General features: G+C 45.1%; 1 protein-coding gene across 5 annotated transcripts; it reads right to left on the bottom strand.

Annotated features, from left to right (window-relative positions):
- Positions 1-133624: 133624 nt before the first annotated feature.
- Positions 133625-456330, bottom strand: Ntrk2 (neurotrophic receptor tyrosine kinase 2). Of its 5 annotated transcripts, XM_038333524.1 has the most exons (19): positions 456119-456330; positions 425359-425433; positions 425170-425241; positions 421008-421076; positions 417242-417396; positions 403240-403376; positions 402099-402231; positions 400936-401241; positions 389193-389228; positions 386455-386552; positions 380861-380960; positions 281225-281267; positions 279560-279564; positions 275324-275512; positions 210534-210664; positions 195201-195373; positions 188992-189226; positions 135513-135671; positions 133625-133810 (listed from the first exon to the last, which is right to left on the bottom strand). In XM_038333524.1, exons 1-19 carry the CDS (start codon positions 456328-456330, stop codon positions 133625-133627), a joined length of 2514 nt encoding a protein of 837 aa, XP_038189452.1. The 5 variants fall into 5 exon arrangements, with proteins under 5 accessions (XP_038189452.1, XP_038189453.1, XP_038189454.1 ...); XM_038333525.1 differs by lacking the exons at positions 279560-279564; positions 281225-281267; XM_038333526.1 differs by lacking the exons at positions 279560-279564; positions 281225-281267; positions 389193-389228.
- Between the last annotated feature and the right edge of the window lie 120386 nt (positions 456331-576716).

Here is a 576716-nt window from a genome sequence, read left to right as displayed (position 1 = left end):
TGATCTTTCAGCTCAAAACAGAAAAATAATTCCAAGAGCAGTCATGCTTAAAGTGGCATTCAGGCATCTAGGAGTAATGTCTCAGTCAAAACAGAGACAGAGTATTGGGTCAGTGTCATGTGACACACACTCCAGCCTAGAGATTCTGATGAGTACCCAGCCAAACATCTCCCTTTCCCCTGAACAGTTGTTATCCATTATCCTAGCTTGCCATAAAAAACGGGTGGTAGTGGTGCACGCCTTTAAGCCCAGCTCTAGAGAGGAATATAAGACAGGAGGAGACAGCTCTCAGTCAGTCTCATTCTGAGAGTCCTGCAATTGCCATTTTTGGACTGAGGTAGAGGTAAGGGCCTGTGGCTTGGCTGCTTTGCTTTTCTGGTCTTCAGGATGAACCCCAATATCTGCCTCTGTGTTTGTATTAATTGTGCTTTAGTTCAAGGTAACCTTGAGGTGCTGTTTACCTTGGGCATGATGGGATGTACCCCACTTCCTCCTGCTGAGTACGCCAGGGGGATCAGCGTACCCTCTCCAGGCCCCAGCCCCAGGGGGCCTCCCAGGAGGGAGCCATCGCCCATGAATTTGCTGTGTGGCAGGTGGAAGTGAAGAGCCGCTATGCCAAGAAGAGCGTCTAGTTTTTACCTCATCCTAGACCAGCTGCAGCCAAGGTGGAGGCAGAGGGGACATGTGTGACATACAGGAACATTTTGTTTGTTTGTGTCTTATGCTTGGAGACAGCACAGAGCTCAGTGTGTAATTGCTGCATGACTGGCCACCCCAACAGTCTTTGTGCCCCCGTCCAAACAGCCTGATGATAATGTAAGACATGTGACTTTGTTGTTGCTGTCACTCATTCTGGGGCAGTCATTCCCAGCAGATCTGCCAGACAGGGGACAGAGCCCAAGAAGATGGGCAGAGCATGGTCCAAGTTGTCAGACTGCGTGGACGACTTACATGGTTAAAAGCAAAGCCAAATACGGTCATTTTAAGAGTCAGGATGGTCAGGGGTTCAAAATTTGGCAGAATTTGAGAACCCATTTCTGTCCTGCTGCCTGGGTGTGAGTGGGCCTTGCTGAAATTCTCCTGTAACCAAAGAGCTAAGAGACTTGCTGCCAGACCCTGCGATTCGGCTGCTTTCATAGGCGTGTGGTAGGTGAGGAGCTGAGACCTGGGGAGCACACTGGAGTGTCCCAGGCACACCTGTTGAAATATCCAGATACCCATGTTTGTTTTAAAAAACCGTGTGTGTATGAGTGTGTGTGTGTGCATGTGTGTGCCCTTGTGTGTATGTCTGTGGGTATGCGAATGTATGAGTGTTGATGTCAATGGGTTCTAGAAGAGGAATTTGGGGTTCCTTGGAGCTGGAGTTAAAGTGGTTATGAGCACCTGATGTGGGTTCTCAGAACTGTACTCGGGTCATCTCCAAGAACAGTACCTGCTCTTAACCACTGAGCCATTTCTTTGGCTTTGGTATCCAGGTTCTTGAGTTTCATGGCAAAGGACTGTACCAGGGCTGCACAGGTAGAAACAACAGAGACAGTTTAAGAAACAGGACATACTTCCAAGAATGGGATGGGGTAAGTGAGCCCAGGGAAGGCATTCTCTCAGAAGGGTGGCCGCTAGCAGCCTGACCCTCCACGTTATAAAGCTTTTACTACTCCCGTTTTTGTCTGTCAGGAACTGCTCTTGTGGATGCTGTCTGGTGTGTGACGCTGGGGTGGGGAGGGGCTTCCCCCACGTCTTTCTCTGCTCACTGGTTTCTTTCATCTTGATTTGGGTTTCCCGTCTCTGCTCTCTTCTGGAGGAACATGTTCAGGTTCTGGCTCAAGTTGTGAGACAGAGGCCACTAAGCCGGCTCTTTGGACTCTGCTTCAATTTTGGCTGCAACAGAGATGGGGAGAGGCAAGCTTTGGGGGATCAGATTCCTAACAATTTAGGCAGGAGATGTTACCAAGCTGGGGATAGAATGACATAGAGACTCCAGTCATGTGGATATAATGCTCACATATTATTGTCGTGGCCACTTTTCATTTTATTTTTTTATTTTTTATTTATTTATTTATTTTTTTTTGATTTTTCGAGACAGGGTTTCCCTGTAGTTTCTAGAGCCTGTCCTGGACCTAGCTCTTGTAGACCAGGCTGGTCTCGGACTCACAGAGATCCGCCTGCCTCTGCCTCCCGAGTGCTGGGATTAAAGGCGTGCGCCACCACCGCCCAGCTCACTTTTCATTTTAATGCTCAGTCTACACACATACTGCAGAGGGAACGCTAGGTTTCAGTGGCCCAGGTCATTGGAGGCAGTTTGTCATTGGAGGCAGTTTGCTGATGTCATTAGAACGACAGAAACGGGAAAGAGGTTTAAGCCCAGCATTTAGAATAAATGTTAGATGAACTCACAAAGGGACCAATGGAATGTCCCAAACTGGAAGCACCAAACTCAGTTAAGAGCCACCCTGGTTTCTGGCAGCCCTAGATCAGCTCTGGGCACTAATCTTATCTCTGCTGTCAGCCTTGGCCAATGATTTTATGGCTTTGTAGAGTCACGGAACTCATAGAATCAGGACAGAAGTTTTCTGTAGAAGTGGCTTTCTGGTACAATTCGGAGGACTTTGTGTGTTGACCACATGGTCTGGACAGTGGCTTTGGGAAGCCGCTATGTGATCCAGTACCCATTTCTGACCCTATAGAATCCAGCTCCACTAGTGACTGGGTGATAACTGGAGAACAAGAAAGACTGGATTCCTGAAGGTGACCCTGTAGCATCACTGGGAATTCAGAAAGATTCCAGTTACCTTTTTGCTTATCATTTTGGGTCCTGATGTTGAAGGCTTGGTGGCTTTTGCTTAGATCACTTTGCTGTGTGTGTGAAGTGTTCTTAACCCCACAGATGACAAGCATCCACTCAGCGGCCCCCTTCTGCTTTTCTCTTTCTGGAAGCTTTGTGCTTATCTGATTTCCTCTGTGGTTTGATTTGGAAGTGTTTTGGAAACACGTCATGGAAAGACTCTCGTTTACAATATTTTAAAGTCAGATTCTAGTTCATTGGAAATATTAATGTTTTCTCAGCTGGATGAGTTATTGCATATTTGCTTCTATGTATTTGCTTTGGTTCTTAGAAAATTTAACCCAGCTGAGTAGGTTTTGTTTGACTCTAAGTTGCAAAGGAATAGGGCAAAGTGGGACATGAGGCTTGTGATTCCGGGTTGGGCTGTAAATGGCTCCATCCCAATCCCCCCCACTACCATGAACCCTCCGGTAGGAGCGAGGACAGGGGCTCTTTGACGTCCAATGGAGTTGGGTCTCCACAAATCCATCATAAGTAGAGAATAAAGAAGTCACTTGCCTCCCAAGCATAACAGCTTAACCGCAGTGTCCAGATCCAACTCTCTTTTACCCCATGGCCATGTGACTGATCGGGAGCGCCCTGTGATCATGTGACTGAGCCAGAGCTGTGGGTCTGCTTCCATCCAGTATCACAGAAGGGTGCTGTGCTGCTTGCTGTACATCACAAGTCCAGGAAAAGAACAAGAGCTAAGGTTCCAAGAACACTTTCTACCGACTGCCAGTCGAAGTCTTGCCGTGGTAGAGTTATGGAGTTTTGAATGGTACAGACCCAGATGCTACCTGAGCTCCGATCATCCCTCTGTTGGGCCTCACACCCTTGTGACCACTAGATAGCTAGTGACAACAGTCCATGTTTGGAATGTACAGACAGACCCTAGCTTCCTCCAGCCCCCAGTCTAAGAATGTCATGGAATATCCCTCCTTTGCCATCACCTACCTACTTGCTTACCTATTTAATATCTTTACTTAGAGATTTTTAAATGTCTTTATAGTTTTATTTGTTCTGTTACTATAAAACTTCAGTACAATTGCTATCACATAGGAACAATGTGATGGCATTTGGGCAAACTGACACCCTCTGTTCCAGGGCCATGGTCACTCATATTTGGCTCCAGAACAAGCCGGTTCATCTTCTCTTTGAGGCCAGAGCCGTGTTTTGTGTTGTGCTGTCTGTTCACACAGTGGGTGATTGTAACAATACATCAAGGTTTGGTGTTTAGTGGCTACTTACATTTCTTTCGTTTGATGGTGGTTTTAGTACATTAAAGACATAGCTACTTTACCGTGGAGACCGTCTGACAGTGACTGAGTCCTGTTGCTTTCTATCCAGTCCTTTTCTGTCAGTACAGTTTTGATTAAGGCAGACACACAAGCCAAAGAGACAGAGCATCCCTGATAGGTAAGTCACTTACTGGGGACTGTCTGGGGACTCATATGCTCCTACACCACATGACACTTCCTCTACCCTGATCCGTGGTGGTTCAGTGACAATATCTGTCTCATGCTCAGAGCATTGCCTCCATTACTCACCAGTGGGTGGCTGCAGCTCTCACAGGAAGCTGCCAAGCGCCTCTGAGCAACCTTTTGATAACCATTGAATATTGCTCACTGTGTGTGGAAAGATACAGAATTTTAGATGGCTTATGAAATCAGTAGAATTATTTTTTTTCTAATGGGGATGAAAAGAACACCTGGGCAAAGCTTTCATCTAGAACAGGAATTTTCTAAGGGCCAGGAAGGAATCCTGGAATAGGAAGACTGGAAGTAAGGCTTTACAGGTAGAAGGAATCCGTTGGATTCTAATTTCTTAAAACAGAATTTATTACATGATTCGGGCCTGACCTTCAGCTGGGTCCAAATTGAAATGGCAGAATTGATCTCCTCCTTAATTTATGACATAATGAGGAACAACAAACCTTTGTTCCCCTGTCTGTCAAAGAAATCATTCCTGGATTCTCCTCCAAGAGGTGTTTTCATATTCTGGGACAATTTCTCTTGAATTTCTCATGAGCTTTTTCGGAAGTCATGACAAGGTCTCTGGAGTTTTGATGGTTTGCAGGAGGAAAAGCACACCTTGTGATTGACAGCGGTCATGGGAGGGGCTTTGAGTTCCAGGGAGCAAAGCAAATGGACTTTTTCAGGTTGGGCTTGGAGTCCTCCCCTGTGACTAGTAAGAAGAGCAGAGATGTCATGCGGACAAACGCCAAAGCTGACGGTACTTGGAAAGTGGCCTCCTGCTCAGAGACAGCCCTGTTAAAATCTAAACCAAAACTGTGGTTGCTTCTGTGTTGTTTTTCACACGGAGGGATGAGCTGAGGAGTGGTTGATTTACTGAACGTACCTGTACCAAGCAGCATGCTTGCAAGTCTTGTGATGTGGGGGCCATCGTTGTCGTCACTGGACACATAGGCACAGGTGTTCCGCAGAGCACCTGTGGAGGTCTAGAAGGTGCTTTCCTAGAGCTGCTGCCTGTAGAGGAGGCTCGACACCTTAGACTCTGCTTGGGAGCACTGCTTTAGGGTCCAATCAGAGCGTTGAAGCAACAGATGGCCCTGGGATGTATTTTATCTAGAAAGCATCCAGGATATGGGCTTTAGACTCTAGTAGGTCATGTTATGTATACAGTTTTCCACATTAATCAGTTATTCTCATTAAATAAATGAGAAACTAACTAAGTCCAAATAATGTTTGCACTGTTTTCTTTGACCCCCCTCCCCTGCACCAAATCACATTATGTTTTAGGCTTTATAGTGCTGGGGAAGAGAAGTCAGTCAAATGTAGAGAGAAGAGAAAGCGACCTATATCCTGGCGAATTCATATCTGAATTCAGGACAAAGCTAATCATCAGTGTCAGCCTCTACGTGAAACTCACATAGTGGAGAAATTCCGTTCCTAGTGGAAAGGGATTGGGGGTGACTGTGGAATCCCACACAGCCTTTCTCACTGAATGCAGCTCCACCTGCAGCCTGGCCTTCCACATCAGTCCAGAGAAACACGCTCCTCTTCCTTCTGGCAGGAGACATGCATAGAAGGTGAGGTGAGCCTGTGGGGTCTGCCCGGCCCTGTTTCATCCTACCCTTGTCTGGCCCTCTGTTTGCTTTTGTGGTGGGCTCTGTGCTGTTGAAGTGGTAAACGAGACGTGTGTCTTTAGAGACAAACTTACCCTAACGAAGTCCCCCCTCCCCTTTTGTTATAACTGAAACCTTTAGAGATAGACTGAGCCTTCTAGGTGGAGTTTCTGTCGGCCAACCCTAGGATGCATCAGCGCTTCCGTCCACCATGGGACCTTCTGATCTGGGCTGCAGGCCCTAGGACTGAGACTGTCCCAAGAAGAGTCTGCCACCCTCCCTTCTTGGACTGATCATGCTCAGGAATGTTATGCCTTAACCGTACATGCTTAAGAATGTGTCTGCTCCTGCAGTTCCTTCCTACATGACTAAACACAGCTTCCCTGGGTAAGTTTCCACTTTTCTCTCGTGTGTGGAGGGCACATTTATGCCAAGTAAATAATTTCTGAGAATGGAGAGCTTCATCCCTTACTCAGGAAAAGCCTTCCTTTCAGGTTCTGGTAGGTTATTATTTGTTCTGTCTCCTCTAGCAACTCAGCTGCAATAAGAAGACATCTATCAAAGTCAGGTGGTGGTGGCGTACACCTTTAATCCCAGCACTTGGGAGACAGAGGCAGACAGATCTCTGTGAGTTCGAGGCCAGCCTGGTCCACAAGAGCTAGTGCCAGGACAGGCTCCAAAGTTACAGAGAAACAGAGGTTGAGAGCTAGATTATTATATAGTCCGCAGAATACAGCAGACACCTGGGTTTTAGACAGTAAGACCCTCGTTAAGCTGCTGCCTTCAGAACTGCAAGAGGGCAGGTTTGTTCCCGAATGGAAGGCAGCAGTAGGGTAATTTGCTTCAGCATCCTTAAAGGAAGGAATGGGGTTGTTTTATTTCAAATTCCATGTGGCCTGCCTTGGCTTTGGGAGACTGGTTCTATAATCTTGTGTACTGTGATGACTGCCAGCTGTTGAGCTTTGATCGCTGCTCAAGATGCCCCACAGAGGGCAGGCTGTTGTTCATACGTTGAGGAAAGAGAAGAGCCTCACAAAGACTCTTGTTGGGCTTGTGCCCAAGGCACACCTATTTCAAAGGCAGGCTCGTGACATCTGTTTATACTGCTCCCTATTTTGTCATGTGAGAGAACGTAGGACCTGAGTCTGTTGAAAAGTGGTGGCAAAGACCAGATATTCATCCTCTGCAGTCAGTCAGGCTTCTTAGCAAATCCTGTACTTGCTGAGAAACACCAAGGCGTGTTTGGACGCTTGGCTGTCCAGCTGAATGTTATTGAAGGCCTGGGCTCGGAGCACAGTGGGATGGGAGGAAGAGGGACATAGAATGTTGATACCTAAGTCCTGGGGGCCCAGGAGTGATGAAACACATAGTCTCTTGTCCTATGACCTGTATTTGAACTTATTAATTAGGTACTGAAGATTGAACCCGGGACCTTGAGGTACTAGGCAAGTGCTCTAACACCAGCCTGTGTCCCCAGCCCTGTGACCTGTTTCCCAGAGCCAGATGAGAATATTGCCCAACATCTATGCAGTTTGTTGCAATAAAAACAGAAATACAGAATGAAAGCTTAGTTCCCACAGCCTAGACTCTCCCACTTCTCGGGAGCACGGACCATTCGCAGAGCATGGGACCTCGAAGTCATTTGTTTTCACTTGATCTCCTAATTAAACGAAAAAGGAAAAGAAAAATCAAACCATGGCATTGAAATTAGCCGAACAAATGGCCGTTCTTGATGCAAAGCCAGTGGTGTTTCCTCTTGGTTTTTCTTTATATAAAGAAATATAAAGGTTTCATCCATGCCCCCCTCCCACCTGTCCTCAGTATATAACCGCTGTTCAGAGACAGGAAAAAACCACGGATCTCTTTAGTTTGTCTTCCACCTCTGCCCACTGTCACAGTCACGCTTGGGACATTTGTGCTCTCCTGCTTAGCGAGCGTGTGGGAGGGGGAAGTGGACGCTTCACTGTCCTGGGTCATTTAATGTTTATTTTTCAGCATGTTGAAATCTTTTAAGTTGTGGTTGGTTACATGAGCCTCTTCTGGCTACTACAGAAAAGAAAATGCTTCCGGAAAACAGGCCTTCATTTTCTGACAGATTTTGAGGCTGGAAGTTGAAAATCAGGTTCTGGGTCATTGGGTCTTAGTGCAAGCTACTGTCTTAGCATGCACCAATGTCTTAGCATGCTCCAATGTCTTAGCATGCTCCAATGTCTTAGCATGCTCCAATGTCTTAGCATGCTCCAACATATGAATGCTCATATTTCCCTCTACAGTCATCCTAAGCTCTAATACCATCCAAACAAATTAAAATTCATCTCAATTACTTAGATTAATGTATCCTCTTTAGTGGAGACTGGTCTATGTTGCATAAAAGATGAGACCATTAGAAGGCTTCTCTGGTAGCTGAATATAAAAACAGAAGTGTGCACTCTAAGAGTGATATAAATAATATATCGTTTATGGGCCTTCTATCCCAAAGGGTCTCAAGAAGTTTTACCAACCTTACCGACAATGTTCGTGCATAAGTAATACCTGTGTGCATTAACCTTGCTGGTTAGCTCCGCCCACCCGGCCTCAGCGTTGTTACCAGCATCCCCCACACTTTATGTCTTATATCACCTCTTATCATGAAGCATGGGGGGGGGGTTCCCCAGATATCTTGGCCTGTGCATTCCCAGCAACAGGATGGCAGAACTATATATCCCATGTATAAGTATGTGTACATATAGGAGTGTGTGCTTCAAAATACCAAAAAGAATAGAAGCAGACACTTTAAAGTTGGTGATTAGGAAACACAAAACACTGGAAGCTATTACTTTTAGATGATTTCAGACTTTCACTAAGTAATATCTCAAGACATAGCAAGCATCTACAGGAAAATATAGTATATATAGAGTGGATGGCAATTCTGCTTTTTCAAGCATTGTTTTGGTTAATCTTATCATCCTTTTCCCAGCACTAATTTTTCTTAAAAACTATGAATTGTAGAAAATTATAAATATACATAAAGGAATAATATTGTGGCAAAACTCCATTCATCACACACTTTCAATGATTCTCCATGTTTTACATATGACTAGATCATCATTTTTATGTCATAATATGACCATTGGGGGGTCCTTTTCAAGGATTCTTGACATTTTATATCTGATCAGGTCTTTATTTTTCCATGGTACTATGAGCAATGAAGGCTTCACAGTGGAAGAGAAGTTTAAACTCTCATTTTCTTTTTGTTTATTGTGCTTCATTTTTATATAATGCTTAATACATGATTTCATAGGGAATATCCTAATTTTGGGGTCTTACGCATTCTAGGCAAACACTCAACATTGAGCTGTATCCCTGTACCGAAGATATTGTGTGTATTAACCTTTTTGGGGGCCACATAACAAAATGAATTCTCTTGACTGCTACAAGTAGGTGAGATTGAATAGAGGAAGAGGCCGCGACCTGAGAAGATCTTTATTCTTTGGGTCCTGCCACCTGTCTGGGACACCCGGCCTGAGTGAGGGGTCCAGTGTCAAGAGACAAGTGTCACTGTGAGGAAGGCACAGGACACTGGAGACTGGCAGGTCCCTCGGGCTTTCCGTGTCACCTCTCTTCCATGTCTCCACATTTCAATCCATGTCAAGGGATCACTTACACACTCCTGCCTTGTAGTTTTCTGTTTCTTCCTTCATGTCTGTAGCCAAGATTTTCAGGAGGTCTCCCTTTATCAAATCTGGTCTTTATTCATTTTGAAGGAATCCATAGCTTTTTATTTCTGGTGAAAACAAAGTGAAAATATTTCTCCCAACACTACACATTTCTGATATCCATTCTGAAGTTAAGACATTCTTAAGATATATAGGCTGGTTTAATTTAGCTTTTTTTTTTCTCTATATCCATTATCTCTCAGCAGTGTTTGCTCTTCTGTTGAGGAACATTATTTTCAGGTGTGTGACTTGTTTATGCTGTATTTGTTTAACTCTGAAGCTGTTACTGTGCCTGTCTAAAACACCCGATGGTTCTAATAAAGAGATTAACAGCCAATAGCAAGGCAGGAGCAAGGAAAGGTGGGGCTGGCAGGCAGAGAATAAATAGAAGGAGAACTGAGGAAGAAGGGGAACAAGAGAACAAGGAGAAGAGGACATCAGGGCCACCCACCCTGCCACCCTGCCATCCAGCCAGTCACAGAGTAAGAAATAAAGAAAGGTATACAGAAATAGAGAAAGATAAAAGTTCAGAGGCAAAAGGTAGTTAGGATAATTTAAGTTAAGCCCCCCTGTGTGATTTATTTGGGAGCTGGGTGGCAGGCCCCTCAAAAAAGGCAAAAGAGTAAAACATACAATATTTTGGCATTCCAATGTGAGGCTTGAAAAGCCATCTAGAGCCTGAGAAAGCTGAAAAAAAAAATACAGCTCCTTTAAGAGTTTATGCCTGCTGGTGAGCCCTTGAGCAGGCTGTACATTAAGTAGGGACCAAAAAATCAAGTAAAAATGGCTGCCACAGTGCAAGCATTGGCGTTCTAGAGCTCTGGGAAGTTTTAGTGCGGTTCTCAGTCACGAACCTCCAACCAGGTTGCAAACGTTAGGCTTGGTTTTCAGGACCTGACTGAGAGTGGGCGGAGCCAGCCTATAGAGGGTGAGGAGGACCCAGGTGTAGTTTAACAGACTAAAGTTTGCTCGTGCAGTCAAAAATAGTAACGATACGTAGTAAAAGAGGTCCAGATGGAAACAAAACAAAACCTCTAAACAAGTTCCAGTGTGTTTTACAATGTGTGTAGGCTTAAGAAAGAAAGAGAGTGGGTATAGGCAGTCATAGAAAGAAATAGATTAAAGATAATAGTAAAATCTTGAAAGAGACAGTAAAAGTAATGTAAAAGAAAAAAGCCACGTGAAGACGGGAAACACAGGGAGTCTTGATCCTGTATAGTACTGTGCTGATTGTGAATATTTTGATTGCTGAAATTTAAAGAACAGCTGCTAAGAGACACAGAATTGAAAGAGGGATTGTGGAAATAAACCAGTCTAGATATTTTAAGAATGCCTTAACTTTAGCCGGGCGGTGGTGGCGCACACCTTTAATCCCAGCACTCGGGAGGCAGAGGCAGGCGGATCTCTGTGAGTTCAAGACCAGCCTGGTCTACAAGAGCTAGTTCCAGGCCAGGATCTAAAAAAAAAAGCTGCAGAGAAACCCTGTCTCGAAAAACCAAAAAAAAAAAAAAAAAAAAAAAAGAATGCCTTAACTTTAAAAATGTCCAAAAAATTCATTTGTCAAGTGGAAATCACAAATGCTTTGGAGGACAGGTTTTGCTTTTGTTTTTCACAGGAAACGAGGCTGTGGATTCCTTCCAGGTTGATTTGGATCTGGTCTGATGGGGGAGACCTCCTGACACTTGACAGGTGAATCTATCAACAAAGGTTATAGCTGGTTTTCCCAGAACTTGGCCATTATCTCAAATTTTCTCTCTGGGATCTTAAAAATACTTCTCCCTCATTCAGAGGAAGCAGTCTAGAGAATACAACGTCCATATTCCCAAGAGAAAAGGGGGTGTGGTGTGGGTGGTCTTTGGTTATCTTGTGGGTCATGGATGTTTGATGTATTTAGGGGAATCTAGAAATACAGGATAAAAAGACAACTATTCATCTCAGATATTTTGCATTAGCATGAATTTTGGTATATGAGTACAATTCAAAATCAATTGTTTTACACTGTATATATTTTTTACTCTTGTTTAAAGGACTTTTGTAATGATACAAATTTAAGGTAATTTTTGTTACAACACACTATATATGTATGTGTGTGTTTCTACTATGTTTAAAGGATTTTACATATTGATACCAACTTAAGGTTATTTTTGTCACAACACATTTTATATATGTTTTTGCTCTTTTATAAGCTATTATACCTATGCAACTCATTTAAGAATGAAATATAAAATTCTAGTTTTTAAAAACTATTATTATTAACTATTTAAAATAATCAAGAAACACAGGTTAGTAGTCATCTATAACAATCAAATTTGTAGATATGCTGGGTATGTATGTTTTCCAGATCATATAGAGATATATTTTAGATGGATGGTCTTCAAACATTTCAAAGACCTACAGAATGTGGCATTTAAAGTATTTTGTTAATTTAAAATTTTTCATGACAATGAGGCACATCTGCTCAATGACAATGAGGCAGCACCAGTTTACTTCAGTGATGATGGGCATTGAAGAAACTCCTTATGGAGTTTGCTGTCATTGTGACAAGATTAGCAATTTAGGCAAGAAGCTGTTCTTTCTTGGATTGCTTGATAGTATGTTGTATAAACTGGACATGCAGGAACCACAGGAAAGGGACCAGTGAACTTTGCTGGACTGGAAAAGGTAGGATGATCCTCCAGGGTTCCTGCTTCCCAGAAGAAACTGCAAGACATTCTGCAGTACACAGAGGAAATTGACTGACAAATGACCAATATAGACGGGATAGTCTCATAAATTTCCTATTTCATTGAAAAGTCTGCCAGGTTCTAAGGGCCTGTAGGCTGGAGATAGATGCCTCAGTGTTAGAAAGGACCTTTGGGTGACCATCCAGGCAGCGAGATGTCTCTGTCATTTCTAGAGTTTTTAGAAGTCATTTGCAACACACTTTTTGTTTACTTAAACAATATTATTCCCTTCTGGTGCCTTTGATGGAGCTGAAGACTAGATAGTTACAGTTGCAGTTTTTCTTAGATACGATAGAAAGTAAGGTAAGTATAAAATTTTGGATTCACTAAGACAGGATAGATTATAGAGTATTTGCTTTAAATTTACCAGACACAAATTAATTGGAATTCAGTACATTGTGAATCAATCTTTACTTGATAATTATTCTTATTGTGTAAGTCTTACTAGGTTAAGTTAAAAACTTTTCATTTTTGTTTATAGAGAAAAAAGGGGAAATGTTGGGGAATATCATTTTCAAGTGTGTGACTTTTGTTTATGCTGCATTTATTTAACTCTGTGAAGCTGTGTTACTGTGCCTGTCTAAAAACCTGATGCTCCTAATAAAAAGATGAATGGCCAATAGCAAGGCAGGAGCAAGGATAGGCAGGGTTGGCAGGCAGAGAGAATAAATAGAAGGAGAAATGAGAAAGAAGGGGAGCAAGAGAACAAGGAGAGGAGGACATCAGGGGTCACCCACCCAGTCTTCCTGCCACCCTGTCATCCAGCCAGTCATGGAGAAAGAAGAAAAGGAAGGTATACAGAAACAGAGAAAGATAAAAGTCCAGAGACAAAAGGTTGTTGAGATAATTTTTAAAAAGCTGGCAAGAAACAAGCCAAGCTATTACCAGGCATTCATAAGTCATAAGCCTCTGTGTGTGATTTATTTGGGAGCTGGGTGGCGAGCCCCTCCAAAAGCCAAAAGAGGAAAATATCCTACAACACCCTTCACTCATCAGCATTCAAAAAATTTAAGTTAACAAAGCACCATACGGGATCCAGGCACCCTGTGCATTTCCCATCCTTATGTGGCTTATTCTTTTTATACATGTTTTTCACGTTTTAATAATTTTATTTTCTTATTTTTAAACTAATTTTTCTATGACTTTCTATACCCATTTTCTTATTTTAGCATCTAAGCACATTTTCAAGCATACTGTATCTGTTTAGAGATTTTCTTGGCCTGGGCCTGCCATTTTTTATTACATGTCTGCAAAGTTTCTTTGACCGTGTGAGCCAAACCTTAAATTGCTAGACTACCACCATACAGCTCTGCTTAGCACATGGTGCTGGCAGCTGTCTCTATAACCTCTTCGGTCCAGAGACAGCATCAAGGGCCACACCTAACCATCCCAGCTCTGGGAAGTTGTGTCCACACTGTGGTAGGCATTTTTACCTAGCTTGCTGGCTACTCAAGTGCCAACCTAGCTAAGTTGGTAGAACATGAGACTCTTCATCTCTGGATCATTGGTTTGAGCCCCACATTGAACACCAACTGTGGTCAGATTTTCTTATACCATCAGCAGCCCCCAAATGTGACAGGGAAACTTATTAATTATGAGACCTTGGCCTTTAGGCCTGTTAACTAGCTCTTATAATTTAAGTTTAACCTATTTCCGTTAATCTATGTTCTGTCATGTGGCTTTTTATCTTTCATTCTGTATGTCCAATTCCCTCTGTGTCTCCCTGGCATCTCTCTTGCACCTAGATTCATCTCCACTTCCTTTCTCTCCATGGAAATCTCACATATTCTCTCCTGTCTAGATATTGGCCATTCACCCCTTTATTAAACCAATCAGAAGGCACCTTTCACATAGTGTGATCATATATCCCACAATATCTTTTGGTCATGGTTTTATCATGGGGACAAAAAGAATAGTGAGGGAAAGATGCTGTAGGGAGGGCTGTTTGTTGGTTCCCGCTGTTCAGCCCCCAAATAATAACATAGAAACTGTATCCATTAAATCACTGCTTGGCCCATTAGCTCTAGCTTCTTACTGGTTAACTCTTACATCTTAATTTAACCCATTTCTAGTAATCTGTGTATCCCTATGAGGCTGCGACTTACCGGCTAAAGATCTGGTGTCTTTCTCCGGCGGGGCTACATGGCTTCTCTCTGACCCTGCCTCCTTTCTCCCAGCATTCAGGTTAGTTTTTCCCACCTACCTAAGTTCTGCACTATCAACAGGCCAAGGCAGCTTCTTTATTCACCAATGGTATTTACAGCATACATAGGGGAATCCCACATCAGAAAGAAAGTCCCCTTTCTATTTCCATGATGACAAACCCTTCTGCCAGTGGCCTGCCAATCTCTGTTCAGCATGGCAGGCACTTTTAAGAGGAGACTCCCATAGTAACTCAACTTCACGGTATCTTTCTTTGGCTTCAGTCAGGGTTACTTTTGGAGAATACTGATCATGCACAGAGGTGTTCCTGTCCTTTCAACCACATGCATCATGATCTAAAGCTTTGCTTGCCCTCCAGGCTGTCCCACATCTTTCCTTCTTGAACTACGACCTTAAAGTGCACATGTTTAGTAGTATAAAGCTTAGCTGAACTGCAAAATTCTGTGATGGCCCTGAAAATACTTGTAGGTGCAGATGTATATAGCCAATGGGATTGCTTGCCACCCTGGATCTCTACGCTTCTCTGTCAGGAGAGGCATGGCTTTGGAAATCACTGTAGAACTCTCTTCCTGTGATGGTAAGGAGTCTTTCTCCACTCCTTTATTTCTCAACAGCATTTTGATTTTTGCTCACTGGGATACACAGGTTGTATTTAGTCAGAGACTTCATCTCCTTCCATGTTCCTCCTGGCTCCATGACCCGCAGCTTTTTTTCAATCCTTCACAACTGTTCCCTCTGGTCCTTCACACATACTCCCTCTTTCTTCTTCAGCCCCATCTCTCATCTTTGCTAGAATAGCGTGGGCATCCAGGTCAATGCTCACATTCTCAGTATAGCTTCCTTGACCCCAGCAGTTGCTCTTCTCCTTCTCCATCCTTTGCTCGTACCCTGACCCTAGCATGGTGCTTCGTTTACTTCCAGCAATGGCACCATTTATACATCCCTGCCCCACTGGAGGACCAGAGCCATGAACTCAAAGGCAAAGCCTGCGCTGTCTATGATAAGAGGCCAAAGAAGACTAACTGCAGGCGAATGATGTAGGATTCCCCTCTGTGTGCTCTGACTGTATTTTCTTACCATTGGTTAGAAAAGAGCTGCTTTGGGCCTATGGCAGGTGAAGACTGAGGCTTCTTCAGGATTACTTGAGGAGCATGCCCAGTGTTCCTGAGGTCTCAGATGAAACTGAAGGTAAAGGTGTTGGACTTTAGAATAAAGGCTGCATTGGCTACAGATTAGCAAGCAGTTTAGCTGGATTGGGACCATGCCTGCAGGCCCTGTGCAAGGCAGAGTTCAAGAGCAATGGATTAAGACACCTAGTTTCTTGGATACTTTTCACCACTTATAATTACAGACAGAGATAAATGGTTTCAGAATAGAATCTATAATCTTAACAGAAGCAAAAGAGAAAGTTCTGAAAATTTGCAGCCTAGCCAAGACTGAAAAGGCGTTAAAGAGAACAGGTCAGGGGCACAGCCCAAAGACCTTTTAGAATGGAGTTGGGGGAGTCCAGGTTGCTGGCCATGGGAGAAAGACCCCGGAGGCCTATGGAGGTCTCTGAGACCCTCCTTGTCATAGACCCAGAACTCCAGAAGGGCTGGGAGATTCCAGATGCTTCTATGTACCCTTTAGGACGTTCTGTTTCTACTGTGGTCATCTGAATTTCCCAGAGAAAACAAAAAGGAAAAAGACTAAAGCATCCAGAACTGCCTGAGAAGGAACCACCTGCTTTCAGCGTTAATGACTCACTGGGAGGCTCGGTTCAACTGTCTTTCTGGGACTGAAATGCTTTCCATGTGCGTGGCTGTGAGACACTGCCTAGTAGCTCCTGCCATCTGGAATGGCTGTTGGGTATCTCCAACGACATGACTTTCCCAACTTTTTCTAACATCTCCAGGAATCAAGTGATGACTGGATGCCTGTTTTCTCTGAATTTCAATTAGCAGCAAAACAGCTGAGGACACGGCTGGTGGGAGAGACAGTTTGATGAGAATCGTGCTGTCTGGCGTCAGGCATGGCCACGAAGCTGTCCTGCATCCTCCTCTTCCCCTTGGCCTGCTTCATTTTCTGCTGTGTGCTGGGTTTTCCTCAGCTCAGGAGGCAGGCTTTCACATCACATGTAGGTCTGGCAATGTGAAGTTCATGCAGCTGGGAAGGATCATAGCTGGGAGACTGTGCTGGGAGTATCACACATGGCTGATAGTTTCCTCATAAGAATTTTAGGGGAATACAAGATGAGGATCTTCACAGATACCTTCCTGCTTGCTTCTTGGGAGAGTAGAGACTGATGTCTTTCTGAGTGTGTGTTCACAGGGCATGGTAACAGGGGATGCTGTGTGAGAACTGCCTGGCCTGTAACAACAGGACTCAGTGCTCATGTTGCCAAGCTAGGTGATCTCCTAACCTTGTAAGCTGACATTGAAGGTAGACTTGGAGACCCAGCCTGCTACCACCCTGTTTACAAGATGACAGAGAAGCTACATAAAGGGCTAAAGTATGGTCAGAGATTCCTCTGAGAAGAGCCAGGTACTTTGCCCCTCGTGGGACAGGACGGGTGGCGTGTGTGTCTCTTTTCTAACAAGCAGAACCTTAAAAGACAATGGAGACCTTGGTATAAAAGACCGTGGGTCTGGGGCCATGATGTGTGATTCAGGAGCACAGAAAGTGCAGGTGAGGGATTCAGAGTGAGAGACACATGCAATGGAGACAGGACACCATCCTTCCAGAGGCCGGCAGGTGGGAGAGTATTGCACATGCAAAACACCAGGAAAGGGGAATTTGCCAGCCAGAAAAGTCTGCGCAGATGCACCTACCCCTTTCTATCCTCCCTGTCCACAAAGGGCCAGGACAGCCTAGTGGGCGGAGGGCAGCAGACGGCCATCCTGGGAGGAGAGTTCTACCTGAAATCGAGGTTCAGAAACGTGTTTCTAAAAGAAGTGAGTAGCTTGTCACGCTGACCGGACATCTAAACGGTAGGATAAGGCAGCTTGGGGAATTTGTTTTATTTCCCAGCCACAAATGGATGAGATTTGGTGCCTGCTGGGGATTATTTTTAGGGCAGAGTGGCCCATGTAGGGTCAGTCAGTCAGTCGGAGATACAACGTCATCCTGTGAATTGAGAATGCAGCTGTCTTCATTTCAACACGCGAGTTACATCGGTTATTTAAAAAAAGAATTTTAGCCTGAAGTGAACATCCAAAATTTTCCTTTCCATATGTAAAGGTCATTATTGTAATGCTTACAGTGTGATGGCTGTATAGAACCTGAGAACCCACAATTTATAAAAATATAATATACAATATAGTACTTACTGTAGATCTTCATAAAATATCCAAGTAATGACACCAAGGAAACATAAGAACTACTTGTTTTTATTACTGGGGAAGCTCCCCGAGTAGATTATGCTGCAGATTTTGTGGCAAGCTGTGGAGACTTAGTTTGACTTGTCCTTTCAACTTCCTCCTGTGGGAGAGAAAACGGTCCAAAGTGGTCATTTGTGTGGGGTGGTGTGGGGTGGTATATTAATTGATAAATTAATTGATTAATTACTCTTGCATGATAAAATGAGTGACATACCCCGACCTTTTGTTGTCTCTCACCTTTGCACCCAAGAGTTGGTGGGGTCAGAGCCAGTCTTGACTGGGTGGCTCTCAGGACCGTGAGGCGGTCACGTTGGCTCCCTGAAGCAAGGAGCAGCTAACTGGCTGCCTTTGCTTTTCCCCATAGGTATGGGATGGCTGTTGGGGCTTAGACATCTCTGTGCCACCATCTTGTCTTCCTTTGGGACATGCAAGCTGTCTGGGGCATGTTCTCACACTGATAAGAAAGGGACAAGAGGGAAATGGGAGAGCCTCTGAAGGCCAAGGCTGAGACCTGCTGTGCTGTCACCGGGAGTCACTTATGTGAGTTCAGAGAGAAAGGGCAGAGATGCAAGGAGTGGTCCAGAATTGGGGTTCCAAGTCCAGTCTGTCATCAGCTGGTCTCTGTGAAGTAAGGGAGGCCAGGAACTAAGTGTTGCCTCCTGGGGAGAAACAGGAACCGTTTCTTGCCTTGGATTTAATTGGTCACTCAGGCAGGGCGGGTGGAGTGTGTGCTGAGCCAGCTGGCTGAGCTAAAATCAGTATTTTCTTTTCATCCTTGCAAAGGGGTGAGGGCTAAGAGGCAGCTTTGTAATTCTGCTTCTGATTTATCTTTTGTTGTCTTGCAAACTGCAATCTCTACCACCGTTGTTAGAAAGTCCACTTCGAGTCCTGGGCGCATTCATTGGGGGCATGTTCTCGGGGCTCTGAGGGGATGATATCAGCAAGTAAAAGATGGAAAGGCTGGCTGAGCTCTGGGGTCCGCTCAAGAGAAAGACAGGAAATGGTTAAATCATTCTTTATTAAAAACCTGTGATATTTCAGGGATGGCAGGGGATAGTTTTGTGGAGCATCTGACTTAATCTTTGTCAAAACGATGCATTCGTCAACATACCCACTTAATAAATGAGCAAATGGATGCAGAAATAAGTGAGCGACCTTCCCTGGTCACACGGTCAGTGCCTGGGGTGACTGCACTTGGTGCTGTGTGCAGCCCCCATACTGAGCCACCAGCCCCCACATTTACACCACCACATCCATCCCACCGATACCCAAGAGGAGTGCGCAGGCCACCAGTCACCTTCCCAAGGTGAGACACAGATGGAGGTTAACACTTTCAGGGCCGGCTATCTCCCTATCAAGCGGAATATTGTCTCCTCAACTGAATGGAAAATCAATTCTACCCTAATTTTTTCACCGAGTTAGGAATTACCTTTCCTAAACCCCAAACATCTCTTGCGTGTGGCTGGCACAGAGCCACATTTCTCTCCTGAGACATGAAAACGGGCTCAGCATTTCACCATCTTCTGCGGGCTGAACGCAGGGTGCCGTTACCATGGCAACTGTGGCAGAATTGAGGCCACAGAGGATATTTGGGTCTTGCTGCATCTTTGACCAAAAGTTGCTGTGTGACAACAGTAGCAGAGCCACAACGGACCGTGTGTCCCTGCATAACTGGTGGTGGCATCTGGGCTTGTCACCTTCCCTTTGCAGACATGAGTCCTTCGCCCTTGGCAGTGGGTTTCACAAACAAGTCTCTAGTGAGGAAAGGGTCCCTTCTGCTTCCCCCACCGCTCCCATTACCTCCTCTCCCTTTCTCTCCCCTCCGTCCCTCCCTCCCTTATTTTCTTCCTTTCTCTCTTTTAACCTTTTTTTATTCTTTGAGAATTTCATATGTTAGTGGTGAAATATGATTGTCTCTACTCCTATTTCCCCCTTCCTCCTATTTTTACCTTTTATTCATTTTTTGAAAAACTCTTATATGTATACATTGTATTTTGATCATTTTCAACCCCTACTCCCCTCTCCAACTCTACCCCCATAATACATCTCCCTTTCTAGTTCTTGTTCTTCTCTCTCTCTCTCTCTCTCTCTCTCTCTCTCTCTCTCTCTCTCTCTTTCTCATCTATGACCCACTAACTCCAATTAGCGCTGCCTGCGTGTGCATTGGTGTGCTGCCTGTACCTGTGTGTGCATTGGTGTGCTGCCTGTACTGTGTGTGCATTGGTGTATGGCTCTTCATTGAAGCATGGGCAAGTTACAGTGGCCACTGATTTCTCCCTCAAAGCCGCATCCCCACACCAGCACCTCCACATCCCATGCCAGCAACCTACATCCACCTTCCAGCACTGTGAGGGATGGCTCCCAGAAGGCCGTCTCCTGGTGAGTTTGAGAAGGGCTCTTCTGTGTGGTGCACATTACTGTGTCTTATCTATGGGTCTCACTGTCTGTTTGGTTGGTAAACAGGAGAAATGTCCAAACCCTGTGTCAGGTGGGGAGGGAGGGGATTCAGGGCCTCCCTGACTCATGAAGAGCAGTTCCTTCTTTTCCTTCCTCTCCTGTTCTTCCCCTCCTCTCCCCTCTCCTTCTCAACCCCTCTCCTCTCTTCTTTTTCTTCTTTTGACAGGTCTTGCTATATGCCCCAGTTTCCCAAAAGCTAGGATTACAAGCCTTAGCCACCATGACCAGAAAGAAGAGGAATTTTGAGATGTCCAGTTGCAAGGCCAGCAGCAGAGGAAATGACAATACATGCATTCTGCCCTGACGATTCCTTTCTCACCAACCTGCTCTCTGAGCCACACTTCCAGGTACTTAGTACAGTAGAGGAACTGCAGGGGCCATCTCTGAAGGAGCAGTTCATTTTCTCTTTTGAGACAATGGGCAGAAACTGGAAAACAGATGAAATGATTGATAAAATTAATTGGCCTGAAAGGTGGTAATTGTTCACAGACACAGCATGAGGACGGCTTTGCTGTGGGAATTGGCCTGTGCTCCAGGATATATGAAGAAGGGCCAGGGCAGAGCAAACTCAGGGCATTTGTGGAAATTTTTTCTCATAATGCTTCATTTGGGCATGTATTTATGTATTTTTACCTTACTGGACTTTTGCTTGTATTTTATGGTTTCCAATTTTGTGTTTTTATGGTGTTTTCCCCCGTTGGGGGGTGTGTGTCTTGTGTCTTTCCTTTTTCTTTCTTTTCTCCCGGTTTTGTTTTATTCTTGTTTGTTTTTTTAATTTCTTCTCTTTTTTTGCCTATTTGCTTTCTAAAAAGAGAGAGAGAGAGAGTGTGTGTAGTGAGATGGGTGTGGGGGTGGGGAGGATCTGGGGGGAAGTGAGGGAAGGGAAACTGAGCAGAAAAATTCGTATGGAGAATTATTTTCAATAAAAGAGAATATATGATATACATACTTCCTTATTTGTGCTTTGATGTCCTACAATCTATACTTGCTGCTTTTGCAATAATTGAAAATGTCCAAGCATGGGTAGAGTCTAAAAACCCTGAAATGAGAGGCTGGGAGGAGAAGAATAGGGGAGAGAACAGGGGAGTAAAAGGACACAGGAGACATCAGGGGGGCTGAGAACCTCATAGGGAGGATAAGAAGGAGGACCGAGGGTGTGAGGGGCTGGGGAAGAAGAGCGAGAAGGAGAACCACAAAATATATTTTGTTTGAACATGTTGTAATGCTATCTAACATGTCTGCTGACTTAAAGTATTTTAAATATCTTAAGTATTTTAAATATTTTAAACATGAAAATGGAAGTCAACGTCTTCTTTCAATGCTCTCAAGATTTCAAGCCAGTTAGAGCTGGTGGCTCCTGGGGTTCCGATCTGTAGCTACCCACAGCCGTGCTGGGGGAAAAGACAAGGGAAGCCCCTCCACCCATTGTCACCATTGCCATGCCCAGACACTGCAGATGCACCCAGTTCATCCTGTGCAGTTCACAGTGGGTCCCCTTCTGCACTGAGAGGCCACCCCTTCCATCAGTCTGCCTGGGTATGACTGGAGAGGGCAGGATGGGTAAGGATCCTAGGGTCTCAGTCTGTGAACTAACATCAACTGTGTCTCTTTGTAAGTAGATTCCTTGGATGTGTGCCACCGTCACAGAAAGCACAGGGGGCATCTCAGCTGTCTAAGATGTCTGCTTTCTCACCCGGTGGTTGTGATATGGACTCTTTGGTCTTTCAGCCCTACAAAAACCGCATGTGGAAGTTGACAGAGAAATGTTTCACATTGCTTTATTTAGAGGTTAAGGCCACACAGAAAGTGCCCTTCTGTTTTCAAGATTTGTTTGTTTTTTTTTTTTTTTCATGTGGTTTTGAACTGGCCATCTTCTGTAAACAGATCGATCGGTGCCCAGCCCAACTGTCATTACAGAGAAGTCATTCAGCAACTGAGGGAAACAGATGCAGCCAACCACAGCCAACCACTAGGTGGAGTCAGGGAAACCCTGCAGACAAGGAGGAGGAAGGATTACAGGAACCAGAGGGCTCCAGGACACCAGGAGAACATGGCCCACAGAGTACACTAAGCATGGCTCATAGGGACTCACAGAGAATGAATATATTATGGTTGTGTAGCTTGGTGTTCTTGTGGGACCCCTAACAGTGGGAGAGGGGGCTGTCTCTGACTCTATTGCCTGCTCTCGGGACCCTTTTCCTTCTCCTGGGTTGGCTCATGCAGCATTGATATGAGTATGTGTGCCCAGTCTTATTGTAATTTGTTATATCGTGTTCGGTTGATGTCCCTGGAAGGCCTGCTCTTTTTAGGAAGGGAAAATGAGAAGTGGGTCTGGGGGAGAGGGGAGGTGGTGGGGAATGGGAAGCAGTGGAGGTGGGGAACCACAGTGGGAATATAATATCTGAGAGAAGAAAAAAAGCAGAAAAAAAGTAAGAATCATGAGATGACGTCATCCAGGTGGGCTCTCAGTGGCATTATAAGAATCCATAGAATACATTACTTCTTGTGCATAGGTGTGCAGGTGTGTATGTGTGTGTGTGTGTGTGTGTGTATGTGTGCATGCATATTCCATGTGAGCACAGAACCTATGGAGGCTGGTGCGCCTGTGTGTGCATCCATGTGTGTGCATCCGTGTGTGTGTGCATGTGTGTACCCCATGTGAGCATAGAACCTGTGAAGGCTGTAGAAGGTGATTTTCGGATGCCCAATGTGGGTTCTGGGAACCGAACTCAGGTCCCTTGGAAGAGCAGCAAGTGCGTTCGCCTGCTGAGCCATCTCTCCAGCGCTTCTACTCTTCCTCTCTAAAGTGTGGGAGTTCTGTTCCGCGGAAGGAAACATGGCTCTTTGTGTTGTGTCCGCTCTAGCTGTTCATGGTGGGGGAGGCAGAGACGCTCTTGCTCCGGGAGACATCTCAGTCCTGGATACAGTCACATTCCGTGCATCTGCGGAAGAAGAAACACAGATCAAATACATAAAGGGAGGCAGAAAACGGTAGTAATGAAGGGCCTTGGGCCAAAAGCACCACTAAAATAAGAGCATGGAAGAAAATATATTTAACCATCTTCACGTCTTTTTGTTGGTGATATTAAAAAAAAAACTACCATGCAGTACACACATTAAGAAAATTATTTTAAAACTCAGCATCATTTGAGGGACATATGTGGTGCCAGATCACAATAATCACAAGGCAGCCTCACAAAGACAAAGCTAATTCCACAGCTGCAAGTCAACCCGAGTTTTCTGAAAACAAGCTGTCTTTCCAAAGTTTCCTTTAAATGTGGTCTGGTCCGTAAGCGTGTATGCATTGGATTAGACAAAAAACAGGAGGAACAATTGAACTAGGTGGTGGTTTCTCCATTAAATCCTCAGAGCATTTATATGTTGTATAAGATCATCCATATTCCCGAAGTCGTACAGTTAGTTAAACGCGATAGGTTGGAATTAAAAACAGGTTCCATGTAGAGGGATCCCTAGTGACTTGAGAGTTTCCCATTTACTTAGCCTACAAGGTTGGGGTAAATCTCTTGCTTAAATCCATTGCACAAGCATCACTTCGTGACTGCTTCTGGTCCATCTGCCTGGAATTACTGTCAGGAAAGAGGCACTCCTGGTGGGATTCAGTGGGGCTGTGCCTATGCCATTAGCTGGGCTGAGAATTCTGCCGTTGGCATCTTCAAAGCTCTCATCTCTGAAGGCGTAAATCAGAGACATCTATTTTCCTTAAGAGTTTTCACGTCACACTGTGTTTTGCTGGTGCCTCAGGGTCCTTCACGTTTAGCCTGCAGCCAGTCCAACGTGAAGAGAAGCCAAGCATTCAACTAAACCATATTTACCATGTCCAATACAGGACCCCAGAGCAGCTGCCCTGTGACCCTTGCCTCTCACTGCATGGACGATGCTTAGGTGCCAGGCATGGCCACGCTGAGACTGTGACAGCCACCATCTAGTCTTGGTGTGGAAATCTCATTTAATTCCTACATTTTCCACAAAGGTGAAGTCTGCCATCAGATTCCTCATTTTAGTGGTGAGGTAACGGTGGGACATTCAGAAGTTTGAAGATAAAACATCTTCACAGTGGCATAGACAGTTTTATAAGCTAGTTTTGTTTCTTTTCCCAGGTATATAAGTTGAGCCCAGTAAGTCAGGCTTAGAGACAGTATTTTAAAGAAACAATTACACTCATTAGAGGTCTTTAGGGTGGACCTCAACCAGCATGACTGGAGCATCAGAGATGAGGACACAGGCATGGGGCAAGACCATGTGAAGACACAGGCAAAGATGGCCATCAGCGTTGGAAACACGGGTCTCAGGAACCAGCCATGCATGCAGCTGGATACTGGGTTTATGGGCTGCAGAATTATGACCAAATGATATTTTACTCCTCCAGTTGTGGTACTTTGTCACAGTATGGCAAGCATTCTAGTGCACAGAGGGCCCTGCCTCGCTGGCTTACATCAGTCAGTTATCATGGCTGGCCTTCTCCTTTCTATAGGTGAGATGCAGACTTGTCTCCGTGAGAGTCGGAGGGTGCAGAGATCACACCTTTATTATTGTGGGAAGTAGTTTCTCTATGCAAAATCATTTGCGGAAGTCCCTGTGACAGGGCCAAGTTAGGGCAGGCTAAAGGACATCTTCAGTGGCAACAGGTAGGAAAGAATACAGTGGTCACAAAGCACTTGCTAAACTTGTCACACCAAGAGGTGGCCTGGGCTGGGCAGTACTGAGAAAGAGAATAGATCAGTATTTCCATCTGTGTCTCTGTGTGGCATACAGCTAGCTGGACAGAGAACATTGGTACTAGCAGATAAGCGACATCCATGGACACCTTTGTGTTATTTTAGGGTTTTAATTATGTAATTATAAATACATAAGGAGGCCGGGCGGTGGTGGCGCACGCCTTTAATCCCAGCACTCGGGAGGCAGAGGCAGGCGGATCTCTGAGTTCGAGGCCAGCTTGGTCTACAAGAGCTAGTTCCAGGACAGGCTCTAGAAACTACAGGGAAACCCTGTCTCAAAAAAAAAAAAAAAAAAAAAAAAAAAAAAAAAAAAAAGAAAGAAAGAAAAAAAAATAAATACGTAAGGAAAGATTTGAAACAGGCATCAGAATGCACTTGCTCAGTTCACTGGTAACGAAACCTGGGGGTCATCTAAGAATTGTGAAGGGGCACTGAACGTGTGTGTCATCGTGAAGTGACAGCTATGCGTGGGTGTGGCAGGGGACCCCACCATCTCAGTACCCACCACCACCAATTCACTATTGCTGCCTCATTCAGAGTGGAAATGTGGGTACACTGAGTGACAATGAAAGTACTATTTGTCCTCGTCGTTTTTTCCATTTAAGTCCACAGTCAGGCTTTAAGCCAAGCTTCTTGATCTTTGTCACTCTGGGTTTCATCACGGTCTCCAAAATCTAACTCTAGCTGAAAATCTTCTCAGCCCCTCTGGGAAACAAACAAATAAAGCAAATGTAGGACCAAGTGACCCAGCAACTTGACTTGGGTCCTCTAGCGGTCCCTTTCAGCCTCTTCATCAGTGAGCCACATCCTTCTGTGAGGCAACACAAGTCCTCTACCAGAACCACAGCGCCAACTGCATCGAAGCATGGAATGGTTGCTGAAAAGGTAAAGTACTAAACATGCCTGAGTCACGTGGCCATGGCCTTTGTGTCCCTTGGGCGGTTACTCACCTCCTGGCTGGTGACCTGGAGTCCCAGGAAGCTGAACTGGAAGAGTGCGGTGACTGTCAGCTGATCCCTGCCTCCCACATCCACCCACAGCTGTTCCAGACTCCTACACCTGCCCACAGCTTTTACCCACCCCCACCCACTCCCTAAGTCTGTCCCTATTGCAGGAACCTGTACCAAGTGATCCTGCTGTCAGAGGGCTCAGTGTCTCCCATGGGGTCCTGTTGTATGGCAGCTGCCCCGGGGTGCGCTCGAGTGCCCGTCCTCTTTTCTCCGGCTTAGGGTGGGGTATGAAGCCCTGCCAGAATCTGAGCAGTTGCTGTGCTGTGCTCTTGTACCTCCCTGGCCTTGAGAACCGGGAGACTAAAGAATGCCCTTCCTCTATCGGTGACCCACCCTCAAGTAGTCTGTTACAGCAATAGAAAGCAGAGCAGGAGACCTCGAGGAGGAACCTCTTCTTTCTCCTTCCTGAGCTGAGTCCTGCGTGCTACTAGCTCTCCAGAATGTTCTGCAAGAGTCCCTGGGCTCTAAGCATCCGGGGAAATGTAGGAAGAAGGGAGACTAAAGTATGGTTGCTAATATTGGAAAATGTCCTCGGTGTTATGTCCGTGACAACAGCCGTATCTTGTGTAGCCACACACCCCTACTACCATCTAGATATTCCATCCATTTCATTTATTTATATTCATTTTATTTCAAATCATTCAAATAAAAGTGACCCCCTCCTGTCGCCCTGACAATACCTCTCATAAGACAGTCCGCTGAGAAGTGGCTAGAACTCATTGACATCAAATGCTGAGAAAGGCATCATTCACTTTCGCAGCCCTGGGCTAAACGCTGCATGTTTGACCAGCTCTCTGGTGGTCTGTAAAAGGGACATAGTGTCCTTCAGGATGGGGAGATGAGGGTGGGGAGGGTTGGGTTGTCATCGGTTGGACGGTGACCGGATGTCTACACCAAGAGTCCATGGGGAAGGTTGTGAAGTCTTTACTGTGGTCACAATGACCCTTCCTGTAAATAGGATTTGCTCTCTGGATAAGCAAACTGTAGGGCTGCTCCAGGTCTGACCCTGGGGACACAGGCTGATGGCGGGGTACCCTTTCCATTGCACACAGGTTCCGCAACACGATTCTGTAGATTTTCCAAGACGTATGATGACACGCACACTTTGCATTGCTTAAACCGTCTGTGAACAAACCTTTTATTAATCTCAGTGAGGTGAAACTGACTCGCAATTAATCCCTCAAGAGCCCGGGCTTAATGGTGAAGAAACAAGTATTAAACCCTTATTTCTAGGGAATGTCCTTTTCTGAGATAATATTTGACTTCATCAGTGATAGATAACCTTCTACCCTAACTATGACTATTCTTATCCCCTGATCTTACATATTTTTTTTAAATTATGAAACAAACTCTTCTAGCAATGGATAAGAACCATGCAGGCTGGTGGCGAAATGACTGGCACCAGGCCAGCGCCATTAGCCAAAGCTAAACGACAAGAACATGTAATGAACTGACTTAAGAGACTGTAAGTCTTTTGATTCAATTAGTGCATACTCAGTGGACCTACATACGGCTGCCAGTGGCTTTATACCATGTCTACAAATTGCATAACATTCATTACCTAAAGAAGTTGAAGCTGAGCCTAGGAAGATGACTTAGCCAGTCAAATGCTTGTGCCAACATGAGGGCCTGGGCTAACCCCCAAATCCCACAGAAGAGGCTGGGTGTGGCAGCATGAGGGCCTGGGCTAACCCCCAAACCCACAGAAGAGGCTGGGTGTGGCAGCATGCATCTGTAACCCTAGTGCTGGTTTGGAGCAGTCCCAGGTGGCTCTCAGTGGCTTACTAGTCATCCAGTCTAGCTTACCTTGTGGTCTCTAGGTACACAGAGACCCTGTCTTAGAAAATGATTTAAAGAGTGATTGGGAAGACACCAACTCAAGCTCTGCCCTCTACACGTGTACGCATACACACATACACACACACACACACACACACACACATAATCAAAAAGCAAAGTAGAGATTAATTATGCTTCCTTTGAGTTCCAGGACCTAGTGACTCACTCCCAATAAATGACTGCTGCTTATGACATTGGGTTACCTCATAAAAAGTCCCACATCAGCTTTGCTCCCTTGGGTCATCATCCTGAAGGAAGACAGTAGGGTGGTCCAAAGCCTTAGCACCTGCTCTTGGAGGAGACTGTGTATTGGGACTGTGCATGTTTGCAACAGCCATAGCGTGCCACCTCATCAGCTGGTCCTCCTGCGTTAAGATTCATCCATCTGTCCATTCATCCATCTATCCATCGGTCTGTCCACCTGTGTGCCCGTCCATCCATGCATCCGTCCCTCCATCCATGCATCCATGCATCCATCCATCCATCCATCCATCCATGCATCCATCCATGCATCCATCTGTCCATCCATCCTTCTGTTCATCTATCTATCTGTCTGCCCATCTATCCATGCATCCATACATACATCCATGCATCCATACATACATCCATGCATCCATGCATGCATCCATGCATCCATCCATCCATCCATCCATCCATCCATCCATCCATCCATCCATCCATCGGTCTGTCCATGTATCCATCCATGCATCCATCCTGCATTCAAGCATTGTTACTGCAGACTCACCCTGCATAGTGCTGCAATGCAAGAGGGACTCACACAGAACTATCCTAGCAAAACTTTCTTGGATTGTTACCCCCCCACCTTCGCGCCCAGATAATGTGGTGACAGAGGGCCAAAGAGAATGAGTGATGATGTAAGGTATGAGAGAAATGAGTTCTATCCCCGTTCTCATCGCGCCGATCCCATAGGGCCTGGGGAAAGGATATTGAAGTGGGAGAACCAGGCTGCCTGTCCTGATGCAAGTAAATGTGTTTTTACTTCAGAAGGGTAGCAGTGTTAGATCCTGACGTGATTGTCCTGAGCAAGATTTATTAGGGCTTGCTGTGACAGTGGAGGCTATGGATGAGCATAGCCTAGGACAGAGCTCAGAGCTTGGCTACTGGCCATTTCTGCTGCTGCTGGGTCCTGAGGGGAATTAATTCCACAGACACGGAGAGCCAACACCCTCAGATCAGACCAGTTTTGTCTGTGTGTCTGAATGCCGAAGCTAATGGAGAGCCAACACCCTCAGACCAGACCAGTGTTGTCTGTGTGTCCGAATGCTGAAGCTAAGGCATACCAATACAAGGGAGAAAGGGTATTTACTATGCTCAAAAGAGGGTCTGACCCTCGAAGGAAAGTGGGATGGTATGAAGAGGAAGTCCCCAGGAAAGTCTCAAGCAACAGTAAAAACAGCTGGAGAATTTTCTAGGGAATGTAGCTGAAATCAGGGCAGGGTCATATCAAGGGATTTGGATGTTGTTAGAAAAGATGACAAGGAAAAAATAAGATATGGAAATGCCCTCAACAAGGAAAAAAATAAGATATGGAAATGCCCTTCAACAATACTTACCAAAACCCAAAACTTAGGGAAATTCATATCTGTTTACTTGGTAATGGATGCTTTAAAAGCAGAAAAGTTTCCTTGTAACCTAATAGCCTAGCAGGAAGAGGTGTGTCTATGACGCAGGCTCCAAGAAGATTCCCAGTCTTAGTGTCTCTTCATCCCACCGGGCTCAGTTTCCCCATGGATCCTGGCTTCGTCTCATCTTCCCAGAGGATCCGTCAGGAGCCTCCTGAAACACCCAGCCTTGATCTTCACCCACAGGAGCCTCGTGTCCATCTGTGCTCTCAGAGGGTGCCTGGGCCCCTCCAGGAATCAACACATGGCAAGTTCTTGAGCAAACTAATCCAGAGCAGATGGAAACAAAGTGCACAATTGAGAAGGGAGGGGGAGAGACCCACGATGACAGAGCGTATTTGGCAGGAGTCTGAGAAGTTCTATGCTCCATCACCAGTGTGATGGAGCCTGGGGATTGGATCATTGCTTTTTATTTCATTTGATTCTCTTGAGAGGAAACCTGAGCTGTACACCACGCAGAGAGAGCCTGAGTTTTGTGTTGATGAGCCAAGGCTTTGAAACCAGCAGACGCCACTGACTCCTGGGTTTCTATTTGTGGTGTTTGAACATTTGTAACCCTCCGTTTTCTCACACACAGCGCGGGGATGGATGGGGTGCTGAGACTGGGGTGTGACCATGCTGTACGATCCATCACTCTGTGTCCCCCCAAAGCATCACACTCCCCAAGAAGACATAGACACTGAACGCTTTCAACAGACTGGCCTGTTGCCATGTCTGTGGGGCATTTTATTGATGGTAATTATTGTAGGAGGGTTCAGCCCGTCATGGGCAGTACACCTCCTAGGCGGGTGAGCTTGAGCCGCGTAAGAAAGGCAGCGTGGGAGGGAATGAGTGAGCAGCATTGGCTCCCTGGTATCTGCTTCAGCCCCTGCCTTGAGCACTTGCCCTGGTTTTCTTCGCTGATGGGCTATAACCCTTTCATCCACAAGTTGCTTTGGGTCATGCGGTTTATGACAGCAAGAGAAAGCAAACTACGGTATAGGGTTAACTGTGACGTCATCTCCTAAGTACGCCTCATCGTCTGCTTGTCTGCGCTGCCTGTTTTTCATTCCCTCGCAGAGCATCATAACTCAGTATCTCAACACGGATCTTTAACTTCTAGTCCACATTCCGCCTTCCCACAGAAAGATTTGTTTAAACAGTGCAATTCACATCAATACATACCACTTCTGACATTCCGGAGGAGGGGTTCTGATGAGCACCAATTAAAGAAGAAAGGCCCAGCCATCGGCGTCTGATGTCCAGGCAAGCTGAACTATGTCACAGAGGCACCATGTTCCATTTCGTTCACTCAATAGACAAGAATAAGAACAAGGACTTATAGACTCATTTAATACTGGAAGTGACATTTTCCTTGGGATGCTCTTGTGTGGCCATGACTGGTATAGGGCAGATGACTGAAGACTAGGTCTTGTAGAGATATTCAGAATGGGTGAACTGTGGGCACCAATTTTCCCAGTCCCCAGATACTCTGTGGTGAGACAGGGAAAGGAGATCTAAGCTGCCGTGACCCTTTAGGAATTAGAAAATTACCCAGCCTTTGTAATTCCCCTTTGCAAGAGGGGAAAAGCGCAGGACACATTTCTCAAGAACTAGGGGCTGTACAGAAACATGGCTTCAGAGTCAGGAAGCTTGGTTCAAATCCTGCCTGTTTCTTACAAGTTATTCCTTGAACAAACCATGTAATGCGCCAGAAGCTAAGACTGTTTCTCTGGGGAAAATTGAAACGATACCTGTCAACTGGTGGGATAAGTGTGTTCTAGGGACAAACTGACCTATGGTGCACGAACAGTTTCTCGTTCTGTGAGTGTGTCATCAGTCATGGTGTAGAGCCACCAGACTAGCTTGTGTGACCAGATGCTGCTGTCATGGAAACCGCGATCCTTAGGGAATGACTTCTAGGGTCTACTACAGGCCATGAAGGAACTGAGTCCCTTTGCTATGGGGGCCATCATAGTGTCCCAAGGGTGTTTTCATAACAGAAACATAGTGATGTGGGGTTCCCCTGTATGCTGGGAATACCACTGGTTAATAAAAAAATAGTCATGAGCCTGTGTAGGGAATAAAGGTAGGTGGGGAAAACTAAACTGAATGCTGGGAGAAGGAAGGCAGAAAAAAGAAAGAAGCCATGGAGCCCCACTGGAGACAGATGATGGAACCTTGCTGATAGCCATGAACCTCGTGGTGATGCACAGATTAATGGAGATGGGTTAAATTAATATGTAAGAGTTAGCCAATAAGAAGCTAGAGCTAATGGGCCAAGCAGTGTTTTAAATAATATAGCTTCTGTGTGATTATTTCGGGTCTGAGCTGCGGAGCTACCAGGAACACACTAACAGCTCCTTACTACAACATAGCGTCTTCCAAGACCATCTATACCAAACCCTGGGGTCTGAGTCTGAGGCAGTAGAGGGTGAACTAAGCTTGGCTAACATCTCTTCTTGTTGCTAGCGGTTTGCTGGCAACCACTGGTGCCCTTTGTCTGGTGGCAGCAGCGTTCTCATCATGGACTGTCTCCATTGTAATGTCTCAGTCTATGTGTCCGCTTTTCAGAAGAAAAGGACAGGGCTGACACCACAAACCTCATCTTAAGTTGCTGTGTCTGAACAATTTTATTTTCCACCTTGAGATACTGGGGTGGTACTTTGATATGTGTTTTCATGGGAGACACAGCTCCATTCTTAATAGCTGTGTCCCAGAGTTGAGAGGCAAGACTTTGTTTCTGGGTTAAGAGCATCTTCCTTGGGATGCATTCTCTTGCCTCCAGCCCTAGGTCTGACCATCTCTCTGATATCTGCTTGGGCTCACAGACACAGTAAGAGAGCTGGGAGTGGCCTGACCCAGTGACTTTGGGAATTTTTATTACTTGTATTGATAACAACAAAAAAGGTCAGACTTGTGCTTGGGATGTCATTTCCTAAAGTTACACTTATTTGTTTATTTATTTATTTATTTATTTATTTATTGTGTATGTGTGAATGTTCACTCATGTGCCATGGTATGTGCAGGTGGAGGTCAGATGATAGCTCATGGGGTTTGGTTCTCCCCTTCTGTCATGTGGTATCCAGGGTTCTAATCTAGACCACCAGGCTCGGTGAAGAGAAAGCCCCCTTATGTGATGAGCCATCTCACCAGTCTAAGACATAACTTCACTCTTTCAAAAATTACATTTGTTTGTGTGTGCTGGGAATGGAACATGTATGTATGGCACTCTGTGTGTGTGCTGTTTCCTTTACTGTGTCAATCACAGGAACTAAACTCGGGTCATCAGGCAAGTATTTTTGTTTGCTCAGCACACTGGGGATGTAGGTTAGTAGTAGACCCTGATTTGATCCCCAACATCATGCATGTATGCACGCATGCACGCATGCATGTGCACGCATGCGCGTGCGCACACACACACACACACACACACACACACACAGAGAGAGAGAGAGAGAGAGAGAGAAAGAGCAAGCAAACTAACTTTTAGTTGTTTTTATTATTGGTACTAGATTCGCTATAGACAGTAGAAGCCTTTATTACCAACACCGACTCCCAGGGCCAGTTCCTTCCACTGCCCTGCCTCTGATAAGCCGTCTCTAGACCTTCCCTTATTTGCCTCAATTTACTAATGAGAAAGTGCAATTTTTTTTCCTCCTTCCCTATGAAAACATTTTACCCAGTGTCCTTCCAAATGAGCAAGCCAGCCAGGACGCGCTTGTTGAGAGAAAGTTCCCAAGACTCACAGAGACCAACGCAGAGCAGCACGGCCTTTTGCAGACACCCTGGGATAGCTTAACAAGCCCACCCCAGGGTTGCTGACCTGTCTGTGGGTTGTACTTTTTATGGCCTAAGTATTTATTATTAATTAGAGATTCAGACCCTGAGGCTGCTTTGGCTCACAGCGCAGAGGGAAAAGAAGCTCCCATTGGTCGTCAACCCAGCAATCTTCTCCCATTTTCCCCTTAAGTGCATGTAAATGCCCAGTTCCTTAAAATACTACTTTAATCAAATTTTCCATCTTAGTGGGTCTGTAATTAATGTGAGAATACATCTTTGTCACCAGTCAAACTGTGCCAATCAGCAGAGAAAGCCTGTGGTTGGGCTGCGGCCCAGTTCCTAGTGCTGGTAGCTTCTCTTCCCTGGAACTGTTCATTGTCCCAAAGCATGCATGGTGGACGCATGGTCATTTCCCCTTTAAAGACGTTTTTATTTCTTCCCATTCCTCCTTTATCTGAATTAAAGTTCCCCAATTCCTGTTCTCATTTCTGTACTCTGTCTGAGAAAAGAGAACAAGGGAAAGCCAGAAGGGAAATTTATTCACATACACGCCCGACTCGCTTGCAAGTAGCTGTTGAGTAGAAGCCATGGTGGTGGCATCTTCAGGACAGCAATGTCGCATGTCCACAATGGCCCTGTCTATGGGGCTTGTGGTACTCAGAACAGAGGAGGATCGTGGCCTCAGACTGGTGATAAATCTAGGAAAGACACTGAAGTTGTTCAATCTCCCTGGGCCCTTTTCTAAGGTCCCCAAGTACACAGACACACTTCTCCGCTCTCCCCTCCCCTCCCAACACAGAATAGAAGCAATGGCAGCAAACGCCCTGTTAAACTAAAATCAAAACGTGTTTCGTGCTCCTAAATTGGTCATTGCTCCCTGTGCTTCCAGATGTGGGCTCTGTGGGGGGTTAGGATGTAAGATGGGGTGTGTGTGCTATGTGTCCCACAGTAAAGAGAGTTACAAACCCAGTTGCTTTTCTAAAGGCTAGAAAGGAATCCTCTGGAATCCAGCAGCAATTTAGCAAGGTCTCTCTCTGTAGCAGGACTGCTTTGGCGAGACCTATGGTGGGGTTCCCATCAGGCACCCCTTCTCTAAGGAAGGGCAGGAGTCCTCTCCCTTAGAGAGAAAGTCTATAACAGAAGTAGCTGAGACCTTATCTTGTACCCTGCCTGGGCTCTGGCTTCCCACCGGGATACTGGCAGATGCCACTGAAGCTGGGCTTGGAGCATGTCCACCAGGCAGCCATCCCTTCTCTCTTGGTGCCCTGCTTTTGCTGTGAGAAGAGTTTGCTTCGCCAGCACTGAGGTCCTGGGAGGGAGCCCTGGGTTCCACCATCGTGCAGGCATCAGAGCAAACCGTTGTTATCGTCCACCTCTGAGGTTCACTAGTAACCATCTTTGTAGACACATGGAGGTGATGTCGTTGGCCAGAGCTTTGATGGTAAAATGGAGACTCTTGCCTGCTGCCTGTTGCCTGAATCTGCTCTCCCCTGCTGTTGGCCCAGGCAGAGAGGGCCTCAGGTGTCCCTGTGGAGCAGGGCTATGCAGCAGGGGCCTGCCTGGCTGTTCAAGATTTACCGTCTGGGTTGTCAAGCAAGACTGACAGCCTGGACAGATAAAGAACCGAGATTCTGTGTGATTGAGGGTTTTTTTTTTTTTTTATTACATAGAAGCACTGAGAGAAGGTGCCAAGTCTTTGGGTGCTGGGTCACACAGGACGACTTGGGAAGCAGCCTCAGGTGTTTTACAGCCTGCAGCTGCACCGAGTAGGAATGAGGCTGCCTGCCTGGGCACCATCCAGGACCCTAGGAGGAAAAGACTCGGGTGAGTTCTGGAGAAGGGGAGGCCAGTAGGAGAGGGAGAGAGAGGGAGGGGGAAGAGGGAAGGAAAGAAGGGGAAAGAGAGGGAGAGGAGGATGGTGTGGGGGAGGGGAGGGAAAGGGAAAGGGAGTGAGGGGGAGAGGGGGAGAGGGAGAGAGGGGAAGGGGAAGGAGAGGGAGGGAAGGGGAAAGAAGGGGAAAGAGAGGGAGAGGGCGATGGATGGGGAGGAGGAGAGGGAGAAAGCAGAAGTAAGCTAAGTACGTTAGTTATCTATGTCTTCTGCTGAACTGCGTATTTGAATGTTCCATTGCCAGAAGTATCTCCAGATTCAGAGCTGCAAGGAAACTTTCAAATGCCAGAATAAAACCCTCCAAATATATAAAGTGTTCTGACTTCATTTGTTAGGACCGAGATAACCAAAGTCCCTTTCAGTATCACGGTGGATGTAAAGTCATGATTCAGGAGAAACGGTTGCTTCTGCAGGATTTAATTGTTGTTATCATAAAAAGCTGTTGCTGACAGGGCCTCTCTGAGTCAGTTTCTTCCAGACCAGAGACTCTAGTTGCTTTAAACTTCTTGAGAAATATTATTATTTTTTTTTTACTACTTTTGGGGAAAGTAAGACCAATACAAATTTTAGTGAGCATTTGCTTAAGGGCACATGAAGTCTTGTCAGTGTTAAGGCAAAGCATGCGTGTTCTGGGGGAACTCTCCATGTTCTGTGTCATGCCCACCACTGGCCTGAGATGTCCTTCCTGTGGATAGGCAGGTCACATACTTCGGCTCTTCTCTGATTTGAACTAAATATTTAAAGGATGTGTGCCTGTGTGGGGGGGGGGTGATTTTGTTCATACTTCATTCTTCAATTTGTTTTCATTCAGAAACCTATCCTAAAAACCAAAACAAAACAAACAAAAAAAAAATACACAGGGGCTGGAGAGATGGCTTAACAGTTAAGAGCACTGGCTGCTCTTCCAGAGGTCCTGAGTTTAATTCCCAGCACCTACATGGTGACCCACAACCATTTATAGTGAGATCTGATGTCCTCTTCTGGTGTGAAGGTGCACATACAGATAGAGCACTCATATACCTGAAATAAAAAAGAAATATAAAAGAAAAACCCAAGCCAAATTAAAGCAGAACAAAATAAAAAACAAAACAAACAAGCAAAAAAAAAAACAAAACAAAACAAGGAGAGTTGAATCTTTGTCTTAGTTGAAGTCCTGAAATCATTCACCAAACCTGTTATTATTTATCAATATGTTATATATTAATCCAGCATCACTTCGGCTTGGGTTTCATCATCAACTCTATCCCTGCTTCCCTACTTCAGGTTGAATTCCTCCTTTCATTCTCTATTGTATTCTCTTGGCCTACATTCGTCTCTCCTTTGAGTTGTTTCACATACTGTGTTCGTCTTTCTGGAGTCTTTGCTTGCCGTGCTCAGTGGGGGAATGAGTCCTAGTAGGGCTGGGTGTCCTTTCTCTGTGAGATCCTAGCTAAAGCCAGAGGCTCCACCGTGAATCTCTGCTGGGACATTGTCAGGCATTGTCCCAAGTCAGCTCAGGCCTCCCGCCTGGGTCTACTGCTTTCTCTGTGAGCAGGGGCGCTCTCCACAGGTCCTTGCTCAGCACACTGCTTCATCTGTTAATTCTGAAGAGCAGCACCCCCTCCCCATCTCTTGTTGGTTTTTTAAGGTGATCTACAGAAGGATAAAAATATACTTCTTTGCAGTTAATCATCACTTACAGGTTTCTACATTTCTTTAGAAATGGGATTATGCAAATGGGGAGAAAAGCAAACAACTCTATTGAAGGTATCTTTACTTAGGCAAACTCACTGGCTGCCTTAGCGAAAGCTGTGACGGGCCTATTCTGAACAGTAAAGCAAATCCCACACTCAAGTTGGTAATTGTGACAGCACTTGCAGTGACTGTCTCTTAGGATGGAGAATTTAATTGCATCTAGAAACATGCACACACACATATATGTTACTAAATCCTTTTCTAGCAACAAGAGTAAATGGTTTACCCAGCTCCTCAGTGCATGTGGAAGACTGTACTACATCATGAAAGACGGCGTTGTGTGCTGCAACAGGTCAGGGAGGAAAAGCAATCCCAGGTGTGGGCTTTCTGTCCAGGATGCTTGCACAGTAGCTTGGAATGCCGTTGCTGAGAACAACTTCTCCTTAGCGAATGCCAAACAGACAAAGCACACACAACCAGATAGACATGGTGACTGTGTAAGTTTTGTTACAGCACAGGGGAAACAGGGACTAGAGATACAAAAGACTTGAGAAGCAATATCTACAAAAATCCTAGCCTGGACAATTGAATCAGCAGGGAAATGCAACCAAATATATGGAATTTCTATTTGTGTCAGCCGTATGATATGAAGAATAAGAAAATTTCAGCATGATTTTTTTATATGTAGTATTTTTCTCTCGCTTTATAGTGTTTAAGCACCTCCAAGTTATTTAAATGTACCTGGGTGTTGTAAGGAGGCCGCTTGTTGGTTCCTAGCCCAGCGTGTAGCCATGCTCACCCTCCCCAGCCCCGTGCCTAGCCATGCTCACACTCCCCAGCCCCGTGCCCAGCCATGCTCACACTCCCCAGCCCCACGTCAGTAGCTTATAACTGGTAAGATGCACAGAAAAGCAGTCCATCTATTTACAACATAAATCTCTCAACATATGACAATTCTTTTTGGGGGGGTATTGTGTGTGTGTGTGTGTGTGTGTGTGTGTGTGTGTGCATGTGTGTGCAAGCACGTGTGTCTGTACCTGTGTGGAACTCAGAGGTCAATGTCAGGGTCTTCCTCTACTGCTGACCTCCTTGACTTTTGATTCAGGTCTCACTGAACCTGGAATTCTTAGGCCCTCTCTGCCTTCACCTCCCAGTGCTGGGGTTAGGTATGTGCATGACCACCCTGCTCTGCCTATAGGTGCTTGGATTCCAACTCAACTCCTCATGCTTGCACTGAAACTAGCTTACTTGCTGAGCTATCTCCCTAACCCCAGGTTCTTTTTTATCTTCTAAAGTCACAGTTTAGATAGAACCCACTTGTGGTTTTTGCCTGCAGTAGACAAAATAACAAGGAGCCTTTCGCAATCTCTCATGGAATGTATTATGTCTGCTCAAGGTTCCCCCATCCCTAGGGCCTTCGCCAAGACCCCAGGCTCACTGTTAGTGTTTCTTAAGTGGCTGCCAGCCCTTCCATTAACAATCCCAAGTTGGAAGGGAAACTTCATTCACATAAATATTCTCTGGGGTTTTCTCTCTTTCTGAAAGGCTTCTCTGAATGGCTTTTATCCCCATTTTAATTTTACAAGAATCACGTGGCTATCGCCAAGTACAAGTGCAGAGTTTTGTTAAATCCTAAGGCCATTTTCGGACTTGCAGGATAGCATTAGAAGCTGCAATGAGAGGAAAACGAGAAGCCACAGCAGGCAGAATTCATAGAAGAAATGAGGTAACCCTTCTGGTAATGGAGATTATTCACAAATGGGCTGAGCGAGGGTGCAGCACCATTGGCTGGGAGTCTGGAGGCTCCCTGAGGGACTCATCAACCTGAGCTCAGCAGGTCGCACTCATTGTCACCAGCCTCATGGTCACCACCATTGTAGTTCAGGCTGTTCTGTTAAAAACAAAACAAAATCAGAGAGTCACAGTGGAAGGTTTTGGTGGGAAAAGTGATGGACTTTGGTCTTGTGACTTGTGTTAAGGTTACCGTAGGTCTGAGGTTTTGCTAAAGCAAATCAACCCTTTCAAATTTTATGATAAAAAAGTTGGGCAAGACTTTGTCTTTCTTACACAATTATTGTGAAGATTAAATATATGGCTACCTAGTGTTCCTTTAATAAATGTCCTCTCATTTATCCACGTTCTTCTAGCGTTATTCAAGGTACAAAAATGGCCTGAGCCCCTAGTATGTGTCTTTACTTAGGAAGATGCTGGAGAAATAACGAGGGACATGGAAACCTCCAACTAAAGAATCATGTCCTTGTGGGACTTCCCCTAGAGGAGTCCGACTCTAGTGAGACATTAAATATCAGTTCTACTGTCAGCTGCTGCAAAGAGATTGTTTAGCATAGCAGGGTATGTAATAGAGACTTCAGGAGGCCTCTCTCTCAGGAAACTCAAGTTGTGTGGAGACCCAAAGAGTAAGGAGGGCCATAATTTTGAACAGCATATACAAAGTTGACCAGGGGCCCAAGGTATCCTGGGAAATAAAAATGGCCTTGAAGAATGTCACAGGCTGGAAAGCAACAGTTGGTTGAGCCTCGTGGTGAAAGACACCCACACACGCTCAGATTAGCACCCAACGCTCAAGACCCGGGGCCGTACCACCCACCATGGGCACGGTCTGTGGACTCAGACCACAGCTGGTGATTGATTGGATTTCCTTTAATGGGCACTCAACGCGATTATTCAAAATAACCAGATCATAAACAATTATTTCAGTTTTCTTAAGAACACATTAGCTTGATGATAGCAATAATTGGGAGAGATGGCCCAGTTAATTGACTTAGCAGAAAATGGGTTTCCCTGTGTATGCAGAGCTTAATGTAACCTAATATGGTTTGGATAGAATGTCCGTGGAAATGGAAAGATGTGTGTGCTCGTGACAAGCAGTTTGGGCTCTAAAATTAGGTCGTGGTTTATCATCCTCTAGCGCTGATCTTGTGGTGACCTGACATGACCTGATAAATTGATTATTCACAACATGTAAATTTTAAGGACTCGCCCACATGCCTGTCAGGGGTTTCTTCTGCAAGGCAAATGCCACATGCTTATCAGAGTAATGTGCTGTAGTGGGACAAACTGCGATCTGAGAGAGGCTACCTCTGCGGTGTTCACCCACAGGTCCAGTCCGGTGAGAGCACAGTCAGAGTCAAACTGGAATCTGCCGTGAAATTGGCTATGAGACAAGGCGCTGGTCAAGTTGCTGAGGCTGAACCGTGTTTGTTTGTAGGGGTTACATTACTTGCTCATTTTATTTGATGTGTGCATGTGTGCTTGAGTGTGTATGTGTGCCAGATGCGTGCAGAAGCCTATGAGTGCTGGCGGAGGCAGCAGACTTGCTGAGACTGGAGTTCTAGAATTGTAAGCCATCACCCGACCAGGGATTCTACAAGGGCAGTGCTCTCAACTTCTGAACCATCTTTCTGGCTTCCAATTCTCACAATTAAATGAGATAAAATGCACAAAGGCACATACAGTGAGCACTTATTATTCTTTCCCTTTCTAACAAAAGCTTATGAGCCAGACACAGCAATGTATACCTCTAATCTCAGCACTGCTCAGTCTGAGGCAGGATGCTGTGGATTTGAGGTCAACACGGGAAGCTTATCCAGACAGTTTTATCTCAGAAAAACAAACAAACAAAAATCTAAGAAAAACAAGCAAGCAAAGGTCTTGTGGCTGCCAGCAGCAGTTCCCAAGTGCAGAAGGAACTGCCATAGGGAAGGACAGTATTGTTCAGTGGGGACAGTCTGGTCAGGATTCATCTGTAGGCCCTTTGGACTTCACCTAGAGATGGCAACACATGCAGTCATTTCTATGTGCTTGTGGGACACATCTGGTGAATACTGAAACAATATAGACCTGCCGTGACTGTAGCACATGGTCCCAGAAGGGACAATATGTTAAATGACAAAATGTATTTTCCACTGTTATGAAAGCCAAGCAGCCAAAGGCAAGGCATTCACTGTCATTGAAGGCCTTCTTCATGTACTCTTATGTGGTGGAAAGCCAAAGGGAAAAGGAGTGGGGAAGGGCACACTTCCTCCAAAGCCCTGGTGGGAGAGGCCTATAACCCAGCAACAAAAGCTCTACTTTCAAGTAAGACATCAGGTCCTAAGAACCCGCTCCTTATCACCATCACATTAGAAGTCAAATTTTAAAAGAGGAATTGGTGGAGAGGCCATGTCTGAGGAAAACCCAGTGCAGGCAGCTGTCCTTACACACACACACACACACACACACACACACACACACACACACACACAGACAGAGACAGAGTCACAGAGAGAGACAGAGAGAGACAGAGACAGACAGGCATATACACAGAGACAGACATACACAAAGAGAATGTCAGATACATACACACACATGCATAGAGAGAGAGAAAGAGAGAGAGAAAGACAGACAGACAGACAGACAGAGACTACACAAACATTTAGACAACCAGACAGACAGAGACAGACAGGCATATATACAGAGGCAGACACATACACACAAAGAGAATCTCTCTCTCTCTCTCTCTCTCTCTCTCTCTCTCTCTCTCTCTCTCTCTCTCTCACACACACACACACACACACACACTGTTCTAAACAAACTCATTTCTTTTGAGAAAAATCCCACCAAATCCCAAGACTGAACTGATCTGGCAGAACCGCGGTTTTGTTACCACTGTGCTAAGAGAATTTGACTCCCCAGGTTATTGTTATCTGAAACGCACTCCTGCTCTGAGGAAACCTGTCTCAGATTTCCAGAATCCAATGGACTCCTCAGCCTAGCAGAGAATTCTGTCAGTGCCTTCTCAGAATGGGCTCCCTGCCTGCTGGTGTTAGGATCCTGATCTCATTAGCTGTGAGATTATTAATCTCCTCACAGACTTTGAGACACAAAACCACAGATGGTGAGAACCAGCTGGTTGGAGGTGATGAAACCTTAGAAGGGTACAGTCAAGAGGCTAGTGTGAAACCACACCAAAGCTAGCCCGCCACCACCAGCAGGATGGCTGTCCCACACAGGCTGACTGAAACATGCTGAGAAACAGAGAGCCCCTCAAGGTGGTGTGAGAAGCCCACAAAGCCCCGTTACTCCTGTCATTGATTGCTTAAGCCCTGGCAGAAGAAACCGAAGAGCAGAACCCTCCCAGCCTGTCACCCACGTCTCTCCATTCTCTTCCCATGGGTACCCTTGTCAATTGTGACATGGCCACTGGCAAGTTGCCTGGAGGACTGACTATCTGGGTGCAGGCCAGGGAGTTTTTTAGTTTACTTCCCTATTCCTGCTTTCTCAGCACCTGGCTTGGGCTGACGCTCTGTGCTGGCTCAGAGAGCACATTATTTGAATGAAAGATAGTCTCAAGTCTTCCAGTACTTCCAGAAAGGACACCGGTAGCCAACCAGGTCAGCTGGGGAGGGGGCGCAGGAGTGGGGGAAGCAGGAGCATGATGGCCTGAGGCCCAGGGTGCTGCCAAACTTTTGACCTAGAGATGAGATGAACCAGGTCCGAATTCAAAGTCAGACTGAGTACAGGTATGGAGAGCCTTGCTCCCTTGAGTCTGATGAAATAAGTTAGATAAGCAAATTCCAGAATGAGTAGCAAACTTCAGAATCAGGACAAAAGGCCCCTTCAGCACAGTCTGCGAAGCTGTGTCTCTGATGAAGGGGCACAACTGCTCCAGGGACCCATGGGGCGCGACCTAAAACAGACAGAGCTCTTTGCAGCTTCCCTTTCACAGGTTTTTCTGTTCCTCTCCTCCAGGAAGCTGTGATGATTGCTGGGGGCAGTGGCTTGGCCTGACACGCCTTCAGAGCTTAAACGGAATTAGCACAGCTCACAACCACTGTGCTCCTACACCCATGCACAAGGGAGCTGAAGATAGACACCCACAGAAAAACCTGTATGTGAGCATTCACGGCATTGCTTACAGGCATCAATGATAAAAACACGAGCAGTCCAGCTGATGTCTCGATGCACAGAATGTTGTCTGTCCGTTCTGAAGTGAGAGAGGTGGAGAATGGGTAAGATGTACTGAATATCGTGTTAAATGACGAAAGCTACAGGTACAGTTTTACTTAATCTCCATATTCCGAGGAGGAGATAATATGTTAAAAAGCGAGAGGCACAGATGGAGCTAGGGGAAAGTATTTATTTGGGGCCAATGATAATTTAAAACTGAATGTTGGTGATGTTTGTAAAACCTGGAGAGTATTTCTCTTAGGGTTTCACTGCTGTAGAGAGACACCATGACCATGGCAACTCTTGTAAAGGAAAACATGTGGTTGGGGCTGGCTTACAGTTCAAAGGGTTAGTCCACTGTCATGGAGGTGTGACACGGCAGTGTGCAGGCAGATATGGTGCTGGAGAAGTAGCCGAGTGTCCAACATCTTGGCTTGTACGCAATAGGAAGTGGTCTAGCTCACTGGGAGTGGCTTGAACATATGAGCCCTCAAAGCCCGCCTCCACAGTGACACACTTCCTCCATCCAGACCACACCTTCTCTACCAAGGCTTCACCGCCTAAGATTTTCCACTCGCTTTGGGGGCCATTTTCTTTTAAACCACCACAGCATGATTCAAACAAGCAAACAACTCATTTAACTGAATGTTTAAGAACAGGAGTTTTAAGGACTTGTGGTCTCGGAGATAGAACATTCTCATCAGTGTAAGGTCCTGGGCTGCTCCTCGGCATCAAGAACGTGGATTTTTAGGTGTGTTGGAGGTGTGTAGTCAAAACAAAAAGTCAACATGAAAAGACACTTGAGGGCTTTGTCAGAATTTGGATTTGGTGTAGAAATGTTTGTGTTGGATCATGGGTAGACATGTTGCATTTTGCGCCCTTTAAAAGATAGTTTTATAAGGGCAAACACATGAATTTTCTGTTAATATAAAATCAATACACATAGGGTTTTATTTAGTCCAGCCAGGAAAGTACTGGTAGGAATGTTGCAGAAAGTTCAAGGGAGAATTTGAAATGAGAGCTGCATGGAGAACATGGGATGGTGCAATGGTTCTTGGGAGAAATCGAGAACTCCTCTGCCTCCAGCTGAATGACTGCATTCCATAAGACACGGTTCACTCAAGTTGCTTCCAGCAAGAGTAACTGGTGTTATTGCCAGTTTTTACTATCTGGCACTGCTGCAGAATAACGGAGAGATGGCTAGAGAGGTGTGCTGCCGAGGGCATCTGGCAGTCTAAACTGAAAACCCACATCTTTTCCTGGCTGGTCTGTGATACTGTGGGCATCACACCAATAAAGCAGAGGGCTGCATGGGTAATACAGCTGTCCTTGCCATGGCTGTTCAGATAGAGCCCACTGCAAGTGCAGTCTTGTTCATTATTTTCCAATTGGCCAATATTTATTTCACACTTACTGTGTGCTGGGTCAGGTGCTTGCAGAGTTGTGTGCCTGGGTGAGAGACACAGAGGGAAGCAATTAATTAGTCGCTCGATGAACAACACATTCTGTGCAAGAACCATTGGAGGGCGGAGGGAAGATGTATCGTCGTGCCTTGAGAACAATCTTAGGAAGGAATTAGCGCCTCAGGCTGAAGGTCTTCGCCTTCAACGTGTTTACTAGCCACTGAAGGTGACATGCTCGCCTGAGCCCTCAGAGGGAGATTACACCAATGTAAGATGATCAAGTTTCTATACCTCAATTCTGTTTTCAGAATGGAGTGGAGATGTCGCCCAAGAATTTCTTGTGAGGATGAAACAAAAGCCAGAAAAGTATTGCTTTACAGCCACGCCCAGCATATAGTGTTTAGTAAACAACAGACATCCATTAAAATGCCCACCAGACTGCCCTTTGCCCTGCAGTCACCTGTGGGCCCGAGGGAAGACGGGGTGCATGAGGTGGGGTAAAACTCCAGACAGGGTAGGGCCTTTTAAGTGCTCTCCATCGAATATGTATGTGCTGAGAGGTCTGGGTGGATACCCTCGGCCAAAGGTCACTAGACGGCTGAAGAGTTTAACCTGCACTAATAACTAGAGCCTGATCCGATAGATGTGATGAACCTTGACTTGAGATGCAAGCCCTGGGGGTTTCCAGCTGAAGCTGCTGAAAGCTAGCTGTTCTAACAGCAAACTTTTTAGTTGAATGCCATGAGATTCTCTTACAGGTTAGGGGGGAACGGCACAGAAGTGGTCCAGTTCTGGCCAACCCCAGGCTGAGAATCAGTGTTTGGCATGTGAATGTTACATGCTCAAACCAAGTGTGTGTATGCGTGTGAGTGTCTGTGTGTCTGTGAGACAGAGAGAGAGGGAGAGAGAGAGAGAGAGAGAGAGAGAGAGAGAGAGAGAGAGAGAGAGAGAGAGAGAGAGAGGGGGGGAGAGAGAGACTGTCTCTAGGGTGGGAACTGGCTTGAAAGGAGTCCAGCAGGTGGAGAACTGTGAGGTAGGTAACATCAGTTGATTCACACAATAACCATGAGGTAGAAGAAAACACAGAGACAGGGCCACATATAGAGCAAGCAAAGGTCAGGAGCTGAGCCAGAGACCCACTTTAACCCATCATTCCTAGCCATTCTCTTTGGATCAGTATTGTGAAGCATTGTATGAAACCATCAAATTTCTTTTTTATGAGTTGCTCCTATGAACACACTTTAATGGAGTCTAGCTAGAAATGGGCTTCTGATTAAGGCCAGGTGTCTTATCTAGTGTTCCTCAGTCCACAAAGAATTCTAAAAGATACTGTACAGCAAAGAAAACAAAACAAATCAACCACAAGGTTGGTTCAAATAATTGGTTAAAACAAGCCAGAATTCCACATTTTGTACTCACTGAGGCCAGAGAGAGGGGTGTCCTGTGAAAGACAGTGATTTCAGGCTACCCAGGAAAAAGCGAGATGATACACAAGGTCTCAAAAGTCTGAGTCTCACGCATAAAATTGACCAGAGAGCTCAAGTATGTGGAGTCCAGAGACATTAGTACCAAAGAATGCAGTATTACTCCTGGGGTTTCTGAGGCGTCTGTTGGTGGGTTTCTGGTGATTTTTATACCCAGTAGAGTTTGACCACTTGGCTTCATAACCTTCTTGAACATCATTTTCTGAACATGTACTGTAATCACCACGTCAAAGACAGAGTTCTTTTTCTCTAGAGAGAGGGTTTAGCAGGTAAAAGACCCCCAGAATTCATTACCCATAACTAGGATGAAGGCTTGAGCTTCCAGGTGTGGGCCAAGTCCTCTATCTTCTGAGCCACCTCATCTGAGGTACTTGGAGGTCTCTAAACTTAGAGAGCTCCTTGGAAGACTTTTGGTGAAAAGTTACATGACTTCAGAAGAGTTGAACTTAAACCGTAGGTTTAAGTCCAGTAGGATCTGGACTTTGGATCTAAGCTCTGAAAATGCCAAGGTCACATTGTCCTTGGTTTTTAATTCTGGATTTCCTCTAATGAAGAGCTTTTAGACAATCAATAAAAATGTTCCAGTTAAGCTGCTAATGAGAGAAATGACCTTTCCTTAATGGAAGGAAAATGCAGGCTGGGCTTCCACATAGCAACGAGGAGTCCAGGCTGTGGAATTTTCTTTGCAAATTGTGGTTGACTTTGTGTGCCGTAGTTTGTATAATATGCACTAAGGCTATTAGAATCTGATAACTTTCTTTGCTGCTTATGAGCAGACCGTGCACGCTGAGAGCAGCAATCTAATTATCCAAGCTGCTGGTATCCAAGATATTGTCTCCCAAGATGAATGTGCTGACCTTATGAGTTTCCTTCTGAGTGAGAGACAGTGGTCATAAATAAATCGCACTGAATTGCTGTAAGAAACAATGAAAATAATCAACTGCTCCTGTCAAGTCTAGCGTTGGTGGTTCCTGCTGTGGAATAGGTGAGGCTAGTTTTGTTGACTATTAGACTCAAGTCAAAGAAACCTTGTGGACCAGAGGAACTCAGTGCTTGCTAACTGGGTTTAACTCTGCCATCACTGACTAGCTCACTCATCACTGAGCAGCTATATCGCCTGGAATTGTTCTGCTTTCAATGCATCTCTCTCTTTTTTGAGTTTATTTATTTACATTTTACGTGTTGGATTTTGCCTGCATGGATGTGTGGAGACTATATACATGCCTGTAGAGAGGCTGGAAGAGAGCACCGAGTCCCCTGGAGCTGGAGTTACAGATGCTTATGAGCCACTGTGCTGATGCTGGGAACAGAATCTGGGCCCTCTGCAAGAGCATCAAATGCGCTTAGCTGCTGAGTCATCTCAGCAGCTCTTTCTATGATTTCCTTTAGATGCTGCAGATGCTGGTTTTATCCTGTAGCTTTTGACCCTTCCCACGTGTAGTAGTGAGCTCTGTGTAGTAGAAAGCTCTGGAAGGCTCTCCACCCTCATGGATATGTTCTTAGACTGGAGCTGCCTTTGATGTACTGACTGAGAAATTTATCATTTGCCAATGTTCAAATCCTCATTCTCTACTTGTTTACTAAAGGAAATGTGGGACATCTTTAACGATTCTATAATCCCATTGTGTATAGATCAAGATGATATTGCAAAGCCATTTTTAATTGGGACAAAATGGGTTGTAATATGCACATACATCATAAGTATCTCAAAATAAAGTTAGCTATCTTTTTTTAATTGCCATGCAATTGATAGGAAGAATCCTGTACTGTTGTTTGAATGCACTTCCAAAATTCATATGTTGAAAGCATCATCCCCAGTGCAACTGTGGGAAGGAAGCCGGGCCTGACAGGAAGTGGCTAGGTCCTCAGGAGCAGAGTAATGTCCTCATGAGGAGGGTCAGCCACTCTAGGACTGGGCTTTAGTGTGGTGGAACCTGCTGTTCTCTGACTCTCTTGCTCTTCCCTCTCCCTCCCTCATTCCTTCTGCTCTGGGATGATCCAGCACACAGGTGCTCATGAGATTCTGGTCTCACACTTTTGGGTTCCCCAGCCTGAAAGTTCTGAAGCTTTATGAGCTGGATATACTCCCATTGACAAGAAGAGCTCCAGCCCCAAGGTCTGCAATAGTAGCGGAGAGTAGAAGCTGAGTCCTTCAGAGTGGATGCCCTGCATACAGCATCCAAAAGAATCAGAGCAGGCATCCCAGCTGGGCAAGGTTATAGCTGTAGTTGGTGGGCACTTAACAAGCTCTGTATCTGTATCTGTCTGCCCCAAATGTGTGTGCGATAATAAAATCCTGTCTTAGGGTTACTGTGGCTGCAATGGAACACAACGACCAAAAAGCAAGTTGGGGAGGAAAGGGTTTATTTGGCTTACACTCCCACATTGTTGTTCATCACTGAAGGAAATCAGGACAGGGACTCTGTCCTGGAGACAGGAGCTGATGCAGAGACCATGGAGGGAAACTTCTTCCTGGCTGGCTTCCCCTGGCTTATTCAGCCTGCTTTCCAGGACCACCATCCCAGGGATGACACCACCCACCACGGACTGGGCCCTCCCCCACTGATCACTTGTTGAGAAAATGCCTTACAGCTGGATCTCATGGAGGCATTTCCTCAGCTGAGGCTCCTTCCTCTCTGATAACTCTAGCTTATGCCAAGTTGACACAAAACCAGGTTGTACAAACCCTGTGGATTATATGCATTTATTAGACTGTTTTTTTTTATTAAATCAGGGGCATGTTGGTACTGACTCCCACTTATCGAGGCTCTAGAAGGTGTTAGACAGCCATGGAGTAGATTCTTGTAGGTCGGGAATCTGGAACTCAGAAAGACTGAGCGATGTTCTGACTGTAACTCGTAGGGATTAACCCTCTGGCATTCGGGAAGTCTGACTCCCAGACCGTAGGTCCCAAAATGCGCAGCAAGAATATAAGATTTGCTATTGCCTGTGAATCATCACTACCATGTGATGGGAGAACAGCCTATGCACCCAATTAGACGCTGAGTTTGTTTTCTGTTTCCCCGCGTGAAGAAAGCATAATAAAATGTCCTGAATAAGTCAACAACCTGCCCCTGGGAAACACAGCCCATTAAATTTGGTGCGTGACAGGCAGATGACAGTCTGAAAGACACTTGCAGTCACGGAAGCAAAGCCTGTGTGTGCGCAGTCAGCAGCCATATGTGAATATTTACATGTAATTTAAACCAATGAACATTAAATACGGTTACTGCTCTGCTGTCTGGGGCCTCTGCCATTCTGCCCTCATCCAGAGCTGGAAGCTGTACCCTGCTGGATGCGCCATGAAGGGACCAGCAGAGTGCATTGGCTGAAGCCAGGAAGGCAAGTGAGCTGGGCACACAAACCAGGCGAAACTCTGGTGGGGACCTTATGACAGATGGCAGTGTGCCAGGGCGTGGACACGTGTCAGTGCAGGGTTCAGACACTAGTTCACAACAGCCCTCTCTTGAGAATTTACCCCCTCCTTGCAGAGCTACTGTTCCTCCCTAGTGGGCTCTTCCCTTAAAGGGTCCTAAACACTTCCCAGCACTGCCACAAGGGGGCCAAGCTTCCATGAGCACCACACCCGAATCCCTGCAGCCCAGGAGCTGCTAGGAGCATTGCCACCCTTTGGGGATGGGGAGACGCCCTTTCTTTGGCTCTGAAACAGTGAAAAGGCCACATTCTTGCTGGGATTGACAGGCAAATGCTGATAAGGCACACACAGTAAACAGCCAAGAGTGACGTAAGAAGCCACACTATTAGTTGCTTCCTACGAAGCAGAGAAAAAGACATTTCTTCCGCTCAGGGCCACAGACTGGACTTTGCGGCTAGTCTGTTGACTCACAGAGGGCTTTACGCCGCTGAGCTGGGGTTTAGCTAACAATGAGAACAGGGCTGTGGCTTTTCAGCAGAATTTTGAAATGCACTTTTGACCCAAACGTCTCCTGACCCTGGAAATTCCTTCCAGTCCCATCTGAACACAGTTGTGAAAGATGGACCCGCATTTCCAACCTAAAGGCAGCACTTAGCCCTGCCAGAAGTCTCTCTACTAAATATAACGAAATCAGAGCCCAACCAGGGCTCGCACAGCCAGGCTTCAACCTCTGCTAAACACTCATTTGAAAACAAGGGTCGTGTTTCCATCACAGAGAATGCGTGGCAGCCACCACAACACCTGCAACATCCATTCAAGCTTGGGAGCGAAGACATGCAATGGGAAAGATATGGCATTTCTATATTAAAAGCAATCAGCGAATAATATTTTGGCTCATGTACCAAAATATCACTTTGCATAATTTGCCTTTCAGGATCCTAAAGAAAATGGCATCAAGAAATTGGATGCCAAAGATCTCAGATGGAGACCCAAGTTGTCATCAATATGTAATTGGCAGAGAGATGAAGGAGTTACAGTTGTGGGCTGGTGGGACAACTGGATTAATCCATTGCTTCTAAAAGGGATGTCTTGAAGACAAACTGTGAATTTGAGTTTGCTGGGAACTATAGTGACCTTTATGGGCAGTGAAAGAATTGGAAGAACTGCAGGTAGGACATTTTCTAAATAAAAAATATGTTAACTTAAAAATAAAAAAATGAAAACAAAATTTTATTTTCTTTTTATTTCCTACATTAAAATATTTCCATTTATCATGTTTAGCCATGTTAAACCATGGAGCAGAGAAAGCAGAGGGTAGCGAGGGTCTCTCCCCTCCTGTCTCACTCATCACTTCGTTTACCACGTGAGACCAGGCCCAGCGCTTATTGCATTTAGGGCTTATTGAGTTCAGTGCTTTGAGGCCCCATTTACTATCCCAGAAAGATGTGCCCTGATTAATAATAAATGGTTAGCCACATAGTTAAGCAGAATGATTGGCACCTTTTATTGGTTGTCTTTAAGAATAATTGAATGAAACTGGCTGACCAGAAAGCCGAAGTTCATGCTACCCAGGCCACATAAAACCCATCTGTTTGTAAATTAGGAAATACCCTCTTCCCAAGACAGAGTTCTTGGAGCTCTCTGGAAATCTGCTGCATTGGAAACCAAATGCAAATCTGCCTGCTAGCTACTGAATCTTCCCTTCATATTATGCAAAGACATTTAACCCTTCGTAATAACCATTACATTTGTGATGTGGGATTCCCCTCTGTATACTATGAATTTGTTTTATTGCCATTGGTTATTAAAGAAGCTGCGTTGGTCCTGCACAAGGCATAATAGAGCTAGGTGGGGAAAACTAAACTGAATTTAGTCTCTGAGGAGATTAAAGACAGCTGGAGTGATCTGGTGTAACCAGGTAGGCAGGGGGATGCGCAGGTCAGCTCTTCTGACTTCCTACAGCATGGCCGTCCTTCCTGCTGCACAAGGACAATGTACCATGGGCTGAAGCCGTTGGTACAACTCAGCACCTCAGGTTCTGAGGGATACCTGAGACCAAAGTGGGACTACACAGGTTGAGAGGCATTGATTGAGTGAATGAGAAGTCGCCATACCACTGACGGCTGTCTTTGCTCTGTCAGTTACTTGGCACCGCACCAAGGGATTCTGATTTCCTTCTAGTGTTTTCTTAAATCTATTGCAATCCAACAGGCAAAAAGGCTAAGCAGGTTTTCTGTGGAAAGAAATGTTTATGCAGAGGGTGAACCGTAATACTGCACTGCTGTCGGAGCACAGGAATGAAATGCCTCCAGATGGCAACCGCTGTGCCCATAGGTCGGTGCCTCATTCAGCCACCATCAGGGAAACTTCCTCTTGCAATGGATGGGATTAATACAGAGACCAACAACTGGACGGTGTACAGAGAGTGGGAGATCTTGGAGCACTAAGTCCTAAGTTGGATGTTTTTATTAAACCCTTCCCCTCAGGGCAATAATCTACAAGGAAGAGGAAGAAGAAGAGGAAGAGGAAGAAAGGCGGTAAGAGCGAAGGTGAGGGATGATTCCATGGAAACAGTATTTTCAGGAAAGCACAGAACTGGTGGTATATGAACTCACAGACTGTGGAGCATGCACAGGGCAGGTCCAAGCCAGATATGGTCCCAGTGCTGAGAGGGGGGGAGTGGGCACAGGGTCCTACCTCCAACAAGAAGTTATCAGCAGCTGGTGCCAGCTGGGGGAGGGAAAAATCAGTTTTCTCCAGTTTAGAGTTGCTGGGTAGATTAGTCACACCTTACGGCAGCCCCATGCCCTGGAGTAGTTGACCAATACAAAACCAACTGAATGTTACTTTATTTTTTGTCATATTGGTCTTTTGCTTATTTGTTTTGATGATTTTTGGTTTGTGGTTCGGGGATTGTGTGTGTGTGTGTTTCTGGGTTTTATTATGTTTTTTTCTTTTTGAGAAAAAGAGAACCTAAATTTGGGGTAGATAGGGAGGTGGGGAAAATATGGAAGAAATTGAGGGGTGGAGAAAACATGATCAAAACATTTTTTTCTCAATAAAATTTGAAATGATGGTTTATGCTGGTAAAGCTACTGGTCCAATTTGAAATAAAACAAAACTTACATTTATCAAGTAACTGTTATGTGTTGGGTAGTGAGACAGAGTCATAATACACAATGTCAGGAAACACTCCCACTTTACAGATGAGAAGATTGCATGTGGAGTGGTCCAGAAGCTTCCAGAAGTCTCCCAGCTACTCAGGAGTGGACTGAAGTCTGGATTCACCACTTATGTTGAATATCTGTGCCTTTTCTGTGCACTGAGATGCTCATAGGCAGCTGGCTGATCCTCTTCACTTGTGTGTCCTCTGCCCCTGGCAGCACATTGGCAATCACACCCTCCGAATATCCCCTTGTTTAACATGCATTTCCTCTTACTTCTCCTGCAGCCTTTCCTTGAAGGGCCAGCTCCCCTTTCCTTGTTTAAGAGAGGCCTTGTTTTTGATCTTAAAATGACTGAATCTGAGCATTGTTTAACACCCACGTCACTAAATGCTGGAACTAAGGGAGAAGGGTTTAAGGGACACCAAGAGTTCTTCCCAAAACACAGAGGCATTTCCAGTTCTCCTGCCTGTCTTCTAATTAACAGCAGGTGTCAGCATGTGTGGATGGGTACTCACAGAAAACTGGGTGTTTATTGGAAAACTTTAGCAAGACTCCATTGTGGTTCTGTCACTAGGGTAGGATTTGCTCCCTACCTGAGTTTGATTTTTACAAATTTGAGGCCACTGCACACAAATCTCCTCATCACCATGATCACCAGGTGTGGGGACAGCTTTCAGTAGGTCTTACTGACTGCCCTTATCAATCCCATATTGTTCTTCTGATTACTCCAAGTTATGACATGCAGTATAATTAATAACATCATTGCTCGAGAACCAGCCTTGTTAGGTCAGCGGTGGGTGAGCCAGCGCTGAAGTTGTAAGCATGGGAGAGCTATCTCCACTTCACACATGATGGACCAACCCTATATGTGGCCAGGCCCAGATCTAAGGATATGAATTGCCCGGCCCCCTCTGCTGCATCTATGATCTGCTGGAGCACATGAAGGGACCTGACGTGCAGACCCAGAGCTGCAGAATCTCCATAGCACAGGGCAACAACAGCAGCTCCTGGAGGAGCCCAGAAGAGGGCCCAGCATCAATAGGGCAGTAGAAACCAGAGGCCTCGAACCAGACCAATGGCTCTGTGCAGTGAACACTTGCACGTAAAGATAAATGGGCAAAGGGGTTCACAGTGTGACTCACAGTGCCACACTGCAGCTTCCATTATGAGATTTTTAAGGCTTTTTTCCCCCTTTTATTCTTCTTAAAGTTTGTTTGATTTAGGGGGTGTGCAGGGGTGGAGGGTAGATGAGAGGGGACAAGGAAACGGATGTAATGATGTAAAAGACACAGAATAATTAAATCAGTAAGAAAAAGATAAACTCACTATTCTTATGTCAGATTTCAGAACCAAGATCACTTACTACAAACCGTTTCTGATTCTTCAAGACGGCAGTTTCCTGCAGGATCCTTCTTGATGTTTTCCACATCAGGACTGAGCAGAAGGTAGAGGGTTCCTGTACAGCCCAGCCCACCATGGGCAATTGCCCACACTTGTATTTATTAATAATCCTATATCATGCTGGGCCATGGTGGTGCACACCTTTAATCCCAGCACTCAGGAGGCAGAGGCGGGCAGATCTCTGTGAGTTCGGGGTCAGCCTGGTCCACAGTGAGTTCTAGGACTGATAGAGCTACACAGAGAAATACTATCTCAAAAAAAAAAAATCCTATGTTATAAGCCTACATGGCCATATACTCTAAAGTACAGAGCTTGCAACTGGGCTCCTTCCTGGTGCTGCGAAGACACGGGTTTGGGAAAGTGTGTGGCGGTGTACTGTGTCACCATGAAGCAGAAGCTCCCCTCTGGCCTGGTGACAGTCTGTGTTCTGGCAGCTCTTCCCTCTCCCGACCTCTGCTGAAAGCCACCGGCCATTTCACACTGCCCGTGATTTCCCCATCTAATGCTGTCATAGATTGGGATTCAAATGCCACATAGTTTTACAAACCAGGTTCTTTCTCTTAGGAATAAACAGTTATAATTTGCCTATATCTTTGGATGACTTGATAACTCGTTTCTTTTTTATACTAAATAATATTCCATTGTTTGAATACACCCTAGCCTTCGAAATCATCTGCTTTCTGAAGGGCACGTTGGCCACTTCTGAGTTCTGACATTTATCATAGCCCTGCCCTGAGCATCTGTGTGCAGGTGTTCTCTGTGGACGTAGCTCAGCACCTTCATGTAAACACAAGAGGACTTAGAGTTGGTGGGAGCCATGGGAGGATGATGTGTGATTCGGGGTTCTTTTGCTTTCCGTCTTCAGGAGACTATGTGTAGTTTTGGATCTAGAAACACAGTGGTGCCCCTTTGCTTTTCAGTCGTAATCAGAGTTTCTCGCTGCTCTTGGTGAGCAGGCTGTGGGAGAGAGAGGTGAGAGAGTTCAGGCCGATTCTTGCTCCTTCAAGGTTAAGGACTGAGGTTTGACCCAAGGTGTGGCTACTTAAAGAATACTTTGACCTAGGGTGTGGTAACTTGACCCTTTGGGAATGGAGAAGGTAATTACTTTGTTTGTTCCTTGTGTCTTGGTAAAGAAGTCTCTTGCCCCACCCCCTCCTTTGGACTGGGGTATATAAAGCCTATGAGAACTAAATACGGGCAAATTCAGTATTCACTGGATGCCCCCGCCTCTATTCTTTGTCTCTGTCTTTTCTTTTGCATCTTTAATTTTTCTACCTGCCATTCCTTAATCTTCATGCTTCCCCCAAGCATGAATGAATCAGCCAGGTAGAACCTGGCTGATGTTGTCCCCCAGACGCAGATATGGCAGCATGCCCATGTCCAGACATTTGATTCTCTATAACATGAGATGAAAAGTGTATTTCAAGTGCATAGTTGCTAACCAAATACTGTATTTTGTGAGGTGTCTGTCTAAACCTGTCCTGTCTTTAATTGGGGAGCTCATTTTCCCTTGCAGTTGTTCAACGACCACGTGGCTTGCAGGAGCATCACCTCCCTGAAGGAGGAATATGTGCATTTTTCTCATTACCATGCCCCCAGGCCTTAGTTTAGGGACATAGGAGTCCACGCTTGCTCAGTAAGAGAATTAGAGTCATGAATGCGGGCACTGCCCTTGTAATAAATGAAGCAATTGTTGATGACCACATTGGCCACTTTACTAGCTTTTTGGTCAGGAGTGATTTACTTTATGAGGTAAAGTGCATCTCAGTTTGTTCACCTCTGATGGGAAGAGAAGAATGAACAGAATTTTCTGTCAGCTGTGAGAATTATGATGTAGCAACAATGCCCTGAGCACAGTGTGAGGAATCTATTGGGTGTTACTTAAGAGTCCAGCAAATTTATCCTCAGTAGAGTCCAGGGAAATGGCGTGCACAGAGCAACTGCCCACACAATGCGGTTACATGAAACCTAATTATATAGCTCCTGCTAACTGATTGTGTTCCATATGTTGAGAATTCACTGCATATGACTTCACTAATTACAACCATCACAAGCACAAACATGCATTATCATCTCCATGCACCACGAGTCTCATGCATTACAGTCACCATGAGCTGTGAACGTTGTGTCTTCTTTCACCGATAAGGATTCTGAAGTTCAAACCATTTCAACAACTCAGGCAGCCCCACCCCACCCCTCTTTCCCTGCTTCAGCAAGAATTAGAAACTGTTTAGGTCTGACTCCAGACACAAAGAACTTTCTATTTGCGACCAATTAAGCCAAATCTGCTAAAATTACCTCTTGTCTGAATGTTTTTAGGTTTCCCCCGCTAGAATAATACGATTTAAGTGAGAGAAAATGGTGATGCTAACTGAACTCGCTGTTTGCTTTGTGTGGCGTCTGTGGATGTGTCTACTGTGTAGGCCCCCTGAATGTGAGTTATGTGTGTTGGGTCCATGAGTTTTGCGGCTTCTTTGGCCTCTGTCTGGGTTGGTAAAGCAAGGGTTCAAGCAGGCACCTGAGATGGCTTGCAGGGGTGCCAGTCCTGTCATGTCAGGTATAGGCAGAGATGCCCTCCACTGTGGACCTGCATGCTACAGCTCCTGGCCGGATATGAAGGCTGCTTGAGTTGGTTCCTTATCCTCACGGTCAGCTTATGTCTGGAGGGCAGACTACTCAACGTGATGGGACGCACTGTCTGCAGCAGGGCTGTTAGTGTTCCCAGTACCGAGATGGGCACCTGAGACCGTGCGCTCCTCATCTTGCTGTTCTCATAGCAGCCCGGCAGAGGCGGGGTTTAGATAATACCTGGAGAGGGGGTGCCCCAGAACGGGGCTTGGAACAGCACCTATCCCCCTCCAGGCAGTCGCAGCGTGACAGATGCCGTTCTGGAAGGATCTGTCTGCCTGCGTCCCTGGCAGGGCTGAGGAGCTCAGCAGTCGCTCACTTTCTATTTCAGTCTAGCGTCTGAAATGCGGTCTGTGCCGCCTGGGCACAGTGTTCTCCACAGAGCGCCGCTTCTTGTCCTAGATTTTCTTTTTTAAAACCTCCTAGGAGCAGAAATATTTCCCTTGCCTACATTTCTCTATACTCTACCTCTGAAAGACACTTCTAGCAATCATACACTGGAAGCAGTAAGTGCACCATCATTACTAAGGGGCTACCAACCCAGTGACCTTTGTTCCTCATGTTCCGTGCCAGCCCCCGTCTACGCTCTGCCTGCCATCCTTCGTCTGTAAGACATTTGGTGAGGCATTTTTAGCCTACTGTACATCAGGAAGCTGCCCCTGCCTCTACCCCAGTGCTTCTGGCTTCCTTTATCTGCTTATTGGATCGCCATTAACTGTTTATCGTAACAAATGTTCAGCTATAAATACAATTTATGGATTTCAGAAGTGTAAGTCATGGCTTATGTCATTATTCATTTCCCAGCAGGACTTATCCACCGTATAGTTTAGCGCGAGCCCTTCCCTGTCCCCCTCACAGCAAGTGAGCATGTCTGTCGTCTCCTTTCCTCTTGAGTCCCATGCCAAAGAGGCCCGAATAGAATCTGTTGCTGAATTTATATCCTTTTTTATTTTTAATTCTTTAGGAATAGAGGATATGACTTTGGAGCAAGTATGATATTTCCTTCACAGAGATTTGTGTGTTCGTGATGAACATGATCCAAAGAACACTTTAAAAATATTCCCCACAACCAGATCTCAAATAAACTCTAGTGAAGGTCTAGACAGAGCGCATGAAGCAAAGGATTCTGGGAGTGCTTTCACTCAGTGAGTGCGTCACTCAGCTCTCATGAGCAGGATTTTAAACCGTTCACATCTTTCTCAGCTTTCCCTTTTATTTTTATTTTGTATGTATGGGTGTTTTGCCTACCTGTAGGTCTGTGCAGCGTGTACATGCTTGGTGCCCAAGGAGGACAGAAGGGGGTGTCAGGTCCCCTGGAACTGGAGTTACAGATGGTTGTAAACTGCTGTGTGGGCACTAGAGATGGCACCCCGGCCCTCTGCAGGAGCAGCCAGGGCTCTTAACTGTGAAGCCATCTCTCCACTTCTCTGAGCTGATGATGGCAAAGCAATACGGTTTAGGTTCCAGTTGTGGGAGCTGCACTAACCTAGAAGAAACATGTTTGCCTGGATGGAGATTCAGGTCTCCAGCAACTGCCTCTTCTACTTGTTCTTAAACTGTTCATTTACCTTACCTTCTACCTACGAATGCTGCCTCCTGAGCTAAGTGGAGTTTCTGTCAGAGATGCTTTCCTGGAATACGGTGGGGGAACTAAGAGATGTGAGCATCTAGGTTTTAAAAGTGTTAGTTGGAGCTGATGCCAGGGCCGGAGCAAGAACCCAGGACCCCTGCTGCTGAAGGACTTCAGGAGGCTTCAGACTTCCCAAACACCCTTGGCACTCCCTGCATGTAAGCCCCCTCACCTGGAGCCCCTCACTTGGTCCTTATGGGAAGGTTGTTTTTGCCTGTGTACCATACAGGTGTTCTTCTATGTGTGGCTCTCAGCATCCCCACACAGTGTGGCTTCTGGAGAGGGAGTCGGTGTGTGTCACACAGAGACACAGAAAGAGCATCCGCAAAGGGCTTGTCTAAGCACCCATAAGAAAACAACGTATTAAAACATACTCTCAATTCCTCCACTCAAATGTCTCAAAAACTCTTGAGTGGCCATTTTTCTCAGTACTGGAATTAGATAAGCCACGTCCCCACCGCACCAGCCTTGTGGCACTCCTTCCAATGTCCCCAGATGATTTCTGGGTACAGCTCTGGACTCTGGGGAGTCCACATAGCACTCAACTGATGACAAATGCCTGTGCATGCTTTTGTTTTCTTTCCTGGTGAGTCAGGAGCCACGAAAAGCCTTGATGACCACAGAGGGACACTAAGGCGTAGTCTGGCGTGCAATGTACTACATTGCAAAAGGGTTGGAAAAAAGTAAACAGTGCTCCTCGGTGCAGGTATCTGCTTCATTTGGATAGAAGGTAACGCGTCCCCAGAGAGGCCACCAGCCTGCTCCTCTCCAGTTGGCCAGTACCTGGGCTCCCCTCGGTCCCTTCTGTGCTCCATATTCCGAAGCTTTATTCACCTTCTTCTTTTCTTCTCTGTGTCCCCAAGACACCCATTCTTTGCAGGCCGTCCCTGCACTTAACGTCACACGTTATGAGTTTATAGAGCTTCCTAGGGAGGTCAAAGATGCACTGAGTTGCTAGCAAAGCAAAGAATATTCTGTTTCACACAGAGGTTAACATGTAATTGGGATGTATCAAGGGAGCAATAAAGAAATTACGATTGGTCAAGCACTTCGCCGGCCACAGACCACCATACAGCCAGGGAACCACAGACAAGAAATGACAGGGGAAAACGGGAGCAGAATTATGCAACGGCGGAGTGTTTTTGTTAGAAGCTGAGTCTGTAACTGCAAGAGAACACTGTAAAGGTGCCCGCCATCACCCAGGATGAAGCTCCCGTTCTATTTCTCCTTCTCCCTCTTATTACACTGGTATTGTGCACTAATACCATGTAGTAACCTTGTATTATTGAAGCAATAATGGCGGCAGATGGAAGCAAGCACTTAGTAGGCTCCTGTTGCACGTGGCTGCCAGAGAGATGCTATTTAAACTTTTTGTTCAGATGCTTGGAGGAAAGCTGCTCCAGGTCATGCTCCTAGCAAAGGTGTGTGTGTGTGTGTGTGTGTGTGTGTGTGTGAATGTAGGCGTGAGGGTGTGTGCTGTGTGCATGAGTGTAAACCTGAATCTAAGTGTGGGAATGTGAGTATAAATACATGAATGTGTGTGTTGTGTATGTCTGCTCTCTATGTGTATATGTCTGCTGTGTGTGTATGAGCAGATGTGTGAATGTGTGTGTGTGTCTGCTGTGTGTGCTGTGTATGTCTGCTGTGTGTGTATGAGTAGATGTGTGTGTGTTGTGTATGTCTGCTGTGTGTGTCTGTGTATGAATGGATGTGTGTGAATGTGAATGTGAATGTATGCAGTTGGATTTTGGGGGGCCCATCAGCTCACAAATGATAACATAGAGACTTATTATTAATTATGAAAGCTCAGTCTTAGCTTAGGCTTATTCCTAACCAGTTCTTATAACTTAAATTAATCCAGATTTTTAAAATCTGCATTCTTCCACATGGCTCATTACCTCATCTCTTTACTGTCCATCCTGCTTCTTCCATGTCTGGCTGGTGACTCCATCTTTCTTCTTCCTAGAGTTGCCCCTCTGCCCAGAAGCCCCACATATACTTGCCTGCCTAGCTACTGCCTGTTCAGCTTTTTATTACACCAACCACAGCAATACATCTTACAGAGTGTACAAATACTCTACAACATCTCCCCCTTTTTGTCTAAATAAAAATTAAAGGTTTTAACTCTAACATAGTAAAACTATATACAATAAGACAATTATCATGTAATAATTATATCCATTGTTTTGACAAACTAGCACATCACAGTGGAAACATGTGACATAATTAGGCCCCACTCCCTCCCTGGCGAGTAGATACAATGAAGCACAGAGAGGGGAAGGGAATCCTGGTGGATGTGGGTGTGGTTTTGTTATCACTGATGCAGGGGTGGTGTGACATTCAGACAATACTATTTATGGCAACTGAGCACAAGCAACCTTCACCCACATATCACAGGTAGTCCTTGATGACCAAATGGACATTAGAAAGCAAAACAGGTGTTAGTGTCTCTGCTCATGTGCCATGAAGGCTTTGGGCAAAGAGCTACTTTGGAGACATGGATTGCCAAATGACAGAAAGGCCCAGAGATCTATTCGTGTTCTGTTGCTCTGCCCTCACGGGGACTGGCCACGGAGCTCAGCACCCAAATGCCCGCCAAGTTTTTTCTTCTGATGACATTGGGCAATTGTGCCAAACCATTGTGCTAATGTTTCTTTTAAACTGGACATCTATCCCTTCCATGAAGAGCAACCCCCTGAAATGGAACACCCTTGTGTAGATGGGCCACAGGATGGGCATAACCCTGCTGCCTGGCTTGCCTCTTCCTGAGACAGAGACCGTGCCTCTGCATTTGTGAGCTCAGCTGGGATTGGGGAAGGTGCACAGCTTTCCCCTGAGGGAACAGGCTGTAGTAGGCCCCCTCATGATTCTGTACTATCCTTTCCTTGTGTGGCAGAGGAGGAGCGTGCTAGGGTGGGAACAAAAGTGAAGTCCTGACTCTGCATTTTTCACCCTGCCCCAAAGAGTGGGCTAGATGTGTTACATTGTCTGTATTTTCCAAAACTGTCTCAGACGCTCAGTTTCACACACTGGCATGCACATGCCTTAGGCATGGTGCTCACTGTGTTGGTCAGAGTTTGTCACTGCTGTGACCAGACACCTAAGCGAGATGACTTAGGCAGGAAGCTTCCTTCTGGGTTGTGGTCTCAGCCTACTGTGATGGGGATGGTGTTGAAAGGAGGGGAAGTTCACTTCCTTCAGAGTGGCGAGAGAGAGAGAGAGAGAGAGAGAGAGAGAGAGAGAGAGAGAGAGAGAGAGAGAGAGAGAGAGAGAGAATATCACCGTTCTGTGTCTTTACCCCCTTTCACCCTTTGGTGCCATCCAGTGCCACCTCCAGCCTGTCTGATGTCATTGGTCTTCTCATTTTAGGTCTGTCCCTCTAAACACCTACAACATACCCAGAAGTGTGTTTTACCAATATTCTTGGCACTTTTCAATCTAATCAAGTTGACGATCAAGTCATCTCAACCATATGCTAGTTTGTGTTAGAGCCCAGGACATGTTTCCTTTCCCATGGGAACAGTATGTTTGGAAGTTGGGTCACAGTTCCCAGTCACCAGGGCCTAGTCTAATGCTCTCTGTGGTGTCTATAGAAGCTGACATCTGTTCTGGGTAGCAATGACATCAAACTCTGACTCTTACAGGCAGGACTGTGCTGGGGTTTTGTGAAGAGGTGAGGACAGGAGTAACCCTCTCGGGAGGTGATGGAAGTGATGGAGATGCGGGTATCCCTCTCGGGAGGTGATGGAAGCCATGGAGATGTGTTGTGAAATAGGTCGGTACAATAAATAACAAGGCCAGCTCAAGAATAATAATTATATTTTAATGGTTATAAGGGGAAACTCACACTACAAGAGTGGGAGGTCCTACTTCCTATCTGTCAAGCTGGAGCTGCACAGAGAGAGCATGCACCTGGGTCCTCCCAGTTTTTCTTCCTGGGCTCCAGGTAGCCACGCCTTAACTAGATGTGATTGGTTGACAGAGTTTCCCCATCAGAGATGCAGGTATCCCTTTTGGGAGGTGACAGAAAGGAGAGTGTGGGCTGAGTGATGGTTGGAGTAGCAGGGCCTAGAGCCAGAGGTGAGGCTGAAGGATGCTAAGGATGTTTCTATTTCTTTTCACTGAAAGTTGAAGAAAAGAAATAGGCAATCATTGCTCACACTCTTCCAGTTCAGGTGCTTTCCCCTGCATGTTTGATTTCCCCTTATTGTCTCTAATGCTTTCATAGTCCAAAGGCTTCAACAGGAAGGCCTGCAGCTGTGGCTGTCAAGGGACTGATTGTTAAGGAACTGGTCACTCCAGCTCTCTTCTTCAAGGTTGAGTGTGTCCCTGTGGAGTCCAGCTCTGTTAGCCTGTAGTAACCCTGAGCTGAGCTAACTACTTCCTGCAGGAGACAGAGCAAGGTAGAGATGCTGCTGTCCAGGAGGGAATTCACAGTTCATAATGAACTCCCATGCTCATTCCTCAGCTGCCAACTCCTGGAATGGCATCCTGAGCCTTGGCTACAGAACACCAAGCCTGGAGCTGCACGCTGCTCAGGCCCTTGGAATGGCTTGGCATCCGGCAATGTGCTCATCTGGGCAGGCGGCTGGGTTTGGGAATTTCCAGTGGACTTTGGCATTTGGCTCATTCTTAGGTCTGTTAGTACCAGCTGGGGCTCAGGAGGGCCATAGCACATTGTTCCTCAGAGGGAACCGCTCAGCTATGAACACCTGCAGCCCAGGATGGGTTATGAGAACCTCTGCTCCAGAGAGAAGGAGAGATAGACACAGAGACAGAGACCAAGAGACAGACAGAGATTGAGAGACAGATAGAGAGATGGAGAGACACAAACAAAAAGGCAGAGAGAAAGAGAGAGAGTTTCAATGAGGGCAGTATAGTTGGAGGCTGCTTGTTCATTTACCGGCTGCCAAGACTCCCAAAATAACCACACAGAAACTGTATTAATTAAGTCACTGCTTGACCTATTAGCTCTAACTTCTTCTTGGCTAGCTTTTACATCTTAATTTAACTCATTTCGATTATTTTTATATTTTACCACGAGGCTTGTGGCCTACCAGCAATGTTCCAGTGTGTCTGTTTCTGGAAGTGGCTCCATGGCTTCTCCTTGACTCTGCCTCCTTTTTTCCAGAATTCAGTTTAGTTTTCCCCACCTATCTCTAACTTACCCTATCAACAAGCCAAGACAATTTCTCTATTCACCAATGGTATTCACAGCATACAGAGGAGCATCCCACATCACCTCTCCTTTTCTGTTTAAATAATAATGAAGGTTTTAACTTTAACATAGTAAAATTACATATAACAAAACAGGTATCAAGCAAGAATTACAGTTACAATATTTATATCTATTTATCTTTTATCATAACTAAGGAAAACTATAACTATAAGTTCTTCAACTCCATCAAAGACTCCAGAAGGATATAATATTACCTAAGTAAACAGGAAGTGCATTGTAAGCAACTTCCAAAACTCTAGAATTGACAGAGTCATCTCGCTGCCTGGACAGTCACCCAGAGTTCTTCTGTATTGTTGGGGCAGCCATCTTCAGCCTACTCACAGCATGCAGAGGGGAATCCCACATCAGGGCAGTAGCACAGCATATCCAGCTGCCTGTCAGTCAAGGGATGATACTTTCTGTCTACTTGGTACTGCAGGGTCCACGGAAGAGTCATGAGCACCTGCATGTGATTGCTGCTCACAAGTTCTGGCTGCTCCTTGTCTCTCCATGGCTGCCTCACTGCACCAAGTCACTCGGGCTACAGAAGCAGTACGGCCAGGTGAAGCCGCTCCTATTGTCTCCTGTCTCTGTTTGCTTGGGTATGATTCTTGGGTGACCAGACTGTTGTATTCATTGACTTATCTGAACGTCACAACAATCCAATAATGCATCATTCTTAATTTTTATATAAAGACAACTAAGCCCAGAGTCCTTAGTGGAGAACAGCTGGGAAGTGAATGGAGGGAATCCAGTGTCCAGTCCACCTGATTTGGAGGTTACGCTCTTTGTGGCTGTCATCCCAGGCTTCATACCACTTAGCTCCACTTTTCAAGAAGTCCGACAGGCGTTCCAGCCATCAGTTTGGGATCATGTGGCTGGATTGTCTGCAATGCATGGCAGCTGCCTTAAGACCCAAGAGTAGCTTATGCAAATTAGAAGTTTCTTCTCAGGCCGAGTACAAGCAATCTAAGACTGACATTGTATGTCAAGAGGTCAGGCCCCATGGCCCCCATCTCGTCTATGTGGTCCAATAAAGTTCCTCTCAATGTCTGCTTGTGACTGGCAGGACAAAGGACTGCAGGGAAAAGAGGATGCTGGCAGAGTTAAAGAGCCGGAGCCGAACGACACACCTTTAGAATGATGGACACAGCTTCCTGTCACATCCAGTCATCAATACTTAGTCCTAGGGCCGTGATGATCAATAATGCAGATTGAAGTTGAGCTTTGACTCAGAACATTCGTGTTGATGTCTCAGTTCTAGTACTGGAGAAGCATAGAGGTCCTGAGTGGGTGTTGAGGCACCCTGGAGGGCTTTGCCACACGTCGTAATGGCAAATGTGCATTTCAAAGGGGAAAGAGCTACACATGTCAACCAAAGGCTCCAAAGCCCGAGGACAATGAAGTAGGTGGTTGGAGTCTCTGCTACAGTCAAGTCATGCTGGGGAGAGAGAATAGAACTATGTCACTGACTTGGATTTGTGAATTATAGTGCATTAGACAGAATGACCACACACCCCTAAGACTGGCTATCATGGAGGCTGAGAATCACAGGGAAGCTCATGAACTTGGGGGAAGGATCGATAGCCCCAGCCAAGGAGACTTCACATAAAAATAAGACTTCTCAACTTTTTTTGGAAAATCATATACAGCAAACTCTGCCTACTGGGTAAGACCCATGGGGCCTTTTTAACTGTTCCTGGAGTCAAACCAATCGGCTCCCAGTGTGCCCCACTCAACAGCACCCCAGCTTTGGGGCTCTGGGACCCTCAGAGGGAGGTTTGCAAAATGATTCCAGGCACCTTTCCTAACTGTGCTGGACAAGCCAGGCAACCCATCCTGTCAGCAGGATAGAGCAAGTCCCCTGGATGCCTCGCCTGAGGACTCCTCCATGGCTGCCTGTGCTTTCCCATCCCCTGGCTATGAAATTCCCTCATGTACTGTGGCAGCTTATTAATCAAAGATGTAGGGGAAGGCATCCAGCATGAACTTGGTAAATCGGCCTATGAAACAGTCTCATCTTCCACACTGCTCTCCAAACTTGAGGCACGCTCGCTCGCCCAACCTCTCTTAGATCTACTTGCAAACTGGGCGGACCTACACTCTAAAACATCCATGAAGCCGTGGTTCTGTTACTTGCTCACGGTCTGAATTAGTCTCCAATCCTCTAATCTTTTTCTTTTCCAGTATTTTCTTTCTAGAGATGCACGGCCATCAGTGATGTGTCTCACTTTCCATTTGCTTAAGGGAAAGAAGACGATAACGACACACACATAGCTCCAGCTCTCTAAAAGGGACAGGGATCATTTTCTGCTTACACAGCTGAAGCAGCAGCAGGTAGATTTATCAGAATCAAAGAAAGAAAGGTGGAAGGCTTTGGTGGAATTGAATGGAAAACCAAAGTTGGTCCTTATTATTTTCAGTTTTCATGTGAGTGAATTCACGTTCTCTGTAAACCTTATTTGGAGGGCTGAAACCAACATGGCTGGCGCTTAGTAAGCTGTTTAGGACATGTGCAGAGTGGGGGAAAACTGTCAGTCAACAGCATGTTCTCAGCAAAGGAAAAGCAAACACACATCTTAGAAAACAAGGTGCATGTTGAGATAACTTTAAAACTTCAATTTGTTTTTTATCAAAGCCCAGGGCAAAGGAATAAAAAGCAATGGGAATATACACTAAAGAGGCCTCCATGCACACTCGTAGTTTAGGTCCCCAAAGTGCCTTTCTGAGGATATAATTAGATGTAGGAGGCACCCGGAAAAGCCTGGTCATGGGATAGAAAGACAGTTTCGCTTAGGGACTTAGTTAGGAACCGGATGGGGTTGCTGCTTTGTCCTTGATGATGGTCTTCACGGTGTGCACCCAGAGCCGTGCTTCCCGTTTGGATAAGCACCTTGTTAGTGGTGGGTGAGCATTAGTGCGGACACACCTGCAACTTGGATCCGATGACCGCTCTCGTCTTCCCTCAGGTGCAAGGGTTTCAGTTCCGACTCTGCTAATGACTGGAGAGCTTTGAGCCTGAGAGCAGCCACCTGATGCATGTAAGGGAAGTCTCTGTGCGGTCTTCATTTGCCTGGAGTCACTTTAAAGGTGCAAGAGAGCACACTGTGCACCTGCCCCCAAAGTCTCATCCCTTCAGGCACTAGCCCCGCATCAGGACCATTCTTAGCATCTGATAGAGTTATCATCACGTCCTTGACATCATTTTAATAGCAATGGCAACTGTGTGATAAAAATATGTCACACGCAAGCAGTTTTGAGTCTGGGTTCTCTCTGGGTGACTTCTGGACTCAACGTCATGCCCTCTCTTTGGTTGTCCATGCAGTTAAGTGCCTCGGCACCCCTTGTGGGTGGGGACACTGAGGTCGATACCTGTCACAGTTGTGTTCTGTGCATTTGGGGGAACACTGAACAGTGGAGTACCTGGACATCAAATATAAGAAGTGTCCTGTTAAACATGTTAGGGTGGGAACCCCATCACCGTGTTTCCCACCCACATCAGTTCCCAGGGCCTGTTGGGGTGTGCCATCATGATTTTCCTCCATAGGTGACGCAGAAATCGAAACACCTCCTTCAGCCCTCACTGATGGCAGCAGTCACTAGCCTTTTGACTTGAACTGGCAGTCAAGATTTCTCTATTCCCACGTTTGAATACATCAAACATCGCCTTTTCAGAAATTCTCTGCCCTTTCTTTTATTTCTTTTTTTCTTTTCTCCACAACATGTGAGGCCTTACATTTTTTTCCTACTTCATACTGATGCAAATGGCAGATTTTTAAAAATCTGTTCTGCGGCTAGTTTTCCTTATGCTATAAATATATCCGCTTGGCTGTGTTAGAGATGGATGATTTACAAATTTAAGTAAAATCAGGGTCCAATTAGATATTATAGCCAAGAGGCCACAACGCTCCAAAACATGCTTCTGGAACCCTTTCCACGGAATTTGCCTGAGAAGCAGATAAAACTGTGTGATGACAGTCTATAAATAAGAGAGAAATCTATAAACAGGAGGCAGCTGCCCCTACCTCAATAGAAAGCTTGTGTGAATCTCGTGGTTCATGGAAACAAGCTCACCTTCTCCGAGCTCGGTCCATGGGTTCTTAATCTTACACACCCATCACAATCACTGGGTGCTTGATTGACACATCAGTTCTCAGCACCTGAGTTTCTTGCATAGTGGGTCTGAGAATTTGCATCTCCCCCCTGTTCAGGTGACATGGCTCCTCTTGTTCCGGCAACCTCACTTTGGGAACTGAGCTTGCCCTTCGTTACTTCAGCATACAGAGAAAGGCCACCCTTCCACACCTGCATCTAACTTTCTAATTTCAGCATATTTTATTGGAAGCAGGCAGGTTCCTTTAGGGGCCTAGCTTTGAGCTGGTCCCAGTCTAGCTCCCTGGGCTCTCACAGCACCCCCAACAGCTCCCAGCCCGCCTGACCAATAAGAAAAGATTACCAATTGGCCCCAGATAGAAAAGGGAAAGAACACTTGAGACTTCCTCATTCATTACCCATAATTGTCTTTTAGAAGTTCTGTCCTTCAGACTGTAGTCCCTGATCAGGTGACAGGAACTGATCAATCAGCCACCGGCCTGCATGATGAACAAGAGAGAAATGGGTCCTGAATTACCTCCCATTTGAAGGGGCAATTAAGTCTCTTTTTTTCTCTCCACGTACAAACTTGTTTTGCCGACTGCAGCCTGGGATGTCTCATGCCCTTCAGGTTTGCCTACCCACGCTAACGGAGTCTCTTTCTGCCTGCATGTCTGTGTTAAGGGCAGAGACACACCAGAAAGCTGCAGAATCATCTTTGAAAATAGATTCAAATTCTACACACACACTTGCAGGAAACAGCCTCGGAAGCAACGGTCTTTGGAGTATCTGTCCACTCTTCTTTCTTTTTTTGTCCTTCTGTCTTTCCATGCTCATGTTTGTGAGTGTTCCACAAATGTGAGGCATGTCAGTCTACCCTGAACCACACTATGCTTATCACTGCTAAGGTTTTATTGTATAACTTTCAAACATGCCTTTATGGAGAGAGCTTTAGAAAGTATTGTGTATAGCTTTCTTGGTTCCACGTGTGTCTTCTCACTTCACATGAAGCACGTCATAGCACCTTTGGTTGAGGGATGAACAAGAGTCTTGTTCACACCACGGGTCTCTCATTTACATGAGGACACTTAGAGTAAATTTGTGACCAACTTCTGGCTGTGTACAAGCCTTTTGGCACTCATTTCAGAACAGTAAATTTCCCCTTATTTTCTGTCGATTGTCTCTTTTCGAATTCTGATTTATTTTACATATGCCTATGAATTGTCTTAACTGTCTTTGAAATGGGGGCCAGAGCAGAAAAGGCACAGGCGTGGGATCTGTGCTGTGTAGAAAACACCTGACCTCCCTGAAAGGAAAGTTGCTCCAGAGTCCAGCAAATGAGTCCACAGACATTGATGCCCACATGTACAGGAACGCCCTTGGCTGGATCTGATGCCCCTTTCACTGGGCATGATTCTGGGCCGCCTGTCCTCTCGTTTGTAGCTCCTTTACTACCATCAAGGGAAGGAAAATGTCCTGTGCCACCCCAACCTCCACCAGACTGAAAGTCTACCATGTTCAACTACTGTTAGACTTGAGGTGAATGGGTGTTCTGCTCACCTGCTCGTCTGTGTGTCAGAAGAGGGTGTGAATTCCCCGGAATTGGATCTACAGGCAGTTTGAGCTACCATGTGTGTGCTGGGAATTGAACTAGTGCTCCTAATAATGGCTAAGGTAATAATATTTGGCTGAGACCACAGATAAAAGGTGAAGGGCTTCTACCGAGCTGTAGGAGAGAGACAAACAGTCCAGCAGGACAGAGGCACTGGGTGAATAAGCAGCTCACAAAATGAAAAATGACCATAAATCCATGAAGAAATTCTGGGCAGCCTCATTTGTAACCAAGGATGAGACAATTATATAAACAACCAAGTGGTTTCTCTGGCCACCCATTATGCAATATTTTATGAAAAGCAGGGAATAGCAGAGGAATGAATATTCTCAATTACTGTTAAGGGGATAACAAACTGTTGTTGGCTGGAGGGCATGTTTAGAGGCATAACTAAAAATTTAAATGCAGACACCATGCCAGGAACTCTTTTTCCTGGGATTTATCTACCAAAAACACTTACATGTCGTCATAAAAATATATCTACGGATGGAATGATCCTCTTAGTTATAATACTGAGGAAAAGGAAATGATTGGACACTCCATCAGTCAGAAAAATGATTAAATAAATTGCAGGTCTTTTTTGGAGGCTGGCCGTGCGGCTATTTAATGAGGGACTATTGGTGGGAAACTGCTCCGGATATATGCTTTTAAAGGAAAGGATCAGGACAATATGCACATAGTGTATAAACTGGCCCCAACTGTACAATATGCTTGCGTATGTAGACTGAAGAATGTAAATATAGAAGGGCCAGTGACATGGTTCAGTCTGGAGAATGCTTTCTTGCAAGGGTGAAGGCCTGAGTTTGGATACCCAGACACTGAAAGGCCAGTATGGTAGACACTTGTAATCCCAGAGACGGAAGATGGTAGGCACTGACCAGGGGATTGCAAGACTCTCACAGGCCAGGTAACCATAGTCCACTTGATAAAGTTCTGGGCGAATGACTCGGTATCAAACAAAACGTGGAAGGTTCCTGAGCCCTGCTCGTGGAGGTTGTTCTCTGACTTCCACAGGCATATTCTCACCTACATGTGCATCCACACACACAGGAACACTCAACATTTGAAAAAGGAAGACAATACGAAGTTACCTGTTGTGAAATATAAATTTAAAATGTGTTACCTTTGTTTATGCTATGGAACATTTGTTTAAGGATGTGAAGATGTGTTACTTTGCCTGCCTAAAACACCTGATTGGTCTAATAAAGAGTTGAACGGCCAATAGCCAGGTAGGAGAAAGGACAGGCTGAGATGGCAAGCAGAGAGAATAAATAGAAGGAGAAATCTGGAAAGAAAAATACCGAGCAGGAAGAAAAGGAGGAGGACACCAGTAGCCAGCCACCCATCCACTCAGAAGTTCATGGAGTAAGAAGTAAAGAAAGGTAATTGAAATAGAGAAAGGTAAAGGCAGAGGCAAAAGATAGATGGGATAATTTAAGTTAAGAAAAGCTAGCAAGAAAAAAGGCCAAGCTAAGCCCAAGCATTCATAAGAAAGAATAAGTCTCCATGTGATTCATTTGGGTGGCCGGTCTCCCAAAAGAGCAAAGACAACAATCATCAAAGAAGGGAAACCTTACAACCTGGAAGAGAAGAAAGGTAAGGAGAGAACACTCTTCCCGCAGCAACTCAGGACAAGACTGTGTTTCATATTTCCTCTGTGCTGCTGTTCCTTTTATTCTGTGACCAGGCAAAACACGTTTTTCCATTTCATAGGATTTCACTCCATCTTATCTGAATGCATTAGAAGGGGGAATGGGAAGCTGTGTTCTAATCCCTGCAACTTCCTGTCTTATTCTTTCGACTACCATCATCAAAACACTCCTCTTCACCTTTGTCATTTGAACGATTCCTCTGATGGGATCCTTGCTCAGGCACACTGTGGTTGGTCAGGCAAGAAGTGTTAACCTGGTAAACGCTTATTCTTATAAATGGTCGGTGGTGACGCCTTCCTCAGGAGGCTCTTCCTCCTTCCTGATGTTGAGACTGTCACACAAGCCAGAGCTGCCATCTCAGGTGGATTTATCAAGTGACCTAAAAATTTCTGTTTCCTTCCAGATGTGCCCTCATGGGTAATTGCCACCTCCATTTGGCCCTCAGCTTGGGTAGAAAAACAAACATACAAAAAAACATATTCACAGCACACAGAGGGACATCCTTCTTCAAAGATTTGAGGGTTTTAATCATACAGGTTTTTTACTTGCTTGGTTAGAGTTACTGCAAGATATTTTATATTATGTGTGGCTATTGCAAAGGATATTGCTTCTCTGATTTCTTTCTCAGCCCATTTATCATTTGTATATGGGAGGGCTACTGACTTTTTTGAGTTAATCTTGCTTGCATCTAGCCACTTGGCTGAAGGTGTTTGTCAGCTGAAGGAATTCTCTGGTAGTATTATTGGAGTGACTTACGTAGATACCATATCACCTGCAAATAGCTATGCTCTGGCTTCTTCTTTTCCAGATGACCCACGTTATGTGGCATCAATCCTCATCTTTCTCTCTCTCTGCAAAATCCCTCTGCAGTGTCCCTCCTTATACCCGGCTTCCTGGTTAGAATAAAACCTCCATCTTGTGCTTTAGCAGACATCATTTTTTTCTGCATTAGTTGACATTTTTCTTTTAGAGATCAAGGTATCCCATCCCGCCCTTACACCAGGGGACAGGACCAGTTTTGGTGATACCTTGTTTGCATGCTTACCAATAAAGCTTACGTGAAGATCAGAGAAGCAGAGCAGCCAGCCACTAGAGATCTTACCTCTACAACCCTCAGCCCAAAAGAAGACTGAGTTCCTCACTCCACTCCCCTTTATTTCTTCCTCTCTCTGTCCAGCCATATCACTTCCTGTCTGTCTATACAGACCTCCAGACGTCTATGGTTAACTAGTGGCTAGCTCCGCCCTCTGATCTTCAGGCAAGCTTTATTGGTCAGAGTACAAACAAGATGTAACCACATCCAATTCCCTCTTATGTCCTTTAGGACACTGGGACCTGAAACGTGGCCTGTAAATACACATTTTCTGATAGTTGGTCACAAATAAAAAAATCTTAGGCACTAAGTCCAACCCTCTGAAACTGAAAGATTGTAAGGTTAGGAGTCCCCAAATCACAGGGCTTGAGGAGTAGCCCAGAAAGTGTTTGTTAGCGGACCCATTGCCATCACATGCTTAGCAGGACACTCTTCTTTGTGATCTGCTAGAGACGGTTCCCATGTGCCAGCTGTACATGACGTGAGCTGAGAAGAGCAGCTACATTCACCAAATGCCTATGGACCAAAAGCTCAAGTCTGACACAGGGAGGCTGCGGAACTGCTTAGGGCAGCTGGGAGAGACAGCTGGGCTCTGTGCTGTGGGTCAGGGACCAGATGAGCCTTCTTATCTTGAAGGGCAATGGGTGTCCTTGTCTTCTGGAACTCACCGTGAAGGGAAGACGTTGTGAACATTAGAGACTTCTGAAGATACCAGGAGCCTCTTGTTGGTTTGTTTCTTTGTTGGTTGGTTTGCTTTTGAGAAGGATGCACTTTGGCTCCTAGCTGTAGATGAGTCCATCATTGAAGTATGGAAAAGCAGAGTGGTCCCTGTCATGGTGGACCAGGAAACATAGAGAAGAGAATTCTGGAACATGATTGGCTTTCCCCCTTTTTTCTATTCTTTGCTGCCTGGGTTCCCAATTACCGGATGTTACCTCTCAAATTTGGAGTGGGTCACCGCCCCCCACATCCCCACAAATCAGAGCAGGTGAGGGATGAGTGTATGCATTCCATATGTAAGCACGGAATTATCCAAGATAACCCAGTTAATAAAGTAGTTTCTCTGTGTTCATTATCCACACGTAATAGTTTCTTTATTTCTTCACATCTCTATAGCTGTCTAGTGTAGAGATGAACCAGGATTTATTTACCTTATTTTCTTCAGTGGCAAATGTTCCAAATGTCCTCTGTCCTTTGCTGGTATATTGTGTGCAGTCGTGAGACCTCATGGGCCCAGCATCACATGTGGACAACAGTGGCCTTGAAAGAAATTCATGAAGCTAGAGTCACTGACTCATCAGGTACAAACCAGCTCACCGTCCTAGGGAGCCCTTTCCCCAGCAACTGTTGGGTAGGTTCTACTTCCCCTCAGCCTAAAGCCCTGTGCTGTCTAATACTCTAGATTATTATTGGTTTGATAAGTGAAAAAATTCTCAATATCCCTTAAAAATTGTTTCATTCAGATATCACATACACAGAAAAGGCACGAATCAGAAACGCGTAAGAAAAATTTAATTCATGCCTGTGTCCCTGAAGTGAACTCATGGCTCTTCAGAAGCAGCCGAGTTTGGGTCTAACACTGAGGTCTCTAATCCATCCTGTACAAAGTAAGAGAGGGTCTAGTTTCAATCTTCTAGATGTTGGTGTCTGTTCCCCCAATTCAGGTGACTGAAAGGCATGGCTTTTCCTCAGGGTTCTCAATTCTATTCCATTGATCTATGGGTCTGTTTTGTGCCAGCACCATGCTGTTTATTTTTATGGCTCTGGAGTCTAACTTGGCATCAGGTGTGGTACTATCTATAGCCACACTGTTTAGGACAACGGTGGCTCTCTGGAGTCTTTTGAGTTCCACTATGAATTTTAAGGTGGTTGTTCTTCTTTCTGTGAGGGATTGCATTGGGGCTGCAATGAATCTGTAGATTCCTTTTGGTAAATGGCCATTTCCTCCAACACTTGTACCAAGTGAGCGATAAGGGTCAAGTTTCGTTCTTCTAGACGCCGGTGTGTTCCCCAAACCAGACATGCATGGGAAGACGACTCATCTTGTGTCTTCTTCAGTCTCTGCCTTGGTGTTTTAAAGTTTCTTTGTGTAGGGTCTTCACTTTGGTTAGGCTTACCCAGAGTATAATTTTGGAGCCATGTGAATGGGATTGCTTCCCTGGTTTCCGTTTGTATGTTTGTCTCTGGTATATAGGAAGGCTACTGAAGTTGATGTTAATTTTGCAACTGTCCTGCCCTGAAAAATGTCAGCCCTGGGACTTCCGGAAAATTTCTGTTACAATTGTGGTTTTTGTGTGTGTAAAAAGGGATTTCCATCCTCTTAGGAAGATCTTTGGCAAAATAAATTTTTAATACTGATACAATTCAATCTATAAATTTTTCCTTTTGTTGTTGATTACACCTAAGAACTCCTTTACCTAAGTCCTAAGATTTAGTTTCTCACTTCCTTAAAAGTATTATATTCTTGATTCCACCTCCTTTCTCCCAGCATTCAACTTAGTTTGCCCTGACTAACTAAGTTCTACCTTTCTATAGGTCAAGCCAGTTTCTTTATTAATTAGTGGTAATCACAGCATACAGAGGGGAATCCCACATAAGATTGATTTGAAAAGCCGGACGGTGGTGGTGCACGCCTTTAATCCCAGCACTCGGGAGGCAGAGGCAGGCGGATCTCTGTGAGTTCGAGGCCAGCCTGGTCTACAAGAGCTAGTTCCAGGACAGGCTCCAAAAAAGCTGCAGAGAAACCCTGTCTCGATAAACCAAAAAAAGAAAAAAGGAAAAAAAAAAAAGATTGATTTGAAAATATTTTTGCTAATTCTTGAGAATTTCATGCAACATATTTTGATCATATTAAACTTCCACTCCTCCCCATAACTCCTCCCAGTCCCACCCCTCCCTTCCCGCTCAACAACTCTGAGTCCTTAAAAAAATAACCCATTAACTCCAGTTTGTACTGCTCATATGTGGACAAACAGCCGTGTTCATATGCCATACAAAGACACACAAACACAATCACATTCACACACAATGAACGAATGTACACACAGAGGCATGTACACACACTGAAACATGCATACACACATGAACACATACATGTACACACATATCTTTTTACTGTGTCCCTGGACATCATTTCAGAGAAAGACTTCATATGGATAAAGATCTCTTATTGGGATTTTGAGAAGATTTTTTTAAACAGTAGATCAATTTATGAAGAATTTGTGTATTTATTGTGCTAAATCTTCCAATCCAAGAATGGTGTTGTCTTTAGTTATTTATACCTTATTTATATTTTTGGAGATTTTAGCACTTACATTATACATGGAATAGAGAGAGCAGATGCCCTTGTCCCAGATTTAAGAGGACATGCTATATTTTCTCCAACAATGGGTGAATATTTTGTGTCTGTACACATGGCGTGGGCCGCAGGACACACATGGGAGTCGCTTCTCTCCCTTCCATCGTGTGGTTTCCAGGGACAAACTCCAGTTGTCAGTCAGAGTTGGTGGCCAGCCAATGCCTTTACTTGCTGAGCCATCTCACTAGACCTGGATATTTTATCTTTCAGCCTTATTCCCTGTGGTCCGTGAGGCAGATACATCATGAAACACTATGTACCCAGGGCAGCTAGAAGGTGAGCAGCCTGGCAAGTGTGAGACACCCCTGACAGCTCGACACAGCAGGGATTCTTTCTGGGTCCACGCTGAGTGTGTGGATGATGCCCTTTGACCTATGCACTCATTGTTTTAGCTTAATTATTTAATAGGCTTTAATGAAGCACTTGCAGATGCGGAGGCATTTAGGAGCAACCCACAGTGCCGTTAACCTTGGTTTTAGCCCATGTTCCTTATGATTGCACGATTTGCCTTCACGTTTCACTACAGCTGAAAGGAATCGTTACCCGGAGAAGTCAGACAGGTTGACACATTTATTTTCAGGCCTTGAAGAAAATATATTTTGGGTATTTATATTACTTCTGTCTCATTTTAGGGGTCTAATTTTTCTCTTCTGGATTTTTTTAAAATCTGCATTTCTAATCCCTCTGATGAATTTAATCTCTCCTTTCATACGTATGCACCCCATATGGTCTTATGGACCCTGGAAGCTGTCAACTAAATGCCTCCTAATTAAATCAAAGCAATTTCCATCTCTGGTTTCATTTTTACCAAAAAGGAAAAAGAAAAAAAAAAAAAACCCACCACCAACAAGGAAGGTCCCGCCCCTAGTGTGTGCCTCTGGGTACCTGACAGCACACTGCTGAGACTCCAGCAGACCCATCAGGTAAACAGAGGGGTCTTCTTTCACCCAAATGGCCTCAGCTGTAAAAGCCTTCTCAGAAACACCCGGCCTGCTCCTAAGAACAGTGGGAACAGCAACGCTGGCTCATGTTTCTGCCTAAACTCATATTAGTCTCATATTCAATTATTTCGTAGTTTTCTTCAGCACACAATTCACTCCAGGCAAGAAGGCCCTCTGCATCAGAAACAGGCCAGCCCTGCAAGTGCTTAGACAGTTTCCTGGTCTAATTCTGTGCAAATTGCTTTAGCACAGGCTCTGACTTCAAAGCACAACACTGATGGTTAAGAGGGAAAAATTATTCCCTTATGATTAAAAAGAAAATGGTTTACTTTACCCAGACTCAAAGCATCATCTGATGCAGGAGGATTTCCTCTTTCCATTCACCCCCACTTTCCCTTAAGCAGTCAGAGTCACAGGCAGGCCCCTCCCTTCTCCCCGGCGGGATCCAGGCCAGTTCTGCTTCCCTGTGATCCACTGGCTCTTGTCAACCATACTAAGAGCTTGCGAGGGAATAGAAATCCACTACACAGCTCTTCACTCATCTTGACTCAGTTGAGGCTCGTCCCTAGGCTTTGTTGATAAAGGGAGTGTGCATTGATTCACATTCTGATCAAGCTTCCTCCAGGGGATCAGCACTGAGGTAGCACGGCCACTGATCATCACCACAGAAGGAGAACAGTCAGCCTGACTTCTGAAGAAGCCAAAGAAATAGTTTGGGTTATCAGCAACATCCAAATACCCCCCATCCAGCTTGTGAAAAGGATTTGCTGAAAAACCAACAGAGAGCTTCATAAAACCAAGAAAAACAGCCCAGTGCCGGGGACACTTCTGAAGGTAAAGTACTGGAGTGGGGGCAGCAGCAAGGACATGCTGCTTTTTGTCCTTGACTTTGGTCTTGAGTTCTGTCTCCCAATAGTAGCCATATTCAAGAGGCCACCCTCCAGGAGAAAAGCTAGGCTTGGACACGGGAGTGAGACCCAGAGGAGGCTTCACAGCAAACACAGCCAAAGATACCAAAACACGAGCGCTTTTTCCTTTCTAGCTTTGCCATTACTTACTGATCCAGAGAGAAGTGGGCAGCAGACCTGGCACAGCCAGTGGGAAAGCAATGAGCGTGGGGCCTGCTAATTCAGCATGGAGTGCTGCAGCATGGTCCTGTAGCTCCGAAGGCAGCTGGGTGGGCTAAGCCAAGGCCTGGGGTGGGTGAAGTTAAGGGAGGCTCCTCTTGAGATCTTTGCTCTGCTTACCATGTGTCAGAACCAAACAGCAGGGACAGTAGCCCATTCTTGATGGTTCTGAAAGAGGCTGCACATGTATCCGGATAGCAACCTGCAGGCACCACCAATATGGCATGATTCATACTTGTGAAGGTTATAGATTTTGACATCATGCTATGGATATATAACGGGAATAACTCTTCAAAGACATTTTGGGAGACATGATTAGTGTAGCTGACATTGTGTGTTTCTTTCATTAGCAATGAGTAAGAGTAATTCCATGCATCATGTTTCTGCCACAGTGGACCGAGATGCCCTCCCCATGATGTGCAGAAACTCTGAAACCAGCCAAGGTGAGCCTTCCCTTCCTCAAGCAGTCTTCACCAGGCACTGTGGCCATCATTAAGGAATAATTCAAGAACAATGGCCACCTGTGTCCATATGAATAGGATGCTTCTTTTTTCCAAAACACACAGCATCTGTGGTTGCGTAACCCAGAGAAACAGAACCTGTGGACACCGAGGCTCATGGACTCAAGATCTGATTTGTTTTTTAAACAGACTTACCTTGGATGCTATGTAGAGATGGGTTTGTCTGGAGTCAGATAGGAAACAGCAGTAAAGAACTACCCAAGAGAAATAGTGGGATTGCCAAGGATGTGTTCCAGCCCAGGAGGAGAAAAACAATAGAAGAGAAGACAGAGACTGTTGTAGTGGTGGGTGAGCATCAGCCAAACCCGTTGAGGGTGGAGTCAAAATTTTGTCCCTGGCCATTGAGATGCTTTTGTGGCTAAAAGTGGCCAAGCTTGACTACCTGGGTTCAGTGTCTGGGGAAGGAGAGAACCAACTCCAGAAAGTTGCCCTGTGACTCTGTGTGTGTGCCCTGGTACACAAACAGACAGACAGACAGACAGACCCATACACAAACAGGTAGACACAAAGATAGAGGGACAAACAGACACACAGACACACACAGAGACACATAGACACATACATAGACACACAGGCACATACGCACACATGCATAGACATACAGATACAAAGACACATGGATACACACAGACATACAGATATGTAGACATACACACACATACACATAGACACACACACATATAGACAGACACACACAGATAGACACAGACATACATACAGACACATAGACACACAGAGAGACACACAAAACAGACACAGATACACATACGTATAGACACATAGACATAGAAACACATATACACAGAGACATATAGACACATAGACACACACACATAGACACAGACACACACACAGGCACATTAAGTACATAAACAAAACAGAGTCTCCTCGATATTAACTACAACTAGTTGTGTTTCGGCTTTGCACAGTGCAGGTGACTGTGCTCCGAGGCACTGAGCTGTAAGCTGATCAGCTACACAGCATCATTAAAATCCAATAAAGTGAGCAATGCTAAGCTTCTAGAACGGGGAAGAAGGCAGTGATGCTGGAAGTCTGCAGAGCTGGTGTGCAGCAGCCCCATCTCGGGGTCTCTGCAGGGAGAAGTGACGCTTCTGCCTGCTCCCACAGTGCCTTCTGCCTTAGGAGATGCTGCTGAACATCACACGGGAAAACATGGAAGAGTGCTCACAGCCCACGCACAGGTCCCAAGAGAAAATTCTTCATTTTGTTTCTACCCATTGATTACTCTTCAGATATGAGCTTTTTCATTCTCATTTTCTGTTCCCCTCGACCCTCGTTTGGTGTCTCTTTATTGTCCATGAGCTGAGCTCTGGCTGCAGCTTGTAGCCTCCTAACCAGAGCAGTGAGAAATCTAACTGGTTACCCCCGTGCCCCTCAGATGCAGCAACAATCCGCAGGTCGCTGCTGCTCTCCAAGTTTGATTTTCAAATCCTCACCTTCCCTTCTAAGCATTTTATTAAAGCATTAACACAAGGAATATAGGTCCGTTTCTGAAGTAGGGACAGTGAACAAAACATTTTTTGAACACTGACAGAAAGGGACAGTTGCCACTTCATACCACAATTGTTAAACACCAATCTCTTTCGGAAGTTTTTTTCAAAAAAACAGTGGAACACACTCCAGCTGGAGGTGGTAGTGTCTGTAACTCCAGCTGGAGGTGGTAGTGTCTGTAACTCCAGCTGGAGGTGGTAGTGTCTGTAACTCCAGCACTTGGGAAATACAGGCCGTGGGGAGCAGCCACCTAAGTTCAGTCTCCCCAACATAGCAACTTTCAAAACCAATCCAGGCTGTGCTGGACATTTTTTTAAGGAAAAAAAACAGAAACACAAAACCCAAAATTTATTAAAACAAAGCAGTAGAGGAGCCTGTAGAGTGGCCCATGGCCGATGGTGTTATGGTGGAAATGAGCTCATATGGGCTCCAGTGAGCCGTCTGCACAGAGCACTCTGCAGCTGGGTGGCCAGTGACATCATGCTGCAACCAGAAATCAACCATGGTGATGGCATTTGTATCATTTATGCTTTTAACAAAATTTATTTACTAAAAAAGGCTGTTTTACACAGCCCTTGGAATAGATGGTATGAGCAGTCAAAGCCTCTTTCCCCTGCAAACTTGCAGTGAAGCTGAGGAGGAGTGGGTAAATAGGTGTGTGCTAGAGTCTTCTAAATGAAGGGTTAACACTGAGTGGTTTGAGATTTCTGGTTCTTCTGTGACACATTATCCCATTTCTCCTAGGTCCTCCCCATAACAACTAAAAATCAAGAGCATGGGGCCGCAAAGATAGGTTTGAAGAAGTGAGAAGGGGCAGTTCACAGGATCCTTGAGATTTGAAGAACAAATAGCCAGCCTCTGGAGCTTCCTTATCACTCCCCAAACCTACCTGACAGGGAGGATCCAGAAGCTTCCAACTGTTTATAGCAAGCACAGACAGAATCACTCTTCCTTGGTCAAAGGACTGGGGAAGGCAATGGAAATCCTTAGGCAACACTCCTTGCTTTCCAGCAAACCACAAATGAACACCACACTAAACTTTCTTCTAGGTTCCAGTGAGGTTTGCAGGGAATTTACCTTGCAAAATCCTCACTTTCTATTCAAATGGGGTGGTACACTCTAATCCCTTGGTGGGGTCTGTAGGATTGACACAGAATTAACCATCCATCCTCCTGCCCAAGAAGCAGCGGTGATGAGAGAATTGTTTAGTCCACAAATGTGGGAGAGAAAACCCCTAAATCCTCAGTCAGGGCTAAGTCAGTGGCGTTTTGTGGGGGAGCGGAGCCTCCACCGTCACCCACAACAATGACATGTGACAGTCAAGTCCCTAGGAAAGGCTAGCAATGTTGAGTTTCACTGTATTCCCACAGGAGGCGCTGGAGGTAAGTCTCTGCTGCAAAGAGTCACAGAAGACAAATAAGGAGAAGGGTACTTCAGAGCCCGGTTTTCAGCCCCACCCACATACCGGAGAGCCCAGGGGTAGTGGAGCCTTCACCCCACCGGACCTCAACCAGACAGAACAATGTGATGGGCTGCAGGTGGCCAGCATCGTTTTTACCTCCCTCACCCTGTGAGCCCAGCTCAGCAGGAGAGAGACTCCGCCCCTATCTGGACTCTTCAAGGCTGAGTGAGCGCATAGAGCATTGCTATTGGCCCTCCACTTGCTCTCCCGCTAGAGTTGGCAGGGAGCTGAGGTTCTGTGCTTACCTTTCAGCAACAATGCAGTGGGAGTCAGTCCTCTGCGGTTTCTCTTCCTGATAGCTCTGAAGTCAAATATAGACATGAATTTAGAACTCCGCGACAAGATCGTATGGTGGAATAAGGTCACTCATTGAGAACACGCCCTGGACGGCTGAGAGCCCATCCAGTAAGTCTGGGCTGCAAATTTGTGTCTGACTTTCGAGGCTGTGGTGACACAGCCTAACGGAGCTCATGCCTCCCGCCAAATGAACTGAATAGGATTCTGGGCTGATAAATAAAAGATATCCGGGATAGAGTGAAAAGCAAATAGATCTACCAAGAGTGAGGGAAATCGCAGCCCAGAGGATGCAAGACAACCACTGGTTGCCATCAGTGAGATAAAGATGGGGAATTCTCCGAAAAGATTGTAAAGACGTCATCAAAGGTGACCATCAATCCTCTTCAGCTGATGAAAGTACATCTCAGTAAAGACTCAGAAGCTACACAATAAGAAGGAACTCAAGGGACATTATCACAATTTAAAGACAAGTAATGGGAAGAAAAAAGAGCCCCGCCCAGACTGGTTACTTACAGAGGGGAGGTGTCATGGCCTTCACGAGTGCTCAGTAGACTTCACTCAATTTAATGAGAATAAGAACGTAATATGTTTTAAAATGTCTCATGTTTAATGAAAGTCATACACCAATTGATTCAAGAGTTTATTAGAACCACAAATAAAGTAAAGCCAGTAAAATGCACAAAACATCTTACAATCAGATATTTAAAAGCAATGACAAAGAAGAAAGCTTGACAGCAGCCAGAGGGAGCCGACTGACAGGCAGCTTTTGGGGAACAGTAACACGAATATGCCCAAGCTCTTGCTGGAAACCCACAGGAAACTGTTAACGGTGTGATTATGTATTGAGTAAAAATATTCCTGAGGAATAAAGCATAAATGAAGACATCCTTTATCACAGGAAAAGGGGGATGGACGGCTAATAATGCAGCCCCAAAGAGTGGACTGTAAAGTCTATCTCAGCAGGGAATATGGACCCCGGGAAAGGGAAGACAAGCATGGGAAGGGGTGAACACAGAGAGAAATGCCACAGTCTATTTTGATTATTTTCTTAACTCACATGTGGTAGTCAAAGCAAACTTACAACACCATCTGCCATGGTGTTTAATGTTTACAGAGGAAAAACTCAAAATAATTATACTTTAAGTGGGGGAAGGTATAGCAGTAAAGGAAAGCAGGGTTTTACCTTTACTTCCTATAACAAAGCACTAAAGCCCGCTGACAATGATGAAGTCCACATAACTACAGCAGCACCCACAACACTCACTAAAGGAGGCATAAAAATGATATACTCAAAATGCTGCATATAAGTCAAGAATGAATGCAAGAAATACGTTTAAGAAACTTAGGAAGGTAGGAAAAGAAACACATGGGGAGAAATCCGAAGTATAAAACTGAGCAAATAATAAAATGAAATTAAGCTCCGACTTTCTAGGTTACCCTAAATATAAATGGCTTACACATGTGACTTGAAAGCCCAACAGCAATGTGCTGTAGGAATTCCTACCGCCAGTAACTTGGCCTCTTATACTATAGATGCCAATGTAAAGTACACGGTTGCTCTCTTCTGGCTGCAGGACTCGGTTGCTGTTCCCCGCTCGAGCAGAGGACTGTGATCTGTGAGTCCACCCCTAAATAAATAACCCTTTACCATACTCAATTCTGAGCTAGTGTGGGATTTCTTTTTAGCGTTCATCTTTTTCTGGCACCCACATGGATCCAAACTCCCCACCTACTGGGTGAACCGGCTTAAAAGGCCTAAACAGTCTACAGCCCAGAAAGTCTCCCACCCTTGCCGCTTGGCTTGCTTTCACCTACTAAGCAGTTTTTTAAAATAAAATCCCCACCACAGTGGAGCTAAGTGCCCAGCAACTTCAAAATTTCTCAAGCTCATGTAACTCCCCTCCCCCAATGCCAAATTCCCTGCCCTATGGCTATTTGCACAGCTTCTGGTTTGTACTTCCTGCTCCTAAGTTCTGGGCTCCTTGCTCCATGAATGGAATTGATCAATTATTGATTGGAAGTGTGTTAAAGGCCTCAGAATTTTATAAGAAACATCATATCAATAGCAAAGGTTTAAAGAAAGAGCTTTCCATTACATGGCAACAAGCTAAGGAGATTATAAAGAGATGTCTTACTTGCTCATTCTATAACCAAACACTGCTACCTGCAGAGAGTAACCCAAAGGGTACTTGAAGGAATAAAATCTAGCAGATGGATGTGTTCCACTTTGCAGATTTTGGAAATTAAAATATGTACACCACACCATTGACACTTACTCAGGTTTTCAATGGGCAACTGCTTTGAGCTCAGAAAAAGCTGATTCAGTAATCACACATTTATTAGAAGTTATGGCCATCATGGGTATACCTGCACAAGTAAAGATGGATAATGGCCCAGCAGATGTCACTAAGAAAATGAAACAGTTTTTGTTTATTATAATATAAAGCATATTACATGTATATCAAACAATCTTACAGGTCAGGCAGTTATAGAAAGATCAAATTGAACTATAAAGGATATGTTAAACAAACAGAAAGTAATGGAAAACACCCACAGAAATGGATTACATAATGCTTTATTAACCTTATATTTTCTTAATGCTAATGAGAAAGGAACAACAGCAGCAGAGAGACATTGGATAATAGAAAAGTCTTCTGAATTAAATCAGCTGGTGTATTTCAAGAATGTGTTGACCTCACAATGGAAACCAGGAGATGTGCTATGTTGGGGAAGGGGTTTCACTCTTATTACAACAGGAGAAGAAAAGTTATGGATACCATCAAATTAATAAAGATTCTATTTGAAAAAGAGTAATCTTTTGAGAAAGAGAAATGATGGTTCATCCACAGAGCTGACAACCAATCAGGACATGAGGAAATCTCATAAGGGCTGGGGCAGGGTTCTGTTCTTGTCTTTGCAGGAAAATACTCATCTTCAAAAAAGTCAAGAGACCCTGGACATCTAGATGCCTAAAGAGGAAAAGATAATTATCCAGATAGGATCACCAAGCAAAGAGAATTATCACTTATGAAGACAGGTCATCTGAGGGTAAGAATCTCTGAATATTAATTAGAATAATAGTCATGATTCACTTAAAAATCAAAACTGGCTTTGGAGTTGGACAACGGCTCTGTCCTTCTCTAAATCCAAGCATGTCGTTAAAAGAAAAATTCAGAGTTTCTGTCTCATGTCAGGAGCCACCTGGTATGGGACAGAAAGAAGAAAGAATTTAGAAAAAAATTATTTTCTTCATACCTATTTTGTCTCTATCATATCTTTCATTGAATAATATATAAATAATATTTTAGTTTTCCACAATTAAAAATGAATTTTCCTGCAGTAATCTTTGAAGTTTTCAGGAAGAAGATGGGGCACCACAACAATGACTCCACCTGGTTGATATGATGTCATGATGTTGATGATGCTACTATAAGACGGGTTTGGGGTACCAGCTGCTCAAGATGGTTCCAACTTGGTTAGCTGAAATGGTGCTTTTTTTTTTTTTTTAACAACGTTCTGGCCAGAACTCCAAATAGGAACCTCAGAAAAACCCTAATGAATACTCAGAGACTATTTGCAATTATACCAGGCAGTAATCTTGGAACTCAACCATCATTTTACTTTCACAGGATCCCATAGAAAGAACATCACCCCCATGACAGCTGGAAGTAATTCTAGAAGACAATGTCCCCATTTCTGACAATGTCCTCAGGGTTAGGGACATCATTGAGGTGTTGATTACAATTGTTATAGGGTTGGGGATTGGGGGAAATTATGTAGGCTCAGGGATCTCTTTTTAAAAAAAGGGAAATTAGGATAATTTCCTAATTTAGTGTGTTTACTCACACTAATAATAATAGTAAGTAATAGAGTGAATACTTGTGAGCTATTATTTATAGGCAATTTACATTGGTTTAGAGTCTTGTATATTGATACAAACAAATTATATTGAATATGTTCCTATTTTCGTCTACAATATTTGTACACCAAGGCAAAGTAATTTTTTCATATTGTATGCATGCATGCTCCTACCTCTGCTTAAGACATTTTGTATATTGATACAATTTTAGGATATATTTATCATATTGCAATATACATTCCTATCTTTGATCAAGATACTTATTCATTGTTTACATTTTGAGGTCATTGTCCTCATTTGTTGCACAGTTGTTTAAAGATTGTTTAATATTCTAATATGAAGCCTTAGTCTTTAAGTTATATAGGTATTAAGAATTATAGGTCAATATAATTATAGGTCATCCATTTTTCTCATACTTATAGTTAGACTAATCAGGTTTTTTAGATACATAGTGATTGTATTATGCATAGATAGGTAATCTTCAACCACTTCAAAGAGCTGCAGAATATGGCATTTAAATAACTTAGGGTTCTGTTGACTTGAGACATGATTGCTCCTGGCAGCACTGATCTATTCCCAAGAGAATGTTGAGCATCAAAGACACTCCACTTGGAACTTGTTTTCTTCTTGGCAAAACTGACCTTTGGGCAAGAAAATGCCCATGCATCGATCACTGACAAAATGCACGAATATCAGTCAAGACAAGCAGTCGTCCAGTCTTGCCAAGACAGGGTAAGAAGGTTTTAAAAAATTTCCTGCCTCTGATAATGGTCTGTCAGTTACTCTAGGCCTTAGCCGAAGTTGGTTGCTCCAACATTGCAAGTGAGACTTTGGGTGATTGCCCAGGTAGCCAGTTGTCTCTGTCATTTGTTGCACATTGTGAAAGTTGCTTGATTGTACTTCCTGCTTACTCAAGTAATATTATCTTCCCTTATCACATCTTTGATGGTGTTGAACACTAGATAATTGTAGTTACTTTCCTTTCATGACTTGGCCAAGTTATTTATAATACAAGACTTAAACTCCTTAGGATAGGATAATTATTGAAACATTTATCACGTGTTTCTTGCTTAATATTGTTTAGGCTGCTTGTAATTCTAATTTTCATACCTGATATTTGTTCTTATTGTATATAATTTTGTATTAGGCTTAGAACTCTCTTATTTAAACAAAACAGGAAGTTGCTGTAGGAATTCCTACAGCCAGTAGACTTTAAGTTACCTGCCCACTTGGGCGTGGCCTCTTATACTATAAATGCTGATGTAAAGCATGGGTTGCTCTCTCTTCTGATTGTGTTATTCGGTTTCTGTTCCCCATTTGAGCAGAGGACTGTGATCTGTGAGTCTACCCCTAAATAAATAACCTTCTATTATACTCAATTCTGAGCTAGTATGGGATTTCTTTTTAGCATCTGTCTTCAGCAATGAGATCTAGAAATATGTTATCTATAAGATATGTTATCTTAAAATAAATATTTTAGGGTATCTGCTCTTATGTTGAGATACTACATTTGGGGTTGAGTTTTGCACAAGGTGAGAGATACAGATTCAGTTTTATTTTTCTACACCTTGATAACCAGATTTTCCAGCAGCACTTGTTGAAGATGCTGTCTTTTCTTCATGTTTATTTTTTGGAATTGTTATCAAATATCAGGTGGCTGTAGTTGTGTGGACTTATATCTGAGTCCTCCATTGCATGATATATCCCATGCTGTTTTGTTACTATGGCTTTGTGGTATAACTTGACATTGGAAATGGTGATGCCTCCCGTCAGATTCTTTTTTTTTTTTTTTAAATATTTATTTGTTTATTTATTTATTTATTATGTATACAATAGTCTGTCTGTGTGTATGCCTGCACGCCAGAAGAGGGCACCAGACCCCATTACAGATGGTTGTGAGCCACCATGTGGTTGCTGGGAATCGAACTCAGGACCTTTGAAAGAGCAGGCAATGCTCTTAACCTCTGAGCCATCTCTCCAGCCCCCCGTCAGATTCTTTTTGGTAAGGATTGTTTTGGCTCTCCTTGATCTTTTCTGATTCCACATCAACTTTAAGATTTTTTTTTTTCTCTCTCCATGTGAAGGATGGCCATGAAATTTTGATTGGGATGGCATTAAATCTCTGTAGGTTGCTTTGGTAAGAGGGATGTTTTCACAATTAATTAATTCTTCCAACCTATGGACATAAAAGGTCTTTCAATTCTGCTATCTTTGTCAGTTATTTCAGTGTTTTAATGTTTTCATTGTTGAGATATAGGCGAGTTATTTATTTATTATTGTCAACTTTATATAAACCAGAGTCATCTGGGAACAGGGGACCTTAGTTAAGGGATTATCTCCATCAGACTGTCCATAGACATGTTTACAGGATATTTTTTTCTGATTAATGATTGATGTGGGAAGGCCAGCTCAGTGTGGGTGGTGTCACCTCTGGGCAAGTGGTTCTGGGGTCTATAGGCTGAGGAAGCCATGCTGACCACCCCAGTAATCAGTGTTCCCCCACAGCCTATGCTGCAGTTCCTCCCTGAAGGTTCATGCTTGAGTGTCAGCCCTCACTTCTGTCATGATGGGCTAGGATTAGAATGCACAAGCCAAATAAACCTTTTCCTCCCCCATTATGCTTTTGGTTGTAGTGCTTATTACAGCAATAGAAAGCCTACATGAGACAAGGCCTTTCCTTTCTTTGGTTAGGTTTATTCTGACTTATTTTATCCTGGTGCAGCTATAATGAATAAGATGTGGTCCCTGATTTTATTTACAGAATGGTTTGACACTGGCATGTAGAAAGGAGACGGTTTGTAGTATTGATTCTGTGTCCTATGACCTTTCTGAAAGTGTTAACTAGCTGACAAGTATTTGACAACATCACCCAGGGTTGCTTATGCAAAGAATTACAACATCTTCAAGTAAGGGCACATTGACTTCTTTCTCAGTTGTATCCCTTTTATTTATGTCTCCCACATTGAAATGGTATTCATTATTGGTATTCCTTATTGACAATAATCCCTCAGCTATCCAGGAGCAGATAGGTCCTTTCTCACTTAAAAGCATGTATTAAAATCCTACAGCCAACATCACATTTAAAAGTTACTAAAGCTCAATACCTCAGCTCCAAGACAATGATGCCGTCTCTCACCACACTCCAGCACAGTCCCGAAGCTCTAGTGTGATTTATGGCAAGAAAAGCAAAGTGTGTAACAATAGGAGAGGAAGAAGTGGAACCATCTCATTTGTGGTTGATAGGATTCCTCATATTAAAAAATTTATCAGAACCTGAAATGAATACATAGCCCAACTCAGCGGGCAGTGGAGGACTAACTTCAAAGGTGCACGATCACTTGTACTCTAGTCTAAGACACTGAAGTAAGACACGAATATAAAAGAACACCTATAGGACCTGTACACTGAAATTTACAGTACACTAGTAAATGAAAAATTTTAAAGACATAAATAAGCCGGGTAATGGTGGCATGCACCCTTTATCCTAGCAATTGGGAGGCAGAGGTAGGCGGATATCTGAGTTCAAGGCCAGTATGATCTACAGAGCCAGTTCCAGGAGTGCCAGGACTGCTCAGAGAAACTCTGTCTTGAAAAACAAACAAACAAACAAACAAACAAAAGGCATAAACAATTATAACAGCTTATCATGTCCATAGACTGGATGATCCAAAATGCTGTATTCCATCACCACCTCAGTGACCTCCAAGTATAACTCAAAGCTAAAGATAGGTTTTGCCAGACTAATTCCAAACACAGTGCTCTAGGGACGAAATGTACAGAGCTAGAGGGAAGCTGAATTAGATGGTGGGATGGGCAACCAGAAACAGAGCCACACAAATGCACACAACCGATCTTGAGCAAAGTCAACTGGGGATAAACGTTCAGCCAACGGTGCTAGAGCAGTGGAGCCAGGTGGGCAAAGCAGGGAAGTGTTAGCCTTGTCTAAAGATTAACTCAGGTGGACGGCAGGTGGGCATGAGGATGTGCACCTGCAATCCTGGCATTCAGAAGTCAGAGGCAAAAGGACAATGTCTTTACACTGCATAATTAATAAAAGCAATAAAAAACAAATGTAAAAAATGTGGACTGATATTGTACATTATATGCAAACATTATGCAATATGCCATTTTATATAAAAGGCTTGAGATTTATATGTTTGGTATCAGATGTGGTCTCTAACTATATCTTTTAAAGAGAATTTAACGAGAAGTCTACAGTTGAAAACTATGTATGTGATTTGTAGAACTAAATGTATTTAAAGGCAGAATAAGGGCAGGTATACACTTTGGAAAACTTTGTCAGTGAAAATTCTAGCTAAACTGGAGAGGAGGAGAGGGAGAGTGAGAGGTGGGAGGAGGAGAGAGGAAGTGGGAGAGGGAGAGAGGAGGTGGGAGGGGGAGCGAGGAGGTGGGAGGGGGAGCGAGGAGGTGGGAGGGGGAGAGAGGAAGTGAAAAGGGGAGAGAGGAGTTAGGAGGGGAAGAGAGGAGGTGGGAGGGGAGAGAGGAGGTGGGAGGGGGAGAGAGGAGGTGGGAGGGGGAGAGAGGAGGTGGGAGGGGGAGAGAGGAGGTGGGAGGGGAGAGAGGAGGTGGGAGGGGGAGAGAGGAGGTGGGAGGGGGAGAGGGAGAGGAAGAGGTGGGAGAGGGATAGAGGAGGAGAGAGGGAAAGAGGAGGTAGGAGAGGGAGAGGAAGAGGTGGGAGAGGGATAGAGGAGGAGAGAGGGAAAGAGGAGGTAGGAGAGGGAGAGGAAGAGGTGGGAGAGGTGGGTAGGGGAGAGAGGAGGAGGGTGTTGTAAGTCACTAGAACTAGACTAACTTGAAATTCAAATCCTGAAGCACTTCAGGTGAACTAATCCTCAAAGAAGAAGGAATTAGATCAAGAGCCAGCTCCTCATCAGGGATGATGGAAGCCAGATGGCAGTAGAATGCCATCTGAGATGAGTGAAACCATGGAGTGGGATTCTCCACACGGAAGCCGTGTCCCTCAGAGAGAGCTGGAGAGGAGGGCTGTGGACATTTCTCCACACGGAAGCCGTGTCCCTCAGAGAGAGCTGGAAAGGAGGGCTGTGGACATTTCTCCACAATGACCTAAGGGATGGTAAACATTCCAGCTGATGAGAGTGCATTGTAGAGACAACCCCAAGCCCCACCATACTCTACAAAGATGCACAATTAGAACGCAAATCACACAATGAAATCAGATGTTAGCAAAGGAACAAAAATAAACTTTGTTTTTAGCTGACATTTAGCCCAAGGCACACTTAAGAGAAATTCTCTCAGGGAATATTAAAATATGCTCAGAGGGGCCGGGCGATGGTGGCGCATGCCTTTAATCCCAGCACTCGGGAGGCAGAGGCAGGCGGATCTCTGTGAGTTCGAGACCAGCCTGGTCTACAAGAGCTAGTTCCAGGACAGGCTCCAAAGCCACAGAGAAACCCTGTCTCGAAAAACCAAAAAAAAAAAAAAATGGTAAAATATGCTCAGAGGAAGGACTAAAGAATAGAAAAATATTGTAGAAACATCAATTAAACATGACAAAGCATAGTGTATGAAATCCTCAAGAATAAATAAAGACATCATAAGGAAAAGAGGAAGTCGCAGTCCGCAGGAGATCCAGTCAGAGTCAAATGATGAGGGTTACATTTGAAAAGAACAGGAGGTAATTTTTCAGAGAGGCAGCAAAAATTAATTCACATTATTAAGTCAAAACTAGTAGCTCAGCAAAAACAATTAATTTGATTTATGTTTCATCCATAGGGTGACAATTTAAACAAGAAGAACATGTAAAGCTAACAGATTTAGAGGAAAAATATTTTTAATCCAAAAGAAGTCAAAGGAATCAAGAAATAAAAACAGGAACAAAAATTCAAGAATAAACCAGTAACTTTAAACTCAAATATATTCATAAATACAACCAATAAAAATGGGGTACGTAAAAGTCCCAGGTTACCAGATGGAATAACATCATAAAAGCATTCATATTCTTCCCCAATGCAAAAATTCACGGGCAATGACATCAAAACACACATCCAGTCACCAACTGGAAGGAGGCACGCTGAGCCCCACTAACCTCAGATAAAATGGGATCGAGTCAGAAACATTCCTAAGTACAAAGCAAATTACTTCTTAGAGATAAACATGTCCCTCTACTTGGAAAATTCAACGACTGTTAATGTTTCAGCACCCAGCGGGAAGCCGTCTGCGTGTACAGGAAAGTGGAGCGAGTTATTCAGGGACAGACAACGGGAGCTCCTGTAACTGATAAAACAGAAAGAAGCATAGACAGCAAAATAGAAAACCCCAGTCCGTACCTTATCAGTTGGGGCACAGACGCTGTGCATAAAAGAGCCTGGGCAAGAAACTACAGGGTACATCTTGTTCTCAAGTTGAGTAGGGTTTTCACCAAAATTTCCAAGAAAAGGATAAATATACACAGCTCTAAAACATGTGATCATAAGCTTTCAGTTCAAGAAAGTAGGCGAAGGGTAATGAAGAAACTAGAGCAGGGAAGTGAAAGAGAGATATTCATGACCTGGGCTGTAATAATGAATACATAACATATAAATGACACAGGCTACAATAATAGAGATGTAACATATAAATGACACGGGATATAATAATAAAGATGTAACATATAAATGACACGGGATATAATAATAAAGATGTAACATATAAATGACACGGGCTGTAATAATAAAGATGTAACATATAAATGACACGGGATATAATAATAAAGATGTAACATATAAAAGACACGGGCTGTATTAATAAAGATGTAACATATAAATAACATGGGATATAATAATAAAGATATAACATATAAATGATGAGGGGACTATAGGAGCTGAAGAAAGTCTCAGAATGGATGATGAAGACCCACAACCCCGCTAGTGACGGGGATGAACTAAAAGGAAACCGCACTAACACAAATAAAATGGCATTGGTACAGACGCTGCAGAAATTAAAACGCTCCCACGAGCGTACTCAACGACAGTCTTACTCCAAGAAATATGAAGATTTGGCTGCGGAGAACAAATTCCTCAAAGACCACGAGTTGCCAAATCTGACCCAAGAAGTAGAAAAAATCTAAATAAATTTTGTTTCTTAGATAAATTGAACACTTCCTTTCCAGAAAAACAATTTTGGGCCCAGATGTCTTCTCTAGTGCATCTTCCCAAACATTTAAGGAAGAAATAATGTGGACCTCAATGAGAAAAGATGGCGCGTGCCCAAGCTGGTTCTCAGAGGATGGCTGCATTCTGATGCCAGGCCCTGGCAAGAATACTGTGAGGAAGAATATTACATGCCAATTTCTCTCGTGAACATTGTATAAAAATCCTGAAACACTTGCGAATCAATTGATGTCTGAAGTGGTTTAATGCTCAGAAAGTCGGGGCAACTCACCACATTGACGGAAGTGGGGGGAAATTATAGCATTTATTTGTCAAAAAGAATAGAGAGTACAGTGGGCATCACAGAAAATCCTCCTTGCCAAGTAGGAATGGGAGTGTTTTTCACTCTGAAGAAGACTTCTGTGGAATCTTACAGTCAACACCACATTTAACAGTGAAATATGAAGAATGTCCCCTCTGGGACTAGGAATGAAGCAAAGACACAGTCTATTGTTCGGTGAAGATTGAATATTTTAGGGAGTGAGATGGGCAGGAAAGTTAGGTAAGACCCTTAAATGGCTGGAAAAGAAAATACTCTCATTATTTGAAGAGATGAATGTGTACAAACAGCTCAAAAGAATGTGAAAACAATTAAAATTGTCCTCAGAACTTGGTGAGGTGCTGCAAACGAGACAGGTGACTTAAAAACAGTATTTTACTTCAATGCCAGAAATACATAGAATATTAAATTACAGCATCTGGGCACACTTAAGATTTAATGCTTATATTTTGTGAGACGAAAATCAAAGATGATGAGATAAAAATCATAAAAGCTGAGATTTGTTGCATTCAGGGTGGAATCAAGGTCTTCGGTGACACAGGACACCAGGTTGCACAGGATCAAGCAACTATTGGATGCCTGCTGTGCTCTTGATGTGAAAGAACCCAATAGGACCATTTCACAGGAGTGAAGGAACTCAGCTAACCAACAGACAGACACAGGCAGGCTTCAGGCTCCACAGAGCTGAGCCATTCCTCCCAGCATAGCAATGGAATGCTTATCATTTCTATATTTTTTTAATTTTGTTTTTAAGTCTTGTCATTCCTGAATGTGTGTGTGTGCGTACACGTGTGTGCATGTGTGTGTGCGTGCGTGAGTGTATGTGTGTATGCATGTGTGCGTGAGTGTGCATGTGTGTGCATGTATGAGTGTATGCGTGTGTGCATGTGTGTATGTGTGTGAGTGTGCACGTGTGCGTGAGTGTATGTGTGTGCATGTGTTGCATGTGTGTGCATGTGTGAGTGTATGTGTGTGCATGTGTGTGTGTGTGTGCGTGTGTGTGTATGTGCACATGTGCCTCAGTGAAGTGAGTGCCTGGGGATGTGTTAGAGTGCCTTTTAAGTAGGTTTGAGGAACCAAAGTATTCATTTACCTTCTGAATACCCGTTTAAATGGAATTTTGAGGTCTGTTAAATGTTTTATAAATCTTTAAAATGTTATTTGCTTATACAAAACAACATTCACTCATAAGAGAAAAGCTTCATTGGGCTATAAAATTTGACACCAAACACAGAAATTTTACTAGGGATTTCTTCCTAAAATGGGTCTTAAATTACTTATTTTATTTACAGAATAGTCTTGGGTTAAGATATAAATGTGGTTTATATGGAGTTTTTCAAAACTATTCTTAATACATAAACATTACATGTAGGTGTTTTATTTTGGGGGGTTTTTCAAGACAGGCTTTCTCTGTGTAACAGCTCTGGCTGTCCTGAAACTTGCCTTGTAGACCAGGCTGGCCTTGAACTCAGAGACCCGCCTGCCTCTGCCTCCCAAGTGCTGGGCTTAAAGCTGTTCACCACCACTGCCCGGCACATGTAAGATTTTTTTTATTAAAGCTGTAATATATATAAAACGATAGACATAGGTTTGTTAAATAACAGTATCAGCTAATAGTAGCATTCAAATCTAGGAACGTTTACCCTATATGCAATAAACATGGCCACATTATTAAATGTTGATATAATTATAACTGATACTATATTTTGAAAATAAATTTTAACATAGTTATAACATTAAGGAGTAAAAACCTGTGAGCTCTTTAGTTTTTTTTCAATGCCCTTATCTTGTCCAATTTAAATTAAAGAGAAAATTCTATTTAAAAACCAAGCTTTCAGTGCCTACTAAGCCCGCTTAAAGCCTCATCAACAACCGGTTAGACTCTTTAAGATTAAAGACCTTTTACATGGTGGGAAAAAGTCATATCTTTAAAAGCAAGACTTTTCCAGTAAGGCTTGTTGAAGCTACTGAATGCAATATGAGCAAAAGCATGGTCTAGACAGTGTAGACATTGTTTACACTGCTTTACCTGTTGCCTTGGTCTATTGCTGTGAAGAGACACTATATGGCCCCAGCCACGCTTCTAAAGGAAGAAACATTTACTTAGGTGGCTTATAGTTCAAAGGTCTAGTCCTTTGTCATCACGGCTGGAAGCATGGCGGCATCCAGGCAGACACAGTGCTGGAGAGGTAACTGTGACTTCCACAGGTAGTAGGCGGGGGTTGGGAGAGGGGCAAGGGGAGAGACTGAAGGATTGCCTGACTGACTGACTGACTCTGGGCCGGGCTTGAGCATTTGAAACTTCAGTGCCCACCCCCAGTGACACACCTCCTCCAACAAGGCCGCACCTCCTAATCCCCCCCCCCTCGTCAAGTACTATCACTCCCTGATGACCAAGCATTCAAATCTGTGAGCCTGTGGAGGCCATTACTGGTTCAAACTACCACATTAGTAAATGGTCATATTAGTGAAAACCTCCAAAGTAGCCCTACCTCTAATAGTCTATATAAAAACAAATATATATTACATAAATATAAAAATAAAAAATATAATCACATAATACACACATATGCATTCCTTTTAGTTTATAGTGCAACTAAGTTTTTTTTTAAAAAAATAGTTTTAGTCAGAATGCTATTTGGTCAATTATTATCTCATCTCTAAAAAGATAAATCCCTATTGCTGATAAAATAAACAACAGTCCTTCAGAACACGATGGGTCCTGTTCTTGGTGCAAACTCCTCTCATGGACAAACGCTCACTGAGGAGATGATCCTCTATGTTCTGCCATTCCTAAAAATCTGAAATTTGAGACAATGGCTTAGTTCCCTGCTTTTAATTTTCCCTAAACAAACAATATGCTTTTAAAAACAAAGATGGCATGTTTTTCAAAATAAGCTTACAGTTATGCTAAGTATGTAGAGTTTCTAATTAAGGGTCTCAGTCTTAAGTCAGGTTTATTTAATAATCTTCCTCTGTCAAACTTTATTTGAGCATTATAGAACAGTCCAAAGCAGTATTTGTTGTTCAGTCCTGGTGCAAGTGGTCTTCCAGGTGTCAGTAGCCACACTCAGAGATCTCTGCTGATTGCACAAGGGATCAGAATGCTTTGGACCACAATGAGGTAGTCACAGGAGAAAAGATTCCTCGGCCACTGTAACAGCTAAGCAAGCCCAAGGAGACCACATCAGGTGGCACTGTATCTACTCAGGAAATGGTGGCCTTTGTAATAAATAATGCTGGGTCAACTGAATATCCACATGGAAAAACATGATTCTTGACTTCTATTTCACCCCAGACATGAAAATCAATTCCAGATGAGATTGTGAGCAGTGAGGCCGTGAGACTTTCAGAGGCCTTTCTGGATGCAGCCGACAGTTCCTCACACAAGAGCTTCAGATGCCTGTCTGTACCGAGCCGACAGTTCCTCACACAAGAGCTTCAGATGCCTGTCTGTACCGAGCCGACAGTTCCTCACACAAGAGCTTCAGATGCCTGTCTGTACCCAGCCGACAGTTCCTCACACAAGAGCTTCAGATGCCTGTCTGTACCCAGCCGACAGTTCCTCACACAAGAGCTTCAGATGCCTGTCTGTACCCAGCCGACTGTTCCTCACCCAAGAGCTTCAGATGCCTGTCCTGTACCCAGCCAACAGTTCCTCATACAAGAGCAGTGGCTGCAAAGGAAGCATACTGGAAAAGCCAGACCACAAAACAACACAAACTCTTTTCCACAAAAGATACTGTAAGGAAGTGATAGGGCCAACCACAGAGTGCAAGCACGTGCTGTGATGAGAGGTTCACATGTACAATTTTATATATCTTAATCAATCATATATACATACATACACACATATGTATATATGTAAACCTCATTAATCAGCAAAAATACCAATAGAATTAAGGGTGGAAGTTTTAGCAGAGGAACACTGTGCCAGACTTTCTTTTGTTCCACCAACCTGCTCCCAAATTATGACATAAAGATTTATTATTATAGAGACTGATGATGATGATGATGATGATGATGATGAAGAATACTTGGCCTTATCTTATGCTTGTCCCACTAACTCTTAACAACTTAACCTGTTTCTCTTTATCTACATTTTGACTCAGGGCTTTCTCTTTTCTTCGGTGTATCTTTCACTGTCTCTCATGTCTGTCTGTCTGGAGGCTGCCTAGCTTCCGGCCCTGGGCTTTCACTGTCTTCCATGACTGACTGGTTTCAGGCCCTGAGTATGTCCCTCTCTTTCACCCTCATTCTCTTCCTTCTTCTCTCCTATCGTCTTTTCGAGTTTAGATTTCTCCTTCTATTTATTTTCTCTGCCCACCAGCCCCACCTATCCCTCTCCTGCCTAGCTATTGGCCATTCAGTTCTTTATTAGACCAATCAGGTACCTTAGGCAGGCAAGGTGAGACAGATGCAACACATCTTTACGTAACTAAACAAATGCAGCAGTAACAAATATAGCAACCTTCACACAGTTGAAGTAATATTCAACAGCATAAACTAACACAACACATCTTTGCCTCGTTAAAATAATATTCCACAACAGAAGGCTGCCAAGTGGAGAGCAAACCCATGGAAGGATGCTTAACTTGATCATCAGAGAAACACAAACACTCTGCCTTCCTTCAGCAGAATCCAGAGTGGTTACAGCACAAGAACCCAGTGTCATTCAAGGACTATTGGGAATGGCTATCTCTCGCCGTGATCACATGGGTGGGCTTTGTAACCTGCTAAACAAGAAATCTTCATTACGTGCTAAATCTAAACACACACACAGACATGGGCCAAGTACAGTCACCTGCCGCACAACAGACGTGGTTTCTGAAAATGCTTCTCTGGATTCTTTTATCATAGCAACAACCTAGACAGGAACCTGCATGACTAAGCTACAGGATAACATTGTTTCCAGGCTACAGAGTAACACCACACATTACAGAAATATACTGTAGGCATCTGTAGTGAGTCCTAAGAAACGGTGGGTCTAAACGTAGAAGAGGTACAGTGCAAATGCTAGCCGGTGGCCTTCTTTACTTCTGTGGGATTATCAGAGGCTCAGGCTGCCATGGCCACAGTCCCACTTTTAGGGTTAAGATCAGCAGAATTGCAAACATGACTGACACAAGGATGGTCACCGATATACGACAGTACCTCCATATTAAAAGCACCCAGCTGTCCTTCAGAGAGATGGGCTGATCCGAGCAGCGAGTGAGAAAAACCTGGCAAGGATCCTTTGGTTGGGATCTCCAGGAGTCTGAGAGTCAGGAGGGTGACCAGATGTCTCCTCATGACAGTTCAGCATCCGCCAGGCATGTCCTTGTTCTACACTACCCCCAATGGCAGTCCATGTCTAAATGGAGACACATCCAAAGACAAGAAAAGCCTGAGGAAAAGACGGAAGTGATTGGATTTCTCTGGAATAACTTGGATTAGACCTTTACTTAAAAAGAGAAAAAACAATGGTTGCTCTTAATCCTTTCATAAAGTATAGCATTAGCACGCTGTCTGCAATAAAAATGTAGCGTTGTAAGCATATGTGGGTGGGGTTAGCAGAGACCCACTGTATTTTGTCACCACGGAAGCTCCGTACCCCTTAATCACACCCTTCCCCCATTCTACCCGACCTGCTTTCAGCCCTAGGAATCTGGCTTCCTTGCACACCTCATGATTTTGCCGGCATGAGTTTGCTGGATCATATGTCCATTCTATTTTTAAGCTTTTGAGGAACTACCATATTGTTTTCTGCCATGCTGTGGCATCTTATAGGGAATATTTCAGATTAAGCTTTTAAGAGAAAATTCAAGACAGAAGCGAGCTATAGGAAAACAAGGGAACTCAAAGTTGTTTTGTACACCTGTGTTTGTTCAGCTGTTCCATCGTGTACCTGCTGCAGTAACTTGGACCGTGGAATTTGCTCTCTGCCTCCTAAAGTTTGATTTCAGTCGCTTACCTGGTATTGTTTCTTCCATTCTGCAAAATGCTTAAAAACATGATTTTATGATGTTTTTATTTTGCCTCCTGTGTCTAAGCAGCAGAGAAACAATGTTTTCCCCTTACTTCCTGTGTTGAGAGACTTCATCGTGCACAAAACTTTTCAGGAGTCTTATTATCCTTGTCACTATGGGATAGGGATTACAGCGGCCACCTCTGTGTCCTGGATTTACAGCTATCACCATCCTGGATTCTCTGTGTCCTGGGCTTACAGCTGTCACCATTCTGGATTCTCTGTGTCCTGGGCTTACATCTGCCACCATCCTGGATACTCTGTGTCCTGGGCTTCTGATTCAGTAACTTTTCTTATCTCTGTAAGAAACAAACAAAAAAGCCCTGATAAGAAGTGACTTATGGAAGGAAGGGCTTGTTTTGGTTTTTGGCTGGAGGAGTCTGTTATGGCAGAGAAGAGCAAGGTGGCAGAGCGGGCAGCAGGTAGTCAAACTGCATCCCCTGTCAGGACAGAGTGGCACATGTCCACACCTGGCTCACATTCTCCTCCTTATCCAGTCCAGGGCCTCGGTGATCCAGAGAATGGTACCCCCACAATTAGGGGGATCTTCTCAATTCACTGAACCGATTATAGAAATCCCATCTCAGACACTCCTAGAGTCCTTTCTTCTGTTTGTTCATGTGTGAGCCCTTTATCGGTGAGTTAACATCTTTCTCACGTGAGTTCCCACTTTTAGAGGACTGGATCAGATTCTGCATAAGTGTGTTGTGAGAAATCAAACAGCCAAGATATAGCATGGAATAGTATGAAGATTCAATGGAAAACAACCAAGCATGCTCAAAAACCTGAGGAAGAGGAAATGCCTGGGCTCATAGCTCTGACTGGAATTATAAAATCATAACCTAGCGATTGGAGACTTGCATGATGTGTGAGCTGCCACTGTAATCCGATCTCTTCGTTTTACAGACAAAGAAGCTGGTGTTACGCTGTTTGAAACCACCACATAGCACTTGGCATGGTCTGGCAAGTCCATACGGCAGGGGATAGCTCCCCACAATGAAGACCCTCAGGGTCTCGTGTCCCCCAGCAGCCCTCTGCACCGTGGCTTCTGCTGCAGACACTATGCACCACATCTCACATCCTCTCGTGGACTTACTCTGAGCTCAGAGCTGCTCGAAGCCTGCTAAATTGCGCACTGGAGCACGTGTAGCCCAGGTGAAATAAATTAGTCCGCACACGGATTTCTGCCGCCTTTCCCTACAGGCAACATGCTCATCCATCAGGCTTGGGAGTCTCCAATCATTTTTGCCAAGGGCTAATTCTAAAATTGTTTTCCCTTAATCTGCTGCTGCCGCCAGATTGTTCATTCTTTCTAAAATGATGTTCTTTCCAGCTGCCTGTTTATCATTATCAGATGGCCCTGCCATGAAATTCCATGTGCACACGTGACTTTCCTCTACAGGCTGCCAAGATGGCAGGCCAAGCAGAGACGGCTGCCTAGAGATGGACGTTCTAGGATGCCCATGCAAGCTAGCTGTGAGTATCCACTCCACACACAACCAGAGAAGGGCTCCTCAGACCCGGGGGCAGTGCTGGTCATGTGACCTAATGCTCGTCAACAAGAGGGAGGTAAGGGAGCTGTGAGGAAAGCCTGGGTCTAAGGAAGGCAATTGTGGTCCACCTTAGGTGAGGGACAACTGGTGCTACTACCCAGACAACAAGTAGACTCAGCCTATGGGAAGGTAAGGGAGAGGATGGGTGACATTTTTAATAGCATAGATTGTACTATTTAGAGCAATTTTAGGTATAAAACAAAACCTTTTCCAACTCACAGAGAGATCCATCTGCTTCTGCCTCCTGAATGCTGGGGTTAAAAATGTGTTCCCCCCATGCCTGGCCAACAGAAATTTTAAGAGAGAGTTATACATTCCAGTTCTGAGTTGGCATTCCTTTTCCATACCGTGAAAGTAGAAACAAGACAGCTATGCCTCAGGGCACTGTCAGCTGGGCAGTAAAATTTTCCACTTGCATGGACCAGCCCTGCAGTGACAGTATCCAGGAAGGTAGTCTCCTTGGTCTGCGAGCACTGTGCAGGCAAAACTGTGGCCTGTGGCTCAGTTCTGCATTGGGGCCTGGAGAATGGAAGAATGGCAAGTTCAAGACCAGCCAAAGCTTATATGAGGGAGACACTCTCTCAGAAAAACAAAAACAAAGTAAAAAGCCAAATGAAATAAAAAACTCATATATACCAAATCCAAACCACACCAAAACAAAAACATAATGGAGATCACATGTGGTTTATTCGTTCTGTTCCTTTTAAAAGAACGTTTTGGCCCAGTGCTGAGGAGCAGGATGTTTGGTAGCTCTGAGGAGTGTTCCAGCAGGCATGACATTGGATGTCTACCATTTTATGGGACTGGCTTTCTGACTTTCAGCACTGGCTTCCTCACAACAGTGAGAGGACCAGACTCCAGTCTCTTGAGTTGCCTTTGAGCTCCATATAAGTCTGTGCCCTCGCATGGTCCTTGTAGAAACTTAAGGCTATTTTAATTTGCAAGGTGAGTCTTAAAAATATACCATGGAATCATGGGATATTTTTCTTTAAAAAAACAATTATTTTTCAAGTGAAAGACAATGATGTTCTTAAAGAAGAGATCAGGCAAGAGGGAGGGACTCTTTTGCCCTCGGGCCTCAGCTCAACAGAACTGCCTTGAGGAATTGCTACCTCAGCATCTCGACTGTGTGCACCCTGTCCTTGCCGTGAGTGGAAGGTGGCCACACTGTCCTCCTGGCTTTCACTGTCTTTTTATCAATTTCATAATATATCGAGATCTTTTCATACCAGAAAATAAAAGCGTAGTCCCTTTTTAGTAGCAACATCTTAATCCTTGGTTTGAACGAAACATTTGAATTAATTATTCCCTAGTGTTTCTCTGTTAAAACAGTACCATATTCCCAATACTTTTTCCCCCTCTAAACAGTTGTAGGATTGCTGAGAAAAATGCTGTGTGGATTCTTAGTAATGACAAAATACCTTCTTCTAAGCGGGCACCAGCCTCTCTCAATAGCTATCCCATAAGGCTGCTGTGAGGATGACTTAACTGAACAATATAAAGCTCTTAAATTAGAAGGTGTGAAGTGACTAGGGATTATCATCCTTTATAATTGTTCTTACAGGATTTTACAATTTTTGCTTTGTTCATTGAGAGTTCGAGTCTCTCTCTTTAGCGTCTCTCCTGCCTCCCACACACGCTCGAGAACACGGGCGGTATACGATGGATTTACAAGTTTCATTTGCCCACTGTGGCCCAGACCAATGCCTGGACAGAGCCCAGTGTGGGATGGAAAGGTGGCAAGAATCTCTTGAGTGGATTCATAAAGTGCGGCCTCAGTCTGAACAGGAGAGTTAGGTTTTTGATTGTCCATATATGCTGGAAATATTTTTCTGCCATGTCTTATTTTTTGATTTTTGTTTCTTTAATGTGTCTTAGTAATATTATTACTTAATATTATTAGTGGCTAAGAGTACTGGTTGCTCTTCCAGAGTCCTGAGTTCAATTCCTAGCACTCCAGTTTAACTCCAATTTCAAGGGATCCAATGCCATCTTCTGGCCTTGAATGACATTAAGCACACATAGTGCACAGACATATACATGCAAGACATCCATAAACATAAAGATTTTTAATTAAGTTTAAAAAATATTATTGTTTGGTTGATTTGTAATAGATTTCTCAGGTATCCTTGGAGGTCTGCTCTTTTGTTCTTGTAAAGGGGGAGTTGGTCTGGGAGAGAGGAGAGGAGGGAGGGGCGGGAAACTGAGGTAGGGATGTCATGCATTTTTTCTATAAAATATAACAGATTTTGCCATAACTCCAACATAATATTTTCACATCTTGATTTTCTTTCCTTTCCTTTCCTCCCCTTTATTTACTTCTCTCTTTGTCCTCTGTGTATTGAGCTGAGGGCCCTGTGACTGCTTATCGAACACTCCACCACTGACCTACTTTTTAATTTGTGTTTTGATGCAGGGTCTCTCCAACCTTGACTTTGTTGTAGACCCAGGCAGGTAGAACTTGAATTTATGTTTAACCCTCCTGCTTCATCCTTTCTAATAACCGGGATTACAGACCTTTGTCACTGAACTGCCGTGATGTGGATTTTAAGAGCATTTAGGACATCTTTTGCATGCTGGCTGGTCTATGAATTTGTATGAAAAGCACTTTGGACTTTTAACTCAAGGTTTTGTTTCATATTCTGTAAGCAGTGTGCTCTCATACTTTGGTGTACATAATATTCTTATTGCCTAGGTCCTTTCTGGAAAGCAAGCAAACAAACAAACAGGATTAGTCACGGAGACTAGAATGGGGTCACTGAGAGCTCACTGAGGCTGTCTAGTAGGCACAGCGGAGCCACACACACCCTGACTGCTTTACCTGTAGAAACCCAGCACGTCTCTGTTTCCAGAAATTCAGGCTAATTTTAAACGTGCAGAATTAGCAGAGCCCCCTGGTAGTTTTCACTAATGAATTCCAGTGGTTAATTACACTTGGGTTCTTAATGCTTCTCCCTCCAGGGCCCACCATGCTGATCTTGCTCAAAGGATGCAAAGCCACACCTACTGATGGGCTTCTTGAAGACAAAAAGAAGAAGTGCTGAGCTTGCTGCTGTTTGTATTTTCACCCCGAGTCTTCCTGTCTTTGCTGGTAACGGCAGCTGAAAGGACAAGAAGTTTCAGCATGACATGCTCTGGACCTGCTCAGTTTTCTCTCAAAAAGCACGCTGCCAAGTTTTTTTCAGAGCTGGCACTTGAGTGGGGGGGGGGGAGGGGTTCAGTGTTCAGTGACATTACTTCCCCCAACACCTGAGTTTCTAAAATAAGGAATAAAAAGTCTCATCTGTAGACTCATCAGTGCATGGAGGATCTGAGAACTGGACAGGCACAAGCTTCCTAGATGGGCCTGCGCTAGAGAACCTGTGAGCCGTTTGTGACCCTTCCTTAAAAGGAAGAAGAGACATAGACTGGGTGTCAGCAGCAATTACGTAGCCACCACCCTCACGAAGCCACCACCCTCACGAAGCCACCACCCTCACGTAGCCGCCATTCTGCCATCAGTATAGTCAGTCAGTCACAGCCTTGAGTGGACTGGGAAATGACATCATATTTACCAGAGCAGGAGATCACAGAAGCGACCATCAACACGACCCTCTGAGTCTCCATATGGATTGTCCCCAAGGCAATCGAGTCTCAGGCCTATGACGTAAGTGGCATAAAACTGAGCAGCACCCGATAGTGGCTTTGCCCCAAAATTGTCTACTACAGAGGAGGCCCAGAGGCAGCGCACCTTTTCCTTCCCCTGTGAGCTTCTCTGTCCTCCGTCTCACTGTAGTTTTCTGCTTTAGACTGCTATATGCAATGTGAATACATATCTTGAGTATTCCACATCTGTGTGCTGAATCCTTTAGTGGGTGAGTGATGTGCTGCTGGAAGGCTCTTCTCACACCACTGAGGAGCAGGGTGTGAAGGGTCGACCCCTTGTGTGGCTACGGTAAGCATCCGTATGTTGCAAGGGACATAAGGACGTCTCTGAGTGCTTAGTAGATAACAGTTATTTAATAAATGATTATTATTTTTTTTCTTACTAATGCATTGTCAAAAGTAGTTCATTTCCAAAGCAAAGCCATGTCCCTCACCACCTTTATCTAGTGTCAATGTTATCAGCATTGTCTTCTGTAAACCCTCCACAGTCTCCAGAGTGGATGATCTGCCCTCACAGCTGCTGCACGAGGAATCCCCCTGCCTCACTCTCCTGCATCCAGGCCATTCCCCACTTCCTTTCATATTTCCTCCTTCCATTTCTGTTGGGAGCACAGAGGTCCTTGTGCCCATGCCCAGGGATCCCAGGAATGCTAAGCACCCAGGATTGTCTCTTCAGAAGCTGGAAATTGAAAATGATTGATAGTCTGGTTATGTGCATTATCTGTTAGGTCAGCTCCTACAAACAGAACCAGAGATGGCTAGTAACCTGAACGACCTTGACATTACCTGTACAGTCAGGGGCTCCCCAAACTCCCGCTCCCAGGACCAGAAGCCCGAATGACCTCCATGCTCTCTATATGACCAAGACCAGACCAGAGCCTTCCCTAGTCCCTCAAGCTGGTACAGGTGGTATATCCCTAGAACACATCTTCTTGGGGGAAATGGCATGTACTCTGATTAAGTCTCATGTAATTATGCCTTGTGCACCGGAAACTCTCTTGTACCAGGAAATGTTTTTACAAATTATATTGTGTTTAAGTATGTTGTCAGTAACTCCCTGGCATCATAATCTTTAGAAGTTTGGTCCGGCTTGGGAGACTGAGTGAGGCTGAGCTGGGTTTACACTCTCACCTCTCGGTGGTTCATCTCCCTGTCGGCCACAACACCTGCGGGGACCCCACACATTGATTTCTTCCCTTTCATTTCTTCCTATTTGAGAAATTTCTACCATGTATTGGTCTTTAAGGATCCGTAGATATATCAAAACACATAAAAATTTAGCTAAATACATAGACAAGTGAAATAGAAAATTGATTAGACAGAGTAGCATTTAAAACCTTGCTTTGGTTTGAATGTGTACCCTACTGGTTCATGTGTTGGAAGCTGTTATGTGAGAGACTTTTCATGGAGAGACACAATACAAAGCAACAACAACAAAAACCACTAGATGAATTTCTCACGCACTGCATTTTGATCACATTCTTTCTGCTTCCTGATCTCATCCGAGCTCTTCCCGACCTTCCTACCCAGCCAACTTCATATTCTTTCTCTTTCTCTTCAAAGTCAGTGGCATCTTTTCTGAAGCGCAAAGGCTTTGTCCCTGCCATTCCTTTGAGTGTCCTCATAATTGTCTGACTTTGCCTGTTTGCTTGCCTGGAGGAAGTCTTCCCGGGGATCAAACAGTCTCCAATCAGAGCAGCTAGTCAGGTGTAAGTTGTTGATGAAGTAAACAGTATTCCTTCTAAGCTTTACCAAAAGGAAGTTACTTGCTGACAGTCTATCAGTTCAGGAGTGAGGATGGCAGGGGGTATCTCATGTTAGCACAGACAGGAATTGCGGCTTATCAACCATCTGTTGAAAATCTGATTGATGGTGTTTGATATTGAGTGGCAGAAAGTAGCTAATTAAATTTGTGTTTTTAAATGCTCCCAGAAGCTCCCAAGACAATCAGGCTTATAGACTTTTTTTGGTGAAATTCCTGAACTATAAGCAAACACATGCACACACACACAATACTCTCTCTCTCTCTCTCTCTCTCTCTCTCTCTCTCTATATATATATATATATATATATATATATATATATATACACACACACACATATAATAAAATAGCTTTTTAAATTCAGTTGTCAGATATCAGTTATTATTGCCATTCTTTGCTTTGCCAAACTAGGTTTCAAAACAGTGGGACCCATCAGTGTCTGAACTGTCCCGATGACCAGTGTGGCATTGAAGGAGAAAGGGCTACCTGATTAGAGGTGGATTTCCTCCCTCTGTGTCCTCTGTGTTGCTTCCTTGATCGCTTTCCTGTTTATTTCCAAAGCAAACCTAGAATTGTTTTTAAGTTACTGATGCATATGGGAGCCTTACTAGCTCAGGTTTCCTAGACGACAGGACTCTACAAAGAGATGGGTGTTTGTCTGTAGACCTCAGACCTGAAAGTGTGCCCCTGGCTGGGCCCCAGCAGCATTCACCGTGGGGATCTGAGCAATCAGTGGGGGATGGGTTTTGGTCAAGTTCATTTTAGAATCTGGGGTTCTAAAAACGACCCCTATGAGACTGGCTCTTCTAATATACAAAAATTTCAGTCCAGCTCTGCTTCTCTGTTCTGAATTCTGCTGCTAAAATAGGGCTGCCCAAAAGGACTCTCCTCCTCGAGGGTTCTCTTCTCCTTTGCAAACAGCTTTCTCCAGGGAACCCACCAACACAGGCTGTAGGAAGCCCCCGTGTTCTTTGGCACCAGTGGTTTGCCACAGACCCTTTCTTTCACTGCTTAGTCCCATTGTGCGAGGGTGTTTTCTCCATTTGGAACTTGATCCAGCTGACATGCATCCAGGAAGCTGAAGGTGGGAACTTAGGGACCTTGGAGGTAGAGAGGAAAGACAGGACCATTGTCCTTGGCCGGCCACAACTGCGTAGATACATTGATACACCAGAGAGCAGAAGGTGTCTGTCCTGCAACTTTAAATTTGTTTCAGGGTCAGAAAAGTTGCCCTATCTTAGGAATGAGGCAAAGTGTAATCAGGTCCCTTAGTTTCAAGCCAAAGCCTGGCTTACAGGCTGCAAGGGTTCCTCTGCACCACAGTGCATTCTTCTCTCAGGATCTAATGTACAGTCTTAATTTTAATAAGATAATAAGCTTGCGTTATTATCGCTCTGTTTACCCATTGGTAACTCCAACAAACTCTGGCACATACATGCTCACTACATGCTGTGTGGTATTATACTTTCAGTGTGATGGAAATGTCATTTTGTCAACAATGAACTATAAGATACAAATGTTTATAAATCTCTTACTCATTATCAGTGGTCAATCATGTGACTGTGAATTTGTTTAGAGTATTGAATCCATTAATGTAAGCATTCAAATATGGCACAATATTTGTATCTCTGTGTTAGCACCACACACACATACACACACACACACACATACACACCAAGATCTCATGAAATGGAGGTATTCATATCATTGCCTTTGAACAAATTCTATCTGAGCATTTTCTTCTTTAAACTGGCCATCATCGTGGGGAATTCCATCCTGGTCACTAAGGCATTGGTGTGACGTTACAGCCTTGGTGAGCATGGAGGAACATTAATATATCTACCCCCACACCTGATATAAGACCTTACAGATGGCTATCCCAAGGAAGGGAAACCTTTCCCTTTGAGTTTTGGGTTTTATGTTTCCCTAATACCCTGGATGCCATTAGCACTTGATATCCAAGTCAAAGGCCAATAATAGGCCCCTCCTCAAAGGAATTCTCGAGAAAATTAGCTTTTAGAAATGACCATACATTTAGGCAACCTGGAGGGTCCAGAGACCACCAATGTCGCTGTTAATATCATGTTTCCTGTTCACCCTCTCCTGGGAACACCCCTGCAGCTGAGTCTGGAACTCCCATCACATCAAGGCTGAACTCACAATGCTCTTCTCTTCTTCTCTGAATCCCCCCATAGTACCCATTTCTTGTGATGAAACTGGAAACCGTGCTTAAACTGCCCCTTCACTTCTGGTGTAACGCAATCAAGCCGTGCATGAATCTACCATCTAACTACCTTTAATGATCCACGCTGACACGTGTCCTTTGCCACCAGCCCGTACAAGGCAAAATTATTTCTCCAGAATGGATGCTGGTTTCCTAAGTGATGCACCCACATCTTCTTTCTTCCCATGTGGGTAAGCATAGGTTCACGGGCTTCCATATATTCAGGGCTTCCTTGTTGAGAAGAGTCTGTGGCAGTCAGAAGGCCCTGGCTATGCCTGTGTCTCTCCCAACCCCCATGCCCGCTCTTCCCTCCTCTACTCCAAAACCTGTGGCTTCAGTGCCTTGATGTCATCAGGCTCTCCCGTACACCACTTACTGGGCTTTGCTGAGGATGCTCTTCCTTCTTCTCTCCTCTGGGCGACTTTTCCAACACCTTCGACGCTTGTTGTGTGTTACCATCTTACAGTGTAGCTTTCTGTCAAGTTGTTCAAGACAGTTTGAATGGTACCATATCTTACTACTTGATGTGTATGGTGCATTGGTGGAGGCAGGGGTCAATGTCAAGTATCTCTTGCTACTACTTTTCACCCCTCCCTTCTATTATTATTATTATTATTATTATTATTATTATTATTATTATTGACAGGGTCTTTCACTGAAACTGATGTCTGAGTGACTAGCCTGACTGAACCTCTGGTACCCTGGCTTCTCTAGTTCCCCGGTACTGGGATTATACACATGGGCTGCTATGTGGAACTGGTCATGTGCCCCTAACCCTGAACGCTGACTCTCGTGTTTGTGCGGAGGTCACTTTATCTAATGAGCCCTGCATACAGATCTGTGGAATACACGGTGTTTCTCCACTTTCTTCTTCTATGTGTGGGGGTCTTTTGTAAGCTCATGGTATCTGTCTGGGAGGCAAAAGTATCTACTTCCAAGTCAGAGTGAAAGTGTAGTTTCTCCCTCTACCCTTCATGCCCCCAATCAGGCAGTTTGGCAACAGAAAGCAAAGTACCCTGGAGACAGAGAAAACTGACTTGGTTTCAGATCATTTAGGAGTAGGTAGAACAAGGCTCCAAACTTCTCCTGATAGAGAACAAAAGAAGAAGCCAACCTGGGAGGGGTCCAGGTTGTTGGCAAGAAAGAGATTGTTAGAGTAGGTGGGGCCTGGTTAGATTAGTTAGCTGAGTGAGGCCAGGTGGTTTCCGGTAAGTGTGCCGCATGCCTGAAAGGGGTTTTACTGAGAGATCAGCAACCCAGGAGCTTCCACCCCAGTGATACTTTAAATTCTGTGCCCCCAGGCTGCTGTGCACGCAGGCCACTATGTACCCAGGCCCCTTTTTGGCCACTGCGGAAAGAGAGTTCCCGGGTTGCATTTGTTTAAGGCTGGGCCACTCAGAGGCTGAGCAGGAGAAAGTCTGTGTTCATCTAGAGCTGATCTTGTCCAGTGAATTTTAGTGATGAATCTGGAAACCACTTGCCTTGCTTGGTACAGTTCTCAGGAGATCTGGGACAGTGCTCATCCTGATGACTGGGTACCACCCTCCATGAAACAGCGGCCACATAAGGAATGCTGGGTTATTCATCTGTTCAGGAACTCAGTGGTACTCAGACTTGTTAGTAATTCTTCGGTCGAGCTAGCCTCAGAAGAATCTTAGAGTCCAGACTGGACTCATAGGTAAAGGGGTATTTTGTTCTGGGAGTCAAGGATGAGTGTGTATTATCCAACATCTCGGGGACTCCTTCCCTTCCTGCTCCCTCCTTGTGGCGTCCTCCGCCTGGCACCACGGACAGGATCATCTTCTGCTCATACAGCTGCTTTGCTGTTGCGTAAGGCCTCCCATGTACAACATGCCATTCCCTCCATCATCATCATCATCACAAAACAAGGACCTCAAAGTGTGTTCTGAGACAGTGGTGGCATGAAAGGGAGCCAAGGCCAGAGGAGCCTGTAATCGTCTTATGGGAGAGGCTATCTTCTGGCACCTGAGGCTGCAGTTCCTGGCCTCAGAACCAGATTTCTCAGCACAAGTACTGAGATAATTTTGGTAGCTCAACAAAATAAAGGGTGTCCGTCTCACATCTTCCATGATATCATAAAGAGTCGCTCTAGTCCATTCTTGTCATGCTTTGCTGATTAATGGCGTGACTACGTGAGCTTACATCCCCATCTCTCCTCTCTCTCTTGCTTCCATCTTCAGAACAAATGTGGAGGGCCATTCTGCCTGTCTGGGCTCTCCGCAGATCACTCTACTGTGTGTGTAAGGCTCCCTGCTCGAGATGTGTGTGCGGAACCCTGCCTCCCTCCACCCCCACCCCCTCTATTTATTTATTTATTTATTTATTTATTTATTTATTTATTTATTATGCTTCATCATTCACTTTAGACTTAAGCTGGTGTCCCAGCTGAGTGAAGATGACACGGCTTATGTTGTGGACACCAACATTCCGGAGCCAGGCTTTTAGCATCGTGTCTGCCCCTTTGTGACAGACATGCAAACTAGCTTAACTTCAGATATAAGAATACGGAAGATGTTAGGAGAGATTAGAGTGAACCCCTCTTTGAAGGACAAGTTTTTATGCTGAAAAAAGTCACTCATGGCTCTAAGGTGGGGGAATTCAGCCAAATTTATCCGTCCTCATCAGGGAGTGGGGCCCCAAAGTCCACAGCCTTCCAATCTATAGATGATTACAGAAAGTCCCGACAGGTTCCTCAGACTGTGAGAGAGGCCTGAATCTGTACGTCCACAGGCAAGGAGCACATGCTTTAAAAGGTCAGTCACGGAGCCTGGGAAGATGGTTCTGTGGTTACGAGTATCGTTTCTTTTGCAGAGCATCTACCTGAATTCAGTTCCTAGCACCCACGTAGTGGCTCATAAAACCTCCATAACGCAGTTCTAGGGCATCTGGTGCCCTCTTCTGTCCTCTGCAGGCACATGTATATTATGTGGTGTACATACGTACATGTCCATATGTCCATGTAGGCAAAACACTCACACACATACACATAAATCAAGGAAGACAACTGAATTTCACTCACCTGTGGTGTTTTGTTGACCAAACACTGGGCTTGCTCTCCAGCTATGCCTGAGCCTGCCGCTGTCTGAGGGCAAATCTGCTGCGATCTTCACAGCCTCTCTTGGCCCTGGGTGCTCAGGAAAACTAGGACTTGAGTCTCTCGGGGAGAAGAGTGCTTCCCCAGCAACCACTGCTGTCGCCCGACCACCTCTCCTCTCTTCCCAACTGTGCTCTTCCCCAGGTGATGGAGATAACCTAGCAACCCTGTGCACTCACTATGCAGATAGAAAAATGGAGGCTTCTCGTAGTGAGGTGCAAAGAAATTCGAGTCCTACTTCCCAGCACCTTCTCTCTATCACCTCCACTTCCAATCCCCACATCTTTTCCCCCGTGAGTTCCCATTTTCTAAAGACAGAAAGAACCTCGGAGGGAGAGGACTGGAAAGAAGTTTGGAATGTGGACATGTGGTCCTGATTCTTACCCACTGTACTGGATGTGAAAGCATCCGCCAACCCTTCCAAACAAGTGCCTTCATTTAACTTAGTCATAAAACCAATTTTCTGATTTCCTGAGGGAACCAATATTCCAAGATAGCTGTCTTTTAGCAAAAAAAACTTCATTAAATTTACTCAGTAATTGGGAAAAACAAACAACCAGAGCCCCGGTATTGAGATAAAGGATCCTTATAAAAGCATCTACGGACAACTAGTGTGCTAAACAAGGAATAGCATAAACAAGGGGCAATTTGACCTACTTTAAGAAATAAACATTTAAATAACTGTGGTGTGCGAACAGTCCATGTGTTAACACAGTACTTCCTAAACATCTGTCATTCATATAGGAGACTTAAAAATGGCTGTATTGAGTCATGTGTACTGCTTCATGAATACTTTTTTTCTTCTTTACTTAAATATGTACATACACACCTTAATGTATGCAAGTTTACAAGTACCTAATTCCTTTTTGACGTGTCCATACATGTGTTACCATGTTCTCACACACTCATCCCTCCAGCCGCCTTCCCTAAGGAACACACGGGAAGGGTGTACCGCCGTCTTGAATTCAGAGACCATTTAGAAGAACAAGCACACTACAGTTCCCACTCATTCCCAAGTGGAGGCGTGGGCATGAGAGGTTGGAGTGGGAAGCATGAAAATAACAGCCAGTTCCTTGGGTCCTCAGGGCTTTCGCAAGTGTGTCTGTCTGCTTTTCTCTTCCTCACACCAGGGTCAGGTGTGTAATTCACTGTGGAAGTGGTCTCTACCTAGATGGTCTCATGGGGTTTCCTTGGGTGGGACCTGGGCACCAGCAGTTTTCTGGGAGTCCTCATGGAGAGTGAGTGCCGAGGACCACACCAGCAGGACACCGGGGACGGCACCAGCAGGACACCAGGGACCACACCAGCAGGACACCAGGGACCACACCAGCAGGACACCAGGGACCACACCAGCAGGACACCAGGAACCACACCAGCAGCACACTGGGGACGGCACCAGCAGGATACCAGGGACCACACCAGCAGGACACTGGGAACCACACCAGCAGGACACCAGGGACCACACCAACAGGACACTGGGAACCACACCAGCAGGACACTGGGGACCACACCATCAGGACACCAGGGACCACACCAGCAGGACACCAGGGACTGCACCGTCAGGATACCAGGGACCACACCAACAGGATACCAGGGACCACACCAGCAGGATACCAGGGACGGCACCAGCAGGACACCAGGGACCACACCAGGAGGACAGTCCCTTTTGTCAGGAAATCCTGCTGTGCAGACAAAGACCCTACAGAAACTGAACTGGGAAATGCAGAGAACAGTGACCCTGGTGTGCTCTGTAGCAGTCAGTGTGTCCACAACCCAACCCTACACCCAAGGCTCCGGGAACATTGAGCAAGAAGGCTCTTGGAGGTTGAGTGACTATGAGATAAGCCCCTTACCATCATCATGATTTGCCACCCATGTATCCCAGGGACAGGGAACATGGGCGTATCGACCTTCATCTAGAGAACTAGTCCATGGGCATACACAGACCCTTCCCATCTCTGAACATCTGCAGGGGATTTCCGGCTATTTGCTTCGTCATTTACTCAATCTCAAGGACACCCCCTACCCCCAAAGCGTTACACAGAAAAACAGCTGCCTGCCAGTTCGTGGTAGGGGTGGTCTTGACTAAACAGCACAGCACAGCACAGCAGGGCTAGGCAGGCTCTCAGGACAGGCTCTCAGGGACTAGCAGGCTGAGTATTTCAGAAAGGCTTTACCAAGGTGGAATGGTGATCAGAACCATGTCCTAGGACAGCCACATGTGTGCAAGGTTTAGGAAGAATCTCGTTGCTTCTACCCCCAGGGACACCATGCAGTTCCCAGACAGGGCTTGATCTCTTACACGTATCCGTCATGTGCTGCCTGAGAACATATGTGCATTTCCCCTAAGCAGAATCTTTAGATGTCAACTTGTACCAACAAGGAAAGAGCTTGTCACCAGCTATGCTCAACAAATATTTATGAAAGCAACAGATTCCTGGATATGGAAGAGAACAGACACGGTTGGTCCCTAAGACAGAGCAGAGGGCTGACTCATTGGTGGTTCTCATAACCTTTTCCATCTCAGGCAGCCAAGTTATTCTCTCTTCGTGGCAAACATCAGACAGGCTTTTGGAATGACAGTTCATTCCTAAGATGATACATTAATAAAAATAATTAATTGTAAACAGAGACTCTTCTTTTGTTTTCCTAGCTGCTTAGACCCAAATAATTACAAAGAAACTGTATCAATTACATCACTGCTAGGTCGATGGCTCAGGCATATTTCTAGCTAGCTCTTGCACCTTAAATTAACCCATTTCTATTCATCTATGTATCATCATGAGGCTGTGGCCTACCAATAAGGTTCTGACATCTTTCTTCATCAGCAGCCATATGGTGTCTGCCTGACTCTGCCTTCTTTCTCCCTGCATTCAGTTTAGTTTTCCTGCCTAGCTCTATACTGACCTGCCAAAGCAGCTTCTTTATTAACAAATAGTAATAGAACATATTCACAGCATACAGAGGGGAAATCCCACATCAATAGCCAATACACATGAGTTGATAGTGCAATCCAGATGTGTCCCCAGATGTGCCATCTGTGATCCTAGTTTTAGAGGGACAGAGAGTAGAAATGTGAGCATGTCACCAAGGCTTTTCCCAGAATGCCCCACAATCTTGCTAAGGCAGGAATGTCATAGTGTTGGCTGGACCGCTCAAACAAACACTCATAACAGTCTGCCTTCCTGGTTTTATCTAACTCTTTTTCTGAATGATGCTCTCACATGAATGACTCACCCCTGTGTCTGAACATCTCTGATTGCTCTGCTTATGTCTGTGTTCAGGTTCCTGTAGAAAACAGAAGTATAGAAACTTGACCATGTTTTATTAGAAGGAACATGGGAATCCAGGGCTCCAAGGTCACATGACATGTGCATTTCATACCTGACTGTGTACTCTTAGGCAAATGACTTCACTTCTCTGGACCTTGGGAGGCTTAACTTCAGAACAGAGAGGTAAGCAGGTTCTGAGAATTCCCTTAAATCCTTATCGAGGTAAAAGAGCTTTAGAGTAAAATTTTCATAATACCCTTTTCATCTTGGGAGATACATGTAGAAGATGTTTCTCTAACTCCGTTATTCTCACCTTCTTTCTTTTCTTTTCTTTCTTTTTTTTTTTTTTTTTTTTTTTTTTTTTTTTTTTTGGTTTTTCGAGACAGGGTTTCTCTGCAGCTTTTTTTAAGAGCCTGTCCTGGACCTAGCTCTTGTAGACCAGGCTGGCCCCAAACTCACAGAGATCCGCCTGCCTCTGCCTCCCGAGTGCTGGGATTAAAGGCATGCGCCACCACCGCCCAGCTCTCTCACCACCTTTCTAAGACACCAAGCATTACCTCTGCTCCTCTCTGTCGCTAGTACAGCCCCCTGCATTGTCTCTATTTCTGTATATTCCTCCCTCAAAAATAAACCCCATTCTGGATATGGTGTCCCTTCTTCTAAAGAATTAAGTACACTTTCAAAAGAAAGGTCTTTGGCTTCACCTTTCTATCTAGCTTCTGTAGGATCATGAATTATAGGCTCAACATCCTTTATTTATGGCTAGAATCCACAAATGAGTAAGTACATACCATATTCATCTTTTTGGGTCTGGGTTACCTCAGTTAGGATGGTGTTTTCTATTTCCATCCATTTGCATGCAAAATTCAAGATGTCATTGCTTTTTACCGCTGAGTAGTACTCTAATGCTGGACTGGGACTGATGGAGCACGTGATTAAACTGGTCACTCTGAACATGCTGACAAGGAGGGCTGACTGAGAAGCCAAGGACAATGGCACTGGGTTTTTATTCTACTGCATGGACTGGCTTTGTGGGAACCTAGTCCATTTGGGTCCTCACTTTCCTAGACCTGGATGGAGGGTGGAGGACCTTGGACTTCCCACAGGGCAGGGAACCCTGACTGCTCTGAGTTCCTGTCATAACTTCCTTCGCTGCTGGACCGTGGCCTGGGAGTGTAAGCCAAGTATACCTCTTCCTTACTTAGTTGCTTTCAGCTATGATGAAACTAGAAGAGGTGCAGAAAGGAACTTGAGCTGGGTTACTCTCTTTCTCATTGATAATAAAGACCGTAATTAGTGATAGCAGGTGTTTGTGTGACTCTTGGAACACACCAACTTGAAAGTTGTTTAAAAATTCACTGGTGAGTTTGGGCAGCATTATCTGGTGATGCTTGTGTGGATTCTTACAAACTTGGTAAAAGCATTAACTATGAGACAAGGCATCTTGTTGGCTATTGCTAAACTAAGGGCTCTGGGAAAAGATAAGAAGCCAAGAAAGATCATCGATCTCTAATTAAAAGCTTAGGATGTGAATGATAGCATTTCCTTACTGCTTTATAAAGAGATACTGTGTCCTGGGGGAAATGAACATGTGAGTCACCCTGAGCTCCATCATGCTTTTGAAGGACATTTCATATCAAGCCAACTTCAATTATTTTATTCACATACCTATATCACAGTATCATCTGGAGAGAGAAGTTACAGTGGTGTGTATGGGGCAATGTCAATAAAAGGCAAGGGAATGACTTCAAGAAGGATGGACTCCAAAGAATGCAAGAACAACAGAGGGAGGGAACAGTTGGTCCTCTGAGTGTTGAGACAAATATCCACAGAAGAAATCAATGTGGAAAAGAAGCCATTTTAAGAGCAAAGGGAGAGTCTGGTTGAACTCTGCAGGGAAGCAGCACAGCTGACTGAAGTTTGGGCCAAGAGTGGGGAACAGGAGTTGCCGCTGGGAAAAAGATGAACACTACCTAACCACTCCCCGTTAGGACGGGTGAAACAAGACCCTCGAGTGGTGGGACCAAGTGCAAAACAAAAGGACCCGTTCAAGCGCTAGGAGAAAGGAGTGCAGATCAGGGTGCTAACTTCCATACGTTATTCGTTAATATAAGAAGTGTCATGGCTAGACACAGATGAGAATAACCTCACAACCTACAAAGTTAATGGTCTTTGATTTTTGTCTACGTTGTGGGTTGGATATTGAACCCAGGGCCTTGTACAGGCTAGGCAAATGCCAAAACCTGTTACTTACTATTATAATTAACATTTAATAAAATGCATCAATAAAACCAGTGTCATTTTATATAGTATTATAAATGATACTCAGTTGCTATACCACCTTGATCGACCGCGAGATATTTATAACTCCCTTGTCTATAAACCCGTAAAACCCATCGACATTATTCTCTGTGTTTCAATGAAGCAAGCTATCAGCTGTTCTTGGCAATGCAGAATCATAAATAATTTTCCATTTGAAGCGTATTTCTGCTGACACAACTGTTAATGGGATTCTTAAGAGCACGTTGTAGGCTGTGACAACAGCAGGATCAATTTCTGACAAATTATTTTGAAATACAAATTTCTGTACATCTAGAGTAAGTTTTTAGATTATTTTTGAAAAGATTTAACTCTTTAAATAAAGCGTTTTTGTTTGTCTTTGTTTAGTATAAACCTACAAATGGCATTTTTAATGCTTTCTCTGTCAGTTGCTGCAATTCTGGGAGTTTATACAAGAAACCAAAATGACTTCCTGGTTTGTGTATAATTCAAAATGACTGTTATGCATCCTATTGCTGCATTTTCAATAACAAGAAGATATTCATTTACAAACTTCTTGTCTTGTTAATAATTGGCTTACTGGAAAGTTCATTTAAAACACTACCTTTTTCTTCAGAATTCAGTGATATCATTTAATAAGTTTAGCTCCACTTTCACACTTTCCCAATCTTTTGGAATCCCAGAACTAAAGATTATAGATTCTTTAAAACTTCTAATGACTGCCCAATACGCCTTGCAATGCCAACGTGCATGCTTTTATTTACTGAAAAAGTGTACTATCTGTCGAGCATAGGATGCTCCTGATTGACTCGGGCCATAGTTAACGTTTGTGCTGGGGATAAAAAGATAGATTCTAGTGACAGGGGCTAAATTTGCCTGTTACCCAGCATGGACTCTCAAGCTGCTTCCTGCGTTGGTTCAGGCCGTCCTCTAGGGGTCAGGCTCCCTGCCTGCACCACCGATGCTGTAGCAGAGAGGAACTGCTCAGCATTCCCACGGCCCACTCTCTGCTGTGTCACCTGAGACCCTGAGACCCTTCAGTCTCATCATCTCCCCTGTCGTGGGCGCCCTCCACCATCTCCCTGAACGCATTGACACAAGGACAGAGATGCAAGATTGTAAAATTGTTAGGAATTTCAGGACCGTATCAACACAACCTTAAGTCCTTTACAGGACCGTTTCTGCATCAGAGTGTCATGAGGCCTGTGGGCAACGCAGCTTCAAGAGGCACTGTGCACTGCTTGTTCTCACATCGTCAGATCAGGAGCATAAACAGGACCACCAGGAGCATAAACAGGACCACCAGGAGCATAAACAAGGCCACCAGGAGCATGAACAGGGGCACCAGGAGCATAAACAGGGCCACCAGGAGCATGAACAGGGGCACCAGGAGCATAAACAGGGCCACCAGGAACATAAACAGGGCCACCAGGAGCATAAACATGGCTACCAGGAGCATGAACAGGGGCACCAGGAGCATAAACAGGGCCACCAGGAGCATAAACAGGGCCACCAGGAGCATAAACAGGGCCACCAGGAGCATAAACAGGGCCACCAGGAGCATAAACATGGCCACCAGGAGCATAAACAGGACCACCAGGAGCATAAACAGGGCCACCAGGAGCATGAACAGGGGCACCAGGAGCATGAACAGGGGCACCAGGAGCATAAACAGGGCCACCAGGAGCATGAACAGGGGCACCAGGAGCATAAACAGGGCCACCAGGAGCATAAACAGGGCCACCAGGAGCATAAACAGGGCCACCAGGAGCATAAACAGGGCCACCAGGAGCATAAACAGGGCCACCAGGAGCATAAACAGGGCCACCAGGAGCATAAACAGGGCCACCAGGAGCATGAACAGGGGCACCAGGAGCATGAACAGGGGCACCAGGAGCATAAACAGGGCCACCAGGAGCATAAACAGGGACACCAGGAGCATAAACAGGGCCACCAGGAGCATAAACAGGGCCACCAGGAGCATGAACAGGGGCACCAGGAACATTTCTTTTCAGCAGCTTTATATTGACAAAGCTAAGCTTAATGCTACCTGACAGGGGCTGGGGTGTGTTTATATGGTCCAGCTTTCATGCCATGCATAGGATAAACAGTTGATTTGGAAAAAAAAATTAAGTGCCGTCCTAACTCACTTTGGATGTGAATGGAACGTGTAAGACTATTGTTTACAAGGGCTGGACTCTGGTTCGTGCCATGGCTTCCCATGAGGCAGTGGCTACACACGTGTGCTAGATCTGAACAATCAGGTAAGTTGAGGATTGCCACATTTCTCCCTGGCTTAGCGGGAGATTTTAGGAAAGGAAGAGAAAGGAGGAGAATAGGAGATGTTCCAAGTGGTAGCAGATTGGAGCTGGAGACACCAGCCTTAACTCATGTTTGGCTTAATATAGGAGCAGATGGATATATACAAAGATATTTATAAATGTGTATGCGCGTGCGCACGCATGTGCATGTGCGTGTGTGTCTTTGATCTGTCAAGAGAACCTGCGCCACCAGTGCATTCATACTTAACCTTGACGCTGTTTCTAGTACTGTTCCGTTCTCCAGTAAAGGGAATTGAGGCTTTCTAGAGAAATGGATGGTTCCAGAACTAAGAGAGGAAGTAGAAAAGATAGCCCAGGACACCTGTGGAGACTCAAACATGGAACATTCTCAAACAAATAAACAAAACATCACACCCTGGAGAAAGCCCTGATGGCAGGTGTAAACCGGGTTGCGCGTGACAGAGAAAACGGCCCTCCCACCGTTGGGAATAAACACCACTACTTGTCTTTTAGGTCTGTTCCTCTTTGCTCATCCTTAGCCAGTGCCACAGGGTAAGCTGTAACAAGGAACACTTGGCAGCAGTTTTATGGAGAGCTGCGGCTTTAACACATTCACTTTCTAACAAATGCACCCACGATCTTGGCCCCTTCCTCACACAGCAACTCAGGTTCCACTCTGATGTAAACACCTCATTTCTGAGTTGTGGAATTGTTTCCCTTTAATGAAAGGAAGGGGAGGTGTCATTATTTTCAACTCTGCACACATCACTGCTCAGTAGAAACCGAATATCTTTCTTGCTAGTAGTACTTATTCTATTTACTAGACTGTCTATTGATGTGAGTTGGTCTCAGTCTATTTTAGAGGCACTGCCATGGTAACTGGGCTTCTGACAAAGGCCTGTCAGACCAGGACTTGAACATACGGAACTTCAGACAACTGACAAATTAAAGAGCTAACCTCAGATACAACAATTTAAGGGGCAGTGCTTTCCATTGGATTAAATTTCTCCACGAAGTTGCAAAGCCCCGAGGGGCAGCTCCTGGGATCAGCTGGGCAGGCACAGCTGGTCCTCATCAAAGCCGCGGACGAGAACCCATCTATGACCTCCCAGCTCCTGGTCCACGTCTGTAGCTCTGCCTCCTGTGCCATTTCGGCCTTTGGGTCAAGATCACAGTTTTCGGCAGAAAGAACAAGCTGGTTTGCGGCCCTGAGAGAACCAGAGTGACTCCGGACAACGGGTTTCGAGTCCACAGATGTGAGCCCTCACCACAGCTTTGCCCTAACTAGCTGAGTGGCTTCTCTGCACTGGCATTCTTTCAGTGAGGACGTGGGGAACTTGAGTACTTTGGGCCCTTGAAGCCGTTGCCACAGGAGACCCAGAGAACATCATAAGTGACCCCCTCCTATGAAGAAAGATGTGCCGATTGTGCAGTAGCCAATGTCTACAGAGACCCAGATCCTTAGAAGGAAGCCAACAAGGGCAAAACTCATCTCTCCTACGAGTTCCTTTGGATTTCATTGCTTCCACTTGAGGAATTAGTTAGCACAGAGGTGACCAGGGTTTCCTCTCTCACCTTCACCTCTCCTCCTACCTCTGTTCTTGAAACCTCTTCACCTGTCGGCCCTAACTGTCTTCCATCTGTAATTCAATGCCCAGGAGAGCAAAGGACCTCAAATGCCACTGATGGTTGTGAACGTTCCTTATTTCAGGGAGCAGTAAAAACACATGTGTTTCTTACGTCTTCCCTAGAAGCAAAATGGTGGAGGACTCTCAGGACTCATCTCATGTGGAGGACTAGTAAGGAGCTGTCAGGCTAAGTTCCATGTGGGAAACCATGAGACCCAGAGGGAAGGCTTGCCGGCCGGGGATGGTGTCTTGCAAAGGTCTTGCCTGGCCCAAGGAAGCGAACACAAGGACACTGAGGGCAGAAAGAGAGCATGAAGGAGCACCCTGTTTACATTCGAAATGGCCTGTTGTTTGGCGGGAGTGCAGTTTGAATCCAGCCTCTGCCCTTAGCCCTGCTTTTCCACCCCAAGCCCTAAAGAGCTGACTATAAATTCCCAGCAGCCTTAGTGCCTCCTCCTGCCTTCCCATCCCTGACATGCATCATCCCACCTCCTAGCCCAGGAACTCCCACATTATCTCAGTCCTTGCCATTCCTGTTTGCTCCCTTCCATCTCTGTGTCTTGACCAGAGGGTCTGGGGCCCCTGAGAACACAACAACAGCCGTAAATTCTGGGTTTCGACAGGCACAACCCTCTGTAGCTTGTCATCCCTTTGATGTTCCTTCGTTGACAATAACAGTCAAACATCTTTCCCTCGAACCGCTTCTCTACCCCTCCCCCAAAATATGTTTTCACCACAAGCCGTAGAAATGTCCATCTTCCTTTCAACTCCACTGCCTTCTGTTTGGGGATCCTGAGTATTTCCAGTTAGTCAGCTACCATGCCAGCTCTCACTCCCCTCCCTCACTTAATCAATTCTTACTTGAGACTGTCAAGTATTTCTCCTTGCCAGTGGAGCATTTGCTGGACTGTGGGGTGGGCTGAAGGTGGCAGAGCTGTGCTGGGGAGACTAAGTAGGATAAAAGGCAAACTAAGCCACCCTGTTTCCACACATCCCACCCCCGAGGGTAGAAGTCATGACTTGGAAAACAATAGAAACAAAAGAAAGAAACTCTTGAACCTTCACATTTGGGGTGAGGATGCATTTTGTCAAAAGAACAGGGTGGAAGAAGAGAAAAATGGTCTGTCAGTCCCTAATACACGACTGGAGGGAGATCAGGAGTGGGTTCTGTATTTTTAGGGGTGACAGAATACTTCCGGCCTTTGGAGACTTGATATGTTAATTATAGGACCTGTGGATGTCAGCAGAAATCTTTTAAAAGAATAACTTGAGTGCCTAAAATCCCCAAAGACCGCGGAGACCGTTTTAGAAACGGCAGTCAAAGACAGCAAACGTGAAATGCGCAAATGCCTTCCTTCTACGCACAGTGGTGCTGGGCAACCAGCTCCTGGTGCAGCCTCCCCCCCCCCCCAATGCTGTTGCTAGGAGACCAAAGGGCTACACTTCCATCATCTCCATACTTGCTAGGAGATTGAGTAATTGGTGTCTGGATGTGAGTGTACTGTTCCAAAAATATCTCTTTAAAAAGACATGAGAGAGATGCAGAGCCAATAGGCAGGAGGACGGAGGATAGCATGGACTGTGTCCCTTAAAGGGCAGAGGGTTCTGAGGGTCACACACCTGACGCCAGGAGAGGGGGCATAGGGACTTGCTCTAGGTAGACACGGGAAGTTGTTCCAGCTCTCCTTGTGGTCAGCCTCTGCCTTTTTATTTAGAACCCATTTCCCGAGTGCAGCCTAGAGAGGGCTGGGAGCAACTGAAACTCTCGGGGAGGGAGATGCAGGCTGTGACTTTGCCCTTCCTATTAAGAACAGCAAGGCTAAGAGAAACTTTAATTTTTATTCTGTAGATTTTAAAGTATAAATCTATGCCCATCCTAATGTTTAATTACAGATATTGAGAAGAAAGAAACTGTAACATAGTACATACATGTAGACATACACACATGTAAGCACACACACATACACATACGCACATACGTGTAAATGTGGCTCTTTCATCCACAGGCAACCCATAAATTTGCTTCTGGGGCTCACAGCTGCAGGGTATTCGGAATGAGAAAATCTGAGGGGGATGCTGAGCCCTACTTCTGGAAGATACTTAACTCTCCATGACCCAGATACATGGTCAGTGTCCCTCTTCATCGTGCCTCAGTTTCCCCATGGGAAGCACAACAAGTCTGGCCTGGCCATTCCAAGTCACACTCCAAATTTTCGTATTTTGGGCTTGTTGTCTCATCTGCCTTTCCCATTTCCTGTACCATCTCATTTCTTCATGGATGTATTCACTTTTCCTTTTTAGTTAATATAAAAAAAATTCAACGGGTGACTCCATTTTGCCTGTTTTCAGCTCTACACCCAAATGATGCTGGCTAGATTGGGAGGTAGAGATGGGAACCTTGAACTTGTATTCTTTCTTCTCACACTTGTCAATAAATGTGTAAACGTCCCAGGAATCCAACTTGAAGAACTGTGTTTTCTTCACGAATGAGGGAACCCAGTGAGGCTTTTGGGTCTTGTGAACTCTGTACCCCAATGTTACACAAGAAAACTGGGGATCTTAGGCCTTTCCCACTGCCACATGCTTCCATGTTCTGGAAATTCATCAAGAATTGGGAAGCTTACTTTCTGGCTCCAGGTCTGCACTGTAGGGTTAAGACCTTATATGCCAGAAGGGGTAGAGGGGAATAGGCAGCCTGGAGTCCTCCTGGGAACACTCAGAAGGAAGAAGCCACAATCCATGGAAACGTGCTTCAGGGGAATGTGAAGTGTGCACAGAATGTCCTGCATTCTTCTCGCTGTGTGCCTGAGAAATTTATTCATTTATTCAGCAAGCATTTTTTTTTTGAAGCACTGCTGCTGCCAGCCCCTCCCCTCATTAGGTATTCGTTCACATGGCCCAGACACATGGCCAATGTCCTTCATCGTTCATCCAGGGGGAAAAATGGCCCTTATTCCCTCACAGAACGACAGGCTCCATGCCTCCCTCCTCTAAATACTCCACACTCTCGGAGGTTAAATTTTACGCACTGTGAAGGATGCTCTCCAATCACTCCCACGAGTGTCTGTCTTATTTTGCTCTTGAACACTCCCAGTGACACAAGCCTCAGACACTTTGTTTCCTGTGATAATGAGCGCCAGTGTCTAATCATCGTGCAAGCAGATGTTCCTTAGGAAAAACAAATAAAATGAGAGCTATCTTTAGGTTAGCAAATTCCCCACCTCCACCCTAGGCTGAGCAGGCAAATAAGCAAGCCTTTCACCTTCTCCTCCTGCCGGTCTCCTTTAGACAGCGAGGCCAGCTATCCCATGGAACGGCAAGGCTTCCTTAGTTTACTTACTTTACTTAGATGTCAGAGTACCAAAGGGAAGTTTTCAGAGAGACCTGGGGTGGGGGTGGGGTAAGATGGCTGCACAAAACGATTTGTTACAGTGTTGACCTTTGAAAAGTTACTTTCTCTTTGGGTTAAAAAATGAGGCAAAGCCTGGAGAACAGGTGAAGAAAATGAGCTTTGTGGCCGAAGAGGAACGTGGGAGCTGTGGGTTGTGCGTTGACTTCTCTCATAGAGACACAGGACTCGGGTTTTTTCCCCTTTCTTCTGGGTATTTGGCAGGCTTTCCGGAGTTTTCAGTAGAGGGCTGGATGTGGAGGGGAGAGTACAAGGGAGCCATAAAGAAGTGCCAAGTAATGATGAACAAGAGTTATTCTGTGCACTCCCAGGAGGTCTGAGACCAAGGGCAATAGTTGGAGGAGGCAGCTGTTGCTTCAGCACCAGGAAGTCCTTGCTAAAGACGCTGCAAAATGCAAAAGAACTGGGAGGTGGAGGGGAGAGTTGCTCACATAAATTTCCCCTACTTGGAGTCCTGTCCCACTGCAAGGATGTGCAGGGCATTGTCCCCTCCTATGGTGCAATCTTACACACCTGTGATGCTCTCACAGATCCCAAAGACTCCTCTGGCCCACATTTAGCCTCTACCTGGCCCTTGCATCTGAAGTGTTGCCAAACCAGAGTCAGAAAGTACACTATTTGACTCATAAAACAGTAAGGTCCCCAAACCAAGGGAGCGTTAAATAACTTTACAAACCACTTTTAAAAAGTCGATTATAGGAAAGCCCCTCTCCAAGGCATCATCTTGAAGAGGCCACAGAACTATTTGCATTCGGAACAAAACTCCTTTTTCATTTATTATGAAGGGGGGGGCTGTAAGGAATGTTTAATCGTGCATGTCTGGAGACAATAAGTTCTTTAAAAAGGGAAACAATTATTGTATCTCAATTTATTTGAAAATAAAACTTAACCATTGCCATTCATAAACTTGTGCCTGGATTCCCTGGGGTCTCCAAACAGAACCAGAAAGGTTCATTTGAGGGCATTTGAAGTCATTGGCGGCCTTGTAGTTTGTGGTTTCAAGGTGTAGCTTAGCACCCCTGACTCTGAAATGGAAGCCAGCGTCTGACAAAGCGGCTAAACATGGAATCTAAGACTCAGTGGGCTTACTCTCCTAGGCCTGTGTTGTTTCTGCCTGAGAATGCCACCACCCTCCCTGAACACCTTCTACTTTGCTGGGCTTGTGCTTCCAGCTTGGGCTTCACCCACCCAGCCACTAATGTGAAAATGTTGACTGGAAATTATGAGTCAAAAGGTCATCAAAGTGTCTGCCTGCATGTAGCTTGTATTCTAGATACAGAAAACAGCCAGGGCCAAGTGATGGTTTAGACATATGCTATGGTTAGGCAAATAAGGGTAAACGTCTGCCATACAAACATACAACACATGTGCTGCAGTGACAATAGACAAGCACAATTTGGGGGGAACACATAGGCTGCTGTGTGCCAAACCCCAACTGGTAAGTCTATAGTGCCGTCTCTATACCTGAGGCTTGGGGGGGGGGGGGGGGGCCTTGCTCCTGCCTCAACATGGTGTGACAGACTTTGTTGACCTCCCCAATTGGGGATGTCATCCTCTATGAGGAATGGATGGGTGCTAGGGTGGGGAGAAAGTGGGGGAAGTGGGAGGAAGAAGGGTAAGCTTAGATTTGCATGTAAAATTCAAAAAAAATATTGTTCAGAAAAAGAAATGAAGGTAGTGGTTAAGTGGTGTTTAATTTCAAAAAAGTCAATATGAGGAAGTTTGTTAATTAGTATGAAGGGCATTAGATTGTTTTCCCCTTGTTTTGGAGTTGTGGCTGTCTCTAAAGATCAGAAATGGGATCGCTATATGAACATCATTATTTTTACATGGGGAGGCAGATGAATGGATCAAACCAAAGTCTAATGCCCTGAGTGGAGCTCCCAGTGGTGAAGGCTCCTTTTGTCCTCCAGGGGTCTTTGTCCGCATTCGAACTGAGTAGCATCAGGGCTGGTCCTGGCAGAAGCCCACCGTCACATCTGTTTTGATTTTGATTCTACATAAGGTCTAGGAGAGCAAGCTCCTGGTCTACATAGAGGGCACAATCTGGATAGTAAGGAGATCATGCTAGTTTGAAGGAATTTTCTGTGAGCTGTGTTTTCTCTCTGAAACTCCACCTGTAGTTAGCAGGTAGGGAACAATAACCTTGGGCTGCCCACTGTTCTAGCCTTGAGGAATGACCAACTAGAGATACTACAACAAAAGCCATCCTTGAATTCCAATTCTAACCCCACCCCACCTCTCGCTTCAGAACTCCATTGCTAGATAATTCCCTCTGTCTATGGGCTCATCCTCCACCAGACGGGTGGTTGAACCATTACAGACTCAATGCCACAGGGCACAGCTTCCTGGAAACTCTCTAGTCTCCTTGAGCCAGGACTCTTGGCTTCATCTGTCTGCCCATAGGCCCATCCCTACTGGCACAGGCCATAAAACTAGTTCTCTCAGTCAGGATTCTGTATCCTGAGCTCTGAGTTTACATTGCTGGCTCTAACTCTAGCCAAAGGCTTCCTTCTCCCAGCCGGACCCAGCATTTCTGTCTATTGTCTGGAGCTGTGAGAATGCAAGGAATTAGTGTATGAATCTTCCTGGTGCACAGTAAACACATAATTCATGCGTCAGCTTCTCACAGTTTATCCTCTTGGCAGTTTTAAATTCTCCATGCTGGAGATACTGTGTCTGTAGGCTGATGCCTTAACTCCTAGGGTTGATAGAGGATTCGTATGAGTTGGATGTTAAGTGCTGTATGTTGAAGACTTGGTTTCCTGCCCATGATGCTATTGGGGTAGTGTAACTTTTCGGAGGTGGGGTCAGGTTAAGGAAGTTAGATTCACTGGAGGTGTGCCCTGGAAGGGGATATAAGACCTGAGTGACTCTTTCTTTCTTCCTTCTCCTTCTCCTCCTCCTCCTCCTCCTCCTCCTCCTCCTCCTCCTCCTCCTCCTCCTCCTCCTCCTCCTCCTCCTCCTCCTCCTCTCCCTTCCCTTCCTCTGCCTCTGTCTCCCTTTCTCTGCCTCTCTCCTATTTAGCTACCCTGAAGCAAACAGAACTCTTTTGCCATGTTCTCCAGCCACCACCAGATCAAAGCACCAGAGCCCTGGGACCGTGGACCGAGACTGTGAGGCACAACAAACTTTCCTTTGCCTGTGGCTTATCTCAGATACTTCGTCACAGGGACAGGAAGCCTGGTGACATTTCCACAGTGGTCTGGGCAAGCTCCCAATGCAGTCCCTTTGAAAATGAAAGAAAGTCAGCCAGTTATGAAATCATAACCCATCAAAGAAGACACATGAACAGAAGATATAGGGAGGCAGAAACTGGTGTGAGGTGATCAGCAAACACCGGAAGCCACCAAAGTCCACAATGGTGAGGAACAGGTTCTCCCACCAACCTTTGCAAGGAGTACACGCCAGCCCTCTCACCGACAGACTTCTGACCTTTAACACTCTGAGTAAATAAACCTGTGTTATCTCAACTAGCTTATTTGCTGTATTTTGTAACCGTAGCCAAGAGGAACTGAGGCATACACCTAGCACCCTGTACATGAAGACCAAATAGATAACTTCTCTTTTTTTTTCAAGACAGGATTTTTTTTGTAGCTTTTTTTTTTTTTTTTTTTGTTTTTTGTTTTTTGTTTTTTGAGACAGGGTTTCCCTGTAGTTTCTAGAGCCTGTCCTGGAACTAGCTCTTGTAGACCAGGCTGGCCTCGAACTCAGAGATCCGCCTGCCTCTGCCTCCTGAGTGCTGGGATTAAAGGCGTGCGCCACCATCTCCCGGCCTTTTTTGTAGCTTTAAAGGCTGTCCTGGAACTTGCTCTATCAGGCTAGCCTTGAACTCACAGAGTCAGTGTGCCTGCCTTCCTGTTAAGTAGTGACAGTACTCAGTAATAGTGTCCACACCATAGAAGCTAAGCATCCTAAGGGTGCATAGAAGGGTATTTGGGAGAAGGAAGGCTGCATGGGACATACAGAGAAACTAGGCAAGGTTCTAGAACACGACTTCGGTTTTCAAGTTTCCGTGGTTATCACCGTAATTGTAGCAATGATAGAAATAGGAAATGTGGCGTGGCATGGTTAGGACTTCTAGATTAAGTTGAGACTGATCGAGGTTCGGGTGGTTACATTTTTTTCTTCCTTAATTGAGTGAGATATATAATCCTGTTTGAAATTTTGGACCTTATGCAACTCTGAGCTTTCCAGTCTCTGCTCAGTTGCCATAATCTGTTACCCTAAGAAAATATACATCCTCACCACTGTGGGGAAGTGCACAAGAGATAATGGTTAAGGGTGTACACAGCCAAACTGCATGTTTCTGGAGCCTATACCAGGAGAGCTATTTGGATGCTTCTAGGCCTTCCAGAGCCTCATGGGGAAGAGGCCAGACACTGTGAAGCTCTAGGAAACACTTCTACCTCTGCTTTGCCCAGTTTCCCAGGAACGCCCCAACTCTAGACCACTGCAACCCACTCAGGAGATTGTTTGCACCTGCGCAAACAATGGCCCAGCCGGTGCAGTCGCCACGAGCCTACTGTGGCAGTTTAAATGTACATTAACTGAAATGAAACACAATTTCATACTCTGTTCTACAGTCAAAGACCTGCTAGCCACAGGTGACTTCAGGAGACCACACTGGATGGTGGAGACAGAAATGTCACTTAATGTCAGGGTGTGACGGAACGGGCAACTGCATTCCGGGTGTATACAGTGTGACTTAAAAGTTCAGCTGTGAGGTCAGAGACCACTTCTTCTCACTGCCTTCAGGCAGTGAACGCTGTGACATCTCTGAAGATGCCTGCATTTAAAACTACTGTGCTGTGCTTCGTATACGCCCTACACATCTTTAGAAAGTACACCATCGCCACGTGTAGCCTCCCGTGGAGGGTGTTGTTTATTGTAAGACGTCATTTTTTTTTTTTATTAAATACACTGTAGTACAAGAGACATTCCATGTCAGGTTGAGAGAAGCTGGTCACATGATTTACAAACATTTTTTTTTAAACACTGTATTCAGGTGTCACTTTGAAATCAGCCAAGATGCAATGAGTCTCAGAAAAGCACTGGACCTCAAAACAGATTGCAAAAACAAGTGAGAGCCGGTAAAAGTCGGCACAGAGACGTCACATTAAAGGGAAATAAACTAACCGAAAGATAGAGTTCTAAACACCAGGTCTTTGTTGGAGGGATAGCATATCTGCAGAGAGAGGTTGAGATGAGTGTGTGTGGCCTGGGTATGTACAAACATCTGTCCGGGGCCGAAGATGTAGGCATCCACGTCTCTAGGCAGGTTGGTCAGGAACGCGGGGAGAGATATTTCGCCATAATATGTTCATTCCTTAAGAGAATACATATTTAAAATTCACATTAAATTCAAATACCTTGTATTGAAAATATTTCCAGCTGTTGTATACATTTTAAGCAACAGTAAGCTATACGAGCTGTAAGGAAGAGACCTCTGCATTGAGTTTCATTTCTCCATTGCCTGTGGTTTTCCTTCCTGCTCAAACGTACAGCCACAAGCAGCTCATGATACTTTGGCCAGCTCGTTGGATGTTCAGTCAACCTCCACTCAGGATCGTTTTTCTTAACTCACAGATCGAAAAAATAAAATAAAAAACACGGACCTGGCCCAGAACACATAGGCTGCAAAAATGACGTCACCGTCTTTTTCCCATCTCGTCTCCTGAGACGCACATCAGGATGGCAGCATAGTTGCTTGGAGGTGGTTGTGAGATTCACAGTGTTTTGCTTGCAACACATTTACATGTATGTCAGTTTTTTTTTTGCTTCATGTTTGTGATGGATGGATCGGAAGCTTATAAATAAATAAAAACATAAATAAATGAAGTCGAAGGGTCTAAAGAAGGGAAGGCGCCACAGCGAAGAATAGTCAAGAACCTGTGACTGTAGCAGCAGAGACGGAGCCCAGCCCTGACTATGCCTTTCTGCAGTACTGTTTTACCTGTGAGCCCCTCCCACCCGGTTCTTTACCACAGCACTTGAAATTCATGTCCGAGCTATCACAATCTGAGTCTCTGCATTCCTGTTACACGTAGTGAAGAATTGGCTTAAACTGCAAAATTGGAAATCTGGGGATTTGGGACATTTGTCAGCCATTCCTCTCATGAGGTTTCCTTGAACAGGGCCAAACCAAAGGTCAAGTTTGGAAGTAGAAGCTCTCCAAGAGGGGAGAAGGAGCGTGGGAGCGGAGCAGTGAGGGTGCACCCGTCTGTGCTGTCAGCTTTAGAAATTAGGCATGACTTAATGCCAGGTATCGCTGGCAGTCCCATTCGCAAAAGGAGAGGCTCAAGACAGCCCTTGACCAGGGATCCCGCTGTTCACACCATGGCTCTTGCTCCCCATGTGGGTAAGGGGTGACTACAAGCTGCCCATCTTGCTGTGGGTTCTTGGGTGTTTTATCATCGGCCTTCAAGACACTGGTCTCCCAACAGTCTACATCTAGAACAGGATCAGAATGGGAAAGGGGTCAGCACAGCACAGATGTGCAGAAGGAGAAAACTCAGGTCTCGTTCCCCGGATTTGTACCTAAGGAGACCATTTGTCAGCATTTTCCCTTTGCAGAGAGCCGGAGAACATACTGAACGTAGAGGATGGCTTTCAGTCAGTTGTCTCAGGGAATATGTGACTTCAACAAATCTTCCAACCAAGGACTGCCCAGAGTTGAAAGCTGGTGTAGTCCTTACCCACACGGAGAATGGAAACACAAACTGCCACACGACATTGGATAGTTTTGGTTATTTAGCAAATTTTAAGCAAATTATTCATATTGCACCCTACTTACAATTAATTATTCTATTACCATGTGCCTATATGTTTATACATTAACACACAAACACACTACATATGTGCATTTGTATATGTATAAATCAAGTGTTTATAATATATATTATATATATATATATATATATAAGTACACGAAAACACTACAAATGGAGCTGATGTGAGCGTGTGTGCATGAATTCCGGTAGAACCCTCAAGAGCAGTGTTCGAAGCATTTTCTCAATGAGGCTGATTGTGACATTGTTTTAGTGCATGGGAGTCAGAAGACGCCAGGAGCAGAAGCACATGATAGAAAATCCCCTCTGCTTGGACTGTGTGTGTTCCCTTCTGTCCTAACCTCCCTCCTGCTTCACAGACATGCTAGCATGCCTCCTTTCCTGAATGCCGTGTGTGTGTGTGTGTGTGTGTGTGTGTGTGTGTGTGTGTGTGTGTTAGCATGTCCAGGGGCAGACTGGGTGAAGCTCATGGTCTCTGAGCTTCTGAGTCTCAATTCCCTCATGAAAAATATGAATAATTTGTCAACACAAGCAAAAAGTGCTCCGAAACCATCAAGGGTTTGGAAATGGAATGGATGTCAGACGGGGTTCGGGATGGAGAATTTGGGTTGCTACCACCGTGCTTGTCCTGTTTGGAGAGGGATACGTTTTAGAGCAAGAATGTTTCTTTTCTAAAAATTAAAATACCACAAGAAAGGGAGTAGTAGATGAATAATGATAACTATTTTAAGATGTTATGTCCTAGGCTTATCCAACTACGTAAAAAGCCAGCAGATGTTCTGCAATGCTCTGACATCGGCACATGTTCTTGAGACAACAGAGGAAGTAATAATAATAATAATTATTAATAATAATCAGTATAAATAACTATAAAATTTTGCGCTTGCATAGACACTTTCATTCTAAGACTTTCAGGGACTTGTCAAAGCCGTATAAGGAATCTCTCTCTCTTTCTCTCTCTCTGTCTTTCTCTCTTTTGCTTTTTTTCCTGCCAAGGAAAACACTGAACTCGAATGGAATGCTTCCTTGTTCTCACTGCAGACCTTTGATGTAAACCTGCAAGGCCTCCCTAACATTGGCTCTTCCCGGGGCCATCTTCCTGCTCTCTGCTGAGCAACGTGCAGCTTTTTCTCCCGGGGCGACTGGTCTGACTCGCAGCGACAGACCTGTGCAAGTTCTCGGGTCATCGCTGATGGAATCTAGAACAGTGTGGATACACCCATCTGCCCTGGCTCCGCAGCGCCACAGCTCCACAGTGTTGTGACAGTACCGCGGGTCCTGTATAGGATATATACCTGCCTGTATATATCACAGAGATATGGCTTTCGCTATATTAGGATAGGTATCCTGGAGGGGTTTCTCATGGACAAAGAGGACAAATGACTCCCATCTCTCATGGGCCAGTGCCACTGAAAGGGCCCTGGGTAATGTCTGCTTTATGCGACCCCTCATTGAGCGGGCCCCAGTGCGTTTCCTTCTGTTCACTGTTCATTTACACTGAGGTTTTTATTTTATTTTACTATTTTTATTTATTTATTTTGAGAACCTGCTTTCAAAGTCTATACTAGAAAACACAGTGCTCCAGAAATTAGTGGGCACAAACGAAACCTACCCAGAGCTCTGGCACCTTCAGAAATAAGCTCCAAAGAAGTGCGCTAAGGTGAATTCAATCACCCGCTTCCAATCTGGCTCATGTAACAAAGATGTCAAGTTTATCAAACTTCCCCTCACAGAGGGGGACAGAGAAACGGAAATGCTGTTTTCCCTCCGTCTAACTGACTGCCCTAATAACTGTAAATTTCTACTTAAATTTACACTTTCTTTTAGTAAAACCCATAATCATACTCAAGCGTATTTCTAGGCTCAGTCTGGGCACAGCCTCCCATTAGCCATACTGCGCTGATTTTTCAGGTTTTTTTCTTTCCTCCTTCTCCTCCTCCTCCTCCTCCTTCTCCTTCTCCTTCTCCTTCTTCTTCCTTTTTTTAAACTTTTTAATGGAGTATAGATAACAAAACAGCACACTGACAATGAGTATGTAGGAGTGAACCGCTCTCCCAAACAGAGCCCAGAGCAAGAGACTTGACCCGGACACACTAAATGTGAACCTGGGCGCTGTCCCCAAGAGAGCTTTTCTTCCCTTCAGGGATGGATTTCGCCTGTTCCATCCCACACTGCTGTGGGGTTGAGGCGGATGAAGACACCCAGGCATCAGCATCCCTACCAGGCAAGCCCATCACCACCAACTGCAGCAGATGCTTTCAGCTGCTGGTCTCGCCCCATCCCTAAGTTGCATACGTCAGACCTTCTATGGCTCTGCCCTACCCATGGGGCACCACGACTGGAGCGGTACTTTCTGCACATAGGTGTTGATTGACAAAGACCATGCACAATTTTTTTTTTTTTGCACAGTTAAAAGACAGGTGAGAGTGGAGGGTTGGGGCTGGAGGGAATTGTCTGAAAAGTTCAAGGTAAGAGAAACGTGCCTCGGAATTGAGAGTGCTTCCTGTCATTTTCAAGGACTCAGATTTTCCTGTCTGACCCAGAAATAATATCTGAGCAAGAATCTCCCTCTTTTCAACTGAACTTGACAAAGGTTTGGTAGGTAACCCTTGAGGAACGCGTCAACTCGGCCACCATGCCCGACCACAATGTGCTGTCTGAATGCACGTTGTGCTGTCTGGGTCCCACGGAGGCCATGTTTACTTTCCATTGCAGGCCAGTATCTGTGACTGGAAACTCTGTCCACGGTGCAGAGTTCAACACCCTCTTTCCTCCTCAGGAAGGTCCTCGGGACGGTGCCGAACATGCTCCTCCCAGCTCACGGTTGCTGGGTTTTCCTCAGCAGAGGCTGACCCCAGATGATCCCGTTGGTTGTCTCCGTTCTGGTCGTGCCGTAGTTTATAGCCACACTTCTCTCTCTCTCTGGATCTCATCTCCCACAGATAACATCTTCCTAGATTGTATACAACTTTCCCTTTACACACAGGCTAAAGCCATCGGAAAACAAGAAGATAAATAAATAAATAAATAATAGATAAATAAATAATAGATACATAAATAGATAGAGTGAATCCATAGAAATGCCCGTGTCTGTACATTGGAAGTGGCGCTTTAAGTCAGATGTTTGGTTTCCCTTTTTTCATCCACATCGAAGGCAGGAGTACAACAAGGCATTGCTAGTTGTGGTGGGCAAACTGGAGTGTCAGCTGATATAACAAATTAGGGTTTTGTTTAAGGCCTTTGTCTATGTACAGTCAATAGGAATACAGAAGCCAGATTGATCAGGGAGAGAGGCTGAGGGTCACGAAGCAGGGAAGACCCAAAGTAAAAGGTGAAAAGGGTGAAAGCAGAAAGAAACCAAAGACGATGGGGGAGAGAGAAAGAGACAATGCCCAAAGCGAGTTAACACCGTCTGTGGATGGAGAAGTGCACACCGCTTCCCTCCGAAAGCCGCTCCCTGTCTCGTTAACAGCAAGGTCATGACACCCAGCGGCAGGTAAGAGGTTCGTCGTGTCGGCCAGTCTGAGGAGTGCATCGGGAAGGGCAGATCTGGGGAGGAGGGTCCTAGCCTAGGATATCCAGGTAGACAGGAGATGCCTTGGCCAAGTTCTGGAGGAGGGTGTGGATGCCCTTGATGCTCTTTCTCATGTGTGGCTCTCGCTGCCAGCATCCCAGCATCAGCTCGTACACCTCCTGCGGGCACGTGCGAGGCCGCTGCAGGACTCGGCCCTGGGTGATGCATTCTATGACCTGCGGGGAGAGCAGAGGCAGGGTTAGCAGAGGGAGAGCAGAGGCAGGGTTAGCAGATGAGCCATGGGTGTGGGATTGTCAGTGCAGGAAGAGCAAAGAATGGCCTCTCCTTTCTTTAACTTTTTAAGAAGTCAAGTCAAACCATTATGTTTATTTCTGGAGGCCAGCGTGCTAATTTGAGACAGATGTTTATACATATACAAGGTGTACTGACTACATCAGGACAATCAGTACCTGCCTCTCCCGAGCCATTCACCACGCCTTTGTGCCGGCAACCTTCTACCTCCTCCCTTCTAACTTTCCACAGAGTCCTGTCTTCATTAGATGGGGCTGTGCGTCCTTCCACTGTGCCTCCGTATCAGCCCCGAGGGAGGGGCTGCCAATCGTTACCAGCTGACGTTTGCTCTTTTAAAATGTTTCTTTTGTAGTTCTTCATTGGAGACATAATAAGCGTACCACCTACAGTCACAGTGCAGTGCTGCAGGGTTCTAGAATCCGCTGCCCCTGTGTGCCTGCATGCTGGTGCTGGCCTGCAGCTCCCCTCTCCACCCTTTCAGCAAGCCTTCCCTGTGGATTTCCAGTGAGAGAGATGGGTTTTTGCTTTAGGTATGGTCTTGCTATGCAGCCCAGGCTGACCTCGATCTCGTGGTCCTTTCCCTCAGCCCCAAAGGAAACCCTTTTACTGCTTTATCACAGGGAAGAGAGCCACTGTGGCTTTACAGAGCTGGCAAAGACCTGATCTACTCACAAAGGCTGGTCTGAAGTGCACCGAGAAAGCCCTGTGTGCTCCAGGTTTTACCGGCTGGAGAGAGACTAAGACTGCTTTTGCCTAAGGTGTTGACTGACAGGGAACCCCTGGCAGCAGATGTGATTAGGATCATTGCATATCAGAGCTGAATTAAAGGACAGGCGTGGATCTGAGAGGGACAGGAGATGGCTGAGCGAGATGCTGTGCTTCAAACACAGACAAGCTGCTGGCTGCTGTCCCGTGGGCTCCAGCTGTGCACCCAGACAACAGCAGATTGAAAATACATGGGGAAAAAAATAACATCTGTACTGAGCATGTGCAAGTATTTTTTTCTTGTCATTATTCTCTGAATGTATAGCTATTAGCACTGTGTCTGCATGTACTGTTACTCTAAATGAGCTGGAAATGACCCCTGAGGAGACCAGGCAAGCTCTTGTGCATGCTACATTATCCTGCGGAAGGACTTGGAATGTTCTAAATTCTGGTCTGGGGCAGGGTGAGGGTGGGGTCTTGGAAACAACCCCCCTGGATTCCAACAGGTGACCATAGTTTGCAAAGGAGCTGGAGAAGGCAAACCAGTGCTTGAGCTTTGCACCAGGAGTTAACATTCTAGTAGAATCTGAAGACGGAAAGGGCCTTAGGACTTCTCTGGAACAGTCAGGAATGCTAGCCAGACTCAGGGGCACGGATCGCGGAGGCTGCTCTTAGTCTCTAGATGAACAGGTGAGAAATTACTCCTCCACCCTGCCGTGAGAGGGAGCAAGGTTGGGTCAGCAAACTTCTCTTTCTCCAAAGTTATTAAAACGAGTCTGCAAAGAACTGCTGCCTCAAGCGAAGCCGTGCATGACTGTGGGCTGGCTCCCAGCTCAGGAGCCCCCAGACCAAGGTGGTGGTGTGTGTGGGGTGTGTGTGTGTGCGTGTGTGTTCAGGGGTACCTCCCAAACCACTGCACACCTCGTTGTTTGATAGCTGATACCAGGGCTGCTTGCCGTAGGTGAAGATCTCCCACAACACGACTCCCAGGCTCCAGACGTCGCTCTCGGTGGTAAATTTCCTGTACATGATGCTCTCCGGGGGCATCCAGCGGATAGGCAGCATCGTGTGGCCACCGACCTGGCAGGAGAAGCATGAACAAGAGCGTCAGTCATCTGGAGCCAGTGTGGCAGGTCACTGTGGGGGAGGCGGCCCTTACAAGGGATATGTACTTTCTCCATCATCTCAGGTAACAGAGTCGGGGGCAGAGACGAGTCAAAACAAAGTTCCAAATATAACTTGCTTTTTTGCTTTCCTCAAAGTCAAGAGATAAGTAGAGACCGTTAAGCGAATGTCTATTTATGATTTACTAAAACCTTCATGAACTTCCTGTTGGAGGAACTGACCTGTCTATTAATTAATAAACATGATAATTTTGAACCAAGATAACAAGCAAAGGGCCCTGCATTCTACCTTAGTGGTACCCAAGATGAAATTTATTATTCCCATTTTACTGACAGGCAACCATACATGTACATGGTACAAATATCATATTTTTTTGGACTCAAAGCTTTGGATTCTGCTCTCCAATAGGGTGCTGCTATGTAGCTTATCAACTGCAATAAATAAATTTGTTTTAAGAGGAAAATGCTCCTTTGAGTGACAACGCAAGCTGTGGCAGCGCCTGAGGCAGCATCAGCGTGCTCACAGACACGTGGTTGACGCGGGAGGGCTAGGCACGGCTCTCCACATCGTGGAGGGAATGATGCCGTTTCAGGTTTGCCAGTCATCAGGCTGTCTGAGTCCTGTGCAGTAGTCATGTGACCTGTGGATCTCATTTCCCATCCCCAGGACACACCGATACCCAACGGCCTGACTTAGACCTGAGAGACACTGACAGCTTTGTGGTTTAACATGAACACCTCATGGAGTCACTGCCCAGGTTCCATTCTCAACATCAATCTGTGACTTTTTATACGAAGGAAGTGTACCTGCCCATGTGTCTGGAAGTGGTGGCAACATTTCCTCCTAGGACCACAACCAGTGTGGTCACAGACCCTGACCAGCCAAGAGGAAGTACACTGTAGGCACGCTACAATCAGACTGTGAATACTGGTCTGGTTGACCCTTCAGCTCCATGCTCAGAACACTGACAAAGAGAAGCTGTACATGGAAGACGCAACATTTCCAGATTCTCAGAAGGACCCATGGCCAAGAGTAGATGACGTTCCAGGACCTGGCAGCTTCTACCACAGCAAAACGAGGACTGTTCTGTGAACTGGTGGAGACTGGTCCTGGCGCTTTCCAAGCTGGGCACACTTCCCCTCTGACCGTATTCCAGAAAGGTCTGAGAACATGGGCGCATGTGTTTTCCAGGACATTTCCCCGTCACGTGGTGCTCCTGTCTCCTTGTTGTTCCCTGATGCCACACTGGGGAAGATTTCCACGGTTTACAAACATCTGACCACTCCTCCATCCAATTTCATGAACATACAAAGTGCTCCACTGAGCAGTAGATGGTGGGGTTGCAGCTCGGGTTAGGATTTGTCCAAGGTGACATCTTGACATATGGGACAGACAGGTCTAAGGTCTAGCAGTCCCCACTGGCTCTTTTCACCCACACGGCACACATTAACTGGGGATCTACTAAATGCAGCACAGCTCTGCTTGAGGGTGACCCACGACAAGGGTGGGACAAAATCAAAGACATTACTCTTTTATTCCCCTAAAGAGCATCCCTATCCTATTAGTTTATTGTGGCAGGCGCCAAAGTACTACTGGCTCCATTGTGTGTCTGCTGCCTTTGTCACTTCTCATTACAAAACACAGATCTTCAGGGGTTAAAGTGAGACCTACAGAGTGACATGCCACAATGAGGACTGGGGCTTTGTCCTCTGGCCGTGCCAAGTGCTAATGCATCTGAAGGGGGAGGGGGGCGGTTCTGAAAAAGAAGGTCAAATGTCTGCTAATATTTCTGGGAAGGTTTAGGGTTTGAGACAGGCACCCGACTTGGGATGGAACTGGTTCCCTCCTCTGCATGTCTTTCTTTGGGGCCGTTTATGAATGTACCACCCTGAGTTTCTCAGAAACCATGGAAGGCAAAAGACTCAAAGGGGGTGCATAACTGGATGGTAGAGAAAGACCCAGCAGAGCCTGGAACAGAGTGGGGATTTTAGTGGGAAAGACACAGTCATTTGTTTTGTGGAAATACTGAAGTTATAATCCAGTTTGTGATCAACACATGTTGAAGTGTGAACCAAAGAGTCAGGTTCTCATACCAGCCCCTAAGAAGAAGAACTGCCTCAGAGTAGCTGGGTCATATATCACCTGCTTGGTTCTTCTTGGAGATTCAAATCTCAGAGCATCAGAGAACTTCAACAAATGAAAACAGATTGAACTTTTCTAGTTACTAAAGCCTATGGAGATATATATATATGGATATATATATGTGTGTGTGAGAGAGAGAGAGAGGGAGGGAGGGAGAGAGAGAGAGAGAGAGAGAGAGAGAGAGAGAGAGAGAGAGAGAGAGAGAGAGAGAGAGAGAGAGAGAGAAAGAGAAGCCTTCTAGAACTACATGTCTGCAAACTTTGGGGTGTACTGATCTCTTGAGACTCCCAGGTTTCCTTTCTGTCTGAGTACCACAGCAGCAGGCTGTCTTCCCCACCAATAGAAACTTTGGGCTCTAAAGTTCTGTTTCTCTAGAAGTCGGCTCTTTCTGAATATTCCAGTAGTAACACTGGTCTACATCCTAGTTTCCATAACTGAACTGTGGGTAGGGACATGCACGGTGCCCCAAATTCTCACAGGTCAATACTGAAGTGCCCATTTCTCAAATTGCTTACAATCTTACTGCCTAAGTGCTTCCAGGGGTTGGCTCCCCCTCTGATGTGTGTTCTGTTTCTTCAATGGGCATCAGTCATTCTGTCCCCACTGGGAGAAGAATCAACACGCAGGACTCCCATATTCCTTAGCTGGCCTTGACTTCACAGTTACACTGATTGTGGTCCCAAGTGGACCAAAGTCTCCATCTCAGTTTGATAGGGGAAGCACTCTGTGTCCTAACACTCGCGTCTGGATCTGCGTGTTTTCCCGTCAGGCTGTTTATTTTCTGCTTGAGCTCTTTGAGCCAGATTTTCCCCGCTTTTCACTTTACTCCTCTTCAGGATCTCTTTGGGGAAGGGTTCCACATATGTTTCATAAAGAATGCTTCCCTTCCTCTGTTTTCAGAAGTACGAGCGGTGGAATAATCTACTACGAGTCCAGGCAGGGTCCACATGTCTTCTAAGCCCATTTAGAACAATCCTGCACAGCCCTCTGGGGCTCTTGCCTCAGGATTTTGAAGCATGTCATAAGACTAGACCCGCTAAAGAAACAGTCACAGTGGTAGCAAATTACTGTCATATTTTTGTTATAGGCATTCATTGGCTTTCAGGCCAAACAGGACTACAATCTACTCAGAGCAGGACACAAGGAGACGTTTGTTCTGCACTGTACTGCTTGGCTTGCATCCTTGCTTAAATATTTGTGAGATTGAATGTGATCCCTGAGTACAGCGCTGGGAAAATCTGAATTTCTGCCTCTGGTTGCCCACTGGCCCCTGGTGCTGGGTATGATCCAAGAGTCAGGTTGGGGCAGACTGAGTGGCCGTCATTGTGACAAGCGATGGAATAGACTGGGAGACAGAAATCCAGTGAGCGGGGAAGCTGACTGGAGCCTGTGGTTTAGAAACTGTTTCTTGTTCCTGATATGTTGTTAACCACCACCCCAGGCTGGCTCCTATCGTGGTGACTGGGTGGATGTAGAGGATTAGGATAGCTCGGTTACTCCCAGAGCAGCATGCTGTGGTTCTGTGACTCGGCACCATGGTTCTTCACTGCTAACCATCCATCATCAGAGAGTGTACCTCATTTTCTACAGAGACATTCAGTCCAATTATCCCAACATACCCGGCAGGCACTCTCTGGAGAAGACTGGCTGGCTAGTCCAGAGCCACATACAAACCCCTTCCACTTCCTGCTGGGTTTTCTTGCTGATCTACCACATGTTCTAGCTATGTAAAACCAGAAAGCCAAATCATGCATCCTCACCAGAGAAAACTGATTTATGCCTCTTGCAAGATATGATCTCCCTGTAACCAGGCCTGAGATAAAGGAAAGAGACTCAAGAAGTCAGCAAAACCATGATCAGTCAAAGGACCTTGCTGACTCAGAAGTTGGTTAACTGCAACTTGGCTGAACCAACAGAGCTAATAAGAACAATGTCTGAGGTCCAAGGACTCCACAAAATAAAGTAAGCTGAGAAAAATGTATTCCATTCTAAAAACACACCAAGGAAAGCATGGCACCTCATGATTTTGATAGTGACTCACATAGAATAATATGATAAAAATTAAAATGACAGCTATGTTTTGGAGTTGACTATCCCCCATCTCTATCGGCTTGAAACATATTTTAAGAAAAGAAACTCTGGAGAAAATCCCGAAAGTAAATTTTCTTTGAGTTATAAATCAATGAATTTACTATTTTTAAACAACAGTGGCAACCCAATCATTACAACTACGCATTTATATTATAAAGATATGTTTGTTTTTACCGCCTGTGCACCATTTGCATGCAGTGCTTGTGGAAGCCAGAAGAGGGCATCAGACACCCTAGACTATTTACAGTTGGTTGTGAGCTGCCTTGGGCTGGTGCCTGGAACACGCCCGAGTCTGCAAGGAATACTCTTAGCAGCTGAGCCACCTCCCCAGTCCCATAATCCATGTCTTAACTAAGCAATTCACAGTATATAGTCTGTTGTCATAAGGCTGTAAACAGTAAAAAGTTCTGTACGACTTGACAGTTCCTTCCTTTCCTTTTGGAAACTAGGGTTTGGTGAAATGAAAGAAGTTTCTAGTCAAGTATACGTATAAACTGGTGACTGCCAGCACTGACAACAGCTTCACCTCTTCCCTTCATACAGACAGCCTAGGTTCCTTTCCATTATGGCCTGCTTTGCACCCACACAAAGCATCTTTATTTGTGGTAGCAGTGAGCAAGGGATGCGGAGTCTGTTTCCCAGAGACCACGGGGTGATGGAAGACAGAAGAATGGCCATTAGCCATTCCCTCCTGTTGGCTTCTCACAAAGTGCAGCCCACCCTCTCTGTCCATGTTCACTCACCTCTCCTCTGCAGCCACTGTTCTCAGCAATGCCCTAGCAGTCGGTCCAGGACTAATCCTGATGCCTGTTATCTCCCCTAACGTCTCTCTGGTGTGATGCCAGTTCACCGGCAATACCACACTTGGGCTCCCCCTACTCACCTCTGTTTCCTTATACAGCCATTCTCACCCCTGTAATTTGGTTCCCTTATAGACTCCATTCCGTGTTTAGTGGAGTCTCATAGGAAGGTTAAGAATGGACCAATACCAGTATCTAGCTCACTCAGGAAACCACAGGTGTTTGAAGACAAGCTGTGTTGACCCTGGGACCTTCTAAGCTTGACCAGCAACGACCAATGATGCCCGGGGGCCACTTTCAGCTTGTGGTATTTACTCAGCAAGTGAGCGATAACTTGTTTGGAAGCCAGAAATCTGACTCCCTCAGAAACAAGCTGGCCAGAGGGAAGCCCCATTAAGAGATGATTAGCTGCCAGAGGCTTTTGGTTGCATTAAATATTGAAGGGGCTCCTGGACCTCCATATCACACCCGTGGATGATGGCTTGGCTTCAGCAGTCTCCCCCATCTGCTCCTTAAACATTCATGAAAGCTGTAAACTTTCAGTAACAGCCGGGTCTCCTTTGCTCACAATGGATGGCATTATAGCGGAAGGTTAAACACAGCAATGCAGGGACAAGGCTTCCCCTTGAAGAAGAGCCTGGGAGGAACCCTTGTGGTTGTACTGTGGGCTGTGACCACATCCAGGAAGGTGAGGGTTGTGTTGTAAAGCTTGACCTGGGACCCCCACGGGACTGATGTTGAATGGGGGAATAGTGCCTGGAGAGAAATCCAGCTCTTCTTTTTAACTCCTGAGTGAAGCAGTCCCCAGACATCCAGAAGTGTCTGGCCACTCTGTCGTGCACACCAATTCAGAAACTGCTAATATTTAAAACCTTGACTATCCATGTTCGTTTCTTCACATTTACGGAACGATTGGTCATCATGTGGTGACTTCAAGACTAAATGCTGTTGGCTTGAAAGAGGCTGTCTTCAACCTTTTTGTTAACACTTTCTCCAGATGTCTTGCCACAGTCGAGCTGTCTCCAGGCAGCCGGAACGAGGCAGGTTATCACGTGGGTCGAAGAGGAGCTCCGCAGACCATCATCACTGCGCTCTGACGCTCTGATTCTAGAGTGATTGTGAGCCACATTCGATGCACAGTTTTTATTGAAGATTTTATATGTGTCTTATCATAAAAATAATTCAAGTAATACAAAATCATATTTGCGTCTTGGGTTTGTGTCTGTGCGTGTGTATGTGTGTGTGTGTGTATGTGTGGTAGTACTTTCATGTTCTTCAACTCTTCAATAATGGTACTTATCTAAAAATATTATTGTAAAATTTAATGAATTGATTGTTGAAAAGCCATTGGGGCAGACTCCAAAGTCTTATGTGACATGATTGATTCATATACTGTTCTTGAAAAGGCAGAACTATAGTTGTAGACAAGTTATGGCTGCCTGGGTTGGGAGGGGAGAAAGGGCCTCCTGTGTTAAGGGAGAGAGGCATTTGGACTGACAGAAGGGTTATTTCTTGAGTGTGGGGACCTGGTGCAAATGACTGCCTCTGGAATTTGAGAGGTAGCTCAGTGGTTTAGCACATGTAATAATCTTGCTGAGGACTGGGGTTTGGTTTCTAGTACCCACATGGCAGCTCTGGCCTCCAAGGGCACTTACATACATAACATACAGATAGACATGCAAGGGAAATACCCATATATATAAAATAAAATAAATCTTTTAAAAATGACTCTACTTGCCAAAATTCATAGAGATGTAAAGAAGAAAAATTCTGCTATGTGCATCGCCTGCCTTGGTGAATCTGAGTTCAATGGTTCGAGTGGCCATGGGGAGCGCAAGGTTTGCTGGGTGTGCTGGCTGCTGCTGGCTACACATTTGGTTACCTTTCATTTTTAAAAGACAAAGCATTTCCAGACTGAGAAGGCAGAGTGACTGGCTCAATCCACATGAGTGAGTAGAACCAGCACAAGAACCCAGTTCTGAAGCTTCTGACCCAATTCCAGTCTCTCATCTGACTCAGCCCGAAGTGCCTGGTCTTTGGTGGTAGATACTATCTTCTTCTTATCTTGTGTTTAGTTCTGATGAGTAGCAATATGTCTTCCCCCACTAAGGTGTGCAGCTACAGTCACAAGGATGTCAAGAAATCATTTTGAATCTAAAAACAAGAATTCTTCATTTTAAGTAAGATGAGATTAAGGGCTGGAGAGATGGCTCAGTGGTTAAGAGGACTTGCTGCTCTTGCAGAGGTCCCAGGATTGGTTCCTACCACCCACACGGAGGCTCACAACCATCTGTAACTCTAGTTCCAGAGGATCTGATTCCCTCTTCTGGCTTCTGTGGGCATTGCACATACATTCACTTAACATTTAAGTAAACATTCATAAACATACAATAAAAACATTTTTAAAATCTTCTTTTAAAAGAATAAAATGAAATTAGTTGGCAGCAGCGTACTTTTTGCCTTCTGCTGCTTTTCTTTCCCAACAGCTCCACAGACCCTGATGCAGAGCTTCCCAGGCAGATTCATGGAGAGGTGACTTTCCACTGGACCGAGCTGTCTGGTGGTGACTTCTCTAGCCATGACACACAGCTACAAGATGACATATACATCTCTACACTCCAGTAAGCTCCATCTTTAAATGTTTGCTGTTATTAAACTATTTTTGTTTCATGAACACTATGGTTTTCAATCCAAGAGACCATATGATATTTTGCATAGCACCCTTAACCACAGGGATGGCCAGGGTGCCGGGAAAAGGTAGCAACGCTGGAGAGGTATATACTTGTGGCATTGTCAATGTTAAGGCGGCTGCATTGTGCTGGTTTGGTGATAAATTTCAGTGTGAAGTGTCGCTATGAAAAGAATCCAGATAGAATGGTGTCTTAGTCAGGGTTTATTGTTATGCAGAAACACCATGATTGATTGATAGATAGATAGATAGATAGATAGATGATAGATAGATAGATAGATAGATGATAGATAGATAGATAGATAGATGATAGATAGATAGATAGATAGATAGATAGATAGATAGATAGATAGATAGAATGTAGACAGGTAGACAGACAGACAGGTGGGGTGTGTAGAGATGGATCTGAATCTGGGAGGAGTGTGGGAGAGGGAGCATATGAACAAAATATATTGTATGAAATTCTCAAAGAACTAATAAAGGAGGAGGAGGGAGGTTTTCTTCTTATTAGGATATTTAACTTGTATGCATGCATAGCTTGCTGCACCTGGGTGGTATTCAAGGCAAACTATTTAACATCATAGAATTTCCCATAAACATCCAGCCTGTGATCTAGTAGACTCCTCGGTCACTAAGGGGTGGGGGAACTGGGACAGAGAAACCCAAGACAACAGTCATAATCCAGGAGCAAGAGAGCAAAGGCAGACCGTTATTTCCAATCCATAACTTTCCCTTTACTCTTTCATTCTGCCTCTCTGCGTTCCTGCCCTAAGTCCACCAGCTCACACGACCAGCTATGCGAGCTAGTCAAAGCCAACATTAGCCACCCCTGAGCCCTGACACACAAGCCCCTTCTATGACCCAGAACAGTTTACAGTGGTGTCACTACCCAACATACACAGTCTGTGCTTCACTTGGAAGGAAGTGGTGGGCCCTGGGAGGCAAAGTAGGTTTGACCAGACGCTACCCTCTCTCCGTCCCTGGACAGAGAGAGCGGCTGTAGAGGGAGCCTGTTGCAATGAACCCCATAGCACACACGGATCCTTCTGCTTCTCAGAACTCAGAGTCTCCTAAGAGTTTCTCCTTCGAATTGTACTGATGCATGCTTTTCTTGGCCATTCCAGAATGGTGGGCTCTCCCTACATCTTGCTGTCCCTTTCCTGATTGTTTCACCTCAATATTCCATAAGGCATGTGATCACTTCTCTACTGAGGTTATCCTTTGACCTCTGTCACAATTTGAGCTGACTTTTGGGAAGAACGCTGCTGTTTGTGTATCCGATGGGAGGGAAGGAAGGATGGCACAGTGCTGGAGTCCTTGGGGGTCAGTCACCCTCTTCCTTCCCTGTCGTCAGGCCCTTCTGAGTCCCTCCGATCACTCTCCTACAGCTTTGCTCCCGAGGTCTCCATGCTCTGCCGTCACACAGTGCTTCTGCTGAATCTTCTATTTAGATCCCTGGCATTTAGGATGCTATATTTGCTTGTTAAAGTCTACTTGAATCCATTTACAAAAATAACTTTTATGAAACATATAAAGGTCTTTCAGAACAAGCAGCTCATCTCTGAACATAGACACGGGGATACAGTTCTTTTCAGCCCTAAATTTGTCTTTGGAGACAGAGACAAGAACACTCTCGGAATAACAGGGTTGACAGATGCAACAAGCTATACAGCAAACCACCCAGAACCTCTGGGGTCAAAGCACTGATGCTCCTCAGCTTCAAACTTAAAATCATGGGGCTAGTGAGTAATCTTCCTTACCCATTGGAGGTCTGTTCTCTGCTTACCTCAAGATTAAAGACCTGAAACTTCACACACACACACACACACACACACACACACACACACACAAAACCTTTGCGTCCCTGTTTCTTCCTCATCTCTTAAAAACTGCCACTGGGACCAAACCCTTGCTCAAGTGGAGCCCATGGAGCCACTGCTAAACCCTTGTTTTCCCTGGGTCTATATCTAAGCTTTCACTGTGTTGTGTTGGGTCTCCTGGATACACAACTGACCTGGAGACATCAGGCACCAGCAGCAAGTCACCACAGCTGTGTTCTTTCACTACACCGCTATAGGGCCTGTCAGTCGCTGCACCTGCGATTACTTTCTTCCTTACGGCACGGAATTACACCTGGGGCCTGACAAGTGAAGGCTGGGCAGCAGCTTTACCATTCTGCTACGTCCTGAGGCCCCCGCCTGACGTTAGCTTTCCGTAGCGTACCCACCACACGACAGGAACACAACACACTCTTAGGACTGTGAACCAGAGCTTGTTCTCTTCCTTGATAGACCTTCACCAGCTGCCAATCTGCTGGGAGTGACAGGCAAGCGTGCCATAGGACTCCCAAGTTCCTACCTGGCACAGGAATAGCTCCCCTCCCCTGCTCCTCCTACTCACCAAACTCCAGCCATATTGGTTCCTTTTCTTTATAGCCTTTGCATTAGCTAAAGCTGATCCTAGTGGGGCAGGATTGGGGGGCGGTTCAGCCTGCCCAGTGATCTTTCTGTGCTGCACCCCACTGCTCACGGTGATGCTGATAGTATTACAGTGCTTGTTGTAGTGGATGGGTGGATGAACTTTTCCTCTTCCAGTGGGCCAGTCTCTTGGGAAAGAATTCTCTGGAAGGTGCGTGTATTACTGATGTTTCTGTTGATAAAATGCCCTGCCAAAAAGCAACTTAAGGAAGAAAGGTTTTTTGCCCTTTGAATATTTTTGTTTTATTTTTTGTGTGCAGTTCCATGTCCCTAACAGCTTAGCATCAAGAATGGCGGGGCAACAGAGCAGAAAGCTGGGTAATAACATCCTTTTCCACACACAGGAAGCAGAGAAATGGAGCAGGAAGTGGTTGAGGCTACAGATCCTCGAAGCCCAGCCCTAGTAATGTACTCCAGTTGGGCCAAGTCCTATAACTTCTCTGAGCAGCACCACCAACTGGGGACCAAGTGCAACACATGATCCTATGGGGACATTTCTCATGCAACCCACATTAATACCCCATCATTGTAACGGCGTCTTTGCGTCTTTTTGTTCTGGCCTCTGGACATGATCAGAGACTGTCCTCAAGGCCCCTGCTGTTCCATCTTCTCAACATCCAGCTTCCAGTGCCTCTTGGCAGGCAGAGGCAGCCATGAAGACTGGTAAGATCCATCACCAGGTTCGAGCCAGGACTCATACAATCGAGCACTCTGACTCAGAAAACACTCTTTAAATTTTCATTTTAATTATTTACTTGATGGATGTTTTGCCTCCATGTACACTTCCGGGAAGCACATGTGTGCCCTGTATCTTCAGAAGTCAGAAAGGGGCATCACATGCCCTGGATCTGGAGTTGGGAGCTGCCATGTGGTTCTGGAAACCAAACCCAAGTCTTCCAGGAGAACAGTTAGTGCTCTTAGCTGAGGAGTCAACTCTTCAGCTGCATTTAAAACACTTTTTTCCTCAAAACAATCCTATAAAAGAGTGTTTTATATTATATCCAGAGACCCAGAATACAAACAAGAGAGCTGATTCTGTTGTAGAATAATAATTCTCAGAACATCCTTAGATGGGCCCGATTGCAGACTTTATTACTCAACATTCCTGACTGTCTTGTCTGTGTTCTCCATGGAAAGGATCCTGTGTTAAGCTCCGTGCCTGGGGCGTTGCCTGCCACACACCAGGCCCTCAGAGTAGATGTGTGTTGGATGAGTTTAGTACATGAACTAGCTAGGCAGCTTTCAAAACACCTGACGAAGAGAGCTCAATAGGAAGGAAGGCACATTTGGCTTACAGGTCATGGGAGGGCTGTGACTTTGGGCCAGCAGTGGCTGCCGAACCATCTAGGCAAGTGCTGTGTGGCAGGGAATTCCCGCTTTCCTCAGGCAGACAGGGAGCAAGGACTGAAGGGGGAAGAAGTTGGAATTTCACTGCACCCTCAGAGGTTATACCTTTAATGACCTAACTCCCCTCCACCAGGCTTCAGCCATCTAAAGGCTCCTCTGTCCCTTAACAGCGCACTGTCTAAGGACTAAGGTCTGAGGCTTTCAACAGTCCAATCTCAGCAGCAAGTCATGAAGTGAGTGGTATTATGTGGCTAAATGATTTCTCGCGGTCTGCTCTGTCTGCATATGATGCTTCTAAGTTAAAAAACAAACAAGCCAAACAGGAGGTGGTGTCACATACCTTTAATCCCAGTGTTCGGGAGACAGAGGCAGGTGGATCTCTATGAGTTGGAGGCCAGCCTGGTCTACAGAGTTAGTTCCAGGACAGCCAGGGCTACACAGAGAAACCCTGTCTTGGAAAGAAGGGGACTAAGAAGAAGGAAGCCCAGGGGTGAGAAAAGAAAGAAAGCAAAAGAAATCGTTGCAGAATCCAGGTGTCCCATGGGTGGAGGGCTTCCAGGTGGGGTGCAGACAAATTCCTTTTAATGCCTTTCTCCTCCTCACCATCCCCCTCTCACTTTAATCATGGCTGCTTTCTCTTACTAGCGTCCAGGAAAGCCCCACACCCCGCTTGGTGTCCTGGCAGGCGGAGAACTCAGCTTTGTCTCCTTTCACCCTGCAGCACAGCCTTGGGGTAACTGGAAGTGAACCTTCAGGGGAAGCAGCTAGATTTGTGAGCACTGACCACACAGCAGACAGAACAGCCAAAAACCAGGTCTCTAGAGTGACCTCCAAGGCTCTGCCCTGGTCCTCCAGACCATCCTCTGGGCTGTATTTCTAGCTGGACTTGGCAGGCAGCCCACTTGAGCTCCTCCCTCCTGGCCTGGCTTGGCCGGACCTTCATAGTGTCCTGTGAAGTTGCCTTGTCCTGCTCCAGAAACTGCTTCCCAGAGGGCCGAGACCTCTATGGGCCAGGTAGGAGGTCAGAGATTTGTGATCCTGCTGTCCCTGCCCTGGAGGAAATGACTTGCTGACGGGTGCACCCCTCAGCCCTCAGGACTAAGGTTTTGATTTGTGTTCATGGGAACTGGCTGTGAGCGCAGCACAATGCCAGACAGTCAGATAACAAGAAGGGTGGATCCGACGGCCAGTTTGGAGTCTGGCAAAACTGTCAGTGGATGGATGGTTTCTTTGCTGAGTAATCTGCAAAAGGCTCCTATCCACTCGCTGAGGGTTTTAGTGTTGCCTCACCTAGCTAAATTACATCGCTAAAGCTGTCACTATTATTTGATAGTGTTCAAGTTGTTTTGCTTGGATGAAAAAATTGGTTCAACAGGAGAGGAAGGTCTGGTGAGCAGCCTGTGGGAAGCTCCCCATGGCCACATACCCACCCATGTGGACCTGTGCCTTCATGGGCTAGGTGCTTCGTGCTCTCTGATAATCAAAACTCCACCATCTGGATGGGCCCCCTTCTTAGTTGTCCTCCTGGGGTTTCCTCAAGTGATCCATGCATTCATTTCTATCTATATTGTTAAAGGAAAACTAGGGGCCAGGAAGTGGGGATTCGTGCTAATTTAGTTCAAGGAAACCAGTTAAGGCCTGGAAAAGCATTCTCCCATGAGGAGCCATCATTGCCTGGAGAAGAATGCCAGGAAAGGCCAAGAGAGGTGAGGGTGGCTTGTGAAGGAAATATCTCCCCCTAGATTGTGGGAAAGTTTTAATATGATTAACATCAAGTCTTTCCTTCTTGAACATGAGGGTGGTGGTGGAATCCCGTTGGCCCTACACTGCCAAGGCTCTCTGTGTTCAAGGCCAGTTTATTTTCCCCTGGATTTAGAAATCTGAATGTTGGCCTGGATGGGGTGAGCGTGGGAGAGAAACCCAGAGTAAAGGGGGCTCTTTTCCCAGCAGGGTAGAACACAGCACTGCCTGCTGCATCAGACTCCCATCCACACAATAGTACACACAGGCCTGGAACCACCTGACATGCTATGTTCTATTTGGGAGGTGTTCTTGGGAGGGGGCAGCTGAGCAAGAGAATCGAAGCCATTGTTCTTCTGCTGGCACATTCCTGGAGAGAGGTAATGCATCTCTCGCTCTCTCATTCTAGTCCCTGATCCCAACCTGAAACCACACAAGGAACTTGAGAAAAATCCCTTATACAGACCAGAAGTGTCTTCTGAAGAGGAGTCTGGGATCGCATTACACATTTGGGCTCCTGCTTAGACAATGGGGCTGTGTGTTATAAAAGAAGTGGAAGGCAATGGGGAGAAACCACTAAAGGGACCGAACCCCACGGCCTGTCCATACAGGGAGAAGTATGGATGTTCTCAGGGGATGGCAGGCTTTGCCAAAGGCGTCTCCATTTGAGACACCTTCTTCCGGCTGCGTAAAGGTCACGCACAGAGGTGTAAGGAGAAAAAGCAGCCACAACAAAGCAGCCCTGTTGGTTCTCCCTTCTGTGTCGTTTACAATGAATGCCCTAAGTTTGGAAATAGCACCCTTCCTGGAAAGTCCGGGCTGAGGTGCTGCAAGGGGAATCTCTAAAGCTGATGCCAGAGTGAACTTCGAAGTTGGAGCTAATTGCTTTCATGACTGAAGGCAAGCTGAAGATCTGGGAATCAATCCGAGTGGGACTAAGTGCTATTGGAAGATAGTTTGACTGATTCTTACCAGGCTAGACACAATCCCATCATCTGATCCAGCAATTTCACTTCTTGATAGTTACCTAAAAGTAACCGGAAATTTCTGTGCATGTGATAGCAGGTACCTGGCATCTTTACTCCTAATTGCCTAAACCTGGAGGCAACAAAAATGTCCTTCAATAGATGAACACACACACGTATACACACACACACCATGGTACATCCAACAGAGAAATACTATGTCTCTCTTACTGGGGACCAAGTCTTTCTCTCAGACTCTAGGGTTGGCCTTGCTAAGGAGGATTACAAGAACCCTGGTGCATCAGAGTGACACAGGTCCTGAGCTGGACGACATAAAATGAGAAAGACTTGATTATTAGTGAGAGGTCTCAGTTTATGAAGACACTTATTGGTCCAATACTGTGGCAATATCATCACTAAAACCCTTAAAGTATTGTCTTAACAGTTTACAAGTGTATCGGACTCTTTTAAAAACATTTATCTATTTGCATATGTTTTGCCTGCATACATGTGTGTGTACCACATACATGCAGTGACCATTGAGGCCAGAAGAGGGCAGGATCTCCTGAAACTGGAGTTACAGATGGGTGTGAGACAACATATGGGAACCGAACCTGGGTCCTCTGCAAGAGCAGACAGTGCTCCTAACCTCTGAACTATCTCTGCAGCCCAAAATACTAGACTCTTACTAGGTAGTATAAAAAGGGAGGGGCTTTTTAACTTACTGATGGGAATGCTCACAGCTGACACTGAGTCTTACTTTAAGAGATTGCAAAGCATAAAACTCTGTCTTGGGTTATTCAAGAAGAAAAGTGAAAACACACACATCCTGGGTTTGTGGCTTGCTTGGTCTTTAGTTGTTCCCTCCCAGAGTGTAAGTGACTGGGATTTTCCTCTGAGCCGAGAACACGAGACATGACAGAAAGACTACGTGAACTATACCTGGGAGCCCTAAGGGAATATGGAAAGAATTCCATAATGCAGAGAAAAGGAGGCTGCAAAGAGTCTAGAGAGATCTCCGACCTCCCCTGAGGACAAGTTAAACCCTGGCATTTCAATAAGATGACATCACCTGGCTCTGGACTGGAAAGCCATTGCATGGTGTCGTGGTGTCACGCACATAGTAACGGGTCCTTCCAGTGGCAAGTGCCTTCCCTTGGTGGGTACACCATGTATCGAATCCGAGAACCAAGGATGGTGGCAGAGTGATATCGCTCCAGGAAGCGGAGGCCAAGGACACAAGAGTGCAGACGAGGAGAGGGGCCTTCCACTAAAGATGAACCAGAGAGAGTGTGAGAATAGGAGAGAGATGGGGGGGAGAGACGGACTGCACCAGGGTTTGTCACACATCACCACAGTGACCCTTAGTCAGACATGGCAGAGCTTTCAGGTGTGTCTCCTGATGGACTCTCTCCTCTCTGGGGCTGTTTCAAAGGGTGGGGAGCCTAAAGTTGGCCACATAAAGAGTCACGGGGGTCTGTTCATGTTCAGTGCGACAGGAGGACATGTGGGTCCACCTGCCCATGGAGATTGGTGGAAAGCCTGTGAAGTGTCTAGCGTTATCACCAACGGATTGGCTGCCGTAGGGTCGCAGCCAAGACACAGACAGCAGCCACACAGACTAGGTGTAAGGAAAAGCACTGGATTGGTTTTTACCTGGAGACTGTGGTTGTCAGTCTTGTATAGACAGTGCCAAGGGCTTGGCACAGGGGTAAAGTGGGCATAAAAGCTAACTCCAGTCCAGAGTAAGGAATCGAGAAGTTAAACGCTGTCTTAAGGTGGATGGGAGGTTAAACCAGCTTGAATACTGCCAAGAGGAACAGGGACCCAGGCACTGAGTACTGTTTAAACTCAGAACTGGGTATCCCAGGACTCTGGGGGACTAGTCAGAATGCAGGGGAGTCCCTAGATGCAAGAGGGCCTCCAGGGGAAATTAGAGTTGTGGATGCTTAGCCATGAACTGGGGTTCTTCACGGGTACCGGCCACTCTCAGACCAGGTGGACAGAGGGAAACCAGGCAAAAAGTGGAGCAGGGAGGTCAGCATGGAGTCCCAGGTTAGCTTGGCGTGGGGGTTGGTTGTTCTGTGGCATCTGGTATCCATGTAGCTCACTGTTTGCTTACAGACCAACTCGGGAAGTGAAGTGAAATCCTTGGGTCCAAGGAGAGTCTATTTGGTGGGGACAATCATAATAATTTATACATGCATTCGTCGCTCCTGCTGCTTAGTGTTTCTGCTCCTTGGAGCTGAGGTCGCTGAACCCCTAAGTCAAGCCTGTGTGGGCTTCAGTTGAGTTTGCCGACTCTCAAAGCCCAGGGGAGGCTCCGGGACCTAAAGTGAGAGGTATGGAGTGCGAGCAAGGAGCTTGCAGGCTGGGAGCTCAGAGAGCCGGTTCATACAGCAGCCTCAGAAAGTCTGGAAAGTGGTGAGTGGGGTGTCTGCTGCATGCAGGAGCTGAGACGTGAGGTCCCATGTTCTCTTTGGCCTGAGCCTCCTTTTCCCACTCACATGTTCTAACCCATCATTATTTAACACCCCAAGTTCAGCCCATACCATTGTCCAATCTGTTCTGTTGCCCTAGACGACACCTGTGCCCTTTCTGGAGCTCGCTATCCCCTGGACAGAATCGGGTTACTTTCCTGTGTCCTTCTCTTAAGAGGCCTCCAACCTTTTTTTTTTTTTTTAAGATTTGGTTTTGTTTTATGTGCATGAATGTTTTGCCTGCATGTATGTCTGTGCACCACCTACGTGCAGTGCTTGCAGAGGCCAGAAGAGGGCGTCAGATCTTCAGTGGAGTTCCCGATGGCTGTGACCTGCCCCGTGAGTCCTGGGAACTGAATCCCAGTCCTTCCCAAGAGCAGCTAGTGCTCTTAATTGCAGAGCTATCTTCCTAACAGCAGCCTTGATTGTGTGAGCTTGACTGAGTGGGGAACAATGATGGAGGTCCTGCAGGGCCCCTCGGAGCAACACCTCCCCAGCTGTGTGAGTGCATTCCAGAGGGTGTCCTCACTGGCTACAAAGGGAAGAGGCTTACAGCTTTAGAAATGCAGTTTCCTGAGTTAATATTTCATGCTAAATCTATTCCCTCTTTTGACATCTTTATGACCTGTGTACATCAGTCTCATATGTTCGTAATAATGCTCAAATTGAAAGGGCATGATGATCACTTCACAGTTAAAAACAGTGCTCTCTGTTAAGTCAGTTTAAGCATCTTGTTACATTTGGGGCGTGTGGCCAATCAGATACATATTCCTTTTAAAGATCTCTCTCCCTTGCTTTTCCAGGGTTGTTCTACTTGGAAAGACTAGAAAGAATCTGTTGGCTTTATCTGAGGATCTCAAGGGCTGCTTCCATATGTTTCTTGTCCTCTATTAAAGACTGATTACCTCTGGACACGTGGGTGTGAGCTCTTGAGTTAAAAACCTTGAGTCTGGAGTTGTTATCCTCAGTTGCGACCCAGCTGGGAGTTTCCGTTTAGTTGTCTAGACAAAGGTGGTATGTCTGAGTTTGAAACATGGCCATGCCCTGGGTTCTTATGAACATTTGTATAGTTATTACAGCAAGCCAGCAACCTAAACACAGTGATGGCCACTACTCAGAATAAGGAACCGCGACTCTGAGAGAGAGGACCCATGCTTGGCCCACACTGGGCAGGACCAGCTAAGCAGACACTGAGTTCCCAGCTCAGAATTCATCCCAGACTGCAAGCATCATCACAGTGTGTCTGGGTCTAATTTAGGCCCTGCACAAACCGGGCAGAGGCTCCTTCATTCTACCTTCTCTTCCTTGTGCAGATGATTCTGTTCACTCCACAAATGTTAAATGCCAGTAGCCAGTAATAACTAATATCGCTCTCTAAATAAAGCCCTGTTTGGAGACAGCGTATATACGGCCACTCTGATTTCATCTTTTATTTAGGGAACAGGGAGGGGGAGCTGTACCCCAGCGCAGATTCTGTCAGCAGTAGTTGAGCTTCAAAGCCTGAAAGTGGGTCATGGTGACAGGGTACAGAATGCTAAAGAGCCCCACGGCACTGCAGTGACCACCATGGTGAGAAAGGAAGGTGTTTTCCTGAGCTTCAGGATGCAGACAGGACAGGGATGCAAAGACCACCGGGCCCACCTGCACTGCTCAGGCTGAGAAATGCGCTTTGCTGACCGTGCTCTGTGAAGGTGGAAGTTCCTCTTTGTGGGACCCAAGGTCAAACCCAATGACTAAGCAGGCTCTGTGCACTTACTGTGTGCATACATTCAGTCTGTTCTTGTCACCTATGGGGGAATACTGGTGAACACGGCTCACACCTTCTTGGAACTGTGAGCAGGAGTGATAACTATTTTTAAAAATTCAAAAATAATTATGGAAAAGTGAGTATAATAGCATTGCCTAGGAGAGACGCCGTGAGCATACGCAGGGCGGGCCGATGAAGGGTGAGTACAAGTTTAGTCTTCTCCATACCCCAAGGCAGAAGGTGAAACTCAACTCCTGAAAACCATCTGCCGTAGCATGCATGCACGTTCCTGCACTCACACACTCCACATAAACACACTAACAATAAATAAGATAAAAATTTTAAAAATAGGAAAAATGTTCAAAATCCTAGACAGGCATCAGCTAACCAAAACATGGATAGATTTCATCCCTGGAGGGGCCAGTCATTTTGGAGACATCACGTTAGTGGCTAAAGGGAGTGGATTCTGAAGGTTAATAATTACATAATGTGTGGGGAAAATATCTTAATTTTTGCAGCCAATATTTTAGATATAATAGAATAATTGCGCTGGGCTGGAAGACTGGTTAAAAGATGAGGGAAGGCAAATTCAAACAGTAACAACAACAACACAAATAAATAAAGATTAACTAAGAAGAAGGGGGAGGAAACTCATTCCAGGCAGACTTCAGGCATGCACAAAGGCCCTGTCAGGGGAGGTGGCAGCGGGCTCGAGACGTTTATGGAGCACAGCATGGTTTGTGCTCACCAGCACAACAAGGGAGCACAACTCAAGCTAGAACTGGGCTTGGCGACCAGCACACGCAGAATTTTCCTGGCCATTTCATTTTTTCTTTCTTCAAGTGCTGTGGGAACTCATAAGATTTTAAGCTAGAAACAGCAAAGCCAAGCTGTGTTTTAGAAGGACCCTTCTGGTTGCTGTGCAGAGGGGAGACAGCACTGGGAGCAGTGAGAGCTGTTGCGGCCATCGAGGGAAGACAGAGAGGGATTCTGGGGTTGAGAGTTGGGAGAGAGATTTCCTACTTGTTGAACTGGGAGATGTTGTCATTTTTACTGAGTTAGGAAACACTCAACAAGCCTGGGGAATGTTGTTGGGAGATGTTGTCATTTTTACTGAGTTAGGAAACATTCAACAAGCCTGGGGAATGTTGTTGGCGGAAGCCAGGAGGAAAGCTTCTGGAAGGGAGTCAGCGTGATCACGTTGAGATGAAGGGGTCTTTGCACTGAACCCTGTCCATGTAAGAGCAGCCTGGGCTAACGGTGAGCACTTCTGAGTTATCTTGGTAGTAGTGGTCACTAGACCATGGACCGTGGGTATTATGGCCCCAAGGGGAGCAGTGGGTCTTTATGGGGCATTGAGAGACTCTGCCAGCTTTCCTTTGCCCATGGAGGAAACTGAGGTTGTGACTGAGGTCTGATGAGGGCAAACAAGATGCTGTGCCAACAAGTAAGTCAAGAAAAGGTGTCAAATGAGAGGAGAATTGAAAATACCCACAGGCCTGACCTTCAGAGAGGTCCCACTGAGAGATGGGTGATTTTCTCTCATTTTTATTTTAAACAAATCGTAGACACATAGGCAATGGCAAGAGGAGTTGTAGAGATCCCATGTCCCCACTGCCCAGCTTGCTCGGGTTAGACATAACCTATAAAGGGACAACATGCTAACTGACACAGACCACTGCAGGCTTTGCTCGGATTACTAAGTGACAGTCACTCTGGTGGAGCAGTGGGGCCCAAAATCACGTCAGCACAGGCCTGGCACAGGGTGGCAGAAGATGTGAGAGGAGCTGAGGAGACAGTACACATTCACTGTATGCTACTTGAGCCAGGGACTGGGCAGTGTGGCGCCATGGAAGCCTTCACTACCACAAGAGAGAAAGAACCTGAGCGCTAATAACTGGAAATCCCAGGAAATAGAACCAGCCTCAAAGGGGCCATGCAAGGCTGGGACCTGAGACTCCAACGGCACAGTCATGGCGGAAGCCAGTTACCCTCAGCAGCAGGAAATGAACGCTTGTGGAGTAGCAGCACACAGACACTCCCCCTTGAGGGCAGATTTGGGGCATTTGTCACCCCAGTGCCTTCTGGATTTTAATCAACTAAACTAGAGCACAAACCCATGGCAGCTCCAATTCTAGTCTCCAGAATTCCACTTCCCACCAAACTTTAGAAGTTCTCGTTGTACTCCAGTGAGGAGCTTGGGTGAATGGTCCTAGCAGCCCATTTCACAGATGGAACTGTGGAGGGTCTCTGAGCTCAGAGTTCTGACTGGCTGGCATCCCTGCTGCCTCAGGGTCCCTGCTTCCTGAATTGCCCCGGCTCTCGAAAAGCACACTAACTGGGCAGTGAAAATCTGCCTCACTGATGCCTTTCACTTGGGATGGTTTCCTCTTTCCAGTTACCAGGCACCCAACAGTATACAGAGACATGCTGTATTTCTGTCCTTCAACTGCAGTCAGTGGATGGCAGGACAACCATACGTAACTCTATGAGACCCTGAAGGATGGATGTTGCTGCTGCTTCGTGCCCCAACTTTGCACGTCTGGGGTTATTTAATGAGGCGCCATTTCCAAGATGGTGAGCAGCGAAGGAGTGGAGCTCCAAGGAGGAAAGAGGACTAGGTACTTAGGAGATGCAGCAGCAGGAGCTAAAATGCCTGGCTGGGCCAGGGCTGCAGCAGGCCTCCTGCCGAGGGACGCTTCCCCTACAGGTGCACTGCGCAGACAGCCCTGCTCAGGCGCCGGAGGGTCTCACTGGCAGGGCTTAAGGGGCACAGCTGTTCTCCAGTGAGGGAAACTGTAAGGGTCTCTCGTGCTGCATGCTAATTGGTAGGCTTTAATGACTTTTCATCTCCCCCCCCCACAACAATCCCCTCATTCTGGCTCCGGGCAGAGGAGGCTCGCTGCCATGGCAACCAAGCCTTCCCAAGCCAGGAAAACTCACCATAGAGATGTGAGGAGGAAAATTTCGCTGTTGAATTTCCAAAGGGACTGAAAAGGGAGGGGAAGAAAAGACCGGGCTTGGGAGTGATGCAGCTGGAAACAAAGCTTCGGTGGCTCAAGACGAGATGTATAATGAAGCGGTCAAGGACTCGCAGGGCCGCATAGATGGAGCCTGGTGAGAGTCCTGGAGCTTTTCACTTATGTGCATTCAGGTCCACAGCACCATGCCCACGGGGACCCAGCGCAAAACACCGAGCATGTGTGCAGGGCGCTCTTCTTGTTGAGAGTTGACCTACGTATTCAGGGGCAATGACAGAGACCGGCTATGCTGGTCACCAAGGCCATTTGGTTACTGCGGCTGCGGTGCTCAAGCAGTCACAGCTGACACAGCAGAAGCTCCCTTGAAGGGGTGGGGCGGGGTAATTCCAGTGTGTACACTGTGTGCCCTTGATGGAGAGGCCAGGGCCCATCCAGGTGTGCTTGCTGGCCAGTTCCTGCCCCAGGGAGACTCGGGACTTTTTGATGCAGCCATGGAGAACGATGCCAGGCCGACGGCACAGTCTCTTCCTCAACAGTGTGGAGCTGGTGAGCCCCTCTAACGGCCGGGAGCCCCAGCGTCCCCTGACACACTCTACTCCGTTTCTCTGTTACACAGGCCTCTTGTTCAGACCCCTTCTCTCCCTGTCTCTAAAGGAGGCTGAGGTTTTTGTGCCATGAGCTCATGGCGTCTTTTCTGGTGTTAAGGGGCTGCTGCTCAGAATGTCAATGGGGTGTTTAGCTCTCAGAACCAAAGCAAACACGCACACACGCATGCTCTCTCAGGGACAAGTGGGGCAGCTTCTAAAGGCAGACCACAATGGCTTTAAGAGCCCTCTTTACTCGGCGCTGGGGACACAGACGACAGGCCTTACTGCTCTTGACAACTCACTTACAAGCCAAGTCAGGGGGCCCTGAGAGCGAGAGTCTGGGCCTGGAGGAGGGCTCCAGGCACACAAAAACAGAAGCAATTGGTTTTCAGGGGACAGCGTCCATACAGATAAAAGCCTCATTTGTCCCTATTGAGTAAAATACACAACAATGTCACATTCACCTTTTTCTCCCCGATGTCATTTTTCACACAAAAGCTTGGTGACATGCTTGACTCCCAAAGCCTGGCTCGCCATGTGACATCTGACAAGGCTTCCATTTGCTCCTTTTCAACTGTATCTATTGAAGAGGGCAGGCTAGAGGCCAGAATACAGCCGGGTATTGCCTGGCCTTCACGTAGGGACCCTTGGGGATCATAGCAATCCCTAGCACTTACAGATGGCTTCCTGTTTCCAGCGCACTTGACACACAGGCTCTCAACCCGTCTCAGGACCAGCATGTGCACAAGGCTGTCACCTAAGCAGGGAGCAGATTTCTGAAAGGCCTGACAAGCCACGCCCCCCACCTGAGGTTGTCATTAACAACCGACTTCGTAGATAGTATGCTCTTTGGGCACAAGAGATGGGATAGTCTGGGTCTGGAAAACGGCTCAGGAGATTAAAGACGCCACCTTCACGCAAAGTGTTATGAGCAAATGTGGATTCTAGATTTTTTTTTTAAAAAAAGAATGTGAATGCAGAAGGACGGTTGTGTGAAGGCCAGAGGAAGAGAGGGAAGAGCAAGTGGGGCGGACTAGAGATCAGTGTTCTTTATTATTATGTACGGAAATGTTACAATGAGATCAATTATTTTTTAAATATCTATTTATTTATTTATTTATTTATTATGTATACAATAATCTGTCTGTGTGTATGCCTGCAGGCCAGAAGAGGGCACCAGGCCTCATTACAGATGGTTGTGAGCCACCATGTGGTTGCTGGGAATTGAGCTCAGGACCTTTGGAAGAGCAGGCAATGCTCTTAACCACTGAGCCATCTCTCCAGCCCCTGAGATCAATTATTTTGTGCAATTATTATATTCTAATTTAAAACCCCAAAGAATAAGAGTGATGATGAAATGAACATATGTAATGACATGAACGAAAAAATTGAATGTTGAGGCGATTTATACAAAATGGGGGGAGTCTATTTTCAAAGATGATTACAAAGAAAGAAACATTTTTAAAAATGATCGTTTAGATGCAGAAATAAACGTGGGACAAGGAACTGAGACGTTATGTCCCCACCCTTCTCTATGGGTTTTGTAAACTAAAAATCAGGGAAGTCGACTTCTGCTGAGGTGAGATGGCCCAGAACTCATATGCTGGCAACTGACCCCTCACTGCAGAAGGGGTCAAGAGGAGGGATCTACACAGAAGCGATTCCATCAGGAAGGCTCTGGTCTCACTGACCCACCCATGCTGCTGCTAGGGCCGGGGTTGTACTGAGAGTGGGCTTTGTTGACCCTCTCTTCCTTCCTTCTCTTGCTTGTTCATCTGGCCTCATGCTAAGACTTTCAACCATGGGTTGACACAGTAAGAAAAGCCCTGGTCAGCTGTGGACACCCTGATATTGGAGTCCCCAGACTCTAGAGTCATGAGAACCAGTGTTGTGATACGGCTGAAGCTGCAGGCCAAGCCTGCTTCACAACACGGCTCATGCCATCCAGCCGGTCTTGCAAAGAGCTTAACCAACCACAGCTTTAGAAATTTAACAACATAACTCAATTAATTGAGAAGACCAATTGCCTAAATCGCATTTTCCATGTAAAATTATTTTGAGGTATCTTTTTACTTGTGGTATGGGAATAACGAAGGTGGAAAATATTACAGTTGGTCCAACCACAACGTTCTCCAAGCATTTCAAACACATTCACAAGGATGCAGAGGAACGAAAGGAGAGCAGATACAAGGGTCTTGAGATGGCGACAAATTGGAGAATACAAATACATATTTTGAGAAGTGTCATTAAATATTTAGTCTCGCAACCAAAATCCACATAACCAAAAAGCAGAACCGTGGCTCTGGGGAGGGGCTGAGTGGGTGGGTCTGGCTGTGGGGAGTGGGTCTGACTGTGGGGAGGGACTGAGTGGGTGGGTGGGTCTGGCTGTGGGGAGGGGCTGAGTGGGTGGGTGGGTCTGGCTGTGGGGAGGGGCTGAGTGGGTGGGTGGGTCTGGCTGTGGGGAGGGGCTGAGTGGGTGGGTGGGTCTGGCTGTGGGGAGGGGCTGAGTGGGTGGGTCTGGCTGTGCGGAGGGACTGAGTGTGTGGACCCGGCTGTGGAAAAGTCGGTCTTGCTCTGCTGATTTGTTGCGGTTTTCTGAAGACTAGTTTAGTGATGTACGGCTGATCTGGTGGTTTGCAGGCACTGAGCGTTGGTTGAGTCACCTGTGTTCCGATACTATGGTATTTGCATTTAGAACATGAAGTCACTCCTATTCAGGCTCCCATAACACCACAATTCTCTGCAGTATAATCAGATTTAAATCCAGAGTCCCCGTTTATATCACAGTTATTTCTCATTTTATGTCAGTCAGTGCAGTCAGCTGCACCCGGCAGCCTCAGCCCTGTGGGATTTGGGGCTGTGTCACAGTGACGATGCCTCCAAAGCCAGCTCTGCCTGCTGTGGACTTAGAAAGGGCCTGCCTTGAGTCTCCTTCACACGGAAGGGTGCTGTATAACAGTTTCATTGGTATTGAAACATTCCATCTTGGAAGGAAGCTCTTTAAGCAAGGAAATAAACAATTCAAAATAGCTTCAGGAACTCCCTGAAACTGACCAGAGTCCTTAGGCCCCTCCCTACCAAAGTAAGCATTAAAAGTTGAGAGACTGGTCAGACAGGAGAATGCTGAGCTGGAAAAAAAAAAAAAAAACTTGAGACCAGCCCAGCTGCCTGGAGAGGTGTAGACCAGAATACTCTCCAATAGTCGAGCTGACTTCTGGCTGTGCAGTGTGCTCCAGGTTTCCCAGCTTTTGGGAACTGTCACCAGGGTGGGGTGGGCTTTGTTGATAAAGCTGCCTTCAAGCATTTCTGCTCCTGTAGGTTACCCGTCACCCATATTCCTGTAAGCAACCCCAATAAACCCATTGGTTCACCAAGTTGGACTTTGGTGGTATCCATACTTGGGTCTGTCCTGGAATTCCTATCTTGGGTGAGTAGATGTTGTTCCAGTGGCAAGCCCCTCCCCTATCTCTCTCCAAACCCTGCTGCATCCCAGGTATGCTGCCAAATGATGACCCCTCCCTCAGAGATGCTCAAGACCACTCCCACAGGGTGTTTAAACTGTCCCCCAGAAAACAGACCTGTGGTTTTCTGGTCTCTTCTGTCTCCTCTCTGGGAGGCTGGAAAATTGTCCAGGAGGGTTTACCCCCTTAAACCTGTTTTTTTTTTTTTTCCTAATCCGGTTTGATTGGGTCTGATTTGGATTGCTCTGTCAGCAGAGAGGCTCATCAGGGTGCAGAAGCTTTTCAGATGTGTCTGTCACGTTTCTCCAGGAAATGTCTCATCACACAGCTCTTGGTGATGCCTGGCATCACCATCAGGATGGCTCCGCCTCCCGTCCAGGGAGCATCCCTTCCTCTGCGGCTTCAGGAGACCCTCCAGGCATATGTATAGTCCCAGGGTTGATTTCTCTATATCATCCTCCAGGCATCAAACCCATTACATACTTTCCAAACTTGTTGAGACTTGATCGGATTTCTAGGAGTGTGTGTGTGTGTGTGTGTGTGTGTGTGTGTGTGTGTGTAGGGGAAAGATTAAGATCAAGGTGACTCTGATTTACACCTTCTTCTGACAGCCTAGGGCTTACATAATACCACCTCAATTACCTAGACAAACATGACTGCATACCTTCTTCTAGTCTTCTCTATGAAGGAAGCCCTTGGCTCCACCCACATGCTGTGTGCTCCCCCTACCTGCTCAACCCCTCCTTGAGTCTCTCAGTCTTGTCAGTTCCCAAATATCCCAGAAGATGCATCATGCTGCGTCACACTGCACAGAAACCCCCAACTTTCAGCCTGTGACAGCCATATTGGCTGCTAGTCTATGCATCCCTGGTTCTTCCCAGAGGATGAATAAGCTCTCATTGTTTGACAGGTGAGAAGAAAGCAACGATAACCACTATAAGGAAGTGATTGCAGCCTTCCAGAGTTTAAATTAGAAATTCACAACTGTGAAGCATGTACTTATATACACATGTAAACAGCCAACAATAGTTGTATTAACTAACGGCATCGAATATATGTAGGCCAACGTTTTAAGGATCATACAATAAAAGTTCAAGAATTTTTTTGTTAATATTCTTTCTGTAAAAATTAACTTGTATTTTGTATCGTCTGCCTTGTTGATAGAAATTAGCAGGACTGTTGAACAATCATAAAGAAACAGTGTGCAGGGGGATACTGGAAGCAAGCAGTTCCCCCATGTGTACCACCGTTCGATTAATTGATGCTTCTACTCAGAAGACAAAAAGCAAAATGAAACAAACCAACAAAAAAAATCATGTTAAGCCCTTTGGAGTGACTGCGTCTTCATCTTAAGGCTTCCTTGAATGTGGGCCACTGAGGTTTGCAATATTTTGTGTGAGGTTAGGAGGAAAATCTAAGAAGAGGCAGAGGGAAGAGAGAGGTTTCTGATGACAGAAACCAACCTGTCTTTCCTGCTTTGTCTAAAGGCTTGTGACACCCTTTCTGTGCTGACCAAATAAAATTTTGCATTTCCCTAGCTCGGCAAAGCAAATGGGGTTACTTCCGCCTGTATTTATAATGCTGTATTGGAACCCCTCTGTCAGCTATATGTAGAAAGATTATTTCTTTATCCATTCAAAGCAGTTTTCAATCAGACGTTAATGAGCACCAAGTGAATTTAAACCTGGTGCTCAACATAGAATCACAGCAGCACAGCACCCTTTAGTCAAAATCATGATGGTCGATTTGAGTCTTAATCACTCACTTTTTCTGATTAAAAAGATATCAAAGGAACCTTTTACAGGACAGTGTGATCTTGTCCACCAACCTCACCAGAAACAGGCCACATGAATGGAGTTCTAGTTCATGCACAAAGCGGCCTGTGCTCCAGTACCCCTTTGGAAGATGGCCTGTTTATTGGACACTGTAGGGGTCCCCCAGTGGGTACAAGGCCACTCCTCCACCTTCCTTTTCTCACTTCGTGCTTTTGCCTGCCTTTACCAGTTACCTCTCAAGACTCACATGAGCAACATCTGCCAATGGAGGAGAGGCCTGGCGTGTTCTGAGACTACAAAACGACACAAAGTCCCAGCCACGACTGAAGCAATTCCTCTAGAAACTTCCTATGGCGTAGTGAAATGGGAGCTTTGGAACTTTACAGCTTGCATTAGAGTGGAAGGAAGTTCTCAAAGCATTGTCTCCCCCTGGACATCAAATACCTGCAAGGCCGCAATCACCTTTCCATCTCTGAAAGGTCCTTCTGGACAACACAGAAGGCATACCTGTACAACGAGAGCTCCAGCTGCAAGGACCTGCTCCTTAGAAACTCAGGGTCCTGGGTCCCAGCATCTCTATGGTCTTGTCCCAGACCATAGCCTCTCCATGTTCCCTCCTCTGCCTGCCCCTTCCAGCCTTATAATTGGTCCTCAAAACTGCAAAAGGAGAGCAGACGAAACTCTTGCCACTGTTGGGTAGTTAAATGTGCTTCTTGTCAGTGTGTCTAATCATCCTTAACACAGGCGTTAGTGTCAGCTGAATTAATGGAAGTTCCCTTTGCCAAGATGGAGGTCGGCAACAACAGCCCTACCATGTAAGTGAATCTCAAATCAAGTTTGACTGATTTAAGGAGTTTAGTCTTAAGAAACATATCTCAAACAAGCGTTGTATCTTTATGTCGACAGATTGCACGCAGCTGAGTCACAAAGTAGGTATCCCCTTCAGTACTCCTTTGGTTGGCAGCCATCAGCCTTTGGCTAAGGGAGAGTCAAGATCTCAGGCTGTACTGTGAATTTGATGTTTTGTATTTTTTTTTTTTTTTTGTGATGAACACACACCGTTCTTTACCTCTGCAGGGGAGCCCCTGGCTGTAGTCCTGGGCTAGATTTCAAAAGTTGTGCTTGCTGTAAAGTGCTCTGAGGGGTTTGTGTCCCCAATAAAAGCTTAACAAATGCCATGTCAATCACATTAGCCCACTGATCGCACCTGCCAAAAGCAGAGAGGTAAATTACAGGACCTCAGAAAAGGCAGTTTTAGTCAGTTCCCATTGTGGAAAATGGGACTTTCAAATCATGTCAAAAGATTGGCTACGGTCTCTGTCTGACTGTTGGCTGTAAGACTGGTGCTCACTCTACCTGGTTTCTCCTTAAAAAAAAAACATAATCCATTAACAAGGGAAGTGATTGCTTCTGCAATCACCCTTGAAGGACAGAACTGTGATTCTCTCTGTCTCTGTCTGTCTCTGTCTCTCTGTTTCTGTCTCTCTCTGTCTCTCTCTGTCTCTCTCTCTGTCTCTCTCTCTCTCTCTCCCACCCCTCAAGAAGACACAGTCTTGCCTTGGTAACTTAGCCAAAGGCTCTTGAGTAACGGGAAAGCAACACTGTCCTCTCCTCAGAGCTGCTAGTCATTGCACTGACTTTGCTCTTTCCTGCTCGGTACGTTGGTGCTGTCTGGGGTTTCGTGATGCTTTTACCTTCTCTCCTACTGAAGACATAAGGCAACAGATGCAATGGAGAAGTTGGGAGCTTTCTTCTAGCAATGAGGAAAACTCAGAGCAAAGACCAGACAGGGCTTGATCTCCCAGGATCAACTCTTTCTAGCTTAGAGCTGATACTTCTTCATGAACTATGGACAGTTTCTCAGAATCTGAGAAAAACGCTGTAAATATGTTTTCTCACATGCGGGAGTGGAGCCCAGGGTGCTATCCCAAGGGCAGGGACACTGGGTTTGAGGTCTTTGGAATTATCCTACCTTCCTTAAACTCTGAGGTACCCTACAAGCCTACTAAATCAGGAAGTGTTGGGGTGGAAGCCAACAGTCTGTTTTAGGGAAGCCACCAAGCAACTGTGTACATAGACGCCACTGGCGTAGGACACGCAGAGTAGCTGTCCACGGTTCCCTCACTCAGTCCTTACAGTGATTCACAATGGGTAATGATGTTGTTACATGTTTGTGGTGTTGGGGATGCCCGGGGCTTCTTGCAGGCTAGGCAAGGGGCTCATCTACTCAGCCCTATGATTTCAGAGGTGATTAAACCAAGGTTCTGAAAGGAGAGTCAACATTGCTAAGATCATAAGATCATCCATGTCTGCCTGATTCTCGAGACCCAATTCCCCATCCACTGCCCCAAGCCTCTCAGCAAACATATCAGAAATGATTTCCTCTAAAGAGACATGGCTAGGTTTTCTACCCCTGGTAAGCTTTCTGCACAGTGGACCTTCCCATGGAAGATGACGGCTACCAGGCCCCGACCCTCCCATTATATGATTTGGAGGATGGTCGCATAGCTGGGGCTTATACTGGGGAGTGGAAATCTGAGATTCTGCAGAGTGGTCATCTAAACTGCTGGTTTCCGTGGGACGCAGGCCTCATGGCTTATGTGCCTCTTACTCCAATGATTGACACTCGTTCTGTATGGGATCTTAGTGCAGCTGACCTCAATTTCCAGAGCTGGAAAAAACTCAAAGATTCAAAGAGAGCTGTTTATAGTACAAGAAGTGAGTTAAAATAATTGTGAAGGCTTGGATGCCAGAAAAGCCCATGGCAGACGCGCTGCCAGCTGTCCTCCCAGCATCTCTGCAGGCTGGCAGGTGCTGTGCATGGTCCCGGGAGCAGCAGCAGCCTCCGTGTAAGTGGCAGCATCTTTCACTGTAGATTGCCTCCCCACCCGTCAGTCTTACCTTGGGGTTATTGAATTTTCAGGTTGCCATGGGAACGGTACTGATTATGAACTTAGAGAGAGAGCAATTTGGTGTAAGATGCTGTTAAAGGACACTTAGGTACGACTGTCGAAAACTGGAGATGGGGCCATTTAAAGGGGCTTCTCCCGCAGCTCACACGACTGCAAAATGACCTCTATCCTAAGACTTAATGCAGCAGGGGCAGATCGTGAAGCACCTCTCCCCACTCCCCTGTCCTCGCTTTGCACGGAAGAAGGAAGAATGGTAGAGGAAACAGAAATAAACTCTCTAAGCTCAAGACGGAGTCTTTGAATCTGTTGAACTTCATGACACTAGTCCCCTTTGATCATGACTGTAACTTATTTACACATTTCTTTTTCTGGAATAAGGATTAATTTAGATTATTGCATATCTTTGGGATAATGTTTAACCCCAAATAGTCACTGCTTCTTTTAAAAGATGTCTGCACGAAGGCCATTTGTAGCTGCCCTATACCCCAGAGCATACAGTAGATACGTATGTTCTATGGTGTGTGCCCATGTGTGACTTCCTCATTCCACACTGGCTTAGAGGTAAGAGATGAGAGAGGGTCACGAACCCAAATGAAGATGCTGCTTCTTTCACTGAGCGTCTATTCATCCAGTAGACGGCAGGCAAGTTTATATCCTTGCGGGGTCTGATTCAGCATCAGGAAGAGAGAGGCACTGGGTTTCTGGGTGGATTTAAATCAATCAGTTGCCCTCTTAGTATTGCAGAAGCCACAGGAAGTCTAGGAGAGGACCTGACCCAGGGAGTCTGGAGATCCAAGTGCTGCTGAAGCTCCTAAGAGATATCTGTTCCATCATCGGGGCCACTAATCATTTAAAGCTAAGGTCTGCTGAGAGGGAACCCTGCTCAGTCCTGCTTGCTAATCCAGAGTCATTAAGAGTCACCCCAACAGCAGGGTCTGAATCCTTGTGGATGTGGCAATACGTAAGTTTCATAAACTCAGTCTTCAATGAAAGGCCACCAACTCTGCTCTCCTTCCAAATCTCTAATGCTGCTATGTAGCCTCCCAAAATAAAATAGGAAATAATGGATCAGGAAAATCATTTCCCTAATTACATGTACACATAGTCATGTGACCAAATATCTACTCTCTATTAACCTATTTCTATATAGACAGTCACGTATTTTTTTAAAAAAATCTACTAAAGTCAACATTGAGGTAGGTACATTCCTACTCTCCCAGTCCTTAGGAGGCTGAGGCAGGAGGATGATGAGGTCAAGAGCTGTGATCAATACCACAGCTTTGCCTCAAAAGAACAGAAGAAAAAAAGTCGATAGTAAAAACACATCATCAGAAAGCAGGAGTAAAATAATCAAATCTAGGTGACAAGGCTGAGAAGCGGTGTTTTTCCCATTCGTCCCTGTCCGTCCTTTTAGATGTTTGTGCTCTGCCAAGAAGATATCTCTGGCACTGATGTGAAGACCGGACATAGGTGATGTGGTGTGAACACCGGACAGAGGTGATGTGACGTGAACACCGGACATAGGTTATATGGTGTGAACACCGGACATAGGCGGTAGACTGCGTGCTGTCTTGACCCCTGAGTCCTGCTTCTGTCTTCCCAGCTGCTTCCGTATCTTACACCTGGGCTGGGATGAGGGTGGAGTCCCTCTCACAGGAACCAACCCAGTCATGAAATTGAACAAAGAACCAAAGCTCTACATAGGCCCGTGGCCCCCGCCATTAATTAAAGTTGCAAGAAACAGAAACATCTAGAAATCTAATGGTAAAAAATATGTAGACTAATTTTGGGTTATTTAGTTGCGTGGGATGAAGTTATTTGGCCATTAAAAATGTAATGATTTGCGGTAAAGAAGGAAAAACTTATCAAACAGGCCAGACACAAACCCTGAATGATGATCATAGTATGAAGACAAGGTCAGAGCCTGTGTGCCCAGTATGTGCCAGAGTCTGAGCAGGAAATCTTCAATGCTCACTAATTCTACATTTGAAGATTTGTCTACTCCATAAAATTGGCTTGTGACCCCCACGCCAATAGTTGTGCTGCCTTCTCAGTCACTCTCAGCCATGCACAGAACCATTAAAATGTGAATTGTTGACCGCCCATCCTAGCTAGGCTCAGAGACGCTGTGACATGTGTCTTTTCTCAGCTTTTCTACCACAAGTGTCCTTTCAAGAGTTACTTAGTGCCCTTCGGTATCATTAGAGATTTTGCTAGCGACTTTTTGTTTAACACGATCCCCAAACAGCAGAGAAGTACCACCTCTAGTCGCTGAAGTGGGAGAAATATGTGCATTAATTAACTTTGGTGTGGCGTGATCTATATCCGCCTGTTAGTGTTAAGGAATCCACACCACACAGGTGTTCCTTGTCTCAGAGTGAGGTCTCAGCAAACTGATGATTACCTGGAAACACAACAATGTGTTCAATGCCCCCAACCTTCAGAACACCCAAGTTTAGTCGTAGGGCATTTCCTCTAGGGGACACATGGCTGATGGGGGAGGGGGAATGTAAAGCTCACTGCCATAGCCCAGCATCATGTGAGGACTGTATTTGGTGTCTCCAGCCTTGGAAAAGATCCAATTCAAAAGTGAAATAATGTGGCTTCACTAAGTGACTGTTCCTTTTGTACCACTGCAAAGTTAAAAAAATAAATTTAGCTACCACAAATTAAAGATAAGATTATTTTAGATAAAAATCTTCTAAAGAGAAGAACCCACAAATCTGTTATCTTAGCAGGTCAGTTGATGAAAACGTAGTGACCAGGGTTGACTTGTTAACCTAAATTTAAACCCAGATGGAAATTCAGCATTTGCTAACTCTGTTTTCTATGACTTTGCAGAACTCAGGTGCCATGAACAGCAAAAGCCTTTTGTATATGCACACATACATGCAGCATGCATTTGTCCATGTATATATGTATACTCATACAACATATGTGCCAGCTTACATTTGTCCCTGTATCTATGTATATGCACACATATGTGCAGCATGCATTTGTCCCTGTATCTATGTATATGCACACATATGTGCAGCATGCATTTGTCCCTGTATCTATGTATGTGCACACGTATGTGCCAGCATGCATTTGCCCCTATATCTACATCTATATTTACATAAAAACCTATAATAAAATAACATATACAAATACACAGAAATGTAGTCATGGGATTTAGGGATGATTTAATTTCCCTCCTTGAGTCTCAGAGTGTTTTTATAGCATTACTTCTGCCATGAAAATATTTAAGATGGACAAAAGCCAAGGAAACCCTGTGGGCTGATAACAGTCCTCTGGCCATGTGTACAGTCTTTTTTTTCTTTTGAAACCACTGGCCTAAATTCTCCTTTTTAAAAATGTTAGCCAGCATGTGTCCTTCATGGCTATTCCCTAGACAAGTCAACTGATCTCTTAATGTTTTAGTTGGATGTAAGAAGAAGTTACGATAACACCAAGTCTTGCACAAATGTGTAAATTAAAATGTTACAACCCGTTTTCCAGAGAGGCTCTACAACTGTCATAGTATTGACTTTGAGATGAGTTATATTCAGATCAGATTCATTTCTGAAGCTGCAAATCCCTGTGTGGTGTTATGGGAGATGGCTATGGATGGATGAGGTCATCGGGTACAGAGCCCTGATCCAATAGAATTGTTTCCAAAGTAGATGGCAGGGTTTGTTGTCTGCATGGAGATACAATAGAGTGGCCATGATCAGTAAGGCAGGATGATAATCCTTAGGAACTCAGCTGTGTGGCTCCCTGACCTTTAGTCTCCAGACTGTGACAAAGGACATTTCTGCAGTTTAAGCCACTCAGCTAACTGCATTTTGTTATTGCAACCGGAGCTAATACATTTGGTTCCATTTTTTTCCCCTGGCTTCCTACTGGTAGCCTGTGCCTGTCCTTGTACTGTCAGACCAAGGTGTAAAGGGTCCTATTTCTTGTTGCACTTTTCCTGAAGCCCAGGCAGGCCCCAGCCAGCAGGCTTTAACCCAACTCTGTTTCCACCACACAACTTCCTATTTCCTATTAAGACACTGACAGAATACAGCAAAATATGAGACCTGTTATAAATGTTTTTTTTTTTTTAAGTCTGGTAATCCCAGACCTTGTTGTACTGACAGAAACACAGATTCCCAGGGCTCCCAATGGAATGATTATGATGTCACACTCTCAGGGTCATCGGCCTAACAAGCTGTCACATTGCTGGTTTAATTTGGCTCTGTTGACACCACCGCCCATAGTAAAGGCAAACCCCTTTTGGTCTGCTCAGAATAAAATCTATCAATAATATATTTTCTTTCCATACTCCAAGAGCCAGGCCCTCTGCAATGTCTGATTCTACTTTATTTTTGTCGTGTCTTTTTCCCCATCTTGGTTCCATTTGCTGAAAAGTCTTCATTGTTCCAGGGGTCAGGAAAAATGGGCAGGGGGAGTGCTTGTTTAGAAGCAATTGCTTAGCAACCCATCTTCCTTATTCCAAGGACAAGAGGTAATTTGCATTTGGGGAAAGAAGAAGGAGAGAAGAAAAGCCTCACTTCTTCCGAGTGCTGGGCTGGGAATATTTGGTTGACCACTCCTCAATGGAGCCTGCCTTCCTCTGAGAACTCCCCCTGGGTGGCCATCCTTTGCAGGCAGCCCTGTGTGTGCTAACTTGGGAGAGGCACCCTCTTCCAAGGTGCTCCCAAAGTCCCTGGGGCAGTGAGTGGCTCCTGGCACTGCCAAGACACAGCCCCAGGCAGCTCCAGAACAGCTCAGGACATCCTGGTCTCATTCAAGGGAGTGTTTCTTTCCCACACTCCTCTCTCCCTTTGTTGTATTCTTTTCTGGACATGTGCCACACCCAGGCCATGTCCAGCCCTACTGCCCTTAACCCCCAAGCTACTGATGGGTTCTTGAGTCTGCTCAGGGAGTCAGTGGGCTTGTGGCAAAGGCAGAAGACGTAACTCTCTACATCAGTATTCCTAGCTGGTGTACAGGAGGTGGAAGCCAGAGGAAGAGAGGTTGCTTTCTAAGTCCAGGGGGAAATGCAAGCAGGGTGGTGTCTGGGAAAATCACCATCCCAAACCATAGAACTCTGCACCAAACTTCTTCCCTTCCTCTCCCTCAGTTTCCACACTGGTATAATAGAGTGCTAGTTTTTAATGAGAAAGTTGTGGAAGGTAGAGAGATTATAGCCCCAAATGCTCCCAGTGGTAAAAAGAAGGGGGGTGGAGAAGAAGAGGAAGAGAGGAGGAGGAAAAGAAGAGAAGGAAGAAAGGGAAGAAGGGGGAGGAAAAGGAAAAAGAGGGGAAGAAGAAGATGAGGAGATGATGGAGTAGAAAGGAAGGAAGGGAGGAGGAAGAAGAGGAAGAGACCGTTCTTGAGCTGTGAGTGGACAAGACTCTGACTGACTGTAAATTATAATCTCTAAGACCCAGACATCTGCAAATTACGCTAGCTAGGGCTGTTTGACTCCTTGAAGGCTGACAAGTAGCAGGAAGGCAGGCAGCCTGGGTCGACTGTTAGTGACAAAGCAGAGTGGGGACGCACTCGCACTCTCCGTTGTCTTCATCCCTTCTCAACGCCAGGCCCTTTGTCCATCACAGTGGGAGACCTGCTGAGCACAGGTGATCCTGGTTGGCACTGTGCTAGCAGAGGTGGCTGTCCTTAAAGAGGTGTGGCTTAGGCACCTTGTCCTTCCCATGTCATTGTCTGCTCTTCCGTGTGCATGGCTACCTAAGACGAAGCAATCCCTGAATGTCTGGCTTATGACTAAATGAATTTATTTTTTGTAATGCAGGCATAGTTTTCTGATGGGAAAATATGGAAGATACCACCATCATCTAATCCTCTTACATGTGTGGCTGGGAGACAAAACGGATCTGGAAGAAAAATTCTGAATCATTCACGGGGCTTGGTCATGCACAGGAGATAAAGAAATGAATATTTAAAGATATTAGTAAGCAGGACTTCGCCTTCTGAAGAACACAGAATCAGAGCTCACCCTCCTCTCTCTTCCTCTTTCTGCTTCCCTCCTCCTTCCTCTCTTCCTGTCCCTGTTCCACCGACCGCCCTCTACTAGTTTTGTAAATTCTCTGTGAATTGATCTCAAGTCTTTTCTGTGAAGGAAATATTTTTTTTATTTTTGCATTTAATTAGTGGAACTGAAAATTAGTTTGGAAGTATAAAGATGAATGGATAGATCCCACAAATACTGTCTGCTTTTTGTCAGTAAGGCCTCTGAGAGGGAGCCCCAGAGGGGGCCTTTCTTTCCTTGGGTCAGCTGGGTGGCAATAATGCTTAGAAATCATGGTATACTGTACTTGGGGTTCACTTTATCACGGTGCTGATCTTATTGACGATGAGAAAGTTCTGCTTGATAGCAGCTAGCAAGCCTGCTTTTTTGTTTGTTTGTCTGTTGTTTTGGAAGGGTTTGGAGGCATGTGTATTTAGGAACGAGTAACCTGGAGCACGTCAGGGGTGACATAAGCCACTTGTGTTAATTTCTTTAGTGTTGCTGGCACAACATGCTCGACAGAAGCTCATCAGTGCAAGGAAGGGTTTGTTTTGGTTTGCTGATGTTTCAAATGGTCTCTGCATCAAGGTAAAGAAGGTGCTGAGTAGACATTTGTGGCGGTGGCTCCCCTTACACACACACCAGTTTGTGAAGGCTGTAACTGGAATTGGAAGCCTACATGGAGTGACCTACTTTGCCATCAAAATAGCATCATAAGCTGGGCCCTGAGCTCTCAAAACGCTCATGCCAGTAGAGGACATTACCGAATGACCTGTGACAATGGCACAATTCCCATTTGGTTCTTGTGCATTTCTGAAGGAGAATTTAAGGACATAAAGTCTTCCAGTACCAAGAGGGAAGACTGCCATGGTCAAATACGCCCTGGGATGGATGCTGCCTCTGTGGATGAGTCGTGAGTTTGTATGAACTTGGAGAATGGGAAGGCACCGTCTGATGAAACGCTGAATCAAATGTTACCACACTTGGCATTTCCCCATCTCCCATCACCTTGGCTCTTCACTAGCGGTGAGTGACTTGTAGCTCAAAGCAGTCAACACAGGAGTATCTTCTCCTCCAGAACACAGAGTAACTGTCGGTCATGGGCCTTGAACTATGTAGGCACTCGGGCCATAAACTAGTAAGAGGCTGACACTCTTCAGAGCATCCAAGCACACATTGCCAACACTGCTGAGGCTCTGAGCCGTGGCTCACTGCGGAGCAAGCCAGACCCTCAGAATCCATCAAACGGCCCTGTGCTCAAAAGACCACTACTGGTTCACATTTCTGATAAAGGAAGTTTATAGAAATGAGAATGTGACAGCTAATTTTAATTAGAAAACTCACAGAACTGTGTAGTCATGGAAGTCTAAAAATCTGAGCTACATGTGATGTCCCAAACTAAAGATTATAAAAGTGCATTGTAATAATATAAATTCATTTTTAAAACTCCGCATTGGTAACAGTCGTACTTTATGAAATCCTGCAAACGTATTAAAGTTTTACTGTATTGGCATTATATATACATTACACATCTAGGTTTTATATATATATATTCTCATTGTACAGTGGACTTGATATTAGTGGCTGCATTAATGACTATGACGCACACAGCAGATGCAACTGGGGCTATCCACTTATAGCAGCCATCACTGAAGCCTCATTATAGTGTCTGGGTTCCCTGGGACACAGCACATGGAACCCGAAGCCCTTTCTATACCAGCCTGTGATCCCACACTTGCCATTCAGCCTTGGGGATCTTCCATCCCTGAAAAGCACCTCAAGGGTCTTTCACTCCCGGGCGAACCCTCTTTCTATGGCGTGGAATCTGCAGGAATCCTGCAGGCAGGAGAGCACAGCAATTGCGGCCACCGCAGCCCTCTGTGTGGCAGAAGACAGCCATTGCATTGACATGCAGGCTTTCCTTGTGCCCTGTACCTACGTTCTCCTCAGCTCTCCTGCCTATGCCTGGTTCTAACCTTGTTGGTTACACTCCTTGGAGTATCTTCTCGCTTGTTAAGATGCCTTTGAAACTGCAGATAGCGCAAAACTCTCCTTAAATTTAACATGTGCCCAAATGACTTTCAAGTCTCCTCAACACCATCCCAAAACCTGGCCATCCCAAAACCAGGCTACTCCACTTCCTCCATGGGCCCCTGGTGTTGATGGATGCTCCCAGATGGAAGAAATTCATGACACGTGCACAATGAGCATTGCTGTACAATGTTCAAGCCCAAGGCTACTGAACTGTGATGTGCATAGCCTAATGTGTTCTGTAGGTTGGATTCGCAAGGATGCATGCCATAAGCCCAGACTACACACGCTCTCGATTCATCTCTCAGGTTCAGCATTTCCTCCAGCTGTTAACGCAGGCAACGAACCATAGTGGTGCCAGTAGAGTCTCCAAAGATAATATCCATATAAATCAGGTCCTTTAATGTCACAGCATTGCTGCTGCAGATATTCCAAAGCGTCTTTTACGTCCGTACTTTACGACCATCCCCAAGACCCATTTAGTGTCTCAGTAATGCCATAGACGACAATTTGAGATACATAACTCTGATACCATTAACTATTATTTTGTAATCTCATCTATCTTATTTTAATATTTCACATGTTACATTGGAGGGGGAGTCTCCAGTCCTTCCCAAAGTGCTAAAGATTTGAGTCCTGTTCTTTGTTACCTAGCATGCTCCACTGTGTGTGTGGCTCATCCTGTGATAGCTTCTTTTGTGCTGTGTGTTTCATATGCAGACAAATTGCTGTGCTTCGTGGTGGCTGACAAAGCTAAGCAAGCGATGGCAGTTCTAGGCCAACCTCAAAGACCAGGAGGCAGCATCTCACAAAGAATGTTAAAAACGGGCTTTCAGTTTGGGCAGGTGAGAGGGTTCAGCAGTTGAGAGCACTGACTGCTCTTGCAAAGGACCTGGGGTTCAGTTTCTAGCACCCACATGGTTTTAATTCCAGTCCTAGGGAATCTAATGCCCTCTTCTGGCCTCCATGGGCACTACATGCAAGTGGTGTACATACGTATAGGCAGGCAAACACCAAGATGCATAAGTAAAAAGAAATGAACCTTAAAAAAATAAGCTTTTTAAAAAGGTGTTTGCAATGGTGGCAGCTGAGGTCACTAAGAAGGGTGCAGTGGAGGAAACATGGAGCGTGGACCAGCAGGCAGGTCTCTCCTATCAACAGCACTGGAGAGAGCAGGCCCATATTATATGAGAGTGGATGCAAACCACTGTTGGCCAGTTATATCATAGACACAGGGGATGCAAAGGGGAGCTAAGTATGGTGAGCCATGGACACCCCTGGGACCTTCCAAAAAGACCTAGGCCAGTGCTCATACTCCTGAGAACTGCTCCTCATCTCATGTTGGCTTATCTGAGAGATCCACACACTAACCGTGAAGGCCGGATCCCAGGGTACCCAGGAGGAAGATGCTGCCTCCTGTTCACCAGTGGCAACGAGAGTCCTGAGAACAGAGCTCACCATCACAGGCTGCATTTCCCAGGGTGGCCTCGATACAGCATGGGGCAGCAGGCAGAACAGACATTTCCACTTTAGTAAGCTGGGAAATAAATGTCAGAGAAGTTGCTCCAATGGGTCAAAGTCACATGACACCGTGTATATACAACAAAGGATCGCACACCCAGATGTCCTCACGATGGTTTGGTTACTAGATTTAGAAAAGAGCCAAATTACCTCCCCGTTGAGATGGGGAGGTAATCGCAACAATACAAACAGGGGTTCAGATGTCCAGATGCCAGGAGGCAACTTCACATCTCTGAGTACTTAATTTTCTTCATCATCAAAATATGGGTGGAGGAGGGGAATGATACATCTGTAATTCCAGATGCTGAGACAAGGGGATGGAGAACTGAAGCCCAGCTTGGGCTGTGTGGTGAGACTCTTGTCTCAAAAATCAAAACCACCACAACGAAGTCAGGTGGTTGGGATGGCTCCATATCAGGCTGAGATAAGGTGGAGTGAAAACCCTTCCCTTCCAAAACCCAGGATCGACTCCCTGAGGCACCAAAAGGAGTCTTCTCAGGGCACCGATGTTTATCACAGAGAAGTCTACTTTGGTTTCTAGAGAGAAACCTCATGGCACTTGCTGTAGGAGAGCCGTGAGCACCACTGAACTGTTTAGGAACATCAGCTGCAGGAACGCTCACAGACTGCAGGCTTCGCTGGCCCCGGTTTCTCCTTGCCCTTCCTTCACACAGGGTATCTATCCCTCCCAACCCATTCAAAACAGGAAGATTCCGGGGTTGTGCTCAAAGACAACCCACGAGGCCCCCATCCTCCGCATCACCCTGCAGCACCCGCGGCTTCATCCCGTCATCGGCAACATGTGAATGAACCAAATTATCTCCAGGGCTCAGGGCGTGGGCCACATAGCCAGGCTCCACCGTCAAAGGAGCCAGCGTCATGTTCTCCACCCCCTTATGTGAAGGCTGGTGCTGCCGTAGGGTGCTGAGGGAGGCAGCCAGCCTGGAAGTGCCATGTAGGGAAGAAACGGTTCCGTTTTGGTGTTCGGCTTCTAAAATAACTGCTAATAAAAAGCCTTCGTACTGTGGCACTTCAATACAGACACCCACAAGGATACCTTGACAAGCTGTTTCTCTCTTCACAAGCCTTTTCTTGCTTGCGCAAGGCCCCACCAGTCACCCACACAGACACAACCCTGCAGAGACAGAGGCGGCCAGCAGGGGTCTGCCTAGACCGCTGGGCAGGGAGCTCAGGCCCTGTTGCTTTGGCTCCTTCTTGCAGAAGCATCTGCATCCTTCTCAACCTGCAGTTTACAGCACGCGTCACTACACTCAGGATGTCTAGGACAAAACCTGCCCGGAGAATGAGCCAGGCTCACCTTCCAGACGAGGGGTGGGGGGTGGGGGATCCTCGAATCGTATCCATTCACAGGCTAGTCACAAATAGATTTGGGGCTCACCAGGAAACAGCACGGTTCAAAGAACCTGGGCTCTGTCGATAGAGAGAGGAACTGGTTGACGGATGGGCGGTGACTAAAATCCAAGGATCTTGCTCACTGGAAGTTCTAACGCCACATTTTGACTCTGATACCACCACCATCAGGGAAATAAAAGATCACATTTGAGAGATTTTTTAACGGATGGGGCCGTTATGGTACTAGTGACCGAGTCTGCGCCTTTGTGCGCGCTAGGCTACTACTCCACGAAGATAAAGCCCTGGTGATTTTTAACATTTTTTATTTTGAGGCAGGCTCTCTTTAAGTTGAGCAGTTGGGTTTGGACTCTCCTGTAGCTTGGGCCGGCCTTGGGCTTTCAGGGCTTCCTTTTTGATCTTCTCAGCAGCTGGGATGGCAAGTCTTTTTCACAGAGCGAACCTGGGTTCCATAGCCAGTTTCCGGAGCTTGCCAATTAAGAGAGGCCACACTGTTACAGTTTAAATTAAAGCATGGGTGTCTGGAAAGGAGCTTTCAAAATGAGCACACGAACTCCCAGGTGGTTCACACACATGTGGTCAAGTCTGGAGGTTCGTTGGTGGTAAAGAGCAGGTAAGGCCATACATTTGAAAGAGAGATTCTTCTCATGAGAGCTCAGAAGGGCTCTTGATTGATAATTCTTTAACTTCTCCCCTTTGTGTGTGTGTGTGTGTGTATGTACGTGTGTGTGTGTGTGTGTGTGTGTGTGAGTGCCTGTCTGTGCTCATCCAAGTGGAGGCCAGAGGACAATTTTGGGGTCATACCTCAAGTACAGCATGCTTTTTATTGCTGCTGTTGTTTGAATCAAGGTCTCTCTGGCCTGGGCCTCACTGATTGGCTGAGCTGGCTGGCCTGGGTCTCACTGAATGACTGGTCAGGGAGGTCAGCTTCCAGTTGTGAGATTATCAAAGTGTGTTAGCATACAGAATCAGAGGATCCGATTCCTCCTCATGCCTACCTGGCAAGCACTTCACTGACTGCTCTGCCCCCTCAGCCACTGACAAACACTTTACTGGAGCCCACAGTGCGCATCACTTTGTCTGGAAAGTGAAGTTCCTTACTCTACATAAGCCTCTCCTAAGCCCTGGCCACCAGAGGATCACCAGCTTCTGAGCAACTGACCTGTGGCGGGGGGTGAGGTCTGGTGTTTTAATGTCATCGTCTGCATCCAGGGTTGGAATGGCTGCTGTGATAATCTCTGGCGATCTCACAGTCAGGGGGGCCGACAGGACAAGCGCAGCTCTGAAAAGAAGGCTCGAAGACAGAAGTTCGCAGGAACTATGAGAACCCAGGGATCAACTCAGAGTGGTGGAACGCCACAGCTTCTAGCCCGCACAAACAGTGCAGGGGACAGCACCCTTGCTTTGAAAGAAGAATACTGAACATTCTTTTCTAAAAGCTTTTAGTGTGATCAGCAAGAACCCGGTACGGGCCCAGCACTGTGCAAGGACCTTGGAGTTTAACATCAGAATGTGTGCTGCACACAAACAGCCTTTGTAATTAGGTCTGGACCATAGTGCCAGTCACAGGAAATAGTTTTAAGGTTACTAACACCCTACCTGATACTTTTCTCCCTTTACAACTTAGGCCAAATCCAATTTATTTCCCCATAGAATTTTATAGATCTCCTCCATCACCTCTCCCGAATTCAATTTGCTCTCTGCAGCGTGGGTCTCACTGCTTAGCATCAGGCCGAATCATTCGCGCATCTTCTCCCGAGAAGTGTTTCTTTAGGGAACAGAACATGTCTGTACGAAACACTATCTCAAGTTAATCCAGCCATTCATCTGCCCAGTTTCCCAGGACCGAGCGCAGAGCCAAAACTGGGAGACTATGAGAAGCAGGGGAGTCTATGGCCATTTTCTGCCCACACGGTTTCCCAATGCCTTCTTGACCCAGTTTACATTGGAATCTGAGAAATATCTCAGAGTAACAAAGATGAGATAATCCCCCCGTGCTCACTACTCACTGGAGATGGAGAAAAATCTCTTTTACTTAAGTAATAATCTTGTGTAGGTAGAAAAACTTTAATTGTAGAAGTATTATGTAAATGGAAGTTATTTAATTAGAAAGGAGAGGGGAAAGCCTTCACAGGAAGTAGCTGTTTAAAAAAAAAAAGATGAGGGAGCAGGTTTCTCTTTCCTGTGGATCGTAAGTGGCTCACTGACGGGCTTGAGGTGACACATCCATCACAGAGTGATGGCACCCACCTTCTGTTTCGAGGAAAGATGAAGAGATGAAGTAATAATGATGAACCTTTCTCAGCCAACCTAAATATAAACCGTTTCCACGCTACTCGATAAATAGGATGGCGGCCAGTGCTCCTTGAGAGATAAGCGGACCTGAGGAGTCAAGTGATTGCTCAAGTCCAGCTCGTTGAAAGTTCCACACGATGGTTAATCTTGACTGTCAACTTGACGGAACTGAGGGCTGCCAGGGAGATTGGTAAAGCAGGACTCTGGGTGTGTCTAGGAGGGTTTCCCTGGGAGATTAGCTAAGGCCAGACTGGCTCTAACTGTAGACAGTACCTTTCTGCAGGCTGGAGTCCTGGATGAAATAAAACAGTGAACAGAGGCCAGCTTACAGCTCTCTCTCCCCTTCCTGCATGTGTGTGTGTGTGTGTGTGTGTGTGTGTGTGTGTGTGTGTGTGTGTGTTTCTTTATCCTCCATTCCCCCAGAGCCTTTCCTCTCCATTTTTTCCATCCTGGTGTGAGCTACTATGGCATGCCCTGCCCACTGAGATGGACTAGACCCTCTGGAGCTGCATGTGAGGATGCATAGCTGGGGGAAGAATCACAAGACTGGAGGACACAGCACTAGATGTACATACAGGGCAAGGAGAAGTGCTGGCTCCCATGGAGCCGAATGGAGACTTCATACTTTCCAGAATCTGGGGTAGACCCTAAAGTTGCCAAAGCTCTTGTCTTGCCCAGGAAATTTAAAAAAAAAAATCAATACACAAAATATAAAATTAGCCCTGTAAAAATGTAGTTGCATTCCTAAACAAAGGTCAGAAACATTTATAGGAACACAGACCACTGAGCATTCGATAAGGACGAGTCATGATGTCTGACTTCCCAGCTAAATGGCCAACCATCCTAGGAAGGCTCACACCATGATGAAGAGAAAATGGAATCAACTGAGATGTATGTGGAAAGGATGCAGAATTTCAGGAAAACGCCTACCTACCCACTGACTCTGTTTTGTGTCTTAAAATGCCAGAGACATGGGTGAGATGAGAAAAGATTCCTGCTGAGCTTTCAGAAATGAGCGACAGGAAGGATGGAGGGGTGGATGGCAACAAAGGGAAGCCAGACACCGCAGGACACTTTGCTGAAACGGAAGACGTAGCAGTAGAAACCATCCAAAATGGTATGATCAGGGAACACATAACCTGGGGTGCTCAATGAGCTGTGTGATGGGGAGGAGCAGGGGAAAAGTCTGAGTAAAGATCTAAAAGCGGTGACAATCGCAAGTCCAAGGAATCGGAGCAGAAGGAACCAGGAGGCAAATCATTGCCACGCCGCCTGGGACCAGGACGATCTTAGACTGCAGAGGAAGCCCAAGAAGGAAAGAACCAAAGACTTCCAGGACTCCTGTCTTAACCCATGGCTGCACACCAGCTGGATGTACTGCTCTCCAGAACATTTCCAAGGCAAGAGTTCCTGGCAAGGAAGGAAACGGGCTATCTCACAACATAAGGTCAGTATGGCTGATAGTTTTCTTAGACTAAAGTCATTCATTTTTGCCCCCTCCCCCATTTCATATCCCAATTATTTTCTAGGAATTTTTTTTTTTTTTTTGCAAGAGAGCTCAGCCCTTCATTTTAACCTAACTTTGGCCAACAGGGTGTAAAATAACAGATTAAAGTGGGGTGTTTGAAGAAAGATTATTTCTGGGAGTCACAAGGTTTATGCTTCTTACAAGGCCTCCTCCTTTCCCTCTGACCTCACCTTTGATATCTTCAGCCACAGCAGCCAACTCGAGGCAGGAAGGCAGAGCTAAGGAACTCAGGGCCAGTGCGTAGCTCTGAGATTAGAAGGCCTCCAAGCCAATCGGAGCTGCCCACCTGTTAGCTCCTGTTTCATGAGCAAAGCAACCCCTACCTGCTTAGCCACCATTCAGAACAGTAATGCCTTTGGTCCGATGAATCAGTAGCCAGTATGTTCACAGGATTAGAAACAACCAGAGATGTGAACCTTTGTCCAAAGGCTGCCACACTGCTGCTCCTCCTTCACAACCTTGACAGCTCCAGTGATGTCACGTAGATTGCGAGAGAGAGAGAGAGAGAGAGAGAGAGAGAGAGAGAGAGAGAGAGAGAGAGAGAGAGAGAGAGCGCTGCGGCCTGATTGCTTGGAAGATGGAGTGCAGGGATGGAAAGCACCTGGTGAGGTGACCTCCCAGGACTCTCAGAGTCCTCTGACCTGTCAGTCCAAGCTCCTGGGAGAAGCCTGCTATACCTACATCTCTCCTACACCAAGGCAAATGCTTACTATTTAAATGCAGTATGTCTGTGTGTAAAATGGATAGGCTAATGGCTACAAATGAAAGCCCAGAAGACAAATAACAGACTGTTACTCTACCCCTGCTAACTCTCTTCACAGGCTCCAGTGTGGGTGGGACAGAGGGCCAAGACAGTGCCTCTCCAGGCCTGATCTTCTCTTGTCTTCTGAAACTTTCTATGGTTAAGTTATATCCCGTTAAAGGTCACAAGACACAATAAGACATAAAAGGCTGTGAGGCACTCTTGCTTAAGGACAATGACCTGTGATTTGGGTCTCTCCCACTGAAGTCACACTGTCAGCTCAGAGATGGAGTTTAAGAGTTGTTTTATGTCAGGCAGAACAAGGAGCTAAAGAGGTAGGGAGGCTGGCCTTTGCTGGGAGACTGTTTTCCTAGCTCCAAGGACTTATCAGACTACATATTCTGGTGGAAAAACTCTCTTGGTCTTTTCCAGTTCAAAAGATGAGGATAAAGACATAGGTATGACCACCTGGCTCTTATTGAATTTGGTAACAGCCCGAATACCACTGGATGTGTGGCAAAGGAGTCTCTGTTCTCTGGCCACACCCACAACGTCTACTTTGCCAACTCTCTTTGTACCTATTATATGTCTCCCCCATCTTTTTCCTGCTTGGGGCCTACTAGACAATAGAACAATTTGGGATTGACAACTTAAGTCCCAGGTTGAAGGCTTTTCTGTGAATTCCACTCTGATTTTCCAAGCTAAGCTTCTACCCTGGGGTCCCCAGGGTGCATCTCCTTTGCAGAAGTTGTCTCAGTAGATTGGAATGTTCAAGTAGCGCCCAGGAGCCTTTCACCTAGGCTCCTTTTGTATCCAGAATACTGTATGAGATTTGTTTCTTAAATATGTGTTGAATAAATGATTGCTGAAAAAAACAAATGAATGGATGAATGAGTGAGAGAACTCTTGCCTTTACCCTACTAAAACTCGAAAGTAGAAGTAAAAAGTTCTTAGGAAAGCTTGGATGCAAACTAAACCAACTTAGAAACTTGAAATAATTTATGCAAATCTCTCTTAATACAGAATTAGCCTGAACTCAGTGTTCTGATTTCTCTCTGGCAGACGGGTTCCTCTGAACTATGCTCTAAGTGTTGAGAAGAACTGAGAGAAGATGGTTTCAAAGAACAGACAATATCTCATTTTTCTGAAGCCACTTTAAGCAAAAGAGCCCAACTAGAAAGATCTATAATTGTTCATGTGACAGTCAAGAGTCATTGTGCACGCATTTTAGATGACAAAGAAAATAAGGAAATGACACATACAAATGGGAGCTGATGGCACAGAGGACATCGCGTTTTCAGGAAGAGATTGAGTTTTCCCTTGAAATGAACATTGGGTTCATTTTCAAGTGTTCTAGACATACATCGACAGAGGAAGCCAGCCTATGAGAGCACTCACGTTCTCACTGCCAAGAAGTCACCTGAGGTAGGACATCACCCCAGTTTCAGCCTCTAATGGCGGCAGTCCTGGCATCTAAGCCACCCGAATCTGAGCCAGCCAAATGTCAATCTGGGTGTCTTCCTAACTCACTGCGGGAGCTAAAGTGACACACCCTCCTAAGGGTTGGCTTCATCAACAATCACCAACCACTTCGTTGATGCATCACGTATGGAGCCAGTCTGTGCAAACACTCAGAGGCAGGGGGCTTGCTATCTGCCCCCTCACATTAGAGGAGGGAAACTGATGGGAACTCATTTTATGGTGTCAGAAGGTCTGAGCTGTAGTTCATATTTGTATGAACCTGTGAGGGATCACAGATCTGTGAGCAACCGCCCTGTCTGAGGAAAGCAAGACGGGAAGAGAGGTGGGAATTATCTCATGCTGCCTCTCAGAGAGGAATGGTGCTGGTACGCCACATAATAAGAAACTAGAAACATTGTTAGAATGAGTTTATCTTCCTACCTTTCTATCTAGAAATGTTTGTACTAGGCAAAAATATCCTTTAAAAGTAAACACAATCATTTTGAAGACCAACGTAAGACAGTTAAATTTTTGTTGAAAATTAAAAAAAAAAAACATTTAAAGGTTTTCAATTATTTTCATTTGATGTGTTTGAGTATTCTTTTTCCTGCACTTAGGTGTTTGCACTGCATGCATGCCTCATGACCACAGAGGCCTAAAGAAGGCAGCAAGTCTTCTGAAACTGGAGTTAGGACTGAGAGTTCTCCTGTGGGTGCTGGGAAGCACCCCAGGGTCCCCAGCAAGAACAGCAACTGCTCATAACCTTAGGAACCGGGCCATCTCTCCAGCTGTTCTCCATTAGGTTTCTTTATCTGCTTATCCAGGCTCGTCCTCCATGCTATGTCGGGTCTAGGTCATCAGCCTTCTCACCCCACTGTGTGCAGTAAGGGAGGTGGGCGCCAAGCTATAATCTGGTTCTCTGGCTGGCTATAAGTTGTTTGGCTACTCGTTATATCAGCAAGAATGTTTTAGCACAGCACATTTTCTTTCTATTAGGTAAGAATCTGGCTTTGGGCATTCAGCGGTGATTTCTGGGTTCACTGTTGATAGCATTTTGACATTTTAGATTTTGAAAATGGCCTTTCTTAGATAACATGAATCATTTACCTCCTTATGCCTACCACAAATCGTCTTATCCATTCTTCTCTTTTCTCTTCACTCTTAAGTAAAAGATGAATTAAAGGATGGAATTTCTTATCACTTCTAAATAAAGTTAAAGCCCAAGGATTTAAAAAGCTGAAATATCAGCTGTTTGGGTCTCTCTAGTCACCAACAGATTACGTTAATTTTAAACTCAAATTAGACCCAAACATAGAAAACTACCAAAGTGCAAATTAAAAAAAGAAAGAAAGAAAAGAGAATTCAATGGGTCCACAGTGGCAGAGTAATGATCAAGTAGAGAGATGTCCTAGCCCAGGATGACACAAATCTGCTTCTGATCATCCAAATGAAATAGAGGGCTGGTGCAGAGAGCTGCTAATTAGAACAATCTAGAAAACAAAAATGCTGGAGTAGTTTGGGCCCACCATGCTGGGCTGGTTTCCATGCAAACTCTTGTGTCATGATTTCTCTCTTCACTGGGAGGGTGTAATTAACTCAGCTGCAACGGGCTTGAGGCTCAGGCTTCCTGGTGCTGCCAGCTCCCTCGTGACCAGGAGCAGCTGCCACCAGCTATTACTAAGAGCCTGGAGCTGAGACCACCCCCCCAAGTCTGTGCACTCCCACCCCCAAGGTTGTGCACTGGCTACCCCACACAAGGCTGTGCACAAGTCACCATGAGCAGAAGGCTCAGGCACCTAGTAGGGTTAGATCATTCTTAAAGATTAGGGATCTGTTACTTCCCAAACCAGTCAGTCCATTTCTACTGTCATCTTTCTATGTAAGATAAGCCAGGTGTGGTAGTTTAAATGAGAGCGGTAGTTTAAATAAGTTCATGCATTTGAACAGTGGCAGTTGGTGGCACTGTTTGGGGAGACGATGGGACTTTTAGAATAGGGAGTATTGATGGAAGAAATATATCACTGGGGGCAGGCTGTGAGATTTTAGTCAGCTCACTTCCAGCTTACTCTCAGGGCCTCCTGTGTGTGCAGCTGAGATAAGATCTTTTGGCTTTCAGCTCCAGCTACCACACCTGCTCCTTGCTACTGCGCCTTCCCTGCCATTATGGATATCTAGTTCTCTGGAGTCTTAAGACAAAATAAACTTTTCCTTTTTTATCAGCTGTTTGAACCCGTGGGTCATGATTCCTTTGGGGGGTTAAAAGACCCTTTCACAGGGATTGCCTAAGACCTTCAGAAACACAGATATTTACATTATGATTCAAAACAGTAGCAGCATTACAGTTATAAAGTAGATATGAAAATAAATTTATGGTTGGGGTCACCACAGCATGAGGATCTGTATTAAAGGGCCACAGTGTTTGGGAGGTTGAGGCTCACTGTTCTGTGAGCTGATTTTGTCATTGAATTGTATCACAGCAGCAGAAAAGGAACTAAGTAACTAGGCTAGCCCAATCTCTCCTTGGTTACTGTGGGTTTCTGACATCAAACGTCATCTACACCAGCTTCTCACTTTAGAATGTGGTGTGGGCTGTTGTTGAAGCAGCTAGGAAGAAAAAAGTGAGAAAGCGCTTGAGGAAGGTGCTGGAGAAGCATCCTCCAGAAAAGCTCATGATCGTGGTGGCAGGGTGATGGTGGGACGATTAGGATTAATCTCACAAATGTGGAGACAAGGGTGTGCAGGGTCTCCCTCAATGGGTTCTCTGGAGTTCTCCTGAAAAACCAAGCAGCAATCCCTGCTTCCCCATTTGATGGACTTGATGGTGGGTTGCATGCCTCACTATTTCAATAAACAAAAGTATTCCCCAAGCCAATTCTTTGATGATGCTTCCATGAAGCCAAAAGGTGAGCCACCATTTTGAAATTTTAGAAAAGGCTTTAAAAAATACCTAACTCACCTCCCAAGGCTCTTACCCACCACCCTGTCTTCCTTTGTTATTGACCTCTTTCCCCTGGCCTGTTTCTTTCCACCTACAACAGTGGAAAGCTGTGCCCAGTGGAAAGCTGGTACCTTTTCTTCATTTTGAGTAAGCAAAACAAAAAGCCCTAAAAAAAGTACAGACTTTGCAAGTATAATTGAGTAATGGCCACAAGTGAGAGGGATGAAATTAATGAATTTTTATAGATTTATTATTATTTTTAATATATATGTCTGTGTGTGTGCCTGTGTGAGTTCATATATACCACATGCTTGTAGGTGCCCAGGAAAGCAAAAGGCTTGGATCCCAGGCATTGGGTCTTATTAAGCCATAAGCAAAGGGTTTGCCTAACAAGTGACAATCAGGGATGGCAGACCACAAATGCCACTGTTTAAATAATTCACAGATGTTCAAGATATATATATATATATATATATATATATATATATATATATATACACACACACATAATGGCAGCTACTATTTCAGTGTTTTCTTTTTCAAGATTTCTTAAAAGTTCACAAGGCTGATGGATTTTTAAGTCTACTTATAATGAACCTTAAACCACTATATAATTCTAAAATCACAGGCCCAAAATCTAAACTGTGTACCCAACAGAGGTCACTCTTTGATGTTCCTTTCCCTCAACCAAAGACCAACCAATTTCCTGTCTCCTTAGATTTTCTCTTTCTAGACACTTCCTGTAAATGTAGTCACACGACACTGGCCTTTTGTGCCTAGCTTCCTTCTCTTTGTATCCTTTTTTTTTTTGTAATTTTTTTAGATTTATTTAATTTGGTATGTGTGTGAAGGCTTTGCCTGCATCTATGTGTGTGCACCATGTGTGTGCCTGGTGCCTGCAGAAGTCAGAAATCAGATCCCCTGGAACTGGAGTTAGAGTTGGTTGTGCAACACTAGGTCGGTGCTGGGAACAAAACCCAGGTCCTCAGCAAGAGCAGCGAGTGCTCTTAATCACTGGGCATCTCTCCAGCTCCTTGATAGGATGGTTTACGTTTTATCTATGTTGGGCCATGGGTCAGATGCCATTCCTTTGTATCGCAGAATAACAGCCTATCGATTTACCATGTCATGTTTATCCATTCGAAAGTTAATCAATACTTAAGTTTTCTGAACCCTTTAGACATCATAAGTAACTTTCCTACCCGCTTTTATGTAAACAGAACTTTTATTCCTTTGAGCATATTCATAGGAATAGGATTGGTAGGTTACATTGTGGCTTTATGTTGAAAAATCTAAGCAATTGCTAAGCTGTATTTCCAAGCCCTGCATAGTTCTGCCTTCACACCAGCAATAGACGAGAATTTTAATTTCCCCACCCCCTCGTCAGTACATATTACTGTCTGTTCGTCTTTATTACAGCACTGGTGATATGAAGTGACATCTAACTGTCATTGTCCTTTAGCCCACTAATGACTGGGGTGCTCAGCATCTCTCTGTGTGCTTCTTGGTCCTTCCATACCATTTTTAGAACAATATTTGTTCAAATATTTTGCTTAGTTTTGAGTCAAGTGGCTGATCTTTTTATTATCGAGATTTTCATTACTTGTTCTCCAAATTATTTTTCAGAGATGCTCTGACAATATTGGGCTTCACTTACTTTGGTCCTAGCCTTAGGATGAAATATGCCCTTATTGATTTGCATAAAACTTAAATCACAACATTTATTGAGTTCTTTCTTTGTTCCAAGTCCTTTACAACATTTATTTTTTAAAAAAAATGCTGCTACTTGGATTGTGTATTTCTTCTTTTCATACTCATGAAGATCAGCAAAACTTTTCCTCAAAGAAGTATCCCCTTGTTTCTCTGAAACTGGAAGAAACTTATCCCCACCTCACACCAAGAAAAACAAATTTAATAAAACAGATATGCCTATAAAATACCATCTGACTTTAGACGCCTGGGAAAAGCCAACCACTTACAGGCTTAGGGCAGGTGCTGCTTCCAAGTTCTGTTTCGGACCCTTAAGACTAAGGCTGCTCACATCTTCTGCAAACACTAAGGGAGTCCCCCAACTTGACTTCTGTTTACCCGCCACACACCAGATACCAGCTTATCAAAGGAAAAACCATCACAGTACAGTCTGCTGAAGAGCATGGAGCAAGGTCTGGATTCATTTTCTTAAACCAAGTGTAGCAAAGCTGGCAGCGGGAAAGGATATAGGATATAAGCTGAGAGGACTCATCGTCAAGGTAAACAACCACGAGCTGTGCCAAAGCCAAGAGTGGCATTGCCTCCACCAGCCCCACCCTGTTCTGGGAGGGGGAAAGTGACACAAACAATAATCAGAAGATTTCAAGCCCATGCTAAACCTTCCCTCTGCCATGATCGCTGAGTTTCCAGAAACGTCCCCATTCTTCACATCCAAGTTCTAAGACCTCTGTTTACTCAGAGTGTGCCAACCCCAAGTTGCCAATGGACTGACTGGAAGCACTGTCTGTAAGTCTACCCGCTTGTGAGGGGACTCTTGCAGAGCAGACTGGCAGATCCTTTCCCACAGTACCATTGTGTGAAAGCTCCACCACTTTCACCCACGGTGGCTCTGTGAGGGAGCCGCCAAGGTCTCCTGGATACCGTTTATAGAAACAAATCCATACATGTTCAACCTTTAAGGTGTCTAGCTATCATTTCCCAGCATCAAACGGAAGTTCTTAGTTAATCCTTGATCCTTGTGTCCTCAGCCAACACCCTGGAAATGCTGATGCCTTTTTGTCCTGGCGATGAGACGCAATAGTTCACCCTAACACTTATATGTTGGACATAGACATGACCGAGAGCATGACCATGTTTCAAGTAGCATTTTAAAGAGGTGGCTTGGGGAAAATGGGACCAAGAGTGTGTAGACTTTAGTCCAGTCTTGCTGGTATCCAAATTGGAAGAGGATATTTAGAAGTGTGTTGTCCCATTAAAGCCCATGCATGTAAACATAAAGAAAAATAAAGATGACGGGGAACATGGAAAGATGACAGCTACCTGCATTCTGATGAGAGAGCCCCGGGAGAAAGTCACCCCCACTGCCACCGTGGTCTTGGAGGTCTCAAGTATTGTGAGGGTCAACTTCTATTGACCAGCGATATTTTCTTATGCCAGCCCAACCAACCTTATGAATACATGGCCCTTCCACCCGGAAATGGTAACTCACCCTATAGTAGTCGGTGCTGTACACGTCCCGGGACATGCCGAAGTCCCCAATTTTCACCAGCAGGTTCTCCCCCACCAGGCAGTTCCGAGTGGCCAGGTCACGATGGACAAAGTGTTGGGACGCCAGGTAGACCATGCCGGCTGCAATTTGCTGAGCGATGTGAAGCATCTGAGACTGCGTCAGCTCAGTGGGCGGATTGCCCTCCGCCATCAGCACCGCGTCCGGCCCGTGTGCCCTGTGGGAGAATACAAGAGGCTAGAGCCTCCGCTGGAAGACTAGAGGGACTCAGTTTCCAGTTAGCGGCTGGAGCTGGAGGACACTGCCTGGCTTAGGAGAAGAAGAGGCCAGAATGCTCCATTTCACCCACAGTTTTATCTCCACAGCTGAGAAAGTGCCCCGCTGCCTCATTTCTCCTGAGTGGAATTACCGGGGGCTGTGTGGACTAGAATAGTGAGCTCTCTCATGCCAACCCATCAACAGACTCATGTTTCGGTGAATTGAGAACTCTGCTGCCATCAGACATTGGCCACGGACTCACAGAGTGTAACCTGGCTGAGATGGAGTTAAAGCGGAAGCAGAGAGAAGCTGGCTTTCCTGGAGCCCGGTCCTAGCAGCAGAGGGTCCCTAGGCCTCCCCCAAGCCGTGCCGCAGCTGGCCTCCCTGCCGGAACGCTGACCACTCCAGATGTCCCTGTCAAAGATGGGTAGCTCACGGTCCCCTTCAGCCCACCTGATGTGTGACAAAGTGTGGCTTTCAAGTAGCCCTTGACTCTTTCAAGGCTAGAGTCCTAGCCAGCAAGGTCTCTACAAGCCTACCACACAGAAATCAGTTCCCCTTGTGTCCTGAGAGGGCGCTGCAGGGAGTTAAGAAAGATGCTGCCCACTCTGCTCTGCATGATTTGGGCAAAGCTTCCCTCCACTCCATGGGAGACTACAAAGGGAGGGGGTCTCCATCGAGAAAGTGGGTGATTCTATCTTTGGGTCCCAGAACAACTTGGGTGTTTGAAAACAAAAGGGCAAGAATTAGCCAACATTTTTAGCATGGATTCCGCCTTCCCCGAACTATTCCAGCCCAGACACAGCCCTTTCTCCCTCAAGGCTGCAGCCTGAGAGGACTTTCTTTGCATTTCTAAGACATGCTGTCACCAGGCCTTTCACCCTACTTTCTCTAGGAACAAGCTCTGGCAGAGGCGTGGGGTGTGTTCCAGTCCACTACTATCTAACAGCCTCATCTGGGGAAGTCTTTGAACTTCACTAATATGCAGTTTCCTCATGGGGATATTATGTGTGCGGTGAGGGGATGCAGTGTGTGTGTGTGTGGGGGGATTCTTCATCTCCCCCTCTTTCTCTGAATATCTAGATTTAACCATTCTCTTAGGAGGAGTTTCCTGGTTTCCTACCAGGCAAGTCTTAACAGATTTCATCTCTCCTTGAACCCCAGCCCCCAGCTGCCTTTTGTGGCACCCAGGAAGGGCCCTGAGAAAGTGTCCATGGAGGTTATAAAACAGCACAGCACGGCACAGAAGCCAAAGCTTGGGCTGTCAGAATTGAATTTGAGCCCAGTCCCAACACAAGAGAGTTCTGTAACTTATTGGGCCTGTCTCTTCATTCTATAACCTAGATCCTTTAAGCAGCCTCCTAGAGCGTTGGCATGAGGAAGAATTAATACCGTGTCTGAAGGGGTCCTTTTTATAGAGCTGGGGGGGGGGCTTTTTATAAAGTGGGGGAGATTAAAAAAAGAAACAAACAAACAAACAAACAAAAAGCTGGGTCTGTAATGGAGCTACAGAGCCCTGAGGAACATGGGAGCTTTGCTTTTCTTGAGAATGCCAAAGTCCTTCCCACCTCAGAAGATGACTCACTTCAACCTCAAGCTCAGGTAAAGAACTGAGGTACATATAAACTAATAGGGGATCCAAAAAACTAAGAAATGTCAGGCATGCAAGGAATGAACAAAGTCAATGTCAGTCATTGTTCCAGCTATGGAAAGCTGAACATCTGAGTCTGCAGGAGGTCTCCATTCCAGGGGAAGGAAGTGTCCAAACCCCTCCTCTGAAACACATCTCTGCGAAACACATTTCTGCAAACCTCTTGCAGCAGCCTTGAGCCAGCAAAGGTGCATAGCTCTGTGCATGGGGGAGTCCCTCACACCCTTGAATGGCCCTTCCCTGCTTGCTTCTGAGAACAAAATGAGGATTTTCCCTGGCAGTAGCCTCAGTACCCCTTTAGAGCAGATGAGCAGATGTCCCTCCACAAGGGACAGGGGAGTGTCCTGGGCGAGTTCTTAAGAGAATCGCAGAGCCCAGGTCCCCCCATATTACTCAAAAAATAAAAAAGCGTGCTGTTCTTCCAAGAGAATCTCCTTAAAGAGAGGTGATGGAAATGCTTCTCCAGTGCTCTGGCTCGGGGAGCCAGCGGCAGGCTAGGGGACCTACAGGAAGCTGCTCAGCCTTCCTGGTCTGGTTGTCTGCACTGAATGGGCTCTGTAATTGACACCTCTTCCCTTACCACCTGTTTGGATGTGCAGTGCTAGGGACTGATCTCAGGGCTTGTGCAGATGAGGCAGATGTGCCTTACCATTGAGCTGTATCCCAGCCTCCTTCAGATTTGTTAAAAGTGGGTTTATCTGCTAAATTTACTATGAAGTTGATTGGCACATAATAGTCGTTCATGTTTATGGAATAGAGTGTGGTATTTTAATGCAACTGCGTAATGTATAAGGTATGTTAGACCAAAATAACTGACATACACACCATCTTAGAAATTTACCCTCCCCTTGTATTAATAACATTATCTCTAGAGCTATTTTAAAATATACAATTAGTTGTTGCCAGGTATTGTTACCCAACTCCGGTCACTAAGACTTATCCATCTCATACAGTGGCTCCCTATACATCCTTGTAACAGGCACTTCTCAGGAACGAGGAAGCCGGTCCAGAGGCCATGGCTGGAGTCTCAGTTCTATCCCCTGCTTCATGAGCTGGCTTCTTTAACTCTGCCACAAAACTATGCATAAAATAGGGCACTTATTTATCTTTAAAATTTTGAAATATTATTTGGTTTTCATAAATTAACACATCTAATATACATAGAAATTCTGAATAAATATTATTTGTTATTGCTTGAAAATTACTCATCTATCTTTCTCCATAATAAGAGGGAACTTGAGAGAGATTGTGAAGGGAAAAACCGTGAAACTCTTAAAATGCAATTGTCCTTCCATCCTCTGCCTCATGCAGGCCTGGCTGCATTGCGCTCGGTATATGGTTTTACATGAAGAGAAAGGTTTGAGACATAAGACATCTGGCTTTATCAAGCACTGCCAAGATGCTTGGGGATCTGTCATGGCAGTTGTGTGCCAGGTCTCCTCCCAGGAAGAGGACAGCCCGTCCTTGCCATGCATCGCTGCACCTGAGTCTGCTCCTTGGCAGCCACACCGATCCAGAGTGTAGCAGATTCTGGAATCAAGCTAACTGAGTTTCCAAGTTCTCCACGCCCTGCATAGGATGCCAAGGGAGGGCCTCAGAAGGCAGAGGGGAAGCTTGGGTGTGGCTGACAGAAAGCCAAAAGATGAGTGGTAACAGACACACTCACATGCACATACACATAACGCACATATACACATGCATACACACATGTACACATACATGCACCTATGCACATAGTGCTCATATGCACATATACACATGCACATACATTCATACCCATATACATTCATACCTACCTACACTTGAATACATACACTTATGCAAAACACACACATACACACATTTGCATATACACTCATATCCACACAGTTACACCTATACATACTCACACTTATGGACACACACTCATTCATACATTCACGCATATATACACATACTCATACATACACACAGACACACATATGCTTCCCCCATCACATTGACACACAGAGCACACATTCACTAATACACACTCACACATATGAACTTAAACTCACATAATCATACATACACTCACACCCATAATAAACACACACACACATTCACTCACTCACAGAGAACACTCATATACAAACCCCTAGTCACACCGTTTAACATACACACACACACACACAGATGTCTGAACATGCAGATGCATGAAACTGCATCCAGACAACTGCATGTGGGTTTAGTTTGTTATAGTATTTAAGAAAAAAAATGTTTTTTTCAGGGAGGAGCCTGAGGAATGATGAAAATATCTCTCACAGGAACAACTAGTCCTCAACCAAAGTTAATATTTTCCTTCTTCTTACATTGGCTCCGACAAAGTCCAGAATCTGCCACTGCACCCTGACTTTCACCCACAATGAACACTTTGATAACACAGGAAGGCAGGTTAGGGTTGCCTCTCAATGCCTTGACTGCCCCACGCACTCCTGATCTCACCTGGCATCTGCGCATACACACACAACTACAGGGAAAGCAGAGATCCAGCCCTGGCCAGAACTGAGCCATATGTATAAAAAGACAGACCATAAAAATGGTCCAGACGTCAGGGCCCCATAGAGCCAGTTCTAAGACCAGCGGAGCTTTGTCCCTTTCGGGCATCCCTACTAAGACTGCAGGGTGAATCTTCCATAAATGGGAAGCTCTCCTTCCTTCTTTGGGCAGCAGCTGGGGGCGCAAGAGGAGGATGGGGAGGACTATGTGTGACCATTACACAAAAGATGCACTCACTGGGCTTTTGAATCTCTGAACAGAGGAAAACAAGGCAGAAACAGGGGACCATGGGACCAAAAGTTATTGATAACTCCCCTCCAAGCTTGTTCTTGGGGTGCCTTATCAGGAAAAACAAGGCCAGGAAGGGGAGGTGACATCATCTGTTTCTCCCAAGTTATAATTCTCCACCAAACTACATGAAATATGCAGGCTAATATGTTGAGATGCTAGCTGATGTTTAAGGAAAAGAACACATAGAGAGGACTGTAAGGGACTTAGGGCAAAGGTGCCTGGGCCAGGGCTGAGGCCCCATATAGGAGGAGAACCTCTGTTACCCGGCCATGCTGGAATGTGGTGCCTCACCCTGATATGACCTTACATGTAAGATCCATCTCTATTTCTGTCTCTGCCCGATGAGAATGAAGACATTATTTCCTTTCTTCCTTGTCATGTGTTGTGTATCTGACTAACTGTACGCTTCTCCCTAGACAGTCACAGGATGGGGACATTCACCAGGGGACCCTACCAGGGTGACAGGCAGCCCACAGTCATGACCTGAGCTGGTCACCAGGAGAATTCTTCTCCAGACTTTGCCTACTGTAACTGCCATGCTTGAGCTCAGTACACACCACCACTGAGAAGACTGGGTTCGTACAAGCCACAGCTAGGTACTGGCTTCATGTCTGCTTGGGGGGTGGCAACTCTGCTGTTGTACCCTAGCATCGCCTCAAAAGCCACTCTTAACTGTGACTTAGCCTCACACTCCAGAACAAATGACTTCCTCACGGCTCATGGCCACTCTAAAGTCCCTCTTACTCCCTCCTGTGTCTCCTCCTCCCCATGTCTGAGGGACTGGACTTCTTGAGAAGCCATTGCTGAACTGAGACTTAATGAGGTCTGTGCTAGAAATCCAAATGGTGCTAGCACCCTGTTTCTCTTTTAGGGACCCTGCTTACATACACATTGTTCAAGGGGACCTTGTTAGCAACAGCTGCATTTGCAAGACTTCAATGGCTCTGTCAAATGTTGCTCCATCCTTTTTCTTTGAAATCTCTGGTTTTTGGGCTCTGTCTGGTCCATTGTAGATCCAGGAGCTCCTGAGGGCAGATCAGCTCCACACAATAGCTCCCCAGCTTCCGTGCTGGGAGCTGTTTCCTACTTCTCCTCCTCCACCCTGTTCCTGCCATACCGGGCATCCCAGATGCTTCACCCTGACCCCACTACAACATCTACAGTGCTGCATTGGTACCTTCACTTTCTCTGTTTCTGTAGCCTTGGGTAATGCACTTGGCACACTCTTCCAGACACATAGCATCATTAAATGTAACGAATGCTCAATGAATGCAGAAGGACTAATTAGCTACACTTCGGGAGGGGGGATGACCAGGCAAGAAAAAGAAATGTGTTCTCCCTTTCCCTCCATTCCTTTGTCCATTGTGTGCGGTGCTTGGGTTTCCCTTTCCCCTTCCCAGGGGCTTCCCATCCTTGCTCCTGGTTATCTGAGCAGTGACATTCTGCCCCCTTCTCGAGTCCCTTCTCACTGTACCTAAGGAACTTGTTGAGGTCTCCGTGTTTCATGTACTCAAAGACCATGATGAGTGGGTCGCCCTCCACGCAGACGCCGTAGAACTTGACAATGTGCTCATGCTGGAGGTTGGTCAGCAGCTCAGCTTCACGGTGAAAGTCCTTGCGGGCGTTGTCGCTGGCGTCCTTCAGCGTCTGTTAAAAAGGGGACACCAAAGAGAAGGGTGGTTCAGTAAAGAATGCCATCAGTGACTCCTAAGAGCTCTACAAGGGATGACCACATATCTCATTAATTACCCAGAATGTCAGGAAGCCCCCTGATTCCTAAGGAAGTGACGTTTGTGCTTGCGAGGCCTCACCCTCGTGGGCGCACACAGGTTTGTAGCTTATGGAGCAGTCTCCTAGACACATTCTCATTGAGTTCCCAGGGGAGCTTATCTTACAGGCTCTGTGCTGCTTACCTATGGGCTGGACCAATGGTCACCAGGGTTTTCTGACACTTCAGGGTGCCTATTGAGATTTCTATGATACTATGTATACCTCACCTCTGCTCATGGAACCCTTGAAAAAGGTTTTTTTAAAGTTTCATCTATGTGGATGTATGTATATGGAGCCATAAAGTACGTGTGTGTGTGTGTGTGTGTGTGTGTGTGTGTGTGTTGGGGACCACAGAGACTAGAGGCACTGAATTCCCTGGAGCTGGAGTTACAGATAGATAGTTGTTAGGCATGCAGGCCCTCTACAAGGGCTTTATGTAGTCCTAACCACTGCGCCATCCCTGTAGCTCCTTCCAGCCCCTGATCATATGACCATTTAAAGACTAAATTCTGAAGAGACCTCAGAAAGAAAAGCACAGTGAGGCTTGGTGGACCAGGCCTCCAAGCTGCAATCAGGACTGTGTTCAACCTTTATGTGACATCCTTTCAAAGCTTTCTCTAGCCCCGTCCCCACACACTGAGAAATGTCCTGTCCCCTCAGCTACAGGATGGTAACGCTGAGATGCAGGTGATCCAAAAAAACAGCAGCAGGGCTTGCGTGAGTAAAGGATGCAATGTACAGAGCCTCATAGCATGCACAGCAGCATGAAGAGGTGGCAGAATCCCTGATAGTCCCGTGGCGGGATCCAGACCTGGGGTAGGAAGCACAAAGTATGTACGTTCCATGGTGTCCTAGACACGCTGCTTTTAGTCAACATCGTGTGTGCATACGCTGTGTTGACACATATTGTCATTTGGCCAGGATAGTGGTAGCACCAAGCACATACTGAGCTGGCCTTGGTGGTACATACATTTAGGCAAGTACTGTAGAGAACAAGTAGGGAGAATTGCAAGCTCGAGGTTAATGTGCCTAGCGCATAGCAAACCCTCGACTGAATCCCATGACCACAAGAGAAAGTAGACATTGACCCCAATCTTGACCCAGGTGGTCAAGATTGTGAACAAACAGAGAGAAAAGACATCTATATGGTTAACTATGAATCTAGCGCCCCAAGGGAACCAGCTTCCCTATGTCTCTCTTTGACCTGTCCCTTGGCTTGGCTCTCCTGTATTAGCACTGGTCTTCTGCCTCCACCCTGGTCCCCTGAGACCCTCCAGTTCCGCTCCATCACATGGAATGTCTGCAGCTGCTCGGGCAACAATAGATCCCACCTCTCCGGCCCTGCACAGATTCTCTCCTTTGCCTGGGTTGCTCTCTTGAGTGCAGTCACTGACATAGGAAGTTGAATGATGCTCCTCCCCTATGGGGTCTACATCCCAATCCCCAGAATTTATGAATGTTACTATCCATGGGAAAGGGGATCTGTAAAGTAAGGCTCTCCAGATATGGGGATGAGCCTGAATGGCTTGGGTAGCCCACTGTCAAACAAAGGCCCTTGTAAGATATAAAGACAGGAAGAAGTCCTTCCCCACGGAGGCTTCTGTCAGTCTTATCAAGCTTAGATGGCAGGGGTGAAAGTCAGTATCCAGTTAGAGTCAGCCCTGGGACAGAGCTAATGCATGGGCAGGGGTGAAAGTCAGTATCCAGTTAGAGTCAGCCCTGGGACAGAGCTAACACATGGACAATCCAGCAGCTTTGTCATGACTGGGAAAACTTAGCACTAGCTGTGTCCAGGATCCAAGAGTGCTGGCAGACCGTGGTGGCCATTTCCAGACCCTGGTGGTCATTTCCTTGGCTCTGTTCTTGCTGCAGTGGCCCTTCTGACCGGTGTTACTTATAGACCACGAGGTAGACTGCCTGAGCTCTCTGGAGGACAGATCTGAGTTAGATACCAGCAAGTAAGACATTATTAGTGAAGATTCTTAGTATCAACATGGGCTGGGAAAGTGGAGAGGGAGGCTGAGCTCTGACATCATCTCCACAGAAGCCTCAATTCGCTCCATAGCCAACCTGTAGAGAACTGAGTGGAGCCTTGAGTCACGTGATTCATCAGTCACGGATGCAAGGCACCTGTAGAGCACAGCATCTTCTTGAGGGGAATTACTGAAATTTGTGTCTTTTGTATTTTCTCAGACTTGGGGGAGCAAGGTGCAGGTGGTCATTGCTAAGTCTGTCACAGGCCGGATTTTCAATATGCCATTTGCATTCAAGGGCCACCATTCACATAAAAGGGAGCATCTGTAAGTACACTGGGCTCCCCAAGGGAGCAGCAGCTGAGGGAGACAGCGCTGCCAGTCGCCATGCCTCCGGAGTTGGCCAGTTCCCTGACTATAACTCTTTAGCAGCACCTGAAGTTCTCTGAGGAGTGTGACCAGACTCACAGAGGTCACAGGTGCCACATCCATCAGGCCAGAGGTCGTGGCATCTTAGGGGGAATTGTGAAGTGGCCCTCAACTGTCCCCACAAGCACCTTGGTTCAGCCTGGGATCGGAAGCAGATTATGGAGTGCTCAGAGAGGCCAGGAATCTGTGGTGGTCATTGCCATGGAAACAGCACTTTTCCTTGCACGCCGACAAAATGCATAGCAGCGGAAGACGAGGGTGTGGGTCTCTGCTTCTTCGAATAGGAGAAACTGAGCTTGCCACACCCCCTCTGCCTCCCAGATTTAGTCTAGTTGGGTCCAGACTAAACATCTTTGTCTTTCTGTCACACAGGCAGGTGCCACAAGCTTCTGTTGATGGTTTTATTTCATTTGGTTTCATACATGAGCATGGTTTGGCGTTTTCTTCTTCCACCTGTTTTTCTGAATTTCCCAGTGGGAAGTTAGCAAATGAGGGGGATGAGAAAACAGGGAGGTGAGTTTTGCCACCCTCCAGGTCCTTTCCTTGATCTCAGAAAAAGCACAGATACCCCCACATTCCTTGCCTCTGCCTTACGTTTCGGTTTGGGGTGTTACATCTGTCTGCACCACTAATTCCTCACTGGCCGCTAACTCAGCCTACAGCAACTAGAGAAGCCCTAGTGTTCAAGGCTTGCAGTAAGGGGGACTGCAGGATGGGGACCAGAAGGGAAAGACATTGGGGAAAGAGCTGGATCAGTCAAACAAGGACCGGAAATCAAGGATCAAGAGGAACAAGCAGGTTGTACGACTTGCTTTTAAGTGGGGGGTAGGGCTGCCCAGCACACTCTGTCCTGGAGACTCAGCCCCCACATCTATCCTCCTCGCAATGCCCCAAGGGTACTGAAGGGAAAGAGGTTTAGGCTAGAGCTGAGAGTTCCAGGTTCAAATCCTGGTCACAGCCTTCCTCTCTGAACCCTGTTTTACTCTCCTGTAGAGAGAAGGCAGCACCATCAATGTTTTGGGGGGGGGTGGAAGGCCACTGAGGGAGCCAGGGCTGGGAGGCTCCCCAGGATCCTTTGTTGAGAAGGATACTGCTGTGGTTTGGGTTTGGAAACAGGTCCCTGTCTTCAGTTTTCTCATACAGGGGCCCACATACGATGCACAGGTAAGGTATCAGGGCCCACTCAAGGATGAGAATGGCACTCCTCCTGGGGAGGCCATCATGTCCTGAAGGGCTGTCTAGGCTCCAGGAAGTGTCAGGCTGTATGTGGAGGTGTGGGCTTGGCCTTCACACTCTCCCACAGTTCAGAGACTGCGAGGATTTACAGGGAAGCTTATGTCTAAAGCCTTATGTTTATCACATGCCTAGAAAAGGGTTGGATCCTTGAAGGTCTCTGTCATAGGACATAGACAAACCCTGCAGAAAAGTTTTCCCAGCAAGCTCTGATCATGTCCTGTGGATTCAAGAGCACAAAAAAGACAGAGAAATGCTAGAAAGACATGAAGAAAGGTAGAGCAAGAGAAGAAAGAGAGAGTCAGAGGGGAGGGAGGGAGAAAAGAGGAGAAGAGGAAGGGAGAGGAGAGAAGAGGGAGGGGGAGGGGAAGGAAGGAGAGGAAAAGAGAGAAGGGGAGGGGAGGGGAGGGGAGGGGAGGGGAGGAGAGGAGAGGGGAGGGGAGGAGAGGAGAGGAGAGGAGAGGAGAGAAGAGAAGAGAAGAGAAGAGAAGAGAAGAGAAGAGAAGAGAAGAGAAGAGAAGAGAAGAGAAGAGAAGAGAAGAGAAGAGAAGAGAAGAGAAGAGAAGAACAGAATCTTCTTTGAGAGAGAAACAGCCCAATGATTTTGGTAAGCAGCCAGCGTCTCCACTTCCCCAGTGCGGACTCTTAGTGCAATGTCAGGAACTGCATTTCAGTCACATTTTTAAAATCAAAAACGATCTCACTATTCATGGACCAAATGCATCCTGCAAACCTGGCATCCTCCCGTGAGCCCATCCATTTTTGCATGGTGGGCCCTTTTTTGAAATTATGATTCAAATCTATTTTAAGAGATTTGGGGAAATATGGTGGTAATGACTTGGCCAAATTCAAATCCTGAATTTGGCGTTAAAAGGACAGAATTTTTGTAAGGATAGAATCAGGGCCAGACAGCAATCAGAAGCTAGAAAAGCCAGCATCGACCCTGTTTATAAATATCATTTCTGTTTCGGTACGGTGTCTGGTTGTCATTTTACTCAATTATGGGAGGTTTGGCTGGTAGCGGGGCTCCTGTCGACGGGAAAGCAGGGGTGTGGGCCCAGCTCACCCTTTAGCAACCCTCCCACTTCAGCTGCATCTGATGGACTCATTTGCCCAGTCAGCATGCAGCCCTGTTCCCTCACTCCAGGCTGCCTTGCAGTGTGGATGCTTTCTCCTGGTGGTTTCTGGATATTCCAAGGCTGGGGTCCTCTCTGACTCCAGTAGGAGGCCTTATTCATGGCAGAGGCAAGACTCTACCTGTTGTGTGTACATATATTCAGAGCCAGGGGGTGGGGCAATAGCCAATATATTCTAGCCTAGAAATGAGAAGCCAGTGAAGGTGAAATACAAATGAGGGCAAAGAGGAGATCAAAATTCATTTTGAATGATGAATCAAAAACTTAAAACCAATAAGAAGCTGGCTAGAGGGCAGGCAGGCTACATACCCAGAGCATGAGTGTGAGAGTATGCCTCACCAAACTAAACAACTATGTACTTCAACATACGGGTGACTTAAGGAAAGATGGAACAGGCTTTTAACAGCGCAGAGCGCAAATTCTTCTCACACTTTAGAGGTCATGAAGTCAGCACGTCTTTGGGAAAGACAGAATATGGAAGCAGCTATGATTTCCTGTTCTCCGCTACACTGCTTAAATACAGAGAGACATGAGGACACTCCCAAGCTGATCAGCCAGCCAGAGGCCATGGGGATGTTTGGTTAATGTGCCAGAGGTTCTCCGGTTGAGATCTACTGTTAACAGAAAATCTTCGCTTTTCTAGATCTAGGAGACAACAGCGCCATGCCACTAATTACCAATTTAAATGTTGTTATTCCAAACTGTGGTGTGCTTTAGTTGGAAAACAAACACAGAATTTTGGAACCTTGACACGAACGAAATTTGAACTATCTCATTGATATTTCATCTTAATATGTTGACATGATGCTGGGAGATAGGTTGACTTACTAAACTATACTAATAAAATAAGATTAATGTCCTTCTTTTTGCTGTACTAATGTGTGTATCAGAAAACGTCAAGCTGTAACCCAGCTTTATTCGTGACTCCGATTTTCCTGCCAGGAATGCACTGTTTCAGCAGAGCCAGTTCTGCACCCTGCGAAGAGGCCAACCCATGCCCTAGGGACACGGGAAGGCATTTCTAAGATGTGAAGTTGAGACAGAATCAAGACAGACAACCTTTCTTGTAGGGTTTCCACAGGAAACAGCAAGCCAAGCATGCAAGTGGTGGCCATGATTTTTTTTTTTTTTAAGTAACAGGTTCTTCTCTAAAAAGAAGGGTAAAGGAAACAGCCATCGAATTCACACACTGTGAACTTTGCTAGGCATATTTTAATAAACACAAAGAAAGAAAGAACACGTATAAATAGAATCTTAGCAATGACAGAGTATAGTAGGTAGGTCCCAGACATCTGTAGAAATAAAATCTAAATGATTATACCAAGGTACTAGGGTTCACTATAAAATGCTCTCACTGTACTAGAAACTATATGTAATAACTATGTCAGCTCAACCAACTGTCTGTAACTGGCCTTTGGAAGAACTTAAATTACATGCCAGGTAACAGCTTCAAATACAAGAGTCCTAGCCAGGTTGTTGATGCTGCTATATTTATTTTCACAGCAACGCTGGCTGTTAAGGCTCAGATGTAGCAGGCTGACCACCCAAAGGGAGGCATAGCATTAGGTTCTAACTCACATACTTTAAAAGACTCAGTGCTATGTTTGTGCTTGCATGTCATTAAGCTATGTGGTAGGAAATGCCGACCTATGAAAACAGGAAAACAAGCTTAGAGACAGTCACAAAGAAGAAAGGTCAAATAGGAAATAAAATCAAAAGTGGAGTGCAATGTGGGCAAGGAGATGTGTGCACAGGCTCTGAAATCACCAGGACATCCCTGTCAGTTGGTTCACCAGATGTGGCTGGTGGCTCAGCACGGACCTGACTTGACTGTGACTTAGTCTATCATGTTAAAGTAAGTTAGAAGGATGAACAGCTATTTTAATTCATACATCCACAAGATATAGAAGTGTGAAGTGAATCCTTAAGTTGTGTTTGATGTCAGAAATTTTCTCTTTGGAAAAATACAACTAGAAACACACACACACACACACACACACACACACACACACACGAGAATATGCCCACACAAACATCAAAGAGAAGTAAAGAACTACTAAGTAATGTCTGGGCAACAAAAATAATCAAGCTTTCATAGCAAAACATCGTTTAAAGTTCTGTGATTTCTGTTCCAAGAGCCCAGGGAAGACTCAACAGACAGCATTTTCTGCAGCCCAAGCCCCATTAAAACACAAAGATGATCTTTTTGGGAAATATTGACAAATGTCCCTAAATACGATAATTCTTCATCGATTTCCATTTTGTGAAGACAAGAATTTCACAAGCCACTGTAAATGCAAAAAGGTAGAAAAGGAGCCCAAGGGGGAGGGAAGGATGGGAGTGGAACCTTGTGACTAGCCAGGATGGGCAGGAGGACATGGGGACCATGGTAACTCCGAAGGAAGGAAGGGGAGAAACCGAGATCTGTCTGAGACGCGAACTTGTGAGGGCAGGGAATGGTGTTGATGAGCTCTCTGTGTGTCCTCTCACCTAGGAGTCTTTCTGCTGCTTCAGGATGGAAGGGGATGCCTTTTTGTCACTTTCTCTGTTTCCCTAGATGAACTTGGAGAGAGGAAATCCCAGTAGCTTCCTTGCCTGGTAGTAGCGTCTTTGGCACCCATGGACACTTTAGATAACTGAGCTATGGGGAAATTGCTATGGTGATTTGCACTGATACGGTTCTTAGTTTATCAATACAAATTTAAGGTCAATTTGTTATATGTATATTTCTGCTCTTGAGTAAGGTGTTGTGATTATGTAGTTCATTTAAAAATGTAATGTATAATTAAGAAATATAGGTTAATAGATAATCATCTATAATAGTCAAGTTTGTAGTCACGCTAGATTTTCTAGATATATTAAGATATATTTCGGTTAAATGGGTATTCTTCAAATCTTTCAAAGACCTTCAGGATATGGCATTTAAAATGTTTACAAACTTAGGACTTTTCATGATATAAGACACATCTGCTCCTGGCAGCACCAATCTACTTCAAGAGGAAGATGGGCATCAAAGAGGCTCCTTGTGGAGTTTTTTTAGATTAACTGGACATGCAGGTTCCACAGAGAAATGACTGCTGAACTTGCCTAAAGGTGAGACGATCCTTCGGGGTTCCTGCTTCATGAGAGTCTGCAAGACATTCTGTAGGATACAGAAGAAAGTGACTGAACTGTCCTTGAAATTTCCTGCTTCATGAAAAAGTCTGCTGGATACTATGGGCCTGTAGGCTGAAGATGGATGTCCCAATGATACAGGAGAACTTTGGGTGACTGTCCAGGCTGCAAGATGTCTCTGTCATTTCTAGAGTTTTGGAAGTTGCTTACAATGCACTTTCTGTTTACTTAGGTAATAGTATATCCTTCTAGAATCTTTGGTGGAGTTGAAGAATAGATAAATAGTTATAGTTTTCCTTAGTTATCATAAAAGATAAAGTAAATAGAAATATTGTAACTGTAATTCTTGTTTGATACCTGTTTTGTTATATGTAATTTTACTATGTTGAAGTTAAAGCCTTCCTTTTTGTTTAAACAGAAAAGGGGAAATGGTGTGGGAGGTCCTTCTGCCTATGTGTTGCTTTTATTGGTTAATGAGTAAAGAAACTGTCTTGGCCTGTTGATAGGGCAGAACTTAGGTAGGCAGAGAAAACTTGACTGAATGCTGGGATAAGAAGGTGGAGAAGAGATGCCATGGATCCACTACAGGAGATAGACATGCTGAAACTTTGCTGGCAGGCCACGACCTCATGGTGATACACAGATTAATGGAGATGGGTTAAATTCATATGTAAGAGTCAGCCAAAAAGAAGTTAGAGCTAATGGGCCAAGCAGTGATTTAATGAACACAGTTTCTGTGTGGTTATTTTGGGTGTAAGCTAGGCAGGTGGCCGGGAAGAACAAGCAGCCCCTTGCAACAGTGGATAATGTGTCATGGAGAATAATGGATACTGTAGATGACTAGCTGGGATAAAGGACTCCACATTTCCTCTCCCCAATCAATTTTAGAATTGGTGTAAGCAGTTGTTGGTGTGTTTCTCTGTCAAGCATCAGTGAGCTACTGAGACAAGAGAACAGTATGTTACCAGAAGCAAAGGGTGTGCTTGGTGTCTCCTGCTGATGAAGAAAAGAAGGAAGTCACAGGGACTTCCTCAGAGCCCAAGCAAACTTACAGACCCCAAATGACCAATCACAGTGAGGATCCTTGGGTCTTATTAGATATGATTATCTTTTGTGTTTTTCCCAACAGATCTCTTATCTCTTTTTAGGACTATAGGATAGAATCTCTGCTATGTCCTCAGGTAACACATATTTTCTCATGGTCAGACTCTGTGCATCATGGGTCTGACTCCCCTGTCAATTTCCACAGATGCCTGGGTAATCAGAATGCTTCTGACATAACTGAAAACAAGTCAATAAAAGACAAAGTTTTGCTACAGCATGAAGAGAACCTGTCTGAAAATGAAGTCCGTGTTAAAGCAAGCAAGCCAGCCAGGAGATGAGAGGAAGAGCAGAAGGAGGTGCCCGTTGATTTCCAGAAGCTGGCAGTGCCTGAACCTAGGTTCACAGTGGCAAGGCTTCCTAGCAGGGTGGCTTCCCAGAGCCCTGTCCCTTCTGCTTGCATCATTGTCATTCTGGCATGGGTTCCCAAGGATCCTTGCATTCTTTTTAGGAAAGTCAATTCTGAGGTATGAGGTCTGATTGCATTTCCCTGAAGTCAGAACTCTCTCAGGAATCCAGTTTTTCTACCCCATTTGTTCCCCGCTGTTAAATTTTCACTGGCGTAGATAAGAAAGTGCCTCTCCTCTCATCCTCACACAAAGTTTACTCCCCTATGAGTGGTATTGTGCTGCATTCCCTCAAGCAGTGTGTGGGCCCGATCACACACAGACTTTAGTAACTAGAGTGTGGTCACAGTGAGCACAGGACAAGGTTCCAGCCCTAGAGCTGGTGTTAAACAGCCGCATGCCAGTTGTTTGTCCTTGGGTGAGCTGTTAATCTCTGGATTTCTGGGTTTTCTTTTGTTAGTTTTTTGTTTTCTTTTAATAATTTTATTTAGATTCATTTATATTTTGTATTTTCCCTCGATGAAGGTCTGTGTACCACATGTGTGCAGTATCTTGGAGCCCAGGAGAGGATGCTAGATTCCCCAGGACTAGACAGATGGTTGTGAGACACTGTGTAGGTACTGGGGATAGAGCCCAGGTCTTTTGCAAAAACAGCCAGTACTCTTAACTACTGAGCCAGCTCTCAAGCCTTCTGGCCCTCTCTCTCTCTCTCTCTCTTTCTCTCTTTCTCCCTCTTTCTCTCTCTCTAATTTCTTTTTCTTTTATAAAATGTGAGCTAAAGAACATTAATAATAGTAGTAGTATTCTTTGTCTTTCTTTTTGATACAGGGTCTCATGTAGCTCACTTGGCTTCAAAAGCCTTCTGCTGTCTCCTTTTGCTAAGTGCTAGGATTATGTGTGCCACCAAGCATAACCTACTAAACCATATCTAAAATGATTCTCATTACATTAGATTAGTAATGTTACCTATTGTCTTTACAGTTTCTTTCAGCTGTGACCACCTGTGTTTCATGAAACCACTGTCATGTAGAAATGCCAATGATCAACTCTTTAGTGCCTCAGGAATCTCGGAGTTTGACAGTCTGCACCATCCACTCAGTGGCCGCCAATCATCTCTCCACTTATTCAATAAGCATTTCTCTTTTTCATCATGCTACACATCACACCATGTGCCAAAGTTATGGCTCCCCCTGTAGAGTATGACTGACATCCTAAAAGAGGTCACAGACGTACAATGTCACTCATTAAGTAAACACACTAATACATAATTTAAAAACCTTGATAATACTATAAAGGCCAAGTATAGAAGCCTTGACAGCATGGAGTCTTGTCTGGTTGGGGGACAAACAAAGACAGGCCCTCCAAAGAGACAGCTTGTACTGAGATGAATGAACTGGTTGCCTGTAGTGATGGTTGGGTGAAGACTGGAGCATTGGGTCAGATGCTGTGTTGGGCCTGCCTTCTAATGGAAAGACAGTTTCTAAGTCACTTCCTCAAAACTCTTAGTAGAGAAAAATACCATTATTTCTGCTATGGGAAAGAAGGAATTCAGAAACATTTACATCTGATCTCAGAAGAGCATCTGCTAAATTTGCCAAGACTTTACCTACATATCTCCTCCGGCCCTTTTAACTTCATACCTTGAGAAAGTCACTTGACTTCCCTAGGTCTCAAATTTCTCATCCATAAAACATGAGGCTAGGGTTTTATTTATATGGTTTTAAAGGTCTCTCTCATATTCAGCATTCCTTGTTTCTAGAAATAAACTGGAGTTAGCCAGGGAGGGGACATAAATCCTACAAAGCAGACTTGCAGCTTTATTTCAAAACCAAAAATCAGCTTGCATTCATAGTACAAAAAAAATGTTGTAGGAAGGGTAGTTATTGAAATGCATGTTGGATGTAACCAAAAATAGCTAAAGCATCGCAGTTAATGCAGGAAAACTGCGATGGAGCGTTTCCTTGGCAACCGGAGTAACTCAAAGGTAAAGTAACTGGGTTTGATCAAAGACTAGTTTCTTCACGTCTCTCTATGGGATCTTTAATTATAATTCAGTATAAAGGGGAAAACGGTTGACAAATTCATTTCACTGAAAAGCAAAGGTCATCCAAAAAAAAACAAGAAAATGGCAATTCAGTTGAGGCAAACAAGCAAATCCTTGAACTGGAGAGGTATGATTGACCTATGTGCTCTTGAAGGGCACATGACCTAGAACACTGGCTTCTTCAAGCTACTAAATTATCTGTGAGAATCAAACCAGAATTCACATGAATCTGACATCTGTCGATCTGGATGTAAAGCTTTGGATTTCAAACAAAAGTCAGCTCTTTCCAGAGAAGGATAAAGGACAATGGCTGCAGTTTCTTAGCATGCATAGTCAATGCTGCAGAGGTTGCTAGGCAACGGCAGAAAGGCTGTCAAGCATCCCCTGGTGCATCCAATGGAATAGGAGCAGCCCAAGCCACTCCAGAGAGGTGAGAGGCTATGCAGTCCTGGAAGATACGTTCAGTTTGGCATTGCTTAAACAGTGAAACTCAAAACATAAATCATTTTGTTATGGTCAGAGAATAAATGGTGAATTTTCCTCTGAGAGTTCTGAATACATTTTTAACTAGAGCAAGCCCCTATAAGTGGTTGTGTCCTGGTTGCAGGTTGCAGAGAGGCTCTGTGCGAGGTTTGTAAGTTGTTCTAACCTGATTCACCCTGGAGCTCACAAAGACACACCTCTTGAGTTCCAGGGGGTTGACATGGCTCTCTGCCTGAAGCCTGGGTTATAGCAGGCAACCCTCTGACTTAACAAACATTCATGTTCAAGGGCGTTGCTATGAAATTCCTTAGGTCTGTGGTCATGAAGTAAGAGTAAAATCTTAATTTACTGTCCCTTTGTCCTTATTTCAGGTGACAATTTCATTTTAACTCCAAGGAGACTAGCAAAGAAGTCAGGATTTGACAAAAGGTGAAGTACCTTTTCTTTCTTCCCCTAGCAGCACTGTTTAATGAACAAACATTGATCACAAACCATTAATTTGCAGAAAGATACTTGGTGAAGCCAGACAGCACATGAAGAATGAGTGCTAAGTCTGATTCAAAGAATTTGAGCTATAATTGGTCCTTAAACAAGAAGAGGGTCTAATTGACAATGGCAATAGGAGACAGATCCAACATGAATTATGTTGTGAACACAAGAGCAGAATGGTAAATGGCCTTCTAAAGTCCAGTTGAGGTTGGGCAGGGGTAGACGAGTAAGAACCATCAGTTCATCCCCCATTGCTAGTAGACAAGGCTAGCCACTTGGCTTTTGTCTCTGCCCAAATGGGATCTGAACGCACACGTTGTGAATTTCCTGAATTTAACCACACAGTACCTTTTCCTTAAGGGCACTGCAGAATGACAGAAAGGTCAGTACAGGGCAGGGATGCGAGACTAGAGTTCCAGAAAACTGCTGGATGCCCTTGGACATCTGGCCAAGATGTCTCATCTATTCCCACACTGCCATTTAGAATCCCTGGTCATCCAGGATTTTCACATACTTAAGGGGTCTCCTATATACCACTGTGAAGTGAACTCAGAGTCTGAAGCCTTGGTTAGGCTTCCTGACTGGATGCCAAATAGAGTGTAAAACACAGATCCAGCATTTTGCTGATTTGATACAAATGGTTACGTTAGGGATAGACAACCCCTGTGATTCTTTCAGCCTGAACACTTGTTCATCTATAAAATTGCAAAAAAAAAAAATAGCAACACATTTGGTCTCATTTATTCCCAAAGGTAAAGGAGACTGAAGAAGAAAGCAGAGACTAGAGATAACACACTGCCAAGGAGCCTGAGTTGATGACCAGGGAAACTTTGTAGAAAGAAAGGAGAAAGAAGCAAGAACAAGAGTGGGCATGGTCACCTCCAGCCACCACACTCCTTCCTGCGGGAGTTTTTAGCCCATCTGCTCCCACATCTCCTTAGAACAGCCCCCTTCTCCCCTCCTTTCTCAAACTTCCATGCATTTTTCTACATCAAAGCCATCATGTGTATTTGACAGCTGATAATTCCTAGAGCCACCGGTCCCTTAGTTGTTGAAATGTGCCTCTCTTAAGGGTTTTCTTGGAGTTTATGAGCATCATGGCTCTCTGGACAGGGCTTCTGAAATACTTCAGATCATGAGGAAAGAAGATGCACAGTGTTTTCATCTGAACAAAAAAACTTCACAAGCCGCCTGAGCTTCAGGATGGGTGCCTTCATGAATAATTTTATTCTCTTGATTATCCATGTGTGTATAATAAAACCTGGTATTATAATGGAATATGCATCAGATTTCTTAAGGAAACAAAACACTGTCTAGGATATAATGACTAAATAAATATGATTCATGCAAATAAATGGTCCCTGTTTAGCAGAAACATAACAAAACTCAGTCATCTTTCATTAATCTAAGAGATTAGATTTTATCACATTAGCCACAACCACGTTCATTTGCCACTTAACACTTTTATAATTGTGTGACCTTTTAAATGTTTGGTATCCATACATCAAAAATACCTGGTGAGTTTTCAAAAAAAATTATAATGCATGCTTGATAGATCTGCCTAAGTTTGTTGTGATATTTTTCTTAAGCTCTACGAAGCTCAGAAGCAAACTATCTCCTTAATGATATTATTCAAGTTATTGAAGAACAAAACTCTTTTTAAGTTTGGAGAAAGATGACTGGTGTGGAGGTCCTTCTGTATATGTGTTGCCTTTATTGGTTAATAACGAAGCTGCTTTCAGCCAATGTCTTAACAGAATATAGCCAGGCTGGAAGATATATATATATATATATATATACATATATATATATATATATATATATATAGAGAGAGAGAGAGAGAGAGAGAGAGAGAGAGAGAGAGAGTAGGTGGATCAGGGAGAAGCCATGTAGCCCCACCAGAGATAAACACTGGATAAAACTTTACATGGCAAGACACAGCCATGTGGCAATACAATACACAGATTAATAAAAAGAGGTTAATTTAACATATAAGAGTTAGCCAGAAACATGCTTAAGCTATTGGGCAAACAGTATTGCAGATAATATGGTTTCTATGTGATTATTTCGAGTCTGGGCAGCTGGGAATGAACCAGAGGCTCTGACAACAGGTGACTATAATGAAAGCCTTTTGGATGTCCTTGTTTTGTAGAAACCTACATTCACTAGGATGGTAGAATCTAGAGGAGATGCCATATGACTCTGGGTGAAACTTTGTCTCTGCTGTAAAAAATATCTGTGGTTTCATACAGTTTGGAAGGGACAGGTATAGACAGCATATAGGAAAAAATCAGTGCAACAGGGTCAATATGACTTCCTTCTAGAACCTAGAAAATGTATCAAGCTCAGGGTAATGGAGTCACTAGCACCTGGTACCAGAGGAGAGGCGCTTGCATCATAGCTTAGCTGATTTGACCTGGATCTAGAATTTGGTCAGCATAACTTTAAAAAGAAGCTTGGAGCTAATCATGACCTGCAGATTGGATGGTTGTCCCCAAAAATCACTTCTGACGGACAGTCGAATGTGACCCAAATGTCCTTCTGACTACTCATTTAAGCAGAAGAATTAAAAACATGTATACAGTTGAAGGAACGTACTCCCAGATGGGTGACTAAAATACCATAAAATTAAACTCCCACCCTTTAGTGGGACTATGAACAAGGAGATACTCTGGAATGTTCTCTTACCTTTACGGCTACCAGGATCTTATCCTGCTCGGGACAGAGGTTATAGCATTCTGCCAGGAAAACTTTTCCAAAGGCTCCTTCCCCGAGCTCCCTCTTCAGAACGATGTTATGTCTCTTGATGTGCTGAACAACTGCGAGACAAAGACAAATGCCATTCAACAGCCACCGTAAGATTGTCACTCACTGTGCATAGGGCCACTCCCTTCCATCAGCTAGTTTACGGCGTTGGGGGGTGGGCGGGAACTATGCCACCTGCACCCGTGGAAGCAGCAGGACCCTAGACAGCTCCTCTGGAGATGCTTTTTTTTCATAAAATTCGAGCAGTGATCAAGGTTTTTAATTGGATGGGAACTATCCTCCCCAATAATTCATGTGGTTCTGATGTCTGTGAGCCACTGGATACTCTGATCAGTACCGTTCATGAATAGAAGGACCCAGATTTACATCCTGTGTGCTGGTGGCACGTTGGGTTTCAGAGGAGGGGGCTGTGCTCATTAGGAGAGTGCCCTGTAAAGTCAAAGGACCCCCCACTTAAATCCTGACTTTCCTCCTGGGCTGTCATGTACTCACTGGGAATCAAGTTGCCACTTGATTCACACTGCACACTCCAATAAGTCCCAGGCAAGCATTTAACTGCTTTTGCATTTGATTAACACATTTTTTCCCCCCAAACAGGAGGGAAGCTAATGGCAGGGTAGTTAAAGCCACAGCTGATTTCACTGTTTTCAAAACTAGAGTTGAGAACAGTTCACCGGCCTTGAAACTGAGAGCAGAAGACAGATTTTTCTGTAAGGAAATGGCTCTCAGCATTTGCTGACTTCATTGTGATTTGGGGCATAGATTATCTGAAAGTGTCCTTTGCCAATGTGTTACCTCCAACATAGTAAATGTCTCTTTTATACTTTGAGTCACAAGAATTTTGTGATGGTCAGGAATAGTCTGCATACTAAATATTACAAAGACCTCGTTTCACAACCTTGATGACACTCTCCCAGTTAACTGAAGCAATCATGCTAAGTATGATTGCAACAAATCAGCCCGAGTCTCTCAAAATCCAGGAATGGGGAAAAAACAAATCAACAAACAAAACATGTCGACAACAAAAGTCAAAATCTGAAGTTTCCACATTATTGAGCTAGTAAGATTAATTCTTGCCATATTCCTCCATGATAACACCAGGGATTACCCTAACGTGCTGTTTCTGTTGAACAAGCAAGGAAGCCCTGTCCATCGCCAGGTCCCGCCCATCTCAAGTCCCGCCCATCTCAAGTCCCGCCCATCTCAAGTCCCGCCCATCTCAAGTCCCGCCCACGGAGCCTGCCATCCAAGCCCAGTGCTCTTGATCCTGCCAGTGCTCAACTCTTCTGACCCCTATGCAGTTCTTGGATCAGGGTCTGCAATTCCACGGGCTGCCGAGTACACCTAGGTTTGTAGACTTCTCAGATGAAGGCCACGCCCTGGCTTCTTTCCGCGGGTCAACACCCGCATTGTATTTTACTTTCCTCCTGGCAGACTCCCAGGTATTCTACAGCTTCTCTTAGGGATCCAACCTGCATCCTCTCTGGCCTGTCTTTGCTGACACCTTGGATCTTTCAGTCACCCAACCAAACACCTGCCTCACATTTTCCCTCTTGGGTCTCAAGAGCTCAGGGAATGGAGAGATTCAGGAACTTTTGCCTGAGCATCAAATGTACATCACCAGGCTGCTGTCTGCCCTTTGTGTTTTGGTGGTGAAGAGTCCACAGGCATAGGGCAATTTGCTTTAGCTCTTGGTTAGACTTTAAGCAGAATGTCCTGGGAGTGAGTCTCTCAGGGAGAAAAGCGCGTCAGCGGGGCTCCCTTCTCCTTTCACCCCTTCCCTTAAAAGACCCTATGATCCATTCCCCTTCCAATACCCCAATATCATGTAAGCAGGGAAATGTCCCACCTGCTTCCTTCCTCTGAGATCAGTTACCCTCAGCTTTTCACTCTGGAAACTTGACAAAAATCACTGCAAACTCAACATTAAAAATTAAACGAGGGGCTGGGAGGCAGAGGTACACACCTTGAATCCCAGCACTTGGGAGACAGAGGCAGGTGGATCTCTGTGAGTTCGAGGCCAGCCTGGTCTACAAAGTGAGTTCCAGGACAGGCTCTAATGCTACACAGAGAAACCCTGTCTCAAAAAAAAAACAAAACAAACAAACAAAAACAAACAAAAGATTAAATGAGAGTCAGTTAGATGCTCCAGAGGGTAAGGACAAGCCTGACAAGCTGAATTTGCTGCCTTCAACCTACATGGTGGAAGGAAAGAACTGATTCTTGCATGTTCTCCTCTGACTTCCACACAGACACAGAAACACGCACACAGAGACACAGAAACACACACAGAGAGACACAGAAACACACACACAGACACGGAAACACACAGAGAGAGAGAGAGACATGGAAACAGACAGACACAGAAAAACACACACACAGACACGGAAACACACACACAGACACGGAAACACACACACACAGACACGGAAACACACACAGACACGGAAACACACACACAGACACGGAAACACACACAGAGACACAGAAACACACACAGAGACACGGAAACACATACACACAGACACGGAAACACATACACAGAGACACGGAAACACACACACACACATTAAATCACTAAGGTAAAAATATCAATGATTAAGAGTCCCAATCCCCTCACAAACTGCTCCCTCTGTTTGGAGGAAACCTCAAGACAAGAGCTTTGTGGAGTTTTCTTTGAAATATATTCTGTTTCTGTGCCTGCACTCCCCTGTCCCCAAGGGGATATCATTGACGGAATTTTCCAGACTGGAAATTTGGCCTTCTTGGTCACTTGCCTCATGATCAGTAGGAAAGAGCAAATGTTCAGTATTATATTGCAATCATATCATCGTCAATGAAAATAATGCACTTGGCCACAAAGTGGCTGTCCCGGCTTAACTCGCCTCCTGCCTCAGACACATTTAAATCCAATTCTTGGTATAGATTCCCCCAGAAGCAAAAACGTTATGCACATTCAAAGGCAATAAAGTATCAATCCATGTCCATATCCATTATTACGGGATCCAAAACTAATAAAGATATAAATAACTATGGCTCTATCCACTTAAGGTCTCAAGCAGGAAATGTGTCTTTCCCATTTCCAGGGTAATGGTATTTCATAGAAACCTTGGCCCCACAAACACAGTCTGCCTAGCTCATGGGGCGTATAGAGGACTCCATTGAGTGCCCTTATAATGCCAAGAGCTAAGGGACCAGACATTTTTTAAGGTATTTATAGTTCTGGCGCAGAAGGTACTGAACAGGAATGGGGGCTTTCAGGGGGGCACTCTGACCCTCCTGTTTCCCTACAGTCCTGGTGCCAGGCTGCAGACTGAACTTGGACATAGGAGACAGACTTTCTCACCATCAGGTTCAGCCCCTGCTGACGCTGAAGTGAAATCGACATCTCCTGGGTGACACCTCTTTCTCCTAGAATACTTCAGACTCCAGCCTGACCCTCTAAGCGGCTGAACATCTCATGATGAACAATTTTATTTCACTAGGAAACTGCCAACACACACAAAACGTGAAAGTGAAAAACAGAATGTACAGACATTGGCTGACACTAGCTGGGTGCTAACTATCCCAATAGATGGCAATCTATGGAATCCGGTCAATTACTGCTCAACTTTTGGAATAAGTTTGTGTGAAGATGGAAATAGTGCTTTGGACTTTCATCTACATCTTTATTCTGATACAAATTAGTACTAAATTGAAAATAAATATCTAAGATCACAGATGAAAAGAAGCACTCAGAGAACAAAAGACTGAATATTCACAGATTATTCTACTGATAAAGTGGTTCGTGTACCAATACAGAGCCATCCTCAAGGAGTTTAGAGCAAAACTAAAAAAAAAAAAATGTGCCTTACCATTAATTAATTTCCATACCCCACAGAGTGAGGCCAACAGTCACATCTATTTTACAGATGACATCACGGTTAACTGATTTGTGTGCTCATAGAGAATCCACTTGCTGATGCTTTTCCAAGCACAGTTCACACTGAGAAGAGGCGCCTTCCACATGCTGACTGCTATCATGGGCTCAAAGATGTGTGGAGGCTTCAGAGAGTCCTGAGCCCTCACAGCAGTCTGCTAGGGCAGTCTTACCTCCGTTTTCACTTTAAACACAAAGAAATGATTAATGTTCTTTACTCTACCCGCCACAGTAAGCAGGGAGGAGTCTTCATGACAGAGATCAAAGAAAAAATGAGTGCACAGAACTGGAGAGATGGCTAAATGGTTAAAGGTACCTACTGCCCTTGCGAGAACCCAGGTTCTGTGCTAAACCCTCACATGGCAGCTCATAACCGTCTGAAACACGGATTCCTGAGACTCTAACGCCCTTTTCTGGCCTTTTCTGGCACGGATGTGTTGCACACACACACATGCGAGCAAAGCACCCATATACATTTTTAATTAAAAAATTTAATAAAATAAATATACAACACAAAACCCACCCTTGGCCTCAGCTTTGCACAGGGAATCCACATGGTCTCAATAGTATAATCCATGGAAGTAGGAGCCTATGGGTATGCACAAGAACGCTCTGGGCAGGAAGCTGATAAACGGGTGTGATTTCCCTGAACCCAGTGCAAGGCCTAGATCACATTAGGTTATCAAAATTCTTACATGAATAAATAACAGCGCATGCGTACAGAAATAGGCGCACATCTGAGAAAGAGAGCATAATGGTGGAAACAATATGAGAGTGGGGAAAGAGAAGCTAAGGCTGGGTGTGTTTAAGAAGCCATGATCAGTTGTGTTCCCACCCCCGAACAGCAGCCATTGGGGAAGTAGGAAAGGAGGGTGGAGCTGGGGCGTAGAACGCCTGGAATAGCTCCCAAAGTCACTCAGATGGAGTCTCATACTAAGAAACAGGGACTTGAGGATGAATGACTTCATTGTGCTGACTTCCATTTCCTCATCTCTAAAGGATTGAACTGGGGATAATGGTACCTTGGGATTTCTCCAGGACATGCGTTCTACAATCTATGGTTTCTGATAATCTATTCATCTATCAATCCATCAGCAATATATCTCTCTTCTACCTTTGTATCCATCTATTTGTCTATCTATCTTACTATATATCCACTTGTCTGTCTGTCTGTCTGTCTGTCTATTGTCTACCATCTACCTACTTCGTCTGTCAATCCGCTCATCCACATCCATTCTTTGTTTCAGCTCTATGGAGCTACAGCGGGCCTTTGTACATAGGAAGGAACAATGTGTACACCAAGACAAGGTTATTCTGGCTGTGGTAAAGCTGGAGGCAGGGGTTCAGCTAGGGAGATGCTGTGAAACTCCCCGTCGTGAGACTGAAGAAAAGCTGTGGCCAGGCTCTTATCACCCATCTTTCCTCCCCAGGTCCTTTGTCTTTCATGAGCATGGAGCTCAGCATAGCTGGCTGTCATCGGGTCTGCTCTCCACTAATCCCAAAGGGAGCAGAGGATGTCACCAAGGATTAATTCTCCAAGAACACAAGAAAGAACAGGCAAAGACGGAGACTCAAGTGGACTCATCGGAGGCAGGAGACAATCCTACAGACGATGCTGAGCAGAGAATAAGGCAGACAACCATGGATGGAGTAGCTAGAGGGAAATAAATACACAGACTCCTCTCTGGAGGCTTTGGGGCAGTGAAGGGCAGGGCCAGAGGCAGTCAAAACAACCTAGAAATGGCATGGGCATGGGGGGGGGGCAGGAGGGGTTTTAAGGTTTGGGGTATGTGCAAATTAAGAGGGGTGATGGAGGGTGAGAAATTAAGTGGACCAAAAGAAGAAGAAATGGCAGGACAGAAGGAAAGGGAGAAATAGGCAGTGGGAATAACTGGTGGGGAGATTCCTAGGGTAGGTGCAGGGAGTATGGTGGGGGAGGGGGAAGGGAGGTACTGAGAACAGTACAGATTTCGAGTAAATCACCTGCTGAGGTATCTGCCATGATTCCCATTATAGTTACAGGACACCAAGGAGTGAGCTGAAATTCAGGGCTCGTATTAAGTACGAGTCACCTGAATTTCTTGAGCCAAGCCTTGCACTGGGTGCAGCAAAGGATAAGACAGATTCTTGCAATGGTTTAACCTTCCTGGGAGGGCAGTTGGCATCTGCCTAGATGCTTTGTGCAAGAGCCAATGGCATCAGCAAAGCTCTTTTTATTCCAGACCCAATTCCAGCGCTCTGAGGGGTGGGGGGTGAGGAATGGCCATGGCGGGGAACTGCGGTTCATGTAACCCGAACATCACAGAAGTAATGGAGTTATTTGAAGTTAAATTCAGTTTCTTGGCAGAAATAGGCAATGTGGGGGGGGGGAGAGAAGAGCCCCAGAAACCTTTCAAGCTGTTAGACTGAAAGGAACACCACACTTCAAAATACACAGACGGTACACCCTTCGCTTTGACATCACCGAACAGCCAAAATTATATCTGTTCTACACACTGGCATGTGGAAGAATTGGATTGATTTGCCCTGACAGCTCTCCCTGCTGGGACAATACTTGTCAGTCAGCCCCAGCAATGTTTGTATTTTCGAAAATCATCGTGCAGAATGATTGCACAGAATCCTGGCAGGTGGGCCAGACAGTCTTCTCTGAACACCCTCCTGACCCTGTATCCTGGAACTCTAAAGTTCTTCCCGCCCACAAGGCTCCCAAACCTCCCGTGGCACCCTGCTCACTGCCTCCTCCCAGGCTGTGCACAGCATCCTTCGTTTGGGGCTCTACGCTGGTGTCTGTTTTGTCTCCGCTCCTATGCCTTGCCTCCTAAAGCTTTCTGACAGCTTTGGTAAAAGAGTGGTCCTTTGCCAAAGTACCTACAAGAGGATTTGTGGGGAATGTGTCATTCAAGAGCAACCCAGTAGAAAGTGTACTGTGATGTCAATATTTGAGCATCTTTTCCATGTGCACACACTATAATAAAGGGGAGGATCCTGGTAAGAAGTACATGCATAACACACAGGTAAGAAGTACATGCATAACATGTAGGTAAGAAATACATGCATAACACATAGATGAGAAGTACATGCATAACACACAGGTGAGAAGTACATGCATAACACTTAGATGAGAAGTACATGAATAACACACAGGTGAGAAGTACATGCATGACACGCAGGTGAGAAGTACATGCATGACACGGTCCAGCCAGAGTGTGCTGAATGGAGGAGGGCCATAAAACTGCTGTGTGACTAGGTACTCAGGAAAGGCTTAGAGGCCACCAGAGCCAACTTAAGACCATCAGACTGGGACCCTCATGAGGAAAGTTCTGAACACAATAGGAAGGGACAAACACTTAGCTTAAAAACAGAGAAACTATGGGATTTCACAAGACTTAGGACATGACTGTTTCCAGGGCTGTCTTCTCCTGCTGTTGACTCTGCAACAGCTTCCCAAGACGGTAGCTAAAGGATGGTCATACCCAGAGGTACATGGTCAATTTCTGAACTATGGGGGCGGGGGTCACTGATAAGATATTTGAATCCCAGGTGTTTCCAGCTTGGCACAGCCATGGCTTTCTGTGCAGTTACCGTGTGAAGCAGCAGAGCCAATGACAGCCCTTTAACGGGCTTACATGGTGACTCACATTTGAAGATGCAGCATCCTTGAAAGTTTGACAACAATTTCAGAATCTTTCACTCCAACGCCCTTCTCTGGCCCTAGCGTTCGTCATTTATGCGTTTGTGTAAACAGAACAGTGGTCGTTGCTGCAGAAGATTAAAGAGTGAGGGAGAGGAAGGGGCTCGAGGGGCTGTGTGCTAGGCACTGCTATGCTAAACATTTTTCTCTACAGTATCATATTCAAACCTTCTAAGTTGCCTGGGGAGAAACTCCATTCTGCATTTGCATGGTCATAGAACCAGAGAGATTGTCGAGTAACTTGGCTGCAGCCACACATCTGGAACGTGAGCAAAGATGCAAGGTTCGGCTTCAGAGTCCAAGCAAACACTTCCTGCCTCTCATAGACGATGATTCTTTCCCTTGGTGAGTACAGTTTGATTGAGACAGATACACAAATAGGAGCCATAAAATACAGAGACTGCCACGACGGAGATGAGTTAAGACGGAGATGAGGGTTAAGAGTTTTTAGATGTTTGGGGAAAGGCCTTCCAGTCCCCGCTTGAAGGTTAGCGGGTGAGTCAATCCAGTTTTCCATTGCAAAGCTGTGCAGGATTGAAATGTTTGTCTAAAGGCGAGCATTGTTGGATGTAACAAATTATGACATTTCCAGAATGCCAGGATGTCACTGACTTGATCACACCCTGGACTTTCATGTACAGACACATCTGCACTGAAGCCCGAAGCTGAAAGCTATTTAGGTCAAAACAAATGAACTTTCCATCCACGCAGGCCAAACCAGACAGATAGTTGCTATTTGATCTTCCTCACCTGAGTCTACCACTATATCTTCTTTTCTAAATGGAACTTCTGAATGTTAAAGAACTCATATGTGTGTATGTGTATGTATATATTTATATAATAATTTAGAGAAAAGGTTAAAGGAATACGCAGTCATGGCAACAAATTCAGTAACATCAGAGAGTCTGGATGAAGTCAACTAGAACCTTCCACACTCTTCCCTGTCTTTGATCTCACTTCCCGGGCAACCACTGAAAACCAACTTGATTATTGATTTTCCGGGATCATCTCCAGGGTTCTAATCAGTTTTTTTACACTTTGATTTTGTCTCCCAGCATAAGGCATACCCCAATTCCTTTCTACTTGACTGTGGATTTGTCTACACTCCTTCCAGAGGCTGAGACTTGGGCTGTTTTTAGTTCTTTTTTTTTTCTCTTTTTTTTTTATTAAAGATTTCCATCTCCTCCCCTCCTCCTCTCCCTTCCCTCCCCTCCCTTCCACCCATACCCCCACTCCACCCCTCTCCAAGACAAAGAGCCATCAGGGTTCCCTTCACTATGTTAAGTCCAAGGTCCTCCCAGCTCCCCCTAAGTCCAGGAAGGTGAGCAACCAAACTGACAAGGCTCACAGTGAGCCCGTCCATGCTGTAGAGTTCATGTTCATTGCTGTTGTCCTTGGTTTCTCAGTCCTCCTCCACCGTCAGCCACATTCAGAGAGTCCGGTTTGGTCCCCTGTTCCATCAGTCCCATTCCAACTGGACTTGGTGGTCTCCCGTTAGCTCTGTCCCACCGTCTCAATGGGTAAACGCACTCCTCACAGTCCTGACTTCCTTGCTCATGGTCTCCCTCCTTTTGCTCCTCATCAGGACCTTGGGAGCTCAGTCCGGTGCTCCTATGTGGGGCTCTGTCATTTTCTCCATCCAATTCTATGTGGATTTTGTACTTAATCTGGCCAGGCCTATGGTGCTTCTGTGAATGATGGAGATGTTAGTGTCTCTATGTTCATTTCATTCCAACTGCTCCATTTTCTCGTTTTGTCTTTATTGAATCATTGTCAACATTATTACATTGGTATTCAAACTATAATGGTACAGTGAGCGCCTTAGGACTCTAAAAGGCAAATTCCACCTTTCTCTTTATTTTCTCTTTCAGGAGGATCCATTGTCCCCGTATTTGGTTGATCTCAAATCCTACTTGAGCTTGAGGATGGAGCGTGGGATGGTTGGGGCCGTTTCCTGTGCTCTGATGTTAGTTATGGAGTCCCCATGAACAACAGGAGGCCTGGCTGGATGGGGTCTTTGGTAAGCACGCAGATGGGCCTTGCTTTAGAATGAGCAAGTTTACATCAGGACTAAAAAGAATGATTGTTGGGGGGGGGGGGGCTCTGAAGTCCCTTAAGCCTGCATCATTTAGAACATTTTAGAGAGGGATTTGGGAGCTGTTTCCCCCCACGAATAAATATTGGCTCCTGGATACTGCAGAGGTGTGGATCTCTGACATAGCTGTCCCCACCTTAAGACACTCCAGTTGCACCCACTGGTATTAATCCGAATCACACAGGGTCCCACCAAGTATGGCAGGCCTGTGTCCGCTGCAGATCCCCAGATTCTGAGATGACTGCATTTCACACATGAGCATGGTACTTCATTCCCGAAAGTGCTTAGAGAACTCAACCATGAGGATACCCACTGGCTCTCCTGCCCTCCGGTGTTGCAAGCCAGAAGCAAACAGACACGCTCTGCTCACCACACCCATCCTCCTTATCTTCAGTCTGTTTCTGAGGTTGTACTGCTGGAAGCTTCCACGGCAGATGGAGCGTTCTCTGAGCTCAGACAGGCTCTGGTCCTGAAGGCCTTAAACAGCCCACTCACTTAATAAGTGAAGACAGCAAGGAACCAAGTGTTGAGTTCCCAGAGCTGCTAGGTCCCCACCCGCATCTGGTTGACTTGTTTTCATTATACTCGGTTCCTTCTCACTAGAAAGAAATGTTTACTAAGCAAACACAGTGACACATAGCTCCGATGTGTAAGAATGAAGGAGAATGTGGGAGGAAATGGCTCTGTGAAGTCAATGGAATATTCTAGAGTCTGTTCTTCGCAGGCAAGGTACCTTGTCTTTGAAGGTGGCATCTTTATTCCTGTGGTCATTTGCCTAGTCACACCATCTACCTCATTTTTTAAAAAAGATTTGCTTATTTTTATTTTTGTATTCAGGTGCTTTGGCTATATGTGTGTCTGTGTACCACACTTGTGTGATACCCACAGAGTTAACAAGAGGAGATCAAAGCCCCTAGAACAGCATTACAGATGGTGGTTAGCTACCAAGGGGATGCTGGGAGCCAGACTGCTATTCCCTGCAAGAGCAACAAATGCTCTTAACCACTGAGTTATCTCTCTAACCCGATATAGCATCTATCATGATGACGAGCAAAGTTCTGAGTGTGAACTGGTGTGATAACTCCTAGGTGAGGGTAGCGGTTCTTCTCTTCTTAGTCTATGGTTCGAGAATCTCATTCCTACACTCTGTGTTTTGCTAAAGTCCCCCACACCTTTCTTTTACCCCCTCCCCCTAGCCCCTACTGCTATTCTCCTCCAATTACAAATTATTTCTTGAAACCCACTGAGTCTGCTTAGCACTGCCAGTGTGCACATGGGGACAGGGACAACCACTGTGTCTGAGTTGAGAGCAGATGCGTGATGTGAGGCACGGCACCCAGACACCTTCCCTCTCTGTCTTATGGTAAGGGTCTGTCCTCTGCTCCTCTGTCATCTGGAAAACCTCCAGACTCTGCAGTCAGCATCACAAACTCTACTTGGAAGGACAAAGATGAAAGGCACGCAGCTGAGACCAAATTGTCTAAACACGCGGGTTCAGAGGATTCTCTCCATGAGGCTTCAGGGTCCTGATGGGGATTCTGTAGCGGGTCAGACCAATTAGCACTGCTGGCTCCTTGGGTTTGCGATGGAGTTCTGTGCAGAAACTGTCTGCTATTGGCAGTGCTCTTCTGAAGGGAACCGTTCAACCTGGGGGTTAAGATGCTGTACTTTCATTTCATGTGAGTTTAGGACTGACAGGGCCGAAGGTACTGAAATTTTATCAGCTATGGTGAATATTTATAGTTGAATCATTGGAACAACTGAAACAGAAATCATTAGCTAATGGCCGTGGCTCCCCAGTGGGGTTTTGCGCTGGTGAGAAGAGCATGTTTGTTTTTGTTCCCTATTCAAAACTGTGCAGCGAACAAGAGCTGGATGTCCATCCCCGAGGGTAAGACTCTCAGAGGGTTTCTAAGCAAGCTGCCACAGGGTCCCTGAGCTGATGTGTGAGCCATGGGTGAGGGATGTCCCACCCAGATGTTTGGAAGGAGACTGTGAGGGGTTACACTCTCCTGTGCGGTGGGTGCCAGAGTGGCTGCGGGGAGAGGGGGCCAGCAAGCACACAGGTAAAGAAAGGGGAAGATGTGGGAAATGGGCTGAACAGAGGGAGGAATGGCAGCTCTGGTCACCTTCAGTCTAGTATGGGACAAATAGCATCATTACCCTAACCCCACAATGGACCTCGGCCCCACTGAGAGGCATTAGGGAGAATCTGACTTCTGGGGAGCATCAAACTGTCTGCAGAGAGAGCGAGGGCCTAACCTTGAGTCGTTACTTCTCTGCTACAGATACCCACCTACAAGTACCCCAGCCAAGCAATTGTACAGTCTTGCCACAAACGACCTCTTGGCTGTTAATTGACTGGTGTGTCACTGGCCCTTTCTGTTTAGAGATTAGCTAAAGCTTTGCACATTGGCTGCAAGATTAACCCTCACTTCAAAGTGTGATCCTTCTACTTCTAAAAGAAGGTTGTGGAAAAGTAGCCTGTCATATTATGCTGGCAATCGCCTCATGTATCTGGTGTCTAGCTTGGCCTTTGGTGACACAAGGAGGCGGTGCTGTGAGAGGGGCCATCTCAAGTACCCTCTGCAATGATCATAGGTCCAAATTGCTTAAGGGAACATTTCTCAGAACATGTTCTTCTCATTATTGATAAAAGATTCTGCAGAAACAAACTCCCCGTTATGTGGTGCCCTTCTGCCCTAGGGTTGTACATCTTCAGGCAGCGTGATGAGGAAGAATGGGGTGTGGAAAACCCAGACAAAACCACCCTGCCTGCACAGGAACCAGTGACCAGAAAGAAGGGGCTGGGAGCCAGGGAGGAAAGCATCCTAAGGGTAGAGCTCCGGGCCCAGGTGGTGATGGAAAAGTGAAGGATGAACCAGAAGGAAACCTCACGTCATTCGTAACCGTCACCTGACTACCTGGCTTCTAGCAAGTCACGTGATGCGTTTGTCCCCTTTGATTCCTTTCCTGTCGCTGAAACTCGGCAAGCTCACGGGGCGCATCAGAGAGCAAAATTATATCCTAAATAAAAAGCACTCAGAACAACAAAATGTCCCACAAATGTTACACGGCATGGCCACTGCTACTGAGCAATCTGGCACTCGAGATTCTACAGTGCCTTATGGAAACATTTTATTGGTTCCATTTAAAGTTAAACATCACAGGCAAGCCACCATAATAGTGGGGCCCACTGTTCTTGGAGCACTTCAAAGCTCGTAAAGAACTTGCCCATGCTATTTTATTTGAACATTAAAACAACTTTGCGAAACTTTCCAGAACTCCACTTGACAGCTGAGGAAATGGAGGTTAAAGAGGTCATGGGATCTTCTCCACCATCCTAGCCCGACCTCCAGCCTGGCTTTGCTTCGGAAGTCCAATGATCCAAAGTTCTTTACATGAGAGAAGCCTGGTGGGTTTTCTGGAGGCTAAGATAAGACAACAAAACAAACAAAAAGTTCTTCCTGGAGATAAAATTTGTAGGCGAAATAAAACAATATGAGATGGTAGTGAGGAGTCACACCAGACATTTGCCTACTAGAAGGATAAGAACTCAAGGAAGCAAAAAGCCCGGGCAGATGGTGACTACTGCAAAGGCTTTGTGGGTAAGAGCATCTTGATGGGGGTGCGCGGGGTGGGGAGCACAAATTTGCACAGGTGGAAGTCCCTAGGTGACGGAGCAAGGTACAATGTGGTGTGTGTTCACATAGCTGAGAAAGACCAGAACGAGAGAGCCAGACTTGCATGAGTAGCGTAGATTGCATTACACAAGTAAATGGAAGGTATCAAGGCTCATACAAGACCAGGAGACGTGGTCACCATGAGCATGGTATGTTCAATGACAGCTCTCAGGAGCACAGAGAGTAGCAGAGATGTGGCTGCATTCATAGGCGGATAGTCATGATGTTCCAGAGTACAGTGGGAGCAAGGAAAACACGAAGGTGCTATAAATCCTAGGAGCCATATTATTTAATCAACAGAACAAAATAATTATTGATTCAGTTATGATAGTTCACATAGCTTTCAGAAACAAATCACTTCCTTAGCAATCTCCTCTCAACCACACTGCCAATCTGAAAGACCACAGTTTGTTAAAGCAAAGAGCTCATTAAATTTTACGTAAATTTAACATGAAGGACTGCTTATTTCATCCCTTCATCTTCCATCCAAGAAGACCTCTCAGGAGCAAAGCATGATAAACTCTGTTTGCACAGATACCTGTGCAGGTAGTTATGACCTCATGACAGACTAATCCCGGCCCGTGAAGTTGGAGGATGTCAAGCAGCGCCCTCCACTGGACCCATACCAGCTTCCTGAGATAGAGGTGGAGACCTGAGAACAGACACAGTGAAAGCCCCTGAGTGGCACAGAGCCTGGCAGTGGAGGAGGACGCTATGGGGAGAGTGGACTCTAGTCTGTGCTAATGTATTTGGAAGATACAGCTTTATTTGGGAGGGAGCGTTACATGAGATAATGAGAATGGCATCCCTTGATGGCATCAGTAATGACTCTTTTAAAATAGAAGAGAAATCTAAACAGGCGACTTGCTCATCACACTCTGTCGGAGAGCAGAGGAACTGAGCGATCCTTGCTTTGACCACGTCAAGGACCTCAAGGCCTCAGCCCCATGGGAGGGACAAAGCTTTCCCCAGGTGAAGCTCAGAGGGGGGCAAAGTCTTTCTCTAATTCATGTGCAGATGTTGATAGCATGTGCAAAAATGTCTGCCTTCTCTCCCTGGATGTTTACGCCCTGAAGAATGCTCCCCTAGAGAGACATTCTACAGACATTAGCCGACCCATTTCCTTGTTCAGCCATGTGGATACCCATGTCTCCTCTCTATCTGCATATAATAACCTGCCTCCATGTTCAGCTGTGTGTTCCCTGCTTCCCCTTCAATCATGTATAGCAAACACACCGAGTTTCTGGTGTGTTGTGGCTTCTCCATCCGGGAGCCCAGCCTACCTGGTCCTAGCCTTCTGTGTCTATGTGTCTGCCATTTCTTCATTCCCCTAAACAGGGTCAGTCTCTGTAGAGGCGGGGATGTGTATTGCCTCTGCTGTGTTACACTGCAGCAAGAGGCCCCCCAGTAGCAGACAGTGCCTGCTCTTAAGCTTCAAGCCTCTACAACTATGAACTAAATAGATCTCTATTTTTTATAACGTAACTGATCTCCAGTCTGGCATAATAGTAAAAGAGAATAGACTAACACAGATGAAGACTAGGTCCAAATACGTGGCTGCACAGCCTTCTGGAAGCCAAGGCGCTTGATGCCTGCCACCTTTCTAGCAACCATTACTTTGTGCTATCCCAAAACAAGAAAACTAAACCCTGAGCTTGTCACTATCTTTGGTGTGGTCAGTGGGCTTGTCATCATGATCATCCTGAGACTATATCTAGAGCTCCCACATTTTGTAATTTGAATTAATTTGGGCTTTGAATTAAGGCCCATTTCCCCCTTTAAATTTCAGCAGCTGGGCTGTAGTTTGCATTGGCTCTTTGGCGTATGAGCATCAACCACATACACATGCACACATGCACCTCACTTGACTTTTGACATGTAATCAGCCACTTCACACACTGTATGAACAGCTGCTTGCCAGTCAGTGAAGCCACGTCATCCTGTGACAGGAATATGTGAAATAAACTGCCTGGCAGGAGGTGGGCAGCAGCATGCACCATGCAATGAATGCAGATAGAATTCTGCCTCCCAGGGTTTGCCATGCAGTCGGCTTCTGAAATAGGCAAGAACAAGTTTCAGTGGGTGCAGAATCCTGGGGAGGAAAAAGCTCTCTCTGTTGATTGCCCTTTTAGTAGGATGACAACCCTATGAGGCGGTCACCCTGGGTACACTGGTAGGACAAGGCAGACTGCCTGCTGCCGTCACAATCTGAGAGAACACCTTCCTCCCACCATTGAAATGTCTGCAGTAATTCCAGAAACAGAACTCCCCAGGCAAGGCCACCAGAGTCAGAGCCTTAGGAGCTGTGAGGGCTGCGGACAAGGTCGGTTCCTGTCGCAGCGTCTGCAGACATCACACATCACCCTTAGCCAGTTTGTTATGATCTTTCATGCCAGGTGACCACCCATGGGCTCTACCATTGCCCATATGTCCGGCTCTCACCCCATAAGAACGACATTGATCCCAGACACAGGCAACTCAGAAATGGTGGCTCAAGACAGGTCCTTGAGCCCTTAATGACATTTGATGGGGATGCATGGCCGGATGGAAAGAAGGACTTCTGAAACAGGGATGCTGATTTGGGGCCAAAGGCGTGTGTGTGATGCTTGGTGGTGTCGCTGCCTCACATGACATCACCACACTACCCAGGAGGACCTCTGTGTCCCCAACATTGTGCCGAGCAAACAGTGGGATTGAGTGTTTAAGTTAGACGTGTCCTGTCTCTATATGAAGAGCCATTGATGATTGATGGCTGCAGAGCAATGGAGAGTCAGTTTTCTCCAGGGATGTTGTCCCGGAGGGACCGTCCGTGCCCTACTAGATGGCTCCACACCCACACATACACAGGCAGCACTGTGTGGACTAGGCGGGTTTTAAAAAAGAGAAGGTAGAGTTAGGAAGGAAAAGTGATGAGGGAATGGGAGAAGAGTTGAAGGAAGGAGAATGGGGAAGGATTTGATCAAACATGTTATATGCATGTGTGAAATTATCAAACAATTAGAAATTAATAAACACAAAGGATAAAGAAAGAAGAAATGTGAAATGTGAAGAAAACCACAGGACACTGAAGAGAGCTGGCTGGGAGACAATTAGCTGGACCAGGAGAAGGGAGTGTGACAGACTCCACACAGAAGTGAGCTGGCAGCCCTAACTAATTAGCAACAATTAATTTTATGGTAGGAGCAAGAACACATGTATTATGTTCTATAAACGCTTAATAGATGTCACGATAAATCACTCTTGTCTCTCCCTGGAAGCTCAGCTTGCAAGCAAGAGGACTCTAAATCTTCTGGAATTAAGAAGAGAGATCAGCGAAGACTTGATTCTTGTTATTAAAGAAATACCCTCCATTCCTCTCGTCATTTGGCTAACTGCTAATCTCCATTGCTCTGTATCAGGTTGAGGTGTGCCTTGGGCTGTGTTTGATAAAGGAAGGTCACAGAGGACCTGCCTCCGGAAGGCTCTGGGGTCTATTGCAGCACTCTGGATCTGGTGTCCTGTGTATCCAGAATGAGCTCCTAAGCTGAGATAGCAGGCACAGCTCCTTTCACATTTACTTCCTCCTATCAACCGGCAGTGCCCGTGTAGGACATCTTAGAATTTAGTGATTGGGGATTGATTGAAGATGTCTTCTGGGCACTGGGATGAAGGACACTATTGTTCATGTGTTTATCACCATGACTATTTTTTTCTGCTGATCAGTCGCCTTCCATTCCCTGGGCAGCGTCTTCGTTCTCTTCTGAGGAGAGCCCACATGAAGCTCAGCCACGTCCTCTGGCTCCCATCTTGGAATCATTCTAGCTCCTTTCACACTTCCCAGATGTCATCGGGATGAAGATAGACCTGATCACAACATTGACTGCATTCTCAGAGATTTCAAATGACAAACGCAGACCTAGGGACTTTCTGAGGTCAGTTTCTGGGCCTGCTCATCCTTCACCATTCTTCCATTAGCCCACAGGCACTCCATCCTGCTGCTGTGAATCCAGTCACTTTCTTCACCACATCATCTGTCCTGCTTAGCAGGACATGCCTCCACTGATCAGGAATAAACACGACGCCAATCAAAAATACATACATACCAAGTGTTCTACTAATTATCCATGAAACTAACCACGATGAGTACGCAGCATCAAGGTGGTGGAGAGCATAGACTTTACCCAGCTTTCCCCACTACATACAGAAGCTCAGTCTGCAGTATCCCTTGTATGCATAGTAAGATGGAGAGGTGGAAAGAGAAAACTGATTGGCTGGATGCCCAGTATGTGCCACAGGGAGTCCCCTGGGTTTCCTTTCTGTCCCAGGAGCTGAAGAAGCAAGAAACTTAAGATACAATGGGAATAGATTCACCTTCAGGACAAGACTGACTTGTTCTCCCAAAGTCACAGCATAAGGGTGGCCTATCAAAGCAGGGAACTTTGAGGCAATAACTCTCTGCTAAGCTAGCATCCTAGAAAAAACCAGATCTCCTTACCCCTGCCAGTGTGAGCGGGACAGAATGCCTAGACTTCTATGCACAGGTGGGAAAGCAGCTCTGGTTCCAATTGGTCAGAGAACATCAAGGAAGAAAGCTATTGGCAAGGGGCTCAGCCACAATTCCTGGTAGTCAGGGAAGGCTAAAGTAGAGAACCAGAGCTTCTCTAACCCCCGAGAGTACCAAGCACCTTTCACCCTCATAGTCACCATAGATACAATGCAAGAAGCCTGGATTCCAGTCTTCATCCATTTCTCTCTTGGAATAACAACACAGGAAACCTTGTGGATGGTCATACTGTATTTACCATGGCCTCGTGACAGACAGACTACCTGATCTTCCCTTACACTGTATTGTTGGGGAAGCTACTTAGAAAGAAATAACGGGGTGTCCCATCATTGGGAGGGGTATCTGGAGTGACCTACTAGGGACCCATGACTGTTACATAAACCCAGCACAGTGAAGAGATGGCCCCTTCAGTGACAAGACTGGAGAGAGAACTTGGGTTTCCACCTAGCCTGAAGTCCCAAGATGCTGCCAACTGTCCTCCAATGACCTGGAAGGGAGTCGGAGTGAAACCAAGGAAACTCAGCCCTGTTCAAAAGCTCCAAATACCCAGATCCAATAAATGAAAAAAAAAGCTCTCCCGCAGTGAAGACCCAGAGCAATCTCAAACTAAAACCATAAAAGCCAGCAGATGTCAAGCCAGAATGGCGACTGTGTCAAGGTCAGTGTGACAAGGGTCTGAAGGCAGCCAGAATGACCATCAGAATGGGGGGAGGGGAACAATGACCAACGGTCATCAGATCAAAAGCTAATAAATAGATATGGCTACAGAATGACGGGTGGGGGATTGATAAAATAAGATTTTAAAAGGCAATCAGAATAATAAAAAGAAACTAGACTAAAAAGAAACCTTTTGGAACTATTGTAACCTTATAAAATATTTAACAGTGATGTCAACGTATCCTTAGGGGGAAGAAGAAAATAAACAGTGGCTGAAAAGGCAGCTGAAGTCACAGCTGTCAAAGCTTCACTTACCAGAGAAAACATGAAAATGTGAGGAATAAACTCCTGCTGTGGGATCCTTCAGCCAATAGCCTTTAAGATATGGGCCCACTTTGGGTGTGGTCACATGTACTATATATGTAGACGTAGAAGCTGCTGGATTCAGCTCCTGTCCCCCACTCATGAGGAGGACTGCTGATCTGTGAGTCTACCCCTAAATAAAAAAGCCTTTATTATACACCACTCTGGGCTAGTGCAGGACATTTTATTGTAATCAACAACAGAATGGCCCCAATCAACAACAAACTCCAAATAATATAAACCCAAAGGAGTAGGTATACAAAGACTCTGATCAGAATTCAAAAGTCTAAACATCCACACAAAAGCTAAAAAGCAGGGAGACGGTTGGTGGGCAACGTGCTTGCCATGCAGGTGTGAGCCCCTGTGTTTGAATATGCAAATCCACGCAAAAGCTGGATGCACAACATGAACATGTGCACACCCATGGGAAGAGGGGAGGCAGAGTCAGGAGAGAGTCCTTGGAAACCCATAAAATAGCTACTGTGGTCTTCAGAGTGGCAAACAATAGAACAAGACCCTGTTTCAAACATGGCAAAAGGCAAGAATCAACACTCAAGGTTGTCCTCTGGCTTTGCATGGACACTGTGGAATGGACTTCTGCACAGCTGCTTGTGCACACAAGTGTATGTGCACACATGCACACACGCACATGCACAGGCACACATGAAAATGTACACATGCACACGCACGTGCACGCGCGCGCGCGCACACACACACACACACACACACAGAATGGATAAGCTTTAGCAATAAAGAAAAACTATGGGAACAGCATCGTCTTTCCATAAGGAACCATGGAGACCAGAATGAGGCACCACGATGTCACTTCAGTGATGAGAAACAGAAGTATTCTGCTTGCTTTATTGAGTTTTATTTTAGGCCCATGAGCATCTGCCTGTGTGTATATATGTGTACCATGTGTGCCCAGCATCAATGCAGACCAGAACCTGATATTGGATTCCATGAAACTGGAGCCATGTGGGTGCTGAGAACCAAACCCAGGTCTTCTGCAAGAGCAAGCAGCTCCTCACTGCTGAGCCACCCTGCCACCTCCAGAAAAAGCTCTGCTAGCCTAGAATCTTCTGTCCAGTAGGAGCACCCTGAGAAACAAGACAGAAAGGAAAACAGCACAACACATGTTCCTTCTTAAAATTTCTGGTTATGTTGGCAGCTGACGCAAGAAGGTATACATTGTTGGCTGGGATTTCAAATGTGTGCAGAACAAATATCTAAGACAATTACACTATAATTGGAAAAAGAAAACAAATGAGGTAAAGTTCCCATTTTTCATTTAAACCAATAAAACGTCAACGTTAGTATATGATGCTGTGTGTATATTAGACACCTGAAGCAGCCCGTAAAAAGAAAAAAAACACGAAGCTGTGCAGGAAATATCAGCTGAAAAACATCTGTGAACAATCCTCATGTCATTTCTTAATGCCCTAGAAATCCAGAAGAAGAAAATAAAGAAGCAAAACAACCACAAAAGAGAACAAAGAGAAAATGAAAGTAGAACAGCCGGCAGGCTAGCACAGCATAGCTATAGTAAGTAGGATGATTTAAATACATCACTTAAAAGGTACAAACTGACAAATTAAGAAGATATCCCAACTGCATGCTAGCCCCAGACTCACTTCAAACATGCCAATAAGTCAGAAAGAGAAGGATGGATGGTGTACCACTGACAATAATCAGATAATAAACAAAGATACTCGTCAGAGATAGCGAGGGATATTAAAAGTGGTAAGTGAATTCACCAAAAGACGTAACAAAACTAAATGTGAATCCCAATAAAAGATCAGATAACGAGGAAGCAAAGACAGCTGATGGAAATCACAAGCCAAAGCTGAAATCAAAGCCTTCCACACCTGCCTCTCAGCGACTGATTAAGAAATCAGCAAAGATATAGAAGAAATGGGCAATGTGACTGCATCTGTAGGAATTACAGAAATGTGGCCCTCACCAACAACAGAGTGCGCGTTCCTCCTGTGTGCTCACAGAACACATACTAAGATCATACCCTGAACCATAAAGCAAGCGGCAGAAAAATTTAAATAAACCGAGTCTATGGAGTGTGTTCTCTGACTACAGAGAAAGCAGAAGTAACAGAACGGCGGGGCAAGTCTTCATATGTATGAAAATTAGAGCACTATTTAAAAGACTCCATGGACCCGAAGAGGAGGTGCTTGCAAAGCCTTACCCCTAGCAGAGGAACTGACAGCTGATAGCTGCGGGAGGAGGGGGAATCAGTTTCCTTAGGATACGGCCCTGATAGAGCATTCATGTTCCACTGGATGCCTCTGCGTTCATCCACACACTGGCAGCACTAGATGGACTCAGTGGTTTAAACTTCATATGCTGTTGTGCTGTCGGGAGAGTAAGGTAGTAGAGGGTACAGGAAAACTAGGAGAGAAGAGTGTGTGAGGGGTACCCAAAATACATTACAGCCATGTATAAAATTTTTAAACAATAATTTTTTAAAAAAGACACTAAAATATACCACAGCAAATGAAAACATAACACATTTGTGAGGCACATATAAAGAAAACTGACTTCACTAAATCTTGAGAGGAAAACATCTCCTGCACTTCTCCATCTGCCTAGCTTCCACTTCAGATGGGGGAAGGCTTGCTGGGCCACAGACAATGGACCCACACTTCCCTGTTCATCCATCTGTGGTGTTGACAGGTAAGGGGTCACTGACCTCTTGACCCCCTGCCACATTTCCATAGGTTTCCTAGTTCCTGGTTCAGGTGGAAGCAATCCCTAGACCATCACCCCAAGTCTCCCACATGTACAGATGTTAATGCAAAAAGAGAAACAGAATGAAGACCCAAGACAACATATCTCCTCCAACGATTAATACTCCCATAGCAATAAAAATGACCTGGAAGATCATAAAGACAAAGGATACAAAATTATTATAACCATGTTCAAACAACTCAAAGAGGACAAAAAAAAACAAAAATAAAAACAAGATCTGGGTGAGATGCATAAGTTAACATCAGCTGTGAAAGTCAAGTTCAATTAAAAGAAAGAATTGAAGAAAAACAAATGATGGTGAAAATGAAAAACTCAGTAAGTCAAATCAAATTTTAGTGGAAAACTTCACAACAGGAGGGTAACATGGGCACAGAGGGTCAGGACTAGAAGACAAAGTATAGAAAGTGTACTACTCAGTAAAGATTATTGAGAAACTTATAAAAAGCCATGAAGAGAAACTGGGAAAGCTTTAGAACACTTCAAAAAGACCTGACTTTCAAATAATGGACATAGAAGACTATCATACTGAAAGCCTAGAATATATTTTCAATAAAATCATAAAAATTCCAACAACTAGAGAAAGATATGCTTATCCAGGTACAAAAGGCATATAGGATATATCTAAATGGAAATGATCAAAAAATAAACTCCCCATGATGTATTATAGATAAAACATTTAAAACATAGAATGAAGAAAGGATATTGAAAGCTGCAAGAGAGAAAAGTCAAGTCACTTAGAAAGGCAGGCTCACCAAAAATAACTCCTGGCTATTTGACAGACTCTTAAAGTTAGATGACCTGAGAAAATGTATTCTGAGTTCTGTACAATCATAACTAGCAACTGAGACTATTATACCCAGCAAAACTATCCATTACAATTAACCACAAAATAAAAACCTTTCATAATTCCTCCAAAACTGATCACATTTTAGGACATAAAGCAAGTCTCCACAGATATTGGATCACAAATGAATAAATAAATTATTGGATCACGAATGAATAAGTCAGTGTTTGAAAAGCAAGAGAAACTATAGAAATTTAAAAAACTCATGAAAACTAGACAAGCGTTTACAGTTAAATCAGAGATAAGACAAAGGTGTTCACTATCCCACTTCTCTTTTTTACAGTGCTTGAAATCTTCTCTAGAGACAAGAAAAGGAGATAAAGGGATGCAAATAAAAAAAAGAAATCTAAGTATCTTTATTTACAGATTATATGATTCTATACATAAAAGACCCAAATGACCCCACCAGAAAACTTCTATAACTGATAAACACATTCAGCAATGTAATAGCATACAAAATAATACAAATAAACTAGTAGTTTAGTATGTTCCAATAACAAATATAATGAGGAAGAAGTTAGTAAAACAACCTCATTCATATTTGCCTCAATGAACCTTGGAATAAATTTAACTGAGAAAATGAAAAACCTATACAATGAAAACTATAATAAACTAAAGAAAAAAATTGAAAAAGATAAAAATAAAAGCTCCTGTGCTTGTGGACTGGTAGAATTAATATTGCAAAATGTCAATCTTACCAAATACAATCCACATATTCAATGTGATCCTCACCAAAATTCCACCACAAAACAAGTTGGAAACTAATCCCAAATACATACGGAACCACAAAAGACCCAGTACAGACAAATTAATCCAGAACTTTGTGAGATGTGTTACCATCTCTGATTTGAAGTTGTGCCACAGGACAGAAGTGATAAAAACAGCACAGTACAGTGGAAAAAGAGACACCTTAGTCAATGGAATACAACTAGAGACTCCAATATTACCCAACACTCTACAACCACCTGGATTGCTTATAAAGACCAATAGTACACATTGGAGCGAAGACAGCATCTTCAACAAATGGTGCTGGTTGGACTGGAGAGCTACATGCAGAAGAATGAAACTAGATCCTTATCTTTCACCCTGCACAAAACTCAACTCTAAATGTTGACGTCAACTTGGTAGCCTGATAGTTGAAGCTGACATCAGCTTGAAAGCCTGAATCTGATGGAGAAGAAAGCAGGAGTTGCTTTTGACTCACTGTCACGGGAAAGAACTTTCTGAACTGGACCCCAAGAGTGTAGATATTAAGACCAACAATTAGTAAATGGAGCCTCATGAAATTAAAAAGATTTGTACACCAAAGATTTGTCTAAAACATCCAAAGATTTAAAAACTAAACTCCAATAAAGCAAACAAGTCAATTTAAAAATGGGGCAGGGAATTAACCAGGGAGTTCTCAAAAGATGAATTACAAATGCCTGAGAAATGTCTTTTAAAATAGTCAACATCCTTAACCATCAGAGAAATGCAAATTAAAACCATTTTAAGATTTCCTCCTACCCCAGTCAGAATGGCTAAGAATAAGAAAACAAATGGTAACAGATGTTGGTGCGGATGTGGGGAAGGGAAGTACTTGCTCGCTGCTTGTGGGAGTGTGAATGATGTAGTCATAGAAATCAGTGTGGAGGTTCCTTCTTCACAGAGCTAGGACTAACTATACCAGTGATCCAGCTACAGCACTCTTGGGCACACGCCTATAGATGCATGTCTACTAGAGAGATATCTGCTCCTCCATGTTCACTGCTCCATGTGACATAGTATGCCCCAAATGGAAACAGCCTGTGTGTCCATCTACTGAAGAACGGAGAATGAAAAGTGTTTCGCACACACAATGGAGTATGATCCAGCTGTAAAGGAAAATGATGTTATGAAATGATCAGGCTAATGAATGAGCTCCATAATTCTGCACAAGGTAACCCAGACCCATATGTGGATACCACATTTGAATCTTTACACATGTGTGTTTAAATCAGAGTACCCACAAAACTCAGGAAGCTAGTAGGGGCTAGTTCAGTGGAGGGGATAGAACGCAGGGAGAGCAAAGAGGAAAAGAGGAGCCATGGAACAGGAAGGGTTAAATGGAGTGGTGGGGAGGGTTAACTAAGACTGACAACCTTTCAGAATTCTGTATAAAACCTTCAACTGCAGAGGCTTCCTAAAATATAGACAAAGACATATATAAAAAGAATTTAAATGGAATTATCCTATAATAGGGAGCAGTGACCTCCCAGATACCATGCATTATGAATGTGAGGCCCAGAGCAAGGTATAGGTTACATCTTTTCAAGTTGGAGGTTAGTGGGTTACCAGAGGCTCCTGGACATTATAAGCCATTACCATTGGTTTTATATACACTCCTCCCTCCCAAAACTTGATGGTAAGACCCTATCACTAGAGATGCCATATGCTTGAGCCGTGGAACATGGAAAGACAAAGCTGATGCCGACTGTAAGCTTCATCTCTACTGCCTAGCTTTCATAGTGCTAGCGGGTGTTACACTTGCTACTATGGGGAAAATGGCAATATTACCCAGTTGTGAAATCTGCTAGCTACAGCAACAACTGACCTTGCAAGGTATGGCCACTGTCGCCATAGCTGACGAATGTTATGGGGAGAGCCAACTACTTCCTGTTCAATTTAAAACATATTCCATACAATGAAACACAGGTCTAGTACTGTTAAGTGGACCAGACATGAATGTCTGGATAAATCACAGGCCCCATAGGGAGAACATAGCCTTCTCCTTCTGCTCCGCAGACATGGCAATAAACGCCCCCCTAAGTTCTTATAGAGTAGTACATCTCCCAACCCCTGGCAGGGAAGTTTCTCTGTGTTGTACATGACAGTTGATACAGACAGATAAACAGTCATAGAACAGAGAATCAGAAACTGGAGTGTTCAACTCTAAATGACATATCTATGCCATGTCCCTCCCCTGAAGGAAGAGGGGAAGAAAGATTCTAAGAGTCAGGTACGGGAAGCCTGTGGGGAAACACTATTTGCTGGACTTGACGAGGCCTTTGCATCCATGAACTCAGAGCCGCTGTGGCTTCATAGACAGACCTGCAAGGGAACAAGCTGACCAAAACCCCAGCGTGGATCTAAGAGAGGTGCATGAATTTCCATGTCCAGCTGAGGAGCTGTTGGGAAGCGAGGACTGCTGGGGAAGGGACATCAGTTTTCTTCAGGGATGTGGCTCCTGATGGGAGCAGGGCCACCCCCACTCCAGTGGATGGCACATACAGGTAATGCTGTACTCAGCGTTTAAAACTCAACATTTCAAAAGATGGTGCAACATGGGAGAGGAACAGTGGTCATGGGGTAAGGGAGAAGCTGAGGGGAAGGGTGGTGAAGCAAGAGAGGGGTGGGTTTGATCGACACATACATGTGTATGAAATTCTTAAGCAGAAAACAATGAGAAGAAAGACCTCAAACTCCTACCACAAAAAAAAAAAATAGAAAATGACCCATGTAGACACCCTGAGAAAGTAAAAGATAGAGGGGTTCATACTAACTTATTACAGAAACCCTGGAACAGAAGCGAGGTGGGGCTTTCAGCCAATGGTGCTAGAGCAATTGAATAAATGTAAACAAAGATTTAATCGATGCCCCAAGTGTCATATCTTATGCAAAAACTGTCAAAAAGATGAATTATACCTTAAATATGAGGTATAACCCATTGAGATAACCTTCATGGCCCAAGGCTAGAAACAGAACATGAAAGGGAAATACTAGTTAACTGTACTTCATCATGATTAAAACGTCTTTATTCTACAAAAATATTCTCAGGGAATGAAAAGACAAACTATACCTGTAAGCCACGGCTAGCAAGGGACTAACGCATGGCTTACAAGAAGAACTCTTGCTTGGCCAAGCTTGAAAACAACCCAACTAAAGCAGACAGGGCAGAGTCAGAGGAAACAAAGGAGAAAGCTCACCGCTGTGTGCCTCTCAGAACAAAGAGCTGGAGACAACACCAAACGCTGTCGACCACTGTGGTGCCCTGCTCCTGTAAGAGTGGAGCTATAGCTGAAGCCCAGCAACTCTCTGGGAAATTTCTCAATACAGCAATACCCACCGAAGCCCACCCGACTCCCCACCGCCCAACAATGGCAACGGGTACCGTTCCCAGAGGGATGAAACTTGCCGGCTCACAATGCACACAGCTATTCACATACTCTCTATCCACAACAGTTCTGTGGTTGTAAATCTTGACTGTCACCTCTACTTGTGGTAGAATCACTATGGAAACACACTTCTTGGTGTGTCTGTGAGGGAGTCTCTAGAAAGGTTTAACTGAGGTGGGACAAGCCACCCCGAGTGTGGGCCGCACTCTTCCTGGGTGTGTTGGGGTCCTGGACTGAAGGAAAAGTAGAACAATGGGCGGAACCCTAACAGTCTCACTGAGCCCTGACTGCCTAGGCCTCATGCTCCTGACTGGCCTGCCATGGGGGATTGAGCCTTCGAACCCAGCCGAACAACCCCAGTCTTCCTTAGGTGGCTTTCGTCAAGTGTTTTCTCACTGCGGCGAGAGAAGTATCTAACACGTGCCCCAAAGAAGAAACAACCTGTGTTCAATAACTGAAAAATCAAGCCCGCTAGATAGCTCTCTTCTGTGAACTGCTGCTCGGTATGAGTAGAAACAGATTATCAATGCACAACTTGGATGGAAAACCCACCACGAGGGTTTGTTCTAATGTAAAGCTACATCCTGCAAGACTCTTTATAAATAATGTTCTTGAAATTCCAAGGCTGTGGAAAGAGGGTGGAATTAGTGGCTGTGAAGGAGCTGTGGACAGATGTGGGGGGGGCTGGGGAGGGAAGTGAGTGAGATTCTAAAAGAACAAGGTAGAGGATCCCCACGGAGGAACCAGTCTGCACTTTGGTGTTTGGGTCCGAAAGCTCTGTGTGACGTTTAAGATGCCGGCACTGAGAGAAAAGGGATAAAAACCCACAGCTTCCTGCAGTATCATTGCTGGTGACTTCAGATAAGCCTACAATCATTCCAAGTAAAGACTTAACTTTCAGAGCACACCTATTCCCCCAGCGTTGTGGGGCTGAGGCAGGAGGAGCGTTAAGTTCAACAGAGATCTTATTTGAGCCAAATTAAACCCTGTAAGAGGTGTGAGCATGCCACCAGAAATATTCGTAATATGGACAAAGGCCTCAATCGCTTGCAAGGGGCACCATGCCACCAAACACTACCACTCATTATTGACAATTACGGATTTTCCCACCTGCATCATAAGCGAGCTCCCCCCAGGGCTTGGCTCATGTATTATTTATCTATAAATCTCCCACGGTGCCTAGCAAGCACCCTGCTATGTAATGAGTGCTGTGTAAATGTTTGTTGACTTAATGTTTTATCAGCGATACACGGGTATGTGTGTCATACGCTGCTAAAACGCGGCTTGCTGCAAACGAGGAAAACGTTAGAAATGAGTCACCCAGTGAATTAGTGCCATTCTTTAAAAAGCAATTAAAACGCTTTGTTTTTAAACTAGTGCTCTGCGTACTTGCTTGTTTTCTTCTCTGTCTCTGTTACTTTGTGAATAAAGGGGTAATAGATGCCTATGGTAGAAAAGTTTCAAGTTTGGGGACATGCAGAGGATACTGTCTATTTTAGCCACTGCCAGAGTCCTTACTCTGATGTGGCCTGGTTCTGGAGCACCGGGTTTTAGTTTTCCTGTCCTCAGAGCCCACTGGTTCATCTGGCACAGCTTGAGACTCTGTCAAGGGCAGCTGTAGGAGCTAGCCCTGCTCCCCACATACGCTCTGCAGTGAAAGGGGCTCCTTTGTTCGAAGGCCCCAGCCCTTCAGATAAATGGTGTCCACTTCTCCTTCCTGGTGGCCAGTGATGAAACAACCAGTGTTCTGACTCTGAAATCCCATGAGACATTGTTGCCTCATCAGCAGTAAACACAGCTTAGCATCGCCCTGACAGGAAATGTATCTGAGGACATCTCCAGGGTTCCACCCCAGCTCTGGCTGCAGAAGCCACAGAGGAAGGACAGGCATGCAGAGGGTGTGTGTGACCTTTATTAGAGACACTGGGAATTCAGGTGCTATAAAGTTGGGGGAGGACTCAAACATGCTGAAAACAGCGCAAAGCCCTGGGCAGGTGGCAAGGGATGAGTCCCACACCATGACTATCTGGTACGCGAATCCAACCTATGTTCCAGGAAAACAGATCCCATTCTTGAGAACACACGCCATTCCTCCACAGACACCCAGAAATCCCAACCTTTACCGATATCCTCGTGTTCTCTTGGTTCTGTTGTATTGGCTGTGATTTTTCAGCCAACAGCCCAGGCAGAACCCAACAAGGCTGCTAGTTTTCTGTCAGGTAGCTACAAAACACATGTGCTCTTTTCTATCTCACATTTTGAAAGAGAAGTAAACCAACTTCTGCGTCTCTACTGTCGCTGTTGATGCAAGGAACCAAAGAAATGGACTTTGACCCTCTGGAGGTGTCCCATGGCTTCGGGAAGAGCTCTGGGCCATCACAAGCACCACATGCTTCACAACTCGAGCTGGAATCAAAGGTCCCCTCTTCCGCGCAGTACCTGGCTACATCTTAGCAGCAAAACTTGAAGAGATTTGCCCTCCATGAACAAAGTTGTGAATGTTAAATTGACCAGTATCAATATTAACAGAAGGCGATATCAAGATAAATTTTTGCAGTTTGGGGGAGATAATTGTTTCAATACAACAAACACTGAGTCCATATTTACTCTGTAACTGCCATAAATACCTTTGACCTCCTTTTAGTTTATACACATGATTTGATTTCCCCAAATGCACAGTTTGTCGTTGACAATTATCACATGTACTCACTCATAAGTGGTTTTTTAAACATAAAGGAAAGAAAACCAGCTCACAAATCACAATCCCAGAGAACCTAGACAACAATGAGGACACTAAGAGAGACATACATGGATCTAATCTACATGGGAAGTAGAAAAGGACAAGATCTTCTGAGTAAATTGAGAGCATGGGGACCTTGAGAGAGGGTTGAAGGGGAGGGGAGAGACAGGGAGGGGAGCAGAGAAAAATGTAGAGCTCAATAAAATCAATAAAAAAAATTTAAAAAAGTATCAAAGGACCAATAGATAACCAGGCAAAGAACAAGAATAGAGAATTCACATAAAGAAGCTAGGGTGATTGGTTCATCACCAACAAGCGTGGATGAACTAGTCTACCTTACTAGTAATTATGTAAAAGCAATTTGAAATGAGAATCAAGTGTCAGCCTGCAGTCACTCAATTAACAGAATTAAACCATCCAGGTCGACAAGGTCTCTGCCAGCCTCCTCTGCGTATCTACTCACTGCTCACTGAGATAATGGCTGAAAAATATAAGTAGAAACCAGCAGTATACGACTGTGTAGTCACAAAACCACTGGGATTGTGACAGTCTTTCTCAGCATATAACTGAGGTATTCAGTGAGGGGGGAAGGTGGAGATCCCAAAGTGTTCACTACAGCCAAAGAGGGGGTGTTCCACAGCTCCTCCTTTGGAGACTGGCAATTCCAAGGAGGAAAGAATAGCGACCACTGAACTTTGTAGCACAGTAAGACTGGATAGGTACACGTAGAATCCATAAATAAGTTGTCAAACAAAAGAACCATTCATCCGTGAGTAGGAGTGAAATAGTCTATGTAATAAAATGTACACAGTCTATCGGTGAGTGATAAGATTATTCCTAAGGTTGTAGGCACACTGGAGACTGTGGGGACCCACAGTTGTGGGCCTGTTCCACCTGGACTGGAGGGTAGGGAGTCTGAGCTTAGTTTTGCTCTCTCAAAGTTGTTAACAACAGGTGTGTCTACAAAGAGGAGATTCCGACCTAGGGTGTGGTTAATTAGAATTTTGGGTATGGAGGAGGATCCACTCCATACAAACTACCTGGTGGCATCTTCTCTTCCTTCTTTGGCATTATAGGTGATCCTTCCAACTCAGTAATGTGGAGTGGCCCGAAACAGTGACAGTCCTTGCATTAAGGCGCTCAGGAAGGAATTTCTTCCTGGTCTATCTCCACTGAGGTATCTCCTAATCCAACACGAAGTCCCTTTACTCCAGGGCCTAGTGACTGTCTACAGTGCAAAGCAGTGAGGGGAGAAGAGGAGGAAGGAAAGCAAAGGAGAAGAGAGATGAGGAAGAAAGGAGGAGAGAAAGAGGGAATAGAGGCCATGAGGAGAGAGGAAGGAAGGAACTGTTCATCTTCTCTGGCTTCCCGTCTCAGAGGAAACCTCAGCGCACTCAGGTGAAGGATTCCGCACCCACTTTAACAGAGAGCTAATCAGCTAATCAAAGCGAGCTGCGTTCAATCAGGTCGATCATGACATGGGGACAGGGAACAAGACCATCGGTGAAGCTGTGGGGAAGGCCACCTTGTGTTGCTGCCAGACTCCACTCCCAAGGCTGGCTCCTCAGAATGTCCCCTGTGGCCACCACCGCAGCCCTGCACACCAGCTGCCTCCCAGCGAAATTTTCCCTGTGGCTTTGCTGACATCTCATTGGTCGCCGATGTCCAATGAACTTTCTGCAGTGACTTTTTGTAGCCGCTTCAAAGGAGAAACTGAAATTTTAGTTTTATTGGATTTTAACCACCTTCAATTAGGAGTCTCATGCCTAGTATGGTAGGATTGGAAATTCTGACCTCTCAAAGTTCCACACTAACTAAAAACACTTTTTTAAAAAACTCAATCAAGTGTTCAACTTGTAATTAATGTCTCCTTTTAGGAAACTGCCTCCCTTTGCAGTTTTCTTTGGGGTCAGCGTGAAGAGAGTCCACAGCATACCCAGTCCTTCCCGGGGCTCCTCCCTGGTAGTTTTCTGAGCCATATGTTGCTTTCTCATGCTGCCCTCCAAGAAAAAGAAACAGATTTTTTTTTTTTTATTAAAACTGGTAGATGTTTTCAGCTGTTGAAAGTTTTTCAATTGAGACTTGGGAGAGAGACTGCCTTGAATTAATAAACAAGGCCTCTAAGTTGGTGTTTGTTTAGCCAATCTTCCTCACCTTGGAGATCCAGAAGCTTCCATACCCTCCTGGTGATTGGGAAAAAGGCCATTGTTAACCCAATTATGGGAAAACTGGCGATTTGTATCTAGACTCATAAATGCAGATATTTTTAAGGTTCGTGGTTGAGCTCCCCAAGCCTCAGTGGAAGGGCAGACCGGCTTTGGAACAGCTGTAGCGTCTCCATTGCTGAGGCTGAGGTGCTGAAGCCGGTCCTTCCATGGCCCTGAGCACTCTCGGGATGTTCCAAGCAGCTTCCAGATGAAGCATGAAAACCTCAAAGAAATCCTTTCTATATCATTATGAACCCCACAGCTACCTCAGAAACAACATCCTTCAGCCTCATCGCCACCACGTTCAGTCAGGCCCGTCCAACATGCGGCCAAGCACTGAGCGCCAGCCCACATGAACTCATAAACTCACGGAAAACTCCGTAAGATTCTTTGCTCTGTAATGTTTTTAAACTTAATTTCTAGGTTCTCAAGCATGTGCTTTGTAGATGGCAATGCCGAGACACCAAGTCAAAAGGTTTGACGCTCCTGTGGTAGAGGGTGAAGGCAGAAAGAGCCACACAGAACAGGTAGAAGGTTTCCAGTCCCCTGAGACTTGTTATCTGTGTGTCCCTGGGCCTGCCTACGGCTTTGAACTGGTTCCCTATCTAAGTGAAGGGGTGGGCTGCTTGATCTCTGAGGTCCTAACCAGAACTGAGGTTCTGATGTTCTTTCTGATGGGACAGGTCTGATTTCCAGCGGCAACAGATGTATCCCTCACTCTTTCACACAAAGATGGACCACTCCTTTTGTGTGCAATGCCCCCCAAAGTGCCTGAGAAGGGTAAACAATTTGTAGAAAAATAGAACTAGCAGTTTTCCTGTTAGATAAAATATGCCCGACTCGAAAGACGGAAGTCAGGTTTTACCTCTTATGTAGAAGGGAGGAAGAAATGGGGAACTGATGGGAACTACCAAGGTGAAGGGAACGAGGGTGACACTCGTAAGGAAACAATCCTCTCCACTGCAGGGCGGTGGCAGTATGAACTCAGGGCAGTTATGACAGCCTGCACAAGCCCCGTGTAAGTTCAAGCCAGACGACATCCAGCACGGAGGCCCGGAGGTGGGCACAAAGTCATCCACCCTCAGCTGAGGAGCTATTGGTTGGTGATTGATGGTTGCTGGGAGAGAGAGTTAGTTTTCCCTAAGGATGTGATCCTGATAGGCCAACCACGTGCAGGTGGGTAACCCCACACGGACAAGCATGTGGGAAGCACAAAATGGACGTGATGGATTTACAAAACAAACAAACAACAACAACAACAACAAAAAAAAAACCCACAAAGTTGACAAAGTTGGTGGGCAGGGAAGGGGGTGACCTGGGAAGAGTTGGGATGAAGTATGATCAAAACACAATATATGAGATTATCGAGGAATTGATAGAGCTATCTTTACACTGAAGGGAGGTGTGATTCAGGTGCTTACATCTCTCATCAGAATGGCACAGTGACATCTATTTTGTGTAGTGAGTATGTGATAAGGGACTTTCCCACAGACTGAGGAATTGAGCGTTTGTAGAGGTGAGCTCTGTACCCCAGAGAAGTGGAACCCTAGCTTTCCTGGGCTTCCTGGTGTATCTGCCTCCCTGCGCTGCCGGGCTCATCTCCAGACACACCCTTTTCTTCATTTGTATCTCTCTTCTTCACTCCTTCCTTCTTTTCTGTCCCTAGAACCTCAGTGACAGGAATAAAAACACAATCTCACATAAAAACACAAAATAACATAGAGTGGAATGGTATAGCACTGCCCAAACCCCAGCCTGCTGCAAATCCTCCGGTGTTTTCAAATGTATCACTCAGACAGGACCTCATTGGCTTTCAAAGATAAGCAACCGGGATAGGAACATGAGCCAGGGGAAGGGCAAGGCTGGGAGCAGGCGGGTGCTCTACAGACTTTCCAGAGGAACAGCAAAACTAAGGAGGGTGTCTTCTTGGAAAACAACAGGGCTGTTCAAATGCCTGCTGACTTTCAAGGCACAAATTTAAAACCACCACTACCAGTCTGTGGTCTTTTATGGGCACAGTTAGATAACCGAGGTCCGTTCCACGGGTGTTTTAGCCTAAAATACAGTTTTGTCAGGGAGTTTACTTTGTTACGGACTTTTCTGTTCCTCACTGACTTCAATAAAAACATGTTTACTGTTTGACCTTACGGGAGATAAATGGAACTATGAATGATCAGGCCTGAGAATCATCAATGCCCCCCCCTCCAAATTTCAGAGCTCAATTTAATCAAAATGGGCACATTGGTATTGTGCCAGGCTTTGCATCACGGGGTTCAAGTGTCTTCCTAAAGCAAGTACTTGCACAGGAAAAACAACAAACAAACAAACCCTCCCGCAAAACAAAAATAGTAAGAAACACCTTCTACCAGCAACATTTAAGCATTGTGTACTGGTCCTGCTCTGACCATGCTCTCTGCATTTCCAAACAGGTCAACCTCACGAGTGCTGTAGCCAGCCCTAGGCAGGCATGTGGGTGGCACCAGCGCTACATACAGAAAATGATTGACAGCTAGCACAATGGAGACATGCCTGTAAAAACTGTGATGGCAGCCTGGACTGTTGTAAGGCACAGAAGGGAAGGGGGGAGATAGCCGCGGAGGTGTGGAGGAGGGAGGGGGAAGGGCAGCGGGCAGAGAGCAAAGTCCCTACCTTCCTGGAGCTTCCATTCCTTTGAGCTGTGGGAACACAGGATGCTCAATGGATAGACAATTAACAAGCTCAATGCACTCTCTCACCCTCTTGGGGAGCCGTCCTGCAACATTTAGAGTAAGTGCCTGGCTTCATTAAGAGGAACAGCCACAAGCATAACCAATTGGCCAGTGTCAAAGGAAGGAGGAGAAGAGGAAGAGGGGGAAGAGGAGGCAGAAATGTGGTTCATTTCCTAAAGATCTCATCTGAACAAAGTAACTGAAGTACATGCCCAGGGAAGGAGGGGAGAGAGGAGAAGGAGGGGGGATGGGATGAGAGCAGGACTCATGAGGGAAGCATGCAGGGTGAGGGCTTGCTAAAGGGAGAGAAGAGAGGCTCAAATGAGGGCAACCTAATAATCATCTTAGAAAAATGCTACCCAGAAACTAAGAGTTCCTTAGAGACATAGACACATCTTTCCGTCCTTTGTCATTGGGTAATAGTTCCTCCAACACCTTGTACCCGCAAGGGAAGCCCTCTATCTCAGTCTCCTACAGTAGCAGCAAGGCCGAAGCAAGGAGTGAGCCCTGGGATGGAAAACCTGAAAAACCTCCCTCCCTCCCCTACAGAACTCCTCAAAGATTGGAGCCTTGTATAATCCCCACTATAACTGAATACCATCAGGGGTTCAAGAGGCTTCCCTTCTTATCATTTAAAGGGACAACTGCGTCGGTTTAACAGGCACAAACTTTACCAAGAGGCCAAGGACGCTACTCAAAGGGGCCTGCCCATCCGACTTAATGTTTTGTTGTTGTTTTTGTGTGATCACGGCACATGTGCTTCCAGACAAATGTGGAGAAGACTCCCAGTCATTCCCCCAGGACTGGATTATCTGCAACCAGAACAGCCAGCCCCGTGAGGGGAGGAGAGCTGGTTGGGCCAGGATCCTTGCAGGGAAAAGCAATTTGCAAAGCCTTCCATCACAGTGGGCTGATCTAAGATGGGCCTTGATATCAGTGCAGCAGCTCCGGGCAGCTCCCAGAGCCAGACAGGGGAGGTCTCACCCAAACAGCGGCTTTAGAGGTAGGGCCCTTTAGGAAGCAGTTTTGAGAAGAGCACACAACCCTACCCTCCCATCCTTTGCTCATCTGTCAGTATCCTGCTGTCCCGCCCTCCACTTCCTTCTCTTTGTCCTGAGTATGGCTCCTTCTGTAGGATATTGTCTCAGATCGCCCTGTTATCTCAGGCTTAGATCCCCCCATTATAACTTGGATAATCTTGAATCATAGGCATCTATGTTTTCCTGTGACTTTATTCCAGCTTATGTTATCTCATCCCTGATGCCTGTCTACACCCCCCCCCTCATCTATTAGGTGCTATCTGGAGCTAATTAGAGGAAAAGCCCTATGAATTGTATCCCCGATTCTGTGTGGCATTTTAAAAATCGTCATAGACAATTTTACAGATGATTGATCGTTATCTGCTGTTTTGAGATACATATGGCCATTTATTAATTTGATGTCTGCCACCCTCATGTTTAAATATATTTTGAGATTTAGTTTGGGGAGATTGATATATACGAACTGTTGCTTGAATGATCATTTTACATGACTTCAATACTTCCACATATAAAATCCCTATCTCTTGTTCTTGGCTAGCCTTGAATACCAGAAAGCGCAGTCCGGATACTTCTGGGAGACGGGGGTGGGGGGGGGGGGGGGGGGGGGGGGGGGGGGTTTGAATAAGGGACTCTGCTTTTTATTGACTGAATACTGAATAGAGTCTAACCAGCCCACATAATGAGGCAGAGCAGGAAACTGGGGGAAGCCAAAGCTCAATAAACCAGGAGGTGCTCAGCTTTACCCTAGCCCAGCAGCTGCTGTCCCACTAAATGCAGAGCACAATAAAGTGATTTGCGATGGGGAGGGGAGGGCGCGGAACATGACTGCCCCAGTCTGGTTATCCAAACTCTGTACCAGTAAATGAAGTACCTAAGATGCAAAACAGAACCAGCTCACAGCTGGAGTGCGTTCCAGGCTGTGAGCTCCAGAGTGGCAGCTTTCCTGAACCCTTCCCAGCCAGGCAGAGACCGAGCACTGCACGTTCAAGTCTGGCTCCCGGGAGACTTTGGCTGCTCTGAACTGCACTAAGCCGCCCAGAGTTAGCACCGGCACTCCAGAGTCCTCCACGTGATGAAGTCGCAGCCTGGCACTTGGTGTGAGAGCCCTCCTGGGGCACATCTCTGCTCGGCACTCTCTCCTCGTTCCTTGCTGCATGCAGAGCGTCTATTTTGGAAAGTGAGCTTCTTGTGTCCTGTGGGTTTGGAAAAAGCTAACCGGAACGCCCATGTACCGGAAGCAGAAGCGCAGCATCTGCCTGGCTGGCTGATAGCAGTCACCCTGCCCCTGTTACGTGCTGGCCCGCCGTTCTCCCCTTCAGGTCACGCACTGCTTTGAAAAGCACGATTTCATCCTTTGTCTCAAGGAACAATCGGACTAAAATCAATAAGACAGAGTCCAACGCGCAGACACAAAGGCAGGCTTGACAGTAAACACCGTGTCTGCATCCGTGGTGTCTGCACAGGCGTGCCCGCCTGCCCAGCTGTATCACGAGCTGACCTGCACGTCCACAGTCATATTGTCAGTGAGGAGCTTTCGCCAGCCAGTGGGGAAGCTAAAATAAGGACTCGGCTTTGGCAGCTTCCAAACTGCTGAGCAGTCAGGAACGGCGCTGCAGTCACTCCTGTGCAGGAATCCACACAAAGAGAAGCATTCTGGGCTTTGATTTGTAAAAGGCATTACAGAAAGTCAGTTGTCACACCCAATTTATCACGCGCACTGCAGGGTTCCATGCACATGATGCTGCTAAACTGGCAGAATGCCTCTGCAGCTTAAAAAGCTTAGAATCATGACTGTCTTCCATGTAGGCTGAAACACGGATTGAGAGGACAACCACAGAAGAGACCTTCTAGGAAAGAGATGGGAGCTCCCAGTCTCAATGGGAGTTTAGTTACACAGGAAAATATCCTGGCCCAAGCTCATGGAATATTCTATTTAAGGCTGGTGCACTTCCTTGCATGAAAACAAATATAATCTCCACAGAGGAAAAGGAGGGGGAAGCACACACACACACACACACACACACACACACAGAGAGAGAGGGGGGGGAGGGAAAGAAAAGGGGATAGAGAAGGAAAAATTGAAGAAAAGCAAAGAAAAATGGATCAAGATCAAGGAAAGCAAAAAGGAAAAGGTGTAGTAAGGAGGCTGCTAGTTAGTTCTTGGCCACTTAGCCCTGAAATAATCACACAGAAACTGTATTATTTAAATCATTGCTTGGCCTATTAGCTCTAGCTTCTTATTGGTTAACTCTTACATCTTAATTTAACCCATCTCCATTAATCTGCGCATCACCTTGAGGTCGTGGCCTACCAGCAAAGTTTCAGCACATCTGTCTCCAGCAGTGGCTCCATGGCTTCTCCCTGACTCTGCCACCTTCCTCCCAGCATTCAGTTTAGTTTTCTTCACCTAGCTCTGTTCCCCTATAGCTCTGCTATATATAATAAAGCAGATTCTTTATTAACCAATGTTATTCATGGAATACAGAGGGGAATCCCACATCACCTTCCCTTTTCTGTTTAAATAAAAAGGAAGGTTTTAATTTTAACATAGTAAATTTACATATAACAAAACAGGTATCAAGCAAGAATTACAGTTACAATGTTTATAACTACTTTATCTTTTAGTATAACTAAGGAAAACTATAATTATAGTTATATATTCTTCATCTCCATCAAAGACTTCAAAAGGATAGAATATTACCTAAGTAAACAAGGAGTGCATTGTAAGCAACTTTCTTTTTTTTTTTTTTTTTTTTTAGACAGGGTTCCTCTGTAGCTTTGGAGCCTATCCTGGAGCTAGCTCTTGTAGACCAGGCTGGACTCGAACTCACAGAGATCTGCCTGCTTCTGCCTCCCAAGTACTGGGATTAAAGGCATGTGCTACCACCACCTGACTTTTAAGCATCAGAACTCTAGAATTGACAGAGACATCTTGCTACCTAGACAGTCACCCAAAGTTCTTCTTTACTGTTGGGGCATCCATCCTCAGCGTATAGAATCCAGCAGACTTTTCCATGAAGCAGGAAATTTCAAAGACAGTTCTGCCTATATTGGCAGTCAGTCACTTTCTTCTGTGTCCTGAAGAATATCTGGCAGACTCTTTCATGAAGCAGAAGCCCCAAAGGATCATCTCACCTTCTTTAGGCAACTTTAGCAGTCATTTCTCTGTGGGTCCTGCATGTTCAGTTTAAATAGCATACCATCAAGCAGTCCGGGCAAGAGCAGTTTCTTGCCCAAATGGCTAACAAACTCCAAATAGCAACCTCAGAAAAACCCTACCAAATACTCAGAGACTATTTGGAATTATACCAGACAGTAATCTCAGAACTTAACCATCATTTTACTTTCACAGGATCCCATAGAAAGAACATCACTACCATGACAGCTGGAAGCAATTCTAGGAGACAATGTCCCCTTTCCCAACAAAGTTTGTCCTCAGGGTTAGGAACATCATTTAGGGGTTGATTATAATTGTTACAGGGTTGGGGGTTGGGGGGAAATTATATAAGCTCAGGGATCTCTTTGGGGAAAAAAAGGAAATTGGACAGGATAATAGATTAGTGTGAGCTTACTCACTAATAATAATAGTGAGTAATGGAGTGAATACTTCTGAGTTATTATTTATAGGCATTTGACATTGGTATAGATATTGAATATATTCCTATGTTTGTCTACAATATTTGTATACCTAGGCAAAGTTATTTTGTCATATTGTATGCATGCATGCTTCTTTTATATACTGATACAATTTTAGGATATATTTATTATATTTGCAATATAATACCTCTGATCAAGATACATTGTTTACATTTTGAGGTCATTGTCCTCCTTTGTTACACAGTTGTTTAAAGATTAATATTCTAATATGAAGTCTTAGTCTTTAAGTTATATAGGTATTAAGAATTATAAGTCAATAGTCATCTATATTTGTCATACTTAGACTAATCAGATTCTTTTAGATACATAGAGATTGTATTCTGCATAGATAGGTAATCTTCAACTACTTCAAAGAGCTATAGAATATGGCATTTAAATAACTTTAATAATTTAATAATTGTGTTTGACGTGAAACACAATTGCTCCTGGAAATACCGATCTATTCCTGAGAGAATGTTGAGCACCAAAGACACACTACTTGGAACTTGTTTTCTTTTTTGGCAAAACTGGTCTTTAGGCAAGGAACTGCCCATGTATTGACCACTGACAAAATTCACAATGTCCAGACAGGACAAGTAGGATATAAGAAAAAAGACCGTCAAATCTTGCCAAGACAGGGTAAGACAGATTTGAAAAATTTCTGCCTCTGAAAATGGTCTGTCAGTTACTCTAGGCCTTAGCCAAAATTGGTTGCTCCAACATTGCAAATGAGACTTTGGGTGATTTCCCAGGTAGCAGGTTGTCTCTGTAATTTTTGCACATTTTGGAAGTTGCTTGATTGCACTTCCTGCTTACTCAAGTAATATTATTTCCTTTCTTGGGTCTTTGTTGGGGTTGAAGACTAGATAGTTGTAGTTACTTTCCTCTCATGACTTGGCCAAGTTATTTATTATACAAGACTTAAACTCATTAGGATAGGATAATTATTGAAACATTTATCACATGTTTCTTGCTTGATATTGTTTATGCTGGTTGTAATTCTAATTTTTATACCTGATATTTGTTCTTATTGTATATAATTTTGTGTCAGCCTTAGAACTTTCTTATTTAAACAAAAGGGGGAGGTGCTGTAGGAATTCCTACCACCAGTAGCCTTTAAGTTACCTGCCCCCTTGGGCATGGCCTCTTATACTATAAATGCCAATGTAAAGCTCAGGCCCGGCCTCTCTTCTGGCAACGTGATTCAGTTCCTGTTCCCTGTTCGGGCAGAGGATTGTGATCTGTGTATCTACCCCTAAATAAATAACCTTTTATTATATTCAGTTCTGAGCTACTGTGGGATTTCTTTTTAGCGTCCTTCTTCAAGAAGGAAGGGAGGGAGGTAAAAGGAAAAGGAGGGAGGACAATGATAGTAAACCTTACACCTGTCTTCAGCTCATTTGGAGATGGTTCTGGAAGCAGCCAGACCGGGGACCAAGAAGCAGTGCTTAACAATAGATTCCAGGTGAGCACACAGATGGCCACTGCTCAATTCCAGTTCCTCCATCTTCTCCGTGTTCAAAGCGTGTTACTAAATATGAAGAACAGGAGATCCCATCCCCCTCTTTGAAGTTGGTTTCAGAGCTGATGTTAATTTGACGGTCATGCCTCACACTGCAAGTTGATGTGTAAGAAACCAGATTAAGGCTGAGGGCTCCTCTATGACTACCTAGGGTCTCTCCTGCAGAACCAAGCCTGCCCCATTGCAGAGCTCAGTGAACTCTAAGCAAGAGAGCTGTCCTGTGGATAATTTGCAGACTTTGACCTGAAACAAGGGCAAATACATTCAGATATGTGATTTGTTTTCTGGCTGCTGCATGATTTCAAAGCAGTCTTCTTATGGTGGAAAAACTCCACCATCCAGGAAACGAAGCAGACTGGGTCACAAACAGGCCTGCGCTGCTCCCAGCTGATATCCATCTCCTATCACGATGGCCGAAGGGTGCCTCTTTAAAAACAGTTTAAATGTGGCACACGGGAGTAAAGATTTATTTTTTATTTTTTGAATATGATATATTGGCTGAGCCAAACAAATTAAGTTACAGCCTTGGACATCTTAAGAAAATAGCGTCCTTTTGTATTTCTCTTAATTTATAACATTCAATTCTGTAGTCTAATGGATGAAAACACAGACACGAACATCAATAAAAATAGCTTTGGGATTCAGTCACCAGTCTACACTGAGTGAGATAAATGCAGAGGCTGGCTAACCCCTCAAAGTTGAGTATAACTCCCCTCCTAGCTCAACCCTTGAGTCTCAAGATGCAATCTGGCAACTGAGAGAAGAAAAAGCCTGGGTCTTACTTCTCAAGTGACGTTCATGGCAGAGTTCATTTTATTTTACTGTTTTAAAGACTAAATACAGTTTTATACTAATATAAAACAGATGTATTCTGGGATAATGTGCAATACCTCCATACTATAATTGACTATCACTTAGGTGATGGCCCATAAACCACGCATCCCTGTTGGCATGTCCTTGTGTAATCTGCTCTCTTGAGTCCACCTTGAGGCTTCCAGGATGTCTGTGTAGAGAAGTTCCCATGGAGGAGAGCAAGGCCCCTGACTATCGTGGCTGGGTTCTGAGCCAGCCATCCTCAGAAGCCAGAGAACTATATAGGTTTTACTAGTGCACTGACGGGTAGGATCTATGTGCAAAGTTTCCAGGCCAATCCACAGCACTGTGAGGAATTATGCTTTGTTATTCAGAGTTGGATGTGTGCGGCATATATTTATAAATTCTATAAGTTCAGGAACATTTAACGGTGAAGATAGCTCCGTGCAACTATCTGCTGACCTCTGTGTTACTGGGAATATTTCACTGATGATTAAGAAGAACCTGTCTGGGAGAATAACTCACAAGACCCATCCTCGTGAATGTACTTCAGGTTGTTATATGTCATCTGTAAGTATCTTTTAATCATGTCTATTGGTACCAACTGATTGCTAATGTGAAGACATTATGGAAGCTAGGCTTTCATTTATATTTGACAATCATATCTGCCTCATCCTGTCCCAAACTCAAGAATGAGCACATGATGGTTAATATCCATCACCGACATGCCTGGACTTGCCTGGATTTACAATCCCACAGGGACTGTATCTCTGGGCATGACTGTGAGGATATTTTGAGAAAGGATTACCAGAAAGGGAAGACCCAACTTGAATGTGGGTGGCACCATGAGCTGGGGGACAGATTGACTACAAAGGAGGAAAATAGAAAATCAGACAAGTCCATTGACCAAGTTCACTGCGAGGTGGGCAGGCATGCTCACAGAACTGTGACCAAAGCCTTGAGTTGCACCACCTTTGGTGTGGGAGGTCCTTCTGTATATGTGTTGCTTTTATTGGTTAATGAATAAAGAAGCTGCTTTGGCCTGTGATAGGGCAGAATAGAGCTAGCAGGGAAAACTAAACTGAATTCTGGGAGGAAGAAGGCAACACGGGGTGGAGGGGGAGCCATGGAGCCTCTAGAGGAGAAAGACATGAGCTGCCAGTCAGAACCTTGCCGGTAGGCCACAAGCCTCATGGTAAAATATAAAATAATAGAAATGGGTTAGTTTAAGATGTAAAAGTTAGCCAAAAAGAAGCTAGAGCTAATAGGCCAAGCAGTAATTTAATTAATACAGTTTCTGTGTGGTTATTTCTGGTCAAAGTGGCTGGGAATGAACGAGTGGCCTCCACCAACACACCTTGATGGACTCTATCCCCTATAACTGCGAGTCAAAGTAAATCCTCCCTGAACTTGCTTTTTGTAACGAGTCTGATCACAGTGACAAGATCAGGCAGCAAATGAACACAGGGTGATCAGCACGGCAGCTGGCTATCAATAAAGCTTTAAAGAACAGACGTTGGTCTTTGATATCAGTTTTCAAAGAAGACACTGTGACTGACCGACATCATATGACCCCTAGTGTCACACAGGAGAAGAATTGAGGGCCTGGATTAAAACCCCTGTCAACCTGTCCTCAAGCTGGCCATGACGGCACATACAGTTTTCCCTTAGAGCTGAATCCTGTTTGCTATCATTTCAATACGGTTCACAGAGTGGATGGAATTTAATCTGACCATGTCTGGAGGTGGGCCCTTGGAAGATAACCAGGATTGGCTAGCCATTTGACCACCTGTGGAAGAACCACAGTGGCTTGATCAAAAGGAGTGAGAGCAAAAAAAAGAAGCAGAAGCATACACGCAACAGCCAGGGTCTCTCGCGGACTGACCCCAGGATGACTTTAGATTTGTGAGAGGACAAAGTCACAACACTCGATGAGAGTCCCTGAGCCTATAGAGCTACTTGCCAAATGAAACTTTCTCTAACCTCCCCGTGTCTAGGGCGTTGTGTTATGGACAATTTAACAATGGACTACAGGGCAGTTGTAGCAGTAAGCACATTTAATGGCAACATTCGAGAGGCTGGGGCAGGTGGATCTCTGTGAGTTCGAGGCCAGTCAGGTGTGCAAAGTGAGTTCTAGGTCATCCAGGACTGCATATAAGAACAATGTCTTTTAAAAAATGTTTATTATGGACTAGAGATATGGCTCAGTGGTTAAGAATGTGTATTGCTCTTGCGGAAGTCCTGAAGTCAGGCCCTATTACCTCAGCCAGGTAGTTCATAGCCACCTGTTACTAAAGTTTCAAACCATTCAGGGTCTCTGACCTCTGTGGGCATCCTCACTCATTGGCACGTACATATACACAATTAAAATAATAAAAGTAGATGTTTTTAAATGGACTAATATTCTGATGATGAGAAAGAAAATTATACCATTGTACAAACCATTAATAGAATATGAAAGCTATGTCCAAGTTTACAATACACAAGTACTTATGAGTTCTGCTAAAAGCATCAAGGGTTTTTGAGAACCGGAGAAGGCAGGATATTTTGTTTGCTTGTTTGTTTTCTTATATTTATGGGGAGAAATCCAGAACCTTAGACATGCTAAACAAGTATGTTGCTGCTCAGCTGCAACCTAAGAGAGAGTTTGCACGTATGTATGTCTGTGCATCACATGCAAGAAGTTCCCATAAAGGCCCAAAGCGGGCGTCAGAGCTTCTGGGTCTTGAGCTATGGATGCTTGTGAAGCCGTGTGGGTGCTGGAGACTGAAACTTGGTCCTCTGCGAGAGCAGCCAGTGCTCTTACCAGCTAAACCACTTATCTGCACTCCCCCCACTCCCCAAAATTTTGCAGCTGTTAGGTACTGCTGGAGCTGGGGCTTGGTTTAGAGAGTAGTGATAGAGCACTTGCCGAATGTGGATGTGCCAGGATCCAGCATCCAACACGGAAATGACAAACAGAAGCAAAAATGCTGTGGGCTCCTGAGCAAAAATGTGGATGAGGAGAGTTCATTAAGGAGCTGCTCAGCCAAAGGATGAAAGGACCAAACACACAGTAGCTGTGATAACCTGTGAGCTGTCCTAATACGGACGCAATGCCTCCGCTGTTACGGCCGAAGGGACTATCTAGGGTGAGGTTGACTTCACAGTGCGTGTGAATTCACCTGCTTTGGCGTTTAAGGTTTGGTGTCCAGACGACACCTGGCTACTTGAGGTCCTCACGCTGAGGCACTTGCGGGTCTTGTCTTTGTCACGTTCTACCTGTCTGTGAGTTACGTGAATGTTTACGTGTGTCCCTTGTTCATGAGAAATGACCGGAAGGTAAAGTTTGGCTGAGATAGTATGTGTGGACACAGCAAGTTTAAGGTTGAAAATAGATGATAAACGACACATTAGAAGTAAGAGTCTGTCTTTGTCTTCCTCTCTTTAGAACAGTTACGTCTGTTTACTGCATCCCTAACACACAAACCCAAGACCAACATTTTTGTCTGAATTTTTTGAGCCTAGATGACCTGTTTGTATCCCATCCCTACCCCACGACAGGGTTTGGCTGAAGATTTGGAGCCTGCCCTGGAACTAGCTCTTGTAGACCAGACTGGCCTTGAACTCACAGAGATCCGCCTGCCCCTGCCTCCTGAGTGCGGGAATAAGGCGCGGGCCACCGCCCACCGCCCCGCTGGATTCTTAAATGACTTGAAACAGTAACAAGGCTGAGTTTGTCTCCTTCACTGTTCTTCACTGTGCCTTGTCAAGAAGCTGTGTGTCTTTTTTTTTAAAAAAAAAAATGTTTTGCCATTCCTTCTAGCATATACTTAAATTTTAATCAAATAAGATAGAAAACAGGAACACGTGTCCCTTTCTCCCTTCAACACTGAGAAAATAGTTCAAACCCTCACCAACACTAACAAAGAAGTTTTCTTTGATGGGAAAAACACAGTTGCGAGCTGTGGGGGATGCACTGTGGTTACAGCCACAAACGCTTCCAAGGGCTGGTGTGTTGAAGGCTTGGTCATCAGCTGACGATATTGCTGAGGCTGGGTCTTTAACAGATCAACCTAGTACTAGGAAATTCGGCAAGCAGAAGTTGAAGGAAATATTGAAGGATATATTGGGACCACGGTCCCTCGCTCTTTCTTCTTTTCCCTTCCTGTCTTCAGGGAGAGAACAGGTTAGCTTGACTCTGTCCTGCACTACCAACCAGGGCGCTCTGCCCCGCTCTGCCCCGCTCTGCCCCGCTCTGCCCCGCTCTGCCCCGCTCCGCCCCCAGGGTATACATTTAACAGAGCCTGACCACTGGCTGAAACCTGTAGAAAAATGAGCCTTTCTCTTTTGAAGTTGATTTTCTCCGGCACTTTGCCCTACGCGCAGAAAGCTGCTCCGAGAAGAATAACGGAATTGGAAGCTCCTGGGGGCAGAGGCTGTTTTGACGGTCAAGGCAGCCAGCAGCATCTTGGCCGCTCTCTGGACTTGAAGTCACTGCTGAAGAAAGTTTCAGCACAGTTTCCTTTTCCAGCGAGAGATTTCCTTCATGTGTCTGGACGTGAAACCATTTCGGAATACACATCCTTTGGCCCGAGGTCTTGACTCGCTGTTGTGAAGGCTGCTAGGATATTGGTGTTTCCAATTCCTTGCCTTAAGCTGGAAGAGCCTTCCTCCTCCAGGGGCTTCTTAAGTTCTTGCTGTTCTTTGGGAGGTGAGTAAGTCTCAAGGCCTTGGGCCAGAGTTCCATCACCAGGGGAGGGTTCTGGCTGATGAGAGATAACCTTAAGTCAACCCCTAAAAATTCCTTGACCCTGCAAACTGACCTACACTAAGCGCCTAGCTTGAGGGGCTGAGAGGAAAAGAAACAGTATTTCACAGATGATTATAAAATGCCAGCTTAGGCCTTGGCAAAAACAAAACAAAACAAAACAAAAACCCACAAACCTTGCGCTTCCTGAAGGACGATATCGATATCGTCCAAAACAAAACACAGAAAGTGTTACAAATCATTGGTTTCTCTTTGTTGTTGTTGTTTGTTTTGTTTCTGGGCCACATACTTTCCACCCAAGCAAAGCTTATTCTCGGAAATGGAGTTCAAACCCACGCTGAATCTTATCTTTTGTTCCACCTCCAGCTCTTGTTTTACCTTCTGTGTGTTCAGTAGAACCTGATAGCTATTGCTTTTCATTAAGGCCGTCAGGAAAAGTCAGTTCCCGGGTTTCACTGATTCATCAGCCTAATTACACTCATTCAGCACTCCTTTCATGAGGAGAATTCCAACTCCAGCTCTTGAAGACGCACACCACCCCAGATACATCTGCTTCCTGGCTCCTCTTGGCTCCTTTTTATCTTAGTTGGTGAAAAGTACCCAGTGGTCCAGGAAGCACAGACTAAGCAAAATCTAGAAAGGAGAGCTATGTTGAGCTAGCGAGAGGGGTCAAGCCAAGGAGAAAAGCATTTAGAGCAAGGTAACAGGAGATGGTGGGGATGAGAGTACAGAAAGAGAGCTTATGGTCCAAAATATCTAGAGAAAGCATTTGGCATACATACCCTAGAGACAGCCCTTGTGTGCTGTTGGTCAATGGAAGAGCAATAATAATAATAATGATAATAATAATAATAATAATAATAATAATAATAAGCATAAAATAGACTGTGAACTCAGTGTCAAGGTAAAAGTGTCTGAGTCACCAGGTCGGAGTGGTGACACCAGGCATGACAAGGGGTCTCAGGTTTAGGTGACGGTTGTTGAGTGCCTCTAATGTCCAAGGCCAGGCAGTGGCGGGGTGGCATCTCATTCCCCAGACCGCTAAATGGTGGGCACTAAGAAAGCAGCTCACTTGTCTCCTGAATTAGGGAAGCAAATTCCCCAAGTTCATGGTCTCAACCTGACTTTGCTCTCCATTGAACCTTTGCTCTCAAAGGAAAGCACGGGAACACAGCTCCTGCCTGGTGAACCGCTCCAGCCGCTGCTTCCCTCTGAAGCAGTTTCTTTGTGTGGAGCAACTGTTCTCGCTGAGCTCACAGGAAATTCTTTGCCATGGTCACCTATATCTATGGAAACAGGCGGTCCACCTGAAAGAGCCAAAGCCTTATATTCAAGGCATGTGTGTTTTGCGTTCCCTGAAGTTCTTTCAGCTCTTTCATTTGCCAGAGGAACCTTGACAAGGAAGCACACAGTTATTTAAGGCCGCAGTTGTGAAATCATGCCTGAACACCGATGCCAATAAATCTCACTGGAAAGCGTTTCTCCTGATGGCCTGGGTGCCGATGTTTCCTAAGCTAACCCGCTTCCAGTTTCACTTCAGGGCTTTCCTACACATTCATAGGATGTGAAAAAGGAGTCCCTTCTGTCCTGCTTCAAGTTCTCTTAGCACATGCTCGATTGACTTCGAGCTGAAGAGCGCCAGGTGTGGTTCACAGTTAAATCATCTTTCACGCAAAATTCCAGGGCTTCTGAAGTCATAGCAATCCTGCCAGACTCTGCTCTAACAGCAAGAGACCACGTCTCAAGATCTAGAAATATGTGTCTATCTCCATGCCTTTTCTAGGCGAGTCACTGGAATCCACTTTCAAGGGATTATCAGAAGAATTGATTTCTGATCTTTGTGATTGCCAGGTAGCAAGTAATTAAATCTGATAAACCTCAATCGTGAAGTACAGGATGACATTGCTTAGAAGGACTGAAGGGACCATTTCTACTCCAGAGATTCAGGAAGTACTTGTTTACTTAGCTGAAATTCCCCAGGCCAATCAATGTGTTGTTTCTTCCTAGAGCCTTAGCCCAATTCAAGAATAAAGAGACGGACTTTTCCATGCAGCCCTTTGTTCTTGAACACATCCAGCTCATAACTGACACGGTCTATATTTAGCTTGGTGGCTTTTTGTGATCATATTTGGGAAACAAGTATGGATTCCAAGAAACACAAATAGAGTGGTTGCAAAATACCTTGACAGCACTGGTAGATATTAAATAAAGGAGGGATCTAAGAACCACCCTCCTTGGCACCGTGTACAGTATAACCAGCGCTCAGTGTCTGTGGTAAGTAGTACCTAACCAATGGCTGAGGCCCCCTGAGCACTATGAGAAAACCATGGTTGTATTCAGTCTGAAAATTGTATTTTTTCCCTTGGCTGGAGAGTGAGAAAATAAACTCGACAAGTGGCAGCAGAGATGGAAATTCAGCTTTTCACGAGACTCACAAACACAGCGATATATTATGCTGGTGGAGACAGAACCTGAGTCTAGACAAAATGCAAAAATCTTGTGTTCAGTAAATGTGTATAATTAGGAAAATATGAATATCAGATAATCATTGGTATTGTGGGCACGCCTGCGTCTAAAATCTTATTGTTGTTATCTTTAGTTGAAAGTTGGAGCCCACTCCCCTAGGTTTCAAATTTCACCTCTCCAATCCTTAAAAGGTGCATTGGTGTCTCTGTAATGAAGACCCAGAACATCCAACCTCTCCCTTGAAGTTATTTTTTTTTTCTACCGAGTGACATGCCAGGCTTGTAATTGGTAAGAGCAGGTTTTATTATACAAATAAGCAGACACTGTCTGGGGACAAAATTGAAAGGACTCTGATGGTTTTATTAATTTATTTGATTTACTTCTGGTTTCTCTTACCCAATCTTATTTATGTCAAAGTAAGTTGAACCAGAATTCATTATGTAGTGAAATGTAATTTGAACACTTTTTATTGGCACACAGTGATTCAATCATTTCTCTCCATAAGCCGTATTATCTCCCCTTACATTATTCTACACAGATCAAATCACCGGAGAGGAAATTTCCAAAGAAGCTGGAGAATTTGTGGGGAGGGAGGAAAGACGATGCCCGTAACCTTTCATAGTGTGAGGCAGAAGCCCCACGACAACCCACGCTCTGACCACCGGCTAGCGCGTCTCGCTGGCACATTTCCCTGCAGGAAACCAACTGTGTGCGTGAGCTTGACTTTTCTGTGTCTTTTCAACGTGACTGCATTAAATCATCTCGATTTAGAAATAGGTGGTGCGGTGAGCCTTGTGTGACCAGGTGAACATCTGTGCCTTTGGTCCAGGACGTGTGTGCAGCACACTGCCTTCTTCCCTCAGAGACTAGTTTAGAAGTCACTGCACTTTAGAAACTTTATCAGGCGTTGGTGGGACAAAATAAACATGAATGTTCCATCCCGTCTCTTGCTTTTGGCCCCTTTGCTCAAATCGATTGCATTGTTAGTGCATTGAGGGCCCTGGCTCGTAAATAGATCGAGGAACCAAGTCCTTTTCCGTGGCGATTCTTTAGAAGCAAGAGTCATTGAAAGACTGCAGTGGTGCCCTGAGTGACTATGGCCTCCTAAGAAGCAGGACATACGTATTATGCCCTCCTGAGCATCACTCCAGGGCGCTAAGCATCGCCCGTGAGATAATTTTGTCTGTGGAAACCTGGAGAAGACCGCAGACCAAGCGGACGGTAAAGCATCTGCAAAGGGGACGCCCAGTGAAAACACATCTGTGAACAGAGGTGCAACCGTCCCAGGGAGCCAGCCTTCTGCCTGTCTCACCCGCTGTCATGGGCTTCCACCTTCAACAGTGTGTGTGGCCTGGGAAAGATAACCCCGAATGCTAAAAAGCACCCGAGTCATTGGGGGATTACTACAGTATAGGTTCTCTGGCCACATTTCTTGCCAATCAAAATTAATAAGCATTGGTTCAAATGCAAGGACTTGATTCTTGGAAAGAATCTCCAGGTATGCATTCTCCCCCCCCCCCCGCCCCCCGCTGCCATGGGGTAAATTTATTGTTTTTTTTTTTTTTTTTAAGAAATAAGCTGGGTGAAACCTCAAGCCAAAAGGCACAACAATGCTGTTTTTATGGTTGTTATCATGTGTCTCTCCATCCCAGTAATGTCCCAAGACACTGGCCTCTACCATTTGGGGTCATTTCCCACCATAAGCTCATATTCTCCAACTCTGTTTAGAGTGAAATGATCTTCTATGGTAGGAAGAGAAACTGATGGTTTAAATCATAAGGAAGCCAAGTTTTCAGAGAGGTTACCTATCCCTCAGGTTTACCAAGTTTCTCAATGAACCCTGCCTCAAATCCATGTTGTGTGATGTGGGAATCATGAATGAAGCCTGCTTCAAAGGGAAGGGGTGTGTGCTGGTATAGAGCTGCTTTATGAATGGATTCTATAGTCTCTATGACAAGGTTCAAATGTTGGGTCTTTAGCCTATTGGCTGCATACCTTTGGCAGCTTGTCTGAATTCTCTGCGACTTACTTTCTTCTTTGCAGTTAAAGCAACAATACCCAATAAGTAGAGCCACAGTACAAATCAAATAAGAAAAAGTGTATGAAGTGCAATGTGGAAACGCTAGCATATTTTGTATATGTGGTATACGTATGTGCACACTCTTTGTATATGTGCACATGGGTATATGCTCCTGTGGAGGCCAGAGGTCAACACTGGCTGTCTTTCTCGACCACTCTCCACCTTTCATGAGGGCAAGATTCCTCACTGAACCTATAGCTGCTCAGTTTGGCTGGACTGCCTGGCCAGCAAGTCTCCCCCTCCCCAGCTCTGGTATTGCAGGTGCATGCTGCAGCAATGTCCTGCTGTTTATGTGGGTGCTGGGGATCCAAACGCAGGTCCTTGTGTTTGAGTGGCAAGAATTTTACTGACTGAACCATCTCATCATCTCCTAGATGCTAGGATGTGTAAACTATACAATAAATATTAGTTAGTATTGTGCTGCTGACAAAGTTAAACGTCAGCTGACATTTACAACCACGTGATGTTGTGTTAGTCGGCACAGATCTTGAAGGTATGAACCTGATTCATTCACAATGTTATTTGCTCCTGGAAAGCGGCCATCTGACAAACACTGGGAGCTTTGACTCTTATTTGGAAACTTCTGAGCTTCTTCCTGCTAGCAGGGCCCCCCACAAGCTCACATAGCCGTCTTCTATAACCTGGCATCAAGTCCTCTCAGTGGCCAATGCTTAGAGATCACTGTGCATATGGTCTCTTCTATTTTTTTAATTTTCCCCAAATTATATAGTTATTCTTCACATCCTCATTCTCTTAGGTTTCCTTCTAGATTCCTCTGTGGCCCCATCCCAGCTACTGTCCAGATGAATGTTACACTTGGAACGTCAATGTGAAGCCTCTGGGAAAAGGTTCTCTCATAAGCGAAACACACTTGAAACCCAGTTCACAGAATTAGACAGGAGAACTGTCAAAGTGCCAATGGTTCGGGAGGTGTAATAGAAAGAATGGGGGAAAATAACTTTAAACTCAGCTGTGAACAGGCGAGGCCACAGCAGCAGTTAATGTACAATTCCAGAGGGAAGGTGGTCTATCCTCGGCTGCTGCTGGAATCATAGGCTTCCCTTTGCCTAAGGCTCGGGGAGGTAGAGATGTCCCCTAACACTGTAGCAAGATGGACAGCTAGACGGATCACCTGCAACTCAGCTTAGTTGCCTACCAGGTGGTCTCCTGGGACGGGAAGTTGTCCAAGTCCTTGTCTGTTCATTGAACAGCCCATGATTACCAACTTACAAAACCATCAATAAGTGTTCATTTCAACGTACAGTTTCAATTTTGCCAGTAAGCGCTGCCACTGAATTAAGGGTAAGACGCCAGTTCCTGACTAGACTTTCATCATCCAGCAGATGTGTGACTCCACACGCTGCGCCTCATCTGAACTCCATCACAGCCCTGCCCGATCCCCGTCCGCTGTGTCCCTCTATTCTGTTATTAAAGGGCCCACAGAGTCATTCGAGTCAGAGATGTGTTTGCTCCATCGCTCACTGGAAAGTTTCCACACTGGCGAATGTATCTAGACACATCCAAACACACAGCACAGCCCCCACCCGCGGGTAAGGGGAGAGCTCAGAAAGTCTCTCTTTGGAGTCTTTCAGCCCTTTTCCTCTGAAGCTTTATTTTAATTAGTCTCCACCGTGGCTCTCCCTCTGCACCTCCACAACCCCGGGGGCAGTGTGAACTCTGTAGCTTTGGGCTGTGGATGTTCAGAGGTCCAGGGGGCTGGGGTTCTACATAAACAATACTTATACTGTGCTTGCCTCCGTGGACTTTGAGCTGGAATGGAGTAATTCTGATTCCATGCTGGCATTTTCTAAGTTATCAATATGAGTAAGCGACCACGCTCTGGGTCAAAACACGATTGTTCATTCTGGTCAGTCTGAACACCAGAATCTCGCCTTCATCTCCCAAGCCCAGAAACTACCCACTAGATGGTAATTTTGGAGAACACATATTATTCTAACTATCCAAATACAAATGCAAAGCAAGAGTCCGGTGCAAGGGTGACGTATGAGCAGATGTCACAGTGGAGGTGCTCAGACTATTAACCCCTGGATGTACCCTGTCTTTATGGAGTCCCTCATCACACTCAGGATATAATGTCACTTGTCAATGCCGACTCGTGTTTTTAAAGAGACTCCACAAAGACCAACCAAATAGTGTGTGCCTTTCAATGATGAGGTGGTTGGGGATGTGAGAGACTGGGGAACAGAGGGTCTGCCCAAGACCATCTCATCTGCCTTCCCAGACACTCAGAAGCTGCTCTGTCCACAGAGCGTGGACAAGAAGACACAGCTCAGTGACTCTCTTCCCTTGGCCCCGCTGGAGAGGCTGGTCTGAACAGGTACTGTGGGGATTTGGCCATGGTAGCATTGCCTAGAGAAACCCCATAACCCAGTACAGCTCAGTGTGCTCCTGCGAACACATAATTCTTTTATAGCAAAAAGCAAAACTAAGGACTTGCTCTTTGCGCTACTTTAAGTCCTGGTAAAGGCTCTACTGAGGTGGTTCTCATGGTGTGGGTTGCGACCCCTCTGGGGGTGGAACAACCGTTTCACAGGGGTTGCATAAGACCATAGGGAAGCACAGATATTTATATCACAATTCATAACAGTAGCAAAATTACAGTTATGAAGTAGCAACAAAAATAATTTTATGGTTGGGGGGGGGGTCACCACAACATGAGGAATTGTATTAAAGGGTCCCAGCATTAGGAAGGTTGAGAACCACTGCTCTAGTGGGGAGGACTATGACAACCCTTTCACAACAGGGTCCTGAGGCCCACCTACTAACCGGGCCCTTTTCTTCAGCGTCAAGTTGATTAGCTGCTAAGAAGCCGCCCTTGGCCTTTGCGTTTGGAGGAGAGTGTCTTCCAGTATCTCTACAAGCTCACATGGAAGGTGCAACGTCAATGCTGCAGAGTTAGAAACTTCTATGATTTGATTTTCCACAGGACGGACAGGCAAAGCCAGAAAGAGCTGACTCCCGGAGTTCCAGGATGGAAACTCTCCTGTGTCATCCGAGGGACGCCGTTTGAGACCATTTTCTCCCCAATCTTTCTGAGCACCCATTTCCTCATCTACCGTACGGATTAAAAGATACAGCCTGAGGCACTGAGTGACTTTTTTTTTTAATGTGGAAATATAATTCATTGAGCCTGGGAGAGGAAAGGTGTGTATTTATTAGATACAGGTGGTTGAAAAGTAGTGAATACAGACGTTACAAAGAAGCTCACAGTCTGAAAAGGCAAGCAGGTAGAATAATCTAAAAGCCAATGCTGCACCTTTAACTCAGCTGGTGTAAGGCTGAACCTAAGTCTCCAGATGTGCAGAAGCAAGACAAGGTGTGATGGTGCTTGGAGAATTTGAATTATTGCTTTACTCGATCTCTTCCACAGGTCATGCCTTAAATTCAGTGAAAAGGTTTTCTAACCTACCTTCCCAGATTTCAGATTTGTATCCTTTGCAAAAGGTCTCTCTCTCTCTGCCCCCCTTTTCTCCCTCTCTCCCTCCCTTCCTCTCTCCGTCTCTCTCCCCCCTCTCTCTCCTTCTTTCTATCTCCCACACTGTGGACAGTTACATGCTTTTTAATGCAGCGATATAAGTATGCATTCCACAGATTTGCAGTAGACTTGCTGCAGATGCTGACTCTGGCTGAGCAAAGGGGCATCAGGGAATCCTCTCCAAGGCTGAGCAAGGGAAGTGGGGTGAGTGTGGAAGAACAATTACACCAGAGACACAGGAAGGGAGAGAAGGCTGAGGGACAATCAGCTCAGCTGCTTGTGTATACAAAACAGAACTTTTCAGAAAACGGGTTTACATAAGACCCAGGCCTCAGGCGGAAGGGAGATTCTTAACCGTCTCCAGTCATTGAAGTGAATGGTTGCTCGGTGCAGTGTTAAAAACACAAGCGAATGCGAATGTCCAGTCTGAAAACAATTGGACTTTTCCAGGCAGACAGGATCTGACCCCAATCCTCCCGCCAGTTCCCTGGATACCTTCAGTTAAGATTCTGATATTTGTAACCCAGACTTTCTCTTCTACATCTCATCTTTTAAATGTGGCCCGGAAATATTATTTCTCAAGTGCAGAAATTTCTGGCATCCTTCTAAATTCCATGCTTCAGGTGACAGCCTACCCACCTCCTAGGGCTGGTCCTAGCTACTAGAGACAACTTTTGGGGGATGACATAGTATGTTTTCAGTGATCCCAACACTGATTTACACCAGTCTATGTAACAATAATTGTTAAACGACAACACCAGACACTGAAGACCACAATCCAACTCTCTTGTCTTTATTAGTATATGTGCTCGACTCTGAATGATCAACATTACAATTCCAATGAAACAGTTCTCATTTGCATAAGCATGTCAATTCGGGAAAACATTCCATGTTCACTGATCACACACACATACATGTGGACCAGCATGAGTTTTTCAACAGAGTAAGAAAGTACATGATGTGTTTTGAGTCCACTCTGCTGCGTGAGCTAGGAGAGCTGGAAATAAAGTCAAGCCACGTCATTGCCCCAGCCATACCCCCAGCTGTACCTCATCCATGCCCTTACCCGTACCCTGTCTCACCAGAACCTGTGGAGCCCCCAGAGGACAGACCTACCTTCCCAGTTCACAGTGAGGAGGCAGGAGTACCCAGATTCAGTCCTGTGTCCATAAGGGTCTCATGGAGGAGCATTAACCCATCCTCTCCCACTCAGAACCCCCTCTCTTCAAATGTGGATACAGCGTGAGAGCAGCTTAACCAAATCTAGAAACCAACCCTGTCCCCCACACTGAAACTTTTCCTTCTGCTAAGGTGAAAGTGCTGGCCAAGACCTCCTTTCCTGTGGGACAAGAAGGATTTTGACAAAGTGAATAAAGCAGCTCACCCTGGGATCTTGGCACAAATGACAATTCCATTTTATCAACTCTTAGACCCAAAAGTCATTAAGATTCACATCGACAAAACTCAGGGTTAAAAAACGCAGGAAACAGCAGTCTATGCAAACCCAGCAAAGGGAAATCCAGGAAGTTGGGGATAATTTTCTTCCCCTTGCCACTTGTCCATTGTCTCCCTCCCCAAAGTTCAGGAGTTCAGAATGCCAAGGCTTAGCCAACTAGGCCACCAACATCTTTGTAACGTGATGTTTTCCTGTTTCGAAACCAGTACCTATCTCTGAAGGTCAACGTAGGGCTCTAAGAAATGAAAACTCACAACAAAGATTTTCTAAAAGAAACGCCCTGAACATATTTACCCCAGATAGCCCTTGGAAACAAGGAATGACCTTCTTAGTAAGGTTATAGCCATTCAGAGTTACTTCTACAGCTATCAGGTAAAGGCATTGATGGAATTGGGAACCAGGAAGAAATTAAACCAGTATCATCATGAACCTAAGACAAGGAGGGAGGATAAAAGAGCAAGACAGGCAAAGATGCCTGTGTTCGCGGAAGCAAAGTCAGGTGGAGAAACCTGAGACCCGCCAGCTCTGCTGACCAAGGTCCTTGGGTAGAAAGCAAGGCTCAGATCTGCCCTGGACACACTGCTTCTTTCCTTACAAGCAGAACAGAGACCAATCCGGAGCAAAGCATTGTGGTTGGGGTGAAAAACCAGACCGGAAAGTATAAACTGACCTGAAAATCCATCACGCGATAGGAAAACTGTCTAGCTGGCATCTCTGTAATTGCAATCTCGTCTCATAAAGATATTCCCTAATTTGAGACTCACTATTATGCTGAAGTTACAGAGTGCAGGGCTGTGTCCTGATCTTCCTGTAACAACCACTGTCCTGGGACACTGGGACTCTGTGGTGCTCAGTCCAAACACCATTGTCACCTGACCTTGGGTCCTGTTTCAATGCACAGGGACAGTCAATTTCATAGACAAGTAAATATGCTGAATAAGTGCAACAGAATAGCAAAGCTATTGACATCTACCCACAGGCAGTGACTGATAGTCCAGGACTAGGCTTCTATCACTGGGTTTCTCCTAGGGTCCTGCCCTTACTCCGCTTTTCAAAACCACCACACGGATCCAGTCTCTTGCACATCCTGAGAACCTGCTTGTTCTGAACTTATGGATTCTGACAATGTCATTATAGAAGTACCAACAGCCAAACACCTTTGTACGCCACACTACTGACCGCAGGCCTTGCTGCTGGAACCCCAACCTGAGAACAGACTCCTGAAACATCGTAAGAGGAAACCCTTAGTGATGGAAGGAACGTGGAAATCTGAGCAGCCAGCTCCATTAAACTTAGGTGAGGCTGAATGACCAGAAGGGATGCCCCAGCCTACTGGAAGTCCTTTTGCAAGTCAGGGATACTGGGGGGAAGAAAAGAAATCCTCAGGTACTGAGAATGCATCAGATGTAACCATCCTGGCCATTTAAAATTCTGTAGACTCGGCCCCCTAGAAGAGACCAGTTGGCTCCCTGGAGAGTTAGATGGAGAACAGGAGACCACAGTGCTCACCAGCCTGAGGGGAGGCACAAAAACCACTGGGGGTCAGAAATCACCTTGTGTTGACCCTAAACATGGGTTCTTGGTCTGCCTCATCAGAACAAGAGAACCTCTTGTTTCCAGAGACTTCCCAGCCCACAACACAGGGTCCAGCATCTCTTTGACACTTCAATGTGAGAGAGTCACCTTCTCTTCCCTTCACTTTGGGAGCCCTTTCAATCAGACCTGATATGTCAACCATGCCCAGCTCCCAGCTCTGCATCAACCGCTCTGTATTGCCAAGCAAACTAGAAGTAGACTAGAAAGAATACACGGGGCTGCTTCTTCCAGTCTTGCTGGTACACCCACTTAGAGAAGTACTAACAATGCCTACTAGGAACAAAGGTGGGGCACGCAAAGCTCAGGAGCCATAGGCTGCTCCCAAGACCAGCCATCCCTCTGCAGAGGCACATCAGCAATTACATCTGATGGGGTCATAGGTAACTAAAAATGTCATCTTTGTTTCTTGCATCTTTCAGGCTTTCTACTATATTTTTATTTTTAATTCAAATGATCTTACTTTAGGGCACTTAAAGGCAACTTGTGTGATTAAGACATAATCCTGTCCTACTAGGAAAAAAAACATCGGGTTTAGACCAACTAGGATGACCAAGTCACTGTGGCTTGCCTGAGCCTCTCCTGGTTTAAAATTGACTTGTCATATTGAAGGAACTGCATCAGCCTTGAGAAAGTCAGGATAGGTGTCACCCAAATAGTTAGAGTCCTTTTCACGTTCTGATGTTATCTTCTAATCATTTCATCCATGTGGGAAGACAAGCTCTTATAATCAACAAAACAGAGAGCGTTTTCCCAACGACAGATACAGCAGCAAAGAACTGGTCACTCTAAGCACAGCACTGGGCAGCTTGCTGCCTCAGCCTCTGAAGGAAGCTCCCCAAATTAAAGACTAAATCCACATGCTAAGGCTGCCTTTGTTCATGGCGATCTAATACATAAAAAATTACTAGTCTTCCCACACTTTTCTTGTCTGTGGGATACTGTAAAGTCTTTTTACCTGTATAGTAAGAAAGTTATCGCCAAAAGGCAACTAAAGAAATCAATTAAAACACCTTTGCAACCTCACTGAACACAAAGGGAGAGAGTTTGCCCCACAGGGAAAGGGATGGTACCAGGATGACACAGGTCCTGAAGCAGCCCAGCCACAGTAGAAGAACCAGTAAGGCAGAGCAGATGTATTTCACAAGGAGAAAACCTCTCAGCCTTTAGTTGTGTCCCCACTCTACCCAAGGAAGACTCAGCTGGGTAGCATATGCTTCTTAGCAACATGGGGCAGGTTACTGGTTTGTATTTGTGTTTGCTAGGCTGGTCCTGGTCCGTGATTGGCTAGCACTGCAAGAGATGTAGCTTGACTAGGCTCGTGTTGTTGACACAGATGCCCCAGCCAGGCTCTGTCTTGGTAAACCAAATGCTTCAGGACCTCCTATCTGTAGAAATACCCCAGAGCATCCCTGATGCTTCAGGACCTCCTCTCTGCAGGGATACCCCAGAGCATCCCTGATGTTTCAGGACCTCCTCTCTGCAGGGATACCCCAGAGCATCCCCGATGCTTCAGGACCTCCTCTCTGCAGGGATACCCCAGAGCATCCCCGATGACTTGGCTTTATCAGACTGACGCTTTATGTGTTCAGGGCGCCCATGTGTTTATCTTGGCAGGCTGACGACGTAGGAACAAAATCAGGGTCTCCCAACCTAGAATTCATGATCACTATTGTTTTTGTTTCCCAGCTTTCAAGTATAGGATTGGAATGTTTTCTCCAGGAGGCCTAAGTATCCTATAATGGGTGACTTTTTATTTTTTCTATAACTGTGTCACCCATTGGTGAAATGCCAAGAACAGGATTTTGCTTAGCTACGGATGTGCTTAAAAGTTGTTGGCTAAAAAATTCTTCATCAAGTAAGTTTGTGATATGGCTTACACGTTAGATGTAATTATGCAGCATGTATTCATTTCCTTTCTACTAGAGGATGCACGTTGCTTTTTTTTTGAAGCATTGTTTGAAGCTTCTTACCATCTTCTTTGGAGCCGAGAGTGGGTGTAATATCGAATTGTTGTACTTAGCAGTGGGGTCCATGGCACCAAAAGGGACAGGAGAATTGAATTGGGACCTACAGAATGCAGCAGTGTGCCATGATGGACCCAGCAGGATGAGTTGTCAACCCAGCGTGCCATAAACAAAGCAACTTCTGAGCATCCTAAAATAACTCTGCTTTCTATCCCAGCCTCGAGCTGGGCAGAACAGACTCAATTTCTGGTTAAAGTGCAGGACATAGCCTTCCAGGCTGCACTACCAGTTCCCAAAACAGCTTTTATTTGGCCAATTAAATGCTTAGAAGAAAATGTATTTTTAAAAGAAAAAAGAAATAGGCAAAAGATAGGGGTAAACTCTCAATCAGTATCTACCCGTTTGTAAATCCCAGCCCTGACCACTGAAATGGACCGCAGTCATGTGACTGTACTGAAGTCTGACATGGCCTCATGTATCTCTCGGGGCCATAGCTCTCTGATGTCATGAGCTTCTGGAACCCTGAATAGAATCCAGAGCTTTTGCTCCTGTGAACTCATAGCCGTTTTTCCAAATGTGCTGAAAACCTCTGTAGTTTTGTGAAAACTCTCGCTTGCCTTTGTTGGCAGTAGAAAGACAAAGCAGACATGGCAGTGAAGAGGAACAGGACTCAGACTCTCTGTGACATTTTCAACTACTGTTCAGACACCCACTCTCTTCAGAATGCCCAATTTCCTGCAGCGTTGCTGGTTAGTGGGCCTGTGCTTGTCTATGCAATTGTCCCATAAACACATGATCCCTGGGGAAACACACAATGATACCTGAAGAAATGTGGGACACACACACTAAAGGGAGGCAAGAAATGACCATTTTGTTGTAAATAAAGCAAACATTCAAAATAATTCATAGTCGCCCTATGCATCTTCTTCTGGGAGTGACTAGCCCTAGGAGTACACAGAGGGCGTGTTCTTCAATGCAAACATTGAAGGTATGTATTACAGACAATCTTAATTAAATTTAGGCACAAGGCATATGATTCTAGCTAAATTACAAGGCTGCTCTAGGGTGGGGGGGACATGATTTTAGGAACAATTGTAAGTCTATGGATAAAACACATCCCACACATTGTCTCAAGACATGATTTGGGAGTTTTTCTGGTTAATATGCTTTGTTTTCGTTTCTCAGCTCAGAAGGCGAGCTTCCATTGCACCCTGTCAAAGTCTTTCTCAACAGGCAAGGAGAAGATATCAGCACAGTGGCCCTTGGGCAGAGCTTGTAAATCCTACTGGTCAACCGCCCATGTTGTAAGATGCTGTGGTTTTCAGACACATCTACACAGACTAGTTGAATAAAGACCAACTCCAGACTTGATGTTGCTGAGCTCCTCAGCTCCATCTTGCCATCCTGCTCGATCGAGGAAATGGTCTATAGTCTACTGACACGGCACTTTGAGGGGTTAGGCATTAGAACACTCTGCTTTGTCCTGGGAAGGCAACTTCTTGCTTGGCTAGTTATGGAAGCTAAGGAGTGACTTCAAGATGCTGTCTGGCCAGAATTTGCAGATAACCATAGACCTCTTCTCCTCCATCAGGCTTGGGTTTAGCCTCCTTTGGTTCCTGCAGTGATGCAGGAGCCTCCAAATACCAAATTATTATCAGGCCGTCTTGGGGGAACCTCTGGGCCCTGCAATAAAGTAGACAGACTTTCTATTGGAAAGTGCTCGGGAGCAATTCAGCCCTGTTCACACCGCTCTAAAATCTCACAAACCATCTCTGGACTTGGTGAGCGAACATTACCACGCAGCTCCTGGTAGTGAATAAGTATGTCAAAGGGCCTGATGGCTCATTGCTCCTCACGGAAGCAGTCACAAGCATCCATCGTTCAAAGAACCCTAATCTAATCGTGGCATTTGTTGTGTAAAGCAAAGCTGTGTGAGTACTGAAGCCATCTCACTATGGCAAACCACTTCCAAACGGTGTCTACTGAGATGCTTACAGCAGGGGATCCTGAAGATCCAGCTCAGAGGGGCCCTAGCAGTCCATGAGCCTTGAATCATGCTGATGCCTTCTTACTTGCCCCGCTTAGCATTTGAAATCTTGAGCCTCTCAAATAAAAGAACAAATGCCTCCTTTCTCTGGGAAATTTGGTCATGCCAGGCCCATGCCCCAGTATAGTCTTTATTATTTCCCATCATTTCCCCAAGATAGCCTGTTCCTCCAATTGACTTGCCTGATTCCTGAAAATTGGATGCAAAACCTTTCTGTAACACAGCCAATCTCAGTGCTTATCACACTGGGCCGAATCGTGTGATGATGCAGTTCGGTTTGTGTGTTGAGTCTCACCGCAGTCAGAGGTCAAGCCATCGCCGCCAACAGGCCTCTGGTTCCCACCCTTGTAGAAGTACTACGTCTAATCAGCAGACACTTAACGTTCTGAGGTGTGCACTCTAGAATGTACTCTTTCAACTCTGTGAAAGGTAAGTGATGCCACTCTTGGCGACAAAAGATGTGTAGTCTGAAGTCAACACCTTTGAATATAAAATACAGCTTCTGGGACACCCAGTAGACATGGTAGTGTATGGTCCAAGCCTGTGACAGACTCAGCAGGATGGCAGTGATACACTGTCCCTTGACTTTGGTTTTAAGGGCGTGAGGGAAATGCTAAGCTGTCTTTCAAACCTTTGAATTGGTTTTTGCCATCACCTATGCATCTTTTGGGAAGAGCCCTCCCCTACTTGAGATGTTATTAATAGTTTGTTTAGGACATTGAATAAAAACCGCTTATCTGAAACTAATCTTTCAGAATTTCACAGAATTAAAGCAAGAAACATTTCTGTACGTCCAGTCTCTGTGTTTAATCATTGAAATAGTTTAACTGGGATGGTTGTAATATGTTTAGTCAAAGAAAAGATTTCATAAAGCTTATTTTTTTAAAAAAAATTGCTTAAATAAATCTGGTTAAGTTGCTTAGCACTTGGTTAAAAGTATATCCAATAAAATCAACATGTACAAGTTTGGTACCAATGAAAAGGGACTGAGAAGACTGTTACAAATTCATTGGTAACTAATACTTCAGCAATGTATTGTCACATTTGGTCAACATCTGTTTGATGTCAAAAACCCACTGCGTGTCCTGTCCTAGGTTATGATTAGCAGTTGAAGTTGCTGTTTTCCCAAGACTAAAGTCGAACCTAAACTGGACTGCAGACACACACACACACAAAGAGAGAGAGAGAGAGAGAGAGAGAGAGAGAGAGAGAGAGAGAGAGAGAGAGAGAGAGAGAGAGAGAGAGAGAGAACATGCACAGGACAACACAGACACTGAAGGTTAAAGAACATACTGGAATAAAGTATGATGTTGACATGGGGGTGAGGGTAAGGGCAGGAAGAAAAGGGTAAAATCTTCTTCATTCCCATTTCTTTGATCAAGTATCCATGGAAGATGGGTGATAATGTATGGGGGAAAGCTGGCTTTAGATTATGCAGGTAAGGCATGTCTGAGGCTACTGAGCCAAGCCTGGAAGGGTACGTGGGTGGAGGGCTCAGTGAGACATTGTAAGGTAGTACTAGCCAAAGAGACTTGGTGGTCTACGGCCCAGGCAGGAGGCCGGAAGCAGAGGGGAAGCTGGGGGTTCCATAGCTCTCTTACAGACCCTTCCAAGTGTAGATAACACAACATGATTGAGCCACAAATCAAAAGGCCTCCAGAAATAACCAAACTATTTCTGAAATCTCCGTAGTGTCTAGATTGAGGATGTGGCTTCTACAAACGTCCTCTTAGGACTCTGGGGTCACAAACCCTGCAGCCACCCACCCGCTTCCTCCACACAATCACCATCCCTTTAAATGAAGGAATTTTTCTCTTTTTATTTTCTGAGGTACTGGATAACCACTTGGTGTGCTCTTCCCTGGGGTAGACTATCTCTCACTCCATAGCTGTCTGTAGCTCTTTGTGTAGGCTTGAGGCCCTGTGGCTCTCTCCATTCACAGTAATGTGTCTATTATTGCTTTTGTTCATTCATTCTTATTGGACACATTGGACCAATGGTCTCTGCTTGATGATTCAGCCTTACTTCCCAATCAGAAAGGAAAGCAAACTTTATGTTAATTGAAGTCAACCTCAGCTATCCAGCCTGGAGATAATAGAAATACACCACACACCCTAGTCCTGATAATAAGATATTCCTAGGGAGGACAAAGGGAAGACCCCAGATTCTCTTTCCACAGTATTTTGTTTTGTCTTCCTATTTGACTATCATATATATAGACATCCCAAGGATCCTAGGCAATGCCAACCTCCACAAGGAATACCTAACTCTAAACAGTATCTCCTCTTAACTTGGTCATACCATAGTTATTAGAATCAATAACACATGATTTTGAATAACAGTCAATGTTCAAGGACTTTCCTAACCCTTAAGCCTCCTTTTGTCCTGCCATGTAACAAATTCAGTTACCATCTTCAGTGAGGCACAGTCTCACATAAACTTATAACAACTTTAACTCTGATACTTGGTCCCAACTCCAATCTTAAGCATACCTTGAAATAAATGCAAATGAATAGAAAGAAATGATCATTTTCCCCTTGTCTAAGAAAGAGTTTATTGCTAAGCCCTGTGCAATGGGTTTTCAGCAAAATATTACTCTCCAAACCTGACTTTATAATTGTCCTCCTTAGCTTCTGAGACGGTGCAGCAAAGCAGCACTTAGTAGTAGGCAGGATATAGGGATGTAGTAGACAGAGGACAGCCACTTAATCAAGGCCAGGGAGCCCTGGAATCAGGGACACCTGAGATCCTAGACCCCAAGGCCTCTTCTTCATCTGTGAGAGACGGCCTGCATTCAAATGGAGAAAGCCTGTGTTCACTCATTAGGCTTTGAGGTTTCTGCTTCTCTTAAGGGCTTGCTCCATACTTTATATCTGGTCAGTGGTTCAGAAGTTAGGAAAGGGGGCCTAAGCTTGCCAGCAGAAGCTGACTGACGGGCTAGCATAATTACTAAAGGTGAAACTCATACTCATAACATTTGATGTAACAGTTGTGACATCACAAGGCCTCATGCTAGGAATCAGGACGAGAAAAGAGTACAGAACGACCCCCAAATCAATACCACCTGTATGAAACACGGAGCCTTTCTGACTGCCTAGAATGCACGCTTTAATTGCTTTCAATAAGCCAGATTTAAGCTACACCAATTGCCTGTCAACTATAAATTATGTATCTGCATTCTGGTGACACTTCTGCTTTTTGTCTACATCCTTCTCCAGATAAGTGTGCTTGATTATAGCTTCATGTTGACAAATGATTGCGGGAAATGGATTCCAAGAGAAGTCCATATCTGCCCACGGTTCCCAGCCCAGCAGGAGACAAACCCTGAGAATCCCCTAAGTAAGCATTGCAAGAATCTAGCCGTGGGCCAAAGAGTGCAAGAATCCTCAAATAGTCCACGGCCCCCAGCCCCAGCCCGCCTCGTCAGAGGCCCTGATAAACAGAATCGTCGGAGCAGCTATGCAGTAAATGGGTCAATAAGTACAAACAGATGTACTCACATGTGTCTGGCTTGAGCTGGCTGTTGGTGATGCCAAAGTACTGAGGGTTTTCAATGACAGGAATCTTGGTCATTCCAATAATGACAGCATCAGGACCGCCCTCTGAAGAAGATGGAGTATTACTCCCATTGGAGATGTGGTGGAGCGGGCTGGCTGAGTCATCATCGTTGCTGATGACAGAGGCTGGACCTGGAGTTAGAAGAAGCAGAGGCATTTTGTAGTTTAACCGCTTCAGTTGGACTTGGATTCACATACATTCCAAATGTGTAACTTTAGTGGTTTTCAGTTCGTTCAGGGCGTTGCCATCATCACTACAACCTGATGTTAAAACATTTCCCTCTCCCCAGTTAGTATTTATCTCCCATTTCCCCCACTCCCGGTCCCAGACATCCACAAATTTACTTTTCCACTCTGAGTTAACAGACTTGGCATTCCACCCAAGTGCAGCCAATGTAATTCATGACTTGCACTTGGCATCCTGTCTGTAGGCTTAACTCTCACTGCCATGTGCACTGATGCTTCCTTCTCCTTTCTGAGTGACCCGAAAGGGTACAGGCATGGCACGCACTGTTTATCTGTCCCTCTGCCTACTGAGGATTTGGGACTCTTTGACTAATAAGAATAATGCAGTTGTGAACACACATGCCCACGTTTTTGTGGGGACACACGCCTCCTTTGCTCTTGTGTGACACTGGCAAATCCTAGGGGAGGCCCTGGGCTTAACATTTGGAGCAACTAAACCTATTTACAAAGTGATTTACAAAGTGGCTGCACAATGTCGTGTCAGTCACCACTAACGTGTGAGGCTTCTGATTGCATTTCCATTTTCTGCACCTGCACGTGCCGCCCCCAGGACCTGGGGGTTCTGTGCACACCTCAAGAGCACCCTAGCCCTGAACTCCTGGCATGAATCCGGGACAGTTGTTTCTCTGGGGACTTAGAGCGATGTTGAGAATTTGGAGATCTGAGTTGCTTATCTTCACGCTTCCACTCACTTTTCCAAGGGTCTACATCTGCTTACGGCTGGGGGCTGTGCTGGGGAACACCCAGTTGTTATTTTATGGCACTGGAGTGAGATTAGGGATATGAAAATGCGTTATTAACTTAAGTGTGCTTCATGTACATTGACGTATAGAGCCTATGACATTATTGGGACCCCTTTATACTAGAGCAATAGTTTAATTATTTTCCATACAAGAATTAATTTTAACCCCAGACCTCACAGCGCACGCCTCTGTGCTCACTCTGCTACCTTTTGTCCAATCAACAGATCTGCTGACTACTCAAGACCAGCCGAAGTCAGCAGCCAAAGTCAGCAGACAAAGCAGGTTCAGAGAGATTAAAATGTATGGGGAGACTCCAGAAAACTGAACAGCACATGGGATAGGCACTTCACATGTGGCAATCCAGGACTTTTAGACATGGCTCGCACATGCCTGTGACGTGTATGGAATGAGCTCACAGTCCATAGAGAGGGTGAAAGGGAAAGCCAGGCAGAGGGAGAGGGCAGAATCAGACACCCAGGCACGGCAAAGGCTTGCTACGGAGGAATGTCAGGGTTGCACTTCTGCCCAAGGGATTGTGTTGTCAACCCCACCCCCGCCTCATCCCCCCCAGCATGCTTCAGGACCTCTACGTATTCTTCATTTACTCCCCATCCTTAATTACTTCCATGTAAAGCAATTACAAAAACGAAGGTTGTTTTGTCAGAGTCTGATACAGCTTGAATCCCTATTCAATATAGCGATAATCCACCCACCAACTCTAAGATCCATTTCCCCCTATGGGGATTATTGTAGTTTGTAGTGATAATGGTTGGACGTTCCCCAGCTAGTTGTGTCTTAAATGAAGTATGCAGTGGGGGGACCTACTGCTATTACCGGTAATTCCTAAAGCAGTCTCTCAATGGGAGAGCATTTAAGTTGTGCTTAATAATATACTCTGGCTTGATTCTGCAAACATGTCCTCGCGCAGCCAACTCAGAAGCCACGCCACACTCAAAGCCAAGGCAAGCCCGCCGGTTGTGCTCATCTTGTGCCTTGAGCAGCTGTGTTGGCAAACAGTGGAAACCCTGCCAAGAAGAGCTGTAAGGACAAGTTCTTACTAACATCCCCAGCCATCTCCGTTGTCTGACCTGCTTTCCGACAAGCCTAGATCGCTTCGGCTTCTGGCCGGTGATGGAGATGGAGAGGTGCCACGCTTGGCTTTCTGTGCATCGCCGTAAAGCTTTCCTGCTGCTCCTTCTGTGAGGCTACCAGCTACCAAAGCTTGCTACCCTCAGAGCCCTCAAGGGAGGTGCAGTCAAGGCCGCATATTTCTCAAAAGATCCCAGGCTCCACCTTGACCCCCACGGGTAGAGAAGCTGTCATCTAATATTCTATGTGCTGTCATGCAACTCCTCCTGGGACCTCAACCGCAGTTAGAAACATGTTGGCTTCAGTTGGGTTTGTCTCTGTCTGTCCTCTGGCCCCAGTTAGTCTGTGAGGATCACAACAGTGATTTCTCCAGGAATCCAGCTCTAACTTGCTTGCCAACTACACCCTGGAACCCCTGTACACAGTAACCTCCTGTTTGGGTCCCACCAAAAAACCCACGCTCTCCTCCTCCGTGCCCAACAAAGCACACTCCCTGTTCCCTAACCCTCTAGCTAAGAATCAGTCCCTCATATAACTCAGTGTGAAGGGATAAAGTCTGAGGACGTGGTGACCATGCATACGGAAGGGCCTGCATTCCCTTCTGGCACTGGTAAAAAAAAAAAACAGACAATTTATCAAAAGCCTTTTCACTTTGAAGAGAGTCACCGTTGACAAATGGAGTATCAGAAACCTCCACAATTCATCAGAGGAATATTAATTCAACCGCTGTTCCCTTCATTAGTGGTGTTCCAAAGCCTGGAAGATTGATATGGCTGGCAAGGTTGTGGGAATTAAGACCATTTTTTCTATGAACATTTTAATATAAAGGCACAATGCGCACAGCCAAGTTGGGAGGGGAAAAAGCTCCCGATGGGGACAATGAATGTCTATATAATTTGACAGCAGCCTGTCTGCGCATTTTATGATTTGTGTCTTTGTGTGTCTGTGCACACAATTTAGCAGACACTGTGAAAAAGGAGACAGAAGTCAGAGGCACATCACAGAGTATTATAAGAAACTCATATGAGAACTTGAAAAGTGTATTATAATAGTAATACAAAGTTTAAATTGCTAGGAATGTACACTGCTACTGAATTTGGGGTAGTTAGTTCCCATAACAAGGCTGATAAAGGGAGGTATACATAGAAACATTTTAGCTCGTTTTTATTTCAATATAAAATAAAAAGAAGTACAGAGAGACATTGCTTTCTCTCATCAGAGCTAAATGAAAACAATCCTATATATTTGATTTTTTTTTTTAGCTGTTTCTAAGTCTAACTGAACATATTTTCCAATGATTAAAATTCTCATCTGGGAAATGAGCTTCCTTCTTAATACCAACAATGCCTTCAGCGGAGGGAGGGATTGCTATTTATAAGCAACTGGATGTATTGACCACGCTTTCCTTTGTTTTCTATGGGCTGAAGATTTGGCCTCTGGGACCTGCTACCCAATCTGTAAACAAAATAAATGCCCTGCCCACCAGCGCGTCTTCTGCACACCTACCGACATAGCCCACACCTGCAGTCGCCGGCTTCCTGTGGTCTTCACACTCCAGGCCACCATCGCTTGTCCTAGCACCCTAAGGCAGATGCTGTAGAACTCAGGGGAGCATGGAAACCCAGAGCCTGCTAATTTACTGCAATCGGGTAGACCTAAATCTGCCTCCTCTGCCTTCCTGGTTCCTCCTCATGAAAACAATAAGAAAAGCTCTTGTCCTCATTTCCTTGTTCCCTCCACCTCCTGACGCCACACACAGTGGCATGATATGTTCCTCTTAGAAGCTCCGAGTCATAGACTCTCTTTACAGTGGCCCTACCTCCTAGCTGTTGGCTTCCCCACACTTCACAAATGCAAAAAAAGGCCTCTTGTGGGCTACAGTTGAGACATTCTGAAGAACAGTCTATGCTGCCACTTAAGAGAGTCAGAAGCACTTTTGAACTTCTCTAGGGCAAGCACCTGTCTGTGGTTAAAGGTGTCTAGAAAGTGCTGAGGTGTCACAATGGTTAGCTTTACCATCCTTGCAGGGCAGGAAGACACCATTCTCCAGGACTGTAGGAGAATGGCTCGCCTTCCTCGGCACACATATCCCTGAAACAACCAACTCTATGGGCTACCTGGAGTTGAAAACCCTCTGATGTCTCAGGAGAATGATGGACTATTTCTGAAATGTGCCTGTTGGGAGCTTCCTAGAGCCCCGGGTTACTGGAGCTCGGTCCCCTGCCTACTTTTCCTCCATTAGAATCTTTGAGGCTAGCGAAGGAGCACAAGTTGGTGTTTTCCCCCTCCCAATATTTTTTTCTGGAAAGTCTGTCTCAGCCTGAGCTTGGTCCCCTGGTCATTTGCAGATCACCGGATAGACACTGTTAGGGAAAGTTTGACTGGACAAGGTTCCATGTCAGGGTTAAAAAGATAAAGGAAACAGGCTCCTGTCAGGCAGCGGTAGCACACAACTCTAATCCCGGCATTTAGGAGAAAGAGGCAAGCGGATCTCTGTGAGTTCAAGGCCAGCCTGGTCTACAGAGCGAGTTCCAGGACAGCCAGGGCTGTTACACAGAGAAACCTGTCTCAAACAAATAAATAGACAGACAGACAGACAGACAGACAGACAGACAGACAGACAAAAATAAGGAAACAGGCTTCCTTCTATGGCTGGGCTAAGCAAACACAGGACAGACAGCTGAGAAATGGGTGGCTTCCTCATACATGTCTGTGTCTAACTTTGCTACAAAAAGGAACCAGCAACGAAGAGTCTGCCCGTGATGATCAGAGCTCGGGAAACCACAGGGATGCTACAAAAAGAGAAAAGAAAAAACTCATATTGCCTTTTCTCGCCTTCCATGTAATAACTTCTATTCCTTGTCTTTGTCCACACAGAAAACACCAAGCAGAGAGGAGGTCCTGGGAGATCACACCTGATTTGGGTCCTAATGGTGAGCCCACACCATCTGCATTCACTGCACGAGCTGCATGTTCTGCATTTCTATTGTCTGCATTCGGTCTGAATGCAAAGAGAGAGAATGCAATCAAGCACAAATCACAGTGTCTGGATGTGGAAGTCTGTTTGTGAGGGAAAAAAATCACCACAGATGAAGTGCTCATTTGCCAGTTTGGAATTCTATTGCATTGTAGCCAGCAGAGCGAAGTTAGGAGCCAAACTTGCCCAAGCTTGACTGTTCAGCCAACCAGCTGTATACTGCACTGGGGCCCTGATGTCATTCTAGTCTGTGTCTCTAACCTTCAGAAGCCATCACTGCCTAGAGCAGAGACAGCAGTTGGCATGCCCATTGGATTAAAGACAAGGCAGCTTCAAGCATGCAAACCTACTTACTACAGAGTTTGCAAAAGTAAAGCCTTTTCTAGAAAAATAAATAAAACTAGCTAGGTCTTCTGCTTCAACAGATCTAAAACAGGAAAGACAGAAAATAAGTTAAAGACCAGTGAATAGAGAACCTGAGACCAGGGAATAGAGAGAGAACCTGAGACCAGGGAATAAAGAGGGGACCTGAGACCAGGGAATAGAGAGAGAACCTGAACCTGAGACCAGGGAACAGAGAGATAATCTGAGACCAGGAAATAGTGAGAGGACCTGAGACAAGGAAATAGAAAGAGAACCTGAGACCAGGGAATAGAGAGAGAACCTGAGACCAGGGAATAGAGAGAAAACCTGAGACCAGGGAATAGAGAGAGAATCTGAGGAGGTTCTGGGGAGACAAGCTACAGGAGCTCAGAAAAGCCAGAGGAAGCCTGACTACTTACCCCTTACCCACACCTTGTCTCGACTTCCCCAATTTCAAACCATGGGACATCTAAAAACCACAACAAAACATAACATAAACTTCAAAAGAGAAGTGGAAACAGGAGAAAGTCGACTGCCTTAGTTATATATCTTAATAACATGGCCCCCTCAAAAAAGAATTTAAAAAGTAGAAACCACTGGAGACCAAGACTTCCTCTCAGACCTAGGAAGCCGAGTTCCAGATTCCTGTGTAAACATTTGCATTTCAGCCTGAGAACATGGAAGTTCAAACCAGAAAGAGGCCAAGGAAATGGCCCAAGCCTGGGGTCAACAACTCTGAGCGGTTGCTCTTCTTTCTCACCCTTTTCCTTACCCCCAGTGGAGAAATTATTTCCTCACCTTGAATCATCTAGCAGGACAGCTGTGCAGGGTAAGGACACACAATTCATTTGGCAAATGTGCCACAGCTCTGCAGCAATGTGGGAAAATAATGAGGGAAAACGGACCGTATCTGAAGCCAAGCAAGGTGACAAAGGGCAGCACAATTCCTGGGCAGTTGGGGATATTGGAACGCTCCATGCCTGTCTGCTGCTAAGTCACTGTGTGATGGGCAGCATGAACTGTATGGCACCAGACTCTACTGGGCACACATATGCAAGACCCCTGCTGTTTGGAGGGTCCCCAGCGACTAACGGCACAGGTAAAGCATCTATTCCTTGGACTCAACAGTTGCCTTAGGAAACCTCTGGGTTGGAAAGAATTTTCTATACCCCAGAAAAATCTATGGCTTTGGGCCAGTGAAGGAGCAGAGGCACCCTAAGTCATGTGCTTCCTTGCTCTGGGGCTCTACAGTGACCTTCACGGTCAGTTAAGGCTAAAACTTGGTTCGAGAAGTAGTCACATGAAACAGCACAGGTAAAACTCTCCCTGTCCTCCAACGATGCTTCAAGAAATCGCTGCCCTGATGGTTTCAGGTTTAAGCTTAGGCCTTCCCTTCCCAGAATCCTGCGTGCCAGGCTTGCAGCCTAAGCTGGCATTTATTTATTTTACTAGTTAGTTATCACTGAGGTGTGGGAAAATAAGCCCTAGGCAATTCCATATGTGCTGAGTTTAGGCCTCAGCCCAAAGCTGGCTTTCTCAAATGGTTAAAGTTCATCTAAATACTTCCTCCCAGGGTTTACAAACCAGAAGGAAAGGCTGGGTCACAACACTAAGCCAGATAAAGATCTTTTACAAGGACACACTGAGTCTCACTCCTAAGAGTGAGTGCTGCCACGAGCAACCCTACTCAAAAGGTCATTTCCCTACTGCTCATTTTTAGGGGATTTTGTGCATCTGTTTCTTTGACGGTGGTGAGAATCAAACCCAGGGCTTCATCCATGCTAGACCAGTGCTCTACCACTAAACCACCTCCTCTGTTCTTCAGTACTTGTTTGACTTATATCTCCAGAAAAAAAATAAAACCATGGCTTGCATATTTCGAGACTATTTTCTTTCCCACTTCAGCAATTTTTCAGTCATTTTTCTTTTTTACAGAGAGCCCAATAAAGGTCAGCACTCAGCTCTCACTGACTATACACATTTTGGGATTATTTCTATCCATTAAATTACAGTAAACACCATGGCACTAAGCATTTGACAGGTCTGAGGTGCCCACCCCCTTTTTGAGCATTACTGTAGTAGGGTAAATCCTGTTAATAAATAGAATTGCTACTATTGCATCTTACTTTTACCAACAACACATAAGTGAGGAGTCTGGTCCAATGTGCAAGTAAGAGTGAACCACTTCCTACTTCCTCTCTGCCATTCATGTAGCTGAGGAGTGAGCCACTTCCTACTTCCTCTCTGCCATTCATGTAGCTGAGGAGTGAACCACTTCCTACTTCCTCTCTGCCATTCCTGCAGCTCCACCCTACTGAGCTGAAACTCAGCAAACTGTCTCCCCTGTAGGTACCCTTGAAATCACTACCACGCTGCTTCTGGCATGATGCTGCATTGCAAGGAAGCATCAAGGAACAGGGTAGCTAAGAAAGCACAGGCATGCCTCTTGTGCAGCCCAACAGTACCCTCTTGCCCTTCAACCATATCTTTCCTGAATTACAAATCACCTTGAAGTTGCTGGCAGCGCCTCAGAACAGAGAGACTGATATACTCAGTCATCCCACACCATAATGACAGACAAGGAACCTGTGCTGAGAACCTGGTTTTCTTCAGTCTTTTAAAACTGCCTTTCCCATATCGAGATTTGCCAAAATTCAGCAAATTCTGGGACATTATAACTAATTGAGTTGTCTTTGGAGTCAAATACTATTCATAGTTATTTACCCAACTGGCAGAGTGGAGACTTCAAAGAATACTAGTTTCCCTGTTCGCCTGAAGGGGCTTTCAGAAAGAGAGCCACCCTAGGTGTACTTCCATGCATGCTGGGGCTGGGAGGTTTCAGAGGAGAAGCCACTCCAACTCACAGGAAAAACGAGCTTTCGGGGGCTCTATAGGGAGGGCTCTGGATTCTATAGTGCAGAGTGGGGATACAGAAAGTGGGGGGTGCCTCCAGTTTTCAGTGTTCAGCTAAGCAGTTTCTGAACTGACAGGCGTACGAAGCCATTTGCATTCAGAAGGTGCTACACTTCAGATTTTGAACTCTAAATCTTGGCTCCAGGTTCCTGACTCACTGGGGACATTCCATGGCAGAAGCAGACACAGCTCCCACCAGCCAGGTGACCATGACCCTGCTATCGGTGCTCCATGGAGCACTACACTGCCAACATATTCGGACATTAGACTTGAAACAAGACAAAAGTGTTAGCAGTCTTGGAACAGGAGGAGACCAGATCAGTTCATCTTGGACAGATGGCTTTGACTACGGGATGGAGTCAGAATTGTGGGAAAGACAAAGAACAAGAAACTGGCCAAGAGGTTTAAAGAGAAACGAAGGCTCAAGAAAACCATAGCCTGAACTGGGTGTGGGGAAGTAGGACAGCAAAGAGATGGGCAGAGTTAGGGAGCAGTGACTGACTGTTTGTGATTAATGAGTCAAGGGGAATCTGAGGAGGGAGTCGCGAAGCTCACAGTCAAAGACAGTGATGGCCATAGAGTCCTGATGGAACTTGGGACAGAAATAAGTTCACAGTTATAAAGGGAAGCTCCTAAGACACAAATCCCAGATAAGACAAATTAAAGTAAAAAGTCCTACTTAGGTGTTTGGGAGAAAATGAGAGGAGACTTCTTTAATTTAGATTTTAATGTCCCAACAGCCTATGTGTCCCCAGGGTCCCAGGAATACAGCTACCGGGAGGCTGTGGGACCGCTAAGAGGTGGAGCCTAATGCTGGAGCTTTGGGTCATCTGTGAGTGCGTGTGTCCTTCAGAAGACTGTGGGACCCCAAGCTTTTACTCCCTACCAAGGAAGGGCTGACCAGTTTTGCTCGGCCATGCACTCTTGTTGGGACATGCTGTGCTATGTTCTTCCACAGGCCATTGGAGACGGAGGGAGGGATCCATTGCAGCTGCGAGTCAGTCAGCCTGGTCTAAACCCATCACCTGGAGGCTTTGCTACAGAGACAAAAAGCTGACTGATGTGGGAAGCATCAGGTTGGCAGGCCTGGGGCTCAGGATGGCCAAGGCTCTGGGCGCTTAGGGAGCTGGAAAAGGGAAGTGGGGTCTGTATGGAACTCCTTCCCTGGTCATTTCTATGGGTACCCAAGTGAGGCTAAATTTGGGTCAGCGTATCCCTGACTTGCTGATGTCTAGGATCTCTTTAGAAGGGGCACAGTCACAATGAAGACAATATAAGCTTTGGGGCCTCTGAGGCCAAGAAAATGCAAGAGCTTCAGAGAGATGAAGTAGCTGCCACCTCCCAGAAACTCTGGACACTCAACTGCTCCTTCTTGATGGATTGAAGCAGCAGTCTTAAAACAGAAAGAAATAATGTTCTCCCTTTCTTGTGGTGACTCACCATGGGACTGGGGTCTGCCCAGCCTTCTTTTATTTTCTGTTTAATAAGAGAGATTTGTTCACAGCAAAATGAAGGGCTCCCTCAAAAGTGAACATAGACACAGTCAGCACTGAGAATCTGCTCCGTTCAAATGCTATTAGGAAATTAACCGGTTAAACCCTAATGATTTTGGGGAGGGAAAAAAAAAAGCTGTCCAAAGAAGAGAAAAAATAATATATCAATAGCTCAGTAACTCTGAGACAGAACTGAAGTAAAATAAAATAAATACCAAGAAAGATTAGTTTTTCAAACATCTCTCCAAGGAAACAGCAAGGATTTAGTAAGTTGAAAAGGGAGTATTCATGACCCAAATGAAAGCCGGAGAAAGAAGCCAGAAATGGGGAAATGGAAGAAACTGGACCGTCCCTGTAGATCCCGGCCACACAAGCCCTCGGCATTAGCATTCCAAAAGTTCTGACCTCAAGACACCCCAGTTTCCAGATTGCCTTTTATATCTCAGAAAAATCACATTTGTACATTTGTATGTGAGGAGAAAAATCACTAGTTTCCAGTCCTTAAAACTCCGCAGAAATTAAAACTTGCTGCGTTATCAAATGTTGCTGTCTCCCCATCCTAGAACAACAAACATGTCCACCACTTTTGGGGAGCAGATGAAGGTACTATAATGCAGAGGAAATGCCCCCCGCATCCAGTCCCTGAGACTGTGCCCACCCAGAAAGAGCACTCAAAGGTGACTGCTTCCAGCTGCTTTGCCACAGGGAGGGTGCTGAGCAGAGTGAAGGCATCTCACAGAGCATGAACTGACTGCTTCCAAACACTGGACTGCTGGCCACTGGCACAGAGGGGAGGGGAGGCAAAGGATCACACTGCTGACAGTTTCCTTTCTGGCTGATTTGCAATTGGCTAACTAAACAGCTGGCTTCAAATTAATTCCAGTTCCTCCAGTCTCAGAGGAGTGTCGTTCGGGGCCAAGTTTCCACTTCAGTTCCACCTTATCTCATACTTCTGGACGTGAGCATTATAAATGAAAATCCATCCGAGACTAGGAGGAGGGCTTGTGTTGGGGTGAACTGACTCTGAACATCCCAGCATAGAGAGTACCCTCCTCCCCATCAACCTTCACCTGGGCCATCTCCGCCTCTAAACTTCTGACTTCATTAACTCCTAGCGTCTCTAAGAAAAACATCATCAAACAGTTCCTAGGGTGGAAGACACGGCTCAGCAGTTAGGAGCACTGGCTGCTCTTCCAGAGGACCTAGATTTAATTCCCAGCACCCACATGGCAGCTCCCAAACATCTATAACTATAGTGTCAGGGGGATCCGACGCCCTCTTCTGATCTCCACAGGTATTATATGCACATGGTGTATATACATATATGCAGGAAAAACATCCATACACATCAGATAATTTCTTTAAAGTTTCTTTGTGACAAAAAAGTGGAATTATGGCTTAAATCCTTGAAATTAACATTTTTTTCTTTTGTTCTTGCCCCTTAGCCCATGTTTTCTAGATGCCCTTACAGTTAGTTGTAGCTATACAATCTAATTCTAGCGAGTGGAAAAGTCCTCACATTTGCCACCTTTTTTTTTTGTTTTTTGTTTTTGTTTTTTGTTTTTGTTTTTTTTTTTTTTTTTTCCCTTCAACTTGGTCAGAATGAAGATAGTCCACAGGCAAGCTAGGTATCTTGACTTTAGAATTTGAGTCTAAGGATATGTTGCTTTGGAAAAGAGGTTCTGCTTTTGTTTCCAACTCAGATGAGAACCTGTCGGTTAATTCCAGACTATTGTTTGATGGACCAAGATACCCTGAAAGGTCGCCATGAACACCCCTAAAAATTACTTCACCCAACAAAAGCAGGAAGCAATTTGGTGAGAACTACACCCATATTCCCAAATATTGTCTATAAATGCTTGTTTACATTTAAAGGGGGATACCTTTATGTTGATTTAACTTAGCAGCCCATACAAAGAAATGTCTCTCTGTGCTTAGCTCCTTCACAGTCAAAAATTCAAAGAAAACACAATACTATTCATAATATGCATTTTATTATCTTTATTCCTTTAATCTATGACTGTCTGTACTTTGTCTCTTTAAAGACTTTGTTTTATTTTTCAACCATTTACTTCCTTTTATGATTCTCTATACTCTTTATTTTCTCTTTTCCAAGCCTACATATATTTTTAAGCACAGTGTGACACATTTAGACATCTTTTATGTCTGAATCTATCCTTATTGTGTATCTGTAATTCTTTTTTGACCAAAACCATTTTTTGATGCTAAGTGGGTATGACTAGGGCCAAAGGGCCCTGCCTACTTGTTCTGCCCAGCCCACCTTGGTGGAGGCATGTTCAATGCCTCTGCAAGTAATGCATACCACCCCAGTTCCAAGTATGCAGCAGGTCTATGTCAAGCCATTAAGCAGTTTGTAACATCCCCCTCACAGACCCCATTTAAATGCTCCATAGCCGGAGCTTCTGAGAAAGAGGTAGAGCTGTTTATGCTGGTAAACCAGGAAGCTGCCATGTTTTAAAGAAACCACAGTTTTTACTGCACCTCTCTTAAAGTAGCTGCAGCGCCCCTGCTCGCTGTGAGCCCATGTAGAAAAAAAAGATTGTGACTACCAGAAATTGTGCTAAACTCTGTACTTTTTTGCCTAGAATTATTCTTCAAGCTCTCTCAGGCTGTAAGTGGATTTAGTTAGCACATGTTGGAGTGCCAATTTGTAGTGCAAAGGAACAAGATAAGAATGCCTCCCTGAGAAAAGGTACCAAGCCACGTGTTAAACATAGATAAGAATTATGGGTTAAATTAATTTGTAAGAGCTAGTTAATAATAAAGCTGAGCTAATAGGCCAAAAAGTTTATAGTTAATATAAGCCTCTGTGTCTTTCTTTGGGACTGAATGACTACAGGACCACGTGGGACAGAAACCTCCATTTACAAATGGCACCCAAACATTTGGCGAAAATTTCCATATAAAGCATGAGAAAGTGATGGGAAAACCTTGTTAGCCAATTATCTTTAAGAGGTGGATCAAAGTTAAGGTGTGGCTTTCTGGTACCAAGAGAGAAAAATGGGCACATGACCCAGGTGTGCTCTCTGTGTGATTCCCACAGGGCACAGCTGAGCTTGGACTTCTTGTTCCTGTTTTGTGGGTTTTCCCACAAAAATATAATTGTTTTATCCTTTAGCTAGCCTGGTTATTTCCCAAATTGAACTAGTTGGCACTCAATGTGGGGCTTGAACCCACAACCCTGGGATTAAAAGTCCCATGCTCTACTGACAGTTATTTCCCAAATCGAGCTGATTTCTACAAGATTTTTTTTTTAAAAAGGATTCTAGACAGAAAAGAACAGAGTCAAGCACAGCTTCTTGGGAATCATCTTTTCTCTGGTAGGCTCTGTTGTTGGTAGCTAGCAGAGTTACAGCTCCTTTAAGAGAGGCTTCCTGACTCAGCATTAGAGGCAAGAACTTTGCAGCTCTTTTAAGAGGCTCTGCCACAAATATTTAAATGGTGTTTATGAGCAGCCAGCAAAAGGCATGCTTCTTGGTGATGGCATGAACCTTGAAACTTCATAAAGTTGTAGCAATAAATTTGGCTCCCACCAGTACCTCTGCCATGAATCTAGACTCTTAGAAAGCTAAGGAATGGAGCAGAATCAGCCCCCAGAACTGCAGCTTTAATTCTAGCCATATTGCTTAGTAGATTAAAGACTCATATATTCAGAAAAATGTAGAGATATATAGTAATGACAGATTCAGACAAATAAACCTTCTAAATGGTTTATGCTATGTTTAAAAACATATATAGGCTAGGGAGAGAAAAGAAAAGGGGTAAAGAAAATCATTTTAAAAAAGAAGTGTAGTAGTCGGGTATGGTGGCACATGCCTTTAATCCCAGGATTTGGGAGACAGGCAGATCTGTGTGAGTTTGAGGCCAGCCTGGTCTACAGAGTGTGTTATAGGACAACTAAAAATACACAGAGAAACCCTGCCTCAAAAAACCCAAAAATTAAAAATAAAAATAAAGGAAATAAAGTGGAAAAAAGCCACATAAAGATGAAAAATACACAGAGCATCTGTATACTGTATGTTGTGTTGTCTTTGAGTTGTTTGACTTCTTGCTGAGGAAGGAGCAACAGCTGCTAAAAGATATTTGATTGTAAATGCTGCTCATTTAATTCAACCTATATAATTTAAAAATGCCTTGACTTTAAAATTTAAATCAAAAGATATGTTACTTTGGAGAATAAGTTTTGCTTTTTTCCCACAGGAAATGTGAGCTGTGGATTCATTCTTGGTTAAGAAAAATAAGGTTTGATCAAGGAAGACCCCCCTGAAAAAAATATCCAATAGTAGCACACGGCCCAGATGATCTAACATTTCAGAGCACCTCTGTTGCAGTTTCTTCTGAGTTCTACATCCAGAACAGATTCAAGGGTGCTGGCTGAGATGATCAATCCTCACAAAATACTCCAGTCAGGACTTGATCATAATCCTAAATTTTCTTTGGGTCCCCATAAGATTACAAGCACCCCCAAACAGCAGGAAGTAGCCTAGAAGGCTATGTCAACATTCTCCAAAAAATGAATTATGAATGTTTGTCTTTGTTTAGAGTGTTGGTTACAAGTAGTTATGGATAATGGTCAGGAAAAAAGCTTTTTAAAAAAGGAGATTAGATTCAGAGGTCTTGTTTTGAAAAGAAAAAAGGGGAAATGCTGTGTGATAATGCTTTTGTATAATGTAAAGATTAGTCACTCATATTGGTTAAATAAAATGCTGATTGGCCAGTAACCAGGCAGGAAGTATAGGCAGGGCAACCTGACTAAGAGAACTCTGGGAAGAGAAAAGGCAGAAAGTCAGTCACCAGCCAGATGCAGAGGAAGCAAGATAAGAATGCCTCACTGAGAAAAGGTACCAAGTCACATGGCTAAACATAGATAGGAAACATAGGCAGAATCTTCTGTCTATATGAAACTCTCCAAAATCTGAAACATTTTGAGCACTGGCCTCTCAGAAGGGAAGAACAGCACATAATAAGATGCCATGTTCAGACCAAAGAACAGCCAAAATGTAGGTATGCTAAAAATAATGAATAAAATTACTGTAAGGCCATGTGTATACAATGTATGTGACATATAAATAAATTCTGTGTTTCAAATTAGGTTCTGTCTACAAGATGTCTCATTATGTCCAAATATTCTAAAATTGGAAAAAAGTTCTAAAACATTAAGCATTTTGGAGACAAGATGTTCAGCTTGTATAGGAATGGTGGCAGCTGAGGAGCATATCTGGTACACTGAGAACCTTTGCTAGAGGGAGCCTGCTTATGAGGTTGACCACCATCTCCAAAGTTGTCACAGGCAATCAGTACTCAGGACTGATGAGCACAACAGCATGCTTTAAAACCCAACAGTATCAAATATAAAAAGCACAAGGAAAATGCCAATGTATAAATTACAAATACAACCTAAAACCATGATGTGTTGCTAATACAGTAGCTACCTGCTTCACTGAGGACCTACGAAGAGACTCCATGGAACACAGCAAGTTTGCCATCGGAATCTGTGGGTCCTGCACTTGAGGATTCAACCAATCACCAGCTGAAGATATACACACATACAAAATACATACATAGACACACACAGTGTATATATATATACATACACATATGATACATACATAAATACATACACACAATACATACATATACATACATAAACACATAATACATATCTGTTCTGAATTTATTTTGGTCATTATTTCCTAAACTTTTCTACAGAATTTATATTATATTAGACATTATAAATAATCTAGAGAGAAGATTTAAAGAATAGGGAGGGTTGTGCTCAGGTTAGGTACAGATCCATGCCCTTTTGCATAAAAGAGACGTGAGTTCTGAGGACCTTGGAATCCACGTGGTCCTGGGTAAGCCTCCTGAGGGTTGGGGGTGGGGTTCAGTTTTAAAGGTGAGAAATACCCAGGAAACAGCACTCCAGGCAGAGGAATGGAACACAGATAGACCAGATGCCAAGGTGTTTGGCTCTCTCTAGACACCACAAGAAGTGACCAGCATATCTAGTGTGAGCCTTTCCTGTAAAAATTAGGGACACACCCTGAGAACACTGGCACCTGGCCTTGTATCGTTTTCCTGAGTCCGGCATCTGGGGTGAGCTCATGTGCAAGTTACAGAAAAGCATCGGTCAACTGGCCTAGATTTACCCTGAAAAAAGAATCCTCAGATTCTTTTAGGTCATTTTTCTCATTTTAAAAGGAGAGCCTGTGTTCTGCAGAAGCAATCTTTAAAATGGTGCTCATTAATACTTGCTCCATGACAGGCGCTTACGAGAGATTAGATACTACTTTAATTAAGGGAACATGGTCAGCATTTATTGCTGTGTTTAAAAACAAACAAACAAAAAAAGCTGAAACAAAAACCTAGGCGCCCATAGGTTTAAAGTCCAGAAAGCCTCCTGCAAGAATACGTACAATTAGTCTTGTTGGAAGCCCAGCAGGGTGTCCCGATTCTATGTTTCAAACAACTAATTTTGAAGAAAAATGGTTGGCAGTTATTTTTCTCTTTCATGGGCTATTTCAAAGACAATTCAGCAGGGTTCGCCTCTCCTCACTCACAATTAAGTGAGACAAAGTGCTGGGATTTTCCAATCCACTGCAAATTCCAGAGGGCTCGGTGACAAAGGCCACAGCCTTCTAGCACCAGGGAAAGGTAGGACCCGCTGCTCTGGATCCTCTTTCTCCAGGCTTGTGTCTGAAGGAGGGTCAGTCCGCCTCTGTCTAATAATAAGACTTGACAGACATGAGAGAGCGGCATGAAAGCTTTCCTTTCTCCCGTGCAACCCTAGTGAGCGCCCGGAGTGCTCTGAAAACATTTTCTCAGCTGTCACAAAGCCCCCCAAGGGAAGGCAGGTGACGGCTGCCTGCACACAGGCATTTTCCTGCTGACCCCCTCTTAAGGCTGGCTTCACACACATTCCAAATCCCTTCTCTTCAAAGCAGCCCTGGTTAGTAATTTAGAGCAAGGGCTTCACAATGCACTCGCTTAAGAAGGGACATTAGTGGCCCTCTAAGAGAATGGCAAGCCCACAGTGCCTGGCAAGCGGTTTATGACAAATTCCCTTGAGACTTGGTTTCCATGGAGAAGCCAAACAGTGAGTCAGACCTGGAGGACTTGCTGAGACTGGTCTACACTGCCTTGTCACCAAGCAAGACCCTAAGGAAGGAAAATGTTGAGACCCTCCCTCCATTGTTCCTGCCTTTAGAATTTTCCTTTTCATTTGTCATACTGACCTTAGTGATCATATAAATGAGGTTGTACATATAACACAGAAATTCATCTCAGTCCCTCTGGATTATCATTTGCTGCAGCTAACGCAGGGCACCACCCAGGGAGCTTTCTGTGGTATAAGATGGGATTTTACCCGAGACAACTGTGCACAGTAAGGTATCCAGCCTTTCCAAGACATTTTTCTTGTTGAGTCTAGCCAAGGCCAGAAACCGTGTGAGACTAAAACCACAGTCAAGATGGGTTTTTTTTTTTTTTGGTTTTTTTTTTTGTTTGTTTGTTTTGTTTTGTTTTTTTTTTGTTTTTCGAGACAGGGTTTCTCTGTGGCTTTGGAGCCTGTCCTGGAACTAGCTCTTGTAGACCAGGCTGGTCTCGAACTCACAGAGATCCGCCTGCCTCTGCCTCCCGAGTGCTGGGATTAAAGGCGTGCGCCACCACCGCCCGGCCACAGTCAAGATGTTTAATCTCCCTGCTGTGCATTCTTTATTTGGAAGTCCTCACTGTGAGACAGAACAAATAGAACTATATGCACTAATAAAGCGAAGTGTTGAATAAAATAGCAAAAAATAGTGCAAAACGAAATCTACTCATTTAAAACAAAATGCCATTTGAACAGTCTAGCTATTCTGCTATGTCTCTTGAGGTGTCTGTACATGGTCAGTAAAAGAAGCCCAGACCCATGAGAGGAAATTTATTTCTTGCTTTACTCTATCCCATTAAATAGCCAAGGTGTTCTTTAAGGGTCATGGAATTCCTGGAAAAAGTATCAGAATTGACTATTCAGGTTAGGAAGTCTCAGATGGGCGTGACTTTGCCTCTAGAAGAAAATCATCAGTTCTGGAGATATTCTGGGGTGTCTCCGTGTGGGGTGGGATGGAGGGTCTGTGTTATGCATATCTAATGGTTTGAGGCCAGAAATGCTGCCAAATCACCACAGTGCCTAGAGATGTTCCCATGGTGTAGAACCTAAGATCCGCAATGCCTGGAACGGATCCCATGGTCTAGAACCTGAGATCCAAGACACACAGACCAGTCCGCACCATGCAGAACTAAAATTCTAAGATGCCCGTGACAACAGGATTGATGAGCCCAGACCCAGGTTAGAGGTTGGAATTTATTCTAGATAATTATGGACCTGCTAAAAGCAAACCTCAGGCTGCCTGTGCAAAGACAGAAACCTTTCCCTCCTGGTTTATCTGACACTCCTCAAAAGGCAGAACTGTCTGACAATGCCATTCCTTCTGCTCTGGATTAAAAAAAATTAAATTAAAAAAATCATCTTCACCACCTTCCTTGCTGTCATTGTCGTGGCCAACATTGCTATCCCCACCATCACCATCGGGAATCAGATTCAGACTCCATGTCTTGGGACTAAGTCGGATTGGCTGTTTCTCTACAGGTGTGCTACAATTGCCTAGGCTGTCTCTGACCTTTCCCTCTGGTGCAAAGGTAGTGCAGTCACTGTCCTGCCTCCAGCACAGCCACCTCCGTGGCTTGTGAGTTGATGTGTTCATGGAACATTTCTAAATATCCAAGAGAAAGAGGAGAATAAAGTCTTAAACTGTCAAAAGGCCCTCAAAAGTGTGACCTGGCCACATGATCTGACCCCAGCGGGTCAGTTGTGATTTCTGTTAAACCAGCCCAGATTCCAGTCTGCACTCTTTAAGGAAACATGCTGTGTCTCTTCCTATTTGTTATTAATTCGCTTAAAATCTACCCATTGACTGCCTTAGGTGCTAGACGGTATGTAATATAATGACAATAGAATAAGCACATCGCCCTTCTGTGGAATGTTTATTTATTTTTCAAATAAAAAACAAATAAATGGACATTTTGGCTGTTCACTGTGTTTATACAATTCTATTTCTTCTATTAGAGTATAAGGACTTGATATTATTCTACTCTTTATTCCTTTCCATGGGCTTCATAACAATTACAGTTTAATCAGCTCCGGTTCTTTCCACATGTACATGCTCAACAAATGTCTGAATGCCCTAATGAAATGTTTTGAAGAAGACAACAGTAAAAACTGCCTTTAGTGTTGTCTACTGGCTCCAGTATTTCAGAGGCACCTGTTCTTGCCCTGCCAAAGTGGGTCTCCAAGTTTTATCTCTCTACCTAGTTGTTCTAACACGTCCCTACTGTGTGTTATAAGCATACATATGATCTTGTCCCCCTATTGCATCCCAGGTATTAAATACAGGGCCTGGTGAAGTTTAGGCACTCCATAAAGAGCTAATTGAAAAAGAGAAAAGATGATGACCTCCAACCAGCTCTTGCAGTATTCAGTGGAAAGCTAAACTCAGCGTACGTGGGCCCGTGCTTTGGTTACCCAACTGTTCAGCCCTCTTCTCTGGACTCCCTCACCTCTCTACCCTACTCTTTGTATGGCTTATGCAAAGTCGGCAGACATGGCATGGGGATCCCAAGTAGAAGTCTAAGGCTCCACAGGGTGCCTCACTTTTTCCTGCCTCTGCCAGGATGACTGCAAAGCCTCATGCCCAGACAGCAGCAGCCTGAACTTCTGGCTCCAGGGACTGTAATGGGGTAAAACCCCTCTGCATATGCACATTGCACAGCAGGAGAAGAAATGGTCGTTTAGGTTTTAGGAGTCACGGCTTCTTCAGTAGTCAAGTTCCAAATAAAATCATTTTAAAGTTATTAACATTTGCACAAATATAGGGATTTTTACAGTAACCAATCATGTTAAGATTAGATTGAAGACTGGCTCCACAAAATGGAATCCATACCTCCCACTATCAGTGAGGTTAAGAATCTCGAGGCTAGAGAGTTCATGGGCCCTGGGGAAAAAAAAACTATTATAGTTATTCTGCTAAATGAATTTAGCCATAAATGACATATTCCTATATCCAAAGATCAGTGCATCACTCAAGACTCTTCGGAGACCCGGAACAGTCAACATGCAGAGAATGGGAGATTTTGAGATGTTCAACACTGCATGTCTGAGTCACAGCCCTTTCCAAGGCTCGGGGATCCATGTGGAAGAGGGAGAGGAAAGATCGTAAGGCGATGATAGATGACTTCAAGAATAGGGTTCTCCAGACACAGTAGACCAAGTGCACATACAACCTAACAACGATGCCTACAGCGTGCCCAAGACCTACAAAGCCAAGTCAAACAGAGTCCCAGCATGGAGAAGAGGAGGTGGGCACAGACCCACCCCTAGCTAAGGAGCTGTCGGCGTTTGAGTGCCACTGAGAGAGCCGAAGTCCATTTCCTTCAACAGCGTGGCACCTGGTGCCCTGGCCACACTCCAAGACAGGACTCAAGCACTAGCTAAGTCACAAAACACAAACTGGACTTGATGGGAAGAGCGGAGCAAATGAGGGGAGGAAGACTGGGCAGGTATTTGAGTGGATAGAGAGAGGGGCAGGTGATCTGGGAGGAATGGGGAGGGGGTAAATAGGATCAAAATACATCATGTGAAATCCTCAAAAATAAGAACATTACTTTAAAAACTCATAACTCATACAGAAAGTCAAATGTTGTCCATGTTACTGAGAATTTACCACAGTGTAAGCCATATTTTCTGAGCTCTTCTTACGGACTGGCCTTCAGAGCAATGCAATAGAATCTATTAATGGTCTATCTTTGTTATTTGTGGGCTGTGTGACAGATTTTAATCAGAGGTGACTTGGACAGAAATAGCCGGGAACTGAACTGCACCCTACCACTGCTGTTTAGAACGGTCTGATTTCATCTCAGGGTTAGGTGCTCTAGAAGATCGCCTGACTTTTCAACAAACCACCACAGAAACTGTGTTCTAAGAAGGCGATTGCCTGGTGACTGTCAACAGTAGACCCCCCAGCCAAATGTCTCAGGGAGACTTCCTGGTCCACCAGTTCCTGTAGTTGAGTGGATACAGCATGAGGATGTGATGCTGACAGTCCCACAGTGTCCGTTAAAGGCTACTTATGCACATTAGACTCAGAAAAAGAAAAAAACAAGATAATTTGATCTAAAATCTCATTCAAGATTAATTAGAGCCGGGCAGTGGTGGCGCACGCCTTTAATCCCAGCACTCGGGAGGCAGAGGCAGGCGGATCTCTGTGAGTTCGAGGCCAGCCTGGTCTACAAGAGCTAGTTCCAGGACAGGCTCTAAAAAAAAGCTGCAGAGAAACCCTGTCTCGAAAAACCAAAAAAAAAAAAAAAAAAAAAAGATTAATTAGAAATGTTGGGATTAAATTTTCGTTGGTTATTATATACTAAACTTTGCACACATAAAATTATGTTGAAAGTCTCACCCTAATATGACTATCTTTAGAGATAAGGGACCGTAACAGCTACCCCTAATTCAACAGGGTTGGGGTTCATTAGAAACTCCAGAGCTCCTTGACCAGGTGCCAGTTGTTGTACTAAAAGTTCACAACCAAGGACACTTTCAGGATGAAGAGTCACCGCTGAGCATGTTTCCAGGATGATACAAGCCCATCTTGGCAGGGAAGCCTGTTAGCAAGCTGCAGGCCTGGCCAGCTGAGGCGGTAGCTGTGACGTCACGTCCTCAGGGCAAGCATGAAGCAAGGGCAGCACAGGAAGCAGGGTGAGGCTATAAGCAAGCAAGTCTACCCCTGGTGATGTACTCCCTCCAGCAAGTCGACTTCTGGAAGGTTCCACAGTCTCCACTAACAGCATTACCCACTGTGGCCCGGGAGTTAGTGTATCTGAGCCAGCGGGGGATGTTTCTCATTCACACCAGTATACCAGGTGCCATGCGGCATATGCGGACACAGCAAAAATGTGACTATATGCGACCCAGGACAGGGGCTGAAGCGGCACACACTTTGGTGTACTTGTAGCCTCCAGAAGAGAACTAATGTCTGGTGTTTCCTCCACCCTGCTTCTCCATTTTGTTGTGGCAGCCCGAGCAAACCATTTTATTCAGCTTTTTGAGACAGATCTCATATATTCCAAGCTGACTTCAGATTTACCATGGAGCCCAGGGCGAATGTTTTAGGTAGGGTTTCCATTGGTATGAAAAGACACCATGACCATGGCAATTGTTTTAAGGGAAACATTTCACTGGGGCTGGCTTATAGTTCAGAGGTCTATCATTGTCATGGTGGGAGCATGGTGGTGTGCAGGCAGACGTGGTGCTAGAGAAGATGCAGAGAGCTCTATATGGATGGGCAGGCAGCAAGAAGAGAGAGTGACATTGGGCCCCACTTGAGCTTCAGAAACCTTAATACCCACCACCCTCAGTGACATACTTCCTCCAACAATGCCACGCCCTTTCATTGTGCCACTCCTTGGTGACCAAGCATTCAAACCCATGAGTCTGTGGGGTCATACCTATTCAAACCACGCTGACCACCACGCTGACCTGGATTTCTTCTGGCCCCACCACCCAGGTAGTAGGAGCGCAGGTATGAGCCAACTCACACTGTCTACCCAGCGCTGGCAATCAAATCCAGAGCTTCGTACATGCCCAGCGAGCACTCTGCCTACCAAGCTATACTCCAGCCCTGCTGCTGTTATCACCAACACACAGCTACTTCCTCCTCAGCGGCTAACGGCTTTCATCTGGTTCTCGCTCACAAATGATTCAAGGTAGAACCCGTGGCTCAACATAAATAATAAATCAGCATCATTCCATCTCTGCCACAAGGGTCCAAGAACGGACCCGTGAGTAAAGCTGACAGAAACACAGCCTCAGAAGTGTGTGTAAAGGCTGCTGCCAGTGCCCTGCTCTTCTGTGGGTAGACACATGATGATAGAACACAGGAAATAAACGTGAGTCATCAAGTTTGTCTCCATGTTGAGGCGACCGATGAATAGGTGCCAAAAGACATATCCTGGCACCGGGGGCTTTGGTCTTGGGTCAAGCCAAGTCCAAAGCTTGGTATTTACTCCTTGATGATACACTTATGTGAAGCAATAAATCCTCATTATTGTTAAAGCCAATTGTAACTGCACGATGTCAGACTAATAGAGAGGCAAGACAATAATTGTCTTATCTTCAGAGAGTTACTTCTGCATCCCCCTAGGCCAGAGGAATGGGTGCCACATTTTGAAGTTCTTTTATAGACCAACTCTTTATCAGCACCAGTTCTGGCCCGGCCTGTTACGGAGATGTAAATGTCCTGTTCTTCAAAGGCAGTGAGTTTCCAACGACTTTGAGTCCTCTGGAGACGGAAGGACGGTCTATTTTAGTAATTTCCATGGGAATGAATAGACACATACTTCAGCTATTCAAATATTTAACTAGCTCTTTTGTTGTTGCTTTGAATCCCAACAAGCTGCAGCTGCCTGTTTGTGTCTGTTGTGCCTTTAAGGGGCTTGCTGATTCAGTAGGATCCCATGAATGCATTAATTAGCCTCCTCTCGTTTTTTTTCCCAGCCCAGGCCTATGAAGAAATGAGCCTTGGCACCTCCAATTGCTGGGAACTATGTGAGTCTTGAGGGTACTCGATAAACGAAGGCTCGGAATTGCCTGCCTTTTGATGGGCAGTTTCGTGTTGGCAGCAGCCTCTATATGCACAGGCTTGGGCTTGTGTGGCAGTGTGATTAATTTATTGGCTATCACTACTGGCAGGCAAATGAAACCTAGGCACTGGATTTAAGCGTAACACGGGAGATGGACCACTAATCAGGTCGGTACATGAATTGGAAGAAGGAAAAGGAATCAGAGACAAGGAAATGTTATGGAAGGCTGGAAAATGATTTATCATCTTTAATATATATCATCTGAGCCCAATCTTTAGAAGCGCTGTAGGCCTCTGTGTTATGAAGACTTTGGCAGCAGACACTTCTTCCTTAAAACACTAAAGTGAAGGATGCTTCTGGGGGAAATGAAGAATCGTGAAAAATGAACTGACTTCAAAAGAAAATAAAAGTGTTCGGCTTAAAATTAAATTTCCACTTGTTTCTTTTTAAATGATTTAGAAATACAGCTTTTGCTGGGAAATGTTGCTTTCCACCCATAGGATGGGGAGAAGGACAGGAGTCCCCTTCTAAAGGGCCAGTTTTCTCAGACCTTTCTGAAATTAGAAGAATATAGGAAAATGCCCTATCCGATAAGTAAAGGCGGTGTCAGGTTCAACTGATGGCCTGTTAAATCGCTCTTCACTCGGGGTCCTTGGACTTTGGAAGCTCGCACGCACATTATCTCTTTATCCCAGCAACCTTAGAAACTAGAAGGAATAAAGTCAGCCATTAAGCTGTGAATTGTGTGAAATGAGACCTTGTTCCCCTTCTGCACTTCCTCCCTTCCCGGCCTCTCAGGTGCAGTAGATCTAACTGCAACCGTGTTCTTAGTGCCTGCTTGGAAAATGCAAGTGTTTACAGCAGGGGGCAGAGGCAGAAGAGGGCTCCAAAGCCTGGCCGGAATCTTTAGAGGACACAATGAGACAGGAATCAGGGTTCACTTTGTTGCCTCCTTTATTTCTCCTCTACGGAGTTTCTCTGGTTTATGCTGAGTGTGGGAGAGAGCTACAGTGTAGTGTGCTCATTAACATAGAAACAGTCATGGTTAATTTTGACTGTCAATTTAATTGGATTAAGAAATGGGTGGAGAATTAGTGATGGTCCAGATTATAGCCTGAAACCTCTGATCTAATCAATGCATTCACCCCTGGATGAGTGTCTTAGGGTTTTTATCACTTTGAAGAGATGCCATGAGCATGGCCATCTTTATAAATCAAAACATTTGACTGGGAGTGGCTCACTCACAATTTCAGAGGTTCAGTTCATTATCATCACGGTGGGGAGCAAGGCAGCGTGCAGGCAGACATAGTGCTGAAGCTGAGAGTCCTTTAATGTGGGTGGAGAAAATGGGTAGCATTTCCCTTCAACTATGGGTGAAGCTTACATTTTGTGAGACAGACAGCAGCAGGGGCAAATCAGCACCGTTTCTGGGGGTGAGGTGAAGACAGGCTTTGAAGAGAGGCAAGGTAAGAGGGGACAGGGACTTAGTGTGACAGGAGCAGGGACATAAGGCGACATGTGCAGTCAGGGAGGTCTTCCTAGAGAAAGCATTTTAGAACAAATGCCTAAGAGAAATGAAGAGAACATTCTAGAAAGAAGGGATTACAGATGCAAAAGCTACTGGGATAGCACATATACAGAATAAATTCCACAGTATGGGACAATCTAGAAACAAAACCAAGGAAGCCTTGGCCAGGTTGGTAACTGGGGCTGGATGACTTACAGCTTTAGATGAGGGCACATGTGTGGAAGTCACGAGACTCACAGGTTTCAACACGGATGAGTCAAGGGCGTGTCTCATGGCATGACTCCAAGTTCTGTTACAGCCATGGTGAAGGTAAGGCACTCACTGAACACGCATGTAGAACCAAGCTATGCACAAACCTGAAGTTCAGAAGTGAGGTCCCTGCTGGAGACAAGAGGTAGGCCCAACTAGCCTGCATATGGCTTCAAAGTCATGTGACTAGAAGCATGCCCTAAAGAAGGAGTACAGCTAGGGAGCACAGGGGCTCCATCACCAGAGAGGCAAAGAGAGAATGGAACGTCTGGAAGTCAAGCAAAGGAGGCATCCAGAAGAAATCAAACTGAGTCAGAGTTCCCTGCAGACCAAGGAGAGACTGGCAGAGAACGGGCTGACTGAACCGTGCAGTGAAAGCTGGGTTTGAATGAATCTGAGGAAGGCAGGTGGGCGGAGGGGATTGGAGAGAGGACAGTATCCCTCTGAGGATGAGGATGAGGATGAAGAAAGCAGATGGTGAAGGAGGGACTCTCTCGGGTCAGCAGTTTGTTTTCAGATGGGAGAATAGGAGTACACAGGTTAGCAACAGAGGAGAAACATCCTCTAAAGAGCCAATTTGGTGTTTCAAACGACAGGTGAGGCAATGGCCTGGGAAGTGACCAACAACAGGCAAAAGGGCAGAATTCAGAGGCCAGGGACAGGACTGTGAGGGAAGGCAGGACTGTGAGGGAAGGCAGGACTGTGAGGGAAGACAGGACTGTGAGGGAAGGCAGGACTGCGGTGGTATGTGGGATGGGGCATGGGTAGAGGAGCTAACGGGCCTTCTGTTCTTAGACAACTCTGTTCCTTGACAGGAGTCATAGCAGGCAGTGCACAGACACTCAAAGACAGAATGGGGGAAAGAATTTAGATAAAAATATGTGTCAGTATGTGAAGCCTTGGGAGTCAAAGGACTGTTGGCATCGAATATGCAGAGGCTTTGCGTAAAGACACTCAGACCCACAAAGAGACAGCATGATCTAGAGACCATTTATAGAAACTAGATGGTGATACAGTTCTCATAAAGGGCCAAACTTATTAAGAAAGGCTGGGAATTCTTTTCCTAATCAGCAAGTACATGTTATCTTATCCCCAAATCTTTAACAAAGAAGTAAAGGCAGCAGACAGAAGGAATAGGAAAGTGGGGATATGGGAGGGGGGAAGAGAATCCCTGGCATGTGTATCTTCAGATGAGGGCCCTGAGAAGCCAAGACCCCACTGAGGGGAAGGATATTTCACCTGGCAGAAATCTGTAGAGCCCAGTCTCAGATTTTGTATCTCATTTTTACCCAGACCGCCAACATTTATCAAGCCACAGTCATGGGCTAAGCTGTGTCCAAGGGCTGTGTGGCTGCTGACATTGGGTCCATCGGCATGAGTAAGTTGGATAAAATCATCGGAAAGTCAGAGTTCAGATTTGCTCTCATCTGTGGCCTCCATTGTTTTTGGTTTTCGAAAGTGTGTTTTGACTCTTCTAGTGAGAAATTATGAGACAAGCAGATGGGAACTGCCTTGGGGCTTCACACACAAAAGTTATCCGACAAAGACACCCATTAGCTTGACCACCAAACCACAAATGGACAGCAATAAATAATACATAGAGTCTTCCCAGGTTGCTCCGACATGTGTTAATTACTGCAGTCGTATGGAGGTGAGGTCATTTATTTTTCAAAGGATTAATGAAATGGAGTTTCTGCTTGTCACCAGAGGTGTTTGTGTTCTTCTGCCGCTCCCTCTTCCCCAGACTTCACCCAAGACGTAGCGAAAGGCTTCATGAACTGTCCTCTTCTGAGTAAATCAGGCCTTTATTTTATCACAATTATCTATTAACTATAAAAGCTCTTTCCTTGCATCCCCCCTCTCTTTGAGACAGGGTCTTGTAGCCCCAGCCTAGGCTTGTCTCCAACTCTTGCTGTAGCCAAGGTTGACCTTGAACTTCTGATTCCCACTACCTCCTTCTCCCTAGTAAATAATAAAAATTTGGAAAACAAAATATACTACATGCATAGGAAAGTATATAAATAAGTACATTCAACTTGCCTATACTTTTTTTCCCATTAAATATGTAACAAAATATTCTTACGTAATGTAATGGACTTGCTTTGGATAAAAAAACAACTTGAAACTTTAGAAAGTAGAAAACAATTTAAATTAACTCTGATCTTATGTCCCATAGTCAGTAATATTCTGATTTTTACTGTGTAAAAACGTTTGGGGTCATAGCACAGAGTGACTAAATGCTGAATATGGTTTCTGGTTTACACGATTTACTTAGTGTTGCATTCTAGGGATACTCTTTATCCGTTGTGATTTCAACATTTTGGTCTAATCTCTGGCTTCACTGAGTAGGGGGTCTTAGCATTCCGCTGTATGGAAGTAATGCACTGCACGGCACCTTCCGTCTACCTACTTGCCTTTTGCCTCCGGAGTGTCTTTTTTTTTTAAATTGTTTTGTTTGTTTTTTTAACTGCTCTTTTCCTGTTCTGAGTAAAATGTTTTACCCTTATATTATTTAACATAATTACTACCAACATACAGGTGACGTATTAACACGGTATTTTTATTCGCCTTATAAGGTTATAGAATCTTCAGATTCACTGTTGAACTCTTGGACTCAGAAACAATATATGTATATGTATATATATATATATATATATATGTGTGTGTGTGTGTGTGTGTGTGTATGTGTGTGTGTATGTGTGTGTGTATATATGTGTGTGTGTGTATATATATATGTGTATATGTGTGTGTATATATGTGTGTATATATGTGCGTATATATGTGTGTGTGTATATATGTGTGTGTGTGTATATATGTGTGTGTGTGTGTGTGTGTGTGTGTGTGTGTGTGTATCAGACACCATGCCTGTCCCACTGGGAAGCCCCTGTTCTGCTTTTGTTTCTGGGATAATGATAAAATACTGACTGATGTGGAATTCCCCTCTGTATGCTGTGAAAACCATTAGTGAATAAAAAAAAACTGCCTTGACCTGTTGATAGGGCAGAATTTAGGGAGGTGGGGAAAACTAAATGGCATGCTGGGAGAAAGGAGGCAGAGTCAGGGAGAAGCCATGTAGCCCTGCCGGAGACAGACACTGGAACTTTAGCCTGTAAGCCACTGCCACGTGGCGATACACAGATTAATGGAGATGGGTTGAATTAAGATGTAAGAGTTAGCCACTAAGAAGCTAGAGCTAATGGGCCAAGCAGTGATTTAATTAATACAGTTTCTGTGTGACTATTCCGGGAATCTGAGCAGCCGGAACAAACAGCGGCCTCCTCACAACAACTGAGCAAAGCAGTGTGGGGAGGAAAGGGTTGACCTGGGCGGCCGGTCCTGACCACAATCTGCCATGGATGAAGACAGAGCAGAACTTAGTAGGAACCTGGAGACAGGACTTCAGTAGAGACCGTGGAGGAACAGTGCTTGCTGGCTTGCTTCCCATGGCCTCCTCAGCCTGCTTTCTGACACACCCCAGGACCACCTGCCCAGGATAGAACTGCTAATAGCAGGGTGCCCCCCTACATTAATTTACAATTAAGACAATGCCCACACGCAATGCCTACAGGCCTATCGAAGTAGCCAATTCCCAGTTGAGGGTCCTTCCTCCCTGGTGTGTCACACGACAGCCACAGCTAACCATCACAGCCTCTTCTATCCGTGTGACGCCTTTCCTGTCAGTACCCTTGTAGCTCATGATGCTTCAGGGATTCTCGTGAAGCTTCAGATTTTAGTGAGAAATCTGGATGTCACAGTGAAGGATAATGAAGAGTGTTCATATCAGTCACGACACTTTTGCCACGCAGAGGAGGAATTCTGCTATTATCAGTCCACCAAGTTTTATTAAAAAAAAAGTTATTTAATTTTATCAACATGTAGCTCAAACAGAGAGAGCCAAGGCTGTTTTCTTCTGTGCCCTAGTGCTGGATTAGCACCACTAGGATGTGAGATATCACAGTGGCATGGAGTTGTCTTGTCATTGCTGGGCTAGAGCCTTGGTACTGGAGTCTTAGTACGTAGCAGTGGCAAGGTTATTCTGTCATGGTTAGTCTGGAAAAGGGGCTCTTTAAGCTTTATTGAAAGCCTCCCTTCCCATCTGTCAGGTGAGGAGGCTCCCTGCAGAGTATCAGTGCAGACATTCAAGGAAGGCTTGTTAGCTCGGGCACAGTTCCTAAGCACACCGCCTGCATGTGCAAACAGCCGCCAGACAGAGCCGGTTATTCTTACTTATATGTGAGGAGCTGAAGGCATAAAATATCAGCCCTGTGTGTTATTCACACAGTGGCAGAATGAGGGTGTCGACCCCAGGCAGTCCAACATTAGAGCTGTGTAATGGTTCCAACAACCAAGCCCAGGTTTGAGTCACGGTGACACCCCTGGCACCCAGAGGTGCCATGAGCCAGTCTGAAAAGTTCTCTCAGGACTTTCATCATCTCTAGAAGACTAACAGAGGAAAGGAAGCATGGTCCTGCACAACATGAGATAACACTAGATTATTCTAGAAAGTCATAGCACTGTGCTCTGATGCCATCTAAATAGAGCAATAAACGTTACTCGATTAGAATGCAATCCCTTGGGCCTTTCTGCTCATCACTTTATGCTCGCAGGCTCCAAGTACCTGTAGGCTCCTGATAATCACTGCATTTGAGGTAATTCAATCCAAGCACGCCTCCATCCCCTTTGACCCAGGTTGTCTCGGTTCCCCATAGGGTAAACACATACAGCATGCGCCACCGTTTTCTGATAACCTGGGTCACACGTGTGGATAGGGCAGACCGCAGCAATGTCCAGCCCAGCCTGTACTTGCCTTTCTGTACATCTGGAAGTGATTTTCAGCCCCGCATTAGAACCTGAAAGTAACCCTGCTGTGAATAAGATGTTCACAATGCGTGAGCACATTTGAACAGTTTTGTTTCCATCATAAGGCTAACTCAAAACGTTTTGGCAAAGAACAGATCTATGGCATTTACTCAAGTAGCAAGGAACCGTGCTTCCCCAGACACTGTTCAGAGGAGGCTGGAGAAGCCTGGGTGGAGGCAGAATCCGACCCATCCTGCCCCGCAAGCACATCATCTTCCAATTGTTTTGCATATTCCATTAGATTAGGAAGCTGGCAGCGCAGGGAAGATGGGGCAGCTGCTTCAAGAGAGCTCGTGTGCCGTGAGGAACAGAGATGCCCTATCCGGTTTACAAGTTCTTTAGTTTCTAAGTATACCCACACACGTGATTTCAGAGTAGTTTCCCATAACCTGGCCTCTCTGGGTCAGCCTTACCCTGCTGTGACCCACGTGACTGCCTGCAGCAATAACTTAAAAGTCCAACTGCCCAGTTTTACAATACGATTCTTTCTGAGAAGCAGAGAGAGGCGGCTTTAGTTTTCTGACAATCCAAGGGGCTGCCTTTGGATGTCTGTGGGTGGTGGTTGCTATGTCTGTCTGAATCTCGCAGCAGCATTTTTGAGAAAAATTATGGCAGGGTACCGGCACCTGAGAGCCACACCTTCTTTCCATACAGAGAAACCCTTTATCTAAAAGTTAGCAGTGACCGCTGGCCAGCCGGGGGTCATTTGACTGGGAGAATGTAGCTGGGTGAACACAGTGCACACAATCTCACAGCACAACATCTGCACTTACAGGTGCTGGGCACATCTGCCAGAATGATGCTCATGATTGCGGAGTGTTTCTATGTATATGTGTTTGCATGTGTGTGTGTGTGTGTGTGTGTGTGTGTGGTTTGCATGTATTTGTGTGTATGTGTGTGCATGTGCACCTGTGTGTGTACTTCAAGTGCATGAATGAGTGTGTTGACCTGGACACTCACACGACTCTACAGAATTCCTTCTTCCCTTCTTTTACCTCTCCTCCCTCCTTTCTTCTTTTTTCCTTTTTCTCACACACAACAGCGAAAGCACTAGTTTCATTTTAGCAAATGTTACTCTTCTCAAACCTGCCTGTAAACCATTATCAGGGAAGATATTTACAAGCTGTCCTGGTGACGAGACCCTACTGTGGATGTCCCTGCACACCTTGTTTTTGAGGACTTCAGGAACAGCACTCTTAAAAAGCTCTTGAGACAATTCTGGTGGCCACTGCATAGGGTGAGGGTCCTCAGCATTTAGCTTACAAGAAAACTGTGTGGGAAGCTACAAACATGCCGGTTCCTGACCCCCAACCCATCATCACCACCATATGGGGTTCCCAAACATGTACCTGTGACTGAGGATTCTTCTAGAAGAATGTGGATGATGATGTTGTGGGCTCCCACCTACACTGAATCAGTGCCAGGGAGAAGTGAGATTGCTCATACAATTGTTTGAGGGTGTCTACCTTGACTAGTGGTGATGTGGTACCTGCAAGATACTATAGACATTACCATGTGGAGAGTATATGTAAGAACCATGTTTTGCCCTGAGACCACAGCTGGGTCTTGGCAGTGTCTGCGTGGGTATCAGCCTGGCACTTCTCACAGGCCACCTCTCAGCTTAGCTTTTCCACATTGTTTTCATCCTGACTCCAGCAGAAATGTCACCTCCCCGGGACTCTGTCTCTTGACCACCACAGCAGGAGAAGGTTCTCTGTGCACATCACCCACCTTGGTTTCCTAGACATTTTTAAGGAAAGCCATCTTAAGCCAGCTCAGCTTCCTTTCTTGCTTCACAGGGATGACAGTATCTACTTCACAGTTTCTATGACAATGACAGAAGCTGCCATAGGCAGATCACTTAGAGTGCAGCCAGGTTATGAGGTAAGTGACCCTCTCAAACAGCCTCCAACATGCCTACTCCTGGCAGAGGAGGTACATGGTTCTGTCATCTCCAGTGGAGAACATCCCCCCACACACACACACATACACATAGCTATTCACACAGAGAGAAATACACATAGACACACCTAGAGAGACTTAGACAGACACATGTAAAGACACATACAGACAAACTGATACACACAGACATACACACAGACAGAACTCACACTTACACAGGCAGCGAGAGAGACAGAGAAGAAAGAGAGACACACAGAGCTAGACTTGTCTAGAAAACAGCATGGCATCACTACAGACAAGGGCTGGAAGCTGCAGCAGCACGGTGCAGCCTTCTGCTCATCTAGCCTGACAGTAACTTGGTCAGGGCTTCCGGGAAGGGAATGGATAATATGTTACTAGGGTCTTAAAATATTAAAGCCTCATGACGTAGACATGTTATCTCTAGAAATCAATCCAAAGGGGAACAAGTCAGGAATGTGAACAAGGATTTATGCACAGAAGTGTCGTGTCCATTAAGGTGTTATCTTTAATCATGAAATCGGAAGATGATTAAATACATTATGGCTTATTTACAGGATAAAATATTGTGGAACATGAGCACTTTATTTATTTATAAAAATGCTAACTCCATAAAGAAATTCTTAGGGATAGTTTTTTTGATATTTATAATAGAGAATGTTTATATGAAATCTATCTCAAGCATGTAACAACTACAGGCAAAGGGAAATGTTAGAGGAAGAAGTAGAGGCGTTTGTGGGATGACAGAATTGCAGAGGAATTTTACTCCTTCCCTGGCAAATTCATATATGTTTTTTTAAAAAAAAAACAGTGAACGTGTCATTTTAACAATTTCTGAAAACAATGAATTAAGAATATGAGCATCAGAATTAATTAGCATTGAGAGCTGCTTCCCTGTGTGAAATATTGAGGTGAGACATGGATTAAATTACTCCCACCTGACAGGGGCAATGGACATCTTTTCTCAGGGCTCTGTCTTTCCTAAAACATATTCTTTCTGTCTTACAGGCTTAGAACAGCTCCAAGAAAGATAGATACAAACAAATCACATATACACACTCCACATGCGTATTAGCACTCAGACACCTATTCACACACGTTCACACACTCACACACATACGCTCATGAAAACACTCACTCTCACACACACATAAGTCTCATAATCTCATATACTTGCACACGCGTATGCACACACATACTTCACATGCAATCAAACTCATGCAAACTCACACTTGCACCCAGTCTCATGCACACATTCATGCAGAGACTCACTCTTACACACACTCACACACTTGCACACAGTCTCACAGACACACAGTCTCACACACTCATTCACACACTTACACACACAAACATTCATACCCACTTGCACACGTGCACACACACACACACACACACGCACAGCTTAAAAACATGATGAGCAAACTGTCGGGAAGTTTGGTGACACCTCCCCAGTGCTGCTTTGGGAAGGGTCCCTCTCGTGCTTCCGACCGGTGTTATTGAAGCCCAGATGCCTGTCGAGGCTCACTGACAGTCCACCCAACTTAGGACGGGATGAATGGTGCTGAACTCTATAGGTTCTGTGTGAAGGTGACCGAGATGGGGGGAATCCTGGGTAAATCCTTCACCCTTGGGTGCATGAGAAACAACCCGGGGGAGGTGTGAAAGCTGCAGGGCATGCCCAAATCCACTCTGCTTGCCAGTCAGACCATGAGGATCCCATCGTCAGCACAAACTGCAGCTAGAACTCTTATCTAGTCAGGGCACGAGTGTCCAGAGTGGGGCAGAATGGATTATCCTCAACTGCCCTTATTCTGGAGCCGTGAAGCTTTGTCCCCCATGTGAGGTATGTGTGTGCACACAGCTTCTGCCCCACGCGTGCTTGTGTGGAGGCCAGAGGGAGATGCTGGGTTTCTCTGGCTATAACTATCTACTTAATTTTTTGAGACAGAGTCTCTCGCCGAAGCTGGAACTTGCTGATGTTGTTAGGATGTCTGACAGAGCCCCAGGGTCTCCTAACTCCCTGCCCAGTGCTGAGGATACATGCATACACCCGTAAGTTCAGCTTCTAGTGTGTATGCTGGAGATGCTAATCCACATTTTACCTACTGAGCATCTTCCCAGCCCTGACCCAGATGTTTTGAAAGGTGCATTCCCAAGAATTCTCATTCCCCCGCTGGCCTCCATTGATAGATGAGAAACAAACACTGTCAGATCCAATGAGGGAAAAGGACCTCTGCTATCTCTGTGAAAAGTCAGCAGCAATTCAGGAGTCCCCAGATAAAAGAAAAATATGGTATTTAGTGAAGAGCAGTAAGTGACCCCATCCATCAAACACAAAATGTAAGTGTCATAAATCCCTGTGCAGTCCCAAAAGGCGTCTGGTAGACCTTCCATCTATCTGAACTGTCAGGAAAGAGTGTACAGGACTGAGGCATGTCCCATCACAGCTTCCTGTCACACCTGGCCTAGTGGCCAACAGGTATCCTGCATGTGCACGAGTCGGGCATTACCTCCCATGAGGCCAACAGAAAGGACATTATCAAACCAGAGCCTGAGAAGACCTGGGCAATGAGATAGCTGGCTTAGAAACCAAACCATTTTAAACTGCAGTATCCCTAAGGGCAGAAACTATCCACTCTTGAAAACCAAAAGAGGCTACCTGACGTTAAATGAGCTTTGCTTAACCTTGTTTAAAAAAAAAAAAAATCTAACTCTTCAGGTGGCCTGATGGCATTAAAAACCAGAACTGTTTATGCAAAAAATACTTTAAAAAAATTTTTTTTTTAAAAAAGAAAAAGACAGTCCTGCTTAGGCCTGTCATGCCCCTTCCGCATTATTCTCTGCCGTTATTATTGACATATAGCGATATTTCATTTGTGTTTTAATAAATAAAGCTTGCCCGAAGATCAGCCTGCAGAGCTGAAACCACTAGGGACCAGGCAGCACACACCTTTAACCCCAAGACTCAAGGCCACCCTGGGCTACACAGATTGAATCTGTCTAAAAAGAGAAACAGAGCGCACACAAAGGTGATCCCAGCACTCGGGTGGGCGGCACACCCCTTTAATCCCTGCAGTAGGGAGGTGGAGACGGAAGAGTTGAGGCTGGGCAGAGAGAGGAACTAAGGAGGGAGGAGACAAGATCATCAGTCTAAGGTTTGGAGGAGAACATCACAACCTGCTGGGCCAGGATCGCCCCTTTGTTTGTCTGAGCTGTCTGCTTTGCTTTCCTGAACTTCAGCTTGAACCCCAATATCTGTCTCTGGGTTTTTATTACTCACGCTACATTGACGGGCCACACAGCAGGAACGTTTGCAGGCTTTCGCATTCTGCCTCTGCACTGGACTTTATTTTACCAGGCAAAACAAACAAGTGGGAATTTTTCATTTGAGTTTCCTTTTTTTAAAAGAAATAAAATAATATTCAGTTGTATGTGGGAGACGGCTTTTGTTGTTAATGAGCGCATTTAAGTTCTTCTAGGAATAGATAAAAAGATTCATCTCTAGGTAAGAGTTTCATCCGCAGGCTCGACTCTCCCTAAAGACAGCGGAATTACGGAAAAGCAGCATATTTATGGGAATTCAAAAACTTCCCTGTCATGAGAATAAATCCAAAAAGATAAATTTTTAGCTTCAACATAAAATGAAGTTATAGCTCTTTGACAAATGAGACTCTCTGTTGTCATGACAACGGAACCTGCTAGAGGTGTGCGCTGAGAGGCCTGCCCATGAGTTAGGCATTTTAGGAAAGGGTTAAAGCACACATTTCTAGACCATTCCCCAGATACAGTGCCAGAAATGTGATTACAGACATTTGTATCAGTCTGCCGTATAGCATGACAGCTCCACTTTGACAAAATGTTAATTAAAAAATCTATTAAATCTATGCCCCTTAGAGAGAAATTAATATCACACCTAAGGTTGGAAGTCAACGCAGCTCAGTGGCTGAGAAAATTTGGCCAGTGGAGTCAGAAAACGGGCACTAATCTATAAGCAGTGTAGGGATGAGGCCAACTCCCCAAAGAAGGAAGGCCGAGGAGGAGTTCACGGTGCCGCAAGGTATCTGGAGCTTGAATAACACGGGAAAGTAATCAAAGACTTGAGGATGGAGTTGGAGAAAAAAAAGCTGAGAGGCTGAAGTTAGCACATTGAGCCCAGAAAGACAAGCTATCGGCAGCTTCCAATGAGGTCAGGAAGAAAATGAGAATTAGCTGAAAACTTGGACATTAGAGAACTATTTCTGAAGGCCAACAGCATGACATTCCACCCCAAGGTCACAGGCCGGCTGCCTGCAGGCATTTCTTGCCAGGCCCTTTGCTTTCTTTACCAAATGTGTGTCGTCCACCAACACGTAAAAAAAAAAAAAAAAAAAAAAAAAAAAAAAAAAAAAAAAACACATTTCACAGAAAGCCAGGTTGCTTCTCTCTGAAAAACAGGTGATGTTAGAAGCCATAGGCTGGGATTCCAGACAGCTGGAGCTGGACTGAAGTCTGAGAATGCAGCTCCGTGCAGCCAGGACTGTCGTCTGCACCTCTGGGCCCAGGACTCAGTCAGGGCTTGAAGAAGAGGCAAGGAGCTGGTGGAATGAATGAATGAATGAATGAATGAATGAGCGAGCAGCGGCCATGCCTGCTGGAGGGCTGCCATGTCTATCCTGCCCCCTCCTGTTCTCTGAAGCTGTTTTCCTGTTTTGTGCTGCACTGTGAGGCGGGACACCCATGAGAGGCAGGACACATGTGAGAGGAGGGACACCCGTGAGAGGCGGGACATCCGTGTGAGGTGGGACACCCGTGTGAGGCGGGACACCTGTGTTATCTCTCAGTGGGAATTTCCACAGAATCCCCTCTGCTGGCCACATGTCTAGACTACTGAAGAAGGTGACAGTTCTCTCACGTTCTTTAAAGACTGTTAAGTATAGTCCTTAAAGCTGAAGTTCCCTTAAAGTTTATCCTCATCATTCATGCTAGCCATGTGATGTCATATAGAGCTTCGGGTCTGTAGGTCTCCACCAGGTGACCCCTCGGGGCTGTGTGTTGAGAGTGGTCTCCAGAAAGATGCTTCAGGTCTTTATCCGTGGGACCTGATATAGTGATCCATTCAGAAGAAAGTTCCTCTAAAACTGTTCCGAAGCCTAATGACAAATATTACTAAAAGAGGAGAGGACACCAAATCCCAGAACCAGAGAGTATAGTGATACATCTACAAGCCCAAGAATGCCAACAATTGCCAGCAATGACCAGAAGTCCAGGAACCCACTAGGTGTTAGAAGATGCCAACACCACCAACACCTCAATTTCAGCTTCTGACCTCCACAATGAAGAAAGAAGTTTCTAAACAGTATCACCAAATTTGTAACCATGTGTTACTGTGACCCTGAGTGTCTAATTTGAAGGTATTCCTACCCCATGTCAGAGAAGTCCCCCCCCAAAACACACCATTTGGATTGTTCTTTAGGTAGATTTGACTTCAATTGAGTTCTTAAAACTTAACATATTGCTGCCTCTTCCCTAAGCAACTCCCTATTTCTAATGAAGCCTTTCACACAGCCTGAGGTCTCACACAGCCTTAGCCACAAATGTTGCCATGACGTAACTACAGTGACCCAGTTAGGGGGTCACATATGCTTCTTTTACTTCATTTGAAACCCATGGCAGTGTGGATGGAGCAAGGTGTGTTTCCAAGCCATGCACAGGCATGAAGCTGTAGACACCCCACTCCCCCCATCCCCCACTCCCACATGCTACGTGATCAGACATGCACAGTGCTAGCCCAGTACAGAGACAAGGCTTCCTTCTGTGTGCAGAGCTGCACCAGCTCCAGGGAGGCGGTTGAGAATTGAGCTGGTCATCAAGTCTCTGCCACTATGCCTGCAGCTGCACTTCACGTACTGCCAGAAGGCTTATCAGATGATTTCCCATTTAATTCTCCAGGTCACCCAGCATCATAGATATGCGTCGCCTCATTTTGTGGAAAAGAATTCGTACACATGGAGAACCAAGGCCCAAGGCCAGAGTTTTTCTGTGACTGGATGGCAGGATTAAAAATCCATGGGATAGAGGGGAGGGAGAGGCCTGTCCCCACATAAGACAGAGAAACTGTGGAACTGGGTGAGGGTGGTAAACAGGAACCAGAAACCGGCCTGGAGCTTGAATGCCCTTCTAATGCACTGCACTTGGACGTGGGGCTGGAGAAACGACTCAGCGCTTAAGAGCACCGGCTGCTCCCGCAGAGGGTCAGGGTTCCGCTCCCAACACCCACACGGTGACTCACAACCAGTCATAACTGCAGTTCCAGGGGATCTGGTGACCCCTCTGACCGCTGCAGGCACCAGGCACTCCCGTGGTGCACACACACATAGGCAGACAAAATGTTCGTACACATGAAAGAAAAGAAGTAAATCCTGTAAAGCTGCATCAACGTACTTGGAGTCCACCGAGCTACATTTGCAAGTTACCGAGCTAAGGGTGTGTTAATGATCAGGTCTGCACTTAGGTCTCCATTTTGGGGATGCAGGCTCAGTGAATGGTAAGAAGGGTCAGGAGGTGTTGTGCGAATTCTAATTGGTCTTAATAATAAAAATCTGGGAGTCAGATATTAGTGAGTAAAAGCTGAGAGATCAGTGACGTAGAGCAGCCAGGCACTTGTTCTTACCTCCACGAAATCCTCAGACTGAAGGGGTAGGTAGCCTGTCTACAAATCCTCAGACTGAATGCCTTGAGCCCCTGTCTCCGCCTGCCTTATATGCCTCTCTCTGCCCAGCCATAACCCCTGTCTCCCTCTCCCTGTGCTGGGATTAAAGGCTGTGACTTCCAAATCCTGGGATTAAAGGTGTGAGCCACCACTGTCTGGCCTCTATGGCTAACCAGTGGCTAACTTGGCGCTCTGATCTTCAGGCCAGCTTTATTTGTTAGATCACACACAGAATATCACCACAGAGGTAATTTCAGCCTCCAGTGTGGATGTCACGGAGGAAATGAAAGACTTTGGAGGTAGGAAAGTGGAAGCGGTCTGCAGGACGCCAGGGAGGAAGCTTGAGTTCACGGAGAGCAAGCCATGCAGGCTAATCCAGAAGAATGGATTAGCAGAGAGCACAGAGCACCTGTTAACAGGTTACATCCACTTCTCCACGCCTCTGGGACGCTCAGTTGGCAGACAGTGCTGCGGCTTCAGCCTTCTCTCCAGACCTCAGGTGGGCTTCCTCCCAGGGAAAGGGATTGGCAGCTAGAAGGTGGAGCTTGGTTTTAAATACTGAGGAGCAGCCCCAGAAGGTGTCTGCATGTTGGGGAACACAAGGCAAGATGTGGACACTGCTGGCCTCCATAGCCGGATGGCCTCACCTCGCAGCACCGCAAGCTGGGCAGTGGGAACATGGCAGAGGGGAAACGCTGCTTGGATCGCAGATGGGGTGTGTCTAACTCAACAGCCAAGAGCTGGGAGTTGTCCTGAGCCTTCTCAGGATTCTAAGCAGGGCTGCCTGGGGCACTGATGGCCTGAGAGCCTCTTTAGGTCCCATTGGACTCTCCCTGCCTCACCTCAATATTCAGGGTGCACTCTCTTCTTGCTTTCCTAAAGGCAGAGTGAAAGTCTGGGACTCGCATGCCAACATGAGGGTCTAAGATGATCTGAGTTCTGCATGTTCGTCTATTAAGAAGCTGGTGAGTACTGGTGGAGTGCTTGCTCATTGTGCACAAAGCCCTTGGTTCCAACCCTAGCAATAGACAAGCACCGGGAGGGAGATGCAGAAGGATCTGAAGTTCAAGGTTACCCCCAGCTACACAGCCTACCAAAGGCCAGCCTGGGCTACATGAGATCCTTTCTAAAAAGGAAAGCAAAGACACTGGAAAAAGACATTGGCAAATGCTGGTGACAAAGTCAGACTCCAAGGTCTGTTATGAGCCTAGGGACTTAGAAAGTCTTGAATTTCTGGGCTGGGGCTGTATTTAACCCCTCAGTCTATTATTACTGTGTCGTGTGTCCTGCCCACAGCCAGGGCCCACTTGCGTGTCTTCTCTGCTCCCGAGCAGGAGAGCTGCCGTCTGCCTGTTGCAAACTCCCGGCCACTATCAGGCAAGCACAGACGTTAAAACTCTCTCCCTAGCTAAGGGACTCTTAGAGATCTGTCAGACCCATCTCCACAGACTCACTTCACATACCCTTTCTCTCTCTGTCTTGTTCCCCAGTTCTTTCCCAGGCATATGACTCCCCTGCCTCAGCAGTCAAGAGATCCCAACTGGAGACACTGCCATCCACTCAAGACTGTGAGGAGGCACGGAGCCTGAAGGACGCAGGCCCACTGTCCAGCAAGGTCACAACAACCATGGCTTGGCATAAAGACGGCTTGGTTTGGCTGCTGGGGAATTTTTAAAAATGTCATGGGCCTTGCCAACAGTTAGAACCTGGGAAGTCAAACAGAAAATCCCAGATCTCACTTAAACTTAAAAAATTGAATTTATTTCCCCCAAACCTGTATTCCTATACAGAAATGAGAGCTGGGGCTGAAATGGCTCTGCCTTGTGCACTGAACCAGCCTTTACCAGTCATCCAAGTCTCTGCAGTTCTTTGAGTCTACAGCCAAGATTCTAGCACATTCTAGAAAACATTCGATCTAGTTTATAGACTCCGTATAAGGCCTCGATCCTGTTTAAAGCAATCCCCTGGGGAGCAGGGCAGAGTTACTATCTAAGAAGATGCATTGCTCTGTGACTCCCCAGCTCATCCACCCTCCTGGCAAGGCGTTGAGATTCATCTCCATAGACGCTGCTGAGAGAACGGGAATCAATAGCAAGGGAGGCTGCGCTAGGAAATTTGTTTGATGAGAAATACAGAATGAAGGAAAATCGTTGTGGTTTTAGCATGGAGGCAAGACAAACAGAACCAGGTCTCAGTGTGCTGGTTGTTTCAGGTTAGTATAAACAAAAGGGTGGCTACAGCTCAATACGGGCATCTTAAACGGTTCAAATTGCTGACTTTCCCAGACAGAGTATGTGCTGAGGAGTGAGTTCTGCTAAATACAGTGGGTCGCTGAAGGAAGCAGAGGTTCCTGGGTGTGCTGGGACCCAGCGGTCCAGCATGGAGGGTGTAGGCACTGTCCTGATGACATGTGTGCTGTACAGACAGTGGGAAAAGCAGATTAACCAGCTCATCTGTGCAGTGGAGCTCAAATAAGTGAGCATTGTCAACAGCCTCTGTGAGGGGTGCTCCTCACAGATCCAGTAGCAGAATGTGCCCAACTAGAACCTGTGCAGACATACTCTGCCGCCCATCCCCCCATCTGCACTGTACACTGCCGCCCATCCCCCATCTGCACTGTACACTGCCGTCCATCCCCCATCTGCACTGTCCTCTGCCGCCCATCCCCCATCTGCACTGTACACTGCCGCCCATCCCCCATCTGCACTGTCCACTGCCGCCCATCCCCCATCTGCACTGTACACTGCCGCCCATCCCCCATCTGCACTGTCCTCTGCCGCCCATCCCCCATCTGCACTGTACACTGCCGCCCATCCCCCATCTGCACTGTACACTGCCGCCCATCCCCCTTCTGCACTGTCCTCTGCCGCCCATCCCCCATCTGCACCGTACACTGCCGCCCATCCCCCATCTGCACTGTACACTGCCGTCCATCCCCCATCTGCACTGTCCTCTGCCGCCCATCCCCCATCTGCACCGTACACTGCCGCCCATCCCCCATCTGCAGCTGTACACTGCTGTCCATCCCCCATCTGCACTGTCCTCTGCCGCCCATCCCCCATCTGCACTGTCCTCTGCCGCCCATCCCCCATCTGCACTGTCCTCTGCCGCCCATCCCCCATCTGCACCGTACACTGCCGCCCATCCCCCATCTGCACTGTCCTCTGCCGCCCATCCCCCATCTGCAGCCATACTCTGCTTCTGTCCCTCCATCTGCACAGGCTGAACTTTCCCCAGGCCACTTCAAACCAGTAACTAAGACTGACAGTATTGAGAGGGTAGGGCCATCCTGGGAAAGAGTAACTCCCAGGGGGCTCTTCTGTAGTTCAAAACCCCCAGCAGCCCTGGAGAGGCCTCCTTAGCGAATGGACATCCCACAGCTTACCCTGTTCTCCCTCCGCCCATGCTCTGAAGGGTTTTCCCAGTTTGCAGTCTGGGCCTCTTGCAGAGTTTCTCGGCTTCCCATCGTCCCCCTCTCTCAGGTTTCTCCTGGTGAAAAGCTGAGCAGACTCAACCACCGTATCGCGGTGTCAGAGAAGACCCGCTTTATCGCGGTGTCAGAGAAGACCCGCTTTGCCCTTTGAAGGTGCTCTTTGTCCAGCCATGCATAGTGGCTCACGCCTGTAATCCCAGCACAGTTCATGTGGAGGCAGGTGGATTGCTGTGAGCTGCAAGCCATCATGGAATACAGAGCGACAAGAAGAAGAGGAGGAGGAGGAAGAAGAAGAGGATAAAGAAGGAAGAGAAGGAGGAAGAAGAAAGAAGGTACAAAAGCAATAAATAGTAAGAAATGTCTACTGTGTGTGCTTGGCAAGTCTGTCTGCTCCACCCAATCATGGAGGCCCCTGCATCAACATGCTTATGACATTCCAAAAAGGCAAGCTCTCCTGGAGTGAACAAACAAGTGGGTGGATACGCCCCACAGAACTGAGGATGGTTAAGTGAAAGAGAAAGGCAAAGAAGGGTGAGAAAAAGAGGAGAAAGAAGAAGCCAATCTCTTAGTTGTTCCTTTACTTGCATAATTGTAGTTCGATTAATTAAAAAAAAAAAACAGAGAAAGATATTGGGGTTCAACCTGAAGGTCAGAAAAGCAAGACAATCAGCCACTGACTCTTACCTCTGCCTCAGTCTGAAATGGTGATCCTGCTTCCAGGATCTCAGAAAGTGTGAGAGACTTACTGCTCCCTGGATCAGTTTTGCCCACCCTGTTGTGCTTGACTTTTCCTACTGTTTTGATTGGTCGAATACTAACTCTGCAAGGAGTTACTGCTCCATTGTTTCTGTGTTCTGAACATTCTGACTTTTCTGCATGTTGCATTTTAGGCTGACCATGGTTAGGTTGCCTAGTAAGTTGTTTAGTTACCCATATACACAAGAAAAACTTCCTTGTTTCCCTTACCTTATATTTACCTGGATTATTCCCTTGAATAAACGAGACTTGATTAGAATCCTGTCTTGTCTCCATCTCTGTGTCTCTTGTCCCATTCCATTCTCACTCCTCTCTAGGGTCCTGGTGACTTACCCGCGGGGCCGGGGAAGAAGGAGACTGTGTGAGAGCTATCTCCTCCCATTTTATAATCCTCTCTAGGGCTGGGATTAAAGGCGTGCACCATCACTGCCTGGTTTCTACGGCAAACTAGTGTGGCTATTGGGATTAGAGGTGTGTGTCACCACTGCCTGGTCTATAAGGCTGATCAGGGCAGCCGTTTTACTTTCTGATCTTCAGGCAAGCTTTCTTTATTAAAATACAAATCAACTATCGCTACAGATAATTTTCTGAGGGAATAGGACTGCGGGTCCCCATCACCTGAGCGTGCTGTTAGAAAAGGTCTCAGAGAGGCTCTGTGTCTTGTCTTCAAACTTGCATTTAGGAGGGGGGTGGGGAGTCCTCAGAGGACTTCCGGTCACAGGTCCTTTGTGACCACAGTGAAGGCTGGAGGGTTGTCATCACCTGTGTCTCAACCCTCAATGTTTCCAGCTCAGCGTTCTAGCTCTCTCCCTCTCCCCCTCTCTCTTCCTCTCTCTCTCCCTCTCTCTGTCTCTTTCTTTCCCTCTTCCTCTCTCTCTCTCTCTCTCTCTCTCTCTCTCTCTCTCTCTCTCTCTCTCTGTCTTTCTCTCCCGCTCTCTCCTCCCTCTCTTTCTCTCTTTTTCCCTCTTCCCTCCCCTCCCCTCCCCTCCCCCTGAAGGGTTAACATTAAAAGGGAGTCTTTAGGCTGGTTATTTCACAACTCAGATCGAGATAGGAAAGGGAGAGAAAATCAGCAGCATCATGTATAAGCCCTGGGAAGTGGAAGTTTCCAAGCTGCCATAAATAAGGACAGGAGTGTTTGCCCAGTCAGAGGGCTTGCCAAATCTGAAATCCACTCAATCCTTACATTTAGAATCCAGAACAGAACACTAACCTTGTGGGATTTATAATAATTTCTTCTCAGCAAAGCTTCTTGTTATTTTTTAAAAAAGGAAAAACAAAACATAAAAAATACAACATGGGAAGGTTTTTATTTTAATTTTTTAACTATATGGGAGCATTGTGGAGACGATTATGTGGAATGCTCTACACACTGTTATTAAATCCAATTGAGTCAAAGAAGACTGGAAGTATGCAAGAGTCCTGCATGTGCATGTGTGTGTGCATGAGTGTGTACATGTGTGTGTGTCCCTATGGTCTCACTGGAGCTTTTCTCTCTCAAACACAAACTCCACCCATATGATTCCATCCAACCAATTAAAAATTTTAATGCATAAAAATTAAATATGAAGAAGTGTACTTGAGGTGTGAGTGCTGGATGGAGAGACAGAGAGATTAAAAGTAGAGGAGTTAGTTAAGAAAGATAAAGCAAGTTCCTTAGCTTTATGAGTTGCTTCCTCATGCACAAATTATGAAAACAAAAAGCAGCAGGTTATAAACATCCCACCGACTGTTACCCATGAGGACAAGGGTGACATCTCCTTGCTGTACTCTGGACTCATCCAGAGCCAAGCTCAGTATCTCACACGCTTTAGACACAGCAAAATATCTAGATCTTGACTATATCCAATGCAACAATCAAATGAAGGATTCAGCATACGTTCTAGTTACAGTTCTGCTCTCCCTGCTTAAATGAAAAGATATAGGCACTGGGTTGCTGTGGGACCATGGTCTTCTTCCCTGTAAAGATTTGTCTCTTGTATGGCTGTAATAAAACGCTGCTTGGCCAGTAGCCAAGCAGGAAGTACAGATGGGGCAACCAGAACAGGAGAATTCTGAGAGGAGGAAAGGCTGAGTCTGTAGTCATCACCCAGATGCGGCAGAAGCAAGATGAGAATGCCTCACTGATAAAAAGGTACCAAGCCACATGGCAAACACAGACAAGAATTATAGTCTAATTTAAGATGTAAGAATTAGCTAATAAGGAAGCCTGAGCTACTAGACCAACCAGTTTATAATTAATGTAGACTTCTGTGTGTTTCTTTGGGACTTAATGGCTGTGGGACCGGGTGGGACAGAAACCTCTGCCAACACTGGGTAGAGAGATGTGCGTGAGTTAAAGGGACAAGGGGCAATGATGAGGCAGTGAGAAAGATGGCGGGGCAAAACCTTTATCACCTCTAGCGATGGCTGACCATTTGGGGACAGAGCAGTGTAGCAGCCACCACAGGCCTGTATATTGCTCCTGGTAGAGCAGGTCTTCCATGCATAGAATGTGCCAGGCATGTCCATCCAGCTCTTCTCTACGAAGACATGCTGACATCCCAACTGGTCAAATGCTGGGAGGCCAAGACATGGCCGGTGAGGAATTAAACAAGGTACTCCGTCACGTGACTGGATGATGTAGGTGGGTCTTCTATCTATCTGTTGCTTTCATTGGTTAATTAATAAAGAAAACTGCTTGGCCTGATAGGTCAGAACATAGGTAGGTGGGGAAGACAGAACAGAATGTTGGGAGGAAGAAGGCAGTGAGACAGTCGCCATAGCTCTCCTCTCCGAAATGGACACAGGTTAGAATCTTCCTGGTAAGCCACCACCTTGTGGTGCCACACAGATTACTAGATATAAGTTAAAGCAAGATATGAGAGTTAGCCAAGAAGAGGCTAGATATAATGAGCCAGGCAGTGTTTAAATGAATACAGTTTGTGTGTTGTTATTTTTGGGTGTAAAGCTAGCCATGCGGGAGCCGGGCAGGATGAAAAGCAGGCCTGCTTGCCTCCTCTCTACAACTGGAGGCAGACAATAGACAGGCGATGGAATTCCCCCAAATCAAGGACCCTGACATCAGTACAAAAGGAAGCACCTGTTTATAGAATCTTGAAAAATCTGAAGCATCTTAGGAGGTTGTGCTCCCGTCTCCATCCAAAGGTGGAATGGTGTTTATCCCCTGAAACCAGGGTGTCGGCTGGAGCTACGCAAACTTACCTGAGGCTGACTCCTAGTCTTCATAGCAAAGAGCATAGCCTACATTTTTATTTAACAGTGATTAAGAACTGATTACAGTTTGATGAGGATTATTAAAAAGAGATAGAAGGGTGGAAAATAAACACAAATGGTGTTTCTCCTTCCCTCCTTGGAAACAGAATAAAAATATCAGAAGGAAGGAAAAAACTTACTGCTCCTTAGTTTGTGGTTGGACAGAGATTTTAATTCAGTAAACACAGACTCTGAGATCTTGCGGCGCGTGAGATGGGCTTGACCAAATGACTGGAAAATTAGCATATGCCCTTGGCAGTCTCTCCCAGTCCCAGGCTGCCAGAAGGGGGTGTCCATGTGACCACTCACTGGGAGGCTGCTCTGCCTCTCCATGCTGCAGAGACCAAGAGCTGCATGCAGCTCAGGCATTTTGTGACACTTTGCTCTGCTGTCTGGGTCCCGTCCACAGAGGTAGCTAGATATGCCCTTCACATCCCTTCCCTTCACACCCAGCCCCGTTGAGGCATTCCCTTGGGATTGCTCATTAGACAGTGAAATTACTGTAGGAGGATGAGCAGGGCTGGAGAGTGATGGACAAATGCCCTTGACGGCAAGTCCACCATTGGCTACAGCGTACAATGCAAACGCGTCTGGATTCCTCCGGGGCGATGGACACTGAATGCTTTTGGTACAACTTGCTTCATGAGAGAAAAATGTCAATGCAGGTGCCAGTTTTACCACCAGGTCACACTCACTTGGCAAGATCTGCAAGGGGTCCTTGGGTGGCACCAACACCTGAGGGCTTAGTGAGACTGAGAGCCGACACCTTCTCAGGGACTGGCTAGCCTGATAATTCACCTTTGTCAAGAATGATTTCTGTTCAATTGCCAGGGCCAGGAGGGGTGACCACTAAACCATGGAAGTTGTACTGTTTGAATAAGCTCCACAGCGCTGTGAGGAGACCTAGGAAGCGTGTGGAATACTGTCTGGCTCATATTTGCAAAATCAGCACCCTTCACTATTATCACCATCCTTTAAACCCTGTGTAGAGCCCCTTTTTGACTGCAAGGTAAAATAAGCCTAAGTTAAACACTGTTGGAAATGGTGATGCTAATCCCTTCTGGGTGAGAGGTGGTGGTAGACTCAAATAAGCCCAAGATGTAGTCATGGAAATCTTATTTTTAGTCTGTGGCCAAAGGGGGAATGAGGAAGGGAAGGTCTGACAAGACTATAATGGAGACACAGGGACATAAAGTGTGGGCAGACAAGACAGTGCACATCTGGTTGTGTCTCCACAGTCACCACCATCCTTGCATTCTCCTTGCTACGCCATACAAGTTGCTCTAGTTGCTTAGTGATTGACAGGACACTGTGTGTCCCCTTGCTGGTACAGAACACCCAAGTCTTTTCTAAAGAAAATAAAAGTTTTGTTGGAAAAAAATCCCACAAGACTTCTTAATAGACTCTGTAGCAAATACACTTTAACCAATGAAAATAATGCAAGAATCATCAACCATGCCTCTTGTATGTGTAATTCTTGTGGATGGAAACTTTCAAAGCCCTTCCCTAGCTATGACTTGTTCCAGAGTGGGATTCCTCAAAATTCTAGGTGACATTTCTCACCCCCCAATGCTTCAGTTCTGAAAACCCCCAGTGACACAGGGCTGATGAAATGTGTTTGTGGGCAGGAGACAGGGTATGAGCTACAGAGAACACAGGACACATGGAAATGAATTATAAAACTTTATTGGCTTGTTAAAGAAATGGATGGATCCAGCAAGTACATTTATAGTTTAGCCACATTGTTAAAACAGCACTTAAAGTAAAATCTTTAAAAAAAATGAGATGCATTGTTTACAGGAAATGTGGAAAAGAACCTTGAAAACCCAGAATATTATAGGGGGAAAAACAGGCATGAAAATGAGTCCCAGGCTACCTCTGGATTCCAGCGGATGGATTTGAACCTGATAGGGTTGGGACTTGGGAATCATCTGCTGCTTCATATCTGTCTGTAAGTCGGCTCATGAATGTATTGCTAATTAAGTTGGGGGGGATTCTGGTTCATTTCTTTGCTTCTTATGCATTTCCTTCCCAAGAAAACTAAGACTTCAAACACAGACAATAGCTTGTGGGGTGGGGTCGCTCCAGTGGCACCAGCTGCCCTGAGATGTGAGTCTAGATTAAATGCAGAGTGAATGGTCTTAAGTCATGTCCCAGTAGCTAGGAAGTCTCTTTGTTCCCGAACACCAGAACAAGGAAATGGTTAGCCACCCTGGGAAGATGCCTCTACAGCAGAAATTGTCATACAACTCTCTGGGCTAGAAATTCTGCCAACCTGATTTAAACCTGGCAGCACTCACCCCAAAAGCAATTTAAATTCAGGAGAGTCCTCAGCTGTCCCAGGTGTCCTTAGGTAAACTTGACCGATTGCCAAGTATTGAGGGTATGTGGATGGGGCAGAATGCTCTTAATGGCATCTCCTGAACCAGATGCATTGGGGTCAGATCTTCTGAGCTCCAGCATCCCAGGAGCTCTGCCATCATAATGCACAAAGGCTGGTACAGCCCACACAGCTGGAGGCAGCTACTTCCTGAGCTCCCTGCTATGTGGAATGGCTCCCCTTCAACAGAGCCCTCCCCTTGAGTCTAGAGTCTAGACCAAACAAGATGAAGTGAGTTTCAATTAGAGTGTGAAAGAACAAGACAGGAACAAAGGGAGGAACTCTAGACAGCACTGCCAAAGCAGGTGGGGGTGTGAATCACCCCCTCATGGAGATGAGAGAGTCAGTACAGGGTTGAGAGTCTAGTTGCAACAGGAAAAGAAAAGTTGAGTGTGTTACAATTATGCAAAGCAGCCGATAAAATCAGAAAACACTCTCAGCTTATCGTGGGGAGGCAGTTTAGAGACGGGGAGGGGTAGCAGGAGCAAGTTCCCTCTCTGACCCAGCGTTCCCTGAAACTGCATCCCAGCCACATGCTCCATCCCTTGCTAACTCTGCACCCTGTGTGCAAGTGTGGTCTGTGAGGACAGCTTCAAGCCCCTAGCCATTCTGAGCTTAGTTCAGCAGCCAGAGGAGTGAGGAGGCCAAGGCAGAATGAGCTGCTGTTCCTTGCTGTGGGGCAGGGCTGAGACTGCGGAAGTGGAAGAGAGAATCCCTGAGCCAACTCTCTAACGTCCTGTCTCCTGCCCTCTGAGGGACACCCCTTCTCCAGCCTGACTGTCTGTATGTTGGCTGTTGGCACACATCAAGTTGGGGTGTCAGTAGGCCTTTGTTACTCCATCTCAGCTGCCTAAGGGCCTCAGAGACCCCATCTGAGGTGGGTCAACAAGCTGTGCGACCCCATCTCTTTGAGGTGATGTGCCTGTTTTTCAGTAACCAAGGGCCATGTTAAGTCCACTAATGATGCCATGAAGATGGGGTGTGCACTCTCTCACCTCCTTCCGCTCCCTTGAGAGGCTGGAGAGAAGGGATTTGTGTCATGTCAGGGAAGTCAGAGGGAAGGGCTTACTCAGAGGCCTCTGCCCTTGCAGGACAGTGAGAAGAACAGCCCGCAAGGTCAGCGGCCTGAGGTCTCAGCTAGGTAGGAGTCACAGGGTGACAGACAGGGGTGCATCTCTGGGCTGCTGAAGTCCATGTCACAGCTTGCTTAGTGCAGCTGTCAGTGGCGGGCAGGGAAGAGGTGAGTTTGCAGGGAAAGGCAGATGGATACAGTGAAGAACAATGGCTCCGTGGAAGACAGAAGGAGCGAACTGGCAGCCCACAGGCAGGCTTTGTTGGCCTACATTATGTTTTAAAAATAACTGAGCCAACTTTTTAAAAATAGTGAAGTTTCACATAAAAAGCCAGGTTTCACATCTTCTTTAGGGAATGAGAAGACTTGGAAACTCAGGTCCGGTTCCCTGGGACACGGTTGGCTGGGCTAGGTGACAGGTGCCCCCGGGGCAGGCATGTGTTGACTCACCTAGACCACTGTTGAGCATGTAGGAGACTTGCCTGGCACTGCAAATCCTAATTCCTGTCAGAGAACCACAGACCTAACTCCAGCAAACACGCCCCTTCTCCCTTCCTAATGCTGTAAAAATAAAATACACACCATTGTGACTCCCCAAAAGAGCAGATTTCTTCTGGGGGACCAAAAAAAAAAAAAAAAAAAAAAAACCAGGCCAAGAATAAAGAAAATGTATAGAAAAGAAAGCCTGTGTTAGCGATGGTAGTCCTTGGGAGTTAAGAAAAGAAGAAGCAAAGAACCCAGGGACCATAGGAAACATTTTTCTAACAGCCACATGCTTTTGTTAGTCCCTAGAAGATGCCAAGTGGCCTTTGAGATATTAAATTGTCTTATGTCCACTTCTTTACAGCTTAAAACAAAAATTTACCCTGCAATCCTCCCAGCTGCTCACTGAAATGATTGCCTTTTTTTTCTTTCTGATCTGAGAGACTTAAAAAATGATCTTCAAATAATCTATCATCTCTTATGGCTCCACGGAATAACAGAAAAGTTTAAAATTCTGTTATTGTTTGAGGCTTTTCGTTTTGTTTTGTTTTGTTTTGGTGCCAAATGGCCGATATATGAGTGTTTGCCACATGGAAGCCCTGCCTGGCTGGCAGTTTTAATTTCATTTTCCTTTCAGGGGTCAAGATCTCTGCTATTCATTGACCTCTTTGTAAGTCGACACCTTTGGGAAAGGCAGAAATTTTCATCGTGGCAGGAGCTGTCACTCAGCGGCGGCAAGCTGGGCCACGGGAAAGCACAGGACACTGAGCCCTCCTTGTGCTGAGACCCAGCACGCAACTGGAGACAAAGCCTATGAGATCCTGTGGGAGCGCCTGGCCCTCTTCAGACACAGGCATGGATGGCCAAGGCAAATACTGTAACCCACAGACTCCCAGAAGGCCTGAGTCCAGCGAGAACGTAGTGTAAAACACCACAGTGTTCATCTTACATCAAGTGGGGCCTAACGGGTTCTAGTTTTATTAAGATTGATGCCAAGCCGACAAAGCATTCAAAACACTTTCCAAACATGCTGGGGTTGTTAAAAGAAAAACCTGCGAATCCTTAAAGATAAGCTACACTTGAAAAGGGGAATGCTAATAAGTTTCCACGTTAGCTGTGTTCTCTATGTGCTTGTGTGATAGAGGTGAATGTGGATTTGAAATGAAATGTCCCCGACTGGCTCTGAAGGGGACCTAAAAGAAAGGAGTGTCGGAGGGGAAGGACAAAGCTGCTGCCTGGTGCGGATGGGGCAGAACCCACAAAGCCTACTGTGGGGACAAAGTCAATGAGAGAGGGGCCTGGGGCTCAAATTAAATTGGGCATAGTTGGGGGCAGCAGCAATCGGTAGCTGGAAGGCTGCCCTCTCGGTGCTGAGGATGGTCACTTTAAAGCACACATTCATTAGCAACCTGCTGCCTCTTTGCTGCTGGGGTCAGAATGAGCTTTCCTGGCCAGGCAAACCCAGCAGTAGGGCAGCAAGCTCCTGGGGACTGTCCTTAGACCGTGTGCTCCTGCTCACAGCGGGCCAGCCGGTCTGCTCGCAGTCCTATTCATGCTGGAAAAACTGTGGTTCTGTAATGCAAACAGCGTGGGATGTGAGGCCTTCTCACTGGCAGACTCCTAAAAGGCAGGTGGTTCTCAGCAGGCAATGAAAAGGGTCAAGATGATAATCCCCTACACGCATATAGTCTGCTATTAGTTACTCTCAGACCATGCTTAATCTAGATTCATATCCCTGGCCCTGCAGCCGCTGCTGCCACTGACCCTGAATTCTACCAGCATGGGCTTAAGCAACTGTCAGCATCGTGTGCTCGGACACCTAAACTAAAAGTTTGGATCTCTGCTGCCAGCAAAGCAAAGAACCTTTTAATGACACCACAAAGTCCCCAAAGCATGGTGTATGTGCCCTTAGCTTGGTTAGTCCCCGAGGTTGCAGGTAGAAATCACAGAAGTCAGTAAGGATTAGAGAAGAGAAAATGTTGCTGAAGTAAGTGCTACAGGCAGATTAGCTGTTTAGTGTGCGCTTAGACCTAGCGATGACTTTAGATGATAGATAGATAGATGCATGGCTTTTAAATTTGAAAATCACCTTTAATAAACAGAAGCAATTAATGTCAGCACATTTCCAGTATAGTCAAACAGCACGCCTTTCGGAAGAGAGACGTGACCCAATGAGATTTCAACTTGGATTCTCTATTTGAACTACTGTAAGAAGAGGTGAATCTCAGTGTGTTCTTCCACTGCTTCTGAGCTGCCTGAGACCTGCCTCTGCCTTGGTGTTCCCCAACCACAGCTTACAACAAGCAGGCTGCAGACATCCTCCGAGAACCGCCCATTTCCACCAGACACCCCCAAACAAGCGGACTTCCTGGGATCAGCAACGGGAGTCCCAGGAGACCAGCTCAGAGGGCAGCAAGCAACACGTGCCACCGCCCTCCTTTGTCTTTTCCTTATTTCAGCTACCCATCCAGTGGGATCTTATGAAACAAAACAAAACCTAAAAGAAACACAAAATGAAACATAAGTCATGCTCAAAAGAAAGTCAACAGAAATTCACATGCAAACACAGTCACTTTAAAAAAGAACATAACACATCAAAATAAAACACGAAGTGGAATATGCTTTCAAACGCAAGGCAATGCATTCTAACCACACGAATTGGGATAATATGGGCATCACATTATGGAGCAACTTAGTTTTAAACTCAAAACCAATTTACATGATACATAAAATGTGGGAAAGCAGTGCCAACGATTTCTGCACACAGATCCGCCCACAGTTCTATCAGACATGATCGGCTCAACAAAAGGGGGGGAATCTGAACACAATATAAACAACCCTTGAGGATTCATAAGTATTTTCTTATGTGGCCAACTGGATTCAGCAGCAAGTATCTATTCAAACCTCGATTCTCTTTACTTCCCTAATTTCATCACTCAAAGTGACTGACTCATGACTCAGTAACTGAGTCAAAACATGGTTGGCAACACAACAACCAAGATATTTTTCTCGGGAATTCTAATATCACCTAAGTATTTGAATTCTAATATCACCTAGCTTTAAGTATTTGCCATACTATATGTATGATATACATATAAATGGAATGCCCATCATATATTATATATGATATTATATTATGATATATATATATAAATAGAATGCCCATTATATAACTTAATATATAGCACTGGAACATGCAGCACACCACATATTACATATGAATATATGACAGACGATTCATAGATGTATGTGTATGTTATACATGCCATACATTATTATCTAATAGAGCAATTATTGAACACAGATGGACACACCAACTCTACAATAGATGATACAAGATAAGGAAGGTGGAATTCCTTGACTTCAAACACCTCATTGCCCTACAGATGGAAAAAGATTATGTACAGTATTTATCTATAAATTAGTGTCCTCCATGCTGGGTTCTCATCTAACCACTGTGCCCCAATGATCCTGCTGAGTTTTCCAATCAGGCCAATACGACACATTCCACTATCATGCCCCCTTTACTGATGAGGAAACTGAGCCTAGAGAGTTAAGCAATGTGCCCAAGGCCCAATAGGATCCTGTGGTACAGCTCCAACCCAACCGAGAAAGTCCTTACACCACGGCGCAAGAAAGAGACAACAGTCCAGACTCTCTCTGAACATGGCTGTGGGAACCCAGCAGGAATATCCAGAATTCTAAAAAATTCTATGTGTTATTTTCATGGCTCTTCATCCGATTCCCAAGTGGCAAAGTAGACAGCCCCTCACTAGAGACCCTTGTCCCTGATGGAATCCTCTAAGGTACACCACTCTACTCAAGCAGGTGTCTGGTCTGCCAAGTGTGGGGTCAGCTGTCCTTCACAACAGTCATTACACCAGGGTGGGTAGCCTTGTTCACAGTAATGCGGAAGAGTCTACAGGGCTTATTTTCTGTGGTATTCACTGCCCTGCCTTTCTAGTGCAGTGAGAACTGGGTACCAACAAAGTGTCATTCATAGGTTTAACCCTGGGAAGTTAGGGAATAGATGGGATGATAGTATTCCTTCCTATCAGACTCTGGTGGTTTGTTTTTCTCCTACTGGTTTTGCCTCCAGGCAAACACTAATGAAGCTCAGTTAAGAGTAAATCATGGCCCAGGGTGTGAGCTGGCCAAATTGGCAAGCCAACTCCTCAGTTACTCCTGCAGGTCTGAAGAGGGAAGGTCTTGAATTCCTTCCCACTGAAACAACAGGATTAATATAAGGATGTCAGGCTTGCCAATAAAAACAGGAGAAACTGGATGCTGGAAATAGAAGACTTTATCCCCAAATTAAAAAGAAAAAAAAGTTGTTGATTCAAGGTGCTCATTCTCCTGTGCATTCAGTACGGGAGGGCGTTTATTTATTTATTTATTTATTTTTAAAGCCGCACAGGCTGCCAGTGTAGTCTTCCCTTTCTGAGTTTTCCTTTGCTTCTATCTGCCATTTTGCTGACCAAACCTCCCCATGGTCATGGATCATCGCCACCACCTCGAGATGCCACCTCTATTCATTGTCCTTTGTTCAGACCTCAGCTGCCTCTGCCCCTCCCTGCTCAACCTGAAACACCTGCTGTGATCTTCTGCTTGCCTTTAGGGAGGTTCTTCACACACAGAAAAGGAGAAATCAACTCCACATTGCTATGAAATAAAAATAAGTGAATACCAGCCTGCTATAATATTGAGCCACGAGCAGGGTCTCGGGCACTGATTCCCATCACCCCATGCTCCTAAACTGTAGGTCAGTCTCCCTTTTTCTCATGTGCTGTTGAAAGGCTGAAGAGATTCTCCCAATTATTGCAAAGTTAGTTTCATATAGAGTTGCTCTTCGTAAGGAAATATGCCTTCTTTCTGAGGACTGGCAATAAGGAAGAGACCCAGCGCACCTATCAGAAGCCCCTGACTTCCACCCTCTCATGTTTAGAAAAAATAAATAAATAAATAACAACTCAAGAAAGGAACCTCAAGATGATATGAAACAATAGATGATTATTTTCTTCCAGCGAGGGGGAAAGTTTTTAGACCACAACAAATGGCTGAACATCTTGTGGGTTTAGCAGCCAAACGAGCTGTCTAGCTTATGAGCCCGAAATATAGATATTTTGACAATGTGACATTCTGGAGCATTTGCAGCAGTCCCATGGTGCATGGTGGTTACCATGAAATCAGCCCCTCTACCAAAAACAACCCCGAGGAAACTCTGTCAGCGCTGTGTAGACTAGCAGCGCCGAGTGGGGTGGGAGCAGAGAAACGGATGGGCAAGGCAGATAGACCCTCCCATCATCCTCTGCTGCTTACTGATGTAGAATCTGCCCCTTGGCTTCATCAAAAGGAAGGGTTGGAGAGGGCTTTGGAAGGCCAGCAGAGCCCTCTGCTTCTCTGCCATTGGCTCACAACCACCTTAGATATATTCACAGTCAAGCGTGTACACATGTTCCTCCTATTACTCAGAAGCAATCAACCATAAAATGGCAAGGATCTGCAGTACATTTAAATCAACTGCAATTTATCCAGAGCAGAAAGGAAAAGTGCTGAGTCCAAGGAAGCAGGGGGAATGGAAGAAAGCTCCAGCTGCCTCCTCAAAGAGCCAGTCTTATCACAGTTGTCATTTGGGGAGTTTTAGCAGAAAGCCACCAACTTGGGCATCTGTGGATGTGGTGACACTTTGGTGGCAGTGCGGTGTTTGGGACCGCCAGGGAGCATTTACCTGCACTGAATGGTAAAGTGAGTGTTTCCAGCATATTTAGGAAAATGTTTGCTAGGTAAAGTCAAACAACAAACTCTCATGTGTTTCTAATATTAGTGCCTAGAAAATCAGAGCCCGAAAGCTGTCCCTCACAGGGTCCGCTCTGTGGTCCCAATCTGCTGCATTTCAGCACCCAGCCTTAAACATCATTTCTTCAAATCTGACATTTGTAGAACACTGTATCTACAGATTACAGCAACTATTGCCTGTCTGCCTTTCCCACTTCATACACAGAAGTCATTTGACCACATGGTAGGTGTGAGTGTCCTGTACCACCTATGAGGAAAGAGCTGAAATTCAAACACAGAAACTCTAGATCATTGGACTATCTCTATATACATTAAGGCCCTCATGTCTTATCGGAGCTCAACCTAGAAGGTGCTCAAACACCCTTTAAACATACTTTTGCTTCCCAATAATGGTAGACTTTACCTAAATGCTAAGTCTTCTTCAGAGACTTCCTTCCACCAAGCTCGGTCCAGAGGCCTCAACTATGCTTCGCATTCTGCACAAGCAACGCCTCCCAGTTCACCCAGCTCTTAACTCTATGACCTGTGCTCCACCCGTGTGGGTTTTTTGTGCCTATGAAGTCTTGTATTTGTTTTGTTTTGACTTGTCCACATGCCAGGCTGCCTTCTACAGAAGGGCAGTAAGAGAGAACCTCTACATCTTCTGTGGCTGACACCACATCACACGAGTGCTTGTGCGTGGACACATTGATTGACAACAGAATTGCGTGAGCTTTGAACAGCACTCAACTGCACACCAAGGAGTCACTACACTCAACTGCACACCAAGGAGTCACTACACTCAACTGCACAGCCAAGGAGTCTCTGTGCTCAACTGTACACCAAGGAGTCTCTGTGCTCAACTGTATACCAAGGAGTTTCTGTGCTCAACTGCACAGCCAAAGAGTCACTACACTCAACTGCACACCAAGGAGTCTCTGTGCTCAACTGTATACAAAGGAGTTTCTGTGCTCAACTGCATACCAAGGAGTCTCTGTGCTCAACTGCACAGCCAAGCAGTCTCTGTGCTCAACTGTATACAAAGGAGTTTCTGTGCTCAACTGCATACCAAGGAGTCTCTGTGCTCAACTGCACAGCCAAGGAGTCACTACACTCAACTGCACACCAAGGAGTCTCTGTGTTCAACTGCACACCAAGGAGTCACTGTGCTCAACTGCACAACAAGGAGTCTCTGTGTTCAACAGCACAGCCAAGGAGTCACTGTGCTCAACTGCACAACCGAGCAGTGGAAGACAGTTGTAAAGCATATTCTACTTTTCCTCTCAGTGCCTGGTGTGGTGGTTTGAAAGAAAATAAGAGAGTAGCACTATTAGAAGGTATGCCCTTATTAGAGGAAGTGTGTCACTGTAGGGGTGGGCTTTGAGGTCTCTTTTTCACAAGTTTCCCTCACTATGACTTTTGGTTTGACTTCCTGTTGCCTGCAAGACATAGGACTTTCAGCTACTCCAGCACTACATCTGCCTACATGCCGCCATGTTTCCTATTATGATGACAATGGTCTGAACTTGGGAAACTGTAAGCAAGGCACCCCAGTTAAAGGATGTCTTCATAAGAGTTGCCATGGTCATGATGCCTTTCCACCACAATAAAAGCCCTAACTAAGACACCTGGGTACTTTCTTTCATTATCAAGCATCTGACACAACATTCTTCTATGGTCAGGAGATGTTGAAACCTCAGAGCTAGACACATGGACACCCATTGGGCATCTCATTTTAAGCTCCAAGGGAAATACACTGGTCTTGGTCTATCTAATCCCCATATTGACCAACACACTGTGTGCACAAGTGAGACACAAGAAAGAAACTGCAGCCCACTTCCCAGCTGGAGATCAAAACACTAGTGACCCATGACTGAGGGTTCTCAGCAGGAAAGAAGTCTGGTTTGAGTATGCAAAATTAAGTAAAGTTATGAGATGAAAATTCAAGTAAGAAACAGAAAGTTCTTGGCAGAGCAAGACTGCATGGGGCAGCCAAATTGGTTGCACAACTCAAGCCCAAGGATTCTAAAGAGGTTGCAGCCACATGACAAGTGTCCAAGTATGCAGCAAAATTTCATACAGGATTGAGAGACAGATACTGTCACCCGATTCACCGAACCACCCCCAAATTGCCTTACGTGGAATAGAAAAGAGTAAGAAAAGACAGATACTCAAATGTTCTGTGATGGCCAGAAACGCTCAGATCAACCCAGGCTTTTGTGCCATGTGAATAGTCTTCCCAGTTTCAGTACATGTATACAAATGTCCCTCTATATCCCAGACACCCACGGCTACAAATGTCCTCCGACACTCCAGCCCCTATATAAAATAGTGTGTTGCTTACATATGTAGAGATTCTATACCCACTGACCTGTATGCTTTTGAGTCATCTCTAGATAGCTGGCAATATCAATACAACACTGCAATGTACAAATTTCAGCATTACTGTATTTTTAAGAGAACAACAACATGAAAGAAATCATCCATATTTTCTACAAATTCATCCTTCTTCCCAAAAGCATTATTGATCCACAAATGCAAAACACAAGAATATGGAGATCAAGGGTTGGTGTTTGCTGCTGTCACCAGGGCTTTTGTACCTCTGCTGGAGTTTACCAAAATTCTCCAGCCAGTGGATTATTATAACATGTGAAGCTAGACGGGAGGGGAATGATGCCAATCCTCACACCCAGGGAAAATGTAACTGTACAAAACCTATTAAGATCTTCATACATGCATCAAGCTATTTGGCTCTGCCCATGTGTGTCTACAGATCTGGGCCACAGGCCACAGTAGATTTGGGAGTGAATTTCCAGAAAAGCAAATAATATGCCCAGTGTACAAAATATGAAAGTGTGCAGGAAGAAGCAGGGCCTGTATGAGGACAGCAACAGTTACTGTGATGGAGATGGAAATCAGAAGATGGAGAGAGAAAGGTGGAGGAGGAGGAAGAGAAAGCAGAACCTGGTGGTCACTGCTGGTGGACTGCAGAAGCCAGAAGCAAGTAGAACGTGAGCACACATCCTGGCTCCAAGATGGGAATACAAAGCCAGGGCCAAGCTCAAATAAGGTTCTCACTCATACATCACGTCAGAGTTCAGGGACTTCTGTGCTTGGGGATATTGCCCTCTTGCTAAGAAAATAACAATGGGGGACTTTTGTGGGGGTCATGTCCCCAGCTATTGCTACAGCCCTGCAGTCACATCTCTGGTGGTCTCAGCTGACCTAGGAAACGTCGCGCGCACATCCTCACTTGGATAGAGGAAGACAGCTTATGAAGCCAATCTCAGTTTAAACTAGCCAAGTGGAAAAGATGATGAACCCTTAGCTGAGCACCAAGAATTCCAGAACACAAAAACAAAGACAGGATTGATCTGTCCCGTGAACTGATTACAGGCAGCACAAGTTAGCAACTGTGCTGCAGGAGAGCAGAGGAAAGCAAAGGTTCCTTCTGCTCAGAACTGTTTTAGAAACTATGTTGTCATCCCGTGACCTGGGGCTGACAAAACGACATTGTCTGCAACCTTGTTCTGAGGACTGAGCTGTGATTAGTGTGGGCATCCCCAGGTCTGACGATGTATTAGTTCCCGTGTGCTGATGCTGTATGGAGGCTCCTTACTTCGTATGCTCAGCCCTCACAAGCAAGGACACTAGTCATCCAGGGTCCCAGACCAAAGCAAGGACACCAATCTACTTCCTTGGCTGCTGGGCACTTGTTGGAAATGCGAAGGAACAAGAACTTCAAGGGTTTTTATTTGACAGTCATCTTTACTCAGAGTTGATCTGCTTGAGCTCAGAGACAAGAGCTGATGTAGAAAATGAGAGCTTCTGCAGCCAAGCACACCCTCTGCCTCCCTTGCCTTCCTCGGGAGGCTTTCCACCATCTCAGCTGTCTCCCAGGTAGAACAGGAGCTGAGATGTGCTTCTCCACCAGAGGGGTTGGCAGGGCTGTCTTGGGCTCATATGACCCTATGTACCTGAGAAAAGGCAGGATAAAATGATGGCCAGCCTGTACTTTGTTAGTCTACTAGGATTTAATGGCTGCCTGTGAGGAGAAACTGAAAATCCTAGGTGAGTCTGGAGAGATATAGACAGCCTCAACCCCATGGTTGTTCCTTACTTCAGCAGGATGTGATGTAGACAGAAGTTTCTGTCTTGCCCAGTCCCAGAGTCATTCAGTCCCAAAGAAACAGACAGAGGCTTACATTAGTTATAAACTGTTTAGGCTATTAGCTCAGGCTTATTATTAACTAGCTCTTACAACTTAAATCAATTCATAATTCTCATCTATGTTTAGTCACATGGCTTGGGATCTTTTCTCAGTGCAGCATTTTTATCTCGCTTTCTCTGTGTCTGGGTGGTGACTGACTCTCTGAGCCTTTCCTCTTCCCAGAATTCTCCTATCTGGTTAATCCGCCTATACTTCCTACCTGGCTACTGGCCAATCAGAATTTTATTAAACCAATATGAATGACAAACTTTTACAGTTTACAGAACATTATCACACAGCAGTGTGGAAGGACAGAAGCAAGGTATTTTTCACTCATCTGGATGATCCATTCACTTGGGGGAGCCATAGGTCAAAGTGCAATGTCAACCCAGAGCTGTAGCTCTACACTCAGACTGGGGAAGCCATAGGACTCCCAGCTTGGTTTAAATCAAGCTGCTGTCCCAGATGTCTCTGCTGCTAGGAACAATTTTTCAAAGAGCTTATTTGTAAGGAGCTCTTTATGCTGTACCATGCTACCACAGGCTTCTTAGCACCCAGATTCTTCATTCCTGCACTCCCTTGTGCTAGAACACAGGTCACTTCTTAAGTCTTGGGTGCCATTATTAAATGGAGAAAACTCTAGTTATTAATGAGCACACATTATACTACACACATCACATATGTATACACACATGCACATAGAGTCACACACATACACAAATATACACATACATATATAAGCATAAATGTGTACACACAAAAACATAAATACATACATAGACACATACATACACACAAACACACATGTTCACATGTACACATATACACACAAATACACAAATTATACATACATATAAATGCACATGTATACACACAAACCATACATACACATATGTAGACACTCAGACGTTTTCGTTTTTATTAATGTGTATGTCTGTGCTGTGTATATGTATCACACACACAGCACAGATGTGGAGGTCAGAAGACAGCTTTGTAGAGTCAGCTCTTTTCCCTTCACGTGGGTTCTGGACTTGCACCCAGGTCATCAGGCTTGCGTGGCAACACTGAACCTTCCCCGTGTGCCGTGGTGGCTGGAACTAACATGAAAATGACTGCCGCCAATGCCTGTCCAAGCTCCTACGCGGTGGAGCAGCTAGCCCTATGACTTTAGCTAATATTCAGCAAGAGACCAAGGCTCATAAATCTCAAATTCCCCTATGATTTCAGCTGTAGGGGGAGGAGGAGTTTTCCTTCAGGGTGTGACCCCGGGAGGGTCAACTGTGCTCCACACCTGTGAGGAGCTGGGCACAGATTGGCCCAGGTGGGTATAAAAGGAAAAGGACGCTGCCATGAAGCTGGCAGGGGAGTAGGAGCGAAGGTGGATCTAGGAGACGTTGGGGAGAAGTCGTGTGGAAATGGTGGACACACACTGAGTGCATATGTGAAATACCAAAGAATTAACAAAAATACCAACTGAAAAACCTGGAGCCAGGCATGATAGCACAGAGCACTCGGGAGCGGGTGGTCTCTGTGAGTTCAAGGCTAGTCAGGGCTACATAATGAGACCCTGTCTCAAATGGAGTGGAGGCTGGAGAGATGTCCCAGCAATGAAGAGCACTGTTTTTTTTTTTTTTTCCTGCAGAGGACCCGGGTTCAATTCCCAGTACTCACATCGCATCTCACTGTCTGTAACTCCAGTTCTAAGGAGTCCGACATCTCTTCTGGCCCCCAAGGAAGCCAAGCACAGACACGCACAGGCAGAACACTCAGCACATAAACTAAAAATAAATACATCTAAAGAAGGGGGGCTTTAGTGAAAGATAGGTCTACGTTACTCTACGCATGTATATTTTAAAAAGTATTCAGGAAGACAAATTGCCAGCCGGGAAGTCACACATGACCTTGACCTATTTCTTCGGCTCCTGAGAATCCATAAATGTGAAAACCGCTTTAGACCACTGGCGGTGTTTTCAAAGCCCACACTGCTGGGATACGCCTTCACAAACGCTTGGCTGCCTCCTGGCCAGGAGCGCTATGGGGATTTCTCCTCTGCTTTCCTTACTGCATTGTCCACACCTCTGCTCCTGTGTGCATCTTTCTGTGTACCTCCTTCACCTCTGCTCCTGTGTGCGTCTTTCTGTGTACCTCCTTCACCTCTGCTCCTGTGTGCGTCTTTCTGTGTACCTCCTTCACCTCTGCTCCTGTGTGCGTCTTTCTGTGTACCTCCTTCACCTCTGCTCCTGTGTGCGTCTTTCTGTGTACCTCCTTCACCTCTGCTCCTGTGTGCGTCTTTCTGTGTACCTCCTTCACCTCTGCTCCTGTGTGCGTCTTTCTGTGTACCTCCGTCTCCCAGCTCTGCACAGACAGCTTTCTGTCTTGTCCCATCCTCTCTCTCTATTCTCCTGTGATTTGGAGGAACTGAGTGGGAGTCCTAGCCTAGATTCGGATTTTTCTTTAACGATCCACTGCAATTTCTATTTATTTATTGAATATTATTCTCCCCCAACACATTAGTGGAAGGAGGCTATTTCTGGCCTCATTTGAAAGAAGGCTGGTGTCCCCATTCTACAGATAAAAACGTGAGGTCTCTGGAGGTTTGCATTCATGCTTTGCATGATTTAATTGCGTGTTCTCACGTCGATGCAGCAATAAACCTACACCCCACAGGATAGTGGGTAGAATACCTCTGCGTCTAGAAATAATTGTGTATAATTCAGCTTATCATTTTGGGTCAATTTTTTTTTTCTTGAACATCTTTCCTAAGACAAATGCCTCTGTTAACCCACCAAGAAAGCACTGCTTGGAGAACCAAGGGACCTGCACAAGGAGGAAACTGGGCTTGCTATCAAAGTATCTTACTTAAAATCCTAGGGGGTTGCCAATGTGCTCCCAGGTGTATTCATGGAAAGAAAACTGCCTATGGCTGATCGAATATTACAAGTGGTCTTCTCAACCATACTCCAAATCATGGGTCTAAATACACGCATTGATGAGAACGATTAAGGAAAATGCCACAGAGGAGAATTTTGCTCTAATTCATAGCTTGCCTTTCCTGGAAAATTGAAGTCCAAATTGAGAGCAAGAATCCCTGGGGGCAAAACATGTGGGTTGTTCAGAATCACTGCTGCCTACGCTCAGGGTGGCCATGGCCCCTCTTGCCTTGGCCAGAAACAGCAGGATGGCTTTCTGGACCAAATGGCAGCTGCTGGCTGCAATATCACTCTGCGTCCAAATACTGGCAAGGGTGACAGATTTCATCCCTACAGGGAAAGCGTCTAAGAGCATTCTGTGGCTTTTGTTCCAATTCTAAGACTGCAGAGAAGCATCCTTCCAGGGGATTTGACCAACCCCCAGTTAAAGGGCTCTGCCGCTCTGCCACTGAGAAAGAGACAGAGGTGAAAATCATGAAACCAAATCTCAACAGAATTCTTACTTCCATTTTCCATGATCACCAAAGCAGCTGCCTAAAGGCAAGAAGAGAGCCCAGAACATGTCTTCCCTCCCATCCATGTCTACACTGGTGCATGTTAGCCTTCCAAGACCTCCAATCAGAACAGCAAGAACCAAACCCTGACTAACTTTACCAGCTAACTGCACCTAACTGACAGCACAAAGCCCCTTCAGAAACTGCAGCCAATTTTTTGAAGGAGAAGGTAGATGTTGTACTTTATAAACTTCATTAACACAAAATAAATTAATTAGAGACTTGCATGTATTGGACACAATGATCTGCTTGTTGCTGTATTTTCCTGGGGAAACCATGACTTGAGAAGAAGCCTAATTCGCTCTTCGAGTCTAATTCCATCTCACCTCTTCACCCCCGGCTGAACGAAGAGACGGCCTGTTCTTGTAACACAGCACGGAATATCAATTCCTCGATGAATGGGCTCGTTCTCGCAGCCAGAAACTACAGAGTCTAAATGTCTCCATCATGCTGGACACTGAGCTCCACAAAGTTCAAAACGAAGAGTCACCACAGTCAGCACCGCAGTTCCTGGGGGGCAGGCTAGGGCACAGACGACTATCTAAACCCATAGCTTCGTTTCCCGGAACGTAACGACACAGACTCACCTAGAGCTGAAACAGCCATCTGCTGTGTCATTTGTTTGCTTGTTTGTTTCTTAATTCGCGGAATTTAAAAACGGTATTGGCAGAGAAGGCTGATCGCACACAAATGACCCACTTTCCAGCTTGCAGAGACAGAATTACCATCCTACATAATGTTGTCACCCGACTTCAGAGAGGAGCCCGAGAACACAAGACGTCTGGAGTGATCTTGATGGCAGCAAGTAGGATTTTGGCAAATGAAAGGAATTTTGTTTTGATTTTCAAAAACGCCCAGAGTTTCGAAGAATGCCAGCTTCTACCTCTCGGGCTCGCTTCCCCTCATGCCTTGCACTGTGGACACGGGCCACTGTACAAAAGCCTGGCTCACTGTGGGCGAGAGGCTGTGTGCTGAAAGCCTGGGCCTTGCTTGCTTGGTTCCAACTCAACCCCAGTGTTTGTGTGCTGAAACTCAATCTTCAAATCCACGTGGGGGTGCGGCCCCTGGGGAACCACTGACGTGAAGTGAGGATGTGAGCATGGTGTACCAACAGTGGCATTGGTGGCTTTCACAGGAAGAGAAAGCGGCCCTGCTAGCACACATGTTCTGTCTCACCGTGCCAGGCCCTCAGCTATGTTACAACGCAGCAGGGACAGATGCCAACACAAGGCTAGTGCTATGGCCTTGACTTCCCAGTTTCCAAATCGTGAACTGAGCAAGCTTAGAACTCTGCTTCTTTGTGAATCACGTGTTCTCAGTCAGGCTCTGCAAGACTCCAAGAGTAGCAACTGTCAAAGTTCACAGGAGGTACCTCAGTTTCCTCATCGGGAGATAATGGTAGTGCTACATTTAGGACCACTGTGAAGGTCAGGGGAGTTATTGAGACATAGCTTAGGGGGTGTCTGGTAGATAGGGGGGGTGTTAATAAACATGAGCCGTTTCCGTTTATAGATTCTCATCTAATCCCCTGGACAGTTGACATTCAATGTTTATCAAGGCTACAAATGGCTAATGATAATGGCCACGTGTTTGACCCTGTGATGGCTATTCAATCCACAAATAGGAGGGCACACTTGGGCGTGATTAGTTTTGCTTGGTTTGAAGTGGGTGAATCTATTTCTAGTCTGGACCTTTGAGGTAAGAAGACATCCATACTTTGAGGTGGGAAGACACGCCTTTAATGCGAGCCATACCTACTCCCGCAAGTCTATGCAAGGACATGGGAAAAGGAAGCTTTCAGTCTTTGCCCGTTTGTCCTTGCCTTGCTAACACATCCATTCCTTCACTGGGTTTGGAAGCCACTTCTTTGGGGTTCCAGGATATTCTGCATATCAGTTGAGACATCAGGCCTTGTGGACTGAGAAGCCACTGGATTCTGGATACCTTGCTTTCACAGCCCGTCATTGTGGGCTTAGCTGGACTGCAGGATAGAAGCCATTCTAATAGACCCCCTTTCTACACAGAGAGACTTGTTCTCTAATTTCTGTTACTCTAGAGAACCCTAATACAGACACCTCGGTCAGTAAATATACCAAATAGAAAAGACAGTTCAGGCCTGAGAGCTTTTTGTTTTGTTTCTAAGATTTACTTGTTTTATTATTTTATTGTATTTTATGCACAGGAGTGTTTTGTTTGCATGTGCTCATGTGCTTTGTATGCAGTGCCCAGAAAGACCAGGCAAGGGTACAAAAGGCCCCAGAACCAGAGCCACAGGCAGTTGTGAGCCACCATGTGGGTGCTGGAAACACAACCAAACCTGGATCCTCTACAAGAGCAGCAAGTGCTTCTCACCACTGAGCCTTCTGTCCAGCCAAGGCTGGGATCTTGAGTGGAAAGGTCCCAGGATCTGAGCCCTTGAAAGCACAGTCCAGATGAAAAGATGAGTTCCAGATGGCTTGAGCAACTCGTTCAAGGGCACAGGGCCACCAAGGCTCAGATTTGGCCCTGCCATGCTGTTTATAAACTCATTACTGGAGGAAAGGTCACAGCGGTGAGAAGGCACTTCTCACAGGGAACTGAGCAGAGGACAGAGGTGGGGCCGGTTGTTTTCTTATGAAAATCAATGCTCTTGACAAAGGTCACAAGGCACTGCCCAATTTCACTGTGATAGAATTAGGGGTGAAACGTCAGGCTGTTGCTAGGTATAGTGATTTGAATGAGAAACATTCCCCCCGTAACCTCATGCATTTGCACATTGGGTCCTCAGCTGGCAGTGCCGGTTGGTGAGGTTGTGTTTAGGAGGTGAAGCCTTGCTGGAGGACATAGGCCACTAGGCACAGGCTCTTAGAAGTTTTAGCCTCACACCACGTCTAGTTTGCCTGCTCTGCCTCTTGTTTTCAGTTGAAGGTCATGGTCCTTCAGCTTCTCGCTCTGGCTTCCAGTCCCACCCCACCTCCCACCATCATGGACACCTCCCCTGGAACCATCAGCCACAGTAAACTTCCTTCCACAAGTTATTCTTGGTGGTGGCCTTTTATCCCTGTTATAGAGATGTCACCAATACCCTCGGTCCTGAGGACAGTGTCTTCATGAATGGGATTGCTTTCTCCTCTCACCCTGTGTGACTGTCTATCAACAAGGAAATAGATCTTCTAGACACCTAGACTACAGCTACCATGATCTTGCACCTCCTAGCTTCTATATCCAAGAGAAGAAGATTTCTACACAGTAAGCCCCGAGGCCAGTGGCATTTATAAATTGCCCAAGACAGTCCAGCGCAGAAGTTCTGAACCCACCCTGGATAAATTATTCACGTATTTTACTTTCCTTTTGAAAATGCTTAAAGGTTTTGTTAATGTATGACATTGAACAGCTCGGCCACTTTTCTGGGGTCACCCACACTGGCTACATAGGGGTGAGCAAACATGTTTTGTCAAAGGACAAATGGTGAGTATGTTCCATCTCCCCAGGCTGTTGCTCCCTGTCCAGGCTGCCTATGTGCTATTTCAGCATGGAAGCAAACACAGAGACATGTATGGAACCTGCTTGCATGCTGTAATAAAGCTTGTGTTTATGAAAGATACACAAAACACTGCATTATGCCTGTGAGCTACAGCTTGTTGACCTTTGCGGAATGCACTCGTGTGCCCAATAGCTTTCTTTTTCCCCACTTTAAGTTTCTTCATGATGGAAGCATTCACACTGTTTCAATATACTTATCAGGCTATGATCAAGGCGCAGTAGAATCTAATTTATTCTGCGCTAGGAAGAAAACCCAAGGTGAACTTATAAAGCAGCGCTATGAAATACATTTAAAGAAACACGGTTTTCATTACTTTCATATACATAAAGGAATCAAAATTAAGTCAATAAAACATCTCTAGTATGTTTTGGCAAGTAGGGGGTAATTCAGCCTTACCCAAAAGAAAAAGAACTCAAAATTATGTGATCCATCATCTGTATTCATGAACTTTCTTCTAAAGTAATCACAAAGTTGGTTCTCTTAGATGGAGAAATACAGTTCCCCTCACCCCATCGCGTTTACACCGTTAAGTGGCTTGAAAATTCCTTTGTTCGTAGACAATGCCCAAGTAGTCTACACCAAGCTAATTACATGCTAAGTTAATGACCCGAATCAGCAAATTTCTAAACTCCCAGACAGGCTGAAAGCATTGCAATCCTGTGACTCCATAAAAGAATTCCATCTTCTAACGTAGCCACGGCACTCTCCAGGGACCCTACAGTAGGTTGGCTATTCAAAATCTACTCACCATCCCCTTTCCTTTGCTTTTCTCCACTCTCCAGGAATAAGAGGAATGGACAACAGCCTGATTTCCCAGCATCCTTTGAAGCTGGTCTTGACATGGAGTTAGAACCCTAAGGGTAAAATTCCCTTGTCTCACATTGAGCAAGAGCCCCCTTTCTTTCCTTTCTGATTGGTTGGTAGGCAGACTTTGTGTCCAGAGGAAGTTGACCTTCTTGAGGCCCCCCTGGGCTGCTTAGGTGAGCAGGAGGCCTACCCACTAAAGAAGTAGAAAGGAAAGGTGAGAAGAACAGAGGTCTTGATGAACCTCAATAAAGCCACCTCATCCTCATTCAGAGTCTAATGGGGGTGGGGGAGGAGCAGACATCAGGCTGAGTGGTTGTTTTGTTTATTATTGTAGCTAATGCAAGTCTATGAGAGGATTCAAGGGGAGAGAGGGGAGGAAGGGGGTGTCTACAAACCAAAGAACTTCAGATACTACAACAAAAGATAATTGGTTTTTTAAATGATTTCTGGTGGTATTTGAGTGACACCCACAACTTTACACTGTTCCACGTTACAATAATATGGGGCTGGATAAAGTGGTAAAAATGTCCCAAAGAAAACTATTCTTATGGTTCAAGTGAGAACAGGCACAGAAGAGCCAGGAGAGGTGAGATGCACTCTTTGTCTGCAAGAAGATGAAGAAACTTTGGAACCATGGAGGCAAACACCCAAGCACCAAGCAGAGCATCTGAGAAGCTAAGACCTTCAGTGAGGGATAAGTAACAGGTCCCTCCTGACATTCCAGGATACAGTTGACTGCTCCCCAGAAAGACCGCCCCAAACTCAACAGATCCAAATCTGTTCTCTCTCAGTGCCAATGACAAGAGCACTGAGCCCAATCTGAGCCCACGTGATCAGCACATCACTAGGTCACTGCATTTCTCAAGAACCCAGAGCCTGAGGGACATCTATCCACACGCATGTGGCCATGGCAGATGCGAACCGGCCTCGTAAAGTCAGTAGCAGAGGCATTCTGGGTAAAGACCATACTAGAGCCAGCCAGGCAGAGAAGCCGTATTTCAGCAATGTCGTGGAGACACCGCCAAGGAAGTTCCCATCCCAACCCTTGGGGAGGTCAGAGACCTGAGCTTTCCTACTCTTCCAGGGAGAACTGAGAGTTCACCCAGAAGCCTCTGTGTTATCCAGAGGGAAGAACAAGCTCTTGAGAGAACTCTATCATAGAGGGAGACAATAAAGAGGAAGGTTTCCACATCCAAGACAGAGAGGAATAATGCCGCTTCCTCCATTGCCGAGTCTGAGGCTCTGCCCAGGCTGCACACATTCTGTTACAGAGATTGTCTCTCCTCATCACATACAATGAGATGGAAGCAGGACCATGAAGGTGAGCTTCCTGTACTAAGATCAAGATCCACATAGGGTCCAGCCTGCTGACTTAGATTTAAACTTTTTCATACATCTTAAAAGCCCATTGATATTCAAGAACTTCCCTTCCTTTGACCATACTTCCCCTACCATAATTATTAAGGTTCCAGGGAGGGAGGTTGCAGGGGAGAGGAAGGAGAAGAGGGGAAGGGTATTTTAAAAGGAAAAGTGACATTTCTGTACATCCCAAACAATTTTCCTCCCTGAGAAAGGCATTTTTAAGATACAATCTCCTCTAAGGTCTGTTTTCTCCCCACATGAGAAAGGAAAAAACAGCTGAGATGGAGAAATTCCCTCATCTCAAGCAGACAAGGTCAAGTCAGCTGCATCTAACTAGACAGACCCACGTGACATTCCATTGCGGGTCACCAGACCCACGTGACATTCCATTGCGGGTCACCAGACCCACGTGACATTCCATTGCGGGTCACCAGAGCCACGTGACGTTACATTAGGGGTCACTCTGAAGTACTGGGCTCTCAGTTTATCTGATCTGTTCCCCTCTCATGCCACATGCAGCTTTTATCTATGTGCTAAGACACTTCCACACTCCTGACCACAGAGCGACCGACATCCAAGAGACCCAAGTCCTTGGAGAACCTGCAGCGCTGAGCATAGGGAGTCTTCGTGTTTCCCGAAACCCTCCGTCCAGAGCAGGAGTCTGCGCACAGCTCTGCCACCGTCTCCCATCACAGCCAGTCAACTCTGACATTGTCACAAACCACTCATAAGCAGTGGGCGTGGCTGTGTTTAAATAAACCTTAATTTAAAGCAGTTATGGCCCACAGGCCTCGGCACGCTGATCCCTGTACTACAGCCATTTCTGTGAGCCAGAACACAAGGCAGGCATCCTCCTTCCCCCTGAAACAGAAGTAACTGTACACAATCAATGTTTACTGTTAAAATGTCCCATTCTGTGTGGGATTAACTTTCACACAGAAAATACTAAACTCTCTTCAAGAAGCAAATTCAGAATCATATTCCATAAGACGGCCATCTGAGTTGGTAGAGAGATGGTCGGTGGTTAGGACTGGGCACTGCTCTTGCAGAGGACTAGAGCTGGCTCCCAGTACCCGTGTTTGTGGCTCCCAGCACCCGTGTTTGTGGCTCCCAATTACTAGATACCCAGCTCCAGGAGATTTGAGGCATCTGCCTTTGGTGGCCACTTGAACTCACATGCACACACCCACACATTCATATCATTAAAATAAATCTTAAAAAACTGTTGGCTGGATTTTGATCTAGAGAAGTAAATGTCTAGAGATGATTATAAAGTGGGAGCTGGCTGGACTCGAGAGCTCACACAGGCACATGTGTACACACAAATATACACGTCCTATCACATAAACATGCACGTACACACATGCACACATACATACTTACATACACACATAGCACACAAACATACATGCTTACATATACTCACACAGCACATACACACATGCACACACATACTTACATACAAGCACACACACATACATAACACACACATACAGGTGATTACATACACACTCACCACATGGCACACACATACTTACATGCACACACTCACACAAGCACACACACATGTTTACATATACATACTCACACAACACATACATGTTTACAAGCACATGCACACACGATTACATACACACACAAGCACACACACACACTTACATACACTCACACAGCACACACACACATGCTTACACATACATACGCCTTGGGGAAGATTTCTGTTAGCTGCATTCTCCATTCCAACTTTACTACATGAATAGCATGCCCCCTCAGTTAATAGAGCTAACATAGCAAAGCTTCCCTGGTGACTCACATTGCAATTAAGGTCATGCCTATAGTAATCAATAAAATCCTCTACTTAACATGTTCTCTGGATAGTTAGACAACCGTTTCCAATTCAGGTGATTTGAGAGATCCTGTTTTCAGTTTAAACCAGACTGTCATGGACACCTATGCTCTTAGTGCCGGACTTTCTACCAATTACTTTTTGGTTTAGAAAACAGCTAAATGGGCAAAGTAAGTAAATATGAAACTCAAAATCCTATAGCTCATGAAAGTAACTGGAAGTAAAGAAAGGGTCTTTCTGCGGTCCACCCCTATGCTCAGGCGTAGATGGTCTCCCTGTGGTCCACCCCTATGCTCAGGCATAGATGGTCTCCCTGCGGTTCACCCCTATGTTCAGGCACACTTAGACATACAAACACAGACATGCACTTTCAGACAGTAGACAATACACACACACACAATTACATTCTTTCTTACTCTCATTATGTTATCTGTACACGGACTTGACCACGTGCACGGACTTGACCACGTGGAACACTAAACAGCACTGTGACAGCAGTGATAATGCTGGTGGTGGTGTCAACAGCCACTGATTGACAGAGCAATCATACACAGTGGACACCATGGAAAACACTGTATAGTTGACATCTCAGATTCTCAAAGTGTTTCTGAAATTTGGGGTAGTTGTATTCTATTCTCCAGAGACATCTGGGTCCCAAGCTGCCCCTTTCTAACTTGCAACCCTGGGCAGCTGGCTCAGCCTTGGGTAAAGCTCGCTGTTCTTATTTGTAAGTGGTGATAACTATACTTTCTTTGAGACTGAAAGTGCCAAGTGCGACCATATCTACAAAGCTCTGAGAAGGACATAGCAGCAGACACAGTAGACTGAATTACTCAGCCTACTCACAATGTCCCCAACTCACAATGTGCTCAAAAAGTGGTGTGTTATTACCATTGCCTGTTGCCCTTTTCTCCTACAGGGGTAGGTGGCAAAGAAAGGACTTGGTTGATACTAATGGCCAACACTTCTTCCACTAACTTAGTGACTGCTAGAGAAATTCTATGATCTCTCTAAATGAATATGTCTCCTCGTAAACTGAAAATGACATCAGGAAGTCGACAGCATTGGTGCTTCTTATGTTGTTACAACATTTTATGAACAAAGAAAAGTCCCTTTTATCACCAGCTCAGTAGTAAAACACCCAAAGTTGTATGAAGCACATTAAGGAAATGTCAGTAGAATAAAAAAATATGATTTGTTTCTCTTCCTCTACGTCTTCTGGGTCATGATCTACTGAAAATTGGGAGCTGCCTCATTACACAGGTATAATTAACTTGAGTTGCTGCACACCACAGTGGAATTGCTGCAGGTCAGTAATTCAGCAACACTAAATGAATAAAGAACCACAGTGCCTCCTTTGCATCCCATGGTGGGAACTGGGGATACAAATATGCTTTTGTTCCCAGGCTGGGGATAAAGAGACGTCCCCCTGAAACCTGTCTGTTCTCCAACAAGCCTGAAAGAAATGCCTTCCCATCCGAAGCTAAGCCATGCCTTGTTGTGCTGTCGTGTTCCCAGTGGCTACAGATGTGGAGTGAGTCTAGACATTTTTCAAGCTTCAACTGCATTTTAGACAACGTCTTTCACATCCGAGCTCACTCAGAGCAAAGCCTTTCTCTCTATGTTAAATGTCTAGTCTCTGAGGTCTAGTTTCTTAAGACTGTAAAACCCAGTCAGGAAGAATTTCTCTGCTTACTTTTTCTTGAAATAAATAGAAAATATTCCATGCAGTATGCATAAAGTAGATACCAGAGTCAGAAAAACATTTGAACCAGGTGTGGGTGGTGTGTGCCTTTAATCCCAGCACTTGGTGGATTGAGACAGAAAGATTCTGAGTTCTGGGACAGATTCAGATATGCAGCATGTGCCAAACAACCAGGGCTACATAGCAAACCCTTGTCTTAAAACAAAGCTAACCAACCAACCAACAAAAACAAGCATTTGAAAGTGTGCGCGTGGTATTTTGGTTGGAACTAGATGCACTCTCTGGAACTTCTCAGAGTATCTGTCCTAGCGCGGCCACATCCGAGAGAACTCTCTGGAACGCTTGCCAAACATCTGTTATCAATGTGGGGCTCTGTGAGCCTTTGACTCTTCACGGAGCCAATGCTCGCTTTACAGTGTTGCAGAGATAACAGTCAGTTATTTCAACAATTTTTTTTTCCTTTTAGTCTGATCGAGATGCAAGCAAATGGAAGGAAATGGGAGAGCCCAGACAGTTAAAAAACTCCCAAAGCTCACAGGGCTCTTCTGGTCAAAGTCCTCAAATAACAGGATGATCAAAACAAACACATCCTTCAGAGGGATGAGCAGGCCACAGGACAGGTCCTCTTTCATCTCTTGGCCACCTCTGAGCTTGTATTGTGCAACCCTCAACATTCTTTTCAAAGGTTCCGAAAGAATATGACATCCATTTAGGTCAGCGCAAAGGTGAAAGCTCACATCTCTAACATTAGGAACTGAAAGTCTTCACTTCGGCCAACACATACAAAGGCAACAACAGAATACCTGGGCACTTCGACAAGTCCCAAGGGGTCAATGCCGCATTTGAAAAAGAAAATCCAGTTAAAATAGGACACAGCAGTCATTGACGAGGGGACACATTGATTAATGGCCTTCAAAATCCACCTTACAGCCAGGAATCATTATAGTGTCAAGCATTCTCTTTATTGGAACAGATTTGCAACGACACGGCTGGCATCTCTCTCCAGATTCACTCCTGAAGTAAGCTGACGCTTTGCTTTATGTAGATTTCCGTTCAGACCCTCATCTGTACTTCTTCCTTCGACATCCACACCGTGGCATAGGAGCTCCTTACCTCCTGCCATGAAACAAACCCCACTGCACCAAGGCAGGGCATGGTTTCCAAAGCCCTAAAAAAGACCAGCTGACATAGCAAATACCGAGTCACCTTGAGGGTATTGATCAAGCTTCCTTCTCTGTTTCAGAGGTAGGGAAATTAAACAGTCTTCTAAATCATTAATGGATTCCTTTTATGTTCCTCTTTCTATGAAACAACCTTCCCCCTCATCCAAGCTGGGAATCTCAGCCCCTACAACTTGCTGGGGGGAAAATAGCTCTTGTCAAAAATACTCAAGAAAAAAAGCTCCCTTTCTTTTCTCTTGCTGCTACTGCTTAGAACATCCAGAAAAAATTCATCCACAGTCAGCCTTGGAAAGATAAACACATTTTCACACCTTGCAGGGAGCAACTGATAAAGCTGTATTAAGAATATATTAAAAAGCTAACGTCAAAGGGAAGGCTTTAGCGACAACTGCATTTTTTTAAACTAAATGTTGGTCTGACTTTACCTTTCTCACAGAAGGTTTCTGTTTTGAAATGTGTTTTGAAACAGCATGTGTGCCTTGAATCTGTCTACCACTGATGAGAGAAAGCATGGTTCAGAAATATCCTTTCCTAAGTTACCTCCGCGTATCAACAAGACCTTGGCCCTTAGAATGAGACCAGAAGACCTGGGGCCTGTTTCCCTGGAAATGGAACAGGAAAATACCTTTGTAAAGTACACCAAGTGTTGTGCCTAGAAGGGCAGAGTGTCCTATCTAAACACCACTGCCACCCTTGTCTTTAAACATCTCAGACAGCTCCAGCTTGCCCGTTGATGAAACCTGCAGGCGGCAGCGAGAAGACAGAGGTGTAAGGAAGCATGGAGCTTGGAAGTGCTTGGGTGATAGTCCCTGTGACTGGATGGCAAGAAGGAGTCTCAGAACGGATGATGGGACAGATAAGATGGCAGGGCTGTGTGGATCTGGCAGCATCAGAAGCCCTAGCCCTCTAGGACTTAGATCAACCACTAATTTCTGACTGGCCTCGATAAGTCTTCAGTTTGACCTCAGCCTCAGTATTCCCAAGAAAGCTGTAGCAGATTGCTTCTCCCACCCTTCCCTGGCTGACCACGCTGAAGCCTTTGGCCCTCGTAAACATGTACTTCAAACATCTACAGCCCTGATTTCCCTATCACAGTACTCAAAGCCCTCAAGATATCACCAACCTGACACTTTCTCTACCCATGCCATATGGTTTTGGTTGTCCCCAAGAGTCACTGACCCTCACAGTCTAGCAGCTAACCCTTTCCAGGTTTTCATTGCAGGGACAGCAACTACCCAGTCCTTACCTCTGGCCTGGACTCTGCTTACACTCTCCCCACTGCCTGGGAGAAGCAACCTTGGTTAGGAGGAGCAGAGCCTCAAACCCAATTCACAGAAACTCAGAGAGTTAACTCTGTCTTCTCTCTGATGCAATCACCAGGCCTTCCGAGTGCTCCAGCATCCCTCTCACCTTGTCATCTGTGGCTCCTCCTTGTGGGGGACTGAACAAGAATGGCCACCACAGATTCATAATTTGAATGTTTACGGAGTGGCACTATTTGAAGGGATTCGGAGGTGTGGCCTTGTTGGAGGAAGTGTGTCACTGGGATGGGCTTTGGGGTTTGAAAAGCCCAAACCAGGCCCAGTGATTCTCTCTTCCTGCTGCCAACAGATCCGGATGTAGAATATCCTTAGCACTGTGTCTGCCTGCATACTACCATGCTTCCTGTCATGGTGGTAAGTAACCAAACCTCTGAACTGCAGGCCAGCCCCAATTAAAGGTTTTCCTTTACAAGAGTTGCTATGGTTACAGTGTCTCCTCACAGCAAGAGAACACCGACTAAGACCCTCCTCATTCCCCCTGTGTCTCTGTCTTACTTCAAACTATTTCATCTTTCCAACCTGCTTCAACTTCAAATGTACGAGCATAAACTCCAAACCCTTGACACTGCCTAGGAGCCTCTGCCTTGAACAACCATACGCAGATGACCTCTTTCCTCTGGAGCCAGCCATGGGTACTTGTGAAGGTCTTGGAACAGATAGTGAGGATAGAAAGTGTCACTCTGCCCGTTAATGTCTGTCTTCAGCCAATGCACAGAGCTTTGGAAGGGTGTCCCTCTTCTGCTCTACACCCCTAGCACCAAGAACAGACACTGAAGCCAGTGTCTGAAAAATTACATACTCCAGCAAAAATCTGGCCTGGGTCTGCCAAAACCAAAGTTTTAAATTGAATTTTCACAATCCTCCCATTTTCTCCTATTTTTGAAAATTACATTTTCATTTTACTACAAAATCTATTATTACCAGTCTCTGTAAGTTACTAACTTTAGAACCTCAAGATACATGGTAATTATGATGTAATAATCATGATAATTAAAATACATTGATTAAATGTTATTCTAATGCCATGCATATAATAATAGCAACTAATAACAAAAGGTAGTGGTCATATGCCAAGTTCCTATCTACGTATTTTATATTTAATAATTCATTGAATCCTCAGTCCTAAAGTAAGAAAAATTGAGGTAGAAAAAGGACCAACATAGGCAAAATGACAAGGTCGCTAGAGGCTCTACAGTGTTCATTCAAACTCAAGGTGTGTGGCTACACCGTTGATGTCTCTTCAGCAAGCCGGACTACCCAGCCTCTCTGCCTGGTCCGTAGGTATACTGACTAGTTTACGTCAACTTGATATGAGCTCAAGTCATCTGAGAGGAGAAAACTTCAGTTAAGAAAATGTTTTGATAAAGGCTGGCTGTAGGCATGCCTGAAGAACATTTTCTTAATTAGTGATTGCCACGCCTGGGCTGGTGGTCCTGGGTTCTGTAAGAAAGCAGGCTGAGAAACTCATGAGGAGCAAGGCAGTAAGCAGCACCCCTCCATGGCCTCTGCCTCAGCTCCTGTCTCCGGTTTCCTGCCCTGTTTGAGTTCCTGTCCTGACTTCCTCCAGTGATGAACAGTGATGGAAGTGTAGGCCACATAAACCCTCCCTCCCCAAGTTGCTTTGGTCATGGTGGTCATCACAGCAGCAGTGACCCTGACTAGGACACTGGCCACCATACCAGGGCATCTATAGCTACTATTGTCTGTAGTCCTCCAGATGACTCTACTGTGCCATTTGAAGCTCATAGACGAGTTTCCAGAGGGCGTCTAAGTTCTGTTCACAGCAGTGCTGTGTGACTTAGAGTACACACTCCCTGGAGAGGGCTATGATAGTGTGCACACTCCCCAGAGAGGGCTATGATAGTGTGCACACTCCCTGGAGAGGGTTGTGATAGTGTGTGCACACTCCCTGGAGAGGGCTGTGATCGTGTGCACACTCCCTGGACAGGGCTGTGATAGCCTGGCACCTGTGTGCAGGTCACCAGCTTGTCTGCAAATGAATGGACGCTCAAATCATCCTTGTCTGCAATGACTGACTCCTCCCAACTCTCCAAATTGATATTCTGAGAACAGCTTATCCGGTGAGCTAAGCCTCCAAGAACATTCTTTCAATGTGGCTTAAGATGTTAATGAATGAATTAAAAACTCATAGAAAAGGTGAAGGCACAACACACAATTTAATAATATACACTGTAAATTCTAGTGCAAGTAAGGACTTCTCAGATTTAAGATTCTACTGGCCAGCATTTAGGAGATCAACTTGAAGGCAATTTCAATGTGAACCGCTTAATGAGGCACAAGTCACCCTCCTCTTAGAACCACCATGCACCTTGTCTTCTGAAATGTGGTTTGTGCTGTCCTATCGGCCACACAGGTATGACGAGGGCTCCTGGACCCACAGCTTCTCAGCCACACTTCTCTCCCCGTGTTCCCATAAAACGGCCTTGCACAGCACTGAGCAAACCCTTAAACCCACTCTCTAGATTCGGAAAAGAGGCCTCAGTTTTCCATCCAGCGTAGATGAGGAGGACCCGGACCAGCACAACAGTGGCTTGCCCTAAAGCATAAAGGCTGGTTTGGGATCCACTGTTCCTGTGGTGCAGGTGGGGGGAGGGGGACAGAGGAGGGCAATCCTTTACAGAACTTCTGTGATGTTCTTTGCATTTTCAGATTGCCCCTGACATCATCTGTTCACAGGTCTCAGGGGAAATACAATGAGAGGGCAAAGGAGGGGCTTTGAATGCACAGACTTGACCTAGGGTTTATGACTCTGTACTCCCACAGCCTCCTAAAGAAAATAGGCTCTGCTGTGCATGCAAGCTCACCAACATCATTTTATCAATATTCAGCTATGAAGGAAACTAAATGGTGAGGGGATACAGCCGCTGCAGGTGTAAATGTCCTCACAAGAGCTTATTACTTCCTTACAGATCTAAACTGCGATGAACAGCTCAGACGGATCGCTACCTATAGTATGATATGTATCGGATGGTAGACGCTCTATCATATGTAGACACCCATCAGTGGATGACCATTAAGTTATTAAACACACTCTGCCCTTGACCCTCGAGGAAATGACATGAAAAGGAACAGAACCCTTCACTGGCGACTTGCATGTGGATACCACTCAGTGGAGTTCTGCTGAGTATGGAATGTACAATAAACAGTTGCAAGTAAGCACACGGAATGAATATACACCTCAGGACATACACACACTCGTTCTTTTTCTCTCTCCTTCATTATCAAACCAAATATGCGCACATTGTTAAAGCAAAATTATCAAACTCTAAACATGTCATGTGCTACTCCTGCAGTCCTATGTAGAAAAAATAAATATATTTTGTGGCAAAGAGGAGAAACCCTGCAAAAGAGAGTACTAATGCCCTGGGTTCCAACAGCCACTCAGGAGGACAGCAGTCTGAACCCAGATCTGCCTGCCTCGGCCTGACCCTTCACATGGGAACATTTCTCTGACAGAGGTACATTCTCTTCGCTGCTGTGCAGATGTCACAAACTTCCTCACATTTTCATGGCTCACTCCATGAATTTCCCACTTGGAATCCTCCCTTCCTCTTTCTCCTTCTTCTTCCCTTCCCCCAGCTCTCACACCACCAGCTCCAAAGCCCTCTGAATGGCCATCTCCAGGACATTTGCAAACTTTGTTGACTGAATCTGTGTTTCCCCAATAACTTATATATCCCTGGGAGATGAGATGTTCTAACTCAATGCCTAATGCAAATATTTGCAAATGAATAGATTATATAGGGAAGATGACAGTAAATGATCAACATATGATAGTGGAGCCAGCATTTATTTGGGGCTAAGTGTGTAAATAATGTGGCCACGTCGACAAAACATATCACACTGAATGTGACCATGTCAATAAAACATATCACGCTGAATGTGACCATGTCAACAAAACATATCACACTGAATGTGACCATGTCAATAAAACATATCACATTGAAAACCACTATACAGAAGAGGAAGTCAGTTCCTAGTCATACAAAATGTCCCAGTCATACTTAAACATCTAAGAGAAGGGAAGCCATCAAAAGTCTTCCTCATGTGATAGCTTCGGAATATAGCCTGTGAGGAGAGGCATCGAGGAGACGTTAGCATTAGAGAACGCGATGTGTTTCTTATCCTGCACAAGAAGCCTGGGCAAACTTCAGTTGCCTCCTTGGCTCTCTCAAATATAACCTACATCCTCACATCTAGGGAGGTCAGGCTCACGGCCTACCCACCAGGACATAAGCTGACACACAACACACTTACACATCGGAGCAAGGCCGAGCTCAGACTTGCCATCCATGAGAAGTCAAGGGAGGCCTGACAGCTCATGGATGAACAGCTCATGACCTGTTCAACCTCCAGAGTCTAGCTCTTTGGGAGTGTTGAGGGACGTAGACAGCATGGCCTTTGAAAATGTGTTGTTAAGTGAAATGACCAGCACAACAGTCCTCCCCATCCATAGCTGGCCACATTTGGAAAGGGAAAGGAGATACAGTTAATTAAATATGCAAATCATTCATCAATATGGGATGATCCTTGATTAGGTTTTCATACCCAAAGGATCCATCCAAGCGGAAAAAATATGGAATTAGAAAAAAAAAAAACTGCCTTCCTGTTAGAGACACTGCAAGAGCTGACCGTACAGAGTGGAGAGCCACTAGGTGTGTCCTTAGCTTCTGCCTGCCTCTGTCTGCTCCCTGAGGCCCCATGCAGAAATCTTGTTTTGCCCTTTCTCTGTTCCTTTGTAAGTGGTTTTTATAAGAAATCTAAATTCTAGCTATGTTCATAACAAAAGTTTCCCAAGTAAAGCTTCCAACAAGACTGAGAGCCCATCCAGCCCACGCCCTCGGCTTGAGCAGCATTCCCTATTGAATTGAAGATGAACTGTCTGGCAGCTACTGAGACAAATGACCTGACATTGTCATTTGGTGAAGCTTACATCCCAGGCTCTTCTTCTCCCTCCCACAGACTTGTCTTTCTTCTGTGAGGCCATCTTAGAAGCCTTTAAATGCTTCTCTCCAACTCAACTATTGAGTTCTAAAACTCCCTCCAAGGTATTAGCCTGAAAGAATCCCATTAAAGAATCATTACCAATGGCCCTGCTACAAATGACTTTTGCAGATAAGAAATCCCCAGGCCAGCGGGAGAGATGCTGGGAGAATCGTCACAGTAAGAGCTTAGTTAGCTCCTCACTGAACCCCTCACCCCTCGGGGGTGTCTTGTGTTTACCCATTTTAGAGGACGGGTATGCAAACAACAGACTCCACATTCCATCCGTTATGACCTGCTTTGTCCTGCTGGTGTATCACTGCATCCATTCTGTTTCTGGCTGTTGTTCTCCCAGAAGCTTTTGTTTCCAACAAGGTGTATTCATTTCATTGAACACAATTCTTTTAATGCTTGGCTAAATTCAATATATTGAAGAAATAATTTTATACTTAAATGACTAAAAATATATATTTTACTAATCCAGAAATTTTTATCTTACTTGCCTTTTTTATGCTCAGAAAGGCATGATGTAGGTAATGTTAGTATAACCCACACCTTTGAGAAGCACCAACAAAATGAATTTTAAGATGTGGCCTGCTCTTATCATGAACGAATCTCAGGAGTCAGAGGTCACGAGTTATCACTAGTGTTCTCTCAAAGGTCTTCCCGGCTCCAAAGTGTGAGACACCACAAAAGCAGGAATTCTCCAGAGTTTATTGTCATACTAATTATAATAACCAAGCTGTGGAATCAGCTATAGGTGTCCATCAATAGAAGACTAAATAAAGATGGGTATATACACACAGTGGGGTTCTAGCCACAACATAGAAAATTATGACACTTGTAAGAAATCGGATGGGTTTCAAGACTCAGGAGGCAGTGGTAGGCAGATCTCAGTGAGTCTTGAGGCCAACCTGGTCTATAAAGCAAGTTCCAGGATAGGCAGGACTGTTACACAGAGAAACCTGCCTCAAAAAACCAAAAAAACAAAAAAGAGAAGTATGGAAGAAAGGGAGGAGGAGACAGACAGACAGAGAGAGAATGAGAAAGAAAGAAAAAAGAAAACAGAGTTGGGGGTCATGCTATGCAAACTAAGCAAGTCTCAGAAGAACAAATATCACATTACATGTTTTCTACCACCTGTGGTCCTTATTTTTTATAGATATAACACATATGTGCACACACATGGACACACATACACAGGAACACTTAGGTGCACACATATGCACACACTGACACAAGGCACACAGCATGCACACACATACATGTACATGCACACACATACATACACACACACAGGCACACACATACATGCACACACACAGGCACACATATACATGCACACACACTTGCACACATGTGTTTGTGACAGCAGGCCAGAAGGAAGGCCTGGAGGAGGAACCAGAGTAGCAGGAAGCAGGGAGGCAGATGAGCAGAAGGGGTAGGTGTGGGAGGAATATGATCTATGTGCAAGATACATTGAAAGAGGTTTCCCTTGGGAAGCCTGGCATTATGTACAACAAATAAACAGTGATAAAATAAATCAGTGCAATTTAAGAGCAGAGATTCTCCTTTCTGGAGAGGCTGTGCTGCCTGAAGATGGTCCCGACTTTTCTCCCTGTCCTCACGGTTCCTGCATGTATGTAAAGCGGAAACTGGGAAGCCAAATCAAAGCTGAACTTTGCTGAAACGCGGAGTGAAAAGGAGATGAAAATAACGTCATGTACAAAGACTCTGCATCCCACGACACACTGTGACACCAGAAAAGACTCTGCATCTCCACGATACACTGTGACACCAGAAAAGACTCTGCATCCCCACGATACACTGTGACACCAGGAAAGACTCTGCATCCCCACGATACACTGTGACACCAGAAAAGACTCTGCATTTCCACGATACACTGTGACCAGAAAATCTTTCATTAAATATAAAGCCACAACAAAGTATTTTATTAAAAAGAATACTGCCAAAAAAAGACACAAATGCAAAATTGCAGAAGGACCCAGCAATAGAACCAAACTTTTGCTTGTTATTTGTGTTCCAAAAATGTTTCACCCAGTCTGCCATGGTCGCGGAAATACCACTAACTCTGTTGAGTCAAATATTTCATAGTTTTTTGTCCCATAAAATAAGAGAAAAGAAAACCCAGAGGTGATCATGTGAGTTTCTATGCACAGCCATCCTATAGACCATCCCTTGGGCAAGAGTTGACAGGCCATCAAGAACTGCTGTCCCACCTCAGACTCCAGTGGCAACTGGGAAGTCACCTTTTCTTTCTATGTGGCTCACACTTTGGTACAAAAGCAAGACGTGGCCTCACACACAGCAAAGGCAAGGTGTGACAGAGAGCTGGAGCCCTTCCAGCTAGGCCAGCCTGTTTCCTCGTCCTGCCTGGGCACCCAGGGTATTCTGGAGACCGACTCAGCTCAAGGAGAAAGAGGCTTAAGTAGTCAAGACTCCCTCCTCTGTGCTCTGTTCTGAAATAGTCGAGGGTCTGCAGGTCGGTTGCTGTGTCATTAGATATTTTGTTTATTTGTTCTTTAAATGCAACGTCACCAAGTTTGTTTATTTTTTTTTTTTCTATAAAGAACCAAAGAATGAATGTTCTGGTTTGGCCAGCTATGAGGCCTCTGTCACTGTATCAACTCTCCCATTGTATCCCGGAAGCTAGCAGGAATAATCCATGAACGAGTGTGTGGTTGCATTCCAATAAAGTTTTACTCACATTGACAGTGGGACAGATTTTTATCGGAAGGCTACAACTTGACATCTATCCTAAGGGACAAACACAAGTCACTTTTTCCTCCTATCCCTGAGAAGTAACTGAGCCCAAAGGTCCCATGAGGGCATGCGTGATAATCATAACTAGACTTTTAAAGTAAAAAAAAAAAAATGGACATAAAGTTTTATCTGTGACACCTGATTTTCTAATCCCCAACTCACCCAGGGAAGCTGCACTCAGGCACTAAGGGTGTGGGCTGTTAATGCCAGAACTGCCTGTGGTCTGAAGTGCCCTGGCATCCTCTTGGCACTCAGCATTTTCTTTTAACAGTGGCAGGTGCAAACACAGAAGGAGGCTGCACTAGAGAGGAAGTCCACCGTGGTGGCTACATCTCAGATCCAACACAATGGAGCAAAATTCTCCAAATGTACACATGCTTTCCAACGCAAAGAAGCCTCCTGCTTCCTAGCTCATGGTTGTGAAAAGACAGAACAAGAAGAAACAATCTCGTGGGCATCAACCTAAGACCTAAGACTGTAGGGCACCCTCCTATGCCCTCCAACCGCAGGGCACAAAGGTATAGAGCCCACAAAGGAAGGTACAGCAACCCTCCCTGGAACCCTGCCCCTTGAACAGAATCTGAGAACTCTCTCTCACAAAACTCATTGTTTCAGACAAAATCCAGAACAGACCATACAAAGCCCCTTTAAAATTGGGCTTCTTGTGCCTTCACCATGAAAGTGAAGACAGAACCAAAAGGCTGGGAGTGTCTGACCCCTACAACATAGTCCAGGATCTGTCTGTGCAATTCAGCCTCGACCTGAATGGCAGATCTCTATGTACCACCTGGCTGCTTGTTCATGCAGTTGCTTCATGCAGAACAAGTCCCCTTGGAAGTGAGTGTGTTATAAAAAGAAAATAAAAGACAAGTTATAATGGAAATTCTAGATCGATATCACTGGGCTTCCAAAAGAGTTGACGTGGAGCCTTCCAAGTGTGTGTCTATGTTGGGCACATTTTATTATTATTATTACTTGTTAATATTTTCAGTTCTTGTCCATGTGCCCAGAGACCTTGGCAAGATGAACATTTTATAAATCTGATAAATAATTAATTGAATTCTCCCAATCAATGTTACTCAGGGGAGAGGGAAGGAGGCATTCAGCTCTGTGTTTAAGTCAAGTCTGCCCTTGGTAACTGCTCAAGTCCAAGGGTCCGGAGAAGCACCTCTCCCTGGGGTGAGAGCACAGGCAACTTACTTTAAACCAAGGAGGCAGGTAGGGGTGAGGCAGTCCACTGCCCTTGATGCCACATGATGAGCCCACAAGTGTCAGAAGACATTTCCTGGATGCCTGAGGAGATGAAGGCCTCCCACGTGAGCTGGAGTTCAGGCAGAGGGGCGTCTTATTCCTCGTGACCTTCTCCAAACTGCTGTGCTTGGCCTAAGGGTCTGCCTTTCGTCTCCCAGCAGCATTTATGTTGACCATGGTAGAGCACGCTAGATCCTAGAGCAAGACGTCATGTACTTCTGCAGCCATAGTGACTCAAAGAACTCCAGGGTGTCTCCTGAGGTACACAGAGGAGCTTTACACACACACACACACACACACACACGTACACACACGCACACACACACAGGGCAATAACCCTCCCACATGCACCTTAACCTGAACTACAGTTCACAGACTCCACAGATTGCTCTGCCTTGCACCGACAGACCACTCCAAAGAAGGGAAAATTGGCATTTAAAGAGGAAAAAGAGCCAAGCTGTTAATGCCCACACTCTAAGCAAATTGTTTTCCAAAGAAACCAAATCACATTGTTGAACCAGAAAGGTCACTTAGGCAGCAACCTGACTTCAGGTACATCTCGTTGCCATGGACGATAAAGCACACTTTGTTTTAAAAGGCTTTGGAGAAGAGACTTTATAAGCAAAGCTTTGACACAAACTACCTTATGCCTTGGTAGGGTCGCCAGTGTCAGCTTGTTAAATTTTCAGAACATTTTATATCCAGCCATCTTCATACTGACAGCTTCAAACCACCCATGGTGGGATTCCTGACAGCACAGAAGTCAGACAGAGCTACAGACTGGGACCATGACTGCACGCCAGCCCTGGGCTCTGATGGGAAACATCCGCATACCACGGTCATGTGAGTTCTAAAACTGCCTCTCCGATTTCATTTGGGGCAAGAAATCTTACTGTTTAACAGTCAAAAAACACTCCACAAATCAAAGCAGATATTCATTCGACACTATTTCTGGAAGGCTTGGGTTCCATTTGGATATAAAGAGAAAAGGGGAATTACCTGCCTTGCACAGCAAGCCCTGTGCAGACAAGCGCTATCTTAGAAAGTCATTATTAGCTTCAATGTCCCCTATTTTTTTTCCTATTGCTACTTGTCAGAGTTCTTACATTTTGTTGTGGTTATTGCTGTTGCTGTTGTTTTTATTTTATGTGTATGATTGAATTACCACAACATGCGTGCAGTACCCATGGAAGCCGGAAAAGGTTATCAGATCCCTGGGTTACAGATGGTTGTGAGCTACCATGTGGGTGCTTGGAATTGATCCTGGGTGCTCTGAAGAGCAGCCAGGGTTCTTAACTACCCAGCCATCTCTACAGCGAGGGTGCTTAACCACTGAGCCATCTCTTCAGTTCTTATTCAATGCTTTATTATTATTATTATTATTATTATTATTATTATTATTGTGTTGTATCTCTCAAATACTAGGATAGAAGAGGTTTGGTAATTGAATGGTCTGGCAAACACCAAGAAAAGCCCCAGGTGGTATCGCTATTTGTGGTCTGTGGTCCCACTTACTCTCTTCTATAGCTTCTCCCTGCACAGTAGATGCTTAGACAAAGGTCCAGGCTAGAAGCTGTTTTTCTCCTTGAGTCTCTCTGATAAAGATCATCTCTCCTACAATCCAGAGATTAGGAAATATATCTCCCATGGATCCCAAAGTAAATTTATTTGACTTAAAGGCTAAAGACAAAGATGTGCTAATACCCACCACTGGGAGACAGTTCTGCATGGGTCACCAGCTTGCATGCACCTTTGAGAGCAGAGATGGCATTTGCTCTGGGTTCTTCTCAAACTTCAGAGGGTATGGCATCTCTGAGGAAAGAGCTACTTGTCACCCATTTGTAAAGACAGTCTCACTTCCACATTCCCCTGTAGAACAACCCAGAGCATGGGCCCACCCGCCTCGTTCAGACGTGATCCTCAGCAGAGGGGATGGACAACCAGAGCACTGATCCCACTGCATACTGTGGGATATTTACCAGCTCTACGAGGAGCCTCACCTGTGCTGTGTGTGGAATTGCTTCAGCTCCTCTTAGCCTGCAGGTAGGGAGACCTGTCAGACATCGTATGCTTCTTGGCACATGCTACCTATGGAGCTTTTTGAAAAACAATCTACACCATTATTTATACTTATATCTCCCCAAGGTTTATCTATCACAACCTGTAATTACCTACCTGCCCGCATAGCTAATAAGGGCCATTCATAAGTTTCAGAGATGTTCTGTGGCTGTCCTGGATGCTGGTTTATAAGAGACATTCCATGACATTCTATGGTGAACAGCTAAGATGAGGGCTTAGAGACCTGTTGCCCTCTAGTTAAGACACAAATGGACATGGTCTGAGTGGCGTTCAGTCTTGATGATTCTTGTATACTCTAGAACAAGGTCTGCAAATGCGAAGGACTGTGTATTCACAGGCTAGGGTTCAGGAGGTCTGGGGCAGGATGAGCCCCAGATTCTGCATCTTTAATAAGTCAGGTGATGTCAGTGACTCTGGTCCAAGGACCTCACTTAGAAAGCAAGATTCTAGCAATAAAATAGAAGTGTCATGTAGTATTAACACTATAATATTTGTGTAAAGTCAAAAAATAAAAATAGAAAATACCTGTAACCACTTGGGAATTCCAATAAACTAGAGGATTTCTTTCTCGATTAAAAAAAAAAAAAAACACGCCGGGCGGTGGTGGCGCACCCCTTTAATCCCAGCACTCGGGAGGCAGAGGCAGGCGGATCTCTGAGTTCGAGGCCAGCCTGGTCTACAAGAGCTAGTTCCAGGACAGGCTCTAGAAACTACAGGGAAACCCTGTCTCGAAAAACCAAAAAAACCAACCAAACAAACAAACAAAAAAGGTTTATTGCCGGGCGGCGGTGGCGCACGCCTTTAATCCCAGCACTCGGGAGGCAGAGGCAGGCGGATCTCTGTGAGTTCGAGACCAGCCTGGCCTACAAGAGCTAGTTCCAGGACAGGCTCCAAAGCTACAGAGAAACCCTGTCTCAAAAAACCAAAAAAAAAAAAAAACAAACAAACAAAAAAAAAAACACGCCGGGCGGTGGTGTCGCACGCCTTTAATCCCAGCACTCGGGAGGCAGAGGCAGGCGGATCTCTGAGTTCGAGGCCAGCCTGGTCTACAAGAGCTAGTTCCAGGACAGGCTCTAGAAACTACAGGGAAACCCTGTCTCGAAAAACCAAAAAAAAAAAAAAAAAAAAAAAAAAAAGCCAAAACACTAAATCCCAAAGTATGTGATTATTATATACTTATACAGATGCTCATGAACTTATAACAGGTTATACCCCATTCAACTGACCCATTGTAAACTGGGAATATTGCAAAAATAAAACACAGACTGCCTAATCCGACTGCAGAGCTCCGATACTGAGGACGCAGCACACTGAGGGGAAGCGGCTGCTCCCCTCCCGGCCAGTGCTTGGCTCAGTGGCTCTCGCTCACTGCTGTCTGAACCTGAGGCAGAGGTTTGTACAGCACACCGACTGCCACATGAAAGACTCGGATTCAAATTCCAGCTAGGACTTCTACTAAACATATGTCGTTTCTGCACCATCACTGAGCCAGCAGAGACTGCCTGTGTGAAGAGAACAACAGTGCTTGCTGGGCTTTCCTTGTCCTCTGGCGTACACACGATTCTGTCCAAGGAGCCGGCGTCCAAGCAAACAGGCAGGATGGATCAGCCATTTCAAAACTGCAGAGTAGCGAACAGGGCTAAGCAAGCGCTCGTGGGTAAGCACGGAAGTAGAAGAAACATGCTAAGGGACCGACTCCAGAGAGACACACAACTCTTCTACTGGGGACACACTGTGCAGAGAGTCTAAGGGCTGGGACCCTTACTACCAGCACCACTTGGTCTTCAGCGAGGGCCAGCCACAGGTGCCTGCGCAGCTTGCTCAGAGCTCACCAATGGCTGCCAGAGGTGGGCCACCCACACAAGCAAGCTGGCAGCCTCGAGAGTCATCAGTCCACAGAAATCAGTCCTCCCATCTTCTCCTCTGCTTTGGGGAACATGTGTGTGCCAATTTGAAAGTCACGGGAGAGAGAAAGCCTTGGAACAAACCGTGGAAAATGCACGGTAGGGTTTTGGTGGGACCCTGAGCTCCATCCCCACTGGTCTCGCCCTTTGGGCTTTTACCTTTTCTGTTTTATTTTTCTTGTGTTTTCTGGTTTTGTTTGTCCACTCATTTGTTCCTGAGACTGTTGGGACCAATTGAGTCCTGGCCTTCAGCTGCTCTTCCCTGTCTAGAGCCTTCTAAGTGAAGTTACTAGAAGCTGTCCCTAGCCTAGAGGATCAAAGGATGGGATTTTCACCTGTTGGCCATTGACTGCAGGGTATTTAAGCCTCCATGGTGCTATTAAAGGAGGGCTTTTGTACCAGCGATTGGAGGTCCATGTGCCAGTCTGTCTCTGCGCGTGTTTCCTCAACCTCCAGCCCCTTGCCCAAAGCTGGTGAACTGGATTCTACCACATAGAGTGCAGAAGGGGGGGGGGGGGGGGGGGGGGGGGGGCGGTGGGCGGCATGAGACAGGCTTTCACTATGGAGCCCTGGTTGTCCTGGAGCTCTCTCTGTAGACCAGGCTGGGCTCAAACGCTCAGAGGTCCGCCTGCCTCTGCCTCCCGTGTGCCAGAATTAAAGGCATGTGCCACCGCCACCCAGTTTCTTATTGACTTGCTTACTTCTTTATTCATTTTTTTTTCTCTAGCAAAAAGACAACCATGGAGACAAAGTGGCTTCAGCCGCCCACACAGCACTCCCTCATGAGTGGCTGTTTGCTTTGAAGATGGCCCTGGTCAAGTTCAAAGGCTCAAGTTTCAAGCCTTCAGCATCCATCAGTTTCTGCATTTAACACCGTATCTCACCCCGTCATCTCTCAAATAACATCTGGGTACCCGTATTCAAACCTCCAACCATAACCTTCTTTTCTCATTTATAGATCATCTTGTCCCAAATATCTGATGGACTGTTTCCACTACATCTCTGGTTTGTCAGTATCTTTCTGCCCAAGCTACTTGAAAGGCTTTGAAACAACATACAGGAGTGAAAAAAAAATCACATCCACGCCCCATGAAAAGCCACATTCTCCTTTTCTGACTCACAGCTTGTCCAGTTCAGAGTACAATTATTGAGGATTAGCTCTGTGCTTTGCCTAATGCCAGGTGCTGGGGACAGAGAGAGATAACGGAACCGCTGACCTCAGCAGCTCTTAAGCTCCCAGGAGGATTCATAGGCAAATGTCTTCTTGCTCCTGATAGACTAAGCATTTTCTCTGGGTGATTTCTCACTGCAGTGCAAATCTTCTATAAGGGAGCTCTCACCTTTCTGTGGAGACCCGAGAGGATTTCTGGAGAAGGTGGCGCCTAAGCATCCCTCTGAAAAGATGAAAAATTGGCTAGGGGTGGGGTGGAGGAACTAGGAGAAGCACTGTCCAGCGTTCAGAGAGACAAAGCTTACAGTCCATCAAAAGCGCCAACACCGCACCACACAGAACCACAGAGGGCTCGGGGCCAGTTTTTATGAATTCCTGATTGTTTGGTACCCGAATCATTCAAACCAGACCCAAATAATGAGACTGATAGGGGTATATCTAGATGTCATCAGCCCTGATATTCTCTGAAGATCTGTCTGTGGAACACGCTGGTAACTCCTATGGGGATCAGTCTCAGTCTTAAAAAGGACACTGTGGTCCATGTAGAGACAGTCATTTTCTAAATAGTGACGTGGTGGGCTAGAGACACAGCACAGGCCATGGCTACCCCAGAGAACAGGCAAGAAGGGACTGCCCATTGCCTGACCCCAGAGAACAGGTAAGAAGGGACGGCCCATTGCCTGACCGGGAAGCACACTGTCAACACCCTCACCAGCTGAATTCCTCTCAACAACTTTGTTTCTACAAAATCCCCAGATTGTCAAAAATTAGGCAAAGATCTCTCTGTATACTATTTGATATTACTAACTCAGACACTTAGGAACAATTTTCAGTCTCTCTCCCTGTGAGAAATTGTATCCTATTTTATCTTTTAAAGAGACGCATCCCCCAAATTTAGCGGGTCGTGAACTTTGATGCTGGGATGCCATTTTGATAGTTTCAAAAGTAGGCACTTTTAAATCCCAAGGAAGAGCTGAAATATTAAAGCCGGCAAGATGAAGCCTTCAAGCGTGGTTCTGCCAATGGCTAGTTCTGTGACTCGTGTACATTAAGGCTCTGAGCTTCATCTAATTCATCCTTAAAATGCAAAGAGGTTGTGAAAAGCAGAAAATCTTAGACAGGCCTCTGGGGTAGAGAAGCTCTATCACTGGATAATTCCAATCTAGACCTCACATCGTGTATGAGCACGTGTGTGTGTGCGTGCATGTGTGTGCGTGCATGTGTGTGTGTCCACATAGGGTGCACATGGAGGTTAGAGGGCAATCTCAAGTGACAGGGCTCTTGCCCTTAACCCTGACTGAGAACCGTGTTCTCTGTTCACCACTGTGTGTGCCAGGCTGCCTGGCCTGGGAACTTGCAGGATTTCCCATCTCTCCTTCATCTTCCCACAAGGGAGCAGGGGCCTCAGATTCCCAGACCACTCTGCTCAGCTTTTCCATGGCTTCTGGGGATCTGAGCCCAGGTGACCAGACTCACTTCAGTTAACTTTTGATATTCCCTATTTACACACATCCACCCAAATTTACCAAATGGGAAATAAAAAAGTTTTAAAGCCATTGATAAGGGTGTCAGGCAGGGTATTTTGTAGAGCTCCAACATTGCCTTGGGTCATCAGTTCTTCTGCAATAGACCCAGAAGTATATTCGTGGAAGTGATTTGCTAAAGAGGGTGTCCCAGGAGACAAGAGGAAACCAGAAAAGGAGGAAATGCAGTGAAGCTGAGATTTGAAGGGGAAGCCACCACCTTAGCCAAATTCTGTAGAACACTCTGGGTATAAATTATCCTACACGTCATGCTGAAGAAGCATAAACTGCCAGCGTTTGATCAACCTCAAGAAAAGGGAAGGACTCATACTCCTGCTAGTGTTGCTGAAGACCCGTGGGAGTGGAAGGAAGGAAGTGGAGGCAGCCACCATCCACCACTGCCATCTCTGCCTGCCGCAGAGGGGTGTGCAGAAGAAACTCCTTTAGCCTTTTGGAGAAGGAGGGAAAGAAAATGCATACAGAAGACGGAGCAAGACCAGTGAGGAGAGTTTGAGAGTATCTGGACAGCAAAGTGACATCTGTAACGTGAATAAGGAAAATGTCACAAAAGAGAGAGAGAGAGATATAACTGTGTGGATCCTTGCTTTGTGTCCTTGGGCTTATTTATCACTCAACGGCATAGTCTTAACTACAGATCATTTCATGTCGTTCTTTGGTGGCTTATAAAGCATTAAGTTTGAAGTCAATATTTCCTAGGAACATAAAATTCAGTATTGAAAGCTTGCCTCCGGGCATCACAAAGTGAGGTCTTCAACCTGCTGTGGTCGTCGTTAACTGCAGAAGAGAGATGCACTTTTCACTGACAGAGAGCACGGGCTCTGTTCGGAATGGAGAGATTAAGCGAGCGCTTAGCCAACTCCTCAATAGGAATGAAATCTGGCAATGGTGACTCCATGATGCCGTTACATACGCACATTCATACAGTTAACTATGCTGTCCCAGCTCCTCAGTATGAAAGAAAGCTGGCAACAGTGACCCTAAATGTTATTACATAAGCATATCCATACAGCTGAACATGCTGTGCAGAGATGCTGGGATGCTGCACATCTGGCTAGCACAGATCTGCAGAACAGAGACACGGAGTAATGTGCTTTACTCAGATAAACTCCCATAATGAAATAAGTGTAATTAAATAAATATATATAATAGCATGTATATATACATGTGCGTGTGTGTGTTTCTTATAGATCTACACTGTTGTCTGTAGTTGAATTTTTTTTTTTTTTTTTTTTTTTTGGCAAGACATCACTCAGAACTCCATGGAGACAGTGGATTGAGTAGTAGATTTGGTCGTGAGGTCAGCTGAGGGCTGACGTAAAGCTCCCTATAAATGGTTAACGAGATATGAAATACAAGGATCATCCAAGCAGTATTCGCATGAATGTATCAGGGTCATGAATATTTCCATACGCAACTCTTAAACTTTCCCAATAATAATTATAATTTGACAATTTGCAACTTAAGGCAATTATGTCAACATGTCTGGAAGACAAGAAATGGACAGAACAGGACACCATGTTCTCTGGTTGATCAAACTCTCACTGGGCCCCTGCCCCTTCAGTTCTTTCAGTTAGGACCTGTTTTTCAATTTTTATGTGTATTTTACTCAGCTGTTAAAAGAATAAAATTATGAAATTCAAAGATAAATGGATGGATATGGAGACAATCATTCTGAGTGGGTTAACCCAGGCCCAGAAAGGCAAACATTCATTGCCTGTTTGCTGTCATTTATAGATGGTAACTTTGGGTCTTTAGAAGTGTTTCCTTTGGGATGCCCACAGAGGTCAGGAAAATAGTGAGGGGCCATGGAAGGGAGCAATCTGAGGGAGGGGGAAATAGAACACAGGGGTAAATGGGCAGAGCAGAACGGAAGGGGTTGAATGGGGGGGAGATGGAACTGCAGGATAACAGCTAGAGGAGGGAGCATGCAGAGGGATAACTAGCAAGTCCTTTTGAAGAGATATAAGGAAACCCACCTACTTCTGTAGAAGCTTCATAAAATACACACATAGATAAAACGTTTAAATGGAGATCCCCTATAATGAGGCAACAGTGTCCCTGCTAGACAACATAGGATAATAAATATGAAGCCCACTGCCAGGAATACATTTCCTCTTTGGAATTGCTGGCCAATATGTCCCATAGACCCCAAACATTGTCTCTTGTCAATGTTACAGGTTTCCCTCTAGCACCTGGTGCTTAAGACCCTATTGTTGAAGACGTATTTTTGAGTCATAAGACAACTAATCAAGTTGGTACTGGAAACTTCATCCCTACTTGCTGGCTTTCATAGTGCTGGAAAGTGTTGTGCATGCTACCAAAGGAGAAAAGTCCTCATTGCTTGATGTGGGAAGTCCTTCTGTCTATGTGTTGCTTTTTTGTGGTTAATGAATAAATCTGTTTTGGCCAGTGGCTTAGCAGAATAGAGGTAGGTGGGGAAAACTAAACTGAATGCTGGGAGAAAGAATGCAGAGTCAGTGGGAGAGATGCCATGGAGCTGCCAGAGAGGAAAGACACAAGTTGCCAGCTGGAACTTTGCCAATAGGCCATGAGCCTCATGGTAAAATATAAAATAATGGAGATGGGTTAATTCTAGATGTAAGAGCTAGCTAGAAATACGCTTTAGTGATTGGTTAAGCAGTGATTTAGTTAATACAGTTTCTGTGTGGTTATTTCAAGTCTGGGCAGCCGGGAACAAACAAGTAGCCTTCTTACAATTGATCTTACCCAGTGCTGGCAACCCCATGACCTCCAATAATAACTGCTCTAGAAAGAAAGACATGCCCACTGGTGCAATAGCTGCATGGACATTATAGAAGTAACCACCCAGTTTCTGGCTGAATTTAAGACCCCTCCCCAAGATTAAACTCATATCTGGGACCATTATCAGGACCAGGAACATGTAGTTAGATTGATCATAGGCCCTAGAGAAGAATCTACCACTAATATTCTGCCGAATCTATTTCTAAAAATCTCTTTACTCGCCGGGCGGTGGTGGCGCACGCCTTTAATCCCAGCACTCGGGAGGCAGAGGCAGGCGGATCTCTGTGAGTTCGAGGCCAGCCTGGTCTACAAGAGCTAGTTCCAGGACAGGCTCTAAAAAAAGCTGCAGAGAAACCCTGTCTCGAAAAACAAAACAAAACAAAAAAATCTCTTTACTCACACTCAAGGGGAAAAGGCTACATGCATGCCATATGAAACCTATTCTCGGCTCTGTAACAATCCTAAAGTGCCAAGGACTTACTTCAGACAACACAACAAAACCAGGCTGAGGGTAAGGAACCAGCCCAGCTATTGAGCTGGTCCCCAAACTCTAGTGTTCCAGGAAGGGAGAGGTAGAGCTGCCCTTTAAAAACTAGCTTATGTGGATAACTTAGACTCACTACATCCCCATGATGACCTCAGGTTGGAAGCAATATCTGTGAGTATTATTTCATGTGAGAATAAAAAAGAAATTGTGGCTTCCACCGTGGAGGGGAAAAACAAAAACTAAACAAAACAAAACATAGCACACACTAAAATGATAACAGCAGAAGGGTCTGCCAGACTTTTTGAGGGAGTGTGTGATTACAGTAAATGATTTTACAATATGATAGCATTAATTCGTACAAGAGGGGTCCCTGAGACGATTCTTTTTAAGTCCTGGTTGTTTGGGGCCTTGCCACACTGTGACAGAGAAGCCAGGAAGCAAGGGCGGCCAAGCTCACTTGGGAGGTTGACTCTGCTTAGGTTTCACCGGGATTGCAAGAATTGTTCAGTCTCACTAGGGGCTCTGCTCTGCTCTTCATTCTTCCTTCTGTGCCCACCCTGACCCCACAGCGCCCAGGTGACTCTTCTGGTCGGGATATTAATAGCTGACCAAGGACTTAAAGAGTTCAAATGAAATTCTCCTCCCCTCCGCCCTCCTTCCCTCTCCCTCTGCCAGCCAGCATGCTTCTTCTGTGACCTCGCCTTGGTCAGAGCAGAGGTTTTCTTCTGCCTTGCTCCTGCCCAAGTCTTGGCTTCTCTCACAGGAGATGCAGCATCTCCGCCTATGGTTGTCACATGGGTGGCAATCTGGTACATAAGGAATTGAATTTCTCTAGAATATCTCTTTTCCTCTCGAGCAGGCTGTAAATACGTCAAATTTAAAGTCGTTTTTATGTAAAAGAATTCATCCTAGCCGTTGTGACTCGCCTTCACACAAAGGGAATCTCATTAGCTTCCGCGAGCTTGTGTTTCTAGATCTAAGACTATGGATACCAGGGCCTCCACTCTCACACTGCCCTGCAGTTAATCCGGGAAGCTGATAAAACTGTAGCACCAAGCCAGATAACACAGCAGGTTCCTTGTAAAGCCCAGAACAATTCAAACAAATGAGCTCCTTAAAGGGCAATAAAATTGGGAATTGAAATGATTCTTACACAATATATTTTAAAAGTGAAGTGCTCAAAATAAGGGACATATCTAGCAAATAGTGTATGGAGAGTCACTGGGATTGCCGCCTTGTGTATAAACCTCACCAATACGCCCGATCATAGTCTTATACATGGTACATACATGGTACATACACAGGGAATGTTTTCTGCACCTCGGACTCAGTACCAACTCAGGTTGTACTTGTCATTCTTTTTCACCAGAACATACAATGTGAAACATAATTGCCTCTTAGGAATTCTCTTAAAGAACTCGGCCCTAAAACTCAGAACGGATTTTCTCTCTATGATCACCCACACGGCAGGTTCTCTCTTTTATTTTATCAAAGTGGAAAGAGAATTTAGAGACAAGAACACGGACTGAAACAATAGCTACAAGAGGGAACCGCAGACGTGGAGCCAAGGTTATCCAATCGGCGTCTCCAATGTATGGCTCCTGTTCCCTGGAGCTCAAGACAGAGCCAAGCACCTACAAACTCAAAGGAGGCACAGCATTTAGCCAGGCTGGCTTCCCAGGCACCACGGGACAGCGGTGCTGACTCACCACAGTCATTCAGCCTTCCTGCCCAAGATAAAATTGGAGCCTACGTTAGAATTTAAGCCAAGTTACTATCCTTCTTCACAAATCCCTGCCCACCAAAATTACTACAGGGATGCGGGTGGGGCAGGGAGCTAGGGAAGCACAGAAGGCGAACAGTGAGATAAACAATAAAAGATAACGGTGATAAAAGGGGAACAGGAAGAAAGCCAGCGGACGTCCGGATTTTCAGAGTTCCCTTCCTCCGGATTTTCAGAGTTCCCTTCCAAGTATGGCTGGTCCTGTGTGAAGAGGTGGGAGTGAGCGGACCACTGCTCTGAGAAAAAGCCAGTGAGGATTGTCCTTGACTTTCAAGTACTTCTAATTTCTCCTAAACAAATTGTCCGTCCTTAAACAAAAGCAGTACTGTAGAGTGTTTCAAAATAATATCATATGAACTTTCTGTGTTATGGGTACACGGAGCTTTTCCCTGGAGTCCAAACATGTTCATGGAATAGCTCAGGCAAGGTGGGCAATGGAAGTTAGAGCTGAGGTTGTTTGTTGTTTGTTGTTTTGTTTTTTTCTGGTAACATAGATGACTCTGAAGGATGTTATATTGAGGAAAAGAAGAGAAGGCAGCCCTGTTAGATGAACACCACATGTTCTCTACTGCTAAGAAATCAACTCTTAATTGAGAAGTGTGGGTAGTAGAGGCCAGGGGAAGAGAAGAAGGGGAATGGAGAGAGGTCAGGAGAGGAGAGGGAGAGGGATGGAGAGAGGTCAGGAGAGAGCACAGCATACAGCTGCTTAGGAGGAATGGCTCCTGATGTCTCCTAGTGCCATAGGCTGACTAGTTGATGACAATCAGGCAGACTGCAAAATACGGAGCACAGAGGACTTAGCGATTTCTGGCAGGGAGAAGTAAGCGCCCAAGGTAATCAATGTGCTGGTTACATGGATCTCATCACAATACATTATGCTCCTGGGTTTTAATTATTATTTCTAATTCTTTGAGAACTTTATAAAATATATTTTAAACATAATGACACCCAGCTCCTCCCCATCACCTCTCCCATAGCTCTGCCTCTCAACTTCCCCTTTCCTTCATAAGTTTAATAACTCATCAGCTCCAGTTTGTGCTGTCCCCAGGGGACAGCCACCAGAGCATGGTGAGCTCAGCCTATCCATAGAGAGAACTGACTCTTCCTCCCCTGCAAGCCATCCACTGTCAACTGATGAAGACATTCTGGCAGGTCCATTGGTCAACATTCCAGCACAAAGAGAGAAGGCTTCAGAGGCCCCTCACCTCTAAGAAGCTATGAACATTTGTATTCATGCATTTGAATGTCATATGGCATCCTATAAGCATTTATAATTAAATTAAAATTTAAAGTTCAAATAAAGAGGTAGTTTCTCTTACATGGCTAGTGGGAGAATGACTGATCGGACCGCTCTGCTTTCTGTGTGAACGGCTAAACCAGTCCCTTCAAGCCCCATATGTGTATCTTCACCATGTGATCCTCAGATTAAGCATCCTGTGCTGTCATGTAGATGAACGTGACATTGACATGAAAGTGAGAGACAGCTGGAGAGAGGACTCAGTGGATAAGAGCACTGGCCACTCTTGTGGAGGACCCAGGTTCAGTTACCAGCACCTACAGAGTAGTTCACAACCATCTAAGACTCAGTACCAGGGGATACTAAGTATCCAAGGCTCTCTTCTGGTCTCCACAGGCTCTGCCCCCAAGTGGGAAAGATATATGCATGCAGGCTCATAGACAAAAATAAAAATTAAGTAAGTTTTTTTTCAGTAGGAAGAGATTTGTAAACTAAGCTAGTGAGCCTGGGATGGGCTCACACCTCTAAACAACAGGAAAGGAGACAATCATTTCTTCTGAAATAAATTTTTACTGCTGGTCAACTCTTTTAACTGACATTTTTTTAATTATCAAGGATTGGTGAGTATTGGCATATTGTTTTCTCCATTAAAAGATTCCTGAGGTGTAATATGAGTTCAGTTTGAGGCTGTGGGGAAGACAGCCAGAAGTCTTCCTGACCCCTCTGGGAGGCTCTCAATTTCTCTCACAGGAGGAGGAATGCACAGCGCGCGTGCTCATCCCCACTGCGAGTTAACCACAGAGCTCTTCCAAACGTCTTTTTGTTTTGTCAGTGACTTTCTGATTCTATGATGTTAAAATAATATTCTGAAAATGTCACACTAAAATTTTCTCAAGTGTCTTTATTCTCTGCATCTCTGAATAAGACAAGTATTTCACACAAAATTAAAAGAGAAAAAGGGAATTGCAAAAAAGCCCGAGGAGCTCAGCTGAAAAGCATTCAGAGTAGATGACCTCAGAAGGTATAAAATCTGTTTATGGCCTGGAGCGGGAGGCCTTCCAAAGCTGTGTGGCTTAGACAGGATAGATCACAGATTCGTCTCTATCAAAAGGCAAACATTTCTGTTTACCAAAAATAATACTGAAAAATTATAACATGCTGATGGGGGGTGGCTCACACCTGTAATCCCAACACTTAGGAAACCAAGGCAGGGTTTACTACAAGTTAGAGGCCACCACCAAATTAAAAAATGTATCATTTCTTCTCAGTTTTCATGTAATAAAGATTCTTAACATCATTATTAATCAAAACATCAGCTTAATCTAAATTAATAAATATATAGAAGGCTGGGAATAATAAAAGTGCACCTTGTGCTGTGGCTGGACGACCTGACAAACAAAGGGCTTGTTCGGGCACCTGCTCACACCTGAAGCACGGACTTTTTCCTCCCGGTCATCCATTTCCAACTATCTGTATGTCTATACATAAAATAATTTTCTGAAATTTTGATTAAAACTTAAATGTCAAGATGTATCAAATAAATCACAATTCATTTGCAATAATAAGAATATATAGTAATTATTCAAAGCTAGGAATGCCTGTGCTTCGTAAACTATACCCAGTGTGTTCACAACAGCTCTGTGAGGTGGGCCTGAGCATTGCCTGCTGCAGCCTGGATCTGGACTGTGTCCCAGGGACTTGTGTGTAAGGATTTATTTTGTCTGGTGCAATCAGGAGGTGAGAACCTCGAAGAGTGGAGTCTGTAAGAGAAACTAGGTCATTCAGGGCCTGCCCTCAGATGGGGACACCTGGATCCCAACACCTTCCTTTCTCCTTTTCTTCATCCTTTCTGACCAGAAGAAGGTGCATGATTGTGCTCTTCTATGTTCCCACTGTGATGAACCACCACAGGCCAAAAGCAACAACGGGACCAATTAATCTTAGTCTAAAACCTCTAAGGCTGTGAACCAGAAAGGACCTCATCTTTTTATACGTTGATTGTCTTGGCTCTTTCATTAAAGCCATAGGAAGCTACCCTAGCGATTTGAATGAGAATGGCCCCCATAGGCTCCTGTATTTGAATGCTTTGTCATTGGGGTATGGAGCTATTTGAGAAGGGTTAAGAGGTGCCTGCTCTGGATGTAGCTCTCAGTTTCTTCTCCAGGACCATGTCTGCTGCCATACTCCTGCCAAGAAGACACTGAACTAAACCTCTGAAATCCCCAACTAAACCCTTTGCTCTGTCTCTGTTTTCTTGCTCATCGCGTCTCTCCACAGCAGTAAAACACTGGCTGAAACAGCTAATAACCCATGGGCAGGAGACAGCGGGTTTCAGACTTGAGAGGCATAATGTGGGGTGCAGGGAAGTACTACTAAATAATATACAGTGGTTGCCTGGGTGCTGGTAGAAAGGGCTGCCAGGCAAATTGTGACCTCAGGAAATATGCAGAACAAGGCTGGTGCTATGACTTCCCTGTGGAATAAAAAAAAAGAAGCCCTGTTCTGATTATCTACATAAAAGTGAAGCTGTGTATTTGATCATTTACATAATGTATGCATCCTGCAAGATAAAGACAGTTCTCTCTGGGAGTGGAACCAGCAGTGTGAGAAAGGGGGATGGGGAACTTAGGAGTGGAACCGGCTTTGTGAGAAGAGGGGGAGGGGGTTTCTGTTTTTGACTTACATCTTCCTAAGCCGCATGGAAGTTTGGAAAACAAACTTGTTAGCGTTCTAATTTATCTACACTGCAATTTTTTTTTCAAAAGTGAAAGACGCATGTGGAAAAAGTTCGCCTTCTCAGATTTTTCCATGATCATGTTTCTGGCTTCGGTCACATGTTTCTCTCTTCTAAAGAAAAGCTGACCCAAATCTGTGTTGAACGACAGCCCTTCAACCCTCTGGGCTGCTCTGAGCACCTAGAAAAGGCATAAACCACCAGCAGAGTTAGCTTCAGCCCTGCAATGTTTACCAACATTTTTAAATGAGTGGAATTCTTCGGGCTGAAAGACACTCTAGGTCAGTTTGGGATGCTGACTTCAGTGTGGACCTGGGCTCCCAGACAGTGTCATTCTGTGTCTGTCTTAACTCGAAATCCGGGGGGAGCTGAGACTGGGAAGGAACCATGCAGGCTAGGGGCATACAGATGCAATCTCTTGACCACTGAGGCCATGAGAGAAAAAAACACCTTTTTCTCATTCTTTCTTCTGCAGTCTCTTAGGACCACTGAGATATTTCCATCTGCACCTAAAGGATGCATTGATGCAGAGGGAGAAACACCACATGAGCATTTCCATCAGGGAGTGCAACACTCTGATAGCCACACCCGCTCCTCACCCGTGTGGTGAGTTCCAAACCTGCCAGCCCCACCTGTGGAGCACCCCCTGAAGAACTGGCAACCCGTATGCCAGGATTCTTCCATTCCCGTTTGTGGGAACTTCTACATCCCAGAACAGGGAGGGCAAGAAGCCCTGTGAGTGCCAAGGAAGACTTGGTCAGAATGAGTGCATGCATTTACTGCACATTTGTGGTCCCGTTGCTGTTCCTTAGCAACAAGTAGCTCTGAAAATTCGTTGAGAGCCATATCATTAAAAAAAAATAATCAAAATAAACTGGCGGCAGTCTTAGAAGAAAAAGAATCAAATTAAAGTTACAGGAATATCAATTCGGTCACCAATGTAGGTAGACTCACAACGTGTTTTATGTACTCATATTAAATATGCATAAGAATAACTCAGTGTACATGGCCAAACACTAATAGTACTCCTTTTTTGGAACTCCTCTATGTTAATAATAGCTAGACATTCAATAAAATAAGTAACTGGACAGAAATAAACAAGAGAAAATGGAAAGGAAAAAACTCTACTGCTTGACAATGTCACTGTCACAAGTCCAACAGCCTAACAGACATTAGCAAGAAGGTGCTTAGACTGTCACAAACAAGCAACAGTGAAAAATAAATTCTAGATTAACAGCGCGCAATTTGAGCCACCAGATGACACCCCTGCCTGCTTCAGGTCTGAATGGAGCCACAACCACCAAAGCCGCATGTTCAAAGGCAGCAGCTGAAGAGCTTCCTAAACAAAGTTGAAAACCAAAGTACACCTTCCAAACTCAGAAACCACTGCTCAAAACAGAGTCCTACAAAAGCCGAGTGCCCTGGGACAGGACCTGTCCAGATGACTTCTCATCAGCCACCTCCAATTATCTGAAGTCAGAGGAAATTAGAAACAGTGGGGTTTGTCCTTTCCAGAAATTAAGGGGGGAAAAACAGACTCTCTCTTCAGCCATTCACATGTGAGTTATCGTACAAATATTAAGTCCTTAGTAATTAACAACTTATATTGGATGAAGCTGACAGCTCTCTCTAATCATTCAGTCTATTACTATTTATTGAGTACCAAGTGGACGAGGCACTAAGTAAACAGAGATGAGCAGACAGAACTGAGAGTCAGTACCCACCTGTGCAAACAGAGGCTTTTTCTATCCCACCCGGTCCCGAGGCCCTTTTAAAATAATCACTCAGAGGCTTAATATTAATTACAAACTGTTTGACCTATTAGCTCAGGCTTATATTAACTAGCTCTTACAACTAAGTCAACCCATTTCTATTAGTCTATATTTTACCATGAGGCTCATGACTTGTTACCTCACATCTTGTTTCCACAGCAGTGGCTGCTGGCATCTCTCTGACTCTGCTCTTCTCCCTTATCTCTGCTTGGATTTCCCACCTGGCTCTATCCTGCCTTGCTATTGGCCAAACGAGATTCTATATTAACCAATAGTAATAAAATACATTTGCAGCACACAGAGGAGTTATCCCACAGCCACACTATCAGCAATCTGCTTCCACCAAGTAGACAGAGCAGAGGGCCAATGAAGCTCACTCCTTTGGCTCCATCTCCAAAGACAACACCACAGCTCTCTGGTGTTGCAATGCACTTAACTCCCTGGTTTGCAATGCAGATCTCAACTCCCACAGAAGCAAGGTCACAAATAATATTTGGGTCCTCATAAGGCTTATTGTTTTTTCCCTGCATTCAGCTACAGTGTGGCAACCAGGGGGTTTTGGCTTGTATTACCCCAGGTTCTTCAAATCAGCAGTATTAAACCATTCGTTCATCACCTGAAAGGTTGGGCTGCGGATAGAGATAGTTGGCATGCAAGATAAGCCATGTTCCCCTCAAAGTTCATGTATTAGAAGAATGGTAGCCAGCGTGGTGGTGTTGAAAGGTGGTATAGAATGTTTAAAAGATAGGGCCTAGTGTGTCATGAACAGGTCACTGGAGTGCTGCTCTTGCAAGGAGTTAATATTGACTTTGCAGAGTAAGTTCATGTGAGAGAAAGAGATGATAAAAGAGGGAGACTGGTCCACCCTGCCCTTGGCTTCTTTACTAAACATGCAATTTGATGTCTCTCCATTGTTCAACCTTCCTCTGTATATGACAAAGGGAGAAGTCTCACCTCAGGAGAGGTGGCAGTGGGCTGTTTGGGTTCTCAGACTTTCAAACTGTGTGCTGAACAGACCTCATTTTTACATACAGCCCCCAGCTTCGGGCATTTAGTTCCCATAGCTGTGGAAAATGAACATAGCTGGGATGGACACAAAGCCCTGAATGCCTAACGGTGGACTGGAAGCCCTCCTCTGTCTTGATTTTGTTCCTAAGACATGGAATATGTTGGGGTTCAAACCTCACCAAAATCCTGTAAAGGTATAAATTTCATGTGCACACTAACCACTGGTCTCTCTTTGATGCCACACTTCTGGCCAAGGCTGTGCAGCTTCTTCTATTGCTCCTGCAGAACCCCGGCTGACACAGTGTCTGACTATTTCAGAAGGATAACGTTTGCACAGTCTTCCCATTTCACAACATACGTTTTGAGCGTAATCCTCATTCTAATAGCATTGAAAGTGCATTAGCACATTAATTTTTAACCACCACTTCAGGATCAGGCTTGCTTGGGCTTGATACACGAGCCCCATCTTAATTTCTAGATCCCCAAAGATGATGTACTCAGCATCTGATTTGTTAAGCAATAACCTCAGATGGGGGTCAGCTTGTGCATGCCATAGTACGGACTGAAGCACCAATGAAAGCAAAAATAACATAAAACCCCAGCTGCTCCGACGAGAAACTGAGTCTTTGAGACAACACTGTCCCTCAAAGACATTTTATTTACATTTAGGAATAATAAGGAAAAAAAAAAAACCATACCTATAGCTGTTACCCCTGGATGATGTCATTGACTGCCCTAGTCAAGGCCAAACAAATTCTTTCTCCAAATTCATTAAGGATACCCTTAGGTTGTGCTCAGAAAAGGCAGGAATTTGGTGGTAACACAACCTTCTTGGGAATGAATTCTACCTTTTCTCCTCCCATTACTGCACTACTGAGAAATACAGGTTGCCATTCACAGGAACTTTTCTTCGGTGTGTAGTTCCTGGACAGCAGCAGGAAGATTTCCCAGATTCCACTCCCAGGATTCCCACTACTGCCAATGAACTCCCGGAAGGGGCTGGACACACCCTTTCTCATGATGAAACCCCACAGGTCAAATCCTTCCAGAAAGGAGACTCCGCTTGGAGAGCCAGCTGCTCTCCTGAGCAAGCTGTGCTTGGGGACAGGCACACAAAATGCCCCCAAGGAAGTAAAGCACCCGGTGAAGGTGAGAAACATAAACGCTCCCAGCATGTGGAGAGCAGACAGCTAGTCCAGCCTGGTGGCTTGGGAAGAAATGGCTGTTTTGTGTGCAGGGCAACCCCACACTGTCACACGAGGAGAAAGATGTGGCAGCCACATTCATGGCCAGAGGTTAGTGATTCTCAAGGCTAGGGCAATGACATGAACAGCCCCTGAAAACTGCTCAGATGCAGTTTCTGACCCACACAGACCTGGCTACCTCAGAGCTCTGGGGGAGCCCTGCAATGCTTGTTTCCCTGCGTGTTTCTGCTCTCTGTTGGGCTCAAGAGGCCACTTTCACAATGACCACAGTCCCTCAGTCCTCCCCTTCTCCCATGCCTCACTGCTTACTAGAGCAAAGGGGATTTTCTCTGAAGGAGCATCAAAGACCCACAGGCTAAGAGATGGCCACAGTAAGACTGGAAGGGTTTTTTTTTTTTTTTTTTTATCACATTTTGTGTTATGTCTGAAGAGATGACCACTGAGAATCCTCATCTTGGTCACCAAAAGAATGAGGCGAGGAAACAGCAGGGAAAATCATCCACCCTAGAGCCATGCATGCTGGCCAAGATGCTGCGTAAGCATCCCTTTCCAAGTGACGAGCAGGGCCAGAGTCATTCCCGCTGACCACACAGGTAAAAGACCCACGCCATCCTCCACCACGCCCTCTTTACAGCTTCCTCTCCTAGACTCTCACAGTACAGACCCGCCAGAGAACAAACAAAATGCAATAATCTCATAGCTTAAACATCACCGCAAGTGTCTCAAAGTCAAGGGAACTTCTCACTTTTATAGAAAAGCATTTATTCAAGTGTCTCCTCATGCCCACCCCTAAACACAATTCATTGGCCTTAAGCGCATCAATTAGGTGTTCATAGCAACAGTCTCTGGTTCTCAGCCCTGAGAATTTTTCCACTTAAATAAGAACCCATCCATGCACAAGCTCACGGTACCATAGTGGCTTTCTTATTTTGCTTCTGTCAGTGTTAATTCTCCAAAAAAAAAAAAAAAAAAAAAAAAAATAGAAATACGGAAAAGCAATAGCAAGAGAAATCGGGTGACAGAAGACTTAGACTCTCAATATACAACATAAAGTCGCAGGTGCCATGGCTGTAGAGTGTCCTGCCTCCGTGCCTCCCCCGACTACAACAGGACATGCAAGTGCTCCTGCATGCCTAGGCTGCTGAGTTAGTTCCTACCCGAGACACCAGTCCATCCTTCCTGGGACAACTGTACTCGCAGGAAAGTGGGCAGTGTTGAGTAATCATGAGTTTGCTCTGTCTTGATTTGTAGCATTATACCCTTGTTGCTATTTTTCCGGCTTAAAAACCAGTCATCATAAATCCAGCCACTTCCTCCTTTAGTGATAATTAGCGTTAGTCATGAGCCAAAAATGAGTCCACTTAAGAAGCAAAACAAGTGTGGCTCTGCTTACCTTTCATGCCAAACTTGGAATGCCTTGCCAGCTTGAGCAGAAGCAGCATCACCAGCAGACAGAATCCCACCACAGACGCAATCACCACCACGGCATAGACCTGGAGAGAAAGCGAGGCTGTGATGACCTTGCAAAACCACTCCCCGCTCTTGGATAATAGTGATGCCCACGGCAGTTAGCATTTCCTGAACACTTACTATTATGATGCCCATGCTACAAAAGAGAAGCTTGTTAAACGTATAAACAGATCTCTAACTGATGCCATGTGAATAATCGTATCTATGGCTACATCTATCTATTCATCCCCCCATCTAGAGACACAGGAGTAAAGGAAAGGGAAAGGAGGAGGGAGAGGTAGATGAATAAATATTAATATTTTGTTGCTGGTAAAAACTTTATCATTCTCATTACTGTCATACATGCTAAAGCGTTGTTCATGGTGAACACCCTTCTTAGTTTAGTGCCACGACTTGCAGGACCGAGGGCACGCCAGAAGCAGGGCGGTGTTTTGCTGTGTGTCCCAGCTCTGAGCAGGACTGGAGATAGACATCACTGATCCGTACACTTTTCTGCATGGGGGATACCAGTCAGAAAAGGCTTTTTATGTTTTAAAAAAATGGAATTGCAAGTTGTGAGTTTTTGCAAGTAGAAAGAGTAACTGTGTGAATTCTGTCACAACCCCAAGACAGAGGCGACAATGGAAACTTAGTATTCACTGCCACCGCTGTTCCTCTGGTACACTGTGATCATCTTGCTACTGGAAGGACATGGTGACATTGTAGAGACAAACATGTGATAATGTAACACAGTGAACATTGCTTTTAGGTTTTGCTCAGGCCAAGGATTCTAGTTTGCTTTCTGTTGCTGTGATAAACACCATGGCTGAAAACAAGCCAGGAAGAAAGGGCTTATTTCATCTTACAGTTTACAGTCTGCCATCAGGGGAAGCCAAGGCAGGAGCCTAAGGCAGGAACCATGGAACCCTGTGGAGGACCGATGCTTACTGCCTTGTTTCCCATGGCTTGCTCGGGTTTTCTCTCCTATATATCCCAGAACCACCCACCAAGGTGGCTCCACCCACAATTAATCTGCATTACGCCACATCATCAGGAAAATGCCCTGCAGACACGCCCCCAGGGCCAATCAGATGGATGCAATGCTTCAGTTGAGATTCTGTCTTTCCAGGTGATCCTAGTCTGTGTTAGATCACAAAACTTAACCAGCACATCAAAGTTCGGGGGCTGACAAGCTTCTGTTAATGCTCTGACAGATGGAACATACAGACTCTGCCAGGCACATAGCCCCTGTTCGCAAGAACTCAGCTCTGCAGTGTAAGTTGAAAACAGCCATAGAAGATGTGAAAACAAATTTACAGGGTCATGTTCTAATAAAGCTTTATTCATAGAAACTGACGCTGCACTTTGACAGTGCTTACCAACTCCTGTCGTAACTGTCACTAGAAAGCTTAGACTCCATGTGTCATCCACTCTGCGTGATATCCCTTAAAGCAGTATTATTTTTCCCTCTAAGGTAATTGTTAATACTCCTTAACAAATTGATCTTGGCTCCTGTTTCTCTGGAAGACTCACTCCCTGTCTTGCTGTGGTTAGGGGCATTCTCGACACTAGTTGAGACTGGTTTAGCAAAGGGTAGAGCATGCCCTTGCGGATCTGAGGTCTCAGTCAAAGGTCACGGTCATCAACAAGCCCTGGCGTTGTCACTCAAAGACTTGGCAACTCGAGATTTGACGGTGGATCTGGGGGTGGCGCTATAAGCACTTAGTGAGTAAAATCCAGGAGTCTGCTAACCATCCACCATGGAGCCCTTAGAGCTTCTTATCACCAAAGCCAACAGTGTCAGGCTGAGAAGCCCTGCTCCACATGCCTCTGGAGCTTTCTCCCTGCTGTGATGAGAACCAGCTCTCCAAAGGGCAGCTGTGTGTCAGCCAGGTCCTACAGGCAGGACAAGGCTGAAGAGACTCCCAGTAACACCAGTAACACACGCAATGAAGCATACGAGAAATGGCGGCCGTGCTCAGCCACTAAGATGCAGGGATGTTTGTTACTGCAGCATAGCAGACGCTGACACTTCAGGCTGTAGATTTAGACTCGACTTCTTCCTGAGTGTGAAGTACAGCTGTGCTGCTCTGGGTCTCATCATCTTCACGTGTGACTACTCTCTGTCCTGTGGACTGTATAATCCTTTGTGAGTTCGTGCAGACAGTGAACTAAGAACTGTGGCTAGGACAGTAGCAGCACAATAATTAAGATGATGGCAGTACAGATGGTCATAGGATCAAGACCAAAACTCGTAAAAAGGTAAATAAATATCTCAAGGACACACAGCTTGCATGCGAACCAGTCTGCCCAGTTATTTAAATAGCTGTAATTTATTCGCAACAAAGTGTATGGTTCACAAAGAAGGCAGGAAAATAAAAACTCAATGCTAATCCCACTGCAGTTTCGCTGTCTGGTGTCAGATAAAAGTGGCATTGAGACAGTCACAAAGCACCTGCCGGGCACTGGCCAGGGCGGTGTCCTGCAGGCGTCTGATAACGGACCCTTCCGCTGCTTCTCTTCGTTGCCTCCGGATACAACGTCAGCGAAACTCTGGGTATAGACTTATAGCCTCATCAGCCTATACATCCTCAGAGGGACAGAGGTTCCCTCGTGGCTGGCAGGGAGCCACCTTGTGCTAATCAAATCCACCTCCTTCAAACTTGCCCCACATAGCCACACTGAACAAACTACTCGGCTGTTGGTTAACCGCCAGCCTTCTCGCTCCTAAGCCTTCTCGGCACCACAGAGTGGTCACCTTTGTTTAGTTTCATAGTGACTGCAGGGAAAAACTGATACTATGTTGTGATAATTGTTAAGTTTTTATTAGCTTTTAAAAAAGACTCTTACCATGCCTAAATTTGTAAACCAAACTTTATTATGGGTATGCATAGGGAAAGCCCTGGCCTAGCTTTAAAACTACCTGAAATTTCAAGCATCTGCTGGAGGTCTTGAGAACATGTCCTTTGCAGTGAAAAAGAGTGGCAGCTGAGCCAGCAAGATGACCCAGGGGGTAAAAACACTTGCCTACTGTCAGCCTGATGACCTGGGTTTGAGCCTTGCGACCACAGGGGAAAGTGGACTCCTGACCTATACATACACTGAGGCAGGAGCATACCCAAACATACACACACATCATACAAATGGACGGCACTCATGCACGTACGCACACACTCACACACACACTTGCATATAGATGACCATAAGTGACCAAATGCATTACCCTGGCAGAACAGGCCAGGGGCCAGAGTGAATCAGAGCAGAGCTTGTTACTTGTCTACCCGGCTACATTGTTTCAGTTCTTGGGCTTTGCCAAGTGATCTCCTATTTCATCATTTGCAAAGCTTATCAGTATGCCGAAGACACCGAAGCAGAGTGAGTTATGCTACTGCTGTGTGATTGACACACGACGCTCAGACTGTAACATAGGCAGGCAGGAACAGTGAGCCCCATCAATGTCAGAAGCCACATTATCTGCCGGGTGGCGGTGGCCCACACCCTTAACCCCAGCACTCGGGAGGCAGAGGTGGATCTCTGTGAGTTTGAGGCCAGCCTGGTTTACAGAGCAAGTTCCAGGACAGTCACGACTACACTGAGAAACCCTGTCTCCAAATGCAAACAAACACAATCTGCATTTCCTAACTCAGAGGCATAAATAAAGGGCCATTTTATGGAATTTAAAAAATCCAATTATGTATGGTTTAGACATTTGCTGCATAAATAGTTTCTAGTTCCAAGGAGAACCAATAGATTAGGAGAGGAGTTATGGGCAGCATGCTGACAGCAACGTTGACAGCATAGGGAGGGCATTGAAACTATCCTGGCTACTAGCAACGTAGTCTAATGGACTCATCCTCATAAGTAAAAAAATAATTAAAATTTTTGAGATTCATAGAACTTTCATGTCACAAAGCACTGTTCCTCTTTGGACAGTTTTCCAAGTCAGGTTAAAAATGTAAGACCCGACAACACTTGCAAACCATAATTGGGAGAAAGAGGAGTTGGCGAGGAGCTTGTAGCCAGGTCCTGTTTGGCAGAACCTGGGTCAGCCTGCAGCTGTGGCAGCAGAAGAGGGGATGGCGTGTTGGGAGCAGTGAGACCCCAGATCCTGAATTTCTTGTAATCCCCTGATCTGAGTGCCTACAGCTGCTCTGAGCACGAGACCTTCAGGAGTTCCTGATGGCAGAAGAGTGGTTTCTGGTGGGGTTGGCTGGGGCGTGGCTATCTCTATATAATCTGTCCCTGAACAAAATAAAGGGGGCATTCTTGGGGAATTCAAGGATGACCCGTGTCACTGTCTCTCTGTCTCTGTGTGTCTGTGTATTTTAACCTCCTGCCCCTTGTCTAAAGCTCGGTAACAGGGTTCAAGCGCATCGAATGCAGACACGGGGGCGCGGTGCGCGGCAATGGTGGATTCGGGCATGGAAGGAATCAGAGCTCTTGGGACATGCTTTATGCGAGGAAAACTCAGCATGGTTCCAAACTGGTCCCACCATGGAACCCGAGGAACCACAGACCGTTGGGTGGCAGTTCACTGTAGTGTAAGGATAATCACCTGGGACTATTTCCAGACCTTCTTCACCAGCCTGAGCCTTCCAGGGAAGCTCGGCCTCATATTTCTCAGCAAGGACTTGCTCACCCCCAATGCCCTTCCCCTCAGTTCTTCATGTGCACCCCAATCTCCCTGCACACGCCATGTTGAATACCACTTCATCCCCAGGGTGCCTATCTAAAAGAAGACACTGATTTTTGCTTTCCTATAACATTCTCTGGAGAAAACTGTGTTTGGCAGACACCCTAAGATTTATTCTTTAAAAACGAAGGAGACAGATGTGAAAGTGTGGTCCCTGGGCAGAGTGGTGTGATTCACTCTCAGTGATCTCCTAGTAGTCTGGCTGTAAGGGGCAGATATTTAAAGCAGTAATAACCGCTGAAAGTGATACACGGCGGGGCCAAGGATGGCTCCCCAGGTAAGAACACTAGCTGCTCTTACAGAAGACCCATCTTCAGTTCCCAGCACCCACATCAGGTGGCTTAGCACAGGGCAAATCTAACACTCTCTTCCTGACTCCCTTTTATCCTGGCTTTTGCAGATACACATCCCCACAGACACAGAAATAAAAATAAACCTATGGTTCTGAGACCAGAAGAAGAAGAAGATCTGAGTTCAATTCCTAGCACCTTCTGTACCACCAGTTCCAGAGAACCTGAGGGTTTGTTGCCCTCTTCTGGACTCCTTTGGAACTACACACATGTGATGCACAGCCATACACTCAAAGCATCCATGCATATAAAATAAAACATAAAATATCAGCAAAATTAAAAATGTGGCACACTACCAGAAAGGCATATGTCAGAGGCTGTGTGGTCTCTATATCACTGTTTCTGGATCTCTCTAAAGTAGACCCTCCAATCTTTGGTGGCCCACTTACATCTGAGCGATAACCAGGTCTTAAGGAGGCACTAACAATTTCTCCAGCATATAACCGTTCAGAATTGCCCAAACCAACCCAGGAAGCACCTATCAACACCACTCACCGAGAGATGCTCCCGATTGTTTTGGTCGGCAACATCCGTGGAAGGGATCTCATTGCTTTTGTTTGTGGTATCCCCGATATCAGTTGCTACAGTCCAGTCTTCAATTGGAGACAAGAGAAAGAGGAGGAATATGAAGTCATCGATAGGCTGCCAACATACACAGGGCCACAGCACAACTCAGAACAAAGCAAGGCAGAGCCAGAGAGTCCTGATCACTGTCGGGACAGCCTGGTTGTGTGGGGATGGGACTGGGGGTGGGCCTGGCTGCTCGGTTAAATGCACAGCGGGGATGGAACTGCGCAAAACCAACATGGATCCCATCTCCCCATCACTGTTCGGCTGGTCATTCTAAATCCACTTTAAGATTTCTTCTTTGCCCTTTGGGAAGCCTCCCCTTATTAATGCTCATCTTTAAAACAACCGACGGGAGCCATGGCTGCTTTTCACATGAAAATCTTCGGAGGGCAGATATGGCAGCCAGTCTTAAAGCTGAGAAACATCAGCAGGAGAAGTGAAATTGTGCAGCTTAGGCCACATGGAAAGGAGCAGTCAGAGCTACACAATTACGCAGACTGTAAGGAAACACTGGCTTCTGGGCAGGAGCACCTCATTGGGGAACAGAACAAGCGCTTAGGATGCAGCCTGGTGTGAGCATCACTGTGGAACTAAGACCCACAACAGAATCTTCAGAAAAGTAGAGACACACCAATGTCCCACGATAAATAGGCCAACGTAATAATGAGTCACACAAGCGTGTCTTCGTTGACATCCGTACATCTCAAAGTCAGTTGGCATGTTCTAGATCGGTTTTAGTTTACGTGGGTAAGGTGGGCTGATTTTCCACGGGCAATCAGAGAATTTATTCTTAATATTACCAAGCACACAGACTTCTTAGCAACCTGATTGCAGACAACATTGCTTGTAAGCACCTTTGTTTCAGTTCTAACCGAGAACATTGCCCCTCATTTTCATCTGGCGGAAGCCACTTCATTAACTCGGCCCCAGCCAAACTCCCCTTGGTAGCATCATCGTGCTGGCTTTAGGGCAAACAATTCAAATTACATTTTTATTAACAGCATGTTCCTTTGAATGCGAGTGAAAAAAAACCGAAAAAGCACTTATTTTTCTCTGTTTGTTGTTGTATTCTTAATGCCAAAACTCGCATTTTAGCAATGTTTATTTGGAATATCTTAAAACTCACTGATTTCAAACATAAGCAGACATCATTTATTTACTAATTTTTCTTTGTAGTATAGCCAAGTAGGCAAAATTTAGACCATTTTAAATGTCTCTAGTTTAAAACCATGACATCTTAGCCAACATGCCCAACGTGGGAGCTGGGGCCACTGGGGAGATAGCATTTTTAAAGTTACTGGAAAGAAATTCAAAACACAGTTATAAAATGTAAAAATCACTGTTCAAACATCATGTTGTCTAGGATAATCTGAGACATGTTTTTCTTAAAGTCCTAGCAGTTCAAATAAAAATACATATTCAAATCACCTGTACGTGCCACAGCTTGGACGAAATATAGATTAGCATGCACACACAGAGAAAGGCAACATAATTCCCAGTTAAAGTTAGCTGGAGTTAAATACACATTACTAGGCATAGGGTAGTCTACAGGAAATGCTTATCTGATAGAGATCTTTGCAAAGTGCACACCGAGTATGACCATTGTTGGTGAAGGGCATGTTACAGACCCAAGCAATCAGGAACATCAGATAACGTACATGTAGGTGAAAAGTTAAAGAACAAAGGACATTTAAAAATATAACGTTCTAGCTCATTTTAATTCTAACTAATTTTAACCATTTTCAATTATAGTCCCAATCTTGAAACAAAGCTTGTCACTTCTCTACATTCAGTGGCTTTGTGCTCACAAGGGTAGCTGGGAAATCTGCATGCACTAAAGGGTTCTATACCCATCCATGCATTCTTAGCTCAGAAATCTGCATGCACTAAAGGGTTCTATACCCATCCATGCATCCTTAGCATTAGTCAGCAAGTGAAGTAGAGACGAGCAGCTAAGCATCAATGCAGCTCTTTGGTTCTTCCTGATCCAAGTTCCTAAAAGGACTTCCCTTTGTTCAGGTGCTAAGCCTGTACAGCCCCAGGGAAACTGGCCTGCCCTCCAGGGATGGCCTAGTAAGTCAAGGCTATGCATTTCTGCTTCCCAGTAAGAAAGATGAGATGGAGCATGGTTGGGTCAATCCCTTCGCAGCATCAGCACCCACCACAGAGGGAACCAGTCCAGCAAAGCTGGTCAGTGGATAACAAGATGTGGAGCAGAGACAGCGAGTCTTGATGGCACAGCCCAGTGCTGGCCGAGTTGCCCCAGGCAAGCACTCCCTTTGAAGCTCTGTGCACGAGCAGCCTTCTGCATTATACAAGAGACCATTTCATATGGTCTGAAGGTGATCCACCTCCCCTCCCTTGGTTGTCATGGCTTTTAAACAGGTAATTAGTTCCCAATTACGGAAACAAGATGTCTGCAGGAGCAGAATGGATTTACTACTTCCAAGAAAAGAGCCTGGGAGAGGAAGTACCTTTTACAGGCACTGTAAATATCCAGGGGAAAGAGCCATCAATACTGGGTGATACTTGAGATGTTATTTTGGCCCATGTAGCACTTAAAAATGTGTATTTAACTCAGCTTACAGGTCTTCTTCTAGCTGATTTATTTCATTATACACAAACATTTAGGAAATTACAGAGTGAAGAAACACTATAGCTACCTTCGTAGAGGTCTTCAGGGTAGTTCGGGTTTGTCTCTGAAAAGCAAAGCACATTAAAGAGTTGTAAGTACGCATTTTAGAGGGAAAAAAACCTGCTTAGCTCTACCAAGCAAAATGTGTCACATATACCCTGAAGGTTTACAGCCCTTTGCTGTCTTCTCACCCTCCCCTCAGCACGCAGTCTGAGTCTGCCAGGGCCTCTGCCCTCCTGACTTCACTTCAGGTGCCCTGGAGTTTTTTCCCAATCTGCCCTGAAACCCTCTTCCACGCCCTGCCCATCCTTTCCCTCCGTCTGCCAACCCAGCATGGCTGTAACGCCGCCCTAAGCAAACTCAATCCCAGACTCCAGAGTGAGACAAGAAAAACACAGGGACACAACTGCCCAGACACCCACAGGAGAGGAGCCCCGGGTCAGAGGTTACCCCAAACCAGAGGGACCAAAACCATCCTATTCCTGTATGGACGCAAGAGTCGGAGAATTCTAATTTCAAACACACATGAATGGGTTGAAGAACGTAAGACATTTTGTTCCCCAGCCATCAGCGTGGTTTATAACCATAGAGTGTCTCCTTGGAAATAGGAAAAGAAGAGTTAGTCTGGCATGTGATCATCCCAGATAACCAGGGATGAAGGACATTCCTAAGATAATGGACCAGATCTCCCAACTCACCCAGCACTAAGGGTTCCCTCCGGCTGGATATGAGTCCTGGGAGCAGTTGATGGACTTGTTTATTCTCAAATTCTCAAGGATCCCCAAAAATGGGAGGGAAGGGACACCACCAAACACTCTCACACGTGGATACCACCAAACACTCTCACACGTGGACACCACCAAACACTCTCACACACGGGGACACCACCAAACACTCTCACACGTGGACACCACCAAACACTCTCACACGTGGACACCACCAAACACTCTCACACACGGGGACACCAAACACTCTCACACGTGGACACCACCAAACACTCTCACACACGGGGACACCACCAAACACTCTCACACACGGGGACACCACCAAACACTCTCACACACGGGGACACCACCAAACACTCTCACACACGGGGACACCACCAAACACTCTCACACGTGGACACCACCAAACACCCACACACATGGACACCACCAAACACTCTCACACAAAGCCCCTACAAAGATCCAAGAGCATGAAATAAATTCAACAAAGCATATTTTAGATATAGGAAAAGTAGGATTTCACGCAGGATCATAAATAACCAGGTGAGACCACAACCTGGAAGACAAAGCCTTTTCCAGGCTCGTGATCCCTGCATCGTGTCCTTGCTACCAGGATCAACCCCAAAGCAACCAGGCCCCATTCAAACTTGCTGAAAACAGAACTTTTATTCCAACCTCCTTTTCCCAGCTACACGAGAATCGTCCCTGCTCTTCCCCCGTCAGTCCTAAGGTCTAGGATGAGATGGAGGGCCTGGGGCAATGAGACAGTGCAGGAGCAACAACCACCGTTTTTGCCGTTGTTCCCTCCCAGATTCACGTGACCAGACCTACCGAGTCACAGCACAGATGTGGTTCCTAGCCTATGCAGGCTAAGGCTGTATCATAATTTCTAATTGCTCTTGATAAATAAACACCCAGAGTCAGATATTAGGGGTGAAAGCTGAAAGATCAGAGAAGCAAAGCAGCTAGCCACTAGTTCTTACCTCTATGAAATCCTCAGACCTAGTGGGATATCCTGTCTCTACCAATCCTCAGACTGAATCGTGAGATCCTATCTCCTCCAGCCTTATATTCCTCTCTCTGTGAGCCATATCACTTCCGAGTGCTGGGATTAGAGGTGTGAGCCACCACGGCTTGGCTCGGTTTCTCTTTTGGACTGATTTTGTCTCTCATGTAGCCCAGGGTGGCCTTGAACTCACAGAGATCCATCTGCCTATGTCTCCCTCGTTCTGGGATTAAAGGTGTGTGCCACCACTGCCTGGCCTCAATGGCTAACTACTGTGGCTAGCTCTGCACTTTGTTCTTCATGCAAGCTTTATTTGCTATAGCATAAACAAAATATCAGCACATAAAGCCAGATACATGGGCATACATGGACTGAAGTTCACAAAAATAAGATAACAATTCCTCTTTACACTTCTGGCGATGGACAATTTTTGAAAATATCCCACTTTTTTTCCCTCTTATGAGACAGTCTCACTGTGTATCTCTGGCTGTCCTGGAACTCACTCTGTAGACCCGGTTGGCCTTGAACTAACAGATCCATTTGCTATTTGCCTCCCGGAGGCTGAGTTGAAAAGCACTCACCACACCTGGGTATCCTAACATTTTTAAAGTCTGTTTTCTAACTGGTTCCTTTTACTGAAATCTAAATAATGCTCATTACACACGTACATTCGGTGCAATGGTAAAGTTAGGGATGCTTGCAGACGCTCAGCACTGAAGGACAAGTGAGGTGAGCCGCATGTGAGAAAACAGTTCCACCAGAGAATGAGTGAGCAGCCTCCGACCCACGTCGCGGCCTTGCAGTGAGGCTGGAGAAGCATCTTGTGGTTTCTTTGAATATACCCTGGTACAACCCAACAAGTGGGACACTACCCGATTAGGACAGCACATGTGTTTGAGATCCAACGAGGAAATATGGAAACCTAGGCACTCCATCCGTCCCCCTCACACGCACTGGAGTTCTGATTATATCGTAGCTGTTTCATTCCTGCATACACGCTCCATCACGGTCAGATGCCAGTGTCCCAGCTGAGAGAAACCGAGGTCCACAGATGAGCTGATCTCCTGGCTGAGTTCTGGCTCCAGAAGAGTAGCCTCAGGTGCTGAGGGATTGCATTCAGGAGTTATGGGAAAAGGACAGGGGTCCGTTGTGGCCCTGACTTCCAAAGGGAAGAGAGCTTGGCTTTTCTGCATTAAGGGCACAGATACGTGCCATCAAAGTTCCAGAATAAACTGGAAATGCCTGTGCCTCCGGAAGATGGTGCTCTGGGCATGAGGCTTGCAAATGGCCACAATCAAATACTGTTTTTCTTTCTTGACTCCATGAAGATAAAACTCTTACCAGCACCTCATTCCATGCTGAACAGCCTAAAGTCCCCACTTTAGGGGTCCCCCTCTCTCATTTTTCATCATTTTGCCCTTTGGAGTTTTGGGGGGTGTTGAGGCTCACCCATGCTGCCCTCACACTTGCAGGGATTCTCCGACCTCTGTCTCCCAACACGAGCATGCTCAGCTCCATCTCAGATTCCAGTATCAACCGTACCTCATGAACAAATCTTCGGGCTTCTGGAAATCTGTCTGAATAAATTACTATGACTTGTTAAGTTACAAGATTGGATAGTTCAGTGGAAACCCAGTCAGAGGGTAAGAAAATAAAAAAGGGAGAGAGAGGTAGCACGAAATCAGCCGTCTTGTGTACCACACACACCAAGACAAGAACAGCCGGGGCCAAGAGGACACCTGCTTCCTTCTTTTAAGCTTTTGCCTCACTACTACCCTTAATTTTTTTAAGGTTTATTTACGTGTGTGTCTTAATGTTTTGCCTGCACGTATGTCTGTGCACCGCATCCTTGTGATGCCTGTGGAGGTTCGAGGAGGCCCTCAGAGCCCCTGAAATTGGTGTTACAGATGGTTGTGAGCCACACTGTGTCCACTGCAAGAGCTAGCTCTCCAGCCCCTTAAATGCCCTTCAAACAAGTCTTTGTCTTCTATTTTATTTTGCAGACTCTGTGATCTTTAGAAATATTCCCAAGAACTCTTGTGACAGGAAGAGCAAAATACATATGCTAGTTCCCTGGTGGGCGGTCCTTGCCTTGGATCAGTAGTGTTTCCTGCTTGTGACCAGCAGCCTCCGATGGTCAGGCTGCCCCTCCTCAGAAGAGCCTGGGCCCAGAGACTGACTGAGGAGGTTATTCCTTTCTCAACCACCAGTTTACTGAGAGTGCGGAATCTCCCCTTTCCTGTAAGAATGTCTTTTCCACAGGATGAGGGAGAGCAATGGCGTGGCTGTGGGATGCTCTCAAGAGCCTCTCCAGGTGTAATCAATTAACCTTAGAACTCTGAAGACTCAGAGAACCATAAGGATGAATCTTCATTATCATGGTTATCACATGTTTGTGCCTGAACCAGATTCTTGATTTCCCTTGGCAGGAAAGTATGTGGGACTCTGTGCTCTCAGTCCCAGAACGAGAAATGGGTCCTGATTAATGGTCTAAGGAAACAGTGGGGCATTGCAATCTACTCTTGCTGGACTTGAGAGACATGTACGCAGCGTGTTCCTCAGCCTGGACACAGCAATCCAAGGTCTGCTGCTCTGGGCTCTTCTACGTGCTGTGCAGAGAGCACTAGCTTACCCCACATCGTGAATTTTTTGACCAAACAGCACTGGAAGAAACTGTGGGAAACACTTCCCGTATTTATAGTTTGTCCCTGACACACATTTTGCACAGGAGACAACCGCTTCTGAATTAGGGAGCAGAAGTCGCTAACTCCCCCCGCTGTGTGAATGAGCAGTCTGAGCTGTGACATTCTTCCTGAATGAGTGGGCCAGAGCATTGCAAACTTCGAAACCAGAGTGTCACCATCCAGTGCTGGGGCGAAGTCTGATGAGTTTATTACATGTCTTCTGTAGAGCTGATTCTCTCTCAACCAGTGTGCTCACGCTTAAGAAACACCTGACCTGCAGTATTCTTGGAATTTGTACTAGTTAATCTGAAGCCACTCATAACAGGTCCAAATCCCCTCCTTATGGCAATTTTCCTATTAACTTTTGTTCCAAGGCTTCCCGAGAAAGAACCCCTCACTCCTTCTATCCGCTATTCTGCCTCCATGCACGTTTGCCCGCTCTCAAAGAGATTCTTCTATGTGTAGGATTGAATTCCAGGGACAGCCACATGCAGGGTCAAGTTCACAGAGATGAGTCTATATTTCAGGCCTGTAAGCTAAATAGGATACAGCAGAGTCACTGGAGACATATCAGCTAACCCCACATGGTAGACGTATGTGTCTGTCTGTACCCAGTCTCCGTTTTCCTTCCCGTACTGAAGCCTTCATGACCATCCACTGAATTCATCCTGCTTGCTGCCAAACCCAATTGGAGGGCATCATTTTAATCATTGTTACAATTTGATATCCTAGATGAATCTGTGGAATTTTCTGGAAGGATATTTGAATAGCTCCTTCAACAGATCCTGATGAAGTATCCTCATTACTAAAGAAGTGTGGCTCTCTCTATCTGCAAGAGACAGCGTTAGAGGCTACTCAGAAGGCAGCTGTGGAGCCAAGCATGTCTGAGAGGTTTGGTGTTGTATGGAGTAGCTATCGGGCAGGTGCTTGTCCACCTTTTACCTGGCCCTGAGCGTCTAAAGTCTAAAGCAGAGGCTTGCGCTTCCCACCTCGCTGGCAGAATTTGGAGAAAACTCTGCTCTCAAATGCTTTGATTGTGCACTGGATTTTTCTCCCTCTTTATCCAGAAGCTTGGGTTCAGTGGTACTTTACCACTTCCCTGTGTAAGTCTCTAGAATCTATCCTTTAAGGAAAACATATAGTCAACATTTATTTCTTAGAAAATGTGGGTAAGGAACTCCTTGTAATGTCTGAATTTGTTCCCTTTCTGTATTTCTTTTTGGAGTGGAGCATAGATATGTGTTACTGTAAGCAGAACTTCATATTTTTATAACTTTCTTTTGCAGTTGTGGCCACAGAGACTTTGTTCTCAGTATTTGGGTATCTAGCTATTACTTTGTTTTATTGAAAAATTATTGGGTGTGATGTCTAACGGGACCTTTGGTGTTGTGAGAATTTGGTCCAAGAGCCAATTGCATGGGGCAGCTTGGCCCAATGGGCGTGGTCTTCTCTGGAGCACCAGGCACCCTTTTTGCAGAGCACAAACTAAGCTTAAGATTCCAAATTCAGACACCAGGTCTGAAGAAATCTTCTACAAGGATGTCAGGAACAGGGGTTGGTCAGAGGTTCAAGTCATATTTCAAAGTCCCACCTATCCACTACTGTTCTCAATCAGCAGCTTTCTCTAAAGAGATATTCCCAACACCTGTGCTTTCTACATCTCTTCAGCCAGGTCCTGCCTAAGACTGGGGTAGGGATACTCATGGGACGTTGGAGTTCATCTGTTAGAGCCAGGAGGGAGGCACCCGTGGAGAGAAACGGGGCAGGAACTGAAGGTCGGTGCTCCTACTTATCTCTGGCTTGTGGTTTGAGCACTTTCTTTAACTGAGAAGAGCGGCTGAATCCTACACTACCATAGCCCCCACAGTCCTGAGAAGTCATTGGATCTGCGTTGTTTCTCAGACCTCCAAAAAGAGCTGACACATTGTTCAGACCTGCCCAGATTCTAGAACAAGACAAGGGAAAAGCAGTCTTCTGGCTTCAGTAGCTGACAAGGGAACAAATGTGAGACATTCAGATGGTACAGAATAATCCTTCTGAGAGCCATGAAGATTTGTCACCATGATAGGTTTCATAAAGAAGCTGACTGACCAATAGCTGAGGAGAATAAAATTAGGTGGGAAAACCAAACTGAGAATGCTGGGAAGGAGAAGAACAGAGTCAGGAGTCACCAGCCATATGCAGATGGAGCAGGAGATGAACATGCCATGCTAATAAAGGTACTGCCACATTGCAGAGCATGAATTAGGAATAAGGGTTTACTTAAAATGTAAGAGCTAGTTAGTAATAAGCCTGTGCTATTGGCCAAGCATTTGTAATTAATATTAAGCCTCTGAGTAATTATTTGAGAGTGGTTGTGGGACAAGAAAATGCTGCCTACACTCAGAGGCAGAATTCACAAAGAAAATGGTAAAAACTACCCATGTCATCTAGTTCACCTTCTGGTGACACAAAGTTCTAGGGGAAGAACAAGGAAGGAATTACTAAAGGTTCTTCAGGTAGTGCTATGAGCTTCTCTTGCTCAGTAGTCCCCACAAAACCATTCTGAGGGTGTCTGTTGTGCTCCCTGAAAGTGACAGGCTCAGAGAACCAGGACTGACAACAGTCACGGAGTGTGTTAGCATTTATTTCAACCTCTACTCCTCAAGGCATAGGGTCAAGGGATCTCGGGGATTCCCTTGGACCATATGGCACCAACAAGGGATGAAGTCTCTGTGGGGACTCTCATGTACCAGGCTACCTGGAAATACAGAAGGACCCCGATAACATGAAGCCCCTTGTGGAGAAGGGAGTTAGTCTTGCTAGCTGAAGTAGAAATGTGTTTGCCCCTCTCATGAGGACTACAGAAATAAGGACTTTGTAAGAACACACAACAGCATCCTGGGGAAGAAAGTCCATTGATACCATGGAACGTTCCCAGGTCTGCAGGGTACCAAGCGACTGTCCTCCTTCTCCTTATAACTCTGGTTACCTAGGGAACAGGAGGGCTAAAGCCTCAGCAAAGTCCAGGTCTAACCCCAGCAGAAACAGGGCAAGGAGGAGGGGAACCTGGCCATGATATCAAACCCAGTCTTAGTTTCTATCTCCGCTGTGATGAACTATTTTTAAATTTGTCTTTATTTTATGTGTATGGGTGTTTTGCCTGCATGTATGTTTGCCATGTGTATGCTTGGTGCTCACAAGGGCCAATAGAGGGCATGGGATCCCCTGGAACTGGAGTTATTAACAGTTATGTGCCACCCTGTGGGTGCTGGGAATAGACCCTCCCCCCGTCCCCCATGTCTTCTGGTGTAGCAACCAGTGCTCTTAACTGCTGAGCCATTTCTCCAGAGCATGGAAAACTGTTTCTTAACAAGGATTCTTTCTGTGGCCCAGAACAACTGAAAGCCTGTCTGCTACTCACTCAGGAGCAAGTCCTCGCCCTTGGCTACTGCCTGGATATCTTAAAAAAGAAAGTGCCAAAGGCTAACCTGAGAACCACTGACAACTAAGGTTCAGGCTCAGGGACACACACCAAACTGAAAGAAGGCAAAAATACCGCTTGAAAGTTCCCCGCTGACTCTAAGACCTAGCAAGGCCACCATGCAGGGAACCAAAGACAAGACACCTGCTCCTGGAAGCTGCTCCTGGAAGGGACAATGAAAACCAAAGATAAAATTAGCACAACTTCCTCAACTTCCTCAGTGTGTGAGACAAACCCTGCAGCTCTCTCCGTTTCATTCAGTAGCTGGAAGCTGCGTCTTCCACTTTGAACACGGGACACACCAGCCAACACCGGGCTCACCTCTTAAAGGCAGGGCCCAAGACGGCCAACTGCAATGCCTGTCACCTAGCAAAAGTTCCTTCTCTCTTCCATGAACTAGGCTAGGTTTCCAGTAGCTAATGCTTGCAGAAGGCACTGGGTCTTGTGGACACCTAAAGACCAGATGGCACCTGTCACTCCACATATTGTCCTGGGTGGGTCCCTATAGACAGATGCTACGGTCCAAAGACCTTGCTGTGCTGAGTCTCTCTAGTGCCAACCTCACACCCTCAGATCTTACACATGGCACCCTGAGCCTCAGCAGCCTAGCTGCTCCTCTAGCCCCGCCCCCTCCTCCAAAGCAAAAGCACAAGGTCTGGCCCCAGGCCATGTTTCCACTACCCTGAAACACTGGCTAAAATCTCAGCCCAGGCCCAGGCTGTCTGTCTGCTTCAAACTTGGCAGTTTTGGTGTAGAGAATTTTTGTTTTATCTATGTTTTGATTTCTTGCTGTATTCTTCTTTCTCTGTCTCCTAAAACAAATCCCTAAGCAGAGTGACCGTCCACTAGAAAACTGAGAAGACAGAGGGACCCAGCCCTCAGGGACACCAGAATTGCCATGCTCACTCTTCCGGCTTTGTATGTTAACGCAGCCGACACCACACTGAGCCAGGGCTGCTCATCCACGCTGTGATTTGGACTTTATTCCTTTCCTTCCTTCATAATCACCAAAAATGCCATCAGTGAAATCAGATTAATTCTCACCACAAGGTTCGTGAGAGCTAGGCATCACAAATCACTCCCTGATGACCGCAGACATGCTGAAGGAATGGAGTCAGACTTGACCTTCGGCTGTCCTTAATGTGGAATGCACCGCCAGGGATATGGTGGTTATATTTCTTCTCTCTCTCTCTTTCTATTTGTTTCTTTAATTTTAAGGTGGTTGGAAAAGAAAGGAATCGATTCTAAGGACGGTTGTTATCTGAATGCTACGACCGCGAATCTCATAAATATCCAGCCAGACTCCATCCCACAGCCGACTGAGGTCAATCTCTAATTAGTCACATTGGTTTATGGCCCACGAGGGCCCTCTATATCGACTGTCACCCAAGACCAAGTCTCCATAATTTTCCCTTTCATTTATTATTCCTTGATTGCTGGCCTTTGAATAAACAGTTAAAGACAACAGTAAATCACTCTTTTCTCCAAGCAGATATTAACAGTTTGCTTGCCTTTCCTTCCATACTGTGTGTGCCCAGCCATGTGCATGCTCGGTATTTGTATCTCTGGGGTCCTCATATGAATGCACAAAGGCGCTGGAAGGGGCTCCAGGTGTCTCCCTCTGCTGCTCTCCACCTTACGTCTTGAGACAGGGTCCTTTACTGAGCTGAAGATCCCCTTTTTAGTTAGGTGGCTTGGCCAAGGAGCTCTCAGGATCTACCTGTCTCTGCTCCCCGGCATTGGGGTTACAATCACAAGAGGCCATGTCCAGCTCTGACACGAATGCTGGGTATTTCAACCCAGGTCGTCCCACTTCTGCAGCAAGTACACTTGCCTTCCTGAACCATCCCTGCTGCCCCATAGTTTTATTTTGAAGACAAAATAAAAATGAGTAAGTCCCAGGAACAAGGAGGAGGAAGAACAACTTTACAAAATTTAGTTTAATTTTGGGCCCAGGTACCTGCTGTCAAGCCTGATGACCTAAGTCCGTCCCTAGGACCCAAGTAGTGGAAAAAAGAACTGACTCCTATGAGCTGTTCTTTGACTTACACACACGTACACACACACGTACACACACACACACAAATAACGCATAATATAAATTTAGTTGAATTTTTACTTTTTATAAATAAATGTTTTCTTAAGTAACTAACTGAGAAACACCCTGCCCCAATTTATGATAAAGTCAAAAGGCAAAACTAACAACTGACACATTAAAAAGAGGCCACATGGATGAGAGAAATCTAGTTCAGTCAAATATTAGCTTCACAGAGGAACGTTCAAAGGAAAACACAACAAAACCCATCTAAAACCAGCCCCTCAGTGTGTGACTTTCAAAGGGACACAGACCTGCTTCTCAGACTTTTCAAACTCAGGGCCTTCACGTGAATCAACTTTCACCCCCAAAGAGCTCCAAAAGGCTGTTGACAGCAAAATCCAAATACAGCCTAAAGTTCAGGGAATTATACCACCCCAGTGCCCTGTTCTTCACGTGACAGATGGACCACAGTCACAGAAGATGTCAACGCTGAGAAGCCTGGGCAGAAGTTTCCAGAAACTCTCTGACTGTCTACAACTTTTCCATAAACCTAAAATTACTCACTAATAAAAATTTTTTACTAAAGAACAAACAAAAATCCGCAGTCCCAAGATGGAGTGTCTGGCTTTGTTCTGAAGCTCTTGCTCCCACAAGGACGCAGGAAGAAAGAAGCTCGCCCATCTAGAGATTTACTACAGCAAACACAGGCAAGCAGCTAAACTCTCAGCTAAGAGGGAGATTTAATGGGCATGACTACAACAGCCAGGGCTGTCTAGGTGTCGCTTCTGAGCGCTGCTGTTGGTAAAACTGACATAACTCACATTGCATTCCCAGCATGCTCACGGACCCTGTCATGTTTAGAAGATGCTGAGAAAATACCAAGGAAATAGGAGGTTCTCTCGCAAGGAGGATGATTGCACTCTTGCTTATTGTCAGACAAATTCCCTTTGCAGGAACGAAGGCAGCCTTGCAGGGATCACCTGTGCCCACAACGCTCCCTTACAAACCCCACAGGTAAAAGCTGTCAAACAGCTGTTGCTTCACATATCCACGGTTCTCTTTCCCCTTTGCTCTGCCACGTCACTGGCGTGACTTAGACTAACTCACCGCTGCTGTAGAGAAGAGCTCTAACACACAGGTCTCAACATGACAAAGCAGGGTAGCCCCACAATGAGCAATCACCTGAGCAACAAGCCAGAGGGGACGAGACACTCTTCTGAAGGGCGGCAGCTGGAGTGGCAATGGTGTGACCTCTGCCACACCATCACTGTGTTCCTGACGGAAGTTTGCTGGGGCAGAGCCTTCTCCCCTGATAGAAGGATTGCTCACCACAGCCGGGTAAGCAAGGGTCTGGTATTAGTTTCTAACCCATAAATAAGAAGGCGGGATTCTGACCCCAAATGGATTTGAGGGTCAAAAATAACTCTTGACTATTTTATGAGTGACAAGTTACTCTGCTCCTGGTTTTCCGTGGGACTCAGCACTGTTGATGGGAGATCTCAGCAAAAATAGAGACGGTGTTAAGAATAATCTCATGGTTTATCAATGCTCTCCCTCAGTAATCCCGTGTGGATCTGATCACTGCTAAGACTGGCGCATTCCCTGCCTTCTGGGGGTCACACTAGTCGCCTTCCTTGACACAACTTCATCCTGTGAACACTTTAGGCTGATGGTCTTTAAGAGACAACATCTCAACAAGGTTTCCAGTTCCTAGCTGTCTTCTCTCCGCACTTGCCATGGAGAGCAGATCCCCGGTGTCACCAAAGCTACATTAAAGCCAGGCTGATGCCTTTCACACTCAGTAACTACTGTGCCGCTCACCCCCTCCCCAGGGGTAAAACCTCCAGGTACTCACCGTAATCAATTCCAGGTCGGCCCATGAAGTGAGCGGAAATCTGTCTCTCGTCCTTCCCATACTCGTTCTTGGCCATCAGAGTGTAGTCTCCGTTATTCATATGAGTGGGATTGTCGAGTTGGAGGCAGCCGTGGTACTCCGTGTGGTTGGTCACATGGATTTTAGTGCAGATGTACTTGGATTCGTTCAGTATTGCCCCGTTATAGAACCACTGGAGCGTGGGCTTGGGGTTGCCTCTCACAGTGAACGGGATGCACCAGTGGTGGTCTGAGGTTGGAGACTCGAGGAATGTGATGGTTGGTGCAACTATGCAAAGAAAGAAGGAGTGAGTAGCACCGGAAAGCTCAGACTCCTCCCCGCTGTGCTCTGGGTCATTAAGAAGGGCTTTTATTTAACCGTCATTTAATTTAAGGAAACCCACAATCAGCAACTCTGGGTCAGTCATTTTGTATCATCCGACCAGGTTAGCTCCCTACCAGAGCTTCAGAGAGCAGCTTGCCCTGCTCATGACTCACACAACACAGTGAGTCTCTGTGATAAGAAGTGTTCATTGATGTCCACGTTGGCTTTGCTCATACACACACACACACACACACACACACACACACACGCATCTTAATATTATCTAAATTCATCATTAATAATGAGAGACACTTTTTTCATTAGGAGTTCTTTCTTAAGTAATTAAAATAGCTATAAAAATTACTAAATTTGAAAATGGCTTGGGAAATCCTGACTCCCAGATTCCATGGAACACACCCTAAACTAGATCAGATGAACCCACACAGTGACTGTTACTATTGCCATTGACTCGACAGCATGAAGCATGAGAACCTTAAAACCACTGTGGCTGTTGAATAGCAGACACACTTCAGATGTGCTGAATTATAGTGTGGTCCAATTTTACCAGATTCTAAATGTCCATGTTTTAATTCCTGACATGTCCGAGGTCTAATTTAAGCTTGACAAACGGCCTGGCAATCATCTGACTTTAAATGTACACAGACCCTTATGCTTTAGGGATTGAGCAGGAGTGGGCGGTCTCTCTAAACTGACTGCTCAGGACGAGAACCAGGGGCTGGCATTTCTTAGTTAAGCACATACAAAAGCCTGGAATACACAGTCACTACCCATGGACAATACACGTTGCTCCCGCTACGTACAATGCACAGTGAGGTTCACGGAATCTTGGTCTTCTCCCACCAGGTTCTCTGCCACACAAGAGATTTGCTTCCCGCTGTCATCAGAGGAAATGTTCGTGATCCTTAAGGAGCCCTGCGTGTAGCTCGTCTCATTCTACAAATAAATTAACAGACAAAAAAAATCTTGATTAAAATTGATCCCAAAGTATCAACTTTTATTCCTGAAATGGAGTATCATACACACACACACACACACACACTTATACACATATACAAACACACACTCACACACACACCACACACACATGTATACACTTAAACACGCTGTTAAACACACACCATACACACACACTTATTCTCTCTCTCTCTCTCTCTCTCTCTCTCTCTCTCGCAGGTTCTGGACTCAAGTAATAGTAAGTTATTCTCCTGTTCTGGATCACAATTGCTCAGTGTCTGAGTTTGACTGAATTTCTGAATTCGTATCCACCTTCCTCCAAAAGCAAAGACCACAAGACTGTCACTTCCTTGCTCAGAATGGCACAGAATACATCTAAAGACTCTCCTCCAATCCGATGTGCACAGATAACTAAATTGTAATCTTGAATTAGCCTTATCTAATTAAGGATAAAGTAGAAAGTAAATGATATCAAAAATTCCTTTTAAATGTCTGCATGTGGAGCCATAAAACAAAAACTATTGGGTGGTTTTGACATCTGGTAAAGATGAGCAACTGGACAGTGTCGGGAGGGCATCTCAGTGAAGAACTGTCTGGGCTAGGTGAGCCTGTGAGCGATTTTCTTAACCAGATTCATTACAGTGGGATCAGCCACCCTAAATGTGAGTGATGCAGGTCATACTGTTTTGATTCTGAACTCATTAAAAAGGTAATGAGTTGATAGATGCATACATTAATGCACTGTGCTCTGCTCTTAATTGTGAACTTAATATGACCAGCTCCTTCAAGCTCCGGAGGCTGTGACTTCCCAGCTATGGTGGACTGTAACCTGGAACTGGCTACCCAATGAACCCTTGCTCCTTTACATTGCTGTTGTCTGGGCCCGTTACTACAGCAACAAAAAGGAGTCTGAGAGAGTGGACATCGGTATGCTCAACACGAACTCCTCATCATCAACCACGAGACAGAACCAAACACGGGCCTTACCATGTGTTTGGAAACCAAATTCCCAACATCCCAGTACAGCGTGGGGAGTGGGTCACCTGCCACACTGCAGGAAAGGGTGACAGAGTTCCCTTCCTCCACGGTGAGGTTAGGGGCAGCCAGACGTGCAGACGGTAGACCTATGAGAGAGAAAAGCACACAGAAATGCAGTTACAGCCAGAATCAAAAGGCAAGACACACCAGTGTGTTCACAGAAGCCCGTTTTTTGTTGTTGTTTGGATTGTTTTGTTTTTCAGGATCTCATTTAAGTCTAGAAACTTGCCATCAGACCTAGAGTTTGGGGGAATCGGACTGTCAAGGAGAACGAGTTGGAAAGCGTTTTTCCAGGATTAAACTCCAACTATAACCGTGTGAGAATCCTTCAAGCAAAGTTAGAGCTAATTATTATGAATTACACTGACCATCCCATTCATACTAACGATGAGAAATTATATGAATCCTTATCACAATGAAAAATTCTTTATTTTAAACTTTAAAAACCTTAAAAATAATGCAAGTTTGGGTTGTGAGGGGAAATGTGAACATTGCACTTATTTTTAGCATTTCAGTTGTGTGGTTTTCCACCTTATATTCCAAGGGCTCGACGATTTTTGTTCTAATTCCCGCAGCTTTCACTTTTTAGGCATTCCTCCTTCCAGGTGTGCACACTCCCTTTCACTACCAAGAATCCCAGTACCCTTGGCCTAAAGCCAGGCTGGAAGGGCTAATAGTGTGTTGGTCCTGCCAATCAAAGCAGCCCCCCTGCTTTATGTGAGAACTATTTGGAGGGGCTATGCTCGCCCCGACAGCCAAGTCTTCCAGGACTGTGATGGGCCATTGTCTAGGAAGCAACTTTGAGGTCAGGAAAGGAGCTACAATCACTACTAAGTCACAATGCCACGTTCCACACACAAACTCTTCGTTACTAAGCAACCCTCACTGGCTAAGCCACTGTTCTTTAGTATTGAAGTCACGCTACACAATATTTGTGCACAGTGTGTCTCGTGGTGTTCTGAACACCGAGAAAGGACACCCTAATAAAATCTGGCCTTCTTGGAATGCACCTTTCCCATAGTACCCAATGGAAAGGAATGTTACATCTGTTGATGGTTTCAGAGAAGCCCAGGCTGTCCCGAGTTTCACAAGGCAGGGAAACACACAACAATGGTTAAGAGCAAGTACAGGAAAGAAAAAAACAGGCCTTAGATATTAAGCCTTATTCATACGAACTGTGTGAATGAGGAAGCAGGTCAAGGCAGAACACCACTAAAGTTAGTGGTGTGGTCTGGCTGACGTCTTAAAAACACACATTTTCTTTATTTTGAGTCTCACGTGTAGTCTTGTCATTTAAGGAGTCTATAACCATACAGAAGTTGCTATTAAAACCACTCAAGTTGTGATGTGGAGAGCAGTATGGCCCCACCCGGATGGCCTCATTCCTGTCCCCAGGGGCACCCGTCCGTCCATTTGCATTTCTTCTTTACTATTGATCTCCACCCCCACTAAATATTATGCTCGCGTGCCTATTTGTTGGTTCTTTGGTTGTAGAATTACCTGCTGCTCTCCTGCCAGGAGACGGCCAGAGTCTACTCCATCTGTGCACCAGCCTTGCCCACCTGCCCACTCCAGACTCGGCACAGCGCTGTCTGCGAATCTTTCCACATGCTGCAAAGTCACACTCTCTACTGGGGACCTCAATTTTATTATGATATATAAACCTTATGGAGCGCAGAACTAACTAAAACCCATAGAATCTACCCAGTTATCTTCATATCATTTTGAGGAAGAGACCATTCTGATTATTCAGCCCAATGGAAGGATTGTTGGACACTGTCCCAATGCACTGCTTCAATAAGGGAAAAGTCTATAAATATAAAAAAGATCAATATGTAAGCCCACCGTGTTTTCTATAAATGCCATAGCCTCAAATCTACCTGGAGCTCCTCAAAACCTTTCATTCTCTTTGTAGAACGAATCTCCAATTTTCTCTTGAGGAAAGAGGGTCACATCACCTGGACCACAGAGAGCAAAGAGCATATTAACTGTGAATATCCAGCAGGTTTTCAGCCACTGTCTGCCATGGTGTCAGCTACACTCATGCACAAGTCACATTTTCCCTTGGTTTCCTCCATGGACTACTTGGTAACCAACCTTCTGATTGCTACTACACATCCATTGGCCTTCCCAGCTAAGACCTTCTGGTGCTGCCTGGGGTCCAGATTCCTTGTGTTTACAAACTCTTTTACTGACTCTAGGGTGACCCTGGGAGCCAAACTTGTCCTAAAGATGTTACCCCTATAAGCCCTTCCCAAAACCTCATCCCAATTAAGGAGCTTAAAGATTACATCCCTTTGGGTACCCCAATTCCAGTGCTTTGGGACGTGTCCTTCCCTTTATGAGTGTATCTGTTGTTTTAGATACTCTGAACAGAGAAGAGTTAGAACGGGCGTTGGTAGGATATGCTGTGTCACAATCCCAATGATTCCGATAAAATCTGGTTTAGTCCTGCTTTTCGAGCCTCAGCGTGGACGGCTAAGGGCCCTGAGGACGTCGGTTTACAGTAGCAGCAGGAGTAACATTTGCTGGGCGCTCGTTAAAGGAAATGTTCTCCTCTACTGCGTTATCGCAGCCTGATACCCAACCTTGAAGACAGGAATTTTGCATTGTTTAATTAATGAATGTAAGTATTATAAAAGTCAAGCACACTGGGTGGTGGTGGTGCACACCTTTAATCCCAGCACCCGGGAGGCAGAGGCAGGAGGATCTCTGTGAGTTCGAGGCCAGCCTGGTTTATAAAAGCTAGTTCCAGGACAGGCTCCAAAGCAACACAGAGGAAACCCTGTCTCAAGAAAAACAAAAAAAAAAAAAGCACATCTGTCAAAGTTGCCCAAGCCAGTGTAGACTGAGACTTGGACCTGAAATCAAGGGCCTTTCCCACTACACACTACAGAACATTGCCCTCCGGGGTTACACTCATTCATCTTTGTACAGATCATATATACTATGTCATATCCATGATCTGAGGGTGTGATTCATTTGAAAAAAGTTCTCTGCCTATTTTGTGGAGGAAGAATGAAGCTCCTTATTATAAACTAATCGGTCTGCCCTGTCATAAGTTTCCAAAGGAATCTGTGCAAAATTGGCCAAGCTTACATCTTTCAAATGTAAAGTCCCCTGCAAATGGGTGAGCACCTGTCTCCAGCATTGATGTGCTGGCCGAGACCCAATCATGGAAAAAACAATCTGTACTTCAAATATCACTTGAGGCTTAATTAGCACAATAGAAATGAATTGGGAAGCATGGATCGCCAAAGCGGGATAAACCACTTGCCAGGCACCACTTTCAGGCTTAATAAGATTTGAAATAAGCACAGCACATAGCGAAACCCACAATGCTTCCAAAAGCTGCTAGCACAGTAGATAGACCTGCTAGCACACTGGATAGACCTGCTAGCACAGTGGATAGACCTGCTAGCACAGTGGATAGACCTGCTAGCACACTGGGGTAGACCTGCCAGCACACTGGATAGACCTGCTAGCACAGTGGATAGACCTGCTAGCACACTGGATAGACCTGCTAGCACACTGGATAGCCCTGCTAGAACACTGGATAGCCCTGCTAGCACACTGGGATAGACCTGCTAGCACACTGGATAGACCTGCTAGCACACTGGATAGACCTGCTAGCACACTGGATAGACCTGCCAGCACACTGGGATAGCCCTGCTTGCACACTGAGACAGACCCAATTGCAAACACCAAGCCATCTCCCCTCTGCGAGGAGAACCTCACTGAAGATGAGAAACCACCAGATCCCCCGTACACAGATACCCCATGTAGACACCTTCGACCTGATTTGTTCAGGAAAGAAGTGGTCACCTGCCTCATAAGCTGGACAGAAAGATAGCTTGTCAAAAACTAGGAACCTTATCAGAAATGCAGCTTCTTTCCGGGTATGGCTTGGACTCAGAGGGCTTGGGTCTCTAACATTCTCCTCACCCCCCACAGACCACAGTTTGAGTAGAAACGGCTTAGACAGTGGGTGTCAGACAAATTGTTCACTCGGCTTTCACTCCCTTCTACAACTGTTATTCTTAAACTCAGCAGGGGCCTGAATCTCTTCTACCAAAATTTCCACATAGTGTGTTCTGGGGAAATTTAACTCCCAAAGACGCCCAAGCATGTGTGGGAGGGGTGGGGGCATGAGCAGAGACGAATGTGGGGCTAAAAGAGGCAAAGGAGGAAGCAGGAGCTTCAGAAAACTGATGGTGTGTGTAGCATCACATGACAGCCCTCAAAAGTCCTCCTCTAAAACACAGCAAAGCATGTAACCACCATGCTCCGTCAAACCCCAGCCAACTTAAGGACAAGACTGTTTCAACTGTGGTTTTGGTACTTTCTTTGAAGCAATGTGACATGATGTAAAATATTTAAATCCAGTTTAAAATGTTTAAATCCAGATGACAAATACTTTGAAAGCTGCTTACTCATTTTGACGATGTAAACAACAGGGACAGTTATTGTCTACTAGATTCTTAAAATGTACTGGACCCCATCTTCAGTGTCCCCACATGTTCTCTCTTCAGTCACCCCAAATATCCAAGAAGACATTAGTATTTGCATTTCCTGGCAAGGAAAGCAGAGCTCAGCAAGGCTGCTTGTCAGCCCCAGCTGGCCCCATCTCTGCCCATGACTTTCACCAGCACATGACCGGCCGCCCCCTTAGATCTGCCAGGCTTTGCTCCACCCCGTGATAGGCACAAGACTCTTATGATCTGAATGGAAGCTGTAGGGTCCTCAATCACTGGCCCAAAATATATGGATTGCACCTCTCTGATAAATGAGAAAATCACTATAAACCATGAAGACATGATGGTGGCCTTGTCAATTTGTTCAGCAGCTCTGAGCTCTGTTCATTGGTTGTTGGGTTAACATTCATGGGTATAAAATTACCAAGTAAGTTAGGATTTTGTCTACATTTTATCTTTTCCTTTCTCCTCTTTTTTAAAAATTGTATCCATTTACTTTATGTTTATGAGTGATTTGCCTGAGTGTGTGTCTGTGCATCGTGAACATGCAGTGCCCAAGGAGGCCGGAAGAGGGCGTCAGATCCCCTGCAAATGGTTGTGAACTACCGTGTGTGTGTGTGTGTGTGTGTGTGTGTGTGTGTGTGTGTGTGTAATCAAGCGTGGGGCCCCTGGAAGAGCGACTGGTCCTCTTAATCATTGAGTCATCTCTCCAGCTGCCCCTCCCCACCCCCTTCTCTCTGGGCAGAAAGAACCCATAGAATCCTACTTTGGGGGGGAAAAACAGTCTGAACCTTCCTTTATCTTTGGGGCATACTTTCTAGTTTGATACCAAACAGTAACAACAAATATGTGTGTGTGTGAGAGAGAGAGAGAGAGAGAGAGAGAGAGATCTAGATAGATAGATAGATAGATAGATAGATAGATAGATAGATAGATAGAAAGAAAGAAAGATAGATAGATAGATAGATAGATAGATAGATAGATAGATAGATAGATAGATAGATAGATAGAAAGAAAGAAATACATGAATGGAATCAGCATAATAAGATTGATCTGTTTAGATGTAAGTGCTTACAGTATGATGCAAAAAATGACAGAAAATTAAAAATAAATCTTCCTAAGCTCAAACTGAAAGTGACACATCTAAGCTTTTGTGAGTTGTGGTACAGAAGTGACAACTGCCAGATAACTCAGAAACAGGAACTCCAGCAGCTTCCTTTGACAGCCTAAGAGGAATGTAGAAAAGCGCCCACCCCCTGAGGGCTTTGCTTCATTTTCAAAAAGCCCTAATAAAGCAAAAGCAAACAAAATAAGATGCAGAAGCAGAAGTGTTTGGGGGAAGACAGAGATCAAGCCTCTGAGGGCGCTTTCCTTATCTCTGGTCCACGCAGAGTATCAGGACAGCCTTCCCTTTTGACTACGGATGCTGACCGTGTAGAACCATCACAAACTGAGCTTCCCAGTTTCCAGTGAGCAAAAGATGTGTCCTGCTGTGCATGAAGCAGAGGCGAGCCACTACAAACTGTAGCCGAAGCTAAACGTAAGTCATAGCAATAAAATCATCAACATCAATTCAATCTGGGGCTCTTCCAGGCACGTGTGACCTCTGCTGACCTTCACCACCATGCGTCCTTATCGTGTGGGTGAGGTTTTAAGGAGTCCTTATGCTAAGTTTGGGGAAACTGAACACGGAAACAGTCATTTTGGGAACAAAGACGCCAAAGGCAGGTGTGATTTCTATCCAGGGGGCTGCCAAGGGTGTTTTCAACAGTATCCACCCTGCTCCTCAACAGCAAGCAAACAGCCTTTACATCCACTACAGGGTCATCATTCTTGCGGTAACTGGCTGCTAGCAAGCTCATCTGAGGGGCTGTTCTGATACAACCCAGAGAATTATTGCCTTTCCTAAGTTTACCATTCGCCTAGAATGGACCATTGCTGTTGCTGTCGACACTTTCTGAAGAAGCCTCCTTCCAGATAATACTAAGTCACAATAGTAGTATTAAAATTTGAAGTGCCAGTCCCAGTTAGCCAGAAGAAATTATTGAAAAGATTCTATGTGAAAAAGACTGATGAGGTGTGCAGAAATTGAACAGAGAGCATTTAAAATGACTGTATTTGAAACACTAAAAGAAACTAGTGCTGGTGGTTCACATTTGTCACTCTAGAACTCGGGAGGCTGAGGCAGGAGGATGGCTGTGAGTAAGAAGCCAGCTTGAGCAGCATAGAGAGGACCTTCCTTCATCCTGCTCCCCAAAAGATGAATCTGCACCACTCACCAGCGTTAGGATCCATTTGTAGGATCCACCTCAGTCCTTCAGAAACCTGGTCCACTGCATCCCTTACCCAGTCAATGTAGAATTGCACGAACTCACCTGCCAACTCACAACTGATCATTTTTCTGAAGCTCGAAGGGGTTGTTCAGAGAAACAGACCACAATCTATGTCACAGCGTGAATAAATGTATGGTCATTCATTGCAGGTCAGGACCTGTGGGGCATTTGACCCATAATAGTAATGGTGCTAAACTCTTACCCCTGTCCCTGGCTGGACTCATCGGTACAAAGACACAGGGAGAGAAGAAATGAGACCCTCTTCCATGTGATAAGGACAGACACGTCTCTGGAAACTTAGGGTAACACTAAGAGTGAGCCTCGTGCCCTGGATACAGGGTTGAAGGTGTTGACTGCCACACTAGACACCCCCGCCCTCCCAATCCAACAGAGGAAAAGAAAAATGTCAATCCTCTTGTAAAGGACCCCTCTCAAACATCACACACATTCCATTCTAAGAATAAGGTGATTTGGGATAGCCAAGATGGCTCAGTAGAGTAAGGTACTTTCCTGATGACCTGAGTTCAGTCTTTAGATTCCTTCTGGCAGGAGACAACTGACTCCCATAAACTGTCCTCTGTCATGCCAAGTGTAACTTGCAGACCCACAGAGGAGACCTAAGCTGACACTTGGTAAGGTCACAGATACACAGGAGCAGTGGAAACTGTGGTGGGGCTGGATCTGACCTGGGATCAGGTCCGTGAGCATGCAGGGAATTCTGCAACACAGTGATGGAAGCTGGGGACTCAGGGAGGAAGTCTAATATGTCCTCAAGCAAACCCCACAGGGATAGGGAGTCCCACAGCTCCCACGAGAAGCTGCAGGTCCAAGCAGGGGATCAAAGTTGACCCAGGACAGTGACTGATACTCAGGAGAAACAGATGAGTTGCTGGCCCTAAGTACCAATTCCACAGTGAAGAATGACACCCCAACTCTATTGTGACTTAGTCCTCTCCTTGACATGGAAAAAAAAAAAAAAGGATGGTGTGTTGAATTTTAAAAGAAAAGGAAGGAAAGAAGCAAGGGAGGGAAGAAGGGAGGGAGGGAGGGAGGGAGGAAGGGAGGGAGGAAGGAAGGAAGGAAGGAAGGAAGGAAGGAACAGAGAAAGGGAAAAAGGGAGGGAGGGAGGAAGAAGGAAGAAACAAAAAGAGGGAAAAGGGGAGGGAGGGAGGGAGGGAGGGAGGAAGGAAGAAAAAAGGAACCAAAACCTAGTATAGAAACATAAAAGACAAATCTATTGAAAGAATCGCCAACCCTAGCTCAGGAGAACCAATAGAAATGATCAGAAATTTATAGTTAAAATACTAAATTTGTAGAACAAATAAAGTATACAGAAAGCAGCAAGAGAGGAATACCATGTCACATATAAAGGCAGGCTCACCTGAACAAAACATTCTCAGCAGAAACCTTAAAGTCTGGTGGGTTTTAAGGTTTTATAAATCTTGAAAATTTCACACAATATATTTTCAATCTCAGAACCTAATGGTTGCTAACCCAGATTAACATACCTAGCAAAACAATCTCTCATAACTGAAGGAGAAAAATATCCTTGATAAAAACAAACTAAAGGAACTAATGACCTCTTAGTCAGCCCTAGAGAAGACAGGTTACAGACTCCTCTGGGCTGAAGAGTACAGTAAATATTCTCAACAAGTTACAGGAAAGAACAAACCACATGAAAGGCAGTTACACAGAGGAGAAATACAAAACTCCAAACACTATTAAAAAATGACAGGATTCAATATATACCTTTCAATGACTATAAATATCAATTGTGTCAATTACCACAATCAAAAGACACAGTCCAGCAGACCCAACTGAAAAATGACCCATTTACTTGTTGCCTCCAAGAGTGTATGCCTTCATCAAAACTGGGGTCAACTTTAGGGTGAAAGGCTGGGAAAGGAATTCCAAACAAACTGCTCTAAAAAACAAGCACCTGTCACTGTTCTGATATGTGACAAATGAGACTCAAATCAGAACCAGTCATAAGATACAAAGGTCAGCACGTACTGACTTGGGGAACAATTAGCCCATGAAGAGCATATTGCAATTCCAAATGCCAAACACACTGAACACGGGGCACCCAATCTCATAAAACAAGTGCTGCTAGATGTAATGACAGACAAATCCCAACACACCGAGGCTAAAGGGCGCCATCACCCTACTCTCAACAAAAGACTGGTCATTCTTTCACAGATGCTTCTTAGAAACAGCATTACTGGTATCAAAACCAGGTAAAGACACAACAACAGAAGGGGAATTATAGGGCAGTTTCCCGATGATCATAATTGCAAAACTTGTCAAGAACTTGCAGCTGAAGCGCATGTGCACGTCCAAAAGACCCTTCACCATGAGCAAGTTGACTCCATCCCAGTGGCACAAGGACGGCTTAACATTTACAAATCAGTAAATATAATAGACCACAGAGACAGACTCGAGCACAGCAGTCACGGGATCATCTCCAGAGACACAGAAATGGCTTTTGATGAACTCCAGCATGGCTTTATAACAAACTCCCCCAAGAAGTTAGGAACAAGAAAAACATATTCCAACACACTATAGGCTGTGTGTAACAAACCTCTAACCATCATACCAAATGGGGGTAATCTCAAGCATTTTCACAGTAAGAGTGAGTACTCTTCACTACTATCTAATAGTACTTGAAGTACTAGCTGAAGCAATAAGACAAGAAAAGAAAATAAAGTACTAATAAGACAGCAAGAAGCTAAACTCTCCCCATTTTTAGATAATGTAATACACAGGAGACTCTACAGACTTCATTAGAAAACTCTTAGAGCTGATAAGTATTTTCAGCAAAGCAGCAGGAGGAAAAAACATTCAACCTCACTCACCATCAGATGCGTGAATCTCTTCTGCCTTGCCCCAGTGAGAATCACAGACATTAACACATGCTAACAAACACTGCTGAGGAGGTGAACAAAATGGGACCATCACGCACTGCTTGGAGGGATATAAAGTGGCCCAACCTCTGTGGAAATAGCTACAGCTCCTCCTCAGAAAAACCCAAACTAGAACCACCAAATGACCAAGTTCAACCATGTCTAGGTACTCACACAAGGGTCCCAAGGCAGAGACAGCTACAGCTTATCCGTGTTTGCTGCAGGTCTGCACACAGCAGCTAAGTTACACAACACACCTCAGTGCCCACTGACGGGAATGAATAAAGAGCCTTGGCCTGCTTTCCAATGGTGCAGAAGAATGAAGTGTGTCATTCACGTCAACTGACCAATAATGATGTTAGGTGGATTGAGCGAGTCACAGAAAGACGAGTACCCCATGTTTTCTCTCATTTGCAGGTACTGGATGTTGCATAGATACATAAAATCACATAGATGACATAAAAATCGAAGCAAAATTGTTCAAGAAAACAAAGAGTACTAAAGGATAGGAGGGGAGGAAAGGGACACGGGGCACAGAGACAATGCACTCAAAGAACATCGTGTAACTGACTGAAAATCAGTAGCCCAGTAGCATGTACAATAGATATGCACCAATGGAAATCTTAAATGTATTTTTAAACTCTTAAAAAACACCATCAAGCAACGTCTCCCCAACTCTCTCCCTGTGGCTTACTCATGCATGTGTCTGAGTGTGACAAATGTTTTTGGTGTCTCTTCTCTGCCATTCAAACAGGAACTACACACCTATGGTGATCTGGAAGGAAATAATTCTGGTTTCTTAAGTAAAAACCCATAGGTCATTGTCTTTGCAGTGTATTTCTGAATCACCTATTAATTCACCTTTATAAACATTTTCAAATTGCATTATTTATCTCCTAGTGCTTTTGTTGTTGTTACAGATGTAGGGCATCATGTCATTTGTATCTTCCGATAATTTCTAAAAAGTGGCAATACATAAAATCCAATACGATCGTTAGTCAATTGCTTGTAAACATTTTCTTTTGAACAGAAAAAAATAAAAACAAAATTTAAGATGATAAAACACTAAGAAATGGGTGAAGAGATGCAGGGGATATAAATATTATTAGGAATATAAATATTTTCCCTTTTTGGTGCTATACACTCTAGACACAGGAGACGCACAGTGAAATATATGTAGCAAATGTTTTGGATTTATTATTTTTTTAAAAAAAATCTGAAGTGTACTTTGTAACTTTCAAACAAATAAAAAAAAAACCCAGAAACTAAAGATGAAAATAAATGAAAGAAAAGAGAAAATACTACGGAGAACTGAGAAAAGCATAGAAAGAGGAGCATTTATCAAATCATAAGTCAGTTTGCTATACACTGAAGAATATTAATAATCGGGTCAATACACACTCAAAAGCACTTTTAAGAGTTTGCTGATTTCGGGACACATAACTTGCTACAGTGGTAAGTTATGGGTGTAGCAGACTCCAATGGTTCACATTAGAGAGAAGTCCAGCTCTCTGTGATGTCTTCTAGAGCAACATTTACAGGAGCATGAAGAAGGATGCTGTGGAAACACTATGCTAGCAATAATACAGGAAATGGGGCTGGAGAAAGGCTCAGCAGTCAAGAGTGCTTGCTGTTCTTCTGAGGACTGGGTTTATTTAGTTCCCAACACCCACATGGTGGCTCACAACAATCTGTGATTCCAGTTCTAGGGGATCCAATGTCCTCTTCTGGCCCCTATGGGCACTGCATGCCTGTGGTGCATGTAATTACATTCAGGCACATACATATACAAATAATTATTTTTATTAAGAGTAAATAAAATAAAATCTTTCTTTATAATGGTAAATAAGCCAAATAGCCATCAACACAGAACACTTACTGTAATTAAGATACATTTGACCACAAATGCTTCGTAATAGTTAGAATCTAACGGGCCTGTCAGTACTGAGTTAAAATGATTATACATTTTTTAAAAATGTGTTTTTATAGAGTACAGGAAAATACTTTTTATGACAAAATGTATTTCTATTACCCATGCAGTTGAAAATAAATAAAAATGCCCTGAAAAACACAGATGAGCAAGGAAAGTACAAACAAGCTCCTCAGGAAAGTGGCAGACACCGAAGTGTGCAAATTCACCGACACAGCCCCAAATGTTGCTCTAACAAGCACTGATAACACCACAATGGATCACAAATGTGGCCATTTAGTCCCAGCGTGTCAATAAAACCTCAGTTCCCCGCAAGGAGTGTGTGTGTGTGTCTGTGTGTGTGTGTCTGTGTGTATGTGTCTGTGTGTGTGTGTCTGTGTGTGTGTCTGTGTGTGTCTGTGTGTGTGTGTCTGTGTGTGTCTGTGTGTATGTGTCTGTGTGTGTGTCTGTGTGTGTGAAAATGTTACTCTCAAGCACCTAATTCATTAAGAACTGTGGAGAAAAACAAAAAAAATGAAAAATGTTGGGAGCACTGAACCCCCAGATCCTGAATTTCTTGTAAACAACTTGCTTTCCCTGCTCTAAGTACCTACAGGTGCTCTGAGCACGATACCCTCAGGAGTTCCTAATGGCAAGAGAGTGGTTTCTGGTGGGTTTGAATGGGCGTGGCTATCCCTGTGTAAGCTGACCCTGAACACAATAAAGGGGGCATTCTTGGGGCATTCTGGTATCAAGGATGGTCCATGTCTCTGTCTCTGTGTGTTTTTGTGTGTTTCAATCTCCAGCCCCTTGCTTGGTACATGAACTATATGGTGAGCCGCAGAAAAAAAAAATCAAAAATAGACTAAGAAAAAATAAAAATCTGTTTCCTTTGAACATTCTTCTATTTGGATCTCAGAGGTCAACCGTACCAACGATGGGTGACCTCTGAGCCCGCGTCAGGGCGTCAGACCATGCAGCCACATTTTAAAATTGATAAAAAGAGTTGATGTCAAGCAAGGACAAAGCAGACACCAATGGGAGGCGGCTCATGGGACAAGGGCCTGTGTCAGGCGCTCTCTTCCATGTTTCCTGGGATCAGAAGGCCAAAACAACTGTGGGGTTTGGGAGCCGAGTGACCAGGGGACTCAACAGTGGATCTCTTGCCCCTATCGGCAGCTTCTCTCGGCAGTTCTAGCATGCACCCAGGCGGGGACAGCTGTCTCGCATCAGCTGGGAATAGACACCTACTAAGCGGTATTAGGCGTGCTGGGAGGTTTTGTTTCGTTTTGTTTTTTTAAGGTTGGCTGACAGAGAAGGCTGAGGGACACTGGCAAGAGAACAGGGCGGAACTTCCCCACGAGGAGAGCAGAAGACTCTCTTCTGCACCCAAGAGATCTGTGTGGCACGGAGTAAAGAGCAAGCTCTTACCGCTTTATTATCTTCATAAAATCCTCCTCAAGGGTAAGCAGCAATAGTGTTGGTTTTAATAAAAGTGGGACTTCAAACAGGGACTTCTGAAGGCAAACGGCTAACACACACTCCTGTGGACACCGATCAGGTGCACGCAATCCCCTGCTCTGTCACCAGTGCCGGGCCAGAGGGAAGAGAATCTTTGAGAGCTTGCCCCACCCCTGGTGGAATGACCGAAGCTGTATGGATGGACGAACGTGGGGGTTCTAGAAACAAGGCACGGGGCCCTAAAATCCTAACCTTGACTCTGATTGTCCCCCTTGCGGGACCTTAGCTCTAACAGAGAGCTGAGTTTTGCCCTAGGTGTCACTTTAAACTCTCTAGAAATGTTGGGGGAAACGGGAGCTTGAACCCAGACACAGGGACAAGCAGATGGAAGCACAGCCAGCCACGGCACAGTGTGGGGCAGCAGGGCAGGCAGGCCTAAGGCACTGTGCAGGTTTGGACTGTTTGCTTCTGCTGCTGACTTCCCAGCGCCCCGAGGTCCTTCCCTCTGCATCGCCTACATAGGTGACCTGGGAGGGCTGTGCTCCTCAAGGACATTTTCTGGGAGACCTGAGAGGTGGATAAATGGAAGGACAGATGGACTGGCAGACAAATCAACAAGGGAATTAACAGTAGACTTTTATCTCCGTGTTCTTCAACATCAGCCATTCAGAGCGGTGTTCTACTTTGAAAGAACATTCACTGAAGGTGCTCCAGGCTGGCTTCCCCGCACTGCCCGTAAACATCCCCAGACATATCCACAACACACTCTGTGAAGCCTGGGTAGTGGTTTTCTCCCCAGACTCACTACCATACCAAGGCAATTAGAATAATTAATTTACCCTAGAACCCATTGATCTAAAAATAAATTACCACAATTGGGTATCTGCAGGTTTGCCAGGGGGGTGTTCTTGCTGCTTTCATTGAGGCAGTACAAATCCTGCATGTCTGGGCTGCCCTTAGTCTCCTGGAGAGTCTTGATCCACATAATGTCGCAGGAACACGTGAACGGATTGCCCACCAGGACCCTGCATGGAACAGAAATGCAGCCCGATCAGGCTCCACATAAGTTTCGGCTTCGCTGGTACTTATGAATCGACCACAGGAGGAAAGCGTCTTTCTTTGCTGTCAACCTTTGAAAGGTGTGGCCCACCTTCATGGCGTGACAGTGCTTATTATTCATCCCAGTATCTAATAACTACTGTGCTACTGTTATGTGCAAACAACACCGTAGAGGCTAACGATAGCGAAGAAATGGGGAACTTTGCAGAACATGCAGGAAAACAGATCTGAACAACACACAGCTACGGCAGAGCATCTCGCGACGGGGAGGGGGTTGCTTCCGTACGTAAGTGAAGCTGTCAGTGATAATATGTTAGGAGCATTAATACACCTGCTTCTGACCAAGTTAGAGACTTAAGAGTTCTCACTTCAGTGGGCCAAGTAGAACCTTTTTGTCTCCATTTAAAATGAAATTAGAGCTATCGGGATCCAAGGCTGAGGTGCAGGAACCAGGAGGCTGTCTCTCTGGCCTTTCTGCATTATGCAACCAGAGTCCTTTTCATTCATGCAAGAAGGTTAGGGGCTAAGCTGGACGGAAGGAAGGTAGAGAACACATATGCACATCTTCAACCCAGTGGGGGTTTCGGGGATGATACGCTGGACTCCCCAGGCTGAGCTGTGCAGCCTGCAGCCGGAGGATGTGCTAGACCTCAGCCATACTGTCTGGATGCTTATGTACTACAGTGGGTGAAAGAGGAAGTGGTCAAGAGGAAAACAAAAACCACAGGGAAAAAAAATCTTTAATGCTATTTATAATGCTCAGCGGCCTATTTAAGATGAATTCCATTTATGATAATGAACCTTTAAATGAGGCCATTTTCAATCGTTACATAGACGCTGCCTGGCGCTAACCACAATACTTAAGATTTCCTGAGGACGGGACCTGGCTTTGCAGCATCGTTTACTCCTGTGGTTTTCTGATTGCGCTCTAAGAATCTCAGAGGTCCCTGGAGACTTTCCTGCGAGTTACTTGGGGGGTGAGGAGGAAATGTGGTCATGGTGGACTGGCTTAATTTCTATGTGCTCGCTCATCTCCAAATATTCCGCCAACATCCAAACAGGACTTGATGTTATACGACATGGAATAGCAGGCAGAAAAGACCCACCACTGGCTCCAAGTCAAGGCACCCAAGACAGTTCCTAGAGTTCCGAGTACACAAAGAGCTAACGTCTTTCTAGAATGGGGCTGTAATCAAATAAGCCAAATGGAAAAAAAAAAAAAAATGGAAAGGATCTTCAATTAGGAACCCAGGGTGGTCACATGGCCGCACATTGCCGGCAGAGAGCTGACTCTCTTCTCTCTTCACGTGGAGGCTGCTCTGGTTGGCCTGGGCACCACCTCTCCCACTAAAGGATGGAGTCCTAGACAGAATTTTCTCCCCTTCACTCTGACAGGTAGCCTACACACCATCAGCGCCTGTTAAATGATTTGCTGTGAGCAAGCAGCTAGCGGGATGCTGAAACATGAACTGGAAAGCAGAACTCTGATTTTTCCCTTCATCCAGGAAACATTACACAGTGGCACCCAAGGCCTTTACGTGGAGGGCCTTGCCCTGCGTCCCATACCTGCCTCAGAGGGGGTCACGTCTCTTGCTGTGTGAGAAAAAGGCACACAGCACATGTCCTCACTCACAGGTGGGGCAAATTAAACTGGTCTCCTAGGCATAAGGTGTAGGGTAGTTGTGACTGGAAGCTGGGAAGGGTGGCAGGAAGGGCGATGGAGGCCGCCAACTAGGTACAAAGCCACAGCAGAGGAAGTCACAGCATTCTACAGTAGAGTAGGCCTACTGTATCAAACAGTAATTTATATTTCAAAAGAGTTAGAAGAAAGAATTGAGTGTTGAATATTTGAGATTTTATATAAATATATATGTATAATCAGTATATAAGATATGTATAGACCCTTATATACAACATACAAATGTCAAATAAACTATACCCCCAATGAAATATATAGCTAGTATCAATTTAAAATATCTTAAGGGAATCAACGCTAGTGCTTCGACTCCCTGAAGTCAGTTTATTCCAAATAATTGCCAGTGGTCAAGACTTCCACCAAGTAGCCCTTCTTGCTCATACAGCTATGCCCTCTCCACCAGGGGATGCCTCCTGCCTGCATGATGCACCTAGGGAGGGGCCCTCTTCATAGGGTGTGCCCTTGTCCTGAGCACCTAATCAGATGAGCACTCCTTTGGGCATTAACTTGAGGACCATGCCATCACCCCAGTCTCTTTCCCACTCTGTTAGACCAAAGCCCTAACTGTGCCCCCACTGCGCTGCCCAACCCTCCCCCCATACACATACTCTATACCTCAGAAACCAGACCTGCCTTTTTAGCTCTGCTGGGCATGGCTATTTCTGGCAGTATGGTTCTCTACAAGTTGAAGCAAAGAATTGGTCCAGACCCCATGTGAGTTGTTCCCAGACTGCCTCTGTGGAAGTGCCAAGGGGCTCCCTGCTTGGGGCAGCTGGCACTCAGATGTGTACACACCAGCCTGGATGTACCTGACACACGTGCTCACGGGCAACCTTCTCATATGTCAGCCATGGAGGCTGGGGTTCCATTGTGCTTCCTTCTCTAGGGGACTTCATCCTGGTACTCAGAGCCCAAGACACCTCTTAACCCTGTCACTGCCTGGAGCAACAGCAAGGTGGGGACAGGAACCACCCCAGATGGGAACAGGGCCCAAGGACCGTCCCACCTCTCTGATGTTTGGGAGCAGACCGGGCAGTGGCCCTGGAACCCACTTCCTCTGCCCTGAGCTCTGAAGATTCCCACTTTGGCTTTTTGATGCGTGACCACTCTTGCTCCACCCTACATTCCTGACTTCCCAGAGAAGGAAATCCTGAGACTGGTCCATGAATATTTCTAAGTGGTTAAAGCTAATGCTTCTTCCTACCCTCTAAGGTCTGTCCTTCCAGCCCCAGGCTTGCCCTGGGCATCCCTCAAGCCCCTGCCCACAGCAATGGTGACCTCATATTTGCGTCATGGTGATTACACCAAGAGCCATCTGAGGCGTTGGCTGTCAGCCATCAATGCATCTCAATGTTTTCCCTATCATTTAACAGAAGAGGAGACTGGAACATAAGGATAAATATTGAGCACCAATGGTGGACCTCGGAGAAAAGCTCCCAGAGATGGCAGGGGTGGAGAACGTTCTCTCTTCCACAGTTGGCTACACCCAAGCCTTTGCTGAGCTGAGACTGACAAAGCTGGAAGGGTTTTATCCGCTGCAATTTCCTCCGTGATGAACTTGCTTTATTTTAGGGCTTGGATAAAACAGGAGCCAGATGACATAAACTATAAAGCCACTTTAACACAAAACTCCCTGCTGTTTTTTTCTCTTTTCCCGCTATTAGAAAATAAATTATTTATGTAAAAACAGCATTCAGCTGATCATAATGACATATAATTGAGATTGAGATTTTTAATCACCCAATTGGGGCAAAACTAGAGAAACCATTTTTCAAGAGTTTTGATACAACACAAACTTGCAATGGTACTCATTTAAAAAAATACCAATTATCCTTTCTTTTGAAAATTTTCTCCCAAATGTCCGACAAAATCATTACTTACAGCTCAGACAAGTCAAGGTGGCGGAAATGCTTCCTCGACAAACTTGTCAGCTTGTTTCGTGTGAGATTCCTGTAGAAATAAGATATACTAAGTGTGAATCTAAAAGGTTGTGGTTTTAAAATGATATGTTCAAATAAATACTTTGTTTTCAAAATGTAACTTTCTTGGATTGGGTACACATGTTCCTTAGACCCCATGGTGTCCTTTACCTAGAAGACCAACTCTCTCGCAGTTTCTATGCGCTATGTGCTATGGGAGAAGGGTGGATACCTCGCGAAGTCTATTTTTCATATCTTTGTTTCACCCGAGAGCTTATGCTTCACAAATTGACTGGCGGTCCAGTCCTAAGCCTAGGTGAGATCCCGACATTGTGAATATTAAGTTGGGAACTATTTAATAAAATATAACATCATAAGCTCATGAGAACAGAAAAACTTTACAGCTATAAAGCATCTTGAACATTTTAAGGTATGTGTCAAACAAAACTTGGAAAAGACATAGAATTTAAACCGTCTTTCCAGGGAAGAGCACACCTGACTGGAACTGTCCTGATAAGACCATTTGTATCAGGCCTTCATGAACCAGTAACTCCAGGAGGGCTCTGTCTTGAGCTCCCCAGAAATATGGCATATTTAGATTTACATAAACCAATGGAAAGATGCCCTATCCATGGTGAAAAACAAAAAATCAAAACCAAAACAACAACAAAACCTAATGAATTTCCCAGTGTGTTCGTCAGGTAGGTGGGCATTTCTAGTGATCTGGGCCACAGTCATCTGGGCCATCATCCTGGCTGCTGAGTTTGTTTACTGTTTAAATTTTACTTAAAGTTATGAGATATACCGTCTAACAGTGACGGCAACCCTGGTCCTAACCTGTATCTGACGCCAGAATGTTGTGTTAGTCCAAGGGGATCTCCGTGGAAGTGCTCTGACCCATGTAAACAGGCCTCTTAGAGAGCCAGGGAAAGCCAGGAGCTGAATCAAGAACTAGAACTAGCCAGCTGGGGAATGGTGAATGTGGCTTCTTAGAACTCAAGGGTGTATATGACCATCGGGTGAACCTTCTTCACAGAGATTCCCACCCACCTGAACCCGGACTGACAGCAGGATGCCCTTGTGACTTCTAAGCTTGTATCTTCTCCATTCACAGGAGAGCAATGTGCTTATCCCCAGGAAATGGTATCCCACATCAAAGTATAATCCACCAGGAAGTCGTAAGATGTGCCCATATAAGGCTTTCCTTTTGGAACATGAACTGAGAATGGCTTTGGTGGAGCCCATCACATCAAAAAAAAGTCTATGCCTGCCTTTTAGGCTCAGATACGTTCATATTCATCACAATTCCCAATCCTTCTGAAAAAGTGGAAAAAGAAAAAATATGTTCTTCTCTCCCAAGATAAATAAAAACAGAGAGGAGGAAAGAAGAGAGAGGGAGGTGAGAATGGAGCTGTGGAGGAGAGAAAGAGAGAAAAAGAGGTGAAGACCAGGATCAAGAGGAAGCAAGGAAGCAGCAAGGGGAGGAATGGGGAAGAGTCCCCATCAGCTCCAAGCTGCCTGTAGAGCAGCCTCCCCCGTCAGCTCCACGCTGCCCTCCCGGGAAGCAGCTGCTCTATTGGGCTGCCAGCAGCACAGTGCAGCGCGGGGTTACGAGCCAAAGAACAAGATGAGTTTTATGAAGCATACTTAGGAATGGGGCCAAAAGCCAAAAAGGAGGAAGAAGGAAGAAAAGAGAATCAACAATCCTCTTACTGTTTGATTGTAAAACTTTGTTAAGAGCATAATTAGCACCTCGGCAAAGCCCCTGGAAAATACACAGGCTGGCTTTTCTCACAGTCCCTGTGGTTTTAGGGTCTGGGCAGCAATTAAAGGCACCTAGACATACATTCAGAGAGGAGCTCCGAATGGTCACTGTGTGAGGCTAACATGGACTAGGCAAACTGAGGCAAGGGGTGAGCCAGGGCTCCCCTCTGAAGTTTCTCAAAGCCCGGAGGGCCATAGCCCCATCTTTCCCAGTGTCTGTATAGGAGGGGAGCTAAGAAGGGTTGCCAGGCCAGCCTAGGGCTGGGGAGAGACAGCTTTAGCACATAGCTCTTTATTAACCACTTGCAGCCCATGTGTTGATAACCTGGGTCAGTGCAATTTGCATTCAGGAAATTCAGGGAAAACAAGCTGGTCCCCAGGGTCCTTTGTCCAAGCAGAAGCTGAGACAGAAGGCAGATGCTAGACCTGACTTCCCTCTCCACCCCTACCATCCCCCAAGACAGGCTAGCTTCATTCTGTGGCCAGGAAAAACCCCTTTCTCCAAGTGGAAGCCTGGGGTTCGCTGGCATCTCTCCACTCTTCGTGAGTGCCTAAATACCGGCCTAATGTCACTGTGTCCCACTGCTTGACAATAGCTACACAAATCAATAGAGGCTTTGAAGCTTGACCGATTATCAGCTCCTGGCTTGTCGTCTAGTAAGGGAGCTATATAGAAAATCTATCCCTCTTTAGTGTCCTATCTTAAGACCACATAAGAGGCAGGAGCAGACACATAACTTCAAGGATATGCAAGCTAGAACGCCATTAAAATTGTTCTCTCACATAGCAACACACAAAAGAAAGACACACGGGGCTACCAATAGAATTACAATTAGCTATGGCCCTCTGTTCATATTATAATGGGAGCATCAATCCCCCGAGGAATCAGACAACACACAATGAAACTGCTGAGCGATTTGGGTCTAAGGTCATCTGTAATGAAAATTTGAAAACTTAACTGTCAAGGTCATTAATTACTTTTGAGAGATGGCAGTGGGGCATTTTTTCCATTCTCACCCTGCTGTCGTGTCTGTGCCACCAAGGGCTACCAACACATCAGGTTTGCCCCAACAGACCAATCCAGACAGGATGGCAAGAAATGTTTCAAGAAAAAAAAAAAAGTGTTTTAAAATGTGCCCAGAGTTTTATTCCAATTTTGCAGAATGTTTTATATCTTAGAAAGTGACTTCATTATTCCTGTCACATATAAAATATGAACTCATGAAAATGACTTTATGAAATTAAGGTCTTCAGTAAAATCAACACATCTCCACAGAGCACCCAGGCAGTCTGACCTAAGACAATGAATTCTTTAATAACCGGCATGGAAACCAGCCTGGGAACTGTTTTCCCCAGGGAGGGGGAAGGGGCAGATGTTACAAGTTGATAGTGATGGCAGAGAGTTTATCTCCCTTATTCCTGTCTTAAGAACATGGTGAAGAGCTGGCCAGCGAGTAAGTCACACAGCTCCCTCAGACTGGATTTTTGTCTGTGTACTGGGGATACAGACATCGCTCTGTGCAAGTAAAATGTCCAGGTGAGACTCAGGGTAAAGGGCCAACTAACCGTGAAATGCAAAGAGACTTTGGTCAGCAAGAATTCCGATGACAGCACTCCAGCAAAAGACTGATTCTACCAGAAACTCACAGTGTGAGGGAATCCGAATTGGGGGAGGGACCATGACATTTTTGTCTTGTGGGTGATCTGTTTGATAGGCTATCTCAGAAGTGCATAATTTGTTGACTTAACTGGTAGCATTGAGGGACTTACCAAAAAACCATATAATAACTCTTATTTCCTGCATTTTCAATTGACTCCAGTCAACAAAATACCAACATGACTTGGGGCAAAGCAGCCCCTACTACTAAGAGTCATCTGGACCGTTAGCATAGTCAGTGATTGATTTTCTTTCCTCTATTTTATCAATCCATGGCACATGCTGCTGAGAAAATGAAGGCTCAAATGGTCCTATTATAAGGGAAAAAGCATTAGTAATTTTTATTTCCTTAAGCCATCCAAGGCCAAGTCAGCATCTTGATTACTTAGCTTGATGTGTTCCAGGGAGTGTGTCTTACTCCAAAGAAAAGAATCAAGACCTTTGTACAAGGACATCGTTTTCACATCAGAGTCCTTGCCGTTGGCCCAGAGCTCTGCCCAAGATGGAAATGGCCCAGAAATTCACAAAGGGGAATGAACAGGCTGTTCTGAGCACCCCAAAGCCATTCTGAAATCAAACAATCAAAGCTAATGCTCCTAAGCTGCCATCAGGGCGACGTTAACTACCAAGGGAAGGCTGGGGCTGGCGAAGGAGGAAGATAAACAAGGGTGAGAAAATACTGGGCAAATCGCTCGCTACTCACACGTGCTGCAGGTTGCTGTTTTTCAGAAAGGCTTTGTAAGCCACAAATTTTAATCCGGAATCCACAATTGTCCTACAGAAAACACATAATAGCATCACGTTAGCATTAACCAGCAAGCTGCCTACCCGAGCGCAGCAAAGCACAAGAAGAGCAGAGCACATGATTGGTAAGGATGCAGTGAGTACTCACAAGTTTTTCAGCCCCACATAAGCTTCCACATCATCTTCGTTGATGATCTCTAACCTTTTCTGATTTGCGATGAAACTGTAACAGAGCAGAAAGGAAATGTGGGTGACTCGGAATACTGATGCTCACATGGAATGATGGGTAACTTCCATGCCACCTTACCACGGAGTCCCCTACGCAACACAATAGCTACATTCTTCCTTTGGTATCAGTGGTTCTTTGAGAATTTGGTCCAATTTATTTTGATCATATCATCCCCATTCCTCCAGCAACCCCTAGATCCAGCCCCAGTCCTTTCTTCCCAGGGAAGGCAATAGTTAAAAATGACCGGATTTCACCATCCCTGGCCAGTTTACTGAGGGTCTCACCGTGTGTCACTTTCCTGTCTAAAAGTTTCAGTCCCCCTCCCCATGTAAAGGCACCACCACTGGGTGAAGGCGGAAGGTGTCCTGAAGCAGAAGAAAGGTCGCACGTTTCTGCGCATTCCAGGAGACACAGTCATTTCCCCCTTCTAAAACATGAAGTGCATTCCCGCTACCCCCACTTCTCCCTCCAGTTCTTCTCTTGGCCAGCCTTCTCTCCTTCTGCCTTTGTCAGCAACAATTCCAATAGCTCCTTTGATGAACCACATTCCACAAGCCCCAGGTGGCCCTAGTGAAGTCTCTGTAGGAGACTGCCCTTCCTCCCCAGCCCACAAGGCTTGTAAATATAGGAGTTAACTAAGGACTCTTGCTAATGACAGAGAATAATAGTCCCTTGACCATGATGATTGGCTGAGAGATGTGCACATGACCTCAGGGAGACCAGTGAAACTAATCCTTAATATTTAACACTATGAATCTTGGGAGAGAGGTGTTGGACTCATAAAGGAAGAATAACACTAGCCTAGGGCTTCCAATGGGCAAATCTACCACAAGAAAGGGGCCATCCAAGAATGAAGTCAACAAGAAGTGAGCCTAATGAGACATAGAAAGGGACAGTCCCATCAAACTACCACTTGGGTCTTTGAATCTAGCCTTTTCTAAAGCTAGATATTACTAAACTAGTTTGATCTGGACTTTTCTGTCATGTACAATCGATAAAGTCACCAATAGTGCAAATATGCAGCTATTAAAATTACTATCCTGGAGGGTTTCGTGCTCTGTTTTGTATGACAGCTGTGTAAGAACCCATCTCTATAGCCTTAGGTCACAGCCTCTTTGAAAACAGAATTGATTCTATAATTCATAATATGCACCACAGTTCCCAGGTTATCCTTAAGCAAAGGAGGTAGTACACAGATGATGGATGGATAGATAGATAGATGATAGATAGATAGATAGATAGATAGATAGATAGGAAGGAAGGAAGGAAGGAAGGAAGAAAAAGAAAAAAGAAAGATGTGTGGGTGGATGATGATGAATTGGAGGATACTGTAGGTAGATAGATGGATGAATGGGATGATGGATGATGGCTGAATTGTGTATGTATGTATGTATGGATGGATGGATGGATGGATGGATGGATGGATGGATGATGGAAGGATAGATAGGAAACAATTGCAGATACAAAAGTACTACAGAAGCTATTGTTATGGTTTTGGTCCCTGGTCCCTTTAAGAGGCAAGCCACGCCCACTCCCGGTGACCCCTGACCTCTTGTCATCATCTTGGATCTCTCTCTGTCCCCTCCTTGTGTGTGCCTGTTTTCCCCACTTTCCCTTCTCTTTCTCCTCCTCTCTCTCTCTCTCTCTCTCTCTCTCTCTCTCTCTCTCTCTCTCTCTCTTTCTCTCCTTTCTCCCTTTCCCCTCCATAACCCCCTGAATAAATATTAAATCTTACTCTACATGTTGTGTCTATCCATGTCTCTGTCTCCTGCCCGCCCGCCATGTGTCTGCCTGCCGCTGGGACCAGCGGGGACCCGCCGCAAACTTGCCCGCAGATGTCTCTGCCTGGGACTAGCTGCTCTGCGGGCCCTCCGGGACCCACTCGGGACCCGCTGCGACCTGCCAGGCTCACTGCTGCTCTGTGGGGGATCTTGCAGCATTTTTAAATCATAAAAGCTATGATTGGGTAAATTTTACTTTGTCATTTTTGAAAAACATTAAGATGCATAACATTTTAATTAATACCCTAAAGTCAAACATACAACTCTTCTACTAACAATGAGTTAAAATGGAATAAATGACTTGAATAATGAGACACAAGAGCACCCAGCACCTCTGGGTCTCTACCCAGTGGAGAAAAGACAGCTATAAGATGGAGGGTAAGAACTTGCTGTGCAGGCATGAGAAACTGAGTTTGTCTCTAGAACCTATATAAAAGCTGGGGTATGCACCTGTAACCCTAATTCTACGGGTATGGAGATGAGCAAATCCCATGGGCAATAGAGAAGGACATTCAAAGTTGAGCTCGGGCCTCCACACAAGCACACAGTGTTAAGTATGCCCTTAAACATCTGTACAGATAGAACACACACAGATGCACACACTACACACACACACACACACACACACACACACACACACACACACATCCATAAGAAGAAAGGGGAAAATATAATTAGGGCACATTAAAATTAAAATTGAATGACTGAGTATATAAATTACACCAATGCCAAAATCATTTTAAAAGGAGCCACGCAAACACAACATCAAAAACCCAGCCTCCAAAACAGAAGGTCAACCACTTCTCAAGCTCCAGATTCCTAACCCAAGACCAGCCTCTTCACAGGACACAAGATAGGAGTGAAGTCGCTAATGGAGATCCCTTCCCCCACCCATCTGCCACAGACCAAGGAAATATATTAAGACTTGAACCGAATGCTCCATTTTTGACATCAAGTTTTTATGAAATGTTTCAAAATCATCACATTTTGGAGACATTTTTCCAAGAATTTCATTGCACTAACGTTTTCAGTAAGACCACAGTGACCTCATTCTTCTCGGTGAGTAAGCTGCACTGAGGCCTGGATTCCAGACCTGCTAAGTATTTTTAGCATCTTCTTTCTGCCACAGCAGCAGGAAAAGAAGAATCGGTGGGGGAGGCTTCTCTGGAGTCGCCGCTGGAGCAGCAGACAAGCTCACCTACCAGTGTGTACCTGAGTTAGCCCGTGTGGTTCTTCTGAAACCCTTGGCTGCAGTGGGTCTTCATCCCACCTCCACCAGGCCAGGGAGACCAGTGCCATGGGCAGGGTGAGAACCCACTACACTCTATGTTTTCTTTCCTTTCTACAGGGATCACCACTGAATTCACCCTGAGAAGACAAACGTCCAGCTCACCAGGTAGGTATCCAAGCAGCATCCAGGGCCAAAACATTTATCTTTACAGGGCCAAAACATTTATCTTTACTTCAGCCTTTCTTTGAGTTGTTCGTGCCGTGTTTAGACATTTATTTCACTTCAACCCGATACTTAGATTATACGTGACCCAGTGGTGCTCAGCAAAGCGCAATGAACACAAAGAGAGCAGAGACGAGATGCCAACGAGGTGAAGAATTGAGCTGTGAAAAGCATCTACTTGGCTGGGCATGGTGGCGCACGCCTTTAATCCCAGTACTTGGGGAAGGTGGATCTCTGTGAGTCTGAGACCAGTCTGGTCTACAGAGTGATTTCCAGGACAGTAAGAGCTACATAGTGAGAACCTGTCTCAAACAAGGCAAAACAGGCAAACAAAACAAAACAAAAAATACAGACTTGTGAGAAGAGTTATATTTTTGTTTTTAAGGTTTTTGGTTGCAAATCCTTAAGAAAACAAGAAGACCAAGCTTATCAATGATAAATGCTCCCTACTCACGAAAAAGCAAGCAGCATCAAGCCCAGTGAAAGATGATTATTCTTGGATCTAATAGCAGATCAGTTTTTCTGCAAACCACTCAAAGACCATGCAACATTATTGGAAATGGCCACAGAGTGTGAAGAAAGGGATGCTGGGAACACAGCCCTGGTCAGAGGAAACTGCACCCCAAGTGGGTAAAGCTCCCCAGCAGCTGACCCCAAGGTTGTTCCTGGTTCTCATCTAAGCCCGGAAGTCCACAGCCTGCTGGCAGCTATGTTACTCCTACCATCTACCCCTAAGAAACTCTGTTTGGGTCTGAGGAGATGACTCCGCAGCCAAGAGCACAGACTGTTCTTGCTGAAGACTCAAGCTCAATTCCCAGCACCCACATCCTGGCCTACAACTGTCTGGAACTCCACTTCAGAGCATCTAGTGCCCTCTTCTGGCCTCCATGGGCACTGCATGCACCTGGAACACAGACATCCATGCAGGCAAAATACTCATACACATAAAGTAAAAATAAAAAAAGTCTAAAAGGGGAGGGGGGGAAATTCTGCTTAGTTACCACCAAGTGAGGAATCCTAAGTAGAAAGGAAGCCAGTGAGGCTAAGAGACAAGCCACAGAAGAAAGAGAGAGTGGCCAGGAGCCACATGGGAAGCTGCTCACCCCTAGGATTCTGAAACAAACAAACGAAAGCAACGCCGCCCTGTCTCTCTGTCCCCACTAGGCTGATCAGGGATCTAATAGCTGGCACTGACTCACGGCTAATGACATGGGAAATTTCCTCAGACTATTGGTAAGGGTGTGACCTGGATAATCATTCTAAAGGCACAGTGCCAGCATTCTGCAAAACTAGAAACCGGTACCATTCGCGGTCCAGCGATCCTACTTGTAGGCATCACCCAAGAGAAATTCTTACACGTAAGCACAAGAGAGCAGATGCAGAACTGCTCATGTGGGCGGCGTGTTGTTGCTTTCTTGGGATTCCAGCACTCAGGAAGGGAGGTGGTTTCCAGTTCAAAACTACCCTGAGTTATATAGGGAGAGTTTATCTAAAGAATAGAAGGAGGAATTTTAAGACAATCAAGAAGATATTACAATAGAGTCAAAAGCTAGAAAATGTGCACCCATAAAGATATCAGGAACTTTAAAAAGCAAAATATACTAAATATATAATTGAACTGTATCTAAGCAGAAAGAGATATCTACGCAAAGTTATAAAAGCATCAAAATTATGTACTGATATATACATACAAAACAATTTACTTAAAAGCTTAACGGTACCATCAGTGTTTGCAGTAAGCATGCAAAGTGTAGGGAACTGAGGCGAGGAAGGGAGAAAGGGCTGAAGATAAAGACACAAAGTATTAAATGGTTTATCTGGTTGAATTGAAATTCTATTTCTTTTTATAAGGAGAAAAGGTTTGCAAGAGAAGAGTCAAAAGATGCAGCATCGATTCTTAACCGTGGCGAATAGGAGAAGTTATCTTGTGGTGTTCTTGTGGATGCTTTTGCTTCACCAGGAGGAATGGAAGGGGGAAGAGGGAGAGGACTGGCTGAAGGGAAGAGGAAAGAAAGGAACCCAAACAAGAAGAAGAAGACGGAAGGAAAAGAAACGGGTAGAGGAGAACCAGAGACAGCCTCAGAGTCAAATGACTGTAGAAGTCTGGGCGGGGCTTCTCCAGGAGTCAGCAGGCAGACCCAGCTGAGCTCAGGTTTCCTTGTCAGTCAGGGCCCAGAGCTTCTAGGCAGAAGCAGAAGAATGCCTTGCCCTACCTACTGGCGACTTACACCTAGCTACCAAAGGTTTTGGGGTTCAGCCGTCTCCTGGACAGACTCTCCCCAGCCAGCCAGTCTACCCTGAGACCTCTCCCCAGTGCTCCTGGGAAGACTTGTGGGGCCCTAAGGGATCTTTAAGAACAGTAGGTCTCTGCCTCAGAGAGGGCCTTTGCTCCCAAGGAAGCATAGAAAAGGCCAGGAATTTGGCCGAGGGCTGTAAGAGCTTTCTCCATGACAACCCCCAGCTTCTCTGACCCTGGCCTAGGATTCTAGAAAGTTCCGGACCCAGGGCCTTTCTGGCCCAGGGCCTCCTTCCAACCCTGCCCCACAGAACTTCACAGGAGGTCGGCCAGCAGAACAGTTTCTTCACAGAAATCCAGGCTTCCTCCCACTGCCATGCAGAGGGTGACTTTTTTTGTGCAAGCAGGCTAACAGCCACCTTCTAGTCACTGTGAGAGATTGGACAGTCAAACAGTTAAAGAGCCCTCTGGACTCTCACCCCTCCTCCACATCAGCAACCCTTCAGAAACCACCACTGGCACTGCTGGCCTCTACCCTCTCAGGGTGCCCGCAACAAACCTTCCTCCTTCCTCAAGCCCAGGTCACATTTCGGGCCCTTATACGTGAGCCTTGTTCTTACTACGCTTCCTCACATCTCCACTGCACCCCAGCTATATTCTGCAGCCCTAAAAATCAGATCCCATACGACTGGGCTATCAGAAAGTCCACCAAGATCTATTCGGAGAGGCTACAGGTCTGTAGCACTCCTTAAGCAGCATGGTCAACACCCAAACTGCCCTTTCCAGTAGGAGCACTCTGAGACCACCCCATGGCGAGGGCTCACAGCACTCTCAGTGTATATTAAGACTTAGAGAGGCAGTTTTATATTTCTACTGCCCCACCTGACACCCCCAACTGAACTGTTAACTCCCCCAAGTGCAGGGTGCCTGGTTTGTCATATATATGGCCACTCCCCAGCAGAGAGTAAATGTCCATGAAATGTCGGCTCTCAATGTAGACAGACAGACACCGTCCATCTGGAGAAGTTAGACACACTTGCATGGCGGTGTGCAGGAAGACTGAACGAAGCTCTGGCAGATAACAATGCAAGTTGTGGAGAAGTCAATGAAACAAAGCAAACATAAGGCGGGTGGCCATTTCAAAAGGAGACTTTATCTGAAAGTGAATTTAGGGTCTGGAGAGAAAACTCAGCAGTAGACAGCATCTGCTGCCGCTGCAAAGGACCTGAGTCGGGTCCCCAGCACCAACATAACCGCAACCCTCTGTAACTCCAGGCCAGGGGTCTGAAGGTGTCTTCTGGTCTCTGTAGGCACCGGGTCCACGTGTGGTACACTTACTATATACATACAAACATAGCTCTCACATACATAAAATAAGCAAATTTAATTTAAAAAAAAATTTAAGTGAAATTGTAATACTAACATGCAACTGATTCAAAACAACTATGTATTTATTTTTAATGATAACAGATGAATATTTATTAGCCTCCGAATACACAGTCTCGGGAGTCTGCTGAAGGAATTTGAGATTCGAAATGGGCTCCAGCCACTCTGCTTGAGAGAGGAGAGTGGATGCTCTCAGATGGGCAGGCCTCCCTACCATGGGGCTTGATAAGCTACAAACAGAAGGGTCTTGGCAGAGATGCACGCGTCAGAGACAAGGAAGGAACCGCAGGGCAGACTGGCAATGCACATATGTACATACATACGTATGAGTGACAGACAGCTTAGCTGGAGGAAGGGCATTGATGTCAAGCCTTGAAAGGTGACAGATAGGCAACTCACATACAAGCGCGCTCTATAGTGTCCCTTACACTATCTCTGGTGCTCTCCTGTCCTAACTTCACGTTTTAGGCCTTTATGAAGATGTTTTCCTGAGGGTAAAGAATTTCCTCCCTGCGGGCTTAACAAAAAGTTGGTTTTTGAGAAATGAGGGTGGTAGCATTCAGAAAACTCCCTAGGAACGGCTTTGAACTGAAGGTTTCCTGGACAGGGTCCACCTCCCACTGAAAGTGATTTCACATTTGCTTTTCAGCCTATCAAATAAACCCACTAGGAAGTCTCCCCAGGCACAAGGACTGGCTCTGAGCAGCTTTCCTCTAATAAAGCTTTATTTATTAAATAGCTTTATTTATTAAACTAGCTTAAAACTGTACAACTCAAAAGTATAAGTTCCCGATGTCCAGACACCTGTCCCCTCACCTCCAAATTGGTAGACGAGAGACAGAGAGAGCTGCTTAAGGTAGGTTCAGGGCTATAAGTGTGGTGTTCCCCCCCCCCCCGCCCGCACACCCTCCCTGTGCTAGGAGATAGGAAATTACCCTTCATTTTCACGCAGTGCCAACCTCTGAGCACTGAGGCTTCCAAGGGCAGCTCCCAGGCCCTGGAATTTATGGGAAACGGTACATGGTGGGGTCTAAGAGCGAAGCAGTGTGTGTTGGCTCCACTTCGTGTTAGCACCATGGCCTGGGGAAAGGGCCCTGAAGTGGCATTTCATGTGTAATTTAATAAATAAAGCTTGCCTCAAGATCAGAGAGCAAAACAGCCGCACTGGTCAGCCTTACAGACCAGGCAGTGGTAACACATACTTTTGATCCCAGTAGCCACACTAGTTGCCATAGAAACCGGGAGGTGCCTGCCTTCAATCCCAGTGGTGCAAATCTTTAATCTCAGCCCTAGAGAGGATTATAAAACGGGAGGAGACAGCTCTCACTCACAGTCTCATTCTGAGATTCCTGGAGGCAGGATCGCCATTTCAGACTGAGGTCCAGGTAAAAGCCAGTGACTGGCTATTTAGCCTTTCTGGTCTTCGGGTTGAACCCCAAATTCTATCCCTGAGATTTTATTAATCATGCTTCAGGGACCATGTTTGGTTTCCTTGTCAGAGTTGGAAAATGCCACTAACCCCCTCATGAAGAAAACACAATCTCCTACATGAAGCCCTCCCTTAGGGCTGCTTATTCTAATGAGTGGTCACTGAAGCCGGGCTGTCCTCGTTACTGACAACCTGTTAAGTTTATAGCAACGGGTCTCCAGTGTTTACATCTGTGGAAGAGGCATAGGGACTGGCCAGTGTTTCAGTCCTCCTCAGTGCACAAACTATGAATAAAGTTCCCCCAAGTAATTATGGGCAAAAAATTACCCTCTTCATTTTTTCCCCGAGAGTTTGGAGAGCCTTGAGCTTGTCTGTGTCTGCCAGCAGGAGCTTCCCAACAAAGAACAGCACCATTAGTCACCCGAAAACTTAGCTGGAGGGTAGCATAAGGTCTACATAAAACACATCAGCATCTACCAGGAAAATACAAATTATCTGAATTATTACATTGTCTCCCATGCAGATTTAAGGCTGAAATCTAGCCAACAAGGGATGTGCCACATCCTAGAAATGGGTCACACGGTTGCAGCAAGCCACATGGTCTAGACTTCTTTCTGGCACTGTGATCAAAACACAGAGCAGAAGCAATTCAGGGCAGGAAAGGGTTCATTTCAGCTTGGAGGTCACAGTCCATCGTTTAGGGAAGTCGAGGCAGGAACTGAAGCAGGAACACAGAGCAATGCTGCTTGCTCACTCACTCCCCGCCTTTCTCATTGGCTCACTCTTAGCTAACTCTCTTGTACAGCCCAGGACCACCTCCATAGGGGGCGATGCCGCTCACAGTGGGCTGGTGCTATTCACACGGACTGGATCCTCCTGTACCAATTAACAATCAAAGCAACCCCCACAGACATGCCCACAGGCTAATCTGCTCAGGGCAATTCCTCCGCTGAGGCTTTCCACCAGGTGACTCCAGGCTGTACCAAACTGACGATTAAAACTATCTAGAGTGCCAAGTCTCACCCTGACCTGCCCAACACAGTGTGTTTTCTCTTTCATCCTTTAATGTTTTATTAGTCACTAATATTTTGAAATTTACGTATTTTAGAATCTGAATCTTCCTCTTCTCTCAAAAACATGCAAAAATAATAAAATAAAATAAAATAAAATAAAGATCCAGAGGATGGGGAAACTACTCCAGTACTCCATCCTTAGCGCATGAGGTAATCATGTGGGTGCCACCTCTAGGCATCTGAGTGTATGTCTGCTTGTAGCTTCTTGACTGAGCTTTGTTACTCCTTCCCTGCCTCCTGGGAAAGTTTTATGATACTGATGTTAGTCTAGCTTTTAATCTCCTCTGAGACATTATTGCCGCATACACTCTACCTTGTTGGGAGTTGCCTAGAAATCCCTAAAATGGGCCCCATCCAATACAATGGCACAGAAAGGGCAGCAAACACCCCACTTTAAAAACAACAAGCAAATACTTCTTGTTACGGTGTGATTCTGAAATTCCCACAAAGGCCAAATGCAAAAGGTGGGTTCGATGGCTTGCACACCTGCTAGGATGGTGGTGCAAGCCTTGGGAGGCGGAGCGCATTTGGAGGAAGCCAGGCCCCAGGAGGTGGTGCAAACCTGGGGAGGCTGAGCCCGGTTGGAGGAAGCCAGACCCCAGGGATGGCAGCATCGGGAGGCCTCCCTACCCCACACACCCTCTCGCTCTCTTCCCACCATGGGTCATATACAAAGTAACCTTTGATCCTTTATAACTTCATCACCTCAGGCATTGTGTCCCAGCAAGAGAAAGCTGATTAATGCACTTTTGTTTCTTCCGGAACATCTAGAAACTTCCTCTATTGCTAAAAAGAAATGGACAATAGACATAGCCAAACAGAATTTAGTGCTTCGTGTGATGGTGAATAAGTCCCAGAGGGAGAAAAAAGTAGATTCTTTGTGTTAATTTTTAAGGCTCCAAGAAATGTATTTAACCTCGTTGGGCTTTGTCTCTGGCAAGTCACAGTAGCCTAGCACAGCCAATGGGAAGACATCGCTCATCAGGTAGCATGACACAGCTTTGAACCATGACCACACAAGGACAAAATGGTCCTAATGCTAAATGATTAGCAAAAAAGTTACTTCAGTTTCTGGTTAAGTCAGCATATTTATTTAGGACAAGTGGTTCAGTGGGAAATTATGTGAAGCATAAGTGAGCTCATTTGGTGATTTGGGGTGCAGTTCACAGCTAATTCGTCCTGGCAGGTGCACCGGGGAACCAGTCCTCTCAGCTTAGGGGCACCACAGGAGCCTGAGAGAGCTATCCTATGGCTGGAAAAGCTGTCGGTCACAGCTGCTCAGGATGGCCAAAGTCAACTCTGGGGCTCCACCATTGCTCCAGATTCTGGGGATGTCACGTTGCTGCCTCCCAGCATGCCTGGGTCTGCCTGCTGGCTCCTTCGCAGCTCATCTTCGTGTGCAGGCAGGTGGCTTCCACCTGGATGAGCAGGCAGGCTGGGCTGCTCAGTCTCTGTAAAAAGATGTCAGTCCCACCATCTGCTTGTCTGGTTTGCAAGAATAGACTAGAATCTGGCCTTATTCAACCACAGATAGGAAAAATTTCTAGGCTCTAATCAGAGGAGGCAACCTCGAGGCAACACAGGAGAGCTTCGGTCACTAAAGAACAGGCAATGATGGGAGTATGAGGTTATAACACGCATGACCCTAGTCGGCGGCGGCAGGAGTCTAAAGTTATAACATGTATGACCCCAAGTGGGCAGTGACGGGAGTCTAAGGTTATAACATGTATGACCACAAGTGGGCAGTGACGGGAGTCTAAGCTTACAACACGTATGACCCCCCAAGCAGGCAGTGATGGGAGTCTGAAGCTATAACACGTATGACCCCGAGTGGGCAGTGACAGGCGTCTAAGGTTATAACACGTATGGCCCCTGGAGAACAAACTCTCCATCCTCTTTAACCTCTGCAGAGTGCATGTCACTCCCATGTCCCCCACTTTCTCCAGAAGAAACTGAAATGGACCCATGGATCTTTGTAAACTCTGGGCGCTGGGTCACTCATTGTCCTTGTGAAGAAATTCAGCTAAGCTGTGCTCCTGCAGGATTAGGAGGCGTCTCCTTCCTAATAATGAGTTCTTTTCACTGCCAGGAAGCTGAGGACAAATGCTGGACTCAGCCGTCGTAACCAATCCAAGCATTTGGGATAGACGGCGTTCTGATCTCTCTCCCATCTTTAATCCCCTACTTCCTCTTCTTTTTGCCCTGTTAATTTATTACGCAAAATTATCGTCATCAGCTTTTCAAACTAGTGAGGAATTGTCTTGTTGTGCTTCTAACATTTATTCATTAAAAAATATGTGACTATCACATCTAATTGCTTGATCTTACAGGAAAAATACTGATAAAAAATGAAAATTTCATCAGAAGTGGTGATACACGCCTTTCTTCCCAGCACTTAGGAAGCAGAGGCAGGTGGGTCTCTGTGAGTTCAAGCCAGTCAGGTCCACCTGGAGAGTTCCAGGTCTGCCAGGGTTACATTGTGAAATCTTGTCTCAATTTTTTCTTCTTAAAACTTTGATCACATGCATGAATTATATTTTTAAATGCTTTCTCCTCTCTCGCTACTTTAGGTAAACCAATGGGGTCATTGACGATTACAAAGGAAGAAATGCCAGTGAAGAGACCAGGCTGGAGAAACCTGGCAGCGCTTCAGCTGGTGTGCACCGGCAGAGCAGCTCTAGAAGCTGCTGGCTAGACAAGTCCCTCCACACAGACAGACGCTGTGAACTGGGAGGCAGCTATGCTTACCACTGTACCACCAATGCCTGCTGACACTGGGAACTGAAATCCCTGTCGAGCTTCCTGGGTCAAGCGGGGGAGGGGGGGAGGAGGATTCGGGTCTCTGCGAGAGTCTGCGCCTATGTGACACAGGCTAGCGGCTAGTGGTTGTAAGGGTGGAAGCAAAGGAGGGCTGCAGTGCCGGCGGCACTCCTGGTTTTCCCGCCAGAGCATCACCTTCCACGTTATCTGTCTCATCATGTCTACAGAAGGCAGAAGATCGCTTTCTTTGGAATCCAGTTACAAGCACGCTAGTGTGAGCGATCCCACATGTTAGAGGCTGCTGTGTGACCGTGGCGTGGGGGGCGTGCTGTGCAGGAAGATGGACAGTGTCTGCAGCTTTTAAACAGATCTGTTATAAACCCCCTTATTCGTGGAGCATGATTATTTAAAGACCACCCTTCTGAGCTAGCTGGATCACTCCGCAGCAAGGAGAAGGGTTGTTGTCGAGAGATGTGAGAGTGCACATGAGTCTGGCTGATGTGCATGGCCAGGACTGCGTACAGCGAAGACCTCTGGAAATGGATACCGGGATGGCACAACACACAGATGTGCAAAATGTCAGTTGACCAAAAGGTCAAAATGCTTGAAATGCATATGTTTTGTAGAAGCCTTGTAATGGACATGCAATAACGGGTAAATTGGAGTGCAGACTGTTTACCTCTAGAGTCCAGGAGAACAGTTAGAAAGCTACTGATAAAGTAGACAGGTCTGCTGGACATGCAACAGCTGTAGAAAAGGACTGTGACCTGAACATTAGTGGTTAAATCTGCCTCCTGCCTGCTCAGCACACAGACAGTCAATATCCCAAACAGCTAAGCACACCGGGAGAGATGAGACCACTGGGCGAACCAGCACAGAGGCTTTCTACTGCACAATAATGGGACGGATGCCATTCCTTCGAGTCTGTGCATTCAACCACAGCACCTGTTCAATGCCAAGGTCAAGGGAAATCCTTTTGCTTTATTACAGATCTTCCTCAGACTCACAAAACCCACCACAAAATCCAGTTGAGGACAGACAGTCCAAACCTAAGAGGAGCGGGTAAACTGAGTCAAGCACTTTACATGAATCTGTTTAATTCATCCTCACAACATCCTAGGTTTTGTGGTTACACCCTTGTCCGGATGAAGTAGCAGAAACATAGGAAGGGAATCAACGGGTGCAAAGTGTCAGAGGTTGCTTGCCCACTTCCTCGAGTACCTAGGAACACACTCTTCTTTACAGCAGTGACCACACCCAGAGAATGTGGAAATGAGCCTGAGCAGCTGCTGGCCCATGCCACCTGAACCAATTAGCTTTTGATTAAAATACCCCCCCAAATCTTCACCTCAGTCAGAATGGCGCCATCAAGAATCTGACAACAAATGTTAGAGAGGACTTGGGGGGAAGAGGAGCCTTTATCACTGGGAGAGGGGTGCAAGTTAACACACCAATTGCGAAAGTCAGTTTCCTCAAAGAATAAAAATAAGATTTCCACATGACCGAGCTCTTCCACCGTCTGGGCATATACCCAGAAAGCTTTATATCCTACTTGTACGTCCGTGTTTACTGCAGCTCCATCTAAGATGGCGAGGAAATGGAACAACCATCACACCCATCAACAGGAGAATGGAGAATGAAAATTCGGCATACGTATAAAGTGGAATATTATTCAGCTCTGAAGAAAAATAAAATCAGAAAATTAGCAAAAATAAAGAGATAGACTTAGAATGTGTAATATCAACTTGAGGCTGCCCAGTCTCCAAAAGGAAAAAGGAAGCTTGTTTTCCCGCAGATGAGGCCCCAGCTTGTGACGTATTGTGCTCGTGTGACAGCAGCAAGGCTGACAAAGGTGACAGGAAGGGTGGCGTGCAGGGAAAAGACACGAGTCCGAAAGAGGGCAGAAAGCAAATCGTTCTTCTGGTTTTAGCTCTGTTGTGTTTCTTCTCTTTAGCGGTGCATAAGCGCATCAGACTGCATTTTGATGGTGAATGTGTTAAAGCCTAAGTGGAACTCACAGCTTCAGGATGGCCATTCCACCCGCACAGAAGATGCAAAGAGTTGGAGCCTGGGCAAGGGTCTGAGTGCCTTCCTTACCCTACCTGTGCAATGCTTATAGTGAAGCTATTGTTTGCAAATATTTAAAAAGAAAAATGGTGAGAAAGGGAGCCTTCTATAGCATCAGGGTTCTCCTAGGATAGAAAGCAAGTGGGGGAGGAGAAGAAGAGTAGAACCCACATCCTGTGCCCATGCTGCCCTTGCTGGGAACATGGCGGCTCACCATGGGTCACGTCCCTGCAGAGTACAGAGAGGCTCTGTCATGAAGGAGTGTGAGTGGCATGGTGAGCCCACTGCATGCTCTCAGTGATGATGCTGTTCTAGAGCATTCTCCCAGCTCAGTACCACAGAGACACCTGTTAGACAAGCTGTCTACGGCCCTTAGCTCTGGGGCATGGCCTGGGCAGTTCGAAGGTACTCCTAATATATATATATATATATATATATATATATATATATATATATATATATATATTATACATATATCCTAATATCCTAATATGTACATATATTATACATGTATTCTAATATATCCATAGGAAAAAGACAGCTCAGTCATAAAAATGCACACCTCTCTTTGAACTGGACATGTATGAATATAAAATGGAATAAACAGAATTACTGGCTCCATGAACTCCATGGTGGGCTGAGCAAGCGATAAACCCAGCAACGAGGCTCCAGGAGAGAATGTTATTTGTTTGTTTATTTTTTGTTTTGTTTTCTGTCAAGAGAGAAAATCCTCAAATGAATAAAGATAACTAAAGAGCTGAATTCCAGAGAGAAGTTTCCCTGACCCACAGGGAGACCTGTAGCTCTACCAAAATGAGACCTTTCTTATCAGAGGTCAACATTACAGTCAGTTTCATAACGATGCCCATTCCTTTTGAAATTCTTAACTTCCAAAACCCATAGAGATTCTAAATATATATAAGTAGATATTTACATGTAAATATATAGCATTCTATAAACATAAACAAATGGATGTTATTTAACTCACGGAGGAATTATCTGTTTGGATCTTTCAACACCATCTGTTCACCTATAGATCCCTCCGCTCTATTTCTAGAAGCTTCCCAATCTCATATGGCAATGATATTATGATCAGTGCTGCAGACAACTATAAAAAAATTCTCAGATGCAAATCGGTGTTGATTGCTATAAATGCAAACAAAGCTCCATGCAACGTCCACAGCATCAGCCTGATGCATCTGGACTGCACAGCACAAACTCAGGACACTATCAGGTAGGGAGTTGTTAATCTGTCCTCAGCGGTGTAGAGTTCCGCTCCGAACGTTTGCGGTTCTTGGAGAAAAGTGAACAACCTCTGCCATCTGCACTACGAGGAGCGTAAATCACGTCTGAGCTCTCATTCCAGCATCACCTTTCATGTGAAGGCCCACACGTGCCGCTTCAAGGAAAGCTGCAATTAATTGATCCGTGCGGCTCTCTGCTATTGGCTGTTACACCACACAGCAGACGCAGCTCTGCATCATCTCACACTTGTGCACTGGAGATCAAATGTCTTCCCTGCATCCATCTCTGCTCTTTCTGCGCCTCTCTCCATCTGCGGTCCCTCATCCTCCCATCTCATCCCTGGCATCCTTCTTGTTTAATAAGCGTTCATCTGCCCTCACCACATCTTGGCCTTTTCCCCTTCTGCAATCAAATGGTTTCTTACTGCACACAAGCTAATATTGTGCATTTTAATTCTGTGAAGGTTATTTGCATAAATAAACACCATAACCTAATGACTTTAGAAAACTCACATCTAGAGATGTACATATTGATGACTAAGAAACCAATTCGAATATTGTTACTTGGAATCCTAAAGTATAGATGATAGATAGATAGATAGATAGATAGATAGATAGATAGATAGATAGATAGATAGATGATAGATAGGAGATAGATAGATAGTAGATACATAAATGATAGAGAGATGAGAAGCTAGACAGATAGACAGATGATAGACAGACAGACAGACAGATAGATAGAGATAGGTTAGGTTATAGATGGATGATAGATGTATAGATAGCAGATTCACGAGTGCGTCTCCTCCTTTGTGTCCAGCGTGTTAAGAAAGAGCAGAAACAAGACACACCATCACCATGCGCACAGTTATCATGTACCTTGGCTCACGTAGCTTATACCCAACTAGGGTATATAGCAGGTACACAGTGTGCCCTGGAGATGCCATGTGACTGGGACACATGATGGTCCTGCAGGAGCAGGGGAGGGTGTGGCCTAGATGTTAGAGGAAATCTGGAGACTTAAAAGATAAGGAGGGCTCAGCTAGGAGTAGAAGGCAAAGAACAGGGAGATGCTTCAGGCCATGGGGGCAGCCAGTAGGCACTGAGAGTAGGTGAGAAGATAACTTGGTGCAGGAGCAGCAGAGTCACCGTGTCTCCATACTAAATACTAAAGGACCAACAATCAAATAGCCAGGCCAGAAAGACGGCACTGAGTCAAGGACACGGAGCTTCTCTGGCTTATGATGGTAATGCTGTGTGCAGAGTAAGGGACAGTGAGGGGTTTCATTCTTCTACACGTAGACAGCCTGTTTCCCCAGCACTATTTGTAGAAGTAACTTAGTGTGCTGATGATGCAGACGTCACACCTGAACTGCTGTACCAGCCATGATGGAAGAGTCTTCCCACACATCTTTAAGACTAGGGATGTGACACCTGTGATGTGGTCTACCCTCGTGGCATCATGCCCAAAGGAAAAACCTCCTTGGTCCCTAGTGATAGATTTTATGTCTTTAGTAGGGAATTCTGAGGCCCTGGACACAGGCCAAGAAGGAAGAGTGTGATCTTCAGGTAGGTACCCCCTGTGGTCCATGGAGACTTTCCTCACTTCACATGTATGAACACGGCAGAGATGTGCCAAGTGAACGCATGCAAGCTGCCCAGGATATTCCTCAGAGCTAAGGACCTGTGGACCAGCGGGTCAATCACCCCATCACTGAGGTTCAAGAGGGGAGACAGATCTAGAACAGGGTAAATAAGGGGTATTGCCCTGGCAAGTTTTATGTCAGCTTGACTCAAGATAGAACCACTTGGAAAGAGGAAAGCTCTAATGAGAAAATGCCCCTGCCAGATTGGCCTGTGGGCATTTTTTTCATTGATATTCACAGGGGAGGGTCCAGTTCACTATGAGAAGTACCCCTCCTGGGCTGGTGGTGGGCCTGGATGCTATAGGAAAGTGGGCTGGGCAAACCAGAGGAGCAAGCCAGTGAGCAGCACTCCTCCGTGGTCTTTGCTTCAGTTCCTGCCTCCAGGTTCCCACTCTGACTTTTCCTTAGTGATGGGCTGTGATGTGGAAATGTAAGCTAAAATAAACCCTTCCCTCCTCAGAATGCAGTTGGTGTGGTGTTTATCACTGCAATAGAAACCCTAACTAAGACAGGTGTATTTCCTGAGAGTATCCCGTGGAGCCACCAGGCTGTTTAGGCAGCTTCGAAGCAAACAGAGTGGTGCACACAGCTCAGATAGCATTCTAGCTTACACACACTAGGTGAAAACAACCGAGATTCAGTACAGCGGGTACAAACAGACGTATCTGCTGTGCAATGAGCACAGCAGACGATTTCCGGAAGGAGGAACAGACTGAGAGGAGAGAGGAGTTGCCTTGGAAAGGGACCGAGAGACCCAAGACTGCAGCACCCATAGGAGAGAAACCAACGTTTCAGAAGACACCCGTTCACACTGCTCGCCTTGTTTACCATGCTCAGTGTTACTTTCTTAAAGTTAATCACCAATCAAATCACATATAACAAAATTAATACAGTTCAGAGAAAATACATGAAATCACCCTGAGGCATTGAAAAGGTTCTGGGACTTTAGAAAGGACAAATGTGCCCATCAGAGTTAGTCCTGGGCAGTGAGTAAAGGAGAGAGGGGAGGGGTATCTGTCGGGACCCACCTGGCCATGCCCTGATGGAAATGGAGCCTCCACCAAGCTTAGCCCAGTGCTGCCAAACATCTTAACTGTAGTGTTAAATGCTCTGGGCTCTGATTCCAAGATCACTGAGCAAGCTTTCAGCCATAATTTATTCTTCTTTAGAAATAAGATTGTGTAGAAAGAGATTCTTGTGCTGATCTCTGTGATCTATCTCATGCAATAATTATGTGAACTCTTTATATCGCAATATGACAACCAAGAAGGATAGAGGAATGGAGGTGGGGGTGGGGAGACTATCATCTTTGAAAATGAGAGCCCTAGAGAAATTATTAGCAGGGTCATGACAAAAATCAGTACCACTCCCATGTCCATTCTGGCCTACAGAGCTACATATGACTAAAGTGGGTAAGGAGGCAGGCATGCAAGGTAGGGGCTATCACAGCATTGTAAGGAGAAGATGATGGTGATAGAGGTTAAATTGTTTTAAATTAGGTATTTATTTGATATGTGTTTTCCCTCTCAGACTGTAAGCTCCCAAAAGGAGACGAGGTCAGCCTTTCTCAGCATACCCCAAGTATTTAGCACAGCATCTGACACAAGTAAAAGCCCAGGAAATATTTTTAAAAAGAAGGTATGGGTAAGGAAAGAGGAAACAAAATGGACAGGAGAGCTAACGAGAAAAGATTATGTTTGTTAAAGAAACATTTGAGTTGACAAGGCTAACTCAAAAATATCAGTAGTCCTCCTTTACACGGATGATAAATGGACTGAGGAAGAAATCAGAGAAACATCGACCTTCACAATATCCAGAAATAGAACAAAATATCTCAGAGTAACTCTAACCAAACAAGTGGAAGACCTGTATGACAAGAACTTTAAACCTTTGAAGAAAGAAATTCAAGAAGATACCAGAAAATGGAAAGATCTCCCATGCTCTTGGGTAGGCAGAATTAACAGTAAAAATGGCAATCTTACCAAAAGCAATCTACAGATTCAATGTAATGCCCATCAAAATCCCAGCAAAATTCTTCACAGACCTCAAAAAACAATACTCAACTTCATATGGAAAAGCAAAAAACCCAGGATAGCCAAAACAATCCTGTACAATAAAGGAACTTCTGAAGGCATCACAATCCCTGACTTCTAACTCTACTACAGAGCTACAGTACTGAAAACAGCCTGCTATTGGCATAAGAACAGACGGGAGGACCAGTGGAACTGAAGCAAAGACCCAGATATCAATCCACACACCTAGGAACACCTAACTTTTGACAAAGAAGCAAAAAATACAAAATGGAAAAAAGAAAGCATATTCAACAAATGGTGCTGGCATAACTGGATATCAACATGGAGAAGAATGAAAATAGATCCATATCTATCACCATGCACAAAACACAAGTCCAAATCAAAGACTCAACATAAAGCCAACCATGCTGAACCTCATAAAAGAGAAATGGGGGGTACACTTGAATCGTTGGCACAGGAGACCACTTCCTAATAAAACCCCAGTAGCACAGACACTGAGAGAAACAATAAATGGGACCTCCTAAAACCAAGAGGCTTCTATAAAGCAAAGAAAATGGTCAATAAGACAAAATGGCAGCCTACAGAATGGGATAAGATCTTCACCAACTCCACATCAGACAGAGGGCTGATCTCCAAAATATACAAAGAACTCAGGAAATTGGTCATCAAAATAACAAATAATCCAATAAAAAATGGGGTACAGACCTAAACAGAGAACTCTCAACAGAGGAATCTAAAATGGCTGAAAGACACTTAAGGAAATGCTCAACAACCTTAGTCATTAGAGAAATACAAATCAAAACAACTCTGAGATTCCATCTTACACCTGTAAGAATGGCCATGGTCAAAAACCCTGATGACAACTTATGCTGGAGAGGTTGTGGAGAAAAGGGAACACTTCTGCATTGCTGGTGGGAATGCAAGCTGGTACAACCCCCTTGGATGTCAGTGTGGCAATTTCTCAGAAAATTAAGAAACAACCTTCCTCAAAACCAAGTAATACCCCTTTGGGGTATATATCCAAAGGATGCTCAATCATGCCACAAGGACATGTGCTCAACTATGTTCATAGCAGCATTGTTCAACATAGCCAAAACCTGGAAACAACCTAAATGCCCCTCAACTGAAGAATGGATAAGGAAAATGTGGTACATTTACACAATGGAGTACTACACAGCAGAAAAAAAAATGACATCTTGAAGTTTGTAGGCAAATGGATGGATCTAGAAAACATCATTTAGAGTGAGGTAACCCAGACCCAGAAAGACAAATATCATATGTACCCACTCATAAGTGGCTTTTAGACATAAAGCAAAGAAAAACTAGCCTACAATTCACAATCCCAGAGAATGTAGACAGCAAAGAGGACCCTAAGAGAAGCATACGTGGATCTAATCTACATGGGAAGTAGAAAAAGACAAGATCTCCTGAGTAAATTGGGAGCATGGGGACCTTTGGAGCAGGTAAAAGGAGAGGGGGAGGAAGGGAGGGAAGAAGAAAAAAATATAGTTCATAAAAACAAGAAAAAAGAAAAGGAATTAAGCTCAAAAAAAAAGAAACGTTTGAGTTGAGTTGATAAAAGAATGAATACAAGAATATAAAGGAAGAGAGACCCAGGTTTCTGGCCTGTGATCCCAAGTGGGCATGGCGTCATCTGTCAAGGGTAGGGGACCCTGCAGATGGTTTAGGGACACTGACCATGAATTTAGTTTGTAAGTGCTGAATGCCATACACTATTGCATATCTAGGGGGAGTATTCAGTAACGTTGAGCTTACAGACCCAAAGATGATCACTGAAAGTTCATGAGAACATGGATGGGATTTCATTAGCATGAAGAAGGCAGCTGATGCTGTGCCTGAGGATGGAGCACCCCAGGAACAGAAGCATCTGTGGTCAAAACTTCGGGGATACCAACTTTTAATGGAGAACCAGAAGATGACTCCACAAGAAAGGCCCAAGGGCAGCAGCTAGAGATAGAGCACCATGTGACCCTTGACCCAGGGGAAAAGTGTTTCAAGAAGGAAATGGCAACAAAGCCAAGTTCTTCTAAGATGTCCAGGGCACAGTGTTACAGTTTAAGAATTTCCATCAGGAAGGCTGTGGAGGGAACAGGGGTGGAGAGACACACATGACAGGGGATTAGATCAGTTCTGAGACCCAACTTTGGTGGGGCAGGGTTCTTAGCATGTTTAGCGGTGCCATAATGTCCCCCGACACCTGGAGAGATTCTTTAGCCCAAATGAAAGAGTTTAATGAGCGGGAAGCCATGATTTAATCCTTGTTGATATGGTGTCCTCCATCATCCTCACAGAAGGTAACCAAAGAGACAAGTGAGCTAGGAACACTCCAGAGCCTCATCCACAGTAGACCAGACGTGTCAAAAATGTCGTCAATAAGCATTGAGCTAGCTAGAGTAAGCACTCAAAATTCAGGCCGATGGTACATGTTCAGTCAGAATGTTATCTCTCTCTGGGAGGGGTCAGGGGATCCCAATTATCTTGGTGAGAATCCACAGGAAGGACACTGTCCAGTGCAGCAAAGAGCTGATTTGAGGGTGACTTAGAGAAATCCTACACGTCAGAATCTTGCTACCCAGCCACCCACAGGCTCTGTTAAATAAAAATAAAAAGATTAAATATTAGAACAAGAAAAGGAAGCGCCGGCGTATGGCTGACTGATCAGAAGCAAGAGTCTTTTAGGGGTTATCATCCATCTAAGTCCCTACTTCTAGGTTCAGCATTGGAGCTGTTAAGGACCAGATGGTCACAGCATCCCAGACCCAATGTTGCTTTTGATGAACCAGCGATTCTGAAGGGGCCAGACCCTCTCACTCCCTCTGATAGTTTCAACACACTTTGAAGGTTGCTTTCGCTGCTGTAACAAACACACCCGAGGCTGAGCTGATTTTGTTTGCAGTTCTCCAAAGCCAAGTGCTTGGCAAAAGTGACTGCACGGTGTCTGGTGAGGTCTCATGACGGCCATGCAGAACGGAACTGGAGGAGACATGGGGACATGTCTTACAGCAACCCACATGTCTTACAGACACCTGACTCACTTCCCCAAACCAGAGTACCTCCGGGAACCCTCAGTTCATTCATGGGGTACAGGCTCCATGGTCTATTCAGCTCTCACTAGGTTCTGCCTCTGAGACCCCACCGGCTCTCTATAATACACATGGGGACAGAGGCTCTGTTACCCATTTTCTGTGTTAACTTCACTGAGCCCAAGTCCAGCTGAAAGAATGGTGGTCTTCTACGCAGGAAGAGCAACAAAGCAAGATTCCTCCCAGTCCATTAGCATTTGCCACCAGATCCCCACTCTGTGTGTGTGTGTGTCTGTCTATCTGTCTGTCTGTGTCTGTGTCCTGGGAACATGAGGAGGGGATGAAAAGTACCACAGACATAAGGAGTCACAAAGCCACACGTGGAAAGCGCCAAAGCACCCAGGTGTTCTCGTCAGTCTGGACTGCTACAAATAAGTGTGTACGAATAAGTCATTTTTGACAACAGAAGTTTATTGCTCATAGTCTGAAGGCTGGCAAGGCCAAGAGCAAGGTCCCGGCAGATGCTGTGTCTAATGGGGCCTATTTATCACACGTGGCACTTTCTATATGTGTCCTCACATTGTAGAGCGAACAGCTGAGCTCTCAAAAGTCTCTTTCTAAAGGGTCCTCGTTCTGTTCACGAAGGGGCTGCCACCTCTGTTTCAGGGATTCAGAGTCAACATATGAATCTAGGGGTGGGCATAAGCATCCAGTCCTAAGACAAGGGACACAAAATCTTCTGTGGCACCCAAGAGGAGGTCCTCGGACACCTTTGAAGTGACACTGGATCCAACTGAACAGAAACTGCAGTTGGTTGGCTTGTTGGGGGCTTTCTCTTCGGTTGACTGGTTGTGTGGTTGTGTGGGTGGGGGTTGTTCAGGCAGTTTGTTGATGGGCTGGGCAGTTGGATGGTAGGGTGGCTGGTTGGGTGGGTGGGTGGCTGGTTGGATGGGTGGGTGGCTGTGTGGTTGTGTGGGTGGGGGTGATTCAGGCAGATTGTTGGTGGACTGGGTAGTTGGATGGGTGGTTGACTGGTTGGGTGGGTGGCTCTGTGGTTGTGTGGGTGGGTGGTTATTTAGGCAGTTTGTTGGTGGGTGGTGGTTCCTGGGTGTTTTGTGGTACTGGTGATTGAGCCTAGAGCCTTGACCCACGAGGTGTGCCTTCTACCACTGAGCCACTTTCTCAACCCAGTCTGTTTGTTTTGGAGAGAGGTGCTTGGTTGTGTTTTATTTTTATTTTTTAATCATACCCTGCCAGGGAATTTAAAGGTCACCATGTCAAGCTCTCTTGCTCACACATGGCAAATGAGTAAGGCAACCTCAGCAAAGAAAGCGACCTGTGTACAGCGAGCAAGAGTCACGTTTGGCTGTGATACCTTCTCTCCTCACAGCAAAGGACTCCGGGGGTCCAAGAAGTAGAAGCAAGCCCTGTAGCAAGGCTTTTGAAATATTTTCATTTAAATATTGATCATTTAAATATTTATTCATTTATTTACTTATTTGTACTTGTGTACAGACATGTGCGTGTAAGTGCATGTGTATATGTGCTTGTGTGCATGTAAGTGCATGTGTATATGTGCTTGTGTGTGTGTGAAGTTCAGAGGACAGCTGGCAGGAGACACTTCTATCCAGGGTCTTAGGGATCAAACTCAGGTCCTCAGGCTTGGTGGCAAGTCACCTTACCTACTGAGCCATTTTGTTCTCTCATCCTTTTTAAAACCTTTTTTTTCTGACCTTACCATTTAAAATTTGCTGCATTTCACAAGTCATGTGAAAAGGCAAATCCCAGCATCCTTTGATTCAGATCAGTCTCTGTTTCTGTTGAACGATCATCAGAGGCACAAAAGAGAAACTAACATTTACAAACTCCGCTCCGAGATGTCCACTCGGAGATGCCCCGCCAGGTCACGGGCAAGCCAGCAGGGCAATGATTGAGATGAAATTAAAAGAGTAACTTAATGCAGCTAACCTTCCATTGCCAGGAGTTTCATAAACCACTATAACTCAACCTGAAGGTCCACACAGAGGCCATGTTTAGCAGAGATTTACCTAGGCATAGTCACAGGGTGCTACACGAATATCATTCTGGGGTGTACGGGTATGCATAAAGACTGCAGGAATGGTTGGGGTTCTAAAAGCTAATTGACCTTCGTTTGAAATAGAAAAGAAACTCTAAATAGAGCGTAATTAACGGTTTTATTCCCTATATAAGAATATTCAAAATTATTGAAGTCACCTAAATAATGTATCTCTTAACAGACTGCAAAGAAGCTAAATGAAAGAGGGAGTGGGAGGGGAAAATGGAGAGAAACATCAGCCCACCCCTTCCCCCAGCGTGACGCCATGAACATTTATTCAAATCTCCAGATACCTTTTGCCTGCGTTCTGAAAACCAAATCCAGACAACTGCAGTTGAAGAGACTTAGGCCTGGGGTTCACTGCGGTTCCATCCCTAGCTACGTCCTACTCCATTGGAGCACTGGGCAGACCTAGAGCCTGGTAGCCCCTCATAGACCCGTCAAAGTCCTCACCTACCTCAGGGCGAGGTCTTAAACCTACAGAAGCAGACACCCAAAGAGCCCGTCAGCTCCATCTCGGGAAACATCCCACGGGAACCCTGAGCCCTGCCTTAGAGGTGTTTTCTCACTGGAACGTTCTGATGTGACAGCATGAAGGACAGCAGCTAAGTGGACCCTGAGGTTTGCTCACTGGTTCCGCTGTGGAGCTCCGTCTGGTGTCTTAGAGCATTGAGAAAGAAAGGTGGAAGAGAAGCCAGGGAAGGAGAAATCAGTACTCTCGGGCCACAGGTCTGTCATGGGAGCTAGCAGAATATGTAAGGAGCTGTGGGCTCCAACTGTGACAAAGACATCTTTCTGTCCTGTGTTCTGTGCTACTCTCCAGTATCAACCCACAACACCGGTCCATTTGGTATTCCTCATCTGTGCCAAGTCATGAGGACTTTTCTTTGTAGCCCCGTTTTGTGAAGAGCTGCGTAATAAAGGGGACCGTATATGTAGCTATGCTTTCTTCAGTGTAAGTTCAACACAAAGAGGCATGTCTTCCCATGCGAAGGTAGTCATTGCTTTGGAATCTGTAATGGTCCCAGCCTCTTTTAATTACATTGTCTCACATAGAATGTGTTTGTGCAGAAAAAGCCATCCCAAGCTTGTCTTCCCATTGCTAAAACTTCTCTAAGAGTGGCCTGGGGTTAGGTCTCTGTCTGAAGACAAAGAACTGAGGAGCAGTCCCCAGTAGAGAGGCCACAATGCTGGCTTGGATGCAAGGAGACAGAACTTCTCATTCCTGCAAGACTGTGGGGATTTTGCAAAGAGGAGAATGGAGGCTCTAGGGCCCCTTCTCTTTCTGTGGTCTTGATGTGAAGCAGCCTTCCTGAACCCTGGCCATGCCACACTGTCTCATTAGACCAGCACCGCCATGCCAACAGCCAGGTTAGCAGCTCACATTTTAAAAGACATAGTTTTGGGAATCTCAGGCAAGACACCCCCGTGCCACACTCTGACATAAAGATTTTCAGAGAGTCACCAGGCACCCTTTTCTTCCACTGCTGATGCCAGGACTGGAATCCCCGGGCCCTAGCTGAAGCTTCCGGAAGCTGTAAAGCCAGGAGAAGCTTGTCTGAGCATTAAAAGCAAAGCTCTCCACTTAAAAGGAGGCCAGAGTCCTCGAGACAGGGTAACCAGTTAGTGATGTCTGGGGTGGGATCCCAAAAGTCACACTTCCTGTCTCCATGACACCTGCAGAAAGAACTTAGTGTCCGCACGCCGTCTCTCTTTGTAGAGAAGTGATAACTTCGGGAATATTTGTGCACTCATCTCCAGATCAATATTTATGATTTCCCAATCTCTCGGACACTCTCAAGAGTGTAGTAAGTGGTGGGGGGGAATCCTGATGGTGTGGGATCTTTGTCTTTTTAATGGAGATCGACCAGCAATCAAACGTGGGGCTAAAATTATCAGGCTGCCTTAGTGCTCAGGTCTCTGCCATGTGGGGCAGCAGGCTGAGATTTGTATTTTAAAATAGCTTGACAAAGTAGATCATGAAAAATGACCAAGCAAATAGAATCTATGGTTCTCTAGGCTCTTTTGTGCTCTCTCTCTCCCTCCCTTTCCCTCTCTCTGTTTCTCTCTCTCTCCCTCACCCCACATACACATATCCACATACAGGCCAAACAAAATTTCTGCCTTCTATAAATAATATCTTCTATCCTGTTTTCCCTTACTAATTTATAGTCATCAAGAGGAACTAGATACTAACATTGCTCAAAGGGATGGCAAATACAATGCCATATTCTACTTCATGGCTTTTGTTTACAAGAAACATTCTAGCAATGAAGAAGAACCAAGTTGGCCTAAAGATGATGGCAGTGTATGGTCCCCAGTAAAGGGTTGATAGTGTTCTCTTTAATAGATAAGCAATAAGTTCAAACCAGGGAAATGGCTTGCTACTTAATGCAAAAAAAAAAAAGGATGTAACAAGGAGAAATTAAATTTTCCTTCCCCAGCTAAACAAAAACTCTAGGTTTTACCTTTCAATAGCCTAGATATGGTCAGAGATCTCAGAGATCAAATGGATTCTCCCTAAGGGGAAAGAGGCTCAACCATCAGCTACTCAGCCAACTCTACACCCTAGTCAACAACTCTGAAAGAGATGCAAGGAAAGGTTTATGGGCTGGAAGCAGCCAATGACCTTAAACAGACCTACGGGCAGCTCAAGGGAGCCAGGATCACTTTGCTTCCACCTCCCACCGCTTGCCTGTAACAATATAAAAGCCAGCTCTTCTCTTGACTCCAAGCACTCTGAATTCCCATAAGGAAGTATCACTTTTCAGAGAAGAAAATCAACACATTTTCCTGGACATCCAACGACGGGAGGTGGGAGAGAGTCGGGTCACAAGGGTCACGGGGCCTTTTACCCAGCACGACAGAACGGGATGGAAGGTGTGAAACTGAAAAGACTCCAAACGGTTCTGCCGAGCCGAGGGAGGGACACACCTCCACTGTGTGGGCGGTAAGGTTTCACCTCCGGCGTGCAGACTTAGAAATGAATAACTTCACCGTTATCAAAAAAAGCCCGGTGTGACTTGTGCAACCACACTCGAAACAAAATGCTGAAAAACTGAGTCCCGAAGGTCTAGAATCATCAGTGGAGGAGCTGCCGAGTGGATACCAGGATGTTTTAAACACAATTAATTGCGATAGCAAAGCTTATTAAGGTACCAGGGCCAAATTCAATGTATTAATGACACAGCATTGCTGGGCTTAACCAGGCAATGGTAAAATGCAATAGAAGCTGTGAATTCTACTTACGTTGTGCTAAGAGAAAGAAATATTAGACTTGGCTCCAATCATTGCCCCCAGTTCAGAGAATGCCACTCAAGAAGTCCAGAGAAGAATCCCTACTGGCCACCGTAAACACACGCCATGTTAAGACGCATGGCTCCCGCAATGTGGATTACTGAATGCTATGGACCTGGACATTGAAAAACAAAAGTTTACCATGGTAAACTGGTTTTAGCAATAAATTAAGATGGCAAGCTTAACTGTGCCTTTTACCTAACACTTGGATGAGACTTAACATTGCCCTTTGCAATATACCTGGACATTTGACACAATTGACGGAATACAGAATTGTCCCCCACCACGATGTGGAAATCTAGATGGCCGTAATCCCAGCAACACTGCACTGACATGCTGCACTGACGTGTGGCATCACTGCTGTCTGAAAAGTGGATTTGGCACCACCATGGCATTAACCATGTACAGACATCAGGAGCCGCCACTAGGCAATGGGACGCTGAGCACCCATTAGTCATCCTCACAGAGAAATACGGGTCTAGGCAGATCAGCTCAGCTGAGAAAGACTGTCACAAGCATGCTGTGACACCAAGACTTCTAATAAAATAGGTTCAAACAATGGCTCTGACATCATAGAGTCGAGCTGACTTCAACTCTGAAAAAAACACGGTGTCCTACCTGTTAGCTCATCTATGCATATATTTTCAAAATATTCTGACATTTCTCTAGAGAGAACCCTAAGAGGCACACACCATGGTTGAAAATACAGACACTCAAAGACACATTATCTTTCAATATATATATAGTCAGCTGTTGCTTTAGCAAGTTCTGAAGGCAGATTACAGGTATCATTCCCGTTTTTCAAAGGCCAGAAACACGCGACTTTAGCAGTAGGCTGGTAAACTCAAGTGCTATCCCAGACTATATTAGGGATAGCGCTGGACCAAATCACAAAGTTTTTAAAGCATGGAATTCAGTTCCAACTTTAGCTTGTATCCTCTGGCCGAGTTGTTCAAACAAACGTTATCGAGTAGGAAAGGGCGCGCAGATGTGCCGTATTAGCCTGAGAGTGAAAGTAACTCAACCACTGATACTATCTGGAGTTCAAAATAATTGGCGCTTTCCAAAGAAGCATTGCAGCACATTTTACAGATAAAGATGCTCAGTGTGCGATAGGTAGGTTCAAGCACCACGGAGCAGATACGTAGACAAAAGTGCCGTCCCCAGACCTCACCTCTCCTCAGCCTGATGGGTATCACCAGCCTCCTCCCGCATCCTGAATCCTTGGCCACACACAGTTCTCAGTCCCCTGCCAATGGGTTTCCAAATCAGAGGGAGAAATAGCAGACCAGATTAGGAAACGGGATGTCACCATAGAACGAATGACTGTGGCCTTAGTAAATATTAAAAAAAAAAAAATAGGAAGCTGCCTTCACATAGAAAAGAAGTAACATCATCCCGAAGAAAGAAAACCTAGAATGCTCCATCCCATGTGTTCACCAGGCAGAAAGCTCTGGAAAGTTGACAGTACTGCCCTTTTAACTTAGAGATACTTTTCTTTTCTTTCTTTCTTTTTTTCAAGCTGGTCTTAAAATGTTAGTGTAAAACAACTGACTTGAAAATCAAGCACAATGTCTCAATTCTCTCCTCATTCAATGCCTATCGTTGAATTTTTTTAAAAAGCTGCAGTGTCCAGCTGTGTAAATGTACCTTCTTGGTCTCCCAGCGCCAGAAAGGCTCTAAGTTCCACAAGGCCCCTCCATCTAGCTGACATCTGCCTTCGGAAAGAGGCAAGGGTTCTGAGAAAGGCCACAGGCTCTTCAGACAAGCCCAGCCTTGGGCAGGCTTTTCTGGGGCCATACCCACCCTATGCTCCCACTGGGATGCTGGGGTTGTCAAAGACTGGGAATCCGGCCCCTGGACTCAGCTGTTGACAGATCGGGCTCAGCTATGCCAGGCTGTGTGCTCCACTCTGCTGCCATTCCCTTCTACCCGAGTTCTAAAGCGTTGTCACCATCAGCAGAACAGCAACATAAAGGACTCTTGCTTACATTAAAAAAACCAAAACAGGTTATCCTATGCCTTTGGCATTAGCAGACGCATTGGCAGAAAACACTGTCGTACATTGGGGGGAGGGGGTGCATGCGCACTCGCCAACCGGAAGGCCACAGCCCAAGCCCTACTTTCAGGGCTGCTTTCCTCAGTCTCAAACACTGTGACGATCACCCAGGAAACTTAGCTTTATAATCCTCTACTCAGATGAATAAAACCTTGCGTTCATGAGACATAAAATGCCAAAACTGCTGGGAAAGGGAACGCAGGTGACCTCGGAATCGGGAGAAAGGACTGTTGAGTTCCTGCTTGGAGTGTATTTGTCACAAGACATCCAACAGAAAGAAAAGAAATACATTTCTCTGCTTCTCCATCAAACTGGGACAAACTGTAACCTTTCTAGGGACAGGAAGATCTGAGGCTAAAGCTACCATCCATTAGGGTACACATAGCTTTGCCTTGCCATCCCGTCTAGTTCCAGAGAATTATTCAAAGGGCAATTAAGATTTATAATCCAAATGGTCTCAAAATCATATCTCTGAGAAGTCAAGTCCAAATTAAATCAGCCCAGGCTTTTAGGTTCCCATGATCACATTTTCTCTTTTGAGCGAATGCTTTTCGACACTCAGAACTTCTCCTCTTACACGGCACATCCTCAGAGCGTCCCTGCAAGCAATCACCCCAGCAAAATCCGATAGATGATCCAAAAAGGGGAAGTGGTCCAACCCCAAAGCTTAGGAAAAGGCATCAAGGGAGAGAGCCTCACTTCCTACCACCGGTTTCTGAAAGTCCATGATTTTAGCCTCCTTTCTGGTAAATATTACTGAAACTCACATAGCACACACAGTATTTGACCAAACAAGAATGCTCCACTATAATTATCATGTATGGACAGCCTGCCACACACCCTTCAGAACTTTGAAATGAGATGCACGTGGAGACAGGATATGCGTGCATTTGTGGTTATATATTTCTCTATATATGGGATCTTAGTGTTGCTCTTCACCAGCTGGTATAAACCAGTGAACCGGACAGGTAACTGATAGATGCCATCCCTGTGGTCTCATGTCTCACAACGCTTGGAAAGGCATCCACACCCGGGGCATATACCTGCCTAAGCTCTGAAGTGGAGGACAGAAAGAAGAAAAAGTACACGGAACTCACATTTCAGTGATGTTCTCCGGGTCGACACTGTTAGGTTCCAACCTTGGAAATGCCACGATGCCAGGAGAAGGCTCCGTACACCAAATCCTAGAGGCACTGCATTTGCAGGACATGGGGCAGGCGAGAGAGGCCCTCCAGAAGCCCACAACCAGCCAACATAAGCCCCAGAACCGCGCCATGGCGGGTCCATGCCACTTCGGCCAGGGCGACATCCCTCGCCGCCAGTGCCAGTCAGTCGGAGTGCTTGTCCCTATGCTGAGCCTGGCGTCCCCCGCCGGAGGGGGGAGGCCTTTCCTGCGCCCTCTTGCTGCTTGGTGCCGGTGGCCTCCCGTGGAGTGGAGCGTACCAGAGGCTGAGCCTGTCTGGGTTGAGCAGGTTGGAGCAGGCCAAAGGGTTCACAGTGGCCGGGACATCGCTGGCCGCTGCTCCAAGCCACAGGGCGTCTGCATGGTCCTACACGCCAGGCACCACACGGTGGATCTCCCTGGACTCTTTGGGTCGTAAACCGGCACGGATATCGGTGCGCACCTCAGGGCTGAGGACAAACAGACACGGATGAGACCAAGCTTAGTGATTACACACCACCAACTGGGACACAGTCCCTCGGCGCTCTCCTCACCCCCACCAGACCCAAGCCTGTAGAATGGATGTCTGAGTGCCCAGCTCCCGCCCCGGAATCAACTTGCCCCACGGTGGCCCCCCAGTGTGCGCGCCCTCCCTCCAAGGCTGAGGCCGAGGCAGGAGAGGTCAGGAAAGGGTCTTTCAGAGCAGATCCCATGGCACAGGCCAAGCCAAGGATCCTTTAAAGAGGAGTCGGAGCCTGCAGCGGCGACGGGGCCCCAATGATGCTGCAGAATCCTCCCCGGCCGCTGGGCGCGGGGAGTGGGGGGAGCGGGCAGGTGGCGCGGCACGTCCCACCTGGGGAGCAACTGCGGCAGAGGGACAGTGCCGGCCGAGGCCACCGAGGACTGTCCGTGAGGCTCACCCGGCCTCCGGCCCCAAGCGCAGGGATCAGAGCGCAGCAGCAACAGCAGCAGCAGCAGCAGCAGCAACTGGGCTCTAACCCGCTGCTGCCGCCGCCTCTGCTACTGCTGGCGAAGTGACGTGAGGGCTGACGCAGAGCAGGGGCAGAAACTCCAGAAAATTAGTATGAAATCCAAAAACACACACGCACGCACGCACACACACACATACACACACTCACATACACACACACGAATAGCATAGCACCCTCCAGACAAAAGCAAGGCGGAGGGGAGGGAATCTGGGGGCGAGCAGGGAGAAGGAGGCTTGGTGCCAGCGGCTAGGCGCAGACAGCAGCATGTGGGAGTTCACACTCGCGCGCAGGCACACACCTTGGCGGGATAGTTGTGCGGGTGTGCATGTGTGCGCGTGTGCGTGCGTGCATGCGTATGTGTGTGTTGTGTATGGTGTGTGTGTGTGTCCCTTTAGACCCAGGTACCTCTGAAATGCAGCGTTGCGCCGCTGGATGCTTCCTTGATCCCTAATTCTTATATCTCTTCCATACCGCAGTAGAGGCTAGCTCCCGGTTTTTGAAATGGAAGCCGGTCTTGGTTAGGCTCTGAAAAAATGCGCTGATTCTTATTGTAGGAATCCTCCCTTTCCCTCTCCCTCCCCGTTGCGTTCTCCTTTCCCACCCTGCTCAAAAGGGAAAGCAAGCTAGTCCCAAAATATAGAAAAGGCAAGCTACACCCCCCCACACACACACACGAAAATAAATATATAATGAGGTGCGTTGGCAACCAAGGACCATTGCCCGGTTCCGGACCACCTATTTAGGGGTGGGTGGTTCCAAAGCTCTCCCTGACGGGATTTCTGCCTAAAGAGCTGAGCCTGCAGACACAAGTGTAGCTCTGATGGGCCTTTCTCCAGCCATTTGCGCCATAGAAAGAGCCCAGCGTGGGGAAGGGAGCGCGCCTGCCGTGCAGTGGGTTCCCTAAATGCTCTGCACCAACCCTGGCCTGTGGAGTGGGCGGCTCCGCGTCATCTTCTCTTATTCTTTAACCTGGCAGGATGCAGCCATTCGAAGATCACAGCTTCATTCCCCACGACACCCACCCCCACGCGGGGCACCCAAGCCCCGGTCCCCTGCCCGGCCGTACCTTGCGCGTGTTCATGTGCGCGCGCGCATGTGCGCGAACGTGTACCCTGAGCCCGCGCTGCCCCCAGCAGGATGTGCTTCCAGCTATCAAGAGGCCGGGCTCCGGCAGCGCCCTGGAGTCTCACTGGGGACACATGAGGCGATTCCGGAGGGTCGAGTGACAAACCGTAACTGCTGTGCGGGTGCAATTAAATGACCGCTATGGACCGTTCGCAAGCCAGGTCTGAGCCTCTTCTCACCATTTGCGGCTCTGACTGCCCGCATATCCGCAGTCATTTAAAAGGGAATCCGGTAGATGCGCCGCAGTGCCTGACACTTCCGAGGGCTCTGGTGCCCCCGCGCGGGGAGAAGAAGCCCAGCACACTCGATGCAATAGCCCAGTACCACCATCCCAATGCCAAGCTTTCACCAGGAACTGCGCTGCAGGCGCGCTCCAGCACCAGATGCGCAACCGCCGCGCCGAGTGCACGTAACTGTCCAAATAGTGCGCCTCTCACCCGACTCAGTCAATCTCGGAAGTCCTCCACGCAACAAAAGACTATGTGCTGGAGTCTAGTTCAAGACATGAGAATGGCCACCCATCTGCCAGCAAAGGCCAGGAATGAGAAGGATGGAGGAACCAAAGAAGTCAGGGTAAATGTTTGACTCTGCACAATCTTAACACCACTAGGAAATTAAATCCATCTATAAGGGTTTTTCTTCTAAATGACACGACACTTAAATGCCTGGCTGAAGCCTGGAGCAAAAGCCAGTAAGTCACCTCACCCCTTCACTGAGCCCTGACACATGTGGAGGCTGCACCACCGAGCTTCAGGTCACTGCGCAGTTCTGCCTGCGACCTTTGTTGCTGTGGCACAGAAACTGAAGGCCAAAACGTCTTTGCCCAGAAGACACAGTGAAACCCTGCCCTGTACTGTCAATATCCTTTTAGGAAGATTGTGTGTGTGTGTGTGTGTGTGTGTGTGTGTGTGTACATATATACACTTGTGTGTGTGTGTGTATATATATATATATGCGTATACACACACACACACGTGGGCTAGCTAACCATGGCACAGTCGGAGGACAGCTTGTAGAAGTCAGTTCTCTCCTTCCACCACATGTGTCCTGGGATCAAACACAGACCAGGCTGGGCACCAAGTGTTGTTATTCACTGAGCCATCTTAACTTCCTCTTGCCCACGCCTTTGGGATGGAGACGCCCTAAGGACATTGTGGACAGGAAGGAGTAGCTCCTCCCTATCTCGGGCTCCTCCCTATCTCGGGCCTACTCTCACTCCTGCTTTTCTCAGACAACTCCCATAGTGATGCCCCGTAGTGACCGCAGTATTGATGCAGCACCCAAGGTTCTCAGTGTTCGTGTGGTTTATAGACAGAAGGCGTCTAATGAATGTTGGGATATCCGCAGATTCGTAGACTACATGTGCGGTACTGCTACACTGGTAGTGTAAGACTATCCTGCTTAAATTAGAATGGGTGGCCAGCTTCCTGCCCGTGTCCCTTGCACCACTGTCTTGGTGCGCAGTGCTCTGCCCTTGAAACAGATTATTTATGGAAACTGCTTAGAGGTGGGGAATGCTATCATTTTTATTCATTGACCTAGCTCCAGATCGCAGTGGTGTGTGCTTAATGTGTGCTTAATGGCAAACAAAATAAACTGAGTCTGAAGCATGCCTTTACCTAACCTCTAACATAGGCGGCCATCCGCATAAGTCTTCCCGGACACTGTCCCTCTCGCCCTGTGCTCTGAGTTCCCATATTCCCTCTGCCTCCTCTAGTAACCAGATATGTCCTTCACTGAGCCAGGAAGGGCTTCTCCTCCACTCATCCTGGCAGCTTAGCACACCATGGATAATACCAGGACACGCGGGTAACTGATAACTATTTTAGCTTACAGAGTTAAAGATCTATATCGACTCTGAAACCCGAAAGCTCTTACACAGAGACCATTCCGAGGAGCCCCCAGACCTTGGCTTTGGGGACATAATAAACATTTTTAGGTGGATCACGTGACATAAAGATTGTTTTCTCCCCAGGCCCCTTCAGTGAAGAGACAGGTTGGTGCGGATCCTGCCTGCGTTGAACTATGGTGTCTTCCCACGTCTCTCCAGACACAGATGGTGAACCAGGGTAGAAATGCAGGTGCATCACAACCCAGTGCAGTACATACAAATGGTGTGCCTTTAAAGTTACACACACACACACACACACACACACACACACACAAAACTTGCCCTTGGTACATGAAAAGTTACATAAAATAAACATACTTTTTCTTTTCTGACATTTTGTTTTATAGTACTCATGATAATCTAGTAAATTGATTCTAACATCAAATACTGGGTTGTAAAAATCACAAAATGCTACCAACTTGTGTTTCTGACTGAGGATCAAACTCCAAATCAAACAACTAACTAAATATATGTATAAAATAACTTTTCTTTTTTTTAAGGAAAATGGACACCAGACAACAAAATGAAGGCTATAGCAATGCCTAATTTCCTTAATTTAGGAGACAAAACTCAGAGTCAAGGGAAAGCAGAGCACTCAGGATGGAGTAGATGTGTGGAAAGCCAAGAAATCTCAATCCTGATTAGCATTTTCAGAGGATGAAGCTACTTGTAACGGGGTGTAAAGAGGCGAGACTTGGTACTGTACTCTAAAACCGCAAAAAGAACACATGTCTCTAATCAAAGGCATTGACTGTGAGCTTGCTCCTTAAGATGGAAGTGTTGATAAACTCCGGAAAGAGACCTGGAGCCCTGGCTCACCGAGGACCTGGTTTAGTTCTCAGCATCCACTTGGTAGCAGAGAGCTGCCTGCAACTCCAGTGCTGGGGTTCTGGTGCCCTCTTCTGGACTCCTGGGGTACTGCACTACCAGGCGCTTATGTACTCAACCAGGCAAACACTCCTGTAAAATAAACCATTCTTCGTTAAAAGAGAAAGAAACAAAATACCAATAATAGCAAGCATGAAAACAATGTCCAGATGATTTATAACTATGAACAAAACCTATGGGTTTACTGTGAGCAACTCCATGCAAAAGCTTTGATGACATAAATAAAAGACAGAAGCCAACAATGCCCTCTCTACAGGAAATGGAGGAGTCCCAGATCTTACGCTGATATGAATTTATCTTTTAAAATCTTCCTATGTGGGGGTGCCGAGATGCTTACTCTGAAGGCATGAGCACCTGGGTTCAAATCCCAGCACCCATGTAAATAGCTGTGCACGGCTGCAACCCCAGAACTGGGGGTAGAAATGGACAGGTCCCAAGAGCTCATTTGCCAGTCTAGACAAGAAAACAAGCTTCCTGCTCAATTAAGATCCTGTATCAAAGCAATAATTCAGAGAGCGACAGAGGAATACACCCAGCATCCTGCCCTGGCTTTGTGTATGTGCACAGCTACTCCCCAACACATATGCATCACCACCACCACCCTATTGTGCACCACCACCCCTCCTCCTCTTCTACTTCTGCTGCTGTCTGGTTTGTTTGTAATGCTTAAGATTGAGTCCAGGACTTTGTACATGCTAGTTGAATGTTCTACCAACTGAGCTACATTTTCAGCCCTGTAATCTCTCTTGAGTAGAGTTTATTTGGATATTTTCCCATTTTAAAATTAACCTATTTTTTTCTGTTGAGGTTTTTTCAGTTCTTTATATCCACCAAATATAAACCTTTTCTTGAATAAAGATTTTCATGGTTTCCTGTAATCTACAGTTTATTTTTCCTCACATTGGTTATTTGTTTTGCAGAATAATTTTAGCTTGATTAATCCCATTTTATGTATTTATTTTTCACGCCTATGATTCTATTTCTTCCTTTGGTTCCTGTGATTCATGTAACTGCTTTTCCGAGGCAGGAGGGAAACTATGTTTGATTTTGTAAATATAGTCCAAAGCCATGACTAAGGCAACCATAGCCCCTCAGGAGAAACCCACTGATGTTGTTTTGCTAAGTGGTCATGTTGTCAAACTCCCTTCTAAATATTTATGTTAATACCCATAGATCTGTGCTGCTCCCAAACTTGATCAGAGGAGCTTCTTACTGCAATGGGTGGTGACCGGTGTGGAGATTCCTAACTGCTCACAGTGTGAAGACTAAGAGACCGCAGTGCTCAGAAATAGACAGGACATCAAGATCATGCATATCCCGGCCCCGAAGTATAGAGAACATGGCAGAAAGAATGTAAACGCCAGAGGAAGGGGGAGGGAATGCTGTGAGATGCTGTCCTCTGAACATGGCATGGCCGTTGCACGCATGAACTCACAGCAGATACAGTCACCGGCATGAGAACTGCACAAAATCAAGCCAGTTAAAAACTCCAGCATGGTGGTGGGAGGGGCTCCTGAGGCCTCACCCTACCTGAAGAGACACTGGCAGCTGATAGCTGTTGTGGGGAAAGAAAGACACTTTTTCTCTGGAGATGTAGATACTGGTAGACTCCCCCTGTGGCCCAGTAGATGATTCCCGTGTCCACCAGCATATAGACAGCACTAATTGAACTCAATGAGTTAGATAGATGGATAGATAGATAACAGACAGATGATAGATAGATAATAGATAGATAGATAGATAGATAGATAGATAGATAGATAGATAGATAGATAGATGATAGATAGGTAGGTAGGTAGGTAGATAGATAGATAGATGATAGGTAGGTAGATAGATAGATAGATAGATAGATAGATAGATAGATAGATAGATAGACAAAGAGGTAGATCATTTTAAAATGGAGAGATCATCGTGGAGGAGGATGTGACCGGGATCCTAGAGTGCAGTGTAGGGGTGAGGTGAGTGTGATCAAGACACACTCTGTACCTGTATAAAGAATACCTGTTCAAAGAGTTCAAATATATTTAAATATAAACTTCTTGAAATGTTTGCTTCCGTGTCCTTTAAGCATTTGGTACACTGGATTCGCTTGGGAAGAAATTCCCCTTTTCCGTCTAGACTTGGAAAACCCAGCCATAACCCAGTGCAGCAAATGGCATCCACTTTCCTTCCTCATCAGGAGAAAACAGCTCTGAAACAGGAAAAATGGAACTGGCAGGTAGGAAGGGGCTTCAGCAAACACAATGGACAGTAGCTTTCTGGAAACTGAGACTTCCTTTCTCCCCTCCCCTCCTCTCCCCTCCCCTCCCCTCCTCTCCCCTTCCCCTCCCCTCCTCTCCCCTCCCCTCCTCTTCCCTCCCCTCCTCTTCCCTTCCCTCCTTTTCCCTCTTCTCCTTTTCCTTTCCTTCCTCCCTCAAGTCGTGCCAGCCCTGCTTCCTTGGTACTGCGAGGGAGCCCAGTAAGAACCTTTACCCTCTCAGCAGCCACTCAGGTACGCTGAGCATCTCTTAAGGCCTCCTTTAACTTGAGATGCCAATTTCCCATTAGTCATATGATCACTGCAATTTCCAGCAGAAAGACCCATTGTTTGGCCAGAGCAGGACACAAAATGAAAATGGCCCCTGCTGCTTGGTCTTTTCAACCTGTTAATTTCTCACCGTCTCCCCTGAGCTCCGGGCTGAGCCTAATCCAGTCTTTTTCTTTTTTTCTTATTTTTTATTTTGATAACTTTAAAGCATTCTTGACCTCAGTGCTTTTGGACAGTTCTTGGACATTTGTGCTGTTCTGTTGTGTTCAGAACAAGGCTGTATATCCCGTTCTCTAGATTGTTCCACACCCAAATTCACAGGGTACTTAAACAGTGCTTCTTCTCCGTGGGGCTCATTCACAGCTGGGTGGTCAGAATTCTGCATTGCAGAATGTCGCTTCTTTCTCAAATCAATATCCTCTTTTAGACTCATCCAATCACAAGATTTTTATCTATTTTTCCTCAAAAAAATAATCTTTTTTTCTAAAGCCTGGCTGGCATGTTTGTACAGTGTAGTCCCCAGTGCTACAGCTAAACCAGATTTGTGCATTCCATGGTTCCACCGAAATGTCCCTCCTCTCCCCTCCCCTTCCACATGCCAGAGAACTTTACCTGTGTGGCATCTGCTCAGGACTAGAAACAGCCCAACAAATATGGAGGAGAGAGAATGTTGTTTAACCGGAGACGTCGACACAGTTTTCTTTCTAAACACTAAACTGCATTTGTGCTGAACTTACCTTTAACTGAGTAAACTGTGTGCCCCAGCCTCCACACTGTCTCTCCTAGAGTGGTGATTCCCACGAGCACTGGGTGCTTAAACAGCAAGTCCTTCCTTTTCCACAGTGGGTTAGCATCAATCTGCTTCTGCACGAAGAGCATTATAATTCCAACAGTGGGAAATGTCTTTCTCCTGCCAGGGTTCAGGGAGGACTCTAGTGACTGGATCACTATTCATGGTATTATCTATAGTTCTGGGTGTTCTATCCACCTTGTCTGTCACTTGCTAAGGGATTGCCCCGTCTTCAGGAAGATGAAGAGAAGAAATATAAGGCTGCTGCCAGTAAGTGACGTGGAAGTTGCTGGGGTCACTTTAACGTGCATTTCTCTGGTGAGGATGTGTCAAGTAATTTCTAAGTAGCGGGCAGTGAATGTCATTATTAACTGGGTGTGGCCACGTGTTCTGGGTAATTGGCCAGGTGCTATTTATCAAGACAGACAGATGAAATGGATTCCAGCTAGTTAGTCAACATTATCTACTCAAGCATCCTCACTAGAGCATCAAGAAACAATGTGGGTTCTTACAGACTGCATCATATTTAGATTAAAATAATGCTTAGTGGGCAATGTAGGATAGACACAAAAGTTGGTCATCTGCAATACTCAAACAAATATATTTTTATCCTTCGACACACAAAATAATTTTAATGAATATATGCAGGATATTGTGGCTAGCAGATTCCACTGCCTTAACTTCTAGCACTAAGTGCCCCTGGGTCATTGTTCTAACAGAAAATAAAAACCCACAGGTATTTTGTTGCATCCTTTTTTGTTCTCTTTCAGAGAAGCAAGCAGAGCATTGCTTTGTGCTGTAGGAACATCCAGAGACTTTCTTAGTGTTGCTACTGAGACCCCTGGGCTCTGCTTTCGGAAGGACACAGTCTGTGAATGCAGAGCTCTTTGAGATGCTGTCCCCAGGCCCTCAGCCGCTAGAAGATGAAGATGGAGCTGGGTCGGGCTTGCAACTGCAAACTCTGTGCTCTCGCTGTGGTGTGGACTCCTCGTCCCTCCTTCCCGAAGCCGGTCATAGCGAGACTTCCTCAGTCAGTGTAAGTACAAAGCTATCTCTGCATGATTCCTGGGGGCAGATCATCAGAACAAATGCACTTCCGCCTCACACACCAGAAGGTTCATCGGCCCTCAGAACCTTGGACTGCCATGTAGGATGTGCCAACTGACCGGAGGGCACCATGCTGAAGTCTTCCAGATTCCCACCACAGCACCATGTTTGGGAACAGAGGCTGCTGTGTCCTCCAGGTCAACCCACCCACCACCCCGATACCACAGAGTGATTCCTATGGGTGCCTAAAGGGACCATTCTTCCTGGATCCCCGACTCCTGAAACTGGGAGTTAGAGACGATGATTATTATCTTGGGCTGATGAATTCCGCAGCATGTTTCTGCCTGCATTGGTTAGCCCAAAGGATGAGGATCCAGATGTCAATGCTCCTTTTCAGCCCTGACCCTGCGGGACTCACAGGAAATCCACAGAGGCACTGCTTCCTTGTTTGCACAGTGGCTCTGGAATCTTCTCCATTTCTCTATACAGATGCTTAACTGTATGATATTGGAAAGTAATTTCTCTCCATCCAAAAGACAACTTCTGAAACTATTCTAACAACGTGCCTTGTTAGTGCTTGTAAAGGAATATATATATATATATATATATATATATATATATATATATTCTAAAATGTTTCTTAAGGTAGCCCAGACTTCCTTTTAACCATCTGGAAGACAAGGTAGAGGCCACCATCAGCAACATTAGCTCCCATGTCCTGACTGTCAGAATACTATTTCTGTTTATTAAGTAAACTTAGAGATTACTAAGAAAATGTTTTAGTTTGGATCAGAGAGAGAGAGAGAGAGAGAGAGAGAGAGAGAATGAAAAAGAAGAAGTAAGGATGGGAGGGGAAAGGGGAGGGGAAAAGGGGAGAAGACACTCCCAGAGAAGCATTTCAGGAAGCATTTCAAATCTTCAAATTTCAAGATTTCCATTTCTCCTCAGGTCAATTAGCAGACACTTCTAAACTCCGGATATTTAAACACGACTATCACACAGTAACAAGAACTTGGCATCCTTTAGAAATGCACACAGCAAAGAAGATCGTTTCAATTTGCACAGCTCAATCCTGAAAACATGTACAGAGCTCCATCAGAGCTCAGGTGCGGTTTTGTGGAGACAGTAGACCTGGAGCTGAACCTTGGGAAAGTGGCCGTGAAGACAGTGTGGATGACTGCACAGAGTCTGGCAACTGCACAGCCTGTGGGAGAAAGCAGAGGGGGCTCAAGTGATAGCTTTGCCTGCACCTTTTCTCTGTCATCTCCCCAAAATTAGCTCCAGCTGTGCTCGTCTCGTGCCCTTCAGCTAGACTCTAAGAAGACATGGTAGCTGCTTTCTTGGTATTTCCTTCTGCTTTGACTTGGGACACCCTGAGAATGGTCCACTCTTAGCAATGCAGTGACCCGTCTGTGGGATGTTGGGTGATTCTTACCTCTACCTGCATCTGATAGGCCTAGAAGCTCTTGCACCTATTTGCATATGTGGCTCCTATTTGCATATGTGGTCTCTCCCTCCTTTTCTGTCTTGAGTTCTTCTCTCTGGACTTTAAGTAACCTAGACCCTGTTCTATACGAAATATGATAATTAGAAAACTTTACATAGACAAAGTCCAAAACAGAAGTTCAATTATGAAGTCAGCCAGCAAAGACAGACAGAAAACAATCTATTCTGTAGCATGGCGCCCATCTCTGTGAGATTCAGTTGCTGCTGTTTAATCTTATTTGTTTCTGTTTCTTAAAGCACCTTCATGATCAACTGGCTGATTTTATGCCTTATAATAAAAATACCCACTTTCTTACGAGAAAACCCCAGAGATTCTGAAAAGTCCTTTGTAAATGAGCAACCTGTCCTTTTGCCTTCCCCCAGTGGCTCTCCAAAACTTCAGCAAAGCTTCCCCACCACCTGGAAGACATCTGTGTGGGGGAGAGGCTTCTCATGGATTAAGGAGAATGTCCTGGAGACAAAATAAGTCCCCCTACCTCCCGCTTCCTCTGAGAGCATCATCTAGGATCAATAGATGTTTTTAATCTGTTTCCAAAGAATAATTCCACTTCTGAGGAAAAAATTATTAATTCTAGATTTTTAGCATTCCAGAACAACAGTCTTCAAAAGCAGCTATCAGATCCTCACAACACAACCCAAAAGACCAGTTATTGTTCTTTAAACCCGAAAAGAAGTGCCACTCAGAACTCTGATTGGGAGGGGCCATCCTAATGCCATCCCCCAGAAGACCCAAAACCTCAAGGTTTTTGCAGCCTTTCTCTGCCATTGGTTCCAATCTCTGTCGTACTTTGAATTCTTCATTCTTTAAAGAATTGAATAAATAGTGTCCAAAGACAAAAGAGCAGGAAGCCAAAGCTTAATGCAGTCTCTGTGTATCAACTGTTTTTTTTTTTTTTTTTTTTCTGTGTCTGCGGGTTTGACCTCACGAGTGGCAGGGGAAATTATCCACTGTGTCTCACAGGGCTCTCAGGTGACTAATTAGATATTGTGTTTGGATGTGGGAAACTTGAAATCTTCACCTTCATTATGTCAAAGTGAAAAGGGGCATGTAATGGAGGCTCAGGGGCTCCCCACCAGGAGAGGGGTCTCCCTACAAGGAGAAGGGGCTCCCCACCAGGAGAAGGAAGGAACCCCTCTGTCTAAGGCTGTGATCAAGCATGGTGACAATTCGTGGAGGAAGTCCATCATCCAGGGAAGTCAGAGCAGGAATTCCTTTCTCTTCTAAGCCCCTAAGAAACAACCCACTGAACTCTAAGTACTTGATGGCTTTTCTAGCCCAAAGTTCAGACGACATCACAATCATCCCCAAAACATATGATCAGGTCTGTCACCACAATGCCCTATGACCTGGTGACAATTTCTGTGTTCATTTTGTTTCTGTTGCTGTGATAAGACACCATGACCAAGGCAACTTATAAAAGAAAGAGTTTAATTGAGCTGATGGTCCCAGAGGGGTGGAGTCTATGAAGGCATTGTGAAGGCATGGTGACAGGCTCACATCTTGACCTACAGCCAATCACTAGGCAGTAAAAAGCACACTGGGAATGGCAGGAGTATTTTGAAACCTCAAGGTTGTCCCCACTGACACAATTCCTCAAAGAAGACTATACCTCCTAATCCTTCCCAAACAGTTCCACCAGCTGGGGACCAAATATTTAAACAGATGAGCCTGTTGGGGGCTCTTCTGATTGAAACCACTGCACCATCCTGCTCACTATAGAACAAGCAGCTTACAAAGCTATCTCTCTGCCTACATCAGGGTCTGGCATGGAGCTGGCCATGAGCAGAGGTAGCAAGGTGCACAGTGACTTCCCTGCAGGAAGCAGCCCGTCTTCCATTTGTGTGTTTTCACAGAATGTAGATCTAGCTACATCATACTCTACCTCCGTATATGGGGCCTACATTAAGTAGAGAGCACCACAGAGCTCCCTGTTATTCTGGCCTTCCTTCCTCAACCTTTACTCTCTGAGGTATAACTTTCTTTACAAACGCTGTGGTCCAATGTAGTCAGTTTTCTGGGTAGGGAAGGATAATACCAGAGCCCCTTAATTCTTCTATTTAATTCCTAATTGTGAATGAGATACCATCTACATGCTTCTGAGTTTGACATAGATCTCTACATAAAGAAACCCGTTTCCCCACACCTCCCTGCTTTTAACTCTCCTAAGAACACTATCAACAAGTGATCAGAGTCAGCTGGAGACCAGGAGCAGGATCCTCTTCCTGCCTCTTCCCCTTCACGTGTGGTGACATCCCCTGCACCTTCCAGATCTGTGCTCTAGGTCTAAGCCCACAGACAGTCACGAGACTTAAGCCCACATCTGTTCAGACCAGGACTCAATATGAGCAGAACCAAACTTTAAAACAAGGCAGAACAGAACACAAAACATTGGCATTCATTGTAATCCTTTCTCTTCCTGATTACTGTTTATTTTTCAGAATTCCTCGGCAACACAAGTGGTTTTGTTTCTGCTCTGTTTGCTGTCACTTGTCTGCAGACAGCCTGAGTGAGTGAAGCAGAGGAAGATGGCCATCTTGTGCTGGAGATGGCTATCATGGCTGCCATCATTTCTCCTAGACTCCCAGTCTGCTCAAAATATTTTTATTAACTTTACTGTGTTCTTGTTTGTAGCCCACACGTAGTTATACCTATTTTGAGATAAAGAATAATTTGATACAAGTATATCATGGACAAAGGCCACGCCAGAGTAACTAGCATATTCATCCCCTGGGACAGTGACTCCTTCTCTGTGCTAAGAACTGTGGTCATTTTAATGAGAATGTCCCCCACAGGCTCTGGTATTTGAACATTTGGTAGTTGATGGCACTGTTTGGGAAAGTGACGGAGCCTGGCAGGAGGAAGTGCATCATTGGGGGAGGGCTCATGTTTAAAGATGTGAGCTCTCAGCTTCCTACTCCAGCCACTTTGCTTACCTCTTGATACCTTGCCTGCAGTGGTAGATTCTTATCCCTCTGGAACCATAGGCCAAGTAAACCCTTCTTCTCCAAGTTGCTTTGGGTCATGGTGTTTCATCATGGCAAGAGTAAAAAGTCACCCAAGACCCTTCACGCTCTTTCCCTACCCTTATAGAATATAGTTCCCTTACCGTGTAGAACTCTGTAAGTGGTTTCTCCTAACTACATGTAAATTAGTACAGCCATTCTGGAAAACAATATGGAGGCTCCTCAAAAAAAAACTGGAAACAGAACTACCAGATGATCCAGCATTCCACTACCGAGGATACACTTGAGGAAAATGAAGCCATTACACAAAATATTTTTCGCAAACAATGTATGGGACAGTTACGTCTGCCAACTATATTTGATCTGTGACTGCTTATTCAAGAACCTGCCTTAAACCATTACAAAACCTTATGGATATGCAGGAATGCAAACAGAGACCACAGTGATACCTCCGCCTTGACTCCCAGTCTGTCATTTGAGAGAATTTAAAAACACAGAGACTATTATGGGCAGTTTTACTTAATGCTTGTTTCTTTTTAAAAAAATGTACACACAATTGGACATTCATAAGGAAAGGAAATAAGAAACTTACTCACATACACCCTATATAAGAACTTGCTGGAAATGGATTGCAGAAGCAGCACATAGTAGCACAGGCCAGCAATCCCAGCATTTGGGAGGTTTTGAAAGGAAGGTAGCTGTTGGGCTCTGGGCTAGGTGAGGTTCTGATGTGGGATTCCTCTCTGTATGTTATGAATATGTTTTATTAACATTGGTTATTTCGGCCAGTAGCTTAGTAGAGTAAAGCCAGGTGGGAAATCTGAACAGAGATATAGAGAGAAAGTAGGTGGAGCCAGGGAGATGACGTGTAGCTGCCAAAGGAGAAAGCCATCAGCTGCAAGCCAGAACCTTACCAGTAGGCCACAACCTTATACCAATACACAGATTAATAGAAATGTTAAATTAATTTAAGGTGTAAGAGTTAGCTAGAAATGTGCCTGAGCTATTAGTCAAATAGTGCTCTGGTTAATATGGTTTCTGTGTTATTATTCAGGTCTGGGAGACTGGGAAATGAATGAACAGTCTCCGTCTTCAAGATGCTGTGTCAAAACAAGACAGATCAAGGATGTCTATGTAAAAGGGTAAAATATTGAGAGTTTAAATACAGGATAAAGGCTAAAAAGATGGTTCAGAAGTTGAAATCACTTATGGTCTTGCAAAGGGCTTGGTTATGTTCCCAGCACCTACATGGCAGCTCCTGACTGTACCGCCAGGGGAATCTACTGCTTTCTTCTGGCCTAACCAGACTACTTCATTCACATGGTATACATACATTCATGTAGACTCATACACATATATAAAAATTTTGAAAAAAAAGAAAAAATCTTGAGATTTAGAAAGTTTAATTCATAAGAAAAAGTTAACATAGTATACTTCACCAGCTTTAAAATATTTTTCTATGAAAATCTTGTTAAAAGGATAAAAATAAATGAAAGTGAATGCATGTTTTACCACACAGCCAACTAGGGAACTTAAGTGTGGAATACAAAAAGAGCCCTCAAAACTCAAAGTTTTTCAAAATCCCAGTTGGAAAATGGGCTTGAATTGAAACATTTACTTCACTGAGAAAAAGATCTCTCTCTCTCTCTCTCTCTCTCTCTCTCTCTCTCTCTCTCTCTCTCTCTCTCTTTCACACACACACACACACACACACACACACACACACACACCACATCATATGAATGTGGTGGTTTGAGAGAGAAATGTTCCTCATCCCCCACAGGTTCACTTATTTGAACACTTAGCCCCCAACTGGTGGCACTCTTTGGGGAGGTTGGGGAACCTTTAGCAAGTGTGACCTTCCTGGAGGATGTGCATCCCCCAGTTGAACCTTGAGGGTTTATGGCTTCTGTGGGTTGGGGATGGCTAGGGTGTAGGGGAGTTGTGGAGGATTCGCGTGAGCAGGTCTTTGGGAGAATATTTAGCTTTGCATCTTAATGTGAAGATTCCAGTTCCGTGAAGCCACACGTGTGATACACTGATACACGGTCCTCTCCTTACAAACAGCACATAGAGCTGTGGGGTGTAAATCAGGTCTGTAGTTTGTGTTTGTGTCAGTTTTCTGGTTGACATTGTTCTGTGATTACACACAGTGTTGGCTTTAGGGGAGACAGGGTTGAGGGCTCAGGGAAATCCCTGTATATTCCTATACAATTATCTCTGAGTCAGAAACTTCACGGCATCGGTCATTACTATAAGAAACGACATACACTTCTCATTGCAAGAGTGCCCAAAATACAGGGCACCATGGCACCAGGCTAGCTCGCCTCGTTCCTTCCAAGTTAGGTTATACTCAAACAATTTTATGTGATGGCTTTCACAGTTACTAACTAATCCAGTGGCCTCCAAAGAAAGCAAACCAAACATCCCAGTAACAAAAGGGGCTTTGTCTTTCAGCAAAATCCCATAGTTTTTGGAGTTTCCCTCAGGGTTAAGCAAACTGAGTCACCAGCCTTAAAGAACTGGGGAATAATGAATTGCTCAAAAGATAAAGAAAAGGGCTTGAAAAACCAGCTATTGGAAAAAAAAAAAAAAAAGAAAGAAAAAAAAAAAGAAAAAAAAAAAAAACAACAAAAAAAAACCACCCCTGATTCTGGTGAACTTATTTCTCTCATGGAAGTTCAAACCTGGACTCGCTGACTGGGAGGTATTCTTTCACGGTGACGCGGGGACTGGAGCCCTCTGTGCTGTCTAACTCCACATTCAACCCAAGTTAACTCTGGACTAGCCCAGCTGCAGAACAGGCAGAGATTCTCCAGCTGCGCAGACAGCTGTCAGTTAGCTCCGCCCTGGAGGAAGGGGGCCAGGAAAGGTGCCTTGAGAACCCATGAGACCAGAATCTCTCCTGAAATGAGTGAGGAGGAGCTCAGCCAGGCTTCCCAGAGCTGAGCTCACTGGCGTGTGTGGCGTGTGGAATGTGGAAAGTTCTGCGTGGAAACTCCATTTCCGGGCCCTACGAAGAACTGTAACTTGTGGACACACAGGAAGATCTGGAAATGTGCCCTGGTTGCTCTATCACTCAGTGTTTCGTTGGCTATTTTTCTTGTTATGAATTTTCCTGATAACTATTCCTTGCAAGCGGCCGTTCTTCGTTGCAAACTATTCAGGCCTAAGCTTGTTCCATCCCCTTCTGAAAGATGGACGGATTGGCCCACAGAGCCCATGGGTAAAGCCCTCCCACCGGCCCTCTAAAGCGGAAAACAGAATAACTTCCGGAACATGGGATTTTCCTAATCGTCCTTCTCAGCATCCAGAAACTATCAGAACTAGCGAGAAAGGAATTCAACAGAACTCTGGGGGAGGGGAGCCGGCAAGGTTCGCGTTTCTTGGCTCCACCCTCTGCTCACTTACTGTAGCGCAGGTGGCTTACAGAGGTCTTAGTCATTACACCCAGAATAAGAAGATCCTGTTCCGTCTCGAAAACATGTTGCTAAAAGCAAAGCAGATTATTTCCATTCAACGTTGCATCTAAGCACCACACCAAATTGCCACCCTTTCCCAGACCACCCCATAAAAGCTTCTCTTTATATCCATAAATCAAACACCTGACCCCCTCTGCCCCTGACATGGGCTTTATAGAACTCGATCCGATGCATGGCATCTACACGTGTCTGGTAGTCGGAGAGAGCTCTTCTCCATGCTCCTTGGAGACAAGCACCAACTACATCCACACTCATCCCCTTGGGCTTCAGGCAAGCTTTAGCGAGCCAAACTGCCCTTGCCCGTACTCTTTTTCTTAGACGAAAGAAGGCAAAAGCTGAGCTCCTGCCAGAGATCGTTATAAAATCAGGGCCAACTCACATCCACTCTCTTCTGCATCTGCAACTAAAAAATTAATCCCTGCATGCCAGTGAGTCCAACCACATTTAATCTCTAGCCGGGTGTTTTTCTATTTCTTTATATGAGACTGGACTATGCATTCATTTTATTGTGTTTTTACAAATGAATACAATGAGAGAATGCACTGGACGATACCTGAATCTTCTGTTTGTCTCTATCAGCTCTCCTGTTTATCCATGAATATGACCCTGGTGAGGCAATATGGTTCTACTGCATCTGTACTTGGTGTTTACATTTTGCTAATTAAGCCAGAGCTTCCTGACCCAGGTGCCAATGAACAAGTGCCGGCTTCATGGCCTTCTCCAGCTTCATTGCCTTCTCCAGCTTCATTGCCTTCTCCAGCTTCATTGCCTTCTCCAGCTTCATTGCCTTCTCCAGCTTCATTGCCTTCTCCAGCTTCATTGCTTTCTTCAGCTCTATCGCCCCCTCCAGTGTTTATTAACAGCAGCTCCAGGCTTCAAAGATGCTGAGCAAAATGTGGAGAAAATGATCCCAATATACACTAATATGTTTATATTTCATTTCCTGGGCTACAGAATGGTCAATCGCCATAATTGTTTTTTTTAAAAAATAATTAGTGTTCCCTTTTAAAATATATGAATCACACAGTTGTCATGTTAATTTTTAAAGGGACTCAGGAGTCAAGGACTAGAGAGAGAGAGCAGCCAAGCATCCATAGTTGGGAAGACAAAACAAGCACTCGAGTGCCTGCGGTCTCCAGGGCATCTCCATAGAGTCGCTTTGTGGAGTCTGCGTGAGCATGGTTCTGTTTTCACACTTTTAATAGAAATTTCTGGAGTGAGCTTCAAAATATTTGCTGTGACCCTTGAGCAAAAAGCACAAAGCACAGGGCTCCTTAGCTAATGCCACTTGCTTCTGATGGCCATGACACACTTAGTCAGAACAAAGCAGGCCAAGATGTAAATTATTGAGCATTTAAACCAATGGGTGGGAGGCAATGTTTGCTCATAGGAAAAACACTGAGGACCAAACACTTGGATAGTGGTCAGCATATGCACTGGACCAACGGGTTTTCATTCCTTCATGGACTCATCAAATGATTTGAGGGGATGCTATGTGTGCTGGGTCCAGAGTGACATTTTAAAATGATTTGTTTAATTAATCACAATTAATTAATTCATCTAGTTACTCGCTGGAAAATGTCTGCTGCTGACACACTACCCATGAGGAGATCAGAGAGCAGCTTGCAGGAGTCGGTTCTTCCTTTCCACCTACGATTTCTGAGGCTCCAACTTAGGTCAACAGGCTTGGCAACAAGTTCCTTAACCCATCTAGCCATCTCCCCAGCCTCCAAGGGATTTTAAAAATAATTTTCTTTGCCATTTTTGTTTGTTGCAATCTATCCCGCATTGCCATATAGTCTCTCAAGTGTCTTTATCTACCATGAGATCTTAGACCTCTGATTTCTGCTCATCTTTGATTGCCTCCCCAGCTCCTTCCACTCCGCTGAGAACATTTCTCTTCTGGAGTACACCCTCTCTTACCTGACTCGTCCTGCCCCCCCCCCAAACCTATTCTTCAGATAAGCCTCTCTTGACTCTTCCAGGAGTGTGGAGGCCCAAAACTGTGAGCCTATTTCCACCTTGTCTGAAGGTCAGAGAGTTTCAGCTTCTTCAGAGTTGTTGATATCAAGTGTGACTACACCCTGACCTAGAGTGTGCTTACGTGGTCTTTTTGACATTAAGATGGTCCAGACAGATAGATCCACTCCACTCTGACCAAAGGTCAGAGAATTCAAGCCTACTCTGCTCCTTCTTTTGAAATAGGAGGTTTGACCTTGGGAGTGGCTGCCTTCAGGATACGGTCTAGGGTGGCTTCATTGCCTAAACAACAAAATGCTTTTCTCACAAATTAATGGCTTGATGTCTCAAGTACTGAAGCAAGTAACTGTTCTAAGAGTCCTTTGTATCACATTAAAGCAATCTTTTGCCTTTCCCCCTGTTGTATTGGGGTATAAAAGTGTATGGAAAATTAAACACAGGCTATTGAAACCTTAAAGCCAAACCCTTTGAGAGCTCACTGGAGCTCCCTCCCTGAGAGCTCCCTCCTGAGAGCTCACTGGAACTCCCTCCCTGAGAGCTCACTGGAGCTCCCTCCCTGAGAGCTCACTGGAGCTCCCTCCCAGTGCATCCTATGCTTATGTTTTATTATTTTCACTTGCGTCTTCCTTCCCTTTACTTATTTTCCTAATCCATGGGGCCCTGCCCTGGTTAGTGGTATCCTTGTCAAAGCTGCTCTCTGACAGAGGAGCCGCTCTAGGGAAGCCCAGTGCCCAGCTTTGAGTCTCAGCTTATCACTTCAGACTTAAACATACGCTAGTGGAGGGTGAGGCCACCCATACCTGATCCATTCTCCCTGACTTCTCTGTATCTACGCTCAGATATGTGGCACCCAGAACTGTAATGAGTTTTACTATGTTAAGATACATTCCCAATAACTTGTTTTCACCATCAGTTGGCCTAGTAATCAGATGTGGGACACCTGAAATCATTCATCTCCGTGAAACTAATAAGCAGCAACCTGAATTCTCATGTCTGAGAGAGAATCAACGGACTGTGTTGTTTTCATATACTATAGCTACTTAAAGTTGGGTAAGTAGATGCTAAAATAAAATGAACCTGGGAATTCTTTCCTCTTAACCTAAGGTTAGAATATAGAATACAAATATATATTTAAAATGAGCAATATTATATAAAACAGATAAAACAAAATGTCCCAGGAAGAAATGTAGAATGGAGCGGCGGGGCTGTGTCCCGCCACCCGGCTAGCTTTACCCAAAATAATTACACAGAAACTGTATTCATTTAAATACTGCCTGGCCCCTGGCCCGTTATCTGTAGCTTCTTATTGGTTGATTCTCATATCTTGCTTTAACCCATATTTAGTAATTTATATAGCACCACGAGGTGTGGCTTACCAGGAGAGATCTTAACCTGCGTCCATCTCAGAGAGGAGAAGCATGACGACTGCATATGGCGACTGCCTGAAGCATCTCCCCAACTCTGCTTCCTTTTTTCCCACAATTCTGTTCTGTCTACTCCAACTACCTAATTTTCTGTTCTCTTAAAGGGCCAAGGCAGTATCTTTATTAATAATGAAAGTAACACATAGACACTCCTCCATCAAAGAAAAGTTAAATATCCCCAAATGTAAACAATAGTATCCAGGTGTAGGGAAGTATTTCTCCTTCTCTAATTTGCTTCTCTCCCACCTTCTGTAATGAGTGTGCTTTTGATTGTTTAAAAAACAAGCCTGTTGCAAGCTGTCATTCCTAGATCAGGTTTGGTTTTTTTTTTTCTTCAAATTTTTGTCCTTCGGGTTTTCATTTGTACCAGAACATTGTATTTCATATTCTTTAGAAACACTTGCCCTGTTGATTAGCTCTAGCCCTCCGTTAGTATCAAGGTTGTCGGAACTTCAGGACTGCAAGTTGACTCAGCATTGTTCAAATGAAGTCAGAACCCTTCAGACAAAAAAAGGGGGGATGGGGATATTCATTAAGGCCCAGGAAATGAGGCCAGCGAACCGCAGTCACCAGCCTGTCACCTGGCAGGACTGTCTCTAAACGGCAGACACGTCAAGGGCTGTCACTCTTCACTCAAAGCAATATTCTTTGTTTTTATTATCATTTGGGAGGGGAAAAATAAAAGCTGAGATTCTTCCCATGCCCCATCCCTGCTATTCTGACCCACTTTCCTCCTGATCTTATTCTCTTTTCCAAAAATAAACTACAAAGCACTTACAGTCTTTCCGAGTCAAGCACCAGGCTTAAAAGTCCACTCTGGTTCACCAGCCTAATGTGAGCCTTCACGGTTCATGTTCTAGATTTTCTCTGGGGAACATTTTCCTCCTCAAGATACAAATGGGATGGTAAGAGCTAAAGTTCAGGACATTTTCATCACCAGGTTCACAATGTAGAAATTGAGTTCTCTAGTTGGAGAATTATTGTTAGCAAAATGAATCTGTTTGCTTCTCCCTTCATGTTTTTTCCTTCTGCTCCTCGTCTCTCCTCTCCTCTCTTTCCTCCTCCTCATCCTCCTTCTCCCCTCCCCTTCCTCTTCTTTCTCCTGTCCCTTCCTCTCTTCTTCCTGCATAGGTTCCTGTTTGAAGTCACACACTGGTTTGAGAGTGGTTCCCATAGGTTCATTTGTTGGAATATTTGGTCCCCATTGGTGGAACTGTTTGGGAAAAGCTAGGAGGTGGAGCTTTTTTTTTGAAAAGGTGTGTCATTAGGGCTTGGCTTTAAGGTTTCAAAGGCCCATGTCTTTCCATAGTATGCTATCTGCCTCCTGTTTGTGGATCAAGATGTGAGCTCTCAGATGCTGCTCCAGCCTCCTGTAGATTTGCCTTGGTTCTGCCATCGTGGACTCTGACCCTCTGGAACCCTGAGCCCAGTAGAAGTATTGGTCATAGGCTTTCACACAGCCTTGGACAGGTAACAAAGGTGGGTCCTCTGGACGTATCACCACCCATTGATCATGAACACATCGCTGTAGAATGTTTTACCTGCATGTATATGTTTGTGCACCACATGCGAACAGTGCCCACAGAAACCAGAAAAGGTTATCACGTCACCTAGAACTGGAGTTGCAGATGATTGCAGCTGGAGTTACAGCCAGCTGGTTGCTGGAAACTGAACCTGGTTCATCTGTAAGAGTAGTCAGTGCTCCTAATCACAGAGCCCCTCCCCGGCCCTCTATAGGGAATGTCTTATCTTCACAGTCTTTCTCCACTGAAACAAGGACACCTATGAGTCCGTCCCTCTTAAACTACTTCTCCTAGGTGTTTGTCATAGCAAGGGAAACACTAACCATGTATCATCACTAAAGCTGATTTTCTAACGTAGACAATAGCACGACTGTGGTTATGATATGGTTTCTTGTATGTTCCCCGTTCCTAATATAAAATGAGATTCCCAAGCTGGGTCTCATAATTCTCCACTAACTTGACCAAAGAACCACCACAAAAATGTAATTCAATAAAAACTCACGCTTTAAACATAACACAAGCTAACAGAAGAGATCTGTGCTGAAAAGGAGCTGACATAATTCCCTCCAGTGAGGTTGATTGGAATGAGAGGACCTCAAGGCCAAGACTGGGTCTCTAGGTGGGAAAGAGAGCTTGAGACTCAACTGTACAATACATGGAGGGAGAGTGTGAGACACAACTGTACAATACATGGAGGGAGAGCGTGAGACACAACTGTACAATACATGGAGGGAGAGCGTGAGACACAACTGTACAATACATGGAGGGAGAGCGTGAGGAATGACTGTAGATATGAGGAACAGTATGAAACACAACCGCACAATGCATGAATATATGGGGATCCAAACAAGATGGAGAAACAAGGGAGAGAGAGAGAGAGAGAGAGAGAGAGAGAGAGAGAGAGAGAGAGAGAGAGAGAGAGAGAGAGAGAGAGAGAGAGCTGCCATGACAGGGATGACAGAGGCATGGGTCACAGAAGAGCCCCAAGGAGTCTTGCAACAAAGGAAAAGTTTGACTTTTTGAGACCTTTTAGGGTAGCAGAAAGTTTCACATCATGTGACTTAGTTCAGCATAGCTCATAACGAGGAACCCAAGGAAGCCAGGTAGTGATCAGGAGAGTTAAATGAGAAGCTCACGTGAGCACAGGAGCAGAGAGGTGCTCTAATTTGGCCTTAAGATTCAGGCCATGTTCCTGCTTTCTCTATAACAATGGCCCCGGCTGAGTGTGTGTAAGCTACATTTTGAGAGGGGAAAAGATTGTGTGAGGGGGTGGGGGGCATGAGCAAAGGTTATAAATCATTTCTTGTGGAACCGAGTCCATCTTCCAGTTAAGATGACCTAATTTTAAAATCTGAAAGGGTAGGATATGAAATGTTTTTACTCCAGTAAAATATGGATTGTGTCAGAAAAGGAGCAGTTAACATAATTTAGGGATTGGGGAAAATGTCAATGAGTCATGAAGGACAATGAACAGGTTTTCTGAAGTCTACTGAGATTATTATTGACGTTGGTGGCTGCTCAAAGCGAGCATTTGGCTCCTGGAAAATGGTGGCGAGAGAGCCGCGAAGAAGAGGTTTTATCACAGAAAATGCTCTTCCTAATATTTTCTTTGAAGGGCTTCTGAGGTTCAGGCATGTCAAATTTTTAATGAATATCTAGGTAAGTTTCCCTACTAATGGACACTGTCCCTAACGGGAGTGACAAAGGGCACTTGGGTAGACTGTGGATGTTGGTCACTGGAATTACAAGACCCAACAACTGATCTGAATCAGAATTTTGCCCCAGCACTACTTAGAGACAGAGCCAAATGTCATTTGGAAAGATCAGCTGACACTTTTTGCCCAGAAAACAATAGCAAAGGGAATGGGGTGGGTCTGGAAGTGATACAGGATCCCACAGGCTTTGTGATGAACCAGGGGACCGTCAAGACAACACGTATAGGCAGAACGGGAGATGCTGTGCCAAACTCCAGAGTGAAAGGCACCTTACATTTCAAGGTGGAATGCAGATAGTTGCTTTATTTGTCATATAAGTATTAACATTTTATTTGTTATTATTGTTTATTAACATTGTATGTGTGTATGAGTGCTAAGTGCACACAGTTATCTGCAGAGGCAAGAAGGCATCAGCATCTCAGCTCCTGGAACTGGAGTTGCAGGCCATTGAGAGCTGCTGTTTGGGTGCTGGGAACCAAGCCCAGCTCCTCTGAGCGTCTCTCCATTCCTGAGTGATTACTTTCCATCGGGCCAAAGGGAAGAGTGACAGAGGCAAGTCTATAGCATTAATCGCAGCCCTGTCTACAATCCAGGCCTCCCAGCCCATTCCTGGGTACCTAGGAAGACCCCTCTTCATGAATGACTCACACCTAGGAAGATCCTGCATCTTCACAAATGGTTCACACCTAGGAAGACCCCATATTCCTGAATGGTTTATATAGGAAGATCCAGGCTTTGTGAATGGCTTACTCCTAGGAAGATATTATCTTCACAGTGGCTCACATGTAGGAAGACCCCATCTTTATAATGGCTCACACCTAGGAAGACCCCATCTTTACAAATGGTTCACACCTAGGAAGACACTGTCATCATGATGGGTCACACCTAGGAAGGCACCATCTTCACAAATGGCTCACACCTAGGAAAACACCATCATCATGATAGCTCACACCTGCGAAGACACTATCATCACGATGGTTCACACCTAACATTTCCTTTCCTCTGCTTCTGCTGTCAGTCCTGACATTCGGTGAACATACTTAGTCAGTTAAAGTGAGACTTAACCATGTTTATAAATAAGGACTCCAAAGCCAGACTTCTGCCTTTATCACTGATTGAGGAGTTTGTAGAAGGTGACTTAAATCATTTAGTGTCATCATTTCCTTGTTTATAAAGTGGGATATTAATACTAATTTTCTCAAGGAGCCATTTGGAGGATAAAATGTGAATTAATGTAAAATTGTTTATGAGTTTAAATATTTTCCATCCATATTTTCTCAGTAACTTCTCAGAAAGCATTTGGAGATATTTATAACAATAAACTGATATAGATAAATGATTGATAGATAAGTGACTGGGTAGCAAGGTAGATGATAGATTGTAAATGGAAACTCTGCTTTGGTTTCCTGGCTTCCCAGACCTCAAATAATCAACAGAAACCATATTAATTATAGCACTGTTTGGCCAATGGCTCAGGCATATTTCTAGCTAACTCTTATATCTTAAATTAACCGATTTCTATTAGTCTATATATTGCCATGTGGTTGTGGTGTTACCTCATTTTCTACATGCCTTGTTTCCTCAGTGACCAGCTTACATCTGCTTGACTATGCCTACTCTCTCTACATATATATCCCTGTTCAGATTTCCCACCTGTCTTTACTCTGCTAAGCCATTGGCCAAAGCAGCTTCTTCATTAATCAATGGCAATGAAACATTCTTAGCAAACAGAAGGGAATCCTACATCATCTCCCCTTTTCTGTCTAAATAAAAAGGAAAGTTTTAACTTTAACATAGTAAAAATTACACACTACAACAGTTATTAAGCAAGAATTATAGTTACAATATATAGTCCATTTACATTTGGCAAAGTAAGGAAAACACTCTACCATCTATCCTATCTTTGTGAGTCTGAAGTTTTATATCTAATTTATCTTTTATCATGACTAAGCAAAATTATAACTATAACTATCTATCTTCAACTCCACCAAAGACTCCAGAAGGAGATATTACCTAAGTAAATAGGAAGTGCACTGTAAGCAACTTTCAAAACTCTAGAATTGACAGAGACAGCTTGATGCCTCAACAGTCATCCCAAGTTCTTCTGTAACATGAGGGCATCCATCGTCAGCCTACAGGCCCATCGTATCTGGTAGACATTTCCCTGAAGCAGGAAATTTCAGAGACTGTTCCACCTATATTGGCAGTTTGTCAGTCACTTTCTTCTCTGTCCTGTAAAATGTCTAGCAGACTCTTTCATGAAGCAGGAACGTTGAAGGACTGTCTCACCTTCTTTTGATAAGTTCAGCGGTCATTTTTCTGTGGGTCCTGCATGTCCAGTTTATACAGCATACGGTCAAGAAGTCCAGGCAAGAGCAGTTTCTTGCCCACATGGCTAGCAAACTCCATAAGGAGCCTCTTCAATGCCGATCATCCTCTTGAAGTAATTGGTGCTGCCAGAAATAGACATGTCTGTTGAAGAAAGTCTAAGTTCATAAAACCTTTTAAATGCCATATTCTGTATAGTTTTGAAATGTTGAAGATTAACTATCTAGCTGAAATATATGTCTATATATCTAGAAAACCTAACTAACATGACTACAAATTTGACTATTATAAATGACTATCCATTAATCTGTAAATTTTAATTACACATTACATTCTTAAATGAACTGAATAAACATAATACCTTAAACAAGAATAGAAATATACATATACACAGTATAACAAAATTGACCTTAAATTTGTATCAATAGACCAAGATCCATGCCAATACAAAGTATTCATCTCTATATCATATCTAGCTTACTTTTTATTTAGAAATTAACTGTAATCATTAATTATTTATACCAAGCCCCTTTCAAATGAAAAAATATATATAAACAAGCATTTTGGGAATTTGGGCATTGTTTTCTTCAACCTGCTTTCTGCTATTTGTTGGACAAAGGATTTTTAGGGTTCTAGGAGACCTTTTAGGGGTTTTGTTCCATTAAACTACATTAGCCTGGAAGGAATCCACAGGTTCTCATCCTCTGTGGAAACAAAAGCAGAACCTTTTTTCCAACGTAGCATATCCTTAGGCGCAAATTCTGAAGTCAAGATACCTTTAAAATATATATGTTGGTTTAGTTTAGCAGCCCCTAGAAACAAATGTTCTTCAGCAGTTAACTCATTAACAGTCAAAAATACAAAGAAAACAATAGGATACATAATCCAGACTCTCTGTGTATTTTCCATCTTTATGTGGCTTTTTGATATTAGTTTTACTATCTCTTTAAAGATTTTGTTTTACTTTTTTAAAAAAAATATTTCTTTTTATTACTGCCTATACCCATTTTCTTTTTTTCTTAAGCCTATGTACACTTTTTAAACACTATGACCTGTTCAGAGGTTTATTTGTGTTTGAATCTGTCTTTATTGGATATCTGCAATCATTTTCTGACCAGGAGAGTTTGGTTTTTTATTTAAATCCTAAGCAGGCATGGCTAGGTCTAATGCTGCAGCTTTGCCTGTTTGCTCTGCTCCATCCAACATGGCAGAGGTATGTACACTGCCTCTTCAAGCCATGCTCACCATACCAGTTCCAGAGACACCCCATTCTAGGTCACCATAAAGCAATTTGTAACATGCTATTCACAAACCCCATTTAAGGGCTTCATAGCAGTACCTCCCCAAAGAGCCAGGGTAATTCCTGCCACCAGAATGAACCAGGAAGCCTTCTCTTAAAGAAGCTGCACCTGTGCTTGCCACCAGCAAATGGAGCCTATCTGAAAATAAGCAGCTACCAAGAAGCAATTAACTCCCATTTTTGTGGGTCTAGAAGCCCTTTCTTTAAAGCTTTCTTAGGCTTTATATGGGTTACATTGCCGAACATTAAGTGCCATTTTGTAAACAGAGACTGTGCTTGCATTTCCTGGTCACCCAGACCCAAATAATCACACAGAAACTATATTAATTACAACACTGTTTGTATTGTTGTAGAAATATGCTCAGGCATATTTCTAACTAGCTCCTACATCTTAAATTAACCCATTTTTATTAGTCTAAGTATTGCCACATGGCCATGGTGTTACCTTATTTTCTACATGTCTTGTTTCCTCAGGGGCTGACTCGTTTCTGCTTGACTCTGGATACTCTCTCTATATATCTCTTTTTGGAATCCCTGACTATCTTTACTCTGCTAAGCCATTGGCCGAAACAGTTTCTTTATTAACCAATGGTGATAAAACATATTCATAGCATACAGAGGAGAATTCCACATCAATAGATAGCTGATAGACAAATGATACATGTTCAGTATGTAGATATATAGATGAATCATAAGTAAATAGATAGATCATAGATGGTAGATAGCTAGAAAGACAAATTGGTGATAGATGATAGATAGATAGATGATAGATAGATGATAGATAGATAGATAGATAGATAGCAGATAGGTGGTAGATAACTGATAGATAAATGATAGATGATCAAACATAGAGAGACAGATGAATGATAAGTAGATAGAAAACAGGTGATTGATTTCTGTAGAGATATATACACATTTGGGATACTATAAACTGCATTTCCTGTAGTTTCCAGAGACAAAGAAGCCAGTTCTCCACAAACAATATTTTTCTCATAAAACTGAAGGAAAGATGGAGTGCTGGTTACATAAAAACAAAAAACAAAAAGAACCCCACCAAATGAAAACCCAGTGGCTTAGAGAAAATTGAGAATCTAGGCCCTTCCCTCCTGCCATCTTTGTTGTGAGCAAAGGCCTGAGTCTGCCGATCCACAGAGAGGTACTGGCAGAGAAAGACAGAGATAAGCTCAGCCCAGCTCAGATCCCCATTCTAGAAAAGTCACTCCCTGCAGCTTGGAGAGCAGAGAGCTTCCAGATGTTTCTGTTCAAGTGTTTCCCAGTTTTCCCAACCATTGGTAACATTCTCTAGGGTGGTGCACAGACAAGGACAGTGTCTTCACTAGGACCATGAAGCCCGTTGTTCAGTGGGCTTCATGGTCCTAGCACCTCCCAGTGGGCCAGGATGCAGTCCAGGTGTGATGGCTTCTTCCATCCAGCCCCGCCTTCCTTTCACTGTGTAGGTGGTCCATCCTCTGCTCCCAACCCTGAGAACAAAGCCTAGATGGAACCCTATATCCAAACTTCACCAGACCTAGATCTTAAAATGAACCCTTCTAGTTCATGCAGAAATATGATCCCCAAAGGAGATTTTAGAGTTTCATCTATAAACATGTAAAGTTCTCTCTAATTGAAGAAGCAACAGCTGTCGGCAGAGATGGCTCAGTAGTTAGGAGCACTCACTGCTCTTCCAGAGGACCCTAATCTGACACCCTCTTCTGAGTTCCTCGGGCACTACATACATGTGGTGCACAGACATGCATACAAGTAAAACAGTTAAACAATAGAATAAATTAAAAATAATTTTTAAATAGATGGCAACTGTCTTCTTTTAGGAAACCCACAGAGCAGGTAAATTCTATAATCTTTAGTTTCTTAATCTTTCAGGTTCACCAAAGGTCTAGCTATTAGTATATTTGCCCTATCAATGACATGGTAATAAAATGAATTTTTTTGTGTGTTTCTAACCCAGTAAACAGTGAGCACAGAAGCAAGTCCGGGGAAGCCACGCCACGGTTATTTCTGCACGTTCACTTCAGACACTAATCTAGCTATTCTCACACAGGCATTTAACAGTGGGTAATATTTACAGTCCCCTTGGACTGAATTGCAACAAAAATGCCTTTCTGTGTGGGTGGGCCTCATCCAATCAGCTCGAGAGGCTTAAGGACAAAATCCAAGATTTCCCTAAGAAAGGATGAGACCCACCCATGGGTTGCCAGCCCAAGCTCCTGGCTGAGTTTCTGGTCTGCCCTTCTGTCACACAGGTTTTAGACTTGCCTGGGCAGACCCACAACCTGGAAACCCAGTTTCTCCATCCCCCGTGTGCAAACAAGATAAATACATGCCTCCACCTCCGCCTGCTCCTGTTTCTCTGTAGCCTGACTGGTGCTCCCATGTTCAAGCATGAGCTGTAGTTAGAACTGACTGTGACCACGGCACTGGGCAGGCTGTCCCCCAAAGTTCCAGCTGAACCACTTTCTTCTCCAGTACACAAATCATTTACTTTTTTGTGCCTATAGAGATATTGTCTATATCCAACGATACTCCTTTATATGCGTTCCTGAAAAACAAACTGGCGTTGCTACGCCGGAAATAACACTTGATGATACTTGAAACATAGTGCCACTCTACCTAGGCAATCCAGCTTCTTCACAAGCATCGCATCATCAGGTTGAGGCAAGTACTACCAGTCCCATGTGAAGACTGGCTGAAACTGGTCATGGCTTGATGCTATGTGATGTGGAACTCACAGAGTAGGAGGAGGAAAAGAGTTTTGCAGGTGTGAGCTTCCTATGCCCGAGCTTATGAAAATACAGGTCCAGTCTCACGAGTCAGAATTCAAGCTTGGAACCAAAGAGTGTCATGTTACCGAGCTCCTTGGTGAGCCTTGGGCAAGTACAAGTCTGAGAATCATTTCAAAAAAGGAAGATTTAAAAAAAAAAAAAAAAAAAACCTGGTCTGTATTTTAACCCGTTTTGTGTGTGGATCTAGAAACTGAAAGTTTTAGAAACAGAGTAACCATTTTCTGTGTCAACTAGAAAAGTGTGGAGGCCCAAAAATGTGGGCCTATTTTCACAGAGAGGTGGAACTTACTTTATTCTTTTCAACATTTTTGCCTGTTTCTACCTCAAACAAAGGTCTCACCTAGATTTAGCTCAGAGTTCTGCTCTCTCAAGGTTATTGTCAACAGGTGTGGCTGATAGCCAGACCTTGTATTTCAGAAATAGAGAAGTAGATATGTTTCTACCCCAAACAAAAGTCTAAGGATCCAACTAAGTTCCAGCTCCCTTAAGGAGATAACAATGAATTCCACACAGGGAGTGGTTTCCCTACAGAATGCTTTGGTCTAGGGTGTGAGTGTGACTTGTTTTGTTCTAGCAAAAGAGTGTTTAACTGTGGTTGTAGCCTTTGACCTTCAATTAGTATGTTCATTTCCTTGTATCATTGTTAATGTATTTTTTTAAAATCTTATTCCTACCTCTTGGGGTTGGGGTATTTTAAGCTGGCAATTTCAGTATTCACTGAAACTTCCTCCTGGTACTATTCTATGTTTTCTGTTTTATTATTTTCACACGCGTCTTCGTATTCTTTACTAATATTTCTAAATCCCCACGCCCTTACTCTGGCAAGTGGTATTTTTGTCGGGGTTGGTTTCTGACAGAAAAGAAAAGACTAAACATAAACTTTTAATTTTTATTTATTTGTTTTATAAAAATAGATTTTTAATGCCTCATTATTTTCAAGAATCTGTTAAAAGAGAACGAAGCTATCCACAAGTCATTGATGAGTGAGTCTGTCAGCTTCCTGCCCTCTGTTGACTGATCCTTGTAGGCTGCTCTGCCTCTTGTCCTCTGAGGCCTCTCCTGCTGTCTCCCAGTCTCTCCTCTGCCTTAGCCACGGGCTTTCATTCAGTCAGCGTCAGATGTCCCCACTGTGCAGTCTCGAAGGTCACGGTGGGCACCCCAGTTCTCGCCATTCTCCTGATGAGCAGTGCAAAAGTGTGCTTGGGTACATGAGCACACACACAACACAGGAGCCATGGACCTCTCCACAAAGGCCTAGAAAGAAGCCTGGGAGGAACAAGAAAGGGGAGGAAGGCAAAGGAAACTTGTATTAAGTTTCTGCTCTGGGCCAAGCATGGTGCCAAGTGCCTCCCACATACATCTCACTGGATTTCATCAAGTTCCTTGAGAATCTATCTATGAAACAATTCTACCGAGCAACTGTCATCTTCATGTTAATCAACGCGAAAACAATCCTCCAACAATGGATTCAGTTTTGCAAATCGAGTTAATACTTAAACGGGTCAGTGACAGGCTGAACGTGAGGCCAATTGTCTGACTTCCATGCCTCTGCGTGGCTCCTGTCTTGAAACACCTCACCCAGGAGATGTAAACATGTGCACCTAAGGAGGGCTGGCAACCAGCTCCTTCCCGATTCCAAAGGGACCCACAGCCTCTGCTTGCCAGTGAGGGGACAGTTCACCAAGCATGGATATTTGGTAGGAAGTCTGGGCTGGCTAAGGACTCAGCTCAGACCCTTGCTTTCTGCAGAAGAACACAATGCATAAACTTCCCTGGAAAGGGGGCTGCCAAATCCCTTGAAATTGAGGTACCTGTATAGATAGAACTGGAAATAAATGTTCAGTGGACAGATAAACAAATAAATAAATAATAACAACAGATAAGCGTGGCTATTTATAGTAAGGATAACAGGATATACATGGGGCTTAGTCTTCTGGATTGACTGCTCCTTGCAATAAACATCTCCAAATTCTGCCCTGGATCACGTTCTTTGCACTGGGACCTTGGTGATGGTTTGCTGGAAGACTGCCTGAAAAGATATGGTATATGCATTATCCACATTCCATCTCTGGTCTTCATATCAGAAGAAAGGATGTGAAAAGCTTTTAAAATCGCTGGGGGAATATAATGAGTAGGCGTGGAAGGAAATACTGAGCAAGGATCAAGGTCAAACGTACTCCCTTGCCATTCTAACGATGACATCTAGGGCCTTGTTAAAACAAGGTTTTGCTTGCTGCTGAAGCTTGCGAAGTTCTGAGGAGTGTGTTTCAGAATGGAATCCCATAAGATTCCACGGCAGAACAGTCCAGCTAACCAGCTCACATATCCTGGCCCAGGAAGTCGGCAGCTGTTTCTGGAGTCCACCCTTTTGTCTCCAGAAGGCTAAACTTTGTGAGTTTTCATCAGAGGGATGTGATCTTACACACCCAAATCCACTTCAGGAAATATTGACTCCATTTATGTCAAGTTGGACAATTATCCCATAGCGTGGGGACTGGTTTAAAGTATGTATGACACTCCAAGCCAATCATATCGAGCCTTATGGAGTCTTTGCCTTCTGGATGGACTTTAATCTGAGGAGTTGGATGGTTTGAACTTTTCATGCTTAAATCAGACTCTAGAACCAAGCTAATAGCAGGAGACCATTGCGGTGTATTTGCAAAGTAGGGAAACAGAGTCAGAGTTGGGATCACTCCTTTGGCTGCGGCTGTCCCGGGGACTTGGCACACCTGTGGCCAAATGGCTTCCACTTCTCTGCTTAAACCAACTGAACTTGAGGTTGTAGTCAAGGGTAACTCAGAGTTCCAATAAATACAGGCTTTCACATTCTCCTTCCCGCTCAACATTCTTAACGAGAGGGGGAAAATAATACTCAGATTTTAGATATAAGAAAATCACGGGACAGGAAAGGTAACTCAAGAGTTCAGCTGTGTTTACTGCTCTTGCAGAGGGCCAAGAGTTCAGTTCCCAGATCCCTGTCAGGAGGCTCACAAGTACTTGGAACTTCAGTGCCAGAGAATCTGATGCCCTCTTCTGGCTTCTGGTGGCACTGCACCCACACACAAATTTTAAAAGGAAGTCTTTTTGAAAACTCAAGGCTTGTAGGGAGGTAATGGCACGTGCCTTTAATCCCATCTCTCATGAGTCAGAGCCATGCAGATCTCTGTGAGTTTGAGGCTAGCCTGGTCTACAAAGTGAGTTCCAGGACAGGCTCCAAAGCTACCCTGTCTCAGAAAAAAAAGGCCAGAGAATGCAGAAAAGTTTTAATATCATTGACTACTCAAAATCTGTATAAATTGCTGTCATGAACTGATAAGAATAATGAGCTATTCTGAATCTGAGGATAGACAACTTCATGTGTGGATTTCTTCAACACATGTGTGTGTTCAGTGTTGAGAGAGGCCTGAATCTAGAACCACATTGTTTCCCTCAAATCCTAACCCTGCTTAATACTAATTGTGTGCAAACTGACCAAGTTTCCCCATCAGAAAACTGGAATGAAGATAATGCTGCATTTGCCTTGTTGAATTAGCTGAGATAATGTACGGGAGGGGCTTAGACAGCGTCCACCATAGAGGATATCCTTCGGTTGTCGTTAGCATGTGTGTCAGCCTAATGTGCACCAGTCAAACAAATGTTAGCTACTCTTATACTTTATCTTTCTGTACTCCCTTACAAGACATAATGAAGGGGATGAGGAGGTGGCTCACTGGTTAAAAGTATTTTCGGCTCTTGCAGGGGCCTGAGTTGGGTTCCCAGCTCTTATGTCGGGTGGCTCATAACCATCTATAACTCCAGCTTCAGAGAATCCAACACCCTCTTCCAGACTGTAAGCAACCCCATGTGCACCCCACCCCCAAAACACATAAGCATAATTAAAAGTGAAGTCAATATTTATACAAAGAGACATTGAGGCACACACTTCTCAATCAGGATTCAAGTCTCAAATCCAATAGTCATTTTTAGAGCATCGTTATTTGTTCTTTGACAACTACATACACGTGTGTACTATACACGTCATGTCCATAAACTCAGAGTCTAGTTAGTGCTGCCTGCTGAGTGCTGCCTGGATCTCATGCCGGTGACCACAGCAGCAAGGAGAGAACGCGTACAGCGTCCATGTCACGCCCACGAGACGTGACTTCATAGCACCCTTCCCTCTCTCTGGCTCTTATGCTCTATGTCCCCTCTGAACTCGGGGTGAGGGTGGAATGTGGTGCAGACGCAATCACTCATCCTGAGCACTTGGATCAACCATGGGTTTCTACATTAAGAGCTGCCCACTGCAGAAAGTCTTTTCTCTGGGCACGTGGGGAGGAGAACACGTTTCACAGAGTCTACTAATACCACAGCCTTGCAAAAGCTACCCAAGTCAGGCAACCATTTTGAGATACTCATCCTGCGTGTTGTTATCCAAAACTTAAAAATCGGGCTGGGGAGACGGCTCGGGGGTAAAGGACTTGCAGCACAGATAAGGACTTGAGTTCGAATCCCCAGAACCAGCGTAAAGCTGAGCCAGAAGCGCGGGTCCAGCTGAGGTGCTTCTGTGTGGAGATGGGAGGCAGATGGGGGAGTCCTGAGCACTGGAGGTCAAGCTAGCTTGATATACACAGCAGGGAGCAGCCAGGAAAGCTTATCTCAAACAGGGGGAGAATAAAGACAAAAGCAGCAGGTTGGCCTCTCAGTCACCACGGTGTGCCCTCCGTGTATGAGATACACACATGAAACATGTATACACACATATGCACTTACAGGAAACATTTTCCCGTGTCCCTGCAGACTCTAGGCAGAAGTTGTTTCCAAGCCACACAGCGGGAACACCACCGCATCCATGAGGAGGAAGTGGCCATCTCCATCCCAGCACAGAGGGCAGTGACGGGGATCTTGCTATCAGTCTGAATCATCACCAATCCCCCAGTAACTGGTGCATCGTGCCTTGTCCTGTGGTGCACTTGCTATGGGCTTTAAGTCTCAGAGACCCCGTAGTGTCTACCCAGACACACAGCACATCTGGCTCGTCTAGTACATACTCCTGCTTGCTCTTTAAAAGCCAAATGGAGGTTGAGGTTTGGTTAAGCATGAGAACCAGCGTGCAGACCCCTGGCACCTGCCTAAAATGCTGGTTATTGTGGTGGGCACCCATAACTGCACCTGGAGGGAACAGAGGCAGGAGACCTCAGGAGCTTACCAGCCAGACAGACAAAAGCGGAGCTCCAGTTTGAGTGGGAGACCCTGCCTCACAAAAGGAGGTGGAGGGTGATACTGGGAGACACCTCCAATTCACTCACACACACACATACATACACACACCACACACACCATACACCACACACACACACCACACACACCATACACCACACACACACACCACACACACCATACACCACACACACATGTGCACACACACACATATACACACACACTACACACATCACACACACCATACACCACACACACACACATACACACACACTACACACATCACACACACCATACACCACACACGCATGCACACACTACACACACACACACCATACACCACACACACACACACACACACACCATACACCACACACACATACACACACACTACACACACACGCCATACATCACACACGCATGCACACACACTACACACATCACACACACTATACACACACACATCATACATCACACACGCATGCACACACACTACACACATCACACACCATACACCACACACACATGCACACACACTACACACACACACACCATACATCACACACACATGCACACACACAGACATCAGTCCCCAAGCAAGCATCCAGCCCTTCCAGTCTCATTACCGTCATCCAGGACAGCGTCTTCCTCTTGGGGAACTGCTGAGCTTGCCTTGGCAACACCACAGATCTTGCTGTAGTGCAGAAGACAGGCCAGCTTCTCCTTATGTGGAAGAGCCTGGAGCCCAGCAGGCTCTGACCAGAACACCAAAGGTACCGGGCAAAAGGCAGATGGTGAACCGCTGAAGCTCAGGAGAAAACACAAAACTCTCCCTCCTGTCGCAGCATCAAGAAGTCACCTAGGCCCTGAACCTGGGCGAGAGTTCAAGCTGGCTGGACACGGCTAGCATGGCTGGCTTCTCGGGGTGGTCTGCTAGCCACAAGCTGGCTGGACATGCCTAGCAAGGTTCCACCTTCTCTGGGCGGGTCTGCCAGCCACAAATGACCAGGTTAAGTAGCTGGGTTTCACACCAGGAAACACTGCGGATATTTAATAGAAGTCATTCTCTGTGCCATAGATCAGCAATCTGAACTACCTGTAAATTGTACAGAACCCTAATTAATGACATTTAAGTTAGCTAAAGGTGCATTTTCTTTTGTTTGAATAAAACATGCCAGGATCTGTATTACTTTCCACCAAAACAAAGATCTGAATACTTCCTCTGCTTTTGCTCTGCCATGCATCAGAGTCCAAGATAGCTGCTGGGTCTCCACCCTTAGCCTCATTTTTAGCCAGTAGAAAGGAGCCAAGCGAGAAGAACAGAGAGTGTGTTTTTATTTTTACAAACCTTTCTGGAAGCTGCCCATCCCTAGGACCTCTTGGCCTTTCCTCTATTTACAGGGGAGGTAGGTACACGATGAACAGATATGGTCCTATGGACCCTACATGCAGACATGTAGTTATATTTTAGATCCCTATAGATCAGAGCAGGCAGAGCAGGTAAGCCTCCTCTCTCCTGAGGGGTGCCTCAGCCAAACTCCCATGCTTATGGAGCTGGATTCTACCCACAGAGATGGTCAACAAACACAGACTTTTTAATTAAGGTTAGTGTTCTCTCTCTCTGTCTCTCTCTCTCTCTGTCTCTCTGTCTCTGTCTCTGTCTCTCTCTCTTACACACACACACACAAATACATAAATAGGACCTGGAGTGATGCTCAGCTGGTGGCGGAATGCAATGACCACAGGGCAGGATTCACACCCAGTCTACACTCAGAGTCCGTGTCCACCATTTACAGAGCACACACCATTATCCGTAGTCTGTGATCAGAGGTTTTCCTCTGTGTGGAAAAAGCCAGAGAGACTGCATTTCATTTTTCTCTGTAAGTGTAACACAAAATCCTCTCAACAAATATTTATTGATAAATGATTGATTTTCTCAGGAAAGTACACCTCCCAGTTACGGGGAAAGGGGAAAGAGAGGTGGGGTAAGAAGAAGAAAGAGGAGCAGGGGAAGCCAGTGGGCAACCAGAACTTGAAGCAGATGGCCCACGAGTGTGCACTTGGGAACTCAAGGCCGTCACAGAGAAAATGAGACAAATTCCAGTCCCTCTGGGAGGCTGTTCTCTGTGGCTAACTGCTGTGAGTGCGTGCAGGCAGGGGGCAGGTGGTAATCTCCACAGACTTGTTAATAGCCATTAACAGCACTTAAACCCCCACTAAGCCAAAGGCTTTCCAGCTTGAGGAGAACCAGCGTCGGGAAGAGTCCTCCTGGGAGTGTGGCCATCAGCACCACCAATGGTGAGGCTTCCTGCTTTACAACCAACATAAAGCCATGTCCTGTCCAGTCCTGTGTGCTGGGCAATGTGCCATGCAGCATGGCAGATGAAAACATTACTGAACTGTGACGCTGGCAGGAAGCCTACAGTGCAGAATACAGAGCTGTCTGTGACTGACCACAGCATTGTCCGATGAAAACAAATGAGAAGCAGGCCCGGGGAACAGCGAGCATCAGGGTCTGTTTGGAAGTGAAGGCTTTTAATTCTTCTCCAATTAACACACAATTTAATTGGCTTCACTACAGCATTTTGACATGCATGTCAATCCATGCACCCCTCTGCCGACCTCCGCCGTTCTCCCTGGCTTCCTTTACTGGTTCCTCCTTTTCCCCGGGGAATCTCCACTTCTGCTGTCTTGACTTAGGTGTCCCATCTCCTACCCTTCCTCCACGTCAAAGAGCCTTCCTCCCCTTTCCTGCACAATCCCTTCCCTAGTTTCACACACACACACACACACACACACACACACACACACACACACACCACACACACACATGAGCATGCACACACACATGCACAAACACACACCACACACACATACCAGACACACCACCACACACGATTTTAAATCTAAGTTTCACTATTAAAAAAATAGAATTTCTCTTTCTTTGTTTGAGATCCCCTCTCCATAGGCTTGAGGTTTCCATAGCCAAGATAATCCATAGCAGGGAGAGCTCCTGACCCCAGAGCTTTGTAGCCCACCTCACTAATTGGTACAAAAGAGAAACAAACTCGGAGTAAAAGAAAATGGCCTCTTGCATCCAACCTGAAGCAACCTGAAGCAATAATCCTCTTCTTGCACCTCCTTATTTTCCATAGCTGCTCCCACATCACTGCAGTGGAGGGGAGGCCCCTTATGTTACAGAGTATCTTCCTGCTTGCTTTCCCTCTGTCTTATTCTTCCAGTAGAGTTTCACACAGCTGTGAGACGGATGCACAGGGAGGCTAAAGGTTTGGTTTGCTTGCTTGGTTTGGTTATATTTTTCTTTTTAGAAAGCAAAAGAGCCTGGTAGTTTTGATCCATGTCTCGGAAAAATGAATAGTCCTTTTGTTAACAGCGTACACATTTGATCGACCTCTTTAGAATTAGTTTCCTTTGGCGTAAAGAGAATTAACAGAACCAAGCAGATGTCCAGGCCACTCCACAGCTGTCTAATTTACAATGTGACACCAGGTTTATGAAACCAGCCGCGAACTCTGTGACACCGGAAGGGTCCAGAAGGAAATCCATGAGTTTAACTCAATCTGGTGTCTGTGCTGTCACACGCTTCACAATGGGAAATTTCTGTGTGATCCCTGAAGGACAGAGAGGAACAGGCAGAGAAGTAAATCTGTGTGTTCTCTCCCTAGACGGGATCAATGGAAGGGTCAAGAGGAGAAACGCAGAAAGGCAGCCGAAGAAGGAAGGGCAGGTGGACATTCATCAGACTGGTACTTTATGTTTTGCTTGCTTCCCCACCTCCCATCCTGGCTCCTGTCCCAGTATGGGCAGAGTTCATGAGCCATCTTCAGTGCGTGCAGAACACCTGTGCTGGGGTCACGGTGGGGGGGGTCACAGGGAGGCAGCTCCCTTCCTTCCACATCCTCCCTTCTCTCCTTGTGCTGACAAGTAAAGATGTGTTCTCTTGGAGCTGGAAAGCAGGCTGCCCAGGAGCTTGGGGAGCTCTAGAGAGAGGGGCAACTTCTGTCACCAGGTCAAGACGTCCACCCCCACACAGCACTGAGTAATCTATAGTGAAGGCTCAGTGCCAAGGCAGTCCCAGCATCCTCTACGTACTGATGCTGGGAGCAAAGCCACTGTATTAGAAACGATCTCTTTAAACTTTTAACTTAAAAAAAAAAATAAAAAAACAAAATTATTATAGCCCCAAGGTTTGTCAGCTACTCTTGGATTAAAAATAAAAGGCCCAGGTGTCCCTAAGCACTGCAGTTTATCTAGAATAAAGGGCTGAGCAATGGCTAAGAGGTGAAGGTAGGAAGCGACAGGGATGGGGTCCTGGATGATGGGCTAACGTGAGCGAGCACAGCGGCTTTAACTGCAGAAACTTCAAAGTTCTGTGTCTGCAGACACTAGCGCGGTGGAGGAGAGAGCATACATTATTCAGCAGAGAACTGTTATCTGAAATACAGGCACCCTCAAAGTTATAAGGGGCCCATATTTCAACAGCTAAATGAGCAAAAGCTTTTAAACATACCATTTTCAGAATCACAAATGTCAACAAACAGATGGTGAAAATACCAATAAAAAGATGGTGAACTTTATTAATAATAAAAATGCATACAAACAGCCATACATCCATTCCGCCCATCTACTTGGCATAAAGAGTAGGAATATTAATGACTCTCAATATTGAAGGCTCTGTGAAGAAAGAGCATTTTAAAGTCTTTTGTGAGCAGGAGGGGCTCCAGCGAGAACAGCACTCTTGTAACTTTAAATGTGCCAATGTTTCAGCCATCCCATCCCTACCAGCCTACTCAACAAAACACACCTGTGCCTGGAACATTCAGAGGGTGCGTTTGGCAGCATCGTAATAATGAGAGCTTGAAAAAAAATCCAAATGTCTATGAAACCAGGGGCGAGAAAGCTTTATGACGGAAACATATAAGGAATTGTACACTATGTATAAATAAGTCAATTTTTTATATACTGCTGTGCAAAAGTATCCAAATGAGAGAGCAAACCTATTGGGAAAGAAGGGATAAAAGAGGCGAGCCCGTTATGTTAAATTACGGGAGAGGACTGGGAAGGCAGTGCTGTGCTCTTCCCTCAGAGAAGCAATGGTTTGAGTGAATGAGCCACTTTGACATTTTCTTTCTTCCAGTCCTTTCCATGCACTGTTTACTACAAGGGCTTCTTGAAAAACTAGAAACTGATGGAGCAGGAGACAAGAGAATCTACCAGTTATTGGTGTTTTCACGATACACTCCCTTCTCTCAAAACTAGCTATGGTAAATATGCTAATTATAAATAATATTTGCATATAAATGATCAAATCAGATTATTGTATCGGTGTCTGGTATGGACATATACAGTGCACGGGGTAATCAATTCTGTCATAAAGATGCAAACAAACGCTGCTAACACTGAGCCCATAAAGAAACAGTTTTTTGTAACAGGGTTTCTCTGTGTAACAGTCCTGGCTGTCCTAGAGCTTGCTTTGTAGACCAGGTTAGCCTCAAACTCACAGAGATCTGCCTGCCTCTGCCTCCTGAATTCTGAGATTAAAGATGTGCACCACCATGCCCAGCTAAAAGTAACAGTTTCTAAAACTGCAAAAGTAGCCTGAAAGGTAATTAGCAAAAAAGACTGATTGATAAATGGAAAGACAGAAGTACTTACATGGATTAACTCAGGTTAATTTAGCTCGAGGGCCACAGGGTCCCTCTTAAGTGGGTTAACTTCAGAGGGAGAGGTCTAGGCCTGTTACGAGAAGCACAGCCGTCTATACCAGAGCATCAACAAACCAAAGGACAAGAGTAGTTTTCTAGAATGAATAAGGCCAAGGAATTCTGTACACACCATTTTATAAATTAGCAGCTAGAGAATTAAGTCTCTAAACCCAATACCTATTGTCTCTGGGAAAGGAGACTGGGTGGCAGGGGTGGGGGGAAAGTAGGGGAGATAAATATTTTATAATGAATTCTTTTATATGATTTCAATTTTGTGTGCAATACGACTATCATTTAATTCCACCAAAAAATATAATCCTATGGAGCTTCTGTCTGTCCCCCAGGGAGTCTTGTCTGCTTCTTCCTTTGCTCTAGTTCCTAGGCTCAGGCTCCCTGTGCCTTGTCCCTCATCCCTCGGCTCCATCTTCATCCTCTGGGAATCTCAGGAAGACAGAATGCAGCAGTTTTTGCAGAACACCATCAAATGACAAGCACATGGCACCTCTTGCTGCTGCAGGTTGCAGTTTAGCAACAGCTTGTGAAGTCTGTGCCCTTGCCTTGTTGGTCACAGTGACCTCTAGTCACGGTGGGTTGTTGATCACAGCTTGCAGCTGAGCTGACTGGGTAACTGTCCGGTTGCCTCTCGCTAGTGTCTACAAACTGTGGCCACAGATGACCCGACAGCCTGCCTAGTAATGAACATAACTTCACAGCAGAACTGGACATAAGCAGTACTTCACCACTAACGAGCTGCAAGAGATATCATGGACTTCATTTGCTGACAAAGACCAGGGGCCATAGACAGTCATAGTGGAGGGTCACAGGTGCTGCCGATATCAGCGGGGTTTGTTACCTGTATGCTTGCTGCTGTCATTCTATGGATGGAGCCCAGGGCCAGACATGCAAGGAGTGTATAATTTATATCCCCAGACCTTTTGGATTTTTGTTTTGAGACAGGATCTCAGGTTGTCTAGACTGCCAGTTTGTTGTGACATCCAGGCCGGCCTCAAATTTGCATATCCCTGCCTCAGCCTCTAAAGGAGTTAGAATCACAACCACATTAAAAAAAAAAAAAAACAAAATAACAAAAAACAGGGTCATACTATGTAGCCCTTGAACTCACTATGTAAACCAGGCTGGCCTCACACTCAGGTGGATCCACCTGTTTCTGCCTCCCTGCTAGGATTAGCATTTGCCAGGCTCAGCAAACCTACATTCTTCATTAATGAAAATGCCATTTCAGTTAGAGATTAGTGAAAACAGGTGTTCAAGTGCAAGAGCACAGACCCTTATAACGCCACCCAAAGATGGGAGAGTGTCCTCTGACAGACTTGTCATGTACTCACAATTCTGAATCCTGTTTGTGGTGAACTGCTTGGGCCTCAGCCGGTCTTAGACCCAGATGCATCTTGGAAGCTATTTCAGGCCAGAGGTGAGGATTCAGTAATGTCTCAAAGTCTTACTGAAACTATGAAAAAATCATTTAAAAGGAGACTACCTTAGATGTGGTGTGTGTGTGTGTGTGTGTGTGTGTGTGTGTGTGTATGTGTCTGTCTGTATATATGTATGTATGCGTGGTGTATGTGTGATGTGTGTGTACATGTGTGTGTATGTGTGTATGTGTATGTGTGGTGTATGTGTGTATACATGTGTGTATGTGTGTGTGTGTTTCCCATGCACACACAGCATATCTCATAGGTTTTATTTGTTTATTTTAGGCTTTTCAAGACAGGTTTCTCTGTGACCTTGGAGCTGGGATGGTCTATACTTGCTGTGCCAGCCTAGCTTTCTGACCCTGAGGAAGCATCAGCATTTTAAGTGGTTAGGTGTCGCGTGCTGTGAATTTCTGCAGGAGTCTGTTAACAACACAAAGAAAACAAAACTAAGTCTAGTGTGGAACCAGGAAGAAACTCATGGAGAAGCAGGAGTGGCCAAGATGCAAGCAGACATAGAAACCAGAAGTTAGTGTCAGCAAGCAGGACGACCTCATCCGGGACCCTTCTGTCATCGAAGTGCTCCAAAATGATGTTCTGAACACCGCTCAGGGGACGCAAGTCCAAGGGCTCAGGGGACGCAAGTCCAAGGGCCTGTGAGAACTTTCTAAAAAGTGTGGCAAAGCCAGTGTCACATAAGGAAACTAAAAGCTTTCTGACCTATGAACAAGAGAACGGAGAATGAGTGACCGGCCCGAGACGACCACTGTCGGCTGAAACCCATTTCTCTTTCCAATATCACAACCCATACTGAAGAGTGGTTGCCTAGAAACCTTTTTGGTCTCCTTCAAAACTAAGTGGGGCCATTAGCCAGATTTTCCAAGAGGACAGCAGCCAGCGTGATGTATGTTACTTCTGAGCCCTGTCAATTACCACGCTGACCTTCACCCTTCCTTCCCCATCCATCAGCTGTTTATCGAGGTCCAGGGTTCAAGTGCTTCAGCCATAAGGAAGAATGAGCCCCAGCTCTGGGTGACTTTGTGGAAGAAGGCTGTCACTCACCAGCCATGCCCAGATTGGGCTGTCACGCACGTAGGTGATGTGTTTCTATTTATCAGATACTGAGTCACCAGAATGTCAGAGCATCTTCCCTAATTACTGCACCAATACAAAGAGCCACTCACATTTGACCTTGGTGTCAAAATGGAGTGCTAAACGTTAGTAAAGACTACGGGATCTCAGGCTGGAGGGAAGGCTCAGCCGTCAAGAGCACTTGTTAGGATCTGGTTCCCACATCTACATGGTGGCTCATAATCACCTGCAACTCCAATTCCAGGGGATCTAACGCCCTCTTCTGGTCTCCATGGTGCATTACACATACATGCAGGCAAAACACCCAAACACAATAAAATAAATTAATAAAAATCTTTTAAAAACTATGGGACTCCGAAAACATCAGTCCCAACTCACAGCCATATGACATTTTCTATGTGAGATGAGACTGAAAACTATGTATTTTACCACTGTTCTTATTTTTAATGGGTAACTCCATTTTTGAAAAGTCCCCGTGAACACAAATAAAAGACCACGTCCAAGCCCACTCAGCCCTGTTACGCCTTCCACACTCCATATCAAGACTGGAAGGCTCTCTTTATAATCTTTTCGATGTTAGAGGACAAGGTGCTACCATCCGCATTGTTTCCCTCCGCACACCAGTTCATCTACTGAAACCCAAGGACCAGCTGAACAGCACTGAGAGGCAGATGGGGTGATTCAGTCAGGAGGTGAGTTAGTCATGATCTTCACCTGCACTTAGGGGTCAGCGCCTCTAGAAAAGAGCCTGGAGAGACCGCGGGACAAAAGACAAGGGCTGTGAAACAGGGAGCCCTCATTAGCCACTGATTCTGTCGGTACCTTGGTCTTGGCTCCCCAACCCACCAGCATCGAGAAATAGATTTGAACCTTCCATGCATGATCCAGACTAGAGTATCTGCTTACACACCACAAAAAAAAAAAAAGAAAGAGAAGAAAAACTAAGATGCAGAGCCACCATCCATTTCAGAAGTCAGACACCTCTCCAGGCGGTCATCTCACGTCACATGTCCCTTCATGGCGCAGCTCAGAGCAGCTACCGCCTCTTCACCTTCCTTCCACTTCCTCGTACTCAAGTCCCCCCAAACCCTAACCTGACATGCAACGTCCTCCAGCTGCACCTGCCACCCCAACCTGACATGCAACAACCTCTAGCTGCCCCTGCCACACCAACCTGACATGCAACGTCCTCCAGCTGCCCCTGCCACCCCAACCTGACATACAACACCCTCCAGCTGCACCTGCCACCCCAACCTGACATGCAACACCCTCCCTCCAGCTGCACTTGCCACTCCAACCAGACTTGCAATGCTCTCTTTGCACCCATGGACCTTCCAATTCTATTTTGCTCGTGTTCCATTTCTATGTGCAACTGAGTGGTCTCTGTTATGATAGCTCAAGAGTAGCCCTATGGTCAGGCGGTGGTGGCACACACCTTTAATCCCAGCACTTGGGAAGCAGAGACAAATGGATCTCTGTGAATTCGAAGACAGCTTGGACTGGCTCTATAGATACTGCAAAACTCTGTCTCAAAAAACCAACATATATATATATATGTATATATATATACACACACACACATACACACACGACTGGTGTGGCTATATGCGAATAATGAATTTATTTACAGACATTGAAATTTGAACTTCAAATATTAAATGAATACTGTTTTTCTTTTGATTATTTTCAACAGTTTAAAACTGTAAAAAGCATTCTTTTTCTATTCCACCTTATGTGAATTAGTGTTTGCCTGCGTGCACGCATCCCACCATGGGCAGGCCTCATATCCTCAGCGGCCAGAAGAGGGCATTGGGCACCAGATCCTTTGGAAATGGAGTAACATGACTGAGAGCCACTTTGTGGGTGCTGGGAACCAAATCTATACAAGAGCAGTCAGTGCTCACAGCCACGGAGCCATCTCTCCAGACCCTGTTTAAAACAATTCGTAACTTGTAACCAAACAAAACCTTTCGGCTTGTCAGATTTGGTCCCTGTGCTAGACTCTGAACCCGTGCATGGGCACGTGACCTAACTCCAATCCTAACCAATGAGACCTCTGGGAATGCTTTCTGGTGTGGCTCTCTGATAATTGTTCCCAGCTTAAAAGCAGCTCTGTAAGGAAATCCTTTATCCTGTGTTGTCCTGGTATAAATGCTGTCTTGGGCTAGGAGAGACAAACTTTGTAGCCTAGGATGGCGGGAGAGCTGGGAACAGCAAAGACATCTGTTCCTTGCTTTCATTGTCAGGTTTCCAGAAACCCCTGGACCCCAGACTTCTCGGTGGTGGTGGTGGTGGTGGTGGTGGTGGTAGTGAGATTTCCTCATGATTTATGTTGTACGCAGCTCGGTGTTTTGCAGGAGTAGCAGGCAAGGGGAGCTGTGGTGACATCTGCCCGGACAGAGGTGGTAAAGAGCGCCGGGGTAACGGGAATTTTAAAACCAAAACAACCAGAAATTCACCTGCTTTTTATTATCACTGCAGCTGCACTTCTAAACCAACGCAGTGATAAAAATATTCGCGCATGCCTGAGCCCAGCACTCCCAGCACGCCTGAGCCCAGCACTCCCAGCATGCCTCAGAGTCCATCGGCGTCAACGACATAAATACCTCGGTAGAATGTTGAGCCACCAACCCATGATCCCCACAGGAAATGCGTGGAAACCCAGGAGCGGTGATAGAATTGCATACTGGCTTGAGAAAATGGAGAATATTTTTAGCTTGAAACTACTTGACATTTCCTAAGCACAGTGCACCCATGAGGCCCCCTCCTATAGCGGTCACCACTGGAGTGACTCACACGGCTTTGCATCGCTGAAGACCTGGCCAGGTTTGTTCATGTAGCCCAAGGACTGATGCCCTCACTGTAAGTAAGGCAGAAGAAACAAAGTCAGCTTGAGATAATCCACTCAAGCTGACCTTACAGTGACCATTTCTCAAACTAAGAAAATCCCAACCTGGAAAAAGGAGTCCCCTGAGGTACTCGGGCAGCAGGAGTCACATGTACCGTGGGGGTACACAGGCTGTAGGAATCACATGTACCCTGGGGATACACAGGCATTACATTACTGTGGAGGTTCACCCTCTGCTTGAGGGAGGCATCCCTTCTTCACCGTGTTCTTGTCTGCCATCAGGTTCTGCTCTGAGACTCCAAACCATGCCCCTCCCTTCCTCTGCCTCTCCCCCTCTCTCTCTTTCTCACTCTCTCTCACACACACTGGACCTGTGTTTATTTGTTTGTGTCTGTGTGCATGCATGCATCTTTCTGCTCATATATGTGTGTGTGTTTGCACACCCATTTTTTAGCTAAATATGTGTGCATATGTGTCTGTATGTTTGTATATAAACAGCATTGCCCCAAGCTGCGGAAGACAGTCCCTTTCTTTCCCTGCCGCTCTCCACCTCCCTCCTTTCTACCTCAGAGCACACTCAGAAAGTTGCTATATTTTCCTATTACTTCATGAACTAAAATTAAAAATAGGTTAAATAATGGTTCAGGCATGCTCAACTTGCAACCTGCAAGCCACATGTAGCCACAGAGAGCTAGGGATGTAGGCCAACACAAAATAATAAACTTACCTACAACATCTTAAGGTTTTGTTGTGTTTTGTTTTGTTCTGGCTTGTAACTTGACCAAGCATTCCTCTAGTGTGATCCATGTAGATAACAGGACCATGTCTCGGTGTAAGAAGGTTTGGCATGCCTATGAACTGAGGAAATGCATCTGTACCTTAAGTGGAAGCCTGCAGTAAACAGGTGCTGCAATGTTTGCGACCTTTGGGGGGGGGGGCTATTCTATCTGCAAGTTTTGTCTAAAAGAGACGTCAGCCAAATACATGAATATATCAGTAACAAATAAATATAACGAAAACCAATAATCAAATATAGAACTCAGAAACACAAATGCCATGCCAATTCTGCTCATGGCCTCCTGAGGGGCAATAAGGATTTATTTTCATTTGAAGCAACCATGGTACCTTCTATTTATTTGAAATGAGCTGCCTTTCCTGAGGTTTATAACCATTTCAAAATGTTTAATGAATGTGGATAAAGTATGATTGAAATCCTACAGCAGAGCAGCTCCAAGCGGAGATAATGAAACTGTGTTAAAGCTGAACCGGATCCTCCCTGGAGAAGAAACGGGGTGGTTTGAGACAGATGTTCATTCATAGCGAACTATAGATGCCTCCAAGAAAAGCAATCTGTGATCCTCTTCGTGGACTGTTTAGCGTTCTGAAACAGTAGTGTAGGGACCGCCCAGAAAAGATGTTTTCTCCACTAAGACTATGCCCTGTGAGCTCAGATGCATCTGTCATGAGCCCCAACGGTATTCCCTCACAGCTCACAGCCATGGTGTCCGAACAGTCTGTGAGTGACAGCCACATATTCAGCTCTGGGAATTTGCCTCCAAGTATCCATCCACAGCCATGGCAAAAACTAGCCGAGCATATTGACCAGGGGAGGCTTATTCAAGATTGCCAAGACTGCCTCTCCCAGGCTAGAGAACGCTAGGAACAGGGGCTGTTCCTTTGCAGAACATTTTCCTGTTAAGAACTTAGGTCCTGGCAAGAGAGGGGGGAAGTTTGTTCTTGTTGACTGAGGTTTCTGTCCTGCCAGGTTCCTGTAGTCATTAAGTCCCAAAGAAGTGACACAGAGGTCTACATTAATTATAAACTGACTGACTGGTCCATTAGCTCAGGCTTCTTATTAACTTTTATAACTTATATTAGCCCATAAGCCCATAATTCTTGTCTGTGTTAGCCTCATGGCTTGGTACCTTTCTCAGCGAGGCAGTTACATCTTGCTTGTTCTTCGTCTGGTTTCCTCTCTGTTTGGGTGACGACTGTAGACTGAAACTTCCCCCTTCCCAGGATTCTCATTGCCCCACCTCTACTTCCTGCCTGGTCACCCCACCTATATTTCCTGCCTGGCCACTGGCCAACTGGTGTTTATTTAAAATACAAGTGACAGGATAAAGACCATTGTCACTTAGCAAGTACTCATGTGCAAGACTAGGGTAGCCTTTAGCACAGTGTGAGAAAGAGCACAGACGATCCACACCAAAGGTGAAAGTATTGAGCACTTCACTTTGGGAATTAAATGATGATCTTGATGTGGCAACATGAAAGAAACACTTCCTCTCTGGAGGTGTCTTTCAAAGCCCTGTCTGAGGCCAGAGCAGCCTAGGAATTACAGCAACTAAATACAGCCCAGTGCCCTGTGGGAGAGCCTTCAACAGTAGGCGCTCGGGGACAAGCCAGTGGTCTCTGGCCGTTGTGGTCCAGTCCATAGCAAAGGAGCCGCATTGGGTCCTGCTTCCTGTGGATGACTGTGAAGTTGTGTACCCCAAACTGTCTATCCACATGCAAACTCACACACAGAATTCAAACCTGAGGGCGATGCCACCTTCTAGTACAACTAGAACACACTTCCAAGGCATGCTTCGGACATGACTGTGGCCAGAAAGGATGGTTGTGGTTTAATTGCAATATACCATCAAATCAATCATTCCTACCATCTCACGTGATACTTTTAACATGAAATATACCATCAGATCTATCATTCCTACCATCTCAAGTGATACTTTTAATATGAAATATACCATCAGATCTATCATTCCTACCATCTTGAGTGATACTTTTAATATGAAGTGGGGGAGAAGGGAGAAAAAGAAGAGGTGGGAGAAAATTTAGCTGAAGAATTCTCAGAGCCACTCCTCAAGATCTGGGCCCCATTGTCCAAAGGGCAATAAGGAGCTGCTTCACGTTTTACATGGACTTTTAAGACAGCCTTAATGTGTTCCCTAAACAGACGCTTCTAAGTTGAGGGATCTGAAAGGCCAGGCACTCTGCTCTCTTCCAAACAGGCTCTTAAGAACCCAGAAGAAACCCATCTTGATGCCTACCCGGGCCTTTGGCGACCATGGGAGCAGAGCTAAGGACCTGAGCCTAGAGCAAAGCCATGAGACAAGCAGGACAGACTTCCTGATGGCAGTAAAGAGTGACAGAAGAGCAGAGTTTTCAGCGTCTCAAAACTTCGTCTGCTTTCACGTTCTATTTTCCCCTTCATTTAAACACCCATTTCTTTTCAAAGGAAACCTAATTTAAACAATGTGTTATTGTAATTAAATAAAGAACTCAGCAATACAAACACCAACATTCTTGTCTGAAATTAAATCTTTCCTGGCTCCTAAGCCTACCCAGGGAAATATTTTAGAAAGATCTTCAGGGCCTTCGAGCTAAGTTTTCACAAAGCAAGAAAAATGTAATCAGTAATTTACGGTCAGGATGCGTGGCATGGGGTCTTGTTAGACAGGACACACGTGTCCCTGCGGCCATTCTGTCTGCAGGTATGTATCAGGTAGGGACATCCCTGGGGTCTCAGCGACTCCTCATTCACAGAGAGTATGCAGCACAGTTCACCACCTTAACCCAAGAATGGCACTCTGCTGGTCTGGAAATCCCAATGGGCAGCAAATACCACGTGAGATTCTTTTTCTAGGCACTTCAGTTGCATCTGTTCAATGGATGCATTTGTTCAGTGGCTTCATCCAAGCCACTGGCAGCCAAAATGATTGACTGAGGAGTTTTCTCCCAGAAAGATATGAGGTTTTCCACAGAAACACGGTACAGTAGGAGGCTACTTGGAACAAATTGAAAAATGACGAACATCTCGACAGCAAAGAACTCTATAACTCCTGAGAGAAGATGGGACAGGCTGCCCTCCATGCGCTAGGACATGCCTGCGTGTTTTCTGGGTTATGGCAGTAACTGAACAAATGCTGAGACATTAGCTATAGGCTCCACCAAGGGCAAAGAATCCACATTTGTGTCTGTTTCCAATTATGTTTAAGAGTCTAATGGGTTACCGCAAACAGAGCCACCACCCAAATTCTGTCAACTGGGAGGCAGAGGAGGCTCAGACGAGAAAGAAGGGAGCCAAAACAGCACAGGGCTTCAGTGATAAACACATCCTATTTCCTCCACCTGGGTGGCTGGTGTCTCTCCTTTGGCCCAGATACAGCTGTCGTTGCTGACCCCAACACACGGTATAGCATCATTTTATCTAAGATCAATGCTAAAGATTCAAGGCATTGAGAAATACCACTCATAAGACAAAACGCCTGCTCCATCACTCCCTGCTCTTCAGGGGACTGCTCATGTCCTGATGGTCCTTGAAAGTCAGGGAGGACATGAAAGCAGAGAGCCTCCTACCTGTGTTACCAATCAGTCACATCCCAAGGAGATGATCAAAAGCCATGAATAAGTGCCTCTTCCCTGTGCCGTTAACAGTCTTATTCCAGAGATACTACAAGCTGATAAGGAAGAAATCCAGCCAAACGAAGTCGTTAGTCAAGAAGAGAGAGTGGAAGTCAGACAAAGGCAGGCGGAGTAAGCGGCTCAGAGGAGACAAGTGTCCCACAGGAGTCAGGTGAGGTCTGAATGCTGAGTACCAAGCCATGGGTACTCTCAACATACTCAGTTGCAAAGCAATGTCCGTAGCAACAGTCATGACAGTAACAGCCTCAAGAATTAGTAACATTTATGAAGCATCTAACGCGCTACGATACCTACATCTTTACGTAGACACAGCTATCGTCACACCCGCTGGCAACGGAGAAAGACCGCCGTGGAAAGATGTTGACTACATTGCTCAGGGTCACCTGGCTATCAAACCAGAGTTAAGAGTTGGACTAGGACAGTTTGGCTCCAAAGTCAGCAAGCCACAGGCTCCTTAGGACCTACTGCCCCGCAAGAGCCTGTCTCTCTGTCACTCACAAGCTCAGAAATTACCTTATACACAGTGGTAGGGTTACCTCCAGAAAAGGCGGCCGTTCATCTTGAGTCTGGAATTGCCTGACATCTCCAACACAGAAGATCCCAGAACTAACTCTGGATACCAAAAATGCTGCGGACCACAAACCCAGGACATTTCTTTACTAGGCACCCGTTGTTAGAAAGATTCATGTGTTCCTTCCTGGGTCTCAGATAACAGGAGGTGACCCCTGCTTACATTCATGACATCTGGCCAGTTTTAAGCTTTGAATCAGTATTAACAAGCAATGCTTTCATTGGAAAGTCAAATGGAAGAGAATTTGCAGGCATTAATTTAAAAGCAAGTGGAAAAGTTGGACATGAAAGAGAAACCACCTCATAAAGTGTTTCATCGGGAAAGCATTTCAAGCATTGTAAATGTTCATGCTTTGAAGATCCAGCCTGAACACACAACACTTTCCATGCAGGGGGGTTATAAGGGGTCTTCTTACCATCAGTGGGTGTAGGAAAGACCTGGGTATTACTTTCTCTGTGGGCAGAGCCAGGAACTGTCTGACCAACCCAAGGTGAACACATTCCTCCAAGTGAATTACCAGAAATCGTCCACGTTTCTAATCGTATTGTGACACACCTGTTTAACACACTCAATATCTTATTTGTATCCAGTAGTCCAAAAATAGGCACTGTGTTAGAGTCTTGACAGACAGACAGACAACATGAAGTGCATGCTCCTTCATGTAGCTTGCATTCCAACGGTCAAGACAGACATTAAATAAGGGCACTATGCGGTGTCGTTAAGAGCATGGGAGATAAACAGTATATATCGTAGATGGCAGCACAGCAGAAAGCTATTTCCAGATGGGCAGCTACAGGTGGCTTTTCTAAGGGTGGGAAGGCTAAAGAGGAGAAGCCATCTCTGAACACAACCAGAGAAAAACAATCTAGGCAAGTGGAGATGGAAAAAAAAAAAAAAAAACCAGGAACTCAGTGGCTAGAACTCAGCGAGGGAAAGAATGGAATGAGATTTAATGACGTTATCAGTAAGAGTCTGAAATGTTGCCCATAGGTCCATGAAGTGAAGTCTTTTTCCCTTGCTTGGTACCATTGAGATGGAGTGTCAGTACTATTAGAGAAGAAGACTGTGGGATGGTCTCTGCCATTGAGCGGGGATAGCCATGCTGTTTAGCAATCTCTTGTGAATTCAAACACTCTACCCTTCAGAGAGGTTCATGGACATTCAGAAAGTAAACAATTCAAGGCTCAGGAAGTCCCTGAAATTTAGAGGATCATTGAGGCCCCTTCCTCCTCAGGGTTATAGAAGTAGTAATGGCTGCTACTGAGCAAAGGAGACCTTCCAGCCTGTGCAGTTGCCTGTGTGTTACACAGGGAGGTCAGGGATGTAGTTTTTATGAGTCAACATTGAAGCTGGGAGGGGCTTTTCAGTGACAAACCTGCTTTCGACTAACCCATGCTCCTCTAAGTACCTAAAGTGCTGTGCATGAAAATGCTTCCTAAAGGCTCAGGTATCTGAAGATTTGGTCCCCAGTCAGCGGTTCTGGTTGGGGAGGTTATGGGACCTTTGGAGGTACAGCCCTGCTGGAGGAAGTACGTCACTAAGGGTGGGCGCTGAGAGTTTATAGCTCTCTACTTTCTCTGTGTGGTTGAAGGTGTGGTCTCTCAGCGTCTTGTTCTTGCTGCCATACCTTCCTGCCATGGTGCATTTCAACCTCTGGAATCGTAACAGAAAAAACCACTGAAAAGGGAACCGCATGGAGTAAAAGTAAGGCAGGAAAAAATGAGAAGAGGAGAGAAAGAAGTTGACCCGTAAAGATGGGAAACCGAGTGTAAAAACAGGCTAAGAGGTTCAAGAAGAGACTTGGAGGTATCTTTTGAGTTTGTTAGCACAAAACCTTGTTACGGTAACTCTGGCCAGATCATTCCAATGAAAGAAATGATAAAAAGCAAAAGCAATGGCTTGGAAAGCAGAATGCATGGGAAGTGAGGTTAACTTAGAGAGAAACTGCAGATGAGCATTTTAATCCACATAGCAAAGCACCGTTAAACTAGATGGCTTACACACAGCAGAAATGGATTTCTCCCAGTTCTAGAGGCTGAGAAGTTCAAGATAAAGGAACCAGCAGTCAGTGTGGATTTTTGAGACTACTTTCTCATCCATGGGCTTCACACTCACATGGCAGAACATGCTTCACACTCACATGGCGGAACATGCTTCACATTCACATGGCGGAACACACTTCACACTCACCTGGCAGAACATGTTTCACATTCACATGGAGAAAGCACTGCCACATGGGCACCTCTTTACAAGGGTGCTAACATCATTCAGGAAGGGCCAAGCTCCATGTCTGAGTCTCAGAAAGGCTCCCCATGCCAACAGTCTAAGCCATAATATCAGCAATTAGGTTTCAATATGAATTTTGGAGTAGCATAAACATTGTGACCGTGACAAAAAAAAAAAAAAAAAAAAAAAAAAAAACCCTGTGGGAAAGAAGTTTGTTGTTAGCTAGGGAGTTAGAATTCTTTTTCTTTTTTATATATTTCTGTTTTCTGTATTTCCTTGTTTGTTTTGGTTTAGCAAGCGCTGTAGAGGTCCAGGAAAGAGGAAGAGAACGGGGGTGCGAGAGAACAAAACTAAGGCATCCATCAGGTCCCACAAAGAGCAAAACTGCCACAGAAACAGAGACGAGACAACAGCTGTCTGCAACAGACACTTCTCCCACTGCCGTGAGGAAAGCTGAGAAGCTAGCCGGGCTGATGTCCCTCAACTGACGAGAAATCTGGAGTTCCCAGTCTTCTCAGCGGCTTCTCTTCGGTGGGCATCTTAGAGAGGAATAACTAGAGCTCATTTCATTTGCTCTGCTTAGAAGTCAGGCAGAAGTCAGGGCTTTTATTCAAAACAGATAAATATGTACAGAGCTTAAATAAAAGCTTGTCCCAGTCACACACATCCCAGCACACGGTAAGACCATGTGGAATGACTGTCTCATGTTAACTTTGTGTTTTACAAAAGTTAAGGGATAAATCGAAAGTTGTCAGTAAGAAGGCTTGAACAAAGGAATACTACATGCTAAAATTTTTGAAATTAACCCTTCAGTGCTGATTTAAAGACAATTATATTTGCTGCATGCCTACAGAACTGGACTTTGGGTTTGAATGTGAAGACAGAATCTTGAGCTTAGCAATTCTCAAATAAAATATGGCTCTGACCTAAAGTTTAGACATCATCTATGAATATAGATAGAAACAATTTTCTATGCTGAGAGTGTTTAAAGGTCAGCTGCTGCTTGGTGGTTGAATTATGTGTTCTTACCTTGTGCTATAAAAATGAGCAGGACATTCGTCTTGCATTATCAGAGAATCTGAGTCTTGGCTTGTGTCTGTGATACGCAAGCTCTCTCTCTCCTGTTACTCTCCTAAACATCTTCTAAATCTATATTAACTTGCTCGAGCTACTTGCACCCTTGCCAAAAAACAAACGGAGATGCTTTAGGAAGGAAAATTATGTGGCGAAAGGATTTCTGGGATTGGGGTGAGGTCTGAATCCAGAAAGGAAAACTGCAGGCTAGGAACTGCTGGATCCGGCTGTTCTTGCTCCAGTTCACTTCTCGGCTGCTGTAATCAAACACTAATCAAAAGGAGCTCGGGAAAGGAAGGGTTCATTTGGCTTTCAGGCAGTCTGTGGTGGAAGGAAGCCATGTAGGAATTCAGGCAGGAACTGAAGCAGAGACCAAGGAGAAACACTACTAACTGACTTGCTCTGTCACCTTTCCTATTCTTCCTACCACCTGCCTGGAGGTGTCACACCCACAGTGGGCTGGGGGCTCACACACCAATTATTAATCAAATAACTGCCCCCACAGGTTTTGCCCACAGGCTAATCTGATGGTCATATTTTTTCCATTATCGTACCCTCTTCCTAAATGATTCAAATTTGTGTCAAGTTGACAAAAAGCTAGCCAGTACAACCACCTCCATGGTAACATACAAACTGTTCATGAGACCACAATATAGCCTCAAAGCTTCCAGAACTTTGGGTCTTTTTATTTGATACCTAGAGATGCAACATTTCAATTCCCAGCATCCACGTGGTGGCTCACAACCATCTGTAATGAGATCGGGTACCCTCTTCTAGCTTGCAGGCATACGTGCAGATAGAACACTGTATGCAAAATAAATAAATCTTTAGGAAAAAAGAAGCCTTTTAAAGCTGGTCTTTCCCAAGAATAACTGACCGTGGAACTTTGTGATTCATGCTCCTGTGTAATATCCTGTTGTCACTTATCATGTTTTCACTGCTAGGCTTCTGAAGCGTGTGCATGTGCATGTGCGTGCGCATGTATGTGCATGTGTGTGCGCATGTGTGCGTGCATGCGTGTGCATGTGCGTGCGCATGTGTGCGTGCATGCGTGTGCATGTGTGCGTGTGTGTATGTGTGTGCGCGCACGCGCGTGCATGTGCATGTGTGTGTGTTTGGAGAGATTCCCAGCTGCATGACTTCAGCTTGGAGTGCACATCATGGGGACTACGGTACCATCTGCCCGAGACAAGGCCAGTTGCATGCTTCCCCCTGGGGTTTGACTCTGCAGAAAGCATAGAGCAGCAGTGGAGAGTCTTCCAAGTGGCCCTGCTAGAGGTACAAGACCCAGTGTTCAGAGCACAAAGGAAGGGCAGCGTCTCTACAGATGATGGCTCTGCCGGTCCCACCAGGCTGCCCCCAGGGCACACTTTTACCCCTGGTTCTCCTTTACCTCCTCTCATCTTCTCAACCTCCCGTCTGGATGCTGGATGAGGGGTTTGCGTTGGCATTCCCTCTTTGTCCTCATTCCAGTGTCCAGTGTCAGTTCTTACACCTACCAATGAGAACTTTCTAGAACTCATCTCTAGCATATGACAGAGGTGGCATTTAGAAGAGGAGCTTTGGAACATGCTGCCTTCCTGTCCAGGAAGAGAAGCCTGTTAAGTGAGATGCTCCTGGGACCCAAGATTGTATGCACTCTTTCTGCCCTGTTGATGAGATCTGTTAACACAAGTTTCCTGCTAGGTACAGCTAATGAAGACCAAGACAGCACAGAAAGCTTTCATCCGGGATCTACCACAATGTCTCTGTCTTTAAAAACAATCTATCTGTGTCCTGAAACAATGTCACTTTGTTTTTGGTTTTTGGGTCACACAAAGCTTAAGGAGTGTATAGTGTGATTAAAACATACATGCAACCAAAGGGAAATTATAAACTTGAGTTTTAAAATGCTGAGTCCCATGAATTCTTATCAGGGACAAGACCCAAGTTCAAATGGATCCATTAAAAATAAGAAAATGGAACTTTATCAGAGTTAACGGCAAGAAATACAAGAAACCAGCAATTGGAATATTAGCACAGATGGTGTGTTTTTATTCACTCCCTCTGGTTGGTGAGAACAACCTCATAGGTATGTAGTATTACCTAACTGCAGTAGGTGATGGCATGGGACCAACCATTTCTTCCTAGTGTGACTGACATATAGATCGCCATTTAAAACAAGCCATCACCAAATCTGATGAGTCCCATGATGTCATCCTCAGCATATTTATGCTATAGCAGAATTGTGTTCCACTACACACAAATGAACTTGACAACTGTGACATTCACGCTCATTTTAAGGTACCTAGGTCTGCGTGCAGGTCACCAGAACTGGCCTCTGTGGTCAGCTGGCTTCCCCAGATGTTCTAGTTGCTCTTTCTGTCATTGTGATGGAACAGTTACCAAAGTCACCTTGGGGAAGACAGGATTCAATTGGCCTTTAGGCTACAATTTACCATCAAGGGGCACCAAGACAGGATGCGGAAGCAGAAACAGAGGAACACTGCTTGCGGGTTTGCTTTCCACGGCTTGCTCAGCTTTCTTACATAACCCCTGCCCACCTGTCTGGGGTGGCTCTGCCCACAGTGAGCTTGGCCCTCCCATAGGAATTATTAATTGAGAAAATGTCCCACAGACATGTTCACAGGCCAGTCTGTGGGAGGCAAGTCCTCCACTGAGGACTTCCCCAAGGCAACTCTTGTAACATGAAGGCCAGGCCTGCTTGTTGGGGTTTCTGTCCTGCCCAGTACCCCACAGCCAGCAAGCCCCAAAGAAAACAGAGTCTACGTTAGGTTATAAACTGATTGGCCCATCAGCTCAGTCTTCTTATTAGTTCTTATATTAACCCATTGTTCTTATCTATGTCAGCCATGGTTTGGTACCTTTCTCAGTAGGGCAGGTCACCTGTTGCTTCTTTGGAGTCTGGGCAGGAGTGGGAGGAATCAACGTCCTCCTTCCCAGAATTCTCCTGTTCTCATTGCATCATTTTTACTTCCTGTCTGGTTTTCCCGCCCATACTTCCTGCCTGGCCAATCAGAGTTTATTTAAAACATGATTGACAGAATACAGACCATTCTCCCACACCAGACTCTAGCTTTGTCGAGTTAGCCAGCTCACCAACTGACCAGAGACGGCTGGGCTGCACCATGCAGAGAGGCATGAAAGGACACAATGGGACCCAGCGGCACTAGGGAAAGCCATGAGAGGCCTAAGCCAGAAGTGAGATGAGGGATGGAAGGAAGAGAGTCATCTCTTCTCTGAGGTCCCAGTGTAGACAAACTTCCTGGCTTATCACTTATGGAGGCCATAGGCAGCACTGGCAGGACAGGTCGGGGTAGACAACAGAGGGAAGACACGTGCGTGTGGTCATGTGATGTGCTCGAAGGGTTGGATGCTGGCTTTGTGGGGAGCTTGAGAAAGCTGAGAACAAAACGTTTCTGTGCGTAGTCATGCAAGAACTGTGCACGGTGAAGATGGCCATGACACTCATGTCTATTCTCCTTGACATTTGAGCTGAAGCTCACTGCCACCTTGGACTAAAAGTCTGACATTCATCCACTTCCGGCTCAGTTCCCTTGGAGATATTACAGTCCACTTACCTAACTCCCTCTCTGATATCTACTAGGTATGTTTTCCATTCCTTCTGGTCTAGTTATGCCCTACTACAGATCTGTTACACCCAAGGGAATGACAAGCCATAGTGATCCAGCATTTACCACACACCTTGGGGTCTCTGAGTGAGAAGCCATGGTGATCCAGTGTTTACCACACACCTTGAGGTCTCTGAGTGAGAATTGCTACAAAACTGAAAATTGATTTTAGAGCCACCAACATTTCTTGGGAGTCAAGCAGGGCAAATCGTTCTCCTCCCCCCATCATTTGTAAGGATTCAAACTGATCCTAATCCTTCTCTAGATTCTTCCTTGGAAGTAAGAGAAGGAAGGTGTTTGCCCTTTCTTTGGCAGCCCCTAGCAGATACTAAATGTTCCACAAATCATGGTGACATGTTACATAATCACAAAGCAGGGTCCTTGTTCCTAAAGTCATCATGAAGTCAATTCCAGGCCCCTCTTCCCTATTGCTACCAATCCAACTAAACCAAATGCTACCAAAAACTGGGAAGTGGGGCTGGTGAGACAGCTCAGAGGTTAAGGGCACTCACTGTTCTTGTAGAGCGCCAGGTTCAGTTCCCAGCACCCACATGATGGTATACAACCATTGGTAACTCCCATTACAGGGAGTCGAATGCTCTCTTCTGTCCTCCGTGGGCTTCTACATGCACATGGTGCACATAAAGTCATGCAAGCACACATACACACACACACACAAAATATCATACAGATATGGTGATATATGTCCAGCAAACCAGGAGGAAGAGGCATGTGGAGTATAGTTCTATGAATCTGAGGCCAACCTGGTAACAAAGTGAGCTCCAGGCCAGTCAGAGCTACAGAGTGAGCCCCCCCCACACACACACACATGGCTCTCATGTTCCTTGGGGTGAGGCAGCATTGAGGGAAAGATACGATTGGTAAAGGAGAGAGGAAGTCACAGGCATGGGGACAGAGGTCAGGAAGGGGGCTGTGACAGGCATGGGGACAGAGGTCAGGAAGGGGGCTGTGACTGACAGGCATGGGGACAGAGGTCAGGAAGGGGGCTGTGAACGTCCTGAGGAATTAGCATGGGAGACAGAAGGGACAAATTTAGTCCTGGACTGGGTGCATTTAAGTTTCCCTTTGGTCCAGGAACTCCCAGCCTTCTTAAAACCTTAAAGCACAGTCCTAAAGGCAGGCTCAGGCGACTGGAGGTGGGGACAGAGGCAACAAGCCCTGTTGGCTTCATATCCTTGTGTGTAATACTGCAGACTGCTTTATGTATCCGATGGAGATTCTCTCTCTCCTCTCTCTCTCTCTCTCTCTCTCTCTCTCTTCCTCTCTCTTTCCTTCCCTCTCTCTCCTCCTCCCCATCTCTCTCTTCCATTCTTGCTCTAATCCTTACAATACCACTTGACCTAGATGGGTGGGAAGGTGAATGAATTAACAGGTATCACTCCATTAAGAGACCAACCAATTGGAGGCAACCTTTTCAAGCTTCCAAGGAGCAGTGACATCTGCCAACAGTCTTGCCTCCACCAACATGTTCTGAGTGTATTTCACCGTTACCCCTGGGCCATGAATATAAAAACGCTGGTAAGAGGAGAGAATGTTGAGGTTTTACATAAAACCCCCATGACTTTAGCACCATGAGATGAAGTATGAAAAGCACAGGTCCCATGGTGCTTAACCAGATTTTATAGGTGATGTTTCACACAGGCACTGGGCTGTGTCTTCAGCTACTGTCATTAGGATTTCATTAGGTTCTCTGATAAATAATGCAGGCTCTAATGATGCATTTCCTCTCTTAAAAAAAAAAAACCCACAATGGAAACTCCATTTCATAAAGCAAAGAAGAACAATGGCTCCTGTTTAATTTTTATTACTTTTAAATTAATCTGTAAGGTTTTAAGAAGTGGATACCAACTTGGAGGAGGCGGGGGAATAAAAGGAAAAGAAGCGGCTTACCTGTTTAAAAGGTAAAATCATGCCAGAGTGAGCAGAGAATGGATATAGGTCAATAGTCAGCATGGAAGCCCCACCTTCCTCTACTGAGCCCTTTCCAGATCACAAAAGGAAAGTGGTCCTGCCAAATTAAAACTCTCCATAACAATAAAACCTGATTTAATGCAGTCATTATTTTTCCATTAAATCTGAATACCATCTAATGCATGGATGTTATTTTAGACCTACCGCACTAATGCAAATCTAACATTCCTTATAAATCAGACCTGAATGCTCCATCAGTTGTCATTATGGCTATTGACAATCACAGTACCTCATCCCCAAGGGCACCGTCCCCTCCACCCCTGCCTCCAGACACGGGAAGAAGGACTCGAGATGCATTTAATCGCCGGTGCAGAGCTGCTGGCTGAAGTGCGCAGACTGAGTCAGTAACACCCTGGAGCTCTCTCCTTAATCTGGTGCCATATGTAACTCGCGCAAGGCTGGGAACAATTCGAAGGCTTGTGTTGAAAACACCAGGGAAATAGAAATCTTTAAGGACTTAAGCCAGAGAAAGCTGAGGCTGGAGATTGACGCCATTGGAGAAAATCAGATATGGAAGGGTTGAGAGACTAAACAGGCCAAAGATTAGTAACCATAGGCAGTCCTTACCACTCGTTGGCTGGAGGAGAGTATTGAGTAAGCGGCACTAGGAACCATGGGCAGGTGATGCCGGAAGAGTGTGGAATACACCAGACTTTCACGGACTCAGAGAAGAAAGACATCAGCTGGTAAAAATGCTGTTTATGCCGAAAGCAGAAACATTTTGTGCCCGTTCCTTGCCCATCTACCTATTGGCCAAGTGCATGAGAAGTCAACTGATAGAAGCATCTAAGAAATATAGTGACATTTGTCCCTGAGACAAGAGCCTAGAAGAGGAAGGAAGGTGGGACCATAGGCAACTACATTCCTATTTGAGCGTCTGTCTGTCTGTCTGTCTGGCCTGGATAGCTCCAAACTTTGCTTCAAGCTCTACCACACCCCTTCTGCTAAGAACCACATACGTAGGAAAGGAGTTGCTTGGTCAGTGTTAAGTTGTTGAACCCCAAATACTCTCTGTGGGGTGAGCATCACAATTGCTCCCCAGTGCTTATTCTACCCTCTGGGGAGAAATCGTTTCTTCTAGGAGGCATTGTCCCTGGCCAGGTTCTAAAGTCGTACCCAGTCGTCTGTGTTCAAGCTTGTCTCACTGCTGTGTTTGATTTGGGGACAGGTATGCACTGAAGCACAGGCTGGTCAGAGCACAGCATCTGCCTGATTATAAGTCTGACAGGGAGGAGCCCATGTTCTGGGTGGGCTCAACATGTTTGACAGATTTGTTCTACAAATTTAGGAACTAAAAGCCATAGACAAAGGTCCATGTGACCCCAGGAACTTACAGTAGAGATTTATTTGGCTACCTACCAGAAGATAACAGCCAGCAGAGGCAAAAAGAAAAAAAATAATCAAAGAAACCAAACTGTAGCCCACGCCTTGAAAGCAAACATCCCACCCACCCCCTGGACTTGATGAATAGTGGAGCCAACTGTACAAGCCAATTCTTGTACAATTTTTACAAAATTTATATCATGTCTCCCAGCAGCTAAGATGGGGATCATCTGAACTCTTAAAGGATAACACTATCTTATATCTGACTTTACATATTTCTCACCTACGTTAAATGTATTTCCAACACAATACAGACATTCCTATCATCATTCTCCACCTCAGAGTGACTTTTTAAGTTCCAGTGTTGTCTACAGCCACAGGCACGAGTTGCTCCTGTGGAGTGGACCTAATCTAATCAGAAAGGGGCGAATTGCCCCCGTAACTGCCATGCCGCTGCTGCTCTGATGGGCACGGCTCACCTGGCATCACAGCTACAGCATGCACAGCTGATTGCACAGCTGAGTCCATCTGTTGATGGCTTCTCTCCACCAGAGCCCGCATAGCACATTCTGGAATATGAAAACTATCAAGGAGGACTCTTGCAGCTCAGTTTGAGCATGGTGTCTCTACATCCAACAACACAAATAGATACATGCAATTTTTATTGGTCTAAAATATATTCCTTTCCTATGTACCTTCAAAAGATATCTTCTTGTATATACATTAGAATGAATAGGTGGTCACTGGATTTAGATTCAACATTTTAAATTATTATTTTATAAATGTAAGTTTAATTATCTTTCTTTGGTGATTCATTCACACTTTCCAGCTTTTCTTTGCCCTATATTGATTCAAGTATAATGTTTTCCCTTATTTATACCAATTGGGGTTTATCCAGACCCCTAAAATGAAGTATTAGTGTTCAGCAAATCAGGAACCCCTATGCCATACCTGATTTTGAATGCTATGTCTCCTTATACCCTCTCTTACACCTCTCTGACTTCTCATTGAGCTGAAACAGTCAGAGAAATTCTGAACATTACAGTAAAAGACTTATTTTGTGTTTCCTTCCCTTTGCCTTTTACTGTAATGTTCAGAATTTCTCTGACTGTTTCACCTCAGCTCATGCCTTCTCTCTTCAACCGTATCTTACATAATCTTAAACCATCTGATGCCCTCTGAACATTGACTCTGATTATTTTTCATTTTGGTTTATTTTTTTTTGTTTTGTTTTGTTCTGTTGCTGGTCCTGAAAGTTGCATTTGGCACAGGCATATTAAGAGTTCCAATGCTCAGACTCATGAGAATTGGCAAAGCACCATCCCAACCCTCCTGCAGAGACCCCCTACCCAGACTATCCGACCCGTCCCACTGTTCTGTACGTGGTAAAAGCACAGAGGTTCTGGACTGCTTGCCATACTTGGTGCAGCCCCATCAGAACAGGCAGCCTTCATCCTATCCCAGCTTGCTACACCTGTGGCAGCGTGCCTGTCCTTCCTTTATTCTCTTGACTGAACAGATGTATCACTTTGTGTTGGTCATCTTTACGTTTATCTTATGCCAGGCACACGCCTGCCACATAGTAAACACACAATTAAAAGTTCACGTGGTGGAAGTCTACATTTGGAAAAAGTATACATACTACATATGTGTGATATATGTGTGTATTCTAATTCTAATTGTTCTTAATAATAAAAACCCAGTGACAGATATTAGGGGATGAAAGCTGAATGATCAGAGAAGCAGAGCAGTCAGCCAATGATGGGGAAGCTCTGTTAACAAATCACACCTAGTTAAGGCGTGGCTACCTGGAACACAGGAAGAAAACTGGGACAGACCAGGTGTGCGCTCTCTCTGCGTGATTCCTGCAGGAAACAGAGGAACTTGGACTCTCCATTCCTGGGCATGAGTTTCCCCTTAGCTATCCTGTTATTTCCCAAATCAAGCTAACTAGTACAGTTGGCGCCCAACGTGGGGCTTGAACCCATGACCCTGAGATTAAGAGTCTCATGCTCTACTGACCTTTGAAAGGGTGGCTTTAAGTTCTGTGTGGAACGTTTTACTCATGTCCATGACATCCCCAGGGTACTGAGGCTCAAGTGGTGATCAGCTCCGTTGGTTTTATCCGTTCTCCATCTCACTTCCCACGCTCTGACTTCTAGGAATCACTCTGAACACGCCTGCCTGCTCAGACCCTGCTTTGAGAGGCCAGACTAACAGTCCTCTGTGGAGGACTCCCTGCCACAGAGGTGCTAATGAGACACATCACACCCCAAAGATGCACAGAACAAGCAGAGAGGGTGTGAGGTGAGGTAGTGCTGGAAAGCCAGAAGAAGAAAACAGGGCAGTCACCAACAGAGCTGTCTCAAGGATGGGCCCTGGAGTCATCTGGGTCATTTCTGGGCCATGTCCAAGACAGGGAGCGCCCTGCTTACGGGATCAGGGCCTTGGCAGAGTGCTGGCTGCAGGTGGACAGGAAGGGCCAACACTCAGCTTGAGCTCTGCTCTGACCACCTCTGCTTAGCAATGCAAGCACTGACTCAGCTGGCATTCTGTGACCTCACCCCTGGCCTCTCCAAGTGGGACAATGGGAGGTGCATAGGGCTCGGGCCACAGAGGAGAAAGGATGTCAGCATTTGCTGAGGTCTGAGAAGTGGGGCTGTGGGGAAAGACCAGAGTGAACAAGTCAGTGGGGTCACAGTCAGGGAGAGGGCTGAAGAATAGAAGAGAGGACTGGGCCAGCCATGTCTAGACCTGCAGAGTGCTCAGGGCTATGCTGAGAGCTTGGCCATGAAGCTTGGGCTTCCTAGGCTAGGGTGAGCTCACTGAGAGAAGGAACCTGCATTTAAACCGGCTCTTTTGCCCTTCAGGAGATCCACTGCCCTGCAAAACACGTGCTCAACCACCATTCCTGAAATCCACACATAGCAGTTCAATCTTCTCTTGCTCCAACCTCCTTGATAACAGAAGCTGGGAAAAACAAGGGAAGTGAAGGCACAGCTCTTTCGCGATCTCTTCTAGGACTATCAACAAGATCCTCTTCAACAACCCCATTGACACCGTGGTCAGTTCTGCTAAGCGTTAGCAGCTGTGTGAGCTCAGCCATCTCCACCGCTCCCATTAGGCATCACTGGTTCCACCATATTCTGCCCATAATCCGCCTCGAGGAGAAGCTGGACACCAGACCCTCACCCCAGGACTGTGGTTCCTTCCACTGCCTCTACAGGGAACTGATAGCATCAAAGCATTGGCTACTTGGATTAAAGGGACAGCAGTCCTTTATTTTCCTTTCAATTAGTATACACAGATGCTCTGACTTATAACATGATTTTGTCCTAATAAACTCAACATAAATTAACAATATCCTATTTCACAAAAGTGCATCTAGGGGGCAGAGCAGAGGGTGCAGTTGGTAAAAGCCTTGCAGGATAAACATTAGGGACTGAGTTTGGATTCCCAGAGCGCAGGAACCTGCATGTGCCTGTCATCCCGGGCCTGGGAGGTCGAGATCCAAGGAGCCCTACAGCTTGCAGAGGCTTCAGGTTACCTTCGGTTTCTTACTGAATCTGACTGAACCTGATGGCTTCCGTACAAAACACTGTCTCAAAAGAGAAGGGTGGAGAACAATGGAGGAAGACACCAAATGTCAGACTCTGGCTTCCACATATACATGCACACACAAGCGTGTACACCAGCACACAGAGACACACAAATACATACACAGGTACAAAGTCTGTCCTGGGGGGTTTGTTGTTTGTTTGTTTGTTTGTTTTTGTTTTCAAGACAGGGTTTCTCTGTGTAACAGCTCTGGCTGTTCTGGAACTCACTTTGTAGCCCATGCTGCCTCGAACCCACAGAGATCCACTTGCCTTTACCTCCCAAGTGCTGGGATTAAAGGCGTGTGCCACACACAGGTGCGTGTAGTATACAGGTTTCTTTCACAATGATGCAGTATCTGAGACACACAGCCTAAAGAGGAAACGTTGGTTTGGGATGATGGTTTCAGAGGTGCCAGTTCTTGGTTGTGTTCCTTTTGGCAGAACATCATGGATGAAGTGTGGCAGAGAAAACCCAAGCACCTCATGTTAGCCAGGAAACAGGAAGAGGAGCCAGTGTCTCCGCATGCCCTTCAAGGGCATGCTTACTGCCTATCTCCTCGGGTGAGGCCCTACCTCCCAATACTGCTGTTAGCGGAGATCCAGGTCTTTCTGAGTGTGTTTAGGAGACAAGACACGAGACCAGCGAACTAAACCCATGCCAGATGCCACATGTCAACCCTTGTGCGCCATACGTGAGTCCGAATGCCACCTCGCAGGCATCCAGTTTCTCCCTTTCAAGCTATTCCCAGAGCTGCAGTGTCTCATACGGGCGTGCAAGTCGTGTCTGCCTCCCAGGGCGTGGAAATTCAGTCCTGGGAGCTCTGCCCTGCTGTTATTGTTGTACAAAAACAACACAGCTCGGACCCTAGATGCTACACCTGACATGAACCCCCCCCCCCCCGTAATTCGGAGAAGTGTTGTCAACGCAGTTCCAACAAGAGAGCTTTGTCTTCCCAGCAGACAGGCGAACTTAGCATTTGAAGAACGGCCATCCTAAGGCATTAACGGACCTGCATATTTGTGAATCTCTCTTTCTAGCATTGATTTCCGTTATGTCAAGACAGTCTCCCCAAACTTCTGCTCTTACCGCTTGTTGCAATGACTGTGCAGACAAGGAGCGAGAAGACTTCCCTAAGGGCCAGCTGCCCACCTGAGATGGACAGACTAACAAATGAGCTCTAAGCTGTAGCACTCCTGGGAAACAGCCCAAGGCCCCCTCCTGCACAGAAAACCTTCAGCTCCTATGGCCTATCAGGAATTTGGTGAAAAGGCCAAGGTGGGCAGAGACATGCCAAAGCAAGGGTGTTTGCTGAAGGAGACACGCAAGACCTGAGAAAGACTCAAAGAGCACCAGAGGACGCGTACATCCCCTGGCTAAGGGACCAGGTTCATCCAATGAGGAAAGTAGGAGGACTCAACAGAATACCCAGAGTTGGAGTCTGAGGTCGAATGCAAGTTTCACTCTGGCTTGCTGCTCATGGTCAAATAGCCCAATTTCTTTCAGAGCTTGCTCCTTAGTGTGAAAATTAACCACCTGTCAGCTGATGAGGACTGGTCATCCGTCAGGACAGGTCAGCTGATGGGGACTGGTCATCCGTCAGGACAGGTCAGCTGATGGGGACTGGTCATCCGTCAGGACAGGTCAGCTGATAACTGTTCTGTAAAGGGCTGGGGATGCATGGTCAGTCTCGGCACGGCTACCCATCTATATCACTGTAATGAACTAGCCACGGGCTATATGTAAATGAATGGGTGACTAAGAGTGAATCTGTGTTCTCAGAAAATGTTATTGATTAAACCTGGAAATTAGCTGGCAGTGACCTAAGGGCCACAGTTTGGTAAGTTTCATGTAGAATATGCTGAGTACATGGGCTGGGAGGGATCTTGGTTCCGGGCCTGCTTATCTTCAACCGGGGCCATCTGGGCCCTCTTTGAATCACAAGCAACTTCCTCATGCAAATAACATTTCCCAGTCCTCTCTGCCAGGAGACTGAAAGCAGAGCTAACCAATGAGAGACAGTGGTGGGCGTGGACGGCAAGGAGCTCTCTGTGCAGCCTGCCATGGAGAGGCACAGCCTCTCTACCCACAGCCTGACCCCAGCTCCTGCTGGGCACTCTGGCATCCAGACCCTAGTAACACTGTGCCTTCCTCTCCCCCCTCCACTGTGGGGTGGAAGCAGCTGAGATCGGCTCCAACACCTCTGCTGGCTGTCCCTCCTCCAGTGCCCCCACATAGGGTTACATCTGAGCTTACGGCCTGGAGCTCAGTCTTCCAAACTGGACCTGATGGAGAGCCCGAGCCCTCCGTACAGAGCTGCTGTTCTTAACTCATTGCTCTTAGCACTCTGGGTGTTTTTAATTTCGTGAGTGTTTCTACAATTGTCTATAAATTCTTACACAGTGCCTACAAGGAGAAATATGGACTCATCGAGTCAACAGGGACATAACAAGCACCTACTGCATGCCGGGCACTGTTCTAGGCCCTGGGAACGCAGCGTATGGCGTACAGGAAGTAGCTGATGACTCCACTCAGCACCCAGTCCACCCCTTCCATACCACACACACGCTAGGAAGGCCGCACCAACAGGCCCAGGTAGTACTTATTGGAAATGTCCTTTGTGCCAGGCTCTCATCTAAGTGTTTTAAATATTAATAATTTAACTTATTTAACTCACATAATAGCCCAGTGAAGTACGCGCCATCCTTGTCTCATCTTGGAAATGACAAACTGATGAACTGGGACAAGAGGAAGTGTCCAGAAACATCACCAGCAAGAGGTGGAGCTGGGGTTAGAACCGAGGCTGTCAGGGGCCGCGCCTCAAGCACCTCCCACAGAGTGGGCAAGGCCGTGGCAAGAACTACATTCTCCAGTTCTGATTGTATATCCCAGGCATTAGTGACTTGGCTGCCCCCGTAAGAATAACTGAGATGACAGCCATGAAAGAAATAACAAAAAGTCATTATGTGTCTCTTTATGGCTTTCATGAACTCCACAAAAGAATGTAAAAGTCAATATGGAACCTGCTATACCAGCCATAAAGAAAAACCTTGCAAACGGTCCAAAAGCCGACAGACACCAGAAAATCCATAAAATCGGACTTTGGAAGTGGGTAATGATCTATCTAGTTAGGGCTTTTAAAAAAAATATTTTAAGCTGACAATGCTTTCTTCAAATAAAAGTTTTTGGGAAGGGCATTCTCCTGGCATATATGACAGTTGATGGAAAAGAGTGGACCTTTCTCTTTAGCACTGGGCAGAATGTTCTAGAAGCCTCCTCCTTGTGCCCCATCTCCAGTTCCTAGAGGCTCCTTGAGAGGTCTCCCCAGAAGCCTGTTTTAAAGCTAGCATGCTAATTCAGGCTCTCTGAACCCCTGAGACGCAGTGGGATAAACCCAAGGTCACGCCGGTAATTATGGTCAAAGGCAAGGTTCTGGGACTCTCTCATGCCACACTCTTTCAACTTGGGTTTCCAGGAATGGTGTCTTTCCAGTGGGAAGCTGTGGGTTTCTCTCCAAGTCATTCACACGGCAGCTGTGACAAGGACCAAAATGGAGCAGGGATTCTGCAACCTTGATTGAGCAGCCCCACTTCTGAGGGTCTAACCATCTTCTGTGGTGCAGTTATAGCAGCGCGAGCTTAGGGGAGAAGGGCAAGGCTGAAACTGCCCAGCAGGAAGCATTCCCCTGGGAATCAAAGGCTCAGACTGCTGTGAGTAGCCAAGAAGGTTGTTGATGCAAATCCGTCCCCAGGCTTGCTGCTCACAGTCCTTTTACGGCAAGGCAGCAGGGTTCCAACTGCATTGGAGCCCAGAATCACAGAGTACCCAGGGGCTTCCACACTGCAGTGGCTTTTACACATTACACATTTCTCTGCGGCATTCTCTTAATGTAACCAACAAACCCCAGTTGCCATTTAACTGCATGGGGTTTCCAGATCTCAGCACGGGGCAGGGGTTGGGGAGAAAAGCCCTGAAACCCCCACCTTTGAGATAGCTCTCTGAGCCTAGGAAGCCAGACTTAGAGACAAATCCTTGCTTTCTTAGCAGGAGGAGCTGTGGGTATAGCAGGCGGGTGGCAGATAAGGTTCATTAGCCTTGCTAGGGAATGTCTGTTTTCTGGAGAGACATTTATCAGGTCAGTGCTCTGAGAACATCACTGAAAGTCAAGACATCTCAGACCAACCCTGAATTTCATATCTGCAGCTGGAGTCCAAGCATTTAGCCGTCCTCTTCTGAATAAGCTATCCTCCTGATTACACTCTGCAGAGGGCAGAGTGAGGTCCGCCCATCTGCTTCCTGCTCCTTTTCTCTGGCTGGTTTATCTTCTTTGCAGGTAAGCACCAACTGAAAACTCAGAAGCTGTGCTCCACCCGCCATCAAGCATGTCATACAAAGACACGGGTTCTGACAGCTTTCAGTTGATGGATTGGTTAGTCATTATTTCGCTCTGGCTTTTAGCAGCTTTTCAGCCTAACCTTCATTCCAATGTTCTTCCCACTCGCAGACAACAGGGCAAATTAGACGCAGCCCATGCACTTACGGCTGCCTTTCCAGAGACTTGAGTACCAATGTCTACAAGGTTATTGGCTTGCTTTGCTTTCTCTTCCAGTGAACTCTTTTTCGAGTTCCAGGAAATTGGTGAAGTTCATGTCCTAAGGAAAAAAAAAAAAGTCAGTGTCCTCAATTGTTATCTCTTCTGTTGGGGTCTCATCACACAGGCATGACCAGACTTGGCCATGGGTCCAGCCTCGCCCATTCTCCTGTGTTTATAACGCTTCCCCGCTTCCCCTTCCTTTTTGTCAAAAGGCGTTAGGAAGTCACAAGACTAACGCTGAAGACGTGAAGGTCACCAACAAACCCCAGCCTAGGACACCAAGGCTCTACCCCAACTAACTTTAGACCTGTGGAGCTCAGGGTTTCCCACTTACAAGGATGTAAGCTATACCTAGCCCTGCCTGTCTGCTATCCCAGCACTGGAGAGCTGAGGCAGGGAGATCATGAGGTCAAGGCCAGTATGAGCTACATAGCAACTCAAGGCTGGCTTGCACTATAAACAACATATGAGATCATGTCAATAATAACAACAATAATAGTAATAATAAGAATAGTGTTAGGATTGGGGAAAGCTTTGGTTTCCCATTCTAAGTCCATAGTGTATTTACTACGGTATGGTATAAAAGAAACTTGTTCTTTGCAATCACCTCCCAGTACTACATACTAGTTTTACTACCTATTCACACACCACTAAGCAGCAAACTGTTTAGCCTATTGTGCTTTGACATTTTTTGTAATGTGATTAATAAAAATCCAGAGACAGAAATTGGGGTTCAACCTGAAAGACAGAAAAGCAAAACAGCCAGCCACTGGCTCTTACCTCTACCTCAGTCTGGAATGGCGATCCTGCCTGAAGGAATCTCAGAATGAGACTGTCTGAGAGCTGTTTCCTCCTGCCTTATATCCCTCTCTCTAGGCTGGGATAAAGGTGTGCATCACTACTACCCAGTTTCTATGCCAAAGTAGTGTGGCTCCTGGGATTAAAGGTGTGTCGCCACTGCCTGGTCAGTCTGTAAGGTTGGCCAGTGTGGCTGTTTTACTCTCTGATCTTCACACAAGCTTTATTTATTAAAGTACAAATGCAATATCACTACAATTTCTCATGTAGGTTTTGTGTGTGTGTGTGTGTGTGGTGTTGTGTGTCCATTTTGTTCATGTGTATTCAGGTACATATCAAGGCTAGAGGTAAGTAAACCTGGGTGTCGTTCCTTGGTTGCCCTTTACCTTGAGTTGTTGTTGTTTGTTTGTTTGTTGTTTGTTGACAGATTTCTCACTGACCTGTAGCTCATCAAGAAGGTTACACTGTCCAGTGGGTCCCAGAGACCTGGTGGTTTCCACTCTCCAGAATGGGGATTGAATACATGGCCCCCACACCCATGTGGGCTCTAGGGATCAAAGTCAAGTTCTTCATACATCACTAACTGAGCCATCTGCCCAGCCCTGCTTTAAATCTCATACTGAAATAACACTGCATTTTCTGAAAGTTATTTACTAAGACAAAAGGGTACTAACTCAGAAAAGGCTGTCTAGAACCGTACTGCTCATGGCTACCGAGCATCGGCAGAACTGATCAAAGCTAGGATGAACTGTGGTGTGGGAGGGCCTTCTGTCTGTGTGTTGCTTTTATTGGTTAATGAATAAAGAAACTGACTTGGCCTATTGATAGGGCAGAACTTAGGTAGGCAGGGAAAACTGGACTGAATGCTGGGAGAAGGAGGCAGAGTCAGGGAGAAGCCATGGAGCCACCAGAGACAGATGCTAGGAACAGCCAGTAAGCCTAATACACAGATTACTAGAAATAGGTTAAACTAAGATGTAAGAGTTAGCCAATAAGAAGTTAGAGCTAATGGGCCAAGCAGTGATTTAATTAATACAGTTTCTATGTGATTATTTTGGTTCTAAGCTATCCTGGCAGCAGGGAAGAATAAGCAGCACCTCCTCGCTACAGAGCTGGAAGAAAATTTACACGTAATTTGGAGAACATATGTGCTGTTGGGTGCCACAGGTAACTGTATGTCCCTTCTGCCAAAGGTGAAGGAAATGGCTCCTTTCAGTAGATGGGAACCAGTTTTACCAGCTCCTAAGGGATTATGGACTTTGTCTACCTGCCAGAAATCCTCTTATAGGCCAGGTTGAGCTCATTTCTGGATATTTGCCCTGTCTTTTGGGGGTAAGTTAATGCATGGCAGACAAAATTGAAGTTTATCATGGTCATTTTTTTTTTGTCTTGAATTGATCTGTGTTTTTTGTTTTGCTGTCATTTCTTCTTTTGAAAGAGGGTCTCATGCAGCCCAGGGTTGCCTTGACCTCTCCGTCCTTCTGTCTTAGCCTCCAAAGTTGGGGTTCCTACTGTGTGTCACCATGCCCCATTTGTGGCAGGTCCCTAATGAATGGGTCACTTCTCTCACAGCTGCTCAAGGGTAACTTCCCTTTGATTCCCCTAGCTTGTGTCAAAGTCAGTTTTTATATCTTTTGAGAATATTCTCCTCAAAGCCACTTCTTAAGGCGCTCACTTTTCACCTTATTGTTCACAACTATCTGAAACCTTCTTCTGTGTTTAAGGAAGAGGGAGAGGGGCGATGCAAGGAGAACAGGCACACTTTACACAGCACTTAGAGCTTCTGTGGAGAGACGGTGCAGTGGTTAGGAGTGTAAAGAGTACTTTCTCACGAAGAACCTGAGGTCACCACCCCCCACCCCGCACCTATGTCAAATAGCTCACCAACTACCTGTAACTCCAGCTCCGTGAGATCCAACTCCTCTGACTACTACAGGCACCTGCACTTGTGAGCATGCACACGCGCATGCGCACGCGCACACACAAAACAAATTTTCAAAATAAACTCATTTTAAGTTAATGGTAGGTCATCGTTAGTATTTATTATTTGTTAGTTTATATTTCTTTAAGCCAGAGAAGAAACCTCATATTCATACGGCACTAGACTGAATTCACAATCTCTCTGGGGTTTGCAATAGCCTGGATTCACACATCTCTCTGGGGCTTGCACTAGCCTGGATTCACACATCTCTCTGGAGCTTGCACTAGCTTGGATTCACATATCTTTCTAGGATTTGAACTAGCCTGGATTCACCTATCTCTCTGGAGCTTGCACTAGCCTGGATCCACACATCTCTCTGGAGTTTGCACTCACTTGGATTCACACATCTCTCTGGGGTTTGCACTAGCCTGGATTCACACATCTCGCTGGGGCTTGCACTAGCCTGGATTCACACATCTCGCTGGAGTTGGCACTAGCCTGGGTTCACACATCTCTTTAGGGTTTGCACTTGCCTGGATTCACACATCTCACTGTCCCCCTCAAGCTCTTTGTGTTGTTTTTGGGTGTGGCTCTCTTCAGATGCAATGGGGTTGTTGATTGAAAAATAAAATGTTAAAGAAACAGAATGGATTCAGGACTTGGCATGTGATGGAGAGCAGGGGATGTCTTACAAGCTGCTCAGTATATCCTAGAATCTTTCTGAAGCTTATGCCTAGATATTCCTGCTGTAATAGGAAAGTCATGGCCATGCTTGGTCTATTCCAAAATTCAATGAAAATGCAGAAAACTCTACACAGAGATCTACACAGGGAAACCCCATCCTTGGTCATGGACACTGGCCAGAGGTCCTATAATTGTGTGGTTTGTTCAAAAGAGGCCAGGACAAAAAGTGCTAACTGCTTGTATAACCCATCCCATTCTCAGTGGGTGCCTAAAGAGGAGACTCCTGCATGGCAGGAGGCATTGCTGGTCCTGGACGAGGCTTTTAAGCAACATTCACACACATGGCTATAGAGTTTCATCAGAAGCACAACTGGGAGTTTTCAAAAGTCAAAAATACAATAGAAAGCAAATGGTCCCTGCAGTCAAGAAGAATAGTGGTAGCAAAGCAGGGCCCAGGGACTTCTTGTCCAGGCCAGTGACTTACTGTGTGGTGGAGAGAAGAGATGTGGCAGCTTTTGTTTTCAGGGCATAAATCAGGAGTTATAAAACCTGGATTTGTCACCAAAGAGCCCATTGTTAGAAAGCCCTACAAAGACCAGTGTCCATTCTTGCAGTTGACAGACGATTCCCAGCAGGAGCCACTGTCTTATCATCCTGATACAACTCTCTGACTTCTGCACATTGATCAAGGAGAAAGGCCAATTCACATGGTAGCATCCTTGTCCTCCGTGAACCAAGGAGGCTTCCCGTGCTGACCTACATGTCAGGAGCTCTTCCAGAAACATTCTCTTCCTCGCCTGGCTCTACTTCCTAAACCAGTTTGTGTTACATAAGGAGAAATAGCCAGTGGCATTCCCTCTGACCACATGCGTATGCACCTGCACAAGCACCTGTACCCACACCTGCACACGCACCTGCACAAGCACCCGCACATACACCTTCACACGCACCTGTACCCACACCTGCACACTCACCTGTACCCACACCTGCACACGCACCTATACCCACACCTGCACACGCACCTGCACGCACACCTGTATATGATCCTGCACCTACATACACACCTGCACATGCACCTGCACATGCACCTGCACATGCACCTGCATACACACAGGAACCTGTACCTGCACACACACCTGTGTCCATATCTGCACATGCACACATTTACACACAGTGGCCTTGACTTCAAACTTCGAGGTACTGAAGAGTATTTTCAAGACCAACTACTGTCTGAGAAAAAATTGTTGTTGTTGTTGATGTTTTAATTAGAACAACCACCTTCTTATTCGCACAATGATGTGCAAAGGCAGATACTTTTGGAAACTCCCTAATACAGAGCAACACATTTGAATTGGGGTAAAAGGAAAGATCAAATGAAAATATACATCTGTACCAGTTGTTAGGAACAACAATGTTTCCAATAACAGGTTCTTTGGGGAAGTGCTGGTGGCCATGTCAGAGGAGCAGCAGGTGGCGATTGACTTCAGGAGTTCAGCCCACCAGAATGAAGGCACTGATGGGTGAATCTAGGCTAGGCAAGGCCCTGAGAGGTTTGGCTCCAGAATGTCTCTTGCTACTGCTGTGTCTTTGCATGTTTGCCATTGCCTTTTTTCTCTGGTATCTGGCATGGTGTCAGTGGGTATGGGGGACTCTATGTGTGGTGGCATTTTGTTTGTGTTATAACAAATAAAGCTTGCCTGAAGATCAGAGTGCAAAACTAGCCACACTAGTTAGCCGTAGAGGCCAGGCAGTGGTGGCACACTCCTTTAATCCCAGCACTGGAGAGACAGAGGCAGAAAGATCTCTGCAAGTTCAAGGCCACCCTGGGCTATGCGAGATTGAGTCAGTCTAAAAGATAAACAGAGCCAAGTGGTAGTGGCTCACACCTTTAATCCCAGCACCAGGGAGGTGGAGATGGGAAGGGATATGGCTGGGCAGAGAGAGGAACAGAAGGTAGGAGGAGAGAGGAGTTAAGGGTTCAGTCTGAGGTCTCATAGAGACAGGATTGCCCACTCAGTCTGATGATTTGGTAGAAGTAAGAACTAGTAGTTGACTGCTCTGCTCTCTGAACTTTCAGCATTAACCCTATATCTGACTCCGGGTTTTTATTATTAAGACCAGTTAGAAATTGCACTACACTTCTGTCTTTAATGCAGTGTGATTATCTCATGGAAATACCTGTTCTATTGGGCATTTTAACCTGTGGATTATTATAGAGATGATTTCTTCTTACACTGTACTGTTTAACTGAGGCAATGATTTTATACAATAATAGTATTAGCTTAAATAGAATTTGATGACCGAGGGATTTTAATAAATATAGTAAAGGATTGTGATAGAGGTTAGAGGTTAGCATAATGGGAAAATTAATATAGGTAAAGGCAGGATATGATTTTCCCCACTCCTGGCAGAGCAGGGCCTGCAGAGGATAGAAAATAAGAACAAGGAAGTGTCACACAGCTAGGACCTGCGAGTTTCTCTTGAGGAGCCATAGGCTGTGGCTTAGGTTAATGATGAAGAAAACAATTGTGTTTCAGAAGCTAGGCTAGCCCAAATTCTTTTCATCTTAATGTTGGAAGATGTGTTTGTGGGTGTTGGTGGCCACAATAGCTTAAACAAAGCTTTAAATAATGACTTAAGGTTAAGTTAAGATTTCTTTGTTAATGACATTTAGATAGAAAATCTTGGGGAACAATTTAGAGTTTAGAAAGTCACACTCATAATAGTTAACAATAGACTCATTGTGGTCAGAGAAAAGCAACAATGGCAGCCTGGCTATTACCGGCTGGTGTAACTTCCTTGCTAGGATGGGTTGGTCATCAAGGGTGATGATTAGTTCTTTATACTCAATTCTGCCCTCAGCTTCCTGATATAAAAACCTGTTGATGCATGGGTGTGCACCCTGAAGATTTAAGGTAGAGTTGACTATTTTTCATATATAAAAGTTTAGATTTGTGATTCTTTTTAAGATTTCTTAGAAGATTACCTTTTGAGATAAGTAATAAAGTGATCCTCTCTTTGTAATAGCACAGTGCAACCTGCCTGTAAAAGATCTGGCTGAGAAAAATACCTTGCTTGCTTATACTCTGTTAATCTATAACAAGCTGCTCAGGTACGAATGTATGTGGGTTCTTGGGACAACTTGTTTGTCACCTGTAAGATGTAAAATGTTTAGTTATGTTAGGGACACAGAAAACATGATGCTTTTGCTTGTGTTCATTGTAACCTTTCATTCAAAAAACAAAATGTATCACATTGTCATTTTCATGCTGCTTGAAAGATTCCACTGGGGTGGGTATATGAGCTGTAAGGGAAGAAACAGACATGGGAGAAGGAAGACACCAGGAAAGATGTAGAAGGAAGACATCAAGATGGGCAGAAGGGAAACATCAGGATAGACAAACAGAACAGAAAAAGAACCGAGTAGAACAAGCAACAGTAATAACAATAAATAATAATAATAAATAATATAATAATAATAATAAAAGAGCTAAGCTTCAGCCCTCAGAAAAGTCCTTGTCTTCCAAAAGGGCTCTGCCTCAGAGACTCTCACAGGCTGTGAGAGTCCCATTTGCGGGCTGATCTTTGCTGGAGACTTCTGTGCCTTCCCTAACTGCAGAAGACCTACACAACGAACAACCTGACAACTCTCCTTTCCCCAAATCGGACTGTGAGTTTAAACAGCTGCAGTTCTTTCCCAGAGAGCCTAGAGGCAGATTTGACACTGGAACTTGATGCTGAAGTTGAGTCAGACACTGGAGCTTGGGAGGATAGGGTGGGGGTGGGGCAGCCCGGCTAGGGGAAGCTCGGGAAAGTAGGGCAGCCAGTACTTGGGGATGAAGATGCTGAAGTGAGCAGCCCCTCGGATCTAATAAACCTGAGGTTAAGGAAAGGATAATGAATGAGGTTTTACCCTTTATATCAAGTTCACTATGTCATACTTTAACACATCGCCCTAGTGTCTACAAATAAATAATGCTAGACACAAACATTCCAAAGATTAACGTTGCTTAAATTAATCTCTTTAAAAATATCATTGCATCCCCCTAAAACTCAAAAGCAAATGCTCTGAGTCAGGATGGAATTTCGAGGTCAGTTGCTCCTGTGTTGTTTCTCCAGGCTTTCCAAATAAAAAGCCATTATTCCATGTAATATCTTGCTCTCTGTGCGACTACAACTCAGTGACCTTCAGATGCAATATCTACTGTGCCCTTACTTTCGTCTTTACCTGAGTGAAACAGATTCCAATTAAGCCGCCAGCAAGCTCTGCTGAACCTGCAAGCTCTGGATTTATATTGAATTAATGAAAGCCTGAAGGACCTCCCACATTACATCCAAGCATAATGCATCTGTGCCAAGAGGAGATGCAATTACAGGATGGCAGGGACCTTGTGGGTTGGTCAGCTGAAGCAAGGTGACAGCCATGAATTGATCATGTGAATGCGTTGATAAATGTCCCAGCGGCTATTATAGAACTTGCCACGTTCAGATTAGTTACCTAGAAGCTGGGTGGTACCAATGGCTGGTAAAAAAAGATGCACATTCCAAGTAGGTTATTCTCGGGACAACGATTTAAATCAGCTTCTAGGTAGCATCAAAGACAGCTGCTTCGTAGCAACGAGTCATTATTAAAATAGAACTTGATTCTTAGTGTAGCATCTACTTCCATATAGATAATCCAAGAAAAAATAGTTTTGCGTACTTAATCTTTTTTATTATTGAGATTGTTCAACCCCAGAATATAGCCTTTTCATTCAAATTATTCACCTTTTTATAAAGTATTTGTATATATCAAATCCAAGTTATATGATATGTAAATAATCATATATTGAGGCATATGTATGTATGGTGAATAAGTATGGATATCTCATATTTTTAATCTTTAAATTAGCATATACAGTATTAGGTTTCATGTGGCATTTTCAAACAAAATTTGTTTAGTTAATTCTTATTCTCCCCACTCCTCTCCCACCTCCCTGCCTTCCCATCCACCCCCATAAGCCTCCTTTCTGTTTTATGCTACTAGGTATCACAGGTACCCATTTGTCTTTTGGGCCTAACATATATTTATATCAACCCCTGTAAAACTAATTGTTACCTTTCAATATCATAAATGTTAAGAGACTTCCAAAAATGTAGACTAATAATCCAGTATCTAGGAAAAGCAGGAGAAAATAGTAGAAAATTTTCCAGAATTAAAGGAAGTGATTGTTACAAATACTGAAAGGTTCTATGAAACAAAAGACAGACATGAACCCCAAAGACGGCAAACAACTATCAGAATACTGGGGCGGGAGGAGTGGAGAGACGGCTCAGTGGTTAGGAGCGCTGACTGCTCTTCCAAAGGAACCTGGTTCAGTTCACAGAGCCCACATGGTGGCTCACAACAGTCTGTCATTCTGGTTGCAGGGTACTGTGCCCTCCTCTGCACCTGCAGGCACAAAGCATGCACATGGTACATGTATATGCAGACATTTGCACAGCAAGTAAAAATAAACAAAGCTTTTCTTTTTAAAAAAAAAAAGAGTTAGGCAGGAAGATTGGCTTTACAGATCCTTTGTCCGTGTGTGTGTGTGTGTGTGTGTGTGTGTGTGTGTGTGTGAACACAGTTCTGGAGATCAGACCCAAAGATGTACACATGCTAGGCCAATCCTCTCCATTGAGCTGCACCAGCAGTCCCCAGACTTAGCAATTTTGAATGCGTTTTATTGATTGAGGAATGGATACATACATAGCATTCATACATAACAAAATAGAACAAAGCAATTAAAAACAAATTAAAAGAATACACAAACTTGATATAAAATAAACTGATAAGTCATGTCAATCGAGGAAGGAGGAACTACGCAATACATAATACTAGGAAAATTGTTCATCCATACAAAAAAAATGAAATCTTACTTTACAGTAGCCTAGATCAAATAATTAAATTTTTATATGGGAAAAACATATAAATTTTTGAGTGTGTAGGAGACTTCTAGTTTCAGTGTTGACTGACACAAAACCTGGACGCTACCCAACACCACCACTGTCATTACAGGAAAAGTCTAAGCAAACTGAGCCTGGCTTCTCTTGGGCCCATTATAGAACTGAGGCTATGGGGAAAGCTCCCTGAAATCTGAGGAGCCTAGGGCAGAGAAGGAATCTCAGTCCAGACCAGCTAATCAGAAGCCGAGCACTCACAGTCAGACCCTGGAGTCACATCAAGGGGAACTCTAGCAGACTTTAGGAGGCAGATCGTGGATGAGGAGTGAGAGAACGCTAGAGTGATAGTCACAGGGTCCCTGGGTTTCATGGGTTTCACCTCCAGAAACTGCACCAGTTTCTCCAGGTACAAGATGAGGAAAAACCACTGCAGGATAAGAGGAAAAGCCACAAGTTGCTCTGCATGAGTCTATAGCACAATTAATCAAAACCCAGAGATATTGGGGTTCAACCTGAAGATCAGAAAAGCAAAGCAGTCAGCCACTAGAGAACTTTTACCTCTACGAAATCTTCAGACTGAAAGAGAGTGAGTTATTGTCTCATCCCGCCTTATATTCCTCTCTAGTGCTGGAATCAAAGGTGTGCACTACCACTGCCTGCCCTGTATGGCTGACTAGTGTGATTGTTTTGCATTCTGGTCTTCAAATAAGCTTTATTTATTAAAATACAAATGAATTATCACTACATGAATCAGGTTTCCTCAGCAAGGGATGAGACCCACTAAATCCTTACTATACATTGTTTATTCTGTGAATTCTGGAGAGAGGCTGCATCAGTTGGGGTTCTCTAGAGGAACAGAACTGATTGAGTAGATGCAAATTAAAGGGGGGTTATTAGACAGGGCCTGCGGGTGTTGGAGGAGGGTGCTTGGGTTCCTGGCCGCTTAGCCCCAAAATCATCACAGAGAAACTATATTAATTAAATCACTGCTTGTTTCAATGTTCTAGCTTCTTATTGGCTAACTTTACATATTAATTTAACCCATTTCTATTAATCTGTGTATCGCCATATGGCTGTGGCTTACCAGCTAAAGTTCCAGCATCTGTCTCCAGCAGGGCTCCATGGCTTCTCTCTGACTCTGCCTTCCTTCTCCCAGCATTCAGCTTTCCCCAACTACCTAAGTTCTGCCCTCTATAGGTCCAAAGCAGTTCTTTATTTATTAATGGCAATCGCAGCATACAGATGGAAATCCCACATCATGCGGGCACACACATATGATCCCAGCCCTTACAAGACAGAAGCAAGTATGTATGAATTTGAGGTCTAGCTTGGTCTGCAAAGTCCATTCCCATCTTGGCTTTCTAACAAAATCTGCAAAAAGTGGATAATCATCTTTAGCTGATGATTCAGAGCCAATTCTCAGACTCATAATATTCTCTCTCATGGTTTTAAACATATGGTATAAAAAAAGTCAACATATTTTTGGTCAACCTTCAGTAAAATTAAATGTGTGCATGTGCATGTGTGTATGTTCATGTGTGTGCATATGTGTCTGTGCCTATATGTATGTATTGTTGCATGGTATATGCATGTATGTGTTAATGTGAATGTGTGATGGTTTGAACGAGAATGTCCCATGTTCAGAGGTTTGAATAGTTGGTCTCCAGTTGGTGACATCGTGTAGGAAGGCTTAAGAAGTGTGGCCTTGTGGAAGAAGTGTGTCCCTGGAGGTGAGGCTTTGTTCTATTTTATTTCATATTGAATATTTTGAGAATTATGATTTGAAAAGCTGTTGAATAAGCCTTGGATGTTTATCTCAATACATGTGTTCTGTGAAGTCTGCCATACAGAATTACTGAAAACCTTTGCCATGTCTCAACACTGAAAACTAAATATTGTTGCTGAGGAACTGGCTTGCCTTTGTTTAGAAGCAAATTACATCATTGTATTTTTAGTATCATTTAGTCTGGAACACTGATTGCAACATAGGAGGGGGAAAAAATCCCTTTCTCCAGGGTACTCACTCGGAGGACCTGTTGAAAATGGAGAGGAAGGGAGAAAGACACAGAATTGCTAGAATATTCCAAATAAAATTGTGAGCTCATGAATATAATTAAATGCATGTGTACCCAGAACCAAAATCGTTTAAATAAAAAGCAAAAAATTCATAGACGAAAACAAAAAAGCAATGACTTTACATTTGCTCCCTTCATGTGTAAACTAGAAATGCAGAAGTTTGTGGAGTCAGAGCTGTGTCCCCATCTGCCACTTGGCTAACTAACTCACAACACTGTAAACACATCAGCTTAAGGTTCAAGACAACACTGTGGCCTTCTCAAATGAAAAGAAGGATACAAAACTGATCATCCTCTCACAGCCATGAAAATGAGTGTTCGTTCAGACAGCCGTGAGGCCCAGTGTGACTGTTGACTGAGGTTTCTGTCCTACCCGGTCCCTCTATGTAGCCACACCATCCACTGAGGTTCAGTCCCAAATATACACACAGAGGTCTACATTAATTATAAACTGATTGACCTATTAGTTCAGGCTTCTTACTAACTCTTATAACTTACATTAGCCCATAATTCTTGTCTATGTTAGCCACGTGGCTTGGTACCTTTTCCCGTGAGGCAGTCACATCTTGCTATCTTGTTTCCTCTATGGCTGGGTCTCGAAACTTCCTTCTTCCCAGAATTCCCGCTGCCCTGTCTCTACTTCCTGCCTGGTTTCCTGCCTCTACTTCCTGCCTGGCTACTGGCCAATCAGCATTTTATTAAACAAGTACAAGAAACAAATCTTGACAGGGTAAGACCATTGTCCCACAGCATGTGACAAGTGAGACAGGTCATGAAGTCAAGGATATGAGTGTAAAAGTGCAACACTTGGCTGACACAAGAGATAGGAGACGTGCAAGTGTCCACAGCAGCACCTCTGAAAACCACTCACAACTTCCTAAGTTAAATTAGATGAAGATTAAGAACAGAGTGGTCAGGCCGGGCGGTGGTGGTGCACGCCTTTAATCCCAGCACTCGGGAGGCAGAGGCAGACGGATCTCTGAGTTCGAGGCCAGCCTGGTCTACAAGAGCTAGTTTCCAGGACAGCCAGGGCTACACAGAGAAACCTTGTCTTGAAAAACAAACAAACAAACAAACAAAGAACAGAGTGGTCATTCCATCTGCCCTGGATTAGCACCCTCCTCCACTTCAGTCGTTCTGGTCCTCAGCCCTCAGCATAAGCCTACAGCTTGTAGACACACACACACACAAAATATATATATATATATATATATATATATATATATATATATATATATATATATACTTTATATATATATACTTTATATATATATATACTTTATATATATATATATTTGATTATTATTTGAACTTCAAAAATCCCAGCTTCAAGATTACTATCTATAATTGAAATAATAATATTAATGTCCTATTTTAAATGAAGCTCACAATGTAATCTAGAAACATGGAAATAAGTGTGTCTTTCCAGTTTAGCGGTGACATCAATGCCGCTCACTTAAATCAGCAGTGCTGGAAATATGCACAAGGTTTCACCTTTCGGGAACTGTTGTTCAGGGCACTCACGGGCCCAGCTCCAGCGATATGGTTAGTTCTCTGTGGTTCTCCTGATAGCAGCTCCTAGCTCTGTTAAACCCAAGAGGCTGCACCAATGATTCTGCATGGATTCACATTTGGGGTGCGACAGAAAGGAAGGAACGGCGTGAAAGAGTCCTGCTAGAGAGACACAGGGCGTGCCACCCCCAGTAGAACCCATGCGCAGGCGAACCTGGCTGTTGTCACAAACCGGAAATGCAGCAAGGATGCTTAACGACCAGCTGTTCTGACAGGGACTGTAAAAATGCCGCTGAAGTTCTACCGACAGACACACTAATTGTAGTTTACAGCTGCCCAGTGGTAACCCCCAATTATTTGCTTAGTAAGGTTGTGAGTAAGCAGAGTCGCTGGCGGGTGGGGCTTCAGGCTGAGAACTCCGCAAAGGCATCGGCCTGGGAGTGGGGGTGAGGCAAGCAGGAGACGAAATGAGCCTCTCCTCCACTTGCCAGCTACAGGCACCTGATTCTTTAAACGCCACAAAAGTGCATTGTGTGCTGATACAGCACTGGGGAAGGAGTTCGTGATTACATGCAGAAATTAAGGAGCATGGGATTGGGAGTCATTTAAACATAGTCATAGGAGCATAGGATTATCCTTCTTGGGACTCTGTCACCATCTTTGATTACACAAGCTCACCCTACTCTTTGCACAATGACATTATCCAGTGACTTGGTCCTCTGAATGTAGCTTCCTGCTCAGCAACACATGGTCATGTATGAATGCCAAGAAGAATAAAGAATGCATGCTCTTTAATAAAAGGAGGCTTTCCCTAAATTCATAGGAACTACTTAAGACATTTTAAAATCTAAAGAATTCTACCCAGGACAGCTCTGCCAATTCAATCTTTGACACACTTCCGCTATTCCAAATACTTAACAATGACAGGGTTTTGTTTTGGCTGTTGCTGTTATTGTTTTGTTGACATTGTTGCCAGATTCTAGCACAAGGAAACACCACCAAGCCAGACACAGATGTGCAGAATGGGTGCACTGGGAAAGGAGGGAGCAAGATGTGTGAGCAGAAGGGAGAGACAGTGGCAGAGAAGACGAGCTGAGGGAGGAAGGACACATGTAAAAGGTGCTGGCAAAACCACACGGAGTGAAGCAGGGTGACAGTCACTGAGCTCCTGCAGAGCCCCACAGCGCCTCTAGCAAGGGGACAGAACTGTGGGAAAACTGTCACCTGTTGGAACACTGGGTCGCACATGCGTACTAAATGCGAAGGCCAGCAGCAAAGGAAGAGAAATGTGGTGCTCTGGCTGACAGACTTGCGCAGGGAAAGAACGGAATGTGGAGTACGTCTTGTCAGCCTGTCAGAAGGTGTGGTCCAAGAAGATGGGGACCTAACACAGCACAAGGAAAGTGTGCCCTCAGCCAGGCACACAGGCTCCCTGATGATCAACTGTCTGAGTTTGCTTCCTGTTTCTGTGATAAAATATTGACCAAAAGCAATCTGGGGAGGAAAACATCTATTTTATGTTCCAGGTTACGGCCCATCATCAAGGGAAGTCAGGGCAGGAACTCAAGGCAGAAACATAAGTAGAAATCATGGAGAAATAAAACTTACTGGCTTGCCCGCAGGCTCACATTCGACTACCTTTCCCATACAGCTCAAGCTCGCCTGCCTAGGGATGGAATTGCGTACAATGTGATGGGCCCTCCTGCATCAATCAGTAATCAAAGCACCCCACGGAAATGCCACAGACCCATCTGACGGAGGCAATTCCTCCACTGAGGGACTCTCTTTCCAAATGTGTTAAGTCAACTGTCTACTCCAAAGTGCATTGTCCGATTCTATAACATCTCTTCCAAGGCTCGGGGAATATCATAGAGGTGGAAGGAAGAATGGAAGAACCAGAGGAAGTGGAGGTGGTGGTGTAGAATGCTGACTCGGGGGCAACGCGGCTGTCACACTAATTCACAGCAGCTATGAATGTGCCCGTCAACCTCCTGTCATAGAGAGGGGAAGAGCTCAGGGGCCCCACCACTCCATGAGAATGTCTGTGCTGCTCATGGCTGGTGGGAGGAGAGGGAGATTGTTTCTCACTGGTGTGGGAGCCACTATCTAGTGAGGTGCCATGTTCTTGAAAACACTCATGTTCCTGGAACCAACTCACTGAGTCAGAAAAGAAAATGGACATGAAAGTAGAAGGAGGGGAGGCTAGCTGGAGAGAGACGGGGATGGGAAGAGAGAAGAAGGACAAGAGAAGGTAACTGACGAGGAGGAGTAGGAACATGGTGCACGGTGCCATGTGTAGGTATGAGAAAGCCATAATACAATCCCTTTGTATCTGCTCATATTCACTTTTCAAAGTCGGGACCCCAGCTCTGTGGGGCACGTGTGTTTGCACTTACCTTCTTGCCGGACTACTCCCTCTGACGAGGTACGCAACCTTCGTCCATCTCTTCTCAGTTTGCCTTGACATCTATCTTACCAGACGCGTCGGGATAGCCACAGCAGCTTGTCCGAATTTCCATCCACCCGATAGCTGGTTTTCATCTTCTGACTTGAAGTATGAGGGTGGCCTTATCCACGAGGTGCATTTCTCAGAGACGACCGGTGATCATATTTTTATTTTTTAAATCCAGTCAGCTAGTATGTGTGTCTTTACTGGTAAGTTGAGTCTGCTGACATTTAAGATTATCACTGAGAAATATATACTAGTTTCTACCACCATGTTGAATATTTTTCTGATTGGTTGGGTTACTGTTTATTTTTTTTTCCTTTTCCCCATTAATATCTGAGGGATTTTTTTGTTTGTTTTGTTTTGTTTTACTGTGATAGACATGACAAGTTCCTTTCTAACACGCCTTTGTTTACCTGTCTCTCTCATGAGTTTACCCTTCCCTCTGCTCTTATAAATTGAGATCCTCTCCCTCTATGGACAGCCTTAATAGCTCCTGCAACGCTGAGTTAGTGGTCCTCGGCTGTCTTGGCTTCTGCTTGTCTTGAAGTGTCCATGGCTATCTGTCATTTTGACAAGAGCGCTTTACTGGATAGAGCTGTCTTGGTTGGCAGTTATTCATTTCCAGGGCTTGTAATATATCACTCAGTGTTTCCTTGACTTTTAGCATGGCTGATGTGAGCTATGATGTTATCCTGACATTTTTACCTTTGTAGGTAAGTTGGTGTTTTTATTACAATATTTAAGAATATAATACTTTTATTTTTTGAGAATTTCATATATGCATACAAGGTATGCTGAGCGTATCTGCTCTCTAGTCCTCTAAAAACCCTTCCCTCCCAACTTCATATCTTACTTTTTCAAATATATTTTATAACCCCAAGTTTAATATATGCTGCTGCTCAAGTGGGAAATGGTGGCACAAGGCTTCAATTTCAGCAAGCCAGTCTCTGTGAGTTTGAGGCTATCCTGGTCTACATAGTGAGTTCTAGGATAGCCAAGGCTACACTAAAACACTGTCTCAAAGCAAAACAAATTGTGTATGTGTGCATGTGTGTGTGTGTGTGTGTGTGTGTGTGTGTGTGTGTGGTGTGTGGTGTGCTGATCATATGTTTGTGCCATGCCCTTGAAGGAAACTGACTCCACCTTCCCAAGAAAGCATCAACTGTCAACAGTTGTAGTAACTAGAGGTAGGGTCTCTGGACCCTCCCCAATCATGCTGGACTGTTGACTAGCTTGACCTTCCGCTGGTCTTGCGCAGTCAACCATGGCTGCTAAGGTGAAATTATTCCTTACTTCTGTCTATTTGGTATTATACTCTGCTGTGTTTTGTCATCTGTTTCTTTCACCAGATTTGGAGAAACTTTATGTGCAAATTCATTGAATAGAATCCTTAGGCCTTTAGTGTTTATCTCAACTCCTTCTAGCCCAGAAAGACTTGGATTGTTTTGTCTTGACCACACTCTGGCACTTTTGACATTGTGGTCATGCTCATTTACTATTATGGTTGTTTGGGTTTTTTTTAAACCCTTATCCTTTCTTCTACTTGGTCAAGTCCCTTGGTTATGCTTTCCATTCTTATCTGATTCCTTGAGTTTTTCACTGATAATATTTCTATCAGAATTTTACTTTAAAAAAATCTCAGTTTCTTTGCTAAATTTTCTTCTATGTTGCTGGTTTGTTTGTTCTTTTGTTGACTTTTTCCTTTGCTGCTGATATGTCTTTCTAGGTAAAACACTGAATCCATTGGTTTGTTTGTATCGCTTTTCAGGCCAGTGATCATTTACATCAGTAAGCTTTTGAGATATTCATCTGCCATTGTACCTACTTCAGTGACTCTGAGCTCTGTAGTTGGGAAGGGAATTATCTTTTGGGAAAGTTGCATTGTCTTGATGTTTTATGTTTCTCATGTTTCCATGTTGTGAATCTGTTGGTTTGGATATTTCTCCTGGTTTTATTCAAGGGTCATTTGGTTGAGCTGCCTACTCTTGAAGGCTTAATCCTGGTAACACTGAGCAGGGAAATGTTAAATTGCTTTTCCTGGCAGCTTTTCCTCCTGCTCACAGTAGAGAGTTGTGCAGCTAAAGTTCCCCTGGGTTGACTTCATCTGGTGGTTTGTATGAGAATGACCCTAACAGGCTCATATATTTGGACACTTGGTCCCCAGTGGGTAGAATTGTTTGGGAAGGATTAGGAGGTGTGGTCTTTTGAAGCAGGTGCGTCACTGGGGGTGAGCTTTGAGGTTTAGACTCTCATCATTCCCAGTGTACTCACTCTGCCTCAAGATGTGAGCTCTCAACTATTGCTATAGCACCATGCCTGCCTACCTGCTGACATGCTCCTCGCCTTGATAGCCATAGACTCTAACTTTCTGGAACCATAGCCCTAAATTCAGTCCTTTCTTTTCTAAGTTTTCTTGGCCATAGTGTCTCTTCATAGCAACAGAACGGTTACTAAGACATGTTCTATTGATGAACCATCCATCTACTTTTCTGTGCTTTTCAGATATCTCTGTACTTTACTTCTGTCTTAGCATTTAATCAGGGGCTACAGCTTCAGAGGCTTAGTGCATTATAATTTTGACAGGAAGCATGGTGAAATGCAGGCAGATATTGGACCAGTAGAGTAGTTGAGAACTACATCCTGATCCATGGGGGAAGGAGAGAGAGACTGGATCTGCATGGGATTTTGAAACTCAAAGCCCACCCCCGGTGACAGGCTTCTGCCAATAGGCCCACATCTCCTAATCCTTCTAATCTTTTTAAATAGCAACACTCCCTGGTGAGTAAAACATTCAGATATACAAACCTATGGAGACCATTCTTATTCAAACCACCAAGTTCCTCTATTGATTATAAAAGTTTTCCTTTCTTTCTGTCTTTGGAGTAGAGACCATATTTTTCTTCTTCCAACTCTCCTTCACTGGCTCACACAGAGGCAGATTCTAGCCTATATCTTAACCAGAATGCCTAAAACATGCTCTCTCAAATTCCAGTTCCAACATGTCTGCTGAGCAGTCTTAGGCAATTCACTGAGCCTCTCTGAATTTTGCTGTCTTGATACGTTGTCTTCATCTTCTTCTACTGCTGTGATAAAACACCATGACCAAGGCAACATATAAACTATTTAATTTGGTTTTCAGTTTCAGAGGGTTAGAGTGCAGGATGGTGGACCAAAAGAACAGCTAAGAACTCACATCTTGATCCATAGCTACAACGAAGAGAGAGACACTAGGAATAGCATTGGTCTTTTGAAATCTCAAAGCCCACCCCCCGTGACACACCTCCTCCAACCAGGTCACACCCCCTAATCCTTCCCAAGCAGTTCCACCAACTGCAGGCCAAGTATGTAAACATATGACCCTGTGTGATGTGAGACATTCCCATCCAACTACTACATGTCATAGGATGTGATATCAGAAAACTGCCACGCAGATCACACAGAGGAACCAGCTGTGGTCTCACATGTACAGTGCTCAGCAGAAACTCGAATGCCATTTCCAGTCCTTCCGTAGAGCATGTGTGCAACACATATTCCTGGAACCAATAAATGAATACCAAATAGAGGTGAGTGTACGTTGTTTTGCAAATGGAATGTAGAAAAGAATCTTATTAACCAACAAGGCTTTCTTTTAAACACAAGCCAGAAAAAAATATAGCCCATTCAATGTTTTTAATTATCTTCTGATTCAGAAAAAAAAAAAAAAGATTTCATCCTGGCTTATGGAAAACATGATGCCATATCCTGTTTTTTTCCTCTCGCATTAATTGTTATAAAAGGTTTCAATCATGATGCTACTTTGTCCAAATACAGCTTTCTTGCATGGAGGAAGTTTAGAAAGCAAGGCCTTGTGTCCTACAACCTGTGATAAAGACAGGAACAAACTGCAGGGCCTGCTTTTAGAGGAGACATTAGAGAATTTGGTGACGCACCAGTCACTGAGCTACCAAAGGGACTCTCCTGGCAGTAATGGCTGCTATGCCATCACATCGGGCAGAAGTCCATGTGAATTCCCTCCAAATGTGGTATTCCGGACATCTTGAGCATGAGAAAGGCTTTTCACCAAGACGAAGTCTGTCCGGCTTGCTAACCCGATGGGTAACCAGGCGTGCGAGGCAATGTGGCACAGGAAGCCTCATCGCTCTCTCCCTCCTTGGTGGCTACTTTTGAGATATGTGCAGACTTGATTATCTGCTTGCTTTGCTTCTCTGTGGCTCAGAAGTGAGGTCTTTTCTCTCTTCACTTCTTCACAAGAGCCAATGAGTTTTTAATTTAACTGCTATATGGCATGACCTTCTCAGGACCACACACACACACACACACACACACACACACACACACACACACGAAATTTTAAAATGTATAAATTCACAGTGTGAAAATAAATTTTCTAAATTTGATATCAATGTAAAATACAAAAGAAAAACTGAAATATTTAAATACACAAAATTAAACATTTACATGGATAGAAAACCCACACATAAATGTAGACAAGAAACAAAAGAAAACAGTTGTGCTATCTGTGCGTGAGTTTATTTCTATGCATAAAAGGCACTTTTGGGGCTGGAGCCGTGACTCTGTGGGTTAAGTTCCTGCTGTGCATGTAACAGAATCTGCCTTTGGATCCCAACACTCAGGCCCAATGGCCTGTGCCTGCATCTCTGGTGCTGGGGAGCAGAGACAGGCACTAATGGTTGGTTCCAGGATGACTTCAACATTGCCCTGATTTCTTGGATGACCACTGTGCATTCAAAAGTGTATAGTTCAGTCTCTGATGATGTGTGTTGTTTCTGAAATTATGTTTGTTGTGGGTTCCAGTTTTATTCTTCTACTTATGTCAAAGTTCATATTTATTAAGGTGTGCCGTGCCTTATGGCCTTTAATGTGGTCAACCTTCAAGGTTTCATGTACTACTACAAAGAGTTTGTTTGCTCTCTGTTGTGTCTCTGTCTGTTGAATCCTGTTGACCTGTGGTTTAATCTCTGAAGTTTCTTTGCCACTGCTTTTCATTTCGCAAGGCCAGTCTAAACCTAAGCGTATGGTACTGACGTCTCTCCAATCTTATTGCATCAGGATACGCGTGGCCTTTCATGCCTTTTAATCCTGGTTTTATGAAATTTAGAGGCCTGAGATTTGGTATATAAAAATTTATAGTATTCACATTTTCTTGATGAATTGTTCCTGACTAGTTATGAAGTATACATTATCAGATATGAGAATCAGCATGCCAGCTCACTTAGGAATCCCATTTGTGTGCCAGTTTGATCTCCAACTTTTGACTTTCAGATTTGAGATATTTTTCCCAGTTATGAGCAATTCTGTATCTTGTTCATAATTCAATCAGTTTGTCTGCATCTGTCCTACTTAGTGTCTGTTGCTATTGTAAAACACTAACCGAAATCAACTTAGGAGAGAAAAGGGTTTATTTGGCTAACAGGACACAGTCCATTATCAGGAGAAGACAGACAGGAACCCAAAGCAGTAACTGAGGTACAAACCTCAGAGGGAAGGCTACGTACTGGCTTGCTCAGTTGCCTTACTTATACAGTCCAGGCCCACTGGCCTAAGCGTGGCATCGTTCACAATGGGCTGGGCCTTCCTACATCACTCAGTAATCAAGAAATGCCCCCAAACATGCCTACACACCAGGCTGGTGGAGGCAGTTCTTCAGTCAGGATTCCCAGAATATTTAGGCCTGTGCACGTTGGCAGAAACTAACAGCTATCATGTCTTTGAGTTTGTGAGGTAAATCCATCTGCATTCAAGTTTATTACACAGAGGTTATCAATTAGTTATCAATTAAAATTAGCTATCAATTAGATATTTTTGTTGGAAGTTTTTCTGCTTGGTTGGCCTGTTGGGAGTTCTTGTCTTCCTTTCTAGACTTGTCCATCTCTTGGTCTTTTAGGTTTGGTCTCTTTGGTCCACCTAAATTTCCTGGAAGGTTTTGGTAATTTTCGTTTCCCATCTGTATGCACAACTGTCCTCCAAGGTACTGATTATTTCATTTACTCCAGTCACCTCTGTGTCTAAGCTCTGAACTGATATGCTCCTATGCCTCTTCCTATGGCTACAGTCTATGCTGCTTGGGGTCTGTTGCTCCATCCAGATGTTGCATGATATTCCCTGTTCCATGACTTTCTGTCTGGGGTCCTGATCCCTTGGTTAACCCAAGAGTAGGGAGGGATTGAGGAGTAAGCTTGAGGATCTGTGCATTGAAGGTTCCCATACCCCTTTCCTAACACTGTGTGCGTGGTTTATTTGACTCTCGCCATTGGGCAGGCTGAGTTCTGCCTTGGTTACTTTCGGCCTCTACGGTCCTCTCCCTGTGGCCCAGTCCTTTGCTCATTTGTGCAGTGGCAGAGCTGAGAACTTGGTGTACAAATCTCTCAACTCTAAGGCCCCATGGAGCTTTTCTGTGCTGTGCCCATGGTTTGTTGTGTTTTCCCTCCTGGGTCGGCTGAGCTCGGCCCCATCACACACTTCTCTTTCCCACATCCTTTAAATCACCTCTAGATTGCTTACAGTGCCTTGCTTAGACAGTGTACGTACTATGCAAGTAGTTAGACTACATTTTTTCAGGAATGACGGCAAGGAAGAGAGTTGATGTCAAGCTCCCGTGTCCATCACAGATGCTCTCATGTTGTTGGCTTTTGGTTTTTCTGTTTTGTTTCTGTTTTTCAATCTCTGTTGAATACAAAGATGCAGAAGCCAAGGTCATGGAAGCACCAGAACCTTCTTTAGCACTTTGCTGTCAAGGATGAGTATGTGGTATGCATTTAGAACAGCGCCTGGCTCAGAAATGGTCATTGTCTGGCCATTATCGCAATGCCTCATGCCTCAGGGTCCTGGCTTAGTCTAGAAAGGATTACACTGAGGCTACCTAAGGTCACAGCACTTCTCAACTTAAAATGTCCGTAAGAAACCCACAGCACAGAGAGTATGCAGGGCCCAGGGCCCAGAAGAGATCCTGCATCCACCTGCCACACTAACCCCACAACTGCTTGACAACAGGTTAAAGGTTAAAGGTTGAAGTGTATTTATAAGCAGCTGACTTACAAATATGCACATGAGCAATGGCTTCTAGCAAACAGCTAGTCTCATGCTCCTGTGGGCTCCTCCCGTGTCTTGGCCTCTTTTGATCCTACAGGATTTACTTGTGAATGATGAACAGACAAAATTTGTTTTCTTCCAAAAAACTATGATAACGAAGTACATCTGAGAAAGAAGTCTTTTATTCAGCAAAGGTGGCCCTGCACGTGCAGCCATCTTCCTCCATCCTTGCTCATCTTCACCCTCCGCGAGGACCATCTTCTTAAATATCAGCTCCCATTCTTTTTGTGGATGAGACTTTTAAAAAATCTGATGTTGATTCCTGTTTCTTGTTTGTAATAAATGAATACCACCGGCTGATTGATGTGGGGGGAACTCAAGCTTACCCCAACTGAACTGGGTACACAGTGATTTCCGTGGATGCTTGCTCCATTATACAGGGCCCACAGTTTCTGAAACAAAAATCGGCATGTGGTCTGACAATCAGGAGTCTATTTATAGGGACGGGGTAGTTAGCAAACCAGAAATCCAGGCCATATGCATGGCATTAACTATATATAATGAATGGTGTGTATGAATAATGGATGGACATGTGGGCTGGCTAGTGCCTCTCAACTGGCCAAGGTGCATGAGCAGCCTCTCAGGGATTGGCTAATTGAGCCACTCTACTGCTCTTGGTCTCCTTTCCAATGACTTATTTAATTGATGTCAATTCTGTCTATTAAATCATTTCATCTGTAAAAATGATAGATAGCCTTACATTATGTCTTCTCTAAGAGAACTATAAAATTGTTTTTTAAATCTTTTAATTCAGCTAAGAAACACAAGGTTACACATGAGCACATGCACCATGAATTTAATAAATGTAACTGGATTAATATTTCATTAACTTACTGATTGCCAGTGAACAAAATAAACACATGGTTTTTTCAGACATATTTTTAGGTCTTACAAGTATTTGAATGAAAAATAAATATACCTGTGTGTATTCTGGCCCATTTCTCTGAAGAACACACAGTGACCACAAAGGCAGAGCCTTGCCTGGAGGGGAGCTAAGGAAGATGGACAAGGACTGAATGAGTTGGTGTTTGTAACAGACTTAAACACATATGTGCTGTGCAAACACAGCCAGCAGCGCTGTCCTTAGATGGAACGAACGCTAGCTTCTTTTCAAAAGTTTTAGCTCAAGTCTTGATATAAAGTATGTTTCTATTTTTTTCAATAAAAAGTTAATCACAATGTTTTAAAACTCAAAATCTATTTTAATTATTTATTGGATGCTTGTTTAGTTAGGGGTTTTTTTTCCCTACAGGCAATGGCCAAGACCCAAATCTTTGCCTCAGCACACCTTTCTGCTCCCTCTAATTCCAGCTACTATGACTAATCAAGACCCAACAAATATCCACACACAGCTATACCATGCACATAAATGCAGGCTTGGAGCAAATGCACCTCAGATAGGAGACCTTGATTGCATCAGCATTCTGAGTAAGCCCGGAAATTATAGCACAAACAGGTTTTCACTGCACAGAGTGAGTCGTCCATTCTCTCAGATGGCCTGAGCAAAGTGCAAGCAAGCAACATCATGAGCAAATAAAGTCTTTTTGGGGGCACTGAGGAGGATGAGCAGCAGGTGGGGGCCACACAGTGAGGTTTCCTGCCTGCACCTGACTGGGGGAGAACTGTTTGAGCCTGTCTGATAAAACAGTCAGATGTGTGGTTTTAAGAAATATCTACTCCATGAGATCTGAAAACATTTTCATGGAAGAGCTGGAGAGATGACTTTCTGAGTTCTCTGCACAGCTCCCACTGAGCGTCCATGCTCCATATTGCAGGCTGCTTTCCAAAAGTTGCCTGTAGATCAAGATGTAGAACTCTCAGCTCCTTCCTTAGCCCCACGTCTGCCTGCATGCCACCATGTTTCCCACCATGATAACAATGGACTAAACTTCTGAACCTGTAAGCCAGCTTAATTAAACAGGAAACAAAATGTCTAACAAATACATTGGAAGGAAAGAATCGAACCATTTCTGTGGCAGATTCACCAAGTGTTTCCATTTTCTGTCTCCTCAGCTTTCTTGCATGATCAAGTCTAGCCAATAAATAAACAAACACAAATGGAAACAAAAGATTTTTCTTCAAGAGAAACTGAGGTATCTCCATGTCATCTTCCCATGAAGACGTTTCAGACTGGGGGCTCTCGCCTGAGTCACCTCACAGACAGACAAGGCTGCCATTTCTCAGCTATTCTCTTCCAGGTTTGTTAGAACACAACCCCCTGGTGCTCCTTAAAATGCTTCTCGCCTTGGTGTTTCTAGGGAGTATTGCTGTTTCGTAACCAATAGCTCAGCAGTCAGGAATTTTGAATTGGTAACAAGACAGTTGAAATGTAAAATTACAGTAGCTGATGGGAAGAAAGCCAATCACATCTATCCTGGTAGTTTGTAAAAATACCATTTGTCTTAAAAACTTATATATGGTGAACTAGGAAGGATTTTAAGTAGGAGCTGCCATGCACACACATTACCAATTACATATGTATCTGATGTATGTAATTGTCAGCCATGACTTCCTCACCTGCATCTTCTGTCAACTTAGGATCAAGAATATTTGAAATATTTGTGTGTTTATTAAGTGCACACCTGCTTGTATATCTGTGCACTGTGTGTGTACAGGACAGAAGTCAGAATCCATGGAACCAGCATTATAGATGGTTGTGAACCACCAGGTGAATTCTGGAAAAACTAACCCAGGTCTTGTGGAAGAACAGAGTCAGAGATCTTAGCCACTAAGCCTTCTCCCCAGCCCCAAGAATATTTCTTAAGGCTGAGAACGTAGCTTAGCATTAGAATGTTAGCCTACCATGTATAAAGCACATAGTTTGAGTCTCGGTGACAGAAAAAGAATACCTTTTCAGAAGTTGCATCTGCACTCACGTGCAGACCTTTGTCTTGTCATTATTACCTAAACAAGCTAGTAGGATAATTACTTACGTACTTGCATTGTGTTTATGTGATGATATAGAGAGGATGTAGAGCATGCAGGAGAATCTCCCAGGTTTTATGCAAACACTACTCCATATCGTGAAAGGGACGTAAGTTACTGGGCTTGGGGACTCCGTGGGAAGGGGGTGTTTGAGAATCGACCCCTTTGGGTTCCAAGGAGAAACTGCCATATCAGATTCAGCCACCTCCATCCAACGTTTTCTCAGTGAGAAAGACAGAAAGCCATTGCTCTCAAGCCATGAACTAAACCCACACATCCTACTGATACTGGGGGGCTGCGGTGTTCCCTGCCTCGTACTGCAGTTCTTGCAGCCAGAGATCCCTCACTTCCATCACCCCAAATCATATCCCCCTCCTGCTTCTTCTGCGTAATTTGGATTCTCGTGGTCTGTCCACTTTGGCTGACCAAAGTTGTATAGAATACCTAAGATGTGAAAATTTAAACTTAAGAAAATGTTCAAAGTTGGAGAGGTGACTCAGTGGTTCAGAGTACTGGCTGTTCTTGCAGAGATCCAGGGTCCAATCCCCGGTACTCAAATAGTAGCTCTTAGCTATGGCTAGGCAACTCTAATTCCAGGGGAATATGATGCTGTCTTCTGGGGGCACTGCACACATGTGGTGCAGACATATTATAGCCAAAATACCCATGCACACAAAATAATAAAAAAATTAAAAAACGTTTTAAAAAGAAAATATGACATGATAGGGCCAGGAGATCTTAAAAAGACTTCTCATATTTAGCCAAAATAAGGTTTCATTTCTTTATGACAAAAGCCAAATCATGAAAGCCTGTATGTAGATCCTCCTTTTTAAATCAGACCCCCTAGACTGAATCAAAACAGAAACATATTTCTCTCACTGGGGAACTGCACATGGAGGTAGCTACACAGTTGTCAACCACAGTTCTTGCTTCCGAGGCTCTGTGCATATGAACTCACATACACTTCCATGCATCAGTTCCATCTACATGGTGGTTTGTGCAGGACTGGCCCACTATAGGCACATGTGTTTGAATGTTGGCCCAGAGGGAGTGGCACTATTAGGAGGTGTGGCCTTGTTGGAGGAAGTGTGCCACTGTGGAGGCGGGCTTTGAGGTCTCACATGTTCAAGCCATGCCCAAGGGACAGTCCCTCCCTGCTGCCTGTAGATCAAGATGCGGACTCTCAGCTCCTTCTCCAGCACCATGTCTGCCTGCGAGTCACCCGTAGTGATAATGGACTAAACCTCTGAACTAAAAGTCAGCCCCAATTAGATGTTTTCTCACGAGTTCAATTAAAGACACCAGGATGAGGTAAGGGAGGACTCAAAATCTGAGGTAAAGAAATCTACTCACAATGGGGATCATCTGTCCATGTTTCTTTATTCTTCTCTGTATCCTTTTTCTTCCCTGCTCTCCCCTGTTCTCTGTTCTACCTGTTACAAATGTTCCCAGTCATACATACCCTTAAAACCAGCAATTCCCCAGCCCTAGTAGGTTCCAGGGCTGGAATTCTTTTGCTCCATAGAAAATCAGATTAGGGTTTTCACACACACACACACACACACACACACACCACATCACACCATATTATGCATGTCCAGTGAGCTCCTTAATAGAGAAAGTTAAGAAAGGAATTAAGCCATCAGGGATTCTAGAGGGGAAGGCTAGGGTGCTATGCTACATTTTTAGGTGGTAGAAAGGTTTATTTTCAGTAAAATTATAAATAAGGCACGGATTGCATTTTAAATCAGCGTGCCTCTTCTTTTCTCCCAGCATGCATAGAGGCTACCAGGTAACCAGGCAACCCACATAAACAGACAGGGAGAGGCTGATAACTCTTGATCAGATAGCACACACACCAGACATTGCAGTTTCTATGATCTAGGTCTGGAGTTAGACTTACTGCTCTAAGGGAAGAGACCCAGGCCTCTAAATGATCAGTTCAAGGCTATGCTGTTATCGGCCGTTCTGATCATGATGTTGTGGATCTTTCTCTGGGTTGCAGTTAATCATCCCTTCTGCTGTCCTTGAGAGTCCTGAACTAAAACCATCAGTAAACTGCAGTGAAGCAGAGCATAAGGAGTTAAGAATCTTTTAAGTGAGGTAAAACCAGAGCAGCAGCTTGGGCAGGTAGTAATCCTATGTCCCTGGAGATCTGTGACTATCTTAGATGTAACGCTCCATGCCTGGACCTACGCACTGACCAAATGCCTGCTGATGAAGATAATTGCAGGAAGGCAGATCCCTGAGCTTTCCTAGGAGAGAGAAACAAGGCCTGGCAGTGGGAAACTGTTCTGAACCAGGGAATTAATTCCTAAATATGTGTAACAGAAAGGGAGTCAGCTACAGAGAAAACCTCCAGCAAAGGATAGCCACTTTATTCACAAGGCAATAACACCAAAAAGCCTTGCCTTTTGGTTTAGCCTTGACCAGATGCCTTGGTTCTGATAAGTTGCAGGTGAAAAGGTGGCTGAGTGAGCCATTACTGTACAATGTTGCAGCTTGAGCAGTTTTCCTTTATAGGAATTGCCATGGTTGTATCTCTCCACAGCAATAGAAACCGTCACTAACACAATCTACTTACCCAAAGCCCCATAGCCCTGTGCTGCATAAAGACCTCAAACAGCCTACATGTACTGCTTGCTTTGGGCCTGGTGTGAGTCAACTTTGAGTTTTCTCAGTTGTTTCTCAATTTAGTTGGAATTGGCTCACAAAGTGTAGTTAAACTCTGGAAGTGTGCACACAATAACAAATCACCAAACTTGAAAAGGTAGGTGTAAGTTTCTCCTTTCTCATGAATTTGCTGTCTCATTCTCTCTTTGCATTTTATGAAAACTATATTTAATTTTTGGTTGACATATGAAGTATGTGCAAAGAAATAGTTTGATTCATAGAGATAGATAGATAGATAGATAGATAGATAGATAGATAGATAGATAGATGATAGATAGATAGATAGATAGAGAGACAGGTAGATAGATACGTGATAGATAAATAGATAATAGATACGTATACAGATACATACATAAATAGATATATAGGTAGGTAGATAGAGATAGATAGATAGATAGATAGATAGATAGATAGATAGATAGATCAACTCAGAGTAGTTTGAATATTCGGTACCTTAAATTTCTGATTTCTTTGTAGTAAATACATTTAGAATCCTCTTCTACCATTTATTTGATAGACATGAAGTATTCTTAACAATGAAATCAATTTCTTGATATGCTTAAGAAAAATAAAAATGTTATAGTTACATGGAAATAATTTTGATGTGGCACACAAGGTTAGTGCAGTGATGACAGCTGCCTTCCTCTTCCTACAGCAGATGTAAGCTGTCCCCAAAACACACTAGGTCTTTAAAATGTGCTTAACTGTACTTAATGAAGAGACAGGATTGTAATTTGCTCTCCTTTTATCTTTTCTTCACTTTTGATGAAGCAAGAGAAATAAAAGTCACCTCGAGACTGCACAGACGTCACCTCAAGACTGCGGCAGATCAGCCCCCAGGAGGACTAGAAGACCTAATCCTGTCTACTGAGTCCTCAGGTTCTCCACAGCACCTCCTCTGACAAAGCCCTCCCATGAGAAAATACCACCATCTCTATCTGCTTCCCCGACGGGCAGCTTTCTGGTTCCCTTCTGACATGTCGATCTGTTCCTCGGGTCTCATGAGATTTCCTTCCTCCTGTGGGTATCAGGAACAGATACTCTCAGAAGTCCATTTAGAACCTCAGCATCCAACACTCCCTTGGTTTCATTTGAAGATCTAGACGCAGACACAGGGAGCAGACTGGAAGGGTGGGTGAGAATGCTCAACTTGCAGCAGGGCCCAGGAAGTTATTTATGGAAAGAAAACAGGAAGTAGAAGCAAGGTTCAGGCAGCTGGATTGGTTCCTGGTTTTCTTACCTGAACTTGGTTTAGGTGGTTGGCTGGCTGTGGTAGATAGGTGACTACTATTGTAATTAGCCAATCCTGCCTGCTAAGTCACGGCTCACAACACAGAGACATCCTCCAACCAGACTTAATGCAATTCAGCACGGATCTAAATGTTTACAGCTATTCTAGGGTCTTGCTTTCTACCAACAAGCCTGTAAAAGTCCCTTCCTGTGGGACCTATGCTAGAGAATCGGGGTGCACATGGCTGGGTGGTGAAGAGAGGTAGGAAAGACAGCGTGTGTGGGCCTCACAGACATGTTACTGACAGCGTAGGTGAACTCAGCTCTGTGTATGACAGTTACACAAATGAAGAAGAGGATGATGAGGGTCTGTAGAGCTTGAGGAGTATACCCAGTTCCCCTTGTCAAAGTCCTTCTGAATATTACCGCTTTAAAATATAATTTTAGTGGAAGATGAGCATCTCAATATTACATACTTAATTATGTTTAGTTTAATTGTAAATACTGCTATAAACTGGCTAACTTGAAATCAGCACCAGTAGGGGGCAAGACAAGCTTTGCTGCTCTAGAAATTCGGGAGTGTGTTAACTAGTAGGGGGCAACGTTTCTCAACCTCGGCTGGACTTCAGAATCAGTTGGGAATTCTCTGGGTGTGCTGAGGTCTGGGCTACACCCTGAGGTTCTGGTTCAGTGGATATTGCATGGGACCCAGGCATAGGCGTGTTGTGAGGTGTCCAAGTGAGTCTAGTGCACAGTCAAGATTAATAGCCACGGAACTAGGAAAAGACCGTATTTTGCAGGTGAGCTGCAAGCCAGGGTGAACCCAGTGGTGTTTGCCCCATACAAAAGACCTGAGTTCCTTGGTTTCAACGTTCTGCTTTTCTGTAGGGTCAGCATTTAAACCAATCTAATACAGCAGATGGGAATCCAGCCGTGTTCATGCAAAAGGCTGTTTTTCCACCCAAACCATTCCCTGTGGGATTTCAAGTAGCCAGCTCCAGGCTGTGCACTGAGATCCCACTTCCACTTAGCATAACCATGTATAATACATGTGACTTCTCAGAATACGACTGAAGATGTTGGCGCTTCAAAAATAGCCGCCAGATGCCTTCTTTTAATGCGCAGCACGTTAAAAAAAAAAATGTGGTTTACTTCTGCAAATCACTCCCATATCTGACTTCAAGACAGTTTCACTACCCCAGGGACGGACTAAATAGAGTCTGTCTGTCCAGCTGGGCAGCATAAAAGGCCAACTAAGTAAGTAACCGAGTGTCCCTAACAAAAACCATTAAGCCAGCTAAAGGGAGTATGGTTAACACTTACTAATGACCAAATCCAATACCTTTATCATTGGGGTGTGTAACTGTTTCAAGCCTCTCCTTATTAGAAATTGTTGGGAAGTTTTCTACACAATAGAAATGCAAAATCTTAGCCCCTGACCTTAGTCGACTGACCTATACGCCATGAACTAATGTCAGCGGATGGAAAAGATGAGGAGCCACAGGATAACAAAGGAGGCATGTTTGACAAGACCTGGTTCTGATGGGATGTTAGAGAGAACAGTGAAGTTAAAGATGATTCCCGGGTTTCTCGGGACCAATTACCAAGACTCCTCTGGTGGAGAAGAGGCCTTTATGATCCTTCCCCATCTCCACTGACTTTGTCCACCTGTTAAGAATATTGTTCACTGGTGTTCTTTGTTGACTTGTGGTCCTCCTTTCGCACCTAGCAAGGTGTCTTCCTCTCTCCCGTGTACACCCACAGGATGCTCAAGGACCTGAAGGTACACTGAGCTCCGTTTATCTTGTCTCTCAGAACCTCATATACTTGGCTTAATCTCCCAGCTGGTAGAATGGATGTGTTTCTTCCCTGTTGGCTAAAGAGAAAATGGAAGCCAGAAGGTAGTCTCGCATTGGACTCCACATGCAATCTCTTGCCACCTCCTATTTCTGACTCCTTTAGGTCTCCAGTATTGCCCACCTAGGCCTTTCTGTGAGCCCTTTGCTTCCCGCACACACTGCAACCTTCTCCTTGCTTTCCCTAGCTCCCTTCCTGTTGATTCGCCTTATCTTCCCATCTGTGCCCCACCCCGCTCACCTTTACAGTCTTGTCTCTGTAGGGCAAAAGGGGCAACTGGAGCAGGAAACCAACCAATCACTGAGCAGCCTGACTCTGAACCCAGAGCCAGTGAAAGAAACACACCCTGGATCTGAGAACTGGGCCAGGGAAAGAAACATCTTTATCCCTTAACCCAGGATTAAAGACATGTGCCCTGACTCTGAAACTAGTGTCAGAGAAACACACTTTATCTTAGAATCAGAGCCAGTGAAAGAAATATGCCCTGGTCCTAAGATTAGAGTCAAAAGGTAAAAAGGACCTGTGAAAGAAACACAGTTTGGCCATGAAGTCAGAGTCAGCTCTGCCCAGCTGCTCCTTAAGGGGAGCTGAGCAAGGCCAAGAAGAAAAAAAAATAACAACTTTTTGCCGGAGCCGGAGGAGATTGCTACATTTGTGCAGGGGCTTCCCCTTTAGCAGAGTGTTAGCAAAGAAAGAAACATCTTGGGCCAGAGAAGAAGCAGATAGCTGTTAGGAGTTCCCAAAAGGGAGCAGAACAGAGCTCAGCTGTAGCTGCTCTCCAGAAAAGCAGGATGGCTATCTCCTGCCGGGAGACCATCCCCCACCGCAGGCCAGCTTCAAGTAGTCTGGCTTCCTGATGTCAGGACACCTATTCTCCAAGGCTGAGCTGTCCTGTCCTATTGTGGCTCTATCCTCCAGGGCTAAGCTGTTCTATTGCGCCTCCAGCCTCCAGAGCTGTCCTATTGCAGCTCTCTACCCCTCCAGAGCGGTCGGACAGGTCAGGATATCTCTGCAAACTGCAACTGTAACACCTCCCCTACAGCCTCCTGTTGCTCACTCAACATACTTAGCATTCTCATCTTCTGCTAACGTTGCCTCTCTGAATACACACGGGAGCCAGGCCCCTATACTGCATTTGGTTCATTTGTCTGTGAATGTGCTTCATTTGTAGGTCCCTAATACGGAGAGGATAAAATGGCTCATCAGCAGAGGCTCGGATGCCTTTTCATGTGCAGTATTCAAGATGCCCTGGGCAGCTCACAGAATGTAAGAGAGAAGGAAGATTGAGTTTTGAATGCCCAGAAGACAACTTCACCTTCATATTCCCTAAACTACTGCCACTCTCTCTTGCAAGCCGGGAGTAGAAAGGACCATCAAATGCTCTATTGAGAGAACCATTTATCCATATGGCCCTAAGTGGCTCCTGCTAAAGAGTCCAGAAATAGCTGTCATTACTGAGCACCTGCTGGTTCACTCATCCCTCATTTCTGCGGCTGTGAATGATTTCCTCTGGGCCCGACACGGCCATTGCCATCACGGAGCAGAAACTGCAATTGTGACCTACAGAACAACCTTGGCTCTGTAGTCATGGCAATGAAATGAGCAGAGCAATGCAGGAAAGACTGGTTTATGGTCATGGTAACAGGGTTATTACTACTTCCCAGTATAAAGAGAGAGGGCAGAGTCACGGGACCCTAACCAGAGGTCCCAGCCTTCTATCTGCTGCTCAGCTAAGCATAGTCCTGAGGGGAGAGTGGAGTATATGAGGGGGAAGGCTCACCGAGGGTAGACTTCAACCGTACTGTCGAGGAGGTCACCTCCCAGGGTGAAGTGGTACTTTTTCAGTAGGTTCATCATCTCCCGAGTCTCCCACACCTCACCCTTGGTCCTGTAAACCAGTCCAGCAAGCTTTATAGCTCACGAATCTCAACAAGGGCAAAACCATTCCCTCGGTCTGCCATTGGTGCTCTTTCTGCGGCTGCATCTTCAAGTCTCCCCAAGAAAACAATGGAATACTTCAATTCCAGGTGAGGAATAAAGGCTATAGCCACTTGATTTGTAGCTGTTGCAAGCTATGGAAGAACCCATGAAGCCAATAAACATTTGATTCTACCTCAGAGGTCCCCAAACATGTGGTACTCAGGTAAACACGGACTGAGAATGAGCAAACAGCCAGACCTGTAGAGCTGGTGTCGAAACCCAAGGTGGCTGCTCCTGGCTTGTGATGAATTCCCACAGAGGAGTGCACCAAGCTTCATGAGAAGCTGGCCAGCTCCTCTTTGTCTACCTTCTCTGTCCTTTCCATATGTAGTTCGAAGAGAGAAGGAAAAAGAAGTTTGAACAATTGTCATGGTCCGGTGGCAGCCCGGACCATAAATTATTTCTCTGTCACATAGGCCTGAATTGGCATCTATATTCAGGAATCTTCCAAATTACAAAGGAAGGAGCAAAACAACATCCTGACCTTTTGTTAGGGTAGCAACACCCTGTCTGGAAGGGGGGAACTATGGCTTGAGAGCCTGGCAGCCGTACCATATAGAAAATACGAGCCTACAAACAATTTCACAATTGTGGGAGGAAGAAAATCACAGCATTTTACGTCAAGCCTTGTAAATCTACAGCAACTGCAGGATAACGAACAATGATTCCCATCATGCTTTGGGTCCATTTGGTGTCTCTTTATGGGTGCTGAGTGTGCGGCTGTACGGCGAGGAGAACAAATGGACGAAGCACTGGCTTCACACCGCACCGTGTCCGCCATTCTGTCTGAACACGGTGGTGATATGAATGATCCTCCTGCAGCTCACACATGTCAGAGAGATTTACTCCTAACACCCCTTGTGGGGAAAATTACATTAACTAAATGAGGTGAATTGGGTCCAGGTTTAGACATTGCCTATTAAACAGAATCTATTACACTGTCAAAGGCACTGTATTGTCTGATCCAACATTTTAAATGTGAGAAGTTAGCACTGGTGGGGGAGTGAGGTATCACCACATTTATCACCCTGAAGACAAAGCTACGAAACCGTTGAAGACGTTAGCGCTTAACAGCTTCAAATGTTTTATTCCAGTGGTCATATATTGGCTAAATTATAAAACCACAATTAGAAATAATTACCCATGAAGTAACGAAGTAGGTGCCGAAGTCTAGAGAAACAGACAGTTCAGCCAGCACTCCATCAGTCACTGAAGGGTCTGTCTGAAGAGTGAGGACCCACAAGTCTCACGTCCCTGTAACAGCATTGCCTGACCATCAGAGACAGGCTGGGGACCAAGAGCAAAGGGGAGCTTCCAGATCATGTCCAAACCTGTGTCCATATACGCTTGGATCACTCAGTGCCTTAGAGATCACTCTTCTTAAAGTTAATACAGGTGACAACAGTCATTCACCTGTCTTCCAAGTCACCCATTTTTGTATACATGTATACATACACACACACACACACACACACACACACACACACATATATAAACTATTCTGTAAACATCAGATCTTAAAAAGACCTTGTGTTGAGAAGCTTCAATAAATAATATTTTTGTCAAAATCATATACATTTCCCTTGTGTACTTATCTAAATATAGTTAGAACTCAGGATTATACATTATATTTTAAGGGCTTTCTCTGTTAAAATTTGGAATTCCATGAAATCTAACTGAACAGCAAAGTTCTTAATTACTAGTCAAACCTATATATAAACTGTGTGTGTGTGTGTGTGTCGCCTGGATGTGTATATGGTCAAAAGAAGGTGAGGGATCTCTGAGAACTAGAGTTGCAGATAATGGTGAGACAACATGTGGGTGCTAGAAATCAATCCTAGGTCCTCTGCAAGACCACCATGTGCTCTTAACCAGTGAGCCATTGTAGGTGTGTCTTCTATCTATCTGATGATTTCATTGGATAATTAATAAAGAAACTGCCTGGCCCATCTGATAGACCGGCCCTTAGGTGGGTGGAGTAGACAGAACAGGAAGAAGGAAGTGAGGTAGATGGCTCAGTCAGATGCCACGCCTCTCCTAAGTTAGTCAGACCACCGTGCCTCTCCTCAGAGAGAAGCCAGACGCAATGAAGCTCCAGCCCAAGATGGACATACGCTAGAAACTTCCCGGTAAGACACCATTCATGGTGTTACACAGATTATTCAATATGGGTTAGTCAAGATGTGAGTAAGAGGCTGAAAATAATGGGCCAGGCAGTCTTTAAAAGAATACAGTTTGTGTGTTGTTATTTCGGGGCATAAGCTAGCCGGCGATCAGGAGCAGGGCGGCGGGAACGCAGCCCGCAGCCCCTCACTACAGAGCCATCTCTTCAACCCCATGGCCTTTGTGAAAATAATGTATTAATTCTTTGAGAAATTCATACAATGTATTTTTGTCAGATTATCCCCTCTCCCACCTCCCTACCCATCTAGCTTCATACTGTTTTATTCCCCCTCCCCCTCCTTCCTTCCCTCCCTGTACCCCTCTACCTTTCTTTTGTAAACTCTCTAAGTCCAGTTTGGATTGCCCTGCCACTACTGAGCTGTCATCCACCCTGCCCTGAACATCTATGATGCAATACAAGGGCACTCTCATTCATAAAAGAAACACCACTAGAGCTTGAATCACACATCAAACCCTACACATTAATAGTGGGAAACTTCAACACCCTACTCTCAATACTGCACGGGTCAACCAGACAGAAACTTAACAGAGAAATAAAGGTGCTAACAGATGCTATGACTCAAATGGATTTAGCAGAGATCTATAGAACATTTCATCCAAACACAAAAGAATATACCTTCTTCTCAGCACCTCATGGATCCTTCTCCAAAATCAACCACATACTCAGTAACAAAGCAAACCTCAAAAGATAAAAAAAAAAAAAAAAAAAAACCTAGAACAATTTCCTGTGTCTTATCGGATCATCGTGGCTTAAAGTTAAAATTCAACAACAACCCTAATTGCAGAAAGCCCACAAACACATGGAAACTGAACAATGCTCAAATCAACCACCACTGGGTCAAGGAATAAATAAAGAAAAAATTAAAGACTTCTTAAAATTCAATGAAAATGACTGAACAACGTACCCAAACCTATGGGAAGTGCTAAGGGGAAAGTGCATAGCACTAAATGCCTACATAAAGAAGTTGGAAAAATCCAACACTAGTAAGTTAACAGAACACCTGAAAGTTCTAGAACAAAAAGAAGCAAACTCACCCAGGAGGTCTAGATGACAGGAAATAATCAAATTGAGAACTGAAATCAACAAAATAGAAACAAATAAAAAAAAACACTACAAAGAATCAGTGAGACAAAGAGTTGGTTCTTTGAGAAAGTCAATAAAATAGGCAAACCTTTATCCAAACTAACCAAAAGGCAGAAAGAGAATATCCAAATTAACAAAATCAGAAATGAAAAGGGGGACATAACAACAGAAAAGGAGGAAATCCAGAGAATCATCAGGTCATACTTGGAAAACTTAAAGGAAATAGACAATTTTCTGGATAAGTACTGTATATCAAAATTAAATCAAGACCACATAAGCAAATTAAATAGACTTATAACCACTAAGGAAATAGAAACAGTCATCAAAAGTCTCCCAGCCAGAAAAAGCTCAGAGCCAGATGATTTCAGCACAGAATTCTACAAGAACTTCAACGAAGAACTAATACCAATTCTCCTTGAATTGTTCACATGAAAGAAACAGAAGGAATATTGCTAAACTCTTTTTATGAGGCTTCAGTTACCCTGATATCTAAGCCACACAAAGACACAACTAAAAAAGAGAATTGCAGACCAATCTTGCTCATGAACATTGATTTTTTAAAAATTACTTAATAAAATACTGGCAAACCAAATTCAAGAATACATCAGAAAAATCATTCACCATGACCAAGTAGACTTCATCCAAGAGATGCAGGGATGGTTCAACATATGAAATCTATCAATGTAATTTAGCATATAAACAAACTGAAAAAACCCACATGATCATCTCATTAGATGCTGAAAAAGCCTTTGACAAAATTCAACACCACTTCATGATAAAGGTCTTGGAGAGATCAGGGGTATAAGGAACATACCTAAACATAATATAGGCAATATACAGCAAGCCAACAGCCAACATCAAACTAAATGGAGAAAAGCTCAAAACAATCCCACTGAAATTAAGAATAAGACAAGGCTGCCCACTCTTTCCATACCTATTCAACATAAGTCTTAAAGTTCTAGCTAGAGCAATAAGACAACAAAAGGAGATCAAGGAGACACAAATTGGAAAAGAAAAAGTTAAACTTTCACTATTTGCTGATGCTATTATAGTATACATAAGTACCCCAAAAATTCTTTCAGGGAATTCCTACAACTGATAAAAAAAAAAAAACCTTTAGTAATATAATAGGATACAAGATTAACTCAAAAAATTAGTAGTCATCCTCTCCTCGAGTTTTCCTCTCTATCTTGATCTTACCTGTGCTATATTCTCCTTCAACGAACCTTCTAGGGCCCAATTCCCTGGCTTCCACACACACCCCAAAACTAAGCACACAAAACAAAAGAGTAAAAGCTGGGGACCATGCATGAGAGAGAACACTCCCCATTCTCATTTTGGGTCCAGGTAACTTACCGGATGCAGTGTTTCCCCCTAGTTTTATTCATTTATCTGAAATTTTCAGTATTTCATTTTTCTTTACAAGTGAACAAAACTCCATTGTGTATATGTACCACCCTCTCATTCCCATTAATAAGTCAGAAGACATCGTGGTGGTTTGGATGAGAATGTCACATGAAGACTCAAATATTTGAGTACTTAGTTCCTAATTAAGTTCCTAATTAATTGGGCTGTTTTGGAAGGACTAGGAGGTTTGGCCTTGTTGGAAAGGTGACCTCCGGGCATAGGATTTGAGGTTTCTGAAAGACTGTGGTTCCCAGTTTGGTCCCCGTCTGCCTTGTGGTTATGGATCAAGATGCGAGCTCTCAGCTGTTCCTTCCATCAGCTCCACCATCATGGACTCTGACCCTCTGGAACCAGAGGCATTTTGTCATGACCAATACAGGCATCTGATATGATCCCATTTCTTAGCATGCGTGCGTGTGCGTGTGCATGCGTGCATGTGTGTGTGTGTGTGCGTGTGTTAAAGAATAGCCACAGAAGGGTTTAACAAGACCACAGGGCTTGAAGCACCCATACTGAAGACAATGACGAAGAGGCCAAAGAGCAGACATCGATGCAGGAAAAAGCAACTGTTACAGAAGAGATGCGAGTTCCTACCACCAGGCAGGTGTCTGACTATCCAGGGTGCAGACTTGCCTATGTAGAGCCAGCTAGCAGGCAGACCCAAGTGTCATTGGAAGAGGGCTGTATGTCATGACAGGGAAAAACTGTACCTAGACAGGAGTGGGAGCCTTGTGTTTTTCCTGGATGAGGTTCATGGCATGTGAAGAGCTAGCAGCTGCCATTTATTGGTCTTAGGATGCTCTGTCTTTCACAGCCTCTGATGATGAGCTGGTGTGATGGATAAGTCTGCCGTCTGATAAGAATTTATGTAGTTGTGTATATATTTATTCATTGGCACAAATAAATTATCAGTTGTGTTTGTGTTATGTAAGAAGATGGAGAATATATGGAGCTAGTCTATAGGCAACAGGAGCCATCCTGGACTGCAGGAACACCCCTTATCTGGTTTGTCCATTAACCATATTCTCAACGCATTGAGCCTTTCAAAGTAACCACTTAATTTCCACACAAAACACTTATTAAAATGTCAAGTAAGACTTGGCAGTGTTGGAGCGTTCTGACCCAGGCAGAGGAATCCCCACTTTGTGTTTCTCCAAGAACAGTGCAAAGGACTCCTCCAGACTCACATCACCCGGGAAGGCATCTTACTGAAGACACTACCAGAAGCCTGGCTCCACTTGACACATAGAATGTGATGCAGTAAGTCCCGACCAAGGGAAATCATGTCTCTATAACAGAGACCACGGCCAACTGCATCTGAATGGATCAAGACAGTAAGAAAGGTAGAGATTGGGAGGGGAGGGGCGGGAAGTGCAGGGGAGGAGAGGGAATAGAGGAAGAGCAGGGGGAGATGTAGAAAGAGGGAAAGGGGAAACTGAGCAGAGAGAAGGAAGGGGGGATAGAAGGGTGGGCGTGAACCAGGTTAAAAGGAAGACTCCCACGTTCTTCCTCGTCTGAGGTGGCAGACATTGTCCCACGCTGTCACTGAGCCGTGAATTCAGACTTGTGTGGACTCTGCACTGCAGCCAGACACTGTCTGGTCTGTCTCCCTCCAGGGAAAAGTTGCTGAATTAAAGGCATTAGATGCGAGGAGCAGACCGCTAGCACACTCCCCAAGAGCTGGACATAGATGCGAGCCCTGTTCACTTATGTTCTTGTAGTTCTCACAAACTGGAAGCAAACACTGGTAACCAAAGGCTGGATGCCGGATGCAGGACCTGCCCAGGGAGGCAGAAGGGTCTGGTCAGAGACAGTTCTTCCCTGGGTACTGTTTAACATGTCTTGTTATTTGAACCATGTAAGATTGTTGTCTTTCTAGAAGCAAAGTGACTGGGTGGGTAGAAATATCTTTTTTTTTTTTTTTCGAGACAGGGTTTCTCTGTGGCTTTGGAGCCTGTCCTGGAACTAGCTCTTGTAGACCAGGCTGGCCTCGAACTCACAGAGATCCGCCTGCCTCTGTCTCCCGAGTGCTGGGATTAAAGGCGTGTGCCACCACCGCCCGGCTAGGGTAGAAATATCTTAAAGCTTTATCTTAGCAGCAGCAACAGCTGCTCAGCCAAGAAAAGGAGGCTCGGTGGGCATGCCCCTTCCTTCCGACCCTTATTCACCTTTCCCCTCCCTTTCCCAGTCAAGCCTGGGTTGTTCTTAAGTTCTGGCAGTCATATTAACAATTCTTCAGAATGTAAACTAACAGGAAGATGCTGTCTGGGCAGGCATTCATCACTGACACTGTCTAGAGTCATCCACATGGGGTAATGATGTAAAATGAACGGGTGTTTATTTTGTCATTAGTTCCCTATAGTCACGGCCTGTATGCAGGGCAGAAAGTTGCCACATAGACACACTCTAGGCGGAGGCTGTGGTCCACCAATTGCAGCCTTAGCACACCAAAAGCTGTGCATTAAAGAAAACAATCGCTTTCTTGAATAGTTATGGCCATGGTTCTTATTTTGTGGTCCAGGACAATTGCTCTGGGGTAGATTAGAGGGCTCCTACATGCTTTTGCTGCAACACAGAACAAATTAAGTGGTGTTGTCAAGGGAAAAGTGGCTGGCCGGTAACAGATGAAGTTTATCATGGCTAAAGCAGGTCTAGACGCTAGGCTTTCACGACCTCTAGGAAAACCCATTCTACAGTTAAGTTTAAAGCCAATGAATGGAACTGTTGGTGGGTTCATTTATAGTGCACAGGGGTGTTTCCATGAGAAGGTGGGTGCCTGTGTGTGTCTCCTTTCATGTGTGCACCTTTGCTGCCTTTCTCTTTATGGGTGACATCTTCCTGGCTGAGGGAGAGAATCTAGTGAAGCTAAGGTAAAGCCACAGAACCAATGAGCACACGCACAGGAGATGCTGCCCAAGCCCTGTGCAGTCTGTGTTGCGTCTATGTAAGCAGCACTGGGGCTAGAGAGAAGATGCCACAGGTAAGAGCCCCGGCTGCTCTTGTAAAGGACCAGAGTTCAGTTCCCAGCCCCACATGGCAGCTCACAACTGCCTGTAAATGCAACATCTTCCACTCTCCAGAGGAACCTGGGTGCATGTGCTGCACACAAACCCATGCAGGCTCACCCAATACACATAAGATAAGAACATACGTAGATCGTAAAGGAAAATAGCACTGAAGGCATTTTGAGTAAAGCAGAGATAGGTGGCTGGGTCTTTGCTTCCCAGCATCAGCAGTGAACTGGGCAGGTGTGGCAGCATGGGATTGGTCCTGGCATCATCACAGGGAGATCTGCTCCAGACAGCACAGCGCCCTCTCTCCTGTCCAGGACCCAGGCACCGGCATCACCTCTGCTCCGTTGAGAGAGTGGGTTTGTTGTTGTTGTTGTATCGTTTCCAATATCCTACGAAGCCGTATTAGTCCCTGGAAAGCTCATGCAGGTGGGTGGTGCTGAGGAATGCTTTCTATGAGCCAGGAGGGCACTGTTTTCTATGAGAGCACTTTTCCCTGATTCCCCCTCCCCTAGCTGAACACCCTGCCCCAACAGTAAAGTGCGGACATTGGTGGTTTCCCTCTCTTAGCCTCGTTTACTGTGCCGTATTAAATATGTTCTATGTGGCTCTATGCTATCTTTAACATCAACACATAAATGACAATCCAGTGAGTTATGCCCATGGGCTGATAGCTTGTGTTTAATTTTATGTAAGGAATCTAATTTAATTCTACTTAATTCCACAACCATCTTTCTAGGCTCCCAGGGGGTAATGCCTCCTACTTAATTTTATTTAATTTCTAAGTTATTTCTGTTTAATTAACCCACCTTGTGTCCCGATTACCTGTGGGCCTCTCGCTGCTACTGTACTATGCCATCCGGACTTGGTGTCAGTTTAAGGGGTTTTCCAAGATTTCTTGACATAAGGCAGTGCAAGATGTACCGATGAGCAGTTTCTAAAGCACTCAAGCGCAGACACGTAAAATGCTGCTGTTTGATTTTTAAACAGTGGAGCAAATGGCAAAGAAAATATAATACCTGAAAACATGGGGTAAAAATGATTCCCCAACTTCCAGGATGCTGTGGTACAAACCTAAACATTACCAGAGATGCTCTCTGAGGACAAAAGCATATGCTTGGCTGGTTGCTGTAACTGTTGGGAGACTTTGAGTCAGAGGCATGAGCAAGTAGCTCCTTAGACTGCAAAAGTTTTAAATTTTATATAATTAGACTTTTAACTTTTTAAAAATAATCTTATTTTACATACCAATCCCAGTTCCCTCTTCCCTCCTGTCTTCCCGTTCCCCTCATCTTCTCCCCATCCCGTTCTGTTCTCCCATCCAGTCCTCAGAGAGGGTGAGACCTCCCATGGGGAGTCAACAAGTCTGTCACATCACTTGAGGCAGGACCAAGGCCCTCCTCCCTGTAACTGAGCTCAAAAGAGCCAGTTCATTCACTAGGGATGAATACTGGTCCCACTGCCAGTGGCCCCACGAACTGCCCAAGCCACACAACTGTCACCCACATTCAGAGGGCCTAGTTCAATCTTACGCAGGTTCCCCAGCTGTCAGTCTGGATTCAGTGAGCTCCCACTTGCTTGGGTCAGCTGTTTCTGTGGATATTTTCATCATGGTCTTGACCCCTTTGCTCATAATATTGCTCCTCCCTCTCTACAACTGGAGTCAAGGAGTTTGGCCCAGTGCTTATCTGTGGATCTCTACATCTGCTTCCATCAGTTATCGGATGAAGTTTCTATGATAGCAATTAAGGTAGTCATCAATCTTTAAAGTACTTCACCACTATTGCTTAGATTCTTAGATGGGGTCATCTTTGTGGGTTCCTGGGAATTTCCCTAGTGCCTGGTTTCTTGCTAACCCCATAATGGTCCCCTCTTTCAAGGTGTACACGAGTGTTTTGTCTGTATCCATGTACAACCATCATACATGTGCAGTGCCTGTAGAGGCCAGAAGAAGGCATCAGATCCCCGGCAACTGGAGGGACAGAAGATAGCCACCTTGTAGGTATAGGTCACTAACGCTGGGTCCTCTGTAAGAACAGTCAGGGTTCTTAATGGCTGAACACTCTTCAGGATCGGTGAACACTATGGGTGGGTTCTTCCAGGCTCTCAGGGCCTGCAGAGATTTAGCTGTCCTGCTCTTTTATAAAAAGGTATTGCCATTCAAGATAAGGGCTGGCAGTGTGCAACGCCAGCTGGCTTTGCCTGAAACAGCACCCCACCCGTGTCTCTCCCTTTGCAGTGCCAGTGGCCTCTGCTCTGTCCAGCTTTGCAGGATAAAATAAAGTTCACCTCAAGAGAATCTGACAAATCCACAGACTCAAGAGACAAGCATCTGAGCTTAGGCCTCTGCCACCTGATTTTCTGCATCCTTTATAACCAAAGTCTAAGAGAAGAACATAAGGCTGGCCCAGCCAGTGACACAGGGGACAAGTGACATGTAGTGTAGGAACCAGGAAAAGGGACTCCCAGGGAATGTGGCTGGGTCAGAAACTGTACTTCCCTTATATGGTGGAGAATTCTGGTCTGTTGGACCAGAAGCTGAAAGTCTTCTGATACAAACTGCAGTTGCCCCAAATAGGAGTCTGGCCCTTCTCTTAAAAATTTCATTTCATCTGAACTAGCCTTTCATTCTAAGGGTCAATCCAATTACCCAGGATAAATACCAGTGCCTCTGCCATGGCCCCATCAATCCCTGAAGAGGATCTGAGGAGGGAGGTGGAACAGAGAAGCAGACTCCCAGGGGCCTGAGACCATGGCTCAGTGAACCCAGGTGAGACGTGGCCATGAAGACCGTGAAGAGAGCCCTTGTCCTCTTTTCCAGAGCCCTCCCTCTAGAGAAGTCCTGCATGTACTATGATGATCAGACTCATAATTAGCCCTTAAAGTCATTTTTACCTCCCCAATGACACCTGTTTACACATATGGGCATTGACAACATCGGGTTCAGTTTGTCTTAGGTCTAGCTCACTCCACAGTATACTTCCCTAGGAAGGGTAAATGTATACAAACTTGGTGCTCAGAGCTGGTATAATCCAGGCCCATAATTCTTCTTCCAAATTTATAAATTCCTAAAGCTCTAAGATACACAGACTCGTGCACACACGCGCACACACACACACACACACACACACACGGTACAAAATTGTTCAACAACAAAAAACTGATTTTCTTATTTATCCCATTTAGTTTCAACATCGCTACGTTTCACTGCTAAAATATTAATGCGATGGGAAAGAGCGCTGTTCCAGGCCCACTGGGAGGGTTAATATTCAAAGCACATCTGGCTCCACGTCCTTTAGGTGAGGAACTGTGACTTGTTTAGCAGACAAGGAAAGGCTTTAGCTCAGATCAGCAAACCTAAGTCTGAATCCCCTCTCTAGACGCAAAGACATGTCTTCCCTAAGTATGTTGACTCCATTCTGAGGAAAGAAGCAATTAATATCTCTTCAGGAAAGGCAAGAAAAGGTGTATATTGGACTAAATGGATGTTACATTATCTTCCCTAAAGGGGGCTAGGAGATAGTGCAATATACAAGATAGTGCAATATACAAGAGCACTTGCTATACAGGCAAGAGGACCTGAGTTCAAATCCTGCACCCATTGAAGCCGGTACTAGAAGATGCCTGATGTCCTCATGAGTGTGCATGCAAACACACACACACACACACACCAAAAAGAAAAAAGAATTCTTCCCTAATATATAGTGTATATCCTTCTTCACCTTATAACTTCACTGATTTCCATAGAAGACATACACTATCTAACAAGACATAGACGATACAGAAAAAAAAAACACCTGCAGTAAAGGAAAAGCACAAAAGCAGACTCAGAAAAGTCATATGCTTTCAGCCAGGAAGATGCTCAGCTATGGCTGCTAGCAAAGACCATCAATACCACAATCTCTTACATGTTCCCTCCATGCTTGTCAACATTTCAATCTCTCGTGTGTTCCCTCCATGCATGTCAATACTGCAATCTCTCACATGTTCCCTCCATGCTTCTCTTGGGTTGGTTTCCTTTTTGTGGCCCAAATATAGAAATCAGTACAATTACCTGGACACAAAGGTCATATTCTATCTTTCATACCAGTAAGTGGTTGGCTGTAAACAATGTTGTCGTTATTGGCATATGGACCCAAAGACCCCACATTTTGCCTCTGCTATCTGCTTCCCTTCTGAGATGAAAGCAGAGGATCAATCATCCCACAGCTCACTTCAGACCAGGGAGCATAGCGATCAGGCTCCATCATCCCAGAAACTGACCAACTATTGATTGGAAATGTGCTAAAGGCCTCAGAATTTCATTTAAAAAAATCATATCAATAGCAAAGGTTTAGAGAAAGAGTTTCCTATTATATGGTAACAAGCTAAAGAAAACATAAAGAGATGTCCTACTATGTCTTTCTATAAACAAACACTGCTACCTGCAGGGAATAACCCAAAGGGTGCTCAAAGGAATTCAATATGGAAGATGGATGTGTTGCACTTTGTAAATTTTAGAAAATTAAAATATGTACACCACACCATTGACACTTATTCAGGTTTTCAATGGGTAACTGCTTTGCGTTCAGAAAAGGCCGATTCAGTAACCACACATTTATTGGAAGTTATGGCCATCATGGGTATACCTGCACAAATAAAGACAGATAATGGTCTAGCTTATGTCTCTAGGAAAATGAAACAGCTTTTTGCTTATTATGATATAAAGCATATTACAGGTATACCACACAATCCTACAGGTCAGGCAGTTATAGAAAGATCAAATCAAACTATAAAGGATATGCTGAACAAAAAGAGATAGAAAATACCTCTGAAATAGACTGCATTGTGCTTTATTAACCTTGAATTTTCTTAATGCTAATGAGAAAAGAACAACAGCAGCAGAGAGACATTGGATAATAGAAAAGTCTTCTGAATTAAATCAGCCCGTGTATTTCATGGATGTGTTGACCTTAGAATGGAAACCAGGAGATGTGCTACATCACTGAATTATAGGTCAATAGTCATTCATGTTTGTCTTACTTATAGTTACTCTAGTCAGGTTCTTTAGATACAAAGAGATTGTATTCCACGTAGACAGGTAATCTTCAAACACTTCAAAGAACTGTAAAATACTGCATTTAAATAACTTAGGGATCTGTTGGTGTGAGACACAATTGCTCCTGGCAGCACCAATCTTTTCCTGAGAGAATGTTGAGCACCAATGACACTTCACTTGGAGCTTGTTTCCTTCTTCGCAAAACTGGCCTTTGGGCAAGGAAATGCCCATGCATCAACCACTGACAAAATGCATGGTGTCTGGACAGGACAAGAAGGACACAAGAAAAAGGACTGTCAAATCTTGGCAAGACAGGGTAAGACAGTTTTGAAAAATTTCCTGCCTCTGAAAATGATCTGTCAGTTACTCTAGGCCTTAGTCAAAGTTGATTACTCCAATGTTGCAAATGAGACTTTGGGTGATTACCCAGGTAGACGGTTGTCTCTGTCATTTATTGCACATTTTAGAATGTTGTTTGATTGTACTTCCTGTTTAGTCAAGTAATATTATTTCCCTTGTCAGGTCTTTGATGGAGTTGAAGACTAGATAGTCGTAGTTAGTTTACTTTCATGACTTGGCCAACTTAATACAAGACTTAAACTTCTTAGGATAGTACAATTATTGAAACATTTATCATATGTTTCTTGCTTGATATTGTTTATGCTGGTTATAATTCTAATTTTTTTACTTGATATTTGATCTTATTATATATAACTTTGTATTATGCTTAGAACTCCCTTTTTTAAACAAAAGGGGGAGGTGCTGTAGAAACTCCTTCAGCCATTAAGTAGCCTTTAAGATACAAGCCCATTTGGGCGTGGCCTCTTATACTATAAACGCTGATGTGAAGCGTGTGCTCACTCTCTCTTTCAGCTGCTGGATTCGGTTTCTGTTCTCCTTTTGTGCAGAGGACTGTGATCTGTGAGTGTACCCCTAAACAAAAACCCTTTATTATACTCAATTCTGAGCTAGTGTGGGATTTCTTTTTAGTGTCCATCTTCACATCCATATATGGAGAAGGTTTGGGTTGGGCAGAATACCAAGGAACCCAGAGCTTGCCGGCAGTCACGAGCCACGAGGTTACTGGCTAGAGCTCAGCCTGGCATTCATGGTTCTGAACTGGGAATGCAAGCTTGTGTTCCAGGTGCAGGGATAGAGCCCCTGCTCCTTGAGTCAGAGCTCGGCCTGATCAGGGCAGACCTGGCAGAAGCCAGAGAAGCCGCAGAGGAGTTGCAGCAGAAAGCCATGGGTAGCCGTAACTCAGCCACTCAGTAGACGGGACCAGGCCACTCGGGCACAGGACAGTGGGAAATTGCCAAATCGCTGTGGTGGGCCAACTGAGTAAAGGAGTAAGTCACAAAACAATCCCATACCAGTTTGGAATTATGATTAATAAAAGGGTTATTTATTTAAAGGAAAAACTTACAGATCACCTTCCTAGACAACAGCCCTCTGCACGACCAAGAAAGGAGTATGGTAGTCAGAAGCGGAGTCCAAAGCAAGAGAGGGAGCACAGGGCTACCGCTGCATTTTCAAGCCAAAGAAACCAAGCCCAAGTGGGCTGAAGGAGCGGAAGGAACTCCCGCAGTACCTGAGCCAAACCTTGCACAGCTGCCCAGAGGGGTAGTTCATGTGCATGGGGGGAGGAGGCCCAGTGGTGTGGACTCAGGAGATACAAAAGAGTTCCAAGGCTGGGCAGTAATCCCAGCTTTCGGGAGACAGAGGCAGGTGGATCTCTGAGGGTTCGAGGCCAACCTAGTCTACAAGAGCTAGTTCTACAAAAGCTACAGAGAAACCCTGTCTCGAAAACACACACACACACACAACAAAACAAAACAAAAAAAAACAAACAAAAGAGTTCCACAATAGCCCAGAATAGAGTTTAATGAATGTTTATTTATTAGGGGATAAACTCACAGAAATAGTAGCCATTCATAGTCTTCTGCATGTGCTGGGAACTAGAAATGAATCCAGCACCCAAGAGACCCACATATGCTTTTTATCTGCATTTATAGCACATGAAACCACACCCAAAGTGGGCTGATATCTTAAAGGCTATTGGCTGAAGGAGTTCCTACAGTATGTGTGTGTGTGTTGTATGTATACGTGTATGTTGTGTGTATTTGTGTGTATGCTGTTTGTGTGAGGTGTGTATATGTGTGTGGTATGTGTGTATGTGTGTATGCTGTATATGTGTAGTATGCTTGAGGTGTGTGTGTGTGTGTGTGTGTGTGTATTTATATGGGGTGTGTGTGTGTGTTCCATCTATAAAGTGTTCTGTCTATAAATCCTGTTCCTCTAGAGATCCCTGACTAATGTAGCCATCTTGAGATTTGGTTGCTCATCTTTCTGAGCTTGAGTGAGAAAAGTTCCCTTATCTACTTTGTCTTTTAGCCAGACCTCAAGGAGCTTTTCCTGGCACTTTGAACTTCCTTTTTCTCTAAAGTCGCAGCTCTCCACCTGTGGGTTGTGGCCCCCTCAGAAAACCTCTGTCTCAATAAATATTTACATTATGATTCAAAACAGTAACAAAATGACAGTTATGAAGTTGCAATGAAAACAATTTTATGGCTGGGAGTCCCCACAACATGAAGAACTGTATTAAAGGGTCACAGCATCAGGAGGGTTGAAAATCGCTGCTGTAAAGCCCCCCTCTCTGCCTGCTATGTGGCTGTGTTTCTGCTTGTCTAGCTTCCATGTGGACTTTAATAGCCTGACTTTTTTTTCCCAGTCCTTTCTCCATTTTCCTCCTCTGGGCAGTTACTGAGATTTACAGCTCACTTGCCCTGGTTGTAGGGGAGGGTATCTTTTAAACACTAATAAAATTAAACACTAATAAAACTGAGCTTTATCTGAGTCCACTCTTAAGTTATTTTATTAATGAGACTAAGAACCCCAAAAAGGGACCCTGATTTCCCCTGTGTCGGTTAGTCTTGTCACACCAAAGGAACCTAAAATACAGCATCTTTTTTTTTAAGTAGCTACTGAGCAGAGGACATAGTTCAGTCTGTATGGCACTTGCCCAGAATGCAAGAGCCCTGAGTTTTATCCTCATCACTGTATAAATGAAAAATAAAATAAAAAGGTGTGGTAATACTCGCTCTCATCTCAGCCGCGGGGAAACAGAAGAAAAGGATTACAAATTTAAGGTCTTCCTTGACTACATAGCACATTAAAGAATAGCTAGGTGTACATGAGAGCCTGTCTCAAAAAATAGAATAAAATGCAAAAAGAAATTAAGAAACAGCTATTTAATAATTTATACTTAGGAAAGATTCAAGAGTTCAACTAGGTGATATAGATTTAGGATGAATTGAGGTTGGTGTTTGCATTAGCCAGGGTTCTCTAGAGCAACAGAACTTATAGAATGGATGGATAGATAGATAGATAGATAGATAGATAGATAGATAGATATAGATGGATGGATAGGTATATGATAGATAGATAGATAGATAGATAGATAGATAGATAGATAGATAGATAGATAGATAGATAGGTAGGTAGGTAGGTAGGTAGATAGATAGATAGATAGATAGATAGATAGATAGATAGATAGATAGATAGATAGATAGGGATTTATTAGAGTGGCTTACAGGCTGTGGTTCAGCTAGTCCAACAACGGCTGTCTATGAATATACACATGGCTGGTGTCTCAGCTAGTCTTCAGTACAAGCTGGAACTCTGAAGAAAAAGGCTCCAGTACCAGTGACGAAAGGGACTTGCTCACCAGCAAGGACAATCAAACAAAGAGCAAAGGCTTCCTTGTTTCTTATCCCTATATAGCTGCCAGCAGAAGGCTAGATTGAAGGTGCATCTTCCTACCTCAGGATCCAGATTAGAAGTTGATTTTCCCACTTCAAATTAAGCAAAAAAACCCTCACAGGTTGACTCCTCAATTTGGAGGTTTTAGTTGATTCCAGATGTAATCAAGTTGACAACTAAGAACAGCCTTCACAGGGAGTGCCTGACAAAAGCAACTCAAGAGGGAGGGGTTGGTCTGGCCCATAGTTCAAGGGTGCTGTCCACCATGGCTGGGAAATGCAGGCTTCAGGAGCACAGTTCAAGGGTGTGGTCTACCATGGCTGGGACATATGGCTCCAGAAGTTTAAGGCATCTGGTCACATTGCATTGCTGAGTAGGAAGGAGGGGTAAAGACTTCATGTCTGTGGTTAGCTTCCTTTCTCCACATACACAGTCTAGGATCAGTCAGGGAATAACACCACCCCCAGTGGGTAGGTCTTCCCATCTCCATGAAATCAACACAATTTCTCTACCAGCACACCCAGAGGCACCAAGATGGTCCTATATTCTGTCGGTTTGACTGTTAACACGCCATCACAGAAACAGACCAGTGCAGATTCAAAGAGAGAGCAAGAAGGTCCCAGCCAAGGCTCATCTTAACACATCTCCACAGACCGTGACAAGAGCTGTGTCAGTCTCTCTACCGTCATCTCTGTTCCACTCCAACTCCCTCCTGCAAGACACATGTACAGGCGGGCGCGCGCATGGACACACACGGACACACACACAACCTTCCTGATTCCCAACCACAACAATCGGTGTTGGGAACCACACTGGGGATTGTGGGATTATTGATTCTTCTCGTCTCAAGGCTTTTCATTAGTGCCTACACTATTGCCCTAATGGATTCC

Source organism: Arvicola amphibius, chromosome 6, assembly GCF_903992535.2.
Source record: "Arvicola amphibius chromosome 6, mArvAmp1.2, whole genome shotgun sequence".
Classification (NCBI taxonomy): domain Eukaryota; kingdom Metazoa; phylum Chordata; class Mammalia; order Rodentia; family Cricetidae; genus Arvicola; species Arvicola amphibius.
Note: the sequence above shows the minus strand (reverse complement) of the source record. Positions and strands in the feature narration are given on the sequence as shown.

What these genes read in the sequence shown, in the direction of transcription:
- Ntrk2 (XM_038333524.1), bottom strand. Translation starts at nt 456,330, where the DNA reads ATGTCGCCCTGGCCGAAGTGGCATGGACCCGCCATGGCGCGGTTCTGG. An exon ending in CGTGAACCTCACTGTGCATT is followed by an intron (nt 401,242 to 402,098) that starts GTACGTAGCGGG and finishes TTCTTTGCATAG; the next exon opens with TTGCACCAACCATCACATTC. An exon ending in TTCCAAGTTTGGCATGAAAG is followed by an intron (nt 281,268 to 380,860) that starts GTAAGCAGAGCC and finishes TGTGGTTTTTAG; the next exon opens with ATGTCCCATGGTTTGAAATT.